The sequence below is a fragment of the Mirounga angustirostris genome, unplaced genomic scaffold (genome assembly GCF_029215605.1).
Source record: "Mirounga angustirostris isolate CCGP_5_RB_7025 unplaced genomic scaffold, mMirAng1.0.hap1 SCAF_4, whole genome shotgun sequence".
In the NCBI taxonomy this organism is placed as follows: domain Eukaryota; kingdom Metazoa; phylum Chordata; class Mammalia; order Carnivora; family Phocidae; genus Mirounga; species Mirounga angustirostris.
In genome coordinates, this window is record NW_026991712.1 from 178084171 (window position 1) to 178634888 (window position 550718).

At 52.1% G+C, this 550718-nt stretch overlaps 16 protein-coding genes, 2 long non-coding RNA genes and 2 other non-coding genes across 46 annotated transcripts; 14 read left to right on the plus strand and 6 right to left on the minus strand.

Annotated features, from left to right (window-relative positions):
* Positions 1-240: 240 nt before the first annotated feature.
* Positions 241-42588, plus strand: PADI2 (peptidyl arginine deiminase 2). Its single transcript, XM_045898591.3, has 16 exons — positions 241-420; positions 13335-13518; positions 14485-14557; positions 20927-20988; positions 23156-23273; positions 23882-24007; positions 28997-29175; positions 30908-31011; positions 32010-32121; positions 32839-32946; positions 35511-35662; positions 37547-37691; positions 38437-38530; positions 40435-40520; positions 41355-41483; positions 42112-42588. The coding sequence occupies exons 1-16, from the start codon at positions 329-331 to the stop codon at positions 42343-42345; spliced, it is 1998 nt and encodes a 665-aa protein (XP_045754547.1). The 5' UTR covers positions 241-328; the 3' UTR covers positions 42346-42588.
* Positions 7840-7972, plus strand: LOC123860695 (small nucleolar RNA SNORA72). Its single transcript, XR_006794812.1, has one exon. It is a non-coding gene; the product is annotated as a small nucleolar RNA SNORA72 (small nucleolar RNA).
* Positions 42589-54498: 11910 nt separating the features above from the next.
* SDHB (succinate dehydrogenase complex iron sulfur subunit B) lies at positions 54499-83627 on the plus strand. The gene is made up of 8 exons (XM_045898592.1): positions 54499-54678; positions 65419-65546; positions 72188-72273; positions 75321-75457; positions 76124-76240; positions 79147-79248; positions 80684-80806; positions 83400-83627. Exons 1-8 carry the CDS (start codon positions 54607-54609, stop codon positions 83475-83477), a joined length of 843 nt encoding a protein of 280 aa, XP_045754548.1. The 5' UTR covers positions 54499-54606; the 3' UTR covers positions 83478-83627.
* A 6019-nt stretch (positions 83628-89646) lies between these two features.
* Positions 89647-108219, plus strand: ATP13A2 (ATPase cation transporting 13A2). Of its 6 annotated transcripts, none has more exons than XM_045898596.3 (29): positions 89647-89867; positions 96259-96353; positions 96441-96623; positions 96900-96958; positions 97135-97246; positions 97492-97571; positions 98284-98361; positions 98540-98609; positions 99353-99460; positions 99558-99624; positions 99708-99839; positions 100335-100490; positions 101219-101329; positions 101415-101461; positions 101545-101733; positions 102746-102952; positions 103400-103495; positions 103581-103740; positions 103837-103957; positions 104125-104249; positions 104958-105118; positions 105242-105358; positions 105479-105558; positions 105874-106026; positions 106100-106196; positions 107018-107241; positions 107328-107479; positions 107616-107785; positions 107868-108219. In XM_045898596.3, exons 1-29 carry the CDS (start codon positions 89858-89860, stop codon positions 108000-108002), a joined length of 3495 nt encoding a protein of 1164 aa, XP_045754552.1. In that variant the 5' UTR covers positions 89647-89857; the 3' UTR covers positions 108003-108219. The 6 variants fall into 6 exon arrangements, with proteins under 6 accessions (XP_045754552.1, XP_045754551.1, XP_045754554.1 ...); XM_045898595.3 differs by having other exon boundaries at positions 97495-97571; positions 99326-99460; XM_045898594.3 differs by having other exon boundaries at positions 89648-89867; positions 99326-99460.
* Positions 96044-96179, minus strand: LOC123860707 (small nucleolar RNA SNORA16B/SNORA16A family). The gene has a single exon (XR_006794822.1). It is a non-coding gene; the product is annotated as a small nucleolar RNA SNORA16B/SNORA16A family (small nucleolar RNA).
* A 3154-nt stretch (positions 108220-111373) lies between the features above and the next one.
* MFAP2 (microfibril associated protein 2) lies at positions 111374-117544 on the plus strand. Of its 2 annotated transcripts, none has more exons than XM_045895510.3 (9): positions 111374-111731; positions 113975-114050; positions 115078-115164; positions 115351-115377; positions 115472-115558; positions 115672-115716; positions 116480-116567; positions 116740-116813; positions 117031-117544. In XM_045895510.3, exons 2-9 carry the CDS (start codon positions 114014-114016, stop codon positions 117132-117134), a joined length of 549 nt encoding a protein of 182 aa, XP_045751466.1. In that variant the 5' UTR covers positions 111374-111731; positions 113975-114013; the 3' UTR covers positions 117135-117544. The 2 variants fall into 2 exon arrangements, with proteins under 2 accessions (XP_045751466.1, XP_045751465.1); XM_045895509.3 differs by having other exon boundaries at positions 111383-111731; positions 115075-115164.
* Positions 117545-118569: 1025 nt separating this feature from the next.
* On the minus strand, positions 118570-162516 carry CROCC (ciliary rootlet coiled-coil, rootletin). Of its 14 annotated transcripts, none has more exons than XM_064589863.1 (37): positions 159230-162510; positions 158490-158634; positions 157115-157269; positions 152207-152392; positions 152026-152109; positions 151891-151952; positions 151633-151798; positions 150954-151060; positions 148100-148324; positions 147520-147616; positions 146745-146828; positions 146081-146314; positions 145118-145317; positions 142991-143173; positions 142784-142843; positions 142020-142164; positions 141200-141346; positions 140592-140822; positions 139657-139850; positions 139255-139382; positions 137949-138118; positions 136160-136339; positions 134981-135133; positions 134493-134636; positions 133827-134065; positions 133456-133615; positions 131873-132040; positions 130339-130711; positions 125151-125320; positions 124902-125022; positions 124500-124663; positions 122977-123192; positions 122071-122295; positions 121498-121647; positions 121033-121233; positions 120686-120817; positions 118570-119944 (listed from the first exon to the last, which is right to left on the minus strand). In XM_064589863.1, exons 1-37 carry the CDS (start codon positions 159287-159289, stop codon positions 119771-119773), a joined length of 6033 nt encoding a protein of 2010 aa, XP_064445933.1. In that variant the 5' UTR covers positions 159290-162510; the 3' UTR covers positions 118570-119770. The 14 variants fall into 14 exon arrangements, 11 of the variants coding, with proteins under 11 accessions (XP_064445933.1, XP_045754559.1, XP_064445928.1 ...); XM_045898603.3 differs by lacking the exon at positions 142784-142843 and having other exon boundaries at positions 118570-119243; positions 119867-119944; positions 120584-120817; positions 134999-135133; positions 159230-162508; XM_064589858.1 differs by having other exon boundaries at positions 118570-119243; positions 119867-119944; positions 158490-162508.
* An 8330-nt stretch (positions 162517-170846) lies between these two features.
* Positions 170847-185582, minus strand: NECAP2 (NECAP endocytosis associated 2). 3 transcript variants are annotated; one of them, XM_045898606.3, is made up of 8 exons: positions 185425-185582; positions 182853-182953; positions 180278-180382; positions 180110-180191; positions 179037-179145; positions 176020-176197; positions 172916-173000; positions 170847-172108 (listed from the first exon to the last, which is right to left on the minus strand). In XM_045898606.3, exons 1-8 carry the CDS (start codon positions 185514-185516, stop codon positions 172060-172062), a joined length of 801 nt encoding a protein of 266 aa, XP_045754562.1. In that variant the 5' UTR covers positions 185517-185582; the 3' UTR covers positions 170847-172059. The 3 variants fall into 3 exon arrangements, with proteins under 3 accessions (XP_045754562.1, XP_045754561.1, XP_045754563.1); XM_045898605.3 differs by having other exon boundaries at positions 172916-173003; XM_045898607.3 differs by lacking the exon at positions 172916-173000.
* A 15985-nt stretch (positions 185583-201567) lies between these two features.
* Positions 201568-222818, plus strand: SPATA21 (spermatogenesis associated 21). The gene is made up of 10 exons (XM_045899156.1): positions 201568-201779; positions 202171-202219; positions 203054-203493; positions 203889-203977; positions 206596-206733; positions 209149-209220; positions 209336-209453; positions 220974-221146; positions 222035-222212; positions 222761-222818. The coding sequence occupies exons 1-10, from the start codon at positions 201568-201570 to the stop codon at positions 222816-222818; spliced, it is 1527 nt and encodes a 508-aa protein (XP_045755112.1).
* SZRD1 (SUZ RNA binding domain containing 1) lies at positions 219147-249008 on the minus strand. 2 transcript variants are annotated; one of them, XM_045898609.3, is made up of 4 exons: positions 248886-249008; positions 229920-229969; positions 227906-228157; positions 219147-226677 (listed from the first exon to the last, which is right to left on the minus strand). In XM_045898609.3, exons 1-4 carry the CDS (start codon positions 248934-248936, stop codon positions 226575-226577), a joined length of 456 nt encoding a protein of 151 aa, XP_045754565.1. In that variant the 5' UTR covers positions 248937-249008; the 3' UTR covers positions 219147-226574. The 2 variants fall into 2 exon arrangements, with proteins under 2 accessions (XP_045754565.1, XP_045754564.1); XM_045898608.3 differs by having other exon boundaries at positions 227906-228160; positions 248886-249007.
* LOC135364227 (uncharacterized) lies at positions 248207-254994 on the plus strand. The gene is made up of 3 exons (XR_010411082.1): positions 248207-248479; positions 249641-249710; positions 254843-254994. It is a non-coding gene; the product is annotated as an uncharacterized LOC135364227 (long non-coding RNA).
* On the minus strand, positions 254840-258208 carry LOC135364226 (uncharacterized). Its single transcript, XR_010411081.1, has 3 exons — positions 258071-258208; positions 257702-257827; positions 254840-254945 (listed from the first exon to the last, which is right to left on the minus strand). It is a non-coding gene; the product is annotated as an uncharacterized LOC135364226 (long non-coding RNA).
* On the plus strand, positions 256972-357589 carry FBXO42 (F-box protein 42). 2 transcript variants are annotated; one of them, XM_045898610.3, is made up of 10 exons: positions 256972-257203; positions 312136-312403; positions 315747-315863; positions 325362-325496; positions 349853-350006; positions 350921-351031; positions 353170-353266; positions 353744-353800; positions 354495-354611; positions 355608-357589. In XM_045898610.3, the coding sequence occupies exons 2-10, from the start codon at positions 312154-312156 to the stop codon at positions 356721-356723; spliced, it is 2154 nt and encodes a 717-aa protein (XP_045754566.1). In that variant the 5' UTR covers positions 256972-257203; positions 312136-312153; the 3' UTR covers positions 356724-357589. The 2 variants fall into 2 exon arrangements, with proteins under 2 accessions (XP_045754566.1, XP_064445938.1); XM_064589868.1 differs by lacking the exons at positions 256972-257203; positions 312136-312403; positions 315747-315863; positions 325362-325496 and adding an exon at positions 333725-334092.
* Positions 351042-353162, plus strand: LOC123860032 (small nuclear ribonucleoprotein G-like). The gene has a single exon (XM_045898611.3). The coding sequence runs from the start codon at positions 352349-352351 to the stop codon at positions 352541-352543; it is 195 nt and encodes a 64-aa protein (XP_045754567.1). The 5' UTR covers positions 351042-352348; the 3' UTR covers positions 352544-353162.
* Positions 357590-369885: 12296 nt separating the features above from the next.
* Positions 369886-384518, plus strand: CPLANE2 (ciliogenesis and planar polarity effector complex subunit 2). The gene is made up of 10 exons (XM_045898615.3): positions 369886-370032; positions 370433-370582; positions 371796-371948; positions 372479-372603; positions 372852-372988; positions 373218-377869; positions 379441-379777; positions 383192-383257; positions 383792-383923; positions 384150-384518. Exons 1-6 carry the CDS (start codon positions 369894-369896, stop codon positions 373465-373467), a joined length of 954 nt encoding a protein of 317 aa, XP_045754571.2. The 5' UTR covers positions 369886-369893; the 3' UTR covers positions 373468-377869; positions 379441-379777; positions 383192-383257; positions 383792-383923; positions 384150-384518.
* A 125-nt stretch (positions 384519-384643) lies between these two features.
* Positions 384644-399664, plus strand: ARHGEF19 (Rho guanine nucleotide exchange factor 19). Its single transcript, XM_064589867.1, has 15 exons — positions 384644-390428; positions 390834-391115; positions 391266-391374; positions 391451-391527; positions 391818-392080; positions 392853-393013; positions 393130-393282; positions 393550-393679; positions 393825-393899; positions 394054-394143; positions 394322-394482; positions 396403-396561; positions 396885-396964; positions 398610-398714; positions 399102-399664. The coding sequence occupies exons 1-15, from the start codon at positions 389879-389881 to the stop codon at positions 399257-399259; spliced, it is 2553 nt and encodes an 850-aa protein (XP_064445937.1). The 5' UTR covers positions 384644-389878; the 3' UTR covers positions 399260-399664.
* A 33692-nt stretch (positions 399665-433356) lies between these two features.
* Positions 433357-460238, plus strand: EPHA2 (EPH receptor A2). 3 transcript variants are annotated; one of them, XM_045898616.3, is made up of 17 exons: positions 433358-433567; positions 438074-438141; positions 439555-440224; positions 448654-448809; positions 448911-449243; positions 449715-449830; positions 450492-450645; positions 451314-451413; positions 451906-451961; positions 452207-452332; positions 452434-452619; positions 452810-452871; positions 452953-453162; positions 453374-453523; positions 454211-454404; positions 455015-455170; positions 459283-460238. In XM_045898616.3, exons 1-17 carry the CDS (start codon positions 433483-433485, stop codon positions 459386-459388), a joined length of 2928 nt encoding a protein of 975 aa, XP_045754572.1. In that variant the 5' UTR covers positions 433358-433482; the 3' UTR covers positions 459389-460238. The 3 variants fall into 3 exon arrangements, with proteins under 3 accessions (XP_064445940.1, XP_045754572.1, XP_045754573.1); XM_045898617.3 differs by lacking the exon at positions 433358-433567 and adding an exon at positions 434431-434636; XM_064589870.1 differs by lacking the exon at positions 455015-455170 and having other exon boundaries at positions 433357-433567.
* A 32637-nt stretch (positions 460239-492875) lies between these two features.
* FAM131C (family with sequence similarity 131 member C) lies at positions 492876-510776 on the plus strand. Its single transcript, XM_045895512.2, has 7 exons — positions 492876-493132; positions 504939-505054; positions 506046-506081; positions 506277-506370; positions 508555-508737; positions 509022-509132; positions 509851-510776. Exons 1-7 carry the CDS (start codon positions 493111-493113, stop codon positions 510132-510134), a joined length of 846 nt encoding a protein of 281 aa, XP_045751468.1. The 5' UTR covers positions 492876-493110; the 3' UTR covers positions 510135-510776.
* Positions 510777-511253: 477 nt separating this feature from the next.
* On the minus strand, positions 511254-522685 carry LOC123858466 (chloride channel protein ClC-Ka). 2 transcript variants are annotated; one of them, XM_045895513.1, is made up of 19 exons: positions 522585-522685; positions 521741-521869; positions 520812-520940; positions 520091-520230; positions 519733-519810; positions 519563-519641; positions 518919-519044; positions 518643-518727; positions 518432-518533; positions 517709-517793; positions 517259-517432; positions 516712-516781; positions 516432-516542; positions 515861-516074; positions 514825-514958; positions 513064-513152; positions 512837-512917; positions 511986-512072; positions 511254-511666 (listed from the first exon to the last, which is right to left on the minus strand). In XM_045895513.1, the coding sequence occupies exons 1-19, from the start codon at positions 522682-522684 to the stop codon at positions 511619-511621; spliced, it is 2061 nt and encodes a 686-aa protein (XP_045751469.1). In that variant the 5' UTR covers position 522685; the 3' UTR covers positions 511254-511618. The 2 variants fall into 2 exon arrangements, with proteins under 2 accessions (XP_045751469.1, XP_054368346.1); XM_054512371.1 differs by lacking the exon at positions 511986-512072.
* A 4984-nt stretch (positions 522686-527669) lies between these two features.
* On the plus strand, positions 527670-530163 carry HSPB7 (heat shock protein family B (small) member 7). Its single transcript, XM_045898618.3, has 3 exons — positions 527670-527975; positions 528493-528626; positions 529850-530163. Exons 1-3 carry the CDS (start codon positions 527774-527776, stop codon positions 530027-530029), a joined length of 516 nt encoding a protein of 171 aa, XP_045754574.1. The 5' UTR covers positions 527670-527773; the 3' UTR covers positions 530030-530163.
* Positions 530164-550718: the final 20555 nt, after the last annotated feature.

The following is a 550718-nucleotide window of genomic DNA, read 5'->3' on the forward strand; positions in this document are numbered from 1 at the left end:
TGGCGCCCGCTAGCTGGGAGCCCACTGAGAGTATGCTGAGTGAGTGAACCAAGCGTAGAAAGGAGGAAATTGGCAACCGCTGACTTCACCCGGATTACAGGCCCGGGGTTGGGGAAGGGGGGCTGCGCGGGCGATGGGGGGGGAGGCGGGGGGGGGGTTTGCGGGAAGTGTGGGGGCGTGGCCACGCTTGACGACCGGCCGCCCCGCCCACCGGCCGTAGATAAAGCGGAGCGCGGGGCCGCGGCCTGGCCAGCGGGAGTGGGCTCACCTGCCGCAGGTGCTCTGGGCGGACGCGACCTGGACGAGCGCGGACGGGCACTGCGGGAAGATGCTGCGCGAGCGGACCGTGCGGCTGCAGTACGGGAGCCGCGTCGAGGCGGTGTACGTGCTGGGCACTTGCCTCTGGACCGATGTCTACAGGTGAGTGGGGCCACCGCGACGGCCTGAGACCCCCCCCTCCGGCCCCAGAAATCCCGAGAGCCTCCTCGGATGTGGGGACGCGACGGCCTTCCTCCAGCGCGAGTTGCTCCTCATCCTGAGGCCCTTGCATCCAGAAATCCTAAGAAACTCACCCAGAAGCCTGACTGTCCTCAAACTGACAGCCTCCAGAAAATCTTGAGACCCTCTCACACACCCTGACCCAGACCCAGCTCCTTCGTCACCCCTTTCCCAGAGCCCCTCCCCTGGACCCCAGTCTTCCCAGGGTCTGACCCTCTGCAGCCCCTCTCCCAGGACAACCTGGGAGAACCCTAGTCTTTCCCCTTGCTCTCCCCTCAGCACCTCCCTTCTCCCCTCTAGGCTCTCCCCTTCCTCTCAGAACCTTCTGACTCACCACCCACCTCAGATCAGCTGAGCTTCCTCCAAGATCTGCTGGGAGGGGGGGCGGGGCGTGGGGCCGGGCCAGAGAGGAGCTGCCTTGGGGTGGAATCTGGCCCGGGGGGCTACTCAGGCTCCAATTTCGCCCTGTGGGGGCTGCTGGTGGTTGCCTGTCCCCAGGCACTGGCTGTGAGCTCCATGTCCCTGAATGCCTTCCCCTGACTTCACACTGGGGTTGGGGAGGATTTGGTTCTGCCAGGCTGGAGGGTGCAGGGGCAGGGTCTTTGGCAGAAGAGCGTCCCTGACGGCACCCTGTTCCCTCCCCCTCCTCTCTGGCCCACAAATTTGGGTGGGGTGCAGGATTTCTGAGACAGCAGGACATAGGGTGGGGAAATTGAGGTCATGCCCCTCCCCACTGCCCCCAGCCCCCAGGAAGCAGGCAAGTCCAAAGGTCCACCTCCTGTATTCTGTGGGGCATTCTTGCGAAGGTGCGGCTGGTGTGGGTGGAGAGGGTGCCGGCAGGATCATTCCATGAGCATTCTATCAAATCAGCCCTCTATTCCAAGCATGCAAAATGTTTCCGCCTAGCTAGAGTGGGACGGGTCAGCGCTGCAGGAGGGGGCATGCAGGACTCTAAGGTGGGACCCCACGCTGATAACCTCGGGCAGGTCCCCTAACCTCTCTGTGCCTTGAGCTGAGCTGGAGGTGCCAATGTGCCTTATCGCTCCCAAATCATTCTGTCATCCAGAGCACCCCGCCTCCCCCAGGCCCTCATCAAATCCCATCCCTGTGTCTTCCCACACACCCTCCCCAGCCCATCTTCTCGGTCACCTCCGGTGGCCCTGGCAGCCCTGCCCAGCCAGTCCCCTGCCACCTCTTCAGCAGGCACTGGCCATGCTGATACCACTAAGGCCCCAGCCTCCTTCTGCGAGGACAAGGGCCCCATCACCATGCAGACCGGGGACCCTCTCCGCTCATCTGCCCCTGGTCTCAGTTGTCTGCATGGAAACCTCAAGGGTGGTTTCTGAGGGTCATGACACAGCAGGGGACTGTGGTCCCGGCCTCAGTGGCCTGGCAGAGCTCCCCTCTCTTCCCCACCCCCGATCCTAAACCGGGCACTGCAGGGAGCGGGCTAGGAGCCAGCACACTGAGGTCTCTAAGCCTCAGCTGTCCCTATACCCGCCTGTTTGTTCACTAAGGCACTTTGCTGCAGCCTGAAAGGCTGGCATGGTGCCTCCGGTGGGGGGATGGGGAGAAAAGAGGAGGGCCATGCTCGGGCCTCCTGCCCTCCCCTGTCCTGGAAGAGAGAGGCCCAGCCCCAGCGGGGCAGTGCATGGGGCCGGGGTGGACTCCTCATCCTTCCGCTGGCAGGGGGCAGAGGTGTGATGATCCTCTGTGTCCTTTCTCAAGAAAGCCACCACTGCCACGATGACCCCCGTCTCCCAGCTGCACTTCACTCAAGACCCCATCACCCCCAAGGGTAGAACCCCAAGAGTCTACACCAGCACCGTCCAGCAGAAATAACATGCCAACCACAGAGAGCCGCAGGTGTATGCTTAATTTCCCAGCAGCCACGTTTTTTAGGATTCAAATAAAGAGGTGAAATTAATTTTCATAATATATTTTATTTAACCCAAGAGATCTAAAACACTAGCGCTCCAATATCTAATCAATATAAAAATGATTAAGGAGATAGTTTACATTGTCTTTTTTCATACTAAGTCTTTGAAATCCAATGTGTATCTTATACATATGGCTCGTCTCAGTACAGACTCACTGAATTTCAGGTGCTCAACATCCACAGGTAGCTGGTTGTCCCAGTACTGAATAGCACAGGCAGGGGTTCCGACCCTCAGCTCTACTGCATTTGGAACCGGATCATCGTTTGTTGTGGGGGGCTGTTCTGTGCGTTGTAGAATGTTTAGCGGCGTCCCTGGCTTCTTAACCCCTGGATGCTCGTAGTAACCCCCCTGCCACTGTGACAACCCAAAATGTCTCCAGATAATGCCAGCAGTCCTCTAGCAGGAGGACAAAAACACCTCCAGTTGAGAACCACTGGTCTAGTGGAAGGAAGCCTCTTCTAGAACAAAGGAGACGGGCTATTACTGCTCATGTCCCTCCTAGTATCCAGGAGTGGTAAGAGCTAGTGTTAATATGAATAATAGCAGGGATATTAGTGAGCACTTGGAAACCAAATGCATTCTCTTGTATCTTCCTCACCACAGACCTTGGGGGTCATGCTGAGATCATCCCATTTTGTAGATGAGGAAGCAGGGCTCAGAGAAGTGAGGCCAGTCGCCCGATGTCACACAGGATTCGGGTCCAGGTCTGTCTGACTCAGAACCCATGCTCTTAACCTCCACTCTCTTCTGTGTGACTTTAAAACTAGCAAGTTGAACTGTGTGACCCTCTTGGCCTGGGTCTCTTCCACCCTCCATTGCCCCCAAACACTTCACCCACCCCCTTTCAACCCTGCACTTCCCACGGAGTCCTTCTGGACTCAGACACAGATTCTGACTCTGGACCCCACATAATGCCCCCCCACCCAGGGTCTCCAAGGAGACATCAAGGGGCAAGGCCTGGTGGACCTGGGCCCAGTTAGTAAGGGAGTATGTTTGGATCCCTCACTTCCTGAGTGACAAAAGTGAATGAACAAGTCTCAACACCCAGCCCCCCTTCCCAAGGGCTTGGGCCCCCTTTCCTGAGAGGCATGTGCTGCCCCCCTTCCCTGCAGACACACAGTGGGGGCCTCCCCTGTGGGTGAGGGGGTCACTCAGGGGGGTGCTCAGCAGACCCTATGGTTTACCCACCCTTGGGAGTAGATGCCCTGACCCAGGCACATTCTGAGTGCTGGTTTCCAGCGAGCTATAAGTAAGTAAATGCACAGAAAAAAAGGAAGAAGGGATTATTTTTTTCTAGAGATTTACTTTGCAGCAGTTGTTAAAGGTACTTCCTGTTTCCTTCTCTCAGTCCCAAGCATCTTCTCTTAGATCTGGCACATGTACGCCTCGCCCACACCCTCTCCCTGACAGTCCCTTTACCCGGCAGCTGCTTCCTCGCTGGGGCTGACCAGGGTCCCCATCTGCTTCGGGCTTGAAGCTGGAGAGGGCACAGAGCGAGTGGCCTCTCCATGTCGGTTTCAACCTCCCTACTCAACTTTGGTTTCCCTGCAGAGACACCCCCAGAGCTGGGAGAAAGGGCAACCTTGGAGTCAAGTAACGGGGTGATCGCACTGTGCCTGACTGTCCCACTGACCCACAAACCAGGCTGTGTAGACAGCTTCTCCTCTCCCTCCCTTGGTTTATGCATCTGTCCAGGGGAGTGCGAGGCATCCCCTTCTCTCTGGAGAAGAAAGGTCAGGATCCGTTTCCTAAAGTCTGCAGGAGCTTCAGGGCACAGATGACCTTAACAATGGTCTCTTGCCTCTGCAGAAGATTCTCCTAATTACATTTGACCTCAGGATGAGGTGGGAGCGATCCCCCACCCCCTCCCCTGGGATACCCCAAGGCAGAGGCTGACTGGTCATTTTTCCTGACGGGGTCTTGCCCATCACTCTCGGGCAGAAGATAGGCAGAGGGTACTGGGGCAGGAGAAGCAGGCACAGTAAAATGCTGGGAAAACAGGGAAGGGTACAGAGATGTACCCCACCTTGGGGAAGAGCCTGGAGAATCAAAATTCACCATCTCACTCCCTCAACTCTTAGACTTCCTCCCCATTGCTCGGTTGGTGTGAGTGTGTTAGAAAATATCCTTAGGACAAAGGCCAAGGAGGAGAGGTCTGTGATCCAGTTAGAAGCATTAGAGAAGTGGGGTGCCATGGTCTCCCCATCCCTGAGAGAGCCAGGCCCTGCCTCACTGATCCCATCTCCTGCCAACTACCCTGCACACACTGCACTCTGGTCATGTTGGTTTTGTGGATGCTATTAGCTCTTGACCACACCAAGCTCATTCGTGCCACAGGACCTTTGTACGTGCTATTCCCTCTGCCTGGAGTGCTATTCCCCAGACCTCTGCAAGCCTGACATTTCATCCATCAAGGCTTAGCTCAGACGTCACCTCCTCTGAGCAGCGTTCTTCACTACCCTTGTTTCGTGGTATCCCACCTCAAGCCCCAGGCACTCTCCACCTCCATACCATTTTTCCTTCTGCAGATCTTATTTACTTAATATTACTTGCTGACATTTATTGAACACTTATTCTGTCCCAGACTACCTTCCTAACACCTTCCATACTCATCTCACATGTATTTAGTAAATTTACACGTGTTTAAACCTCACAACAATTTTAGGAGTTAGGTACTGTTCCTGGCCCCCTTAGTTGGGGAAACTGAGATAGGAATGCTTGTGCAAGTTAACACAGCAGTCAAACGGTGGCGGTGCCACGCCCAGGTCCCAGACCACTCTGCCAGGCTGTCTTCTGGGACTTATGTTTCAGGAGTGTCCCCCTCCACACCCTCTGCCTTCCTTACTGCCCTGTACCTCCAGCCCTCACATCAATAAAGGGCTCCTTCATTGAGTAAATGAATGGATGGATGTGGCCAGTGATGCATGAAGATTGAGCTGTCACGGGACTGAGCTCTCCACCCCCCAGCTTCAAGGGATGAGCGCTGCCGCACTGGCCAGTGGAAGGTCAAGGGCATGTGGCCGAGCCTGGCCAGAGCAACACTTGCTCCTAAGAGAATGACAGTAGGAGGAATCAGGCCAGGTCAGGTGGCCTCATAAATTAGAACAGTACCCAGCAGTCTCAACCCTAAAAAGGAGGTCTTGCCAGGAGCTGCTCCACGGCTCTGGTTTCAGACTAGTCTAAGGAGGACCTGGTACCCTGTGTGTCAAGCCCACAGCCCCTTGTACAACTGGGATCCCTGAGAGGCTTCCCTTCCTGTCCACAGGGCTCTGCATCAGGTTGGGGGCATAGTGATAGGAGCTCACCACTGTGTCACCCCCCACCCCATCTGGACAGGGACACCTGTTAGATGGTGGGGGGGGGGGCAGGCAGGGGAAGACCAGTTTTCAGAGGCAGCTCTGCCTGCCCAGCCCTGCCAGGCTCCATGGCCAGGGGCTTTGACTGGCCCAAGCCTGCCTATCTAGGCCACTCACCCAAGCCTTTGGTGTCCATTTTCTGGGCCTCTGACCGCACCTACAAAATAAGTAGGGGGCTCTAGAGGTTCCTTCAGGCCTCTCCTGTGCTCCTCCCCTGAGCCAGGCCCAACATTCCCCCATCCCCACTAGAGGACCTTTAGGGAAGACTATAACCTGTAGATCGTCCCCCAGAAAGGGAGCAGCCCGACCAGGAGCTCAGAGAGCTTGAGTTTACCTCACACTCTGCCATTACTGTCCCTGAGACTTGGATCAAGTGCTCACTCTCTGCAGGTCTCAACACGCTCATCTGTAAAAAGGGATGATATCGATACAGACCTCATGGGGTTCCAAAAGGATGGACTGAGATCATGTGGGCCAAGGGCTTAGAACAGTGCCTGGCACATGATGAATACCCAGCAAGTCATTATCATGAATTAGTATTGGGCTTATTGTAATATTATTAAAACAATAATGAGCTTTGGCCTCAAAGCATCCATAACACTCAGGGGAGAGAAATGTTGAATAGCATTTGTTTTAGGTGCTGTTTTAGGCACCAACAAAGGGGAGGGAGGGAGGAGTCCTGGCAGATGAGAACAGGAAAGACCTCCTGGAGGAGGTGGTAACCAAGCTGAAGGATGGATGGGGGTTCACAGTGTGACCAGGACGTGCCATGCGGGGGCAATGGTGCCTGGCAGGACAGTTGGGACACATGGGGGCAGAAAGGGCATAGACTCAGTAGCCTTCAGCGCAAGGCTGGAGACTCAATGAGCTCAAACCAGGGCTTTGATTCCCAGGCTCAGGTGTTAGACTGTTACACAGGCAGTGGGGAGTTATCGAAGGTGTCTGGGGAAGGAGTGACCACAGATTCGATTGTTTCTGCCCTAAGGAGAGGGCCAGCTGGAAGCACCAGTGCCCAGTGAAAGAAGCAGCCAAGGTCACCAGGCAGAGAAGGGGGCCAGCTGAAGATAGACGCATCCCCCGTGCAGGGCAGCTACCCACCTCGGGGCTCCAGCCCCCATGATGCCAAGCCGAGGGCTTCGCCTTCCTCCCCTCATCCCTGTCCTTGAGGCTGCTCGCCCTGGGCTTGCGTGCCAGGTTGGCACCTACGAACCCCCTCAGACTCCTGCAAAGACCCGGGGGCAGGATGTCACACCCGCAGTGCCAGGAGCCGGGTTCGCTGAGGGCGTGATCCCTGGCTGGTGTTAACGAGGCCTGGGACAGGCGGATAAGCTGAGAGGGCCAGATGTCAGCGAGGAGCAGGCACATCAGGCCCTCAAGCCTGGGGCTGAGTGGGCACCCCAGGGCTGCGAGGCCAAGTCGGTGACCTCCCCACTGAGTGAGCGAAGAGCAGAGAGGCTGACTGGCTCCCCAGAGGCCCTACAGCATTTGTGGGGCTGAGCTGATGTTAGCTCACAAAGCCCATTGCCTTGGGCTGGGCTCAGGAAACATCCCTCTTCTACATCCGACACTGCGCTCCAGTCTTGCTCAAAGTTCCTTTGTTTGACACCAACCGACCGGCCATTTCTCTCCATCCCCACGGCCACCACCTTGTCCCACACCGCCATCATGACTCGCCCGGACACCTGCGCTCACCCTCTCCCTGAGTCCGCCACTTCCAGTGTCGCTCTCCGGAAATGCATTTCCCACTCTGCACCGTGGGTGATCTGTCTTCAGTGCAAAAACAATCATGCCCCCCCAAAGCCTTCAGTGCCCTCGGGGGGGAAAGGCCAGCTCCTCGCCACGAGCTGGGTCCTCTCCCGCCACTGCCCTCCCCCTGCTCACCCACTGCAGCCACACTGATCTCCCTCCGTTTCCTCCAACACACTGGGCTAATGTCCACCTCGGCCCCCACCCAGGCTGTCCGTGCTGCCTGGACATCTCTGCTCCTCCTCCTCCTCTCTTTGTCCAATTCACTGGTTCTCAAACTGTGGTCCCTGGACCAGCAGCGGTAACAACAGCAGCTGGGAACTTGTTCGAAATGCAGTTTCCAGGCTACACATTCATAATGTTAAGACCATGCCTGTGTTGCCAGGCCTTGGTCCTTCCCCAGGTCTGGTTTTATAAACACTGGTGATCAACCATGTCTGATTTATATCATGCCTCTTCTGTGGGAAGTGCCCATGATTCTAGGTATCTGATCAGCCTCAAGAAATGATAGCACATTTGGTGTCATAACTTTTGGGAAGATAACCCTTGTTAATTTGCCATTAGATGAATTATAAAACTAAGAAAAGAAAGAAGCATAGTTTCTTTCCACAATGTAATACGTACAGCAAGTCATCATGTTGGGCACTTTAAATATATGTAATTATATTTGTCAACTGTTCCCCTGCCAATCGGGGGGAGAAAAAGAAATGTAAACCATGTTTCTCAGGCTCCACCCCAGATCAGCTAAGTCAGAGATGGGATGGTCCAACAATCTATGTTTTAACAGGCCCTTCAGATAATGCTGACACACACTCCAAATTTAAGATCCACTGGTCTAGTTAATTCTTGCTGTCCTTCAGAATATAGGATTAGACCCCAGCTCCAATGCCCCTTCCTCCAGGAAGCCCTCCTTGACCTGCAGACCAGGGCTTCATGGCACCCCACGCTTCTATGTTAAAGTCATTCTCACCACCAAAGCCACATCATCAGCTGTGTAACCCACTGAAAGTCTTCCTCTTCCATGAGAACATGTGCCCCATGGGCCCAGGGAACATGTTCTCTCTTTTGCGGATCTACCCCTAGCACCTAGAACTATTCCTGACACATAGTAAGTCCTCGGTCAATATGTGTTGAGGGCATAAGTGACCACACAAGCAAGCCCTGCTCTTCCAGCCCTTCCTTCAGCAAACACTTAGAGCTACTGTGAGCCTGGAATGGGCCAGGGGCTGAAACAGAAAGAAGAGACAACCCCCACCTTCAAGGAGCTACAAGGGAAAAAGACACGGATGGAGACAAATGTATTGAGTCGGGTCTTTAAGGAGGGATGGTCAGTTGCCCGGCAGAGCAGTCAGGGAAAGGAAAGGTAGAAGGAACTGCATTTGCAAAGTGCCATAGTGAGCCGGGATAGTGCAGGCCTGAGAGGCTGGAGAGTCAAGCTGAGACCCAGGGGCTGAATGTCACTGGTTGGGTCCCAGCTTTTATCGTATCGGCTGGCACTCAGGAGCCACTGAATATTTTCAAGCAAGCAAGTAACCTGATGTCCTTTTTTTTTAATCCCTCTGGTAATACAGTTTGGGAAGCCAAGAAGGGTGGGTTCAATCATTCATTTATTCCCAAAGTATATATGGAGCGTGGCCCTGTCCTGGGCACTGGGGTGCGATGGTCGGTGGGGCAGATGTCCCGGGGACTGGCAGCCTGTCCTGGGCTCACTATCTTTAGTCTCCATCCCACAAGCAGGAGGTCATGGCCACCACCAGTACCCCCACTCTCTCCCTTGACACCATCCTGGGCCCCTCCCTGCAGCCTCCAGGGACAGTCAGTCGAGCTGCCCCCAGCCCCTGGGTCTCGGGTTTCTGGGGGATGAGTTCTGCGAGGTTCTTCCTGGGCAGGGAGGCAAAGCCAGCAGAATCTGCAGGGAACAATGGGCGCCTTTGTTGCTTCTGCCAGGGCGGGTCCAAGAATAGCTGTTTGCTCAGCTCAGAGCAGGGCTGGTGCTGGGGTAGGAGGGTGTGGGGCCCTGGAGCGCCCATGCGGGCAGGGCGTTAAGCCCCTGAGCCTCTGGGGCCTCCTCCGCTTTCTCCCCGGCCCACAGGGACGGAGGCGGCAGGAGACATCGCTTAGAGTGGCTATTGTCAGAGTCGGGTCCCAAAACTCATCCTGCCCCGTGAGTTTGTAAAGCATTCTTTTTCCTAAATAGAACTGTATGCAGAAACCCAATATGTAAAACCAGGTAAAATCTCCGTGGCTCTACTTAAAGGAGAGTGGGGACCCAGCCAAGTGATCCCCAGCTTTTCCATGCCTCCCTCCTTACCCGTTTGTCCAGGGCTTGCCCCCTCTGCGCTGCCCGGATGCCAGCACCACCCCTACCCAGTGCCACGCTCCCATGTCACACTTGGTGAAACAGAGGGAAAGTGCCTTGCCCCAGGCCATCCAGCAAGTTGGTGGTCAAGGCTGGGACTTACACTAGAGGCGTATTTCCCTGACCCGAGCCCACCCACCATTGCTCAGACTAACCATATTCCACGTGTAGTGCTAATAACTTAACATTTTTCTCTACATCAACTCACATTTTATTACTTTGGGGTTTTTTTAAGATTTTATTTATTTATTTGAGACAGTACGAGAGAGAGCAGAGGGCACAAGCGGGGAGGGCGGGGGGGGCAGAGAGGGGCAGAGAGAGAGGGAGAAGCAGACTCCCTGATGAGGGACTCGATCCCAGGACCCCGAGATCATGACCTGAGCTGAAGGTGGACGCTTAACTGACTGAGCCACCCAGGCGCCCCTATTACTTTGTTTTAAATGGAGATCTTATGGGGTGTCTGGCTGGCTCGGTTGGCAGAGCGTGTGACTCTCGATCTCAAGGTCATCATGAGTTTAAGCCCCACATTGGGCATGGAGCCCACTTTAAAAAATAAATAAATGGAGATCTTATATCATTACCATAAGTAGCAATCCTTTATCAATGGCCATAAGAAGATAACACATTTAATAAATACATAAATTTTCTTTTCGATTGTGCATCCCTGTGCCACCTGGCGGCATCTGACACATGCACCCTCTGGGCAATGCCACCAGGCACTTCTAAGTGTCTCACCTCCGTCCCGCTTGGCTCCACCCTCTTTGCTGGGGTGTGTGCGGTGTGCCCAGCCCTACGCTGGACTCTGAAAGAGGAGGGATGGAAGAGGACAGACCCTGCCCTCAGGGGCTCGCAATTCAGAGGAGGACAGGTACCCCATGGCAACACTCTGAGATGAAGGGCTGTCCCTGCCCGGTGAGGGACGAGGGACGAAGCCTGTGGGGCAGCGGGGGTGGGCGGGTGTCTTCCAGGTCGGCGGATGGACACTCAAGTCTCCCTCAGTGACTCAGTGGCAAAATTGGGCCCAAACCCACATCTTATGTGAAAGTACCCCCAATCCAGGGTTTTTGCTGAGACTCTGCTTCTCCTACTGATGGGTGTGGACAGATGGCAGCAGACCACTGCCGACAAGTATGCAGCCTCCGATCAGCCCAGTGGCCCCGTGAGGGGCTAAGGAATTTAGAAGGGGGCAGATGGACAAGAAACAGGGTGGCCCTGGAGCTTTTTTTCAAGCTCCTCTCCCAGGCCCAGGCGTGGACTGCCAGACCCTTGCCCGCACTCTCCCACAGTGGCCCCCAGACCAGTGGTCTTTACCAGCAGCACCTGCAGTCGGTGGCCTGGGTCCTCAGACCCTGCGGGACTCATACTCATGGCCTCAGCCACCCCAGGGCTCTCACCACCAGGCCACACTGCTGAATGTCTAGACCAGTGGTTCTCAGAGTGTAGGCCTGGGCCAGCATCACCAACCATTCCTGGAGATGGGGGCCCCACTGCAGACCTACCAGATCTGAAACTCTGAGGAGGGCAATCGGCGTGTAGACAAGCCTTCCAGGTAATGCTGCTGAACTCTGAGAACCACTGGTGGAAACCTCTCATCCAACCCGACCTCCGCCCTGCCAGCCAGACTCTCCAGGGAAAGGACCTACTGATCTCTAGCTTTAACAAAACAAAAAACAAAAACCCAGAGATTTAGACTGCACCCCCGGCTGATTCTGATGCCCAACCATAGTGGAAAACTATTCTGGAACCCAGGAGCGCCAGGCCCTCAGAATAGCTGATGTGGCTTTGAGGCAGACACTTGTACCTATCTTAGTCCCAAATCCCATGAGGATCCCACCTAAATCCCTCTGAGCCCTCTTTAGCCTCTGGAAACCTTCAGACCAGGGACTGGATTTAACAAAACTGTCTGCCCTGAGCACCTTCCTCCCCCAGTCTCCCCATCCTTCCTATCACCTCCCCTTAAACCAGTGTCTTAAACCAGTAACAAAACACCGTGGGCTGGGTGGCTTAAACAAAGAAATGAATTTCTCACAGTCCTGGAGGCTGGAAGTCCGAGATCAGGGGCCAGTGTGGTCGAGTTGGAGTGGGAGCTCTTCCTGGCCCGCAGGCAGCCACTTTCTCACTATGAGCTCATACGGCCTTCCTCGGAGTGTGGGAGAGAGAAAGATCTCTCTTCCCCTTCTTACAAGGCGACCAGTCCTATCGGATCAGACCTCGTGCTCATGACTTCATTTAGTTCTATCTTCTGAAAGCCCTCTCTTCAAATGCAATCATGTCGGGCGGGGGTCAGGGCTTCGGCATGTGAATTTGGGGGCACACAGACATGCATATAGCAACCAGATCAAACCAGTCCATTTCCTGCCCTGACATCTTCATGGCTTTTCAAGAATTCCGAAAGTACTAGGATGCCTGGGTGGCTCAGTCAGTTAAGCATCAGCCTTCGGCTCAGGTCACCGATCCCCGGGTCCTGGGATCGAGCCCTGCATCGGTCTCCCTGCTCAGCGGGGAGCCTGCTTTTCCCTCTGCCTGCAGCTCCCCCTGCTTGTGCTCACTGTCTCTCTGACAAAATTTAAAAAAAAAAAGAATTCCAAAGGTATCAGCCTTTAACAGAAAACCACTCCAGAACCCCTAGGAATAATTCTCAGCCCCTAGGAATGACTCTCAGAGGAGGGAGTTCCAAGCTGGGAAAGAACGTGTGGTGGGAGGGAGGGATTTTTGTGACAGAGCCAGCCCACCCCTGCCCCTTGAGGACCCAAGTCCCAGGCTCCTTCCCTGGGCAAACCCAGCGCTTTGACACCTGCCTCGTGCCCTCCAGTCAAGTTCTGCCTGCAGTTCGCACGCTGGACTGGGGGTGGGCGCTGCCTTTGGAGCAAATTCGTTTCTTGGTCTGGGCCTCAGTACCTGCACCCTTAGGGCCCCACATGGCTGTCCCTCAGAAGCACAAGGAAGCCTGTTAAGAATTCAGATCCTGGGCGCCTGGGTGGCTCAGTTGGTTAAGCGACTGCCTTCGGCTCAGGTCATGATCCTGGAGTCCCGGGATCGAGTCCCACATCGGGCTCCCTGCTCGGCAGGGAGTCTGCTTCTCCCTCTGACCCTCCTCCCTCTCATGCTCTCTGTCTCTCATTCTCTCTCTCACAAATAAATAAAATCTTTAAAAAAAAAATAAAAAGAAAAAGAATTCGGATCCCCAGGCCCTGCCCCCGAACATTCTGGCTCAGTGGGTACAAGACTGGCCCAAGGAACCTGTATTGTTACCAAGTATCCTCCCCACTACTGGGTGATTGTAGTGCAGCTGGGTCCTTGGGGGTCCCCCAGACCTGGCCACCCGGGGGGGGGGGTCCCTGCAGCCCCGTCCCTCCAGGAGTCCTTTTTGGAAGCGCTTCATCCCACCAGCCCTGGGATCCCCCCTCCATGACCCTGTCTCCTCTCTCCCTACAGCGCAGCCCCAGCCGAGGCCCAGACCTTCAGCCTGAAGCACTCAGAGCGCGTGAGGGTGGAGGTGGTGCGTGACGGGCAGGCCGAGGAGGTGGCCACCAACGGCAAACAGCGCTGGCTTCTGTCGCCCAGCACCACGCTGCGGGTCACCATGAGCCAGGCGAGCGCCGAGGCCAGCAGTGACAAGGTACCCCAGCTGGGGAGGTCCTCGGAGGGCGGCGGGAACCCGGGGCCAAGCGAGAGCAGCGCCATCCAACACAAACAGAATTCGAGCCACACTTGTCGTTGCCACGTTCCTAGTGGCCACACTCAAAGAACAGAAAGAGACAGGTGGACTCCATTTTAGTAGTGTATTTTCCTTAACTCCATAGATCACCATATTATTATTCTGACGTGATGCCAACATAAAAAAAAAAATTCATGAGCTAGCGCACATTCTTTTTCATACCAAGTCTCTGTCACACTTAGAGCACATCTCAGATCAGATTTGCCACGTGCATGTGCTCAGGACGCACCTGTGGCTGGTGGCTGCTGGACTGGAGGCAAGCTCAAGGCCAGACCGTGGAATGATGGCTTCGTGGAAGGTTAAAGCCGTGGGCTGCTGAGTGATATACTAGAATCACTGGAAGTTACAGCCCCAAACATCCTTGGCCTCCTCGTGTATTAAATGGGGTGCCGAGTATCCATGCAGCAGGGCGATTTGCCCAAGTGATGAAGCTGAGACCAGACGTCTCTTCGCTGGCTTCTCTAGTTATGAACCTCCCCATGCGCCCCGTGGTAGTGATGGCACTGGGCATTATCCAAAGAAAACAACCCTGGTGGTTTAGCAGGAGCGAGTCATACACCATGGCAGATGGGGGGGGGGGGGCCGGGGCAGGGGGCAGGCAGCAGAATGCACCAGGGGTCATAGGTAAGCAGTCAGCACCCGGCATGCCCTCTGAGAGGAGGGGAGCCCCCTATCTGTTGGATAATTTGAAAGAAGCAGCCCACCAACCCAGGAATGCTTCCTGGAGGAGGGGGTTTGGATGTCTGGGGAGAATTGGCTTGACAGGCTGTGAGAGGTGAGTCAGGGAGGTGGTCACTGCAGATTTCCCCGCCTGCGATCTGTGATCTCTGCTCTTCTCTCCCTCCCAATGCACCCCTCCCTGCCAAGGTCACCGTCAACTACTACGAGGAGGAGGGGAATATGCCCATTGACCAGGCGGGGCTCTTCCTCACGGCCATTGGTAAGTTGGTGGGGCTGTGGCCTGGGTGCTTTCCTCCCCAGGGTCTGACGCTGCTGCCCTTCTCAGCAGCCCTTGGCCTGTTTCCCACACTGCAGACCTGGCTCTCGGAGCTTCCTCTGAATAATGCAGAACCGAGAAGTGGTGCCACACATGCCCAGATCCTTCTGTCCCGGGGTGAGGGCTGTCCTGCAGGAGGAGGCATACCCTGGTCTGCCAGCACCTCGCCCCCAGGGTCAGCATCCCCACCCCAGGCTCTGTGGGCCACTGAGAAGAGCAAAGTCTGTTCCTCCCCGCCTCTCCCCTGCAGCCTGGAGAAGAGCTTGCCTCTCATAGCATGTCCCTGACAGTCCCAGCTACCCGCTTGCCCTCCCTTGACCCTGCCCTGGGAACACAGAGAGGAACTCCACCTAGTGCCAGCCTTTCTCTCTTTTTTTTTAAAGATTTTATTTATTTATTTGACAGAGAGATAGAGAGCACAAGTAGGCAGAGAGGCAGGCAGAGGGAGAGGGAAAAGCAGACTCCCCACTGAGCAGGGAGCCCAACGTGGGGCTCGATCCCAGGACCCCGGGATCATGACCCGAGCGGAAGGCAGCCGCTTAACCGACTGAGCCACCCAAGTGCCAGCCTTTCATTTGGCATTGAGGACAGGGAGGCTCAGAGAGGTTAGGAAACTTGTTCAAAGTCACACAGCAACTCCCTGGCAGGTTGGGTCCAGGGCTCAGGATGGTTCCCCTCCCGGGGTCTTCCCATCTGCACAGGACTCCCCTGCCTGGGTGCCGGGGCTCGTGGGGTGTGGTCTTCTTCAGTCACTCTACTCTCCTGCAGGTGAGGTGTTACTTTTATATCTTCTTTTTCATTTTAATTACATAATGTTTAAGCCAGGAGGACAGGTCAGGGGGTCGTTCTGTCTGTCCAGCCTTAATTTAGCATTGATAGAGCTGCCACATGGCAGGGAGAGAGAACTATCAGCTATTGAGAATGTCTTCCATTTATTCAACACCTACTCTGGGTGCTTCGAGGAGGAGAAGGAGAAACGCCTGACCTTTCTTGAGCACCAACCGTGTGTCGAGCTCCAATCCTTTACTGTCACAATCTCAATCCACTCTTCCAGCTATTCCCAGAGTAGACAAGGGGTCTCAGAACTTACCCCAGAAAACAACTAATTCCCACATCAGCTTCTCCTCCTCCAGCCACCAAAGTAGGCTCCCCAGCAATGCTCCTCCTGTTTTCTGGTCACCCTGACCCTCTTTCTGCACCGGGGGAGTGCCCAGCCTTGGGGTGGGGTCCTCGGGACACCCTCAGGGGGCCCTGAGAGAGGCACGAAAGCCTCCCGAGTTGCAGTGGAGGGCTGGCCCGCACCTCACATGCACACACGGCCGCCGGGGCGTCTCAAATGACCGGCCCTGAGGAAACCTAATCCCACTGAGACGGGGACACCTGAGGACGTAAGCAGGAAGGGCAGTGGCCTAAGGCCTGTCCAGTGAGGATGGTCCCAGAGGGCTGACTCCACCATGAGCAAGACTTCCCCCAAAGCCAGGCAGACAGGATAGATGGCAAAACGACACCCCATAAGGAGGCAGGACTGGAAACTCCCCCTAGTCTGAAGGACTGTGGAGCTTGTGCTCGAGGGAGCAGCAGGGCTGAGAGCCCCCAGAAGACATTAACTATGCTTCCAGATATTCAGGTTCTATGGACCAGTAAAATGCCCGCCCCACCCCCCAAGAGTAAGCCTGACAATGTTGATGCTTGGCCAAAAAGAAAAAAATATTAATAAAATAATTTGCCAACAACTATCACCATCATTCTAACATTTTCACACCTAAAAAGTAGGCAGAGGAATCATTCCAGAATAAAAGACAGTCATTTATGTTGCAGAAATAAACCTCACCCACTGAACTTACATTTCCTGTTCCACCAGGGACCCTGGTGGAAATTTGGTTCCTCTTAGGGTCCACCGGTCTGTCTGACCCTCTGGGTCTTATCTTCCTCAGGCATCTACCCCAGGGGCCCTGAGCCCGACGTCCTGAGTATTCACTACCCCTTCATAGGGAGGGCACCTCAGAAGCAGGAACACCCCGAAAGTTCTGGGATGGTGGGGCTGCCCCCCCAGGGACATATCAGAGTCCATCAAACCCTAGTTCTGCCCTGAGCCCACCCTGAGCAGAAACAGCCCTGGCTGCAGTGTAGACATAAATTAGTCCAAGTTCTGGTTCTGCCCCTCCAGCTACATTGTGACCGTCACCGCCCTGAGCCCCAGGTTCCTCATCTGCACAGAGGGTTTCACCGCGCCCTCGTGCACAGTGCTCACAGGGATCCGATGGGAGGCTGTGTGCAAGGGGTAGATGCTCAAGTCAATACATGTTCTTCTCTCCCTTCTGCTTGGGGTAGCCACATTTTTCCTCCGCCTGGGCAAAGTTGAAGAACCATATTGTCCCTCGGTCTTGCTCCTGGGATTTGGAAACAAACCCATGGTGCCCTTGGCCAAACCAGGCCCTGGGGCTTGGCTCCCAGTCCTGCCAAGGACGTGCTGTATGACTTCACCAAGCAGCCCACCCCTCAGGACCTCACTTTCTCCCAGCTGTAAAATGAAGGCTTCGTGCCTGTTGGTCCCTCAGGGCCTTCAAGACTCCAGGTAGGGCTGAGTTGCAAAGCCCTTCCTGTGAAGGGGACTGTGGGAGGGGAGGACTGGGAGAGGGAAGAATGGTCTCACCCTCTTGGCTGTGGTCCTGGCAGCAGGAGCAGGGCATGAGCCTTGAGAAGTTTTAGCCTCATCCTAAGGACCTCATTTCTTGTGCCCCCTCCCCAGGGCCTAGGATAATTGCCCTAGTTGGCTGTGGGGGAGAAAGTCCTTCCTCCCCACCACACCCCAAGCTGCCCAGTTACATAAGAAGGGTCGGCACCCTGCCACTGGGCGCCAGCGGCCTGCCAAAATGCTTATGCCTCTGTGTCAAGCCTGAAGCCTCGGTGTCTAGATTCTCAGGGCAGACTACCTTGAACTCAATCCCAGTGACATTTCCCATAAATCTGCCCCACACCCCAGGTGCCACCTGATGCCGTGGGGCTATTCTGGGGAGCTGAGGTAGGATTCCGAGCCTCTGGGAAATGTCATCTGGAGCCCAGATGCCCCAAAACAGATGTCCTCACCCTCCTTCCCTGTGGGGATGACAGAGGGCAGAGCTCTGGGTGGGTCATGACTGACGGCCCTGTTCTCTGTCCCTACAAGGATCATCCCGTTGAAATCTAGTTAAATTGAACATTAGAGGGAACTTTGAAGGGGAGAAGCCCTGGAGGTTGGGAGATGGGTGATAAGAGAGCCCGATGACATAATGTCTGAATTTTATAACAGGAAGTCAATGAAACTTGTCTGAAGTTAATAAATCAAGGAAGAGCACTAAGCACATGACTTAGTATTATGGAGATTGCCTCAAGCAGGTGAGAGGATGGGATGGACAGGAAACTGCTATTTTTTAGAAGCTGTTTGGTGCTATTTGAGGTTTGTTTGTTTGTTTGTGGGGGGGGGTTGCATTTTGTGCAAATATTACATCGATAAAATTTTTATTTTTTTAATTTTCTTAAAGATTTTATTTGGGCGCCTGGGTGGCTCAGTTGGTTGGGCAACTGCCTTCAGCTCAGGTCATGATCCTGGAGTCCCGGGATCGAGTCCCGCATCGGACTCCCTGCTCAGTGGGGAGTCTGCTTCTCCCTCTGACCCTACCCCCTCTCGTGCACTCTCACTCTCTCTCTCTCAAATAAATAAATGGAATCTTTAAAAATAAATAAATAAATAAAATAATAAAGTTTTTTTTTATCTATTTGAGAGAGAGAGAGTGAGCGAGAGAGAGAGAGCATGAGCAGGGAGGAGGGGCAGAGGGAGAGGGAGAAGAAGGCTCCTTGCCTAGCAGGGAATCTGACGTGGGGCTCGATCCCAGGACCCTAGGATCATGACCCGAGCTGAAGGCAGATGCCCAACGACTGAGCCACCGGAGCGGGTGCCCCTACATCAATAAAATTTTTAAACTTAAGGAATTTATCATGAAGTAAAGCACAGTTAAGTGCTTCATGATGTCTCTCCTGTGACCCACTGTGTTCATGGACCCTCCAACAGCCGTGGTGTGGTGCCACCTTGATCTAGGGACGAAAGTCCCAGGGCTGCCAGGGTTGGGATATGGCCGGCTCCTCTGGGAATGGCCTTAAGGGGAGTAAGTCTTAGGTCTTTGAAAGCGGCCTTAGGTCTTAGAAACAGCCCAAGGTGGAGATCAGCCTGAGTCGGTGGAGAGGAAACAGGCCAAGTTCAGCAGTCTGGAGTCAGAGGCCCAAGTGGGATGCCTGGCTCTGCACTCTCTGGGGACTTTGTGGTCATTTCCCCGCAGGGTGCCTTGGTCTCATCTGTATGGTGAGGGTGGCTGGGTGGGTGATAACTCTCCCAGTTGGTGTGATTGAGGGGAGAACACGGAAGGGGAGGCGCTCCGCCTCCGGCAAAGGGAACTGCACACACAGAAGAGATTGTTATCTGGAGAAGTAAAGACAGGTTCCTTAGGGAGCCCAGGTCTGTGGCTGGTTCCCAGGGAGGAGCTTCAGGAAGCCAACCTCCCTGAAAGGCAACATTCACTGGAGAGTGTCCAGTTGGAAAGTTCATGAAGGTCTGGAAGCCAAAGTCAATACTGTTCCTCCATCTGAGGCTTCAGTCTCTTTAACAGCAGCTGGTGGTACTTGCTTCCTCACTTTGTCCCTGGAATCCTTACCCTGCACCAGGCTCCAGGTTATCAGCCCAGTTTGCTGACAGGTGACGTCTCTGAGGCTGGGTTTGCTCACCTCTACAGTGGCAACAATAATATGTCATAGGACTGGGGACTCCAGGGCAGGCAGTGTGCCCCGAATGCCCACCACTGGGTCCCCATGCCTCGTAGAGCGCCTGGAACACAGAGGATGCTCAGTGGTGATTTGCTGAGCAGATGGGATCAATGGGAGGAGCTTATCTAATCATGCATGCCCTGTGGCACCCGACTGACAGCTGGGCTGCAGAGGCTGGGACACTGGGGTGCTGTCTCTCCCAAGGACCAAGCGCCCTGAGAGTTTCCCCCATCCTGCCTCCTTCTAGACCCAGAAAGGCCACATGCAGGGAATGGGGCTGTGAGCAAGGAGAGGACTTGAGTATTATCCCCAGGGTGAGCCGCCTCAGGGAGGGTGACATCAGCGGCCCTTCCTGTGCCAGAACCCTCCTCCCCACCCGATCCAGGGAGACAGCAGGCCTGCCAAGGGAACAGGCCAGGAATGCATTCACTCCCACCCAGCTCCCGCCTCTGTCCAAGTCATGCTCCGCGTGAGGCCGAGCCCACGGAGCAGCCCCAAGACCTGGACTCGGCTCATCCCATTGTGTGACACTCCCATCACCTTGGGACAACACCCCTGCCCTGCCTTGCCCTGTTAGTCTCTAACTCAGGGCCATTTGTCCTCCCAAGGGACATTCGGCAATATCTGGTGACGTTTTGGTTGTCTCAACTGAGGGATGTTACTGACATCTGGCAGCGAGAGGCCAGGGATAATGTTAAACATCCTCCAAAGCAGGTAGGGAAACTAGGGCTCAGAGAGGCTGTCTAACCTGCCCAAAGTCACACAGCTTGTAAGCAGAAAACCAGGGTTCGAACCCAGCACTGTCTAACACTAAATCTTGGGCTCCTTTTACCGCCCCACAGTTTCCATGAAGCCGGTCCCCAGGACAGGCCTAGGGATACCAAACACCCCTTCCCCAAGAGGAAGAATAAGCAGAGACCCCAGCCTGGATCCTCTATCTGACAGCCTGGCTTTCTTGGGCACCCTCAGATTGAGACGGGTTGGAGACCCAGCTTCCCACCCAAAGTAAAACCCTGGTGGGAGGCAGGAATTCTAGAAGAGATCACGCACAAATGCATGTGGGCACACCACCAGGACAGACTGCGAAAGGCGGGCAGGAACTCCTATGAGAGTTTTCCAAACATGAGCTTCAGCTTCAGGTCAGGCCAAACGCACTGTGTGGGGCACATGACTTGGCGTCTCTGAGCCAAGGCTCCTGGATCTTTCCAGTGAGGCTCATCCCACACACCACCCAGAACCGCCTGCAGAACCATGAAGTGTGGCGGGGGGGTTCCTCTGCCCTACCTGCTAGCGCCTCTCCAGTCTGTCAGGTGTCCGCTTACGTCCTCCATCAGGTGGCGGGAGGTTGGGGCAGGGGACTGCATAAGATGGCAGCAAGGCCCACCCCTTCCAGGGACCAAGCGAACGTGTGAGCTGCACCCTAATCACACAGGGCTTCCTCCCGGCCCCCAACCCCGCCCCCCCACCCCACTCCCCCGTCTGGCAGGCTCCACAACTCACCTGTGTGTCTGTCCCCAGAGATCTCCCTGGATGTGGATGCCGACCGGGACGGCGTGGTGGAGAAGAACAACCCAAGAAAGGTACTGAGCTAGGCCCTGGGGAGCAGAGCCCCAGGATGGATGCTGCAGGCAGCCATGGTCCTCCCCACAAGCACAGACAGCTCTCCTTTTACAGATAAGGAGACTGAGGCCCACAGAGGAACCAAGCACCTTATAGCAACAGCTGCAAAGCGCCTTCCGCAGCCGGATCCCCCATCCACAGGGTGGGACACCCAGTTCGCAGAGCTGTTGGAAAACATCCTGCCGCAGAGGAGGCATTTGCTCTTATTACTTTGCCTTTTTTTTTTTTTTTAATGTTAAAACTGAATGAGGGGGACCATCAGGAGCAGAAGGCTGCATGAATCATTCTCAGTTCGAGGCATGTTATTTTTAAGGGTGCACCCACGCCCCCTCTCTTGTTTTATTCATTCATTCATCATTGCTTCTTCGGTTTATCTACTCATTAATTTATTCCCTCCTCTCCTGCATTTCACACTCCCATTTTGCTTCCCTACAAAGGACCATCCTAATGGGTTTAGTGTTCCTTTCTGTTCTCACAGTTCTTGCAAAACACGCAGTGTGGTTGCTGGACATGTATCTTCAGCTTGCGTAGACAGCATTGTGTTCTCTGTCTCAATCGGCCGTGTACTTTGCCCTCCAGGCGGGTTTTAAGCTCCAATGCTTTTGCTGTGTACATGCAGAGGTGCTTCTGTGTTCCATTTCCTGGCCTTCTATATCGTTCACATTGGTTGTTGCCACTGGCTTATGTTTCTTTCAGAATAACAACCTAAACCCTGCTTTAAATGACATGTAGATGGCTACTTGAGAAAGTTAAATGAACACAGCCCAGAGAGAAGCCTGGGTCCTAGCAGCCAGCCCCGGACTCTCTGTACCAGGGACGTGGGGCCTCAGGCCTGCTGGGGAGCTCCTTCTCCCCAGCTCCTCCGTGGGGCTCTGCCTTCTGGAGGCCACCGGCAGCAAGGAGACACCGAGTCTGCGTCCGTGGCCAAGCCACATGACAGTAGACCCCACGGAGGCCTCAGCTGCACCCAGCCTCCCCCGAGCAACTCGGCAGCCTTGGTGAAGTCACACAATCCCTGTGGGCCTGGACTTTCTCAGACTCTCTCTATCTGGGCCTGTGGAGTTTCATCTGTTCTCTCTACTTGTCGCATATGTATCTGTTGATATCCCAGAACTGGTCAGGCCCTGGGGCTGCAGAAGGAAAGAGAGAAAGTCAGCTGCTGCCCTCAGGGAGCCCACGGTCCAGGGCAGGGGATGGGGGGGGGACCACATTAAACAGAGTGACATGGGTGACCATCTCATCACAATTGTCCCAAGTTCGCCCCCAAAAAGAACATGTACGGTGACCTAAATGTAACCCCAGAGCAGCCGCTCAGGGCTGGAGACTCAGAAAGGCTTCCGGGAAGAAGGGATGGTCATGCTGTGACCACAGGAGGAATGGGGATGGCCAGGTGAGGGGAGACGGGACAGCGCCGGGAGCATGGGACCTGGGAGGGCAGAGAGCCGGGAATCTGCTTGGGGAGGGGGGGCGCGCAGAGCGAGCCAGCTGGTGGGGGAGACGGATGGAGGGAGAGCGGGCCGGTCTTACCCGGCCTTGCAGCTTGCAGTCAGGGATTGGGGCTTTATCCTAAGTCAACAGGGAGCCCCAGACAGGGCTTAAAGCAGGAAAGCAACATGATCTGGTTGGAGCTCATTCCATTATGGCCCTGGCTGCAGCAGAGAGAGTGGATCGCCTTGCAGGTCCCATGTGGAGCACTCAGCATGTCTGGAAACAGCTGGGTGTCCGTCCATCCAGGCGTCTCCCCCTGATCCCCTCTGGGGACTCCAGAACCTGTTGTAGAATGCGTGCCTGCTCATTCCTCTGGCCGCCCTCCGTCTCCCTGCCCCCACCCATTCCAGGTACAGGCACACCAGGCTTGAGGTTCATAAATGCCCAGTTTTCCAATCTCTGTGTCCCTCTCTGCCCCCATCCCCCTCCTGAGCTTGTCTCTGGTGCCTACACTGAGCCTCTCTGGGCATCAGATGTGGGGTTCACATTTGCCAAGTCACCCCTGCCCCGATGCGTGGTGGCTGCTCTCTGTTCTCATCCTGGGGCTGTCTCTTTGGTGTCCTGTGGGGTCTGCAGTGGAGCTGGGAATCAGCCAGAAGGTAGACAAGAAGGCGCTGACCCCTCTCCCTGACATTGCAGGCATCCTGGACCTGGGGCCCTGAGGGCCAGGGGGCCATCCTGCTGGTGAACTGTGACCGAGACACGCCCTGGCTGCCCAAGGAGGACTTGAACGATGAGAAGGTCTACAGCAAGGAAGGTGCCAGCAGGACCCACCTTTAGGGTGGGGGGCGGGGAGGAGCAATGGAAACACCCATGCTCCATTGTGGGCTGGGCCAAGACTTCGGTCTCCTAGGGATGGTGGACTGAAATATCCACTCTTGGGGCACTGGGGTGGCTCAGTCAGTTAAGCATCCAACTCTCGATTTTGGCTCAGGTCATGATCTCGGGGTTGTGAGATCAAGCCCCGTGTCGGGCTCTTCACTGGGTGTGGAGCTTGCTTAAGATTCTCTCTCTCTCCCTCTGCACATCCCAGCTCGGCTCTCTCTGAAAAAAAAGAAAAAAAAATCTACTCTTGCTAAAATACAGAAGATAAAACTATTAATGCAGTTCAATTGGAACCATGTTTTGTAACAGGAATTACACCTACACAAACACATAGGGAAAGGACTGGAAGGAAATTCCCAAAAAATTACAGGAGGTCATGGTCTCAGAGAAGACAATCAGTTTTTATGCTTTTCTACAGTTCCCACAATACGTATGTGTGGGGTTTTCTGTCCCAATTGGAAAAGTAACGATTATTCCTGAGCCCACATTGCAGCTGCATGTCTCTTAATTCTAACTTCCTCTGCATCCCCCACTCCCCAGACCTCAAGGACATGTCCCAGATGATCCTGCGGACCAAAGGCCCTGACCGCCTCCCTGCCGGCTACGAGATAGTTCTCTACATTTCCATGGCCGACTCGGACAAAGTGGGCGTGTTCTACGTGGAGAGTGAGTGACCCCAGTGCAGCCCTTCTGGAAGTTTCTATCTATTCGGTGCCCACTGAGCTAACCTCCCCGGGGCCCAGTTCTGCCCTCCACACTCCCCAGAGTTCCCCCTCAGCAGCTATGAACCCTGCAGGTGCAGGTGACTGGAGAGGGCCAGGACGCACCTCTTAGTAATGGTCACTGGCAGCACTGTTGTCCCTTGAAGTCAGGAGGCCCCAGGGATAGGCCTCTACTCCCTCAAAGGAGTTGGTAGTGACTTGAGTTTATGTACAACCCAGAGCTCCTTCTTCCCCCATGAAGCAGGGGAGGAAGGGCTTTTGAGGTCCACATAAATACGTGTTGAGCCCCCCCGTGCCAGGCGCTGTTCTTAGTGCTGGGGTCCCCTGCAATGAACTCTGCAATCACACCCCACCCGGGGAGAGGTGATGTTCTAGGGAGGGAGACACGATAAGGAGCACAATGGGAGAAAATGACACCCACCAAGTACGAGGGACTTTCAGGGGCAGAGGTGAGGCATCGCTGGCCCCAGGCGGTCCGGAAAGGCCTCTCTGAGCAGGTGACATTTGAGCTGAGGCCCAAATCCACAGTGAGAAGGAACCAGCCATTCATGAGCTGAGGGAAGAGTGTTCAAAGCAGAGGGAACAGCACGCACAAAGCAGAGAGGAGTGGACCAGCCTCGAACGTTAGAGGAGCAAAAGGGGGAGATGAGATGAAAGGGGGACGTGTTGGAGTCAAGGTCAGTGAGCTGGGCAGGGGCCAGGGCATGCAGAGCGGGCTTGGATTTTATTCTGAGAGCAGTGGAAAGCCATTAGAGGGTTTTAAGCAAGAGACTGTCAAGATCTGATTTATGTATCAAAAAGCTCTCTCAGCAAAATAGTTAGCTTTGCAATTTGCCATGATGCGGGGTGGGGCTTCCCTGTGCGCCCAGCTGTCTGGGGGGCCCAGGATCTCTGGCATCCCTCTGGGGAAAGGCCCGCTAGAACCAGGACAGTCGCCATGAGGAGCTGGTCATGAGGGCCCCGGACCCTCACCACAGGGAGTGATTTAGCCCGGACAGCAGTGGACAGCTACCACCCAAGGCCAGTCCTCCTGATCCACCCTGGGCCCTGGCAGTGACCTCCCACAGGCTGGAATGTCCCCAGAGTCAGGTGGGCTGTGCTGCCCCAGGGGGCCGGAGCTGTTGATGTTTATCCCGTCCAGCCCAAGGTAACCGCGGTGGATGGGGCTGCCAGCGGGGCAGGCGGGACTGGTACATCAGAACCTCCACCTGCTCCTCTCGTCCGTGGCATTGAACTGGGACATGCGACATGTTGCTAATAGGGACACCTGGATGTTATCTAGAGGGTTCTGTTCATTAATGGGAGTGGATTGCCCTCCGGCCCTGTAATCGCATCCCTGCCTCTCACTTGCCATCCGAGATGGGCCCTGAGCAGACAAACACCTTGAGACGCTGCCACTCCCCAGTCTGCCTTATCTGGGCTGTTGTCCTGCGGGGCTCGGGGCGCAGGAGCCGGCCCTTGGAATGCTCTCTATAGATGGCACTTATTGCTTTGGCTGGGATTATTCTGATGATTATGAATTACAATCCTTGCAATAGACAGAAGTCCCCCGTGCTGTTAAGAAGACACAGGTGTCGGGCACCTGGGTGGCTCAGTTGGTTAAGCGACTGCCTTCGGCTCAGGTCATGATCCTGGAGTCCCGGGATCGAGTCCCACATCAGGCTCCCTGCTCAGCAGGGAGTCTGCTTCTCCCTCTGACCCTCCTCCCTCTCATGCTCTCTGTCTCTCATTGTCTCTTGCAAATAAATAAAATCTTAAAAAAAAAAAAAAAAAAAAAAGAAGACACAGGTGTCTGGGTTCCAGCCTCAGATTCTGCCCCAGGATCCCAAAGCCGGGGCCTGACCTTTTCCTATAACAAGACAGTGACCAGCTTGTCCTAGTTTCCCCAGGACCTCCCTGGTTTTCACACTGAAAATCCCCCATCCTGGGAAAACCCTCAGTCCCGGGCAAACCAGGACGGTTGGTCACACCATCAAGGAGTCTGCTTGGGAAGTGGAATGGCTCCAAGGTGACCAGAAGGGTTATGCCAAACCATAAACCATGGGGCCAAAAAGAGGTCAGGATGGCTGGCAGGCCCAGCTCGGGGCATGTGGGCCGCTCAGTAGAAGGGCATTGCTGGCTCCTGCAGGGAGAGCTGGCCACCGAGCTGGGGGCAGGGGAAGGAGGCTGCTTGGGACAATGGCTGCATTGTTCCCACCACGGAATCAATCCGCCTTGAGCCCAAGCACCAGAAAGAGAGACACGTGTAAATCGCAGGCCACAAGAGGGAGGAAATTACATTCAGAGGTGCCTCGGTGGCTCCGTCATTAAGCGTCTGCCTTCGGCTCAGGTCATGATCCCGGGGTCCTGGGATCGAGCCCCGCATTGAGCTCCCTGCTCAGTGGGGAGCCTGCTTCTCCCTCTCCCACTCCCCCTGCTTGTGTTCCCTCTCTCGCTTTGTCTCTCTCTGTCAAATAACTAAATAAAATCTTCAAAAAAAGAAAAGAAAATTACATGCAGATGAGCAAGAACGTGTCCTTCCACCTGACCCAGTTTCCTGGCCAGACCCCTTCCCTCCCCAGGCCCGGGTGGAATGCCCGGCTTCCTGGGGAAGCTTTGGAGATCTCTGCAAAGACAAGTCAGCTTCTAGGCCTGAGATCTCTCCCCTGAGCCTCAGCTCAAGTGTAGCCTGAATGCCTGGGAGAGAACTTTTTAATTCTGCAGATCCATCTGGATTTATTTAGCAATTAGGATCTCCTGAGGGTGCACCCTGTTGTTTCTGAGTGAGAAGGACTTCACCTTCTGTGTCAGCTCCTTGGCACATCCAGGGTATCAGTCTGTCTGCCTCATTTCTTGGGCCCATCTAAGGGAAGGTGAGGTGAGGTATTATTTCTTTGCCTTCTGTTCATAAGCCGTTCAACACAAAGGCCATAAGTTTTGCAGAAAGGGACATGCCAACTCATTCACGGGCTCTTGTAATACTGATACCTACAGGTCCCAGCTGTGTTAATGATGGTTACCCATGGTTACTGGGTTTCCCTAAGTTACTGTGTCATTTTATCTTGCAATGACCTTGTGGCCTAGGTGTTATTATCCCCATTTAACAAATGGGTAAACTGAGGCTCAGGAAGGTTAAGTGAATTCCCTGGGGTTTTGCTGCTTGTAAAGCCAGAACGGTATTGGAACCCAGGTCTCTCTGACTCTGGAAGTCATAACCACTAAGGTAACGTGCCCTCAACAAGACGTATAACCAGGGTCCAGTTGAGCACGTTGTCCTTCACGAGGAGCTGTCTGGCGCCCGGGCTTCGGAGGTTCCTCTATTTAATTTGCCAGTTTTAATCATGCACCCTATTTGTACGAGGACTGATCCGCGGGTGACTAGTCATTAACCCTTACCATTGTTTTTGACAGTAAGTACTAAGCCGAGCCTGATTCTGCCCTTCCAGCTCTGCAGGGCATAAAGAAACTCCTTCTGGAACTGCATACTGTCCTCCCTCCATGCCTTTTGGCAATGCAAGTATCTCCTCTCCTCACTGCATCCCACCTCTGCCACCCCAAAGTGCATCTCAAAGTCTCCCTTCCTCTGCTCACATGCTCCCCACCTTGCCTCCCTTTCCCCCCACTCCCCACCCCAGGAACCTGGCCGTAGCTCTCTCCCATGTTACACACTTCCCACATCGGCATTATCTTATCATCGGCTGAGCACTGCTCTCCGACAGAAATATAGCATCTTGACCATTTCTTTTTTTTTTTTTTAAAGATTTTATTTATTTGACAGAGAGAGATACAGCGAGAGAGGGAACAAAAGCAGGGGGAGTGGGAGAGGGAGAAATAGGCTTCCCGTGGAGCAGGGAGCCCGATGTGGGGCTCGATCCCAGGACCCTGGGACCATGACCTGAGCCAAAGGCAGACGCTTAGCGACTGAGCCACCCAGGCGCCCCGCATCTTGACCATTTCTATCCACTACCACCACCACCACCCCAGAGGTTGCCCATGCTGGAAACAGAGTAGTAGTTCTGCTCTGGCCTGAAAATTCTCCCACAGGGAGTGGCGTGGAAGCTATGGGTTCATTAGGTAGACATTTACTAAACACGACCTCTGCAACATTGGCACTAGGTCCGGCCAGGCCTGTCTCTGCCCTCAGGTGACAGTCTCTTGGGGCCAACAACTCAACACTGAGCTCATACCCACTCAGAAGGGCTGTGATGGGCAAGGATGGAGGCTACAGAAGCTCCACACAGAGTTCGTGGCTTGGTCTCTGGGCGTCATTCCCAGAAGGGACCCAAATCAAGGCCTGGAAGGAAAGGAAATATTCCCAGCAGAGGGAACAGCACTGGAAAGAGTTGGGGGACTCCAGTGGGGCAGATACACTGGGGAAACCTGCCTTTCCTCCCAGCCACGAGACGGTACAGCCAGAGACCATGCGCGGGGCTGTATGCCAATGTGGCTTCCGTTATACGGACAGGAATTTGGGGTATAAATGGGCACCTTGGTGTTTTGTGTATGGAAGGGGAGGGGAGCTTGAGTTTCAGAATTGCACATGAATTTGAGCCCCAGCTTGGCCACTTGCTGGCTATACGACCTCAGCAAGCCATTTCTCCTTTTTGAGAATCGATTTCCTCATCTGTAAAGCAGCAACGTAATATCCTTCTTCAACACCACTCGGTGCTCAGTCCTCACCTGCTGTCATTTCACCCGTGCTGTCCCTGGGCGTTAGCCCATTTTATAGACGAGGAAGCCAGAAACTAGAGAGGTGGTCTGGTTTCGCCGTGCCACATGGCGAGCACACAACAGTGCTGGGACGATGACCGGGCCACGGCCCTTCTGGTGGCATTTTCTGCTTGTGCTTTTCTCCCTGTGTCTAGAGGACAGGCTACTCGGCCATCTTGTCCCCTGCCCCACTGACACCCCCCTGGCAGGGGCGGGGGCCTGACATGCACCCTTCTCCCTCCAGACCCATTTTTCGGCCAGCGTTACATCCACATCCTGGGCCGGCGGAAGCTCTACCACGTGGTCAAGTACACGGGCGGCTCCGCGGAGCTGTTGTTTTTTGTCGAAGGCCTGCGTTTTCCCGACGAGGGCTTCCCAGGCCTGGTCTCCATCCACGTCAGCCTGCTGGAGTACATGGCCAAGGTGAGGGCTCCCAGGCCTTCCAGAGGGCCACTCCCAGGGGTCCCCACAATGCTCCACTCCCCTCAAAGCATGGGGGGGAGGCCAAGATTGGAGATCCAGCTGCTCCACATCAACCACCCGCACCTGTCTGCCAGGCTCCTCTGGGCTATGCTCTAGGGATCCTCCTGTTTGCTGCACCTACTCCCCAGGATTCCCTGCGGGTAAGGTTTTCTGGCATCCCCACATCTGTGCCCTGGTCTGCCCTCCTCCCTGCAGCAGTGTGGGCCTAGTTCTGAGGCACAGATCCCCAGTGGTTAGTGCAGGGAGCAAACTAGGCCACACACGTGAGATTTATCGACTACTTATATGCCCTGCTTTTCCCTCCCCGGACGGACCCTTTACCCTAACTGCGGGTTATACCAACTCTGACCGCAGACTGAACCCCAAATCCCAGGCCCAAGTCATGCCCCCAGCCCTACGGCCAGACATCTCACTCACCATTCTTCTTGGTTTGGGAAACTGGACAGGAAGGAGAGCGCCTGCCCCTCTAGAGGAGAAGCCCCCCTCACTTAGAGTGTGTCCTGCTGACAAGGACCTCTCGTCACAAAGACTGCAGCCCCAGACTCCCACCTCTCGAGCCCACCCCGCTTTGCTCAGATATAGGGAGAGACCTGGCTGCCCTCCCCAACACAGGGTCCCCTCCCCATTGTCATTTTCAGAGTACTTTGGAGGCAGGACACAGTGGGGTCCGCAGAAGGTGAGGCTGAATCTGGCTTAGATTTATGAGAACAGGCTCTGGAGTCAGACTGCCAAGTTTCAAGCCCAGGAGACATTGGGCAGGTGAATTTACGCCCTGTGCCTCAGTTTCCCCATCTGTAAGACAAACAGCAGAAGTTTCTGCTTTCTGCGGCGGTTGTGAGCATCCAAACTTGTAAGACCTCATTCACAAAGAGCCCTCGAGTCCCTCAGAAGAAGAGAGGCAGAAAAGGCAGGACGGGACAGGGGGAGGGTTTCTGCTCCCACCTGTGCCTGGAGTAGCCTGGCCATCAGGGCCTCAGACTTGCCCCTCCAGCAGGCACCAACAGAGACTCACAAAGCAGACCCAGGCAGGAAAGGCCAGCTAGGCCCCTAGGCCTGCCTGCCCCCATGGTCTCCGCCAAGGGCAGGTGCCCATTTCCTGTAGCTGTTCAAAGCCAACTACACAAAGGAGCCCCGGAATCCACTCATTTTCCCTCAGGTTCCAGGCAAGCTTCCTGAACCTTTCCTTAAAGAACAATCTGGACATAGCAAAATTGCCCCAAGCAACATTAAAATGCTCACCTGTAGAAAAGGGCAAGGTGCCCAAAGCAGAGACAGAAGAAGGTGCAGGGCTGGCCCGGCCATCTTGCAGGCCAGTTTCAGGAAGAGGACTTTGATGGGGCAAGATCCGATAGTGGTTAAGAGTAGGGGCAGCCGCCTGACCACCTGGGTTTAAATCCAGGCTCTGCCCCTTACTAACCCCGTGAAACAGGTCTGTGGCTAGAGGTCTGTGACTCAGTTTCCCTACCTGTAAAACACGGGTTATAATACTATCTACCCCCTGGGGTTGCTGTAAAGCAGAAATGAAATGGCACGTGTGGTGCTACCCCAAGGCCTAGCATACCACAAGCACTCAATAAATGTAGTATGGTTATCGCTTTCACCCACTTTAGAAAGCAGGCATGACAGGTACCCTGACCAGACTTTCTGATCCCCTCCCCTCTCCCACGCTCAGGAGATTCCCCTGACACCCATCTTCACGGACACCGTGATATTCCGGATTGCTCCGTGGATCATGACCCCCAACATCTTGCCTCCCCTGTCGGTGTTCGTGTGCTGGTAAGCAATGGCCAGGGCTCAGGGAGGCAGCGCAGCAGAGTGGTTAAAGCTGGGGCTTCAGGGGCAGACAGACCTGAGTTCAGAGCCTGGCTCTGTCACTTACCACCTGTGTGACCTTGAGCAACTCACTTGACCTCTCTGTGCCTCTGTTTCTCTGAAATGCTGACATCACAGAGTCACCGTGGGCATTAAATGAAGCAGGCAAAGTATTAATCCAAGGTCCTGGCACAGTTTGTGCTTTAAAAATACCAGCTATCATTCCTGGGCGCCTGGGTGGCTCAGTCGTTAAGCATCTGCCTTCGGCTCAGGTCATGATCCCAGGGTCCTGGGATCGAGCCCCACATCGGGCTCCCTGCTCGGCAGGAAGCCTGTTTCTCCCTCTCCCACTCCCCCTGCTTGTGTTCCTGCTCTTGCTATCTCTCTCTCTCTCTCTGTCAATTAAATAAATAAATAAAATCTTTTTAAAAAATAGCTATCATTCCTTTTCTCATTCTTGGCCCGCACCATCTGGTTGGGAACCTCCCCTATGCAATGGATGTTCAGCTCATCTTATGCAGCTTTTCTTTTCTTTTCTTTTCTTTTCTTTTCTTTTTTTTTTTTTTGAGCACCTATTATGTGCTAGACAGCTGCAGCAAGATGAGAAACAAGGGAAAGGAGTCCCTGCAGATGGATGCTGGCCATGACAAGTGGGACCCTGAGGCCCTGGGCCAATCCCCTGCCTCGGGATTAGACACAGCTCTCCAAAAATCTGGGTGGGTGTGGGGAAGAGTCTCCCTTCTTGTTTTATGTGTCCGTGACCTTGGCAAACACCATGAGTGGAGGAGCTTGCTTGGCCTTGGCTCCAGCAGCCTTCACAAAGGTGACTATGAACACATTTGTGGCCTCATCTGCCCAGCACAACCCAGAGGTGAAAGCTGCTTGTTGCCGCCTCAGTTGGACTGGCCCTCGTCCCTCCTCACCCTTCCTCCTGTCCTCCCTCTCTTCCCCGAAATTCTCAGCATGAAGGACAATTACTTGTTCCTGAAAGAGGTGAAGAACCTGGTTGAGAAAACCAACTGTGAACTGAAGGTCTGCTTCCAGTATGTAAACCGAGGTGACCGCTGGATCCAGGTGAGGCACTGTGGGCTGGGAGGGATGTGGCCCATGCCTCAGGCAAGAAGAGCTGGCTTAACATCAGTGCCCTGGCACCCAGCAGCTCCATGTATGGGAATTCTGCTGTCAGCTCATACATGTACATGTGCACAGAGACAAATGTATAAGGCAACTCACTGCAGCATTGCTTCTTGAAGTAGCAAAAGACTGTCCCTCAGGAGAGACTGAGTAACCATATGAGGGGATAGCCTTACCATGGAGTACTATACAACAGCTAAAAAGAAGCCAACCTGGGGCGCCTGGGTGGCTCAGTCGTTAAGTGTCTGCCTTTGGCTCAGGTCATGATCCCAGGGTCCTGGGATCGAGCCCCGCATTGGGCTCCCTGCTCAGCGGGGAGCCTGCTTCTCCCTCTCCCGCTCCCCCTGCTTGTGTTCCCTCTCTCGCTGTGTCTCTCTGTGTCAAATAAATAAATAAAATCTTTAAAAAAAAAAAAAGAAGAAGAAGCCGACCTAAAAATACAGAATGCACTTCAAATTAAGGTGTCACTTGCAGGAAATTGTACATAGGATGTTATTGATTATGTTTTAAGAAATGGGGTTGATAGAAGTACAAACATGCTTAGAGCATGCAGAGACTATTTGAAGAAGGCTATGTAAGAAGCCCCTGCCATCGCTTGCTAGTGAGGAGAACTAGGGAGGCTGGCTCGTCTGACGGCTCTCCTTGGTGTCCCCACAGGATGAGGTTGAGTTTGGCTACATAGAGGCCCCCCACAAAGGCTTCCCCGTGGTACTGGACTCCCCCCGAGATGGAAACCTGAAGGACTTCCCGGTGAAGCAGCTTCTGGTGAGATGCTGAGGGCCACCTTGGGGTGGGGGGTGAGGGAACGATCCTGGGGACTCTTACAGGATAGAGTGGACAGGAGACCTGGGGGCACCCTTGACAAGTTAGTCTGTTGCCCAGAGCCTCCATCTTCTCATCTGCCGAATAGGTCAGTTGGGATAGTGACCTCCGTGGTCCTTTCCTTGGAGACCCTTCTCATAGGAAAGTGTGACCACTACCCCAGGGCCTGGCATACCACAAGTGCTCAATAAATGCACTGTTGTTATCAGTATCACCCACTTTGAAAGGCAGGAGTGAAAAGCACCCTGACAAGACTTCTCGATCCCTTGGATAAAAAAATTTACTCATAGGAGAGTTTTCTCGTAGGAAATGGGAACTATGGGAAAGAGGCAGCTCCTGCCCCTGCCCCACCCCCAACTTGCAGAAAAATCAGTTTCAAAGAGGAAAATTATAGTTAAGCAATTGTCGAAAATCGTGGTTCCAACTTCAAAGCTCACTGAAGCTGTGGTTTTCAGTCTGTGTGTGTTTTTGAAAGCAATCTGACCCCCTGATTCTAGAAGCCATTACCACTCCCACTGATGCCCGTAACCACTGGTGCAGTGAGGGCAGAACCCAAACCTGCCTCTTTTATCCTCACCTTCCACCTTGAACAGGCAGGGGAGGCTCAGACAGAGCACAAAGCAGAGACTGGGATAGACTGGGATAGGTCAGGGGCTTTTCCCAAGGTCACGTGCAGGGCAGCCTCTGCTTGAGTTGGAGACATTCATAGGCTCACATCTACTTCCTGAGAACCTTCCCTAACCTAGAGCCCTCACCACAGGGAGACGGTGGTAGAGCCTGGCCTTGCATCTTGTTCCACCCCTTGACCTTGGGCAAGCCACTTAACCTCTTCAAGCCTCAGTTTGCTCATCTGTAAATGGGGCTGGAAATGGTATTCCACTCGCAGGATCATTGTGAAGATTGAAGGCACCTAGAAGACGTCCTGCTGCACCTAATACAATGATCACTATTAGCCACTATTACGGTTGTCATTCCACAGCCCTGGACGTTGTCCTAGGTGAGGACTGTCCGCGTCTTCCCACACTGTGAAGGGTAGAGTCAAACTGGCCTCCAGCAGCGGTTGCCGCAGGCCTGAGAACCGAGGCCTCCCAGCTCCTGTTCTCACGTTCTTCCCAGGTCACTACCTGCCTTCAGTGTTCCAGGCTGGCCTGGTGCCAAGGTCCCGGGCTGCATTGTTCCTGGGGGCCTGGGCCAGGCCCGACTTTGTGCTGCGTGCCTGCCCGCCTGCGTGATGCCTGAAAGCCCAGCTGCCCCAGCCTCCAGCAAATCACACCTTGCCATCTGGGGCTCCCGGGCGAGAACGCGCTAGGCTGTGGCCATCCATGTCACTGGGCACGGCTATCCCTTGAGTCTCTCCACTGGGCCAGAATAAGCCACATCTTCCCACCTCAGGGGATTTTTTAACAAGAATTTTTGTCAGACAAGCTTAGTTCCAGCCCCAGTGCAAGTTCCCAAGCAAGCACCCTACTTTTTCACCCAAAAATCCTGAAAGGAACCTTAAAATTCAAAGGTCCCTGGGGTTATATTGTGTGCCAACTCTAGTTTTTTGGAGCTCTGTTCTAAGAAGGATTCTGAGGCTCTCTGTGGACTCAGTGAACAAATACGGGTGGTTGGGAATGGGTTGGGATGCTCTATATGTTACGTATCCGCCATTCCTGCATGTATTGGTCAGCTTTTACTAGGTGCAGCTGCAGTAACAAACAACCCCCAAAACTTAGTGGCTGACAACAACGAAGGTCCATTTCTCACTTGCACTCCGTGTTGCCGGTTGGTCGGTTGTCTGCGGCCCTGGTTCCTCGTGCCTTCCCCATTCTAGAGCCCAGGCTGCAGGAACAGCCCCAGCCTGGGAAATGCCATTCTCCTAGCACAAGGAGAAGAGAACACTTTGGCAGACACACACAGAGGATCTTATGCGTCACTTCTGCTCACATTTCACTGGCCAAAGCTAGTCACATGACCGAGTCCAACACTGGGTGGGGAATTCTATTCCTTCCACTGGGAGATGCCACACACCAGCAATGGCTCAGGATGCAAAATCCTCTTCCTGTGAAGAGGGCAGCAAGTCTCTGGGAACAAGGATACAATCTACCGCCCTCCCCTGGCACCGTATCCAACACCTCCGTTACAGATGGGGAAACTGAGGGTCAGATAAATAAAGAGATGAGCAGGGGTGTCAACAGCACAGAATGAGAACTAGCCCTGAAGTCATCAAAATGTCTCTGTGTCTAGAAGCAGAGGTACATGCAAAGACCCAGTGCACACACACACACTAATCCACACTTATATACTGTCATGTAGGCCCACCCTCACACCAACCTGCCCACAAACTCAGCCTCCCCGTGCCTTGCCCCTTGCTCTTCAATGGGAATAAGAAGACCCCCTAGAAACCAAGTGCCCACAGGGCCAGACCGAAGGTGGTGAAAGAGTAGTCATCAACGGGTGGCTGACCCGGGGCTAAGGACCTCTGGCTACAGGAGACTAATGATGGGTGTGTGCCCTCTTCCCAGGGCCCAGATTTTGGCTACGTGACCCGGGAGCCCCTCTTTGAGCCTGTCACCAGCCTTGATTCCTTTGGGAACCTGGAGGTCAGTCCACCAGTGACTGTGAACGGCAAGACATACCCGCTGGGCCGGATCCTCATCGGGAGCAGCTTTCCTCTGTAAGAGAGGCCAGGGTGGGGCTGGGGAGAGTGGGGGTGGGGAAGTTACTCTTTCTCTTTAGGAATGGCCTGGGTTGCTCACACATGGAGTGACTGGCTGGGAAAATGAACCCCTTCTGTGACTCCGAAAAGATACAGACACTCTTAGAAATAAAACCAAGTTAGCCTTTATATCTTAGTATGACTTAGGATCTAATATAAAACTAAATAAATAGCTCTTCCCAAAATGGGAGGGTATATAATGAGATTTAAACCAAGTAGGGAAGGGAGGAAGGAATCCATAGAAGTAACCGAAAGAGGCTGAGTGGGAAGGTACCATCAAGTCCTTGGGGTGACCCATACACAAAAGAGGGCTGAGAAGACATGGCCCTGCCCCTAAGCATGAGTCCCTGGCTCCCTGGCCTGTCCACAACACCATCACTCCCTCCCCAGGTGACCCTCTTCCCAATGAAAAGGCAGATTCTTCCTTGGTCAGGACAGTCACTGAAAGAGTGAGTACTGCGGGTCCTCATTTCACAAAAGGGCTGCCAGCAACCTGCATACATGAGATCAGCCAGGATTTGGGCACCAAGTCCCTCTGAGCCACATGGGATGCTCTACCTTCTGGGGGGAGGCCACTAGCCAGGCAGTGCCCGTTTGCCCACCCCCTCTCCTCCCTCTCCACTCAATAGCCACTCATCCATTCATCAGGTATTTCCCATGCCCCAGCCAAGTGCCAAGCCCAGTGCCAGCCATGGCATTCTAAACCTGAAACCCAGCCCCCGCCTTCAGGGAGACAGTGGAGATCACAGACATGAAACAGCAGGGAGTGGGGAGGGAGGATCATATACAGTGATAGAAAGAATGATAGGAAACCCGAAGAGGGGTCCTTAACCCCTTTGGGGAGGCCAGGGAGGGCTCCTTGGAGATAAATATTTATTGAGGGCCTTCTCTCTGCCAGGCACTGTTCTAGGCTCTAGGGATACATCAGTGAGCCAAGCAGACAAAGACCCAGCTCTTGGGAAATTTTCAATTAAGGTGGGAGGAGTACAGGAAATCAACATGGAAGCCAGCAAATGAGACCTTTCTGGATGCTAATAAGTTGCAATGAAGAAGGTAAAATAGGGTTACATGGTAAAGAATGATGGGGCAGGTGCACTTCAGCTTTTGTGGTTTTAAGGAAATGACTTGGGAATCGAGGCTTGAATGAGAAGGGAGCAGCCATGGAAGATCAGAGGGAAAGAGCATTTCAAATAGAAGGAACAGGGAGGGCAAAGCCTTGAGGAGCTAGCAAACTTAGGAAGTAGAACAAAGAGGAAGGGAGGGAGAGGAGGTAGCAGATCCAGGCAGGGGCCAAATCAGAGAGGAATTTCTTGGCCACTGGGAGGCCCTTGAGTAATAGTCTAAGGGTACTAGGGATCAAAGACCTCAGAGAGTCTAAAATTTAGGAAGGGCTTCCTGGAGGAGGTGTTGCTTGAACTGATTAAAGATGGAAGTTAAGTAGAAGTTAATGTAACAAAGAGGCACATGGGCTAGGGCAGATTTTGGAACCATGCCTGTGCCTTAGCCCCCTCCAGCAGTCCAGCAGGACCCCTGAGCACAGAAGCTGGTCTCTTTATATCCACTGACACCCTCAGGAGCTGAAAGAGCTGAAGGCTGGGCTCCATGGCCTTCGTAGAGGCCATGGCTCCAGCTAACGCCTCCTTCTTTCCCCTTGGGCTCAAATGCCTTCCTGCAGTACCAGGGTCTCTCAGCCCTGTGGTTCAGGCTCCTTCTCGTGACTTTTGCTGATGCCACCCTGGGTACAGGCTGGGTTGCAGAGGCTGAGCTCCTGTAGGCCCTCTGGTGAGGCAGGCACAGCGGGAAAGCATCTGAAGAGCTGCCTCCTCTCCACCCCTGCGCCAGGTCCGGCGGTCGGAGGATGACTAAGGTGGTGTGGGACTTCCTGCAGGCCCAGCAGGTGCAGGCGCCTGTGGAGCTCTACTCGGATTGGCTGACCGTGGGCCACGTGGACGAGTTCATGACCTTCGTCCCCATCCCGGGCACAAAGGTGAGCTGGCCCCCGAGGCTAGAGTGAATAGGATGATGGAGAACCCAGGTACTACCAGCTCTTGTCAGCAGGGGGCAGGTTCTACAGGGAGTGGACTGCACAGAGGAAGAAGGAAGTAGGCTCAAGTTGGTTTGCCTGTTGTCGCTGTGGCGGGTGAATTTTTAACCCAATATACCAAAATATTAGCATTTCAACATGTAATCAATGTAAAAATATAAATGAGAAATTTTATGTTCTTTGATTCATACCAAGTCTTCAAAATCCGGTGTGCATTTTACTCTTAACCGCACATCTCAATTCAGATTAGCCCCAATTCAAGAGTCCAGTAATCACGGGGCTAGCGGCTACTGGATTTGCCGTGATGCTCTAGAGAGCTCTGGGGTATAGGTCTGGGGCTTTTTCACTTTCTGAAGTGAAAGGAATGGCTGCAACTTCATACCCTAGAAATGTCGCGCAAATGGCCCATCCTCTTGGCCACTGGGAGATGCGCTTCCACCCTGTCCAAAGCCATTTTGGACTCTGAGCTTTGACGCGATGACATTGCTGAGGTGAAGGAATTTCTATAGCAGGAAGGGTGAGAAATACTCCCCCGAAACAGAGAAAACTCTGCCAGGCCGCCTTTGCCCCTCGGCATGGGGAGACCTGAGGCAACAGGCAGACAGGGCTCCGAGTCCCCAGGGACTCCCTCGTGCTCCCTGGCCTCTTCCCCTCTGCTGACACTGTCCCTCTGGACATCCTCTTGCAGGAATTCCGGATGCTCATGGCCAGTACCTCAGCCTGCTACAAGCTCTTTCGAGAGAAGCAGAGGGAGGGCCACGGGGAGGCCATCATGTTCAAAGGTGAGTGCCCACGGAACCTTGGCAGGGAGTGGGGAGCTGAGCCCCCAGAGAGATGCTCAGGAGGATGGGGCAGGTGATCGCTTTGCCCCTGGGCATCCAGCTCCCCTTCCCTGGGCGTCTGGCCTGCTCCAGGCTGTGAGGTCACCATGGTGGGAAGGAGCCCTGGCCTCTAGTGACCCTCGCTGTGGTCAGCCGGACCATCGAGCCACCCACTGCTCCTTATTATCATCAGCAGTGCCAAATGCTTCTTCAGGCCCTGGCGTCTACTTTAAATGGCACCAGGCCCAAAAGAGACTTAACTGACATGCGATCTGCATACAAGGAGCTTGAAAAGGAGATAGAGAAAAACATACACAACCCAATTTAGGGACAGGAAGAAAAGTGGGAGTAGATAGACATGATCTAGAGTCAGACAGTGATGACTGTCAGTCCCAGAGGGAGAAATTACCTGCTTCATGTAGACATTCCCTTAACTGGGATGGATGTTGACCAGGATTAGCTGTGCTCTTAAATTAATCATGGAAAGAGGGAAAGCTGATCAGGTGGAGACAGCCAGGTTAGAGAGGCCGTGACAATTTCTTCCTTACATGTTTTTCTTACATTACTCTGTGTCACTTTTGAGGTTGGTATCCCCAATCTGCCTACTCCCAAAAGTCGCGTTATTAGGGCTGGTTAATACTTACATACATCACTGCCCGCCAGATCCAAAGGCAGTGTTCCTGATAGTGACTGGTATCTAGAGCAGACAAGGCCAGTTTAAGCCCTCTGTCCTTTTTTGATTCCCCACCAATGGGAAATTTTTTCCTTGGATTGGCAGGCACGAGTCTGGATTTTCTGGAGGCTTCTTTATATACTAATCATACCCTAAAGCTACCCATAGGATATAGAAACCATTATCTTTGTACAGATGGGTCCAAGTGGGGTGTGGAGATGGTGCCGGAACAGGGCATGACAGCCCCAATCTCTTTGCCACGGACAAGCTACAAGACTGGGAAGTGCAACGGACCAGCAAACTCTTCTCAGATGAGGCAAAATAGAAGAAGGAGAAGGAGGAGGAGAAGAAGAAAGAAGAAGAAGAGGAAGGAGAAGAAGAAGAAGGGGGAGGAAGAGGAAGAGGGGGAGGGGGAGAAGAAAGAAGAGGAAAGAGAAGGGGAAGAAGAAGAAAGAGGAGCAAGAGGAGGGGAAGGAGAAGGAGGAGAAGGGGAGGAGGAAGAGGAAGAAGAAGAAGAATTATTATTAATAGCTTAGGCTCTGAAATCAGACTGTCTGGTCTGCATGCGGGCTCTGCCACCAGCTATGAGACCTTGGACAAGTCATTTACCTTCTCTGTGCCTCCGTTTCCCCATCTTTAATGCTAGCAGGCACCTCATAGAAATGCAGGAAAGATTCCTGAGTTAATCCCTCTAAAACATCTAGAAGGGTGCCTGTCACACAGTAGGTGCTCAATGAGTGTTAGGTATCACTAATCGAACCAAAATCTACGTGCGAACTAGGAGGTGGGTGCAGGCAGTGTGACCAGGGCAGGGGCCGAGCATGAGGCAGGTCTGGAAAACAGAAGGGTGACCTCTGGGTACCTGCTTTCGCCACCCTCACCTGGTCAGCTGCTTACCCTTAGAAGTAGGCTCCAGGTGGGAGACCCAGGTACCTACTTGTGCCACCCCCACCCTCTGGCCAGAAAGAGAGCAAGGCACCACCCCTTCGTCCCTGGTCCAAGCAACATGGTCACGCTGGCAGAGGGGCCTGGGTTCCCAGGGGCTCCCCTCCTGTGTCCCAGCCTGTCCCAGCTCCATCTCCCTCCTCCCAGCAGTTAGCCCAAAAGCTGGGGGGGTGGCTGTTGATAGAGGGGAGCACCCAGGCTGAGTACCTGAGGCCAGACTGTCCCTTATGATGTCTGACTTCTACAGGCTTGGGCGGGATGAGCAGCAAGAGAATCACCATCAACAAGATTCTATCCAATGAGAGCCTCATGCAAGAGAACCAGTACTTCCAGGTGAGGGCGGAGCGGGGGGCCCTGGGAGGGAAGGGTTTGTGCCCAGTGACACCGATCACATCCTCACGGCTTCCAGAGGGAAGGACCAACGGCACATGTCAGAGGGAAGGGCCTCCATGAGCATTTGGTCCAGCCTCCCTGCATTGCTCCTGTGCTAAAGCCAGAAGCTAAATGGAGGGACAAAGGCAGGCATGCGGGTCAGCAGAGGCCAGAAGCAGACAGGAAACCAGGGAAGGAGAGCATATCAGGCAGTGTCAAAGAGCCAAGAGCTCTGTGAGTCTAGAGCCCATGACATCTGGGGCCCTTTGAAATATGATGCAGGAGCGCCTGAGTGGCTGAGTCGGTTAAGCATCCAACTCTTGATTTCAGCTCAGGTCAGGGTCATGATTTCAAGCCCCATATGGGGCTCCATGCCCAGCATGGAGTCTACTTAAAAAACAAATTAACTAAAAAATAGATAAATAAAATATGACGCAAGCTCCAGACTGCCCTCTAGAAAAATGCAAGTGTCAATATACGCCCTGGATTTTTATGTATTTTAGGGGATCAGAGTTCCCGGAAGTTTACCATGAATGGATCCCACCTTCTGAGTCCCCGCCTCACTTCTATCTAAAAGCATGATTTCTGTGATCTTCTGTCTTCTCTCTCTGTTACCACTGTCACCGGGCCCTGGTGGGAGGGGCACTGGAGAGGTGGCAAGGGGGCTAGGTGAGCCCTAGAACTCTCCCTGAAGTGCTAGGGCCCAGGGTCTGCTACTGCAAACAGGAGCAGGGTTGACAAAGTGGCAGGAGTGTCCCCTCACTTGCCTGCCCTCCCTTTTCTCCCCTCACCCAGCGTTGCCTGGACTGGAACCGTGACATCCTCAAGAAGGAGCTGGGGCTGACGGAGCAGGACATCATTGATCTGCCCGCTCTGTTCAAGATGGATGAGAACCGCCAGGCCAGAGCCTACTTCCCAAACATGGTGAGGCACTCTGGGCCCCAAACCTCATCGAGGCTGATCAGGGGCAGCCAGATCCAGAAGGACCCCTCAGCTGAGGCTGTTCCCTCAGGAGGTCCTGGTCCCTGTCCTGGCTGAGCCGCTCTGTGGCCTCTCCCACCCACCCCAGGCCCTTCACCCTTCTGGGCTGCATTCCCTCCTAGGGGTGAGATGCTCATCCTAGCTGCCTCCCTGGGGTTCTGGGAAATCCTTTCCCTTAACAGATAGGAAAGTACCTTCTAGTTAAAAAAGGCCTTTACGGACAGGAGGGATGCTTGTTGTCGTAGAGGAGAATATTCTGTGAGACGGAGGGAGGTTATAACACACACACTGATCCACACTTGCACGCACACGCCCATTCATACACATATAACCACGTGCAAGTACTGTACACACAGATGCATGCCGAGGTAGGTCCCCTGGTTTTCCACTTCAGCTCTGCCATGTATGAGCTGCTTTGCCCCCTCCGTGCCTCGGTTTCCTCATCTGTAAAATGGGGATGATCGCAACACCTACGTCATAGGGGAGTTAGGAATGCCCAAGAGCTTAGAACAGGGCCCGGCGAGTAGTAGGTGCTCATTAAATGGGAGCTGTTGCCTCACCCCCATCATAGGTGAACATGATCGTGCTTGACAAGGACCTGGGCATCCCTAAGCCGTTCGGGCCCCAAGTGGAGGAGGTGTGCTATCTGGAGATGCACGTGCGCTCCCTGCTGGAGCCCCTGGGCCTCTGTTGCACCTTCGTGGATGACATCTCCGCCTACCACAAGTTTCTGGGGGAGGTGCACTGCGGCACCAATGTCCGCAGGAAGCCCTTCTCCTTCAAGTGGTGGCACATGGTGCCCTGAGCTGCGGGGGGGCTGTGCTGTGCGGGTCTCAGCCTGTCGCTAGCCAAGATTGTGGCGGGACCGGCCCTCGTGGTTCTTAGGATTGCAAGACGCCCTTCAGCAATAATGGTCAGGAAACTTGGGGTGGGGGGGGAAGGATGATTATTTCCAGGACCTGGAAATTTTGCGGCATACCTGGGGCCACACAGCAAAGTCGCAGGGAGAGAGAGATGGCACAGGCCTGGGGTTCTGCTTTTTGGGGGGTCGAGGGTGGGGGCTGGGGCTTTTGTGGGCTCCTTCTTTATTGGTGAACTTAAAACATAAAAGCAGGAATGTAAAACTCGGGGACGAGGAAAATCAAGGGGCCCAAATGGTCAGCTTTAGAAACCAGCCAAGATTTCTAAAACAAAGGAGCCTGGGGGAGGAGGAAGCCTGGACTTTTATCTAGTCCTGTGGCTGGCAACGAGCTTATTGGAGACAGCTTGCTTTAAAGTGGATACCTCAGGGGATCAAAGCCCAAGTCAGGCACTTGCATTACCAAGAAGAGAAAACACAACTGTCTGGCTTTGGGCTGACACGACAGGGGCCCTGGCACGTCTCTCCTTTCTCCAGACCCCTGGCACCAACCCCTTCCCCCACCAAGAGCTTCCCCCTGCCTGGGAAGGACATGACAAGGCCTGGACTGTCCCCCCTCCCCACCGGAGGCCTCCGGGAAGGGGGTAGGGATTTGGGATATCTGTACTTTGCCATCTCTCAGAAGGGCCCCAGCATCCACCAAAGTCACCCCTGATGAGTCTCAACTCGGTCCTTCCTGAAAACAGCTGTGCATTTGGCTGGCATCTGTATAGCCCTGACATGAAAAACAAAGAAACAAAAACTCTGTACCCAAACCATTCCCCCAAAGAGTCCTTAGTCCCTTGTCCACAAGTGAAGGAAGGGAGAAGGGAAGAAGGTTCTGGAGGCTCTGGGATCGCCAGCTCTGGCAACCGTGCCCTGAAGGTCAAGGTAGATCCCACGGAAAGGGACCCTGGGGCCCCAGACGTACCTTGAACTGCTGTCATCATTTCAAATTCAGCTCCCTTGGGGTGTGCAGGTGGCTGCCTCCAATTATTCATTCCTTCCCGGCCTCTCTCAGATCCCCTTGGCTTTCTCTCTGCAGTGTAGACATCACTGACTAGCTTCCCCATTCCCTGAGGGTCCAATAATTTAGCTTAGAACCTTCCCCAGAAGTGGATTTTATCAGACCTCTCCATTTCCAAGATGCTCCTTATACCTCATCTTTCTGATGGACACAGGCTCTCCCAAATGCTTGGGGGGGGGGCCCCCCCAGACCAGCGTCCTTGTACCTGAGAGCGCCGTGGGTGTAGATGCCCGGGCTCAGCCATATCCTTCTCCTGCCTGGTTCTCCATTCCCTGGGCAGTCCCTGGCCCCCCTCCTCGCATGCCTCCACTTCCTATTCCTGATGCCATCCCTCTAAGCAGCTAGATGGGAACTTTTTCACCATCAGCCAGGCTCAGACCTGCCCCCAGGATATGATTAAAGACCCACCTCTTCTCCCCAGACCTTAGACCCAACATCTAAGGACCTGGCCTGGCCCCCAGCCCAACAGCCAGTTCTGGACCAGCCGGTGGCCTTAGACACAGACTGTCTCTCCCATGGAAGTTCACCGGCGCATTTGCTGAACACCCTCTCATTTACATAACTAGATTAATTCCCTGGCTCCAACCCAAAAGACTCGGTTTCAACTTAAAAAAATTTCCTTGAGGGCCAGCTGATGTCAGGAGAATAAGTGAATTATAATTCCATTTTGCAGGCTAAAAAGAACCAGTTTATAGCCAATGAGAGGGTTATAAATTTGTATTCTTGGGAGAACAGGATTTCCTTCTTGGGTTATTTCATTCACGCGTTCAGCAAACATTTGTTGTGTGCCTACTAAGCGCCAGGCACAGTGCTGGCTTCTGAGGTGTATGGTGGTCAGTAGCACACTGGGCCTGGTCCCTGCCTCCTGGAGCCGGTCAGTTCTCAACATGCACTGTCCGCATCTAAATGGCCAGCATTTGTCCTTTTAGTGATGTGCTCTTTAGAAGCGGCAACTCTCTATATTCAGGAAATGCCCAGAGCACAGATCTTCCTGCAAATCAGTATTTTGGATGAAGGTGGAGGGTTCTTTTTCAACCAGGCCTCCTTTCCCACCCACCTGGGCCAGTACCATCCGACAGATCAGACCCCAGAGTCTTCAGAAGCTGTCGTGCCCCTGACTTTGGGGGCCAAAGCCCCAGATCTCTGCAACCCCAGAGCTGAAAACACCAAGTGCCTATTTGAAAGTGTTCATCTGGAGACTTAGAGTTTGTCGTGTGTGTGTGTGTGTGTGTGTGTGTATTAAGTTAATGTGGGGGTTTGGGGTTTTCTTTCATTTTTTTTCTACTCCACCTTAAGAGGAAGTGAGCACCTCCCATGTGGAGATGGTGTGTGTTTATAGATTTTTCTAAAACTCTCCCCATCGGTAAGTTGATAATTTCTGATGATTCTGGAGTGTCCAGGACTCAGACTCATATTTCCGTCTTGCTTGCCCACCCTGCCTCGTGTGACTACCCTCAGCGTGTGCACCTCCCCCAATCCCCATGGACTCATCGCTCTTCCCCACCCCCCACTTTCTATAAATATAGGCCTAGGATACAGTTCTGTGTTGCAAAACTCAACTAAGTTCCTGTTTCGATCTTTATTTTGAAATATTTTGTGTAAGAGGGAAGGGGGGTATGCCATGAAGATGGCAAGAAGCAGGGCACAGTTTCAACTTTCTGGATGAGAGACCATGATGGAGATCAAAAGATGTTTGGGGGGGCGCCTGGGTGGCTCAGTCGTTAAGCGTCTGCCTTCGGCTCAGGTCATGATCCCAGGGTCCTGGGATCGAGCCCCACGTCTGGCTCCCTGCTCTGCGGGAAGCCTGCTTCTCTCTCTCCCACTCCCCCTGCTTGTGTTCCCTCTCTCGCTGTGTCTCTCTGTCAAATAAATAAATAAAATCTTTAAGAAAGAAAAAAAAAGATGTTTGGGGAAGAGACTAATTAAATAGCAATAAAATAAACCATCAGAGGGGAAGTCATGTGTTGTGATGTTTGTTGTTGCCTCATCAACACAGCCTGGAGTGAAGCAGGCCAGACAGAGGCACTGTTCTGGTCTTGTAACGCCTGCTCTTCTGGGCACAAGGTCAGGGCTAAAGGTATCTCAAGAGTTTGGAATCCCCCACACATTCAATGGATGTGTATCACATGGCCACCACCCAAGGTCAAGACCAATACACACAATAAAGTCTGGCTGTGTTTTTCTGGTGGTGTTCCCCAGAAGCAGACCCTGAAATGAGCAATTGAGAACAGTGATTTATTTTTTATTAAGTGAAGGGTACAGGACAGGGAAAGGGAAGAAGCCGAACGAGAATGTGACTTGAGGTGTAGCCTCAGCCTGATCCCTGGAGAGCTCTGGAGCATAAGTGCAGCTCAGAATTGTCCCACCTGGAGGCAGAGTTTTGTACACCTGCACCAGCCAGTCATTGGCTATGGGGACTTTGGCTCTCTGAATGGGTAAGGTGGCAGCAGTAGCCCATGAGCAATCATCTAAAGAGGATCACAGCTGCAGTTAGCAGCAAAATCACAGGAGCTGGGGAGTGGGCTCACAACCAGAAGAGGATCTGGTAGGGCACCAACAGTGTCCACTGCTCTGGATCACATCATGTTCTTATAATATGGAATTGTTACATGTGGACATTTGTGATTTGACCCATGGTATAAAAATCCATACTACATAGCCATGGTCTAAGCGGGTCTTTGTGAACAAACTCTCTGAAGCCCAAAAATAAAGCCACCTAGTTGCTTGATGAGCCTGGAAGCCACTCCTCAGCTCTTTGGAATGGACCTGGGGGCTTCTTGCCCCTCAGCCCCATCTTGGACTTCTGGACTGATGTTTTGGTGAAGCCATCTTAAGAAGAGACTGCAAAATGAAAACCACTAGTTCTCATACTCCAAGACTTAACCCATGGGTCCAGCTCTCTGAGGTCATGCTTCCCTTTTATACCCAACTAAGGTGGCCCAAGCCACAGCAATGACAATCTTCACTAGGGTTTCCCCAACCACCAATTTCTGAGACTCCCCAAGGGATGGTGGTGTGTTAAATCCAGCCTGGTGGTACTTTCCTATCTTGGCCACTCACCTACAGCATGGCTGGAAGTCACCCTGAGACTTCTAGAACAGCACTTTCCAATAGAAATGTAATGCAAGCCACGCATGTAATTTTAAATTTTCTACTTATAGGACATCTTCATTCAGATTAGCCACAAGTGGCTACCACAGTTGAAAGCATAGTTCTAGAATCTTCTCTGCCAGGCTGAGCCCAGTTATAAGAGTAGGCACATTCCTGACGCCTGGGTGGCTCAGATGGTTAAGCGTCTGCCTTTGGCTCAGGTCATGATCCCAGGATCCTGGGATCGAGTCCCGCATCGGGCTCCCTGCTAGGCGGGGAGCCTGCTTCTCCCTCTGCCTCTGCGTCTCTCTCTCTCTCTGACTTTCATGAATAAATTAAAAAAAAAAAAGAGTAGGCACATTCCTTAAATCCCCAGTGTCCAGCTAGTCTGACTGCAATAGCTAACAAAAGTTTATTATTATAATACTGAAAAGAGAAGCATAAAATAGACATCAGCCCTCCCTGGCCCCAGTGCGCAGAGCCTTGCCCCTCCAGAAGGTCCTCTTGCCTGAGTGTAGCTGCTGCCGTGTTACCAGAACTGGCCTCTCCCTCAGCAAGGTGAGTACCTTTGGCCATGCCACCTCTGCCCACTCAAGATGAGAACCCCCACCAGCCTCATAGAAAATAGAACCGCCTCAATTCTAGCCTCCTTCCCCTCACTGTCATCTGGGATACAATTCGAGTCCACACGTTACTGTGGGATGTCGTCTGCAGGTCCCCAGTGAGTGGAGTTGAAGTCTCCATTATCTCAGCCCCTTCATTCCAAACGGGACCTGATCCATACCTCAGCAGAGCCAAAAGCTTGTGGAAGTGGGATCCCTCCCCCCAAAACAAAAGAGCAGCCAGGGATGAATTCTGCCTGCCCAGTGCTACATATCCAGGATCTTCACCCAAGTGGCATCAGGTCCAGGGGACCGAGGGCGATATTTTTGGTAACTAAATATAGTGAGTGACATCAAATGACAGCACATGGAATCTCATCCACCAGCTGAACAACCAGAAAAAGAACATGCCCAGGCAGAAAGCTCAGCTCTGCCGCCTTGTCTCCAGGCTGGCTGATGTGAGAAATCTGCCTTTTCACTTGTGCTTCACCTCTGGGCAGCCCAGGCTCCTTTTGAGCCCTGATCTCTGAGAAAACAAAGGTCTGGGCTTCTCTAGCTAGTCTGGAAGCAAAGTGCCAGGTTCAGGTCAAGCCTGCTTGTGTCCCAGCCCCTCATGCTCTATAAGCTAAGGCCCATTTTGTCCGTCGTGGGTATGCTGCCAGATGACTCTTATGGACCAGTCTCTGACCTGCATTCTGGAGCCCTCCTTACATGCTACCCTGCTACTGGAAATGTTACAAGGATTATTCTACTTACGTTCTGCAATTCCTGGCACATAGCGCTCGGCAAAGACTTTTTTTTTTTTTTTTTTAAGATCTTATTTATTTATTTGAGAGACAGAGAGAGCAAACTCACGGGGAGGAGGAGCAGAGGGAAAGGGACAAGCAGACTCTGAGCTGAGCGCAGAGCTCGACCCAGGCCTCGATCCCACAACCCTGAGATCATGACCTGAGCTGAAATCAGGAGTCGGACACCTAACAGACTGAGCCACCCAGGCGCCCCAAATACGTTTTGAATGAAAGAAAGAAACGCCTGTTTGGCTAGGCAATGGAAACAGAAAAATCAGCTCAACTAGATGTGAGGTGTTGACAGCCACCATTTCTTACTCACTGACTACGTGCCAGGCACCTGCCAGCTTGAACTATGTGAAAAGCTGTTTTGAAGGTCAAAATGATCAAATAGAGATGATTTCATATGATATTTTACATTCCTCATCGCCTCTGATTCCCCCCCACAGAGCTGTGGGGTTATTATCCCCACTTTACAGATAAGAAAACTGAGGCTCAGGGAGGAAGTGACTTGGCTCAAGTTTCCACAGCAGGAAGTAGCGGAACCAGGATTCCCACCAGGGTGATCTGACTCCAGACCCACCTGCTGAGCCTCTGCTCTGGACTACCCCGTCTGAGAAGCAGCTTCCTAACCCGAGTCCAGTGGGTCATCAGCTCTTTTATTCATAAATGTTTCCATTGTGCCAGTCATTTCTTAGTGTGGCCCATTAGAACCTTACAACAAAAATGCCCCACTACCTGCAAGCATATGTCTGGGGATTATAGGATTCCTATAAACCCCTCAAAGGCAACAGAGCCCAGGGTGAAATGACCTGTCCACAATGTAGTGTGTTCTCTCCAGGCTTCAGCTCAGGGTAAGAGGGCATCTCCAAACGTGAGAAGCAAATTACATTCATTCATCTGCCATATCCATTCTTTCTTCCAATTAACAGTTATTGTAAGCATCTATTGTGCATAAAACTAAAGTGATGGTATGATTTCTCATCTAAACCAGAGTGAAAGGGGGCACTACCAATAATTTCACCCGGATAACAGGTGAGACAGGAACCACGCTGGGCAAACCAGGATATCTGTTCTCCCTGGAAACCCCTATGCATGAGACATGATCTCATCCCTCCAGGAACTGATAGCCAAGTCAGGGTGACAGACAGGAGTCAGGCTGATGGAGTAGGCACTTGACAAATATTTGCTGCAGGGAGGAATGAAAAAGGTACAAAGAGCTGTAGAATCATACACACACACACACACACACACACACACAATTTTTTCCAGCTGGGCGAGTGACCGAGGGTGGTCCTGGTGTTCATTTAGGCTAGGATGAGCATCGAATGTAGGAATGGATGGCTGGTCAGAGAAGGGGGGCTGCCAAGCTGAGCAGAGATACAAGGGGGCATAAATGTGTGCCCTATTTCAGAAATGGTGATCATAGCGAGTGGCTAAGACACAGACTAAAGCTATGCTGGAAACACAAGGGTTTGAGAAATGGGGACCCTCTGAAGATTGGGATAGCTGCAGCCACGTGATCAATCCTGCATTTTAGAAAGAGGACAGTAGGGGTGCCTGGGTGGCTCAGTCGTTAAGCATCTGCCTTCGACTCAGGTCATGATCCCAGGGTTCTGGGATCGAGCCCCGTGTCGGGCACCCTGCTCCGCGGGAAGCCTGCTTCTCCCTCTCCCACTCCCCCTCCTTGTGTTCCCTCTCTCGCTGTGTCTCTCTCTGTCAAATAAATAAATAAAATCTTTAAAAAAAAAAAAAAGAAAGAAAGAGGACAGTAACATAAATATTTTTTACTGCTCTTAAACTAATAGGAAAATAATTTTTAAGGAACTACCTGAAGAATGATCAAACCATGGTACATGCCTACATTTAAACATTTGGCAGCACATAGACGAAATAAATCTATGAGCACTGACGTGGAAAGAGCTCCAAGACATTGGGGTGCCTGGATGGCTCAGTTGGTTAAGCGTCTGCCTTCAGCTCAGGTCATGATCCCAGAGTCCCTGGATCAGGCTCCCTGCTCAGCAAGGGAGCCTGCTTCTCCTTCTCCCTCTGCCCCTACTTGTGCTCTCTCTCTCAAATAGATAAATAAAATCTTAAAAAAAAAAAGAGCTCCAAGACAGAGCATTTGATGTTGGTATTTTTTTTAAAAAGGGAAAAAAAGAACGTCAAGCAAAGCCATGAATTTCTGTGGGAACATACATATGTATACACATGCAAAGAAAAAGATAGGGAAGCAATCCCATGAAACTGACAACAGTAATCACCTCTGGGAAAGGAAGTGTGACCGAGGGGATTTAAACTTTATCTATGTTGCTTGAAATTTTTACATTGTGAGAATTTAATTACATATATATTTTTAAATTTTTTTTGAAAGCTGCCTGAAACCCGCGGCATCTTTTTTATGCTGAAGTCTTCCCATCCTGATTAGCATAATCTCTTTTATTCCTCTTTTATTCCCCCAGCTGGGCTTCCCACCACAGTTTAAGACTGACCAGCTCCTTACAGATACACATTCATTTACTCCTGCCTGTGAGGAGACTGATTCTTTTTCCCCATTTTACATGATAGAAAAGTAATGCACAGAGACAGGAAGTAACTTGCTCAAGGTCACACGGCAAATGACTGATAAAGCAGCATTTGAACCTCCAATGGCCTGCACACTTAACCACTCCACCTCCCTGCTCTCTAGAAGGTCGAAATTGCTTTTAACTTTTTGCACCCCTCTGACTTGTTCTGTTTCCAGGGAGCCAATGTCTAGTCACTACCAATGAGTATTTACCACTATTTGTTTTTTGCGTTTTATTTACATGACTCTGTCTCTGATAGAAAGGGATGCTCAAAATTCAGATTCAGCTGGAAAGGGAATTTTATCATGGACTGTGTTGACAAAGCACACACCCACACACATCCAGAGGATCAAATTAACTGCTAATTTGAGAGTATGCTGGTGATGTGGCAGGCAGACGGGAGTGAGACAGAGGTTAGCAGGGTGGGTGAGCTCTAATTGTGTGTGTGTGTGTGTGTGTGTGTGTGTGTGTGTGTGTGTGTGTGTGTGGTGTGGTGTGATGCTATAGGGCCCACCAACGTGACAGTCCCCAGAAGGCCTCGGGCCATTTACTACGTCCCAGCAGCTGAGCTGACTTCAGCTCTGTGAAACGCAGCCCCATCTGGAGTGGGGGGGGCTCGTGACTTTTGCTCCAGGAGTTCCATAGAGGCTGCTCATGAAATTGGAGAAGTCTGTAGCATATGATGGTCCTCATCCCACTCAGAGAGAATATTTTGAGAAGTCTAATTATATGGTGGGGTTTAGAGGGAGGAGGGTTTAGATAAGCCCTTTCTAAGGTCAGGTTGAAAAGGGCTATTAGGGAGCCGGGGGCAGTTCCGTGAGGCAGGGGCATCCCCTGCAGGTGGACCAGAGTAGCTGCAACCACCACGTTCCCAGGAGCCTTGGGTGGCCTGCCTAGAGCCCAGCCATCTAACCAATGGAGAATACTGACCTCCTACCTGTATGACTTAAGTGAATTATTGACCCTCTCTGAGGCTCAGGTGCCTCAACTTTAAATGAAAGACAGAAATCCCTACCTCATGGGGTTGCCTTCATGATTAGACAGAGAAAATGTACCCAAAGTGTTCTGCAGAGGGCCCGATACACAGGACCAGTGAGTCTTCCAGAAGAAGCAGCTGACCTGGAGGCCATGCTGGGGGTTGGTGGTTGATTGGATGTGGCAGGGGGAAGAGTCGAGGTACATACCAGGTTTCTGGCTTGGTGGTGCTGAGAAGAGAGGAGCTGTGAACGCCTCAGGTGATATGTACGGTTGGAAAAAGGATGAGTTTCAGAGACCATTGGGACACCCAGATAGAGATGCTCAGGAGACAGCTGGACAAAGGGAAGGAGTCAGCCAGAAATGGAAGAGAGAGCCCGTTGGTCAAAGGCAAATGCAATCCTGAATTTTGGACGAAAAGGCCCCTGAGTCCCACCACGGAAATTAATTGGGGTGAGGCGGGTTTTTCGCAGAGACAAATAACTCCCAGGCAATAAAATTCCCTGATATTTCTCCCCTAGATCTTATCTGATAAATCTCCCCTAAATCCTTGGCCCTCTGGCTGGGGAGGAATCTGGCCAGGTTGCCCTAAATCACAAGACTCTAGAAATATAGTGGATTGTACAAATGATAGTTGATACACCACAATGGTTTTGGTTTTAATTTTTAATTCTGAACTGGATTTCCAGCCCTTGGGAAAGGCAGAGCTCCTAACGCAAGATTCCCACCCAGGATGGCTCAGCTTTCCCATTATCCAAAGACTAAGAACGTCTATTAAAAAATCTTCTAACCAAGAAGTGTTGTTATGAGGACTAGGGAAGACTATTTATGTAAACACATTTGTAAGTGATGAGGCTCAGCATAAACTTAAAGCACGTAGCCGACTGTTGAAAAGTAATACTTCACTCACTAGACAAATGGAAACAGACAAAAAAACCTCGGATCTCACCACAGGGACATCTTGGGAAGATCTGTCAGGAGCAGGCCATGAAAACTTCTAAGCCCTGCAGCTGTGCCTTTCTGGAATCCCAAAGTTCAGGGCGGAGGTGCAGCCATCCAGGAATTTATTCCTCCATAACTCTGAGCTCCCCAAATCCCCATGAAGCCCAGGAATGATGTGACTGCAGGGCACGTGGGCCCCTTGGCACCAAGAGCCCCTGCATAAATCAAGGTCTCACTTCTGCTGACCTCAGACTGCTTTTTCCAAGGTGACCTGGGCAAAGTAAAAAGGTAATCGCTCCTGTAGGAATAGTATCTGCCTTCGAGATGAAAGAATCATGAAAAAGCCAATAGGACCAATTCTCTAGAAACGCATTTCTTGGAGGGAGAGGACGCTCTTCCTTCATCTCAGAATATAATTCAGCCAGGAGCAGTTAGAGTGACAATCTTCCCATGATTTCATCCAGTTTGGGTGGCCCAGGAGGCTTTGAGGCAGACTCAGAGGAGCCCTATTCCTGTGCTGGGTCAGCCCCAGTGAAAAGTCAAGGTGACCTCAGCCCCATCAACAGTTGCGCTCAAGATGCCCCCACCACCCCAGGAGCCTCCCGAATCACAGAACCCTACATCAGCTGGCCCAACACCCTGATGATACAGGCAAGGAAACTCTAGGCCAAAGATGGGGAGGGACTTGTCCAAGGTCACACAGGCTTGAGAAGATTCGAGGTTAGACCCAGGGGTCCAGGCTGTTTCTTGTGGCCTCACTACACCCCTCCTTTAATGAGGCCACAGAGCAATGTAGCCAGGTTCCAGCCCAGGGCTCCAGAAACTTAGCCCCAACAAACCAATTTGTCTGGCCTTCTCAATTTCCCCAGTCACATCTAAATGATCTGTGAGAAAACCAAAGACTGTTAAAAGGTGCCCTTCATATGTCAGAAACAAGCAGGCAGGGAAGGGAAAACGCCATTCCTGACAAACACGGGTACCTGCAAAGCCAACCGCCTACATAAACTTTGCCAGAGGTGACCCAAGAGACCAAGCAACTTGGAGGACTGAAGTAATCAAGCCCCCAGAAGGAGGCAGGCCCCGAGATGAGCCACGGAGAGGTCAGGGAAAGCAGCTGAGAGGACTAAACTGAAGACGGACACACACACACTTCTCGCACAAGACTGCTGGGGGGGCTTAAGTGAGATGATGAAGCCCAATGCCAGGCATATCGCAGGTGCTCAAGCAATGGTTTCTGGTGTTATATGGCTAAGTAAGCCACCAAGGGCTGGCTCCCCTCTCCCCACTATTTTACAAAGCAGAGCTCGCTGAGGTGTGAGTGCCTGGTTGCCCGCCTAGCTGACAGTAAACCCGGTGAGGGCAGGTACTGTACCTGGCTTGCTCACTCACTACAGCTGCCCAGCGCTCAGTACAGAGCAGTGCTGCTGGTGTATCTTTGGATGGATGGATGGATGGATGGATGGATGGATGGATGGATGGATGGATGGATGAATGGATGGGTGGGTGCGTGGGTGGGTGGATGGGTGAGTGGATGGAGGGATGGATGAGGGATTGAGTGGATGGGTGGGTGGGTGAGTGGGTGGATGGATGGATGGGTGGGTGGGTGGATGGATGGTTGGGTGGGTGGATGGATGGATGACCCATCATCTTTGACATCCCCTCTGTTCCTTCACCAACCGAGGAGTTTCTCGGGATGCAGGACTCTCCGTGCTGAAACCAGGACAGTCTCGGGCAAACCGCAGTGTCTGACAACTGTCTGACTAAAGCCACTAAATTCATCACTAAGAGATGAGTGATACTACTGACAAATTTTCAGGAAGAAAGGGGGCTAAGACAGGCACTGGACTCAGATAGGATGGCTCCTCCCTCCGCATCATCTAAGCCTCGGTCCTTCCAACGCCCTCCTTCTCAGACTCCGCCCCCTTCTGCGAAGGTCACCTTAGGAAGGCGGGAGGCCAATTGGGCATGCGCCGCGCACGCCGCAACTGCGCACGCTTGGGTTGGCTCTCTCCGCCTTCCCTCCGCCCACTCGGGAAACCGGAACCGCCCCCACTCGGCGGCTCCAACGCGGCTAGCGGGTCCTGGGTGGACGCCGGCTCGGCGCCGCGGTGCTGGGCGGGACGACGGCGGCAAGCGACCTCGGGGTTAAGGGGTGGGGCGCGACGTCAGAAGCCAAGATGGCGGCGGTGGTCGGAGTCTCCTTGAAACGCCGGTTCCCGGTTGCAACGCTTGGCGGAGCCTGCCTGCAGGTGAGGTGCGGGGCGGGAGGGAGCGGGCAGGCAGGAGAGTGATGGAGGCGGCCTGTTGCTGAGGGGGCCGTGGAGGAGGCCGGGAGAGCACAGCGCAAGGCCTCAGGGAAGGGGAGGACCCGCTCCCACTGCGTAGTGCTCGGGTCTGGGCCTGGAGCATCCCTGTCCGTTATCTTTCTGCCCCTCGCCGCAGCTTGGGAGGTTATCAGGGCGAAGACGATTTTTTTTTTTAAGATAAGAAAGAAAAGGGGCGCCTGGGTGGCTCAGTCGTTAAGCGTCTGCCTTCGGCTCAGGTCATGATCCCAGGGTCCTGGGATCGAGTCCCACGTCGGGCTCCCCGCTCGGCGGGAAGCCTGCTTCTCGCTCTCCCACTCCCCCTGCTTGTGTTCCTGCTCTCGCTATGTCTCTCTCTGTCAAATAAATAAATAAAATCTTAAAAAAAAAAAAAAGATAAGAAAGAAAAGTTCAGAGAGGGGTCTCGAGATGCCCAAGGTCCCATGGCAAGCGAGTAACACTGTTGGAAGCAGAATTCGAATCCAAACCTTTGGGCTCCAAGCCCTTTCTCTGTCTTCAAACTAGCCCCTGTGGAAGAGACATACCTGCGGGAGTGAGAGGGATGGGAACTGGGAGGCGAGGTCTCCTCCAGGATGCAAGATTGAGGGCTCAGTAAACGGGCTGGACCGGGATTGGGAAGGGAAGAGCAGGGGAAGGGAGAAACGGAGGCAGATCACTCTGTCTCCTGAAGGATCTGGACCCTTCCCCTAGTGGGGGGTTTGCGGGAAAGATTGGGTGCCTTACAGCAGTGTCATCCTCTTAGTGTCCCTGTCTGTAAGGGGCGTACAGCAATACCGAGCGCAGAGTTTTGGCACGGATCCTGTAGGTATAGAGCTTGGCGCTGCCCTTATGTATTTGTTTATATTACTCAGTGTGCGGTGATACGTTTCCCCACACCCCCCTCGTATTTTCAGGAAACCACACACTTCTAATCTATATTGTAAATGGGAATTTTTGTAAGGGGAAGGGAAATTGCCATTGCACACATAAGGGACTTACAAGTCCCTTTCAAATCTGTTTCCTCCTCTGGGCTCCTCAACAACCCCTGCAAGGTGGGTGAATAGCAGTTCTTACCTCCTTTTTAGAAGTTTGAAAACTGAGGCCCGGGAAAGAAAATTTTACTTGTTCAAAATATCATGGCCAAGAACTGGAAGATACAGGACCTAAATCCAGTTTTTTGAACATAGTATGAGAAAAACTCCTAGCACAGATCTGGGCACTGATGAACCAAGAATTAGTTCCTCTCCCCTTCTTGTGCCGACATGAAAATATCTCTCATTCTAAATACTGCTCTGGGGCGCCTGGGTGGCTCAGTCGGTTAAGCGACTGCCTTCGGCTCAGGTCATGATCCTGGAGTCCCGGGATCAAGTCCCGCATCGGGCTCCCTGCTCGGCAGGGAGTCTGCTTCTCCCTCTGACCCTCCCCCCTCTCATGTGCTCTCTCTCATTCTCTCTCTCTCAAATAAATAAATAAAATCTTTAAAAAAAAAAAAATACTGCTCTGGCCCTGCAACACAGTGTGTATGGCCTGTCTTCTAGTACTAGCTCTTTCCAATATGCTGTATGTGAACTCGGACAAGTCATTTTATAGTCTTTCTGAAACGGGGAGATAGGGAAGAAGGACTGCCTACCAGAGCCTCAGGTTGGTGTCCTCTGAGCATTAAATTGGTAACTAATAATGACCTTGTTTACCAGTTCCTTTTATAGTTGCTGAGCAAGCAATTAAGTTGTGAGAGTCCCACCAATGAGAGTGAGTTCTAAAGCTCAGGTCCCTCTTCTCTTCCATGAATGAGTTGAGGAGAAGGCTAGTTTCATAGGTCAGTTTCGTAATTCCAGGTGAGGCCGTTGCAGGGTTTCCTGAGGGCAGAGAAATAGAAGAGTCCTTCCTCTCCACCTCTTAGGAATCTGCATTCATTCCCGTAAAAGCCACCTCAAAAGAATCCAATAATGAGGGGCGCCTGGTTGGCTCAGTCGCTAAGTGTCTGCCTTCAGCTCAGGTCAAGATCCCAGGGTCCTGGGATGGAGCCCCACAGCATCAGGCTCCCTGCTGAGCGGGGAGTCTGCCTCTCCCTCTCCCTCTGCCTGCTACTCCCCCTGCTTGTGCTCGCATGTGCACGCTCTCTCTCTGTCAAATAAATAAATCTTAAAAAAAAAAAAAAAGAATCCAATAATGAACTTGGTATATTATCAATAGGTAATATTCAGGTTCCTAGGACTCTAAGATATGGTAGGATTTCTCTTCTGAATTCCTTTTATGCATTAGTCTGCACCAGTGAACCATAGTTCTTGCCTATAGTGTTTAGCTATAAGGATTAATTGATTGTGTTGCCTTATTCGTCTAGGCTGTGAACAACGTTAGGGCAAGTACCGCCTTCTCTCATTTATGTATCTCATTGCTCTTAGCACTGGCAGGTCTTAGGATACCTGTCTGCCAATCAGAATAATAGAGAAACTGATAATATTGCCAGTGTTGAAAAGCAGAATTATTTTCTGGGCTATGCTAGTCGCTTGACCCTCCAGTTTAATCTTATGAGGTAGATATTAATATTTCCTCCTCTTTATACAAAAAAGGAGATAGAATCAGAGAGGTTAAGTAATTTGCCAAAGAAACACAGCTACTAAGTGGTAGAGCTTGGATTTAAACCAGTGCCACTAACACATTTCAGAAACAAGCCTGCACTTTCCGTTTTACTCAGGTTTATACAGACTCCTTTGCCTTCCTCCTCTCCATTTCCACATCTTTCCTACCTCCAAATTTGTGTCTGTTCTATTGAGCTCCAAGCCTGGTCCTTAAGGAAACTTTCCTAAAGAAATAACAAGACCGGGACACCTGGCTGGCTTAGTTGGTAGAGCATGCAACTCTTGATCTCAGGGTCATGAGTTCAAGGCCCCACATTGGACTTAGAGCTTACTTAATTAAAAAAAGGGGAGCACCTGGGTGGCTCAAGCAGTTGAGCATTGGACTCTTGGTTTCAGCCCCACATGGGCTCTGCACTCAGCATTGAGTCTGCTTGAGGTTTTCTCCCCTCTGCTCCTCTCTGCACATTCTCTCTCTCTTTCTCTAAAATAAAATCTTTTAAAAGGGGGGGGGCGCCTCAGATGGTTGGGCATCTGCCTTCGGCTCGGGTCATGATCCCGGGGTCCTGGGATCGAGTCCACGTCAGGCTGCTGGCCCAGCGGGGAGCCTGCTTCTCCCTCTCCCTCTGCCTCTCCCCCTGCTCATTCTCTCTCTCTCTCTCTCTCTCTGTATCTCTCTGTCTCAAATGAATAAATAATTTTTTTAAATCTTAAAAAAAAAGAAAGAGTATTCTCCAAAGTTTGAATCTCAAATACACAACCTCCATCGAGTACATTTAAAGAAATTTGCTAGGGGTGCCTGGCTGGCTCAGTCAGTAGAGCATGTGGCTGTTGATCTCAGCGTCATGAATTCAAACCCCACGTTGGGCATAGAGAAACAAAACAGAACAAAAAAAACCCTTACAAGGTCCTGTGTGGTCTGGCTCTCCTGGTAACTTCCTAATTTCCTTCCCCATTCCTGTCTCACTCACTCACTCCATTCTCAACAACATTGACCACCTTGTTGCTCCTCAAACACGTGTCCACCTCAAGATTTGTGCTCAGTGTCCCCTCTGCCCAGTTTGCTCTTCCCCTAGATGCAGGCATGGCTTGCTCACTCACCTCCTTCGGGTCTTGCTCAACTGTCAACCTTTTCAGTGAAGTCTTCCCTGGCCACCCCATTTAGAATTGTAGAATTATAGCCAGGACCCCCACCCCTCCTTTTTATTGTCCTCCCCCCTCCCATTGCACTTATCCCCTGGGCCCACATACTATCGATGTTATTTGTGTGTGCCTCCAGCCACTGTAAGCTCCACAAGGATCAGAATGTACGTGTATTTTGCCCTTGATCTCCAGGGCCTAGAACAGTTCCTGGAACATAGAAGCCACTCTGTAATATTTATTGAACAAATAAACAAATGAATAGGTCTGGGCTAGCTACTACCTAAGATCTTGCTAATTGTATGAGTTGAGTGTTCTTAGGTTTGTTTGTGAAAAGGAATTTTCTTTTTGTGCTGTTCTGTTTTGGATTTGCATTTTTGCCACAGACAGAATGAGTAAAGCGTTGAACTTTGCAGTCAAATGACCCGTGTTTGAATCCTGGCTCTTTTGTTGTATGATTTTTACTTTCGTTTTTTAACTGAGAATAATAAAATTTCCTGTTGTGGAGATGTTGTAAAGATTAGAGACAATTTAGTACAGCATTTCACACATGGTAAGGGCTCAGTGAATGGAAGTTTTGTTTTTGTTTTTAGTTTTTTGGTTTTTTGTTTTTTACTGCTACTGGGACACCTGTGTAACAAATTTTTAGATTTCTCTATTGCACGAATTTATTTGTTCTTATCGCAGCTGCCATATTCCTCTGGATTAACTCTTAGTGCAGCCCTCAAGTGAACCACTCCTTCACTTAGAACCACAGCCTCTTCTGGTAATTTTGATTTCCATATCTTCTCTCCTGCTTCCTGTTAGGAAGCATCCCACCCCACCCCCCACCCCACCAAGTGTTGTATAAAATATACAAAATGAATTTAAATTAGTTGTTTAGAAAAAGTAACACTTTGGGGTACCCCAAAACTTATGTTAGGGCTCATTGCCTTATAGTACTCTGTTGTGATGCACCCCTGCATTGTTTTGTCTCACATCATTCGTAGGATAAGAATTTAAATGATCTGTGAAAAACCTAATCACATTTGGGGAGATCTGCATGAGCAAGTGTAGACCTTTGTATTTTTGTAGAGTGCCTATGAAGCAGACATAGGTCTTAGGAAGAGGTGTTAAGGTGAGGACCTGTGGCAGGTGGTGGCCGTTCACCTTCAATAAGCCTTTGTGGGAGTGAGACTGAGCTTCCTGGGACTGGATGCCTTTTGCCCTCTGGCAGAACTATTAAAGCAGCCTTCACAACCATGGAACTAGAGTTGGCAACTCCAAAGTCCCAGGTTCTTTTGAAAGTCCAAGCTTTACTAATGTTTTGGCCAAAAAAAAAAAAAAAAATTGAAGAAGTTATGTTTTAAAGGCATTTTGTCCCTCTTTCTTCTAGCATCTACCACAGGCAAGGCAGCCACCCACCCAACTGTCACACAACCCAGCAGTTACCTTCCTGGGCATTTATCCCAGAGAAATGGAAACATGTTCACAAATATTCATTGTAACTTCATTGTAGCCAAAAACTGGAAACAACCCAGATGTCCTTCAGTGGGAGAATGGCTACACAAGCTGGAGTCCATCATACCATGAAACGCTACTCAGTAGTAAAAAGAAACACTACTTGGATGAATCTCCAGAGAATTATGCTGAATAAAGAAAAGCCAATCCCAAAAGGTTACATACTAGATGATCCCATTTATATATAACATTCTTGAAATGACAAAATTATGGGAATAGAGATGGATTAGTGATGGCTAGGAAGGGAGGGAGGCATGAGGGGTGGGGTGTGGCTTTGATAAGAGCAATACCGGGGGTCTTTGTGGGGATGGGAATGCTCTGTGTCTTGACTGTACCAGTGTTGATGTTCTGGTTGTGGGATTGTACTGTAGTTTTGGACAGTGTTTTCACAGGGGGAAATTGAGTAAAGGATATGATAGATCTCATTATTATTTCTTGTAAATGTATGTGATCCGGTATCTCAAAATGAAAAGTTTAATTTTTTTAAAAAACAACAAACTCTGGATATATACAACACTGTGAATGAATCCCAGAAGCATTATGTCAAGTGAAAGAAGCTAGACCCAAGTCCGATTGCATTTATGTGAAATTCTGTAAAAGGCAAATGTGTAGTGATAGAAAGCACAGCAGTTACAAGGGTTAGGGAGAGGGCACTGATTGTAAATTTAGGAACACTAGAGAACTTTCTAGATGGAAATGGTCTGTCATAATTGTGGTAGGAGTTATACTTCTTTGTTAAAACTCACCAAACTATACACTTAAAATTGGTGAATTTTATTGTAATGAATTATACCTCATTAAATCTAACCAAAACAAGGTGGGGGCAGTTAGCAAGCGGAAGGCTGCTGGAGCAAATATCTTCAGTGATCTTTTCACTTCGTCCACTTTGTCTTAAACGCCACAAGGTGGCGTTAACCAAATGTTCCTGCTGTTTTACAAAATGGAGTTCCTAGGGGGTGCCTGGCTGGCTCAGTCGCTAGAGGGAGCGACTCTTGCTGTCCAGGTCATGAGTTCAAGCCCCATGTAGAGCTTAAAAATAAATAAAACAGAATGGAATAGAATAGAATCCTGCCTTTAATTCCTTAAAAAAAAAAAAAAAGATGGAGTCCCTGATGGAAGATGTTCCTTTTACTGCTGATCCTAGCCAGATTGGTAATAAAAGAAAATAACACTTCGCCTTCATTCTCACCTCTCTGTATTTCCTTTTCTCATACTGAGATCTGATGTTTATATTTTCAGCCTCACTTAATTCAGGACACTTTTTTTTTTTTTACTTTTTTTATTGTTATGTTACTCACCATACATTACATCATTAGTTTTTGATGTAGTGTTCCATGATTCATAACACCCAGTGCTCCATGCAGAACGTGCCCTCTTTAATACCCATCACCAGGCTAACCCATCCTCCCACCCCCCTCCCCTCTAGAACCCTCAGTTTGTTTTTCAGAGTCCATAGTCTCTCATGGTTCGTCTCCCACTCCGATTCCCCCCCTTCATTCTTCCCCTCCTGCTATCTTTCTTTTTTTTCTTAACATATATTGCATTATTTGTTTCAGAGGTACAGATCTGTGATTCAACAGTCTTGCACAATTCACAGCGCTCACCATAGCACATACCCTCCCCAGTGTCAATCTATACCACTCCATCCCTCCCACCCCACCCCCCACTCCAGCAACCCTCAATTTGTTTCCTGAGATTAAGAATTCCTCATATCAGTGAGGTCATATGATACATGTCTTTCTCTGATTGACTTATTTCGCTCAGCATAACACCCTCCAGTTCCATCCATGTCGTTGCAAATGGCAAGATCTCATTCCTTTTGATGGCTGCATAATATTAATTCCGGACACTTTTTGCCAGCAAGTATGACCATCACATTTCTTGTAGTTACACAATTAACCCTCCCAGTTTTTCATCTTTTTTTACCAGTTTATAAGAGAACTAGCTGGCCTGGGAGATAGTCTGCATGTGTCTGCATACAAACTGGGGGCTCAGCTGCTAGTTGCTGTTTGGACTGACAGGACACCCACTCTGCCCCTCGGATGGGGCCCAGGGGACTTGGTGTGGCCTCCGCCTGGTGTCCTCCTCCTGGATGGAAGAGTTTCAAGGGCTGTGGGATGGGGACAGCATGTTTGTGTTAATCTAATGCTCAAGTTTTGCTTTTTTCTTTTTTCCCTTTTTAAATTTTATTTTATTTTAAATTCCAGTATCATTTTTTGCATTTTTCTTCAATTTTTCCTAACCATAAATTGAACTGCTGTGTGCAAAGGCCTGGACCAGGTACACTGGGAGATGTAAAATGTAACCTGTTCCATGCTGTGAGTGGTTAATTTTATGTGTCAACTGGGCCACAGGGTGCCCAGGTAGTTGGTCCGACACTCTGGGTATTTCTGTGACGGTGTTTTGGGATGAGTTTAACGTTTAAATCAATAGACCAGGGCGCCTGGGTGGCTCAGTCAGTTAAGCAACTGCCTTCAGCTCAGGTCATGATGCCAGGGTCCTGGGATCGAGCCCCGCATCAGGCTCCCTGCTCAGTGGGGAGCCTGCTTCTCCCTCTGCCTCTGTTGCTCCTTCTACTTTTGCTCTCTCGCTTGCACTCTCTCTCTCAAATAAATAAAATCCTTTTAAATAAATAAACCAAGTAATGTGGGTGGGCCTTATCCAATCAGTTGAGGGCATAAGTAGAACAAAAGGCTCCTCTTCCTCAAATAAGAAGGAATTCCTCCTGCCTGACTGCTTTCAAACTGAACATCAACTCTTGGGTTTTAAGCCTGCTGGCCTTTGATTTAGAACCACATCATCGGCTCTCCTGGCTCATGGGCCTTCAGGCTTGGGCTGGATTTACATCATTGGCTTTTCTGGGTCTCCAGCTTGCCAACTGCAGCTCTTGGGGCTTGCTATCCTTCATAGTCATGAGCCAATTCCTTATAATAAATCTCTTTTTATAAATATATATGTATGTATGTATTTTTTCATATGTATGTATACATGTATATGTATGTATAAATATACACATTGTTGATTCTGTTTCTCAGGAGAACTCTAATACACATGCCCTCAAGGAATTTAAGACATAAAAAGAAGACAGAACCAAGAAGAGACCTGCAAATACTCAAAAATAAATAGGATAGTACAGTGTTTTAGGAACATGGGTTCTGGAGTCAGGCAGACTTGGGTTCCAGTTGTGGCTCCTCTCATCAGCTCATATAAATAGTGGCTTTTAAAATGAGTATGAATTCAAATATGAAACTTTTGAGCAATAGCACCCTTTTTGCAAATCTGTTCTTAGGGGGAAGCTGTTCCGGTGAAGGAGGGAAGGAATCAGAGGCCAGACCTCCTCACCATCCCTCTCGTAGCAGCCCTGCAGTGGCACCCTGGGGTTCTGGGCTCACGGTGTGAGCTGGCAGAGACGGAATATCCAGGAGCTGGAATAGAATATTCCTTGAGAACAGGACTCAGCTGTTTGTTAGTTCCCTAAATGTAGTCTCTTCTTTCCTGCTATAGTGCTGTGAACTGAATGTTTGTGTTCCCCCAGAATTCATACATGGAAACCCCAGCCCCCATTGTGATGGTGCTTGAAGGTGGAGCCTGAGAGGGAATTAGGGTTAGATGAGGTCAGGAGGGTGGGGCCTTTAGGATGGGCTTGGCGCCCTTACAAAAAGAGGAAAAGACACGAGATCTCTCTCTCTGCCACATGAGGGCATGGCAAGAAAGCAGCCATCTGTAAACCAAGAAGAGGGTCCTCACCAGACACCAAGTCTGCCTGACACCTTGATCTTGGACTTCCTAGCCTCCAGAACTGTGAGAAACATGTTGTTTAAACCACCCAGTCTTTGGTGTCTTGTTACAGCAGCCCGGGCTGACTAAGACACCTAATCTAAAAGCACCAGCATCTCGTTACAACAACTACAGTAGCTTTCTACTCGTTTCTCCACATGTTGTCTGACAGTTCTTCCTTCAAGCCAGTGATATTCTTCTCAAAAATAAAGAATGATTATGTCTTCCACCTGATAATTTGTGATAGCCTCTCATTGCTCTTAGGATAAAATCGAAATCTTGACTTGCTCACATCTTCCACTTCCATCCTTACTCAAGCCTCCCTCACTCATACTGGACTTCTCTCGGTTCTCCCAGATGCACTGTGCTCTCCCCGATCTGGGCCTCCACACGTGTTGTCCCCTCAGTTTATACATCCCTACTCCTTCCCCTGATCCCTACTTACCAAGCCACAGCATGAATATCCTTTATGGGGCCTTCCCTGATCTCTTGTACTAGTGTAAGTCTCTGTTGTGTTCTTCCCTCTTTATACGTTATTATGAATATTTAATTTCTCTTGCTGGGGCGCCCGGGTGGCTCAGTCAGTTGAGCATCTGCCTTCGGCTCAGGTCATGATTCAAGGGTCCTGGGATCAAGCCCCGGATCAGGCTCCTTGCTCAGCGGGGAGCCTGCTTCTCCTTCTTCTGCCTGCCGCTCCCTCTGCTTGTGCGCTTGCTCTCTCTCGCTCTCTCTCCGTCAAATAAATAAAAATCTTTTTATAGGGGCGCCTGGTGGCTCAGTCGTTAAGCATCTGCCTTCAGCTCAGGTCATGATCCCAGGGTCCTGTGATCGAGCCCCGCATCGGGCTCCCTGCTCCACAGGAAGCCTGCTTCTCCCTTTCCCACTCCCCCTTTTGTCCCCTCTCTCACTGTGTCTCTTTCTGTCAAATAAATAAATAAAATCATAAATAAATAATTTAATTAAATAAATTTCTCTCTTGCTCATACAAAGTAGATTCTGTGAGGGCAAAGACTTTGTTTCATTATGTGCTATTTCACCCGCCCCCAGTACCATATTTGGTATGTGCTAGGTGCTTAGTATTTGTTGGATATCAAATGACTGCCTTTCTCGGGAAGACTGTGTCAGGAGGCACCTTGGTGGCTCAGTCAGTTAGGCGTCCCAACTTGATTTCGGCTCAGCTTGTGGTATCCGGGTTGTGAGATCGGAGCCTTGCCATGGGCTCTGGGCTCAGCAAAGAGTCTGCTTTAGACTCTCCCTCTGCCCCTCCCCGCTCCGTGCGCTCACGTGCTCTACTCTAAAATAAATAAATCTTGGGGCTCCTGGGTGGCTCAGTCATTAAGCGTCTGCCTTCAGCTCGGGTCGTGATCCCAGGACCCTGGGATCACGGTCCTGGGATCGGGCCCTGCGTCGGGCTCCCTGCTAGGCGGAAAGTCTGCTTCTTCCTCTCCCACTCCCCCTGCTTGTGTTGCTGCTCTCGCTATGTACTCTCTCTCTCTCTCTCTCTGTCAAATAAAACCTTTTAAAAATTAATTAGTTAATTAAATCTTTAAAAAAACAAAACAAAAAAAAGACTGTGTGTCAGTAATGGGTGGGCTTGTGTCCAGTGTGGTAGTTTATAGTGCCAGCTAAACAGAAGGATTTATCTTGCATTTTTAATATTTTTTTTCCTTCTTGTGAATTTTTTCAATTTCAGGCCTGCCGGGGGGCACAGACAGCTTCTGCTGCAGCTCCCCGAATCAAGAAATTTGCCATCTACCGATGGGACCCAGACAAGACTGGAGATAAACCTCATATGCAAACTTATGAAATTGATTTGAATAAGTGAGTATCTATGTGAGAGCTAGGTATTTGATAAGTGAAAGTGTACTCTTGATCTGATTCAGGGACATGCTTTTCACATCCTTGGAAGGTTTAAAAACAGATCATTCAGTGGCTCTGGAATTTATCATCTCTTTTTCAAACAAGAATGAGGTATGTACCTGATTCAAAAAGATAACCGGGGGCACCTGGGTAGCTCAGTCAGTTAAGCATCCGACTCTTGGTTTCAGCTTAGGTCTTGATCTCAGGGTTTTGAGTTCAGTCCCCATGTTGGGCTCCCCTCTGGGCATGGAGACTACTTTAAAAAAAAAAAAGGACTAATACCAAGAAGATTAACTTTTGAGAAATTCCTTTCCTTTCCCCAAATCAGAGGATGACAAATTTCTAGGAGTATTGGTAGAGCTGGATAGACACCATAAATGTGGCTGGAATGGTGATAGGACAAGATAGGGATGTAGTTAAAATATTAACAGAGATTCGTACCTCTATTATTTTTTCTATTCCTGTCACATCAAAGTGCCACAAACTTAGTGGCTTAAAACAACATCGATTTAGTATCTCCCAGTTGTGCAGGTTAGAAGTCTGGTAAAGGTTTCATCAGACTAAAATCGAGGTGTCAGCAGGCCATGTTCCTTTCTGGAGCCTAAGGGGAAATCCATTTTCTGTTCCTTCGGGCTGTTGGCAGAATTCAGTTCCTTACAGTTGCAAAATCAAGGTCCCTGTTTTCTTGTTGGCTGTAAGCTGAGGGCCACTCCCAGCTTTTAGAGGCCTCTGTGCTCCATGGCTCATAGTCCCCACCTTCAAAGGCAGCAACAGCAGCTTGAGTCCCTCATCTCTCTCTGAGCCACTCTTCTCTCATCAGCTTCCACCCTGAAGGATCTCCACAGGTAGCCAAAGGGAAGGAAGAATCTAGTGAGCTGGGCTCCAGCTTCCCACTGTGCCACCCCTCCCCTCCCCAGCATAACCAGAACTGCTCTATTTTATGATCTGTTTTATTTGTCAGTGAATAAGTATTTTATTTCTTTTGAGAAGCTTCCATAGTGCCAAAAAAAAGGTTTGAAAACTACTACTCTCAATGCTTTCTTTGACTCTGTATTGACACGTAAGTTCTATTAAGCAATATAGCTAGTTGATAATATAACATTCTTGTCAAGGAGACGATTACCAAATACTCAGCAACCAAAAATCATTAGTAAAACTCAAAGAAAAGGAAATTGTACAGGCCACACTTGATTTTGGTTCAGGTCATGATCTTGAGGATGTGGGATTGAGCCCCACGTCAGGCTCCACGCTCTGCGCAGTCTGCTTAAGATTTTCTCCCTTTGCCTCTTTGCCCTGCTCATGGTTGCCTGCGTAGATAGATAGATGGATGGATGGATGGATGGATGGATGGATGGATGGGTGGGTGGGTGGGTGGGTGGAAGGAAGGAAGAAAAAGAAAAGAAAAGAAAAGAAAAGAAAGTCTTCAAAACAAAATCACGGGCATCTGGCTGGCTCAGTTGGTAGAGCATGCAACTCTTGATCTCAGGGTTGTAACTTCAAGCCCCATGTTGGGCATGGAGCCTACTTAAGTTAAAAACTATTTTAAAAATCAGTGCTCTCCAGAGAGACAATAAAATCCAGAGTTTCTACACCATGTTATTCACGAGGACCAACGTACAGTCCAGCATCACTAATCATACCAAGAAGAGTAAAACATGACCCAAACTCAAGTGGAAAGACAAACAGTAAAATAGTAAAATGAGAGACCCAAATCCAAACACATCAATAATTACACCATGTAAAGGCACTAAACACTCCAATTAAAAGGCAAACATCGTCAGAATAGATAAAAAGCAAAACCAAGTTTCATGCTGCTTACAAGAAATGCACTTTAAATATTGTTAAAAACAAAATTCAACTAAGTAAATTTTTTTTTAAGATTTTATTTATCTATTTGACAGAGACACAACGAGAGAGGGAACACAAGCAGGGGGAGTGGGAGAGGGAGAAGCAGGCTTCCTGCAGAGCAGGGAGCCCGAGCAGGGCTCGATCCCAGGACCCTGGGATCATGACCTAATCTGAAGGCAGACTCTTAATGACTGAGCACCCAGGCGCCCCCCCAACTAAGTAAATTTTAAAGATTTTACTGGCTTTATGTAACCATTCCTGAATCAGGCAGCATGTAATCTAGCAGATAGATTAGATGCTGCCAGGTGCCAAGGGGCACCCAGTGGTTCATACAGTTAAGCATCCAGCTCTTGACCTCAGCTCAGGTTTGATCTCAGGGTTGTGGTTGGAGTCTACTTTAAAAAAAAGGGGGGGGGGCACCTGGGCGGCTCAGTCAGTTAAGCATCTGCCTTCGGCTCAGGTCATGATCCCAGAGTCCTGGGATTGAGCCCCACATCAGGCTCCCTGCTCCACAGGAAGCTTGCTTCTCCCTCTCCCACTCTCCCTGCTTGTGTTCCCTCTCTGTGTCTCTCTCTGTCAAATAAATAAATAAAATCTTTAAAAAAAAAAGAAAAGGGAGCTCCACAGAGCTGCACAAAATAAAAGACTTATAGGCAGACAGGAGTGGGAAGAAAGAACAAAAAAGCATATTGGTTATGGCAAAGTCACTTTCCTTTACAGGATGGCAAAATCAATTAGGCAAATGCCTAACTAGGTGATTCCTAATTGACTGGTTTTAAATTACATTTCTGGAAGAACCAAAACTGAAGGTAAGTCTCAGTTTGACATGAGGTTTGGCAAAAGTGACTCCATTTTGGGCCGGTTGTTTTGTTTTTAACAATGTAAAGACACAGGTTGAAAATAAAAGATATCTATACAAACTGCATAAGCATAAGAAAGGTAGAGTGGCTATGGTAAAATCAGATTACTAAAAGGCAAAGAATATGCCAGAAATAAGAGGACATCTCATAATGATAAAGGGATCATTTTATCAGGAAGACCTGTCAATCGTAAATGTGTATACACCTAATAACAGAGCTTCAAAGTTGGCAGAATTGAAGAATTTCAAGAATTAAGGAACAAACATCTGCAGTCCTTTCAGCAATGGGTAGAACAATTAAGAAGTAAAGACAGATAATCTGAACATTATCATTCATCTTGCTCTAATTAATATTTTTGAGACATCACACCAAATGGTTGCAAAACACGTTCTTCTCAAGTGTGCATGCTACATTCACTGTGATAACTGGGCCGTAAAACAAATCAAATAAATTCCAAAAACTTGGGATCTTCTAGCATGAATTCAAATAGAAAGCATTAGGGGCACCTGAGTGGTTTAGTCATTAAGCGTCTGCCTTCGGCTCAGGTCATGATCCCGGGGTCCTGGGATCGAGCCCCGCATCAGGCACTCTGCTCTGCGGGAGGCCTGCTTCTCCCTCTCCCACTCCCCCTGCTTGTGTTCCTGCTCTCCGCTCTCTCTCTCTGTCAAATAAATAAATAAAATCTTTAAAAAAAAAAAAAAACCAGAAAGCAGTAACAGGACATCTGAGGGAGACACAGCCCTTAAAATATGATGTAGGAGTGCTTGGGTGGCTCAGTCGGTTGAGCATCTGACTCTTGGTTTCAGCTCAGGTAATGATCTCAGGGTCCTAGGCTGGAGCCCCACTTTGGGCTCCGTGCTGGGCATGGAGCTTGCTTGCGATTCTCTCACTCTACGCCCCCACTCCCCCTCTCAAAAAATTAATTAATTAATTAATTAATTAATTTTAAAGATGTAAAAACTAGAAGAAAATTTTATGTATTCATGAAACCTCAGGAAGCGGTGTGGTCTTTTTAGATTTAACAGTGATAGTATCATAAGAGGAAAAGGTAGTTTAACGATGTAAGCATTTAAATCTGTGTTTTAAAAAATTCCATTACCCAAGGGGCGCCTGGGTGGCTCAGTCAGTTAAGCTTCTGCCTTCAGCCCAGGTCATGGTCCCAGGGTCCTGGAATCGAGTCCTGCATCGGGCTCCCTGCTCGGTGGGGAGCCTGCTTCTCCCTCTCCCTCTGCTGCTCCCCTTGCTTGTGCTCTCTCTCTCTCTGTCAAACAAGTAAATAAAGTATTAAAAAAAAAAAAATTCCATTACCCAAATTAGAAGTCAAATAGCCTAAGTTGCTGATTGAGGACTGTGGGTGGGGGAGGGGCAGGGTTCGCATCAAATATAATAGATTTGTGGTATATATTTTGGTTTTGTCCAGGGTTTTTCTGGCTCCTAAAACCCTCATAATCCTCCTAAACCCTTGTAATCCTAAGAGATAAGAGCTACAGAGTTATCTTTTATTATAATATTTTGGTTTTGCTCCTAGTTCCTGAAATAGCTCCAGATAAATAATAAAGGTAAAATGGGTAGTCTTTTGTTATTCATAAGAGCCTTTCAGCCACCAGCCTTTATGTTAATGAGGTGATTTCTAGAAATATCCTAGATAACTGGGAGGAACCCAACCTGTCTGGAAGTTTGGAACACAGAGACCTACCCCTTGACCTGGGAGGGGAGAGAGATTAGAGGTGAATCATTTAAACCAGCAGCCAGTGTAACCAATCATGCCGAGGCCCTGAAGCCTCCTTAAAATCCATGGAGTATGGGGTTCAGAGAGCTTAGGTGGGTGAACTCATGAAGGTGCAGGGAGAGGGCGTGACTCTGCTTCCCCTTCCCACATACCTGGCCCTGTGCATCTCTTCCATTTGGCTCTTTTACTAAATCATAGTCTAGTAAGTTAACTGTTTTTCTGAGTTCTATGAGCCACTCTAGCAGTTATCAAACCCAGGGAGGGGATTATGAGAATCTCTGATTTATAGCCAGCCATCCGGAGCACAGGTGACAGCTAGACTTGCAGGGTCTGAGGAGGGTGGGCAGTCTGTGAACCGAGCCCCTCCCCTGTAGGACCTGAGGCTGTCTCTGTGTCAATGGGCAGCTTGAATTATGATGTGGGACACCCAGCTGGTGTTGCAGGATTGCTCGGTTCTGGAAACTACGCATTTGGTGACCAGGAGTATCAGAAGTGAAGTATCGGGAGTGAGGAGGTGAAAGGTTCACAGCTTTAAAAAAAATTTCCTTTGGGGCGCCTGGGTGGCTCAGTCGTTAAGCATCTGCCTTTGGCTCAGGTCATGATCCCAGGGTTCTGGGATCAAGTTCCACATCCGTCTCCCTGCTCGGCGGGAAGCCTGCTTCTCCCTCTCCCACTTCCCCTGCTTGTGTTCCCTCTCTCACTGTGTCTCTCTCTCTCAAATAAATAAATAAAATCTTGGGTGCCTGGGTGGCTCAGTTGGTTAAGTGACTACCTTCGGCTCAGGTCATGATCCTGGAGTCCCAGGATTGAGTCCCGCATCAGGCTCCCTGCTCAGCAGGGAGTCTGCTTCTCCCTCTGACCCTCCCCCCTCACGTGCTCGCTCGCTCTCATTCTCTCTCTCAAATAAATAAATAAAATCTTTTTTAAAAAAAAAGTATAAAATAAATAAATAAATAAAATCTTAAAAAAAAAAAATTCCCAAGATCTCATAAATAGGCAAAGAACACGGGCGGACAGAGTCTGCAGCATTAGTCGACTAGAACAAACATGCCATGCGGGTGTGGATTTTCATCTGTTCTCTGGTGCACCTCCAGCACCCAGAGCAGAACCTGGCACAGAGCAGACTTTCAATAAACAGTTGGTGAGTGCAGAAAAATCACTGATTTTATGACAAATATTCAGCTACTGTGATTTTCGGAGATCTCTGATTAAAACACTGAGAATAGTAAAGTTGTCAAAATAGCAGAGGTTTTTAAAGGTCACAGTTCCCAATATTAGCAAAGATAGGGTGGTGGGGTATTTGCACATTGCTGATAGAAGACTGATAAGGCAGCGTGTTAGCTAATCTCATCCTGGTGACATTTCACAACATAGGCCAAGTTCTTCGCGGCGCTCTCATGCTGCACACCTTAAATTCACACCTTGTCCATGATACCTCAGTAAAGCCAGGAAAAAAAATCTGGATCATGCTAAAGGATGTTTGGGGAGGGGGGCATATGTTTTTAAATGCCAGGCATAGAGAAGTACCGAGCGGCACGGGCAGCGGCCAGAAATAGGTGTGTTGAGCACTGGCCTGTACGCCAGCTGCCGTGGAAAGGGCAGGGGGTTTTTTTTAAAGATTTTATTTATTCATTTGAGAGAGAGAATGGGAGAGAGAGCACGAGAGGGGGGAGGGTCAGAGGGAAAAGCAGACTCCCCGCCGAGCAGGGAGCCCGATGCAGGACTCAATCCCGGGACTCCAGGATCATGACCTGAGCCGAAGGCAGTCGCTTAACCAACTGAGCCACCCAGGCGCCCAGAAAGGGCAGGTTTTTAGTTCCATCTTTGTAACAATCGTGTGACATAAAGAGTAGTTCCATTTTACAGATCAAGAAACAGGCTCAGAGAGCTTGAGCCATTCCACAGAACTGCACTCTCTACACGCATAGACACTCATAGCGCTTTGTGGTGGGGGACTGTCTCTCCTGCAGCTTTCCTTTTCCTAGAAATGTATACACAGCGCGACTCCACCATGCTCAAAACGTGTGAGAATACACAAAAATAAAAGTATGGAAATAATTCTGAGCCACTAATGTATGCAGATGTCTTAGATCATATTATGATAAAGTGCAGGGAGTTTGAACTTCCCATCAATACAACTGGGGTGTTTTGTTGTTTTTGGTCAGATGTGGTCCTATGGTGTTGGATGCTTTAATCAAGATTAAGAATGAAATTGATTCTACCTTGACCTTCCGAAGATCATGCAGAGAAGGTAAGCATTTCCTTCCTTGTTAGGCTTTAGACACTTAGGCTCTGGTTCCAGGGCCTGCCACAACTGAGCTGGCCTTCTACCAGGTGACCTTGTACCAAAAATTCCAAGCATAGGGGCGCCTGGGTGGCTCAGTCGTTAAGCGTCTGCCTTTGGCTCGGGTCATGATCCCAGGGTCCTGGGATCGAGCCCCGCATCGGGCTCCCTGCTCGGCAGGAAGCCTGCTTCTCCCTCTCCCTCTCCCCCTGCTTATGTTTGCTCTCTCGCTGTGTCTCTCTCTGTCAAATAAATAATCTTAAAAAAAAAAAAACTTCCAAGCGTAGTACAGGTTCTGGTTTCTGAGTTTTCTTCCCGTTGGCAGCTTTATGTCACGTGGTTACTGCATCTGGCGACCCCCCTGAGCTGCCGCACCCTTCGGGGACTAGCTCCCGCCTGCTAGCAGCCACCTCAGCTCCGTGCTGAGCTCATTCACTGGAGGGGAGGTGCGGGGGACAGTGGAGCGTTTCTGGTTGGTGCTTACGCACACTTAACCCTTATCCAGCAGGGGGTATCGTGCCCCCGCCGCCCATCTCCCAGCATTACGTGTGTACACGTGTATAGAGCAGCTGCTCAGTAGAAACGTTCTGGGTGGGAACGGTTTCCCACAGTGTGCTGCTGGTGCTGCAGGAGCTGATTGTAGGCAGCGTTCAGACCAGCAGTTTTTACTGTAATAGCTGCATATTTATGTGACATGTTAGAAAAATATAATTGCTAATGAGCATGTAACCGTGATAATCGTCTTTTAATATAAATTTAAGTAAAAATGAGTTGATTTTAAGAAAACTCATAAATAATCCTTCAGCAGTACTCGGACGTGGCAAAAATCGCAAGGGATACCACAAGGGCTGATGGTTCCTGACAGCCATAGAGCCCAGTCAGTGGGCCAGGCTCTGTTCTGGGCACTTGAAGGGGAATAGACCAGCACTGTGAGTGTTTAGGCCCAGGGAGGTTAAGGGACTTCCAAAAAAACACATAGATAGTTGGTTGGGGAGCCAGGAGTCAGCCAGAGCTGTCAGATTCCAGATCTGCACTCAGGCGGTACACTCTGCTGGCCAGGCTGGGAAGACCTGGGATAAAACCAAAACAGGGTAGTTTGGGCCACGACCAGTGTGAAACTTCTTCCTAAAATGACCTTCCATAAAAGGAAAAGTCACTATAGATACTGGCCCATCACTCTTGTCTGTGTTCTGCTGTACGTTTCAAGTATTTCAGTCTTCCTTCTAAGACATCTGCTTTGATTCAGCTAATCGTACAGGGTGGGATTTAGTGTACCAAATGCTGACAGATACTAGGATAGTTTGGCTGAGTCCTGCTGTTCAGGGAACGTTCTGCTGTAATTAAATACCAGCCTTCCCCCATGTAAGTCCTGGCAACACAGGAAATATAGATGCTTTTCAGTAACCTTTCCCCGTAAGACTTTTTCAGAGCCAGGAACATATGATGCGATCCATCTGGACTAAAAAGTATGAGGCAGAATGATATTAATTAATCCCACCCAGAATGATATTAATTAATTGATATAAATGAATATCAAAAAGGGAATACTTTTTATTCCCTTATTGATTGTTAAGAGAATTTCCAGGGGAGCCTTTTTCAGAGAAGACTCATTGGATTTATTTTTTAAATAGTATACCATTTCTTATAAGAGCATACTTCTCTGGTTGGATGCTAGGCACATGTAAGTACATTGATAGCATTCAGTCTCTTGGGAAACTTAAGGGGTATTTGCTTATGATGGGTCTTTGTGTTCTCTTACACGCCTACTAAGATTTACGGGACGGCGCCTGGGTGGCTCAGTCGGTTAAGTGTCTGCCTTCGGCTCAGGTCATGATCTCAGGGTCCTGGAATTGAGCCCCACATCAGGTCCCCTGCTCAGTGGGGCATCTGCTTCTCCCTCTCACTCTCTCAAATAAATAAAACCTTTAAAAAAAAAGGATTTACAGGAGAAGAGGGTGTGGTCTTACTAAAGTGATAACCCAGTACAGTTTCACAAGTAATCACATTTCTCTGACCTGATGATCTTCAAAAAGCTTCAGAGAAGTGGGTTCAGATTGCATAGTCCTCTTTAAACTCTGAAATACCTAGGAAATTTCCATACACAGCAAATGAGTCCAGGCAAAGAAACGTATCATTTTCAGGGTCCTTGGTCAGCACCTTGTTTTTGCTTGGTTTGCTTTGCTTTGCTTTCACATGAGTTCATTCTTCTCCCTGGAAAGGCAATGCTCATGCAGTTAATGTTGGTTTCGTGTCCCGGGGGCAACCACTGTGCTGCTAGTTTTAGTGAAGACAATAGAGTTAAGAGTTCTGTGTGGATAATCCATGTCCAGGCCTCAGCTGGAAGATGACCAGCACAGTGTTGATTTGCTTTTGGGCTCTGTCTGTCACAGTTTGAGTTCAAATAACAGGGGCTTTTTAAAAAAGGGGTTGGGGATGGGGCGCCTGGGTGGCTCAGTTGTTAAGCGTCTGCCTTCGACTCAGGTCATGATCTCAGGGTCCTGGGATCGAGCCCCGCATCGGGCTCCCTGCTCGGCGGGAAGCCTGCTTCTCCCTCTCCCCCTCCCCCCTGCTTGTGTTCCCTCTCTCGCTGTGTTGCTCTCTGTCAAATAAATAAAATCTTAAAAAATATATAAATAAATAAATAAAAAGGGGGTGGGGGTTGGGGTGCTAATTTACTTCTGAAAATGCATGAAGCATGGCGCTAGGACCGGTGTGAGAACTCCATGATGCCCACAGCACCCCAGGCCCCTTCTGTCTCCAGCACCGGCTGTAGCGTGTAGATTCCAACCCTTGTTGCCTCACGGTCACAAAATGGCATTTGGAACTACAGTCATTAGATGTACATTCCAGGCAGGAAGACGGAGGAGAAGGAAAACAGCAACAGGCACCTCTGTCGCAGGTGTACTCCGTGTCGGTGCTGCTCCTGATGGTCGGGGAATGACATTCTAGAAAGAGTTTGCAGCTGGACTGCCAGAACCCGGGTGAGCAAGTGTTAAATGCGTTCTCTCTCTCAGGCATCTGTGGCTCTTGTGCCATGAACATCAACGGAGGCAACACCCTGGCCTGCACCCGAAGGATCGACACCAACCTCAACAAAGTCTCAAAAATCTACCCTCTTCCGCATATGTATGTGATAAAGGATCTTGTTCCCGTGAGTTTCTGCCTCCCCACCCTCTCCCATCCCCTTCTCTCTCCCACTCTCCCTACCCCCTTTTTTTATTTTCCAGGGAGAAGGGAAGAGGTGTGTGTGAGAGAGATACATGTTATCGTTCTCTAGGGCAGGCTTTTTTCCTGGGTTTAATTAAGGAATTTGAATGGTGGAAGATAAACATGCCTAGAAGATTCTCCAGCCGCTCATTGGGGAGGATTGTTTGGGAATAACAGGGCATAGGATTTTAGAGTTGGAACAGCCCCAGAATCAAGAATTTGGCCATAACTACAAAGAATTCATGTGGAAAAGACCAGTGGGGAAGGCAACAGCTGTTACACGTTGTACTTTAATCTCTGCCTCCCCGTGTCTTAGCACCTTCACTGACAGGGCTGCAGGATTGGAAGGTTACCCAAGTGGGTGAAGGAGAGATTTCCCAGCCACAATTAACACTCTGACCATTTCTCCTTCTGTCATCCTTGCATGGATCCACACTGAGGGAAGAGAGTCAGACTTCTGCTGGTGTGGGATGGGGAAGTGTCCAAGAATGGGGTGAATAAGAAAGCTAGGGAGTCCAAGGGCAGTGTCCAAGAAATGGGGTGAATGAGAACACTAGGGAGTGATGGTGGAATCTGACCCTTCTTTTCTTCTTCTTACTCTTAACCTCAGGACTTGAGCAACTTCTACGCTCAGTACAAATCCATTGAACCTTATTTGAAGAAGAAGGATGAATCCCAGGAGGGCAAGCAGCAGTATCTGCAGTCTATAGAAGATCGTGAGAAACTGGTCATTAGTCCGCATTTATTGTCTTGCTTTGAGGAATTTTGTTGCAAACATGCTTGCCAGGAAGCCTGGCTTGAGGGGATGGGGCGGGGAGTAGCAGCATGGGACGCTGCAGACCATTATGGAGCGTATTCTGGAAAGGAACTGCAAGAGCATCTGTCCAAGGGCTGGACACCCATCCTCTCAGGGCCAGGGGGTAGTGTGATCCCACAAGGGGCCCACAGTGGACCAAGGATCCGGAGCACATCTGCCTTGCCTGGAAGGGCATATGATTACCATGTTGCAGAATGTTTGTTTCAGAGGAAACCTGTATGCAAATAATCGAGTCTTGCCAAGGTGACAGCTCCGTCAAAGCTGCTCTTTAATGGTGTGGGCACAGCAGACACGTGCCGGCCCCTGGCAGTCGTGCTCCCACCCTGTGTTACAGGTGGCGGCCAAATGGGGACTGGAACCTTGCCGTTCTTTCCTAACGCCGAGTGTCCGGGGACTGCTGGGTGGGGCGGTGATGGCCCTGTCACTCTCTTGGCGTTCCAGTGTCCAGGCTGTGACATCTTACAGTGAAGGGGTCATTCTCAAGTTTTCAGTCTCCTTCTCTGGCACTCTTCCCCCTGAGAAGCCTCTGATTTACACCTGCACTCCATGCATATTCAGTGTCCTTGTGGAGAGGGGCGGTGGGAAAGGGACCCAACAGATGGGTCCTGACAGCATGTCTGCATGGGGCCAAGGACGTGTGCTGTGTCACAGTCGGCACGTCACGCGGTCCTCCCAATTCGGCACTTGCCCGAAGAGCATCCCTGACCGGCGCCTCTCGAGCAGGCTGAGCGCACATCCAGGAAGGCGGCCGAGCCTTACTCCTTTCTGAATCCCGAGGCCCTGGTGCTGGTTATTTATCAATATGTGTTAGGCACGTGGCTGAGTAAATGCACTGTACCTTTTAGAAGTCTTGGAGAATGTTGAGGCCCTCTCCTCTTCCTGTAAAACTTTAAGAAAGGAGAGCCCTCATGTGAAAGCCCAGCGCTCTTCGTGGAGTGATGTAACTCAGTGCGGACAGCTCTCCCTGGGTCAGGAGTTCTTGTTCTCTGGACAAGGCTCTGCCCTGCATTCCTGACTGGGGCGGGGGGGGGGGGGGGGGGGGGGGGCGTGGCAGGAGGACGGTGTCCTGATCGGACCTGGTTTCTGGTCTCTCCGGCCAACTCACTCTCCTGCATTCCTCCCTTAGGCAAGCCCCCAGCTAGGAACCGCCTCCTCCATGCACTAGTAGGAGGGCACGAAGGGCCCCCCTGAGTGTGTTTTCTAGATAACCAAGTTTACACATTTAAATACCAAAAATTTGTTAAGCATTTTTCACTTCCTTCAATTAATACGCTGAACATAACTTTTTCTCACGGTTTTAAAAGGCATCATGCTCACTGTGGGTAATTGGAAAATACAGGTAACTATTTTAAAATATAAATAATCTGTAATATTCCAGCACCAGGATAACGTCCATTGACAGCTATTTTTGTTTTTTCTTTTATGTGCTACATGACGTTTTTATGTAGCTGGGATCAAAATGTAAATATGCTTTTGTATCCTGCCTTCACTTATGTTATTGTGAGCATTTTCCCATGTTCTTTTTTTTTTTTAAGATTTTATTTATTTATTTGACAGAGAGAGACACAGTGAGAGATGGAACACAAGCAGGGGGAGTGGGAGAGGGAGAAGCAGGCTTCCCGCCAAGCAGGGAGCCCGATGCGGGTCTCAGTCCCAGGACCCTGGGATCATGACCTGAGCTGAAGGCAGATGCTTAACAACTGAGCCACCCAGGCACCCCATTTTCCCATGTTCTTAAGAATTCTTCATAAGCATTTGCTTAGACGTTGCTTTCTGCTACCTCAGTTGAATGCATTGTGTATTATTTAACCATTCTACCTACTGTTGGACATTGGACAATGAAATTATTTCCAGTTGCTCAGTGTTACAAATAAGGCTGGATAAACATCTTTATCTTTCGAGTTCTAGCCAAAAATTTGAGTTCCTTTTCTTGGTAGAAGGTTTTCTATAAGTGTATCAAAGAATATGACCATCACCCTATGCTTTCTAGACCAGTGAGGCAGTTTGCACTCCCATCTGCTCTCTGAACAGAACATAGATTTTGTTGAAGACTCAGGGTTACAATCATGACCGTCAGCTCTGCGTCATCTGTTACAGTCAGCTGTCAGTGTGCCCTTCTGTCTTGCTGCTTTTCTGTTTTTCGCAAAATCAGAAAGTCCAGTCTGTTAGAACTGGGGGGACAGATTGAGTCAGCATGGCAGGGTTCAAGTGCAGGCAGGCATTCCAGAGTCGGACTGCCTGGGGTCCCGTCCCAGCCGTGGCTACTTGGAGCTGTGTGACCCTGGACCAGTGACCTGACCTCTCTGCAACGCCGTAGTCCTCACGCCATAGCATTGTTGTGATGATCAAATGAGGGAAAGTGAGTACGGCGCATGGGGCTTATTTAGGTTGATGTCTCCGTTGCCAGCCCGGGCAGAGGCTGGGGTAGACTCCTGGATGCCCCAGCACGCAGGTCCTTCCTCATTTCTCCTAGAGTGCATTCTAGGCAGTAAGGTGTTTGGGGTGGGTTGGTTGGTTTTTTGTGGGGTTTTTTGTTTTTGTTTTTAGATAACTGAGAGGTTATTGTTTATTAGAGGATAAGTGCTTGGACTTAAGAACTCTGGATTCTAACCCAGCAAACACATACATTTCGATTCCAAGACCTTTTTTATGAATCTGATAAATCTCTGCAGGCCGCCCCTAAGATTTTGCCAAGAAAACTCACATGCAGGTGGGCGCTTTGTTCGTGCACTGACCCCAGACGTGACGTTCAGTCAGCTGGAGGCATGACCGCCCGTCCCCTGGCGTGCTCCTGACCGCCCTTCCCCTCCACACAGGACGGGCTGTACGAGTGCATCCTCTGTGCCTGCTGCAGCACCAGCTGCCCTAGCTACTGGTGGAACGGAGACAAATACCTGGGGCCTGCGGTTCTTATGCAGGTAAGGTGCTCCCTCACTGCTCTAAAAGCTTCAAACCGAGGCATCCAGGGGCGCCTGGCCGGCACAGTCCATTGAGTGGCTGACTCTTGGTTTCGGCTCAGGTGGTGGTCTCAGGGTCCTGAGAGCCAGCCCTGTGTCAGGCTCCACGCTCAGTGTGGAGTCTGCTTCTCTCCCTCTCCCTCTGCCCCTCCCCACCTCCCTCAAATAAATAAATACATACATCTTCTTTTAAAAAAAAATGGAGAAGTCGAAGAGGACAGTATATTGTTGGAAACCAGGCGTTCTAAAGGGCATCCGTTACAAACAGGGCAGTTGGCTGCATTCTGCTCACTGGGCTTTCAGTAAATCTTCATCTGCAAAATACCTCATTTCTGTGTGGTGAGGGCCACCCCAAGGGGTGGTCGTGTGCTTTTTGGCAAAGTAGGCCTTGCAAGTGTTCTAAAACGTATCCCCGGTGCAGCTGGCTCTTGCCTACCCACTGGCCCACCGTCCCCAGACCGCAGCTGTCGGGTGGCCGCCCAGCTCCCTCACGTGGGGATTTCTGACCTGCAAGCAGGGGAGAGAAATTTCGTCGAGGGGCAGCTTCCCAGCTTCTAAGGCTGGAACTGGTTTCCAGGCTAATGAAAGCCTGGAGTCCTGGGTTTAAGGGTTACTTCACAAGAAGACAGCACTGCCTTTCAGGGCCCATCGCCGTATATGTATAGCCCACTGCAGAGAAACTGCCTTTGTTCCCAGAAAGCTGGGCTTTTTACATCTGTGGTCAGTGCTTTTCACAGATTCCTAATTTCAAAAATAAGTTCTCATTTCTCATCATCCCACAAAAAGGGAAGTTACGTGCTGTGTGAGCACTTAGCAGTATTGATTTCCATCCACATGAAAGATCGAATAACGAGGCGCATTCACAGTTGGCCTCTGCCCCCACACTGTGACTTGGTGGGGCACGGAGCCCCCTCCACTTCACTGCGAGCAGCCCGTGCTTGGGCGGTCAGCTGCCTCCGGCCAGCTTGTGCCAGGCTCCAGGGCAGGCTGACCAAGAGTCCATCCGTGGAACATACTATCTCCGGACACATCTCCTAAGTCATCAGTCTACTGGGAGACCGTGGGTTGGTGCTATGAGGACAGGGTCATGTGATATGGTCCTTGCCTTCCCTCACTCATAATCTGGGCAGGAAGCCACCGAGCGCCTTAAGATAATGAAACGATACCTAATGACGTGTAATGAAACACCAGGGTACCAGGTGCGGTGCGTTCCGGGGGCGGGGGGGGGGGGGGGGGGCGTTAGTTGAGAGGAGTTCTAGAGGAGGGACCTCTCCTTGAAAGGGGGCAAGACTTGCAGAGCAGAGACAGGCCTCTAAGCTGAGGGACTGCCTTTCGGCTGCTCCCCCGGGGCTTTGTTACGTTGCCAGCACGGCTCATCAGCCCCCCGGCTCCCCAGGCCTACCGCTGGATGATCGACTCGAGAGACGATTTCACAGAGGAGCGCCTAGCCAAGCTGCAGGACCCGTTCTCCCTGTATCGCTGCCACACCATCATGAACTGCACCAGGACCTGCCCCAAGGTATGCGGCCCCGGCCCTGCCTCCTGGGCTCCTCGGGGCGAGCCTGCGGGCTAGCTGGCCCCCGGCTGCAAGGACCAGACTGGCTCAGCCCCTCCCCCTCGGGAGAAGGGTTTACTTGCGGGTCGCACGCGGGCCTGAGGGAGTCGGGGATGCCCCAGGAATCCACGAATAGGAACCTCTGCTCTCCCCGACTCGATAGGAGCCGCAAGAGGAAAGGCGGCAGAAGGCGGGTAGCTGTGGGGACCGGATTCCCGCTCCGTGTCGCAGGGTCTCCGGCTCGCAACGTTGCTGCCAACGTGCTGTGCTCTCGCAGCCAGCCTCTTCTTTCTCCACGGCTTCCGTCCGTCTCAGGGCTCCTGCTCACCTTGCTTTCACTCCCGCTTCCTGCTCATCCTCCCACTTCCTGCACTCACCCTGACCTTCGGCTCCCGCCACCTGCCCGTCTTCTGTCAGCATGTCCATGGCAGCCCGCATCCCAGGAGGATGGCCTGCTGTGGACTGGCTGCCCGCTGGTCAGGTGTCAGCCCTGGTCCGGTTAGCAGGCAGGGAGCAGCCGGGGCCATGTGGCCCAGGACACGGCTGCCCTTCCGGCAGAGACTGCAGAGCAGGGTCCCTGAAAGAGGCAGCGAGGAAGCAGACAGCAAGATGGAAAACTCTAGGGTAACCAGCTGGCAGTTTTTAAAAAGTGGTAGGGGGAGATAGCATAGCTTAAACAGGAAATCGAGACTGGGTAATTCCCTGCTTTTTTGCCAACACTGTGTTTCCAGGGACCCCCGTCTCTACCACAGTGTTCTCATGGTCTGGCAGCAGTGGGGCCTGGTGGGGGCCCCGAGGCGAGGGAGAACAAAGGCTCCAGGCTGCCCCCCAGGCTCTGCCCCCCCGGACCTCTAACTTGTGGGGCAGATTAAGGCACTGATGTGCTTAGAACAACTCCTGGCACACAGTGAGCGCTCAGTAAACGGGCCCACAGACGGGGGGCCAGCCTGGGAGGCTGTCAGAGACGGCAGCTCCAAGGGTGGGCCGGGCAGGCGCCTTTTCAGGAGACAGGAATGGAGGTGCTCTGTGACCTGTGGGACGAGATGAGGCCCAGACTGTGTGAGCTGGCAGGGTCCCTTTCACAGCCGGGGAAGCTGAGCCCTGGGTGGGAGTTGGGGGAGGGGGGCAGCCAGCGATTTGCAGAGGTCTTTATAGGGACAGGGCAGGGCCAGGAAAGCAGTCCCCCCGCCTCCCAGAGTGGTCTCTTCCTGCTGCCCCAGATGAGGTGCACACCACTGAGTCCTGCGGCAAACGGGGGCGGGCAGGGGCGCCGCGGAGGCCCTTCCAGAGGTTTCCCACTGCCCACAAATGCACATGGGCCCTGTTCTGTCACACACTGCCTTTTCCCCTTAATTTACTTTGGAGACCCAGATCAGTCTTTGAAGAGTGTCCTCTCTCCCTTTCTTTCTCTCTCAAGATCTCGTTTCTTTTTCTTTCCACACTTTTTCCCCCACTATGGAAGTGCTTTTTTTGGCAGTAGAGTTGAATGGACAAAGGTTTCTCAGCTGGGTGGGACGAGGCAGTCACAAGTATAGATGGTACCCGGAGTGAGGGCAAGTAGGTGGCGTAAGGGAAGTCCACGCCATCTGGAGCATCCTGGTCACGGTGTTCCATAGCAGCCCGTGGGTGTCCGCAGAAAGCATCCTAGTTCCCTGGACCAGCTCCATAGCCCAACATGGGGGGCCGGGGCCGACCAGAGAGCATCAGGCCCTGGGGAGTCCAGTGTGAGCAGGGGGGTCCCGGGGCTGGGCCTGGGGGGAGTATCTGGGCAGGGCCAGGTGGCAGAGCCGGGCGCTTGGCACCAGGGAGAAAGTTGTTACAAATGCCACCTTCCTCCTTTACTTCCTCAGTCTGCATGCTTGTTGATGGTAGATACGCATACAAACTCAGGGCCCTTGAATTTCTTGCCACCGAGAGGGCATGGCCACGTATCCTTGGCCAGTTTCTGGGTGTTGGAGGGGACAGACTTCGCTTCCTGCTCAGGGTCTTCATGACCCATCTTCTGGGCCTCTTCCCACACACTTCAGTGTCAGGGTTAGAGTTGTCCTGCTACAACGGGGGGACTCCCTTCTAACCTCGGAGGAGTCCTTGTCTCGTTTTGCCACGTCTTCATGGTCTCCCTCCCTCGCGGGGTTCAGTCATGGTGCCTCCTGCAGAAGCAGCGTGGCCGGCCAGTCAGACTGCTGATGGCGCTTAGGCTCGCTCCCCGTCACCCGTGAGGGCTCGCCTGTGCCCGTGGGAACGTGTAAGGGCCCAGGGGCCGCTGGCTGGTTGGGACACTGGCTGTGGCCATGGAAAAGCTGCCCGCTCCTGGATGTGTGTGCATTTTGAGCACACAGCCCTCGGGGGGTCAGCCCTGGGCTGGACTCTGGCCGCGGGGAGGTGTCTGCAGGTGGAAACGGGAGAGCCCTGAGCCTGAGCCCTTGGCTTTGGAAGGATGTGGTTTGCATCCACCTTGCTTTGACCCTGTTCCCGCTGGGGGAGTTTGCCCAAGGCCCTGGGTTCTTCATTCGGTCTCGCTTGCCCCATGATACCGATTCTCTTCTCTTCTCTCAAGGGGCTGAATCCAGGCAAAGCTATTGCTGAAATCAAGAAAATGATGGCCACCTATAAGGGGAAGAAAGCATCAGTGTAACTGTTCCCACGCCAAGCATGACAGCCAGCTCAGCTGGACATGCTTTATATCCAGTTCGAGTCCGTTCAGAGGTCTTGATGTTCCATGAATACAGCATGTATAATAAAAATTTTAAATAAATAAACGTTATTCTACTTTATTAACAAAAAAGCAAGCCTGTTCCTTTTACTTGCTGAAGAGAAATGCACAGGTGCCAGAAGGAAATGTCCTTGTCCTTGGAGAGGGGCGGGGGCTCCTGCACTGAGCCCAGGGCGGGGCCAGACAGGCATGGCCTCAGGCCTGTTCCCTTTGCCCCTCCCCAGCTGGACGCCCTTGGGCAGGCTCCGTTTGCCTGTCTGTACGGGGAGGGTGGTGACTGCCCACCTCCCCCATCGCTGCGGGAACACCCGGCCCTTGCTCTGCGTGCTCTCGAAGTGTTAGCAGTCGCCCGGATCAGAATTACTTAAAGCCGCGTCTTGCCAAGTCATCATATCTCACCAAGGCGAGGTGAGCCGCCTCCAGCACAGAGCAATGACCGGGTCAGCTGTGACCTCGAGTTCCACGGCTGACCTCCAGGGGCCTCTCCCGGCAAGCACGGCTTCCCGGCACAGCTGCCCAGGCGGCAACGCTCTCAGAGAAGTCAGATGGTGCAAGAGTGTGTCGGGGTGGAAGTGAAAGGCCCTCCACGCCCCGAGTCCCACCCCCCACCCCCCGCTGACTGTTGTATTTCCTTCCAGACCTTTATGTCATGACAAACGGGCATACAGAAAGCTTTCCCTTCAAAATCGGGGTGTGACGGGGGCTCCTGGGTGGCTCAGTCGGTTAAGCATCCTACTCAGGTCATGATCTCAGGGTCGTGAGATCGAGCCCCCTGTCGGGCTGAGCGTGGAGTCTGCTTCGGATTCTTTCCCTCCCTCCCCCTCTGCCCCTCCCCCGGCACACACGCTCCCTCGCTCGCTCTCTCAAATAAATCTTAAATAAAATACTTAAAAAAAAAAAAACCAGGGTGTGATATAACCTGTCCACTTTCCATTTTTCCTCTTTTTTATTGTGGTCACATATACATAACAAAATTTACGTTCTTAGCCATTGTTAAGTGCACCGTTCGGCAGCATTAGGTACATTCATATCGTTGTGCAACCACCACCACCGTCCAGAACTCTGCATCCTGCAAAACTCGTCCTCATCAAACAACTCCCCGCCCCGGCCACCACCCTTCCGCTTTCTGTTTCTGAGACTCTGACGACTCGCCCTCCTATGAGTGGAATCATACAGTAGTTTGTCTTTGGTAACACTTCACTTGGCATAAAGTTCTCAAGGTTCATCCGTGTTGTAGCCTATGTTAGAACTACTTTCCTTTTTTTTTTTTAAGATTTTATTTTTAAGGGGTGCCTGGGTGCCTCAGTCCATTAAGTGTCCGACTCTTGATTTCGGCTCAGGTCACGGGATCAAGCCCCGTGTTGGGCTCTGCTGAGCAAGGAGCTTCCTGGAGATTCTCGCTCCCTCTCCCCCGCCCCTCCCCACCCTCACCCCCCCCCCCCGCGTGCATGCTCTCTCTCTCTCTCTCTAAAAAAAAAAAAATTTAATCTCTGCACTTAACATGGGGCTCAAACCTACAACCCCGAGATCAAGAGTCGCATGTCCCACCAACTGAGCCAGCCAGGTGCCCCAGAACTTTCTTTTTAAGGCTGAAGACTACTCCATTGTGTGTAGACACCACATTTTGTGGATTCATCCATCGACACTTGGGTTGCTTCCACGTTTTCTGGCTATCGTGAATAACAGCAGCCTTCTGTTTTTACTGCACAATATGGAAGGGCCCCTTCGGTGCTAATAAAGATCTACCTGTGTGTGTGATTTAAATTCCGCCTGAGCCTCTCGAACCCCGGGTTCGATGCTCCGGGTGCAGGTGCACGTAACCGCCCTGCTGCTGCCACCCGGTGGACCCACCTCTCGCTCGGGAACACTCCAAGGCTGCTCTTTCACCCACAGCAGTGAGATCAGCCAGGAAACAAAGGCTCCTTGCATCGTGAGGCAGGCCGCCAAGAAAAATGCCTGACTCACCCAGGATGAACCTTAATGAGCGCTTCTGGCTTTGAAAAGGACAGCTCAAAAGCACTTGTCTCCAGCATTACGAGAGGTGAGACGCTGGGGGCAGAGATGAGCAAGATGTGTTCCCTGCCACCAAGGAGCCCAAGCCGCCAAATTAAAAAGGAGCAGACACTGAATTACTAGAAATTCAGAATAGGGTCTTCGCCCTGAAGTGTCGCATCTCAAATTCTTGACCACCCCTGGAAGACCACACGGTACCCCCGTCCCCAGGTGCCAGAGAGCTTCAGTTCGGAAGCGGGAACCGAAAGAGCCCCGGCAGCCCCCACACCTTCCGCACCCGCTCACACCCCGTCCACCTCTGTCGGCCCCAGGAAGGTCACGGTCATGGATCCACGCATGATTTGACTTTGCCTGTCATGCCCCAATGGGTAGATAAAGACGGGTTTTCTCGCCAATAACGTCATGGCTCGGACGACAAGCTCTGTGCCGCCCGTTCTGGGGACGAGGCAGTGTCCTGTCCTGTGAGTTGCCACCGCAGATCTGCTTCCGCACCTGTCAGATCCGTCACTGCGGCCACTCTCACCCTGTCTCAAACCGGGCCAAATGGGATCCACCCACAGTTGCACTTACTGTTTATTTCACCTTTCCCTGGATTGCAGGCAAACGTTGCATTCCAACAGTCACAAACACTTTCCCAATAAAAACTTCAGACCCGAGCAGAGAAAGACGGTATTTTGTCCCTTATGCTCCCTCTGTGCTACGTCTGAACCGTGTCCAGAAGATGTGCCTTCATTCACAAAAGTAATACTGTGGAATTCCTCGAGTTTCTCTGAGATGGGACCCAGCCATCTCTTCTTCCCTGGTCTTTGGGCAACTTGAACCGCTCTGCCTCTGTTTTCCTGTCTATAAAATGGGAATTAATAGCATTTACCGCTCAGAATTGTGGTTCAATTCCAAATGAGAATAAATGTGAGTTCTCACCCCCCCAAAAAAAGTAAATATGTAAGCTGATAGATGTGTGAACTCAGGGAAGAGAATCCTTTATACCTCAAAAAAGCTGAAAAAAAACATTTTTTTTAAGATTTTATTTATTTATTTGACAGAGAGAGACCAGCAAGAGAGGGAACACAAGCAGGGGGAGGGGGAGAGGGAGAAGCAGGCTCCCCGCAGAGCAGGGAGCCCGATGCGGGGCTCGATCCCAGGACCCTGGGATCATGACCTGAGTCGAAGGCAGACACTTAACGACTGAGCCACCCAGGCGCCCCTGAAAAAATTTTTAAATAAATACTTAACATATTAATCTTCAAAAAAATAAAGACAAACAGGAAAGCATCTAGCCTGCGGTAGAGCGAATGCTCCAGAAATGCAATTCAGCTGATTTGTCTCAAATCCCTACGGCATGGAAGTCCCACTCCGTGCCACAGGGACCACCCAGGCCTTCAGGTCCCAGCCCCCTGCACCTGACGACTTGGGATGTGTCTCACCTGCCTGACCAGAGCGGGGGATCTCCCATCCAGAGGATGGTTTTTCACCAGGACCACCAGTACTCATTTCTCATGTCACACCGACCCCAACGCCCAAATTCTCTCTGGCCCTTCTCCTTGCCCAGGAGACTGCGAGACAAATTGCTGAAACCCCACTTTATGTGTCTAGACAGCCATCATCTTGTCATGGGGTTTGTTACTAGATGAGAAAACCCGCTTTTGTTGCAAAAATCTAGTGAAACTGGAGAAATTGAGAAGTAAGGCAATGCTCCAGAATAAACAGGTTCACACTAGTGACTTGTCAAACCTTTTGCCACTTGGACCAGGCATATTTTATGTCCTTCTCGGGGGCCCCCAAGGGAGCAGCCACTTTGCAAGGAAAATTCCCTGATGGGTTCTGACCCACAGGTGACTGGAGCCCAACCCACAGACCACTCAGAGGACCACACAGTGAGAGCCACTTCCCCAAAGGTAACCCCAGCAGACAGCAGGGCCTTCCACATCCTCTGTGGTTTGGGAGGAAGCCCATCAAGGCAATGGGTGGAGCAGCAAGTGCAGCTCCTTCCCAGATGGCTCAGAAGGTGGAGCCTCTTCAGAGCCCACCCCATGAGCAATATAAATGAGGGGACCAATCTGGCAAGGCGGTCTCTGAGCCCCCCGCTTTTTTTTTTTTTAACATTTTATTTATTTGTCAGAGAGAGAGAGAGTGCAAGCACAAGCAGGGGGAGAAGCAGAGGCAGAGGGAGAAGCAGGCTCCCCGCCAAGCAAGGAGCCTGATGCGGGGCTCGATCCCAGAGCCCTGGGATCATGACCTGAGCCAAAGGCAGAAGCCTAACCGACTGAGCCACCCAGGTGTCCTGAGCCCCTTGGTTTTATGAAGCTTCCAGCCCAGCGCCAGGAGCTAAAGAAAGCAACCGGCTTCCACCAAGCACCTGCTATCTCATTCTGCCCTCTGAACAGCTTCCATTTTCCACAGCAGGAGAGGGGCTCAGAGAGGGAAAGTGACTTTTTTAAGCTCATATAGCTAGAAAGTGCCAGATGCACATCGCAGGCCCAGGTCTCTGGTGCCAGAACCCAGCCCTGGTCCCCGTACCCACTGCCTCTTGGCAAGGCCATCCTAGCAGGTCATTTCTCCGAACCCAGCCATTCTGCCTGCTATGGGGGTCTGGGTTCCCCGGGCAAGAGGTCCATCAGGCATTGGGCTAGGCTCTGGAGGAGGACATGGGGACTCTGAGAAGTAGCCTGCCTGCCCTGGAAATGTCATCAGCAGATGACACAGGAGTCATCAACGGAGTGAAGCCAGCCACATCCCCCAGGTGATCAAGCTGCTCCGCCAGCAGCCTGCCCGAGCTCAGCAAGTGGCTCTGTTGCCCCCACCTGCTCAGAACAGAACCCCGGAGCGTCTCTGAGTCCACACTCCTGCACTCCACATCCCACCCATCAGCAAGTGCTGTCAACATTTGCTCCTTTAGCAAATGTGTGTATGAGGTCTTGCCATGTATCAGGCACTGTCAAGGCCTTCCTTGCTTTCCCTTCTGGAGTCTGTCCTGCACCATTACCCCTGCATCGAAGTTCTGGCTCTTTCCAGCCCTTTCCATGACAGGTTGTTGTTGGAGTTTTCCTCTATCTGCCTTTGGCTGCTCCCCGTGTCTGTCTCATTCGCCGTCATGTTCTCAGCTCCTAGAACAGTGCCTGGCATGCCGCAGATCACGCTGGATGGATGATGAATTGGGCCAGTCCTATCCTGGCCCTAATATGATCCTTCCCTGATTTGCCCCAGACCCTGGGGTCTCTGATTCACCTTCCGCCTTTGGAGGTGCTTAGTCCAGAAGCCACCGACCCCGGGGTCAGGGGACACCATGTCTGCGCCCATCACGATGGGGCAGTGTGCTAAGTGCTGCATACAGGGATGAGGTGTCCAGTGCCTGTCAGGGCCTCCATGCGTCCCACCCATGCAGGTGTATCTGCAGTCATGCTGTGAGGCTTCTGGGGTCTGGGCTATCCCTCCGCTCTTCCTCTGGCATTTCAGACTCCTCCCATGCATCACTGCAGCGTCTCCCCGGGTCCACACACACGTTGGAGTCTTGAGTCTCTGGGCAGGTGTGACTTCCTTCTTTGACTTTTATCAAGCCGTGCCAGGTGCTTCCCAGGTGTTTTACGTTTTTCCTCCTGTGGGCCTCAAAACAGCTCTATGAGGTGGACATCGCTGATGTCGTTGCCATCCTATAGGTTAAGAAAGGAGGCCCAGAGAGAGGTGACTTGCCCAAGATCACACAGTCTGGGCAAGATGGAGGCCAGCCTGAAGCAGCACGCGTAGCCCTTAACCACTGTGGTATGCAGCTGGGGCTGACTCCGCTGAGCAGGGCATGGAGCAGGGGGAGGTTATATCTGTGTGTCTGAGTGTCACACTACTGTTGTGTATGTGTGCGTTGTCTCTACGTGTCACCTGTGTGTGTGACTCTGTGTGTGTGTGTCTGAGGGTAGCTGTCTCTGATGTGTGTCTGTGTGTTCTTGTGTCTGAGGGATGGCTGTCGCAGTCCCCGAGCTCCCCCCACCCCGTGTCTGTCTGTCGCCGGCGGGCGGCGCAGGCGGCTCGGACTACAAGTCCCGGCAGCCCGCGCGCGGGGCGGACGTGGGGCCGCAGTGGGCCGGGCGCAGCTTGGCTGCGCGCACACCCCGACTGCGGCACCTTCCCAGGCGCGCCAGCCGCCGGCTCCTGCAGGTGCCCCGGGCCACCTCGCGCCCCCGGCCTTCCGCCCCGCGCCCCCAGCCTCCCGCCTCGCGCCCCCGCCGCGGGGCATCGCGACGCCCGGGCCGGGCCACGGGCCGCAGCGCCGGGGCCGGCGATGAGCGCGAGGAGCCGGCATGAGCGCAGGTGAGTGCGCGGCTCGGGCCGCCCAGAACCGGGCGCGGTCCCCGGGCCTCCCGTCGTCGCGCCACGCGACACCCCCACCGCAGGCTCGCGGGCCAGGGAAACAACCCCCGGCGGGGGCATCCCCATGACTGTCCCTGCCCCGTCTCGGGGAGTGGACGCGGGGCGCTTCCCAGAGAGACCAGGAGCCCCCGGGATGGCGGCGCGCGGAGCCGTCCCCTCCCCGCCTTCGTGCAGCCCTGGGCGCTGTGCAGGAGGGTGATTGGCGGTCCGCGGGGAAGGGGCGCGGGGAGATGCCCCACGCCCACTGGACTCCCTCCTGCAATGACAGATGTCCAGGTCGAGGAAGAGCCGTGGAGGCCGCTGCATCCGGGGCCTCTTGGTAGTTATTCCTCTTGGATGAATGAATGAATGAATGAGGTTGGAGAAGCCAGGGGTCCCGAATCCCTGGGTCAGAGTGTCCTGGACACAAATGCCACTGCCAATCCCCTACCTCAGGCCCCCAGAGGAAGCCTGGCAACACCCAGGTCCGAGGACCACACCCTGCATGTTACCCATCCCAGACCATGTGTCCCAGGCCCACCCTTTCCGGAGTCTAAATCCCACCTGCTGCGAAAGGAGCCAGGAGACCTCTCTTCTTCTCCTCTCCATGGCAGTCACTCAGACCCCAGATCTCAGCAAAGAGCCCACCAAAGGTTGAGCATGGTCTACAGAGGCAGACCCCTCAGTTCCGGTCTCTCCCTCCCCATCTCCCACCTCTCTTCCGACCCTACCAGAAGCTCAACGTGCACCCCAGTGAGGGAGGGGGAAAGCTGAGGAAAGAGGCCCTCTGAACTCCAGATCTAAAGATCAGGTTACCACTAGCAGGTTGTTCCTCACCCCCCTAGCCTGGCAGAGGAGAGGAGCCTCTGGCTGCAGGGGGAAGCACGGCGAGGAAGGAGGCAGCCCTGCTGCCCTGGGCCACTGCCAGGTCAGCAGCAGGAAGCAGGGCTTCCGCAGGAAACGAGGTTCTCAGATGGCTTTGACTCCGGCCCCTCCCCTCTGCAGTGCTGGTGGCATTGCCCCGGGGCTGTGGAGTCGGGGGAGGTTCAAGTCTAGTCTGGACCATCCATAGCTGTGCAACCATGGACATATTAACCTCTCTGTGCCTCCTATGAAATGGGATCCAAATCCATACTTCTCATGGGGTGGCTGTGAGGATGAACTAAGAGGAATGTGTTCATTCAGACCCACTTACTTCCAGCTTCTCCCTTTTCCAGCTGTATGACTCTGGGCCAGGTGCTTTGAAGCTCTGTTCCTGCAGTTTCCCCTACTGTAAAATGATGTAAAGTAAGCTGATAATAGCCCCGCCCTCTGAGGGTGATGCATGAAGATCAGTCCGTGTTATTTGGAAGAGCAATACAATTCGCGTGAAAAGTATTCTCATCCCGCACAGCCTGCTCGGGGCTAGCCTGAGCTGGTGTTCCTGAAAGAGATCAGACACGGCCCCCCGACCTTCCTGGGCCACCCCTGGGGAGACTGAAATGTGACTGGAGACAAACCAGCACTTCCGAGTGTTTTGACAAGGGTCCCTCAGGAGAGAGTGCACAGGGCTCTGACCTTCCCGGCAGACTAGAGTTTTCCACAGACATGACGTCCTCCTTCAAGCCCCTCTTTTGTCCTTTCTTGGGAGAGTATGCTCCCCAAGGAAATGAGGGGTGTGTGATAGGCAACAGGACACTCTTCCCAGAGGGAACATTGTTGAGATCGCTGGGGAAGCAAGCAGACGAGGGTGGCACAAGGTGATCTCTGGCACGCCCCTTCCCGAAGAGGCTCACCCCTCTGCACCTGGCCGCCGACTGACCAGGAGCAGGGGTCAGTGACTCCGAACCATTGCTTCCGTGCTCTGTTCTCTCAGCGAGATGAGCGGGCGTGCCCTCGTTCGCTTATTCAGTAAATGGTTCCTGAGTCCCAGCCGTGTGCCGGGCACTGTGAGCAGGACGGGGATGCCCGGTCCGGCCTGATGGCACGATTGTTGGTCCGTGGGTGTGGCTGAGGCCGGCAGAGAGGGCTTTGGAGCAACACAGACCCTCTCCAGCTGCTAGACAAGTTGGGGGGCCAACTGCCTCTCCAAGACTCAGTCTTCCCACCTGTAAAATGGGATAAATTGCAGGATGGTTGCAGGATGAAATCAGATCGGCACGAGCGAAGCGACCTGCTCCGGTGGCCCAGCATGCCACGCAGGCTTCTTCCCCATCCCCAGCCCAGCAGCGAGCCGGGGAGAAGCGGTCTAGTGTGCACAGGGGAGCAGGGGCACGGCTGTGGATTCAGACAGGCAGATGGGAACGTGGAGGAGAGCCTGAGAAGTGGGTCAGAGCCGAGCCAAACCCCTTTGGCAGGGAAGCCGGCAGCTGCCCGTGAAACAGGCCCACGCCCCAGGAGCGTCATCCACCCCGGGGCGGCCACTGCTCACACTCCTCGTGTGCTGGCTGCTCGGGGTTATGCTCCTAGCAAGGGGAAATGAAAACCAGAAACGTTAAGGCACTTGCCTCCCAAAATACAGCTTGCCTGTAAGAGAGCCAGGGGCTCTGGGGAAGAAGCCGTGAGGATGGGGGTGCAGTGGTTAGGAGCGTGGACCCGAGAGCCAGAATGCCTAGATCCAGATCCCACTACTCACTGGCTCTGTGGCCCCTGGGCCCCTGGCTTCACCTCTCCTGGCCTCAGTTTCCTAATCTGTCCAATAGGGATACAAGTAGTACCGTCTTCATAGAGGGGGGGTGAGGAATAAGTGAGTTACCGTATTGAAGCCTGTGGAACAGTGCCTGGCCTGTGTCAACCCCTTAGAACCCCGAGGTGCTCTTTCCCTTACGCCATGGAAACCCCAAGACCAGTGCTAAGGGCCAAAACACAACCCACCGTGCCCCACTCGGGGAGTCTGTCTCTGGGGCAGGTGGAGGACTCTGACAAAAAAGACAGCTGGGACTCCAGGAGCATCTGGACCACCGCAAGAGAGGTCTGTGGCTTTTTGGTGGCCAAGAACCTGAGAACCCAGCTTGCCAGGCTGTGTCACTTGCCCTGAAGGCCTCCTCCTCTGCCCCCCAGGCCAGGAGCCAGAGCTTCACCAGCTAGCAGAGGGCCCTCCACTGTGTGTTGTCTGCGGGCCGTTGTCAGGAAGGGAAGGCAATGCTTCCCTGACAAGCCCCACTCACAAGCCAGATGGGACGGAGAATGACAGGGACCGCCCCGGGGGACCCGGCTTGGGTTCTGTCGGAGCCCCAGGAAGAAGGCTGCTGCTGGCCAGAGACGCCCATGGTTGTGGGCTACAGGCCGTGTGTGTGTGTGTGTGTGTGTGTGTGTGTGTGTGTGTGTGTAGCTTTCCCCAGAATCCGGCTTCTTCCTGGATCTGGTGGCTCTGTTTGTTCTCCGAGTCAGCCGAGTGGCCAGGGAGGGCCTGGCCGGAGGTGGGGCTTGGGGTGTTGAGTCATCGAGTTCAGAGAGGCCTGGGGAGGTGAGGCCAGGAGCCCTGGTCTCTGAGAGTGCCCACTTGGGACCCGAAACCACAGGATCCGGCTCCAGTGTCCTGGCTCCACCATTTACTGGGGTGTCTTTGTCCCTCTGAGCCTCAGTTCCCTCATTTGTAAAATGAGAGAAAGGAGTCCACCCCCTCGTGTTGCTGGAGGGTTAGATGAGCTAATTTGTCTGGAGGCATAGAGTGGGGCTTGTCCCTGGGAAGTGCTTAATGGCTGTTGGCTGCTCAGATGATGGTCATTGCCATAGTAATTATGGTCACCATCGTTATGTGGAGATACAGGGGCTGGGGAGGAGAGCACAGACTCTGCCTGGTGTGTTGGGGACACAGAGCCCCAGTCCTCAGACATTCTCAGGTGGTGCAGCAGAGGGATAAAACCCACGCTGGAGTCAGCCTGCCTGGACTCGCATCCTGTCACTACCGCGGCCATGCTGTGTGATCTTGGCCAAGTTACTTAACCTCTCTGAGCCTCATTTTCCACTATAAAAAGGGGATAACAATTGAGCTCACACAGCAAGGTTAGTGTGTTAACTGTGTCGAAAAGGGCCAGGAGCAGAGCGCGCACATAGCAGGCTTTCGGAAGTGTTCTGAAAGCTTCGGAAGCCCAAGTGTTTGGGGACAGAGCAGCTGAGGGGCTGGGGATGTTGTGACAGTGGCAGCAGCCTGGGACACTCGGCTTGTTGGTGGAAACTTGTAGGTCAGGGCTCTGCAGGGCTCTGGCTAAGGAGGGGAAAGGGCAGGAGCTCAGAAATCGGCAGCCTGCCCCCACCTTCTAAGTGAATCCAGAGGCTCCTATGAAACCTGCAGGTGCCCCACATTGCTGCCATCGCTCCGGCAGGTCTGGGGACGGGCCCAGGCACCTGCGTGTCTCAACCCCACAAAAGCTGCCCCGCGGTGGGAGCAGTGAGCCCAGGGCCTCTGCAGCCCCCGCACACTCGCTATCCGCCTGCCTGCCAGGACCACGGCCCTGCCGTAGGCGAGACAGGAGGAACAGAATTTCTGCAATAGAGCCACCTAGTGCTATTCTCTGAGCCTCAGTTTTCCGATCTGTACAATGGGGGTAATAGTCAGCCCTTCCCCGCAGAGGTTAAGTAAGGAACCCTAGTAAGTGCTCAGCTGGGACACAGCACCTTCTGTCCTCCACTCACCCCTCCTCTCTGCCCACCCCATCCCCCCACACTGGCTGGGCTCCTCTCTCCCCCATCCCACCTTCAGAGTGGGGGCCCCTTTCCTGGCTGCTGTCAAAGGCAGGCCTGACATCTCCTCAGTCCAGACTCGACTTCTCAGCATCTCCTCGCTGCCAGGACTCTGCTGGGCACCGGAGTTGAACAAGGATCAGCAGCCCTGATCCATGCCCTCTGGGTGGGCACCGGATGCAAAAGTGGGACACAGAGCTCCCAGGAAGCAGATAGCTGGATGTGTGAGGGCTGTGGAAGCTCAGGGCGCTCACCAGGCCCTGTCCCCCACTCTGGGCCCACACAGCGATAACCAGACACACAAGGAGATGACACTGTGAGTGGGAGCCCCAGAACAGTCAGATAACAGACCCATGAAGCCTTGAGCTGTTGGGTCTTTCAGACCAGTTTATAAAATTGTGGTGCTTTTTTTCTTTTTTTTTTTTTTTTTGAGATTTTATTTATTTATTTGAGAGAGAGAGAGAGAACGCTCGAGAGAGCACAAGCTGGGGGAGGGGCAGAGAAGCAGACTCCCCACTGAGCAGGGTTCTTAGCATCCTGGGATCAGGACCTGAGCGGAAGGCAGATGCCTCACCGACTGAGCCACCCAGGCGCCCCTAGCGATGCTTTCTTTTTACCTCAAGTCTTTCTTTGGTCATGCCAGCATTAGCAGAAATACAAAGGTCGTGATTTTCTATCTAAAATAACCCGTTGTCTTCCTGCTTGCCCCGTTCCCATAGTGTTCCTCTCCCCACTGTAAGCCCATAATCAAAGATGAAGACAGCTTTCCTGGCCACGACCTCGCTCCAGCAGCAGGCTGGGGTCTTCAGTCTTCAGAATCAGGCACCACCAGAAACGTGGGGGCAGCCAGGTCTTGAGGTGGTTGTGTCCCATCGCGGCCATGGCCCCAGGATCCTCACTCACCAAAAAGTGCCACTTTGGTTCCTGCCAGAACCTTCATCTCACACAGCTACAGATACCCTTGTCTTGAACAATCTTATTGTCCCCTTCCTGTGCTCTTCGGCATCAAAGGTTTGGCTGCCTTTGGTCCTGGGACCAACACCTGAAGCTTTTCTGTGCCACCTGCCGCTGCATTTTCCCAGTTCGCGTGCCCAACCCACTCCCATCTGCCCCTCCATGCTGGTCCTTGTTCTTCAGCAAGCTAGTTTTCAAAAGCTCTACTCTGGTAACTGTAGGCAAGACCCCATCAACAGAACATTTCTGCTGGCCTCTGGAAGCATGTCAGGGTTTTTTGTTTTAGAGAGAAAGAGCTGGGGGGGGGGCGCGGGGAGGGGAGCAGAGGGAGGGAGAGCGTCCCAAGCAGGTTCCACGCCCAGCACGGAGCCCGACATAGGGCTCAATCCCACGACCCTGAGATCATGACCTGAGCCGAAATCGAGAGTCGGACACTCACCCGGCTAAGCCAGCCAGGAGCCCCGCGTGTCAGTTTTAATAGAGGACTCTGTCTGTACCTGAGAAATGGCAGGCACAGCAGGGACTGTCTTTTCCCAAAATGTTACAGGTCAGTTACAGCGAACGGGACGGCAGCCATCCGGGAGAGCAGTCCCTCCGGCTCCTTTTTGACCACAGCAGCTGCATGGAAGCCGCCGCAGCTTCGACACAGGGGCCACAGAATGACGATGCTCATTTTGTTTAAAGTCATAAGAGAGGGAGGAGCGCCCCCCATGACCTCTCTCCTTTGCACCCACAGACAGCAGCCCTCTCGTGGGCAGCATGCCCGCCGGCTATGGGACCCTGACGATAGACACATCTGTAGATCCCCTCAGCTCCTCAGTTTCATCCGTGGTAGGTGAGCCCCGAGCCCCGGCCCCCCCCGCCCCTCCCCCCCGCCCGCCCCACCTCCACCTGGGCCCTCTCTGTCCGCGTCCCCAGAGGCTCAGCGGCTACTGTGGCAGTCCATGGAGGGTCATAGGCTATCACCTCGTGGTCTGGATGATGGCGGGGATCCCTTTGCTGCTCTTCCGCTGGAAGCCGGTGTGGGGGGTGCGGCTGCGGCTCCGGCCCTGCAACCTGGCCCGCGCAGAAACACTCGTCATCGAAATAAGAGACAAAGAGGTGAGGCAGCCTGGTGCTAGAGGGAGTGGTGCTGGGGCAGGGGCGGGGGGCGGGGGGTCACGCGTGGAGTCTCAGCCCCATCTGGCCGCTGACTTTCTGTGGGACCGCACTCAGGGTGTCCTCTCTGAACCTCTGCTTTCCCATCCGAGCAGTGGGCAGAAGGGTGGCTCCTACGTCCTTGATCCCTGCCTCGCGCAGCTGGGGCCACCGGGCGGCAGGGGGGGACCTGGGAGGCGGGGAGTCTCTTCTGGTACCGAGTCCACACCTCTGTTCCAGGATAATTCGTGGCAGCTGTACACTGTGCAGGTGCAGACTGAGGCCGTCAGTGAGGGCAGGTGAGGCAGCCCCATCAGCCCTCCCAGAAGCCCCTGCTCCCCACTCGCCCCCTTCCACAGCCGCTCTGAACAAAGGCACCAGTGCCTCGTACCCCGGGGGGGACCGCGGCTCCGTGGGCTGGGGAGGTGCTGGATCAGCTTCCAGAGCTCCACAAGCACCCCCACGCCCCTCCCAGCCTGGAGCTGCCGGCGCAGGGCCGGGAGGACGGCCGGAGCCAGGCGGCAGTGGGGGCAGTACCGGAGGGCGCATGGAAGGACACCGCCCAGTTCTGCAGGAGCGAAGAGGCAGTGAGTGGACAGCTGGGTTCTGGACGAGTCCTTAACCCTCCCTGGGCCTCAGTTTCACGCTCTGTACGATGGGAGGGTTGGACTCCACATTCCCCGGGCACCTCTGGTTCCACTGTCCCCAGTGTCCAGGATGCTCGGCCGACCACCTCCCCGCCTCCTTCCTGTGACTCTGGCCTCTACCCCTGCGCTGCCCCCCCGCTCCCCCTCCTCCTGAGGCTGCCTCCAGCTTCCTCTCCCCTACCCAGCAGCGGACCCTGCGGTACTACCTCTTCCGGGGCCAGCGCTACGTCTGGATCGAGAGCCAGCAGGCCTTCTGCCAAGTCAGGTAGGGGTCAGGGCCGTGGCCGTGTGCCTCGGTCCCCTGCGACACGAGCCGGTCATGAGCCTCCCCAGGCCCTGGGGTCTCTGTAACCGGGGCATAAAGAGAACCCCTGCCTCCTCTGGGCCGTTTTGAGGGGCGGGGGGAGTACATGAGCTTCGCCTAAAGTTTGGCTCAGCCTCAGGCCGAGGTGAAAAAGCTGAATCAGACCTTATAAGGGCTCTGGGCTCGGACCATCCATCTGGGGGCTTGTCCCCGCTTTGCCTCCTCCTAAGTGCTTGATAAACGAGAGCTGCATCTGCAGAGGTGAGTGCCAAGGGGACGTGGGGATGGCACCAGCCACGCGCTTTGTGTGGCTTCTCATCCCCCCAGAGCCCTACGTGGCAGGTGTTGTCACCATCCCCGCTCTGCAGATGAGAAAACAGGCACAGAGAGATTAAGTCACTTACGGAAGGCATCGTCGTTGTAAAGAGTCCTCCCGTCACTCAGTAATAGCGATTCTCGTCACTATTAAGTATTCTCATCACCGCTCAGTGTTCTTCCTCGGCGAGGTGGTTCAGGGCCCGATCAGAGGAACGGGAGAGGGTTAAGCCCAGAGTCAGTGAGGGACCTGCCTCCTCCCAGGAGCTCAGTGGGCCAGAAGGGGCCTGGAGCCCCGAGTCCCCTGGGGCAGGAGGCCCCGTTGCCCACATGAGTCTCCCCCCCGCCCCGCCCCCAGCCTGCTGGACCACGGCTGCACCTGTGACAGCATCCACCGCTCCCGCTCCGGCCTCAGCCTCCAGGACCAAACCGTGAGGTGGGCGCTGCCCCATACACTGGGGGCCCCGTTCTGCCCGCCCCCGAGCGTGGCCTTGTGGTCCCCTGCCTTCTCTGGGCCTCGGTTTCCCTGGCTGAAAGATGAGGAGCTCCGTCGCCCTTGGAGGGCGCAGCTGCTACTGCCCCTCCATCTCTTCGCCTGGCCACTTCTCTTACAGGAAGACCATCTACGGCCCCAACGTGATCGGCGTGCCGGTCAAGTCCTATCCCCAGCTGCTGGTGGACGAGGTAGGGCTGGCCCTGGGCCTCACCCCAGCTCTGGCCTGGATTGGCCATGTGACCTTGGCCGGGGGTTGGCCGTCTTAGGGTCACTTGATAGTGACAGACCAGAGCAGCTGTCCCCTCCTCCGCAGGGGAAAGTCACCTCAGACCCACCTGACCCTCGCTCAGGGCAAGGAATTGGAGGCTGTGGTCCAGGCTGGGGCTGGGATAGAGGCCGGGAGGCCAGGCCACAGAGCCCGGGCTTCTCCTGGGCCTTGCTGTGCCTGAGCCGCCTTAGAGTAGGGGCGCTCGGTTCACACGCAAAGATCCCAGGGTTCAGAGGGGTGATGTGGCGTAGGGGACAGAGGGGAGCCCATGGCGCGGACACCCGAGAGGACACTGCGCGTCCCAGCCTCTGAGCCGGAGGCAGACGCCCATGAGAGGGAGACTGGCTCTTGGAGTCGGGCCTGATGGAAACCCCAGCAGCCACTGGGGAGCTGCCTGGTTCAGGGCAAGTGACTTGACCCTTCTGTGCCTCAGTGCCCTCATCTGCAAAATGGAGTGTGGAATTGCCACCACCATCGGATGTCACTTAGAGGACATGCTTAGCAGGGGCCTGGCATCTACATGCCTGGGCCCTCTTTAGAGCCAAGAAGCCAGGGGCTCCACGGATGTCTGGAGGGGCTGAGCAGGGCCGCCCCGGGGACGCGGGCCCTGATGCTGCCTCCCCGCCCCTCCCCCAGGCACTGAACCCCTACTATGGGTTCCAGGCCTTCAGCATCGGGCTGTGGCTGGCAGATCACTACTACTCATACGCCCTGTGCATCCTCCTCATCTCCACCGCCTCCATCTGCTTGTCGCTCTACAAGACCAGGAAGGTCGGCCGGGGGGACGATGGTGGAGGGGGCGGGGCAGCCGGGTACCCCAGGGGGCCGCCACCCACCCACTCCCCACGTGCCCCCCCGCCCCCCACAGCAAAGCGAGACTCTGAGGGACATGGTGCAGCTGTCGGCGCGGGTGTGCGTGTGCCGGCCCGGGGGAGGTGAGAGCGAGGGAAGGGGGGGGGGCTCGAGCAGGTGGCTGGGGGTGCCCCGGGCCGCGCTGAGGACCCCCGCTCGCCTGCAGAGGAGGAATGGGTGGACTCCAGCGAGCTGGTGCCGGGAGACTGCCTGGTGCTGCCGCAGGAAGGCGGGCTGGTGCCCTGTGACGCAGCCCTGGTGGCCGGCGAGTGCGTGGTCAACGAGAGCTCTCTGACAGGTCAGCCCGCCCACGGCCTCGGAGGCCCCTCTGCCTCGTGGCAGCACTTCCAGGTTTTTCTTCCCCTTTTGCTCTCGGGTGACAGTCCTACACCCGGCAGGCGCTCAGGGCTTCAGAGAGGTTAAGCGCCCCCACCCACCCTCTGGCGTATTGCTCTGAGTTATAAAAGTAATACTGCTTGTTATAGAATCATTCCGACAGAGTAAGAATGTCTTCCCCGCCCCCCTCCCCCAGCCCTGTGCGTCCACGCACGCACACCCCGTCGGGCTCGCCCGAGAGCGGGTTCCTGGTTCCTGGCTGGCACACATCCTTTCCGGGTTGTCTGGCTGTGTGTCTTTGTCTTTTGCCCCGAGCCTCAGTGTCCCTCTCTGTAAAATGGGGGCAGTGGTTTCTGCACGTATGGTTACAAGAGTTAAGTGTGCTTAACTCCTGTCTGGGTGGTGGGGAGGAGTGGCGTGGAGGCGCCTCACGGGCTTCCTCCCGCGTCCCTCCCAGGGGAGAGCGTCCCAGTACTGAAGACGGCCCTGCCGGAGGGGCCCGAGCCCTACTGCCCAGAGACCCACCGGCGGCACACGCTCTTCTGTGGGACCCTCGTCCTGCAGGCCCGAGCGTTCGTCGGACCCCATGTCCTGGCAGTGGTGACTCGAACAGGTAGGAGTCAGGGAGGTAGGGAGGGCTGCCGGGCTCACAACTCCGGGCAGGGCAGGAGCCATCTCTGCCGCTGTCCCGCTGTGGGACCTGGGGCAAGTCCCACCCCCAGCTAGGGGTGGGCCGAAGACATGGGCAGGGATGTGGCCAGCAAGCGGGAGCCCACCCCTTAGGAAGGGAGCAGCCCTATACAACTCCAGCAGGTTCTTGGCACATGGGAATGGGACCTAGTGTACCCAGATCTGAGTGTTTCGGCAGAAGCCACATATCTGGATTTTTTAAGTGAAACCACCCACTTTTCTTTTTTTTTTAAAGATTTTATTTATTTATTTGACAGAGAGAGACACAGCGAGTGAGAGAGGGAACACAAACAGGGGGAGTGGGAGAGGGAGAAGCAGGCTCTCCACAGAGCAGGGAGCCCGATGCGGGACTCGATCCCAGGACCCTGGGATCATGACCTGAGCCGAAGGCAGTCGCTTAACTGACTGAGCCACCCAGGCGCCCTGAAACCACCCACTTTATAGATGCTGTCCACTCATTCCGTTTTCACTAAACCCTGTGAGGGCTGGGCAAGGCCTGTGGGCCATCACAAGTCACCCCAAACTGGATGATTTCTCATCCCGGGAGCACCGTGTCTCTCAACCCCCAGGTGCGGTGGGGTAGGGCAGGGGCTGGGAGGGCCTGTCCTGACCCTCACCCCCCCACTCCACCCCCCCCCCGGCTCCTCCCAGGGTTCTGCACAGCCAAAGGGGGCCTGGTGAGCTCCATCTTGCACCCCCGGCCCATCAACTTCAAGTTCTACAAACACAGCATGAAGTTCTTGGCTGCCCTCTCTGTCCTGGGTGAGTGGCCCCCTGCACCCCCTCTGCTGCCCCCCCACCCGCAGCCCCTTCCCAAATCCTGCTGAGTCGCGTGCTGTCTCCCCAGCTCTCCTCGGCACTATCTACAGCATCTTCATCCTGCACCGCAACCGGGTGAGCCTCGGGGCCCGGGTGGGGGCCGCTGGCAGGGACGCAGGGCCAGCCTGGCCTTTGGCACTCACGGGGCCTCCTGCCAGGTGCCTCTGCATGAGATTGTGATCCGGGCCCTGGACCTGGTGACGGTGGTGGTACCACCCGCCCTGCCAGCCGCCATGACCGTGTGCACGCTGTACGCCCAGAGCCGGCTCCGGAGTCAGGGCATCTTCTGCATCCACCCGCTGCGCATCAACCTGGGGGGCAAGCTCCAGCTGGTGTGTTTTGACAAGGTGGGGGCCGCAGGGCGGGGGCCACGGGCACCACAGCCCGGCCTCCACACCTGCACTCCTCAGTCGGCAGCACTGACCAAGGGCCCGCTCAGTGCCGGATCCGGTCCTGGGGTAGAGATGCTCAAGAGACCCCCCCCCCCCGCCCCGCCCAGCTCCCACGCGCGTCGGGCTCTCGGTCCGGCAGACAGCCGTCTGAGATCAGTCGTTCCCTGGTGCTGCTCTCAGCGCCTAGACCCAGCAGAGCCCCCCAGGGTGATGTCCCCCCACCAGAATGAGTGAACCAGGGGGCACAGGGAGCTGCAGATGGTGATGGGTCTGGGGAAGGAAGTGAACAGGGTAACGTGACAGGGTGGTCTGTGGGGTCACCCCCGCCAGGAGATGGCATCAAGGAAGGCTCCTTGTGACCTCAGTGCGGGGTGGGGGGGTGCCCCCGGAGGCATGAGGCAGGGCAGGCGGGGGCTGGGGAGCAGTCAGCATGGCTCCTCAGAGGAACAGACCTGGGGCACGGGGAACAGCGGGGAAAGGGGGCAGGCCGAGACAGCCAGGGCCCTGGTCGGGCAGGGGCTGGTGAGCGCCGTTGAGGAATTCAGACCTTAATGATTCTGAGGGCACTGGGGGCCACGGGGAGTTCTTAAACAGAAAGGTGGGGCCTGATTGGGTTCACAGCGACCCCAGGCTGGCGAAGGAGCTGGACACGGACGCTGTGGGGCCAGGCCCTCTTCCTGGCCCCACATCAAGCAAGTGATGGGGGTGGCAGAGGGGTCGTGGGTGGGAGCCCCAAACAGGGGCCGCCTGACGCAGCTGTAGGGTGACGGAAGACTTCCTGGAGGCAGCGGTAACAGGCAGAGGAAGCGGGGGTTCGGGAGGGCGACCCTGGCAGAGGGACCTCCTCTGGCTCCTGCGCTGGCTCCCGGGATTCCCACGGGCCCCGCCTGGCCTGGGGTGGGGGTGCCCAGCCCAGCGGCACTCAGCAACCCGGGACTCATCACTGGCCCACCCTTGCCCCCTGCAGACGGGCACCCTCACGGAGGACGGCTTGGATGTGATGGGTGTGGTGCCCCTAAAAGGGCAGGCGTTCCTGCCTCTGGTCCCGGAGCCCCGCCGCCTGCCCATGGGGCCCCTACTCCGAGCGCTGGCCACCTGCCATGCCCTCAGCCGGCTCCAGGACACCCATGTGGGCGACCCCATGGACCTCAAGATGGTGGAATCGACTGGCTGGGTGAGGAGGCCGAGCAGGCCAGCCCCCGCCTCCAGGCGGCCGGGCTCTTACTAACCCCGCCTGGTCTTCCTTCCAGGACTCCAGGTGGCGTCCGTTGTGCCGCCGTCATTAATAACGATGGCCGAGGCCGCGTGGGAGCACCCACTTGGTGCCAGTGCCAGTCATGCCACGGGCCTTGGCTCGCGCTCCTCCTGTAGCCCAGGAAGGAAGCTTCCAAACCTGCCTCACAGGGAGGAAGCTGAGGCTGAGGGAGGTTTGGGATAACTTGTCCAAAGTCACCCTGCAACGTGTAAGTGGCAAAGCCAGGGTTTGAACTGGGGCCCATCCGACTCCAAAGCCCGTGTTCTTGACTTCCAAATGCTCTCACACGAAGGAAGTCTTCCAGGAGGCTAACTTGAATCTCCCGCCACCTCCCTCCGTGGCCAACCTTCCCTGCCCGCCTCCCAGGTCCTGGAGGAGGGGCCGGCTGCAGACTCGGCGTTTGGGACCCAGGTCTTGGCGGTGATGAAACCCCCACCCCAGGAGCCCCAGCTGCAGGGCATGGTGAGTCATGGGGGGGTGCTTGTGGGGGGTGGGGTGGGAGGGGGCTCCACAGGCCGGCCCTTCAGCTGCCCCTCCATCCCTGCAGGAGGAGCCCCCGGTGCCGGTCAGCATCCTCAGCCGCTTCCCCTTCTCGTCAGCCCTGCAGCGCATGAACGTGGTCGTGGCGTGGCCGGGAGCTGCTCAGCCGGAGGCCTACGTCAAGGGCTCCCCTGAGCTGGTGGCAGGCCTCTGCAAGCCCGAGACAGGTGGGGGGCGAGCCGCGGCCCAGAATGGGGTGGGCCCCCAGCCTCGGCCCCGGCCCCTGCCTCCTTGTCCCAGTGACACCCGCCTCTCCCCGGCAGTGCCGCCGGACTTTGCCCGGATGCTGCAGAGCTACACGGCCGCTGGCTACCGCGTTGTGGCCCTCGCGGGCAAGCTGCTGCCTGTCGCGCCCAGCCTGGAGGCCGCTCAGCAGCTGACGAGGTGGACTGTCCCCTGCCCCCCGGGGACTGGGCCTCGGGTCCTGGCACGGGCAGAGGGGGGCTCTCTGCCAGCCGAGCCGCGAGGAGATGGCCTGGCCCGGCAGCGGGGGAGGGGGCAGGGGCCTGGGCCACTGCCTGACCTCTGAGCCACGTCTGCCCACCCTCCAGGGATGCCATGGAGCGGGAGCTGGGCCTCCTGGGGCTACTGGTCATGAGGAACCTGCTGAAGCCCCAGACCACAGCGGTCATCCAGGCTCTGCGGAGGACCCGCATTCGCACCGTCATGGTGACAGGTGCCCGTGGGCAGCATCCCCCCCACCCCGCCCTGGTCATGGGCAGAGGGGAGGGCATGCCGCACCCCTTCTTTTCGGGCCCCTGCTTCAGGCCAGGTCCTTTTCAGACATCTCATGGGTCTTCACAGGATCCCTCCCAAGTGGCCTTTGTCCCTCCACTTAGATAAGGAAGGGGAGGCCCCGGGGAGTAGAATGACCTCCAGACAGCCCCGGGGGTGGTGCTGAGCAGCCTGGGTTCCAGCCTGGCGCCCGCCTGCGAGGCGGCTTCTCCAGGTTCCAGTGCCCCCTGTAGGAAATGGGCGGAATTATGTCACCCTTGAAAGTGGTGAAGTTTTACGGAGCAAGAAAAGATTTGTAGCCAGGGCAACGTGGAGGAGCCCAGTAGTCTGTGTCCTTCTCCTTGCCCTCCCCGCCCTTGCATGTGCGTACACACACGCTTTCCAGCAAAGTCCTGCAGCACTAAGTAGTATATGTGGGACATAGGCCCTGATCCCCACTTTCCCCTAAGACCTTTGATGCCTGGTTTTATAGGTGAGGAAGGTGGGGTTCAGAGACGTTAATGAACCTGCCTGAGCTCACGCAGCCAGTCATGGCAGACAGCGTGTCTGGCCTCAGTTTTCCCATCTGTAAGCATCAGAGTGAGGATGCCCCACCCCCACCCCCACCCCCGGATAGGAGCTGGGTCCTGACCTTGCCCCACACCCCTAGGGGACAACCTGCAGACAGCAGTCACGGTGGCCCAGGGCTGCGGCATGGTGGGTCCCCAGGAGCATCTGGTCATCATCCACGCCACCCCGCCTGAGCGAGGCCAGCCTGCCTCCCTCGAGCTCCTGCCATTGGAATCCTCCGCAGCTGTGAACGGGGCTAAGGTGAGGCCAAGCCGGGCTTCCGGCCACACAGCCCACCGATGACCCCACCCCTTGTTACCTGACCCTGGCCCCAGCTCTCCGGGGTGGGCAAGGGAAGCTGAGCTGAGCTTCCTGGGCCCCCAGGATCCTGACCAGGCCTCCAGCTACACCGTGGAGCCAGACCCCCGATCCAGCCACCTGGCCCTCAGCGGGTCCACCTTTGGTGTCCTTATGAAGCACTTCCCCAAGCTGCTGCCCAAGGTAGGGCTGCCCCTGAGCCCCCCGGTCACTCTCAGCCTCCCCACGCTCTGCTCCCTCCTCATGGCTCTCCCACCCCCACCCTGCAGCTGCCTCAGCCTCTCCCTCCTCCCCTGCTCTCAGGTGCTGGTCCAGGGCACGGTCTTCGCCCGCATGGCTCCCGAGCAGAAGACAGAGCTGGTGTGTGAGCTCCAGAAGCTCCAGTGAGTACATGTGGGCGAGGGGCCTGTGGGGGGCTAGCGGGTCTGCAGCATGGGGTGGGGGGGGTGCACGAGCCCCCGCCTCCCACCGCAGGCATTCGGAGTTACCGTCACCCTCAGGGAGAACCCCAGCAGGCTCTCCGGGGGCCGTCAGGCCAAAAGCAATCAGGACCCCTGTTCACCGAGCCCCTGAGATGTCCCGGGCAGCAGGCGGGCAGCCATCCCCACGCTCGCCAGCGGGCCCGTGGGAGGCCAGAGGGGTCGTTCCGCCGACGCGGAGGCACCTCACGGGCTCCAGCCAGCCCCCCCCCCGTGCAGGTACTGCGTGGGCATGTGTGGGGACGGCGCCAACGACTGCGGGGCCCTGAAGGCGGCCGACGTGGGCATCTCGCTGTCCCAGGCCGAGGCCTCGGTGGTCTCGCCCTTCACCTCAAGCATGGCCAGCATCGAGTGTGTGCCCATGGTCATCAGGTGAGGAGGGCAGGGGCCGGCGGGGCGGGGGGGGTGCCCTCAGGGCCGCCTAACGCCCCAACCCCGCCCCCAGGGAAGGCCGGTGTTCCCTTGACACCTCGTTCAGCGTCTTCAAGTACATGGCTCTGTACAGCTTGACCCAGTTCATCTCCGTCCTGATCCTCTACACGGTGAGTGGGCAGAGCCCGCTGCCCGGAGCAGGCCCAGGGCCAGGCCACTCAGCGGCGTGCCTGGGGGCCCAGCAGCTCTGGCATGGATGGTGCGGCCTCGGATCCCGCCCTGCCACTTCCTAGCCACGGGGCTTGGGTGATTCCCGAGCCTCGGGTGGCGGCACACAGTGGGTCGTCACAAACGGGCACAGCCGTCCTGTGCTAGCGTGTCATCCCTGTCCTCGGGAGCTCCTGTCTGCAGGGGACACTGAGGCAGAGCCCAGGAAGGGCCGGAGGCCGGAGTGGGCTGGAGCCAGGGCCGCTGCTCCTTCCCCACGGATCCTCGCCCCGGCCCAGACCTTGGCCGTGCCCGTCACACCTGCTCCGAGGCCATCTCCCCGGCTCTGCTCTGAGCTCACGCGGCTCACCCCCACGGAAAGCAGGCGACCCTGTGGGGCAATGCGGATCTCGCACCAGCACCTGTCCCGGCGTCCACCGAGAACTGGGTCCTCTGGTGACCAAGGGGCTCCGCGAGGCAGAGCCTGAGCCCCCGCAGACTGGGAGCTTCCTGTGGGCAGGAGGAACCAACCCCATCAGGTTTAGTGTCCCAGGGTCAGCAGGGAAGGATGCCTTCTCCCTCAGACTGGAAGAGGGGCTCCCTGAAGGCAGTGAGGTGTCTTCTCTGCCAGACTAGGAGGGCCCCGGAGGCAGGAGGGCACTGCCCCCACGCCCCCCGATCGGGCTGCAGGGCAAGAATCTGACCTTCCCCATCAGACTCCTGAGGGGCAGGGAGCTGGTGCCTCCCTGCTATCCTCCCTCTGCCCTTCCTCCCCTGCCGGCAGATCAATACCAACCTGGGTGACGTGCAGTTCCTGGCCATCGACCTGGTCATCACCACCACGGTGGCCGGGCTCATGAGCCGCACGGGGCCGGCGCTGGTGCTGGGGCGGGCGCGGCCCCCGGGGGCCCTGCTCAGCGTCCCCGTGCTGAGCAGCCTGCTGCTGCAGGTGACCCTGGTGGCCGGCGTGCAGCTGGGGGGCTACTTCCTGACTGTGGCCCAACCCTGGTGAGTAGGGAGTCCGGCTCCCAAGTCCCACCCCTGCCCCGTCCTCCGCACACTCGTTCCCTGAGCCCCGGTCTTCGCGCCCCCAGGTTCGTGCCTCTGAACAAGACCGTGCCCGCGCCAGACAACCTGCCCAACTATGAGAACACGGTGGTCTTCTCTCTGTCCAGCTTCCAGTACCTCATCCTGGCCGCAGCCGTGTCCAAGGGGGCGCCCTTCCGCCGGCCACTCTACACCAACGGTGCCGCTGCCCGGCTGGGCTGCTGTGGGCGCAGGAGGGACGGGCTGATGGGGTCTGGTGCCTCGGGGGGGCCCCCACTGGGCATGCGTGGGAGGGGGCAGGGGCTCCCTGGCCTGATGCACGCCCTCACCCCCAGTGCCCTTCCTGGTGGCCCTGGCGCTCTTGGGCTCCGTCCTGGTGGGCCTGCTCCTGGCCCCTGGCCCCCTGCAAGGCCCGCTGGCGCTGAGGACCGTCGCTGACACCTGCTTCAAGCTGCTGCTCTTGGGCCTGGTGGCCTTCAACCTCGTGGGGGCCTTCATGCTGGAGGTGGGGCTCACCCTGGGCTCGGGGCGGCGGGGGCCCCAGGGCTAGGCCGCAGCCGCCGCTCTGCACCCCCTGTCCTCCGCAGAGCGTGCTGGACCGGTGCCTCCCGGCCTGCCTGCGGCGCCTCCGGCCCAGAAGGGCCTCGAAGAAGCGCTTCAAGCAGCTGGAGCGGGAGCTGGCCGAGCAGCCCTGGCCGCCGCCCGCCGCGCCGGTGAGGTAGTGCAGACCCCTCGGCCCCCCGGACCCTGGCCGTCCCTGCCTCTGAGCCACCGCCTGGCCCCCGTCGCCGGAGACACCACCGCCCTCGCGCCCGTAGCCCGGAGGTCGGCAGATGTCATACTCCTGCCCCGAGGCCGCCCGGCCCTCAGGTGGGGAGAGGCTGTTGCTGTCCCCCGTTCAGACATCCCGTGTAGAGACGACAGCCACCAACCCCCCCCTGCCCCCGGAGCTGTTGTTAGTGCAGCAAATAAAGTCGTAATATTTTCCGGGGCAGTCTGTCTCCCGCGTGGTACCGCTGACCGGGTGCCCGGCGGGTGGCCCCCCACGCGTCTGCTCCTGGCGCCCCTGGTTTTTCAGATCATGTTGGGCGACTCCCCTCTCGGGGCCTCCACGTCTTCATCTGACAGTAATGATGTTTTCGGGTTGAGCACGGGCCTCGTGCCCCGTTAACACCTCATGTGCGTCTTCATTCAATCCTCATCACTGTAGAGTCAGTCTTTTTTTTTTTTTAAGATTTTATTTATTTGCGAGAGAGACAATGAGAGACAGAGAGCATGAGAGGGAAGAGGGTCAGAGGGAGAAGCAGACTCCCTGCCGAGCAGGGAGCCCGATGCGGGACTCCATCCCGGGACTCCAGGATCCTGACCTGAGCCGAAGGCAGTCGCTTAACCAACTGAGCCACCCAGGCGCCCCCCGTTTTTTTAATTTTTTTTTTAAGATTTTATTTATTTGAGAGAAAGAGAATGAGCGAGAGAGAGAGCACATGAGAGGGGGGAGGGTCAGAGGGAGAAGCAGACTTCCGGCAGAGCAGGGAGCCCAACACGGGCCTCGATCCTGGAATTCCAGGATCATGACCTGAGCCGAAGGCAGTCGCTTAACCAACTGAGCCACCCAGGCGCCCTGTAGAGTCAGTCTTATCCCCATTTTACAGATACAGAAACTGAGGCTTAGTGGCCCCACACTTAGAGGTGGGGCCAGATCGCTCGGACTCCAGCATCCACGCTCTTCCTTCCTACCGTCCTGTGGGGGCAGCAAGAGAAGGGCCGTGCCTCCCACAAGTGCCAGAGCCTCCGAGACTTTTAACAGGGTCAGTTCCCTTCTGCCCCCTGTGCCCTGCCCCCCAGACGAGTTCGTGGTCTGGCTCCTCGCTCCAATGAAAGTCCAGGCTCTGAGCCCACGTCTCCCAGCCCGAACCACATGCCCTGCCCCCCGGGGAAGGGTGGGTGCTTCTGACTTCATCCCACCAGTGGGACACTGGCCAAGCCCTACTTTGGAGAGGCAACTTGGTCATTTGGCCCGTCGGTGCGGGGCAGGAGGGAGCAGGAAAGAAAGACGGCTTCCCGGCCTCCGGAAGCCCCCGCCGACCTCATTACCGGAAGCCCCGGCGCCAAACGAGGCCTGCCCTCGCAGGAGCTCAGTAAATGTGGACTCAAGCGGGGCAGGGATGTGGGGCGTGAAAAAGCAATTTATACGATGAGGCGCGTCCACAGACCTGCACCGGGCACAGCGTCATCAACCAGCGATAGTTCGGGGTGGCAGGTGCTGGGCAAGGGGAGGCCGGAGGACACCAGGAGAGGCCTGGGTTCGAATCCCTCCTCTACCCTTCGCCAATTTACTCGCCGTATATCGGACGGTATACAAGAAACTTGACCTCTGCCCGTGGACAGCTTGTAACCCGGTGGGAGAGGGGAGCAGGGAAGAAGCGAATCTCCAAGGCCGTCAGGAGAAGAGTACCCACACCCACCACCCCCTCCCTGCAGAACTGCCGCCTCTGCTTGGGTCCTTAGGGCCAGCGGAGGGGGTGGAAGCAGCAGAGAGGATCTGGGGGCCAGGACATGAGAGTGGGAAGCTTTGGGGTCTCCGTTTCCCCCTTTTGTCATGAGTGTAGGGGACAGCCTTTCTGCCAGCTCGTGTCCCCTTCTACCCTAGTGGGACTGTGGCTGGCAGCAGCCAAGGGCTAAGGGAGGGTGGAGAGGGCTGTGCTGGCCCCCAGGGCCCACAGGCCTCCAGGTAACAGAAGTCCTTGCTATTCTGTGATAGACCCTGGAGAGGGGGTGGCAGATATTCATTCATTCATTCATTCATTCATTCATTCATTCATTCCTTTGACAAACCAGCACCAGGGAACAAAGGATGCATGGGACATACGGAGTTTCTGCCTAATAGGATTCAGAGTTTAAGGGATAGGCAGTTGTGGGGTGCATGACTGGGGGCAAGGAGATCCCCATGTCCTCCCAGCCAGAGCTGCCGCCTCAGGCATGGGCTCCCCGGACCAGGCAGGGTGAAGGTCTGCCCCAGAGGCAGGGACCGACACCCCCCACCCAGCCAGTCTCTCCCAGGAGAATTGAATGCATATTCATTCATTCCATTAATGTTTACTGAACAGCTGCTCTGAGCCTGGCACTGTGCCTAATGAGCATAAACGGGGGGTGAGCAAACACAGACTTTGTCGCTGTCTTCATGTAGCTCACGAGCTCACGTGGGAGAGGAGCAGGATTCAAATGGGCACAGACGTAGGGCAAGGGGTCGGCTCAGCAGAAGGTGCTTAGGGGCGGAACAGGGAGAAAGGGAAGGCTCCTCTGAGGAAGGGAGGGTTTGGTCTATCACCTGAAGGAGGCGGACCTCATCGGTGTTGCAGGAGGAAGCAGCAGCTTGAGCAAAAGTCCTGTGGCAGCGGAGGAAAGGGCTTAGTGAGAGACTGCCAAAAGGCCACGTGGCTGCTGGGAGACCAGGCAGGGAATGAGGAGGCAGAGCCAGACGGAGATGAAGGGTGAGGTCCTGGGGGGGGGTCACAGGCCAGTTTAGCTTTTTTCCCAGGTGCCATGGGAAGCCAGCAAAAGGCTCTAAGTAGAAGGGGGCCAGCGTCTGAGGGGGTCAGGGAAGGCAGAGCCCACTTGGGAAGGCCTAGATGAGCGGTTATTACAGAGTCCAGGCAAGAGCTAATGGTGGCTTACACCACAGCGGGGGCAGTGCCCAGACTCAATCTCTGTGAAACGGGATTAGTGGCAGGGTGCTGGGCTGGGTGCTGGGCTGGGTGCAGGGGCGGAGAGCAAGGGAGGAAGCCTGAGGGATGGAAGGATGCTGGTACTGCTGCCCAGATGGGGACCCCTACCGGAGCCGGTCAGGAGGCATGAACTTGGACTTGGATCCTCGTTGGATCCTTGTTGCCTTGGGGACGTTCTTGGGGCCAGGCCTGGTAGCCTGTGGTGCACGGGCGGACAGCAGTGCTGATTCTGGAAGCCAGCCCCCACCTGGAGCTGGCGAGGGAGACCCAGAAGGCGTTGCCAGAGAGGCAGGAGGGAAAACAGGTCAGAAAGGCTGTCCCGGAAGCTAAGAGAAGCCAGAGGGGAGAGAGCTGCATGGCCGTGGGCGAATCCCCTTTGGGGGACTCGGTTTCCTTCTCTGTGAAATGGGGTAACACGTCCTCCAAAACCCACCTCACACCAGACCGCAGCCCAGACGTGGCGAGGAAACGGGGCAGGCGTTCTGCCCGCCTGAGGTCTGCGCGCCGACGTGAGGGTGGCCCCGGGGGCGCCTCCCCCAGGGCCGCCCCAGAAGCGGGCTGGAGCCCCGCGGGCGCGGCGGGCGGGCGGAGCTCGCGTTAGGACCCAGCAGCTCCGGGGCTGGAGGGCGGGCGCCGACCCGTCGGGGGCCCGGAGGGGGGCTCGGAGCGGGCGGAGGGGCGGCTCCGCGGGCGGACTCGGAGCGGGCGGCGGAGTGACCCGACCAGGTAGGCGCGGGCCTGGCGGCGGGGGCCACTAAGGGGCCCCGGGGGGTGGGGGGGCCTGGGGTGCGGGGCTCCGCAGGCCCCCGGGCCTGGGGGCGGCTGCCGGGCTTCCTGAACCCCGGGGCCGTCTGAGCAGATGCTAAGAAGGCACTTGGGGACTTTGGAGTCGCTTGGAGGGGGGGCCCGAGTTCGGAAGAGTTTGGGGGAGCCCGAGTTGGGGCGTCGGGGCGCGGGGGGGCTCTCGTTCGCCCCGGGAGGCTGGACTGCCGCGGGTGGGGTGGAGGCGTCGGCGGGAGCGGCCGGGCCACAGCCGCGGAGAGACAAAGGGACAGCCGGGACCGGGAGGGCGCGGGGAGCTGCCAAGCCAGCTTGCAGCTGATTGTTCCCAGCTGTGCGCCGCCACATCTGTCTCCCCCCCGCCGCTCCGCAACCGGCGCCCCCCCACCCTCGCCCCGGGAGCGTGGGGTCCGGGGCTCTGAGTAGGCCCCGCTCATCCCCTCCTGCCCATGATCGCTTGGGGTGGGGTCCCCAGCTGTGGAAGGGGCCAGAAGGGGGCTGCCTCCTAGGCAGGTCCCGGCCTCCCCCACACCCCAAAATCCATAGTCTAGACAGAGGTGCTTGGAGATGTGGTCCCCCCAGGAGGACCCGTTACCCCCACACCCCTTGCCCTTGGGGCGCCTTCCCCCAATAAGCCTGGGCCTGGGTGCCAGAACTTCCTGGGGAGGAAGACTCCATGCAGGAGGCTGAGAGGCCTAGGAGGGGTTTGGGGGACAGACAGCTCCCACCCCACCTCTTACGACCCTGTAGGCCCCAACTCAGGGCCTCCTCCCGGGTGGTGACAACTCCAACTGGCCTGCTGCCACCAGCCCATGGGGACAAGGAGGGGATAGTGAGGCCTTGCGGGGAGTTACAAGGAAAGAGCTCCAGGTCTTTCGGTCCCTCCTACCATGAGAAGGCCAAGGGTTTTCAGAATGGGACTGTGGGGAGCCAGATGTGCCCAGCCTCTGGGGCAGCTCGAGTCCTGGGTCTCATCTCCTCCACCCCACCCCAGCCCAGTAAAGAAGGGAGGTGGTGAATGGATGAGCCAGGCGGGGGGTCCCGGAAGGCTCAGGATTGCGAGGGAAGAGGGACCGATGCCCACGTTTCCTTCCCCTCTCCCTAGACGCCCGGGGGCAGTTAGGGGTCCAGTTAGCTGTCTGGAAGAACTCCCTTCGCTGTGGTGGGAGGGGCCCTCCTGGGAGGACCCTGGGCTCTCTCCCAGCACTGTCGGCGGAAGGATGACAGTCCGGAGACTGCCTCCCACTGAGCCGGGACTGCACACGGGGACCTGCAGACCCGGCCAAGCCCACGGTGTGGCCAAAGACTGCAGTTCTGGAACTTCAAGAGCCTGGTGAAGGCTAAGGACCACTGTTCCCTCCCCGCAAAATGACCCGTGTAACACTTGTCATACAGTGTTAGGGGGCTCAGAACCCCTGGGCCGGGTGACATCACAGTCCCTCCAGCACTGCCCTTCTAGGATCCAGAGAAACTCTCCTCAGACTCCACCCTAAGTGTTTCCTGCTGCGGCAGACAAATAGACCTTAGTCTCGTGAGCCTGTGATGAAGACAGCCAGGTCTTAGGAGGCCTGGCGGCCTGGCAGGAGAGGAATCTTCGGGGGTGGGAGCCCTGCCCAGGCCTGGCTGCCCTTCGGCCCCTGGGGCCCATGCATGCATGTGGTTTCCTGCAGAGCAAGACACTCAGGGCCCGGGGGCTAATTGGGAGCAGGTTGTGGGTTTGGCAGACGCTGCGGAGTCCCGGCTGTGAGGGTGGCTGAGCGGGGCCGGGGTCCTGAGGTTGGGCCTGGGGTCAGGGGTTCACATGATCAGTGCATGAGACACCAGAAGGCGCTGAGTCAGAAGGTGGGCATGCCCGTGGGCTGGGAGAGTGGAGTCAAGGCTAGTGGGGGGCTAGAAAGGGCCCCTTAGTGAGAAAGGCAGGGTGGGTTCTGTCCCTTTGCTGGATCAACCCTGCAGCAAGGTTGGAGGCCTTGTCCCTTGGGACCTGAACACCCAGTGGGCCACAGGCGACAGCAGATGGCCCTCCAAAGTAGCTCCCCCTGCCCCGCCCCGCCCGACTCCTGGCCCTCCCTATGCCAGGCTTCCGTTCAGCGCCTCCTTCTCTGGGCTAGATGCGGGGGAGCGGAGGTGGGCTCCGCAGTCCTGGGTGAGTGGGCCTGAGCTACAGCTCGCCCCTCCTCTTCCTCCAGCTGTCCCGACACCAGCCCAGACTGCCTCACCTCGTAGCCATGAGAGCTGCCTACCTCTTCCTGCTGTTCCTGCCTGGTAAGTGCTCCTGGGGCTGGGGGGCTCCCCCCGGCATGGGCGGAGGTTGGGAGCTGGCGGTGAGCCTTTATTGGGCCCTGTGGCCAGAACTCAGCTCCCCGGGTCGCAGGGCCTCCGGCCTCCTGGACCACAGACTGACCCTGGACCCCAGGCCCTCACCCCAACCCCCCACAGAAGCAGCCAGGCTGGGGCTCTGGAGAGTAGGCATGCACCCAGGCACCGGGAGCCCATGCTTTTCCTCTAAAGTACTGACCCTCCTGGGAGCCGATGTGTAGGAGGGAGAGGTACGCAAGGCAGGGAGTCTCTAGAGAGGTCTGGGTTCTAGACCCATTTGGGACCCAACCACCCTATACAATTTTGACCGTGGAGTGATCCCTATTGGTCAAATGAGGAGTTATCAGTGGGGATCAAAGGCCCTGCCAAGTCTAACATTTATTAATGTAACAGATACTTGTTGAGCTCCTACTATGTGCCAGGCACCGGCCTAGACTGGGGATACAGTGATGAACCGGGCAGACACATCCCTGCCTTCGTTGCTGCCCGTCTAGGGAAGGGCAGCTGACATATCAAGTCCATGTGATAAATGTCAGTGTGTCGAGTGCTGTGATGGAAACAGAAGAACGGGATGGAGAGGGTGGATGGGCCAGGGAGGGCCTCTTGGCAGGACTGAGTTTTTAGTTGAGACCGGAAGGAGGAGAAGTTAACCAAGATCACAGGCCTAGGGAAAGTCAAGTGCAAAGGCCCTGGGGCAGACAGGAGTGTGCTGAGTTCCAGGAATAGCCAGGAAGCCAGCATGGGGGTAACAGGCCAAAAAAGGTCAGTGAGGTGACAGAGGAGCAAGGAGTGTAAGGACCTTTGTGCTTGAGGAAGGAGTTTGGATCCCTTGGATCTAAGAGTCTAGTTGTAGAATCTTAGGGTCTTGCCGGCCTGCCCTTGGGACCTCTACTCATCCTCCCCAGATGTGCCTCAGGGCCCCTGCTCTCCTGCCCTGCAGGGCACCCCCTCATACTTTGCTTCCTCACAGCAGGCCTGCTGGCTCAGGGCCAATATGACCTAGACCCACTGCCCCCGTTCCCAGACCACGTCCAGTACACCCACTACAGTGACCAGATAGGTAAGGGCCTTGCCCCGCCCAGGTCTCCCCACACCCTGCCGGGTGTGCCTGACTCAGCTGGGGACCCGGTGGGAAGGGAGGTGGGAGTCCTAGGGTGTGGTCCTGGGTTTAGCCGTGACCTCCTTGGCCCCTGGGACTGAGAGCTCACCCGACCCCCCACAATTCCGTATTCGTCTTTGTTCTCAGACAACCCGGACTACTATGATTATCAAGGTAAAGGACTGGGCCGGGGCAGGGCGGGTGGGTAGGCAGCTGGGTGCGGGGGTGGAGAGAATGGAGCGGACCACCTGATCGTGCCCCGTCTCAGAGGTGACTCCTCGGCCCCCCGCGGAGCAGTTCCAGTTCCAGTCCCAGCAGCAAGTCCAACAGGAAGTCATCGCGGCCCCCACCATAGGTAGGCTTCCAGCTCCTGGCGGCCGTGGGAGTGGCGGGTCTGTGCCAGGGTGGGGCAGCTGCTCTGAATGGACCCCTCTCAGTGATCTCTGCCTGCCCCTCTCCCAACACCAGCTCCAGGAAATGTGGAGACAGAGCCCACGGAGCCTGGGCCTCTGGGTAAGAGCTTCCCTGACAGCTGGAGAAACAGAGGCACGGCCCCAGGAGTCGGGGTAGAGTGGGGCGCGGCGCTGGTGGGACGGGGACAGCCGGGCCTTTGGCTTTGGCTGGGTAGATGATAGGGTCAGCGGCTTGCACACATGCCCCTGCTTTAGGCCAGCAACTCCAGGGCCCCTCGGGCTCTGGACACCCTTGCCCCCGGGCTTGGCTGCAGGCTCAGGAAGGGCCCTCGACCCCCAGACACTGGGGAGAGGAAGGGAGCGTGCAGGGGGCTTCCTGCCTGCCGGCCAGCAGGCCCAGCTGGTGCCCGGGGCAGGTGAGGCCAAGAGCGGAGCCCCTGTGCTGCCCCCACGAGCCTGCGGGAGCCGGAGCGCGAGGCCGCTGTCCCCCTCGTGAGCTCAGTGTTAGGGTGCGGTCCTGTGAGCGTGCACAGCCCTGCCCGCGGGGTTGGTGTGGACTCCTGTGATCATGTGAGTGTGGGCGTGGGCGTGTTTGAGCTTATTCGTGTCCTAGTAAATGCTTCCAAGTGTGGTTGCTGCTCTGTGCACATATGAATACCTTGTACAAAATCGGGCAGCCCCCCGAGGCCCGGCCAGGCTGACTTCGGTGCACGCCCGTGTGCGTGTGCGCCCCGGGCCGGAGGGCGCAGGGTGGACCTAGACCCTGGTAGGAGGGCCAGGCTTGGTGGGCAAAGTTGGGGCCCCCCGCCAGCTCGGGGCCCCAGGCTGCAGCCCCCCCCCGTCTGATCCCGCCCATCCCCCAGACTGCCGTGAGGAGCAGTACCCATGCACCCGCCTCTACTCCATCCACAAGCCTTGCAAACAGTGTCTCAATGAGGTCTGCTTCTACAGGTGAGCACAGGCAGGGCGGGGGCAGGGGGTGCAGCGGGGGCACAGGGCGGGCGGCAGCACCCGGCCGAGGTGGGACTTGAGGGAAGCGCGAATCCTGAAGTCGAGCCCAGACGTAGGGGTCCCCCAGTGGGGCTGGGTGAGGGTGGGGTGACGCCCGGCTCCGTATCCCCAGCCTCCGCCGCGTGTACGTGGTCAACAAGGAGATCTGTGTCCGCACGGTCTGTGCCCACGAGGAGCTCCTTCGAGGTAGGAAGGCCTACACCCCTAGACCCCTCCCCGCCCCCACCCTCCCACCTGGTGGTGATTAAGCATGTGTTCTGCGCCAGGGCCACTTCAGGGGGGATCCTGAGCCCCCTCCTGGCTGCTCAGCCTCGGAACATTCCCTGCCACAGGGTGGAGAAGGGGCCAGTGGTTTTCCGTCACCCGGCCCCACCCTAACCCCAGCTCCTTGCCCCCACCGCAGCTGACCTGTGTCGGGACAAGTTCTCCAAATGTGGTGTCATGGCCAGCAGTGGGCTGTGTCAATCCGTGGCGGCCTCCTGTGCCAGGAGCTGCGGGGGCTGCTAGGGCCGAGCTGGTACCCCCATCCCCCACCCCCGCCCTGGACCTTCCTCGGATCCGGGGCCCTCAGGCCCTGCCTGACCTGGTGCTTTTCTCCCCAGCCTGACAACCCTTTTATTCTGTAAAAAGTTAGTGGACTGTGGCCCTGGGGGTTCGTCTCAGGCCCCTCTCCCAGCCTGCAGACACCCCTGCGGCACAAGGGGGGCTCCCCACTCTTCACCCCCTGATGAGGGGCATCCCAGGCCTCTGGGTGGGACCTGGGCCTCTGATGTGCCTTCTCAGTCCCTCTGAGGACAGTCCCCTGGCCCCTCAAGGTAGGCTATGCCCCTCACCCCAGCTGGTCTGCTTGGATTTCCTACAGCTCCCGGGCATAGACCACCTTTGTTTTATATAAAATTAAAATTGTTTTTACAAAAGATTCAGTCATTTTTCAGTTGGGAGCCAGAGCGGGTGGCCAGCTGCCTCCGACTGCTTGTCCTCATTGAGAGGCTGCCTGGGGAGAAGGGACCATTCGGGTGACCTGTGGCCTTGCCTCTGCGGTCCCAGTCCTGCCTCCTCCCCCACCGGCTTCAGCGGACCCCCCCCCCCAGAAAGATGGACTGGGACAACTTTCCTCCCAGGGTCTGTGGGGGCATGGCGGGGGATACAGCTTCCTCATTGTTCAGGCTGCTTGGTGAGGGCGTGAGTTCCCTGTCATCAGAGGGGTACAAGGGGTACAAGCCAAGACGGGAGGCCGCCTCCAAGACATGGAGGCATAAAGATGCACATAGGATATAAAGCAGGAGGTCAAGGCAGGTGGATTCAGATCCACCTTTGGGGGAAGGCTGGCGGTTCAGAGGGCAGAAATAGGGCAAGGCATTAGAATGCCTCCCTCTGACCAGCTCGGGAGGACCAGGCGCCCCGTGCGTGGCCAGCACCCCCTCCCAACGGGCCTGGGAATGTCTCCGTCTTACAGACAGAACGCCCAGGGGCAGCAGGTGACCCACCAAGGGTCCACAGCTAGAGGTGGCAGAGCTGGGGCAGAACCTGACTCCACTGGACTCCAGGGAGGACAGGAATTTCTCCTCACGAACACTGAGCACCTTGCTTGAGTACCTCCTCATAACCACCCTGAGGCGCATCCCCATTTTACACACGAGCAAACTGAGCCTCTGAGAAGTTGTGCAGTTTCCTGGGCTCACCGGGCGGAGCCAGGACAAGACCCCAGGGTCACTCCCAGGCCTGGAAGGCCTGCCACTGTCCAGAGGGGGGCCCTGTCCTGAGGAGGGGCCAGAGAGCTGTAGCTGGAAGGAGTCGAGCTGTGCAGTTTGGGTCACGGCCCCATCTGTTACCTGGGACGGGTGGCACGGGACCCCGGGGCCCTCCCCGCGCCGACATCCTGTGAGGCTGGGAAGTGCCGCAGCCCTTCTCAAGCCCCCCCGCCCCGCCGTGCACCCCTGGCCAGGGGCCTCATCCCTCCCGGCTCAGGCCCCAGTGTCTCCCCCCACCATCTCTCAGGTGCAGAAGTGAAGAGACGCGTCTGTACAAACCGTTTTTAGAAAATGAGGTCTCCTTGCTACAAAAAACAGTTCTGAACCGTTAACACTGAAAAAGGTATAAAAATACAGGGACTCTGAACTCTGAGGAATTTCCTGACACACACTCTAAACTAAGGCAAAGAGAGCTCTGGAAAGCTGGGGGAAGGCCTGGGTCTCTGACTCCTAGGCTCCCCTCCTCTTTCCTGAGTCCATGCTCCAGGGCCAGCCAGAGGCAAGGGGGCCTCTGTGACCCCCGGCTTCGGCTCAGCCACTCAGGGAGGCTCTCATGGGACCTGGAGGCTCATCCCAGGGGAGGGACCAGACCGAGGTGGGACCCACGGATGATGCCAAGAAGCTGCTGCTGGAGTCTCCGGCCCTCAGCCCTCGGTGCTGCCACCTGGCTCCTCCCCACCCCCAGCCGAGTTCTGGCGGCCCGGACAGGCCAGGGCCAGGGCAGACCGCGTGGACAGATGGCTGATGCTGCTCTCCAGGATGCCCACCAGGAAGGGGCTCATTCCCCTGAGGGGCCAGACATGGGGGACAAGGATGCTGAGCTCCTCCGAAGCTCCTGTTGCAACTGTCCCTTCAGTGTGGACACCTGGAGAAGAAAGAGAAGGTGAGGCCAGCCCGGCCGGCCCAGGCCCCCTGCCTGATGTCAGAGAAATGGGGGTCGCTGCAGCTGGGGCCCCACAGGGGACCTGATCCTGCCTGTTTCAGGAAAAAGTGGGTCTCATGAAGCACCAGGATGCTTCTCTCCCCTCCCATTCTGTCTCACAGGGCAGCTGGCTGTCTTCTGACCGCTCCTCGGCATCTCTTCAGGGGCCACCTGTCCCCACTCTCATTATTTAAGTAGGCCTGGCGCTAGCCCGACTGGGGGGACCCATGACCCAGGCCTGGCCTACCCATGCACAGGTCAGGTCAGGGATCTGGGATCCAAGCTGGCCAGTAAGGATCATCCCTGGGACTTCTGCTATTGCTCTCAGGAAAAAAAGGCCCCCGTTCCTCTAGGATGGTGGGTTGCTGGGATAACCTAGGCTGGGGCTGCTCGGGTCATCTGTGCCACCCAGCGGACAGCCACGAGGATGGAGTTCCAATGACATCACTTGAGCCCGTGTCCGGACCATTTCAGTCACGGGTGCCGCTGACTGCTTCTACGGGGGTCGCGGCCAGCCCTCTGCTGCTCCCCCCACGTTTCCACATCCTGCGGAGGGGCCTGGGTACCTGCTCCTCCAGCCCGTGTACCCGCTGCTGGTGGGCCCGCTCCCGCGCCTCCAGCGTGCGCTCTGTCTGCACCTGGGCCTGCGGGCGGGGCGGCTAGTCAGGGGTCTGGCCCTGTGTGTGTGCGCGCGTGCGTGCAAGGGGATGTCGGGCACCTCCCAGGAGCCTAAAGGCCCCTCCGGGCAAAGTCAGTGCAGACGGGGGTGCAGGAGAGATCCGTGTTTGTCCCCCACGTTCCTGGCCCACCTGGTCTGCGAAGCCTGGCTCAGGGTACCCAGCGAGCCCCACTGACAGGCAGGCACACCCACGCGCAGACGTGGTCAAACACAGAGACAGCCCCCCCCCCCCCCCCAGGCACAAAAGCAAGCACGTAAATACTCACCGGGCTCACATGGATGCACGCATATGTGCAAAAGCCCAACACTGCTACATCTACATACAGGAAGACGTCTGTACACAAAGACACACACACGTAAAACACGTTCCTAATACTTCGACTTGCCACGTCTGTGCACAAGACTCACGCTACATGCACGAGAACACTCCCAGGCACACTCACACCTCTGCATGCCCACAGCCTTCGCGCACACAGACTCACAGCTAACTGGCTTCTCTTTTCTCTCCACGCTGGGGAGGACCCCTCCCCCTGGCTCTGGGCTGCCCCCCTCCAAGGGTCCGGACTGGTTATGGAGGCTGAGGGGCCTGGGCTGGCTGAGCCACCAGCAACTCCCGGGGCAGCTCGGCACTCAGGCCGAGGGCAGGGGCGGGAGGTGGGGGTCCGGGTCCAGGGCTTGGGGGAGAGAGGGTAGCCGGGGGCTGGACCTCCAGCAGCTGGATCTGCCTCTGGGCCTCAGCCAGCTCCAGCTCGGCCCCCGTGAGCGTGCGGTCCAGGCGGCCCCTCTCGGCATTCAGCCGCACCGTGTCCTCGTGGCTGCGAAGCTTCTCGCGCTCCACCTAGGCAGGGAGAGCAGGAGGGCAGCAGGGGGCCCCGGGAAGGAGGGAGGTCCCGCCGAGATGCGGGGGCTCAGGGAGGGGTGTCAGGTTAGAGGCAGCAAGACCAGGGGGCCAGGGAGCACCCGAGGCCCCCAGGCCCTGGGGACACGCGGCCAAAGGCAACCCCGGCTACGACCCAGGGGAAGGGAGGGGAGGGCCCTGGAGGCTCCGCCCACCTTGTCCAGCATCCTCCGGAGGGCCGCCCGGTCCTTCTCCAGCCGCAGCGCTGACCGCTCCACCTCCCGCTTCTCGGCCTCCAGCTGGGCGAGCTCGGCCTGCAGGCTGTCCAGGCGCTCCTGCAGCAGCCGCCGCTCGTCGCGCAGCTTCTGGACCGTGTGCAGGGCCGCAGCCTCCCCGTCCTGGCGCTGCCGCAGCACCTGCAGAAGCCAGCAAGCCCCTAGCGCCGCCGGCCCTAGCTCGGCAGGGCGGCTGGGAGGCCCACGGCAGACACCTATCACCTGAGGCCGCCTCTCCGGGCCTCGGCTTCTCCATCTGTGTAATGGGGGTGTGGGCTGAAGGAACCAGGGTTCCCCAGGGGAGGCTGGGCCTGGGTCTGGGAGGAGGCCAGGATAAGGAAGGTCCCACTCCATCCGGAGGGCCTCAGCGTCCCGGGGACAGGAGGGGCCCATTCCGGCCCTCACCTCCTGAAGCTGTTGTAGCTGGCCCTCTGCCTCCGCCCGCTGCAGCTCCAGGTCCGCCAGCTCGCCCTGCATCGTCTGCACCTGCTCGCCCAGGGAGCCGCTCTGCTTCCGTGCCTCGGATAACGCCTGCCGAGCGGCCTCCAGCCGTTCCTGGGGGACGGGGGCTGATGGGGCCAGGATGGAGCAAAGGCTCCCTCTCCTCTGTACCTCCGGGTCAGGGTCACAGCCCGTAAAACAGCTCAAAGATCTTATCTGAGGGCGAGGAGGACAGCAGGCCTGGCCCACTGACCTACATAAGGTGGGGACCCCTCGGACCCCAACTCTGTCCCATCAACCCTGCCTCTGGGTGTCTGTAAGCCTCTATGAGTAGACTTATTCTCTTATTGCTCCCCCAAATCTCCTCTTATTGGCAATGCTTTTATTGGGCCCCCCCACCTCCAAGCCTCACTGACTGGCTCCCTAGGGTTCCCGACTGATGGCCCCAGGGGCTGGCTCTCTATCAGGGCCCCTCCAAGCCTGCCCTTGGCGGCTCTCTCACCGAGCCCACCCCGAGCCAGGCCCCGGAATCCATACTTGCAGCACTTGGCGGTCATGTTCGCAGGCGGTGAGGGCCTTCTGCAGGTGCAGATTCTTGTCCTGGGTGCTGGTAAGGCTGGCACTATTCTGGGCCAGGGTTTCGGTCAGGCCCTGCACCTTGTCCCGCAAGGCCCCCTCGCTCTCTTCCACCTTGACCAGGGCCCCACTCAGCCGTTCCACTGTCAGCTGCAGGGTCCCTGCTTTCACCTCACTGTCTGTCACCTGGCAGGAGGACAGACAGGATGGTAAAGTGGCTCTGCTCTCGACATGGCCTCCAGCAGGGAGGCTGAACCCAAGCCAAGCCCCTCCCACTCTGCCTAGGCCTTCATCACTGATGCTCATTATTCCCATGTGCTCCCGCAGGCTCAGCCTACTGCAACCAGGGCCCTGGTCCCACTGCTGGTTAACTCCCCTCACCTGGAGTGCCACCCACCTGGTTGTCTCAGACCCCACGGTCTCCTCCCCATTCTCATTCCCTTCTCCTCCCTGCTATGGAAGAGAAGGAGTAACCACCACAACCACCACAAACTGGAAATGTTCTGTGTTCTTGACTTTGGTGGGTGACTGTGCAGGGCTCGCAGAGTTACTGAACAGTCTAAAGCTGAGCTTCCTGGCAGCCAAGGCAAAAAGGGACATGAGTGGAATCTACAACTCTAACTTGTCCCACCTGCTTCCTAGAAGTGCAGATTCTATTGTCAGAGTCTTAAACTCGGATTCTGTCTGTGTCTCTTACTAGCTATGTGATTTTGGGTGATGATGTCATGTCTGAGTCTCTGCTTGTCCATCCATGAAATGAGGATGACGCTTGCTTCACAGGGTTGCTGGGAGTGTTATGGGGTCCGTGTAAAGCACCTGGTGCTGGGCGTGCAGATGAGGAGCCTGCAGGCAGTGGTGGGGACCCACCTGTCTCTGCAGGAAGTCCACCCGGTCCTGGAGGACCTGGGCCTGAGCCTCACGGTCACCCAGGCCCAGGCGGCTGCGCTGCAGTTCCCCCTCAAGCGAGCGCCTCTGCAGCTCAAGCTTGATGGTGCGGCTCTCAGAGGCGTCCAGCACCTCCTTCAGGCGCCGCTTGTCGCTCTCCAGCTTCACCTCATTGGCCTTCATCTGGCTGACTTTCTCCTGGGGATGCGGAGGGATCAGGCCCCAGCTGCCTGGCCGCCCCACACCTCTCCCCACCCCCTCAGGACCTTGAGGGGGCTGGTCCAGCCACTCCCTGTGTGACCTGGGGCCGGCCTGTGACCCTCCTGAGGCCTCAGTCTCCCCCTATGTTTGAAGGATGGGTTGACCTGAGGATCCCAGAGCACATTCTGGTTTGGGCTGTGTCTAACAGGCTTTGTGATCAGGTCTCTGTCTTCCTGCTCTGTGGCCCTATTTCACATCTGTATAGTGGGGAGACTGCACTGCCCAGGGGCACCACAAGGTATTCACAGAGCCCTGGGGAGGGGGGGGTAAAAATGCAGATTCCAGGGCATCCCCTGCTCTGCTGCGTCACTCTCCAGAGGCAGGCCCGGAAGCTGCATTGTGTGAGCTGAGCCGGGTGGGAGCCCTGGGCCCTACCTGGTTTTAGGGGATGATGTTCTTCCCTCCCTCACACAGGGTCAGACAGTAAAGGAAGCTGGGGGGGGGACAGGACCGGAAGACAGACTGGGGCCCTTCCATTCCCATTCCCATCCTATTACAGCCAATACAACCCCGCCCCGGTCTGGCCCCCCTGTTGCCGTGCTCAGAGCCCCATGTCTGCCATGTCTGGGCCTGGCAGCCACACTCTGGCCCCTGCTCAGCTGTGTTCCTGGCCTCCCCGCCCTGCTGCGGCCCCCGCGGCCGGGCCCAAGGCCAGAGCTGGAACCACAGACATAACAATCCTGCTCAGACTGACCTGGAGCCAGAGGCAGGGGGTGGGGGCAAGGATGGAGGGGGAGGGAAGGGGAGGGAGCGAGGGGGAGAAAGGCTCAAGGCGTTGGTGGCCTGGACTGTCACCACCAGGGCCAGGGTGCCCTGCCTCAGACACACACACCCCCACCCCACCCCCAGAAAAAGTCCAGAGCACGACTCGTGTGGCTACACAGAGACAAAGGAAACGGAGGGCCCCCGAACACTGTATGTTAAGACCCTTCAAGCATCATCTCTGGGAGACAATGGCTGGTGTCCCCCGTTTACAGAGGAGGAAAATGAGAGCAGGCAGGCAAGCAGCCGGGCCAGGACTTGAACCCAGGCTTTTCTCCTTCAGGCTCAAAAGCCCAGGCCTTTTCTTCTACGGCCTAGTGACCCCGGGGAGGAACAGAAGAGTGGAATCTGAATGTGCTTCTGGACGGAGCCACAGGCTGGTCACGTTAGCAGGTGCTGTGACCCAGACAGACAGCAGCAGAGAGGAGCACAGTCGGACCCACAGCCGCCCCCGCCCCGGCTGGCCCTCAGCTCCCGCCTACCTGGCTGGCCCGGAGCTCGCTCTCCGTGGCCTGCAGGCTCCTCTCCAAGGCGGCCACCTGGCCCAGGGCGGCCCGGCGCTCCCGCTCGCTGCGGCGCACGCTCTCCTCCTGGCGCACCAGCCGCGCCTGCACCCCGCTCAGCCGTCCGCTCACGCCACGCCGGGCTGTGGCAGCCCAGCCCCGTCAGGCCCGGCCAGGCCTGCCCTCCACCCACCACAGGGCCCTCGAGGGCCTGCCGGTCTGGACACACGGAGTGGGACTGATTAGGGGGGGTCCCCCAGAGGAGACAGGACATGGTGGCCAGGGCAGGGATGCAGGAGCTGTTCAGGCCAATCCCACAGGTCCCGCCACGGCTGCTAAGAGCACAGAGAACAGGACAAGGACCCAGGGGGTGACACTCACCTTCTTCACTGTCGGCCACAGCCTTCTGCAGCTGCCTCACCCGTGACGTCGCATTGTCCCTCTCGGCCTCCATCTCGGCCAGCTGGCGACTCAGGGTGCTCATCTGGGCCTGAAGCTCATCCTGAGGCCCCAGCGTCCGGGGAAAGGGAAGACCTCTGCTCTGACAACCCGCAGCGCCCTGTAGGGCCCTGGGCCACCCGGTTCCCTCTCCAGCCACTCACACCCAGCCTCGCCCACACCCAGCCTCACCCGTTGTCTCTGGGCATCCCGCAGCTCCTGCAGGAATTCCCGGAGGGCCCCTCGCACTGCCTCGGGGTCCAGGTCTGAAGATGCCGGGGAGGTGGCAGGTCCGGGGGATGGTGGCTCAGACCCAGGGCTGCGTTCCAAGGGGCTGGGGCTGCTGAGCCCTTCGCCACTTCCTAGGGAGGAGGTGTGCTTAGGGGTGCAGGAGCCCGGGCCTCTCCTGCCTGGAAGGGGCCTGCAGGCTCCTCGTACACCACCTCACCCACCCTGCCGCACCCAGCAGCTCGCATGAGCTTCCCGCTGCATACTGGGTCCCTCACCCTCTTGCTGAACCCTTCCCAGGCCCCACGGCCCTCAGAATAAAACCCAGCATCCTTGCCATCACACAGAGGCCCTGCTGCTCACCCTAGCACAGCCCTCTCACCTTTACAAGCTGTCCATTCCGCATTACTCTCAGGTCCCCCTTCCAGCAGCAGGGCCTTCATACATGCTGTTCCCTTCTCTCCCCATGGCTTCTCTCTGCCTGGCCCATTCCTTTAGGCCTGCTTCCCAGAGGTGTCCCTGACCCCAGGCTGGGTTGGGGTGAGCTCATTCCCCCTGGCCATGAGGCTCTGAGATCTGCCTCCCTGCCCAGACCAGGAGCACTATGAGGGCTGCACCCCCCAAGGCCCAGTTCAAAGGTGGACACTCCACCCCCTCAACAATACTCCACCCCCTCAATATCACCCCTTCAATGTTTCCTACATGCCAGGTACTGGGCTCTCCTGACATCCTATTCCACCTTCACAACTCTCTGAGAAGGAAGGACCAATGCCCCCCTGCACAGGCTGGACGGACTCAGAGCAGTTAAGGGATTTGTTTGGTCTCAAAGCTGGGACGATCCTGAGCTGAGATTGGGAACCAGGTAGCCCTATTTCCAGGCAGAGAAATGAACTCTGCTTGAAGAGGTGGGAGGGGCAGTGCGCACAGAGACAGGGCGGCACCTGGAGGTCAACATCGGAACTGCAGGGCAGGCGGTCAGCATCCTCCTGCCTGGGCCAACTGACACTCAGGCTACCCCATAGCTCCATCAGCACCCACAGGACCCAGAGCAGGACGTCTACCCACTGTCCCCAAGGGCCCCCACCCCCACAGAGTGAAGCTAGCATCTTAGTGTCACCACGTCCTCACCTCCCACTCCTCCACACTTTGCTCCCCACCCTCCCAACTGCTCTGTCACCTTTGCTGTTCACCGGACAGGGGAACTGCCACTCAGGACCTTCCACTTGTCCTGAGTCTCTTCTCCTACTTATCCTACCTCCAACCTACTCAGTGGGGCTCTCCATCTCCCATAAAACACCCCTACCCCTGCCCTTGCTATATCGTTAAAAAGTTTCTTTATTGCAGGGCACCTGGGTGACTCAATCTATTGAGCGTCCAACTCTTGATTTCAGCTCAGGTCATGATCTTGGGGCCCTGGGATCGAGTCCCGAGTTGCGCTCCACACTCAGTGGGGAATCTGCTTAAAGATTCTCTCCCTCTCCCTGTACATGCTCTAAAACAAAAATAAATCTTTAAACAAATTTGTGATAAAATTTATATAACATACAATATGCCTTCCTAACCATCTTTTTTTAGGTTTTTAATTAACATTCATTAACATTATACTTAATGGGGTCTGTGCATGTGCGTCTTAGGAAATCCTTTCCTGCCCTAAAGTCATGAAGATATTTTCCTATATTGTCTTTTAAAAGCTAGAGTTTTGTCGTTCACATTTAATCTTTAATCTACCTGAAATTGATGTTTACGTAAAATGTGATGTAAGGATCTTTTTCTCCCCCCCCCCCTTATGGATTCTCAATTACCCAAATACTGTTTATTGGAAAGCCGATCACAGATCAAGCTTCCAACACAGATCAGATGTCTTTAGACATGTGGGTCTGGTCCTTGACTACCTGATCAACTGCTGTCTCAGCAGCACAGCGCCTGAAGTACCAAAGCTTTATATTAACTTTTATCTTTGGCAAGGCAAGCCCTGCCCCCACCCATCTAGTTCTTTTTCTTCAAGTGTGTGTTGGCTTTCTTAGCCTTTGTTTTTCCACTGAAGTTATAAAACTGGCTTGTGGAGTTTGACACACACAAAGTTAGGATTTTGATTGGATTAGCCTTGAAACTATAGATGAATTTGGAAGAACTGACAACTTTATAATAGTGGACTTTCTGATACACAAACATAGTATGTTTCTCCTATTTAGGTTTCCTTTAATATCTCTCAATAAAATTTATAGTTGTCTCCATAAAGGTCTTGTACATATTTTATTAGATTATTAGAATTATTTTTTTTCCTTGCATAGTAGAACTTATCTGTAAAGTCATCTAGATCTGGTGTTTTCTTTGGGGAAGAGAACTCTTAGTGCTCGTATACAAGACATTTTATCATTTATGTTGTTGGCAATCTACCAACAAACATTTTCTGCTTCCGCTGATATAATAAAATATAATTTTTGTAGGTTGATCTTGTTTCCAGCAACCTTACTAAAGTTTCTTATTTGAAAAAAAATTTTAAAAATAAAGTTTATTTGTTCTAAAAATTTATTGTAGCTTCTCCTATATTTTCTACATAGAAAAATCATGTGATCTGTAAATAGTGGCAATTTTGTTTCTCCCTTCCTGAACCTTAAGATGTTAATTCTATGTTTCTTACCATAGTGTACTGGCTAGGACCTCTGAGACTTCCAGTACTATATTAAATAGAAGGGTTAAATGTCACATTTGCTATAGGGTTTTGAAGACCTAGTTTATCAGTTAAGGAAAACTTTTTTTAGTTTTCCCAGAGTTTGGATCATAACTGGATGTTGTATTTTATCAAATGCTTTTTCTGCATCTATTTTGATGGCCTTTCTAACCATCTTTAAGTGTATAGTTTAGTGGTATTACTTATATTCACACTATCTGTTTCCAAATCTTTTCGATCACCCCTATTTTGGGTTGAACTATGTCCCCCCAAAACTAACAGGTTGAAGTTCTAACCCCTGGTACCTCAGAATGTGAATTTATCTGGGAGTAGGGTTGTTGCCGATGTAATTAGTTAAGACGAGGTCATAGTGGAGTAGGGTATGCCCCTAATCCAGTATGATTGGTGTCATAATATAAAGGGGAAATTTGGACACACACACAAGAAGGCCATGTGAAGGCTAGAGTTCTGCCACAAGCCTAGGAACTACAAGCCTAGGAATAGATCCTTCCCTAGCGACTTCAGAGGGAGCACGGCCCTGCCAAAAGCTTGATCTCAGACTTCTGGCCTCCAGAACTGTGAGACACAAATTTCTGTTGCTTGGGATGCCTGGGTGGCTGAGTCGTTAAGCATCTGCCGTCAGCTCAGGTCATGATCCCCAGGGTCCTGGGATTGAGGCCAGCATGGGGCTCCCTGCTCAGCAGGAAGCCTGCTTCTCCCTCTCCCACTCCCCCTGCTTGTGTTCCCTCTCTCGCTGTGTCTCTCTCTGTCAAATAAATAAATAAAATCTTTAAAAAAAAAATTTGTTGCTTAAGACCTCAGTTTACAGTACTTTGTTTTGGCAGCCCCAAGCAAACTAACATGTACAACTTCAAACAGAAACTCTGTACCCACTAACAATAACTCCCAATTCTCCCCTCCCCCCAGCCCCCAGGAATCCCTAATCTACTTTGTTTCTATAAAATTTGGCTTTTCTAGGCATTTCATATAAGTTGAATCATACTATATTCATCCTTTTGTGACTGGCTTCTTTCACTTAGCATAATATTGTCAAGACTCATCCATGTTGTAACATGTGTCAGAATATCATTGTCTTTTTTTTTTTGAGAGAGAGAAAGTGAAAGAGTACGAGCTGGGGGGAGTGTGGCAGAGAGAGAGGGGAGAGAGGGACAGAGAGAATCCCAAGCAGACTCTGCTCAGCACGGGGCCTGACGCAGGGCTCGATCTCATGCCCGTGAGATCATGACCTGAGCCAAAGTCAAGAGTCCGACGCTTAACCGACTGAACCACCCAGGCGCCCCAGAATGCCATTGCTTTTTGAAGCTGAATAACGTTCCGTTGTACAGATACACCACATTTTGTTTACCTATTCATCTGTTGACAGAGACACTGCTTGATTCCGCTCTTTGGCTACTGTGAATAATGCTGCTATGGCTGCTGACGTATACCTATCTGTTCCAGGCCCCTTTTTCAGTCCTTTTGGTTATACACCTAGAGGCTGAATTATTGGGGCACATGGTAATTCTAAATTTTCTGAGGAACTGCCAAGTTATCTTCTACAGCAGGGATGCTGTTTTTACATTCTCACTAGCAACATCCCTTGATGCCTTTTTCCTTACCGATCTTCCAGCACTTACTACCACCCAATACATTGTCTATTTCATTTATATACTGCATTTACAGTCTGCAGCTCCCATCCCTAGACTAGAAAGTCCGTAAGAGCAGAAACGCTAGTCAGGTTTGTCTACTGCTCCATCCAATTGTATTCAGCACATAGAAGGTGCTTAAAAAATATTGAATAACTGAATGAATGTGATCCTGGGGCTAAATCCGTAGATTTGAAGAGGCAAGGACTCAGTATCCCCTAGTGAACTGCTCACGGTGCTAGGCCCCAGGAATCAAGATTCTGTCGGGCTGAGACAAGGCGGATGCTCTGGAATGCGCGCTCACACCCCCTGAAGCACGGGGCTGACTTTCCCAGGGTCATCCACAGGGCCTTGGGAGCAAATGGGACTAGAAGGATTTCTGAAGGAGTTGCTGGAAGGGCTCTTAGGCTGGGTGGGTTATCTGTCTGGCTGTGATGTTGAGGGTCACGAGCCTAGTATGGAGGGGCGTCAAGCTAGGGGTGGGAGACTGAGGAGGATGGGGTGCTGATGGGGAGAGGGTAAGCATCAATTCTATTAGATGGAGCCTCAAAGACTTAGAGGAGTCAGGGGCCTTAAGAAGCAGCACCATCACCCCCTTGAAAATGAAGCAACCAAGGGAGCACGGATCAGCGAAAAGGAGGAGCCTCGGCGGGCTCACCAAAGGGAAGGAAAGCGATATGGGGGCGGGATTGAGGCTCGTCGTCAAGGAGAGGTGCGGTCCGGCCAGCAGCGGGCTCTCAGGCGAAGCTGACCTGGATGGGGGCGTGGCCGTGGGCGGGGACTCGGCAAGACACGCCCCACCCCCACCCCCCCTTTCCCGCCGCACTCTGCTCACCTCCGGCTGGCGCGCTCCGGGCGGGGGAGCCGGGCGAGGGCAGCGGGGCCGGGCTTGGGGACCTCCCGAGGCCCAGGCCCCGACGCAGGGCTGAGCGCAGGCCGCCCAGCTGCGCCTCGGCCGCGCGCCGCTGCGCCTCTACGCGGGCCAGCTCGGCCTCCAGGCCTTGCGCCCGGCCCTCGGCCGCGCTCAGCCGCAGCCCCAGGTCCGCGGCCTCGGCCCGCGCCGCCTCCAGCTTCAGCTCCAGGCTGCGGCCGTGGTCCAGCTGCTGCTTCTCGGCGCCGCGCGCCTCCTCCAGGGAGCCCAGCAGGCCTCGCTCGCGGGCCCGGAACTCGCCCTCTTGCTCCTGCAGCTTCCTTTGGGCCCCCTGGAGCTGGGGCAGACGATGCCCGGAGGTGGGGGTCAGCAAGGCCGCCCCCAACCAGGCGCCCCGCCTGGCAGGCCCAACCTGGAGGCCACCCCCCCAAAAGCGGCTTGCACAACACCTGATTTTTAGAGGTCCCCACCCAGGCAGCACGTGCAGGAACATCCCAGGGAGTGTGGGAGTTAACTACTAGAATTTGTTTTTTCTCTTCCTTCTGTGTACGTGCCTTGTAATATACACAGTTTCTTAGGAATAAACTAACAGCCCACATAGATAGGACTTACCAGTGGCAGACACTAAGTACTTTCCAAACATCTCAACCCTCATTACCACTATGAATCATTTCTGTTTTACAAATGAAAAAACTGAGGCACACAACAGTTGCATAACTTAACCAAGGCCACACGGCTACTAAGTTGAGAGCCAGGATTCAAAGACAGGCACACTGACTCCAGAGGATGTTTTTTTAACAATCAGGTTGCACTGCCTCTCAGTGCACATAATTTATCAATAAATCACACAACAGGGCATGTAGTAAATTACTTTCTGATGGAGTGCATGGTCACACACACAGCCCTCTGGTTTAGGGAATAATTCAACCCTCATGGTCATCAGTTTCACTAGAAACCACCATTTACGGAGCACCTGGAAGCCAGGACCTATGCCAGGCCCCCATCCCATGAATGCTCTGAAGCACGGAGAGGTCAAGTGACTTAGTCAAGGTCACACAGTAGATTCGCTACAGTAAAACAGCCAGAAAAGCAGAATGGAAAGAGTGCATGCTTTGGAGTCAGACAGACCTGGGTGGCTGTGTGATCTTGAGTAGATCCCTTGACCTCTCTGGGCCTAAGTATCTGGGTATCTATGTAAAATGGGGCTAAATACACCTACCTCCTGAGGCTGCTGGGAGATTCAAACCCGGTTATGTCTACAGAGCTTCCTCTCACCGCCCCCACCCCTGCTAAATGGTTCTTGCAGTTGTTATTACTATCATACCTGGGGAAGAATCTCAAAGAGTGGGGGAACAGGGACGAGTCCTAGGGAGTCATCTCTCAGAATGACTCTAGCACTGGAGTCCCCACCTACTTCTTGCTGGTGGGAGGAAGCACAGGGCACCCCAACTGTCTCCTAAGACCCTCCCCATCCACACAGCCCGCCCACCCAAGTTACCTCCTGCCGCATGGCCTCCAAGCTGGCCTCGCCCTTCAGCAGCTTCTGTCGGAGGCCCAGGGCCTCCCGCCGGCCCTCCTTTTCCGCCCGCTCGCCCAGTGTCAGGCGGCCCTGAACCTCCACCAGCTCCCGGCCCAGCCTGCCGTTCTCACTGTCCAGCATCTTCATCTGTGAGAGAGAGCGGACACAGGGAGGACCTCGGACCCATTCTCAGCATCCACAGCCCCTTCTAGCCCAAGGTGTTGAGGGCCTTTTCAATTCCGCCCCAATACCTTGCCCAGCCCAGGCCCAGGGGGCACTCAGGACCCACTGCTCTAGGGATACAAACATTGAACACCACCTCAAATCCACTGGGAACCTACCCCAGATAACTTCACTGAGCTCCAGCCACGCCAGGCACCTGGGCACCAAGGATCTCCACTGACTGCCTCATCGTAACCACTCACCGTGGGGAGTGGTGGACCCCCATCAGAAGAGGAACTCTGGAGGGCAGGAAGCACAACTTCCTGGCCAACTTTCTCTCCAGGGATGCCTGACTTTTATGGAGTATTTACCACACATCCACCCCTGTTCTAAGCACTTCAATTGTATGAGCTCATTTCACCTTCGCATAACTCTATACGGGGCAGATGCTAACATTATCCTTATTTAACAGATGAGAAAACTGAAGCTCAGAGAAGAGAAGTGACTTGTCCAAAGTCACACAGCCCACAAGCAGCAGACTGGGAGTCAATCTCAGACAAGCAGAATGCAAAAGTATGTTCTAAGCCCCTATTTCCCCAGAGAACACAGATCATGCCGCAGCACCCAAAGCCCCCAGCAAGAGCCTGGCGCACAAATATGACTTCCTTTCAGGGACTCCCATGCTTTCCCGGAACTTCCACCCAACAGGAAGGGGCCTGAAGGGGCAGAGGGGGGCACTGGCGGGAGATGAAGAGAATCTGGTAGTCAGGCTCTGACAGCCCCGGGTGAGGCAGAGCCAAGGAGCCCAGTGGGGCTGTCATCTAGTTCTGCAAGTCTTCTGGGAAGGCCTGAGCCAAGGATGGCTTTTGTATTTTTAAATTGTTGGAAATGGCCCGTTTTTAAATGGCTGGAAGAAAATCAAAGAACAACAACATTTCCTACACGTGAAAAATGATATAAAACTCGAATTTCAGTGTCCATACACAAAGTCGGAATGGAACACATGCCCACGCACTTCTGTACCGTGGGGCTGCTTTCTCACTCTGTGGTTACGCCAACTGTGTGGACTGCAATGGCAGAATGCCAGAAATATCTACTGTGGGGCTCTGCAAAAAATGTTCACCCGCTCCTGATCCACCTCACTGGGTCTTCTTGTTCAAAGACTCCTCTGAGATTTGGACAAAGCTCCAGACCCTCTCCTGGGAGAAATGTGAGTGACTACGTACACAAATGTACACACACACACCCCCCAACGCACACACACTTTTGCACACAGTTTCAGGGGTTCTTAAGTTGGGAAGCTTTGTTAGAGGTCAAGGCCCTGGTTTTACAGATGCGGGGGCCCAGGCTCCACAAAAGGGGGTGCTCCTGGTCCAGCAGCCAGTGCCCAGGGAGGGTACCTGCCGCCGGAGCTCCTGCAGTTCCCTGCGGGCCTCCAGCCGAGAACGTTCCACCTCCTGCAGCCCAGCCCGCAGCTCCTCGGCCTCCTTGCCCACGGCCACCCGCGCCTCCGCGAGGAGCGCCAATTTCTGCTCCTTGTCCTCATTGGCAAGCTTCAGGCTGAAGTGGGGAGGAGGCAGAGGTCAGAGGCGGCCACAGGTCCCAGGAAGAGTACAGTGTGTGGATCTACACAGAGGCTGTTGCCCTAATCCTTCGAGTGGGTCTGGCCGGCTCGTGGCCTAGAGGTGCCCTGAGTGCTACTTGCCCACGTGGCCCCTACTATGAGCTATGCGGTGAAGGACTCGGGGCTGGTCCCCTCATGTTGCCCCACCTGATCCGTTCACTCTCGGCCTTCTTCACGGCTGCCCGCAGCTCCTCGTTGGACCGCCGCAGGGCCTCGCGCTCCTGGACACCCTCATTCAGGCTGCGCCGAAGCTCGCTGGCCTCCTGGCGCTGGGCCTCATGGCCGTCCTGACCCTCGCGCACCTTGCGCTGAACCTCCAGCAGCTCCCGCCGCAGCCTATCCCGGGCATCCTCCAGCAGGCGCAGCTGCGTCCGAAGCTCTTCTGCCTGGGAGGGTGGCAGGTTGTCATGGGACAGGGTACAGGCCCCACTCCAGCTGGGACTTGGCAGAAACCAGCCCACACCCACGTCCCTGGCCATAGGCACCTGCCCCCTCGCTCTGCAGCAACTCCGACCACACGTATGAGTTCTGATTTGGGGCAAAGCACACTGCAGTTAGTGGTGTCTGGGCCTGAAATAATCACCCACCGGGATCTTTCTATGGAGGGACCCCAAGAGGGCAGGGACCCCACCAGTGCCCTGAGTCCCGCATGTACACCACAAGGCCTCCGTAAATGCTATGGCCTCCCTTCTGCATTGGCTGTTCGTTTGTTCTCACATGCCGGGACAAATCTTACACTCTTCTGTACCCTAGCAGGCCGGGCCCTAGCAGCATTTAGTGGGCCGCCTGGAAAGGGTGCGGGGGACAGCTCACCTCGCGCGCGGAGGATTCCCGTTGCCTGTGCAGGTTTTGGGCCTGTTCTTGCAGCCTCTTGGCCTCCTGGGCGTGGGCAGCAGTAGCCTCCTCAAGCTGGGCCCGTAGGTCCCGCAGCTCGGACGTCAGGGCATTCACGGTGCTCTGGGACAGGCAGGCTCCTCAGACTTGGTGCCACCGCACCCCTCCCCCGGCCGTTCCCAGTGGGGCCAGCTCAGCTGTCCACCTTCAGCTCCAAACGTGGCCCTTCCCTTCCTGCTGCCCAGCCGGGCCCGTCTGCTGGTCCCCTGCTGCCCAGTGAATGCTGTCCCCGTAGCTGCTCTCGCTCTCAGGCTAGGATTCACCGGGCAGAGCTCTGCCACCTCCCTCTGACGGGGGCTCCCCAGGAAGGGCTGAAGCTGCCCCACAGCCCGGAGGCTTCCCCAGGGCAGAGCCATGCCCCCCACCCTTAGACAGGGCTGTGCCTCCCAGCTCAGATGGGGGCCCACCTGCATGGCCTGCCCTACCCGGTCCTGCTCCTGCCGGCTCTGAGCGTCTCTCTTCTGCCGTTCCATCTCTAGGGAGATGGCAGCCAGGCTGTGCTGTGTGCCCATCAACTTCTCTGACAGTGCTGTCTTCTCTGACTCCTTCAGGGACAGGGCCTGGGCAGAGGCAGGGAGAAAAGGGGTGTGGGGGCTTGGTTGGTCATGGGGGCAGGCTCGGGCCTTGCCCACCCCCTGCCCTGGGAAAGGTGCCCACTGGGGGGCTCGGTACCTTGTCTGGGTCACCGCAGATGGACCCGGGGCGGCAGTGCAGACTCCCCCCTTCTATGGCCCCAGAAATGACTCACCCCCTCTGTAGCCCCAGAAAAGGGCACAAGAGCCGTAACAGTAAGTCTGGACATGGACACAACTTAGAAATCTCACTAACTTGGGGCGCCTGGGTGGCTCAACTGTTAAGCGTCTGCCTTCGGTTCAGGTCATGATCCCGGAGTCCTGGGATCGAGCCCGGCATCGGGCTCCCTGCTCAGTGGGAAGCCTGCTTCTTCCTCTCCCACTCCCCCTGCTTGTGTTCCTGCTCTCGCTAACTCTCTCTCTGTCAAATAAATAAATAAAATCTTTAAAAAAAAAAAGAAAAAGAAAAAGAAAAAGAAATCTCACTAACTTGCCACAACAACCCTTGTCCTTCATTACTCCCCTTTTACAGATGAGGAAACGGACTCAAGAGGTGAAGTGAGTTGCTCAGGGGGCCACGGCTAATGAGGAGATGGATGCAGTCCAGCCTGACTCCATGACATTATGGGAAAGTCAGGAGTTAGCTCTCTTAAGGAGAGTCCGCTGATACATGTGGGCATCACGGGGACTGCTAAGAAGGCAGTCCTGGGGGCACCCTGGCCAGCTCGCAGTGGCAGGAGGGATGGCGGACTGTGGGTCCGCTTTCCTGGACCCGATGCTCATGGTGTCATGAATGCGATGCCACTCGGTCAGTTCCCACCACACACCAGGCATGGCTCGCTGAACACGGGTCTCAGCAATGCTTCACACACGCCCCTTGGGCCCCCCTCATCCTGCAGGTGAGGACACTGAGACCCAGAGAGGGACTCCTAGCTGTTGGGTGGCTGAGCAGGGACCAGCCCCAGAACAGGGGCCCCTCAGGCAGCAGCAGAGGCCACACCAGGGCTCACGAACCTGCTGCTTCTCGCTCTCGGCCAGGAGGAGGCCCTCATCCCGCTCCTGCTGCAGCGCAGCGATCTCTTCACTCAGCTCTTCCTTCTCGGCCTCCAGCCGTGCCAGCAGCTCTTCCCGCTCCCGCTGTAGCTGACTCTGCAGCTGGGCCCGCGAGGCCTCCAGCTCCCGCCAGGCTGCCTCCTGCGGGCCAGGCCCGGGCACGAGTGACCCACGAGGTTGGGCCCCGGCGGCCCCTCACCTGCCTCCAGACAGCAAGAGACGCCTGTAGCCCAGACCCCGAGGGGCAGGTCAGCTGACCTGGTAACTACAAGGTGGGGTGAGTGATTGGGGCTGTGACAGGGACACGCCAGGGCTGTGCAAGCCCCAGGGAGTGGCAGCCGCCTGGCCCGGGGGTCAGAGAACATTTCCCGACGGAGAGACAGGCAGCAGTCAGCCAGGTCAAGAGAGAAAAGAAACAGAACCCCAGGCCCAGAGTCCAGCCCCAGAGATGGCCTGGAGGATAGAGAGAACCTGACGCACTGTATTTAAGGGCCCCGGAGCTTCGACTACCAGGGGACACGGTGAGCAAGGGAACCAAAGTCACAGGCAACAGCCAGGCCAGACCAGGCCCTGTGGGCTGTAGGGACGGCTCGGCCGATTCGCAGAACAGTCAGGGCATCAGAGAGCCTCAAGTCAGGGTTACAAGGAGTAAGCCCAATTTGGGACTAAGGAGTTGTTCAAAGCTATGGAAGAGGGATGGGGATAGGGGCTTGGGTAGAGAGGAGCTGGGTGGGCTGCGAGGGATGAAGGGGGCCTGGGGACGGCAAAATAGCTGGACAGAAGAGTACAGATTTGGGGACATGAAGAGCCCAAGTCAGAAGGTGCAGGAGGGGTTAGAGATGTCCGGGAGTTTGGCTCCCTGGGGGCGGGGGTAGGTGGGTAGGTAGAACCCACAGGGAAAGAAAGGCCTCCTCGGGGTCCCAGGCAGGTACCTGGCCCTACACTAGGCCTTAGCAACTTTGTGAAAAGTAGGCACAAGGGCTCCTTCTTCGAAGGCTTTGCTGCCACCTGCTGGAGAAGTGAGATACTATCTACCCAAATCCAAGAAGACTACATGGGGGACGTGGCCCTCCACTGGCCATAAAGGACAGCCTGAACCTCTGTCGGAGGCAGCCCTGCCCAACATGGGTGACTCGGGTGCCCTACCCTGAGGCCTGCTCTGGACTGTATCTTAGTGCCATAATAATAGTGGAGCATTTATGAAGTGCCAGTCATTATGCCAAACCCTTTATACAGATTATCTCACCTCATCCTCACAATACTCTATAGTATCATCGTCCCCATTGTAACAGACGGGGAAATGAAGGCCCTTTAGGTAACCTAACCAGGACGTGGCCAAGATCAGGTCCAAAGCCAGGCACTGAAATTCTAGAACCAGTGTTCTTAGATAGCTCTGTTCTGTCTTCTAGTAACCTGGCTCTATGCCTTTCCAGAGTGGTCTTTCATATGCAGACAGCACTTCTTAGCAAATGAAAATGCTTTCCTACTATACGTTAGGTCAGCATTTCCCAAATGTGGCTGTGGATCCCCTGCATCAGGATCACCAGGGCTGAACCAGATTTGGGGCCTGGGAAACTGCACGTCTGATAAAGCATACCCAGTGGATTCTCTCAGCTGCCCTTAGGGGAACAGAGATGAAGTTCCATTTCACAGATTTGGAGACTGACGCGGAGTGAGAAGGATGAGTGCTCTGAGGTCAAAGAGGAGACACTGGCTCAGAGCCCTGCCTGCCCCAACCAGCTGCCCGAACCTTCTCTCGCTGGAGTTGTTGCAAATCCTCCTCGTGGGCCGCCCGCTGCTCCCGCAGAGAGGCCTGGGCCTCCCGCTCAGCCTGCACCAGCTTCTGGGCCATCAGCTCCTTGTCCAGAGCTGCCTTCTCCTCTGCAGTTGTCATCTGTTGCTGTAGGCCCGCCAGCTCCCCTGCACAGGAGGGACAGGAGGAGGGGACAGGCTTGGGTCAGAACCTCCCCATGGGCCAGCAGACTCAAAGCACATGAGCCATGTGGGCAAAATCCCAGAGGGGAGAGGGCCCACCTGGGACCTAGGCTGAGTTCCCTTGGAGAAGCTTCTTGCCCTCCCTACGCCTTTTTCCCCATCTACCACATGATTCCATTGGCCCTGTCCCCCTCCCTATCTAGCTGGAATGGCATCAAACGAATGCAATAACATGAGGAAGACCCCCTCAATGGGGAGGTTAGCAAAATATAACCACCCCCATTATGGATTGAGTGCTTACGAGGGGTCAGACTCTTGGCTGAGCACATGAGAGATCTGCTCTCACTGGAGCTTCAGGATAACACACAGATAGCTTACCTCGTGCCCAATCTACAAGGAAATGGACGCCCAGAGGAGACAGGTAATTCCCCAAAGCTGCACCGCTTTCCATAAAGCATCTCTTCTACTGACTGATTGCTATAAACATGCTCGGTGGGCCATCGGCACTAATGGATGTCACCATGGGGAAGTTGCACCCCACTGTAGACAATCTAAAAACTATCTCCTGGGTCGGAAGCCCGCCAGAGACTCTTTCAGCATTTCCCTTCCTGGTTCTGTCTGGCTCAGGTAGATGTGGACAGGAAAGTTAATTTTCACGGCCCAAGTAGATGCCTAGTCCACACTTATTGAGCAAGAGGAACCCCTGAGTTCAGACACTGGGCGGGGAACGTGGAGGGCAGCGGGGCTGGGAGTGTGGAGCTGAGAGTCCATGGCTCTGCAGAGAACTCAGACCTCTCTAAGTGCCCTGGTGACAAGAAACAGCCACCGCTGGCCGCCAGGCCCTGTGCCAAGGTCTTCACGTGCTTTTCTCGCCTCATCCTGGCAACAGCCTTGGACAGTGAGCGTTATAACCTCTGTCAGAGGAAGAACTGGTGGTCCAGAGAGGGAAGGGGCTTCCCCGAGAAAGCTCGGAGCTAAGTGGCAGCAGCAGGATCAGAACTCAGGCCAGCCAGACTCCAAAGCCAGTGCTCCCAACTTCCGGAGACCCCAGGACCCGACAGGTTACGTCCTGGGCTAGAGCCTGGCATTCCCCCCCGCCCAGCCCAGGCCCCCCCCCATACCAGTCAGGGCTTCCTTGGCCAGCAGCAGGGCCTGCCCGTCGGCTTCCAGTTGCTCTCGGCGGGCCTCGAGCTGCACCAGCTGCCGCTGCACCTCGAACAGGCTGCTCTCCAGGGCTTCCTTCTCCAGGCTGCAGCACACACGACCCCTGAGGCCTTGGGACTCAGCCTCCCGGGGTCCCAGGAAACTGTGACTCTCAGGGCGCGGCCAGCCGTGGGCCAAGTGCCAGCCTACCTGCTCAGCCAGGCGCACGCTCCCTGGGGAAGCCGGGGCCCCAGCTAGGACATGCTGGCCAGCCTGGCTCCTAAGTAACTGCCCCGTGGACCAATGCCAGGTGTGGCTGGTCACAGTGTGGCCCCGGGCAGACCCCCCAGGGTGGGCTGGGCAGAGCCCAAGGGCCTTACCGTAAGCGAGAGGCCTCCTCCGACAGGGTCCGGCCTTCTCGCTCCGCTGCCGCCAGCTGCACCGTGAGGCCGGCCCGCTCCTTGGCCAGCGCCTCCTTCTCCCGGGCTGCCCGCTCCAGCGCCTCGGCCTGCCGCTGCGTCTCCCTCCGTGCCCGCTCCAGCTCCTGTTCCCTCCCGCTCAGCTGCCGGGACAGCTGGCCCCCGGCCCGGGCACTGTGAGCACCACTCCCCGAATCTCCCAGCTGCTCACCAAGCAGCACCCCAGCCCCGAGCCAGGCCGGCGGGAGACCTGGGGTCAAGCTCAGGTTCTGCCCGGACGTGCTATGCGTGCTTGGGGCAAATCACAGCCTCTCTGGGCCTGCAACGTACACAGGTACAAAAATAGGTATGCGTCCTCACGCAGTCTGCGGAGTAACTTTCTGGAGGAGCTGAATATACAAAACAGACTCGGAGTGGAGACCTGGAGCCCTGCTCCCTGAGCCCCACGGCCCATCCCCTAGAGTCCCTTCCCAGGAGCCTGGGCCCTCCAGCACAGACACTGTATAAAGGTCCCTGGATCCCTAAAGGCCTAAGGTGCCTTCCAGCTATGTTCTAAAAAGGCTAAGATTCCAATTCAAAAATTCTCTATCTGGGATCATATCGTGAATTTTTACTGTGTGGTGAGTCCTCCACCTACCAAGTGCTTACATGGTGTACTCTTCAGAACAATCCTTTGTGATAAGAACTCTTAGCCCTGTGTTACAGAGGGGGCAACTGAGGCATTGGGAGGTTGGGTAGCTTGCCCAAGGCTCCCAGCTAGCAAAGGGAGGGCTGGATTTAAACTCGAAATCAGGCTCCTAGGCTAGGAGTTAGGCCAGGACCGGATGCAGGGGGCTGGGGGCCTGAAAGCCCCTCCCACCTGCTCCCCACCCCCACCCCCGGGCCCAGACACCCACCTGGGTCAGCTGCTCCTGCAGCCGGCAGCGCTCCTGGCGCAGCGTGGGAAGCTGGTGCTCCAGGGCCTCCCGGGCCTGCTCTGCCACCCGCAGGGAGCCCTCCAGGCCCTGCTGCTCCACCTCCTGCTCCAGCCGCAGCTGCTCCAGCCGCTCCTGCTCCTCCCGCGCCAAGGAGGCCTCCTGTTCCACCTGCCGCTGCCGGCCCAGCAGCGCTGCCTTCTCCTCTTCCAGCTGTGGCGGCCAGGTAGAAGCAGAAGGAGCGGGTTGGCCCAGCCCCTCCACCTGCGGAAGGGGGCCCCACCCCTGACCAAGGATGCGCCCCCTCCTCTCCACCCAGCCACCCATCACAGCCAGCCCAGGGGAGGCCCCCTGGGGGTAAGGGTGGTCCCTCGGGCGTGTGGACACTGAGAAGGGGGCGGTAGAGAGGAGGGCCCGTGGAGCTTCTTTCTCTCGGACACAGATGGAGTCAGAACGGAACAACAGAGACAGAAAGAGGGGCAGCGGCCAGGACAGGTGCAGGGCTACAGGGGTACAGGGAGGTAAGCCCTGACGCAAGGGGTGGGGAATAAGGGGGGCGAGGCAGGGGGGCCCGCCGGCACCCGGCATACCTGGGCGACAAGGCGGTTCAGACCTAGCTTGTCCTGCGCTAGGCTCTCGTTGAGGGCACTCAGCTTGGACAAGGAGTCCCGCAGAGAGGCCTCCTCTGCTCTCAGCTTGGTCACCGAGAGCTCAAGCTCCACGCGGCCGGCCTCCGCCTGCGGGGCCAGGGCGGCCAGGTAGGGGCAGAAGGGAGAGACAGAGAAAGAGGGGAGCCGGAGAGAGGCAGGAACAGACGCGCAGAGACACGGAGAAGGTGGAGAGATGGAGGCAGGAGCATGGGGAGAAAGGAGAGGCAGAGAGACGGGCCCCTCCGAGATGGTGGGGTGGGGGGCGAGAGAAGACACAACGTGAGACAGAAAACCAGTGCGGAAGGCCTGCTGCCTTCGAAGCTACTCAAAAGAAGCCGCACACGGCAGAGCTGTGCGGGAGCAGGTGAAGCCCAGCTCGTGCAGGGCAGGGGCAGGGTCAGACGGTCCCGCGGAGTGGGGTCTGGGGAGGGGGGCACTGCTCGGGGCCCAGACTACAGGGGTGGGGCAGGCACCCGTCAAGGATGGTGCCCCCAGCTCTCACAATCCCCAGGACCAGAGAGGGGACAGGATGACCTGAACGACAGCCACTGCCCCAGGAGCATCCGGAAAGCCAAGGACAGGACCTCTAATAGAGGTCAGTTCACTTATGGCTGGGGTCAGAGGTCAGCCTGTGGTCCAGGCAGAAGGGACGGAGGGTCAGAGACCAACCTGACGCAGGGGTCAGTCTGTGGCCAGAGGGAGAAGGCCTAGGGCCTAGGGGAGAGGTAGGTCTGTGGCTGTGCAGCGCCCGGGGTCCCACCTTGGTCAGCGCGTCAGCCACCTCGGCCTTCTCGGCCTGTAGCATGTCCTGCTGCAGCGTGGCACAGCTCAGGGCCTCCCTCACCTCCACCAGCTCCTTCGCCAGCCCTGAGCGCTTCACCTCCAGCCGCTCTAGCTGTCTGTGGCTGCGGGACAGAGGGTGTGGGCCTGGCCTGAGACAGGAGCCCTGGAGGCCAGAGCCTCACTCACAAGAACAGCCAAGCCCTCCGTTTTGGGCTCTGTGACTCTGGGCCTCCGTTTTCACATCTGCAAAATGGGGTAACAGCTGCCTCACGAAGTTGTTATAAGGATACGTGACCTACTGAACATGAAGTGCTTAATACAGTGCCTGACGTACCTCCCCAACAGCTGCAGGAACATGACGACTACTCACTAGCACAGCGTACTAGACGCCACCGTAACTTACGCCTCAGACGAGAAAGTAGTGCAGCGGTTAAGAGATTAACTCTGAAGGCAGAATGCCTGGGTTCAAATCCCGGCTCTTCTAACTAGCTGTGTGACCTTGGTCAAATTACACCACCCTTCTGTGCCTCAGTTTCACCATCCACAAAATGGGGATAGTGACAGTTCCTACATCACAGAGTTACCATGAGGGCTGAACAAGAGAATGTCAGTGCTTAAAATGGCGTTGGCACTTGGTAATATTATCATCAATACTATTACTGTGGCTTTCCATTTAAAAAATAATATGAATATTACTACTGTCATTTTAAGTTTTATCGTTGTCACCACCCACACTCCTACCTCATAGCAGTCCTTGATCCCAGGGGCGTGACTCTACCTCCCTGGTTTCCTGAAATGGGGCTGGTTGGAAGACCCTACCTCAGAGCAGTGCCGTGAAGATTCTTCACGATGGTGGGAGGCGTGGGTCCTCCGTGGCCCCCAGGGCTACCGTCGGGAGCCCCCAGGTCCATTTCAGCGGCCGTGGCAGGGAGACCAGAAGCCACTCACCTGCGCTCCAGTTCCCGGCGAGTCTGCGCACAGTCCTGCACCCTGTCCTCCCGTTCCTCCTCCAGCTGGTCCCTCTGGCGCCTCAGCTCCTCGTGGGCCGCCTGCAGCTTCTCCCGCTCCTGCCGTAGCTCCTCGGCCTGCTGCTGGGCCGCCTGCAGGCTGCAGGCCAGGCCATCCTTCTCCCTGCAGGACGAGAGGAGGGGGCGCTGAAGGGGATGCTGGGGCTGCTCTCCCCAGGGAAGAAGGCCATGCTGCTGTCCTAACCAGAGCCACATCCTCCGACCTCTAAGGCACCTGCCTCCAGGGAGCCTTCCCTGCCTCCTCCCACGGGTGACTCACTTCCTCCACATCTCCCTGGAGCTGACTCTCCCTAGGGGAGGACACCCAGCTTTCCTTCTCCCCCAGCCCACCCGCTCGGAGGCCTAGTGGGATGGACGGAGGCCCTGGCATTATTTCCAACCACCCCACCAGGTCCATGAGGCCAGGCTAAGCTCCTGGGACACGCAGGAGATGCCCCTACAGCATCCCGAGCCCTCAATTCTGGAAGACAGAGCTGGGTGTGCCCAGATGCCACACTTCCTGCTGCACAGGCCAGCAGCACGTGGGAGCCGGCAGGGGAGGGAGGGGGCAGCAACTGGAGATTTTCAGAGTGCTGCCTTCTCCCCCAGTTCCAGCAGTCACAGCAAAGGGGGGAGAGGAGTGTGTCTGTCACCCCTCCTTCCGAGCCAGCTGGGGCTGATCGCTGGCATCGCCTCCACGGCCCCACCTCTTCACTCGAAGTGGCAGCCGAATGTGTACTAGACGCCAAGGCCGGCAGGAAGTGAGAAAAACCATACAACACAACATTAAGTAAAAACAGCACAATGCATCGGGGTGCCTGGGCAGCTCAGTCAGTGAAGCGTCTACCTTCGGCTCAGGTCATGATCTCAGGGTCCTGGGATCAAGCCCCGCATCGGGCTCCTTGCTCAGCAGGAAACCTGCTTCTCCCTCTGCCTCTCCCCCTGCTCGCACTCGCTCTCTCTCTCAAATAGATAAATAAAATCTTTTTTAAAAAATAGCACAATGCAAAATAAGGCGTTCACTGTGTACACAACTACCCTTCTCCCAAGGCATGAGAAGCTCTGGTTTTGCTGTCAGAAGGACCTGAATTCCAATTCCTACCCCCCCGCCACCCTGCTGTGTCAGCTCGGCCAAGTGTCTCAAGCTCAGGCCAGCCCCAGCTCCGAACTGGGTAAGTGTGACGGGCAGACTAATTACGATAATGCCGTGGAGCACCTGGCACTGAGCCTGGCCCGCGGCAGGTGTCCGAGAAGCGTCTTCTGCCTCACTGTCAGCAAGCACGACGGGAGGCAGAACCAGCGAGTTAACAGGGGCTAGGCTATGACAAGGTCCCGCCTTTTTATTTCCCCTTTGTTTTTCGAAGTTTTTATTCTGCGGTTACATTTATGAAGAGAAACAACAAACAACAACAACAACACAACAAAAATAGCCAGGCAGTTAAGAGTAGATAATCTCTTAGCACTGTCAGTAGAACTCTCTGAGACGAGAGAAATGCTCTACAGCTCTTTGTGGCTACCGAGCACTTAAAATGTGGCGAGGACAACTGAAGGACTGAACTTTTACTTTTTAAAATGATTCATTAGGGGCGCCTGGGTGGCTCAGTTGGTTAAGCATCTGCTTTCGGCTCAGGTCATGGTCCCAGGGTCCTGGGATCAAGCCCCGCATCGGGCTCCCTGCTTCTCCCTCTCCCTCTGCCTCCCGGCTTGTGCTCTCCCTCTCTCTCTGTCAAATAAATAAATAAAATCTTTTTTAAAAAACTGATTGATTTAAATATTTTATTTATGTATTTATTAGTGAGCACGAGCAGAGGGAGGGGCAAAGGGAAAAGCAGACTCCCCGTGAAGCAGGGAGCCCCACACGGGGCTTGATCCCAGGACCCCAGGATCATGACCTGAGCAGAAGGCAGATGTTTAACTGACTGAGCCACCCAGGCACCCGGATGATGCTTAATTAATCTAAATTTTAACAGACATACATGGCCAGTGATGACCACATTAGTGCAATCCACATGCCTACAGGCTCGGGCTGGCATTAGATCCAGGCCCCCACCTCTGACCTCTCAGGCACCTGCTCAGAAGGTCGATGGTGCTCCGCAGACGCTGGGCCTCGCGCTGGGCATCCTCATGAGCCTGGGTGGCCCCGCTGGTCTCGTCCCGCAGACGCTGCAGCTGCTCCTCCAGGCTGCGGCGCTCACCCTCGCTGTCACTGAGCTGCTTCCGCAGGGCGCCCAGGAGGTCCTGGCTGGCCTCATAGCGCCCACGCATGTCCTGCGGCATGGGAACCACTGAGTCCAGAGGAGCCCCAGGAAGCTCCCAGAGCGCCCCCTACTCTCTGCTCATTCCAGGGAGGTACACCAGCCTACTCAGCAGCCTAGGCCCGGGGCAGGAGAGGGGGGCTAAGGCCACCAGACTAGGTTTCCACTCCCATTCACTGTGCCCCTACCGCCCTTCTGAGCGCTCTGCCAGGGCTCGGAGCCTCCACGTCCTTGGCCACTCCGACCTAAGCCCCAGATAAACCACCAAGCACACTCTGTCCTCTCGTGGATTCTGACTATCCCAGGGCTCCCAGGCTCCTCCCCTTTGCATCCGGGTTCTGACTCTCCTCCAGACCCCTCGCTGCCCCTAGTTCCCCAGCTTCTCTCATCCTAGATTGATTCTTCCCCCCAGGCCTTTTCCCGGCGGTCCTGGCTCTGTCTGTCCCGCAATCTCCTCACTTTCTGTACCAGGATTTTAGCTCCGCCCCAGGCTCCTCCAGCCCCAGGCTCCGCCGCCAGCTGCCCAAGCACCTCCCACTCTGGGCTCAGATCTGCCTCCTCGCTCTCAGCCACTTCCATGGGTCCTGACTCAGTTGCTCTTTCTCAGGGCTCTGGCCCGCTCCGAAATGGCTCACGCCCGGGCTCCTCCCTCGGAACCCGGGCTCCTCCCCCGGAGCCCGGGCTCCACCCCCACGCCACAGGCCCCGCCCCGAGGGGCCCAAAGCGGCTCGCCGGAACTCTGGCGCCGCCCTGGAGGGCGCTGGGGCCCCTCCTACCTGGACCTGCAGCTGGCGCCTGTGCAGGGCCGAGTGGATCAGGGCGAGCGTGGAGGAGTCGGAGCAGGCGGGGGATGGGCCTCGGCGCGGGGATCGGCCGCGGCCGGGCGAGGAGCGCCGCGGCGGGGAGGGGGTCCGGGGGCCCGAGAGCCCCCGCAGGCTGCCGTCCGATGCGTCCGCCGTGCGCTCGGAGCCGCTTAGCTGGACACCGCTCTCCATGTCCGACAGGACGGCCTGAGGTGGGGTGGGGAGGCCACTGAGGAGGGGGCCGCGGGTCAGCTGGGCCACGAAGCCCAGGCGAGGCAGTGGGGTCGCGGGGGCCACGTGTCCGGCTTCCTCGCCCACTCCGCAGCACATTCTAAGCTCCCTTCCTACAGGTCTTCCCCATGATTCCGCCTCCCCGGGCTCACAGCCCTCAGCACGCCGGCCGGGGAAGTCTCCCATGTATTACCAAGACAGGATCGGGCGGTTTTCACAGATGGGCCCGGAACGGGCAGCCTCCCCTCTCAGACCGGGGCTCCCCTCCGGGCAGAGGTCAGGCTCAGCTAGTAGGGGTGTCCAACAGCAGCAGCCTGGGTCCCCAGGGCCCCCACCCACTTGCAGAGGGGTGGTGCTCCCAGCCTGCCTGGCCCCGCCCTGCGCAGGGCTCCCTCCCACCTCACACCTGTGCCAGGTCCCTCAGGGTCTGCTGCAGCCCCTCTCCGTCCTCTGTCTCCAGGGCCGCCTGCTCCTGGAGCCGCAGGGATTCCTGGAGCGATGTTGGGGAGACAAAGAGACGGTGGTCAGGGTCTCCGCCCCAGCGGGAAACTCCACCTTCACCTCCCTCCCTGGGGGCCCTGCCCATCAGGTGGCCTCTAAAGCCATGCCCAGAGGCCCGCCCCTTGGCAGACCCCATAGCAGCCCCAGTGCCCTCACGGAACAGACCAGGCCCAGAGAAGTGCAGTGTCACTACATAGGTCACCCAGACTATTGGAGGAGAGCCACAGAACCCAGGCCAGGCCCCACACGGAAGGATGACCAACCCCAGCAGCACCCTGAAGGGTGTCCCTCTCAAGGGGCAGGCAGCTGAGCTCCAAGAGAAGGAGCCCTGGGCTAGCAGGGCACAGGCATCTGTCCAAGCCCCGGCTTATTGGCTCTGAGACTCTGGACAAGTATTTCCCCTTGGGCCTCAGCTTCCTCATCTGTGTAATGGGAATCATGCTACAGGGCTGCTGAGAGGAATGAAATAGGATAAAGGAGGTGAACGTACTTACCACTAAGCCTGGCACACACGAGGTGCTCACACTAAGCCTGGCACACACTAGGTGCTTAATGAATGAGGGCTGAAACTGAGTCTACATGGGATGCTAAGGGTGGCCCAAGCAAACACGGCCCTCATCCACGGATCTGCTCTGACTCCCGATCCCGCCCTCCACATCGCAGGGGCAGCTGCATCTCACCAGGGCCTCAAGCTTCTCGGTCAGGGCCTTGTTGACCCGATCCTTCTCCAGATTCTGGTTCTGAAGGCGCTCCACTGTCAGGGCCAGCTCTGTTACTCTGGAGGAAGGGCAGTAACAGAGGTGAAGGGGAGCACCCCCATCTTCTCCTCAAACCCACCAGCTGTGTCCTTCATGCTTTCCCAAGCCTCAGGGAGGGACCCTAGCATCCACGTCCCTGGCTGTGTGACCTTGAGCAAGTCCCTCCTCTCTGGACCTCAGACTGCTCGTCTGTAAAAGGAGAATGAGGTTGCCACTTGCTTTACCTCATGGGAAGGCACTCTGGGACTCATCCAGGTCTTAGGAGCTAAGAGCATAAGCTCTAGCATCAGCGGGTTAAACTGCTCATTAATGTGCCCTGGATAAGAGGCTTCCGAACCTCAGTCTCCCCCCCTCTGTCACACAGGGTGTCGAGGCAGACTGGCTGAGCTCACACAGCAGGGAAGGGCCCATCCCCAGTGAACAGACATTCGTTCCTCCCTGCATCCCCAGATGCGCACTCTACAGGGAAGCCTGCTTCCTGTGCTGCCTACCAGGCACCCACCTGGCACTGAGATTGGCCTTGTCCACGTTGCTCTGCACCTGCAGCTGGGTCAGGTCCTTCTCCTGGAGCACCCTGTCCCGCAGCTCCTCCTCCAGCAGTGCCTGCTTCTCCAGGGCCGCCTCGGCCCGGCTCTCAGCCAGCCGCAGGCCGGTGCTCAGCCCCAGGTCTGCCTCCTGGATGGCTCTTGAGGTCCGGGCCAGCTCCCCTCCCAAGTGCAGCAGGTCCCTGGTGGAGAGAGCACAGGATAGGCATGGGATGGGGGCAGGCTCCCAAGTATAAATTAAAACTATCCCAGGATGCTATAGTGGGATGTCACTATCAGATTGGCAAAAAAAGAGAAAAGTCACATAACACACACTGTAGGTGAGACCATGGGGAAACAGGCCCTCCCCGACACGGGTGGCATGAGGGTAAGTGCGTGTAACCACAAGAGCACAAGCAGGGGGAGGGGCAAAGGGAGAGGGAGACGCAGGCTCCCCACTGAGCAGGAAGCCCAATGCGGGGCTCCATCCCAGGACCCCGGGATCATGACCTGAGCCGAAGGCAGATGCTTAACCAACTGAGCCACCCAGGCGCCCCAAAAGAGGGCTACTATTACATAAATGTGGTATATCCATTGAATGGAATACTCTATAGCCAAGAAAAATGGGGAAGCTGTTCAGAGTTTGATATGGAGCTACCTCCCAGTTCTAACTATTAGGTGAAGACAGCATCTTCAAGAAGAACACAAAGACGAAATTCCACCAAGAGTATGGAGCAAAGGGGGTGGGGGAGGGAGAGAAAGAAAGAGACACAGAGAGAGAGTGTGTGTGTGTGTGTGTGTCATCTGCTGTATTTGCTTGTATAAAATAAGCCTGGAAGGTCATGTAGGAAACTGGTTATACCACTTGCCTCCAAGAGGGGAGGGAAGCATCTGGGCCAGAAATGGGGAGGGGGGACACTTATCACTCTACACCCTTTTGAAATTTGAACCGTGTGAGTATGTGAGTTATTCAAAGTAAAACGTTAAATTTTTAATTTTTTTTTAAAGATTTATTGATTTATTTGAGAGAGGGAGAGAGTTGGGGGAGGGGCAGAGAGAATCCCAAGCAGACTCCACACCAAGCATGGAGCCCAACACGGGGTTTGATCTCACAACCCTGAGATCATGACCTGAGCCAAAACCAAGAGCTGGATGCTTAACTGAGCCACCCAGGGGCCCCATACCTCAATGAAGCTTTAAAAAAATTAATCTTAAAATGAAAATAAGTAAAGGAGTACCTAAAACACAAACCTGAATCTGATCAAGAATTAAATCCGGGGGCGCCTGGGTGGCTCAGTTGGTTAAGCATCTGCCTTCGGCTCAGGTCATGATCTTCGGGTCCTGGGATCAAGCCCTGCACTGGGCTCCCTGCTCAGCAGGGAGCCTGCTTCTCCCTCTCCCTCTGCTCCTCCTCCCTGCTCGTGCTCTCTCTCGTTATCTCTCTCTCTCTCAAATAAATAAATAAAATCTTTAAAAAAAAAATTAAATCTAACATCCAATTTACAGGAAATACAGGGGACAAAGGTGTTAAACACCACCTCAGAGTCCAGACTGTGGGAATCTCTTAGGACAACAGTCTCAGTTTCCTTTTTTAAAATTACTTATTTATTTATTTATTTGAGAGGGTGAGAGAGAGCGAGCAAGCAAGCACAAGAGCAGAAAGAGGGAGAAGCAGACTCCCCGCCGAGCAGGGAGGACGACATGGGGCTGGATCCCAGGACGGCAGGATCATGATCTGAGCCAAAGGCAGACGCCTAACTGACTGAGCCACCCAGGCGCCCCCAACTGTCCCAGTTTCCTAAACAAATAAATGAAAAGACTTAAAACACAAGTCAGCCAATTACATTTGGTGAGCATCTATGGGTCCTAATTCAAATAAATTATAAAGACAAGAAGGGACCCATCTGTGACACTGATCAGTCAACTGGAAATCTGGATACTGAATATCCAATGACTTTTTTTTTTAAACAAAGTTTTAATGCAGAAGAAGAAAGGAATTGATCTGCCTGCTTCAGCTCTCCCCACAGCCTCACCTGCTCAAAGATCAAGCAGGACCACGTTCCCCTGCTGATGTGGGCCTTTGAGGCTCTCCCAGCCTGACTGCCCTTCCCCTGCCTTTTGCTTCAGCCCCACTGACTACCATGTCCTACCTCCAAGCCTTTGCTCCCACTTTTCCCTCTGCCTGGAGCACCCCTGGCTCTGCTGGTTAAAATCTTACCCAGCCCTTGAGGTCAGTGTGCACATTCCACCTCCTCTATGAAGTGTTTCTCTGACCTCCCCAACCCTCCCATCCTTCTGAGAATCTGGGATATTCTCTGTTCTGTTTCCACGTCACTCACCACTCACTTCCTCAGTCTAGAATTTTGGGAGTCCATATCTTTTCATCCCTAGAGCTTGTGAGGTCCTGTAGAAGCTGAATATTCTAGTGGATTAAAAGCAGGAGCTATAAATCCTGACTCGGCCACTTAGTTACTGCTGTGTGACCTTGGGAAGGTCACTCTGCCTCTCTGAGCCTCAGTGCCCTCATCTGTAAAAGGGGGATTATTATAGTTCCTACCTCACAGGGACACTGTAGATATCAGAAGAAATAAAATGGCCAAAGAGCCTAGCTCAGAGTAAACACCTAGTAAATGCTGACTGCCATGATGGTGGTAGGAGTTCATTATTACTAGTTGTTTCTGCATCTCCACAGAGCCTGGCACACAGTAGGTGTGTTGGGTTGTACTGAAGTTACAACTGAGTTGAGTTGAATTCAACTTAAAAAGCGGGGCTATCTCCCAGCTGCTGCGGCGTCTCCCCAGGCCGTCCCTCCACCAGCCGGGCCTCACTCACCTCTGGGTGGACATCTTCACCTCGCTGACCAGCCGACGGACCCCCACAACCTGCCTCCAGAGGAGGAGCAGGCGGCTGTGCTCGTTGCTGAAGTAGGTGTTGAAGGACTGGAGGGAAGGCGGGCTGAGTGAGGGCCGGCCCCGCCCCCGCCCCGCCCCCTCCCAGCCCCGCCTCCTCCCCCAACGCCGACGGGAGGGTCCCGGGAGGCCCGGCGGCCCAGCGAGTGGGTCTTCCTCCGGGCCAGCGCCCGGCCAGCGCCCAGGGGAAGGGCGGGAGCTGTCCCGCTCAGGCTCTCGAGCCTCCTTCCCGCACAGGGAACTGGGTTGCAATGCCTCGGCCCGCTGCGGCTGCAGGAGGCAGTGCAAAGGTCAGAAAGTGCTGGAGACCCAGGTTTGCATCCTAGCTGCCTGCGGCATCACTGCATCACCGCGGGCAGGTTACTTAACTTCTCTTTAAAATGAGCGTGACAGCACCTACCACACAGTTATGATGCGGAGCAGAGGAGAAAACGCACGCCAGGCACGCGGTATGGGCTAAGCGAGGCCAGCGATTATCCTCTCCTAAAGGGCTCACCGGCCAGCACAGCCTCCCTCTCCTGACCCCCCCACCCCTGGTCCTACCCCTCGGGTCAGGCTGGGCCCCTGAGGCCCCACTGGCCTCCCAGCACCCCCATGCCCACCTCCTCCTCACGCCTCCACGCCGCCTCCCGCTGCTCCAGCTCCTTACGGCAGCATGTCCAGTCGATAGTCACCTTGCGCACGTCCTCACTCAGAGCCTGGTTGGCCGAGTTCGCCTGGTCCAGCTGCTCTCGGAGCATGGCGTTCACCTGGGCCAGGCTGGCACTCCTGGGGGGTGCAGAAGGGACCGGTGGGCACATGGCAGGAGAGGACAGCCCTGCCAGCGCTGCCAGCCCTGTGCCCTCCCGGCCGCGCCCCACCTCTGCTGCTCCTCCTCCAGGCGGACGAGGGCGCTCTCCAGGTCGCCGCTGCGCTTGGTGTCCTGGCGGGGAGAAGGGGGCATCAGCCTGGGCAAGCAGAGGGAAGGGCCTGCCTTGCCCCACCACGGCACCCACCCTCAGCCGCTGCTGCTCCAGCTCTGTGGATCTCTCTACCAGCTGCTGCTCCAGCTCCGAGCACTTCTTCTTGTACTGGAGGGTCTGCGGATGGGTGCGGAGTGGAAGATTAGCCCCAGGGGAGGGGGGCAGGGCACAGCGAGCACATGGGGGGACGGGAGCAGGAGTGGGTGGCCCTGACCTTGGCCTGCAGCCGCTGCACCAGCTGGGCCTGCCGCTGCTGGCCTTCCTGGTAGGCCTGCAGCTTGCGCCGGTAGGAGGCCTGCTCCTCCTGCAGCTGCCTCCGCAGCTCCACGCTCTGCCGTACCAGCCCCCTGGGCTCGGGCGTTTCCAGCTCCCCAGACTCCAGCCGCACAGCCTGCTCCAGCTGCAGGGAAGGTCCCTGGGTGAGAGGCCCGGGCCTCCCGGGAAGGCAGGCACAGAACTCTACAGAGGATGCCAGGCTGGGCCCGGACCCACAATGCCTTGCAGGCATACATGGGCAAGCCCAGGGTGTAAAGCACGCGTGCACAGGGTAATGAGGCTGTGCATGGACACAGGCTGAGCATGCATGGACACACAGACAAAGCACGGGTGGACACATGCAGGTGGGCCACAAACATGTGCATGCAAAACACAAAGCTGCACGGGGTTGGGGGGGAGGGGAACCTTACAGGCCCTCCGTGCACTTGCGTGCGGGCACCAGGAGCCTCTCCGCCAAACACCTAACCCAGCTGTGGTTGATTATTAGCAACATGCCTATGTCTCCCCATCCCCACCTGAGGTGAGCTCAGGAAAACCTAGATTTTTGTTCTCCATTGTGTCTTAGACCCAGGAGAGTGGCAGTGGCATGTTTGTTGAATCATGAATTAATCGCATGAGCACATATGAATACATTCAAACAGAGGCAAAAATATCCGCATGCATATCTGAGCTTGGAGACACGCACACACATAAGGCACAGTGGCAGTCTCGAACATTCCCGGGGTGACACAGAGGAACGCCCCGCCCCCAACCCCCACACCCACAGCGCTCTGTAAGAGGCACACACTCGAGGCACACACTCGAACGGAGGGCTCGCTTATACGGAAAACTGCTGTCAGCGCCCTGCTCCACCCCCAGGAGCCTGGCAGCCCCTTCATTATCAGACCCTGTGAGCACAGGCTGGACGCCTGCATGCCTGGTTGTCATCATCTGTTGCTCTGGCTGAGTCTCCTAACCCCTCAGGCACCTGCTGGTCCCAGGGGGCCCTTCAGTCTCCTTGAGCTGTTGGGGAAAGGAGGAGGGAGCAGGCAGCTGAGGATGAGCAGGACTGACAGAGGAGTGACAGTGCCCAGGGAGAACCAAGGGGAAGACAGCCCAGCCTGGCTGATCCCACCCCAGGCCCACACTCACCATCCACCTCCCCAGTGCCTGGCCTGCTAGCCCATGCACACCATTCACATGCCCCCCAACACCAGGTCCCAGGGAAGCCAACAGCAAGGGCCACTGCTCTCACCCTGGCTAAATAACGGGACAGGGCCAGGCCAGCCCTCTAGGCCTCCATTCACCCAGGATGCCCGCGAGCCCTCCGACGAGCCACCGACCGTGCTAACAACCTGCTCTCTACCCACCTCACCCCATGCGCTGGGGTCAGTGCCAGAGCGGGGCGGCAGTGGCCACTGGGGTGCCACCCGTAAAGAGGGGCCAGTGGGAATGCTTGAGGGCTTCTGCCTGGAAGGGAGGCTGCAGGCTCATGATCAGTGTCTACACGGAGTCTACCTAAGTCAGGTGGCAGGACAGTGTCTCCAACCAAGCGGGCAGCACTGAGATCCCGGGTGCTGTGCGGCGACGTGGGCTCGCCTCACTGGCTGTGGCTGGGCTGTGTTTTGTCATTTGTCTCCATGTGGGACCCTGTGTGTCTTTGTGTCTAGGCCTTCACAGGGACCTCTGTGAGTGCCCATGTGTTCATGTGTTTGCTTTGTTTTTTAAAGATTTTATTTATTTATTTGAGAGAGCAATACAGAGATAGTGAGAAAGAGCACAAGCGGGGAGAGGGAGAAGCAGGCTTCCCGCTGAGCAGGGAGCAGGGAGCCCGATGTGGGGCTCGATCCCAGGACCCCGGGATCATGACCTGAGCCGAAGGCAGAGGCTTAACGACTGAGCCCCCCAGGTGCCCCGTTCATGTGTTCTTATGTCTGCGTGCAGACCTGTAAGTGGGCAGGGCTGGGGAGAGTGTCTGGGCTCCACGTGTGTCTGCAGCATGCATCTCAGCCACTCTCTGCAATGTGCAGGCATGCAGCATACCTCTGTCTGGCTGTGTGTGTCCCCGAGTCTGCAGGATGGGGTAGCTCGGTGGTGTGGCTGTGCGTCTGGGCAGTATGTGCTGTGAATGGGGGGGGGGGGGGGACTGTGTGGCATCTGGCTGTGGGGGGCACTTATGCTGTGTCTGCTCCATGAATCGGAGTGTATCACTATGGGGGACTTGTGTTTCCATGTGACATCTGTGTGTGTCCGGGTGGGGTCTGATCGGGGCCCCTGCCCTGTGTGCTTTGCACATCTGTGTGAAGCAGGTGCTATTTGCTGCTGTGATTTAGGGGGGTTCAGGCAGTCGTTGGGTGCCCTACAGGCTTCTGCAGTGCTCACAGCCAGGCCCGGCCTCTCCCGGCCACACCTTGCCCCTTTGCACAAACTTCTCCCCTCACAAAACAGCCTTTCAGTTTAACTTGTAATTCAAAAGGCAAAGAGGCGGGTCACCAAGCTGAGGATGAAAGAAGTTTACTGTCTCCCCTAGCAACCGCTGCCCTACTACCCGCCATTCATTCACTCGGTCCAGGTTGCCATGGACACTGGGGGAGCCCAGGGGGTCTGGCCTGTGGAGCCCAGGGGGCGTGGCCTGCCTTCCTTTTCTTCCCATTCCCAGCTGCCTCGCCCAACACCTGCTCTTCAGGGACAGGAAGATGGGGGGCCTGGGTTCTCCTTCTGACCTGGGAGGTGGCCATGGGGAGCCCCCGCCTCAGTTTCCCTACATGCAGTCAACAGGACACAGATCCTGACCGCTCCTCCACTTCTTTTTCCCAGGGATGCCGTGGGGTTGCAAGGGTCAGAACAATCTCACTGATGGGTCTCCAAACAGCCCACATGTAACAGTTATGGCCACGCGGGCCGGCCCTGCCACCTGCACCATGGGAACAAGTGGGCAGCAGGGACAGAGTGTCACAGGGCCACAGAGCCCTGTGGCCTTAACCCAGCCTTAACCCAGCTCCACCACTGACCTTGGGGCCTATCAAGCCCTGCTCTGGGCCTGCTTCCCCATCTGTAATAAGGTGATCTCCAGGCTCTGATGTTCGGGAGCCCACGCCCCAGGACAGGCCTGGAGGTCACTCTCATCCAAACCTGCCTGTAGGTGGGGGGCCTCACTCACACCACCTCACACTGAGAAAAGTGAAACACCCGGCTCCCTCTACATGCTATTCAGGGGCCTTCCCAGCCACATGAGGGAATCTTCTAGACTAATGCAGCAACCCCCTCCCTGCCCCAACCAGCCTTTGGCCTGCTGCAGCCCTAGCCTCAGCAGCTGTGTCTTAGCAGAAAAGAAACCTGCCACCTCCCACCTCTCGTTCTCTTCCCCCACCAGCTGGGGGGGAGCCACGCCAGCTTCACTGTCAGTCAGAAGCTGGCATTTAAGAGACAGCCCCCGGAGGCCTGGCACTGTGCCAGTGGCCAAAAGATGAGAGGGGGCTAAACTGGAGGAGGGCTGGCTCAAGTCCCCGTCACCCCCAAGAACAGGAGATTCGGGCCAGCCCACTCTCCATACCTCCTGCAAACCTGGGAAAACTAGCTCTGCACTGTCCCCAGCACTAGGGGCCACCCCAGGCCCCCCCCCCCGGCGCTGCTCCTCTGCAAGTCTCAACAAGTCGGGGGCCTATCCAGGCGAGCCAATAGCAGGACAATGGCACACCCTGCAACCACCCACATAAATGCATGCCCCTCTTCCCCACCGAGTAGGCAAGCCCCTGCGTGACAGGCCCAGCCCAGGGATCCTCGGCTAACCTGGCTCTGCCTAGCGCACGGGAAGCTCTGGGCCAGCTTCCAGCTCTGGGCTTCAGTCTCCCATTTGTTACATCCAGAGGCTCATGTCCGAGGTCCTTCCAGCTTTCCAACTGCCCCCCCCCAGAACTCCCAGCACACCCAGAAAACAAAACGGCAATGCACAGCCCTGGGCTGGGGGTCGAGAGCCTGAGCCTTCACGAGCCTCCACCGGCTGTGTGACCCCAAGCCCGGTGCCGTCCCTCTCGGAGCCTGCTATCCCCTCTGTTAAATGAGCATCATAATGGTCTCAACCTTGGGGCAGCAAATGTGATGCACCGAGCAAGCGCCGGGCCCATAGGAAGGCCTCAATAAACAGTAGTTACTGGGATAACTGTTACCACCCACACATCTCCCATCTAGACACTCCCTCCCTCGGGCAACTCTCCCACCAACTGCCAGCCACCATCCACTCCCTAGCGTCCCCTCTCACAAGCCTGGAGCCCCAAAGGAGACAGTGCAGTCCTGGCCCAGGCCCTGGGGTCCCCACAAGCCTGCAGCACGGTGCTCGGGGAATGTGAGTCCTGTCTGGACTTGGAGGCTGGCCTGGCTTCTCCCTCCTTCCTTGGCGAGGCCTCACCCCCGTGCGGAGTGGCTGCAGGTCTGCGGCTGCCCGTGCCTACTCCAGCCTGCCTGCCTCAGTGTCCGGCCGCCGCTGGCCGGACCCCAAGACCCACATACACGGGAGCACAGAGAGATGGCCAGACACTCGAGGGGTGGCAGGGGCCTCTAAGGGTCTTACTCTCTGTCCCCACCCCAAGCAGGCGTGGGACAGATAGGAGTGAAATACCCTGGTGAGAGGCACTTCATTCGGTCAGCTCGTTGACTCCTCCCAAGCCCACATCATATTAGCATGCCCGCGACAGAAAACAGACTGGGAGGGCACAGTGTTTTGCTCAAGGCCACTCACGCCGGCAGGGCCACGGTCGGCACCCAGGCCAGCCTGACTGCGGGCCCACCTTCAGCCCAGTGCCCGGGCCCGGCCCGGCTGTCTCCCAGCCCTCGCCTCAGGGGAGCACCCTGGCCCTGAGGCAGCACCCACCCTCTCGCTGACCGCGTTGTACTTGATGGCCAGCTCATCACGCTCCGCACGGCTCTGGGCCAACAGGTCCTCCACGCGGGACAGCTCCTGCTGCAGCAGCTGGTTTTCCTCCTGCAGTGACAGCATGGATGCCATCTCTGTGGCCGGCAGCGGGGCTGGAGAGGGACAGCAGACACGAGGTTGGCTTCCCGCGGGGTGCAGGGGGGCACGCTCCCACGACATCCATCACTGGAGGCGGGAAGGGGGCCCGGGCCCCTGAGCGGGGACGCAGCAACAGAGCACACATAGAGCTGAAGAACGGGGGGGGGGGGGGGGGGGCTGGGGGCAGAGAGATGGGCCTAGAGCTAGACTCAGAGTGGACACAACCAGAGCGGAAGGGTGGCCCCAGCAGGCCCAGAACGTGCGGGAAGGAGGCTCGGTCTAGGAGGCAGGGACTAGACCTGAGTTCTAGCTCCTTCATTCTCCAACTGTTACTCGTCTCTGGGCCTCAGTTTTGCTGATCTGGAAATGAGTGGAACGGGTAACGAGACCCGACCAGGAGAGCAGGGAGGCCTCACTTAACATGTAACTTCTGAAGCCAGGGCTTAAGATAATATGGGTCATGTTGGGAGGAGGAGGAGGAAGAGGAAGAGGGAGGAGGAAGAGGAGGAGGGGAAAAAAGGCCAAAGGGAGAAGTAGAAGTGTCCCCCCATCCTGTGGGCTCCCCTCCCATCCCAGGACAACTGGACACACACCACAGGCCTTTAGGCTCTTCCAGCCTGAGGTGAGGGCTCTCTAATTCTCTCGCTGCCTGGGGCTCCTAGGGGCCCCAATATCCCTGGTCCTTCCAAGGAGGTTGAGCTTGGACAAGGACTGTGGCCAGAGCACCAGAAACACCACGAAGGAGAGCTACAAATACACCAGCTACGACGGTGTACACCCTTCCCAGGCTCTCAAACCGCATATGAGGCTGTGCATGCCACCCACCAGGAGGAACAGGGGCCCATCAGCCTCTCTGCCTGGGCAGGGAATGGTCAGTACCACCCCTCGGACTTCTGCAAAGTGCTGAGCTAAGCTGAGCTGCCCTCCCCCTGTAATCTCTGGTTCAGGCAGCTCACACTGTCCCTGGGAGAGAATGTGGTGTCTGGGTCTAAGTCTTTGCTGCGGGCTGCCAAACGGGGTGCTCATCCCCACTGTCTAGCAGCACCATATGGGGAACAACTCTGAGCAAATATACCTCTGAGCCTTCATTTCCTCATCTGTAAAATGGGTCTCTCCATCACAGGGTTGTGCCTGCCTCACGGTGAGTCACTATTACCATTGACCGCGGGAAAGGGGGATAAGAGGAGGGGTGAGGCGCAGGCAGTGTCTGTAGAAGGTGAAAGAAGAGTAGCACCTTGGCTCTCAGGCTGGGAGAGGTTGCGGGTAACAATCTCTCTGATGCAGGCAGGCAGGCGAGCGGTCCTGGGATGGTCCTGGGCTGGGTCCTGCACACTCAGGCCCTTCTCCTGGCCTGCTCTCAGGACGCTGCTCTCCAGGGTCTGGGGGAAGGGCGGGGGGAGAGAGGCTCTGAAGGGGACCTGGGACCCTGGGCTCCCCTGCGTGGGAGAGGAAAAAAGTCCTGCGGCCCAAGATGTGGGTGCCCAGGAGACCCTCAGGAAATGCCAAACGGAGGGAAGCCTGGGAGTTAGAATGGCAAACAGCCCCATGGGAAGGCTCTCTATGTGCCCCCTGCCCCAGGAAGGAGGCCCCACCAAGGACCAGAGAAGTGAACCAAACCGCATGGCCCACTCACAAACCCCATCCAGGCAGCACAGTGTCGGGGGCTCCAGTCCAGCTCCAGCCCTACATGGATGGGGATTCCACTGTGCTAGCAGAGGTCACCTCAACCCTTAAATCTGGGAGGAGGGATCCCCTTTTCCCCACGGAGCACAGGGATAAGGGAGCCATAGCAGTTGAGCCCTGAGCACCCGCTCTACCCCCCAGTTTGGCTGGGAGCTGCAAGCTGGGGCCCCTGTGCACCCCAAACCCACCTCTCCCACCCCATGACCCCAAGATGCACCTACCACTCATCCACTCCTGCTAGACCCACGCTCCCCTGCCCTGGACAGGGTGGGCTCAGGCCTCAGGACCCACCTGGATAACGGTCTCCAGTGCTGGCTGGTCCTCCAACGGTCCCTCCAGCCCCAAACTCATGGGGCGCAAGCTGTGGGCACCCCCCTCCAGGCCCTTCTCCAGGGCCCCACAGACCAGCTCAGCTCACCCATCCCACAGCCAGACCGCTGTGCTGAGCACAGGGCAGATTAGGCTTAAATCCGGTGGTGCCCCCATGTGACCACCGAGGAGGGAGGGGCTGAGGGAGGGGGAGGGGTCGGGGAAGGAGAGGAGGGGAGGGAAGAGGGAAGAGGAGGGATGAAGAGGGGGAGGGGACGAAGGAGGGGAGGAGGTAGGGAGAAAGGGAAAGGATGGAGAGAGGGAGGAGGAGGGCCCTGGAGCTGAGGACCCCCCCCACAACTCTCCCCCCCACACACACACACACTGTCCACCCTCCCCAGCTGCTGGGTCCTAGAGCCCTCCAAGCCTAGGGGGTGGGGTCAGTATCAGGAGGCGGGAAAGGCCAGTCTTAGACCTTCTTTGGTGACCCAGATGGCGGCCACGTGATTTGCTAAACCTGTATTCCCAGGGTGCTGGGATGACATCTTTCCCACAACAGGTTCAGGGCCAAGATCGCAGGCTGTGGAATCGCCCACACCAAGCCATCTGAATCCCGTCATCCCCTCACCCCCACTCCCCACCACACACACAGGCTGTGTGCTTCTGAGAAAGCAACTTTGCCTCTCTGAACCTCATTGTCTCCTTGTAAGATGCGGATAGTAACTGGCACCCATCTCATGGAGTTGTCTGGGAGATTAAACCAAAAACCGCGTGGGCACAAAGAGCATGTGACTCAGTGTCAGGTTCATAGTGAGCATTCGATAAATATCGACTTCACTCAGTTGAAAAATCCAAATGGACAGTCCCTGTACCCCAGGGCCAGAGGTCCACCCACCACCTCTCATGGTTCCTTGCCCTGCAGCAATGAGGCGGGCCTGGAGCAGTTAGGCCTGAAACTCTGGACTGAGCCGCATCACCTGCGGTCACATGGGAGTCCCAGCGCGCATGGAACTGTTTATCTCCTTCCCTGTCCCAGCACTCCTCGCTCCTCAGCAGTCTGACCTTGGACTAGGTACCTCTCTGAGCCTCAGTTCCTCATCTCTAGAATGTGACTGAGAGCCCCTACCACACAGAGTCACTGAGGATCCAGTGGGTTGAAAGGTGTAAGGGGGTTTGAACCCCAGCGGGCTCGGAGTGAGCGATGAGCAGACCGCAGCTGCTGTTCCTGTTCCCATTAGCATCAGTCCTGCTTCCTGTGGCTCCTCTAAGTGCCATGTCCCGGAGGAGGCATACTTGCATTATCTCATTAAATCCCCACCACAGGGCACCTGGGTGGCTCAGATGGTTAAGCGTCTGTCTTCGGCTCAGGTCATGATCTCAGGGTCCTGGGATCGAGTCCCGCATCGGGCTCCCTGCTCCTTGGGAGCCTGCTTCTCCCTCTGCCTCTCTCTCTCTCTCTCTCTCATGAATAAATAAATAAAATCTTTAAAAAAAAAATAAAAACGTAAAATTTTCAAAAAAAAAATAAATCCCCACCACAACCCATTTCCAGATGAGAAAACCAAGGCTTAGAGAGGTTAGAGTTCTCACCCATTCAAAGCGACATGCCCCAGGGAAGTGGTAAACCCAGAGCTCAGTCTACTTGGGCCAGGCAGCCCCCCAGTAAGTGCTCCAAGGCGAGGCCAGGCATTTTCCCTCTAAGACTCTACTCCTCTGTCTAGGTCAGACCCAGGAATGCAGCACGTGCTACATAAACGCACATCAGTCAGGCTGCACCCCTCACCTCAACTAGGAAATCAGCTCTGCAAATGGAAAGCCAGGAAACGGGGCACCAGGCCAAAAAGGTAAGTGCCACCAAGTTGCCATGGCAACCAAGGCCAAATTTAGGCAGAAGTGAGCTCGGCCAGGGGCAGAGAGCTGTCACTACAAAACTCTGGGACTCTCATTTTCCCACCTCCAGACACCCTCCAGAAGTCCCCTCTGTAGGCTGCACACCCATAACCAGAGCAGGGGGGAGGTCACAAACACCCACTAGGCCAGGATCTCCACCCCTGCTTGCCCAGCTTGGCACCGAGGGGGTCCCAGATGTGCTTGAACTGAACTATTCTGTGCCTTCCCCCAGCCAGTGCCCTAATGGATCAGGGGAAGGGAGCAGGATGCCAGAACCCTTGGCTCTGCCCCGAGTTCTCCCCCTAGAGTCCAACTGGGTTCTCTAGATCCCAAGGAATCACATCTAAACCCTGTGTGTGCCACATCTGCAGTCAAATCTCAGAACAGTGATTGAATTCCTCACAGAAAAAGTCTGTACGTTATAGCTTCAGCATCCAACTCCAGTCTTGACTATGCCTCCCTACCAGCTGTGTGACCTGGGCCAGTGACTTCACCTCTCTGAGCCTCAGTTTCCTCATCTGTAAAATGAGATGATAATGGTGACTGTTTCTGTCATGAGGATTCAATAAGGTGATCTCTGCTTAGCTGTGTGCTTGGATGTGGTGTGGCAGAGACTGCTACGTGTTCCCCCAAAACATATTTCCAATTCTTCTTAAGAAATGGGACTCCCTTGGGCCGCCTGGGTGGCTCAGTCGTTGGGCGTCTGCCTTCGGCTCGGGTCATGGTCCCAGGGTCCTGGGATCGAGCCCCGCATCGGGCTCCCTGCTCTGCGGGAAGCCTGCTTCTCCCTCTCCCACTTCCCCTGCTTGTGTTCCCTCTCTCTCTGTGTCTCTCTCTGTCAAATAAATAAATAACATCTTTAAAAAAAAAATGATTACATGCTATTAAGGAGTGTGTAAGTGTTGGCTCTTACTAAGTGTCATCATTACTACCACTACTATTATTGGCTCTTCCCAGTACCCATTCTAGAACCTTGTGCCTGGTACCCAGTAGTGTACCTCAGCCATTGTTTGGCGAATAAATACAGAGGAGACACTCTTTGCACTTGCTCCCTCCCATTCCTGCTGGGCTCTGGCCCACCCTCCCAGCCTGCTTGGCCTTTGCCCACCCTCCAAGCCTGCAGTTTGCCAGATCTAGCGGCAGGAACCAGCCAAAAAGTCCCTCGGAGATTACTCATGCGTTTCAAAAACACCCGTGTTCTTACCCACTTACACCTTTATTCTCCTACTGCTGACCAGAAATTAGAACAAAAACACTGCACCAACCATGAGCCCAGCCCTCTGCCCATAACTTTGCATCTGTACCTTGTCTGTTTTAACCTTCTTTTTTTTTTTAAGATTTTATTTATTTATTTGAGAGAGAGAGAATGAGAGAGAGCACATGAGAAGGGGGAGGGTCAGAGGGAGAAGCAGACTCCCCGCTGAGCAGGGAGCCCGATGCGGGACTCGATCCCGGGACTCCAGGATCATGACCTGAGCCGAAGGCAGTCGCTTAACCGACTGAGCCACCCAGGCGCCCTGTTTTAACCTTCTTGATAGCTCTGTGATGCCAATAGTGTTCTACCCACTTTACAGATGAAAACACTAAGGCCCAGCGAAGTTAAATAACTTGCTCAAAATTACCCAGCATGAAGAGCTAGAGCCACATGTGAGACCCAGGCATGCCTGGTTCCAAAGTTTTGAGCAATAACAGCAATGGCTACCACTATGTAGTGCTTACTGTGTGCCAAGCACCACCGTGGGTCTCGGATGTGTATTATATAAGCTGCTGCCGTCTTTTGCCTGCACTGCTGAGATGGCTCTTCATAGGTCTCCCTGCTTCCACTCTTGTCCCTCAGTTCCAGTCTATTCTCATGCAATGGAGATCACATCCCTCTTCTGCTCAATGCTCCCCCCCACCACACACACACACACACACACACACACACACACACTCTTCCTATCACCCTCAAAATAAAATAACAAAATTCAAAGTCTGGCCACAGCATACAAGGCTTGCCCAGTCTGGCCCCAGTCCACTTCTCCCACCTCATCATCCCCTTTCCTCCCTCCCCTTGCTCATGCCACCCTAGCCATGCTGGCCTTGATGCTCATCAAAACACATCAGGCACGCTCCCACCTCAGGACCTTTGCACCTGCCACTTTCTCTGCCTGCAATGCTCTTCCTGCTTTTGCATGGCTGATTCCTGCTTGTCAACCAGATCTTGACTCAAAAATATCATCTTCTAAGGGAGCTAATCCTGACCTCCCAACTAAAGTGGTCCCTGCCCAGTGCTCGCTTCAGCAGCACATATAAAGTGGTCCCTGCCCATAGTCATACTCTGTTTTCTGTAACATGTATGTTCTCTTTCTCCTCCAAGGACAGGGACCAAGTTGGCCTTGTTCAATGCTGTCTCCACAGCCAGCGCTCCATAAACAGCTGTTGAATGAATGAATGCTAAGAGACAAGTAATAATATAGGAATAATATAGGAAATAAATGAAAGAAATTAAAGAAAAAGAAACAATTCCCCTGAGCTTTAGTGGGCGTCACATTGGGCAAGTCCTGGCCATAAATGATGTCACCCACAGACTGGGATCCCAGAAGGACCCCCAGGGAACATCCCAGGAGCTCAGGGTAAAAACCTGACAGCATCCCCCACAGCGGACCCCTGAGTGGGAAGGCTGCCTAGTGTCCAAGGGCTGGCCCTCATCTCCAGGGCTTGAGAGAAAGCCTGGGGAGAGGAGGAGCTAAGTCAGGCAAAGCTTCAAGATCCAGGCGTTCTGACTCCTGAGGTCTTTTCTGAACCCTGCTCCTAACTAAGGAGCCCAGCCTGGCCTTAGCCTCGGTCTGCTCCTAACACAGGACTTGTTTATTTATGAAGCACCTGCTCTGAGCCCAGCTAAGGAAAAGAGGAAATCTCAGATGAAAACAGACAGAAGGTACCCTGATGGACCCTGCCCCACAGTGTCCCAATCCCCCAGACAAGTCCCAGTCCCAGGGGGAGCTGGGGAGACTGGCCACCATGGGAGCAGACATCGGCCCAGACCACAGTCCTCTCGGGTTTGCGTAAAAATCACAACGGAGACCATTCAAAATGCCAACCGTAGGCCCCATGTTGAGAAACCCGAGGAGGGCCCAAATCCCTGCACAGGCTGTGCCATCTTTGGCCACTCAATTGACCACTCTGGGCTTCAGTTTCCCCATCGGTAAAATGGGGCTACTCTGCACTCCATCGGGTCGCAGCGAGGGCGAAATGCCTTCCCGCGCGAGGACTGCAAGGACGGTGTCGGGCCCACAGGAAGCCGCAGCGCGGGAGCTGCTGTTTGTGGCGACGGTGGGGAAGGGCCTCCCGCGGCGGCCCAGCCGGCGGGACGAGGGGACCCGCCACGGGGGCCCCCGTCGGGGCCTCAGGCCGCCGGGCCCGCCAGGCCCCCGCCGCGCCCGGCCCGCAGCCCGCGAGAGTCGGGGCAGGGTCTGGAGCGGGGGGCAGGCAGGACGCCCGCAGACCCGGGGGTGCGGGGACGCGGCGAGGGCACAGGGTTTCCCCAGGGCCGGGGGACGGCGGCTCCGGCCCGCCCCCTGGCGCGCGCCCGCCTTCCCGCCCGCGCGCGCCGCCGCCTCAGCCCCGCGGCCTCCGCCCGCCGGAGCGCGCGACCGCCACCTCCTACCTTCGCGCGCCGCCGCCGCCGCCTCCGCCGCCGCCGCCGCCGCACGGGCGGGGCGGGCGGGGCGTGAACGGGGGGCGGGGACAGATGATGGAGGCGCGTCCTGGGCGGGGCGGAGGCGGGGCTGCCTTGGGGGCGGGGCCAGCGCCGCCCCTCCCGCTTCCCGCGTAGCCGGGGGTGAAGGGAGCGTCGCGTCCCTGGGCCCGCCGCTCCCAAGCTGTTGAGCGCTTACTGGTGGCGGGTACTGGGTTGAGGGCTTTTCCAACACGGCCTCGTTTGCTGCTCCGGACAACCCAGCAAACAGGGATTATTCGCTCCTTTTGCATGAGGGGAAATGCCCACGCTCAGCTGCACAGTCCCGCTGTGGTCTCGCCTGTGTTCCCTGGCCCGGCCTCGAAGGTCTAAAACTCAAGCTCTGGCCTCCGCCCCTCGGCAGCCAGACTGAGGGGCCATTCCTGCCCGCGCCTTCGGAGCCCACCGTAACAGTACTGAGGCTTCGATGACTGCCACCCGCGGGAGAAAGTTTTCCTGCTTGCCCTGCAATCTAGCCTGAGGCGCTCTGGCCTCAGTTTGCTCATCTGTGAAATGGCGGAACCCCATCTGCTACCCACTCTTTCTCTCAAACTCATTGCCTTGCCCAAATGGGATAGGGATCAGACCATAGAGGAAACCGTGCTTTTTGTTGTTGTTTTTGTCATCTCTGCACCCAGAGTGAGGCCCAAACTCACAAACCCGGAATCAAGAGTCTCAAGCTTCACAGACTGAGCCAGCCAGGCACTCCGAGGAAACCATGCTTTCGAAACTAAACCGTGATCTGTCATTTCTATTGCAACAGTAAGCTAGCTTCTATCCGCCCACTGCGCCTCAATCTCCCTCTGTTCTCCAAAGCATTGACTCAAATCATCCATTTCCAAAGGGGGAGGCGGCTCTGAATCTCTCGGGCAGAGAGAGGGGTGTGCTTGGTTTGAAACAGCATGTTTAATTTTATGATTTTTTTTAAGATTTTATTTATTTATTTGACAGAGAGAGCACAAGCAGGGGGAGCGGCAGAGGCAGAGGGAGAAGCAGGCTCTGCACTGAGCAGGGAGCCCCACTGGGGGCTCGATCCCAGGACCCTGAGATCAGGACCTGAGCTGAAGGCAGTAGCTTAACCGACTGAGCCACCCAGGCGCCCCTAATTTTATGATTTTTTATTTGGAAAACAGCCATAGGTGGGTAGGAGGGGGTGAGTGGGAGTTTTCTATTTGTCAAAGAAGAGCCTGGGTCTTACATCTGAGAAATGGCTCTCGAGGCTGCCGGTGTGGCCTTCAAGCCCGGACACCCTGGGATGGTGCAGGCGAGGCTGTGGCCTGGGCCAGGGCTTCGAGTCAAGAAAGGTTTGGGTCAATCCCTGGGGTTTGGGGATGGGGAGGTGGAGCTGTGAGGTTGGGAGGAGAAGGGCACAAGGGAGGGCTGACTGATGTCTTCCAGGAAGCACAGCTGGCCCCCAGGTCCCCCAGCATGGCCCAGGTCTGTGTCACCCTTTCTGGAGCCCCCAGACTTGCTGGGTCCCTACCCAGGCCCTAACAGGCTCATGGCCTCATCAGCCCACTGCTGATTCTGCGTGTCCCTGCAGAGCCCTCACTCCAGAGTGCTCCTCCCAGCAGCAGGGTCCGGGCTCAGGCCCCCATCCCTGTCCCTCCCACCAGCAGACCTGCCTGTTGCCTCCACCAGGGGTCCCTTGGTTACCAGCACCTGGACCTCGAAGGCGGCCTCCACCGGCCGCGTGCCACACTGTGGGGGCTGCCGCGGCTTCCATTTTCTCATGCTATGCTCAATCCCCTCTGAACACTGTGAAACAGGATCTAGGCTGTGAAGCAGGTTCTAGGATTATTTCTATTTTATGGATGAGGAAACCGAGACTCGGAGAGGTACAGTCATTTACCCAAGGATACGCAGCAGGGAGTTCTTTGGCTTTCAATCCCCCGCTTCTTTCCTCTCTATACTACGCTCCCTGATGCGAGACTTTGGAAGGGACAGCAAACACAGCGGCTCTCTCCTGACCCTCTTACCCCAGAGCCCACAGGACCCTGCTGCAGGGGAGTCCCATATGTACCCCAGGCTTCCTCGGGAAGCCTCTGACCCCCCTCTCTGTGACGAGGCTGTGTTCCCAGCTCAGCTTGACCAGTGGGTCATCTGAGTCCCCAGAACTGTTGCCCACTGGTCACCCTGCCCCATAACTAGATGGTGCTCAGCCCAGCGACCCCAAGACCAGCCACCCAAAGCGAGTCGCACCAGGGGCTCACCTGCTCACTGCAGAGGGTTCTAAATCTGTAGCTCAGGTAACTGGAAAACAAGTGACTGGAATCCCCACCCCAGGGTTGCTAGGGCCAAATACCTGCCAAATCTGGGTGCTAGGCTGGGTTGGACTCTGCCCACCATCTGTAAAACCACATTAACCAGGAGGCTTAGAGGACGGGGCGTGTTCTGATTAACTGGATTCATTGGATATCTTAAGGGTGACTTGCAAAGTCTTTCTATAAGGTCCAACTTGAATAGCAAAAAAAATTGGGAAGACTGAAAGGTCCAGCAATAGCATATATAATTTTGGGTGGTTCGTTTAATGAAAAACCATGAAGTCATTCCAAATGTTAGAGAACATTCAATGCCTGGAGAAATGGTTGTAAGTTGTTAAGTGAAGTGTTTCAGAACACTAAGCCCATATTTGTAAAAAAAAAAAAAAAAAACCAATTTATTTACTGCTTATATATAGTAAGATGAAAAGACACTAAAATGCTCACCCTGCTCCATATGTTTGTGTGTTGATATGACAGATGACCTTTTAAATGTAGATTTTCTTTCTTTCTTTGAAAAGGTGGTACATTTACATGGTTCAGATTCAAACAGAAAGTTATCAAGTAAAAGTATCTCCTGGTGTCTAGCATCTTTGTCTCCCAGGCACCCAGTTCTCACCTGCAGGCACCTTGTGGGGTGCTATTTCGTGTGTACCTTTCCAGAGACATTTTATGCACATAAAGTAGCTTTCCTTCCCATTTATGCAAAATAGCATATTCTATCTACACCTTATTCTGTACCTTCCTGCCTGCCCTTCATATAGCTCAGCGATACTTCCTTACCTCTATATAAAGAGTTTAAGAAAAAAAAAAGATTTATTTGAGAGAGAAAACAAGTGGAGGGGAGAGTCAGGGAGAGGGAGAAGCAGGCGGGGCTTGATCTCAGGGATCCGGGATCATGACCTGAGCTGAAGGCAAAAGCTTAACCAACTGAGCCACCCAAGCGCCCCTATAAAGAGCTTTTTCATTCCATTTTCCCCAAAAAATCTAGTATTCCACTATATGGATGTATCTAAATTTATATAACCCATCCCCTACTGACGGACCTTGGAGTGGGTAGACTGTGGCGAGTTGAATTGTGTCCCCCCAAAAGATACGTTCAAATCCCAACCCCTAATACCTGTGAATGTGACCTTATTTGGATATAGGGCCTTTGTAGATATAATTAAGAATTTTGAGATAAAATCGTCCTGGGTTTAAGGTCCACCGATACACCTAAGGCCCTAAATCCAGTGCAGGGTGTCCTTACAAGAAAGGGAGAGGACACACACAGAGACACAAGGAGAAACCCACATGAAGACAGAGGCAGATGTGGGCCCATGTTCCTACAAACCAAGGAATGCTTGGGATGATTGCTAATATCCTTTGTGGTTTTGTTTTCGTACCTGCGTTACATCTGTAATCTGGAAGAAAACATTAAAACATCTATGTTCAAGCTGCAGTAAGGAAAAACTGGCCTTCTCCCAACTCTGGTCCATTCTGCCCACAGAGCATGGCATCCTCCCATCACTCTCTGCTCAGAGAAATCAACAGCTACTGAGAGCCTACTATGTGCCGTGATGCATGGCAGTGGCTTCTGATCACCCAGGAGGCAAAGCCCCACCCTTGGCCTGTCATTTGATACCTGTCATATTGTGGCTTTCTTGATCTACTAGGAGAATGGGAACTTCCACGGATTAACCAGGTCTTCTGAGCCAGCCCTAGAGGCAGCCCTGGTTGCGCAGATCCACCTGATAAAAAGCACGGATGCTGGAGCCAGACGCCCGGGGTTCTAACCCAGCTCTTAACCCAGCATTTAGCAGCCACGTGACTTCGGGCAAACTATCTAATCTCACTGCTTCAGTCTCATCGTTTGTAAAACGGGTGAGTACCTCCTTGTAGGGCTGATGTGATGGCGAAACGAGTTTTATGCCAAGTGCATGGAACAGTGCCTAGCACGTAGTAAGCGTCACCAAGCAACAGCTGTCAACAAGGCCCAAAGGAGCATGTGAAGTCAGCTGCCAAGGCCACAAAGGCCTTGAATCTGTCCAGATGCTTTTCTCTGAGACTCCCACTTCCAACACACTTTGCTCACTTCTTGTCTTAGTCATCTATTGCTGTATAACAGGATCCCCACAAATTTAGCAGCTTAAAACATTTACTGGCTGTTTCTCTGGGTCGGGAGTCTGGGCCCAGCTTGGCCGGGTCCTCTGCACAGCTGCAGTCAAGCCTTGGCCAGGGCTGGGGCTCATCTGAACGGCCAGCTGGGGAAGGACCGGCTTCCAGTCTCCTGCGGTTTGGGCGGGCAGTGCTCCGTTCCTTGCAGACTGCTGGACCAGGAGCTTTGGTGCCCTGTTGGCGGTCAGCCTGAGGCTGCCCTAGTTCCTTGCCTCTTTCACTCTCCAACTGGGGCAGCACACACATGGCAGCTTGCTTCTCCAAAGGCAGGGAGAGAGGGTCTGTCTCTGGACAGATGTCCTGACAGCAGGACAGATGTAATGTTCTGTAACATGATCGTGGAAACATCTTGTCACCTTTGCCTTGTTGTGTTGCTTAGAAGCCACGGGTCTGGCCTGTGTTGGAAGATTACATGAGACGTGCACACCTGGTGGTGGCAATTGTGGGAGCCACCTTCGTCTGTCAGGGTATTCAAATCCCCCTGCTCTGTAGTGCGCAGCCCAGGCCTCACACCCCCCCCGTCCCCCCCACCAACTTGGAAGCTCCAGGCAGGTGTCTAAGTGAAGAGCAGCCTGGTTTCGTAGTGGGGATTTTCCTGGGGACCCTAGTCCCACAGCAGTTTTTTTTTTTTTCCAGCCAGGATTCCAGTTGGTGATGGAGAACACCACACTGTTTCTTACCTCACTCCCAGCCCTCACAGATCTGTCAAGGTGTTTTGGGGGTTAGATCCTTGACAGCTGCTTCACCAGCGGCCTCACCACCATTTTGAGTAATGGTTCCGGGTAAGTTATCTGGTTCTAGATGAAGGTAACTACGGCCAAACTACGGGATATGGGCACCTGCTAGTGCCTCTGTGCCTCCTGTGAGTGACACTTAAGGACAGAGCCTGTGGTCACCGCCTAACCAGGAGAGAGCCCAGACCCAAAGCCCAGGTCCATCTCCAGAACCCAAAAGCCCACGTCCAAGGGGAGGTACTTCCACTGAAGGAAGCGCTCCTTGAAGGTAAGCTTCCTTTTCCAGCCTTCAAGCGCTTTGGAAGATGGGATGTAATGGGCAACAGACGTAAAGTTTACTACTCCTGAGACTGCTCTGATGCAAATTCCTTACTCTTATTTCAAGGGCAGAGGGCCCTTCATTCTAATTTTCTAAGTCCCCCTCTTAGACGGTTTCTTAGCCAGAGCAGCGGTTTCCTTAACTAACAAAAACTGCAGCTTTCTTACAGAACCCTCGAGCATGGGAAGTGCTGGGGCCTTTAGTTTTTGGCTTCTGCAAGACTGTACACCCTTACTATTTAGGAAGATGCTTCCGTGGAGAGGTCTTGGGGGGAGGCAGGGGCCCCCTCCCACATTACAAGCTAAAAAGACGGTGCTCTTCCAGATGCACAGGGGAGAAGTTACTGGTTGCCTGAGGGCAACAAGACCCAATTCTCTTACTCTGGCTAATCTGACACCCTGGCACCAGACTTTAAATCTGGACACACAATCAGCGGTGAGAGGTGGCTGTGAGTCTAGCTGTGGCACCCTGGATGGCTTCGTGGCCATGCTGCCAAAAACATGTTCATCCTTGACGTACATCGACAGAAGTAAAAATATTTATTTTTTTATCTTCGGAATCTGGTCCCACAAAAAGGCCAACACTTTTTTTTCAGTTCATTGTCTTGACCCTTCAAAAAATCGATCTTTCAATTAAGAGGTAAAGTATGCTGAGAAAAGCAAATTTCGAGGTGTGCTCAGGTAAAATTATTTCTCATAAACCAATAATACAGGCAACCCTAGGCTTCCAGTTCGCTCAGAACTCCTTCTGTCATGTACAGTCTCTGAAGGAGAAAAGAAAGTAGGAGGCTGTCTGCAGACAAGGCACTTGAGAAACCACAGCAAGAAGAAAACCCAAGGCCCCTGGGAACTGTGCTGGCAGCCCGTGAACCCAGAGAGCTGTCGGTGGACAGGACGGCCAGACCCCCCAACCTCCATGAGAACAGTTCCGGCTTTCCTGCCCAAACACGCTTCCGGCGCCTGCATCAGCCTGGCACTGCCCACCTGGCCCGGAAGACCCGGCAGCCAGGCCACTTGGCCAAGACGAACACTGCTTTCTGAAGCTCAGAGCAGTTCCTACGGCGGACAGGGTGGAATGCTTTCCGAGGCCCCTGCTGGCGCATCTTGCAGGGGCAGTCCCTTTTGCAAAGGCAAGTTAGTGCAGATCAGCACGTTAGCAAAGCAAACATTAAAGATTTTTTAAAAGCTGATTAATACTCTTGATTTCCCTCCTGATTAGCTGTTCGAGCTGCAGCCTATAAACCTGCCAGAAATCAGGAAGGAATCCCCCCTCTGAAGGCACCTTGAATGAAGTGGCTACAGCCAACGGGAGTGCAGAAGGCCCTCCTTCTGGACAGTGATCACGGGACACCTGTAACCACTGAGAAGGGCCCAGCTGAGGCCAGGTAGCACGCTCAACCCCTTCTTTTGCTTTGGGGGCTTGTGTTTAATATGGGTCATGTGATGGAAGCAGCAGTCTCAGAGTCTCTCATGTCAAGAGACGGACAGGGATGGGGATGCTGGCGCTCTCCTCCTCCTGTGTTGTGGTTGCACACTCGGGTCCCAGCAAACAGTGTGACATTGTGCCAATTTACTGCCTAACATGCCAGTCTGTCAAGAAAGTCAGGTGAGGAGGAGAGGAGTCATGCTCCAAACAGAGGCCGGCTGGGGAGTGCTTCGTCCTCCTTCCTTTGGCCCAGGTGAAGTGGTTCCTTTCCAGAAATTGTATGAGGAAAAAGAGGGGTTGCACTCAAATCAGAACTGGACCCAGCCTGTGCCTGGTTGAGTCTGGCTGGAAGTCGACCTGTAAAGGGAAAAAAGGGAGGGGTGGCAGAGTTTAGATGTTTGAAAATACAAAGTCGATAAAGCGTGGCTTCTCTCTGGGCAAAAAGAGCTCCAAGAAGTGAGTCCCTGAATGTTCTGGAGCAGGGGTCAGCAAACTACAGCCCAGAGACCAAACCTAGTTCTGTCTCTGGAGATAAAGTGTTACTGGCACAGAGCCATGCCCATTCACTTACACGCCATCCGTGGCTGCTTTTGAGTTACAAAAGCAAAACTGAGTAGAGGCCATAAGGTCTGTAAAGCCTAAACGATCTATCTCCACAGAAAACACGTGCTGAGTCCTGTCCTACAGACTATCCCTATAAACAACGGTGCAATAAGTTTTTAGCATCTCTTCACCTCGACTCCAAGGAAAGGCTTCAAGTTTTATTGAGGCAGAGAAGGCAAGAGACCACGAGAATGGGCCAAGGCCAGAACCAAGGTTAATTCTGTCCAGTGTTCTGGGATAGCTGGGGCAGGGGTGGGGAGAGTGGGGTGGAGGAAGAGGGGAGCTGCTACTGGGGATGAGCCAAAGGCGGTTGGAAGACCAGAGAGAGTTACAGTGTAGCCCCAGGTCCCCGAGCAGTAGAGAGCAGTGAAAAGCCTTCACAGGGACGAGTATGCCACCCAAAGCGGGCACTCTGGGGCTCTGCCCTCTGGCTGGCCTGAAAACGTCCAAGTCTGGGCGGTTGCTCCAAACACCAGAAGAAAAGCATCTGGAACAATCCCAGGTTTCTAGGGACACAGCCCTGGCCCCAGTCCCACCACAAAAACGTGACCCTCTCCTCACCCTGTGGATTTGGTAAAGTCTCCCCAGATGTCGGTGGTAGCAGTCATGGCAGGCTTCGGGTGTGGCCAGGACATGGTGGCACCTCCTACTGATGTCCCCAAATCCGCCAGGCAGGGAGAGAAGAAAAGGAGACAGAGGAGTCAGAAATCTCTCTTTCTGGTGGTCTCAGTGACCCTGAAATCAGTCTCATGATTCCAGGTGGCCGGGAAAGACACACAGAGACCTGCTCTGGGACAAACAAACAAACAAACAAGCTGCCACATTTCCATCTGCTCACGAGCCCTTGAGGGCTCCTAGAGAAAAGTGGAAAGCCATATACATACAAGGTGGAAGGCAGGGTGCCAGGGAGCACGAGTCACACACCATCCATCACTCATACCTGAAGCTGACCTTGTTTTCAACTGCTTCTATGTTGGCAATCTGTTTAAAATTCACTATCTCCCGCCCTGGCTTCTTGAATCTCCCGCCCACCAACGATGCAAGGTCATCTTCACGTAGAGCCCTTAGTCCAGGGTCTGGATCAACTGAATGAAAAAGTTATGCTCCAGACATGTGCCAAGTGCTGGGACCCAAAGTGGTTAGGGTTTGGGGCGAGCCTTCCGGAAGAAGCAACACAGAAGCCGGTATCTGTGTGTCTCTCTTCATCAAGGTGGGGCCACCTGGGGCTCCCGTGCCTGCCTCTGTGCCAGCACCTCGCCCCGTGCTGCTGTCCCTGCTAAAGGCCCTGTGCCTTCCTCCCTCCGCCCTCCCACCAATTTGCTATTTCTAATCTGCTCTGGGACGGGAGACCAGATAACACCAGGGCCCTCAAGGATTTAGTTTTGCAGCTCGCCAAGTGCTTACTGTGCATTGTCTCCTTCAGACCCATCCCAGGCCCTGGGGGAAGACAGGCCAGGACCAACTGTGTGACTTGATGCGCATCCCTCAAGTCTGTTTCCTTATCTCTCAAACGGGGGTGAGGGACGATAACAGTGACTACTTCACAGAACCGGTCTGTGCTGCAGGAGCTAATACAATGAAATGCTTGGAGAAGGCCCAGCACACGGTGGTGATAATGACCACATTAGTTGAACACGACCCGACAAACACAAGCACTTAGTGTTTTAGGTATTGTTCACGGATCAGCTCATTTGATCCTCACAAGAAACCCACACCGTAGGCTATCATGACTGCTCCCATCCTACAGATGAGAAAACTGAGGCACAGAGAAGCAGGCAATCTTCTGACTGTCACACAACTGATAAGCTAGAATGTGAACTCAGCCAGTCTGGTTTACAGGATATACTAAGTGCTCAAGAAATGGTAGCTCTTCGTGGCTCATTATCTGACACCATTTTGTCTGCAGACACACTAATTGCCTGTCTTGTACGTTAGAATGTAAGCCCTTGGGGCGCCTGAGTGGCTCAGTCAGTTGAACGTCTGCCTTCAACTCAGGTCATGATGCCAGGGTCTTGGGATCAAGCCCCACATCGGGCTCCCTGCTCAGTGGGGAGTCTTGCTTCTCCCTTTCCCTCTGCTGCTCCCCCTGCTTGTGCTCTGTCTCTCTCTAATAAATATTAAAAAATCTTAAAAAAAAAAAAAAGAACATAAGCCCTTGAGGGGCGCCTAGTTACTCAGTCAAGTGTCTGACTCTTGACTTTGGCTCAGGTCATGATCTCAGGGTCATGAGATCAAGCCCCACATTGGGATCTGTGTTCCAAGTGGAGTCTCCTTGAGATTCTCCCTCTCCCTCTGCCCCCATCACTCTTGATTTCTTAAATAAATAAATAAAACCTTAAAACAAAACAAAACAAACCAGAAGCCCTTGAGAGCGGGAACTTGGTGCTGTACTTACAACATTCCCAGGGCTTAAAACACTGCCTGGCACATAGTAGATACTCCGTATTAGCTGTTAAACATGCACCAGCAACCGAGGGAAGGCCTAAGATAGCAGCTCTCAGACCTTCGTGAGCATACAAATAATGTTAGGAACACAGATTCCTGTCCACGTTCCTGGTGATGCCAAGGCAGGTGGTCCTGTTACTCTGAGAAACAATGCTGGAAGAATGGTTCCTGGTACCGTGGCAGAGGCTGGCTGACCACTACTCCTGCCCACTCCTGGGCTGGGAATTCCCCACAGGCTGAGGTTGGAAGCCTGACCGGCAGATGGGGAAGCCTATGTCCACACCCTTAAAAGGGAAAGAAAGCAGGCTTCCTGCAATCCTGTCCTCTAGAACCTAGTGAAATCTGTGTGGAGAAATCACCCAGCCTGGGGAAGGCTTGGAACATCAGCTAGGCTGGGCGGGTAGGGTGGAGAGGCCAAGGAAATGGGCTAGCTCCCCATCTCTATCGGTGGCTGGTACTAGGCACTAACTTCTGGAATCCCAGGGTCACCAAAAGGCATTCCTTACACCTTAGAACAAGCACCAGCACAGCGTGCTGGGCGAGTTGCCTCTCAGCTTCCCAGGACCCCGAGGGCCTTACCAAGGACCTTGCTCTAAACTAAATCCCCGATTTTATTTTCTACCACTCACCCTGGCATACTTATGCTACATCCATTTTCCTACACACACCAGGTGATTAAAAATCTGAGCCTTATTCACACTCTTCTGTCTGGAATGCCAAGCGTCCTCTGCCCCCATCTCCTCCCTTCAAGGCCCACCTCAATGCCACCTTTTCCATGGAGCCTCCCCACATCATCCTGGCTGGTCATATGTGGACCCATACAATTGGTCTTTGTGCCCAGGACTTCTGTCTCCTACCAGATATGAGCAGACCGTGTCTCTATCACCCACCCACTCGACAAACACTGAGCAGCTTCTAAGAACCAGGAACCCACATGCTGATGCTTTCATAGCAAATCAGTGTCACAACCAACAATCTGCAGCCCCCACCCATCGGGGGTAGACAGAGGCACTAAGCGGGGAAGTGGCAGGTATCAGGGAAGAGGGGAACCCCTTACCCAGTCTGGGCAGGATCAGCTTCATGGTGTCACAGACAGGTACCACATGATGGACAGTGTGAGTGAAGGAGGGAGCACCACGGGGCCCCAGCTGCACCTGGCGGCGGAGAGGAACCCGCAGGTGCAGCTTTCGCAGCAAGTACAGTGACTCCCGAGCACTGACCTGAACTGGGAGCAACTGCTGTCTGGACGAGGGATCCCCCCCCAGACAACTGCTCCACAGGTGGGGGGATCAGGGTGGAGAATTTCCCCCCCGGGGGCGGAGGAAGCAGGCTCAGTCCTCCTGTGCTGGCGGGCCGCGCTCGGGGAGTCCCAGCTGCTCCTTCCTTCTTCTTCATGTTCTGAAGAGAGGCGAGGGATGCAAACCAGTCAGTTCTGCTGGGGTCCCCCTGCTTATCGGAAAACCCCACAAAGAGGGCCCAAGTGGCCCCCAAGCCCCAAACATCTGTATAACCAAAAGATGGTCAACAGCTGCCCAGCACTCACTGTGCTGAGCTGTGTTCAACACATCACAATTCCAGAGCTATCCCAAATACATCTAATGCGAAAATTCAGCCCTGGGGCGCCTGGGTGGCTCAGATGGTTAAGCGTCTGCCTTCGGCTCAGGTCATGATCCCAGGGTCCTGGGATTGAGTCCCACATAGGGCTCCTGACTCGGCGGGGAGTCTGCTTCTTCCTCTCCCTCTGCCTCTCCCCCTGCTCATACTCTCTCTCTCTCTCTCTGTATCTCTGTGTCTCAAATGAATAAATAAAATCTTTAAAAAAAAAAAGAAAACTCAGCCCTGGCTTCATTAAGCATCAGGGAAATACAAATTAAAACTACAAATCAAAACTACAAATCAAAACGAGTGCTATACCATTACACACCCACCAGAATGGCCAAAATGCAGACTATCAAGTGCCATCAAGGATGTGGAGCAACCAGAACGCTCACTCACACACTGCTAGGGGAGGTGTAAACGGGGAACGCTACTTGGAGAAACTGTCTGGAAGAATCTATAAAGCTGAACATGTGAACTGATGACCCTACAATTTCCCTCCTAGAAACAGACCCCACAGAAACACATACTCATGGCACCGAAAGACATGTACTTGGACGTTCATAGCCATCACTATTTGTAATAGCTCCAAACTGGCAACTATCCCAGTGTTCACTGTCAGTTAAAGAGTAACACTGGGGGGCGCCTGGGGAGCTCAGCTGGTGAAGCATCTGACTCTTGGTTTTGGCTCAGGTCATGATCTCAGGGCTCAGGTCGTGATCTCAGGTCTTGGGATCGAGCTCCATGTGGGGCTCTGCGCTCAGGGAGTCTGCTTGAGGATTCTCTCTCCCTCTCCCTCTGCCCCTCCTCACCTCAAATAAATAAATAAATCTTAAAACAAAACCCACAAAGAGTACCACTGTGATGCATTCTCACAATGAAATACACCACTGCTGTGACAATGGACAAACTATTAGCAACAGAACAGAGGCAGATTTTGTTTGAAAACAAAATCTAGGGCATTCCACATCAGGACCGTGGTGACTCTGTCCTGTGGACAAGAACAGGAGAGGGGCTTCCAGAACGCAGATAATCTCTGCTTCTTGATCTGGGGGCTAGTTTGTGTGGGTACATTTGGTTTTCAAAAATTCACTGAGTTCTGCATTTATAATGTGTGCACTTTTCTGTACGCATATCGTACTTCCATAAAACATTAAAAAAAAAGGGGCGCCTAGGTGGCTCAGCCAGTTAAGCATCTGACTTCAGCTCCAGTCATGATCTCAGTGTCCTGGGATTGAGCCCTCCATTGGGCTCCCTGCTCAGTGGGCAGTCTGCTTCTCCCTTTCTCTCTCCCCCTGCCCCTGCCCCTGCTCTCAAGTAAATAACTAAAATCTTAAAAAAAAAAAAAAAAAGAAAAGAAAATTAAAAACCAAAACCAAAACCTGAGCCCTGATGTGAGCCGGAAACCAGTGCAAGTTACAAAGATGAAGACACAGTTCCCACCTTGTAAGGAGCAGCAGCTTAATCCAGCACTAAGACCACAGCCCTGAAGCCAGAAGCCTGAAAGCCCTCAGTCAGAGTCCAGCTGTGCTGGTTATTTCCAGCTCTATGACCTGGGCAAATCCCTTAAACTCTCTAAGCCTCATTTCCTTGCCTGTAAAATGGGAGAATGCTTAATTCATATAAGTGCCTTAAAAAAAAAAAAAAAAAAAAAAACCACTACCTGGCACACAGCTGATGCTCATTAAATGTTAGTTTCCTCCCAGCAATAGAGGAATCACATCCCAACCAGTCCACTGGACATGACCTGTATTTTCTCTTAAGGGCCAGTTGGCCAACGTCAAGGGTCCCAAATCATCACCAGCATGAAGCAGAAAAGAGGAGAAAGAGATAGTAAATAAAGAGTAAGTAAAGAGAAAGAGCATTATCTTAGGGTTACAAAGTTTCTTCAAAAAACATTTCCATGTGGTCCTTGGTTCCCCCAAATCACTCCAACCCCCACTCCCTGTAGTCCGGTGAGGACCGAGTCCTGGACACCCAGCCCAGCCCTACCTTTTCCCATTCTCCACAGGAGCTAACAAGGGGAAACCCAGATGCAGGGCAGCTCAAGATGAATACACGGGGTGTCAGGACACCACCACCACCAGCAGAAGCTGCCCACGAATCCCAGCACCTACCTCAACACCTTCCTGTCCAGAGCTCTCCCAAATCTTCCTTACTCAAGGTGCAAGGCCAGGATGCAGCCGACCCCTATTCTAAGAGCCTGGTCAGAAATGCCAGCTCTGGGAGCAAGTGACTGAGGCTTCTTTTCAACTCAGAGGCTTTGCACATGCTGTTCCCTCTGCTTGAACCGCCTTTTGATCCCCCTCTTTCCCCTTCCTTACAGGTCACTTCTTCCAGGAACCCTTCCTTGCTTCCCCTAACTATGGGCTGCGTGCCCCTCCTCTAGGAGCTCATGGCACTGCGCTGCATCCCCTCCCCTGCCAGGTTGTGGTCATATCTTGTCTCGCCCATCTCCGTTTAACTCTGAGCTCCACGAGAGCAGAGCTCTCTCGTTTACCCCCGGCACAGGACCTGGCAAAAGGCCGCTGATCCACAAACATCTACTCAACTGATGGAAGTGAAGGGTGGGAAAAGAGGGGTGGGCTCTGGGGCTGGGGTTGGGTGCTGGCCAACAAAGCCAAGTGAGGGTGGGACTCACCGCGATGTTGAGCTTGATGGTCTGGCCCTCTTTGAAGCCTAGGTCCAACTTGGGGCCCTGGTCTGGGTTCTGGGCCTGTTTTGCAAATTCACACTGCTGTTTCACCCACCTGGGCAGAGAATAAGAAGAAAAAGGTGAGGAAGAGACCAGCCGCCCTGCATTCACTCCCTCACTCCACCTCCACCTGCCATCGCTCCAGGAAGAGGTTTTATATGGCAGAAAGAGCACACGCAGGCTTGGAAGTTGGGCCTGAATTCAAATCCTGACTCTGACACATAAGTAGCTGCGTGCACATCAGTTTCCTCATCAACAAAATGCGAATACAATTCTGTATGTGTTAAAGACAGCTATGAAAATTCAGTGAGCTCCTGGATGTAAAAGAAGGTCCTGACACCAGTCTTCAGGAAATCTGAGAACCTGGCCCTTTCCTCCCTAGCACTTGGCATGAGGACTAGGACAGTGCATCCACACCCCCCACTCACAAGGACTCATAAGGTAGATGGTGAGACAAGACAGATGCCCAGGAAGTAGAGAGCAACACAAAGGTCCCCCCCACCCTCCACACGATACCCATCTAGCAGCCCCCTGGGCAGGGACAACAGGCCAGGCAAGGGCCAGACGTGCCCAAATGAGTCGCTGCACAAACTCCAACTTCCCAGCGGCCAGAGATGGAGGCCTGCAGGTGGCAGGGGAGCAGTCTTTCCTGCCCTTGTCTTAGCTTTAGAAAGGACTCCCAGGACATATCACAGAGGAACAGGCTCAGGAAGGCCCCATGAGCCTCCCATGAGCCTCCCATGAGCCTCCCACGGCCTCCGGTTCCTCTGGTGCCGGTAAGGGAAGAGGTATGGCAGCTCAGAGGCTGGGCCCGCTGACCAGTGAGAGATAGGGCCAGGGGAAAGGGAAAGGACTGGAAAGGAGAGAAGGCAGCCTGCCCCACAGGAGCAGGGAGTCTCCTGGAGGCTCTGCTGGCAGACGAATCCCACACAACCAGCTGGGTATCCTAAGGTGGGAAACCATTCTGTCCAGGGAAAGCAGGGAGGAGGCATGAGCACGTGTGGCCTGGAACCACTCACTTGAAATGGTCCTGCAATGCAACATTGAAGTCAAAGGCATCGCCTCGGTCCCCGAAGCCAATTCCAATAAACGCCCGGCGTCCTGGGGATAACACATGATTAATCCCACTTGCCAGAGGCAGAGGAAACCCTTCTCATGAGGAGGACCCCCCCGAGACCCGCACCTACCGTTTCCATCTTCGATGCGGATAACGAAGTACCTGCTGGAATCCGTCACGCTCTCCACGGCTGTGCCAGGAAACTGATCCACCGGGGCCTGAGCAAAGAGCTCCCCTGGAAGCACAAGTTAGGGTGAGCCTTGAGCCCCCTTCCAGCCTGACATTTCTATCACACCACTGGGGTCTTTTTCCTGAAAGGCAGCGAGGCAAACCTTACTCTGGGGTTCAAATCAAATCCATTCTGATGGAAGAGAAGACACAGACCTATAACCAAGGAAAGGTTCAAGTCAGGAGTGGCCTGCAGGTCAGATACAGCCCAGTGTTAATATTCTTAATTTAACTGCCAAACTTTTCAAAACCAAATTACATGTAAAATAATCCAGATTTCTGGTCTTCTCTGACAATCCAAAGCTCTAGCAATGCTGGAACTCCATTCCCACAGGAGGGCTGAGCTAGAGCTGACCTGCCCACACCCGAGGGCCCCGGAGCAGGCAGGCCCTGGTCCAGGTACAGCACAACCTCAGAAAAGGCCTAGGACCTGAGGCAGGACTGTAGAGGAGCCGCGGAATCCACTCAAAGAGGGTTTGGGCACCTACAGAAGAATGTGAAGCAGGGGCGCCTGGGGGGGCTCAGTCAGTTAAGCGTCTGCCTTCGGCTCAGGTCATGATCCCAGGGAGCTGGGATAGGGTCCTGCATCAGGCTCCTTGCTCAGCGGGGAGCCTGCTTCTCCCTCTGCCTGCCCCTCCTCCCGCTTGTGCTCTTTCTCTCTCTCTGACCAATAAATAAATAAATAAAATCTTTAAAAAAAAAAAAAAAGAGGAGGAGGATCTGAAGCAGCTGAGATAGGCCAAGAGGACCACCGGTTTTAAAAGGGGCCCCTGCAGAACACATCCCTTGTCACTCCGGCTCTCTAGGCCCCAGTGCACTGCACACCTCTGGGGGCGTTCTGGACTCGCATCACTTCCACAGGTGCTGACCTCTGTCCGCGCTTCCAGGACTTGACCAAGGCTTCTCTACTCAATGCTGGGGTTCACAGGTGACTGTGCAATCAAGGCTGAACTGAATCCAAATCAGTGGACCCCAAGTCTGTAGCTTCTTGATAATTTCTCTGCTCCCCTAGTTTGGTCCCTGGGGATCTGGGACTCACCTGGACGCCTTCAGCCTAGAGCAGTGATTCTCAACCAAGGGTGGTTTTGCTCCCTATCCGCCCCCCCACCCCCCCAGGGATATGTGGCAATGTGTGAAGAGATTTTTGGTTTTCACAACTTGGGCGGTGCTATTGGCATCTGGTGGACAGAGGCCAGGAATGTTGCTACACATCTGAAATTTGACTTGACAGCCCACAACACTCCCCTGGCCCAAATGCCACTAGCCTTGGCCAAGAAGGAGTGCAGAGCGAGAGACAAAGAGGACCCAACAGGCCTGACCCGAGCGAAGAGCATGCTGGGATGGCTCCTGCAGGGGAGGCCCAGCTCTGGGCAGTCGCTGTTCCACTAGGCTGTCACCGTAAAGTCCGTTCCCAAGGCTCCCAGAAAACAGGTGTTGCCATGCCTTGTGAGATCACCTGGGACACCCCAGCAAACCTCAAAGCCAGAGTCCTCTGGCCTAGTCACAGCAGCTGTCTTTTCAAACTCCTCCGCAGCCAATACCCAGCCAGCCCCATGTTCCAGAACAGATCAATGCTTTGGGTCACCTTGCAGTTCACAAAGCAACTGGATAAATGTGTGCTCACTTCATACTTCCAACGATCCTGTGAAGTATGAGCTAATGTGATCCCCATTTCAAAAAGGAGGCCAAGGCACTAGAGGTCATGTGTGGCTCACCCAAGGTCTCACAGCTCAGACACAAGAGATGCAGTTCTCAGAGGCGGCCGGTTTTGCCTATGACGCTTTACACTTGGTCCCATCCCACCCAGGAAAATCTCTACATGTTAGAAAAATAAATGACCGAATGCCGTGGCGCCCGATGCCTGCTCTGGGGGCTGGGGCTCTTTCAGACCGCATTGCCCTCCACAGCTCACCCGGAGGCCCTGGTGGCACATGACTTCCAGACAGATTTCCCCTAAGGTGACATCTGCCAGCTGACCCCACCACAGCCCGGCTTGGCTTGTCCTTTCACCAAAGAAAGAGCTGAGTAGGACAGCTTCCGGCTCTTTCAGTTAATGGGCGTGGTCAGTCTGGGGAGTTACCATTTAGTTGATAAACAGAATTCCTGAGTAAGAAGCAGACCTCAATTGCAGAGGGTTGTGCGTCTTCCCCCCAAAGCTGGTCTTCAAAGCAAACTCTGGGGCTTCCTACCTGGGACCAACCTGTAGGTCTCCTCTTCCTGGATTCCAAAATTAGTATGTTCTTAAGGATGCCCCCCATCAAAGACAGATGCTTGACAGGAAATACTCCCTTTACACCTGGAGACAGTGCTTTCTACAATTAAAGGTGGGGGGAATGGAGGCGGCTTAGAGGTACAGCTGGGCCTTTGATTTCGAGGATTGGTTCCCATGACCCGAGTGGACCGGCCAGGGCTGCCTTTCCCTTCACAAAGTAGGAGGTGTGGCATCTCAGCCCCACTAGGGCCTCCCCTGCCTTTACCTGAGGTCCTGTCCTCCAGCTTGATGTAGGCCACCTGCCCTTTTGCAGTGATCCGCAGCCGGCCACTCCATGATGGCTGGTCCAGCTGCCACTCCGCGGCCCTAAGGGGACAAAAACCATGCTGGGGACGGGAATGGGGAGGGCATGTGGGCTGCCTGCTCAGGACCAGAGGCTGGCAAACTTTCTCTGAAAAGGGCCATCCCATCCCTGTCACCACTACCCACTCCGCGGCTGTAGGGCAAAAGCAGTCATCGACAGTACAGGAGCGTGCTGGTGCTTTACGGATTGGAATGGAGTGTTTTCTGCTGAGTGTGAACGTATTTCAGCGCAACTTTCTGGACACTAAAAACCTGAATTTCATATAATTTTCGCATTAAGAAATATTCCTTCTTTTAAAATGTTCCCCAACTATTTAAAAATGTAAAAACCGTCCTTAGCTTGTGAGACATACAAAAACACAGTGGGTCGCAGTTTGCCGACCCCAGTTCTAGACTACAGAGACTTTTTTTTTTTTTTTTTTTGTGAAAAGGGGTCATTTTAATTTCAGAGTCTTATTACACAGGAAGGTAACAGACTAAACTGCGAAGAAACATTTACAATATAAATTCAGTTGTCTTCAAAGCATGTGATTATTATTATTTTTTTATTCTTATGTTAATCCCCATACTAGACTACAGAGACTTTTTCTCAGAAGTAGGACTTCCAGTTCTCTTTCTGTAAAGGAAGCAGTTCCTGGGCCTGCTGTTTCAGACACTGCTGGGCTGTGGGGGCCAGAGTGACCATTTGGGACCCGTGAGATGATCTCAGAGGAAAGGCAGGGCGGGAGCAATCATATAACAGAAAGAGAACAGGAGAGCAACTATACGTGTGAGGAAAGTGGGTGGGTGTCCAACAAATATAACCCCAAAGGTGTCCCAGGCCGAAAGAACCCCAGGAAACCACGGACCTATCACAATAGCTTCTTTGGGTACTTTTAAAGCAGTAACTTCACATTTTACTTCTAAGAAGCAGTTCAGTAAACCCCCCAAATAGCAAGAACCTTGGGTGTTTTCAAGACGCTTTTCCTGGAAGTCCCCAAGCGACTCCATTAACTATGGACACAGGTTGTTTTGAAGACCACACAAATGCAGACTCTCGGGGACGCCTGGGTGGCTCAGTCGGTTAAGCGTCTGCCTTCGGCTCAGGTCATGATCTCAGGGTCCTGGGATCGAGTCCCACATCGGGCTCCCTGCTCAGCGGGGAGCCTGCTTCTCCCTCTGCCTCTGTCTCTCTCTCTGTCTCTCATGAATAAATAAATAAAATCTTTAAAAAAACCCCAAAAAACAAAAAACAAATGCAGACTCTCGATTCACAACCAGCAGACTGTTTCAGTTCCTCCTAGTGGGGCAACACAGGCCTTAGATCCAAGCTAAGAGGGGCTCTGAGGCTCAAGGGCAGGGGCTGCCAGTTTCCTCTATGCCAAACCAGCCAGGCTTGACATTTGGGAACCTCACTCTCGGGGGGCCAGGAGGGACCAAACCCATCCTACTGAAGGGGATCAGAGTAGACTGACCATCCGGGTTTGGTGTCCAATCTCCAGTTTGATAACAGAAAGCAAACGTGTTTTTGTAATTGTTTCTCTTGTTGCTTTCATGCTACTTTTAAGTCACACCACGGATGTACTAGGTGTTCAATAAAATAATCTGTTATCTAGAAAATCAGCTACAAGTTCGTGTTAACACAATTGGAAAGTAACAAGAGGCCAGATACGTGGACACGCCACCATTCTTGCGGTGCAGGCCAATCCTGTATTCCAAATCACTGAGACAAACATTGCCTTCAAAAGCGACACCACCCCCGACCCAGGGACACAAAACAGCTACAGACCAGGTTGTCCGTAACAGGTACATCTTTTTTTTTTTTTTTTTCTCCTTCTTTTCCTAGGTAACGCATAGGCTTGGTAACAAAATGCAAACAGCACAAAAAAAGCATATCGTAAAAGGAAGTCTCCTTCCAACCCCCACTGCCCTTTCCTGCGTTCCCTTCCAGTCCCTCCAAGCCTCTGTTTATCCCTCTCAGGGGAACATTTCACTGAAGCAGCGCAGATGCACTCCTCCCAACCGCCACAAGCTGTGATAAGGCCTGAGGTTCGTGCAAGGGAGCTGGGCAGGGAGGGATCCCTGGGCTCTGGCCATCCGCTTACAGCTCCCTGGACGGTCCTTTCGGCCAGTTCTGAGCTGTTTCCCTCCCCCTGGGGATTTCCGCCCCTGATAGGACCCCTCCCCCTTCAGGCTTTTCAAGGTTCCCTTCAAGGCCACCAATTAGGGCTGAAAGAAAAGGGCTTGTGACACCCCCCCCCCAACCACGCTTGGGGACACGGCTAAACACGGCTCCAACGCCTTCCCCGCGCTGGGAGCCCCGTGCGGCAGACTGAGACCTCCCTGCTCTGGCCTCGAACTGGGAGAAACCGCAGTATTACCTCCCGCCTCTCCCCTAAACCGGCCGGGGCCGTCCTCGGCTCCCACGGTGGGCGTGTCGGGCGGCGGGGAAGGGGTTAAATTGGGGTCAGCCTGGCCTTGCGGCAAGCGGTCACCTGTAACCACGGTTGGTGGCTCGCGGCGGGATGCGGTAGACGTGGACCTCCGGCTTGACACAGAGCACCGACTCGTACTCGCCCTCCTCCATCTCGACACCCTCGGACCGCCGGACTTCCGGCTCCTTCCCCGCCTCGGGGCCGGAAGCGACGCGACTCTATGACCCGGGTCAGGCTAGAGCGGCAGCTTGCGGGCCTCAGCACGGTTGTCTCCCGCGCGCCCTCTGCTGGCGGCTCTGGCTCAAGACACGCGGCGGACGGATCCTGAAGCCACGTGATTAGGGCCAAGCGCTTTTGGGGGCTTCTCGCTCCCCCGAGGCTTCATGCGCAGCAGAGAAAACTTAGGTGCAGACACCACCGCAGTCCGTTGTCTGGTTGTGGATCATCCCCATCCCCTCAACACTTACACTTGGGGCCCAGTTGGCTGAGATTCAAAGCTGTATCTACCTATACAGCTCACCCTGCAGCAAATCCCTCCTCCCGCCTTTACTTCTCTGGGCTCTTCGTGAATGTCCTTCCTTTTCCTGACTCTAGAAGCCTCCATTGAGGCTCCTCCTCGAAGAGAGAGGCTTACCTGACCCACCGCTAAGTGGGGCGCCACCCTTATCCTCCCCCACCACGTGCCCAGGGCCCAGTGTGGCCTCGACTCGACAGAGAGCAAAGTCTACTAATTTAAGTCATGAAAAAAGACTCCCAGTCCTAACTTGGATTTCTCACAGAATGTCATAGGGGATACATTTTGTCCAGCCATAGTCAAATTCTAATTCTCAAAATCCCTTCTCCTGTACCATCCTCTCATTCGTTCCACGGTTATTTACTGTTTACAATGTGCCAGGTCCTCCGTGGGGAACAGCTGATCCCAAATCTTTGCTTCCCTGAATGCTCCCAAACTTGCTCCACCCGCATCTCCTCTCTCCTCTCTCTCCTTGTACTCACGCTGTATAAGTTCTTTATTATAGAATTAATCTAACCTCTTAAAAGATCTTTTTTTTTTAATTGTGGTAAAATATACATAGCATACACTTTAACACTTTAACCATTTTTGAGAGTGCAATTCAGTGGAATTAAGTACATACACAATATTGCATGACTATCACTGCCGTTTCCAGGATTTTTTCATCTTCCCCAACAGACACTCTGTACCCATTAAACAATAACACCCCATTTCCCCCTTTTCCCCAAGCCCCTGGTATCCTCTATTCTGCTTTCTGTGTCTATGAAATTGCCTATTCTAGAAACCTCATATAAGTGGAATCATACAGTATCTGTCCTTTGTATCTGGCTTATCTCACTTACTATAATGTTTTCAAGGTTCCTCCCTGTCATAGCATCTATCAGAATTTCATTCCTTCTGATGGCTGAATGATATTGCACCATGTGGATATTCCACATTTTGTTTACCCAGTCCTCTGTTGATGGATTTCTGGGTTCTTTCCACCTTTTGGCTCCTGGGAATAATGCTGCTATGTTTGAGTCCCTGTTTTCAGTTCTCTCAGTATCTACCTAGAAGTGGATTTACTGGGCCATATGGTAATTTTATGTTTAGCTTTTTGAGGAACCACCAACTGTTTTCTTTAGTGGCTGCACCACGAAACGTTCGCACCGGCTCTGAACAAGGGTTCTGATGTTTGCACCTCCTCACCAATACCTCTTTTCCGTTTCTTTGATCACAGCCATCCTGGTGGGTGTAAAGTTAACTTCTCTTTATGTGAATTGATTTAACCTCTAATTTCAACTTTGCTCATTACCCTGATTCTCTGCAACAAAGAAGAAATTGAGAAATGATCCAGAAAATGAGATTTCTTCTTCCTTCGTCTTTGATCCTGTCTCTTATCTTCCTAAAGTCTTGGAGTGTCGAAGTCAGAACTCCCCTTTAAGGGAGGGGGGCAGGAAGCCTGCTTCTCCCTCTCCCGCTCCCCCTGCTTGTGTTCCCTCTCTCGCTGTCTTTCCCTCTGTCAAATAAATAAATAAAATCTTTTAAATAAATAAATAAAATCTTTTAAATAAATAAATAAGTAAATAAAAATAAAGGAGGGGGGAGAGATATCGAAAGGGGCAGGGAGGGCACACTCCCACATCGACAATCTTATCCCCTCACATTCTCACCATTACATTTATATGACTGTTCTCCCACCAAACTGTAAGCTTCTATTTTTTTTAAAGATCTTATTAATTTATTTGAGAGAGAGAGAGAAAGCATGGTGGTGGGGAGGGACAGAGGGAGAAGCAGGCTCCCCTCTGAGCAGGGAGCCCAATGTGGGGCTCCATCCCAGGACCCTGAGATCATGACCTGAACTGAAGGCAGCCACTTAACTGACTGAGCCACCCAAGTGCCCCAGAGACTGTGAGCTTCCTGAATGCGGGACCCTGTCCCTGTCATCTGCGGGACCCTGTATTCAGCCGCACAGGTTTTGGCACAGAGTCAGTGCTCCGTGAATGAGTGAGTAAATGTGTGTGTGTTCAGTTGGCTACATCCCAAAACCAAGTGGCAATTTGGGGACGTGCCACTGCGTTTTCTCTTTCACGCTCTGACTCCTTGCATCAATGCCTGCTGAACAACCCAGGGGAAGAGAGGGTATCCAAGGAATAAAGCACCTGGACTCATTTAGAGTGAGAGAACTTCCAGCTGGGAGAGCATCTAGCACCAGCTCTCGAGAGCTGAACTTTGGGGTGGCGTCCACAATCAGCACCAAGCTCCATCACGTCCACTCTGGAAGCCAAGCAGTGTGAAGGCAGCATGCGGAGACGGGCCTCGCCATGTGGCTGCCGCAGGTAGGAAGCCTTCCCCTCATGAACCTCAGAGGGAGTCACCACTCCGTGCCTGGGGACAGCCTGGCCTGCCAGCGTGTCACAACATTGGCAGCTCAGTTCCGTCTAACATATGCTGGGTGTTGGGTGCTGGCGCCACAGGGATGAAGCCAACCCAGCTCCTGCTTTCATCGAGCTCACAAACCAGAGGACACAACGAGGAAGAATCTTTACAATGCATGGCGGGAAGTGCTAGGATGGAGGAATTCCCGGGGGCTATGGGTGCCAAGAGAAGAGAGGCCCAACTTAGCCGGGGGCAGTCAGGGAAGGCTCTCCAGAAGAGGTTACAGTGACAGAATAATACCTGTGAGGTAGGCAGGGCAAAGATTGTTATCTCCATTGTGTAACGGAGGCCACTGAAACTGTGACAAGCCCCAGGGAAACCACACTGCCCTGCAGTCGGAGGAGGTCAGACAGTCCCTGGACTTCTCAAACCTCCATCTCATAGCTGGACATTGCCCAAAAGGCATTCCTAGACCTCTGCTTGAGAATAAGTGGACCTATCATCTACTCCCAGGTTAATTACATTATTTACCAAAAGAATTCAATTCAACCCAACAGGCAGAGGATAGGCTCAGATAGAGCCCATCCCAAGCACGAGGAGGTGAACAGAGAGGCAAAGTCTTGCTGATTCATCCAGCTGCTTTCTGGTAGGTCCAGGGCCAGGGTGGGGGTTTGGTGTGGACAGCTATCCTTGGTGGCCTCCTGAAATATATATTATAGGTCACTTACCATTTTTCTCTGCTGTATTTTTCTTCCATCATAGACATTTCTAAGAGAAATTCCCCCATTCCTCAGATGGGGAAACCACTTATAAAAGGGCACTCAGTAACAAAACAATCTTGAAAAAGAATGAAATTAGAGAACTCACACTTCCCAGTTTCAACACTTTCTACAAAGCTACAGTAATCAAGACAGTATAGTACTGAAATGATGCTGGACGTGTAGATCAATGGAATAGAATTCAGAATCCAGAAATGAACACTCACATTTACAGTCAGTTGACTTTCCAGAAGTGTGCCAAAACAATTCAATAGAGAAACCATAGTCTTTTCAACAAATGGTGCTGAGATATCCACATGCAGAAGAATGAAGTTGAATCCCTACCTCATACCATATACAAAAAATTAAAAATGGATCCTAGTTTTAGTGTAAGAGCTAAAACGACACAGCTTTTAGAAGAAAACATAGACCTAAGTCTTCATGACCTTGGATTTATGTTCTAATAAAAAAATAATCTAGGGGCGCCTGGGTGGCTCAGTCGTTAAGCGTCTGCCTTCGGCTCAGCTCATGATCCCAGGGTCCTGGGATCGAGCCCCGCATCGGGCTCCCTGCCCACTTCTCCCTCTCCTACTCCCCCTGCTTGTGTTCCCTCTCTTGCTGTATCTCTCTGGTCAAATAAATAAATAAAATCTTAAAAAAAAAAAATCTAATGGATTCTCAGAAATGACATCAAAAGCACAAGCAAGAAAAGAAAAAATAGATAAATAACTTCAATAAAATTTAAAACTTTTGTGCTTCGAAGGACAAAAAAGTGAAAATACAATGCACATCATGTGAGAAAATTTTTGCAAATTATATATATCTGACAAGGGACTTACGTCTAGAATATATAAAGAACTCTTACCACTCAACAGTAAAAAGACAACTTGATTTATACATCAATAATGGACTCTAGTAGACATTTTTCCAAAGAAGATACACAAATAGCCAATAAGCACATGGACAGATGCTCCATCGTGGGGCACCGGGCTGGCTCAGTCAATAGAGCATGCAACTCTTGATCTCGGAATTTTAAGTTCAAGTTCTATGTTGGGCATAGAGATTACTTAAAAAATATTTATTTATTTTTAAAAATTTATTTATTTTATTTGAGTGAGAGAGAAAGTGAGTGCCGGTGAGGAGGGGGAGCAGAGAGAGTCTCAAGCAGATTCCGCACTGAGAGCAGAGCCCAATGGGGGGCTTGATCTCATGACCCTGAAATCATGACCTGAGCCAAAAGCAAGAGTTGAATGCCCAACTGACTGCACCACCCAGGTGCCCCAAAAATAAAATCCTTAAAAAAATGAATAAAGAAATGAAGATGCTCCATCTCATCAGCCATCAGGGAGAGGTCAATCAAAACCATAATGGGATATCACTTCATACCCACACCCACTAGGATGGCTAGAATTAAAAAAGGCAGATAATAACAAGTGTTGGTCAGGATGTGGGAAAGTTGGAACCCTCATACACTGCATCTGGGAATGTAGAATGAGGCAGCTCCCTCGGAAAACAGTCTGGCAGTTACCCAAGAGCCTAAACATAGAGTGAGCATATGACCCAGCAATTACTCTCCTCGATATATATTCAAGAGAAATGAGAACATATATTTACACAAAAATCTGTGCATGAATGTTTACAGCAGTATTATTCATAATAGCCAAAAAGTAGAAACATACAAATGTCTATTAACTGATGAATGGATATATACATGTAGTATGTTGGCCATAAAAGGGAATGATGGATGTAGGCTACAACGTGGATGAATCTTGACATTTTGCTGAGCGAAGAAGCCAGTCACCAAGGAATACAAATTGCATGATTCGATTTATTTGAAATGTGTTGAATAGGCAAATCTAAAAGGCAGAGAGTAAATTAATGGTAGCCTAAGGCTGGAGTTCGGGTGGGAGAATGGAGGTGATGGCGACAAGGTGTGAGGTTTCTACTTAGGGTGATAAAAATGTTCTAATATTGGATGATGGTCAAACAATTCTGTGAATATATTAAAAGCCACTGAATTGTACACTATTTATTTGAGAGTGAGAGAAAGAGCACGAGTGGGGGGTCAGGCAGAGGGAGAAGGAGACTCCCTGTTGAGCAGGGAGCCCGATGCAGGACTCGATCCCGGGACCCCAAGATCATGACCTGAGCCCAAGGCAGATGCTTAACCAACTGAGCCACCCAGGTGCCCCTGAATTATACACTTTAAACGGGAGAAGTGTATGGTATGGGAATTAAATCTCAATAAAGCTGTGAATAAAAAGAAAAGGCACCAAGTGCTCCGAAAGGAGGACCTCATCTACATGTACCAGCCACCCCCTCATTTCTGTCCTCAGAGTCCATGCCTTTCTATTAGGGTTGGGGGCATCCCTTGTTCAGATGCTCACAGAGTTTGTAAGTTCCAGATGGGGACAGAGAGGCGGCTGGATCCCTTCTGGAGCCTCTGCCCCCTTAAAATTTCAGCTTGTGGAATATTGGGGCCTGAGGATTCTGAGGTGGAGACAGTGAACAATGGGGGGCGTGTTCAAGGGGTCTCAAGGGGGTTCCTCCAGATGGGTCATCCACCCCTGGGGCAGGAAGGCCTGCAGGAAAGGGGAATGTGCAGGGAGTCCTCATGGGAGAGAGACAGGAGGAGAGAGGAACTCCCCAGGGAGATGGAGGGACTTGGTCGCAGTGCTGACTTCCCTGTGCCAAGTGAGAGACTAGATCTTTTGGGAGGCGGGGACTGCGCCTGGGGTGGGTGTCCCTCGGGAGTGGAGATCTTGTTTGCATTGTGGGGGTGCTGGCCCAGCTGTGGGAAGAACTGGAGGGTAGGCAAGGGTGGGAGGAAAGGAGGAGGGAGTGGGGATTTGGGTTCGTGGCTGAGGCGGGCACCTCCTCTGTGCCCCTGATAAACGGTGAGAGCCTTCCGAACACCCAGTGTACCCTCAGGGCCTGGTGCTGTGCCTAGCTTGGGCATGGGTTCCGTGAAACAGTTGTTGGTTGCGTAGGTAAACGAATGAGAATGAGTAGCTTGGAGGCAAGATAATATGGTGAGACAAGCAGTCTCGAGAGCCTCACAGTGCTGGGTCTGAATCCAGATCTTCTGCAGGCTAGCTGTGTTGTATTGGACGAGAGACTGGGCTTCTCTGAGCCTCGGGGCTAAACCCACTGACCTCACAGCGGGGTTGGGAGAATACTGCTTACAAACGTGCCCAGCAAATAGAAGGTTCCTCTGTGTCTGTTGGCTGGCCTTCCATGATTCAAAGTGAAAACACCATCAAGATCTCCAAGATCCCACACTCTCATGGAATGGTAGGATTTACCTCCTAGAAACTTATTAACAGTAAAATGGCGTCTGTGATGCACCCATAGAAATAGCGTTAATGTTGCCTCGGAGGAACTCAGAGGCTGAGGGGAGAGCTGAGGTGGCTGGAAGCTTGGAGAAGAAGTGGGAGGCTGAAGAATGGGGGTGGGGGTTGGAGAGGCAGAGAAGTGGGCTGCAGGCACAGAGGCTGGGGGTCTCTGGGATTAGGAGTGCAGGAGGCTGCCCAGGTTAAAACAGCATGTTTGTGTAGGGGATGGTGGTACAGTCTAATATGAGGTTGGATGGGAGAGGCAGGAGAGACACCAAGAAAGCTTTAGAAAGGGATGTGTCCAGGGTAGAGGCAGCTGGGGGCGCGGGGTGCTTTGGTGAACTACATATGCCATTGGAGACCTTGGGGTTCTCAAGACAGATGTTCCCAACTCCTGTTCCTTAAGCCCAAGAAGAACTTGGAGCTTTCATCTATAACAGCAGCGGCCGTGACATTCGGGCACTCTTTAAAATGCATATCTAAAATGTATATTAAAGGCTCTGAGAAGTCCTGCAGCACAGAGCCCGTTCCATTTTAACTCTGCTCTTTCCAAACACATTTGGTCTCAGAATGTTTTTTTGTGATATACCTCGTGGGACCAATATTAGGACCAAAGAGCACCCATTAGAAAATGCTGTGGTAAGAGAAAATTATGTGTGTTTTGGGATCCAACAGGCCATGGTTTAATTCCTGCTCTGTGGCCCAGTTGGTGTTGGACCCTGGGCAAGTCACTTTGCTTCCCAGAGCCTCCTTTTCCTCAGAGTCGTTGTGAGAATCAGTAAGAATTTGTGCGTAAATTGCACGTGGCTAGCTCTTTGGTTCTGGGGCATGCCCCTCAGTGCCAGGCCTGGCCCTGACTCTTCCCTTGAGTCAGGCTCTCTATATTACAGGTTCCACATGGGCTGCTGAAGAGGTGCTTAGATAATGGGTTTGGTGGAACTTTGATTGGATTTCTCCCGTGGGACCATAGCAACTGATGCCCCTCCCTTGGTAACCCCATTGGCCGTGGCACAACGGACAACAGAATGTACATGGAGGGAAGGATCAAGGCTCCTGGGGCCCAGCCAAGTCTTGACATGAGCGCCACCAGCAAGAGGTCTGGTGCTGAACCCACCATGTCAGGAGTCAGGCAGGTAGGGCCCTGCACCTCATGTTCTGACCCTGTTATTCCCAGCAGGCACATTTCCCCTCCGCTGCCCAGGTTTCCTTCCCAACGACTTTAATTAAAACTCAGTTACAAGTGACATAAAACCCAATTCAAACTGGATTAGGCAGGAATGAGAATATGTCAGCTTGGGTAACGGACAGATCTACCAGTAGACTTCAGGTATGGCTGGATCAAGGTGCTAAACGAGTGTCTCTTGGCTCTGCCTTCCAACGTGCCACTCCCTGGCCCACTCTCCCTGAAAGATGGCAAGGATTTCCCTGGCCACTCCAGACTTAAATCTTCTCATCTTGCATCCTCTGGAATAGCATCCCCAACAGGAAGAGAGCCTCTTTGCAATAGTTGAAGAAAGTCTCTGGTACCACTGTCTTTGGCCCACTGTCACATGCTCATCCCTGAATTAGTCACCATGGCAGAGCAGAGTGGCCTGGATCTCTTGGTATAATGAAGCCAGAGGTGGTACTCAGTTGGCTCCACTGAACCCCATAGGCCCCACGACCACCACACACACACACACACACACACACACACACACACACACACATTGCTGGCTTCTTTTTACCAGGATAGATGCTGGATGAGTAAAATAAGAATTCCTCATTTCTCTACTATGCACCTTCCGTGGCGTCCAGCCCCCTTTATAACCCTTATTCCCCTGGCAGCTGTTCCAGGCTTCCATCCATGACCCTCCCCAGCCCCCCAGCCTGCACCCTAAGCTCTTATCACACCTCTCAGCCTCTTTCCATCCATCTTTCTAAGTGCCAAGTGGCATGAACTGAAGAGCACAGAGAAGGCCTTCCTTCCCATCTAGTTTCCCCAGAGCCAAAAATGTCCCCATGAAAAAAAGGGTCAACATTCCCATGGGTAAAGTATTGCCCTCTCCCTGTAACTTCTGTTACAAATCATGGCTTCCCCTGGGGGGCAGGGAGAGCACCTGAAGGTGTGTGTGTGGCAGCGGGGAGGGGTCTTGGAAGGAGGTTGGGGAAGACATTCAGGACTCCCTCCACCTCTACCCCCGGTTTATTTTTTCAACGAACAAAGTCGTGGGTCTCAGTCCCATCACATAACCATCTGTATGACCTTGGGCAGGCCACTGCACCCCTTTGAATCCCACTGTCTTGTGTGTGTCATGGGTTCCATCCCTGGAGGCATGGGCACAGGTCCTGCCTCCTGGGGTAGGTGACCTCAGTGTTGGCTTTCGGCACAATCTCACAGTAGAACAGTTGTCACCGACTGATCGAGCCAGGCCGTCTGGAGTCTGCTGACTCAGGTGAGGCTCAGAGCCAGCTCTAAGCCACTGGCTCAACTAGGGACTGATAGACCAAGATGGGCATCAAAACCCAGTTCCCAAGCCTGAGCTCTGAAGCAGTGGGAATTGTGGACACCTCTCTTGGATCTTCTCAGGGTCTTGATGTCCCCCAGGGGACCCTGTGGGGCTGACTTCAGGGAATCCCCTTGGCTCAGGTGCTGCTCTGGACTTCAGCTTTGTGCTAGACCCATTAGTACTGAGTGACAGCCTCTGGGCCGGGTCAGGTCCTACACCCAGCCACGCTCTCCAGCTCTCCCCCACCGTCTCCTCCTCCTCACCTCTCTCCCTCAGAGGCCAGGGAGAGGGAGGAGCCCTCCAGAATGGGCGCTTGTGGCCATCCCTTGGGCCAGCGCCATGGACATCTCTGTTCCAGGTTGAGTTTCCAGATGCTGCAGGGATGGACAGTGGGAAGCCGCCCTCATCAAGCCCAGGAGGGCCAGAAAAGGGACCTAGACACAGGGAATCCTCAGAGGAGGGTCCTCTGGAGCTCAGGACCCAGGAGCAGATGCATCCGGCAGGACCAAGGTGAGCTGGGGACTTCTTAGAGAAGGTCCAGGAGAGAACTCTGTGAGACACCTGGGGGACAAGAATGAGGCAGGGCTCCCAGCCTAAGGCAGAGGTGCCCTTGCTTCTCTCTCAGGCAGCACAAATCACGCCACATCATTACTCGTGGAACTTCTCATCTGCACTGCTTTTTTTTTTTAAGATTTTATTTATTTATTTGAGACAGAGAGAATGAGAGACAGAGAGCGTGAGAGGGAGGAGGGTCAGAGGGAGAAGCAGACTCCCCGCTGAGCAGGGAGCCCGATGCGGGACTCGATCCCAGGACTCCAGGATCATGACCTGAGCCGAAGGCAGTCGCTTAACCAACTGAGCCACCTAGGCGCCCCTAGACCACAAGCTTCTTTGACGTGTCCTGATCAGCCTTAAATCCTCATGCCTGGGACTGGGCCTGGCACATAGTAGATGCTCAGTAAATATGTATTCACTGAATCAGTGGAAGAATGAACAAAAGAGAGGCAGAAGCACACATTTACATGGCATTATGGTGACTGTTTTCTAAATGTTGTATATTTTTAAACTTGGCTACAGTGAGAGTGTAATCTTTTTTATTGATTGATTTTTATTGAGCGATAGTAAAGTTTATTGAGCAATAATACAAAGCTTCCAAAGAGGGAGAGGGCCCGAGAGTGTTGCCCTAATCTTTTTTATTTTTTTTTAAGATTTTTTTTTTTTAAGTAATCTCTTTGTCCAGCCTGGGGCTCAAACTCATAACCCCGAGATCAAGAGTCACATGCTCCACCGACTGAGCCACCCAGGTGCCCCTAAATAATCAGGCAAAGTTTTATGCAAGTTTTTTTCTCTGTCCACGATAGAAGAGTGATAAAGTCAAGTATGTTTATATATAAAATATGGAATTTTAGGGGTCCCTGGCCGGCTTATACTTTCACTTAAAAAGCATGTTTATTTAAGTGTTTCGGCAGGGAAAAATTTAGGTTATAATGATCATCGAAAAAGCATTGCAAAACTACCTATGAAATATGATTGTACTATGTAAAATTGGGCAATTATTTGAAGATAGTAATGAAATAAATCTCCACGACAAATACATATGCACACGCATAGGAAGAAGCCTGGCGGAAGTATCCCAGAACATGAAAGTGAGATCCGACTGACACAGATTCAAATCCTGAGCTGTCTCCTGCAGCCTTATGACCCTAGGCTCAAGTCTTCAGTCTCAACTTCCACACAGCCCAGTTCTCTCTGATTTTTTTTTTAAGATTTATTTATTTGAGAGCGAGAGAGAGCAGGGGGAGGGGCAGAGGAAGAGAATCTTAAGCCGACTCCTTGCTGAACTCGGAGCCTGACATGGGGGGCTCGATCCCATGACCCTGAGATCATGACCTGAGCCGAAACCAAGAATCGAACACTTAACTGACTAAGCCACCCAGGTACCCTCATCTGCATGATTTTTAAGATGTTGTAGCTATAGCCTTAAAAAGCAATCCCAAGCCGACTCTGTGCTGAGAATGGAGCCTGATCTCAGGACCCTGAGATCATGACCTGAGCTGAAACCAAGAGTCAGATGCTTGACTGAGCCACCCAGGTACTCCCAAGATTGATTTTTAATTTTTTTTAAAGATTTTATTTATTTATGTGAGAGAGAGAGAATGATAGAGAGAGAGAGAGCATGAAAGGGGGGAGGGTCAGAGGGAGAAGCAGACTCCCCGCTGAGCAGGGAGCCCGATGTGGGACTGGATCCTAGGACTCCAGGATCATGACCTGAGCTGAAAGCAGTCGCTTAACCAACTGAGCCACCCAGGCGCCCTCCAAGATTTATTTTTAAGTCATCTCTACACCCAACATGGGGCTCGAACTCACAACCCTGAGATCAAGAGTCACATGCTCTACCAACCAAGCCAGCCAGGTGCTCCTGATTTTTCATTTTTTCCTAAACAACAACAACAACAATAGTACTACTAATAATAAAATCCTAACTCCCCTAAACATTAACATCAAAGTGTTTGGGATTTGGGGAATTCACGTCAGTCCTTCATTCATCCTCTCCAGCATTAAGTATGCACCCATGGTGTGCCTAGTTCTTCACAGATGCTCTGAGAACCACATAGGAGCCTAAGAATATAAAACTGTGGGCCAATCCGGGAGCTGAGGTTTCGCTTTGTTGTTCTCCCCAGGAAGAAGCAGTCAACTCCGGCCCCCCAGGAAGGGCCCAGGGAGCTGCAAGCAGGCCGGAGTCCAGCCAAGCCAGGAAGTGAGCTGGGGGTGCTGACTTCCAGGGTCCCTGCAGCACATGAAGGGAAAGAGACCGAGGACCAGCAGGGGAGACAGCAGAACCCAGGGATGGCGAAGGGTCAGGCCCTCCAGAGCCACCAGGTAATGTCCGTGGGGGTGCGGCAGGAGGGTACAGAATGACTGCCCCACAGGGGAGACGAAGGAGCTCCCCCCTCCGTGCCCCCCATTTCGGTACAGGTGTGTCTACTTCTCTCCGTGCCCTGGAGATGTCAAGTGTCCAGTCTGTGGGCCACTGGGATATTCTAGATGTTCTTTTTTTTTTTTTTTAATTCATTTGAGACACAGAGATAGAGAGAGAGAGCATGAGCAGGGGGAGAGGCAGAAGGAGAGGGAGAAGCAGGCTCCCTGATGAGCCAGGAGGCTGATGCGGGGCTCGATCCCAGGATCCTGGGATCATGACCCGAGCCGAAGGCAGACGCTTAACTATCTGAGCCACCCAGACGCCCCTCTGGATGTTCTTGATTGCAAGACTTTGCAACCTGTTACCAGAGTGGCCCCACAGTATGTCAACGGATGCTGGAGGCGGGGAGGAGTTGAGGGGTTCTATGTACAATAAAAATGGGGACGTGCTGGATTTAACAAAGCTCAACGGTTTTCTTTATGCTAGGATATGCTCGAAGCTGTTTCTTAGTTGCTGAGATTTGTGGGACCTTGCAAGAGGCGGTTAGAGCTTGATACCTTTTTAAAGCTATCTGACTACAGGGGCGCCTGGGTGGCTCAGTTGGTTGAGCGACTGCCTTCGGCTCAGGTCATGATCCTGGAGTCCCGGGATCGAGTCCCGGGATCGAGTCCCGCATCGGGCTCCCTGCTCGGTGGGGAGTCTGCTTTTCCCTCTGACCCTCACCCTTCTCCTTCTCTCTCTCTCTGTCATTCTCTCTCTCTCAAAAATAAATAAAATTTAAAAATATATATATAAAAAAAAGCTATCTGACTACAAAATACCTTTTATTTTCGTTTTAGGATTAATTTTTTTAAAGCTTCAGTGAGGTATGGGGCACCTGGGTGGCTCAGTCAATTAGGTGTACAGCTCTTGGTTTCAGCTCAGGTCATGATCTCAGGGTCCTGGGATCAAGCCCTGCATTGGGCTCCATACTCCGAGCAGAGTCCGCTTGTCCCTCTCCCTCCCCCTCTGCTCCTCCCCCTGCTTGTGCACGCTCTCTCTCAAATAAATGAAATCTTAAAAAAAGAAAAGCTTCACTGAGGCATAATGGACACACACTTGCACGTACTTCAAGCGCATGGTTTGATGTCTTGGACATACGTCCGCACCCACGAAACCATCACCACCATCAAGAGAATAAACATGGGCGCCTGGGTGGCTCAGTTGGTTAAGCGACTGCCTTTGGTTCAGGTCATGATCCTGGAGTCCCGGGATCGAGTCCCGCATCGGGCTCCCTGCTCAGCAGGGAGTCTGCTTCTCCCTCCGACCCTCCCCCTTCTCATGCTCTCTCTCTCCATCTCATTCTCTCTCTCAAATAAATGGATAAAATCTTAAAAAAAAAAAAAGAGAATAAACATATCTGTCACCCCCCTAGAAGTTTCCTCATGTCCCTTGTCATGCCTCCTCCCACCTGACCCCATCCCCAGGCCACCTCTGATCTGCATTTCTTGCTACAGATTTGTTCGTATCTCCTGGAATTTTACACAAACAGAAGGGTGCAGGGTACATTCTTTTTGCCCAGCTGCTTTCCCTCAGCATAGTTATTTTGAGATTCACCCATGCTGTTAGGTCTCAAGACTTCATACTTTTTGTCGCGGAGTGATACTCCACTGCATGCATACATCGCTATGTCTTCACCCCTTCCCTTACCGATGGCCATTTGGTTCGTTCTCACTTTTCGACTATGACAAATAAAACTTCTCCAAACGTTCCATGTCCGCAGAAACAAAAGCTTTCATTTCTCTTGAGCAAATAGATACCTAGGAGTAGAAGGGGTCATATGGTAGGCATATGTTGAACTTACTAAGAAACTGCCAAAATCTTCTCCAAAGCCGTTGTCCCATTTTCCATCCCCACCAGAGGGATGAGAATTCCAGTGGCTCCACATCCTCCCCAAAACTTGATAGGGCCGGTCTTTAATTTTAAGCATTCTTTTTTTTTTTTAATTTAATTTTATTATGTTATGTTAATCACACCCTACATTACATCATTAGTTTGTGCCGTAGTGTTCCATGATTCATTGTTTGCATATAACACCCAGTGCTCCATTCAATACGTGCCCTCTTTAATACCCATCACCAGGCTAACCCATTCCCCCACCCCCAAATTTTAAGCATCTAACAGGTGTCTAGAGGACTCTCATTGTGGCCTTATTTTGCATTTTCCCGATGACTAATGACATTGAGCATTTTTTAAAAGATTTTATTTATTTATTCGGGGTGGGGAGAATGAGCCAGGGGAGGGGCAGAGGGAGAGGGAGAAGCAGACTCCCCACTGAGCTCAGGGAGCCCGACCCTGGGCTCGATCCCAGGACCCTGAGATTATGACCAGAGCCGGAGTCGGACGCCTAACTGACTGAGCCACCAGGTGTCCCAATGTTGAACATTTATTATTATTATTATTTTTAAAGATTTTATTTATTTATTTGACAGAGAGAGACACAGCGAGAGAGGGAACACAAGCAGGGGGAGCGGGAGAGGGAGAAGCAGGCTCCCCGCTGAGCAGGGAGCCCAATGTGGGGCTCGATCCCAGGACCCTAGGATCATGACCTGAGCCGAAGGCAGCTGCTTAACGACTGAGCCACCCAGGCGCCCCTGTTGAACATTTTTTGATGTGCTTATGGGCCATGTGTATATCTTCTTTGGAGAAATTGCTGTTCAAATACTTTGTCCATTGTTTTAATTGGATTGGTCATTTTATGGTTGAGTTGTAGGAGTTCTTTATTCTGGATACTAGTCTCTTATGAGATATATGATTTACACATTTTTTCTTCCATTTTATGGATCATCTTTTCACGTTCTGCTTTTTTTAAAAAAAATGAAGTTCTTTGTTTTCTTATTATTGAGTTTAGAGGGTTCTTACATATTCTGAATACAAGTCCTTTGTCAGACATGTGATTGATGAATGTTCTCCCCCAGCCTGTGCCTTGTCTTTTCTATTCTCTTAACAGTGACTTTCAAAGAACAGAAGTTCTGAATTTTGATAAGGCCTAATTTATTAATCTTTTCTTTAGGGCTCGAGTTTTTGGTGCTATTTCTTGCACATCTTTGCTTAACACAAGTTCACATCGGACATTCGCCTATGTTTCCTTCAAGACGTTTTATAATTTTAGGTTTAACATTTAAATTTATGATCCATCTTGAGTTAATTTTTGTGCATGGCATGTTGGATCGTGGTTCAGGTTTTGGCGTATGGCCATCCAACCATTCCAGCACCATTTGCTGAAGACTCCCCTTTCCCTACTGAATTTGCACCTTTGTTGCAAATCAGTTGAGCATGCGTGTACAAGTCGATTTCTGGACTCTTTGCTCCACTCGTATGTTTATCTTTATTCCAATACCACACTTTCCTGATCATAAGTCACTTTACAATAAGTCTTGAAACCAGTTAACGTAACACCCCTTTTTAAGGGAGCATCGAGAAGGATCCTTGTACTTTGAACATTCCTTGGAAAATCCCACTTAAAGGGAAACACCTCAGTTCCTCCAAGCTCCCCTTCTATGTCCCCAGAGAAGCATGGACCATGACTTTGGGTAGGTCGTGATTCCCGTGGGCCTCAGTGTCCTCATCCCTGAAAAATGAGTCTGTGCTACCTTCTAGGGGTGCTGAGAGCACTCAGTAAGAGGATGCTTGCAGTGCCTAGATCACAGTAAGCCTGGGATGACTGGTCTCCAGGCGAGTGTTGAGGTTCCTGGGAGCCAGGCTCAGGCTCCTCATTTTGGTGTCTTGTCCTCGGCAGGGCCCAGAGTGTCAGCCCACCCCAGGTCACCAGGCAGCTCATGGGGCAGACATGGTGCAACCAGTCGCGATTTCTTGCACCTTGGACAGCTGTGGGCAGCCACAGGGAGGCAAGCTCCCCAAGGAGGTGGACACACCACATATCAGGCCACAGGAGGACAGTTCCCAGGAGGCAGTGCACCTAATGCCCTTGGCAACTCCGGAGGAAAATACAGCCAACTCCTTCCCGCCATCCACGCCAGGACCTGACCCACCCAAAGGAAGGTAAGCCATCCTCTGCTGCCATCCCCTACCTGACTCCCTGACCCAAAGAGACCACGCTTCTGTTAAGTTACAGGTGAGGTGGATTCTAGTCCTGACTGCTCCTGACCTGATATAGGACCTCGGGCAAGTCATGCCCCTCTGGGCTTCAGTTTCCCCATCTGTAGGATAGCTCTAAACCAGAATTCTTTGTTCTGCAAACCTGTACTTTCGAGGCCTCGTCCCGCCCGACATGGGGATGTGAGGGAATGAGGGGCCCCTCTGAGATGAGAAGGTTGGAGAGATGAGGCTGGGGTGGTGCACCTGAGGGTCCTGGGGGCTGAGAGAAGGTCGGTGCAGAGGACGAGCCTTGAGCTGAGCCCCTCTGCCACCCCGGGGTCTCTCCCTTATTTAGGGTCAAGGCTGTGGAGACCCAGCCAGCACCAGGGCCTGTTCCTCCACCGGTAAGTAGAGCTGGAGTGGGGGTGCGGAGGGCGCGGGCGCGGGCGCGGACTCAGGAGGAGGAAGGAGGCAGAGGAGGGGCTGGGATGGTATTTGGAGTCGCACCGGGGAAGGTGTGAGTGTGAGCGTGCCTGTGTGTCTGTGAGTGCGCACATGGATGTGCACACGCGTGTGTGTGTGTTTGCGTGTGTGCATCTTGGGTGGCGGGCAAAGGATGCCCTTAGCCTCTGGAGCTTGGAAAGAGGAGCAGAACCCTGGGCTGGTAGCCGGTAGCTGGAGGGGTTTGTCAGGGGAGATTTTTTTTTTTTTCGAAGGAAGATAATATAGCATGTTTATGCTGATGGACAAAATGGAGCTGGTGCTTTAGGGACAAGAGCTGCAGGCTGGGGACGGCCTGTCCCTGTAATAGGAGGTGCAGGAGGTGGCTAGATTTGTTGGATGAATGAGTGGGCATTTATTAAGTGCCTACCACGTGTCATCACTGGATAGTCACGGATAAAAGAGGCAAACAAGGTGTTGCCCGTATGAGGCTTACCTTCTGGTCAGGTTGGCAAACAACAGGTATTGACAAGGCCACTGAGGCTGTGCTGATCCCAGGGAAGGAAATAGATGAGGGGTGGGGCGGGGAGTGACTCACCTAAGACCCAGGCTCATAGCGCCGGGAGGCTGCAGAGCCCAGGTCGAGTGCAGGGAGGAGCCTCGTGGGGTGCATGGGAGATTCGGGGGGCATCCTCCAGGGGCCCAAAGAGGAAGAACAGTGTGAGGATGGAGAGTGAGTGGCAGGAGAAGCTTTGTGGGGCAGTCTGGCTGGATCCTCTCCCCTGTCCTGTCCCCAGGAGCTGAGGGGCATTGGAGAGAGGAGGGATCTGGACCCTGTGCTGAAGCAGCCTCGGGAGCTCACGGTGGCCGCAGGGGCCCAGAACCTTCGGCAGGGCTTCATGAAGTGCTTGCTGGAGGTGGAGGAGGAGGAGGCCACGCATCGGAGGGCTGCCAAGGCCCGGGCCCTGCCAAACCGGAAGTCCCCCAGGACCCTGACCCCTGTGCCCACCTCAGCCCCAAGCCTGCCTCAGAACCCTGCCTCGGCCCCTGCGATGGCCCCATCCTGGGCCCTGTTGCCAGCCCCTGGGCCAGTCCCTGCGCCCACCCCCGTGGGATCCCCGGTCCCAGCCTCGGGGCCGGGCACAGCCCTGCCGGCCCCCACCCTGGACGTGGGCTGGAGAAGGGCTGAACTCCTGCACCTGAGCGGAGAGAGGAGCCTGAGCAGTCCCAAGACACGGTAGGAGCCACCCCAGAATGGGCGCCCGAGGTCAGAGCCTGTGTCCCGGTGTCCCCGGCATCTCTCGTCCAGGCACTGCACCTGTTCCCTCTGCACTTCTCCTCACTTCTGCCCCCCTCCCTCCCCCATGTCTAGGTCCTTTTCCCCATTTCTGCGAGCTTTTCTCTTTCTAATCTCCAACGGTGTGTCCCTTCCCCTCGTGTCCCCTCACCCCTGCCTCCTCCCCGCCAGGGTCACTCTGAGACTCTCCCGACCTCCCAAAGCCCCCCCACCCCAGGGTCCTTCCCCTGCCCTCCTCTGCCCCACCTTCGCCCTTGCCCTCCCCTGGCTTTGGGGGTGGCCCCGGGCAAGGGTGGCTGGATGTGTGCCCTGTGTCTGGGGTCTGTCCTCTGCAGGCAGGAGCTAGAGGAGCGCCGCCTCCTTAAGCTGGACCAGAACTGGGATGAGAGGTTCGAGGAGCACCTCACCCTGAGGCAAGAGGAAGGTGAGGGCAGGCCTGTCCGGGGAAGCCCCTCCCGTGGCAGAAGTCTCACTCAGTCCTGGGGTGGGGGGGCCAGACCACACCGCTGACCTGATGCTCACCACATCCCCACGTCGTGGGCCCAGGGGAGACTTCCTGGCTGGGGAGACAGTGCAGGGTGGCAGCTGTCTGGGGGACCCAGAGCCCCTGCTGGGCCCTCTCCCTTGGGGTCCAATTCTCTTCCAGTTCCGCAGCCACCTCTCTGAGTAAATGGAGCAAAGTCCGGCAAAGTTCCTTAGGTTTTGGAGGCATTTCTGCCTCCCTCAACCCAAGCCCAGTCTACGGGGCCTCCGGAGGCCGACTGGATGGGAGGCAGGGCTCCAGGGCCCCCCTGTCCGCCCTAGACCCTCCCTCACCGTTTACCAAGACCAGTTGCCTTGGACAAGTCCCATTTCCCACCGCATCCCACCCCCTCCAAAAAGTTTTAAAGTTCGGAGCCCCCACCTGGGGGAGGCACTGTGTCTTTGTCTCCATCATTCTTGGGGCTGGGCCCCACGACTCCACTTGCCCCAGAAGGAGGAAGAGGAGGGAGCGCTGATTCCATGCACTCCACAGGTTGCCTGCAGCCCCACCACACCCCGCCCCAGCCCCAGAAGAGCATGTGTCTGTCCTCCCTCCACTCTTCACTCCTCCCCCCAAATCTCTGACTCTCTCCACTGGCCCCTTCTTCTGACTTCCCCGAATGAGCTCTCTGGCTCCCTATGACCGCTTCCTGGGAGCTCACTCCTTCTAGCATTACAACTCTCTAGCCGTTTTCAGAGAGGCTCTTCTTCTGCCCCATGTCCTTGAGCAGAGTTCACGGACAAGGTGCTGCTGTGGCTTAGAGACTCAGGGTTCCCACCACGCCCCTCAGCCCTGTCTGGCTGCCCTGCTCAGATGGTCCAAACCACGGTGCATTTTGCTCACATCTGCTTTTTTTTTTTTAAGATTTTTTTTTTATTATTATTTTTTATTAGACAGAGAGAGAGTACAAGCAGGGGGAGCTGCAGGCAGAGGGAGAGGGAGAAGCAGGCTCCCCGCTCAGCAGGGAACCCGATGCGGGGCTCCATCCCAGGACCCCGGGATCATGACCTGAGCTGAAGGCGCCCTGCTCACATCTGCTTTTAAGAGCTGTTCTCTTCTTTCCCTTTTTTGGTGTGCCTGTCCTTGGTGGGTCACCACTCACCCCAACCCTACACCCTAGTCCTCCCTCTCTCATTTCTGTTCTGTGTGTCAGACTTCAGAGTCTATTATGCACCAGGCACTGAATTAACACAACTACTCCCAGAGGATGTACCACTCTGTCCACCTCACAGATGAGAAAACAGAGGCTCAGGGAAGTACCGGGGCTTGCCCCGTGGCAGTTGCATGGTTTGCTTGGGCTGCCGTAACAGAGTATCCCAAACTGGGCGGCTGAGCATTTCTTTGCTCAGAATTCAGGAGCTCACAGTTCTCAGATCAAGGTGTCTGCAGGTTTCGTTTCTTCTGAGGCCTCTGCCCTCGCCTTGCAGGTGGCCGCCTATGTCCTCACGTGGTCTCACGTGGCCTCATGTGGCCTTTCCTCTGTGCACACACATCCCTGCTGTCTCTCGTGTTTCTGCATTTCCTTTTCTTGTAAGGACACCAGTCAGATTGGATTAGGACCCAAGCCACTGTCTCATTTTAACTTAACCGCCTCTTTAAAGGCCCTGTCACTTGTAATACAGTCACATGCTAAGGGCCTGGGGGTTAGGGCTTCAACAACATAAGAATTTCGGTGGGGGCGCCTAGGTGGCTCAGTTGGTTAAGCGACTGCCTTCGGCTCAGGTCAGGATCCTGGAGTCCCCGGATCGAGTCCCGCATCGGGCTCCCTGCTCGGTGGGGAGTCTGCCTCTCTCTGACCCTCCCCCATCTCATGCTCTCTCTCTCTATCTCATTCTCTCAAATAAATAAATAAAATCTTAAAAAAAAAAAAAAAAGAATTTCGGTGGGATGCAGCTCAGCCCACAGCAGCAACCCAGCTTAATATTAAATGGCAGAGCCAGCCCCCTCCCTCGGTCCGCTGATTCTGCCGGCATTTTGCCGTGGGCTGAGAAGCCAGGCACAGCTTTGGCATCAAGCTATCCAGAAGGCACGTCCATGCAGATAAGTGACCACAGAGCACCAAAGTCAAAGGCACAGACTTCAGGGTCAGAAAGACCTGCTGGTCACCTAACCTTTAAGCCTCAGTTTCCCTATCGTGACAAAAGGAACAGGCATCCCACTCTTACGAGGCTGTTGTAAGACTTTAATGAGAACGTGGCTGTAAAGAGCCTAGCACAGTGCCTGGCACCTAATAGGGGAGCCCTAAAGTGGGTGCGCTCCTGGTACAAAGTGAAGGTCGCTAAGGAGCTTTGCTTGTGGCACACCAGCTGAACCCTTGGCCTGACCTTGGAATGGAGAGTGGAGTGAGTTAGTGGGACTGAGCGGTTTTAGCTGCCTGTGCCCCCCCCATCCAGCCATGGTGGTAAAGGGTGCTGGGCAGGAGGGTGGTTGGAAGTGTGGGGCGGGGGGTTTGGATGGTGGGAACAGGGTGTGTCCCCGCCTCACGTGACCCCCTTCCCCCCACCGCTGCCCCACTGCAGCCTTCCGCAGTTACTTTGAGATCTTCAATGGCCATGGCGAGGTGAACGCCCAGAGCCTGGGGAACATCCTGCTGCTCGTGGGCATCTCCCTCACGCCGGCGCAGGTCGAGGATGCCCTGATGAGTGCTGACGTCGATGGTGAGTTGGGGGAGGCATCATTCTGAGTCCTAGGCAGGGCCAGCCATGGGAGACCTTTCTAGTCCTACAGGGCTCCCCGCTTCAAGGGGCCTGCATGTGGTTTAATGCTCTGCTGTTGCAGTCTGGAAACGTTTCACAAATTTTTGAGTGAGGGGCCCCATCCTGCATTTTCATTTTCCACCGGGGCCCTCAAACTATGTGGTTTGTCCTGGCCCCCAACGTTAATGCTCTCTGAGCACCTACTCAGTGCCAGGTTCTGGAGACCCAGAGATGACCATGACCTACCTCCTGACCCCGGGATGTAGTCGGTGATTTCTGAGATCCCTCCCTTTTAGGCCTGTGTGTGTGCTTCACAGGACATTCTCCCGTGACTCGGTCACTCATTTGACCAGGTGTGTGACCTTGGACAAGTCACTGAAGTTCACCAAACCTCAGTTTCTGTACAATGGGGCTGAGAGCAGTATCCATCTCACCAGGCTGCTGAAAAGCAAATGAGATAATCCAGACAGAGCACTGAGCGCAATGCCTGGTGCACAGAGTGTGTCCAGGAGACATTGAGCTGCTAGTATTATTCATCCAGTAAATATTTATTAAATGCCCACTGTGTGCACATTCCTGACCTGCGCACTGAGAATAAAGAGATGTGTAAGACCCATGAGCCCTGCTCCTGAGGTGCTCACATAGATAGTGACACAGAAGTAAGAGTCACCAAAGGAAGCAGCACTTAAGGTGGCTTGGAGGAAGGGATCAGGAAGGAAGGCTTCCTGGAGGAGGTGATGCCTGAGCCAAATTGTGAAAGATTAAATAGCGGTTAGGCAGGGAGAGAAGAAAGAAAGGCATTCCTCGTGATAGAAATAAACTAGACAAAGGGAGGAGGATGCAGGGTGAGGGGAATCCCACGTGGTTTGGTTGGCTAGGTGCAGGGCGTGGGGAGCTGGGGAGCTATAAGGGGCCTGGGCTCCTGGCCACTGCCTGTCTGACCATACTTCCTCCATCACCGCACAGGGGCGAATCCACACACACAAGCCAGGAATTGACCCCAGCTCTGCCCCTACGTGACTCTTGGCAAAAGCTTGCTTTTCTCTGTGTCTAAGGCCCCATCTGTGACATGGGGATAAGAGTATTAGGCACCTCCAGAGGGTGGTTTTCAGGATTAGAGACCATTCATTCATTCGTCTAGTAGCTCAGAAAACATCTGCTAAGACTTACCTGACTTTTTTTTTATTTATTTAAGTAATCTCTACCCCCTATGTGGGGCTCAAATTCACAACCCTGAGATCAAGAGTCGCATGTTCCTCTGAGCCAGCCAGGTACCCCCGAGACCTACCTGTCTTAAGCCCTGAGGACACAGTACAGAACAAAACAGACCCAGTCCCTGCCTTCCGGCACCTCCATTAAATTCCAGATCTTACAAGCGTGTGGTTGAAGTACAGAGTTTTATGAGAGTGTTTAGGGGGGCAGCTGACCCGGTCAGGTCTGACTTCTCTTGGGGAAGGGATGATCAAGCAGAAGCACGCCTAGGATGTTTACTAAAGAGTTAGAGGGTGGTAGAGAGGATTCTAGGAAGAGGAAGCAGCATGTGCAAAGGCCCGGGGCAGGAAAGGTGCCCCCAGTGGAAGAACAGGTTCATGCTGGGGGCACTTGGCACCAGGTGAGGCTGGAGACAGGTAACAGGCAGGTCCTACAGGGGCTTGAAGGCCGAGGTGGGAATCTTGTGAGTACATAACTCTCATGCAGTGACTAGCACATGGTAATAATAACAGTTGCTGACATTTACTGAACTTGTACAATACACACGGCTCTGTTCTAAGCACTTTGCTTCAATCTCCCATGAGATACGTATCATGGTTATCCTCACCCTCTAGCTGAGAAAACTAAGGCTTAGCGGGGTTGGGGGCTTTGCCAAGGTCACACGGATAGTAAATGCTGGACCAGGGATGTGAATTCAGACCGCTGCCCCGAGTTCTTGGAGCTACTAACCCAGGAGACTTTTTTTTTTTAATTTTTTTTTTTAATTTATTCATTTGAGACACAGAGATACAGAGAGAGAGAGAGAAAGCATGAGCAGGGAGAGAGGCAGAGGGAGAGGAAGAAGCAAGCTCCTCGCTGAGCCAGGAGCCCTATGTGGGGCTCGATCCCAGGACCCTGGGATCATGACCTGAGCCGAAGGCAGACGCTTAACCATCTGAGCCACCCAGGCGCCCCAACCCAGGAGATTTTAACTTCCACCTTCTACTTTGCTGTGTGCACCACTCTTTGCTGCACTGAATACATGTTACACATGTGTTGAATATGTGTCTTCTATGTGTTTTATAATCAAACCCATTGAGGAAACGCCAATAACCATGCGGGGCTGCAATGCCTGGGCACACTCTGGCAGGCCCCCGTCCACTGTCCTACCCTTGGCCTCCACAGGAGATGGTCATGTAGGCTTCAAGGACTTCTTGGCTGTGATGACAGACACCAGGCGCTTCTTCTGCTCCGTGGGTGAGTAGGGATGAGCCCAGAGGAGTCAGAGCTCGGGGAGGGGTCTGGTGGCTGGTGGACAGTGGGCATCCAGAACTACCAAATGGTAACGGCAGACATCATCCCATGTCCCCAGAGCAGAACGCCCTGACGGACATGGCTCCCCCAAACCCCCACACTCTGCTCTTTGAGATCCTGTCCCTGCTGGTGGAGATGCTGGCCCTACCAGAGGCAGCCTTAGAGGAGATCACCAAGTGAGTGCGGCTGGGGTTGGGGGTGGAGGGTTGCAGACACAGAAATGGCACCTAGTATTTTGGCAGCTGAGGAATTTTGATAGTTAGGACTCTCAGTTGCAAGTGAAAGGCACCCAAATAAAACTGGCTTAAGCAAAAGGGGAATATATTGGCTCACATAACAGATCATGGCCTCAGGAATGGCTGGATCCAGGAGACCAGATACCATTAAGGCTTTATCTCTCCTACTTATCTCTGTACCCTGGTTTCAAGCTCAGCAACGCTTGGGGCACCTGGGTGGTTCAGTTGGTTAAGTGTCTGCCTTTGGCTCGGGTCATGGTCTTAGGGTCCTGGTGTGGACCCTAAGATACCCATGTGTCCATTTCCCTAGTTTAAAAACAAATCATTTCCGGGCGCCTGGGTGGCTCAGTCATTAAGCATCTGCCTTCAGCTCAGGTCATGATCCTGGGGTCCTGGGATCGAGCCCCACATCGGGCTCCCTGCTTGGCAGGAAGCCTGCTTTTCCCTCTCCCACTCCCCCTGCTTGTGTTCCTGCTCTTGCTATCTCTCTTTCTGCCAAATAGATAAAGACAATCTTAAAAAAAAAAAAAAAGATCATTTCCAATAACCTCGAAGCCCTGTGTGCCCTACCCCAATCACAAAACACTCTCCCCAAATAAGAACTAACCATCTTATTCCCTTGCTTTCTGTTTTAAATTTTCACTACTTGTTTTTTCCCCTTGTTTACTGAAAATTTCAAATATACAGCAAAGTTGAGAGAATTTCACAGTGAACATTTTACATACTCACCACCTAGATTCTACCATTGCCAATCTGCCATGCTTGTTTTAATCTTGTGTCTACCCATCCCTCTCTTCATTGATCCATATTGGTTTTTTATTCATTTCAAAATAAATTATAGTCATTTCCCTCTAAATACTTCAGCATACGTATCAATAACTAGAGATCGACATTTATTTAGGGTTTTTTTTTTCATTATTTGAGGTATAATTTACATTCAGTGAAACACATAAATCATCAGTGTGTGAATCTCAGCCACTGAGGACACCTGGACCCCTGTGAAGTTATGTACAACTTGACCATCATTCCCGAAAGTGCCCTCATGATCCTTCCCGGTCGGTTTCCGAACCCACTCCCGTGGAGGCAATCACTCTTCTGATTTGTTTTCTGTCCCAGATTGGTTTGGCCTTTTGGCAACTTCACATCAATGGAAACATACAGTATGGAATCCTAGGGTCAGCTTCTTGAACTCAACGCAATGCTTTTGCGACTTGTCCATGTCGTTGTGGGCGTCAGGGTTCACCCCTTTCTATTGCTGAGTAGTGTTCCACTTGGTGGATCTACCACAGTTGGCTCATCCATTCTTTTATTGATGGATTTCTCTGCGGTTCCCAGTGTGGGGTTATAATGAACGAAGCTGCCATTAACATTCTTGTACAAGTCCTTCCGTGGACACATACTTTTGTTTCTTTGGGCGAATATGCAGAAGGGAATTGCAGGTAGGTGTATTTTACTTCTGAGAACTCACCACACCTTTCCCCAAGTGGTTGTACCATTTTACCATCCCACCCTTAATAGGAGAGTTCCAGTTGCTCCACATTTTGTGCAAATTTGGTACTATCAGTCTTTCTTCTGGTAGATACGGAGTGGAGTGGCGCTTTCTGATCTTCACTCACATTTCTATTCCTGAATACTTTGTTGCTTAGCTTTTCATAAACTTTATATGAGTGGACTCATACTTCAACCAAAGCAACATATTGCAACAGATTGAATGCAGAGCAGATATGAGACAGAAAGCTGTCTTCCTTTATGCGAAACTCTGGCAGAGTGGACTCCTACTGTAGTAAGTCTTTTGTTACTTGTTTTTTCTCAACGTATGTTTTGTGATTCATTCACATTCTTGTGAGTAATTATCAATCATTTATTGTTCTCACTGCTACATACTATTTTTAAAAAGATTTTATTTATTTATTTTGACAGAGAGAGGGAGAGAGCACAAGCAGGGGGGAATGGCAGGCAGAGGGATAGGGAGAAGCTCCTGCTCAGCAGGGAGCCCGATGTGGGGCTTGATCCCAGGACCCTGAGATCAGGACCTGAGCCGAAGTCAGACGCCCAACCAACTGAGCCACCCAGGTGCCCCGCCCTTTACACTCCTAAAAATTTTTGAGGACACCAAGGAACCTTCATCAATATTTTCTATATTCGAACTTAAAACTGAGAAAAAATTAAATTGCTTATTAATTTATTTAACTATAATAACCCCATTACATGTGAACATAAAAAAACATTTTAAATGAAAAATAACTATAGTTTCACAAAAAAAGTTAATGAGAAGAACGGCATTGTTATACAATATTGCAAATCTCTTCGGAGTCTGGCAGAAAAGAAGACAGCTTTCTGTCTCATATCTGCTCTGCATTCAATCTGTTGCAATATGTTGCTTTGGTTGAAGTATATAAAGAACTCTGACCCACACAAATATGTAACTGGAAAAGGAAGTATTTTAATAGCCTTTTCATTTAATACCCACACATCATGTTGATCTTTTTCTTTCATACTACACCAGACTTGGTAAGTGGGAGAGCCTTATGTGGTTACAATATGTAATCTGAAACCGTATCAATGAACTTTTTGTACTCTTTTACTTATTTTTAAAAATATTTTCTTTCTTTCTTTCTTTTTAGAGAAAGAGAGAGAGCAGGGGGAGGAGCAGAGGGAGAGGGAGATGAAGGGGAAAGAATCCCAAGCAGACTCCCATGCTGAGCAGGGAGCCCGACACGGGGCTTGATCCCATGACCCTGAGATCATGACCTGAGCCGAAACCAAGAGTTGGATGCTCAACTGACTGCGCCACCCAGGTGCCCCTGCACTCTTTTATTTTTTAAAAGTTTGTTTATTTAAGCACTCTCTACATCCAACGTGGGCTCAAACTCAAGAGCCACACACTCTATTGACTGAGCCAGCCAGAAGCCCCTGTTTAAATATAAGAGTCTAGGGGCGCCTGGGTGACTCAGTCAGTTGAGCATCTGCCTTCGGCTCGGTTCGTGATCCCAGGGTCCTGAGATCAAGCCACATGTCGGCTCCCAGCTCAGCGGGGAGTCTGCTTCTCCCTCTCCCTCTGCCTGCCACTCTGCCTACTTGTGCTCTCTATCTCTCTGTCAAATAAATAAATAAAATCTTTAAAAAATAATAAAAAATAAATAGATAAATATAAAAGTCTATTGGTCTATCTTGTAGTTTGAATGGCCCTTCTCCCATGAATGTTTTTGTAACATGCACTGGTCATTTGGAAAATATTGCCTATCTCCCAGGTGTTGACACATTTCATTTTAATTAGTGTCTATATATATATATATATATATATATATATATACACTATATATAACTAGTATATATATACTATGACTATATTAATTAGTATATATATACTATATTATAGTATAATTAATATCACCACTAATATCAGAAAAGTCTTTAAGTATTAGAAGTGTTATGTGTGGCTGTAGTTCATTCATTTTCACTGCTATAAACTACTTGTTTCAGGACATGTATATGCAAATGTTAATGGATTTAAGTTTCCCAAAATTCTTTTTCTTGAAAGCTTTCATTTTATCGGAGGCAACAAATGCTGTCAGTTGTTCTCCTTGAAGTGATGGGCTAACTTCGTCCACTTTTAGAGAAATATCCACCGAATACCAAAGGCTGAATAACCATAGTTTGTCCTTCGTTCAAGTAAAAATGTCATTTGATGTCCAGGAGAGGAAAATTTTCCATTTCTCTCTTAGAATTTCCAACTGGGACTGACATAAGATAGATGAACAGGAGGGGTGCCTGGCTGGCTCCATCAGTAGACTGTGAGACTTGATCTCAGGGTCGGTAGTTCAAGTCCCACATTGGGTGTAGAGATTACTTAAATAAATAAATAAAACTTAAAAAAAAAAGATAGATGAACAGGAGAAAAGCATATGAATCTTATTTACATGTTAATGGGCGGCCTCACAAGAAAAATGAAGACCCAAAGAAATGACTCAGCCTGAGTGTTTCTATACTAGGTTGAACAGAGAGTAGTGAATGTGGAGAAGTAGTGAAACTACATGGGCAGACTAAAGGAAGATAAGAGTTATTTTAACAAGGTCTATTACGGAGTTCTCTCAGCCAAGGCTCCCATCTCTTGTGATAAGAATGTTTCTTCCTGGGCACCTGGGTGGCTCAGTTGGTTAAGCGACTGCCTTCGGCTCAGGTCATGATCCTGGAGTCCCAGGATCGAGTCCCACATCGGGCTCCCTGCTCAGCAGGGAGTCTACTTCTCCCTCTGACCCTCCTCCCTCTCATGCTCTCTGTCTCTCATTCTCTCTCTCTCAAATAAATAAATAAATAAATAAATCTTAAAAAAAAAAATGTTTCTTCCTGGGGCACCTGGGTGGCTCAGTTGGTTAAGCGTCTGCCTTCGGCTCAGGTCCTGATCCCAGGGTCCTGGGATCGAGCCCCGCATCGGGCTCCCTGCCCACTTCTCCCTCTCCCACTCCCCCTGCTTGTGTTCCCTCTCTTGCTGTGTCTCTCTCTGTCAAATAAATAAATAAAATCTTTAAAAAAATAAAATAAAATAATAAAATAATAAAAAATAAAAAAGATTTATTTACTAATTTGAGAGAGAGAGAGTGTGTGTGTGCAAGCAAGCAGGGAGGGGGAGAGGGAGAGGGAGAGGAAGAGAATCTCAAGCAGACTCCCCACTGACCATAGAGCCCAACACAGGGCTCCATCTCAGGACTCTGAGATCATGACCTGGGCCAAAACCAGAAGTCAGTCATTTAATCGACTGAGCCACCCAGGCACCCCTCAATTGTTTTAACTAAAATAACCATATGCCAAAAGTGGCCTGTTTCGCAGTGGCATACCCTAAACTCCTTCATTTCCCCCTACCTAAAACTTTCTCGTAAATCTCATATATTAAAAGCTTAGTGACTATAGGGAGAAATTTGAGTTAGAAGTTGTGATATAAGATACCTGTAAAAAGGGGAGAAAAACAGATTGTAACAAGCAGAAAAGAACAAATCTAGGCATGATGTCCCATTGTTCACTGGCTCAGTCTCTTAGTACTGAGACTAGGTCCCTTCAGTTTGTATTCATCCTACTTTGGGTTCATTGAGCTTCCTGGATTTATAATTTATAGTTTTATCATATTTCTCTTTTTTTGGTACATTTTTCCATAAATAATATTTTTATATGCCCGCCTCCTCTCCTTCTGGGACTCCAATTCCATAACACTTAAAATACTCTGTAAAGGTCATTTGTTTTTGGTTTTTTTTTAAGATTTTATTTATTTATTTATTTGACAGAGAGAGAGACAGCGAGAGAGGGAATACAGGCAGGGGGAGTGGGAGAGGAAGAGGGAGAAGCAGACTCCCCGCCGAGCAGGGAGCCCGATGTGGGGCTCAATCCCAGCACCCTGGAATCATGACCTGAGCTGAAGGCAGATGCTTAATGACTGAGCCACCCAGGCGACCCCAATTCCATAGCACTTAAAATTGTTTCATAGGTCACTGGTGCTCTGATCATTGTATCTTGAATTTTCTCTCTGTGCTTCACTTTGAATAATTTCTATTGCTAAGCATTCAAGTTTGCTGATATTTTCTTTTGCTGTGTCAATGAATTTTTCATTTCAGCTATTGCATTTTTCATATTTAAATATTTCATTTGGTTCTATTTCATAGTTTTATTTCTCTCCTCATGTTCATATTTCCTTTAAATCCTTGGGCATATTTCTAACAGCTCATTTAAGGTCCTCTTCTGCTAATTCCATCATCTTTGTGTTTTCTGGGTCTATTTATATAAACTGATTTTTCTTTTTTTTCTGATTTTTCTTTTTCTATTGGTCACTTTCTTGCTTCTTCTCATGTCTGCTAGTTTTTGATCGGATGCTGGATATTTGTCTGGATTTTGTTCTTTAAAGTGTTGAACTAGAGGGCAGGTGATTAAGTTACTAAGGATAGTCTTCTTTCTGTCAAGGTTATTTTATTTTAGTAAACTCTACCCCCAACATGGGGCTCCTATTCATGACCCTGAGATCAAGAGCCATATGCTGTACCAACTCAGCCAGGCAGGTGCCCATCTTTCAAGGTTTTAAAGCTTTGTTAGGGAAGATTGAGTATAGTCTCTCCTCTAGGGCTGAGTTAGTCCCGACTACTGAAAGAGAACTCATCTAAGAGCACTACTAATTCCACAGGTGTTCAACAAAGTCTTTCTGCTCTGTTTGAAAATCATGTGTCTCTCAGCCCTAGGTAAAGTCTGGTAATTACTTGTTTTTTGTTCTTTGTCTGGCTTTATGAAATTTCACACTATGTGTGTACTGCTTAATATGCAACCAAAGACTCAAGAATACCCCATGCATATTTCCGCAGCTCTTTCTTTTGCATGGCTCCTATCTCTCTGATATCCTGATACACTAATCCCAGTGGCCTCCATCTTCACCAACTACAATGTCTATCCCTTTACCTCAGTGAATCTACTGTTCTGCCTGGGTACCACTTCCAGTACCACGGTCCAGAAAGTACCTCCAGGCAAAGTTCTCTAGAGATCATTAAGCTCACCTCATTGGTTTCTCTTCTCTCAGGGGTTCAAGTCTTGTGCTGCCTGCTGTTCAATATCTGACAACAGTTTCATATATTTTGTCCATGTAGTTATTTATGGCAGGATGACAAGTTCAGTACGAGTTCCTTCATTATGGCCAGAAACAGAATTCTGTTCATTTGTCTTCAATTTTTTTTTTTCCTGTTCTTCAGATTGGATGATTTTTATTGATCTGTCTTCAAGTTTACTAATTCCTTTTTCTGCTATCTCCAATCTGCTACAAGTGACTTTTTCACTTCAGTTATTGTACCGTTTGGTTCTAGAATTTCCATTTGTTTCATGTTTGTAGTTTCTGTTTCTCTATTAAGATCACATTTTCCTTCAATTATTTGAATATATTTTTAATATCTTTTTAAAAAGATTTTATTTGAGAGAGAGAGAGAGAGAGAGAGCATGAGTAGGGGGAGGGGCAGAGGGAGAAAGAGAAGCAGAGCCCCCACTGAGCAGGGAGCCTGATGTGGGGCTCAATCCCAGGACCCTAAGATCATGACCTGAGCCGAGGGCAGATGCTTAACCATCGGGGCCACCCAGGCGCCCCTTTAATAGCTCTTTTAAAGCCGTTGTCTACTAAATCCAATGTCTGGGCTTCTCAAGATTGCTTTCCATGAGTTTATTTTTATGGGCCTTACTATAGGCCACATTTTCCTGTTTCTTTGCATGTCTGATAATTTTTTTAAAGATTTTATTTATTTATTTTAGAGAGAGCAAGAGCAAGGAGGGAGAGAGGCAGATGGAGAGGGAGATGATCTCAAGCGGACTCTCACTAAGCACAGACCCTGACACGGGGCTCGATCTCAGGACTCTGAGATCATAACCTGAGCCGAAACCAAGAACAGGCACCCCATGCATGTCTGATAATTTTTTATTGTGTCCTAGACATTTTTTTTATTTTATTTTTTAAAATATTTTATTTATTTATTTGACAGAGAGAGACACAGCGAGAGGGAACACAAGCAGGGGGAGTGGGAGAGAGAGAAGCAGGCCTCCCATGGAAGAGGTAGCCCCATGCGGGGCTCAATCCCAGGACCTTAGGATCATGACCTGAGCTGAAGGCAGACGCTTAACGACTGAGCCACCCAGGGGCCCCTGTCCTGGATATTTTAGATGATATGGTTTAGAGACTGGATTCTGTTTTGTTTGGAAACCGGACTCTTCCTTTGATGAGTGTTAATTTTTTTTTCTTGTAGGCAGTTCAGTTACTGGCTGATCACTTCAAGTTTATGTAGTCTTGGTTTTTTACTTTGTTAGGACATATTTGTGAAAGGCCCAGGTGTTACCTCAACCCTCTAACTTGGTAGACTCAACTTCCAAACTCTGTTTCTCCTGTGAATTTTAGTTTTAGGTAAGGTCTGTAGTAGACAGAGGTCTATTATGGGCTGCAGGCCACATTCTGCTCGCTGTTTTTACAGTTAAACTTTTATCAGAACACAGCCACATCCATTCATCCACACTTTAGTATATGGATTCCTTGATGCAACACTGGCAAAACTGAGTATCCATGATCGCTTCTGTGATAATGAAATTGTCTACTTCTCCTTGTAGTTTTATCAGATTTTGCTTCATATTTCATTTTTAGAATTTTGTATTTCCTGATGAACTGAACATTTTATCATTATATGGTAATCATTTGTGTCTCTAGTAATGCTTTTTGTCTTAAGGCCTAGTTTTTAAAATATTAACATGGTTATACCAACTTCCTTTGCTTAGTATTCAACTGACATAACTTTATCCTTTGAGTTAATTCTTAAAAACTTAAACATTGTTTAAAAAGCCAAATAGTCCAAAAAGGTTTATAATAAACCCTTGTAGTTCCCCACACCACTCTTCACCATGCTCCCCACTCCCTGAAGTCTCCCTTCCCAAAACAAATACTTTTGACTCTCTCCTTACTTCGAAAACATATGCATGTACTACAGTATTTTGGTTAGTGATTTTTTTGACTTGTATCTATTGACTTCCTATTATGGTATGGGTTTAGCTGTCTGATACAACCATCCCCTAAGTTCCCCTCTACCTATTCTAATATATTATCATTTTTCGCTAAATAATTTGGGGGGGGTTCTATTATTATGATATACAATTTTTAATAGCTGAGTATTTTATACTATGATTTCATTTCCTTGCCTTTCTAGTTCCTGAAGTTGACAATTGCCTTGATTTTGTTTTCTTTGTACTCATTAATAATTCCTGTGCTGCCTTCTTAGAGTTTCTTTTTCTTTTTTTTTTTTTTTTTTTTTAAAGATTTTATTTATTTATTTGAGAGAGAGAATGAGATAGAGAGAGCATGAGAGGGGGAGGGTCAGAGGGAGAAGCAGACTCCCTGCTGAGCAGGGAGCCCGATGCGGGACTCGATCCCGGGACTCCAGGATCATGACCTGAGCCGAAGGCCGTCGCTTAACCAACTGAGCCACCCAGGCGCCCTAGAGTTTCTTTTTCTTGGAGGCATGTTCTAAATAATCCCATTATTCTCACTTTTGGATTAATTTTTTAAGCCTGTTGCTGAGCTGTCATCTTGGGGGTCTGTTGTCATCCTAGGAATTCTTTCTTCCTTTCCTCTGATTAGGATTCTCTGTTTGTTAGATTACATGCCTTACTCTTCTTGGTTTGCTTAATCCTTCTTGGCTTGTTTGGTTTAGTTAAAAAGTAATGGAAGCATGTTTCCCTAGTAGCTTTTTTTGGGTTGTAAAGGAAGTGATTCAACAACTGCTGCAGGAATGCCACCCCTATTCTGTCTTCTACGCTATGGTGATCTAATCTAAACTTGTTGTCCTTTATGACAGTTGCACTACCAACATGGGATCTCCCTTTACCATCTTCCTTTACTGTCACCTCTCCTGTGTTGGAATTTCTGTTTTCTATATGTGTATCTTCCTTTTCTGTTTTGGTTTATGCCCTCATTTTAGAAGAATATATCCTCCAGTATCTTCCTGAGGAAAGAACGCATGGGATACAAAATTTTTGAGATTTTATGTGTCTGCAAAAGTTTATTTATAGTCACACTGAGTAGTTTAGCTGGATATAGAATTCTATATTTTTATATTAGTTCAGGAATAGACCCCGATGCACTACAGTTCAAACAAGATAGTTTATTTCTCTCTTATATTGACAGTCCAGAAGAAGCAGGCAGGAAGACGAGGCTGCCCAGCACACAACTTATTGTTTCTTTCTAACTTATTGTCGCACCATTCCCTAGGTCAATCCTAAACCAATTTACCAGCAACACATCTGAATTTAAGCCCACGGAAAGGGGAGAGAGGAAGTGGAGAGCAAGCAATGTCCTTTAAAACTGTGACCGAGAAAGTTGCACACATTTTGCTCATGTCCTTTTGGCCCTTGTGGAGTGAAGTTATTTCTTGGCCATCTTTTTTACTCAACATGTTGCCTTTTCGTTTCCTAGTTTTACACAGAGGTCTAGATCCAACTTCCATGTAAGGGCTCTGTTATCCATTTTCTGTGTTCTATGTGTGAAGCTCATCAAACCCCCAAATTCCAGGTCCGAGAGACAGGCAGAGACCGTGACAGAACCAGCAACTTAAGCCTTAAGTGTTTCCCAGCACCGAGTAGCATGCCCACCCCTCACCACTGCCTCAAAGCCCTGGGTGGTCTGGCTCTGCCATCTTGCTGCCCACATCTCCCACTCTTCCTCACATACCAGGCTCTAGCCCCTTTGGCCTCCTTGCCATTCCTACAGCTCACTGAGCTCTTTCCCACCTCCTTTCCACATGCCATTCCCTCTGCCTGACTTTTCCTCCAGAGATACCCATTTGACTTGCTCCCTCCCCTCATTCTGCTCAAATGTCACCACCTCTGAGACTTTTGCTGACCCCTGTGAGCTAAATAGCCCCTCATCACTACCCACTATCCAGCTCTTACTTGCCCCCATTACACCCACCACTATCGACATGGTATTGTATTTATTTGTTCATGGTCTGACTCTCCCTCTAGGTGCATGCCTAGGTGGTCAATTTAGAAAGGGATTCCAGGGAGGAGCGAGAGAAGGAATGTGAACAGAGGAGGGCCAATACAAGCATGTGTTGAGTCAACCACCCCCAGGATCTTCTGAGGAGACTAGGGATAGTGGTTCAGAATTCTGTCAGGAGAAGAAAGAGAAACCTGTATACCTCAGCTGCTAGCTCCTTTGGTCAAGGGTGGCCCCCACCGTGGTTTCAGAGAAGCTCCAGGAAGGCAGCTTCTGAGGTGAGGCCACCTCAGACTGTCCCTGTGCAAGGCTGTTCCAAGTCCGTGTGGAAGTGGTCACTGTGGCAGTGGCCGGAGTGAGAGAGGGGCTGGGACACTAGGAGGCAGGGGCCTTCTATGGAGATCTCCTGCACTGCTTTCCCAAGCACCTAGATGCATGGCCGGCCTGCAGTAAACACCCACTGAGTATCTGCTGAATGCATGAGCAGAGCCGCAGTCTAGTGGGCAGGCAAGTCGCCGTGAGTCAAGAAAATAAAACTCAAATCTGGAAGATGAGCAGGTTAATCGCACAGCTGTCTTACCGAGCACTTGTACATCTAAGTAAAGTATCAGTGACGGAAAGCATAGGGGACACTGACCAGGCTTTCCATGGGCCACGTTGCTGAGTGCTTGATGGGCCTTGTTATTTAATCCTAGAACGTAAAGACTGTTTGATCCATTTTACCCAGCAGAAACCTGAAGCCCAGAGAAGTCATGTGACTTGCAGAGATAGGGTCGGGGTGACTGGAGTCCAACACAAGGCAGTGACAGGGAGTTAATGGCAGAGCTGGGACTAAAACCCAGGTCTCCTAACTCCTGGGCTTGTGTCCCTGTCCCAGAGCTGGCCAGACAGAACAGGGGCTCAGAAAGAGGGAGGGGGGAGGGGAGGTGAATTAAACACAGCCAGGCTGAGCTGGGCGGGCACTGCCTCCCCAGCTATTACCAGAAGAAGCTGAAGGAAGGCACCTGTAAGGCCCGAGAGATGGAGTTGGCCATAAGCCGGCTGCGGTCCCGGAAGAAGCTTCCCTACAACCCCCAGCAGTCAGACTTGGAAGTCCCAGAACGAAGGGTCCTCAGGATCCTGAGCCGGCTGAAGCAGCAGAACTATGGTGAGGGCCTTGGGCACGGCGAGCACTCTGCTCTCCTGCCCCCCTGGCCTCTTTCCCTGGGCCCCAGACCCAGGAGCTGAGAGACATGATTTCCCACTTTGGGCTTAACTGTGTGCATCAGTCAATGGTCTGAAAATCACCACCCCACCTCTAGCCCTCTGACAAGGGCCTTCTGCACTCTTCCCTGGGGCTCAGCCCTGAGCACACGTTGGTCCCGAGAGCCTCCACTGAGCAGGGAGGGCGATTAGCAATCGCAGCTCCGCATTTACTGAACACCCACTGGGGTCACTCCCCATGCTAGGCCCTTTGTAGACGTGCTAGAATTTAGTGCTTACGATCACATATTTACCCCATGTTACAGATGACAACAGTGAAACTGAGCAAGTGTAAGCCCAAGGCCCAGGGCCCCACAGCTAACCTGTCAAGAAAGGGCAGTTTATACCCAGGTCTGACTCCAAAACCTGTGCTTTCACTGGGCAAGGCTGCCTCCCTGTAAGAGCAGTTGCCACTGATTAAACTAGGAGTCCTACTGTGTGCCAAGTGATAGGCTAGGAGCTTTCCAGAGTCTCTCTAGTGTGCCTACCAGACTGCCAGGACCCATCACAAAGATACGTGTTCCTGTGTAAGCTGTTACGAGCCCTTACACTGTGCTTGGTGTTCAGTGACATGCTGTGCATGTATTATCCCTTTAATCCTCATCGTCAGCTCTGTGAGGTGGGTACTCAGCCCCAGCTTACACAGAGGCTCAGAGAGGTTAACCGATTTGCCCAAACCCACCCAGCTCAGGATGTGGCAAAGCTGGGATTTCAGCTGGGTCTGCCTGCCTCCCAAGGCTGGGCTTGCTCTGAGGCACTCCCCGCTCCTGCCTCCTCCTTCCTCCCTTGCCAGATGCCAACCTGCAGAGCCCCTACGCCCAGGTGCCCTGTGTCCCGTTCTGCCCTCGGCTGGACAAGAAGATGACCCGTCAGAAGCAGGGTAGCCACTGCGTGCTGGACCCGTGCACCCCCACCAGCCTGGGCCCTGACATCCGGAGCCTACTCTTCCAGTCAGGATCTCAAGGAAGCAGGTGGCTGCCCAGAAGGCAGGAGCTCCAGCCCAGGCCCATCCCACCTCTTTTCACAAGGCCCTGGCCTAGCCCAAGGGGAATCCATCCTTCCAGCAGATGATGCCCAGGATACTGCTGCTCCAGGGAGGAAAAGGGGGACAAGGGGGAAAAGACGGAAGCAGTAAGGAGCTAAGCTTTACTGAGGGCCCACGTGCTACACCGACTGTGCTTAAGTCAGGGCACTTCCGCCTTGCTGTGCCCAGACTCAGTGGCACATACCGTCTTTCTCTCAGGCTGGTACCACCACGTAGGGGGTTAGCTCGCAAGTCCTTTGCCCGAGTCTGACTCCATGTAGGAGCGGTAGGAAACAGGCTTGACTGCTGGATGGAGGGAAGCTTCCCCTGCCAGTCCTCTTCCAGGCGCTTTGGGGGCAAAAGAACTCAGGACTTGCAATCAGGCCCCTGAGCCCAACTACTTGGCTCCATTGCTTCCCAGGGAAGCCGCCTCTCCCCTGGGGCACCTGGGAATGGCTCCTTTCCTCCCACCCTTCTCCTCACCTCTCTCCCTAGGGAACACGGCTCTGAGAGCAGAAAGTGGCTCAGCTCTGTGCCGGCTCGAACCCACTGACCTCTGGAGTCCCGACTCTGAGCAGCTGTTCACGACCTGCAGGTGGACAGGTCATTAGGCAGGTATCGCTGCTGGATTTTGCTTTTGTGGCCTGGTAAGCCAATAAACACCAAGAACCTTGGCCTCTGTGTCTGGTGCCAGGGGAGGCCCCCAGGTTTTCACCCTTCCACTTGGCTCTCAGAGTGCAGGGCCCCAGCCTCCCTCAGGCTTAGGAAACCCTTAGGCAAGACACACCTTGAAACCCTGCCGGGGTTGGGGATCCTGCTAGAGGGACCCTGGGTGCCAAGTTTTGACCTTCTATGCACTCTCAAAGCACAGAGCTGGGACTCTCTTCAGATAAGTGTCTCCCCCCAAAGGCAGAGACCATCTCTCCCCACTTGCTCGAAGGGAATGGTGGGAAAGATTCTGGACCCTAAAAGGGATAGACAGACCCTGCAGAAGGGCAGGAGGGGTCTCAGCCATGCTCTCACCAAGAGAGCCCCAGGACCCATGGGGGCCCTTCTCCTGGAACCTCAGGGTGTGTGGGTCTTTGCCGCCCCCCAACCCACACACCACCCCAGACCTATTTCTCTAACAAAGGTAGCTCCCCCAGTGGTTAAACAAGCAGGCACAGCAAGAGGTTAGGAGGCCAGGGACTGAAATGAGGACAAGGCACTGACAAGTTTAAAACATGTATTTAAAATACAATTTATAAAATGCTTAATCTGCCGACTCAGGAGCCCGCGGTGCGGGGTGGGGTGGGGTGGGGTTGGCAGCTGCCCGCTAGACCAGCAGAGCAGGACTGCAGGGGTGCGGCCCTCCCTCCCATGCCCTTCTGTTCAGACACCCAAGGGGCCCATGTGCACCCCTGGATCACACGACCAGAAAACAGGACCCCAGAGGTTTCCAGAGTCTCTGCTTACCAGGGAGGCTGGGGCAGCCCTGCCGGCCCATCCCTGAGCAGAGCATACCCACATGGGGCAGAGCAGGGTTTGGCTGGGCTGGACAGGGCAGGGCGGGGCAGTGGGCTCTGGAAGGGGCTGATGGTAGCAGATAGGGTGTTGCCTCCTGCCTGCAGGTGGGGAGCACCCTGACTGAGTGGGCTGAGAAGGGTTGGTCACCAGGCCTGGACCCCCAGCTCCTTTGGTTATAGGCTGACATCAGAGTAGTGGCTCATGGGAAGCGGTTAGCTGGAAGGTCTGAGGCCTGGCTCATGGGGTCAAGGAGGAGCTGGGGGAAGGGGACAGTACCATGAAGGCAGATAAAGGGGCAGCAGCCTCAGGTTTCTGCCCCCCACCCCCACCCTCCTGGGGTTTTCCAAGCCAAAGCCTGCAGCTTACTTTAAAAAAAAAAAAAAAAAAAAAAAGGCGCACTTAAGGAAAGTTACAGACAACTACCAAAAAAAAAGAAAAAAAAAATCAACAAACAAACAAAAAAACCCCCCCCACACAAAATCCAAACCATTCTCCCATCTCCCCTCCCGCCTCCCCCCAACACAATACAGTTCCTTGTTTTCATTTCTTTCTTTTTTAAAAATTTCCTGCCACCTCTCCATCTGGGAAGCCAAGGGTACAACTGCTGGGGGGTGGTGGCAGGCACAGAGCGGGCAAAGCCCCATCTTTGGCCAGAGGGAGGTGGGAGCACCAGTCCCTACTACATCCTCAATCCACAGACACCATCAGCTGACCTTTCTTTCGGTTCCCGCTAGGGGAGAGGGGGGCAAGAGCAGGTGGTCCCGATGGCTGAGCAACCAGTACTCCTGGCCGGGCCACCTGGCCTACCTCTGTGCCCTTCTCCAACTGAAAGGACAGTCTCATCTCGGGCCAGAAACCACTATTACGCGAGGGCTGGACACTGCATCTAGAAGGAGGAAACTTGGTCAGGGCAGTGGAGCTATAGGCAGCAGCCGACCTTCTTCCTTGCCCACTCCTGGGGGTCACCCCCTCACAACAGCCTGTGGGCACAACCCAACAGCCTGTGGCTTCCTCATGACCGAAGAAGCTCCGTCCCAGCTCTGCGCACGCACAAGTTCCCGGCTGCTCACGGTCACAAGGCTGTGCTCTGGGCTAGCTGCGGATTCCAACGGCAGCTGGCCCTTCCTCCTCAGCAGGAGATGCAGTGGGACACGGCTTGCTGGGCCTGGCCTACACTCCCACAGGGCAAGGCTGAAAGGCAGGTGAACCAAAGATGGAGTGAGCCTGCAAAACTGACCTTGTCACCTTGGCCACCCCAAGCTGCCCTAATCACAAAAAGTCCTTTCACCCACTCCCAAACTCATCCGCTGAGTGGGAGGCTATCTGGCTGGCTGAGGGATAAGGCGCGGTGCAACGGAAGAGACCAGAAAGCCTGAGAGGACCCCGATTGTACACACACACACACACACACACGCACAGCTGCTCTGCGCAGTTGCCCTTAGCCTCTTCCACCTTAAAGAGCCAAAGCACATCTCTAGGCTCTAGGGACAGAGGGGAAACTGCCTTCATTCCAGGCCCTCGCTCTGGAAAAATGGGTGAAGGGTAGCCTGGGTCTATGGGGAACCAGTCTGTCACCCTCAATCTTTGCAATGCACAGCTTGCCTTTTCCCAAATGAATGGTCGGCTCCCAAGGTAATGTTTCACAAAGGAAACATTGGTTACCAAGCTGGTGCCATCAACAGAGATGGTGCTCCACAGACCCTTGAGAGTTTAGGCATTGCTGGAGCGGGAAGATCTAGCCACCTTCTGAGCACACTGGGCACGAGGCTCGGAGTCCTGGAGCCTCTCTCTCCTGGCTCTCCTCGGACTAAGAGCAAAACACTGAGCAAGTCTCACATCCCTTACTTCTGAGCCCGGAGTGCATCTCACTCCCTGCCCTCTTCCAAAAGGAGCAAGCCTGGCTGGCAGGGAACCACCCTGAGGGGTATGGGAAGGGGAAGTCTGTTCACTTTCCCTATCTCCCAAAATACTAGAGGTGGGGTTGGCACCCTCCCCAGGCTCTCTCAGCCTGTACAGCTAGCTCAGTGTCCAGGTAGGGCCTAGATGCCCTGGGACTTAGCTGAGGGAGGGAGGTATAGGCATGGGGTGCTCATCTGTCCGGGGGGCTGCGGAGCCCTGCCCCTCTTCTGGGCGGCAGTAGGAATACAGAAGCTAAGCTCACTGAAGTCCTATTGGTTAATGTTTCTAGTGAATTTCCCAGAAACATTTTTAAGTAGACTACCAAACTACCCTTTCTCAATTAAAAATTCATTAAACTGCTAAAACCCCTCCTCCCGTGCACTTTTCCTTGCAAATCAGGTATTTGTATAAACAAACAAAAATAGGAAGGAGAAAAAAAAAGAAAGGATATTTTCAAATGGAACTTGCTTTTAAGTGATGAAGACATGCACTTGCAGGTGGGTGGACGGGAATTCTCATCTGTGTTTTGAAATCCCAAATTAATGAGCATGATAAACTGTTATTGCTGGCACCGGCTTTACCCCAAGTGGCCAAGTGGCACTGTCTGCCTCTCCGAGTCCTTCGTGGGTCCCCCCAACCCTCCCCTGACCCCCACCCTTTCCCTTTCCATTGACTTGGGACAGCCCTTGTAGACGTGCCAATCACAGTGGGAAGGGGGGGGGAAGGAGGGAGGTCACAGTGCATGGGGTTCAAGGTCACAGTGGGCGGAGCAAAGGGGATCACAGTGCAAGTAAGTCAGGTCGTTCCCTCTGCTCAAGTCCAGCTGTCTGCCACAGCAGTGCGACCCGTGGCGGACGACCCAAGAGGCGGCGGCGGCGGCAGCGGCATCCTTTCCCGCACGCATTTATCTGCGCTGTTTGAAGCCCTGTGACCCATCTGGACCCAAAGGCTGTCTGATCACATTATTGGGCTGCCTGCTGTCCTCAGGTTGGGAGATCCTGGTTGGCCTGGAGGGAAGAAGATCAGAGGGTGGCCTGAAAAAGGACATAAAAAGAGGTCCCCAAATCTTAAAACTGCAGCTAGAGCACAAGGCAAAGTAGCTGTCAGCCAGCTCTGGCTCCCTCTCCGACGAGCAGACTCAGGGGACCTGCAAGTTGCGAAGCCCCCGTGGGCAGGTGAGGCAGGTGGTCTATGTTCACCTGAGCAGTGGCAGCGCGCTTCCCCTGAATCTAGAGGGCAGGGAGAGTGCTCAAGGGCCCAGCCTGTCCAGAGGCAGTGAGCCCGGACAGCTTAGCCTCCACAGAACTATGTGGCGCAGACCCTTCAGGGTGTCGGGCAAAGGTAAAGACCCCTAACCAAGAGCTCAGGAGAGGGACCAGGCACCGGCCATGGCTGCCCTCCTGCTTCTCTCCGAATCATGTGGTTAATGGTTGACTCATTTTAACATGGAAGACTACAAGGAAACAGACCTCTTCTAGGCTGCCAAGTGAAGGTTTAGAGGAGAACGGGAGTCTATCAAATTAATCAAGGGACAGGAAGAAGGTACATAGATTAGTTCAAGTCCCAGAAGAGCAAACCCAAGGAGGCCTCTCAAAGTCAGAAAGAGGCTATTTTAACAAATACTGCTTTAGCAGGAGGTGACAAATTTACATAACGCAGCCTCTAGGACTGCAGAGGGAAAAATAAGTGCTGGGAACGAAAAAGGATTTAGAAAATGCACCAAACATCACAGAGAGCTATTATGAGACCCAGAAGATAACATCTAAGCACTTCGTGGGGCACCATCTGCTGTGCCAGGCGGGGTTCTCAAAACACTACACATTTATTTGCACAACGAGTTGACAAGGGAGGTACTATCGTTATCCCATTTCCCCCACAGATGAGGCTATGAGGGTACAGAGAGGTTAGGCAGCCGGAAGTGGAAGGAAATGGCAGATTGTGACTCAGAGTTTGTGCCTTTAACCTCTGTGCCACACTGCCCTCCTCCCCACCCCCATGCCCAAGCCTGCAGAGGCGGCAGAGCAGTAAGCCACGACCTCAAAGCTTGCAGTCCCGAGCCGAAGCAGCAGACCCTGAACTTGCCCACCAGGTTGGGCTTGGCAGCTGGAGCTGCCACGGTTCCAGACCTGATTCTGCCTGCTTCTCACTACTCTGCCCGCAGCCAGGCCACTCCCCCTTCCACCTCGGAACGGCCTGGCGGAGTGGCGGATGGTCAGCCCCACCGGCTGCACTCACCTGTCGAGGATGGGTTTCTCTTGTTCCTCCTCGGGGCTGGCGCTGCCCAGGATCCGCTTCCGGGCCTCGGCGTACTCCGCCTCACGCTGCGCTAGGGACTTGACAGGAAGGGCTGGCCTGCTGGTGGAGTTGGGGCTGCTGACCACACCATTGCTGGTGGGCCTCTTGAGGATGCGGATCTGTGGAGGGGGCCCCGTGGGAAGGCTATCGTCCTGAATCACAATGGGCACTTTGGGAGGAGATTTGGATTTCCTGCTGACAAAGAGCAAATACAGCTTCACAAGTCTTACCCTTGACTCCAGAGGCCCCATCCATGTCCCTCACTCACCCCCATCACTTTCCCCTCCTTCCTCCTAATTCTAGTCGTTATTCTCTGGCCTCTGACCAGACACCAAAACTCTCACTCCTCAAAAGGGGTTTCCCAAAAGAGCAACCTTGCCATAAGCTCATGTCGTCCTCAGGTCTGCTCCTCAGACCTAACCCCAGGCAAAGGGGGGCTGGAACAGCACCTCATTCTGGGACTTCTATCCCCCGGTTCACAGTCACATCAACCACTGTTTGGCCCCTGTGGCAAAACATTTCGTGCCCAGAATCCAATGACGTCAGTTAAAATCCCAACTTCCCTACACAGAGCAGAGTGTAACAGGCCGGTGTGGTAGGACCCCTTAGCTGAGGGGTCAGCAAAGTGTTCACTCTAGCCATGGCCTCCACCACAGGTGCTCACACCGGTCAAACACTACAAAGGAGCCCGCTCCACCATCCCTGCCTGGCACCAAGACGGGGTTTACCAAACCGCCTCAGCCTTCTGGTAGTGACCTGTGCCTCCCAGAGACAAGCTACTCCAGACAACTGGATCATCTCTTCAGAAGAGCTTCTGAGCAGAGACACCTCCCTCACCATGGCTCCCTGGGATGCTGGACGCGGCGGGGCTGGGGTAAAGGATGATCCTAGAAACAGTGCTTGGCAGTGCTCAGAGGAGAAGCATTGTCCAAGGCGGGTGGATGTGCACACCGGGCAATGTGTCCACAAGGAGATGTGGAAAACCACACAGGAAGGGAGAGAAACAAAAGCCACCAGGGAAAAAGGGATCCAGGCAGGAATGACGGCCCTTCAACAGCCACAAAGACCCTTCCCAGAGCAGCCCCAACTAGCTTCTCTTCAGAAGCCAACAGCCTATGGGGGGGCCTGTTTTTAGAGCCCCAGTTGGCAGGATGGGAAGGGGCTGGAGCAACTCAGCTGCTGCCAGGGGGACTGGAACAAGTCCCACACGGGACAGGAATGGCATGGCAAAGGGACTGTAACCAGACATCAGTGCAGTTGCTGAGACAAGCAGACAGACAAGGAGCCAGCAATCTGATCAGAGGCAGGGAGCCAGGAAACTAGCGGGTGGGCAGGGCACCCTGGCGTCCCCTGGGGAATGATAAGCAAGTCCAGAGAAGTCCTCTCCTCCTCCTCCCTTCACTGTCCCTGTGGGAAGCCCACAGGTTACCTAAGTCCAAAGACAGACGGCTGAGGTCAACTTTCATGTGCTCTGAAACCCACTTTCTCTGCTGTCTGGGTGGGGGAAAATATCCTTAAAAAGGTCTTTGAGAATTTCTGAGAATCTTCTCTTCCAGAATACCCCCATAATGCCCTCAGCCACCACATCATGGAGGGCCCAGAGAAATCATCTGTCCAACCTCTTTATGTCACATAGAAAGAAACTGATGTCCAGAGAGGAAAACAGCTTGTCCCAAACCTCAGAGCAACTGGAACAGAGCCAGCCTAAAACCCAAGTTTTCTGACTTGTCACCTCCCCACTTTCCACCAGACCACCTCACACCGGGTACCCACTAAGTTAGAAGGCAGATTCGACAGTCAAGCCTCACTCTCAGAGCCTCCAGCCACCACATCCTGGAGGGACACGCTCGGGAACCTGCCCTGCAAACCCTAACGGCCACCTGGAGAACACCACTGACTGCCCAGCTCTCAACTGGCAGAGAGCATGAGCCCTCAGACCAGACAGCAGCCTTACCTCTCCTTTTGTGTGATCTTCAGTTTTTTTTCCAACCGTCTGTCTATTTCCTAGAGGAAAAAAATGTATATAAAAAGTGGAAAAAAATCTCTCTTAGATAAAAACTTATGTCTTTATTTTCAGAGCTAAGGATGGTGTCCTCTGAGCAGGGACATTAGTGTGCCCTTTGAGGTAACGGATGCAGATCTCCCTTTACTAGACTCGGGTTTGGGAACCTGACTCCCTAAAGGTTCATCTCCCTCCATCCCCATGGCCATGGTGATAGTTCTAGACCTCATCATGCATCTGGGTTCTTTGTATAGCTTCCGACTAGTCTTCTGGCCTCCAATCTGTCCTTCACAGAGCCACTCAAATCAACTTTCTACACAAAAATCTGGTTGTGTCACTTCCCCACTGAAACCCCTTCAATTGCTTGCCAGATTAAGTCCAAGCTCCTAAGCACGCCTCGCCCCTAGCTTCCTTTATCTTCTGTTCCTGTTTTACATCACTGTGACACTGAGATGTTACTAAGCCCCAGAACCCAGCATGCTGATCCACCCACCCGCAATAGCCTCCCCTTTGCAAACTTCCACTGACCCTGCAAACCCCACATTGACATTGGCCTTTGTGCGGTGAAATCTCCCTGACTCCGTACACAGTTCATCTCAGACATTAGGCTCTCCCTTTTCCATTCCTTCATAAGCACAGGTATCACATATTTTACAGCCTCTTCTCTCCCACTGTTATGGACTTGAACTCTGTGACTGGTACCTAACCAAAGGTCTAGAACAAAACAGAAGCCTAACATCTGTGAAACTGGATGGCAGTGAGCCCTCAGGCCCTCGGCACCAGGAACTCTGTGATGCTCCCATACCCTCACGCACAAGGGTCCACACACTGGACAGGGGAAGCTGTGCGCGGGCAAAGACCAAACCTTCAGGCTCCTTGGCTGCCCCACTGCTTTTTCATACGAAACATCCCACTCAACTGTCCTCAGTGAGGACAAGAACATTTAGCTACTGGGGTAGGAAAAGGTGTATGAAAAATTATATTATTTCTCTGAAGAAAAGGCTTTTAACAGTGGTTCTCAACCAGGACTGGCTTTGCCCACCAGGGAACATTTAGCGGTGTCTGGAGACATTTTTGGATGTCCCTGCCAGAGGGGAGGTGCTACTGGCAGCTAGTGGGTAGAGTCCAGGGACACTATGCTGCGAAAATCCTATAATGCACAGAACAGCCCCCACAGTGAAGTATTACCTAGCCCCAAATGTTAGTAGTGCTGAAGTTGACAATCTTGACCTACAGGATATATGGGATTTTTCAAAGGAGTCTAGAACTTGCAAAATGTTAAGAATCACTGCCTTAACTGCCAGTAAAGTCTTTGAAATTTGCTGAGATCCACCTCAGGGCCAAGTGGGTAGCCAGTTTTCATGTTCCAAATGTCTTGAAAATGACTATTCTACAGCTGATGAGTACAGTTCAAGCTGGTTAACTATAATGTTCAGAACCTCTACATTCTTACTCATTTGTTAGGTTTATTGACTATGCAAAGAATCAAAGATTATTTTCTAGTAAATTACCATTATGAAATGATCTTCTTTGCCTTAAAATTTATTATTTAATATGAATAAAGCTGTGCCAGTTTTCTTTTGGTTAGTATTCCCCAGACTGTTTCTCTCTTTTCCTTCTCATCTTTCCCTCTTCTTACTTTTGTCTCCTGTAAACAATATGAAGCTTGATTCACCATGTGAAGCTAGATTTCAATCCAGTCGGACACCGACATTCACTCTGATTGGTGCTGAGTTGTGTTTAACAGATTTTGGTTTTTTCACCTACCCAACATATATTTAGGGGCAAGCACAACAGACTGTATTCTGAGGGTCCCATCAACTCTGGGGAGGGGCTACGAAGCCACCAGATGGAAGACCTCTCCTTCAAGCTTAGGATACATGCTGACACTCAACAACTGTCTGGTGACTGACTGGCAAAGGTGTACTGAGAGCACGGGCATGACCTGGATGGTTTCTGGGAACTGACAGACGCGCAGAGTCTAGGCTCACAGCACTGTCTGTGTCAGAATTGTAGTTCTTCTAAATTTTTTTTATTAATACCGGTGGTATAGCCTGAGTAGATCCTATGTCTCACATTAGTCTAAAGCCCGTTACCATGTAAGGGCTTTCCACAAATAACTTGGTTTTAAAGCTCCATACTGTCTCATTTTGTTCCCACCTGAAAATGACACTAAATTCTTACTCAAGTTTCTCCATCATAAATGCAAGGTCTACCATCTGTGGGATTTAGAGGCCCTCACACAGGGTCAGAACCAAATGCCTCCACGGGCCAGGCAAGTAACCCAAACTCCTTTTGCAGGGAGCCCAGTGGGGAATTGAAGGGGCTGCAAGGCACCAAAGGGCACTGGCCCTGCCTACAGACAGGCAGCAGAGCCTTGGCTGACATGGCCAGAGCTGCTATTTTAGGAAAAAACAAATTCAAGATTTTTATGGGAAAGCTCTACATTTTTAAACTTCATTACATGAACTCTCACTTTCATATCACTATAAGATAGCCAAATAAGGCATTTAGGCAAATGGGCTAATACGTGACTCAAATTTTTTTTTTAAATTGTGGTAAAATACACATTACTTTAGCTGAATGTGAGAAGTCCCATCCAGGTTTCTCTCAGGAGAGCAAACTGCTTCCTTCTTTCTGTAGGGCCTTAGGGAAGATAGAGAATTTGCCCAGGCCCAGCAAATGGAGGCTGGATAGAGAAAAGCCCTTTAAGAGGGCATTACGGACCATATCTGAGTAAAGGGGCCTCTGTCCCCAGACTACATATACCTGACATATAAACGGCTGGCTTTAAAAATAATGCCTTGGGCGCCTGGGTGGCTCAGTCGGTTAAGCATCTGCCTTCGGCTCAGGTCACGATCCCAGGGTACTGGGATCAAGCCCCACATCAGGCTCCCTGCTCAGCAGAGAGCCTGCTTCTCCCTCTCCCTCTGCCGCTCTGCCTACTTGTGCTCTCTCTATCTCTCTGTCAAATAAATAAAATCTTTAAAAAAATAAAATAAAAATAAATAAAAATAAAAATAATGCCTTACGTCAATATAATGCTTTATGGCTGTCAAATACACTTCCCCCAGACACTCATTTTCTGTTTACACCACCCCTGTCTGATAGACGAAAGAGCTTTTACCCCTTTCTGTCAGATGAAGGAATGTGGCTCTGGGAGGTTAAGAAACAAACCCAATGTCACAAAGTAAACCACAGAGGCAGCCCGAGAACTGCGGCCTTTCGAGGCCCTCCCCAACGCCGGCACAGCTCCACAGCTGCTCAACCCCCTGGAGATGGTAAAGCCAGTAGATCCTGATCTCTTCCTCATCTCCCCTGAATGTCACACTGCTCCGTGGCGCTCCAATGACTAGCGCTCCCATCAAACTCCATCACACCAGGCAGGATGGCTTATCAGAGCTGAGCAGGAATTCTTCCATCAGATTAGAGAATGGGATATAAATCCAACAGCTTTGGGAGAAAGCTGATCCCGACCATGTCCAGACGGCCAGCTGGACACCAGTGTGCCCAGAGCTGGCCCTGCTAAGGAGTGCCCTGCCAGCAAATGGAGAGAGCGCTGCAGCTCCCTCTGGCGTCTGTCCAGATATCATGAGTCAGAACATTCTCTTTTTGGACAAGGCCTTGCAATGGAGCTGCTCTCAGTCTCGTGCTCTGAAGCGCTGCACCAAGCCAAAGCTTTCCTACGGGGTGCACTACAAGGAGAATGCCTGTCTCCTCCAGAGACAAGTGGAGCCCAGTGGAATTAAACAGGCCTCAGAATGCTGTGTGAGGAAGCATCTAGATGTGGGCCCCAACAAGAAACCTATTACCTAAGGGCACCTTCTCTTTTCATAAGGATGAACAGAACCCTGGTCCAAGGTCAACACTTCTGTGTTAGAGGCCCAAACTCCACACGTAGTGAAAGAAACCCATATATAAGCTCATCACTCTATGACTTCTCGGAGCGACAAGGGGTCACCAGGACACAAGCAGGTGTTAGGGCATAAGCATTATCAGAGGAGAGGTGCTAAGAAAAGTTTGATTTCCCATGACTGTTCCTGGAAAGGCTGCTATTTTTGGTCAAGTAGCACTGAGCAGACTCCAGAAGATGATGCCCTGTGCTCTGCTAAGAGGTGTGGTCTCCTCTTTGGGTCAAAACCTAAGCAAAAGCTCTGTTGCTACTAACAGATACAGAGATCACTTGCCCTGTGGGGCTACATCTCTACAAAATGAGGTACACCCTTCTTGGTCCGACAGAACAAGCAAAACCAGAAGGAAGGAGTGAAGGCAGGAGGTCATGAAGAACCACAGTGGGGAGCAAGGTAGTTCTAGACAGGGCCAGTCCCTTATGGGAGGTAAAGGAGAGGCCCCAGCCACAAGGTGAATGAAGTCAGATGCAGCGAAGCAACATCTGCAAATTCCACTCACCTGAGGAAGAAGCACAGATTCACTGGCTGCTGATGCCCTTAACCTTGCAATGACTGTCTTTGTGAGCTCCCACAGAAAGCTGGGGGATGGAGGCACACGAGGGAAAGAGCAGGGAAGGGGACATCCCAGCCTACTCTGTTACACAGCCACCATCTTCAAAAGGATTAAAGGAGACAAAGAGGATAGGGATGAATCTGCAAGGGGAGGCAAATTAGCAGTAAGAGGTGGATGAGAAAGGAAAAAACAAAAGTGGGAAGCGGAGAGAAGAGGCAGAAAGGCAAAGAAGAGCAGTAACTGGGCTGCTCTGGGCCTTGGTGCAAAGTACAGCAAGTACAGCTCAGCCACAGCTGTACTCTCAGGCCTGAACATTCAAGAAACAGACTACTCAGTTTACCTAGGGGTGATGACGCCCTGGGGGACTGATTCAAACTAGCCAAACTCACAAGAGACAGAGTGAACAAACCCAAATCCTCCTCTGCTACACTGGGGTGGAGGGGGTGTCCACCCTTTCTGGTGCCTGACCTTCTGCTGTCCCCCGCCACCCCCCACCCCCCACCATAGTGCCAAAGGAGCGGACTATCCTGTTCCACCACTGCATCCCTCCTCTGATAACCAGAATTGCTGGTCACCAACACAATCAACACAAGTCCTAAGATTTCAAGAAATCTTGTATCAAATGGAGATTCCTGGCTCCGAGTGAGGAACCTCTTATCAGCAGAAGTTACTATTTAAGTGACTCTTCTCAGATAATCTGCTTCTCTTTGTCAGTTTCCATTTCAGAAGATGACATTTTCTGACTTTCAAATTCAAGGAATAACGACTGGTTTTGGACTCTTTGCGACCATGTACCACAGGTTTGTCTGGTCTTGTGCAGCTACCCCAAACAGGGGAGCACATATCTGCAGACAGACACTGGGTGGAATCTAAAAAGAGACAGGAATCCCACGTACAGGGTTTCTCTCAGAACTGAAGCCTGACAGGTCCTGATGAACACAATGCCACCATTTCAGTAAAAAAGCACAGAAGGAGATGCTGGGAAGGAGGAGAAAGCAGGCCTTCGTTCCAACACGTCTGGCCCTGAACTCCCAGCACCAGTGACAGCGCCAGGCTGGGCCTGATCTCTCTAAGTCTTGGGCACGACCCCAGCAAGGCACCTATGTCTCCCATACCACACATCTGCATGAGATTCTGTCTGTTCTTACAAGGGCCCCAATTTCACTTAGGAGTGAAACACAAGAATTCACAGCTAGAGCCACCAAAATCTGGTTTAAAACTATCAGATAAAAAGGTCTCTGTACTTTCAGAGCACACCACTGGCCATGTCAAATCCAGACGTGTAATCCACAGACACTTCTCCAAACCAGCCCCACTCCAACTCTTGGTTTTTTGTTTTCTACAATTTTATTTTTTAAGATTTTATTCATTTATGGGGCGCCTGGGTGGCTCAGTTGGTTAAGCAACTGCCTTCGGCTCAGGTCATGATCCTGGAGTCCCTGGATCGAGTCCCGCATCGGGCTCCCTGCTCAGCAGGGAGTCTGCTTCTCCCTCTGACCCTCCCCCCTCTCATGTGCTCTCTCTCAAATAAATAAAATCTTAAAAAAAAAAGATTTTATTCATTTATTTCAGAGAGGGAGAGAGAGGGAATGAGCTGAGCGGGGGAGGGGCTGAGGGAGAGGGAGAAGCAGGCTCCCCACTGAGCAGGGAGCCCAATGTGGGGCTCGATCCCAGGAACCGGAGATCATGACCTGAGCTGAAGGCAGACGCTTAACCGAACCGACTGAGCCCCCCCCCCCCCAACTCTGCCCACCTGCCTTGTTTCTCTCCGTCAGTGGTGTGACAGTGACAGTGCTTACTCTACCGCCTCTGGCTAACTCCAGGGAGGGAAGCCCCCAAAGTCTTACCATGCTGGGTTTGATTCTGAAGCGATGCTTCATTCAGGATCACCGTCAAGATCAAAACATTAACTCAACTCCTGGGCAAACACTATCGGTTAAGTCAAAAAAAAAAAAAAAAAACCCGAAAGGTGGGATGCCTGGCTGGCTCAGTCAGTGGGGCATGTGACTCTTGATCTCGGGGTAGTAGGTTCGAACCCCATTCTGGGTATACAGACTACTTAAAACTAAAATCTTTAGGGGCACCCAGATGGCTCAGTCTGTTAAGCGGCTGCCTTCGGCTCAGGTCATGATCCCAGGGTCCTGGGATCGAGTCCCACATCAGGCTCCCTGCTCAGCGGGGAGCCTGCTTCTCCCTCTCCCTCTGCCTGCCTCTCTGCCTACTTGTTCTCTCTCTCTGTCAAATAAGTAAATAAAATCTTTAAAAAATAGGGGCGTCTGGGTGGCTCAGTTCGTTAAGTGTCTGCCTTCGGCTCAGGTCATGATCCTGGGGTCCTGGGGTCGAGCTCTGCATTGGGCTCCCTGCTCAGATGGGAGTCTGCTTCTCCTTCTCCCTCCCCCCTGCCCTCCCCCCCAGTGCGCTCTCCCTCTCTCTGTCAAAATAAATAAAATCTTAAAGAACAAAAACAAAGATCTATTTAAAATAAATAAAATAAAATCTTTAAAAAGGCAGCATTCAGAAGTTGAGACACAAGACCATCAAGGCCATGAATTCATTGGCTGCCTTTTTAATACAGACACATTAGTGTATTGGAAGGTTCTATTTCCCACAAAACACTCCTCCATTCTGTTATTCCGTTAGCAAGGAAAAAGATTCCATTTTAAGTGGGTTACTGTGGGGGCACAGGATATAGTTTTAAAATTCCCTCCCTAAGGAAGTCCATGCTTTGCTAATGTATCTCAAAGGTGTCCTTTTGCTTCACTGTGACAAAAAGCTGGACACAAGCATTTGTGGAAAACCTACTATAAGGTAGGAGATGTGCCAGATGCTGGACCCCCAGAGGTCAGGCAATCATCGTTGAAGAGGAGAGCCCAGCCAGGAGGGAGAAGACAGATCAGGGAACCACAGCTGCTACATTAGCTGTACGAACAGTGTTTTTGGAAGAGAAATGGAGAGTAAGCGATCCTGCAATGAGGAGTCAGGGAAAACTGCAGAGACCTAAAGAACAAAAGTGTCAAGGAAAAGGGAGGGGTATAAAAAAAATCGAGGGGAAAGATGAAAACATGAAGAGAAGGAAAGGAAAAAAAGGAAAGGGACCCCAAATAAGAGATTTCCTAAACTGAAAAACTTCTGAGATTACTTGAGCTGCAGTAGGCAATGGCTTTTATTAGCTGGTATGAACACTACTTAAAAAGCTGCTGCAGAAAGTCAGCTGTACTTCACTGGGCCAGCAAGGTAAGAATTTGAAGAAACCAGGGGCACCAGAAAACCCTGAAGGGCTCTGGCGGAGTGCGTGTAAAGACAAAACAATTCTTACTTCCTTGGAAAGGAAAACTGCTTCCTGCTTTCCTTCCCAAGTTCACTGGGGCTTTCAGGATCTCTCCGCACCTGCCCAGGAAGAGGAGATCCTTTGGGCACACTCTCCAGCTACGCCCCCCAGTCCAGTGGCCACCACACATGGCCAGTCCCAACTGAGCCGTGCTGTAAGCGCCAAATGCACAGCAGGTTTCCCAGACTTAGTCCAAAAATAGTGTAAAATAGCTCATTAACCTATTATCAGTATTGATTACATGCTGACATGATACTATTTGGGGTATACTGCATTCCGTTTAAAATATTAAAATTAGGGGCACTTGGCTGACTCAGTGGGTAGAGCATGCGACCCTTGTTCTCAGGGTCGTGAGTTTGAGCCACCCTCCCCCCACCTGTTGGGTGTAGAGATTACTTAAATAAATAAAACTTTAAAAAACTACTAAAATTAATCCCACCTATTTCTTTTTACTTTTTAAATGTGGCTTTGAGGAAGTTTTAAATTACATGTGTGGCTTGCATGGTACTTCCTTGGACAACACTGCTTGAGATCTAACTTTAGAATAAGATGTATCTATCTGTTATACATTTAATCTTTCAGTAACTAGCAACTTAATTCCTTAGGGACCCAAGGGGCATGTTGTTTACTGATGTGCAAAACCTACTCTGGTGAGTCCTGTCATTTTGGCATGACAGCAACTAGCACTTACCCAGTGCCCAATGTTTGGTCCAGACCCTGCTCTGAGTAACACTCACACCTAGTGTCAAACTAGCTCTGAAGCTGCTGTTGTTGGAGTCACCAAAGACCTCCACTGCTGCCAAATTCAATGGTAAATTCTACATCCTCACTTCACTCAACCTCTCAGCATCATCCAACACTGCTCAAAACTCCTTCCTTAAAGCATGTTCTTTCTTTTTTTTTTTTTTAGGGGGGGAAGGGAAGGTCAGAGGGAGAGAGAGAATCCCAAGCAGGCTCCACGGCAAGTGCAGAGCCTGACACGAGGTTCATTCAATCCCACCACCCTAACTAATCATGACCTGAGCTGAAATCAAGAGTTGGACACTCAGCTGACTGAGCCACCCAGGTGCCCCTCTTAAAGCATCTTCTATACCAGCCTCCCAGATCCCACCTCCCACAGTCTCCTCCTACCTCCCTGGTAGCTCCTCTCACACCCCGTATTTGATTTCTTTTGCAACAGGATAGGCTCCTCTTCCTATCCAGAACTCCTGAGGTTGGAGAGTTTACACCTCTCCTCTTCTGTAGCTCCGCTGGCCTATTCAGTGATCTCATCTCGTTCCACAGTTTTTTCTTTTTCTTTTTTTTTAAGATTTTATTTATTTATTTGAGAGAGGGAGTGAGCATGAGGGGGGGGGGGGAGAAACAGAGGGAGAGGGAGCAGCAGACTCCCGCTAAGCAGGGAGCCCGACGTGGGACTCAATCCGGGGACTCTGGAATCATGACCCAAGTTGAAGGCAGATGCTTAACCAGGTGAGCCCCCCAGGCACCCCTCCACAGCTTTATAGACTGATACACAACTGCTGACTCGATATACCCACTTGGATTTCACAAGGGACCTAACCTTACCAGGTCCAAAACCAAACTCTTGATTTCATTCACTCACCCAAGTCTGCTTCTCCCACATTTCCTCCACTTAGCCCATCTCAGAAATTCCAGTCTTCTCACAGCTCAGCCAAATACTCTGGAGTCAACTCTGATGCCTCTTTCATACCCCACATCAGAATTTATTGATTCTACTTCCAAAACACGTCCTGAATTTTCTCAACACTTCTGCTGCTATGACCTCCCTGGTCCAAAGTACCATAGCCCTTGAATGGACAGCTGAAATAGCATTCTCATCAGTCTGTGTTTCTACTCTTGCCCCTACAGTTTATTTTACACACAGCAGCCAGAATGATCCTTTTAAAAACCAAGTCAGTCTCTGCTCAACACCCTCACATAGCTTCCTATTTCAAGGTAATACCCACCATGGCCTAGTAGCCTCTACAGGATCTGGCTCCCTGCTACCTCTGACTTCTTCTCCTACCACTCTGCGCTATTAGCCCCCACTGTTCCTCAAATAAAACAAGCATGCTCCAGCCTCAGGACATTTGCACTTGCTGTTCCCTCTGCCCGAAATGCACTTCCACCAGCATCTGCACACTTGCTTTCTTATTTCCTTTGGTCTCTCTGCCTATCTTTATGGAGAGGCCTTCTCTGACCTTCCCCCCCCCCAAAATGGCACTTCTGCCAGTCACTTTTTATGCTCCTTATCTGTTTTATTTTTCTTCATTGTGTATGTGTATAAAACATTGTTTTACTGCCTTTCTCCACTAGAAAGCAAGCTTTATGAGAAGAAACTTCATTCACTACAGTTGTCCATAGTGCCTAAAATAGTACCCAACATATGAATTAATGAACCATCCTATGAAACAGGATTTTAGAAATATAATTTTTTAAAAAGATTTTATTTATTGGGGCCCCTGGGTGGCTCAGTTGTTGGGCGTCTGCCTTTGGCTCAGGTTGTGATCCCAGAGTCCTGGGATCGAGCCCCGCATCGGGCTCCCTGCTCTGTGGGAAGCCTGCTTCTCCCTCTCCCACTCCCCCTGCTTGTGTTCCCTCTCTTGCTGTGTCTCTGTCAAATAAATAAATAAAATCTTTAAAAAAAAATTTTATTTATTTACTTGAGAGAGAGAGACAGCATGCACAAACAGGGGGAGGGGAAGAGGCAGAGGGAGAAGCAGGCTCCACGCTGAGCAGGGAGCCTGACATGGGGCTCGATCCCAGGACCCCGGGATCATGACCCGAGCCGAAGGCAGATGCTTAACCGACTGAGCCACCCAGGTGCCCCTGAAACAGGATTTTAGAGATATATTCCCATTTCACAAATGATTTAGAAACTGATTCCAAGAGGTTATTTAACTAGGCCATGGTTCCATAGCTAGTATGGAGGGGAGCCAGAATTTGAAATGGGTCTATCTGGGTCCAAAGGCAGCAACACCATCCATATTCTAAGGCTATAAGGGGGCGCCTGGATGTCACAGCTGGTTGGGCGTCCAACTCTGTTTTGGCTCAGGGTCGTGAGATCAAGCCCTGAGTCAGGCTCTACGCTCAGCGTGGAATCTGCTCGGGACTCTCTCCCTCCCTCTCCCTCTGCCCCTCCCCACCACTCATTCTCATCTTCTCTCTCTCTCAAATAAATAACTATTTAAAAAATAAAAACAAAAACAAAAAACAAAATAAGAGCTAAGGCCGCTGTAGGCCTTTCTCAGCAGTGGTGGCCGCAGCAGCATTCTCCAAGCACCTGCCGCAGGTTCGTGTAAGGAAGGCACTGTGCCCTCCCTTTACCACCTCTCAGACTCAGCACAATCCAAGGGATGTACAGCAGCCTTGCTACACACTCAAGAGGTTAAATGACTTGCCTAAGGCCACTCAACTAGTAAGTGACAAAACTGAACCCTAAATCTCAAGAGGAGGAAGCAAAAAGGTTCAGGAGCTGGCTAGTGGGTGGCCACAGGAACTACCAAGCAGGATAAAGCCTGACAGGGAACACCAACCTGCCTCCCCTACACCCCAGGCCAGGTTAGTGCAAGCTCAGGGTTCCTAAGGAGGGACTATAGCAGTGGCAGATCACAACAAAGTCCAGATATGAAGAGGTACCCAAAAAGAAGTAATTCTTCAACAGAGAACAAGCCTTACAATTTAAATGTAACTCAAGCTGGATACATCTCAGAAACTATGAGTTGCCATGTTGAGACACTGTTTCCTTCTGCTTCCAGTACCTCTTCAAAGGGGCTCCATGGGGCGGGGGGGGGGGGGGGGGGGGGGCGGCGGGAATCCATGCAACCCTTTCCTTTAAAGGTGCAGAACAGGCAGCAGTAGGAGTAATGGTGGTGAGCCCTGTCCTTGGAATAAAATAGTGGGTAGAATCTAACGGGGCTCCCCTTTCTCCAAGTTTATTACTGTTTTTCCCTTCCAACTTGTACAGAAAAGAGTGTATTAGTCCTCAGGCGCAGCAATAAAAGAGACCCCTCAGCCAGTCTCAGGAATTTCCCACTCTTCCCAGACAGAGGCTGTACTGGAGTGGCTGGGGAGCTGGAGAACAACGTCCTCCCGTTCACAGCAACGGCACTCTGTGCCCTGACATCTGCCTTTGCATGATGCTTTACTAAGTGCTTCACTCAGCTCTTACCATCAGGCAAAGCAAGATTTTATTAACCTAAGTTTACAAAAGAAGAAAATGAAGCTGAGAGAAAGATAGGCAGTGATTTGCCCAAAAACCAGACCTGGCACCTAAACCTTTAGCCTAGCCTTCTGACTTTTGTTATTATTGCCATGGACAGAGTAAGTGGGTCACTAACTGGCAGAAGTGACCTACTCTTTCTTCCTTTTATTAAAGAAGACAGAAAGGCTCCTCTCCGAAAGGAAGTATGCATTTGGACTCCGGGGAATGGCACAAAATCATTCTTACCTCCCCTCTACACCACCACGAGGGTTTATCCAAACACCCAAGGGCAATGTCATCAAAGCCTAGTTAGAATCATGGTACTAAGCACGGGCAGCAAACACAATGCCTCCAGGACCAAGCCAATAAAGCCAGCAGGACAGAACACAAGAGGTTACACAATACATAAAGTGCGGACTCCAGAGGAGAGGAGAGAAGAGGAGAGCAACCAAGACCCAGGTAAAGGCATTCAAACTCAATATATATATAAAAAAATGTGCATCCCAAAGAGTATATAGGCTGAATACCCAAGAGCTGCCAGTTTGCAACTACAGATACAGGGATCCTTAAGACAGCGGGCAGAGTTATTAAATCTTCTCAAGAGATCTGAGCAAAACTTATTTATATTATCTCTTTTCACCTGCCCAGATGTTAAAAAGTTATTTCCCACTTATGGTCAAGATTTCAACCAGCATGTCACTTGCCATCAGTGTTCACTGTTTTTAGTGTTACAACACACAGCAGCAGCATCCTCTTAGCTCTTGAGAACCAAATTCGAGTGTCTCGGACAGGAAATTTAGTACCTCCCCATCAGGTCACAGAGGCAGAAGGTCAATCCCAGGTGAGACAAGTAACTACTTCAAAGGAACTAGCAACTAAATATCCTAAGGCACTTAACTGGTTAATTATCTGCTGAAAAGCAAAGGTAAACAAACAGTCCAGAATGCTCCCTGAGAGTGTGGGCTCAGGATGCCAATAGCTGAGCTGAGATCCACGAAGTGATTTCCTCTCCTGGACACTAGGAATAAAAACACCTCCATGTCAATAGGTCACGGAGACTGATTGGGAAGATGAATGTACAAATGTACTCCACCCAGCCTGTAGTGAGCCCTTAAGATGCTATCTAACAAGCCCTTCCAAAAGGGGCCCGTGGGATTTGGGAGTTTGCAGGCTTATGGTCAGAGTCCATTCACCATCCAGTCGTGCAGCCAGGTAGCAAAAACAGAACTGACAGCTGGAGGGTCACAAATGCCTGTATAAGCCAAGAAGGCCAGAGCATGAGGGCTGGGAATTTGGCTCTCATGGTCTAGGAAGAGTGGTGACAATCCTGACCTCTCCAGATTCGAGTCATAACTATCCTGTACAATCTCATCTAAGGATCACAACCCTAAAGAATGCAATTTCAATGTACATATTATTCCTTTAAAAGGAATGACTGTTATTTCCTGTGTTCATTTTATAAGGGCAAGAGTTTTGGGTGTGGGGAGGGGATGACTTACTGGGAGGGACTTTTTTTTTTTTTTAAGATTTATTTATTTATTTATTTGAGAGAGAGAAAGAGATAGCGAAAGAGAGCGCATGAGACAGGGGAGGGTCAGAGGGAGAAGCAGACTCCCCGCTGAGCAGGGCCCCGATGTGGGACTTGATCCCGGGACTGCAGGATCATGACCTGAGCCCAAGGCAGTCGCCCAACCAATTGAGCCACCCAGGCGCCCTGGGAGGGACATTTTGAAATGTCTTACCCTCAGGGATAAGATTCTTTATCTACATAAGGACTGAGGTCAGGATTTGTTGCTAATTTCTGAGGTGGTGGGTCTTAACCTCTATCTTCCCATCAAACATCCTGCAGAGAGCTGAATGTTAAAGAGAAGAATGCTTGGCAGAGGCTAGCAGTTAAAAACACTTCAGCAAGAGAAATCTCTATGGTTACTACTTAAAAAAAAAAAAAAAAAATGCATTCTGTATTTTGGCCACAGCTATAAGTAGCTAAACTCAGTCTTCTCCTAGGAAACCAACAAGTCAGTAACTGTCCCAACAGAAAAAAAATTACTCCGGTGGGGCAAGTGTGCAGGAAAGAACACACCATACCTTATGAAGGCTTCTACCTGGTACAGCCAGAAAGGGATATTACTGTGGGGAAGCCACTGCAGTATAAAGGTGAGAACTGGAAAGAAAGGGCTGGCCCCAATAATACGTTAAGTCATCAGATCCAGACAGCAGTGACTTTTCTCTTTGTAGGAATTTACTGAAAGCTTCAGAGAGGTACACTAAGTTCTCTCCTGTTGTATAAGGAAAAGCAAGAAGGCCTGTGACTGCCTGAATTTCCAGGCCACAGCAACCATGGCAGCTCTCTCAAACACCCAGAGCATGCTGGTAACAGGCCCCCCATGCAGCCTCAATGAAAAGAGCTGAGAAGTTATAGTGAAAAGCTCATTATCGTACCTTCTTTGAAACCATAGTAAAACAGATCTTTTTCCAGAGTCGCAGGGACAGACTGCTCACAGCATGATCATGTCTAAACTGGCCAACTGCTTTATAGAAAGTCCGCACTGAGCACATCACAGTCCTTAGGACCCAATCTTCCCAGAAAGACCGGAATAGCTTAGAAATGGCTCCTTTAGGCATAGTACACGGGGATTTGTGCTTTCTCATACCACAAGTCTTAAATGCCTTCTTTACTATAGGGATAGACAAAGAAATCAGCACCAGGTAGCTCCAAAATAACTGTTATTTGCCCACTACCCACAGCCACTGTAAATATTCCATAATGACAGCAGTTACAGGAAGTGCTGTGGACATCAAAGTGAGGTAGAAGCCATGCTTCGGGGAGAATGGCCTCTTCTCTAAAGAATAAGAAGTTAATCAAAGTTCTTACCTCTTAAATTAAAATCTATGTCACCACTCTGCTTAAAACAAAACAAAACAAAAAGCCTTGACCATGTACAAGGAGGCCCTTCTAGATCTGGCCCCTGCATACCTTTCTGGCCTCATCTGTTTCCATTCAGCCCTGCCAACTCCCTACCCTACAGCCAGAAGGAAGTATTTGAGTATTTGTAGCTCTCCCAATGCAGCACATTCTTCTCTTGCTGCCTATATGCACATTGGCCCTACACTCTACCCACCTCTCCCAGACTTAAAACAACTTAATTCTAGTGGTCCTTTGAATCATCACCTTCTCTACAGGACTGTCTCTGATCCCAGCCACGGTATCCCATCTATGCCTCTTCCAAAGAAAGTGCTGCCTTGCCCATTTGACTCCTCCAGCCAGTGCCTGGTACACAGTAAGTTTTCAGTGTTTACTGACACCTTCCTACAGTAGACTTGTATGCCACCCAGCATCACTGATGGGGCATGTTTAGAGGCTCAAAGAGGGTAAAAAGTAAACATAAATTTGAATTCTAGTCCAGAAGACCAGTCATCCTTTAACTTAAGATATATTTTCTTTCAATTAGCTATATGACTTGCCCTTGCCAAAAACAAAATACAACTTTTGAAATGCAAAGAAATCATAGAGGTTGCCAATGCATTATAATAAGTCCAATTCCATTTGTGTACCATCTATCTTCCCTTAGGATCGGATTAGCCCATTACCTACAAGATGGACTAGGTCATGTCTTTTTTTTTTTTTTTTTGTCTAAACAAGTGAATATGTAAGACTTCAAACTATCAGAAACTGAGCAAACTGTTGATCTGATTTTTCTTTTCTGGAGCTCAAAGATGTCTTCCAATTACAAAATGCTCTATTTGTCCCCTGAAATGTGCTTAAGACAAAGGACAGAATTTAGAGTTTGAATCAACATTAACTCAATTTATATTTTCATTTCTCCCAAAGGCAGTGTATTTTTAAAGAAGCATTTCCTTAGCGGAATGTAAGCTATATTCCTTGAATTGTCCTTTGACTGGGGATGTAACTCCTTGGGAGGAAACAGGCAAAGGAACAATTCTGTATTAGGTCAGTGTTCACCATACTAAAAGCAAAAAGCAGCCTATTTACAGAACATCTGGAGTTTTTCTCAAAGCCTTCCTAGAATGACACAATAGCACTCAATATTGAGTATTTTGAAGATATGCAAGAAAAAATGACCTCAGATGTATTGACACATAAGACATTCCAGCATGATGTCAAAATTTTTTGTGGTGATGACAGCAGGGATCACCAAAAGCCTCTACTTTCAAGGATCAGAACTACCTCCAGATCATATAAAGTTAGAGTGTTCACTTTAGAAATTAGCCAACCCCCATTTGCTAGTCTTCTCACCATCCAGGTTGCTTCTTTGGACAGGTGGGTACTTAACACTCATTACTATGTATCAGGTGGAAGACAGGATAAACAGAAGCTAAGACTTAAGATGCAACTGACTACATCTGAAAGACATGTACAGTGCACTGGTTTCCCAGTGATGCGGACATAGTGCTTCAGCCCCTCCCTGGCTCCCCTCCCACAAAAGTGCACATCTACAAAACCCTTTGTGAAATTCAAAAAGGGAATCAAATTCAAGAGAGTTTTCAAATATAAGCACAAAGCAAACATATTAAAAAAGGAAGGTAATGCCCAACTCCCAAGTCTTCCCCAGGTCCCAGGTAAAGAGACAGCAAAATGCTACAGACTGAATCCTGTTTTGGAGTCAGACAGGCTTGGTGTCAAATCCCAGCTCCCTACTTACTATCTGTGTGACCTTGAGCAAGACAGGGTACTCCCTAAACCTCAGTTTCCTTGTTTATAAAAGAACAATTAACTCTACAGGTTACTTCAATGGTTCAATTAAAAGATATAGAAGAAATGTACATTTTGGCAGTTACCACTCATTATGTCAACAAGGCAAGGTTTGGGTTCTATCTTTGTACCTGGCAGTTTTAAAGGTTTTTTTTTTTTTTTTTTAAAGATTTTATTTATTTATTTGAGAGAGAATGAGATAAGAGAAAGAGAGCATGAGAGGGGGGAGGGTCAGAGGGAGAAGCAGACTCCCTGCTGAACAGGGAGCCCGATGCGGGACTTGATCCCGGGACTCCAGGATCATGACCTGAGCCGAAGGCAGTAGCTTAACCAACTGAGTCACCCAGGCGCCCAGTTTTAAAGGGTTTTATAGTAGAAAGAACACTGAAAGCATCAGAAAGATCTAAGTTAAATCTTATATCCCTGGGGTTCATTCAGCTGTAAAATTTGAGACTGGGCTAGCTGATCCCTAAGTGAATTTCATGTTCTGAAAAACAAAAGTAATCCCCAATTTCTGAATCCTGCATTCATTCTTTTCATTTTCTTCTTCTTTAACATGAAATACTCATGTCCCTTGTAAACAGGTGAGAAAAATCAAAGAAAGGACAAGATGCTCAAGCAACTTATCATTTGAGTCACTCAAATTGCAGGCCAGGCTTCTCTGGAGGAGGGTGTAGGTGAAGGGTGTCTGAATGATGCACTCATATTAGTGGTAGGCAATAAAATGCCTGAACCCGGAAATTTTGCATTCTCTGGCACAAAGTCACTGGTAAGCACACTGCCTACCCTGCACATAGAGACACTAAAAAATGTTTGTTGAATAAATACCCAGATGACACCTGTTGCTCCATACAAAATCTTTCAATTGGTCTCCTTACTCAAGTCAAAATCCAAGAGAGATGGTCAGCACATAAGAACTGTACCAAACACCTTCTGAACGAATTACTTCTTCAAAACCTTAATTATGCTAAGTGGAAAAACATAAACACCGTGAAAGAAATGCTGAACCACCGGAAAAAACTTCTAAGCGAAGCCAAGTTTCAACATTCCCGCAGAGATACACCCACTGCTGCGAGGGTCAATTTCTTGGCCTCTTCCAGCTCTAACGAGCACCCTCAAAGGCGCTTGGTGGTGGGGGGGGGACCCAGCTCCTGTTTTACCCTGGTATACTCGGCTCTCCACGCCCCACTCCCAACACATAAACCTTGAAGCTGGCTGTCACTCGAGCCAGCACTGAACAGACACGAACACGGGGAGGCCAAAAGGCCATCTCCCCATCTTCATGAGGGTCGCCACAGAACCACAAACTCTGAGAAGATCCAAATTAATCACAAACCTAATCGAATTGATTCCGGCTGTTCCAGCTTGGGATAAGCTATTTTTTCCTACAGCTTCTGGGAGTCCAACAGAAACTCCAAAAGCAAAATCGAACGGTCCATTTCCACCCCCTCCTCTCCCAGGAATGTGGCTACTTTACAAATCGCAAGCACTCTCCGAGACCTTCGCCCGGGGCTCAGATCGTCGGGTGGTTCCCCGGGGAGAGGGGCTGCCCGCCGGGCTTTCGGTTGTTCCGGCGGGGTCCCCAGGGGACCCGCCTGCAACGGGCTCTCAGAGTAAAACTGAATGAGAAAAAAACCCCAGACTCGCCCACAGTGGCGGAAGGCGCAAAGCAATAGGGGATTTTGGCAAAGAGTGGAGGGGCCCAGAGACGACTCAATTTCCCCTCCTGCCCTCCGCAGCTCTTCTCCGGAGCCCGGCACGCCGCCCCGGTCCGCGCAGCACCCCCCCCGCCCCGCCACATGGTATGTCGCTCCTCATCAGAGCACATGAACTTTAAAATGGTGCCTCGGACGGCGGGGGGGGGGGGGGGGGGGCGGCGACAGGAGAGAAAGGGTCAGAGAGTCCCGGGACAAGCGAGCAGGCGCGGGGGCCAGGAAAAGAGGCCCTGGGTGGCGGGTGGGGCGCCCTGGGTGACGCGCACGTCGGGGGTACAGAGGAAGGCGCACCAGGCGGAGGTGGAGGGAGAAATGGAACGCGGCCCCTTTAAGAGGCCTTCACGGCGCTCAGGGACCGGGGGCCTCTCCTCCACCCCCGGTCCGGAGTGTGGGGCCCTGCCTTGGGGAGAACCATCCCCAGGCCCGCTCCCCGGAGGCTTCCCTCACGCCAGGTCCCGCCCGGCCCTGCCCCGCGGCGGCGGCTCCTCCTTACCCCGCTGTCTGCCGCCTCCTCCCAGCTCTCAGCGACCTCCTCATCTTCCATCTTACTCGCCGCTTTCCCTCCTCCCCCACCCCCTCCCCGCGCCTGCGCCCTGAAGCGCGCCTCCGTCGCGGGCGCCGGCACGCAAGGCTTTACTCAATGGACCCCGCCCCTTGCCAAGCCCGGAAGAGGCACCAGGCCAGGGCCCACTAGCATCGAGAAAGCCATCTTGGAAAAGGGCAGAGAAACCAGAAAGTTGCCATTTTTCTTAAGGGCAACGCGTTATCTCGCCTACTGAGTGGGAGAGCCCCTGTGAAGTCATCGTCTTGAGTACGGAAAGTGTGTTCTTTGGAGCCATGTTTTCTAAGGGCAGGCAATCACTGAAAACTTTTTTTTTTTTAAGTGAGTCGTAATCTTTATAAACTGCAGATTACGTTTTCTTCAACGTTCTGAAAACGTTTTATAGCTCACCAGAGGTTGAAAAATATCTGCTGATGCATAAGACATTCTGTTATTTCTGTGTGTTAGGGTGGAAATTTTTTACAGTTTTTCTTGCACATAAAGCAGTATTACAAGCATCTCTTAACACTCCTTTGGATCCTCAGTAAAACGTCGTTAGTTGATAATACTGGCACACGAGCTGGACAACCAACACTACTAAAGTTCTCCTGAGTCGTTAATAACAGATACATACATTAGCATTTCCTTAAAAGTTTACTTACGCGTCTTCCTAAACGGTATTCCTGTTTTATTTTTCTCCATTACAGAGGTAGAGACCTTCAACTTTAAAGTTCGACTTCGGACGCTTCCAACTCGAACAAGATCCTGTGATCTTAGGTAACTTACGGTGTCTGTGCCTCAGTTTCCCCGAGTGTACAAAACAGAGATAATAGTAGTAGTAGACGCTTCAAAGGTAGATCATCAGAATTAAACTAGTTACTATGCGGAAAAGCGTGGGACAGTGCTTGACCGGCAGTAAGACTTTCAAAGGTTAGCTATTATCATTATAAGGGTGTCTTGCCTCCCTAAGACTTGAAATTCTCTAATCATCCGTTGTTTCCCCAAACACAAAAACAAAGGAAAAATAAACATCATGTGTTTTTATTCTCACCAATGTGTTCCTATAAGCCTCTAAGTATTTAAACCCTGTCATTTGGTAGTGTTGCATTTAGCTGTTGTAATCAAATAGTCTAACCTGGAATGTGTTTCTTCTCATGTTTTTAGCATGCCATTAATCTTCCTAAAGTAACAGCTTCCTGTTGAGAATTTTTGCAATTGTATTCCTAATAATTATTATTATAAACTGCAATCACGTATTAAATGTCACTAGTCCTTAGAAGTTAAAGTGACGTGCTTACTAACTCTCTGGTTTCATGATTTCCTGTCTCTGAAATATGGATCATCTCTGGGTGTGTCCTCAGTCAGTCGTTTTTACCTAAATGCTCATGGTGTGAGCCACCCACTGAACACTAAAGATTCCCAAAGTTGATTTCCAGCCCTGACTTCCCCTGGTGTTTTTGATTCATATAGCTAAGCTTCTTCTTGGCATCTCCACCTGGATATTCCACTAGCAGCTCAACTCTAAAATATAACTAATATTATGAACAACCTGACCAACTTCAAAGTGTTTTCTTGCTCACTGTCTGGAGCTATGTTCATTTTGAATACATTCTTCTGTGAACCTGTTCTCTTAAATGAATTCTACTGACTAAGCCTGGGGGATGAGATTGTCTATCAGGCCTCACGTAAGTCTCTTGGGGTGTGATTAGTTTTCAAGGCAGCGGACACTTTTTTTTTTTTTAAGGCTTTGTAGTTGTAGCATGTTACCAGCAGAGGGAGATAATTCCTTATAATTTTGTTATATTTGGCAATGTGCCTTAACGAAGGAATTAGTTGGGCATTCCTGGGACTGAATTTTCTAGGAGAACAGAAAGATAGCGATCTTGGAGACCATTGGAGGATCCTGCAAAGGAAATAGCTTTTGTTCCAACAGATGGGCTACCAGGAGACCGGCCCTAGTTAATCATATAGGCCCCTTGTGACCTTGGGCAAGTCCCTTCCCCATCTGCAAAATGAAGAGATGGGGCCAAATAAGCTCTAAAATTGAGGAAGTGGGGGCACCTGGGTGGCTCAGTCGTTAAGTGTCTGCCTTCAGCTCAGGTCGTGATCCCGGGGTCCTGGGACTGAGCTCCGCATTGGGCTCCCTGCTCCACGGGAAGCCTGATTTCTCCCTCTCGCACTCCCCCTGCTTGTGTTCCCTCTCTTGCTGTGTCTCTCTCTGTCAAATAAAGAAATAAATAAATCTTTAAAAAAATAAATAAATAAAATTGAGGAAGTGGTGGTGGTTTTCTTCCACTGGGGGAAAGCCCCAAAAGTTGAAGTAGGGGCACATATAGATATTAACGGATATCCTAAAACATGAGTTTCTCTTTCCTGTGAAATACGTTTGATATACCACTCATGTTTGGGACTTGCATTCAGAACTGCAGGCACATTTGATACACCACATAAAACACTGAGATGTGATAGGAATTAAGATCAAAGCCCAGGGGCACCTGGGTGGCTCAGTCAGTTAAGCATCTGACTCTTGATTTCAACTCAGGTCATGATCTCAGGGTTGTGAGATTGAGCCCTGCATCGGACTCTGTGCTGGTGAACCTGGAGCCTGCTTGGGATTCTCTCTCTCCCTCTCCCTCCCCCCCGCCAAAAAAAGAGCAAAACCCACAGTGAGAAAACATTCCATCTAATGCACAAGCTGAGGCTATGTAGGCAGTTGTGTTAAGAAATAAATGGCAAAGGAGGAAAGAAGAAAGAAAGGAAAGAAAGAAAGAAAGAAAGAAAGAAAGAAAGAAAGAAAGAAAGAAAGAAAGAAAGAAAGAGCAAACTTACCAATGTTTAAAGGGTACATGCCTTTTGACCCAGCAATTGCATTTCTAGGAAATTTTCCTATAGATACATTTGCCCATATGCAAATAATAAAAGTACAAAGATATTCTTTGCTACTTTGTTTATAGTCACAAAACAGTAGAGACAAATGTCCATCTCTAGAGCATTTGTTTAAAAGATACCATGGTACTTTAGAATGCAATTTGTTAACAAAATTTTGATGGTCCTAAACATGCTGACATCGAATGACCTCAGAGAATTATAGTTAAATAATAATAATAATAATAATAATAAAAGCAGCAAGGTAAAGAGCAACATGTATAGTTTGCTGATATCTGTAGGTTTATTTATTTTAATGTGTATGTGGGTTGGGTTTTTTTGTTTGTTGTTTGTTGTTTGTTTTTTTTTGTTTTTAATTTAAGTAATCTCTACCCCCAATGTGGGGCTCAAGCTCAGAACCCAGAGATCAAGAGTTGCATGCTCTTCCGAATGAGCCAGGCAGGTACCCCTATATGTGTATGTGTGTTTTTGTGTATGCCTCTCTGGAAAGATATAAGGAACTTGTAATGGTTCCTTGTAATGCGTCACTTCGATGGAGGAGAGAGGTTGCTGGGGGACTGGTAGGATGGACGTAATTTTTATGTGTCCTTTTGTACCTTTTGAATGTTGTTCTATGCTAATAGCTTACTTATTCTACATGAGCATATACATAAGAAATGAACTTCACAATTGATTATTGGAATAGACTCTGGAGGAAAACTAACTTTTCTTTTACACTTATAGAGAGGTGACTGCCGCCCATCTCATCCAAGCCTCATCTTTTGTCGGGCTCCCTGCTCCGCGGGAAGCCTGCTTCTCCCTCTCCCACTTCCCCTGCTTGTGTTCCCTCTCTTGCTGTCTCTGTCAAATAAATAAATAAAATCTTTTAAAAAAAATAAAGATTTTGTTTATTTATTTGACAGAGAGAGACAGATAGTGACAGAGATAGCAAGAGAGAGCACAAGCGGGGAGGAGAGGGAGAAGCAGGCTCACGCTGAGCAGGGAGCCCAACGTGGAGCTCTATCCCAGGACCCTGGGATCATGACCTGAGCCAAAGGCAGATGCTTAACCGACTGAGCCACCCAGCCGCCCCTCTAAAATACTATTTTCATCATATATCCTCCCTGTCCCCAAATCTCCATGACCTAGAAGGTAATACCCAGTTTTCCTGATGATATTTCAGATCATATATAAACTGGCCTCAATCTTATCTCCTCCTGTTTGTCAGAAGGAATATTGCATAGAGATTAATACCATAGGTTTTGGTGCTCATCATCACTCATCATCAGGGAAATGAAAATCAAAACCACAAAGAGATATCACCTCACACATGTGAAAATGGCTATTAACAAAAACACAAGAAAAAACAAGTGTTGGCAAGGAAGTAGAGAAAAGGGAATCCTTGTGCACTATTGGTGGGGATGTAAATGGGTGCAGCCACTGTGGAAAACAGTATGGACATTCCTCAGAAAATCAAAACTAGAACTACCATAACATCCAGCAATTCTACTTCTGGGTATTTACTTGAAGAAAACAAAAACACTAATTCAAAAAGATATATGCATCTCTATATTTATTGCAGCATTATTTACAATAGCTAGGATATGGAAACAATCTAAGTGCCCATTGGTGGATGAGTGGATAAAGAAGATGTGATATATTTATACAATGGAATATCACTCAGCCATAAAAAAGAATTAAATCTTGCCCTCTGTGACAACATGATGGACCTACAGGGTATTATGCTAAATGAAATAAGTCAGAGAAAAAACAAATACTGTATGATTTAACTTATATATGGCAACTAAAAAAACAAAACAGGTGCTTGACTGGCTCAGTCAGTAGAGCATGCAACTCTTGATCTCAGGGTTGTGAGTTCAAGCCCCACATTGGGTGTAGAGATTACTTTAAAAAATAAATAACTAAACTTAAAGAAAAAAAAACCAAACCTGAAACAAATGAACAAACAAAACAGAACAGAAACAGACTGATAGATACAGAGAACAATGTGGTGGTTGCCAGAGGGAGGAGGTGGGAGAATGGGTGAAATAGGGGAAGGAGATGAAAAGTACAAACTTCCAGTCATAAAATAAAAATAAATATATAAATAAATAATAAATATATAAATATAAATATATAATAAATAAATAAATGAATAAAATAAAAAAGCTATGTACAATGGGATCATGTACTCACTGTATACAATGTACACCATGGGGAATATAGTTAATAATATGTAACAACCTTATGTGGTAACACTTGGTAGATATGTCTGTGGTGATCACTTTGAAATGTATATAAATGTTGAATCATTGTATCATTCACCTGAAACCAATATAATATTGTATGTTGAACTGTAGTTTGCGTGGCTCACTCGTTAAGCTTCTGCCTTCGGCTCAGGTCATGATCCCTGGGTCCTGGGATCGAGCCCCACATCGGGCTCCCTGCTCCGCAGGAAGCCTGCTTCTCCCTCTCCCACTCCCCCTGCTTGTGTTCCCTCTCTCGCTGTGTCTCTCTCTGTCAAATAAATAAATAAAATCTTTAAAGAAAAAAAGTTCTAGAGATGGATGTTGGTGATGGTTGCATAACAATATGAATGTACTTCATAGCAATGAATGCTACTTCAAAAGGGTAAGATAGTAAATGTTGTTTGTTTTTTATGTCTATTTTATCACAATAAAAAAATTGGAAAAAATAATGAACAAAATTAATAATAATAACAAAGTCTTTGAAGCAAAACCACCTGGGTTCAAACCTTTGCCTGTGATCCTGGGTTGAGCTAGTTAATCCCCGTGTGCCTCAGTTTCTTTTGCCCTTTTTTTAAGATTTTATTTTTGGGGCCCCTGCGTGGCTCAGTCGTTAAGTGTTCTGCTCGGGTCATGATCCCAGGGTTCTGGGATCGAGCCCCACATCGGGCTCCCCACTCTGCGGGAAGCCTGCTTCTCCCTCTCCCACTTCCCCTGCTTGTGTTCCCTCTCTCGCTGTGTCTCTCTCTGTCAAATAAATAAATAAAATCCTAAAATTTTTTTATTTTTATTTTTAAGTGATCTCTACACCCAACATGAGGCTCAAACTCACAACCTGGAGATCAAGAGTCACATGCTCCACCAGCTGAGCCAGTCGGGCGCCCCTCCGCAGTTTCATCACCTGCAAAATAAGCACAATAATGGCACCTACTTAGCAGTTTGACACATAATAAGGGCACGCAATAAACATCAGCTATGATTATTATTAAAGATTTTGCTTTAATAATAATACTGTCATGCTTATCACAATTAATAATTTTATATTGGCTTATTTACTTGTTTATTGTCTGTCTCTCCCAGTAACTCTAGGGGACGTCTACGAGGGCACGGGGCTTTGTTAGTTTTATTTAAAAATGTTACTATACATATTACATGGTTTGGCACATATAGGTGCTCACTAAATATTTGTTGACTAGATGCCCTCTTAGTTGTCAAATTCCCAATGTGTTCACTTATTCAACACATATTTAGTAAGTCTCTACTGTGCGCCAGTCTCTATATTAGATGATATAGCAGTGAACAAAACAGAACAATCTGCTGTCTTTGACTTAGGGGATTGAGTGGGGGAGTGGTTCTATATTTGAACTTGTTCTAACATGATCCAGCAGTTCCAAACCAACCTGAGCATCAGAAGTCCTAGAAAGTTTTAGAAAACGTCTGAGGTGGGTGTGTGGGGTCTAAAGGTGGGCCCTGGAACCTGCATTTTTAAAAGGAAGCCTTAATAGTTGGTCCAGTGTTTCTAACATTGAGCTCTATAGAGTATTTTGGTGGGTGGTGGGATTGGTCACAAGCTCTATGGCAATTTTTATGTTTGGGGTTTTTAATGACAGGACTTTAATATTTCTTTTCTTTTCTTTTTTTTAATTTGACAGAGACAGAGAGAGCAGGAACACAAGCAGGGGGAGTGGGCGAGGGAGAAGCAGGCCTCCCGCCAAGCAGGGAGCCCGATGCGGGGCTCGATCCCAGGACCCTGGGATCATGACCTGAGCCGAAGGCAGACACCTAACGACTGAGCCACCCAGGCGTTCCACGATTTTAATATTTCTTTTACCAGTTACAGTTGCCAAGTTTCTCTTTCATAGTGACATTTCCTAACTGAAAGACTTTGAGTTTCTTAAATCAGGGTTTCTCATACTGGGATTCCATGAGTATATCCCCTGGGGCCTCTGCATTATTCAAGTTTGAGGACCACAGATCCAGTGTTTCTGGAGTGAGGCTGACCCACGTCTCCTCAACAGCACCTTGCCCTTCCAACTTGAGAGGGGACTTGGGTTCTGACCCAGACCTATGTCCCAAGAGAGACCCCAGAAGGTCGCCTTTATTCCTGAACGGTGGGCTGGCAGCTGAAGATTGCTTCAGTATCAGGCGCAAACGGTGAAGACCGAAGCCCCTTGAGCTCTGTATCTCTGGCATTTCCCTAGACCACTTGCTGTACTTATGAGTCCAGGAAGATTCTCACCTACACACCAGGTTTCCCCCTTGAAAGGGGTATTTTGTTGGACCCCGCCACCTGGTGATAGTGCTACCGTAAAGTACCGGAGCTTGGGAATCATATATGCCTAAGTCCAAATTCTGCTCTGTCTCCCCCACCCCCATCTCGCCCCTCAGATGTGTGGGCTTCGGGAAAATATACTGATAATACTCTGCGCCTCAGTTTTCCTCATCTGAAAAATGGAGCTAGTAACAAGTCACACAGTGGTTGCCTCCATTAAGGGAGGCTTCGATTGCACAATCAAGGCACTGAGTTTCCCTTCTTCAGTTGACGTCCAAGAGCACTTCCATTCACCACAGCCCTCCCTTGTGCTCATCAGGCCCCCGGGGGTCCAAATGAGTTGGAGTTAATTCCTGGCCCTAGGTCTACACAGTCTCAAGCCATTGGGAAAACTGCCCAGTTGCCCCTAGGCCTAAGTGCAAAGGAGGGTGGGTGCAGCCCTGAGGTCGGTTCTAGGGACTCAAGGAAGGCGGGCGCAGAAGCGCGACGTTTCCCCACTCCAGCTTCACTGCCCGGGGCGGCGTTCCAGCCTCTGCGGAACCTCTGCCTGGGACCACGTCCCTTCCCAACATGGCGCCATCCCCAGGCCGCCTCGCGCGGGCCTGCCGCGCTGACGTATGTGCGAGCGCGCCCTCCGCGCTGGACCCCGGCGCATGCGCACACCGCGCTGTCTTCTCCCGACCAGAGCAGCAGCAGCGGCGGCGGCGGCGGCGTTTGAGTGGAGGAAGATGGCGGCTCCGGGCGGCTCTGGGTCCCGCCAGCTGTAAGGAGCCCCAGGGCGGCAAGCGCCGCTTGAGGCGGAGCGCCTCTGCTCTGGCCCTGTCCCCGGCTCCCTCATCGCCGTCGCCAGCGGAGCGAACCCGAGAGCGTGGCGCGGGCTGGGCCAGGTGAGGCTTCTCCCTCTCCTGGGGCCGCGGCGGGGAGCCGGCGCCTTCTGCCCTTTATGCCCCAGGCCCGCAGGGGGCAGGGGGCGTCCCTGGCCCCGCGCAGGCCGCGCATCGTGCCCGGGGGTCGGTGCCGGCTGGCCTGGGGGCCTTGCTGTCGTCATCCTCGGCCTCTCTGGGTTAGGCAGGGAGGAGGAGTGCCCCTTTCCACCCAGCCCTTGGAATGGGAGTGAACCCGGCCCCTCTCCTCAAGTAGGGCGGTTCATATCCCCTCACCGGGTCCACGAAAGGGTGTATGACTAGGGCAAGGATGGCTCTCAGAGTGTCAGATATCTATCTTTCACCCAGCCTCCGGATCTTTAACGTCTTGCGCTGAGGAGCCGGAGTCCAGTGCCTTCCAAAATTGGGGCTGCGGCGAGGGGCCAGCATCTGGGAAGCTGTAGCTGCAAAGGGGAAGATTTTGGAATTGGTTTAAAAAATAAAACAAGCAGTCTGTCTTACCGCTTAGCTTTTTGAGTGTTCCTCCGGCCAAGTGGGAGCTGCGGGTCTCCTTGATTGAGACAGCAATCCACGTTGTGGCTGTGAGAATTGTTTGTGCAAAGGGAACGGTGGAGGGTGGGAACGAATCTGTAAACGGAGAAAAACCGATTCTGAGATCTTGATAGTCTCTGCAGAGTAACTTCGGTGCTAATGAAGTCTTCGTTTGTTTGAAAACCTTTGTGTTTTTGAGATTCGGAATAGCTAATTGCTTTTTATGTTAAATCTCCCGAATTTTATTAGGAAAATAAAAGCTTTCCTTAATTGCCAAAGTCTTTGGGCTTTTCTGTGGTGGGATTCTCATTGCTCTGGGTGAAGATTTAAGCACCTTACCAGTTCTCACTTGCTGGCAAGGACATTCTACTATGCTTGTTATTCCTTTTTGAGAATAAGTTTTTGTTGTTCAGCTGCTAATTGGGAGGTTTTGATTTCGTTTCTCACGTTGGGAAGCCGGTTTGAAGCCTTGTGATGTCTTCCTTGAAGAATGATGGAATCAGTTGGAATTGTGCTATGGGGGAAATGTTGAGGCAATGGCTTTGGCGTGGACACACCGAATATCTTTGTAACTTAAATTTGTTTTCCTTGTGCTTGCAATGATGACGACATGGGTTTAAAGGGAGAAGGAAATTAGAGGAGAAATACCATCATTTTGAGTTGAACATTTAAAATTCAGTCTGTAGCTTTTACAGTGAATAGTGACTCTATCAAATTCCTAACTATTGAGCATATTCATGTGTATAATCTGATTGGGTGTCCTTTCTATTGTGTGTTGTCATTTTATACCCTGTAACTGTTTGCTTTTGACAAACCCAGTATAAATCTATTAATCAACATTGACCAACGGATGTTCTGCTTCAAAAAGCTTTGAATTGTTAAAATGACAACTGCTTGGTTTAATAATAGCTAATTCTTTGACCTTTTCTTAAAGCTTTTCCCATAGAGATTTATAGATTTTCTTAGTGCCTTTCATAAAGATGTAAACCTGAACAAATAACTTCACAGAAAATTGGAGAGCCACCTTAAATTTCAATTTGCTACGAATCATGAAATAATGCAGTAAAACATCCTGATGGTTTGACATTATGCTTCTTGGCATAATGTGTTGCATTGTTGTGCTAAATCATCATCAGGTATTGATGCAACTTCATGACATCCATGACATCATTCACTCTCTAGCATTTTGCCCTTTGCAGTTCCTTACTTTCTCAGAGTCACAAAAAGAACAGGATCAGGAAAAATAGCTTAGGATGCTCCTTACTCTCTGATTTCTTAAAAGAGCCTTCATATAACACTGCTTTATGTAGTTAAACTCCTGTAAGATTCAGAGCTGTGTGTGATTCCTACCTATTATGAAGAGCAGGCACAGAAAATGCTAGTAAAACCGCTGGGTTTTACAAGAACATTGAGGTCCCAAGGAGAAGTTATATCAAAGATGAACAGATAAGTGATTAGCTTTTGTGATTTCAAGGTCGTTTTAGTGAATTAGCAACTCTTTACAAAACCAGAAGCTGATTAATTAATGTCTTTTCTATTTCAACATTGTTACATGGGTCAAAAGAGGTAATGTTTTGTGAGAGTCCTTTGTAAAATAACAGGTAAGTGTAAGGTTGATTATTCAACGATCAGTTTTATGAAAACCCCCTACTGAGGGCCCTCTATATACGCTGGGAAGTAGGTACTAATGATTCTAAGGTAAGACACCTTTTGGTCTCAAGTTGCCTACAGTCTAGTTGGGGAGCCAGACAAGGAAACCAGTTAAGTATGTTATAGTGTAAGAAGTAAGACGTGCACAGAATCCAACCAAGGGAATCAAGGAAGGCTTCTTAGAGCCAGGATGGCTTCACAGCCATTCCTATTCTGCAGAAAAATCTGCCTTTTGTGAGTGACTTGCTTTTTATAAGAACTTAAAAAAAAATTTTTATTTATTTATTTGACAGACACAGTGAGAGAGGGAACACAAGCAGGGGGAGTGGGAGAGGGAGAAGCAAGCTCCCCACTGAGCAGGGAGCCCAATGCTGGGCTCAATCCCAGGACCCTGGGATCATGACCCGAGCCGAAGGCAGACGCCCAATGACTGAGCCACCCAGGTGCCCCCCCCCAAAAATTTTTATCATGAGTTCTTTCCCCCTTTTATTCATTCACTGTCATGACACTTCCCACACAGTATGCCCCAGTTATGATTTCTGCATTCTCAAAAATCCAACAGTCTTGGGAGAACCTGAGAGTGAGTCATATGCCAGGCAACAAACAAAAACATTGCAGCTGCAATGAAAATATCTCAGATTACTAAATGGAGACAACTTTAGGCTGATGATGTTTTTGTTTTTGTTTTGTAAACTGGCATAAGAAGCAACGTATGATTTTAATTTGATCACATTTAGTTAATCACATTTAGTTGTCAATCCCTTAGAATGTTGACTATAACTAGTTATTAGTACTGTCTGCTTTCTCCCAATAATCAAACAAGACGGTCTTTTTTCTTTTGGGTGAAGCTGACAATTTAAACCAGGACTACACTATTTTATAGAATCCATTCATGTAGATAAAGGTTGCTTAGCATCTCTGATATTGAACTTCTGTATCCCAATACAAGTTCCTCATCTTAGTGCTGTGGTAGTTTTATAATTAATTTAGCATGTTATCGCCTATATTGCAAGCATTTTATGAGTTTTTGGATGTGTAGAATCTTTACGGGGTGCAATATTAGTAGAACATTTACAGTTTGGTAACACTCATGTTTACATGTTACCATGTAAACATTCAACACTGAAAATGAGGGCTTTAAGGTGTTGGTTGACAGAAAAATCAAGGTGATGTGTCTGTTTATTTTCCTATATTGTGAGTTTGTTACATATAGAAGGATATGACATATAGACAAGTCATTTTAAAATTGCCCAGTCTTAGGGTACCTGGCTGTCTCAGTTGCAAGAGCATGTGACTCTTGATCTTGGGGTTGTGAGTTGGAGCTCCATGTTGGGTGTAGAGATTACTTAAGTAAATAAATAAGCTTAAAAAAAAAATTGCCCAGTATTGTGCTCATAATTCAGCTTTTCTCTCTCTCTTTCTTTCTTTCTTTCTTTCTTTCTTTCTTTCTTTCTTTCTTTCTAGACTTATTTATTTATTTATTTGAGAGAGAGAGAGAGAGAGAGTGCGCGTGAGTGCGGGATCACGAATGGGGGGTGGGGCGGAGGGAGAGGATCTCGAGCAGTCTCCCATGTGGGGCTTGATCTCAGGACCCCAAGATCATGCCCTGAGCCGAAACCAAGAGGTGGATGCTTAACTGACTGAGCCACCTGGGTGCCCCCAGCTTATTTTCTAAGCTGTTTTTTGTGACCTGGGGGTGCTGGCTGGCTCAGTTGATAGAGCATGCTACTCTTGATCTCCGGGTTGTTGGTTCAAGCTTACTTTAAGATTTATTTATTAGAGAGAGTGTGAGAGAGAGCGCGTGCGTGGGAAAGGGCAGAGGCAGAGGGAGAAAGAATCCTCAGTCAGACTCTCTGCTGAGCACGGAGCCTGACACGGGCTCTATCACTCAACTTATGAGATCATGACCTGAGTTGGAATGACCAGTCGGTCACTTAACTGCTGAGCTACCCAGGTGCCCCGAGTATAGCTTACTTTAAACAAAAAAAGTGTTGGAAGAGGGAAAAAAAAAAAAAAGAACTAAATTGTTTCTTGTGACCCTCTAAATGTCTTGTAAAATTACAACTTAGTGGTATTCCTATAGCTTAAATTTGCTCTTCCTTACTCATGGTTGTATTAGAAAGCAAATTTGCTTTGAAATTTGGTTCTTTCTGTATTAAATTTCTACTTTTTAAGTTGTAAAGTTTTCCCCCAAGTTTTTATTTTTTTCCCAGTGTCACTGTTCTGTGTTTTGTTTCCAAAGTGGAAATAATCTTGTGGTGCTTTGATGCTTATTTATATATATAAATCTGATAAATGCATAGGTATTATTAAAGTAGTAGTCACTTGTAAATTATTACTACAGTAACTTATCCTCTACTAATACATAAATTTGAGGTAGTTCAGTTAATTTCTATAAAGGCGAACAGGTTTTAGTTTCAGCTGTTATTTTTTTAGAATATTTAATATTTAGGATACTTTTTTTTTTTTAAGAGAAGCTGTATGTCCAGTGTGGGGCTTGAACTCACGAATCCAAGATTAAGAGTCACATGCTTTACTGACTGAGCCAGCCAGGCGCCCCTATTTTGAATACTTTTATTTCTACTATTTTAAGGAATTCACTAGTAGGGCATACTTTCCAAATTTGTGTTTCCTTTATTATTCTCGCTTTATTAATTTTTTAAGATTGATTGATTTATTTTAGAGAGCTAGAGAGCATGCATGGGTGGGCAGGGCAGAGGGAGGGGGGAGAGAGAATCTCAAGCCGACTCTGCCCTGACTGCAGAGCCCCACCTGGGGCTCTGTCTCAGCACCATGAGATAACAACCTGAGCCAAAACCAAGAGTTGGATGCTTAACCTACTGCACCACCCAGGGGCCCCTATTAATCTCATTTTAAATGCTTGGTTCAAGTGCTCGCTTCGGCAGCACATATGCTAAAATGCTTGCTTCATGTTGCTAATAGAGAACAAGGAATTTTTTTCCGGAATGAACCTCTTAGTGCATTGTTTGGAGAAAGATTGATGTTAATTATAAATTCATCAATACAGTTTTACATAAGTCAAGCAGACAAAGTCAGTTATCATATGGTTTCCCTTATTTATGAAACATAAGGAATAGCATGGAGGCCATTAGGAGAAGGAAGGGAAAAATGAAGGGGGGAAATTGGAGGGGGAGATGAACCATGAGAGACTGAACTCTGAGAAACAAACTGAGGGTTTTAGAGGGGAGGCGGGTGGGGGAATGGGTTAGCCCGGTGATGGGTATTAAGGAGGGCATGTATTGCATGGAGCACTGGGTGTTATATGCAAACAATGAATCATGGACCACTACATCAAAAACTAATGATGTACTTACTGTATGGTGACTAACATAATAAAAAAAATACAGTTTTACTAAAATGTTGCCTTTCCCATCTCCTGGCTTTTCAAATGGAAGTCAGAGGGAAATGGAATTTATCCTTCTATTTCAATGTTTCTTTTTAAAGCTTTTTTTTTTTTTAAAGATTTATTTATTTATTTGAGAGAGTGAGAATGAGAGAGAGAGAGTACATGAGAGGGGGGAGGGTTAGAGGGAGAAGCAGGCTCCTCCCCGAGCAGGGAGCCCGATGCGGGACTCGATCCCGGGACTCCAGGATCATGACCTGAGCCGAAGGCAGTCGCTTAACCAACTGAGCCACCCAGGCGCCCTAAGATTCTGTTTTTAAGCAACCTCCACACCCAACATGGGGCTCAAACCTACAACCCTGAGATGAAGAGTCACATGCCCTACCGACTGAGCCAGCCAGGTGCCCCTAAAGCTTTTTTATTAGTAGTCTTTGCTATGTCTTGCCAAAAAGGAACGTCTTGTCTTGGGATCAAACAGTATTGTGTTTGCATTGTGTTGTGCAGGACTCTTTTTCTTAACTTTTGATTTGATACTTAATGACATCTTCCCAAATAGATCCTTTGGTCTAGTCAAGATCAAGCGAGCTGCTCTCTTCCTTGTTACTGAAACTAAAGGTTTACTTCCCTGTGGGTCCTTCAAATTTTGATTTGTCTACCTTTTTCACCTCTCCCCTTTTTTCTCACAAAATGCAGTTCTCTCCTCCAAGAGTGTTTCATACATCATATGGAATTTGGGAATGTAATTCTCTAGAGATGTATAATGACCTGGAGGGTTAAAATTTCACATTTTATTTACCTTAAAAGTAATTTAATGGTAACAAATCTTGAAGACATGATAGGTGAAATAAGCCTGACAAAAAAGAACAAGGACTGTAGATTCCACTTATACCAAGTACCTAGAGTAGTCCAATTCATAGAGACAGAAAGTAGAATGGTAGTTGCCAAGGGCTGGAGAGAGGAGGGTTTGGGGAATTACAGTTTAAAGTTAAAGAGTCTCAGTTTGGGATGATTACAAGTTCTGGAGATGGATGGGGGGGTGGTTTTATGACAGTGTGAATGTACATAAGACCACCAAAGTGCACACTTAAAAATGGTTGAGATGGCAAATTTTGTTATGTATATATTACCACAATAAAAAAAAAGTAACTTAATGGTTTATGTATGCTCTGTGGGATGGCTTGAAAACCACTTATTTTAACATAGTAATTAAGATCCTAGGCTTTCACCTCAGGTAGACTCAGGCTCATACCCTACTTCTCTCTCCTAGTATGGATCTTAGCTTCTCTAAGTCTCAGTTTTTTCATCTATAAAATGAGGATAATGGGGCCGCCTGGGTAGCTCAGTCGTTAAGTGTCTGCCTTCAGCTCAGGTCGTGATCCCGGGGTCCTGGGATCGAGCCCCGTGTTGGGCTCCCTGCTTGACGGGAAGCCTGCTTCTCCCTCTCCTGCTCCCCCTGCTTGTGTTCCCTCTCTCGCAGTGTCTCTCTCTGTCAAAAAATAAATAAAATCTTAAAAAAAAAAAAATGAGGATAATGATGCCTGTGTTGTGGGACAATTAAATATGGGAATGTATGTGAACTTCTCAGCACACTGTGTAGCACATATAAACATCCAAATGTTAGATGTTATTATATTGTTTTTATGGAACATTAAAACTGGGGACAAGGGGTGCCTGGCTGGCTCAGTCGGTGGATTGATTGTGCAGCTCAATCATGCAGTTCTTGATCGTGGGTTCGTGAGTTTGAGCCCCACGTTGGGTGTAGAGGTTACACAAATAAATAGATAAGTAGGGGCGCTTTAGTGGCTCATTCGGTTAAGCGTCTGCCTTTGGCTCAGGTCATGATCCCAGGGTCCTGGGATTGAGCCCGCATTGGGCTCCCTGCTCTGCAGAGAGCCTGCTTCTCCCTCTGCCTCTGCCTCTGCCTCTCTCTCTCTCATGAATAAATAAATAAAATCTTAAAAATAAATGAATAAATAAACTTAAAAAAAATCAAACTGGGACAAGGGGAACTTAATCTCCTAACTTCTTTATAGTGTAGTCCCAGTGGCATACCTGTCCTGTCGCAGGAATGCACGTTTTATTTTTTCTCCTGTGCTTCTCTTTCTACCCTTGATTGGAGAACTGGGCTTATTCATGGCTTCATTTGACACCACTGCCCTGATGTCTCTTAAATCATCTAGATGTGATCTTTCTTTTATGCTTCTTGGTTCTCTAGGGACTTCATAGAGCATATTCTCTAACTCAGCTGTGCAAGTGTTCACAACTGAGTCCATTATCTCATCTCTCTCCTCTGTTAAGGTAAAAACCTTCACTAAACAAGTTCCCTTCTCAATATTCCTATATCCGTAGGTAGAATAATATTATTGTGGTCTGACAGACCATAAAACTAGGAATCTTTTTTTTTTTTTTTTTTTAAATCTTTCATCTCCTGTATCCTGCCATGCAGTTCTGTATTCTCTTCTTCAGTATCCCTTAGGTTTGCTTGACTTTGCCGTGACTCTAGACCAGGCTTTCAGGAGCTGAAAGCAGACTGAATTAGTGTTAGAGTTCTTAGCTGCTCTTGTTGCCAGGGCTCTGCCATTTGGTAGTTTTATGATCTCAGTCTCCCTCATCTTCAAATGGCAATTACAATTCCTATCTCATGACATATGTGTAAAATATTTAACTAAATGCCTAACACATTGGTAAACACTCAATAAACAGAAGCTGCTGTTATTTGAGATTTTCTTCTCAGTAATCTTTGGAAATGGTTAAGATTGAGGTGACAGTATTTTGACAGAACAGTCTTAAGGGATATCGTTCGAATGTTTCTCCTCTGATTAAGAACCCATGGTAACTTGTGCCTAGTTCCCTGCTTATCTTTTGAACTCTCTGTATGACCTTCATTGTACCTTGCCTTGCCTCTCATGTATATTGTGCTTGTGTGTACAACTGGAACATTCATCTTCCTAGGTAGAGGGCCTTTTTTCTTTTAAAGATTTTATTTATTTTTATTTGAGGGAGAGAGCGTGCGTGCACGCGTGAGGGAGAGCATGGGGGGCCAGGGAGGCAGAGGGAGAAATAGAATCCCTGCTGAGCAGTGAGCCCGCCGCCAAGACCCTGGGAGCCAAGACCCTGGGATCATGTTCTGAGCCAAAGGCAGACGCTCAACTGACTGAGCCAGCCAGGCAGCCCAGGCCTTTTTTTTTTTTTTCTTTTTTTTTCCATTTAACTACTCTGCAGCTCTGTATACTATCTCCTGTATGCTTTACCACTGAGCCACTCGTCCTTGCACAATTAGGTTAAAGTTAATGTTCAAAAAGAAAATTATTTGCTAATTAATTTCTGCCAAATAGCTTAAAAGGGATATATCATGCAGCGTAATTCATATGTAATATTTTTAGTGCCTTGTAGGCACATTTAGTGCTTATGTATTAGGCACTCATATTCATTTAGTATATACTTTCAATTCTTAAAGATTGATGTTCCTCATGGGCTTTCTGAGATACTGTATGATCTCAAGTGTCTGTTGAATCTTTGTTGCCCTTTTTTGGTCCATTTACTTAACAAATATTTATTGAGGGGCGCCTGGGTGGCTCAGTCGGTTAAGCGTCTGCCTTCGGCTTGGGTCATGATCCCAGGGGCCTGGGATCGAGCCCCACATTGGGCTCTGTGCTTGGAGGGGAGCCTGCTTCTCCCTCTCCCTCTGCCTGCTGCTCCCATGCTTGTGCTTTCTCTGTCAAATAAATAAAATCTTTTTAAAAAAAAACTCCAAAACCCCAGATATTTATTGAATGCTATTATGTGCTAGGCATGGTTCAAGGTATTGGGGATACAGTGGACAAAATAGGCAAGGTATCTAGTTTCCTGGATATTACATTTGAGTTTGGAGAAAGCAATTAATGCATAAATAAAATTTCCGATTGTAGTAAGTATAGGAAGAAAATAAAACAGGGTGATATGATAATAACATGGAGCAGAAGGGGAAGGCTGAGATTGGACGGTTTAGAGGAGGCCTCTGTGAGAAGGTCATGTTCAGGCTGAGACACAAGGCACAATGTTCAATGTTAAGTTTTGGGGACAGAGAGAACAAGTGCAGAGGACTGAAGTAGGAACCAGGATCCAGCCAGGATTCCTAAATTGCATTTGGCTTTAATTAGCTTTTGCTTCTTAATCTAAAACAGCCCTCTGCCCCAACCCCCCTTTTTTCTTTCCCTAAATGACATTGACTTCTTGAAGGTACCAGTCTGGTTCTCTGGTAGACTCACGTTCATGATTTGTCTCAATGTTTCCTTGTGTCATTTAGCCCCTTTATCCCCTTTTGAGAGGACTCAAGGCTTGATTGTATTCATATTTGCAATCCTTTGTGATACTGAATACTCATATTGTATCATACTTGGTGTCATATTTTTCCATTATAATGATGCTAAATTTGATCACTTGGTTAATATGAAAGTCTTGATCTTTCTATTACAAAGCTTTCCCTTTATAGTGATCAAGTAATCTGTGGGGTAGCAATTTAACACAACACAATTATGCTATTTCTCAACTGTCTTTCACTTGTTGGTTTTAGCATCCATTAATGATTCTTGTCAGAATCAGTTATTTCGTTGGATGTTGCAGAAGGATGATTATTATTTCTCTTCCTTCCACACTTAGTAGCTGGCAAGATATGATCAACTGAGAATGAGCTACTAGAAATCTCTCCTAATAAGGTAGAGTGTTTAATTCTTTGCTTTTCATTGTAAATTTTCTTAGTAAAGAATTGGTCACCTCACTGGTAGCAAATAAGTTTCTTTGCTGTTTTCTGTATCACTGTAAGTACATGATTTTTATTTATTAATTATTTTACATGTAGTTGCAGCCATTAGTCTTTTTGACACTGAACTTTGGCTAGTGTAAGTCTCTTTAAGCTGATGTTGTGTCCTTCTGACATGCCCCCATTGGTCTTTGGGTTGTTTTCTGTCACAACAAGATATCCTAGATTCGCCTTGTACTTTCCCTGTCCTTGACTGAAATCAGTCATTTTTTTTTCTAGGAAGACCTAGTTTCTTTTATAGGTAATGTCATTAGAAACCTAAGATCTGAGTGCTAGGAATGCTCATTGCTACTGGGTCTTCATTATTTCTAGGTCCTTTCAATGGGCAGAATTGGAAAATATGTTTTTTAGAAATAAAAACTTCATATTGATGTTTCCAGTTTAATTTGAACATATTGCAGGTTTTTTTCTCTTTAAGAGATTTTGTATTTGTCTCTCTTTAACTGGAAGTCTTGGTTTTTAAGTACTGTTCACATTTATTTACTTTATCTTACAGTAGACATAAGAAATTTTAAAAATATAGTATCCATGTTACTACTAACCAAATTACTGAGGCAAATTTAAGATTCCTTTGTGATTCTTTTTACCCTTAACATTCTGTCAGGATCCATTCAAGAGAATAAAAAATGTACCTAGATATTCAAATGGAGATTTAGTGTAGAGAATTGGTAGTATATGTGTTGCAAGACAGTAGAAAAAAGAGTAGGGTGTAACTTAGAGAATCATAACTATAGGGTGAAACTATAGTCTCAAGAGTTGGGGGAGGGGCACCTGGGTGGCTCAGTCATTGGGCGTCTACCTTTGGCTCAGGTCATGAACCTGGGGTCCTGGGGTCGAGCCCAGCATTGGGCTCCCTGCTCAGCGGGAAGCCTGCTTCTCCTTCTCCCACTCCTCCTGCTTGTGTTCCCTCTCTCGCTGTCTCTCTGTCAAATGAATAAATAAAATCTTAAAAAAAAAAAAAAAGTTGGGGGAACCTAAAGGTTAGATGGTATTACCAGAACTTTTAAAGAATATGGAGGATGGGGCGCCTGGGTGGCTCAGTTGGTTAGGTGTCTGCCTTTGGCTCAGGTCATGATCTCAGAGTCCCGGGATTGAGCCCCACATTGGGCTCCGCTCAGCGGGGAGTCTGCTTCTCCCTCTGCCCTTCACCCCGCTCATGCTCTCTTGCTCTTGCTCTCTTTCGCTCTCAAGTAGATAAATAAAATCTTAAAAAAAAAAAAAAAGAATATGGAGGAAGTGTCACCACCTCAAGCACTGGCTGCCACTTTCAGAGCTGGGACCATGAGGAGGAGTTGCCAAGATGTGCCACATGACTGGTACTTGGACTCTCCTAATTTTTATTAATTTTTGGTCTATCCTCTCAGTGTTTCTTTTTGCAAGAATAAGCAAATATCTGCATATATTCATTTTTCTCCTTTCTTACACGAAAGGTTGCCATAGTATGTACACTGTTGTCATGAGCACACTATGAAGGTGCACACACAAGTTGTGTCTTTCCACTGTGTCAGCTTTATTCAATCATAAAGCAAAGTGAAGTCACAATTATAAAGCAGGTTCAGGATTCCAACCTCAATGACAGTTCACCATGTGATTAAACTTGGCTTCTTACACAGTACACAGAGCAGGAAAGAAAATGAGCTGTATAACAGAAAGGTGCACGAAGTTAATGAACCAAACTCAAAGGCAGTCTGTGGGCGTGCAGTTGAGATGAGTCCTCAGTCTGGTCTGGCTCAGCTCTCGGCACTTCCTGCTGCTTATGTTTAAGCAGGGAAGGCTCTCAGTTTTGTTTGGAGATCCTTCGGGCAGAGCCTTTGGCCGCAGTTGCCTTTTTTATGGGGTGAGACATAGAGGGGTCAGGTCTGAAGAGTCTGACAGTTTACTGCCAAAATCCTTCCCTTTTTAAAGGGATTTAATCGGTTTGGGGTCTCTGCAGACTTCTGGTTCTGCTCGTTACTGGTTCTGGGGTGTCAGCTGATGCTTATCCCCATATCATCTCCTAGCTGCAGTACCTAACTGCTTGTGTCATTGCTTGACACAGGCCCTTGCTTGACATGAAAGACTCCAGTTTGCCCTCTACAACTCTCTACAACACTGTTCTGCACCTTTCTCTTTTACTGTATCTTGGAGATTGTGCCATATTGGAACAGAAGTAATCCATCTTTTTCTCAGCTTCATTGTGTGGATGTGCTGGATTTGTTCATCTAGTCAGTTTTTGATAAACATCAATAAGTAATGCTTTACTACCACTCTTTTTTTGAAAGTAGATTTGGGTATGGTGTGTTAGAAGGAACACTGAGCTGAAAAACAAAAGACACAGGTTCTGTTTTGCCACCAATTACCTGCACGACTTTAGGAAGTTGCATGTTTTCTGACCTCAGTTTCTCCGCATTGGTACAATAAGGGTTCAGTTGCTCTGTAATCTTTAAGATCTCCTGCTATAATATTTTATATTTTTCTGGAAATTTTATTAGCTATATTTTAAACCTATTGCTCAGTAAAGTATGCAACACATAGGAAAACTATAAATGAGAACATCAGATTAAGTTTTAAAAGTACTACTGAGGGTTTTCTGAACTTGGATCTACTGTAGTGTTTGTTTAAAAAAAAAAAAGATTCCTGGACCCTTCCCTATTTTCGGATAGTCTCTGGGAAATTTACTTACTAGGTGATTTTTTTTTTCTTTAATGGTCAAGTGAGCTTATGAAACAAAGATTTACTTTATGTGTACATGCCGTTGTCCTTTAGGTTTCTGGAGGATAGGGAATAAACAGATTATTCACCTTTTATGAATTCCTTTGCTCTCATCACCACCAAAAAAAATAGAAGTAGAAATAAAAATTTCCATTCCCTTAAAGCATCTTGTCAAAATGTATTATGTTCTTCGTAGAATGGGTTTGTGTGTCCATGAGGAAGCTGGCTCTATGTGCAAACTGAGAGATTTGGTAAGAGTTATCTTGGGATTGTAGAGTACTTTGAATTCTACTTCCTTAAACACCATTTCCCCATGCTTCTCATTTGCTCACATTTAGTGAATTCTTTCCTGGAGACTTCAGAATAAATTGATGGGGCCCGAGACTGGAATCAGGGAAGTTAGATATTAGATAGGTATTAGCTGTAGTAGTTTAAATGTGAGTAACAATGACCAGCATCACAGCAGAGGGAATAACAATAAAGGGAAGGCCATTTTGAAGAATGAACCAAAGGGGGAAGGTAAAAGTCTGTATGCAGGATACTATGAAATGGAACATGTTATAGTTATTTTTTTGAGAATTATTTTAAATTAATTTCAAAGCCTGATTTATACGGTCTCTTTTTTAAGAAATGGAATCATAGAATTCAATTCAAATTCTGGCTCCTCTTCTTTTTACAAAGCTATGTAGTCATGAGCAAATTAATTTATTTGAGCCCTGTTATCCTTATCTGTAAAACATGACTGATAAAATGCCCTCATAGAGTTAAGGGTTAAATGAGATAAGGCAGCTGGCACATACTCTCAATACCTGTTGATTCCTTTAAAAAAAAATTTAAATTCAGTTAACATATAGTTTATTATTAGTTTCAGAGGTAAAGTTTAGTGATTGATCAGTTGCATATAATACCCAGTGCTCATTATATCAAGTGCCCTCCTTTAATGCTCATCACCCAGTTACCCCTCCCCCCTCCCCCCACCCCTCCAGCAACCCTCAGTTTGTTTCCTAGGGTTAAGAGTCTCTTATGGTTTGTCTCCCTCTCTAATTCCCTTTTATTTTATCATCTTGACACCAGCCACATTTTAATGGCTGTTTAAGAACTTTATACTCTTTTTTTTTTCTTTTAAAGATTTTATTTATTTATTTGACAGCGAGAGACACAGCGAGAGAGGGAACGCAAGCAGGAGGAGTGGGAAAGGGAGAAGCAGGCTTTCCGCTGAGGGGAGAGCCCGATGTGGGGCTCGATCCCAGGACTCTGGGATCATGACCTGAGCCGAAGGCAGACGCTTAACGACTGAGCCATCCAGGTGCCCCAAGAACTTTTTACTCTTGAGTCTGTGCAGTGGCAGCATTGGAATCACCAGGGTTAGAATGCAAAATGTCAGGTCCCACTCCAGGCCCACTGAATCCAAATCTGTAGTTTAATGAGATCCACATTAAAACTCGAGAAGCGTTGGAACTTTAAGAGATTTCCAGTGAGAGATTTCCTCCTTTTTGCCTGAGTTCCTAAAGGTAGGGTTTTCTTTTTACCTTCGGCAGGTTGGTTTTGCTATGCGCTATTAGCTGAAGTTATTTTATTTATTTATTTATTTAGATTTTCTTTTTTTCGAAAAAAGGATTATTTGAGAGAGAGAGTATGCACGAGTGGGGGGGAGAGGCAGAAGTAGAGGGAGAGAGAGAATCCTCAAGCAGACTCCCCACTGAGCTTGGAGCCTGACACGGGGCTCTATCTCAGGACCCCAAGATCATGACCTGAGCCAAAATCAAGAGTTGACGCTTAACCACCTGGGCCACCCAGGCACCCCAGGATTTTATTTTTTAAGTAATCTCCACACCCATCGTGGGGCTTGAACTCACAACCCCAAGATCAAGAGCGGCAAGCTCCACTGACTGAGCCAGTCAGGCACCCCTGAAACTATTCTAGATGAAACATATGAGCAGATGTTTAAAGTTCAACTGCAGAAATCTTTCTATGTTATTATTAAAAAGTGTTAAAGGTTAAGTTCAGCTAGATTTTTAACTATTGTGAGACATTCAGAAGAATGCATAAAATGTATGTGTTTTAAAGAATAATTATAAGCAAACACCTGTGTAACCACCAACCAAGTCAAGAGGTAGAATATTGCTGGTGCCTCAGAAGCACTTCCAGTGTACTCCTCTTTAATGACATCCATTGCTGTCTCTTGGAAGTAATCACTGTTCATCTTTTGTGATAATTTCCTTGCTTTTCTTGATACTGTTATCACCTGCATGTGTATCTCTAAACAGTACTTTAGTTTTGCCTATTTGTCAGCTTTCCATAAATGGAACCATACTTTATGTATTCTTTTGTTGTAGTCTTTTGCTCAGTTTTAAAGTAGCGAAGCCCAAAAAAGTCTGGCAAGTTTCGAACAATTTTAGAATAATTTTATTTTTTTTTAAAGATTTTATTTATTTATTTATTTATTTGAGAGAGAGAAACAGCACGAGAGGGGAGAGGGTCAGAGGGAGAAGCAGGCTCCCCGCCGAGCCGGGAGCCCGATGCGGGACTCGATCCCGGGACTCCAGGATCATGACCTGAGCCGAAGGCAGTCGCTTAACCAACTGAGCCACCCAGGCGCCCAGTATAATTTTAGCTATAGCGTTAAACCTTGATGTTTAGTTGTCTGTAGAGAACACCCATTAATGCAGAGTTTGTTTTTCCCCCTACTTAAAGATACACAGTTGTAATATGTAAACCACTCAGCACTTTGATTCTGAACATTACAAAATTGCTAATTTTCTTATATTTATTTTTGGCAGGAATATTATAAAATCTCCTGGGTGTCTTTTCTTTTTAATTAGACTATAGAATATTCTACTTTTAAATATGCATTTTTACATTTTAAAATTGGAACTGAGTTGGATTTACTGAAAATTTGGAAGACATTTTTAAAAATTAAAGAACAGATGCTTGCTGTAACCAGTTCACATAAGCGAATCCTTTTTACAAACTGCCATAGATAACTACTTTTAACAGTTTGAAATGAAATTTTTTCTGTGGTTACAAAAAAATTCATCCTTACATTTTTAGGCAGAAATGGCTTTTTGAATTTTACAATATCTTGTAGAGTATAAAGTTAGTACATATAGTTCTACCTCCTTTTGAACAGCTGCTTAGGATTATGACTGTGTCATAATTTATCTACTCCCCTGTGAATGGACATGTAGTTTGTTTCCTTTTCTTTACCTTTTCTTTTCTTTTTTCTTTTTTTCTGTTGAAAAAGTACTGCACTGACCGTCCATTTTGCAATTGTGCCAGAGTTTACTTCAGACATATTTCTAGTAGAACATCTGGATCATCTGGCATGTGCACTTAAAATGTTGACAGATAACAGTTTTTAAAAGATTTTGACAGGCACGGTTTAGTTTTCCTTCACAGTCCTCAACTTGATTGGAAATTTTGAGTTATATTTTATCTTTATTCTTTTGTCATTGATCCATTCTGTTCATTTATTCATTGTCTGCTACCTGCTAATTACTGAAGGCAGTACATACGTAATTAGACATATAACCCATACTTACTGAGAAATGTGTGTACCTGATTATTATATATGGTGGAAAGTGAGAAAGAAATTTAAAGGGAATTCAGAAAAAGAGATTCCTTTTAGTTGGAGAAATCAGGGAAGGTTTCTAGAGTAGGTGGTGCTTGAGCCAGCCTTGAAGGATAGGCAGGTTGGCACATATGAAATTGTATCCCAAACAGAGCATCAAGGACAAGGAATCACAGAGGTAATAGGAAGAAGCTCTATGGAAATTTTAGTTTGTCGGAGTGACAGAGGACTAGGCTGGAGTGGGAGAGGCACACAGAAAGTGAGGTTTGACCCAGATTGTGGTGACTTTGAAGTGTTATGCTAGCTGTGGAAGCCAGTTCCTCAAAAAATTAAATATAGAATTAACATATGAGGTAGCAATTGCACTTCTAGGTATATATCCATAAGCATTGAAGCAGGAATTTAGACAGGTATTTGTGCATCAACATTCTTGGTAGCATATTCCTGGTAGCCAAAAGGTGAAAACAACGCAAATGTCCATTGAGAGGTGAGAATTACAATATTCTGTACAGTGGAATATTATTCAGCCTTAGAAAGGAATGAAATTCTGATACATACTACAACATGGATGAAGATTAAAGGCAGTATACTAACTGAAATAAGCCAGACACTGAAGGACAAATACTGTGTCATTCTACCTATATGAGCAGTCCAATTCATAGAGATGAAGTAGAGTGGGGGTTACTGGGGGCTGAGGGAGGGGAGAAATGGGGAGTTTGTGTTTAACGGGTATGGAGTTTCTGTTTGAGAAGTTTTGGAGATGGATAGTAGTGATGTTTGTACAATGTGAATGCACATAATGCAATTGAAGTATAGACTTAAAATGATTAAAATGTTATTTTTTATTTTAAATGTATTTTACAATAAAAATAGAAATAAACAAGAAAAATCAATGCCGGAGACCTTGAATATTAAAGAAAAGGCATTTAGTAATCAATGAAAGTTTTTTTACTGAAGTATAATTAACATACAATGTTATATTAGTTTCAGGTGTGCAATATTGATTTGATGATGCTATACTTACTCAGTGCTCATCCATAATAATTGTAGTCACCACCATCTGTAGCTATACAAAACTATTACAAATTGCTGGCTATATTCCTTATGCTGTACTTTTCATCTCTATGACTTATTTATTTTTGTATTTTGGAAGTTTGTATCCCTTAATCCCTTTATTTCACCCATCCCCTACTTGATGAAAGTTTTTGATCCAGATTTGCACCATGAAAATTAATCCTGAAATAAAATACAGAACAAATAGGAGGGGGTGCCTGGCTGGCTCATCAGTGGAGCATGGGACTCTTGATCTCAAGGTCATGAGTTTGAGCCCTACACTGGGTGTAGAGATTGCTTTATTTATTTATTTTAAAAGATTTTATTTATTTATTTGACAGACACAGCAAGAGAGGGAACACAAGCAGGGGGAGCGGGGGAGGGAGAAGCAGGCTCCCGCCCAGCAGGGAGCCCGATGCAGGGCTCGATCCCAGGACCGTGGGACCATGACCTGAGCCGAAGGCAGACGCTTAAGGACTGAGCCACCCAGGCGCCCCAGAGATTACTTGAAGAAAAAAAAAAAAAGAAGAAGAAGAAAGGAGTAAGCAGTGGCAAAACCAGCTTTTTCTCTTTATTACAGATTAGTTAAGAGATGATTCGGGCCTCTGGGGCAGCAGTGGAGAGAAGTGGGAACGAGGGTGAATGCGGGGGATATTTGTTCTGTTTTTTAAAGATTATTTATTTTAGAGAGGGGAGAAGGAGAAGGAGAGAGAATCTCAAGCGGATTCCATGCTGAGCACAGAGCCCATGATCCTGAGATCACGACCTGAGCCAAAGTCAAGAGTCAGACTCTTAACCGACTGAGCCACCCAAGTGCCCCGAATGTGTGGGATATTTGACAACTGATTAGGTGTGGGAGGAAAGAGAAAAGGAAAAATAAAAGATGACCACTAGGTTTTGAGTTAGATAAACAGGAGGATAAGCAGGTGGCTAGAAAATGTTGAATATGAATTTGGCATCACCTCTCCAGAAGGCATTAAAAATATGAAAATGGGGAGATAGATGTAATTCAGGAGAATCAGGCCTAAAGATGAGTTGTGGAGTGATTTGTCTGTCTGTCCATCTGTCCATCTGAACAAATGCCTAATCGAATCTGCCTTTGCTGGACATATTAGATGAACACGACAGTCTATAACCAAGGATCGCATGATCTAGTGAATCATTCTCTTAGCAGTTATGTTTGAAACCATGTAATTGCCTAACAAGAAAATGTAGCAAGGAAAGAGAAGGCAAAATGGAATTTTAGGGGCCACATCCACATTTAGGGTATGAAACGAAAAAGGAGCCTCAGAATGAGGGGTCAGAGAGGTAATAGAGACCAGACCAATGGGAATATATAGTCATCAAGAATTAAACTGAATTTGGGCGCCTGGGTGGCTCAGTTGGTTAAGCGACTGCCTTCGGCTCAGGTCATGATCCTGGAGTCCCGGGATCGAGTCCCGCATCGGGCTCCCTGCTCGGCGGGGAGTCTGCTTCTCCCTCTGACCCTCCTCCCTCTCATGCTCTCTGTCTCTCATTGTCTCTCTTGCAAATAAATAAAGTCTTAAAAAAAAAAAAAAGAATTAAACTGAATTTAAGGAATCAAAATAGTGATAACAGATGAAGTTGGAAATTTTCAGAAATGTGTTCTTCAGAATAAATTTAAGGTTTGCTGTTTCACTTCTGTTTGTCCATAGGTGTGATGACAGTGTAATCTTAAAAATCTTTTTTCTCTTGTGCCATTTTTCATATTTTTTGATCCATGACTGAGATCGAATTACATTAGTGTGCCAGTCTGCTGTGCTTTCAGTTTTGAATTTCTGCTATTAAGCAGAAATTCCCACTTGGAATTTTTTTCCTTAGTTTTTACCTGTAGATAAAATATTGTCTTCCTTCAATTTAAACTGGCCAGACTCATGATATTTTTCTTTCTTGTGGTAAAATATATGTAACGTATAATTAACCATTTTAGTGGATAGTTCAGTGGCATTAAGTATATTCACATTTTTATGTAACCAGTAATATATTTCTTTATTCTTACTGTTTTTAATTTATTTTTAAATATTTTATTTATTATTATTTATTTTATTTTATTTATTTGATAGAGAGAGCATGAGAACAGGGTGAGGGGCAGAGGGAGAAGCAGAATTCCCGCTGAGCAGGGAGCCAGATGCAGGACTCGATCCCAGGACCTGGGGATCACAACCTGAGCTGAAGGCAGTTGCGTAACCGACTGAGCCACACAGGCCCCCAAGATTCTATTTATTTATTTGACAGAGAGAGAGACAGGGAGAGAGGGAACACAAGCATGGGTAGTGGGAGAGGGAGAAGCAGGCTTCCTGCCGAGCAGGGAGCCTGATGCGGGCTGGATCCCCAGGACGCTGGGATCATGACCTGAGCCGAAGGCAGACACTTAACGACTGAGCCCCCCAGACACCCCATATTCTTACTGCTTTTTAGAAAACAAACCTCTTTCCTAGCAATTTTTCATCTTTCCCACACATAAAATTGATTCTTCTTGAAGTTTAATTTCACTCTAATATTTAACTCACTTAATTCGAAGTATCCAGTAGAGTGATTCAAGAGTGATACTTCATTTTCCTAGTTTTTTCTTTTTTCTTTTTTTAAAGAAATACAATGTTTTATACCACATTTTACAGAAAAATATTTTTAGAGGCAATAAAATTTTTTTTAACATTTCAACTAGTTTTATCAGGTTTGTCCTTTTGCCATATTTGCTTCAGATTTTTTTTTAAAAGGAAAATAAAAGACACAGGTATCAGTTGAAACCCTCTGTGTTCCCCTTCCAATTGCCTTGATCACTCTCTAAAATAACCTCAATGAATTTTGTTCATTATTCATTGTTTGTATGTTTTACTACATATTCATGTATTCATAACACTATGTAGTGATAGAATTGTGTAGGTATTAATATAACTGATAATTTTTATTTTTAAATGGGCAATATCGTACAAATTAGATTTAGTTTTATGTACTCATTTTTGTGACTGTAAAAAATGAGTTCGTGAAGGGGCACCTGGCTGGCTCAGTCAGTAGAGTGTGCAGCTGTTATCTTGGGGTCTGAGTTCAAGCCCCATGTTGGGTGTAGAGATTACTTAAAAATAAACTTAAAAAAAAAAAAAAGAGTTGGTGAAGCATGTCTTTCTTTACTAATGTACATAACTTTTTTTTTTTTACTAACAACTTCCGTTTTTAGGTCTAAAGTTAATGCAACTTGCTTTAAACTGAAAATATTCATTCTGTGAAATATGTATATAATGAAATACCAATTAATTTATTTCATTAATTTAATGAAGGTGTATTCATTAGTGCTGCAACTAATTTTTGGATAACTACTGCTGCTAAACCAGCAGAGGGGGCTCAGCAATGTAAAAAAACTGCCAATGTCCGTTCCGACTAGAAAACATGAAAATTTAAAATAGAAGAGTCCGGGTGACTCTTTGCATCTTTGCATATAAATGACTAACATCTTGATTATTACAAATCTGAAATCAGTACCACTGTGGGTGAGTGTTGTTAATAATAATTTCTTGTAACATCTAAATCTTAAGCGTTTCCCCACTCCCCATGAATATATGTGTGTGTCCCTCCCTCACTCTCTCCCTCTCTCTCTCTCTCTATGTGTGTGTGTATATATATATATACACACATACACACACACACACGGATGTATGCATGTATATGATTTTGCATTTCTTTCTAAATCAGATTTTGGTAGACACTAAACATTTGTAGAATTTGGTGTAACTGTGTTGTTTAAAGTCTGAAGAATACTTTTTTTTCCTTCAATTCTTTAAGTTTGCAAATAGCTCCTGGTTCTGGCCATAGCACTATGTAAATAGGAAATAATAATGAAGATAATTATGGTAATCTGTTTTTGTTAAGTAGGCTTTTCTTTATAAAATTAAAATAAACACTTAGAACAGTAACTCTAGGCTTCCCTCAAGTACTGCTGCATTTTATAAACAGAATTTGTGGCTAAGCTGATTTTAAAAGGTTTTTGTTGTATTAGGGCTTCCTGAATTCACCAAGTCAACTATAGATAATTTTGGAGGAAAATAAGAGAATATATTTTCTCTCCTAGTGTAATAATAAGCAAATGAGCTTAGTATAAATAAATTGCCTAGATTTACTTTATCAGTATAGTTCCCATACTAATTGTTTGTAAAGGACCGTAATTAGAAAATTGTTTGCTTTTGTAAATTTAAAAGAAAGTATTTTTTATTTACATACAAAATGTTTTACTCTGGGGTGCCTGGGTGACTCGGTCGGGCATCTCTCTTCAACTCAGATCGTTATCCCAGGGTTCTGGGATCAAGCCCCACATCAGGCTTCCTGCTCAGCAGAGAGCCTGCTTCTCCCTCTCCCTCTACTGCTCCCCCTGCTTGTGCGCTCTCTCTCCCTCTCTGTCAAATAAATAAATAAAATCTTTAAAAAAAAAAAGTTCTACTCTGGCAGAAGTAGGAATGTTATTTGTACGGAGTGACAGTAACTCTTCTACCAAAGTGAAACCAGAGCTTCTAAAATGATTTGGAAATCAAGCAATACATGTTACATGATGAAAAATAGTTTCAGGAAATTTTAAAGATAACAGTATGAGGTTTTTAATTGTGGATATTGCTTGACATTAAAAAGATACAGAAATGGGGCGCCTGGGTGGCTCAGTTGGTTAAGCGACTGCCTTCGGCTCAGGTCATGATCCTGGAGTCCCGGGATCGAGTCCCGCATCGGGCTCCCGGCTCGGCAGGGAGTCTGCTTCTCCCTCTGACCGTCCTCCCTCTCATGCTCTCTCTCATTCTCTCTCTCTAAAATAAATAAATAAAATCTTTAAAAAAAAAAAAGATACAGAATATATACACACATGTATTATTATTTTTCTGTGTATGCCTTGTGTGTGCAAAGACCTCTCCAGAGGAGCTCTGACTAAAGCATTATGCTCATTGGAAACCAAAATCAAGGGAAACCAACTGATCCTGGCCGACTGTTTTATCTCCTTTTGGACCTGTAATATTTGGCACTGCTTTCAATGGAAAATTGTTTGCTAGGCTTAGAACTCTTGGTGTAAGTGATTGTAAAGTGCAACTTTTTCTTTGAATAATGTTTGCCATCCTATGTAACAATATAGGGAACACTATTTTCTGAATCAGTTTGAAATAAAGCCCAGTATGTTTACATTTTTGTGCTTATTAAGAACATTGATTCATCTAACTTACTGTTGTAGAATATACAACTGCTTTCCTCAAAGGAAACACATCTTCTGGTAAAAAATTGGTATATATGGGGCGCCTGGGTGGCTCAGTCGTTTGAGTGTCTGCCTTCAGCTCAGGTCATGATCCTAGAGTCCTGGGATCGAGCCCCGTGTTGGGCTCCCTGCTCAGTGGAGAGTCTGCTTCTTCCTCTGCCTCTTCCCCAGGCTCGTGCTCTCTCCCTCCCTCTTTGTCTCTCTGTCAAATAAATAAATAAAATCTTTTTTAAAAATTAGTATATATGGTAAAACAAATTTACTCTTACTACTGGCTTGTTTAAAATGTTTTACTTCATGGGGCACCTGGGTGGCTCAGTCGTTAAGCGTCTGCCTTCAGCTTGGGTTGTGATCCCGGGGTCCTGGGATCGAGCCCCGCATTGGGCTCCCTGCCCTGCGGGAAGCCTGCTTCTCCCTCTCCCACTCCCCATGCTTGCGTTCCCTCTCTCGCTGTGTCTCTCTCTGTCAAATAAATAAATCTTTAAAAAAATTAAAAAAAATGTTGTACTTTAACCATACTTCTGCAAATAGAAATGTAAAACAAAGTGCAAAAAACATTTGAGTATTTACTGTATATGCCTTATTCTTTTTGAAGAATTTACATGCATTAAAGCATTTAATCCTCACAATGGCTTTATGAGATAGGTATTATTATTACTCACATTTTATAGCTAAGGAAATGAAGGCTTTTAAAAGAAATATTTAAATAGAATTCAAAACTTTAAATAGAGCTTTTGCAGGCAATTGTGATTCCAAGATATACTTTCCTTGCCAGTCTAATTTTATTCATATGCATACAAAAGTATTTCTGTACCATTTTCCCAACTACTGTGGCACCTTTGTTTTGAGAATTCTTCTGGCAGCATCACAGTTTTACCACTGTTCTCAGCAACCCCTCATTAAGTATGCCCTTAATTAGTGCACAGAGTTTGGTCAAACCTTTTTCTTCCTTCTTTAACTTTATATAAGGGGAAATTTCAAATATATTCATAAATAGGCTACTGTAGTGAATCTCTTTGTACTCCTCACTTAGCTCAAAAAATTACTGACATGTTACCTGTCTTATTTCATCTGTCTTCGTGCTTTTGGGCTGGGGTGTGGTGGAGTGTCTTTTTATGTTATGTTAATCACCATACATTGCATCATGGTGTGGAGTGTTTTGAAGCAAATTCTACATATCCTCTCATTTCACAGATAAATACATATTCATCTTTAACTGATTTTCGGGTCTTGGGTTTGTTTTTTGTTTTCTTTTTTCCTTCCTGTATTTTGCAGCTCTTATTGACAATATACACGTTTTTTAGGATTATTTCTTTTTGATGAATTTTTTTTTTTTTTAAAGATTTTATTTATTTATTTGAGAGAGCGAGAATGAGAGAGAGTACATGAGAGGGGGGAGGGTGAGAGGGAGAAGCAGGCTCCTCGCTGAGCAGGGAGCCCGATGCGGGACTCGATCCCGGGACTCCAGGATCATGACCTGAGCCGAAGGCAGTTGCTTAACCAACTGAGCCACCCAGGTGCCCCTTTTTGATGAATTTACCTGTCATTGTGAAATATCATTGTGAAGTGTCCCTCTTTTTTTCTTGTTAATATTGTTTTGAAGCCTACGATGTCTGTCATTAATATAGACACCGTAGCTTTCTTTTTTCTTTTTTTTCTTTTAGATTTTACTTATTTATTTGTCAGAGAGAAAGAAAGAGAGCGCAAGCAGGGGGAGTGGCAGGCAGAGGGAGAAGCTGGCTCCTGGTGGAGCAAGGAGCCCAATGCTGGGACTGGATCCCAGGACCCTGGGATCACTGCCTGAGCTGAAGACAGATGCTTAACAGACTGAGCCACCCAGACATCCCAGACACTAGCTTTCTAACGCTTGGTGTTTCCTTTCTGTCTGTCTCATCCTGTGACTTTTAGCCTCTCTGCACCTTTATATTTAAAGTACTTTTTTTGTAAATAGCGTGTAATTAGGTTTTGCTTTTTTAGCCAGTCTGGTAATCTCTATTTTTTTATTGGAGACTTTAGACCATATATATTTAATATATATATATATATATATTTTTTTTTAAAGATTTTATTTATTTATTTGACAGAGAGAGACACAGCGGGAGAGGGAATACAAGCAGGGGGAGTGGGAGAGGGAGAAGCAGGCTTCCCGCCGAGCAGGGAGCCCGATGCGGGGCTCGATCCCAGGACTTGGAATCATGACCTGAGCCGAAGGCAGATGCCCAACGACTGAGCCACCCAGGCACCCCTATATTTAATATATTTTGATACAGATTTTAATTTACTATTTTTCTGTTTTCTCTTTGTACCACCTGTGCTTTGTTCCTTTTACCTTTTCCTACCTTCTTTTGTATTAAGTAACTGAGTATTTTTTAGTAATCCATTTTATTTTCACTATTGGCTTATTAGCTACACCTCGTGTGTGTGTGTGTGGTTTTAAGGTTCACAATATATAATTGATCACAGTCTACAATGTACAATATAAATTTTTCTAAAAAGATGTTTATTTATTTGACAGAGGGAGAGGGGGGGAGCACAAGTAGGCAGAGAGGCAGGCAGAGAGGCAGGCAGAGGGAGAGGAAGAAGCAGGCTCTCTGCCGAGCAGGGAGCCCAATGCGGGACCCAATCCCAGGACCCTGGGATCATGACCTGAGCTGAAGGCAGCTGCTTAACTGACTGAGCCACCCAGGTGCCTTACAATATAAATTTTTAAAAAGATTTTATTTCTTTAGAGAGAGAGAGTGTGCTTGTGCACAAGAGGGTGATAGGGGCAGAAGGGGAGAGAGAGGGATAAGTAGACTCCATGCTGAGCATGGAACTTGATGCGGTCTTGATCTCATGACCCTGAGATCCTGACCCAAGCCAAAATCAAGAGTCAGTGGCTCAACTGACTGAGCCACCCAAGCACGCCTATGATATACATTTTATTTCTATATGTGTTATAAACCTTAAACTCTATTATTTTTGCTTTATTTTTTATTTTTTTAAAGATTTTATTTATTAGAGAGAGCAGGCAGAAGGGCAGAACTGAGCAAGGAGCCTAAAGTGGGACTTGATCCCAGAACCCTGGGATCATGAGCTGAGCCAAAGGCAGATGCCTAACTAACTGAGCCACCTGGGGCCCCTTATTTTTGCTTTAGACAGTCACTTTTTTATTTTTTAAAAAGATTATTTATTTATTTATTTATTTGACAGAGAGAGAGACAGCAAGAGGGAACACAAGCAGGGGGAGTGGGAGAGGGAGAAGCAAGCTTCCCGCCGAGCAGGGAGCCCGATGCGGGGCTCGATCCCAGGACCCTGGGATCATGACCTGAGCCGAAGGCAGACGCTTAACGACTGAGCCACCCAGGCGCCCCAAGACAGTCACTTTTAAAAAAAATATATTTATTTATTTGAGAGAGAGCATGAGTGGAAGGAGCAGAGGGAGAGGGAGAGAGAATCCCAAGCAGACTCTGAAGCCCAGTGGAAGGCTGATCTCACGACAAGATCACAACCTGAGCCGAAACTAAGAGTTGGACACTTAACTGACTGTTCCACCCAGGTGCCCCTAAACAGTCAGTTACCTTTTAAGGAAATTTTAAAAGTGAGAAAACAGAAGTCTTTTATGTTTAATCATATATGATTTCCTGTGCTCTTCATTTCTTAGTGTATATCCAAATTTTTAGCTGATACCGTCCTTCCACCTTTAACATTTCTTGTCATGCAGGTGTATTGGTGTTATATTCTTTCCACCTTGTCTGTCTGAAAATATTTTTATTTCACTTTTTTTTAAAGTTTTTTAATTTAAGTAATCTGTACCCCATGTGGGGCTCAAACTCATGAGATCAAGAGTCACATGCTCTTCCGACTGAGCCAGCCAGGAGCCCCCTGCACTTTTATCTTTAAAGATATTTTCGTGCATATAGAATTCCCAGTTGATTTTTTTTTTCGTCCAGCACTTTAAAGATGCCATTTCTTTTGTCTTCTGGCGTTCATAGTTTCTGACAGTCATTATCATAGGTTTTCAGCAGTTTGATTATGATATGCCTTGGTGTGGTTTTGTCTCTGTGTATGTGTTTTATCCTGCTTGGTTTGTTCAGATTCTTGCGTCTCTGGGTTTATAGTTTTCACGAGATTGGGAAAATTTTTCTCCTTTATTTCTTAAAAACTTTATCTGATTATCTGGCCCCTCCCCTCTATTCCATCAGGACTCCAATTACATGCGTGCTAGACTTTCTGATACTGTCCTAAAGGTTACTGAGGCTTTGTTAATTTTTTTCTTTTTTTTTTCCCTATGTGTTTCTTGGGTAGTTTTGTTGCTGGATCTTATATTTCAACTGAAATTTTTCTTATGCATGCTCTAATCTGCCATTAATTGCACACAGTGATATTTTAATTTCATATATTGTATTTTTCCTTCCTAGAAGTTTCTTCTTTTAAATATTTTTCATTTCTTTCGCTATTACAGCTTGTTTCTTTTTAAGTGCTTGAACATAATAACATTCTCAAAGTTTTAATGTCCTTGTCTTTCAGTCCATCTGCCATTTCCAAGTTTGTTCCTGTTGACTGACTTTCTCTTAGTATGGTTTTGTTTTTGTTTTTGTCTTTTGGCACATGTAGTAATTTTTGGTTGGGTGTTGGATGAGTGTCTGGCTTTCGTTGCCTTTCTTTAGAGTGTTTTCGCAGACAATAGGTTGCCTGCTGATCAGTTTCATGGTTTTGAGCTCTGTTTTTAGGTTTTGCTACAGTAGATCTAGAGTCGCCTTCATTGCAGGGACAATTGAGCACTATACTGAGGGGTGAATCCTGTATAGAGTCTCTACTGAGTATCTCAGGTGATCACCAAGGACTCTTTACCCCAGTTTGCTGGAGCTTGAATGTTTTTGTGCTTGTGAGCTATGAGAACTGACCAGCTTATAACTTCCCTGTCATTCTTTGCCTGACTGTTCTGAAGAAAAGATTCACAGCAGCCCTACTCTTAGTTTCAAAGGGGGAAAAAACTTTTTATTGATATTACAAAAATCTAACAGAAACTTAAGAAAAGGGAAATCTGTTGTATAGGTGAGGACAATAGTAAGCAGTAAAGGAGAATACGACAGAGTTACATCAAATTGGGGACTTACAACATCCAACCTCATCAGCTGGGGAAGCCCCACAGAGACAGCCAGGCTGGAATCCCCAGTGAGAGGCCCGGGTGAAGCGCCATTTGCAGAAGGGCGGTATTTATAGGGCAAATGATGGGGTCTGAAGTTAAACATTTGTTTGCCTACGTGCAGTTTGGAGCGAGCTGCGTTTCTATGTTATCATGTCTTACATATTCAAGGAGGCTGGGCTAGGTGTGTTTGCCTCCCTTCCCGGATTCCATTCTGGGGGGCCAGCCCAGCCTGGAGCCGGAGGGGATGCAAGGCAAAATTTATAGCTCTTGGCATGCAGACTAGAAGGGCCAGTTCTGACCTGGAGGCCAGCTAACGTCAACTAATCAGGTTCCCAAGATCACTTATGCGGCACAAGTCTCACAAACAACATTTTTTAGGCTGCCTGCATACGTGTAGGTCTGGGTGGTAGGTTATGCAGGACAAATCACAGAAACCTCCACCCATACAATACCATGACTCATCGTGCAAGTGTTGCACAATACTTAGCAAAGATTCAAGGGGATACTATGCAGATTTTTGTAGTTCTTTTTCTGTGTAGCTTCCTTCCTTTCTGGAATTTTGCCCTGAAGTTCTAGCCTCTTCAGGCTCCCTGAACCGTTACCTATCTTCTCAACTCAGGAGAGGTTGTTGGGCTCCTTTGGTTCCCTCTTCACTTCGTTGAGATCCAAAAATTGCCACCAGGCAGACAGCCTAGGCAATCAGTCTTTTTTTTTTTTTTTAGATTTTTTAATTTATTTGACAGAGAGAGACAGAGAGAGAGAGGGAACACAAGCAGGGGGAGTGGGAGAGGGAGAAGCAGGCTCCCCACTGAGCAGGGAGCCCGATGTGGGGCTCGATCCCAGGATCCTGGGATCATGACCTGAGCTGAAGGCAGATGCTTAACAGCTGAGCCACCCAGGCGCCCCAGTCAGTCTTTTGAATAGCAGAATGTCCCGTGATCCGCATTTGTCTGATTGCTTTCTTGTGGTATCATTTAGCTTAATCTAGAGGCTAAATAATGAAATTAAAAATTTAAAGCAAGAGTGTTTCACAGGCGCCTGGGTGGCTCAGTCGTTAGGCGTCTGCCTTTGGCTCAGGTCATGATCCCAGGGTCCTGGGATCGAGCCCCGCATCGGGTTCCCTGCTCCGCGGGAAGCCTGCTTCTCCCTCTCCCACTCCCCCTGCTTGCGTTCCTTCTCTCGCTGTGTCTCTCTCTGTCAAATAAATAAATAACATCTTAAAAAAAAAAAAAAAGAGTGCTTCACAGGCAATGCTGCATACTTCCCATTGTTTGGCTCATGATGCGTAATTTCTAGAGGTCTCGCTTTTAACCATCCTCAGATCGGGCTCTGGGTTCAGATGATAGTAGCCTGATCTCTCCATTAGAATGTTTTCTTTCGGGGCACCTGGGTGGCTCAGTTGGTTAAATGACTGCCTTCGGCTCAGGTCATGATCCCGGGATCCTGGGATCCAGCCCTGCATCAGGCTCCCTGCTCAGCAGGAAGCCTGCTTCTCCCTCTCCCACTCCCCCTGCTTGTGTTCCCTCTCACGCTGTCTCATTCTCTCTGTCAATTAAATAAATAAATAAAATCTTTAAAAAAAAATAGAATGTTTTCTATCAACCTTTCATGTAATGTTTTTAGTAACTTTTGTTGATTATAAATTATTAGGGCTTGCAAAATGGTACTTTTCTTATTCTGTCCTTCCTTCTTCATATAAGTGGAATTCCTCAAAAAGAATTTTACCACATTAACTATTTGGTTACCCTGTTGATTAGTATAGGAAAGGCAGGAAAGGGATTTGATTCTTTCCCTTATTTTTCAAGTAATTTGAGAGTAATCATGAATTAGTCCCTTTAGCAGCCTCCCCTGATGACCATGAATTTTCTTTAGTAGCATTATAAACGTACAGATTTTTATATATTTCATATGTTTGAATCCATAGTTTTGTTTTTTGTAGTTTTGATGCTCAAATTGTTTCCTCTTAGGCCTGTGGGAGTGCCTTTTTTTGGGGTCCTGTGACCTTTTGACAAGACTGTATTAGTCTTTAATAGTCTCCTTGCTTTGGGCACAAGAAGATGTTCCAGGCTCACCTTGTACATTTCCTGCCCCAATTTTAGAAATAGCCATTTCTTCAAGGAGACTTATCTTTTTAGTGGAAAATAGGATATAAAGACCACAGTCAGGGTTCTGGAATATTCTTTGCTACTCATTGCTTTTGAATCTTTTTCAGTAGACAGAGTTAGAAAAATCTTTTTTCCTTCCTTCTTTTCTTTTCTCTTCTCTTCTTTTCTTTCTTTTGTTTATGTAATCTCTACACCCAACCTGGGGCTTGAACTCATGACCCCGAGATCTAGAGTCGATGAAGAGTCTTATGCTCTACCACCCCAGGAGATGAAAAAAACGAGTTCCCACTGATACTTCTGATTCAAATGTACAATTACAGGGTTTTTATTATTTTTTTTAATTTATGTATTTGAGAGAGAGAGAGAGAAAGCACGAGCAGGGGGAGGAGCAGAATGGGGAGGGGGGAGGAAACCATCTCAAGCCCACCCTATGCCAAGGGCTCTCCGACATGGGACTTGATCCCATGACCCGAGATCATGACCTGAGCTGAAACCAAGAGTCAGACACCCAACTGACTGAGCCGCCCAGGTTCCCCAGTTACAGGGTTTTTATTTACTCTCTTTAATTTTATACTTATAGCTCTCCATTTATGCTAAATTTTTTTGGTTTTTAATAGTTAACATAATTTTTTGTTGGCTTTATGCTGTACTTTACCTATATTAGTTTCAAAATAATAATGATAGTATTGTTACTAACAATAAGACTATTAAGTATAGCTTTATTGTTTCTTATATGGATTTTTTTGTACTTAATTTTTTTTTTAAGCTCTGTGCCCAACATGGGGCTTGAACTCATGACCCTGAGACCAAGAGTCACGTGCTCTACCAGCTGAGCCAGCCAAGTGTCCTATGCTTTTGCACTTAAAATATAACTCACAGAAGATACGTAGTCAAAAATGCTGTTTTTTAAAGCTGCTTGAACTAATCCTTTCTCTTTGGTGTTATGCCACCAACTTGATATAAAATTAGGTAATTTATTTCTTAAAAATTTTTCTTTTCTTCTTGATAATACATCAAGGTCACTGTTTACCTTTCTAAAACTCCCATTTAGTGAGGGTTTGCTTTCATCCAAAGAATTTCGTGGATAAGAATAAGAGAATTTGAATGTGTCTGTATACCTGTTGCCTATATAGTTCATTTTCATGCACTCTGTACTTAACATTTCTCCTGAAGTTTGGATTTATGGTTTGCAGCTTAAAAGAAGTAAGAGAGAAGTAGATAACCCCCTTTTTTTTTTTTAAGATTTTATTTATTTATTTGACAGAGAGAGACAGTGAGAGAGGGAACACAAGCAGGGGGAGTGGGAGAGGGAGAAGCAGGCTTCCTGCTGAGCAGGGAGCCCGATGCAGGGCTTGATCCCAGGACCCTGGGATCACGACCTGAGCCGAAGGCAGACGCTTAACGACTGAGCCACCCAGGCATCCCAGAAGTAGATAACTTTTAATAACATAAGTATCATCTTTCTTCTGTATGACAGTGTTACTGTGTGAGTGGGAATTCTATAAATGCATGTCAGTTTGATTTTAGAGTTTGTAAACTGATCCAGAATAGAACATGTGAAGCAGTGACATTAGGAGTATTTTGTTTTATATTGTGTTCTTACTTGTGAGTTTCTTTTAAAAGAATATTTAAAAGTCAGCTGTTTATGGGGAGCCTGGGTGGCTCAGTTGGTTAAGCGTCTGCCTTTGGCTCAGGTCATGATCCCGGGGTCCTGGGATCGAGCCTCACATCCGGGCTCCTTGCTCAGCAGGGAGCCTGCTTCTGCCCTGCTTGCCATTCCCCCTGCTTGTGCTTGCTTTCTGTCTCTCTCTCTCGTTCTGTGTCAAATAAATAAATAAGGTCTTAAAAAAAAAAAGTCAGCTGTTTAGAACAAACCATACAATTGGCCTTTAACTCCAAACACCAGTAAGGTGTTGTCTGAGGGCATTAGTTTTGTCTGTAGAATCAATTTTAAGTAAGTACAAAATTTTGCCTTCACATATTTCTGTGTGGTAGTATACATATATAAATATATATTTTTTTAAAGATTTTATTTATTTGAGAGTGTGTGTGAGAGCGAGAGATCACCAGCAGGGGGGAAGGGTAGAGGGAGAAGCAGACTCCCCGCTGGGCAGGGAGCCCAGTGTGGGACTCGGTCCCAGGACCCTGGGATCATGACCTGAGATGAAGGCAGATGCTTGACTGACTGAGCCACCCTGGCGCCTTAGCTGAATTCAATATTAATAAGCTTTCTTTGAATACATTTATATTCTATACAATCTTCACTTATTTTTATAGAAATGATAAAATATGCCCCATTTTGAAATTTCTGGTGGGTTTTTTTTTTTTACCAGCTAATTGATACAGTATGCAAAATCAATTTTCCTCAGATCACAGCAAATTTAAAGAAGATCAAAAATGGAAATCAGTTTTCCTGACTCCATCCTTTTAAATGTGGACTCTTAAATTTAAATTAGGGTGTTAAAGATTTTCAGCCATCACATTACCCATCTGAAGTACAGTATGATGCAGCACATACAAAAGTACAGTTGGCATTGGTCATTTCACATGTTCCTAGGTACCCTATCTTAATGCATATTGTCTGCCTGAAAGCAGAATTCTGGCCGTGTATGTTGAATCTTGATTACCTTTTGTGCTGTTGCCTTTGTCTGGCCTTTATTGGAAACCATAGCAATAAGAAGTGAAATAGGGGTTTTAATGAGGCAAGTTATTAATGAGTAGAATTGTAACTTTTGAAGTGATGAAAAGTGGGAACTATCTGTGTTATTTATCTAATGTTGGCTTAAGTCTTGTAGGCCACCTAACTCAACAAATATTTATACAGCTCTAAGATAATGAAGATACTGTACAAAATTAATAGAAGGCCAGAAGGAATACTTAATGAGCTGGAGGGAATGGGAGGATCTCACAAAAGAGATAACTCTTAAATAACAAGTAGGAATTTGCCAAGCTGGCAAGTAGGAGAAGGGTATTTTAGGAAGGCGGGGTAGCCAGCAAGAAGAAAGACCAGAGATGGGAAAAGAGCTGAGTCTATTACAGGAACAAGTAGCTCAAAATGACTGAATTGAAATTTGTGAGAAAGAGACATTAATCTTATTCTTAAATCCTTGGAATGTTTTGGCAGCTATTGTCTGGTAATTTTGTTCATTTTATCAAAACATTCCTATTGTTGATAGGAAGAATTAAACCAAATAAGATATATTTGCTAGGGCGCCTGGGTGGCTCAGTCATTAAGCGTCTGCCTTCGGCTCAGGTCATGATCCCAGGGTCCTGGGATCGAGCCCCGCATCGGGTTCCCCGCTCCGCAGGAAGCCTGCTTCTCCCTCTCCCACTCCCCTTGATTGTGTTTCCTCTCTTGCTGTGTCTCTCTCTGTCAAATAAATAAATAAAATCTTTAAAAAAAAAAAGAATTAAATATTAAGGGACGCCTAGGTGGCTCTGTCGGTTAAGCATCTGCCTTCGGCTCAGGTCATGATCTCAGGGTCCTGGGATCGAGCCCCGCATCGGACTCCCTGCTCATCGGGAAGCCTGCTTCTCCCTCTCCCACTTCCCCTGCTTGTGTTCCTGCTCTCGCTATCTCTCTGTCAAATAAATAAATAAAATCTTTAAAAAAAAAAATAAAGTTATATTTTCTAGGGTCCAGGAAGGTAACTTTATTTACTTTCTGCCCAGGTGACATATCAAAGTTTAATCCATGAAATCTTTTCATCTATTCCATAAATGTTCTTTTTTTTTTGGATAAAAATAGGTATGTTTGCTCTTCCTTCATTCAATAATAATAATTATCTACTTTCCTGCTGTGTTGGAGAAATTTAAAATTTTTATTTTTATTTATTTAAAAAAATTTTTAATATATAAGTACAACATTTTTTATTTGATTTTTTTAAAAGATTTTATTTATTTATTTGACACAGAGAGAGAAAGCACAAGTAGGCAGAGCGGCAGGCAGAGAGAGAGGGAGAAGCAGGCTCTCCACTGAGCAGGGAACCAGACGTGGGGCTCGATCCCAGGACCTAGGGATCATGACCTGAGCCGAAGGTAGCCACTTAACCGACTGAGCCACCCAGATGCCCCAAGTACAACATTTTTTTAAAAAGATATTATTTTTAAGTAATTTCTCTACCTAACATTGGGCTCAAACCCACAACCTGGAGACCAAGAGTCGCATAACCATAGACTGAGCCAGTCAGGTGTACTGCAATATCATCTTTAAGTATAAACAAAGCTCTCAGTATATGTGGTAAATTTTACTGAAGGTGGCTAAGGGGTAGTGACATTTTTATTTCATTTGTTTCCCTGCCTCCCCATACCTGTTTGTTATCCCAGAATCAGTCAATTTATCAATACCTTTTTTGGGAGGACAAAGGAACACAATATAAAAGGGCATCGCTTAAATCAATAGATCTTTTCTAAGGCAAAAATACGCTGCATCATAAGTGACTAAACATTAAAGGTAATAAAATATAACCAGTAACCCATCTTATGTACTTCCTTTAAAATGTTAGTTTATTGGGGCTCCTGGCTGGCTCAGTTGGTGGAGCGTGCAATTTGATCTCGGGTTGTGAGTTTGGGTTCCATGTTGACTGTAGAGATTGCTTAAAAATAAAATCTTAAAAAAAATTGTTAGTTTGTTGTGCTATAAATCTACTGTGGCTTACTTCTTATGTACTTATGTTAGCATTTTTTTATGAGGTGTTTGGAAGGAGAGTGTCTTAGCATGGGCTGCCAAGACAGAATACCATAGGCTAGGCAGTTTAAACACCAGAAATGTATTTCTCATATATTTCTTTACTGAGACATCCAATATCAAGGTGTTAGCAAGGTAGTGTTCATTCTGAAGCCTTTTCTCTTGACTTGTAAGTGCCTACCATCTCCTTGTGTGCTCACATGACGTCTTTGGGGGCTGGGGGAGAGAGGAAAAGAGAAAGGGAAAACTCTGGTGGCTCGTCTTACAAGGGCCCTAATCCCATTAAGGGCCCTACCCTCATGACTTCATCTAACCCTAATTACCTCCAAAATGCCCCATCTCCACATACCACTGGGGGTTAGGGCTTCAACATATGAATTTAAGGGGGACACAAACATTCAGTCCATAACAGAGGGTAATGACTTCCTCCTCAGTATTTTATGTTTTTATCATTTCAAGAAATTCCCAAAGGAATAGAAGATCTAAAGAGTTTGCTTAAAAACGTGATCAAAACTGGGCTTCAGAGGGCTCCTGGGTGGCTCAGTCGGTTGAGCATCTGCCTTCGGCTCAGGTCGTGATCCCAGAGTCCTGGAATCGAATACCAGGGAGGCTGCTTCTCCCTCTGCCTCTGCCTCTCTCTCTGTCTCTCATGAATAAATAAATACAATCTTTAAGAAAAAAAGAAACTGCGCTTCAGAAAATCCTGTTATGGGTGTCAGTTGAGGCCTGGCCTCCTTAAGATTGTGCTTCTGTCATACAGCTCTTTTACCATTTCTATTTTTCATTTGCACAGAAGCTGAATATATATTAATAAATATTGATAGTTCACTTTAGCTAAAGGGAAGAATAACTTGTAACAAGGGTTTTGTGATGATGATTATTAAGTCAGCTACTGTTATTAAGTCAGCGAACAAAATTAGCAGAGTCTAGTTCTTGGGGTGCAAATATGAAGGTATGTTTGGGAGGTAATCACAACTTGGAAATCATGATAGTTGGAAATGAGGTCTCGGGTGCCTTGGTGATGCCTTTTAATGGAAAGTACTTACTGGTTTGTCTTTCTTTCTTTCTTTCTTTCTTTCTTTCTTTCTTTCTTTCTTTCTTTCTTTCTCTCTTTCTCTCTTTCTTTCTCTTTCTTTCTCTCTTTCTCTCTTTCTCTCTTTCTCTCTCTCTCTCTCTCTTTCTCTCTCTCTCTCTCTCTCCCTCCCTCCCTCCCCTCCCCTCCCCTCTCTCTTTCTTTCTTTCTCTTTCTTTCTTTCTTTCGATTTTATTTATTTATTTGACAGAAAGCGAGAGAGGGAACACAAGCAGGGGGAGTGGGAAAGGGAGAAGCAGGCTTCCCACCAAGCAGGGAGCCCGATGCGGGGCTCGATCCCAGGACCCTGGGATCATGACCTGAGCCGAAGACAGACGCTTAACGAATGAGCCACCCAGGCGCCCCCAAATTTTTTAAGTTTATTTAAGTAATGTCTGCACCTGACATGGGGCTTGAACTCACAACCCCTAGGTCATGAGTCCCTTGCTCTTCCGTCTGAGCCAGCCAGGTGCACCATAATTTGCATACATTAAGTTTCACTCTTTGTGTTGTCAAGTTCTGTGGGTTTTGACAAATGTGGATTGGGATCATTTTACTAGAATGTTAAAATGCTTAAAAAGGGACACCTGGGTGGTTCAGTCGGTTAAGCGTCTGCCTTCGGCTCAGGTCATGATCCCAGGTCCTGGGATCAAGTCCTGAGTCGGGCTCCCCACTGAGCAGGGGAGTCTGCTTCTCTCTCTCCCTCTGCTCACCCCCTATGCTCGTGCTCTCTGTCTCTCAAATAAGTAAATAAAAACAACAACAAAAAGATGGTGATTTGGGGTCAGGTGCCTGTTTAGTTTTTTTTATTAGCTAAGCCCCTAAATCTAACATGCAGATTTTCATAAAGTAATAGTTATATTTTCAAAGAATCCAGGTATTCAGAATCTGGCATTGAATAGTATCTTGGCACTTTACCCTTGTTTTTGGGTGTTATCCCTATTATTCATTTTATAGTTTTATTCTTAGGGGGTTGACTCATTTGGTTAGCAAGAAGTTAGGTACAGCAAGTAGTTGAAGATTTATTTTTAATTCAGTAACTTTATCAATGAAGGAAAACCTGTTTTATGTTCTACTCCCAAGTAAGGCAGACTGTCTTACAGATGGCTTTGAGCTTTCGTCACAAGAAGGGCTATGTGAAAGTAGAATCCAACAGAGTCCTTCCACATTAACCACTAAATACCTTAAGAGTGGCAACCAGAGATGAGTAACACTAACCTCTTCAGTAAGGGACCTTCATTAAAAAAGTTTTTAGGGGTGCCTGTGTGGCTCAGTTGGTTGAGCATCTGACTCCTGATTTCGGCTCAGGTCATGATCTCAAGGTCCTTGGATTGAGCCCCACATCAGGCTCCACACTCAGTGGGGAGTCTGCTTGAGATTCTTTCTCCCTCCTGCCCCTCCCCTTGCTTGCATTCTCTTTCTCTCTCTAAAATAAATAAATCTTAAAAAAAAGTTTTTAGGTTGATAAGGTACCTGCTAATGTGCCAGATGTTACAAATACGAAAATGACTTGGCCTCTTTTCTCAAGTAGTGTACCATGTAGTGGGGAAGAAAGGAAGTTAAAATGGAATTTAGAAGCAGGCCATAGAAAGATGAGCTTTCTATGAGGGCTGTATAAGTGAACAGGACTTTTAGTGACATCTGTTGCAGATTAGAAAAAGTTAAATGCACATCATAAATTGGAAAGTTTTCAGAGGATATATACCTTGTTTAAGGGCATTTACCAGTCACTTAGATGACATCTATATAGTTCATTTCTGTGTTTTGTCAATAGTCTAAGTTTAAATTATATGGGTAATGAAAGCTGTAGTTGATTCTGGCTGGTGTGTTTTAGATGAAGTGTAAATTTCTAGAAAAAGATAGGAAATTACAAAATTGACTCAAGAAAAAACAGAAAGCTCAAGTAGTCCTATTACACAAGAAATGGAATCTGGGTACAGAAAAATCTCACAAAGAAAACTCTAGGCCTATATAGATTTACAAGTGATGTCTGCCAAATATTCAATGAGCAGATAATTCCCTGTTTTATTTAAACTCTTCCAGACAATGGGGGGAAAAAAAACAGTCCCCAAATCATTTTATAAAACGAGCATAATTTTGATTCTAAAACCAGAGATAGACAATACAAGAAAGAAAAATTATAGGCCATGTCTCTCTCATGAACATAGATACAAAAATTCTAAACCAAATGTTAGCAAACAGAATCCAGCGTTATAAAAAATACAGTAAATCATGGTCTAGTTCAGTTTATCTGAGGAATGCAAGCTTATTTTAACATTAGTAAAGCAATTAATATAATTTGCTTCAGTAAACAGAAAACCATATATTTTAGTAACTGCAGCAAAACCATTTGATAAACTTTTAAAACTCATTTATGATTTTAAAATAAAATCAAATTGGGGCACTTGGCTGGCTCAGTTCGGAAGAGCATGCGACTCGATCTCAGGGTCATGAGTTCAAGCCCCATGTTAGATATAGAGATTACTTAAAGATAAATAAACTTTAAAAAATTAAATTAAAATCACTTGTTGCATACACTGTAGGAGTATAAATTGGGATGATTTTTTTTTTTTTAAGATTTTATTTATTTATTTGAGAGAGAGAGAATGAGAGAGAGAGCACATGAGAGGGGGGAGGGTCAGAGGCAGAAGCAGGCTCCCTGCCGAGCAGGGAACCCGATGCGGGACTCGATCCAGGGACTCCAGGATCATGACCTGAGCCGAAGGCAGTCGCCCAACCAACTGAGCCACCCAGGTGCCCAAATTGGAATGATTTTTGAAGACAGTTTGACATTACCTCGTAGAGATGTACACGCTTGTACCTACATCCTGCAATCCTGCAATTTCACTCCTAAACATTTCACTCCTAAACATGTATTCTAGAGCATTGTCTTCAACTTATGGCTTGTAGCCCAGTAGTAAGAATGAAGGCAGTTTAATGGCATTTGACTAGCAGTTTTCTTAAGTGTTAAATACAACAGAAAATATTTGTGTACTTCATTATAAGGGTATTATTTTGAGAAACTTATTCCCAATTATGTATCTGTATGTGTAGGTGAACTGATTTGTGAGATAAAATGTATTTTCTTACTGTGTTTGCTGTCAGGAAAGTTTGAAAGCAACTCCTAATCTACAGAAACTTAAAAAATGCTCATTATTTCATAAGAGCAAACATTGGGGACACTGATTTTTTTCAACAGTAGAATGGATAAATTGTGATGTCTTTGTACAACAGTTTTATATTGTAGTGAAAATGAACTACAGCTACATCCAGCAACTAAACAATATATTTCTTTGTCATATCCTTATGTGGTAAAGGTATAAGGAAAAGTAAGGGAGTGATAAAATAGCACAGTGATTACTTCTGGTTGAGTCAGAGGTGGATGGTAATGAGGGGGCATTCCTAACTTGGATGTGGGTACACGGTGGTTCATTTTATCATCTTTTGAATTGTACATCTGTGTTCTCTACAGTTTTTTTAATTGTGGTAAAATATACATAAAATTTACCATTTTAATCATTTTTAAGTGTGTGGTTAAATGGCACTGCATATATTCACATTGTTGCTTATCACCACTATCCATCCCAGAGTGTTTTCATCTTCCTTGACTGAAATTCCATACCCATTAAATAATAACCCTCTGTACTCCTCTCCCCTCAGCCTCTGGCAGCCACCATTCTGCTTTGTGTCTATATGTATTTACTACTGTAGGTACCTCATGTAAGTGGAATCCTGCAGTACAGGATAATGTACAGTAATGTACAAGATAATGTCTTTAGGCTTCTTCCATGTTGTAGCAGGTGTAAGAATTTCATTCCTGTTTAAGGCTGAATAATATTCCATTGTGCGTATGTACTACCTTTTGTTTATCCATTTATCAGCTGATGGACATTTGGATTATCTCTGCCTTTTTGCTATTGTTAACAATGCGGTTGAGAACATGGGTGTACAAATAATCTCTTTCAGTCTGTCCTTCCAGTTCTTTGGGGTATATATTCAGAAATGGAATTGTAAGATATGGTAATTTTGATTAATTTTTTAAGGAATTACCATACCGTTTTCTACAGTTCCACCTCTATACAGTTTTGTATATATGATATTTTTGGCTGTTAAAAATTAATTTTAAAAAGGCAAAGACTCCGTCTTTCCCTCCTCAGAGATTATACTCTCAAATTTGATATGTGTGTCTTTCTAGGTAATTTTTCTATGCATTTGTATATATGGAGACTAAGTGGATATATAATTTTTGTTCATTGTTGGACTGGCTGTGAAAGAGTTGTTTGGGTGCTTTGTTAAAGATAAAAATGACTGAGATCCAATCCCTGCCTCCACCCACCCCTCCCACCCCTCCAGTGCATGCCCCAGAGATTTTGATTTGGTTGGTGTGAATGGTCTTAGGAATCTGAATTTTAATAGCTTTCAAGATTTTCTGATTGGCAGCCACTGATTTTTTTTAAGTTTTTATTTTTTATTTTTTTAGTAATCTCTACACCCAACACGAGGCTTGAACTCACAACCCCAAGGTCAAGAGTCACGCGTTCTTCCTACTGAGCCATCCAGGGGCCCCTGATTTATTCTTTATGGTATTATGCATTTTTTGCATAGTAGTTTATCTTGGAGATTTCTTCATGTCAGTATATGAAATACGCCCACAATTGAAATACCAACATTTTTAAAAACTGCTATAATTATGTAATTTAGGTTCAGCATTATTTACCTAGCCATTTTCCTATTAATGGACATTTAAGTAGTTGCAAGTTATTGTCATTACAAAGAAGATACTACAGACCTCCTCTTGTGCATACATCTTTGTGCATGTGTATGGATGTTTGTGTTGGAAAGATACCTGAAAATTAAAATTTGCTGAGTCAAAGAGTTTGAACATTTTATTTATTTACTTTTTTCCAAAGATTTGATTTATTTATTTGAGAGAGAGAGACAGTGTGCGTGCACATGCAGGGGGGGAAGGAGAGGGACAAGTAGACTCTGTGCTGAGCACAGAGCCTGACATGGGGCTTGATCCCATGACCCCGAGATCAAGACCTGAGCCGAAACCAAGAGTCGGATGCTTAACCAACTGAGCCACACAGGTGCCCCGGGTTTGAACATTTTAAATTGATAAATATTGCTAAATCCAATACATTCTTGAACTTCTTGTATGAACTTCTCCTTCTGAAGGAAATACTTAACTGAATGAGCCACCCGGGCACCCCAGGATCATTTTTTTTTTCCTTTCTTGTACTGATGTGATGTATCATGCGGATTGATTTATGAGTATCAAACCACTCTTGCATCCCAGGAATAAATACAAGTATTTACTTGTATAAAGTAAAATGAATTTGTTAAAAAAAAAAATTACTCCTTCCATTGAAATAGATCGACAATGGATAAGTGAACCAGAAAGCTGTTAGCCTTTCTTAAAACTGAAGCCATGAAGTGGTGATTGCTTTAGTCAATCCTTAATGCAGGGGAGACTTTATTTCCTTTATTATTTGATACTTTCTACTGGATCTTGAAGAGTTTACTAGCTTACATAATTTTGGAATGAAGTTTAGACTTGTTCTTTTTTTGTTTGTTTGAAAGTAGCACGGAATAGCATCTTGTGTGAGAACCTGATGCTTAAAACTTTAGCTTCTATGGAAAGTTTTGAAACTATGGTATGCCTGTAATACTCCCAGTAACAGTAATAAAATCTGACTAATATATTCAATTGCAGTTTAAAAGAAAAAAAGTGCTATAGTTAAATCTTATTAAAAATAAAGACCTTAAGAATTTAGTGGGGAAAGCACATGAGTAAAAAAAAAAAAACAAAAACATTGTAAATTAAAAAGCATTATGAAAAGAGCAGCTAAGATATCTTTTTAAGATTTATTATTTTTTTTTTTTTGAGAGAACGCACAAGGGAGTGGAGAGGGGCAGAGGGAGAGGGAGAGAGAATCTTAAGTGGACTCTGTACTGAGGGCAGAGCTGGACACGGAGCTTGATCTCACAACCCTGAGATCAGGACCTGAGCTGAAACCAAGAGTCAGACACTCAATCAGTTGTGTCACCCAGGTTCCCCAAGAGCAGCTAAGATATTTCTAAAAGAAATCAGGTTGCAATCATCTTTCATGTACTCTTGCCAGTAGCCATCATTCCCTCTGTCTTTGTAGCATTAGGAAATGGTTTCCCAGCATACTGGGAACAGCTAGTTTTGTTAAAAATAAAATTCACCAAATAAATAAATAAATAAAATTCACCAACAAACTGGACAACCTAGAAGAAATGGATAAATTTCTAGAAACATGTAACCTACCAAAACTGAAGCAGGAAGAAAAAGAAAATTTGAATAGACCGATTACCAGCAATGAAATTGAATCGGTAATCAAAAGCCCAGGATGAGACGGCTTCACAGGTGAATTCTACCACACATTTCAAAAAGAGTTCATACCTATTCTTTTCAAACTATTCCAAAAAATAGAAGAGGAAGGAGAACTTCCAAATTCATTCTATGAGGCCAACATTACCCTGATTCCAAAACTAGTTAAATACACCACAAAAAAGAGAACTACAGGCCAATATCTCTGATAAACGTAGATGCCAAAATCCTCAACAAAATACTAGCAAACCGAATCCAACAATGTATTAAAAAAAAATCACCACGATCAAGTGGGATTTATTCCTGGGATGCAAGAGTGGTTTGATACTCATAAATCAATCTGTATGATACATCACATCAGTACGAGAAAGGAAAAAAAACATGATCCTGGGGTACCCGGGTGGCTCAGTCAGTTAAGCACCCAACTCGATATCAGCTCAGGTCTTGATCTCAGTGTCATGAGTTCAAGCCCTGCACTGGGGAATTTTTAAGTGGAGCCTACTTAAAAACAAAAAACAGGTGCCTTGGTGGGCTTCAGGCTCTCGGCTGCTGCTTGGGTCATGGGATCGAGCCCTGCTACGGGCTCCATGCTCAGCCCAGAGTGTGCTTGTCCCTTCTCCCTCCCCCAGCTTGCACATGCTCCTGTGCACACACACTCTCTCTAGAATAAATGACTCTTTAGGGGAAAAAAAACAAAACAGGGGTGCCTGTGTGGTTCAGTCGGTTAAGCGGCTGCCTTCGGCTCAGGTCATGATCCCTGGGTCCTGGGATCGAGCCCCGCGTCCCGCTCCCTGCTCAGTGGAGAGCCTGCTTCTCCCTCTCTCTCTGCTTGCCTCTCTGCCTACTTGTGCTTTTTCTCTGTGTGTCAAATAAATAAAATCTTTAAAAAACAAACAAACAAAAACAACCCAAAAACCCCCATATAATCATTTCAATAGATGCAGAGAAAGCATTTGACAAAGTATAACATCCACTCCTGATAAAAAAAACTCTCGATGAAGTAGGTTCAGAGGGAACACACCTCAACATAATAAAGGCCTTATATGAAAAACCCACAGCTAACATCATACTCAATGGGGAAAACTGAGAGCTTTTTCCCTAAGGTCAGGAACAAGACAAAGATGTCCACTCTCACCACTTTTATTCAACATAGTACTGAAATCCTAGCCACAGATATCAGAAAAAAATAAATAAAAGGCACCCAAATTGGTAAGGAAGAAGTAAAACTTTCCCTATTTACAGATGACATGATACTTTGATTACAAAGCTGTAGCAATCAGAACAGTATGGTACTGGTATAAAAATAGACACATAGATCAATGGAACAGAATAAAAAACTCAGAAATAAACCCACAATTATATGGTAAATTAACCTTTGACAGAGGAGGAAAGAATATTGCAATGGGAAAAAGAATCTTTTCAACAAACTGATGTTGGGAAAACTGGACATCTACATGCAAAAGAATGAAACTGGACTACTTTTTTACACTACACACAAGTGAACTCAGAATGGATCAAGGATCTAAATGCAAGACCTGAGATCATAAAAATCCAAGAACAGGCAGCAATTTCTCTGACATCAGCCACAGAAGCAACATCTTTCTAGATATGGCTTCTGAGGTGAGGGGAACAAAAGCAAAAATAAACTACAGGAACTGCTTCAAATTAAAAAGCTTCTGGGTGCCTGGGTGGCTCAGTCAGTTAAGCGTCTGCCTTTGGCATGGGTCATGAACACAGGGCCCTGGGATCGAGTCCCGCATGGGCTCCCTGCTCTGCGGGGAGTCTGCTTCTGCCTTTGCCTCCGCCTCTCTTTCTGTCTCTCATGAATAAATAAAGAGAATCTTTAAAAAACAAAACGAAATAAAAAGTTCTGTATAGCAAAGGAAACAGTCATCAAAACTAAAAGGCAGCCTACTAAATGGAAGAAGATATTTGCAAATGGCATATCCAGTAAAGGGTTAGTATCCAAAATATATAAAGAACTGATACAACTCAACACTCAGAAAACAAATAACCCAATTAAAAAAGGGGGCAGAAGACATGACTAGACATTTCTCCAAAGAAGGCATACAAATGACCAGGAGACATATGAAAAGATGATCGACATCACTCATCATCAGGGAAATGCAAATCAAAACCACAGTGAGCTATCACGTCACACCTGTCAGAATGGCTAAAATAAAAAACACAGGAAACAACAAGTGTTGGTGAGGATGTGAAGGAAAAAAGAACCTTCTTACACTGTTGATGGGAATGCAAACTGGTGCAGCCATTCTGGAGAACAGTTTGGAGGTTCCTCAAAAAGTTAAAAATAGAACTGCCCTATTCAGTAATCGCATTACTGGGTATTTACCCAAAAAATACAAGAACACTAATTCTAAGGGATACATGCACCGCTATGTTTATTGCAGCATTATTTTCAACAGCCAGATTATGGAAGCAGCCCAAGTGTCCATCTATAGATGAATGGATAAAGAAGATGTGGTGTGTTCAAATAAATAAATAAATAAATAAATATATAGAATGGATAAAGAAGTGTGCATGTATATATATATGCACACACATACAATGGAATATTAGCCATTAAAAAGAGTGAAATCTTGCCATTTGCAACAACATGGATGTAGCTAGAGAGTATAATGATAAGTGAAATAAATCAGAGAAGGACAAATACCATATGATTTCACTCATGTGGCATTTAAAAAATGAGCAAAGGAAAAGAGACAAACCAAAAAACAGAGTCTTAACTGTAGAGAACAAACTGATGGTTACCAGAGGGAAGGTGGGTTAAAACCAAAAAACAGATTTTTTTTTTAAAAAGATTTTATTTATTCATTTGAGACACAGAGATACAGAGAGAGAGAGAGAGAGAATGAGCAGGGGGTAGACAGAGGGAGAGGGAGAAGCAGGCTCCCTGCCGAGCCAGGAGCCCGAGGCGGGGCTCGATCCCAGGACCCCAGAATCATGACCTGAGCCAAAGGCAGACGCCCAACTATCTGAGCCACCCAGGCGCCCCAGAGTCTTTTTTTTTTTTTTTTTTTTTAAAGATTTTATTTATTTGAGAGAGAGAAAGAGAGAGAGCACATGAGCGGGGAGGGTCAGAGGGAGAAGCAGACTCCCTGCTGAGCAGGCAGCCGGATGTGGGACTTGATCCAGGGATTCCAGGATCATGACCTCAGCCAAAGGCAGTCGCTTAACCAACTGAGCCACCCATGTGCCCAAAAAACAAAGTCTTAACTGTAGAGAACAAACTGATGGTTACCAGAGGGGAGGTGGGTTGGGGGATGGGGGAAATAGGTGATGAGGATTAAAGAGTACACTTACCATGATGAGCACCGAGTAATGTATAGAATTGTTGAGTCACTGTATTATATACCTGAAACTAAGATGACATTGTATGTTAACTATACTGGAATTAAAACTAAAATTTTTATTAATAAAAAAATAAAATTCAGATTAGACTTATTTTAATTATGGGATTTTTTTTTTCCATAAAGCAAAGTGTTAAAATGAAATACCATGACACAGTAGTGGTTCCCAAAAATACTTGTTCACCCTCATTGTCTTGATGGTGTGTGCATGTGTGTGTGTGTAAGATTTTCTTTCTTGGAGGGGAAAGCTTTTATTGAAAGATTATGATCTTCTACCTTGTTCAGATTTTTAAATCTCCTTTATGAAGCTATGGTATTTAGATGGTAGGATTTGTGTCTGTGGTGTCTTTTTTTTCCTTGTCCTTACTTGGGAAAATAAAAATTTGTTGACCCTATGTCAGTCTAAAAAAAATTGCTGATCTGTGAAATTCATAAGTCTGGGAACCATTGTGATAGAATCTCTCCACAAAAGGCTAAGAGAATCCTGGCCTGCAGTGGTTTTTGCATACTCCTCTCTTGTTGTCAGAAGAAAGGTGCATAATGGCAGAAAAATCTGAACATCTTAAAAAGTAGTAATGATTTGGGTGCCTGGGTGGCTCAGTCGGTTAAGTGTCTGCCTTCGGCTCAGGTCATGATCCCAGGGTTCTGGGATCAAGTCCCACATCGGGCTCATTGCTCAGCAGGAGTCTGCTTCTCCCTCTACCCTTCCTCCCTGCTTGTGATCTCTCTCTCTCTGTCTCTCTCAAATAAATAAAATCTTAAAAAAAATAAAAATAGTAATGATTTGTTTAGATACTGTACATTTTTAATTTAAGAATAAAAATTCCCAGGATGCCTGGGTGGCTCAGTTGTTTAAGCGTCTGCCTTCAGCTTGGGTCATGATCCCAGCGTCCTGGAATCGAGTCCCACATCAGGCTCCTTGCTCAGTGGGGAGTCTCCTTTTCCCTCTGCCTTCTCTGCATGCTGCTCCCCCTGCTTGTGCTCTCTCTCTCTGACAAATAAATAAATAAAATCTTAAAAAAAAAAAAAAGAATAAAAATTCCCACTTCTTCGTGCCTGTTTTTACCCTCCACCCTCTAGTTTTATTAGTCTTTAGCCATCTGAACTTTCTTCTTCTTTTTTTTTTTTTTTTAAAGATTTTATTTATTTATTTGACAGAGAGACACAGCGAGAGAGGGAACACAAGCAGGGGGAGTGGGAGAGGGAGAAGCAGGCTTCCCGCGGAGCAGGGAGCCCGATGCGGGGCTTGATCCCAGGACCCTGTGATCATGACCTGAGCTGAAGGCAGACGCTCAACGACTGAGCCACCCAGGCGCCCCCTGAACTTTCTTCTTATTGTTTTTTTTATTTTACTTTTTGATATGAAGTTTTTTCATTAGAATATGTAGGAATTAACATTTAGATTTTGTCGTTGACTCTAAAATTAATTCATAAAGTTGTATTTGTTTATTCATTCAATAGCCTTTTGCTGAGCTCTTATATGGATACAGAAAACAATTTTCTTTTGTGCCCTAAGGGGAGAGGAGGAGGCAGACAGACAATTGCAGTGTAGTAATTCCCAGCACTGCAGGCAGTACTTAGTATTGTGGGAGCGCAGAGGGAGAGGTAGGTATGTTCTGAGCATTTATGTAGTCTGATGCAGCCAGTTTTGAGTTAATATAGTTTACTACCGTTACGGTATGAGTATTTGCTCCTTTTGCATTTTTCTTTCTTAAATAATTATTTTTTGAAGATTTTATTTATTCATGAGAGACAGAGAGAGAGGGAGAGGAGAGGCAGGCTCCCTGTGGAGCAGGGAGTCCAATGTGGGACTCAATCCCAGGGCCCCAGAATCATGACCTGAGCTGAAGGCAGATGCTTAACCAACTGAGCCACCCAGGCGCCCTTAAATAATTATTTTTGAGAGGGGAAAAAATTTCCAAACCCAGAATAATGTACCCTTTAATGCACCTTTTTTCTCCTCTAACTCCTCTGATTCATACTGTACTTCAAATGAAAGCCTTTTGTTTAAAATTACTGTTATAGGGCGCCTGAGTGGCTCAGATGGTTAAGCGTCTGCCTTCGGCTCAGGTCATGATCCCAGGGTCCTGGGATCGAGTCCCATATCGGGTTCCCTGCTCCTTGGGAGCCTGCTTCTCCCTCTGCCTCTCTCTCTCTGTCTCTCATGAATAAATAAATAAAATCTTTAAAATAAATAAATAAATAAATAAAATACAATTACTGTTATATGTTAAATTATTGCAATCCTAATTATTCTGTACTTTGTACATTATCACTGTCTTTTCTTAAAATCTAAAAATTCAAGCTCTCACCAAAATATAAATTTGGGTATTAAAGTTCTGTTGTATTCTTTATACGAAATGAAACATTTTGTTGAACCTAGAATGTGTAGTTCCTCCATATGGAATTTTCAGAACCTAGAGTATTTCCGTTCATGATATGAAACCAGCACATTTTTCTTGACCAAATACTTAGTAATAACAAATCCTTTGGCTTCTACGTATGAATATGGATGGCTCTAGAAAAGTCATAAAGTGCTTTCATTTAGTATCAGTCATTGTAAAGATAAAAGTATACTAAGTGGGTAGTTTGGCAAAATATTTTTCAATTTCATCAAAGCGAGTCTTAATAACACATTGATGAGTTAACCACTTAAAAAAAAAACTTACCGCAGCTGATATCTCTTACTAGGTTTGGAATGCTTTACAGAAACAGTTCTCTGAATTTGCTTGTCAAAGTAGCTCACAGTTTGCTAATAGCAACAGTAGTTATGCCAAATGATTCTATTTCTAGACTTTGTCAAAACATTGACTGTGAGGAACTAAGGAATCTCCAGATTATGAGCTTCTGTTAATGTAGATAAAATATTAAGTAGTGTGTGCAAATGGTAAAACACCCATCGAATAAAAAATAGTTTTTCCCTTTGTCCTAAAGGTAATTCCATAAGTAGCAAAGAATATCATTTCAAGAGATAGTAATTTGAAGATCTTTATCCCTCCACCTTCTCCCATTTCATTCTCTGAAATCCTACCTATTCTTCAACATGGAAATGCTTGCCTTTGTGTGATTTCCTGATCAGACTAGTTGGAAGCCATCTCCTTCTTCCCTGAATTGCTAAAGCTTCTTGTTTGTACCACAGGTCTGTCCTGTGTTAGTATTCATTATTTGTCTTTGGCTCTTACCAGGTTAATGTCCTTGAGAGGAAATACTGGCATATCCTCTTTTTTCTTTTTTTTTTAAGATTTATGTATTTATTTAAGAGAGAACATGTGTGCGAGTGGGGACAGGGGCAGAGGGAGAGAATCTTCGAGCAGACTCCCCGCTGAGCACGGAGGCCCACACAGGGCCCAATCCTCAACCCATGAGATCATGACCTGAGCCAAAACCAAAAGTCGGACGCTTAACCGACTGAGCCACCCAGGAGCCCCGGCATGTCCTCTTTCTTTTTCACTCCCATGGGATGTAAGCACAGTATTTTCACATATAGTAAATGTCCCATGATATTTGTTGAATGCATGAGGTAAGGTAGAAATTTATATTTTACCATTTTCTGTAACTTTTTCATTTGACTTAGTACAATGATAATAATGTGGTATATTAATAAGGCTTGTTACCATCTTAGATTGAATCATATTGTGGTCTTCATTTAACAGTATTTTATATTTTCAAAAGTATATTCAATACCTTTTAGCTAACATGAGTGCTGCTGAGGTGGGTAACTTCATGAGTTCATGTTGACATCTGTGCAAGGTTGCTGCTTTGCTCCTGAAGCCTTAGAAGCCCTCATGTTGAGGAATAACTGTGGGTGCTTTTCCATTCAGTCCAGCCACATGTTCTTCAGTGAAGTCTCAATGCTTTATCTTACTGTCACTGAGAGGTTCCCTTATTGCATTTTTTTTTTTTTTAGCTTTTTGAATTTGTGAAGAAGAATCTTGATTGCATTTTAAATCTTCAACTTCCTTTTAGTGAAGTGTATTTTGATTTTCATAAAGACATGTTTTTACTCCAAGAGGATTGTCAGATGTCTAGTTGTACAGAAATCAAAGGCACAGTTAATCAAATATTGTACTAGGATCTGGTAAAAATTTGTACATGGATAACAAAGTAGTTTCATTCCCATCCTGAATTTCTTTGAATTGATTTTAACTCTTCACAAGTTAATCAGTTTCCTCCAAGGAGTTCAGAGTAGTTTGCTGATATCTGCTACCTTTACAGAATCTTTATAAAGTAGATAGGGAGTTTTCATTACTTAGAGTAAAGAGGTTTTCCCATGTTGTTCTGCGTGACCTGTCCTGGGTCACACAGTGTTACAGGTAGAAACAGTAGCCAAATCTCCTTGTCTCAAAATCTTAAACTTAATTTATACTTCAGATGGGCAAGGTATATGGGTTTTTGTTTTTTAAATAAGCTCTATGCCCAGTGTGGGTGGCTCTTGAGCTCTCTGAGATCAAGAGTCACATGCTCTACCAACTGACCAGCCAGGTGCCCCAAGGTATTTGGATTTTTAAAAGTAATTTATATTTAGTTGGATGTAGTCTCATAGTATAGTATATATAGTATCGTGTAGTATAGTAGTGATACTACTGGTCCAGATAAATGGTTTCTTTAGTACCACCCATCTTGACCCAGCAAAAGTTCATTGGGTATGGCTCTGGAGTCTGGTGCAGACTCTCAGGCCAGTGTACACCTTAAAAGGTCAAAATTCAAGTAACCAGAGAGATATGTTCATTCTGACCAATAAAATATTTTGGCAGCATCCAGTGACATATAAGGGTAGGGTCTGCTATTCTCGGACGTACTGGTGATGTAATTTCTAGTATAAAATAATGCGAAGTCAGCACAAGGGTGGTGTGAGTAGAAATTTCAATAAACCTTGTGCTCATTTGTATGTCTAGTTCTAGCAAGACAAGATGGCTAGACATGGTCTCTGCCCTCAGGGAGCTCAGAGTCCAGTAAATGACCAGTTTGTGGTTTCTACCAAAAACTTGGGGAAACTAAGAAGGTCTAACACAAATGTGAAAGGTGAGGAAGATTTCTCTTAAAGACTTCATGATGGGGTGCCTGGGTGGCTCAGTCAGTGGAGCATGTGATTCTTGATCTCGGGGTTGTGGGTTCGAGCCCCACATTGGGTGTAGAGATTACTTTAAAAAATAAAAAAAATAAAAAAGACTTCAGGAAAACTGAGGCGCCTGGCTGGCTCAGTCTGTAGAGGCTGTGACTCTTGATCCCGTGGTTATAAGTTTGAGCCCCACATTGGGTGTAGAAATTACTTAAGAAATAAGATCTTGAGGGGCGCCTGGGTGGCTCAGTCATTAAGCGGCTGCCTTCAGCTCAGGTCATGATCCCAGGGTACTGGGATCGAGCCCCGCATTGGGCTCCCTGCTCCTGGGGAAGCCTGCTTCTCCTTCGCCCACTCCCCCTGCTTGTGTTCCTTCTCTCACTGTCTCTCTCTCTGTTAAATAAATAAAATTAAAAAAAAAAAAAAAAGATCTTGGGAAAAAAAAAGACTTCATGAAAACCACATTCAGTGAGTTAACAACAATTACATGCGAATTGTTTTGTAGGGCTTCTTTTGGCATGAAGAAAACAAAAACTGTTTCAGAATGCCTCCATATCCTGTGGGAATATGAGTGATGATTTCATTACGTAATCATGGAAGTGAAAATGAAGGACTGTGCAAGTTGTTCCTGGGCGTGTAATTACAGAGGAATCGCATCTGATCCCATCCCTTGGCATCTTTGCTCAGGGCCAAGTTCGCAAACATGCCCTCAGGAGCGTCGGGTTTGATGCTTTTGTGGACAGAGAAATGGTTGAATGGGAGAATTGCTTAAAACTGGGTATTACAAAAGTGTGAGTCCCTTTATGTTTGCTTGCTAATAGTACTTTGAGAAGATTTGGGAACGGATTAAGAAGTTGTTTTATTGGGCCAAACATTTATTTTGCTTGGGGAAAAAATAGTATTCTATAAATAAGCTCTTGTAGCCTTTACCGATTTAGTTTGTTCTGAAGAGGACCCTAGCCTCACAATCTGTCAAGCTTTTGAGTAAAGGAACAATTGTACTTGAGATGTTATGTGTAATTCAAATGTGGAAGATGCAGCCAAACTCAAGGAGTCTGTTTCTTTTCTTTCTTTTTTTTTTTTTAAGATTTTATTTATTCACTTGAGACACAGAGATACAGAGAGGGAGAGAGAGAGCATGAGCAGGGAGAGAGGCAGAGGGAGAGAGGGAGAAGCAGGCTCTCCGCTGAGCCAGGAGCCTGATGTGGGGCTCGATCTCAGGACCCTGGGATCATGACCTGAGCTGAAGGCAGACGCTTAACCATCTGAGCCACCCAGGCGCCCCAAGGAATCTGTTTCTTTGGATTCTTTTCCCTAGTGAATTTCAGCGCTGAGTGGGGGTTAAAAATATGAGAAAGTCAATAAATTAGGGAAGATAGCCATTGGGAAGTGAGAAATGATAACTTATAGGGGAAAGAATAAGAGGGAATATGGGAAGTAATTTCTTCCCAGTAGTAAAAAGTACCTTTTTTTTTTTTGCCAGAAAAAAAATTTTATTTATTTTTTATTTATTTTTATTTTTTAAAAGATTTTATTTATTTATTTGACAGAGAGAGAGAGAGAGCACGAGAGGGAACACAAGCAGGGGGAGTGGAGGGAGAAGCGGGCTTCCCGCGGAGCAGGGAGCCCGATGCGGGGCTCGATCCCAGGACCCTGGGATCATGACCTGAGCTGAACGCAGACGCTTAACGACCGAGCCACCCAGGTGCCCCCCCAAAATTTTATTTTTGTTTTATATTTTATATGAATACTCTTCAGGGTAGGAGTTAGGGCTGGAAATGGAAAGGCCTTCCTTTAGTGAGTTAAGCATGTGGAAAAACAGCTCACCCAAGGTGGGGGGTAACTATCTAGGATAAGTTAATACAATTACGGTAAACCTACTTTTGGGGAATGGAGGGGATTGCTGCCTCCTTCCCTCTGCTGTCCCTCCTCCCCCAGCTAGGAGGACTTAGGCTACTCCACTACTTGCAGTTAGCCACCTATTGTTCACCATCATCAAGATTCTAGCAGCCACTTCACTAGGACACATTGCAATATCATGAGCTAATTTGGTAGATGAGTTTCTTGGAAGCGACTTTATGAGCTAATGCATTTTTTCATTTTCCTTTATGTGATCATTCTTCCAGTTTTTAAGATGTCGTACATAGTTTGTATATAAATTACAGGAATGGTAGAAATGAGGGGGGAAAGATTCTGTTCTTTGCTCTCCCCACCCCCCTCATCTTTTGGAACATTTCAGATCTCTCTCTCTCTCTCTCTCTCTATGTATTTTAAGTAATCTCTATGCCCAATGTGGGGCTCGAACTTACAACCCCAGGATCAAAAGTTGCATGCCCTACTGAGAGCCAGCCAGGCATCCCTGGAACATTTCAGATCTTTCTCAAAGCCCCAAGTATATTTCAAGATTACTTTTCTCTTCCCATTATTTTTTATTCTTCTCATCAGTGTTAGAGGGAATGCTTGAAATTTTAAGATGAATGGCCTGTGAGTGATCTGGGTAGGTGTGTATGGTCAAGGGGAATAGATGTATTAGAAAATAAGAACGTGAACTCAGATGTCCCTTCAAGAAAGGACTTCCCGCCCATCTGTAAGGAGTGTAACTGAAGAAATCCCTTAGTCCCTTCAGGGGGGGCCTCAGCTTTGGAGCAGCCCCCGGCCAGTGGCTGAGCAGAGCAGTTATAGATGAGCCCAGTAGCGGAGCTGGCTGTCCTTGTTCCTGAGCTCTGTTGGACAGGCTTTGTCAGGGGTACGTTGAGCTCTGTTCCTCCTGCTCAGTCCTGCTTCCTTTTTTTTTCTTCTCACAAGAGTTCCCCACCTTAAATCTTTTTCCATTCCTAATTTTGTTTTTTTAGCATTTGCTTCCTGGAGAATCGAACCTGTGATACACTTCTTACATAAATCACCCTATTCCCTTCATTTTACTGTCTTTATCGCAGGCTTTGCATGAAACATCAGAAGAATGATATAAATGAGTTGCCTGCTTCTGTGTTTGTATTTTAACATATTTTGTGCTCTTTCTAGAAAATTTAGGGAATATAGAAAAAGAAGTTAAAAATCATCCATAATGGGGCACCTGGGTGGCTCAGTCGTTAAGCGTCTGCCTTCGGCTCAGATCATGATCCCAGGGTCCTGAGATCCAGCCCCGCATCGGGCTCCCTGCTCCGCAGGAAGCCTGCTTCTCCCTCTCCCACTCCCCTGCTTGTGTCCCCTCTCTCGCTGTGTCTCTCTCTGTCAAATAAATAAATAAAATCTTAAAAAAAAAAATCATCCATAATGGTTTTTTAAAATTAATTACCTTCACGAGAGGTAACTTGATAATGGCTTATTTTGGTAAGCTTTAGAGAAAGAAGTGCATTAAACATTAAGTACTCATCTTGGTGGATTTTTCACAGACTGAACACATCGTGTAACCATTACCCAGTCAGGAAACAACTTTACCAGCACCCCTGCAGCACTCACTTGCAATAGCATGAATTAATTTTGCCTGGTTGTGAATCTCATATAAGCATGGTCATGTAGTATGTACTCTTCTGTATTCTTTTGCTCAGTATTATGTTTGAGAGATTTATCTGTGTGGGTGTCTGTAGTTCCTTGCTATATTCCATTGTGTTAATTTCATTGTGTGAATGTACCACAGTATATCTGTTATGTTATTGATGGGCATAAATATTGTTTTTTTACTCCCTGGATCTGTTTTGATGCTTTCTAATATAAATATGGTATTTTAGCTAGTTAAGCCTATTCTTGGAACATTTGTTTTCCTCTTAAGTGAATTGTCTTGTATAAAAGCTAGAAAAACTTTTCTTAATCCACATTCTCAGAGTGTTCTTATTACTCTTTATAGGACCCACAGTTTGTTTTTCCTTTGAAGTTTGAGGTCTTGAATCATGCCAAGGGAATCTAGTTGCTATCCCCTTTGCTGTCTGTCAGTCAGAAACTTGCCTTAGAGTAGCTGTTACAGAACAATCTTCCAGTTTTATGGTTATCCCAGAACTCAGCTGTCATTCTGGTTTACAGTGGAGAGAAAAAATACAATGAGAAGCCTTTAGGGATTTGTTAGATATTTGGGATGGGCTTGGTATTTGAACTCTACCTCTCAAATGGGGGTGGCTCATAGTTAGTGTGGGCAAGTACTGAGGAACAGATTTCATTGAGGGTCTAAAAGAAATCATGTGCTGCTTAGATGTGTGTACCTGAGTTGTTTCAGAGCTTCTGACAGTATATACTAATGTTTGTTCATTTCCCACTGTAGCTGTTTGAGTGGAATGTCATGGCCAGCTCCTCGGACAGTGAAGATGACAGTTTCATGGCTGTGGACCAAGAAGAAGCTATGCTGGAAGGGACAATGGAGCAGGATGAGGAGCCCCACCCAGCGCTGGAGGCTGAGGAGACGAGACATAACAGGTCCATGTCTGAACTGCCAGAAGAGGTTTTGGAGTATATCCTCTCCTTTCTTTCACCATACCAGGAGCATAAAACTGCAGCCCTTGTCTGCAAACAGTGGTATCGACTTATCAAAGGTACTGTGGACAGTGGAAAGGCTTATTTAAAATCTGTTTTAATGATTTATTTTTGAACTCCCAGTTTTATTTTCCCCTTTCTCCCTTAAATGTATTATGGTTCTAAAATTTAGTGTGAGACAATTAACTCTGTACGTTTTCCTTTTGTCTTAATCCTGGTTAGTTTTATGAACAGCTTGAATTTTGTGATATTTAATCCAACTTGCAGTTTTAAAATGAAGATTCTTTTTCTGCATATTCTTAGAGTTGATCTGGTAAATTGTATTCTTGAACTGGAGAAGTAGGAATGGATATGGAGTAACGGTATAATGAACGTTAATATACCTCTTACTGTTGTCGGGCAGTGTAGTGACTGCTTTCCTGTCCTCACAGCAGACTCTGGATTAGGTGAAGAAACAGAGTGTGAGGCATAGTTAAGTAATTTACCCAAGGTCACACAGATAGTCAATGGGGGATCAAAGGTTCACATTCAGGCAGTCTGGCTTTAGAGTCCATGTTCTTTATGAGGATATCATTTTGTTTCTTAAAGTAGCTAATTGTGGCAAATGTGGGATTGTGCAAGCATTTACTGCTTAATTTTCTCAAGGAGTACAGGCCGTGTGCATATCTTCTACATTTAAAAATGAGTTTCTCCTGTTTTTCCATCATTTCTAATCAAGATTTCAACTTTGGCTAACTGTTGTAGTTACTAAGTGTGCTGTATTTTTAATTAATAGATAGTTAATTGGCTTCATTACTTTTTTTTTCAAGATTTATTTATTTATTAGAGAGAGAGAGAGTGGAGGGGAGGGGAGGGGCAGAGAGAGTCCTAAGCAGACTCCACCCTGATGCAAGGCTTGATCCCACGACGCCAAGATCATGACCTGAGCCGAAACCAAGAGTCGGACACTCAGCCGGCTGTGCCACCAAGGTGCCCCTTGGCTTCATTACATTTTAAGTGGAAAGGGCCCATTTTTTAAATGAAGATGATCAGGCCAGTTGAATAATCTTCGATCAAAGCAAGGGTTGTATCAATTTGTTCTTTCCTGGAGGGAACAGAGTTAGGACAGAAAAACCTTTAGATCAGACTGAGCCTTAAAATCTTTTCATCAAGGTGGTTCTCGTGAGGCATGGGGTCATTGTCAATTGCTCAGACTCCAGCCTGAAGACTGAGGACCAGCTGTGTTGAAACTGCTTGCTGGGCCCTGTTACTGTGAGGTCATTTGCTTACAACTGGTAATACTGGTGTGCCAACAGCCTGCTTCTATTGCAGACTTTTTTTTTTTTAAGATTTTATTTATTTATTTTGACAGAGAGAGAGCACAAGCAGGGGGAGTGGGAGAGGGAGAAGCAGGCTCCCCGCCGAGCAGGGAGCCTGATGTGGGACTCGATCCCGGGACCCTGGGATCATGACCTGAGCCGAAGGCAGACGCTTAACGACTGAGCCACCCAGGCGCCCCTATATGAATTTATTCTTAGTTTTATTTGGCATTCTTACTATTTTGATATATATGTATTTTTTAAGGGAGAAGAGCCCTAACCTAGTACTCACAGTCTTAAATCTTCTGGGGCAAGGAAGTCACTGCCAAGACATTTCCCCCCCGTCCTTTTCTGTCATTAAGTATCTGTCTTTTATTCCTTGCTGCCTTACCTCATTTCAGTGTTTTTAAATCTGTGTTACTTTCTTCATCAACGTGTAGTTGGCAGTGCTGTCACACTGAGTGGCTGTGTCTTTTTTATTTAATTCTTTTTTTTTTTAAGATTTTATTTATTTATTTGACAGAGAGAGACACAGCGAGAGAGGGAACACAAGCAGGGGGAGGGGAGAGGGAGAAGCAGGCTTCCCGCCGAGCAGGGAGCCCGACGCAGGGCTCGATCCCAGGACCCCGGGATCATGACCTGAGCTGAAGGCAGACGCTTAATGGCTGAGCCACCCAGGCACCCCTTAATATTTAATCCTTAATTGTGAGTTCAGCCAAGAGATAGTGATTGTCTTTGGAAAACATGTATAAGTACTCTGATCCCATTTAAGGATCCACTAATGTGATATGAATTAAAAAATGATACGTTCAAAAAAAATTTTTTTTAAATGATATGTTCTTTCAGAGTGTAACATAATTTGTTATTCTCTTCATTCAAAATGTTGCTCTTTGAAATAAGATAATCATTTCTTGAGTTAAAAAGATAGACTGTTCCAGAAACATGAAGCTCTCACTTAAAAAAAAAATAGACTGTATTTTTTGGAGTGGTTTTAGGTTCACAGCAAAATTGAGAAGAAAGTTCAGTGATTTCCCATATACCCCCTGTCCTCCCCAAATCCACAGCCTCTCCTACTATCAACATTCCCCACCAGAGTGGTCCGTTTGTTATAGTTGATGAACCTCATGGACATAACATCACCCAAAGTCCATAGTTTGCATTAGGGTGCACATTCTGTGGGTTTGAACAAATGTATAATGACACGCATCCACCATTATAGTAAAAGCTCTCACCTTTAAAAACAGCTTTCCTTAGTTGTAAATTCATCATTTCATAATTCACTGTAAGCTAATTATCATCTCTTTGTTTAAGATAGAATATGCTTGGTTGCCATGGTTTAACTAAACATAGATATTTATGAATGCCTGTAATTTATATTCCAGACAGTTTTACCATGCTCTTTCTCACAAAGCTAAATTATTCCCCAGCCCCTTTGCTTTGGAGTAAATAATACCAGTTGTTTTATTTTATACTATTTTTATTTATTTAGTTATTTTTTTAAGTAAACTCTACGCCCATTATAGGACTCAAACGCACGACCCCAAGATCAGGAGTCGCATGCCCTACTGCCTGAGCCAGGTGCCCCTACCAATTATTTTAATGTGTTGCCTCATCATACGATGTAAAGGGGAGCACAGTTACAGTGCGAGCTAATTTTGTAACCTTGAGCTTTGTAACATTTAACCTCCCTAAACCCTGGTAATGTAGAAGGATTGGATCTTCTAGTTTTGAAATTCTGTTCTCTTTCTTTGAATGAAAAATCAGAGAAATTTGGAGTTCCACTAAGAAACTTAGGTCTTATGAAAGTGATAAGACAGTTAATAGATGCAGTTTTGTTTTTCTTTTTAAGATTTTATTTATTTGACAGAGAGAGACACAGCAAGAGAGGGAACAGAAGCAGGGGGAGTGGGAGAGGGAGAAGCAGGCCTCCCACAGAGCAGGGAGCCCGATGCGGGGCTCGATCCCAGGACCCTGGGATCATGACCTGAGTCAAAGGCAGACGCTTAACGACTGAGCCACCCAGGCGCCCCAGTAGATGCAGTTTTAATAATTTGATTGAAAAGTGAAGTATCCAGGCTGAGGCCTTTGTTATTTTTGTCTTTAGGTGTAGCCCACCAGTGTTACCATGGTTTCATAAAGGCTGTCCAGGAAGGACACATTCAGTGGGAGAGTCGGACGTACCCTTACCCTGGAACCCCGATCACTCAGCGGTTCTCACACAGTAAGTATTCACCGTGAGAGCAGAGGCCACCCTGCCTGTGGTCGTATTTCTAAAAATTACTTTGGAAGCATGTATTTTGTTTGACTTTTTAATGACGAGAATGCAAAATGAGGATTTACATTAATTTTATAATTGGAATCGGAAGAGTGTGAGCCTAGGTGCAGTGTAGGCACCTTGGTATAATTTTATATTTGGATTTTTCTAGTATCTGCTCCAAAGAGGTCAAGGTATTATCTTAGACTTGAACATCTGACATCATGTCAGAGGAAGACAAAGGAAAGGAGTGCACGAGGGTATTTCTGAGATCCTACTTCTGGAGTAGTCAGAGTTTAGCAGTAAGTCTTAGGATAATTCTTTATTTTAACATAGTGTATGTTTAGAAAATACTGATTTTGACTGGGGTCACACAAAAATTTTGAACATGAAGGGTATTAACTATAAAATACAAATTTAAATAGTAAAATTATAAATGCTCTGGCAATTTAGATGTAATTTAGAGTTTTAAAAATTATTCTAGAATTAACTCTCCATTTTAATTGATTTTTGTAGACACCATTTTATTCTATTAGTGATTCATACCTTCATCAGAATGAGATGTGGTATATCTTAGGTCAGTAAAGGTATATTATTAATAGTTCTGCATAAAGAAAGGTCATTGGAGGGGGGCTCTTAGAAAGTTTCTCATAATTACAGCTTTAATTATATTACTTCCCTGTTCAGAAACCTTCAGTGCCTGTCCTTTGCTTACAAGATAAAAGCTAAACTTAGTGTTACATTCAGAGCCTTCTTTAATTTGATCTGTGTCCAGATTTACTACTTCATCTCCCAGCTTTTCCCAGGAGCTCTCCTCTTTCAGGCTGTCACTTTGCCATACTGGTTTCTTCCTTGCTTCAGTATTCCCATCCACTTAGCTGAAGCCTGCCTTTCCTTGAAGACTCAGCTGAAGTTCTAGTTCCTTCATGAAACCTCTCAGCTCTTTAGCTCATAGAAAAGTTTTTCCTGTTCTAAGCCTATGTTTGTTTGTTTTAAAGATTTTATTTATTTATTTTTACAGAGAGAGAGAGAGACACAGCAAGAGAGGGAACACAAGCAGGGGGAGTGGGAGAGGGAGAAGCAGGCTTCCCGCTGAGCAGTGAGCCTGATGTGGGGCTCGATCCCAGGACCCTGGGACCATGACCTGAGCTGAAGGCAGACGCTTAACGACGGAGCCACCCAGGCGCCCTTAAGTCTATGTTTTTGTCTGGAATACTAATTTTGATACTCTTTGATACTAATACTAATTTTGAACTCTAATTTTAATTCCAGTAGTTAGTTTCAGGTGTCCAGTGTAGTTATTCCACGATTCTGTAAATCACCCAGTGCTTATCATGATAAGTGTATATATTTTGAACTCTTGAGGGGAAGGAGAGTGTATTGGTTATTCTTGTTGCATAAAAATTAACCCCAAAACTTAGCAGCTTAAAACAACATTTCTTATCTTACAGAGTTCCTGAGGGTCAGGAATTCGGAGTGCTTTAGCTGGGAGGTTCTGGCTCAGGGTCTCTGATGAGGTTGCAATCAATCAGTCTGTCAGCCAGGGCTGTAGTCACCTGAAGGCTTGACTGGGGCCCAGGGAATCTGCTGCCAACCCCACTCAAGTAACTGTTGGCAGGAGGCTTCCGTTCTTTAGGACTTGGACCTCTGCATAGAGCTGCTAATTACTTGGTAGCTGGCTTCCACAGAATGAATGAACTGAGAGAGAGAGAGAGACAGACACCAAGACAGAAGCCATGGTGTCTTTTCCAGCCTCTCTCTCAAGTGAATACCGACTTTTCTGCTTGGTTCTATTGGTCACACAGAGATTGACCAGCAGTGTAAATACCAGGAAGTGAGGACCATCAGAGGCCATCTTGGAGGCTGGCTGCCCCAGACCATATGTTGTACTCCTATCCAGAGGAGAGTTCAGTCCATAATTATAATTTATTGTTCTCTTTGAACCGGATCTAAATAGATCAAAGGAACAGGCCACACTATTCCTGTGTTTTCAGTTCTCTTGAGGAGCTGTTTTTACTTGTCTTGTTATAAACCCCCTAAGACAGTGGATCTCAAAGTGTGATTCCTGGACTTCTGGGGAGGAGGGCATCGGTGAGACCCTTTCAGAGGTCTGTGAAGTCAGAACTGGTTTTATTTTAATATCCCTGCCTTGAGTCTTACACAGGCTGCAGCAGTTTCACCTAGAATTGCTTTTGCACCATTAGTGCAAACGTCAACCTAGTGAAAAGGGCCATTAACAGCCACTACTGAAAAATACCCCAAACCCAGACTGGTACAACTAGTACTACTAGTACTACTAGTACTACTATTACCACCATCACTACCACCTCCTCCTCCTCCTCCTCTTCTCCCCCTCCTCCTCCTCAATATTATTACCTCAGACATAGTTTTGAAAGGGTCTTGAATGTTTTCAGAAGTACAGACTGTAAATGAATTCTTGCCAAGAATAATGAAATTACAGAAGAATCCATGTTAGGTCCAGTATTTATTGTTGAGGGGGAGTTAACTTCAGTTACCTACAGATATTTGGAATAACAAGTGGAGACGGGGTTTCCAAAGACTGTTTTCAGATTGTTTTTTGTTTTTTTTTTTAAGATTTTATTTATTTGCGAGAGAGAGAACGAGAGACAGAGAGCATGAGAGGGAGGAGGGTCAGAGGGAGAAGCAGACTCCCCGCCGAGCAGGGAGCCCGACGCGGGACTCGATCCCGGGACTCCGGGATCATGACCCGAGCCGAAGGCAGTCGCTCAACCAACTGAGCCACCCAGGCACCCCTCAGATTGTTTTTTGAAACAAGTAGCTTTAGAACCCTAGGTAAGGGAAATCTGGGGAAAGTAGAAACCAAACTGGCAAGTATGCAGAGGTGAATAATTATCACAGTAACAGTTCAGCTTTCTAATGAGAGAAGATAAAAATGTTTTTCCGTTAACAGCTTTGGAAAGAGTATCACCACAAAATAGAGTTATTTGAAGGGGAAATGGAGAGGAAAAGTACAGTGAGTAAGCTCACAGAAATTCAGAGATTGGTGGGTTTCGATATGTGTTTTTACCTTAAAATTTTTTCATATCTTCACTTGAAAGGCAAGAAAAGGTGCCATAGATTTTTTAAAAAGGGGTCTATGTCTGGGTGCCTGGGTGGCTCAGTCGTTAAGTGTCTGCCTTCCGCTCAGGTCATGATCCCAGGGTCCTGGGATTGAGCCCCACATCGGGATCCCTGCTCCACGGGAAGCCTGCTTCTCCCTCTCCCACTCCCCCTCCTTGTGTTCCCTCTCTCGCTGTGTCTCTCTCTGTCAAATAAATAAATAAAATCTTTAAAAAAAGGGGGGGGTGTCTGTGTCTCGTTTCCTCTCAGCCCATCTCTCATTGTTCCCTTCCTCTCTGCATGCTAACTGGCAGACTGAAGGAAGACTGTTACACGGAAATGGGCATTTTTCAGAATAGGTTAAAAACCAGGAATTCCTTCAGTGTCTTTTCTTAGCTCCTTTCTCTTCCTACTGTGTGTTTCTCCCCAGAGCCCAATTTTATTTCTTATTCCTGACTCACATTGAGCTCAAGGTCTGCATTTCCAGCTCTTTGCTCATATTGCCCCAGAGATACACAGATGTTTCCTATCTTGCCAGCTATTGGTGGTATTTGGTAGTTGCCCCCAGATGTTCTGCTTTCCATAATTTAGTTAATGGCATTATCATTCTTTCAGTTACACAGGCTTGAATTCTTGGATTTATCCTCAGTTCTTCTCTTTCCTTCAACAACAAAAGTCAAATCTTATTGATTCCGTCCATTTCTGCATTCTCTATCTTTCCTTATTTTTCCCATTACTCACATTTATGAGCTAATTGTCCGTCTTCCCTAAATTTTTTCTAAATGGTCTTCTTTTTCTCTCTCTTCATCTAAACCTGAACTAGACACTGTTGGCACCCATCTCTGAAACTGAGGACAGTGCCACCTCGTAGGGCATTTGGATATGTAAGGTCATTCATTGCTCATTTGCTTGACTGGAAAGCACTGCATGCATTTAGTAGGCAAGGGCCAGGACTGTTCGCTGTCCTGCAGTGAATGGGATGCTCCTACACAAAGAGAATGGACCTGCCTAAAATGACAGGAGCCTGTGTCTGGAACCGTGGCAAGTCTGTAACCTCAAACCAGTCTTGTCACTCCTCTGCCAAAAAACCGCCATCTTTCCACACTGCATGCATAATTTTCCCCTCCCTCTGACTTTCAAGGCCCCAGCATACTCTTTCAGCTTGAATCTCTGCTGCATCCTCACATAGCTAGGCTCCACCCACATGAGACTCCTCGTTATGTCTTAAAACTTCCTTACTTTTTTTTTTTTAATTTTTAAAAAATTTTAGGGGCGCCTGGGTAGCTTAGTCGTTAAGCATCTGTCTTCGGTTAAGGTCATGATCCCAGGGTCCTGAGATCAAGCCCCGCATCGGTCTCCCTGCTCAGTGAGAAGCCTGCTTCTCCCTCTCCCACTCCCCCTGCTTGTGTTCCCTGTCTTGCTGTGTCTCTTTCTATCAAATAAATAAATAAATCTTTATTTAAAAAAGATCTTATTTATTTGACAGAGAGAGAGAGAGTACAAGCAGGGGGAGTGGGAGGGAGAGGGAGAAGCAGGCTCCCCCTGGAGCAGAGAGCCCGACGTGGGGCTTGATCCCAGGACCCTGGGATCATGACCTGAGCCGAAGGCAGATGCTTAACTGACTGAGCCACTCAGGCGCCCCTAAACTTCCGTACTTCATGGCCTTGCTTGGATGCCCCTATTGCCTTCTTCCTTTCCTTCCCATTCCTTTTTCGTCCATGGACTTGTTTGTCCCTTGTTAATGGACTGAAAGTGTTCCGAAAATGTTCCATCCTCTAACACCCATCTCAGAGATACAGCCAAAAGCCACATTCTTCATAAACTCCTCTCAGATTTTCTGCCATGGAGATTAAACTCTTTTCTTCCTCTACTTGTACACCCCTAAAACACTCATCTTTCTTGTACTGTTTATTACCATCTGTCTGTCGCCATAATTGTCTTTCAACGAGGCTGAATATGAAAGCACTTTAAACTTGAGAAGCAAGTTCCTTGGCTCTTCTTTTTTTATTTTTATTTCACAAATTTTTTAAAAAAGATTTCATTTATTTGACAGAGAGAGGGAGGGAGCACGAGCAGACGGAGCTGCAGGCAGAGGGAGAAGTAGACTCCCTGCTGAGCAGAGAGCCCAATGCAGGATTCGATCCCAGGACCCCAGGATCATGACCTGAGCCGAAGGCAGACGTTCAACCAACTGAGCCACCTAGGCGCCCCTTTAACAATTTTTTTATTTTTGAGTAATTTCTACACCCCAGCATAGGGCTTCAACTCATGATCAAGAGTCACGTGCTCCACCGACTGAGCCAGCCAGGCGCCCCTCGTTGGTTCTTCTAACCCAGTGTTCTCATCTGTAAAAAGTGTATAACAAATTCTGTTTATGCCACAGGGTTGCTAGGAAATTTAATCAAGGAAACACTTGTAAAAATATATTTTAAACTGCAAAGTGATAGGGTCACAACAAGTGGTTGTCTACTGGAGGACAAGCAGGTTCCAAGTCTTAGACATCCATGTACCTTTCACAACACTTGGTTCATAGTTGAAATCTATTGAATTCTGTGAAATTAAGTATCACAAAGATGGAGCAGTACAGCTTCTTTCCGGTGTAGAAGCCTGGGACAAAAATGAAGCCAGTTTTCCTAGTTTTTTGGCGGGTGTGTGCATGACCAGTCATGAAGCCAGATTGATGTAGGGCTCTGTTAGAGCCCCCGGCATCAAGCTTTTAGTGTTTAGGTCTAGGCTGCACATAGGGTCAGGTCATTTCCTACCCATGCTAGTAGTGCTCTTGCAGTAGCTAGCAGGCCCAAACTGGATAACCAGCCTTGCTTGTTCCATAGTTACGTAATTACAGGCCTTATCAAATCTGTCCTGGCTTGTAGACGTGAGACACACGACAGCGTAATCTTTTTAAGCATGGGATAAATGCCTCAGGACCTTTCCCTGGAAACAAGTGGAAAACAAAAGAGAATTTAACGTTTGAATGAGCAAAGGTTGGAGTTCAGTGAACATTTCCTGAGTGACTCCCAGGCATCATGGGAAATATGAAACAACTGGGAGACCTTGCCCTAGAGAGGATTATCCTACAGTAGGCAGGTGTTCAGGATGCTGAAGAACTGCTTGCTTGCTGGGTGTTAATGTGAATATTTGACTTGCCTTTGAGTAGGGATTATTAGATACTAACTGGAAATAGATGTCTTGCAATAGTTGTTCATGGAGCAATCAAACCATTTCAGAAAATTTGAAGAGATTTAGCAATTAGAATAAACATTCTTAACGTTACTTCTTAGCAGAATATTCATACTGTACTGTGAACTATATCTTTTGTATGGCATATTCCAGTGGTCTAGATGTTCTGAAAAGAAAATGTGCTGTTTGGGTGGAGAACGTTGGTAAAAGGGAAATGACTACTTGAGCACTGGCATTTGCTTAAATTCTTAGTTTTTTCTAAAAGGCCCATTGAACTTGTTGGGTCTCCCCACCCCCACCCATACCAACATGTAGGTGTCTTAAATAAAAATAGACAATAAACAAAAGTTTAATAGGATGCTTAAAATATTTGAGTGTATTATTATGATGGCTATTTTCTCATTCCATTATATCTGAGTTCTAAACATAGCTGCTTGAATTGACTCCCTTCCTCTCCAAGCTTCGTTGCTAATTAACTAATAGGCATTGAGAATACAGTGTGTGTGAAACTTGTCATTTCAGTCCTGCTAGTTTTGCAGAGTTTGGGCTGTGCCTTCCTCTTCTAGAAACCTTTGTTTGCTCAAAGAGAAGCAGGAAAATACCGATTGCCTTATTTTAGTATAGGATTAAAATACATGTGGCAAGGACCTCATGGGGCCCAGCTGTTGGCTGGGTTTTCAATACAAATAGAGAAGAAGAATGTTTGCTACCTCTTTGAAAAATAAAGGCACTGTGCTCTTTTGCTGTATGAAGGAAACAGCTGCCAAGATTTGATCTTTGAAGAATGGTGAGACATAAATGAGCCCTTGACTCTCTTAGTTATGGATTTGTCTTATTAAACATTCTTATAATGGACACAAATTAAGGCTTCATAAGCCATAGGACACTGCTTATTTCTGTTCCGTAAGTATGGGCTACCAAGAGGAAAAGAATGTTCTTTCATGCCTGGCACCAGTTGGTTCAGTTCAAAATTTCAGTCCCATTTGTTGGAGTGGCTACTTGAAGACAGATATGAGAAGACCCAAGGTATTGAAGCTCAGCTGCTTTAGTGGAGATTGAAATGTGGCTCCAGCAGTTATGCTTTTTGTTTGTCTAATGTCAGCTAAATTCTGTCCTTTGTTATTTGCAGTTCTTTTTTTTTTTTTTTTAATTGTTATTTGCAGTTCTTAACATTCTGAAATACAAGCAGTGGAGTTTCATAGGATTTTACTTCTTGGTGGGGCAGGGTTACTTCTTAATAGACTTTCTTGTTGGGGTATGGATTTTAAAACTGATATAGATTAGAAGTTATTTTCAAAGGCAAAGAAAATTAGTGGAAAATGCAAGATCACTTAAATCTTCATATACCATTGTGTAGTGTGTTTGTTAAATTTGAAAAGTCTGCACCTCCGTTATCGTACAGTGTCAGAGGTCAGATGATTTGATCTCTGCCTTCCACTGGCTGAGATGACCAAGTGTAAGTGACAGAACACACTGCTTGTAGTTCCTCATAACTCCTGCAGTTTTCTGATGCGGCCTTCCTGGTGTAGAGATTCCTTAAAGGGCCTGTGAGGTCGGCTGGGTTAAGAAAAGAAAAGGAGAGGGCGCCTGGGTGGCTCAGTTGGTTAAGCGACTGCCTTCGGCTCAGGTCATGATCCTGGAGTCCCGAGATCGAGTCCCGCATCGGGCTCCCTGCTCGGCGGGGAGTCTGCTTCTCCCTCTGCCCCTCCCCCCTCTCATGTGCTCTCTCTCTCTCATTCTCTCTCAAATAACTAAATAAAATCTTAAAAAAAAAAAAAGGAGAGTCATTCGCAGAGCTAGTGCATATCACAGAGGTAATGATAGCAATGGCACTTCCCTTTTTCTGACCGTGAGTAAGTGGTGGCAGAGTTCAGAAGGTCTCTTACAAACAGAGGTGTGCTAAATTGCACTAGACCCACAAATAAGCTGGCCAATCACTGAAACCATGCTCTAGTGGATTGAATCTTCAAGCTTCTCTTCCCTTTCCCCTGCCTCATATGGGACACTTACTCTTCCAGCCTAGTTTCACATGAACATTGAGAGGTCTTTTTTGCCCCACCAGTATGCATGAAATGAATGGAAAGGAAAGTTTTGCTCGTGCTCTTCCTGCGATCCAAGATGGTAAATGCAAGACTGTAAGGAGTGGGGTCATCTTTTCCAAAGGATAGGGACTAAATGAGCTTTTTAGTGCGAAGCAAGGTGGCAGTGCCTCTCATCTAAACTCTGGCTCTGGTCCTCCTGGTTTTGGGGGAACAGCCCAGCCCTTCTTACAGTCCTTGCCCTTTTGCTTTGGAATGGTGCCCATCAGTGAGGCGTGTATAATCATCTGATTGAAAGGCTCTTCTGAGAGACCTTGGTGCTTTTTAAATGTTACTGAACTGGTTTTCCATTCAGCACCAACCACCTGTGTTGGTGGATTTTGGACGCACCTAGGGGCTTAATGACTTCTGTGCTTTTCTCTCAGTTGCTTTGGAACCGTATTACTTTGAGATTCCCCGAGCTACACTGATCTTTATGTGTCATTACTTCATGGCATTGATTAAAAATGTTTTGTAGTCATTTTCTTCATATAAAGATGTGCTTCAGGTTTCATTTGAAAGCAAAAACGATAAGAGGAGGGCTGCAGGAGAGAAGTGGGAGGACTGAGTGCATCTGTTAGCACTGACTCCGCCTAGCCCTAGAGCATAATGATGCAGATTTAGATTAATTATGCAGCTGTTCTGAAATTTTACTCATTAAGCACCCTTAATCTGAATTCTTGTGTGCTCTTGCTGGAATGATACTGTCTTATTTAATGATGACATTGTCAATTTGCTTAGTGTGCTCAGAAATAACATTTCCAGGGGCAGCTGGGTAGCTCAGTTGGTTAAGCTTCTGCCTTTGGCTCAGATCATGATCCCGGGGTCCTGGGATCGAGCCCCGCCTCAGGCTCCCTGCTCAGCGGGGAGCCTGCTTCTCCCTCTCCCTCTGCCACTACCCCCATTTGTGCTCTCTCTCTCTGTCAGGTGAATAAATAAAATCTTAAAGAGTAACGTGATATTAACCAATCTGAAGACAAGGGGCTGGTTATAGAAAGATGGTACCTGGCAACAGAGTTGCAAAACGTGTGAAATAATTGATCTTTGAAAGATATGAGCTATAATTATGGTGTTAGAGGGACTTCAAAATTAAACATCAGCTATGCACTTACTGTTTTCTTTCTAGGTGCATGCTATTACGATGCTAATCAGTCTATGTATGTGTTTGGAGGCTGTACCCAGAGCAGCTGCAATGCTGCCTTCAATGACCTCTGGAGACTTGACCTAAATAGCAAAGAGTGGATCCGACCTTTGGCTTCAGGTAAGAAATAAAATGCTGATCTTTGCCCTCTTACCAGGTAACTCCCTTTGCATGGTAATTCTATCCGGCTGTTTTGGTGTTGGTCTCTGGTACTGGGGCCCCAGGCCCTTTGTCAAATCTGCTGTGTAAATGCCAAAAGTAATGTGTTTGTATAAGGTCTTTGAAAAAAAAAAAACACTTTATCCTGACTCTTGGTGCCCTGCCAGAATTGCTGTACTACTGTGTGAATTCACCTGTGTGGTTTTCTCAAGTGCTTGCACTGGTGTGACACGCTTTCTGGTATGAAGTTGAAGTAAGAGCAGAAACACAGCATTGTGAGAACTATAGTTGACTGACAGAGCTGTTGTCCCAGGGCTAAGATCTCTGAATGAGCATCTTTTGTTGTCTCCAGCTCAGATATTTGGGGAGTGTATGGAACATGCCTCTACCGGTTACTCTTTAACTCAGGAGTGTGGGAAGATTCTCGATAGGTGCATTCCTGCACAGTCCCACTATGCCACAATTCTAGCAAAAAGAAACTGTTTTCTCCTTTTTGACCTAACCTTTCTTGGGGCGGGTGGGGGATTTGTTTTGGCACTCTTGAGGCAGGACAATTTGAAAAGGCATAACCATAAGATTGAAGGAGCTGGTGTGATGGAGAAATAGAGTCTACTGAGCATAAAGTACTCTACTAGATTTGTTGGCAAGCTTTTCCCAGACATTCATTTGGTTTTTCAAGGTCAAGAATTCACACTAGGACTAAGGAAACTGAGGTTTTCCTTGAGTAGATGCTTTACTTATTTAGGTCTTGATTTACTACTTTGATTACTAGATGGGGAGCGACTTGGTATAGTAGAAAGGGCCCTGAGTTTCATTTCCTGGCATAATAGCCAGTTCTCCATATATCTGTGAACAGGTGACTGCATCTCTCTGGGACAAATCTGGAGTAGGACTAGATGATTCTATTTTCCAGTGGGTTGGGAAGGCTAGTTTATGCTTCCCTTTTTTTGTGTAATGATTGCTATGAATATCTAGGCCAGGGACTTAAAACCGTTTTGTGAGATGAAGCTGTATTTTGCTCCCCCAAAGCTGTAAGCTCCTATTCCTTCCCCTGCAGTAGGCAAACATAGGAGGCAGGAGCCTACTGACAGCAGGTACTCACAGGTGGGGTTGGGGTTTGCATAGATGAAATTCTTTATTAAAATCGTTAAAAAGATGACCAAGTGTTAATCTTTTAAAAATTTTGGAAGTTGGTACTATTTTAGGGCCCTCAGAATTGTGTACTTTGGAGAGTTTCCTTTTCTATCCCTTTGTCCCCTGTTGCACTTTGTGCAGTACTGATTAATATTTGGAAATGTAGACTATCTCTTCAGCTTAAGCATCCTGTTGCCACTGTACTTGGTGTCCAGGTCCCATTTCAGAGCAGCTTTGATTATTCCAATCACAAAATACTAATACTCTTTCTCTATTTTGTAACCAAGCTTTATGCCTTTGATAATTTGAACTAAGCACTGCTCTTTCTTCTAGAAGTGAAGCTCTGGACGGTGGGACCTTCATAACCCATTGCTAACTACTGTGCTTATTTTCCCTTATTTCTCCCTGTAAGGTAGACATGGGACTTCTTTTTTTTTAACCACTAAGACTGTGTTTTGAAGTATCAGAGAAATAACTGACTTTAAAAATACAATGTCAGGGGCTCTGGGTGGCTCTGTTGGTTAAGTATCCAGCTCTTGGTTTTGTCTGAGGTCATGATCTCACAGTCATGGGATTGAGCCCCATATCAGGCTCCGTGCTCGGTGGGGAATCTGCTTGAGATTCTGTCTCTCCCATTCCCTCTCCCCCACTCTTGTGCACCCGCATGCGCACGCTCTCTCTCTCAAATAAAAATCTTTCAAAAAAATAAAATAAAAAATAAAAATGCAAAGTTAGACTATTTCCTTTTATAAAACATAGAAACTCCTCAAGGCTTAATTTTCTAACAAAGTGTCTCGAAGAATCTGCTGGCCACTTCACTCTAATCTACAATTAAAGCCTAGCTTTAAAGGGGGAAAAACAGCTATTTGAAATGTCTACTTTTTAAACAAACAAACAAGCACTAGTTTTTAATAAAGAATGCTATCAGGGGCGCCTGGGTGGCTCAGTTGTTAAGCGTCTGCCTTCGGCTCAGGTTATGGTCCCAGGGTCCTGGGATTGAGTCCCGCATCAGGCTCCCTCTCGGCCGGGAGCCTGCTTCTCCCTCTCCCCCTGCTTGTGTTCCCTCTCTCGCTGTGTCTCTCTCTGTCAAAAAATAAGTAAAATCTTAAAAAAAAAACCAAAAAACTATGAGATTCTCCTTCAGGCAGAAATCCCATGGGAAGATTGCCTGAGGAAATATTTCTGTCTGCTGTCATGAGTCCCAACCAAAATTACTTCGTAACAAACATCAGTGAGTCTTTCTGAACAAAACACAGTTGTTGATGTGCCTTGGTGTGCCTGACGCACCCATTTTAGTGCTTGGAGGTGGGTAGGTTGGAAGGTGGCTGAAGCCTCCGGAGGGTGCCTGCCACCCTTTGGTGTCAGCTGTGAAGTCTTCTCACATGTGAGCATTTGTCAGCAGTAAGTATTCAAAGCAATAGCCTAAACAGGGTTCAGTCTTCGGGAAAGTGTAGTGTACGAAGAAGAGCATCAGACAAGCAGGAGGGGGCAGTTTCATTTGGAGTGGAGAGTCTTTCTGGAGAGTGCTGCTGCATCAGGTGTCTTTTTCCTTGTTTATTTGCTGATAGTGCAGGTGAGACTGGAGCCTTCTCATTTTGGGTGGTGTCCTAACCCACTCAGGCTGCCATAGCAAAGTAACATAGACTAGGGGCTTAAACAACACTTTATTTCTCATGGTTCTGGAGGCTGGGAGTCCAAAGTCACAGTGCTGGTGAGGGCTGTCTTACTGGCTTTCAGGCAGCTGCCTTCTTGCTCTGTCCTCACCTGGCAGAGGTAGAGTTCTGGTGTCTCATCCTCTTTTTATAAGAGCACTAGTCCCATTATAAAGGCCTCAACCTTATAACTTCATTAAATCTGATTCTCTCCCAAAGGTTCCATCTCCAAAGGCCATCACATTGGTGTTAGGGCTTCAACATTACGAATTTTGATAGGACACAATTCAGTCCATAGCCATTGGAATTAATGTGACTTGCCCCTGAAACCTTGTTAGTTCGTTTTGAAATGATGTAAGTGCTCCATCTGGAGGGAGCATGGTAGTGACCAGTGTTAGAATGACAGCTCTCATGGCTGAGTGAGACCTTGGGAGGCCTGGCTAGCTCAGTCAGTAGAACATGTGACTCTTGATCTCAGGGTTGTGAGTTCTAGCCCCACAATGGGTGTGGAGCCTACTTAACAAACAAACAAACAAACAAACAGGGGCGCCTGGGTGGCTCAGTCGGTTGGGCGTCTGCCTTTGGCTCAGGTCATGATCCCAGGGTCCTCGGATCGAACCCCGTGTCAGGCTCCGGGTCAGCGGGGAGCCTGCTTTTCCCTCTCCTCCCCGCTTTCGCTATCTCTCTCTCTCTCTCAAATAAATAAAATCTTAAAAAACACACACACACAAAAAACAGCTGAGTGAGACTTACTACAGCTACACCTACCTACAGCTGCTGCTTCTCAGGCATTTCCAGTGAGGTACCTCCTCCTCCCTTTACAGCTAATATTGTAGCCCCTCCTCTCATGAAGCTTATATTGTATTGGGGGAGAAACAAAAACAAAGTATGAAGAAAACAAGGAATGAGATAGAATAAGAGGGGAAGAGCTACTTTAAACAGGAGGCAACATTCTTTGCTGAGATTTGAAGGATGAAGAGAGAGTGAAACCAGCATGTGCAAAGACCCTGGGACAGCAAAGAATAGGACATATTGGAGGACCTGAAAGCAGACCTTTGTGGATGTAGCGTGATGAGCAAGGAGGAGAGTGGTGGAGATGGAGTTGAGATTAGACAGGAGGCAATTCATTCCCACCCCAAGGTCTGGGAGATTTTGAAATTTTAAGCAGAGGAATATTATCCAATTTACATTTTAAAGAACACTTTTGCTGCCATTTAGGAAATGGATTGAAGAAGTCACAAGAACAAAACAGAGACCGGCTAGGAGGCCATCACAGTGGTATGGGTGAGAAGAGGTGATGACTTGGACTAGAGTCCTAGTGGTAGAGAGAAAGGGAAGCATATGAATTTGAGCTGAAATTTTATAATAAAATCAACAGGACTTCTTGGTGGATTGGCTCTGCGAGGGTGAGAGGGTTAGTCAAGGCTGACTTAGGTTTCAGGTTTGGCAGCTAGGTAGATAGTGGGCCTATTTGCTAAAATGGAGAATAAATATTTGGAAGAAGTTTAAGTTTTGATTTTTTTATACATTTAAGGGGTGGTATCCCATAATTAGTTGTTGTGAGAGTTTGACATTTAAAATAGAGTGCCTGCCTTCCCTTAAATGACGCCATAACCCTTCCTTTTGTTTGGTTAATTCTACTCTCATCCTTCAGTTGTTCTGACAGCAAATATTTATGGATTTCCTACTCTGTGTCTGGTATTGTTTCAGATGCTAGGGATACATGAATGAATAAAACAGACAAAAATCCCACTCGTAATGGAGATCAAATCCAAATGAGGGAAGACATATTTAAAATGACAAATAATGTTGGGCACCTGGGTGGCTCAGTCGATTGAGTGTCTGACTTTGGTTTGGGTCATGATCTTGGGGACCTGGGATTGAGCCCCATGTTGGGCTCTGTGCTCAGCGGGGAGGCTGCTTGTCCCTCTCCCACTGCCCCTCCCCCGCTTACCCTTGCGCACAATCTATCTCAAATAAATAAAATCTTTTTAAAAAATAATAAATAAATGACAATATAATATAATATGTTAGAAGATGATAAAGCTACTGAAGTGAAATGATAGCATGGTTAAGGGGGTCAGGGATAGGGGGACTACAGCTGGGGTGACTAGGGTAGACCTCACGGAGGAGGCAGCATTAGATCAAAGACTTGATTGGGTAAAAGAAGTGAACCAAATGAATATCTAAGGAAACAACATTACAAACAGGGGGAATATCCAGTGCAAAGGTCCAGAGGTAGGAGTGTGCTTGGGACAGTCCAGGGATAATGACAAATCAGTGTGACTAGCACTGGGTGAAGAAAGGAGAGTATACTAGCAGAGGGTGTTGGGCAAATAATGGAGGGAAATGTGTCATACATGTAGGACATCCTGGCTGTTGTAGGGGCTTTTTCACATTTTTTTTGAGTGAAGTGACTGGTCATTTGGGGTTCTGAGAAGACTGTGTAAGAGGACAAGTGTGGCAGTGAGGAGGCCAGCTAAGAAGTGGTAGCAATAATTTAAGCGAGAACATGGACTAGGGTGTTGTCAGGAAGTTAAGAACTTGATGGATTGGACAGAGGGAACAGGATTTGCCCATGGTTTGGATGTGGAGTATGGAAGATAGAGAGGAGTCAAGGATGGCCCTAGGGATTTTTAGCCTGGGCATTTGAAGGAATGGCATTGCCATTAACTAAGGTGGGTAAGAGTGTGGGTGGTCAAGGTTGGCAAAGGGCAGGAGACATGAGAAATTCAGTTTGAAACATACTACGTTGAAACACCCATTTGGACATCCAGGTGGAGATGTGTCTGGAGTTCTGGGAGACATGTAGGCTAGAGACATTTGTCTAGATAGTCAAATGGAAGTTATTAGCATATGAATGGATTTAAAACCACGAGGCAGGGTGAGATTGCCAGGGGAGTGAGTAAAGATAGTAGAGGAGGAGGGTAAGTCTGGGACATAGCAATATTTGGAGATCAGGGAGGAGAGGGGGAAACAGCAAAAAAACTAGAAAAGGAACACTCAAGGAGGTGGGGGGAAAACCAAGAGAACGTGGCATCTTAGAAGTCACCATACTGGAAAGTGTTTCCAGGAGAGTGGAGATAATCAGCCTGGTCCTACACAGTGAAGAGGTCCAGTCATTTGAGGACTTAGGATTGTCCTTAAAATTAGTAAAGAGTATTTTTGATGAGCGATAAGGATGAAAGCGTATTTGGAAAGGTTTCAAGACAGTGGGAAGAGAGGAATTGAAGACAGGAAGTATAAACTGCATTACAGTTTTTGAAGTTTTGCTGTAAAAGAGAGCAGAGAAATGAGATGCTAAGTGGAGGGGAATGTAGAATTGAGAGGTTTATTTTTAAGATGACAGATTGTATAGCATATTCATGCTGATGGGAATGATCTAGAGAGAGGAATGGGTGTGGATGGAGGGGAAGGATTGTTAGAGCTGTGTCCTCCAGTGGTGAGAAAGGCAGAGGGCTTAGCTGTGGATGGGAGCATTGACCACTTATCCAGAGGAACAGGAAGGGTTGTGTGATTGCAGATGCTGGCGGATGGATAGATGTGGGAACTGGTGGAAGTTCTTACTGATTGCTTTATCACTCAGATAAAATAACTGAGGGTGGGACAGAACAGAAGCCTTTGGAAATCCTGGCGGGTGATGATGAATGTACAGTTGTCTATGTTGTAGTCTTTGCCAGACGGTTCTAGGAAGTTGAATGTTCCACCTTCTGGTGTTGTACTAAGGGAACACCTTAATTCTTAATCAGCCTGTGTTTGGTTCCCAAAGCCACTGCACAGTTCTTGGGATAGGTTCTTCAGAAGACTAATGTTTAAACTGCTGTTTCTAAAATACCCGTTCGTCAGACTGAGGCTAATTTTGGCATCTGTTTAATACATAATATCATCAGTCACAGCCTTTTTTGGTTACTTCAAATCACATTTGAGGTTTTCAAGTATACATTTTTATTTATTTTTATTTTTTATTTTTAAAGATTTTATTTATTTATTTGACAGAGAGAGACACAGCAAGAGAGGGAACACAAGCAAGGGGAGTGGGAGAGGGAGAAGCAGACCTCCCGCCGAGCAGGGAGCCCGATGAGGGGCTCGATCCCAGGACCCTGGGATCATGACCTGAGTCGAAGGCAGACGCTTAACGACTGAGCCACCCAGGCGCCCCTCAAGCATACATTTTTACACTTAAAATTGGGAGTGTCCTGATTTTTCAAAACTTCTTAAACATTAGCCCATACCCATTTACAAAAGGGGAACAAATTTCAGTGTTCGAATTTTCCACAGGTAGGAGAGTCGGTAACTGTTACGGGAAGATTTAAAGACCAGTCTGTCATCTCTGTTAACTAATCCCGAGCACAGTAGATTTTCCCACTACATTCTCCCCATAGAATCTTCTTGCCCAATAAATCCTTTTGCTTTTCATTTTCTTCCCTGTCAGTCACACATGAAATTCCAATTGACAGTTTATGGTTCGGGACCTTCGTTTTAGAAAACACTGAAGACAGAGATACACAACCGAGCCACGAGCCATGTGTTCTGGTCTTGGCTTTGCCACTCCTGAACCGCTTGCCTCTGAACTTGAAATCCTTAATCACTTTTGCATTCTTTGGGCCTCCATTTCCTTCTCTGTGAAAGAAGAAGAGACAGGATCACTGTTTCTAAAAATCCCATAGCAGATCACTTTTATCCAAGTCATCTAAAAATACTAAAAATAATAGATTCCTCAACCTCATACCAGACTCACCTTATCTCAAGGGGTTGGGGATAGAGTGGTGGATCTTTTTAAAAAAACAGAAAATGTCCTAGTTGATTCTAAACCTAGCTAAATTTGGAAATCCTGGATCCCTACGAAATCTTTTGGCTTTCTCATGTGCAATCTGTGACCTCACTTTGTTATCACAGTCTGTTAGGTGAATGTGTAATATGCAGAGCTGCACTCCCTAACTGTTGTTAAGGAAGGATGGCTGCTCTGTGCTCTCTCTCTCTTTTTTTTTTTTTAAGATTTTATTTATTTATTTGACAGAGAGAGACACAGCGAGAGAGGGAACACAAGCAGGGGGAGTGGGAGAGGGAGAAGCAGGCTTCCCGCTGAGCGGGGAGCCCGATGCGGGGCTCGATCCCAGTACCCTGGGATCATGACCCGAGCTGAGGGCAGACGCTTAACCGACTGAGCCACCCAGGTGCCCTGCATTATTTGCATTATTTTAAAATGAGCATGTATTCATGTGCGCTTTTTTTTGAAAGATTTTATTTTTTTATTTGACAGAGAGAAACACACAGCAAGGGAGGGAACACAAGCAGGGGGAGTGGGAGAGGGAGAAGCAGGCTTCCCGCGGAGCAGGGAGCCCGATGCGGGGCTCGATCCCAGTACCCTGGGATCATGACCTGAGCTGAAGGCAGACGCTTAACGACTGAGCCACCCAGGCGCCCCAATGCTCTGTGCTCTCTTAAACTGCTTCTTTGTAGAAAGAGCTACCTTTTACACCCTGGTTAGTCAGGAGTGGCCTGCTGTCTGAGGAAATGTGTATGGACACCCTTGAGAGGGTTTTGGGGGTGGAATGTTGGTGGTCTCAGATTATTTAAACATACTATCTAACCTTCAAACCAACCCAGTTAGGTTGGCACTACTATTATCCCCATTTTACAGATGAGGAAACTGAAGCTCAGAAAATCACCTAGTAATTTACCTAAGATCACACAGCCAATAAATGATGGAGCAGTGATTGAAACCCAAGATTTTGCCTCTCAAGTCTGTGTTCTTTCTACTCTGTCATGCTGTGAGTAGTTTTCTTTTTTCTTTTTTTTTCTTTTAAAGATTTTATTTATTCATTTGAGACACAGAGAGAGAGAGAGAGCAGGGGGAGAGGTAGAGGGAGAAGCAGGCTTCCCGCAGAGCACGGAGCCCAATGCGGGGCTCAATCCCAGGACCCTGAGATCATGACCCAAGCCGAAGGCAGACACTTAACCGACTGAGCCACCCAGGCACCCTGAGTTACGGGGTTTGAGGAGGAACCGCCACAGCAGTAGAGCATCCTTCTCATCACATGCTATCAAGAGAACATATTATGAACATGGTTTATTGCTTTTGATAACCTTGATCACCTGGCTGAGATGGTATATCTTAGATTGCTCTACTGTAAAATTTTTCTTTTTTCTTTTTTTTTGCCCTTCCTTAAAAATTATTTTTTCAGGGCGCCTGGGTGGCTCAGTCGTTAAGCGTCTGCCTTCGGCTCAGGTCATGATCCCAGGGTCCTGGGATCGAGTCCCACACGGGCTCCCTGCTCTGCGGGAAGCCTGCTTCTCCCTCTCCCACTCCCCCTGCTTGTGTTCCTGCTCTCGCTATCTCTCTCTCTGTCAAATTAATAAATAAAATCTTTAAAAAAAAAAAAACTTTTTTCAGGGCACTGGGTGGCTCAGTTGGTTAAGCGTCCAACTCTTGATCTCAGCTCAGGTCTTGATCTCAGGGTCGTGAGTTCAAGCCCTATGTTGGGCTCCATGCCAGGCATGGAGCCTACTTAAAAAAAAAAATTTTTTTTTTTCCTAGTTTATTTTTCTTTTCCTGTGATTCCCTTTATTTGTAGTTGTCCTTGGTCCTTGATCTTCCATGGAATTTGGGGGGAATAACTAAGCTATCTGGCTGTTATGTCTATCATCAGAGTCAGGAAAGGATAATGAGCAGAGGGTGTGTCATTTGAAGAAAAATTTTCAAAGCTTAGGAAATTTTTAAATATCAACATGACTTTTTAAAACTTTTTGGTGGGGAGCAGAATGCTGAAGACAACATCTTTTTTATTATGACCTAGCACATCCAGATCTTTCCAACTACCCAGAGCCAAAAGCTCTACTGGAAATAATTTTGTTTCATTAGGACTGTTCCCTAAATGGATAATAACATCTTCCAAAATCAGTAAGTAATCCAGCAGAAAAACTAGTTTACTTTTGGAGTTGGATAGCAAAAAGAAAGAGTATTGGTCATATCGGTCGTATCAGATGTCTGTGGGAAGGCCAGGATAGCCTTAGAAGCTGGAAAGTTCTGGAACTGTCCAGAAATAACTGCCCAGAGTGTCATTGTTTCTCTTACTATGTAAATGAAACCTTAAAAATGATGCACATAGGGCTCTTGGATCCATTGATGTTTTGCTGTCCTGTGTCTGGTAGAAAAGTTTAGTCTTAGGTTCTCTACTGCCTTTTCCTGAGCCTGTGGTAACGTGTCCAGGAAATGTCAAAACAAGTAAGGGAGTGTGGGACTGATACCTGGCACCAGGTATAACCAAAACAGCTAACCAGGAGAGTCTGTTCTAGAAAAGATCACACAGTCCTTTCCTCGGTGTAGGTCCCAGGTGTCAGTGTTAACATTGAAATAGCTGAATGTGGAATTTTAAAAATAATGTATTAGTGTACTTACTCACAGGCATTAGATTCTGCTTTTTAGTATTGTTTTGCATCTAAACACTTTATACATTTTTTTAAATTACCATTATATGCAGATGTGTTCTGAGAATGCCAGTTCTGTGGAGATGAGAGAGAGGTGGATGCTTATCAACTGGTAAATATCGGACCATGTAACAAGAGGACACATATGCCTTTCAAATACACTCCAAGCTTCTGTTCTCTGTTCTGAAAACAGGTCATTAGGGGTGCCTGGGTGTCTCAGTTGGTGAAGCGTCTGCTTTTGGCTCCGGTCATGATCCCAGGGGCCTGGGATCAAGTCCTGCATTGGGCTCCCTGCTCAGCGGGGAGTCTGCTGCTGGTCCCTCTCCCTCTGCCTGCCTGCCCCCCCACTACCCCCTGTCAAATAAATAAACAAAATCTTAACAAAGAGAGAGGGAGAGAATTCTGGGCTTTCATATCTGCGTACTGTTATCCTGTCTGCCTACCATCTTGACAAGCAGTTTTTGGTTGCGCTTGGGTTTCCTGTGCAGTAAAACTCTCAGACCATCTAGTGTTCCTGTTTTTCTCAGGTATCCACATAACCTCCCCTCCCCCCAACAGCACTTGATGTGTTATGAGCACAGTAAACTTCATTTTGCATGATGCTTTATCCCTATGTATCTCAGTTGCTATATAGATTTATTGATTTTACTTTGTGTCCTGAATGAAATTGCAGAAGGCTAATCTTATGTGGGGGGAACACAGAAGATACTATCCTAGAGTCGTTCCTGACTCCTGCCGTATGGATGACACTATTGGTTTTTAGGACACTCAGCAATGCCTTGTACCAGCTCCTGCCCAGTGCATATTATTTGGTTGTTTATTCTCTATACAGTCAGGATTGGTCCAGTTTCTCAAGCTTTCTAGCTCTTGTAACTTTGAGAAGATTTGTAAAGGATCTCTTGGGTGGTCTTTCTTGGTGGGCAAGGGTTGTGATGGGTCATTTATTAACTTGAAATATCAGCAAATCCTTGGATACTACCTTATCCTTTCAAAGCTTAGAAACTACCTCCCATCTCTTTGGGAAATGAACTCCTGAACTGTTGCTTTAATGAATCCTACTTTTCACACAAGCAGTGCCCCGGATAATTTCCTTTGTTCCATAATTCTCTCTAGAAGTGGTTATGGGCTATGGATTTTATATTTGATTTGTTGGCTTTTATGCTGTGTTCCTTTTTTGCCTTCTTTCCCATTTTAGTAAGGTTTCTGAAATCCATTGCCCAATCTTTTTTTTTTTTTTTAATTTTATTTATTTATTTGACAGAGAGAGACACAGTGAGAGAGGGAACACAAGCAGGGGGAGTGGGAGAGGGAGAAGCAGGCTTCCCGCAGAGCAGGGAGCCCGATGTGGGGCTTGATCCCAGGACCCTGGGATCATGACCTGAGCCGAAGGCAGACGCTTAACGACTGAGCCACCCAGGCGCCCCATCCATTGCCCAATCTTAAAATGTTTCTTGCTGTTTGTTTGATTTACATGTGTGAGTTATAGCATGATTGCATTTTATTTGAGGAGTATGTTCTTGAAGACCTCACATAATGAATTTTCTGGCAGTGGATCAGTGGTCTTTCTGTTTATTGGTTAAAGCGGTGGGTGATGCCTTGTGACAGTGGCATAAACATGGTGGATAGTTCACCCTATCAGCTCAGACATTAGCTGTTCTTTTTTTCTTAACGATACTTTTTCAAGACGTAATTTATGTATAGTAAAATGAACAAATCTTAAGTACACAGCTCCGACTTGTAAAAGCATGTATACAGGGATGCCTGGGTGGGGTGCCTCAGTCGGTTGAAGGTCCAACTCTTGATTTCAGCCCAGGTCGTGATCTCAGAGTCCTGGGATCGAGCCCCGCATCGGGCTCCCTGCTCCGCGGGAAGCCTGCTTCTCCCTCTCCCACTCCCCCTGCTTGTGTTCCCTCTCTCGCTGTGTCTCTCTCTGTCAAATAAATAAATAAAATCTTAAAAAAAAAAATAAAAATAAATAAATAAATAAAAATTGAATAAATAAATAAAACTCATTAAAAAAAAAGTGTATACAGCCATGTGATTATCACCCAGGTCAAGATACAAAATACTTCTATCACTTCAGAAAGTTCCCTCATGCCTTTTCCTATCAATACCACTCCCCACAGAGGTAACCACCTTTTGACTTCTAAGTGATTTGAGATTCATCTTGGTTTGTGTGAGATTCATCTGTGTGGTTGCATTTACCAGTGGTTTTTCCTTTTCATTGCTCTGAGTGTTCCATAACGTGAATATACTAGTTTTTTTTTTTAACCCATCCTCCTGTTGATGGATACTTGGGTTATTTCTATTTTGAATATAGTTACAGTTAACATTCTCATATAAGTTTGTGGACATATCATTCATTTCTTACTTACTTAAGACCCACTTACCAACTTTAAGAAATATTCTAGGGGCGGCGCCTGGCTGGCTCAGTCGGTAGGGCATGTGACTCTTGATCTCGGGATTGTCAGTTCGAGCCCACACTGGCTGTGGAAATTACTTAAAAATAATAATAATAAAAATCTTTAAAAAAAGAAAAGGAATATTCTAGATATGGTGAGTATCCCAGAGAGTCCTATGTTCGCTTAGTCCTGCTCTAAGTAGGAAGATCTGATGATGTAACTAAGTATTATAGAGGGTTGGGGAGGAACGACTGCTTGTCTAATAATTAAAGATACTGCTCATAATGAGGGCCTCCTCACCGAAAGTGATGGGAAGAATGTGTTGGAAGAGGGAGGGAGGCTGGTTGGTAACACCATTAAGAGCTTGGTTTTTGTGCCAGGCAGACAGGTTTGCATCAGATCTCTGTTGCTCAGTAACTGGCAACCTTAAATGGGTTATTTAACATCTCATTTGCCTTACCTTTTTTTTTTTTTTAAAGATTTTATTTATTTGGCAGAGAGAGACACAGCGAGAGAGGGAACATAAGCAGGGGGAGTGGGAGAGGGAGAAGCAGGCTTCCCGCTGAGCAGGGAGCCCGATGCGGGGCTCGATCCCAGGACCCTGGGATCATGACCTGAGCCGAAGGCAGACGCTTAACGACTGAACCACCCAGACGCCCCTTGCCTTACCTTTAGAGTAGAGATGGTAATACCTACCTTTCCTAGTTTCTATTCAGATTTTATCCCATACGGTATTCAGCTGGAGAAGGGATATAGAATCTGATGAAGTTGACACCTTTACATATACTGAAGTACTAGTTATGGAGTGGGGAGTAGTCAGAAGTTATCCTCAAGTTCCCAGAGCTTGAAAAGCGATTGCATTCATCCGTCTGTATTCCTTTTCATGCCTTTATTTATTGAGCATGTATGGCCGGTGCTGTCCCAGCTCTACAGCAGGTAGAGGTGTGAACAAGATGCAGGGCCTGTCGGGGACAGACAGTAAACCAGTCAGTGCATACAGAGAACATAAAGCACTAAGGAGAGAATGACTGGTGGTTGCAGACAGCAGACAGCATGTTTAAAATAAGTTATAGGGGCGCCTGTGTGGCTCAGTCACACACAAGTCCCAAAGAAGGCCACGCCTGTGCATCTAACTCTTGATTTCAGCTCAGGTCATGATCTCAGGTCGTGGGGTCGAGCCCCGTGTCAGACTCTGCTCAACACGGAATCCGCTTGTCGCTCTCCCTCTGCTCCTCCCCCTGCTCTTCTCTCTCTCTCTCAAATAAGTAAATAAAATCTTAAAAAAAAAAATAAGTTACAAACTGTGTCGAGTCAGGACTTCTGTATGGACGCATGGATTTTTAAAGGAAATCTGATTTATGAAGAAAGAAGTAGCACACTAATGAATTTGGATTCTTTTCACAATTTGTTACAATTTATTTTTAAGGCCAGTTATGTGTTTTTATTAAGATGATTTGCTTTTGATTAAAATGACTGTGAAGTATTTTAAACATTTTTCTGTTTTCATAGAAGGAAGGCACTCAGGTGCCCAGATACCACTTCCAGGTGTTAATAATCTCTGTGAAGAAGGCATAGGATATGACTTAAGCTACTACTTTAAGTTCTTCGTTACATTAGCAACTTCCTGATCCCTGGACCCGTTACTGGTTAATCTTCTTTATGAGTTGGTGATTTCTCCTTGTCTCCTCTAGCCATTTGCAGTCCTGGAAACAACCTGGATCTGTGGTGGTCTCGGGAGATGTGCATGAGAGCAGAGCCAGTGGGTTCCCCTAGGAAAGGAAGGAATCCTTCCTGTTTATGTATAAAGTTCAGAACCTGGGATTTTTCCAGAATACATGCTTTTCTAAGGTGGGTACACATTCTCTCCTGCTGGAGAGAAGAGTGGGAAAATTTGCATAGCACAAATCTGGGTAAACCCTAGTCTTCCAGGAGAGAGAATAAATAAGATTATACCATATTTCAGTTTGGCTCTCCCGCCTGACTAGGATTTTCCTGTTTTGACACTAGGCCAGAAATTTATGACTAGCAACATTGTTTTTACTTCTAAACAGAGCCACTTCAAAGGGTACCCACTCTCCAACCCCCATTAGAACTGCAATTAACAAGTTATCAGATTAAGCAGACTGTGGACCTCTTCTCTTCCAGGAGAAATTGAATCGAAAGGACTACTTGAAATGGTAACAAGGAACTATTATTGGTTTCATGTTGTTAATTTTTAGCTGATAAGTGCTATCCTATTCATCAAGTGGCCTTTCTCCTGGGTTTATTTAGAAGTGAAAACAATGCCAATAGGGAATTTCTTTTTGTTAATGCCTGTGGCAAGCATACAGGATCTAAACGTTTCTCATGCCTATTATAAAAGTTCCTCTTGTTTTGGATGTTCTGTAAGTGACCCAAGGAGTGATGTTTTGATGTGGGTATAATTATAATAATGAAAATCTATGCCCTAAAGCCCGAGATCCAGACAGGCTTTGTCTAATATCAGTGAATTGTTTTGATATCAGTCAGTAACTTTCTGGCCATTTTGCAACTGAAGAATGAAATAGGAAAAGAAAAAAAAAAATGGCAGTGTAAGGGAGACACCCCAAAAAGTGTTGGGCCTTACCCCTGCTGAGTGACTGGCTGATGCCTCCAGGGTAGGCTGTGATTAACTGGAGCCACTTCTTATCCCAACTCAGGAGGGATCTTTAACCATTTGGTTTCCAGGGTTGGGTTTAGTTCAGCACTTTCATAAGAAATACTTCTTGCTCTTTAGGATAGTAAAATCTTACTGGGAGACTCTAAATGGATAATTTCAACACAGTGTGCTAAGTTCTGGGACTGAAATAGATACAGGATGTCCCTCCCTGTGTACCCCTCCTCTTCCAGGAGGCTCTTTAGCTCAGCATGGGAGGGATGTGCTGGCAGAGGTCCTAAAGAAGGCCATGCCTGTGCAGAAGAATTTAGTGTTCTGCATCCGGTACCATGTTCCTTGTAACTTAAATCTCTATTTTAGACTGTTTAAACAGCATACTTGACTAGAACCAAGTTCTAGAAAGCTGTTTAGGGGTTCTCTAGTGACTTAGCCAAATAATAGCTTTATATTTGCTTCCTACTTTGTTTCTGTAAAATAAGCATTATATTTTTGTATCTTCTGAGGGTATCTCTATAAATGCAAAGGCTTATTGTAATTATTATTGGCCACATTGATTGTAAATTGGACATATTTTCATTATCAGGAGAGAGACTGTTATCTTTTCCAGACAGAACCCCTGTGGACCTTGGCTGTGTACTTTGGAGACCATTCTGAGTAATTATTTGTCTTCCAGGTGTTTACAGCCCAAGACAGATTTTATACTCAGAAATTGTAAAATGTTCTCAGTTTTCCTTTTTGTCTCTCCATTCCTCAAACGATAAAACTGTGCAACATGCTTTCCTTGTTTCTGTGACAAAGTATTACCTATAAAATCAATAGTTTAGAGATGGAAGCAGTTAAATTACAACTCCAGCAGTTTTTCTTTGAGGGATTTCTTGCCTTTTACTTTCTAGCCTGTCCTCTCGTACCCTCTAGGTTTTTTGATTCAGATGCTAATGTGGTGTTCTGGGAAATGCCTTTCCAAATTATTCTTTTCCTGACCTCTGAACTGTTGCTATCAAGGTCAGTCACTTCACACACTACCATAATGACAGCTCTATCAAGCCAAAGGCTTGGTCAGCTTCCCAAGACCCAGCTTGGATTCTCTCAGCAAAATTCATCTCTCCCACCCCCTGTGCACACACCAACTCGAGGCTCCTGGCTACCACAGAGAAGTAGCACCCACACAAAAGAAGCTGTGAGGTAGGATTGTAGGTCAGTCTGGTCTGTCTGGTCTTACTTTGCCCTGGAGGCCAGTTCTGTGTGGGAAGGACTTAGGGTGCTGCCTGTGGAGCTGCGAGGGAGTGCTTTTCTTTGGACCTACCCTGCATGTGAAAATGAGTGCATGTGAAGAGTTGCTAACACGACGTGGGGACTGTGACCTGGAACCTCAGCAGTTATTTATGCTTTAACGTCCCCATCGGCATCATTACTGTAAAATATTTGAAAGCATCCAGAGGAAAATCTTTTGATTGCCAGTTAAGAACCAGTTTAGACCAAGCCCCCTTTAAAAAGCAAATCACAGGGGCGCCTGGGTGGCTCAGTCGTTAAGCGTCTGCCTTCGGCTCAGGTCATGATCCCAGGGTCCTGGGATCGAGCCCCACATCTGGCTCCCTGCTCGGCGGGAAGCCTGCTTCTCCCTCTCCCCCTGCTTGTGTTCCCTCTCTCGCTGTGTCTTTCTCTGTCAAATAAATAAATAAAATCTTAAAAAAAAAAAAAAAAAAAAAAGCAAATCACAGAGCAGAATATTCTGGAATTCCATGAGCAAAATAAAATATTTTTGTCCAGTATTTTTCTTCTGGATCTGTTAGTATGCTCATGAGTCCCATGGTTAAATTTTTCATGTTCATAGTCGTTTTCAAACTTTACCTCCTGTAAGTCCCTAATTCCTAGTCGTCCGTCTTTCTATTTTCAGAGTCATGGAGAACTATTAGCAGGTAACATGTGTTGCTGTAAATAAGTCTTAAAGCTATTTGCCTGAAAGCCAGTAGGTAGAACTTTTTTTTTCCCTTTTATTTATTTTGCAAAGTATAAGTTAAGTGACCTGTATGTAGATGGGGAGAAATGTTTGTATACTGAAAATGTGAGGGTTCCTTTCAGCACCCCTGTGAGCAAAGCATTTGTTGAGGAAAGCCCACTTTGGACCTTTGTCCTTACTTTATTAACCAAAATGAAGGTTTCCATATAGTCATATACTGAGTGTGCATAGAAGAAACTCTGTATGGGTTGCCTGGGTGGCGCAGTCAGTTGAGCGTATGCCTCTTGGCTTAGGCTCAGGTTGTGATCTTATGGGTGGTGGGATGGAGCCCCATGTGGGACCCTGCACTCAGCAGGGAGTCTGCTTGAGATTCTCTCCCTCTCTTCTCCCTGCCTCCCCCGCCCCCTTACACACACATGCGCTCACTTCCTCTCTCTCTCTCAAATAAGTAAATCTTAGAAAGGAAGGAAGGTAGGAGGGAAGGGGAAGGGAAGGAAAGAAAAGAAAGGCAGGCTGTATGTATTCCATGTTAATGTCATTTAGGAGCATTATCTAACAGGCTCACTCAAGGGTGGTTTAACTCTACAACATGGTTTTCAAAGTCTAGTCCCCAAACATGAACATCACCTGGAAGCTTGTTAGAAATGTAACTTTTGGGCCCCCACCCCATACCTACTAAATAAGAAAGGCAGAAGTGAGGCCCAGAGATCTGCATTGTAACAAGTCCTCCAGCTGCTTTTAACTTAACGTAAGCTGGAGTTTGAGAACTAACGCTCCAGGGGGACGGTGGCTATTGTTTATAACACCTTAATAATAAATCGATAATATTAATAAAGACCGATCATGGAATAGAGACGTAGAAATAATGTTTTAGCCATGCATAAAATTATACGCATCCCTAATTAAAACCAGTACTTGTTTTATCTTGTATCAGACATTTGAGCTGTTCTTCTAGTCCTTCGTTCTGTGTGAATAGAAACTACAGTTGTGGGAAAGTGGCAAAGAAACCAAACCAGAATTTGAAATTGCTTCACTGTTTTACCATCTTCTTTGCAAAAGTAAACAAGAATGCCTTGTAATTCTGCCACTGTCTTTCACATGTGAAATTCCCTGATTTCATAGGAACCTTGGGAAGCATCTGAACTAATTAGCAATTTTAGGGAATGTTAGTTCTGTGTGGAGGGTGCCTGTCTGATTATCCAGTTTCCCACAGCTGCCTTTTTGGTTTGTGCCTTGTTCAGAGATTTGCTCCATTGATCCTATCTGCTGTGTGATTATGTTTGGGGAATGAACCCTGTGAGGCTAACTATTGGCTCTGGGGGAACAGGCCCGAGTAACATGGTTTGATATGGGCACGTTCGGTCCTGTGGTGCTTGACAAGAGCCTGCATGGGATCGACACCCTTTCTTCCTCAGCTTTTGTGATACAGTGATATTTAGACTCTGTCTAGAGGCTTAGTAGGCACATTATTTTGAAGGTAGGCCAAGAGATGTCCTAATGAGTATAAATCCTTCATATATGAATTTTCTTGAGGGAAGGGGATTTATTTCATCATACGTCACCATGATGATGATGATGGGCCTCTTAACTGTGGAGGGTCTGCTGTTGTCAAAGTACTTTATAATGTACCAGATTTCCAATAAATCAGTCTCTAGCATGGTACGCAGGTGTGTGTTAATAAAAAATTATTAAACAAATATGGTATTATTCTAGCTACTGTATGGGATGAATTGGATGTACGTATGTACAATTCTTCAAAGTTTTGGACCCCACGTTTTGTCTAGGGCTAGTTCATATAAAAGTTATTTCCCTTATCTAACGGTGTGGTTCTGTTTTGAGGTTTTTTTGTTTGTTTTGGGTTTTTTAGAAAGTTTTAAGTACTCTTGAAATAGCTTGCTTTTCTTGGGAACTTTAAAACATAGATAAAGGTATGTAATTTGAATATGAGTTTTCTTGTTTTTTCAAAATTCTAGTACAAACTTGTTTGCTTTCGAGAACCCCACTTGGCTAAAAAGACCGTTTACTCTTCAACTTACAGAAATTGCCAAAGTTCATTGACCCCTGCAGTCTCTGACCTCACGATAAATTTAATTCATTTGATTTGTAAACCTTGAACTAAGATCATTGGGAGGGGAGTTAAAGACCCTCTGCTTTAGACAAATTCAAAATAGGAGGGTGCCTGGGTGGCTCAGTCGGTTAAGTGTCTGCCTTCAGCTCAGGTCCTGATCTCAAGGTCCTGGGATGAGCCCTAGGGTGGGGCTCCGTGCTCAGCAGGGAGTCTGTTTCTACTCCTCCTCCTCTCTCTTCTCCCCTCCCCTTCCTGCTCTTGCTCTCTCAAATAAATAAAATTAAATTAAAAAAAGAAATACGTAGATTCTTAGAAATGATCAAATTAGGAACTTTTTACAGAGGCTTCACTATTGATTCTTAAAGTAACAAGAATTTAAAAGTATCCAATTTGCAACAAATACAAACATTATATGCATAATTGGGTCATAGAAAATCTGATACATTAGTATTTTTGACTTCTCCTACCTGAACTAACTATATAGGGGCTGTATGTTGAATTCTGTGCCCTCCTTCCCTCCCCCCCCCCCCCCGCTTCATTTGTTCTTGTGTGGTAATTTTTTCCCACCTTCCTTACAAATTTAGGTGGAGGAACACAGTTAACTTTAAGTATGACCCTACTTAGTTGTCAAAATATTTAAGATGCTGAAATTAAAATATGTATTTGTGACATGAAATAGGCCTTGGAAATGCTGGATGAGGGAGTTCTCCCACTCCTTGGGATAGGAAGTAGAGGGAAGGATTTTGGCTTTCTAAAAGGTCAAGATATTTGAGAAGTCACTATTTTTTTTTAAAGATTTTATTTACTTGAGAGAGCATGAGACGGGGGAGGGTCAGAGGGAGAAGCAGATTCCCCACTGAGCAGGGAGCCCAAAGCGGGGCTTGATCCTGGGACTCTGGGATCATGACCTGAGCTGAAGGCAGACACTTAACTGACTGAGCCACTCAGGCACCCCAAGAAGTCACTTTGGAAAGTCCTTACCTAAGGTGATTCTTAAGGATTGATATGTCATTGTCACTGGCCCCAGTTTACCCTTCATTGGAGAGTTCAGAGAATAAGTAAAGGGTCCTGTAACAGCGGTAGGTTGTGACCCAGAGTCTTGTGGGGAAAAAGAGGTCCTAAGAATAGCCTTCTGTTGAGTTTATTTACCTCTCTTGTGTACTCTTTCTCTGTGGCTTACCTAATTAATTCTTAGGAAAGTATTTTTTCAGCTTTGAAACACTCCCACCTTTTAAAGTTTATCTGACTTGCTTGTGGCAACTACTCAGAAAGAATGTATGTATATGTATGAAGAGCAGTTTAATATAATGGCTAAGAGAATGAGTTTTATTTTATTTTATTTATTTTAAAGATTTTATTTATTTGAGAGAGAGAGAGAATGAGAGACAGAGAGCATGAGAGGGAGGAGGGTCAGAGGGAGAAGCAGACTCCCTGCCAAGCAGGGAGCCCGATGCGGGACTCGATCCTGGGACTCCAGGATCATAACCTGAGCCGAAGGCAGTCCTTAACCAACTGAGCCACCCAGGCACCCTATTTTATTTTTTTTGTAAGATTTTATTTATTTATTTGACAGAGAGAGAGACAGCGAGAGAGGGAACACAAGCAGGGGGAGTAGCAGGCTTCCCTCAGAGCAGGGAGCCCGATGCGGGGCTTGATCCTAGGACCCTGGGACCATGACCCGAGCCGAAGGCAGACGCTTAACGACTGAGCCACCCAGGCACCCTAAAATTTATTTTTGAGATTTATTTATTTGAGAGAGTGTGTGAGTGAGTGAGTGTGGGGGGAAGGGCGGGCAGAGGGAGAAGGAGAGAGAATCTGAAGCAGGCACCACACTCAGTGCAGAGCTGGACATGGGGCTGAACTCAACCACCCTGAGATCTTGACCTGGGCCAAAATCAAGAACCGGACACTTAACCAACTCAGCCACCCAGGTGCCCTGCACTTAAAATTTTTTGATATAGATTTGATACAAATGGCCAATTAAGAATTCTGTTTGATCATTTCCATGATTTTTTAAAAATTTAATCAGTTTATTTTTTAAAGTAAGTGCTAGGCCCGACATGGGGCTTGAACTCAACAATCCCGAGGTCAAGAGTCGCATGCTCCTCCAACTGAGCCAGCAAGGCGCTTCTGATTCCATGTTTTCCTGTTTTGGGGACCCTTGGTCTGTTGCTTCATTTTATTTTTTTAAGTTTTTATTTAAATTCCAGTTAGTTAACATACAGTGTAATATTAGTTTCAGGTGTACAATGTAGTGATTCGGTACTTCCGTACACCACCCAGTGCTTATCACAAGTGCCCTCCTTACTCCCCATCACTTATTTCACCCATTCCCCCCCCCACCTCCCCTTGGTGACCATCAGTTTGTTCTCTGTAGTTAAGAGTCTGTTTCTTGGTTTATTCCTCTCCTACCCCTCCGGCTGTTCGTTTTGTTTCTAAAATTCCACATATGAGTAAAATATGGCATTTGTCTTTCTCTGACTGATTTTGCTCAGCATAATACACTCTAGCTCCATCCACATCATTGCAAATGGTGCTGTTTCATTTTGTACACTTGATTTTAAAAGCCAGGATTTCCAGTATTTCAAATCCCAAACCAAATTTCAGTCTAGAAGGTTTTTAAGTAACTACTCTGCTGAATCTGTTATGTGTTTTATTTGCTTTTTTCCAACTTTTTCATAGTATTTAGGAGTTCCAAAGTAAGGGTAAGAACTTGAAGCATTGTTTGGTATTTCACAAATTAAGTCATTTTGGGGTAATACTAGCATTTTAACTAGACCACTATATTAAGTTTTCTAGGAAGCTTCCTCCTGGGAAGGCAAGGGTTTTTTTGTTTGTTTGTTGTTGTTGTTGTTGTTGTTGTTGTTTTATGGAGAGAGAGAGAGCATAAGCAGGGGGACCGGCAGGTAGAGGGAGAAGCAGGCTTCCTGCTGAACTAGGAGCCCGATGTGGGACTCAATTCCAGGACCCTGGGATCGTGACCTGAGCCAAAGGTAGATGCTTAACCGACTGAACCACCCAGGTGTCCCATGGGAAGGCAAAAGTTTTAAGTAGAGATCACAAGACTGTGAAGGACAACAGCCCCCTGAGTCATGATTCCAGTAGGGTATGAGGGTAGCAGGAGCAAGCTCATGGAGTACCTCAGCCAGTATTCCCTCAGTCAGTGCTGCTAATTGACAGGAAAATCATTCCTAGAGAAAACTCATTTCTGTGGTCAGATCCTGTTTGGATTGATGTCTGTTCTGTTAGGAAAGTGCTCAAAATAGCTGATGCCACATAGTACTCTTAGATGCTCACTCCACTGTCTGAGGATTGGTACCTTCCCAGTAGATCATGGAAGTTCCTGTTAAGTTGGAGCCCAAGGAAGACAGCCACTTGCTCACTTTTCCAGCCTTGAGACTTTGTTATCAACACCATTAAAGCAGTCTAAGAGGGGTTTTCAAACCATGTTCCCAAAACCCCTTGCTGAAGGGGAGGGGCCCAGCTCTCTACCTGAATGGGAACACCTCAGCTGCTATTAGCTTAATATACTGTTGGGATTCTTTCTGCTTAAGATTTTTTTTTTTTTTTAATGGATCCTGCAGTGGTAACAAAATTTTTTTTTCTTGAATATTACAGTATTTACTGACACCTGGGTATTGAGACAAGTTTCTTTATCTTTAGCAAACTGAATGTGGCATGTAGAGTAAGAGATTGGGAGAAATAGCAGTTGTTATTTAAAAGACAGAAAAGGCTCTGAGAAATCCTGCTTCTATGTGACATTTGTTATCCCTAAGGTTTTCTAGCATAAGCCAGATTTCTGTTGTTTCAAGATTTGGTCAACATAGCTCAGAAGTCCAGCCTGGAGGGCCTTAATAGACACTGCTGGTATCAGGCCTGCAGCTCCGTTGGAATGCCTTCATATTGAGCCTGAAATTCTGCCCCCATTTGTACTAGTGAGGCCCACAGCTAGAGGCTTAGAGGTCACCCCGCTAACATGTGACTCAGCACAAAGGAGAACTCCAGGCTGCCACCTGTTTTACCCAGGTTCGCTGACAGCGGCTGTTTTTACGCTGCACCCAGGTACTAGCCTGTATTTGTACTCGCTAGATTTCCTTACATTCTTTTCCTGTGTGGGTTCCAGTAAGCTGATTAAAGGGATGGGCAAGAGAGTCAACATTTATTGAACACCTGCTATGTGCCAGGCACTGTGTATGTGCTTCAGGTGTATTTTTTATTTTTTAAGATTATTTATTTATTTTTTAAAGATTTTATTTATTTGACAGAGACACAGCGAGAGAGGGAGCACAAGCAGGGGGAGTGGGAGAGGGAGAAGCAGGCTTCCCGCTGAGCAGGGAGCCCGATGCGGGGCTCGATCCCAGGACCCTGGGATCACGACCCGAGCCGAAGGCGACGCATAACGACTGAGCCACCCAGGCACCCCTAAGATTATTTATTTATTTGAGAGAGAGAGACGTAGTGAGAGCGAGCACGAGCAGGGGAGAAGAGGATGAAGCAGGTTCCCCACTGAGCAGGGAACCCAACGTGAGGCTTGATTCCCAGGACCCTGCCAAAGGCAGGCTCTTAACCAACTGAGCCACCCAGGTGCCCCTCAGATGTATTACTCAAAACAGCCTTATGAGATAGGTACTCTCATCCCTAATTTCAGGTAAGCAAAATAAGTAACTTTCCTCTAACTCAGGTTTCTCTCTTTTAATTATAAATGATGTATGAGGCAGTGATATGATAATAGTGATGTATGGCAACAGACGGTAGCTACACTTGTGGTGAACTTAGCATAATGTATAAACTTGTGGATTCACTATGTTGTACACCTGAAACTAATATAACATTGTGTATCAATTATATTAAAAAAAAGTTGTATAAATTGGTGATGGTTTTCTGTCAGACCTCAAACCAGTTTTGTTCTCCCCCTTTCCCTTATGTTTTATAGTATTGGTTCCCCTTTTGTGATTCTTTCAGGGAAAGGTGATCTGTAGACAACCTAACTATGGCTTGTGAGACCCTGAATCCTAACCATGATGTTATTGACCTTTCCTAGGGTCCTATCCTTCCCCTAAAGCTGGAGCAACTCTGGTCGTGTACAAGGACCTGCTGGTGCTGTTTGGTGGCTGGACGCGGCCAAGCCCGTATCCCCTGCACCAACCAGAGAGATTCTTTGATGAAATACACACTTACTCACCTTCTAAAAACTGGTAAGCCACAAAGATAAGATCTTTTCAATCCTTGAAATCTAATAAAATGACTTACCTTTTTTGTGTCCAGGAATCTCTGAGAATTTGGTAAAAGCTCTGGACTCTTTTCCAGGAAACAAATTTACATGTGCACAGATTTGCTGACAGTTTCAAAGAGTTTACAGGACCCCCTTAAAACCTAAAGCTAAGGGGTGCCCGGCTGGCTCAGTCGGGGGAGCATGTGACTCTTGATCTCCAGGTTGTGAGTTCAAGCCCCATGTTGGGTGTAGAGCTTACCTTTAAAAAAGTTTTTTTAAAAGGTAAAAAAAGAAGAAGAAAAAAAGAATTAAAAAAAAAAAAATAAAGCTAAGAACCTCTGTTCCAAAGAGAAAAAGTGGAAGAGATTTATTCCTCTTCCTAGAAAAATAAATGTGCCATTTGGAGAATAGGGGCTCTTCAGTTTTGGCTGCTCATTCCTCAGGCATGCTGTGGATCCAGATGATTCATTGTTCTCTGCTATGTCTCGAAGACTGATTCCTGACACTCTTTTTCCTTTTTCCTTGTAATGGACTACTTAGTACAGGGCTCTTGGCAGCTGCGGCTGATCAGGACTGTAGAAAGAAGTGGAAGGTGGTGCTTCTTTAGCACATCAGGCTGAAGCAGCCAAGGAGCCATGGTGGCGTCTCTGGTCATCTCTATACTCCACCTCTAAGCGATACACACTGAGAACTTGAAAGTGAGCATAGCTTTAGCAGGTTTGTAGGAAAGGCATAATACCTTCTGCCATCTTCCATTTATTATCCTAACAGTATCTCCACTGAAGGTGATAGGATTGTCATTTTAAAGGATACCTACTTACTGTTTCCACCTTAAACACATAAGACCAGATACAGGTGGTGCTGACTTGCTGGCTCCCTCCTCTCTTTTTGTATTAGGTGGAACTGCATTGTGACAACCCATGGGCCACCTCCAATGGCTGGCCATTCCTCCTGTGTGATAGATGATAAAATGATTGTCTTCGGTGGCTCCTTAGGATCCCGGCAAATGTAAGTATACTTGGTTTTGCTGCCTATCAACCTGAAGGCAAATACTCCTGGGAATAACGGGTCAGAAGAGTGAACTAGTCAGGTCAGTATTCCTCAGCATGGTTCTAATTGATCCAACCAGTTCTTGCTTCCTAGCATTCTAGTTTTTGATCCCCTAATCACAGAGCAATAGGTTGGAAAACTTCCTCTATAAAATCAGAGCTGTGTAGAATCTTTTTATTTGGTATGTGGTTCATTCGGTGGGATCAAATTCTTACATAGCCTCCACCTTGTTTGTTTCTACCTGTGCCTACAGAAGGCCATCTTCTAAGAAGCACAGAGTGCTTTTACTTGCTCTCTCCTTTGTGTCCCAGCCTGTGCCCTCTTGGGCTTTGTAGAAGAGAGGTAGATTGACAGGACAGGTTGTAAATGATTCATTCTCCAAATTAGATGGGTTGGGGGAGTGGGTAGGAGGGAGAAAACTGTCAGGTCCGATGCACTTCTGTGAGGCTGTGCTCCCTACCTACTGTCCTTACCATCTCTGGCCACAACTGGCCAGCTCAGGCCAGAGTCAAGGGTCAGAGCAATCCATCGGAATCACTCTTTATCTGAGTTGATGGTAGCTGCATTAATGGTCATGAGAGGGAAGTTGATGAGCTGTCAACAGTAGAAGCATTCCAGACCCAACTGTCTTCTCTGTTAGACAAGGTATTCCCCATCTTCCCATTTCAAAACAGTTGTGGAGAGACTGAGCTGCCCCCCGGATGAGAAAGTTTAGGGTAAACTTTATAGTATTAGAGTTCTTATTCCTGTGATCCTCTGTATGAGTAAATGACCTTAGCGAGGTGACTGCCTTCCAGTAGTCTGTCCTTGCCATACTGGTCCCTTGGGGGTTGGAGATGCCAGTTTGTCCTTAATAAAACTGCAGATCTCATTAGCCATGGTGAAATTACTTTTTGTAGCCAGAATCGATAAATCTTTATCTCCTGGACAGTGATAGAGCTACCTTTTACATCAGTTTTTTCTCTTCCTTGTGGTTTTTGCTTTTGAATGGCTATATCTTGACCAGTAGCTATTTCCTGCTATCACTGGTTCACTCTTACTTCAGGTACTAGTATGTGGCTGCAGACATGCCTGAAAAGAGGCTTTATGGGTCAGTGGGAAGAGCAAAGGTTTGAAGGTCTTGAGATGGGTTCCAGGGAGAGGAGGGGAAGAAAAATATAGTTTAAGATGCTATGACCAGAGCGTGAGGGACGCCACGAATTCCGTTTGGAGGCATCTTTCAGCTCGCCGAGTAGACCCCATGAGCAAAGCTCACCTCCCGAGTTGAAAACATTTATGGACAAGAAATTGTCATTGAAATTAAATGGTGGCAGACATGTCCAAGGAATATTGTGGAGGTTCGATCTGTTTATGAATCTTGTGATAGATGAATGTGTGGAGATGGCAACTAGTGGGCAACAGAACAATATTGGAATGGTGGTAATACGAGGACATAGTGTCATCATGTTAGAAGCCTTGGAGCGAGTGTAAACAATGGGTGTGTTCATCAGAAGAAATCAGCTGCTTCCACATGTCCCCTCCATAATACCTGTTTTACTACAATATAAAAATCAGGTCGTGTGCATTTTCATATTGAACTTTTTTGTTAAATAAACTTTTATAATGGTAAAAAAAAAAAAAAGATGCTATGACCATGGCACTTTGCTGGGCATCTTTATAAATGTAACTTCCAGGGGCACCTGGGTGGCTCAGTCGTTAAGCGTCTGCCTTCGGCTCAGGTCATGATCCCAGGGTCCTGGGATCGAGCCCCGCATTGGGCTCCCTGCTCCGCGGGAAGCCTGCTTCTCTCTCTCTCTCACTCCCCCTGCTTCTGTTCCCTCTCTCGCTGTGTCTCTCTCTGTCAAATAAATAAATAAAATCTTTAAAAAAATAAAAATAAATAAAAATAAATGTAACTTCCAGGGGCACCTGGCTGGCTTAGTCGGTAGAGCGTGCAACTCTTGATCTCAGGGTCATGAGTTCAATCCCCATGTTGGGCATGGAGCCTACTTAAAAATAATAACTTAAAAAATAAATATAAATGTAACCTCATTTATATCATCTCTGTGGTCCCTGGGAGCTCCCAACTCCTTCAACCTTATTTCCTTATCTTATAGGAGCAACGATGTCTGGGTCCTTGACCTCGAGCAGTGGGCGTGGTCCAAGCCGAACATCTCCGGCCCCAGTCCTCATCCTCGAGGTGGCCAATCTCAGGTGCTCAGGAATTAAAATAACTATTCAGCAAACACTGTAGCATCTTCCAGTTAGGATGGGAAAGGGAGGAGGGAGTCAGGTAAGCTGCCAACATGCATAAGCCAAAGAGACTTTGTCGTTCTTTTTTGCTGGTACTTATTTTTCAACTTCTAATGGGTTGTATTTATTTTTAGTGCCTTTATATTATGCCTCTCCCCAAAACATTTACTTTGCTGTTTCATTTCTCAAGAGAACCCTGCACTTTATGTACGCTCACGTTAATGTTTGATCAACAAGGAATATATCCATTCAGGTGAATCATCAGTAATTTGTTCACAAGGATCGGAATTGACATGGTTTTGGGAGAATGGAGAGTTTATGGTGACTGGAATACTCTAATTTGGGTTCTGGGTAGGCTGTTTTCATATACCACTGACGCATAGGAGATCAGATGCCTGTGTCTTTGTAGGTTTATTTTAAATGTCTTCCTCTCCCCAGATTGTCATAGATGATGCAACTATCTTAATCCTTGGAGGGTGTGGCGGTCCCAATGCTGTGAGTATTGCTGGTGTGGCATTACAAGGCACATGCTGCTAAGGGTTCAAAACTTGCTCCCCGTCTCACCTTGTGAGCATGACGTCCTTTTTATTGAGAGAGTACCTTTTTCACTTTGGGTATATAGCCATGGTATTTTCTGGCCAAACTCGGCTCTTTTTCTTTTCTTTTCTTTCTTTTTTTTTTTTTCCTGTGGGGTGAGAGGTGCTTTAAATCAGAGACATTTGTCTCTTAAATATTCATATCTATATCTATATTCTTCCTGCTCCCGCTTCCTCTTTAGGCTGTAAGGTTTGCTGCTATCGTTTTTTTCAAGGAAGAGTGGGACAGAAAAACAGGCTGCTAACTGCCAGAGTTTACATGGAATTTATTTAAGAATGCAGATTCAGAAAGTTGCGGATATGTATTATCTACCCTCTCCCCCACCAACACACTCAACACACACAACCACAGGCAAAATTCAAAACCACTTACAATTGATTCATGGGTTATAAGCACAATCGCATGTTCTGGGCCAGTGGTAGTGTGTGAGTGAACGAGGGTATGAGTGAATGAGTGACCACAAATGTTGCTATTCTTTCTCAAGAGCCTGCACATTCTCTAGACCAGACAGCACAGCTTTGGGATTCCCACTATGTGTATGTGTTGTGTAGTGTACCTCACCTGAGTCCTGGTGTTGGTCCTTCTCTTCTAGCTCTTCAAGGATGCTTGGTTATTGCACATGCACTCGGGCCCCTGGGCCTGGCAGCCACTCAAGGTAGAAAATGAAGACCATGGGGCCCCAGAACTGTGGTGCCACCCAGCTTGTCGGGTAAGCAGGGCACTGACTGTAAAGCCAAATTGGCTTGTCAGATTTCCAAGCAAATTTGTATGGAAATAAAAAACACCTTGATATCATAAAAGAAGTGGACATTAACCATTGCTCCTTGGGCATTGCTCATATGTGAACCTCTAGATGGGAAACCTATGTGAGCCCCATTGATCCCCTTTTTTTTTTTTTTAAAGATTTTATTTATTTGACAGAGACAGGCAGAGAGGGAACACAAGCAGGGGGAGTGGGAGAGGGAGAAGCAGGCTTCCCGCGGAGCAGAGAGCCCGATGTGGGGCTCGATCCCAGGACCCCGGGACCATGACCTGAGCCGAAGGCAGACGCTTAACGACTGAGCCACCCAGGCGCTCCGATCCCTTTTTTTTTCTTTTAAGTATATTTATTTATTTGAGAGAGCATGCAGGGGCGGGAGGCGGGGTTGGGTAGGGCAGAGGGAGAGGAAGAAGCAGGCTCCCTCCTGAGCAGAGAGCCCACTTCAGGGCTCGATCCCAGGACCCCAGGATCATGACCTGAGCCAAAGTCAGAGGCTTAACCGACTGAGCCACCCAGGAGACCCAAGTTTATTTATTTATTTATGTAATCTCTATGCCGAGCGGTGGGGCTCAAACTCCTGACACCAAGATCAAGAGTTGCACGCTTCACTGACTGAGTCAGCAAGGAGCCCCCACTATGGATCTTTCGGTGCCAGCCTTAAGCATCTCTTTGTGAACCTTTCCTCAGGGTCCCCAAACAAAAACTGATTCCTCCCTCCACCCCACCCCTATCCTGCCGACATACTTCTAATGATAGCACTTGTCGTGCTTTAGCCATATATTGTTCCTATGTCTGTCTCCCCTTCTAGCCTAGAAGGCAGACTACATTATTTTCATCTCTGTATCTCCAGTACCTACAGAATGCCTGGCCTGCCCTGGTGCTCATAATAAAATGTTTGATATTAAATGAATGATCAGAACTGAACATAGGTCTTTTGTCTTCCAGGTGGGGCAGTGTGTGGTGGTCTTCAGCCAGGCTCCCAGTGGGAGAGCCCCACTCAGCCCCAGTTTGAACTCCCGCCCATCACCTATCAGTGCCACTCCTCCGGCCCTGGTTCCTGAAACCCGAGAGTACCGCTCTCAGTCTCCAGTAAGGAGTATGGATGAAGCCCCTTGTGTTAACGGCCGCTGGGGAACACTGAGGCCCAGAGCTCAAAGGCAGACCCCCTCAAGTTCCCGGGAAGGGAGCCTTTCCCCAGCCAGAGGAGATGGCTCTCCCATCCTCAACGGTGGGAATTTGTCTCCAGGAACAGCAGCTCTAGGTGGCTCTTCCTTGGACAGCCCTGTGCAGGCTGTATCTCCTAGCACTCCATCTACCACTGAAGGATATGACCTCAAAATGGGACTTTCTTTGGCCCCCCGACGAGGGTCACTACCGGATCAGAAAGATCTGAGGTTAGGATCAATAGATCTGAATTGGGATCTGAAACCCGCATCGAGTAGCAATCATATGGATGGTATGGACAACAGGACAGTTGGGGGAAGCATGAGACACCCTCCTGAACAGACAAATGGTGTGCACACCCCGCCACACGTGGCCAGTGCCCTTGCAGGAGCTGTCTCCCCAGGTGCCCTGCGTCGGAGCCTAGAAGCCATCAAAGCAATGTCATCCAAAGGCCCCTCAGCCTCCGCAGCACTAAGTCCTCCTCTGGGGTCTTCTCCAGGCTCTCCCGGGAGCCAGAACCTGAGCAGTGGAGAAACAGTGCCCATTCCCCGCCCAGGGCCTGCCCAAGGAGATGGACATTCCTTACCTCCCATTGCCCGCCGCCTGGGCCACCACCCTCCTCAGTCCCTAAATGTTGGCAAACCTTTGTACCAGAGTATGAACTGCAAGCCCATGCAGATGTACGTGCTAGACATTAAGGACACCAAGGAGAAGGGGCGGGTCAAATGGAAAGTATTTAACAGCAGTTCTGTAGTCGGACCTCCTGAAACCAGCCTGCATACAGTGGTCCAAGGCAGGGGTGAACTCATCATATTTGGAGGACTCATGGACAAGAAACAGAATGTGAAGTACTATCCAAAAACAAACGCCTTGTACTTTGTGCGAGCAAAGAGATAATGTGTTCTAAACCCCTTTCCCTTTCTGTGGCTTTTAATTTTCCAGCGTGCAAGCATTTGGACTGAGAATTGGGAAAACAAAGGACAGAATTACTCCCATAAACCAAAACCCCAATTCCCAACCTCACTCACTCCAGGCTGGGATCAAATCTCCATTAAGAAAAAAATTATCTATAAATATATAAATATATATTCTATAGCCGGCTCTGTTTACAGAGAGGGAGCGGTCTCCGTCCTGGTTCAGGTAAATTTGTTGCTGTGTTTTAGCAGAGGCTGTGCTGCCTTTTTCTCCTTTGCTGGTAACTAGACCAAGAATTTAGGGAACAGACTAATGTCAGAACTTACCTAAAGCGACTGAAGAGCCCCCGTAAATCTTTATGTGGCCTTCTTGGAGTTAGAGAAAGAGCATGTGTAAGGTGCGCATGTGGGGCCTCCCGACCCACGAGCTCCAGGAGCTGGCAGGGTGAAAGGAGCCTGTAGAGAACTCCTCCTCTCTTCCTTTTAAAACCACACAGGACCGGTGCAGACTTCTCTTTGAGGTCATGCCGTCTGCCCTTGGGACTGAGGAAAGTTACCCAACCAGGAATTCTGTTCCACGTGTGTGTGCCAGGATCACCGTGAGGCCGCGTTTACACAGAGACGCCTGTCCACCTAGTGTCCACTGGTCTTTAGCGTGCTCCCTCCGTGTCTCAGAAAACATATTGGTGTCTGATTTTGGAATTTTCTGACAATCGTATTTGATTGCAAGTTGCCAAAAACCACATTTGTTCCCTTAAAACTTGATCCTCAGAAGCTGCCTTTTCCTTTTTTTTTTTTTTTTTTGGCATATGTGGATTTTTTTTTTTTTTTTTAAGCCCTAAAAGCTTTCTCACTTTCTGTTTCTTTTACAAAGCTAAGGTGCCTAGGGAAATCTCCTAGAGATATTTTTGGAACCCTTTCTCTGGTATCACTTAGGGGCCTGGTAGGGAATTCCAAGATGTCAGTATCATGAGAAATCCTTAAAGCATCAAAAAATACTGTTTTTTCCCTTTGGGCTTCTTTTTACTTCCAAAGCACGTTGGGCACACCCATCCATATTTATATACTGTGGAAAGTGATCCTGAAAGGGAATCCCAGTAATACTTCCTTCTAGAAGTGATTTCTGCCCTTGTTGTGACATGCATTTTTCTGCCTGGCTGTTGACTACTGATTGGGTTGAGTGTCGGGTGCTTAGCTCTTTGATGCAAGGCTGACCTCAGGAGTGGCCCCTCCTTTGTGATTGTCTCTTTCACATGTGACCCAAATAAGGGTTGGGTTTTTATGTCATGCCATTTCTGAGATAAAGTGCAACGAACTAGAGCATTTCTTTGGTTGTATAGGAAGTTACAAATTACCAGTCTCTAAACCATGGCCTGAGCCTAGAAGATGTTAGAGTAAGTCAAATGGCACCACTTTAATTTTTGGTAATTTCTCATCCGTGGAAAGATTTTTACTTTAGGATTTGAATTTTAAAACATTGCATTTCCCATCTTTCACACTCCCGTTTTTCTTATTAGCATTTCCCAAGCATAAGCCTGCCTACAGCTGGCCTTGGGTCCTGGCTTCCGGCCAACACTTAGCAGTCTGTCTGATAAGTGTGTTTTCTCCTATTACATCATGTTGAATTCTTTCCCCTAACCATTAGCTTTTACAATGTGGTCTTGGTGGGAAAGCCCCCCTGGTGCCAAGCCCAGGAAAGGGCCAGATCACAGGGAGAGGTCTGTGTTCCAGAAACTGTTCCCTTAGATGACGAAACTACCATGTGCCTATTTACTATGGTGTCCACCTACTCCTAGCTCAGCACTTAGCTTGCTAGACACCTTGCTCCTGGGCTGTTGCTGGTCCTTCTTCGGCAAAGACTGTTAGATCATGTGGGGTCCTTACTCACAAGAGAAAGCTTAGCCTGTAAAATTAGGTATTACATTATTGCTATTGCTGAACCTTGTTTATGACATTGCATCTGTGCATGGACAGCATCCCCAAACTCAGTTCCTATTTAAATATAAAATATTTGGAAGCCTGAGAGTTCAGAATCTCAACTTTGTGACCATTCCCCTTGTCCTGTGTCCTCCCTCAGCCAGCTGTTGGCTTGTGGATTCCCTCTGTTTGCCCCAGACGGGCAGGCAGTGGAGGTGATGATGATGCCCTTGGGAAGTAACTGGCTCCTTGGAACTCCGTGGCACCCAGTATTACCGAGACTGCTTGGAACCAGACTGGGTTTACAGCTCCTTAGGAAAAATCTGCCTCCTCTGCACCTGGTGGTTTTGGTCTTGGTGGCTCCTGGGTGCTGTGGGCAGATACCTTAGGAGAACGACTCCACACAGTCAAGGTGGTCGTGTCCTCAGACCCTTGTGAAGCCATGCGTGCAGGGGAACTTCGGGTGTCCCACGTGCGGAGAGCATCCGCCAGCACCCTGGATGCTTCAGTGAGGGCACGTTTAACTACAGCTCTGGTTTGGACAGGATACCAATTTTGTCTTAACAATTCACTGAGAAAAATGAGACAAAAATTTCTTTGGCCTTCAGGAGCACCTAAATTAGCAAATATTTGTCAGTATTGAAGTATTTAAAATAAATTTTGTTTCTACTTGAAGCTTTAACCCCTTCCATTCCTGCAAGTGTGCCTTTGAGAGCCCCACTGTCACATGGACCTCCCCGGCCACCTTGGGGACCTCCTGTGAGAGTCTCGGTGTCTTCCTTCCCTCTTGGACAGAGCTTCTGTTTTCTCACCTTGCAGGCTGGGCAGCAGAGAGGGTTCTGTATTTCCGTTCACATTTCTACTCTTCTAAACATGGGTGGTGCGCTGCATAAACACCCCTTCACCCCCCCCCACACACACACACAGTTCTGTATTTTAGGAGCACAAATTAGATGTCGAAACAAGCTTAAATTTAGTTGTAAGGGTAATATTGGCCTTCCTCTCCTCCCAGCCTTCTGTGGATTGATCTGATTTTAATGTCTGAGTTTTATATCAAGAGCTAAAACCACGAACTATCCCAGGAACTGTGTTGGAACTCTCTAAAATGAAGAAGAAGACAACAAAAGAAAACCAACTTGAGAAGTCTTGACTTGGAAAACAGAAAGCCACCAGCTGATGGAGAACAGAAGGATACTTCTTTTCCTCTATCTTTCTGGGTTTCCTTCTGCTTTGCTTCTTTGCTTCCCCTTAAAAGTGATGTTCCTGTGGGTTTGTCTGTCCTTGTCCTTGTGGTGATCCTGGCATGGTGATGTGCTCTGCTTTGCATTGTCTGTGCTTTCTTACCAGCGCACAAGTCAGTGGGGAGGATCTGAACACACCCAGGGGCAAGGAAGCCGAACTTTGAGCCTGCGTCCCGGGCAGCCTCCCCACGAACTGCAGAAGGCATGTTCTGCATGGTCACCAGTAAGTGGCTCCCTCTCACTGTTCATTGTCATATGAGAGCAACCCTTAGGCCTTGGCTCCACCCTTGCTCTCTTTCCTCGCTCTGCTCCCTTCCCACCAACCAGGGTTCTTGTCAGTGCACACCCGTCGTGCCCTGGCGAAGCTGGTGCTGTGAGTGATGTTTCCCATACAACTCAGGGGTCCCCGATGGCTTACCCTGAGATGGTCATTTTAGGCACGTAACAGTGTAGGAATGAAAAGTGGACTTCATTGATATTTAAATCTGTCAATTTCATTTTTTTGTTAAGGTTTTCCCCAATGACTTTTTAGCAATTTAACAAATAAAACAAAATGGACAGAATTGTCTTAACTGTTTTATTAGTAGAAAAGAAGAAACAACCTTGATGGAGAGCAGTTGAGGTTGGAGATTGAAGTTGGAAGCGAGGTAGTTGGAAAACTTGCCCTCCTGCTCTAGGAGGGTTGTGTTTTGGGGTAGAGGTGGAGAGTTGCGCTTTCCCAGGGGGCAGCTCTGTTTAATAATAAAGCAACTCTCCGTCATGCTTGAAGGACTTGGCATTTCAGAGCCTCAGGTACCACCTGTGGTGGAGACCCAAGAGAGGTGATGAGCTTGGAGCAGAGGCCCAGGGGCCAGGACAACAACCACATCATCCCTGGCCTCCTAAGCAGGGAGGTCACGGGGCCCCAGGATCTTGAAACAGCATAGCAAATGGTGGTTGGAAACAGGCCTGAAGCCCTTAGAGGCCTCTGTTCTAATCCTGCCTTCCCCTGCTTACTGCTTAACCTTGGATACAAGTTTCCTCATCTGTAAATATAGTTGTTTCTGTCTTAAAGGATTATGGGGATTAACTGAGGTTGTATATGAAAGCGCTAGGCACAGCGCCTGGCACATGGTAAGTGCTCAGTAGATGGTGGCTATTATTTATAATGAACCCTTGAAGACAGGATCAGGAAGGAAAGAGCTGGGCTCACTGTGTACATTGTTACAGGCATGCCCCTGGTAAGGATCATGCGTGTCTGTGGTTGTCTGGGTCATCTTTTAGATGTCAGCGTGAGAACCTCTGAGGCTTTTGCCTCTCGAGAGCAGTAAGTAGCAGCTGCTGCCATAAATCAGGTCAGAATTGTCTCATTGTTTAATCTCCCTTTTGGACTTTAATTCCTTGGTTTGCTAGTTGAATTCTGCCTCTGGCACATAAGGTGTTCTTCTGCCTGGATTCAAGGGCACACTTAGTTGGCTCCCAGTCTGGAAGTGTCAGTTGGGGACTGATGACATGAGTCTGCCCAGTGGCGTGGGGGCTTGGGAGGAGACAGGCACCACAAGGGTAGGGGGCTGCCCCAGTGCTGAAGCCACTTGCTGACTGTGTGCCAGTTTCTTATACCCATGGGTCTTTGTGCCAAGCACCATTATGTTCTTTTCGTTCAGTGCGTACTGTGTACTGGCTTTGTCCCAGGCTCAGGTGCTGTGAGCCTGCAGCTCTCATCCTATCTGCACATTTGTGTTTCCCAAGCTGTGGCATGAAACTTCATTTCTAACAGCATGTAGTCTGATGCTGTCTATTCCGTTTCCTATACTTTGAGAGACACAGCAAACTAGAACTTTCCTGAGGAAGGGTCCTGGGTGCAAAGGGTGCAGCGCCATTTGCTGGCTGCTACTGAGTTGGCAAGAGGTAGAATGACTGTTTTGTATTCTTTTACAGTTGCCCTTGTGGAAGGGTTGGCCGTGCTCATTGTGGGTGTGTTGGGCTGAACAATGTCCAGTGGGTAGAAGCTCTGGAAAAGAGATTTCGCCTTGTTGGGAAGAACTCTGTTATGGTCAGAGCTATATGTATCAGATAGAACCAGTTCGGCACTGTTGGGGGAATTCAGGCATTGCCTGGGCAGTCTGTGGAATGTTGTAGAGGAGGCAGTGTTTGGTGGGTCGGGTGCCAGGGCTGATCCGTGGTCCTGGGGAAGGAGGCAAGCATCAGTGCCTGGGGAGGGCCCCCACATGCCCAGCCTTCAGGATGGGTTGGCCTGTAAGCCTCCCAGACAGCGTCCTGATGCAGTCTGTCCCTGCCACCGGCCATGCTCCTAACCACGGATGAGCATGCTCCTACTCCAGAGATGACCTGAACGTGAAGACAGCAGCAACATGATCAGCCTCAGGTCAGAGGGTGTGTGGGAGCAGAGAAGAGGGGATGTGCCAATTTCGGGAGAACCCTTAAAGTCAAGGAGAACACAGCTCAGAGAAGATCCACGATTCCCCCAAGACCTGGCAGGAGGCGGCAGCCACTGCCTTCCCATGCAGGCCTAGCACAAGATTCCCGGGCCACTCCTCTGGGTATTGACGGGCCAGAGGCCCTTGCACATTTAGTCTAAATGACAGCTCCTAGCCAGGGGAAGGGCAGCTCCACACTGCCCTTTCTCCTTCCCAGGCCTTTACCGCTCTTCTTCAGCGGGCTCTGTGGGCAGGCAGCGCAGGAATCACTGACTCAGACAAGGAGACCAAGGCCTTGTACTTGTCACTACCCTCAGTGAACCCTGCAGCTGGAGGCTTTGCCTCCCATCACCCTCATCTGGGAACCCGTGAAAGGCTAGCCTCCAGCAGGACAGGCGGCGTCACCTCAAAGTCTTGCAGGCTGGTCAGCTGGTGGTGCTGCCACGGGGGACCGGTGTTCACCCTTGCTCCTCTGTGCCTTCCCACCTCCCCAGAGACCGGGGAGCATCCCCAGCTCCGGTCCGCCTTCTGCCCTCTGTGGCCATAACTGTCCCCTCCCCGCTACGATATACCACTGCCAACAGCGGTCCAGAGCTCTTGTAGATGCTCTGCGAGGTCGTGATTCCACCGTTGCTGGAAGTGCTCAAGCAGAGATTGATAACTTGCATGGGAAGGGATGACAGAACTGATGTAAGCGTCAGATCAAGAATGGGACCAAGGGGCCCCTCCATGCCCTTTCAACTCGGAAAGGGCTTCCTAGAGAGGCTGCAGGACAGGGACATGGACTGACTTTCAACCAGAAAAGACCTTGGTTCAAAAGCTGGTACTGTCACTTTGGGCTGAGACAAGTCATCCCACAACTCAAGGGCTGAAAGGGCACGTAGGAGCCCCTTGACCCCATCCGAGGCTTAGTTTTATCACTAACATGGCAGCAATGCAGCTAGCCTCACAGGTTAGCAATTTAGCTGGATCCGCAGTAACTGTGGAATGAGTGCGCTTCCCTAAAAGACCACTTGGGGGCACCCTGTGAAAGGCTTTGCGTCCTGGGCACTCTGTGAGAAACTGTCTTCAGAGGGAAACTGAATGGGCTGGAGGAGGAAAATGCCCATTTCTCCCCTCCCTCCATTGGTAAAACCTGGGTAGGACCCCATCCCTGGCCTCTGCCACATTTCTGAGCACCACCCCCGGGCTGGCCCCCTTCCCTCTCTGCCCCAGCCCCCAGCTGTGGGAAAGCCAGTTTTCCCCACCGGGCTGGGCTCTGGGCCCAGGCCCTGTCAGCATGCACAAAGCTGAGCTGATGTTAGAAGAAAATGCCTAAGAGGCCTGGCAGTGTGTGCCATTTCCCCACCAGGGAACCTGTCTGCCCACCCACTGCAGGGAAGAGAAAGGGCTGGGAGCCAGGCCTTACCAGGCAGAAACCTGGAAGGAAGAAGGAAGCTCCTGCCCACCCATCAGCAAGGCCAAGAGAGCCCAGCACTACCCTGAGGATCATTCATTCTCAGCACACCTTTCCCTGAGCAGGTACTGACCCTTGAGGTGCTGGGACATAGATGGCTGAAAAAAGGCCTGCCCCTAGAGTTGCTCACAGCCTCATCACAAACCAGAGAGGTATCACATTAGGCTGAACAAAGGTGACAAATCCTGAGCTTCAGAAGCCAAAGACGGTCTAGGTACCAGACTAAAAAGATACGAAGATCGAGAACTGTAACCAACATAGCCAGTCAGGCAGGAGAGTTGTTGAGAAGCCAGAAAGAGCTAAAAGATGGGTTTCTCTGTGCCCCAGCCTCACCCCACTGAACTGAGGCAAGGGGCAAATGAGAATAAAGCCTTTCTGGGGGATCCCACGCCTGGCCTGGGGCAGTCAATAATGCAGGATGTTGGCAGGCCTCTAGGCCTCACACTGGGAAAGACTGACTCGCTGTGGTCCAGGAAAGGTGCAGAGAAGCTGTGGGAGGTCTGGCATATCCAGAAGGGCTGGTATTTGGAGCCGAGGGCAGTGCAGAGTGATCCGTATGGATTTGATGACCAGGGGTCATCCCCTCAGATATAGTAGGGAAAGAAGCTTATGACCAGAAGCCACAGTGGGAGGAGAGGCCAGCATAGATGGGGCCGTGGCAGAATTATGGAAGAGAGTTCTCCCTGGAACAGGAGGCCCACAAAGGTCCAGAACAGAGGACATCCAAGGAATGGGTGCCTCCCTCCCCAGACATGCTTTCCTGGCATTTGGGTAGGCCCTCCTACACATTGAACATGAGCCCCAGGGCCAGAGGAGGGGGAGATAAGAAGAAACAACCTTGAGGAAGATTGAGTTTAAACTGTAGAGAATGAGAAGTCAACTGAATTCAAGTTCACCGGGAAATTATTGGATTAAAATGACTGCAGACAGATTAAATCAAGTCAGGAAACAAAGTTCTATTTCAGTGAAGGTAAAAGCTTGTACTTGCTCCAGTTGGAAGGAAAGAAATCAGATAAAGTGCTAGGGAATCGCAAGAACTAAGGGTGAGAGGTGCTGTGGCCAGTGCCAGAGGGAGAAAGGAGAAGGGTATTCCAGTAGAGGGACTAGCCTTCGCAAAGGCACGGAAATCCAAGTGTGACCAGCCCTTCCGGACCCTTGAGAAGGTCAGTGTGACCCTTGAGAAGGTCAGTGTGACCCTTGAGAAGGTCAGTGCACAGGGCAGAACTGGAGAATGCATTGGAGATGGGGATGAGAGGCAGGCAGGAGTGGGGTCTGGACCAGAGAGGATGTTTAAATGTATAGGGAGAAAACTCAGCCCCTGATGGCTGACTGGATAGAGAGAAGAGGAGGCCGGCGCTCACCCCTGCGTTAATGTAATGCTGTGTGCCAGACCCTCCCTGTGGAGTTGACATTTCAGTGGGGGTGAGGGAGAAGGGACAGATGTGTAAAGAGCTGAGCAGGATCGTTCCAGATGAGGACCATGAGGAAAATAAAAACGGGATGGGTTTGGCTCCCATTTCCAAGGAGGTGACATTTCAGCTGACATTTGACCTGAATGTAAGAGCAGCTGTGCAGAGAGAACAGCAACAAAGGCCCTGAGGCAGGCATGAACTTGACAAGTTCTAGGAGCAGAGGAAAGGCCAGCATGTTTGGAGTATGTGAGTGAAGGCAGAGGGTGCGGGTGGCCCTTGTGGCTTGGGGGGGGCGGTGGACATGACTCGAGGTGCAGGTGTAGAGGGTTGTAAGCAGGAAGTGATGCATGAGGCTGTCCAGGTCAAGGACACTAGCCTTGCTGCCAAGCACAGGCCTGGCACATTCCAGGCTCAAAAGAACTCCCTGGGGATGATTTGGCAGCTTCAGCCCCAAATCTTCTATTTAAACAGAATCTGGACATTTCCAATCTGCCCTTCCTCTCTACCCTACTGCCCTGCTTCTAAGTGCAGTTGCCTGGTTATTTGATCACAGTCCCCACCAGTGGCGGATTCACAAGGGCAGGATCTGTATGTACTTCACAGTGGTCTTCGACGTGTCTGGCCTGGCACAGGGAGTGTTTGTACACACTTGACAAGTACATGTCTTCATCCACCCAGGCCTGGAATATTTGCCCAGCTTCCTAACTGGTCCTTCTTCCAGGCGCACCCTCTTGAGGCCATTTCCCAAGCTGCAGCCACGGCCGGTCAGCCAACACGTTTCTTTTTTTTTTTTTTAAAGATTTTATTTATTTATTTGACAGAGAGAGACACAGCGAGAGAGGGAACACAAGCAGGGGGAGTGGGAGAGGGAGAAGCAGGCTTCCCGCGGAGCAGGGAGCCCGATGTGGGGCTCGATCCCAGGACCCTGGGATCATGATCTGAGCCGAAGGCAGACGCTTAACGACTGAGCCACCCAGGTGCCCCCAGCCAACACGTTTCTTTATAGAGCTTTTACTGTGTCAGACATACTCTAGCCCGTAGGGATTATTATGGGCTGAATTATGTCCCTCCGCCCCCCCTCCCCGAATTCTTATGTTGAAGTCCTAACCCCTAGTACCTCAGATTGTAATCATATTTGGAGAGAGGGTCTTTACTGAGGTGATTAAGTTAAAATGAGGCCATTAGGGTGGGCTCTGATCCAGTATGATTCATGTCCTTCTAAGAAGAGTGAATTTGGACTCAGACTCATACGGAGGGAAGGCAGTGTGAAGACGTGGAGAGAAGATGGTCACCTACAAGCCAGAGAGACAGAGGCCTGAGCAGACCCTTCCCTCCTGCCCCTAGCAACTCCTCCATCTATCATTTCCAACCTCCAGAAATGAGAAAACACATTTGTGTTGTGTAAGCCACGTAGTCTGTGGTACTTCATTACTGCAGGTCGAGCAAACTGGTAACGGGGATAGAAGAGAACAAAAAGACAAGGCCCTATGCTCATGGAGCCTATGTTCGGTGAGAGAGACCAACAATAAATTTAAAATTTCAGAATCAAGGGGCGCCTGGCTGGCTCAGTTGGTAGAGCATGTGATTCTTGCTCTCAGGGTTGTACGTTCAAACCCCATGTTGGGTGGAGAGATTACTTAAAAATCTTAAAAAAGTAAAATTTCAGAATCATGAACAGGATGACGTGAAGGAGTGAGCCTAGCGGGTAAGGGCATGTCCTTGCATGGGGGAGGAGGTAGGCCTCTGTGCAGGTGAAGCAGCCACGCAGAGAGCGCTAGGTGGTGGGCACTGCAGTGCAGCGGCCCTGTGTGGGAACAGGAGAAGGCCAGGCTCGCTGGAGTGCGGTAGGCAAGGGGAAGAGAGTGACCGCTGAAAGCACGAGGTGGTCAGGGGCCAGTCGCAAAAGGCCTTGAAGTTGCAAGGTTTGGATTCATTCTGAGTGCAGTGAAAACTACTGGAAAACTATAAGCATGGGTGTGACATTGCCAGATTTATGTTGCCTAAAGAGCACTCGGGTGCCTCTGTGGCATTCCAGAATCAAGCTGGCAAACCCTGCAGGACACAGCTGCAGTGTCCAGACAGAGAAGAGAAGAGAAACATAAATCCGACTGTCCCTTCTCCACTTACACTCCCTGGGTGTCCCACCCACCCCTGCCCCCGAGATCCTCAGGCCTGTGTGCCTGCCCACCTGGGCCATCTACTTCAGGCAGGTGATTGTCCCTCCTGCCTTGATAAATCCTCTCCAGGCCTTATGGGGCCTTGTCCAGAAGGTGCTCAATCAGCTTGGGGGATGGAGAGAGACCAAACCATGAAGAAATGGATTAATCAGGATGTTTTACATGAGAAGGGCCTTTAGATAGAGGGTCCACCTGCTTCACCTTAGGCCTTAAGGGGAAAAGCATCTTGCTCAGGGGGACACTCAATTTAATGGTCAGAGGGGGCACAGGAAAGCGGAACTCACCAGACCAAAATGGTCCACAAGCATCCTTCTGAAATGAAATTCTGACCACGTCACTCCCAGGCTCTAACCCTTGACTGGCTTCCTGCCGCCAGCAGCAGTGTTTACGTGAGATCTGTGGACTTGCTATGGACTGAATCTTGTGTCTCCCTCTTCACCCCCCATCAAAATCCATGTGTTAAAGCCCTAACCCCCAATGTGACTTACTTGGAGATAAGGCCTTAAAGAGGGTAATAAAGATTAAATGAGGTAATCAGGGCGGGACCCTGATGCAATAATACTGGTCTCCTTAAAGAGGAAGACACACCAAGGGTGTGTGTGCACAGAGCGGCTGCCTGCAAGCCAGGGAGAAAGGCCTCACCGGAAACCAACCCTGCTGGCACCTTGAGTTTGGACTTCCAGCTGCCAGAACTGTGAGAAAATAGATTTCTGTTGTTTAAGCAGCCCAGTCTGTGGTATTGTTACGGCAGCCCCTGCAGGCTGATGCAGAACCTACTTTCTAAACTGCCCAGTGCTCTTGTTAAATGTGCAAGCTTACAGACCCATCTGGCCCCCTAAAGCAGAATCTCTGGAGGATGGACCCCAAGAATCCATGTTTTGAACAGCCTCCTGATGCTCACCGAAGTGTCCTCTCAGGGGCTCCTGAGGGCAGTGAAGGCTGATTCCCCTAAAACCTCTGGCCACTAACTCTGATCACCAGCCTCCCTCTCTGTCCAAGAGGCCTTCACATCTGGCCTCCAGGTGAACCGGCAAGCTCATTCTGCCAAGTTGCTTCGTTTCCTCACACTCTCCCTGAGCCCTCCCAAGAGCCAAGACAGAGCAGGGCTAAATGTGAAGCCTGGAAACTCACAGATCTGAGCCCTGCCACGGAGAGAGAGCGCTCCACACAGTGTGACCAATCCTGACTCTGGGCCGATGCGGTAAGAACTGCAGGAAAGGGAGCTGAGCAACCTGGGAGTGTGGGCAAGGGTTTCAAGGGGCAGAATCCCATAGGAATGGGTATTCAGTTGTTGTATTTCTGCCCGGCTGCCGTGGAAGCAAGTTGAGAGCAAGAGCCCTGTCTCACACAGCCGCATCCCTTCTACTCTCTTGGACATAATGGGCCGCAGTGATTTGTGGGTTCATGGCCCTCTGGCTGCTTTCAGCATTACTAAGAAGAGCCCTCTTAGTGGCTGGGCGCAGAGTGTAAAAAACACGAGACCCAGTCTGGCAGGATAGATGCTCAGAGTCCAAAAACCCTGGGTTCCAAGTCTAGTTTTCCCACTGACCATGTGTGTGATGTGACCTCTGATAATCACAATGTCTCTGAGTTCCCTCTTCTGTAAAAGACAAGAGGGATAATATTTCCTACACAGGCTTGTTTACGAAGTTAAATGAGGTCACCTCTATAAAGGCCCACGGTCTAGCACTTAGTTAGCCTTCAATAAAAGTTTAACTTATAGATTCCTTACAAAACAGGGATTTGTCCTACATGAAGGCCCTAAAGAAGATACTGGTGAAAATCAAGCATAATAGACAACCTCTGAGGAAGGACCCACCTGCATCCTGTCCCACTAACAGGCATTTACTGAGCACCCGCCTTCTGTTAACAGGCCGGTGCCTGTTGTTGGAACAGTGGAGAGGAGCTCAAGGCCTCAGTGCTGAAATGTCGGCTCCAGGAGGGGAGTACTTCTGGGTAGTCTTTTGTATTGTCAGCGCGTAGGACGGGGGGGAACACACAGTAGGTGCTCAGTAATTATTTGTTGAATGAATGGGATGAATCAATCAATAAATGAATGACTGGCCAGTACAATCCTGTGGGCCTCTGACTCATTTTTAAGACCTTGAGCGAGTCCCTCTGAGCTGCTGTTTCCCCACTTGTGAAGCCAGAGGCGTTTAACTCATCTCTTAGGTCCTGCCGAGCAGAATTGATAGATAGTAACAGCAGCGACAGTAACTTACTGAGCACTGCTATGGGCCGAGCGCTGTTGTAAAAACGAAACGAACCAAAACAACAACCCCTAGCAGGTAATAGTATTTTACCTCCACTTTATAGGAAGGAGACCAAGCGCTGAGAGGCGGGGAAGGCTCCTGGAGACGAGGGACTTGATCAGGTTTTGGAGGAAAGCTTAGGGGGTCGGACCGCGCGATGCGTAAGACCCATGGCCCAGAGGGGAAGGCCCCGTCCAGGGGGTGTCGCTGCGCTGTGGTAGCGGCGAACTTCAGAGGGGCCAGCCCCGCCCCCGGCGTCTCCCTGACAACGGCCTCCGCACATGCGCCTCAAGCACCCGCGCCTGGGCGGGCGGCGGGCTCCGAAGCCGGATCCCCGCAGGGCGGAAGCAAGCCGAGCGGGCTGGGCTTTTAAAGGGACCAGCTCCGCCCGGGCCCGTTCGCCGACGGGACCTGCTGATGGTGAGGGCTGGGTGGCCCAGGGAGTCGGGATCGAGGCAGAGGAAAAGCAGGGCTGTGTAACACCCCCCCCCCCGCCCCGAGATGACAAAGGAGGGGAGGGCTGTGTAAATTCCCCCCGAGGCAATAGTGGGATAAGTATTTCTCCAGGGAACAATATGGGGAAGAAGAGACTCTGGGATTGCACCTTCTGGGTAATAAGGGGGAGACGGGGAGTGTGGAACTCTCCAGGACTGAAAGGAAGCCCGGGCTCCAATAGCGCTAATGGAGATAAGGCTGGGGGGCCATAGCTGATCCCCCACCCCAAGGAGGGAGCTGGGGCTCCAAGGGAGAGTCAGAGAGCAGGTTGAGAGGGATCACAGGTCCAGCTCGGGACAGTTACCCTCTCCCATCCCCTACTCAGCGTTCTGCCATCTCTCTACCCTGTCGGGGCGCCCAGCCATGGCCAGACCACCTGCCCCGGGCTCGGTGATTGTTCCAGACTGGCACGAGAGCGCCGAGGGCAAGGAGTACCTGGCCTGCATCCTGCGCAAGAACCGCAGACGGGTGTTTGGTAAGTGCCTGCCCCCCAAGGCTGTGGCCTGTTGTTCCCTGGGGGGGAAGCAAAGAAGTAGGGCAGTGAGGGCCTGCTTTGCTGCACTCCTCAGGCTTGGGGACCCCTGGAAGCCCTATCCCTGGGGACCCCGCCACCGAATCACCTTAGAGTTAATTCCATCATCAGACCAGGAACATGGAAACAGTGGAAACCCTGCCAAGAACCACTGTCACCAGAGAGGCTGTTGATTGAGTTCTCACTGGGTGCCAGGCCCTCTGCTGGGCACATTATACAACAGACTCCCAATTACCCTCAACAGTACACCTTACAGACTTCTCCAAGATCCAGCCTAGTAAGTAGAGGCAAGCCTCCTCTATATCCTGCTGTCTCTAAGGCAAGACATTCATGTTTCCCAGGATGAAGCCAACTCACCCAAGCTTGGGCTGACAGGTCAGCAGAGGGGCCTGGCATCTGCTGTGGGGGCTCAGCTCTGGACAGAAGAAACAAAGCACCAGAAGGCTTAAGACCAGAGAATGAGAGGGCAACCCACAACTTAGGACTTTCAGGTCCTAAGCCTATGGATGTATCATAATTAAATTTTTTTCAAGTTAGTTAAAAGCATTCATAAAGATCTCGATATATTGATTCTTCTGAGTTTATTTATAGTAATTGAGAATATTTTTGCTGATATTTCTCCATTGAGGAAAGACTTATGAAAAACTTTGCCTTTACATGTGGGAAATCTAGAACATGTGATAAAGTATCAGTAAAAATAATCTCATGCACCAAACTTTAAATAAAAGTAATTCGGTGTTATTTGGAGTAGGCTTTGGTGCAGAGCCCAGGTGTTTTTTGTTTTTTTTTTTTAAAGATTTTATTTATTTATTTGAGAGAGAGAGAATGAGAGACAGAGAGCATGAGAGGGAGGAGGGTCAGAGGGAGAAGCAGACTCCCTGCCGAGCAGGGAGCCCGATGCAGGACTCGATCCTGGGACTCCAGGATCATGACCTGAGCCGAAGGCAGTCACTTAACCAACTGAGCCACCCAGGCGCCCCAGAGCACAGGTGTTCTTAGCAGAGCTCACCCAGGGACCCTGCTTGTGTCCCAGGCCTCCGTAATGAGCATAGAGAACCATGGCTGGCTGGCACTGAAAAGCTCTTAGAGTCGATGGGTCTGATGGGGCAAGTGCAGGTTGACCTCTTGACCCCACCTGGCTCCCTTCTTGTCCCAGGGCTGTTGGAGCGACCAGTGCTGCCCCCACCCGTGGCCATTGACACAGCCAGCTACAAGATCTTCGTGTCTGGCAAGAGTGGCGTGGGCAAGACAGCCCTGGTGGCCAAGCTGGCTGGCCTAGAGGTACCCGTGGTACACCATGAGACCACTGGTGAGTCCAGCTGGGGAGGCCTTCCCTGTGGTGGAGGAGACACTGGCCCTTGTCCCACCATTTACTGTGCAACCTTGGAAAGTCACTTCACTTCTCTGAGCCTACATCTGGCTCCTCCATTCAGCACAGATAATAGTACCAACCCCAAAGTACTAGAACTAGTACGGAGCTGGCACAAGAAAGGTGCTCAGGGAGTACTACTCTTCCTTTCTTGTTTCCTTCCGCTGGATGCTGATTGGCCAGCAGATTGCAGCAGTGTCCAGTATCCAGTATCTTTGGGTCCCCCTATACGTACAAATGAAACTGCTTTGTCATGGCTAGGGTTAGGGCTTCCTTTCCCCAGCAGACTGGAGGCTCATCTAGGGCAGGTCAGTTTCTCCCATCAGACTGAGAATTCTCCCAGGTCAGCGAATATGCCTTCCCTGTCAGGCTGGTGACCCACCAAGGACGTGTCTTCTTCCTATTCCTTCCTGGTCCCCTTAACCCTCTCCACTCTGCCTCCCCCATGCTGAATGACTGACCCTCCCCAGGCATCCAGACCACCGTGGTATTTTGGCCAGCCAAGCTGCAGGCCAGCGACCGTGTTGTCATGTTCCGCTTTGAGTTCTGGGACTGTGGGGAGTCTGCACTCAAAAAGTTCGATCACATGCTGCCGGTGAGCAGGCAGGTGGGCCTGGGAAGGTCCGGGAGGGGCTGGTTGTCTGAGATGGGTTTCTGAGTCTGAGTGTCTGAGCCCAGCCTGCCTGGTCTGCAGGAGCCAGATTTGGGTATGGGCTGAGGGTGCTGCCCCAGGTGGGAGAGCTCTGAGCTGGCAGTGGGGACTGGGCCTGTGGAGGAAGGGAGTGAGCTAAGACTTCTCAGGGCCCATGGTTACAAGTCTCACATCAGCCTCTCCATCCCCAGGCTTGCAAGGAGAAAACAGATGCTTTCCTCTTCCTCTTCTCCTTCACTGACCGTGCCTCCTTTGAAGACCTCCCTGGACAGCTGGCCCGAGTAGCAGGCGAGGCCCCTGGTGTTGTCAGGATGGTCATTGGCTCCAAGTATCCTTTGGGTGGCCCCTGGGGCAGTCAGAGGCCACATTTGGCAAGGCATGAAGCAAGGGGATCAGGTACCCTGCCTCTGCCCAGCTGTGGGGTCTAGTCCCATGGACTTTATCTTAAAGGCAGCAGGGGCCCTCCCCCCCCCACCAGCCCAGCGAGGAGGCCTAAGGCTAGGTGTGATGAGGCGGTAAGCTGAGGCATCCGGCCAGGCTCCTTGACCCTCCTCCAGATTTGACCAGTACATGCAAACAGATGTGCCTGAGCGGGACCTCACAGCCTTCCGGCAGGCCTGGAAACTACCCCTCCTGCGGGTGAAGAGTGTGCCAGGCCGGCGGCTGGCAGATGGACGCACACTGGATGGGCGGGCTGGGCTGGCTGACATTGCCCACGTGCTCAATGGCCTGGCAGAACAGCTGTGGCACCAGGACCAGGTGGCAGCTGGCCTGCTCCCCAACACCTCTGAGAACACCCCCAGCTGATCACTAGTCCCAACCCTCAGGTGACCCAAGGCAGAGGGCAACACCCAGGTCCTAAGGCTGAGGCAGGAATATGGATCTCATCCTGAGGACTGGCCAGAGGGGCTGCCAGGAGGATGGTGTCCTGAGAAGCCTCCTGCCCCAGCAGCGCCTTCCTGGCAGAATTCATGGCAGTGAGATGGGGACGCAAGGCTCTTGGGGTCAGTGGTCTGAGGGCATCTGGGTGCCCCCTGGCCTTCTCCTTCTGACCTGGGTAGTCTAGGCTCTGGAAGCTGAGGAACTGTAGGGGCAGGGCCCCAGGGCTCAAGCTTCTCCCCCAACTGCCTGCTGTCCTCCCAGAGAGGGTGAGTGGGAAGAGGGGCTGTCCCAGCTGGGCCCTAGACCTCAAGTGACTTCAATCAAGAGCCTGTATTAGTCGAGGTAACACCATCTGCTGTACCAGATAAACCCTGAAATCTCGGTGGCTTAACTCCATGGAAGTTTTTTCCTTGCTCTGTCTCACCTCAGGTGTAAGTGAAAGGTGGGCCTGGGGGCTCTGGGGAATGAACTCATGCAGAGACCCTGACTCTGAGGTCTTTAACACATGGCTTCCCAGTTTGCCCTGGGGCATCAACCTCCAGTCAGCGGACTGGGAATGAGTGCAAGTGGAAGGTTACCTAGGAGGTTTCCGAGGACCTGGCCTCTGCCCACCTTCCATTGGCCAACACGTGGTCACATGGTTACATGGAGCTGCAGGGCATGCTGGGAAATGTAGTCCACCATCGTGTTGAGGAGGCGAGCCCCCTCTCTGCAGTACCTTTCTCCATCGTGAAGGTGTCAGGCTGAGCTTAGGACAGGGGCCCCGCCAACTTGGGGAATCAGAAAGCTCACTACACAGGGCCAGGGACTGGACCAGGTGGGGTCAGGGAGTGAGTTGCCCTGTTGGGCAGCTCTACCCGTGGAAAGCCCGCAAGAGTGAACTTGTCCATTCTTGTGTCTCCCATCTGCCCCATCTACCAGACAGGCTAAAGTCTGCGGGCGGGGGGTGCTGATGAAGAGGGCCTTTATGCGTTCTGACACCCCCAATGGTGGGCTGAGGCCTGGCCTGAGTCTGAGCCAGCTGGAGGGGCCTGGGGGCCCAGGTGTGTGACCCCAGGAGCCACCTGACCCTTGAGGCCCCTCTTGAGAAGGCAGCGCCGGCAGCTCTGTGCACCCCATACTCAGCATGCATGATCACATTCTAGCACTTGTTCTAAAACACTTTCCTCCACACATCTACATACGCCTGCTGGCACACACAGGAGGTTCGTACCTCCCCACTCTGGCTCACACCCCGGGGCACCCTGATTGCCTGCACGGCGTCTACCATGTCTGCCTCCCTGGGCACTACCCATAGGTTCGTCACCCCTTCCAGGGCCTAAAGGACTGACTTTAGCATCTTCTTACCCCCAACTCTGGTTCAGAGCTGAGACCTGAGCCTATCCCATGCCGCAGAGAAGGAATGTCCCTGGGCAGGACCCCATGCCTCACAGTGGCACAGCTGGTAGGTTAGCTTCCACTCCTGGGCTGGAGACCTTCCCACTGTCGGCTTCCTCTGCTCCTGGGCAGTGGGTTCAGGCCGTTCTCTGTTTTTAGCTCCAGCAGACCTTACCCCAGCAGGAAATAGCAAAGCTTGGGAGTGGGACCCCAGGTAGCCTCTGGGCCTGAATGTGACCCCTCCCCCCAGCTACCCATACCTGTGTTGTGAGCACCAGCGACCCCCTGTCCAGCCAGTTATCTCTGGGCTGGAAGCTCCCCCAGAAAGGAAGCTTCTGCATCCTTCTTGGGCACCAGCTCTGCACCAGCAGGCCGGTTTTCTCCTGGTTAGCCCCGTTCCCATCAGAGAATCACCCTGTCACCCTCCTTCACCCCAAACCAAGAGGTGAACAATTCCCTTTGCTGTTTTCCTGTGTAAGGACAAGATCGGGAGGGTAGTGGGCCTGGGACTTGGAAGCCCAGCCGCCTGCCATCCCAGCCCCACTTTCTCAGCCCCTGCGAGCCCTGCCCCTGTGCCACTTCAGCCTACTACTCCACGGTAGTGCAGAACTGGGAGCCCGAGGGAGGAAGGAACCGCGAACCATTATTGTAATAGCCGGTGGCTGGGCCCACAGTGTGTGTTCTGGGCAGGGTCACATGGAGAACCAGAAGCATGTGTGGACACATATGAGTGGATTCAGGCCAGCTTTGTGGGCCTGCCACGTGGGACACCACAGATTATGCAGCAGGTCCTGTGTGTGTTGTCCAGGGAGAGGGTCTGGGCTCCAGATAAAGCTCCCCTCTCAGGGCTTGGAGACAGAGGCCGCTTCAGTGAAGTTGTTGCAAGGCCATGAAGAAGTTGCCTTCCCCCTGCTTTGGTGCCCCAAATTCCACCATTAGATCACAATAGCTCAAAGGCAAATACCTCTCTACTCACCCCACCCCTCCATGGGTCCCGAGGCTCTGTGGAAGGAAGGGGTAGTGACTATGCTCCAGACTGGTTCAGGGGTGGGCCTTGACTTGGACCTTTGGGAAAAGGGTAGCCATGCTTGCTGCTCAGGGCCCTGGAGCCACTGAACTTTGGGGCTCTGGAGGGAAGCCTGTAGGAGGAGGGACCATCTCCTGAGGTGAGGGTGGGGGTGGGCTGTGCTGTGGTCCAGCCCTGCTGCTGATGTTCCCAGTCTGGACTTAGCAGCCCGCCCCCTTCCTTACCCCAAACAGGCTCTCAAGGAGTCCTAACCCCCTTCCCTACAGATGGGGAGTGCCATGGACTGACTGTGTCCCTCCCAAATTTATAATTTGAAATCCAAATCCCTAATGCGATGATATTAGGAGCCTTTGGGAGGTGATTAGCTCTTGAGGGCAGAGCCTCATGCATGGGATCAGTGCTCTTATGAAAGAGACCCCACAGAGCTCTGTAGCCCCTTCTACCCAGTGAAGACACAGAAAGTGCAGTCTCCAAACCAGGGAAGAGGGTCCCCAAGGACCCTGCTGGTGCCTTGATCTTGGATTTCCTGCCTTCAGAGCTGTGAGAAACAAATTTCTGTTGTTTATAAACCACCCAGTCTGTGGTATTTTGTTATAGCAGCCTGAACAGACTTAGAGAAGCTGAGGTCCAGAGAGGGACAGGCATTTGCCCAAGGTTGCAGAGCCACGAAGCAGCTCCGATGCTCTCAGCCCTAGGCACTCCCCTCCCTTGAACCCCTCCCCCCATCCCCTAATGCTGTCTTGGGGTCCAGCTCCTCACAGGCCCTCCTCTCTTGGTCCTCCCAGCTTTTCCAGCTGTGAAGCCTGGGGCTGCCCATAGGAAGGGAATACTGGCACCTCCTGGCACCTCCTTCCTCCCTTTCCTTCCCTTTTTCTCCTCCCCGCTCCCTTCCCAGGCCACACTGAGCTGGTCAGTGACAAGTTCTTCCCTCTGCCAGCCAAATCTGGCTGGGCACCTGGGCAACTGGGAGGACCCCTGGCAAGGAACCTGGCCCCAGGATAAGGAAGGGGATCCAGGAACCCACCTGCAAAGGCTACTGGGCCCAGGCCAAGTCCAGGGTGGGGGTGGGCTTTTCCTGTCTTGCGGTGGATCGTCTTACTACCGGGGCAGCCTGGTGCCAGCTGTAATCCCCATGTGCCAGGCACAGGCTTGGGGGGGAGTGAAGTGCCCAGACGGAGGAAGGAGGCTCAGGGGCCCAGGACAAGTTGGAGCTGTGTGGAGCCAAATTCCGAGGGGGCCAAGCTGCGGGTGGGGAGTGAAGGGTGGGTGGGTGGGGGGGTGGAGGTTGTCCCCTCCCTGTGACCTCAGACCCAGAGGCTGGGGCAGTGGGGGTGGGGGAAGCTGGTGTTCAACTCTATTCTAGAAAGTAGGGGTGGATCCTGGGAGCAAAGATGACTGAGGCTGGGGGTGGGGAGGGCGTCCAGAAGGAAGGTGAAGGAGAACTAGGACCTCCGACCATTCACTTTAATTCCTGTGTGTTCGTCTGTAAAATGAAGATAACAGCCCCCGCTTCTTGGAGTTGTAAGTAAATGTGTGTAAAATGTTCAGCGCAGCACCAGGCACCAAGGCAGGGGCACAATAAACGTTGGCTATTATCTTCCCCGTTGTTCTTACGGTAGTGGTGGCCGCTCTTGGGCTGAGCGCGGCTGGAGAGGAGGGAGACGGTCCGGGTCGGGTCGTCGGGTCGGCACACGGGCTGCTGCACGCAGCCCAGCTGGGGGCGACCGAGAACCGGGAAACTCCCGGCACCTGCCCTGCGCCTGCGCCGGGCTCCGCGCCCCCTCACTCCCGTCTGCTGAGCCCAGGACCGCGATGGCACCGAGGACAAGGACCTGGACGACGACCATCTCTGCGCGTCCCGCGTCAGCATTTGTGCCTCAGAATCCAGGGGCAACCTTTTCCGCGGCGGGAAAACCGCACTCGGTGAGACTTGGGCCAGACGGGACTCTTGCCCCACGTCACCCGAGGCCAGAGTAGCCAACCGACAGTCCCTCTCCTGAATCCCCTCTCCCTCCGCGAGCAATCCCGTGGCATCTCTGGTCCATTGCTTGCAACGGGCGGTGGGCAGTTCCTCCTCAGAACTAAACCCAATCCCTCTGCTGCAGCTCACCGTTTCCTTTCTTTCTGGCTTCACTGGGACTGATAAACCCAATCCCCTGCCTCCCGCCCAGGAGGGAAGTGAGGCAGACCGGTCCTAACTGTCCCCCCCCCTCCGCCCCCGCGGTGGGCAGGCTTCGTGCTCTTGCCGGATGAGCCGCTGTGCCCCCCCCCGCCCCCCGCGGCGGCGCTGGCAGTGTGAGTTCCAGCGGAACCCGCGCGCGGTGTAGACGGGCTGCGCGGGCTCCCCTAACAAGCTCTGTGACCTGCGCAAGCGACTGCACCACCTCATCTGTAAAAATGGGCTTTACCGTCGTGTCAGCCCCCCAGAGGGGCTGTGATGCTTAAGTGGGCGGAGTGTGTACGGCGCTCAGCCCAGGGCCTGGCACACTGCAGGCGCCCAATACTTGGGGAAGAGCAGCCACTGCTCTAGGACGCCGGCCCACTCAGCGTCTATCCACGTTTATAAAATGGGGGTGCTAGTTCCCTCCTCGTTGGAATCTCAAATGAGAAAACGCGCGTCAAAGCGCTTTTGAAGGCCGAAAGGACCCTCGCGCAGAACGGGATCTGTCACCCCCAGGGGTCGCAAGGGGAGGGGCTCCGGGGTCTGGCCCACCGGGAGACCCTGGCCCCCCAGGGGCGCGGTCCCTCCCAGCGCCGCGCCCGGACCGTGCCCTTCGCCAAGCTGAGCGCGCCCTGGGCGCTGCTCTGGCTCCACGCGGAGGAACTGAGACCGAGTCGTGGGCCCGGGAGGGGTCGGCCCGGGTGCGGAGTGTCGCCTGGTGCGGGTGGCCCTCCAACCTGGCCTCGGACCGCTCGGGGGAGCCGCTGCGGCGCCTGCGCCTGTGCAACTCTCTGCAGCAACACGTGGCCCCGCAGCCGCTGGACTTCCACGCGCTCCCAGCCCGCAGCTCCCCGCGAGCCCCGTGAGGCGGGGCGGAGCCTTCCGCGGAGGGGCGGGGCGCTTTGCTCCTAGGTTCCGCAGGGAGGCAACTGTCGCCTCGCTCACTTTAGGTCTTAGCCAGTCTGTGTCCTAGCGGCTCCCGGTGCCTGAGTCCCACCTCTTCAATCCCCCTCAGATGCTCCTCTGGCTGGAACACACCAGCCCAGGCTGAGCTTTGTGGGTAGATGGGCTCTCGGGCTTAGCAACTGGCACGTCTCCACCCTCTGTCACCAGCCTAGAGACTAGACCCTGCAATCCCATTGTGTTAGGTCTCGCACTGGGCAGAGGGCTTCTGACCCCTGCTCTGCTCGCCGATTGCTAGGCAGTGAGTCCCATGACTCGTACTTCTCCAACACGCAGAGACAGGGGAGACACACAAGCAGACAACTTCCTGAGGAGGGTGGAGCTGGGACCTTAAGGGGAGGGAGCTGATGTCAGGATTCTCTCTTGGCAGGTGGCGGTCTATAGGGAGCAGAAACGCACAGATATGGCCATTGCCTGTCTGCTGGCCGAGGGAGTCTACCCTGCAGCCTTCCCACTGCATGAAGTGGAGAAGACACAAGCTCAGCTCTCTTCCACCGCTGTGGCATCAGGAGGGAATACAGCCCTCCCTCCTTTCATGTGCCTAGGGCCCCTGTGAACTGCCCAGGTATCAGGTGCCTGGTGCAGACCCCAACCCTCGCCAACTGCTGTGCTCATACTGGGCCTGCTGGAAATGCTAGCACAAGCACCAACCCCTGTACCTTGTATGAGAGTGCTTTGGGGAGACGGTGGCCATCTACTTTGGCTAGGTGAGTTGGGCACCGGGGGTGGGGACCGGTAGCTGGGGTCAAGTGCAGAGTTGGAGGCTCGCGGACTTTGTCACGAGGCTTTTGCACAGCCTGGCTGCTAGCCTGTCTGCCGCCCTTGTGGGCACCCTGGTCTTTATCTCTGGCTTTATTGCCACGGGCACCAACACACCATGAGTGGCTGGAGCTGGGCGCAGAGAGATGGGCTGGGTGGGCCAGATCGGCTGCTGCTTAGGAACAGCCCCTCCCACGATGGACATCTTTTGCTCCCAGGGAAGAGATCTGGGCTGTGAGGGTGCCTTCCTCATGTGCCCACTCTGCAACACCTGTGCCATGTGGAATATTTCCAAGATCTGCCCCATGGCAAGGTGAGCCAGGGACAAGAGCAAGGGCATGGGTAGGTGTTTGAGACACCTGGGCCTGGCTGCAGGGAAAGCAGTGCTGGCCCTGCAGTATGTCCTCTCTCCCTCCCTTGCGGTAGGGCTACTTCTCTGACTATCTGGCAACTGTGTTCTTCAGCATTTTCATATCCTTCTGAGCCACGGCCTTCCTGGAGCACTGGAAGTGCAGGAGCATCCCCTTGGCTCACCCCTAGGACCTCCGTGGCTTCCAGGAAGAGGAGGTGATGCCCAGCTCAGCCCGCCAGGTCCAGAACTCCATTTCCCAGAGTTCTCAGAGACCACAAGGCATGCTGGGAGGAGCCCAGACTGGAGTCCATCATTCCAGGATCCAAATCTGGCTCCTCCCCACACCTCCTGGATTACTTTTCCACCCTCCCCTGATATCAGAATGATACAAAGTTTGGTGAGATTAAACACTGGGCACATTTAGGATCTCAAAGAGAAATTTTGGAACAGGGAGGAACGGGAGAAGCATTCTATTCACCCATCCATCCAGCCACCCACCAGCCTATCCAAACACCTAATCATTGATCCTGAATCTGTTTGCTTGTTTCCATCTCCACCACTGCTCCTCCCCCACCCCCACCCCCAGTCCAAGCCATATTGCTTCACCTGGACCACTGCTGTAGCCTTCCCAAGGTCTCCCTACTCCCACATTTGCCCTACTTAATTCATTTTCAGCTGCCAGGGTGATCTTTTGAAAACACAAATCACATCATGCATTGCCCTCCTTAAAGCCTTCCAGGGGGTTGTATTATGCCATATAGGATGCACGAGGTTAAATAGATGTGGGAGGACCGAGAAAGCAGAAAGGGAACATTGAGGTAGCAAAGTCAATGCGAATGGTGCCCTCTAGAATAGTGCGGTGTATAACTCATGTGCCCTAAAGAATGGCCCTGCCTTTGCACAGACTGATCCTCCACTCTCTCCTTACTTAGCATCATTTCCTTCATCAGACTTTTTCACAATAACATATTTGTGCTTATTCATTTGACGTCTGTCTCCCCAACTAGATTGTGATTCCATCAGGAACTGGGCTTTGTCCAGGTTGTTCACCCCATCATATCCAGTATCTACTGCAGAATAGTATGCAATCAGTTAACAGTTATTTTTTTTTAAGATTTTATTTATTTATTTGAGAGAGAGAGAATGAGAGACAGAGAGCATGAGAGGGAGGAGGGTCAGAGGGAGAAGCAGACTCCCTGCCGAGCAGGGAGCCCAATGCGGGATTCGATCCAGGGACTCCAGGATCATGACCTGAGCTGAAGGCAGTTGCTTAACCCAACTGAGCCACCCAGGCGCCCGCAGTTAACAGTTATTTTTTAAAAGATTTATTTTAGAGAGGGAGAGGGGCAGACAAAGAGAGAGAATCTCAAGCAGACTCTCCGCTGAGTGTAGAGCCTGACGTGGGGCTTGATCTCATGACCCCAATATCATGACCTGAGCCAAAACCAAGAGTTGGACGCTCAACCATCTGAGCCACCTAGGTGCCCCAGTCAGTTAACAGTTATTGAGTGAACTAGTACATTACCCATTATCCATTATCTATTCATCCATCCTAATGTCTGTCGTCCATCCACCTAGCCATCCATCCATCTATCCACCCATCTGCCCTTTTACTCACCCACTTGTGCACCCACTTATCGAGATTTGCCAATTGTCTGCCTGTCCAGTTTACCCACCCATCTGTCCATCTACTGCCCACCCATCCATCAGCCTATCCAGCCCTCTCCCAGAAGTGCATCCATTTGTTGTTTACATTTCTGTTTACCTTCCTATCTATGCATGCATGCATCCATCCATCCACAGGCTTTTAGCCAGGACCTTGGGGGGAAAGGCCCTGCAGAAACAAAAATGATGTGGACCTCATTCCTGTATTTCCAGAGCTCCCTGCACAGGCAGAAAAAGATGGGGGGCTCCCCCAACCCCAGGGTTGTGACACCCAGTCTCTTGGGCCCCAGGAGGCACATCTGTTGCCTCTTTGAACAGGAGTGTGCATGTCCAGCATTGGCCACTCTGGGCACACAGATGGCCCAGAACCCAGTGACAGGCTTGAAGGAGTCCTACTTCCCACATTGCCTTCCTCACCTACACACCAGCTCTGCAGCCATCCTCGTCATGGTGAGGGGGCTTTGGGCCCTTGCTCTGGCACCCTTGCTTGCTTTGCTCAGCAACAACTGGGTAGAGATCCGACTGGACCCACAAGTTCCTGTACGAGTTTTGGAGGCCAGTGGCTGAGCGGGCACAGGGCATTGGAATCTGGCTGCCTCTGCTTGAGGCCATGGCCCACCTTCTGGTCATTGTGAATGTGAGCATGAGGCAAAGGAGGGGCATACAGGGTCAGAGGGGGAAATAGAGATCAGAGACCCGGAAAGGTGGCTTAGGAATAGGGAAATGGAGGCTGAATTCCAGGGTTAGAGGTAGGGAAATAAGGGGTAGAGTTCTAGGATTCTGGGCGCAGGCTCATCCTGCCCACGGGAATGGGTTTGGACCCAGGTCGGGGTAGTTGGGAGATTGGGCCTTGGAGTCCGTCTGACCCTGCAGGCTTTCCTCCTCGCCTTCACCTCGGACCTAATGCGTCTCCTGTCTCCTGTACCAGTAGGAACACACAGCCTACTGTGCAGCTTTGTCAACTGCATAACTGCGCCCACACCTCCAGCCTACCTTGCCCAGGAGGACCTCACGCCCTGCAAATGGGAGCCTCAAGGAGGCGGTCTGGGCCTGTCTGGGAGGGGTGGAGCGCTGAGCCTGGGGACGCGCGGGGCCTGGCTGGAGGGGGCGGGGTGCTGAATCTGGAGGCGGAGCAGTGAGCCCGTGGGAGGGTGGGGCGGAGCCCAATTAGGTGGATAGGAAGCTGAGTCTGCGCGGCGGACAGCTGGGCGGAGCTGGGGTGGGGGTGGGGGTGGGGGAACCGCTGAAGGGGCGGGGCCAGGCACCAGGGCCTGGAGGGGCGGGAGAGACTCGCCGGACCCCGCGCCCTCCTCAGCTCAGGTACGTGGCCTTTCTCGACCCACAGGGGAACCTCACCCTCTTCTACTGGAAGCTGCTGGCCGTGCGTCTGGGCTTCATCGTCGCCTTCGAGGTAGGGTCAGCTATTTGTGTGTGGGGGACAGACTTGGGTTCAAGTTCAGGCGCTGCCGCCGACCAGCTGTAAACGGGGGGTATGCTATAGAATAGGATCTACTTCATAGGGTCGTTATGAAGATTCGGTGCCAAGCACTTGCACAGTGTCCAGCACATTGTAGGTGCTCAATAAATTAATAGCACTACGACTACGACTACTATCTTTGGGCAACAGACCTGGAGGAAGGAGAGGAGGCATGCTCCCTCCGGCTTTGCTTAGGATCCTTTCTCCAGCTCTGTCTCTACCAGGGTCCCTAGTGTTACGGGTTTCGAATTATACCCGTGTCTTTGGGCAAATGACAACCGCTTTATGCTTTAGTCTCTTCACCTGTAAAACGGGAATAGTGACTGTACTCACCTCCTAGTGTTGTTGTGAGGATTAAGTGAATTAATACCCGGGAAACCTCAGAATGGTGCCTTGCACTTAGTAAGCGCTCGATAAGTTAAGGTAGCTAAGGGACTCATTCTCTCTTTGGCTCCCCCTTGGCCCCAGCACGTGGTGGTCTCCGTGCGCCTCCTCGCCTGGCTCGTGCCCGACGTTCCAGCAGCCCTGGTTACCAAAATAAAGCGCGAGCGCTATCTGGCCCTGCAGAAGCCTGCGGACTCCGGGGAGGCGCTGCTTTAGGTCAGCACTGCTAAAGGACCCTGGCCCCTCCCAGACCACGCCCCCGGCCCGCCCCCACGCCTTAGCTCAGCCCTCTCTTGCCCCGCCCTCTAGTTTGGCCTCTCCCAGAGGGAGAATTGGCCCCCTTCCGTCTCCTTTCTGCCTGGCCCCGCCCTTCACCAAACTCCGCCCACTCCCCCGCCCCCTCTATGACATTATCCCCACCGGAGTCCCCTCTGCTCTCCAGGGCCAGCCTATTCAGCCTGACCAAGCCATGCTTCCTGTCCTCTGCAGCAGGGGCGCTGTCCCCGGAGCCCAGGACCAGGCGCGAGTGAGGCGGGACTGCCCTTCAAGAACCCTAGGTTCCCCAGATGCTTCCTTCCATTTGGGGTCCTCTGCCTCTGGCCGGGGGTCTGGGCAGTACCTTGGCCAGCGACCCCAAGGTCGGCCTCGGAACTGGGGTGAGAGGATTAGAGCATTAAAGCTCTCTGAAGACCGCTAGTCCTGCATTGCCTCCCTCTCCCTGTCCCCGTCTCCTGCTCTGTGTGCAGTGCTGGCAATAAACCTCTCTCTGCCCCCCAGTGTGCCACCTGTCCATGGACACCTGGTTTCCACACACACTGTGCAGTGTCTCTTCATTGTCTGGATGCTCTGGAGGCCAAGGGAGTGGAGGGACCCTAATCACTCAGTACTGAGTGGTCACCAGTTGGTGGGGGAGAGTACATTGGGATCTGGGCCCTGGATACCTGCCCCATATGCTCATGGAGGCCGGCAGTGTATGAATAATAGTAAAACGGTTTAGTCAGGAGAGCTGAGACACCTCCCAACGGACGTTTACACACTTTTCACCAGATTCTCCCAAAAGCCTGGTGACGCAGTCCTGGGCAGTGGCTAAGGACAGAGGTTGGTGGTTGAGTCAAAGACCTGGGTTTGAATATTAGTTCTGACACCTATCAGCTGTATGATCTTGGGCAAGTGATTTAATCCCTCGGACCTCAGTTTCATATCTATAAAATAGAGACTTCATAGAGCTGATGAGAGATTGAATGGGATAACCCCCTCCCCCGATTTAACACGTACAAGCCTCATGTCCTCATCTGATAAGTGGGAGCAGTAACAGGGTTGTGGTGGAGATTGAATGAATACAGTATCCCTTGCTTTTCAGAAGTTTGCATTACACCACTTGGCTTTTACCGAAGACTTCTATTTATTAGTACCTGTTTTCACTAACCGGAAGAAATCCAAAGAAAATTTTTGCTTTTACGGAAAAAGGTGAAAAAGGGAAAATAGCGTTCAACATTTGTTTTGCAGCAATCCTTTATAGAGGCAGCACACACCCTGAGCAGAGAGCCTGCCACACCAAGCTTTTCCCTGGCCCGGCACTCAGCATCTCAGGATCAAGCCAACAGAGCTTTGAGCTATGTCCTGGGGCATCTGTGTTTTATCTCGATTTATTTTGTGCATCTGTTAGCAAGATGTGTCCTCAAGTATCGGAAAAGCCTAAGAGAGGTTATTTTTGGGGTATGGAAATGCTAAAAACATTTTTCCATATACATTAATGGTAATTGCTTCTTTGTTTTATGCCATTTTGGCTTAGGAAAGCTTTCGTAGGAACACTCTACTTTTGGGTAGTGGGGGAAACTTGTAAACAGATGTGAAGTGCTCAGAACAGTGCCTGGCACATAGTGTACAATAAGTTATGAGCAACATGAGTATTGGTATTTGTGTACATATTGATATTAACACTGAGTGTCTGGCAATTGCTGAGTGCTTAAATAAATGGCAGGTAGTATTGGGAATAGAACAGCTTTCCCTTTCATGGGCTTGGGAAGATTGCATGCTTGCTGCAGCCTCCTTACTGGAGGCTGGTTCTACTGGGGCTATTGGTTTATTGAGGGCTTATTCGGTGTGGGCTAGAGTCTGGGAAGGCTTCCTGGTGGAGGAGGCCATTGGAAATGGCAAGGTGGGTCATTCCAGGCAGCAGGAGAGGATGGGTAATTCATGGGAGCAGTGATGCTGGGAGGGTTGGCCAGGATGGTCCTGGACGCACATCACCAACTTTCATGATTTCCATCTCTCCACCATAGAAACGAGTGTTCCTATTTTATAGGTGCTGTAGCCAGCTCCGGGAGGGTCAGCAAACTGCAGAGTTCTCAGGGTACCTGAGAAGTCCAAGGCTTGGGAGGTTCTCTGTGAAGCCTCTCCTCCCCCAGCATGTCTTACATTTGGGAAGCTTCAGAAGAGGGGTGACTTGTTTCTTGGGCAGAAAAGCAGTGCTTCCCCCATCTTTAGGACATCGGTCTGGGGTCCTTCAGAGCCTCTCCCGGGCATAGGACTCCCATTGTTCCAGCCCCCCTCTTGTACCCCAGACTGGCCAAACCGGTTCTGGGGAAGGGGGGCGGGGAGCAGGCACGTTGAGACAGCCGCCTGCCCGCCTGCGAGGTTCCCTCCGCCTTCGCCTCCCCCTTCCCCGCCCCACACAATACCCAGGATCGTGCACTGCCCGGCTCAGGGGCCATGCTGACATAGCCCCCCGAGGACCCAGCTGCAACCCCAGAGCCCCCAGGTGGTCTGGAGCCCTGGACCGTGTCGGAGGCTGGACAGAGCTCCCTGGCTGAGGTAGGGCCCCACCCTGCTGCCTGCCGTCCCATCCTCCTCCCGCCAGTCTTCCCAGAGCGAGTCCTTTGTGCTGCCTGCCTGGCCTCTGATCCTGGCTCCCAGCCTCCTGGGGCTCCATAGCCTGTTTGGCCTGGATCCCCTTTCCAGCCATGACCTTCCACTCGGCTTTGTCCCTGAAGGGGCACAGGGGCCATGGCAGGGCCCTACTCCTCTGGGCATCGGGGCAAGGGGGACCAGGGAGGGAGGCAGGGAAATCCTGGGCACAGGAAGCCAGAGGTGCTCTCCCTGAACCATAGTAGTATCCAGAGACCCTCTCTGCCAGCCTTGCCAAGTGGGCCCACTGTCCATGTGATTAGCAGTGTCCACTGGATGGGGCCCTCCTTGGTCCCTGCCTGTCCTTCTGCCCGCAGAGATATTCATGATGACACGAGTTTCCTAGAGGGGGCAGCCAGGAGGGACCTTCCATGCTACTTTACAGGTGGGGACACTGGGGCCCAGGAACAGGCTATGACTCGCCTAGGGCCACACAGTTGGTAGTGTCAACACTGGGCTTGAACCTGGGCAGGGGTTTTCCCCTATGGGTTCCAGAATGACCACTGCCGCTAGAGTATCCGGTGATCCTGTCTGGAGCAGGGAATGAGCCTGCTACTTGGGGCCAGTTCTCTTCCTGAGGTTTTTTTCCTTTATTTTTTTTTTTCTAGCAGAGATGAGCTGCACACAGTATGAACACAGCTCAACCGCTCCTTGGTCCCGAGCACTGAGGTTGAGCGGGCCACATCTTGGGAAGGCCACAGGGCTGGTATCCAAGCTAGATGGGTCATTCCCATTGCCTTTTGGTCTGGACAGAGGTGGAGGTTGACTCACCCCTGACTTTCCCTCTAGGGACCTGCCTCCAGCCTCCTCTCTACAGAAAACCTACCACCTTCCCCTGGCATCCGCCCAGGCTTCTCCTCTAAGCCTTTAATAGGGGGTGCTCCTGCCCCAAGGCTTCCATGTTTTTGCTCACTTATCCCTGTAACTCAGGAGGGTATGGGGGGGTGTGCTCCCTGCCTTCCAGGGGCTCCCTGAATCCAAGTGGAGAGGATCTCCCAGAATACAAGGGAGCAGAAGCACGTGTATATTCTTGCACATGGGTCCCCACAGAAGCAAGTAGGACTTCTATGTTGAGGACTTCAGATTCCTGGAGAGAAAGAGACCTCTCTGGCCGGCAGTGGTCCCAAGTCTCCTTCCACATGCTCCTACAAAGAAGGGTGGGCCTCATCCTCACTGACTCAGTTTCCCCATCCGTGTGACGACCCAAGCCACCTGCTGACTAGAGAAAGACTAATCCCAATATTCAGGAGAATGACTATCAACTACAAAGCTCCCACTCTGTGCGAGGGGCTTTACGTGTGCTATCATTAATTCTCGTGTTAGTGTTTTAAAGCTGGCAGGACTAGCCTATTTACCAGATGAGGAAAAAGAGACGTGCTCAGATGGACAGAGGTTTAAGGTACAAGCTAAGCTGCCCACACGGACAGGGAGGGTAACTGTCTCTTAGGAGCAGCCCCACCCCATCCCAGGCAGGGACTGAAGAGAGCAGGGCAGCAGCTGGGTGGCTCTGCACATGGAGTGGTCCCCCCCTGGGTCCTCTCCTCCATCCCCCCCTCATCCCTTGGTCACTGACGCTGTCACTGTTTCTCTCAGGTCAAGATTTTCTCCCTATCGATGTTTATTGGGTCCCTGGCTATTTCAGCCGGAACAGTTAGCCATTACTTCCTCCAGGAAGCCTTCCTGGAATGCTCAGGTCAAGTTGAGCCCAGCGCTGATGGTTCCTCTGGCTTGGCTCCTGCCAACCCGGATTGTAACTGTTTTCATTTTCAGCTCCCTCACTAGACTGGCAACCCTGTGGGCCACAAAACGTTTGTCCCTCTGTCTCCCGGGCTTTTTCTGGGCTTTGCATCTGTCTCTGAGTATCTGGTCTGTGAAATTTTCAGTGTCTCTGTCTCTGTCTCCATCTCTGGGTCCCTGAATGTCTTGGCGTCTGTGGTTTTCTGGGTTTGAGTGTTTTGGGGTCTCCCGTTCCGAGATGCTGCCTAAAGGGTCTCCGTATCTCTGGGTCTCTATCTCTGTCTCTGTCCCCTGGGTCTCCTTGTCCTGCCAGGCTGGGCACTGCTCCTCTGGCCAGAGGGGGCCTCTGGGGGGGTCCTTGCTGCCCCGCCTGCCCACAGTGAGGCCAGGCTAGGGTAGGCCCCCGCCCAGCCCGCTGCCTGCTCCCTCCCTCCCTACCGCTTGCCTCACCACAGGGTTTGATGAATCAAACTCTTTGTCTGGGTGGGATCTCCCCCAGCCAGCTGGGCAGAGAGAGGGCTTCTCCCGCCGGAGCAGGAGCAGAACAAGATCAGCAGCGGCCCTCGGCTGGAGAGGTGAGAGGCTGCAGGAGGGCAGCCGGTGGAGGGCCAGGGGGAAGGGCTGTGGGGGCTCGGATCCCTCTATCATCAGGCCTGTCCCGAGGCTCCCGCAGACTCCTTGGGGATGACTCCCTGCCCAGAGAGGACCCGGTCAGCCTGGCTCGATCGCTGGGGTTGGGAACCCCGGGTAGGGAAGAACCCCTCTCTCGCCCCAAGTGGGGGATCCAGGACATCTCCCTGCCCTTCTCCCAGGAGGGCCTAGCCTGATCTGGGTGGTGGCCCGCCTGCCAGTCTGTGACCCTCCCAGCCAGCTTGGCAGGGTGTGGGCACCACTCAGCGCAGAAGGCTGCAACTCTGGGCATGGTAGAGGAGGTTGGGTAACAGCAAAGCAAGGACTTCTGGGCCCGTGTATTTGTGTCTGTATCTCGGTGTATGAGTGTGAATGGAACAGGAGTGTGAGAAAGCTTGAGTGGGTACATAAATATCTGATGGGTCAGTGTGTGTGTGTGTGTGAGAGTCTGTGTGAATATATGTAGTTGTGTGAAAAGTGCGTGAATGCGTGAGCCTGTGGCTTTGAAGTGCCTGAGTGTACCTATGAGAGTGTGTATGTCCAGGTGTGTACTTGGAAGAAAACGTGTGTGCATGTGCCTGGAACATACATGGATTGTGCGACAACGCATGTATGTGTGTCTGATCATAGGTCAGTGAGAGTTGAAAATGCACAAGGTGGTTAAAAGCGCAGACTCAGAAGCGAGACAGACTGGGTTTGAATCCTGGCTCCCCGCATAGGCCAAACAACGTCTGTGCCTCACCTACCTCACCTATAAAATGGGGATAAAAATAACATCAACTCAGGGTTGTGAGGATTAAATGAAATAGTATATATAAAGCACTTGCCACTTGCCCAGCACTTGCCACTCGGTAAGTGCCCAATATTAGCTGTTACTATGCAGTTAGGTGCGTGAGTATGCGCACGCATGTACACAAGGGTTTGTCCAGGCCTCCGAGACGGAGGTGGCTTGCTGGCCAGCCCTACTGTTCTGTGTCTGCCTCTCATACCTTTTCCCGTGCAGGCCCAGGTGGGTGGCAGAGCAAAGGAGGAATGGACTGTGGGCCACCTGCCACTCTCAAGTCCCACCTGGCTGGGCCACGTGGCTCTGCCCGCCACCCAGTAGCCGTGTGCCAGCAGGAGAGCCTGTCCTTTGCAGAGTTGCCCGCCCTGCAGCCCCCGAGCCCTGTGTGTCTGGATCTCTTCCCTGTGGCCCCAGAGGAGCTGCGGGCTCCTGGCAGCCGCTGGTCCCTGGGGACCCCTGCTCCTCTCCAAGGGCTGCCATGGCCGCCATCCCCGGAAGTCCCAGACACCGACATCTCCACTGGTGGGGCGATGCGGCCCAGCAGGGCTGGCAGCTGGCCACACTGTCCTAGTGCTCAGCCCCCAGCTCTGGAAGGACCCTGGAGTCCCCAGCACCCACAGCCACAGCGCCGGGCCAGTCATGGCTCAGAGAAGAAGTCTGCCTGTGAGTCACTCTGGGTGAGGGGTGGTGGCCCAGTGGGACAGACAGGGGAGAAGTCGGGTGGCTCTTTTAAGCTTCATAAGCCCCAGAGTTCCCCAAACAGGCAGGACAAGTGGTAGATTCTAGTGAGAAGAGAATGGGAAATCAGGGAGGACTGGTGACTTGTTGGAGGTTGCACTGCAAATGAGTGGCTGTCCTGGGCTCCTTGGCCCTTTGCCCACTGCAGGCAAGCACTGTGCTCTCTCTGCTACCCCTCTTGTGGATCCCATTTTCAGGGGACGGGGGGACCAGATCCTGGCAAAAACACTGACCTTTCCCTCAGAGGCTCAGGGCCACAGGGTAGCAGCAGCGGGGAGTGGAGAGAGCGCCCAGCGGCGCAGACTGTGCTCTCGCCCCACTTCCCCGTAGGGCGCAAGATGCGGGTGTACCAGCGTGAAGAGCTCCCTGGCAGCCCTGAAGCCCATGCTGTCTTCCTGGAGCCTGGCCAGGCGGCAGAGCAGGCCCTGAGCACAGAGGAGCCTAGGCCACTGGAGCTGTCTGGACCCTCCCGAGGAGGCCTGGAGGGGCCCGAGCGGAGGCGCTTCTCCGCCTCCGAGCTGATGACCCGGCTGCACTCTTCCCTGCGCCTGGGGCGGAATTCAGCAGCCAGGGGGCTGACCCCAGGGTCAGGCACTGGTGCAGCTCGGGAAGGTACCAGCTTCTTCCCTGGGCCCTAAGAGCAGGTCGCGAGCCAGAGGCAGCATGGGGCACGGCCCACACCCGACCCACAGCTGGAGTGTGGCACCCCAGTGCCCAGCGCCATTCTTGGAGGCACCCACCCTCAGCTCTCGCCCTCTCCAGGAAAAGCATCTGGAAGGGAGTCGCGCAGTGTAGAGATGAGGGTGGACGGTCTGGCGATGCCAACCCCTGTTGACCCGAGCGGGGGCCATAGCGGCTGGCCCGAGCCCAGGTACCATCTCCCACTCCGCGCTTGGTCCGAGGAGGGGTGCCGGCCAAGAAGGGCCCTGACCCTGTCCCTTTCCTAGGCTGGATACGCCGGAAGAGCTGGCCCCGGGGTCCAGGAGCGCCAGCGAGCGGCGCCAGTCACGGTTTCTCCTTAACAGTACGTGGGAGGAAGGGGCTGGGGGGCTGCGGGTTTGGAGAGTTGAGAGGTTGGGATCTTGCGAGAGGGCAAGAGAGCTGAATCTCCGTAGCAAGCACAGTGGCTAGCACGCACTGAGTGCGCAAGCAGTGTTTCTGGAAGGAGTGAGTGAGTGAACGAGTTCACGGTGTCCCGCTACCCGAACCGTCCGAAAGGCTCGTTTAGTGAGGCGGGCTCTCGGGGCGCCGGGCAGGAGCCGGACCGGGCAGGCGGGCGCCCCACGGCCCTCCCCCGCCCCTCTCCCCGCCCAGCGGTCCTCTACCAGGAATACAGCGACGTGGCCAGCGCCCGCGAACTGCGGCGGCAGCAGCGCGAGGAGGAGGGCCCGGGGGACGAGGCGGAGGGCGCGGAGGAGGGGCCCGGGCCGCCGCGCGCCAACCTCTCCCCGAGCAGCTCCTTCCGGGCGCAGCGCTCAGCGCGAGGCTCCACCTTCTCGCTGTGGCAGGACATCCCCGACGTGCGCGGCAGCGGCGTCCTGGCCACGCTGAGCCTGCGCGACTGCAAACTGCAGGAGGTGGGCGCCGGGGGCCGGCGGGGCGGGCCGGCGGGGCCGCCAGCCGGGGAGGTGGCCCTGGGCCCGCGGGGGGCGGGGCCACAGAAGGGGCGGGGCCAGGAGGACGCGGTAGGGGGGTGGTCCCTCGACTTAGCGGGGCCTCAGGCCCTGGGTTACCGGGCCAGCGGGACTGCACACTGCTGGAGGTGGGCGTGGGACCCAGCGGGGAAGGCGGGGCCGTCCATGCGAAAGGTGGGTGCACGGACCTGACCAGGTGGGGCAGGCTGCTGGCGGGGCCGGGAGCGCGGCAGCAGCCGTCGAGAGCGGCGGCCGGACGGAGGGGTGGGGCCAGGGGCGGGGCCAACAGGGCCAGCGGAGGGGCGGAGTCAGGCTGGGCCGGCCGAGGTGGGGCCGCGAAAGCGAGGACCCGGAGGGGCAGAGCCCTCTGGAGAGAAAACGCCTGGTGGGCGAGGGACTGAGCGGGGCGGGGGGCGGGGGCGGGGCTAAATGAAGCGCTCCCCGCTGGAGGGGCAGGCCTGTTGGGTGGAGCTAGGGGCTCAGGCAAGGTCTTCAGTTGAGTTTGAGCAATTGCGCGCGGCTAGAGGTGGTCCCCTTCACCCGTCAGGTACCAGGTCATCGGAGGTGGGGTATCTGAGGAGATGGTGTCCAGGGCTTGGACAGCAGGGGGAGGGGTAAAGGAATGGCGGGGTCGGGAGGGCGGATGGTAAGTGAGGTCACAGTGTCCGGGGTGGGCTTGTCGGGCCCTTTCAACCCCGCCTCCGCCCTCACTCAGGCCAAGTTTGAGCTGATCACGTCCGAGGCCTCATACATCCACAGCCTGTCGGTGGCCGTGGGCCACTTCTTAGGATCTGCTGAGCTGAGCGAATGTCTGGGGGTGCAGGACAAGCAATGGCTGTTCTCCAAACTGCCCGAGGTCAAGAGCACCAGCGAGAGGTGAGGGAGTGGTCTGGTCAGGTGGGGGGGGGGGGGACAAAGCCTGTGATTGGCCCGGCTCCCAGGTCTGGGGTCTCTCCTTGGCCCTGACCCTGACCCCTCTCCGGACCCCTCAGGTTTCTGCAGGACCTGGAGCAGCGGCTAGAGGCAGATGTCCTGCGTTTCAGCGTGTGCGACATTGTGTTGCACCACTGTCCAGCCTTCCGCCGAGTGTACCTGCCCTACGTCACCAACCAGGCCTACCAGGAGCGCACCTACCAGCGCCTGCTGTAGGGTTGGAGGCTCTGAAGGGGGGGGAGGGGAAGATAAAGGGAGTCTTAGGCGGAAGGGTGTATGGAGGACCGGTGACCCGGGAGGGGGGTGGTTCCTGAACAGGGCTCTCTGACCTAGGATCAGGTTAGACCCAACCCCAAGGGGCAGGAAGGATATGCCGAGAGGTACCTGAAAAATCAAGAGGGTGGCTGGGGTCATGGGTCTTGGTGGTTCATAGGATCTATGAGCCTATCTGTGACCCCAGGCCCCTCCCCATCTTCCAGCCTGGAGAACCCCAAGTTCCCTGGCATCCTGGCTCGCCTGGAGGAGTCTCCCGTATGCCAACGTCTGCCCCTCACCTCCTTCCTTATCTTGCCATTTCAGAGGATCACCCGCCTCAAGATGCTGGTGGAGGTAGCTGGAGGGCACCCGGCTACAGTGAGGGCTGTGAGGGGGGAATGGTCCTGTGCCTTCCACAGCCCCTCCTGGGTAACGACAGGCGGGCAGGGTTATGGGTGGAGGTCCCAGCTTGCCTCATTGCACCGACCCCACCCTCCAGAACATCCTGAAGCGGACAGCACAGGGCTCTGAAGACGAAGACGTGGCCACCAAAGCCTTTAATGCACTCAAGGAGGTGAGCTCAGCTCCCCAGGGCGCCCCCAGATCCCCGGCATATCTCTAAATGAGCCCCAGCCATCAGAGCCTCTGGTCCCCAGGTGGGAGCCTGAGGCTAGGCTCTGGGAGCAGGGGGGGGGGGGGCGCAGGTGACCCACCCACGGCCTCCCCAGCTGGTGCAAGAGTGCAATGCCAGTGTGCAGTCCATGAAGAGGACAGAGGAGCTCATCCATCTGAGCAAGAAGATCCACTTTGAGGGCAAGGTGCATGCCTGCTGCTGGCGGGATGGGGGCCACAAAGGGGTTGCTCTTGTTCCTTCCTTCCCTGAGCATGGCAGGCCAGTTCCTCGCTCCCCTGCCCCACCCCTCCCCTGTTCTGTGCTTGTTGCCCTGCTGTCCCGGGCCTGACCTGCCCTCCGCCTGGCCCCCTCCATCCTTCCAGATCTTCCCACTGATCTCTCAGGCCCGCTGGCTGGTTCGGCACGGGGAACTGATGGAGCTGGCACCACTGCCCGCAGCACCCCCCGCCAAGCTGAAGCTGTCCAGCAAGGCAGTCTACCTGCACCTCTTCAACGACTGCTTGCTGCTCTCTCGGCGGAAGGAGTGAGTCTGGGCAGGGTGCGGGAAGTAGATCGGAGCCAGGTCCCTTCTTCCCCACCATGAGGCTCCCAAACAGTCCATCACTAGGCCTGGGAGCCCCTGTCTGGGCTGCTGGAGCACCCCGAGCCTTGGAGGTTCCCCCAGAAAAGGCAGAGATGTGAGGCCAGCCCATTTTCCAGACCTGAGAACCAAGGGCTGGGCTGTCTGCAGAGCAGAGATTAAGAGCACCGTCCTGGAGTCCCAGCTCCGCCCCAACTCATCCTGATAATGGCCAACATTTACTGAGCGCCTGTCCTGTGCCAGGCATCCTGTGTGCACTATTCTCTTCAGTCCTCTAAGCATCTCCCTGGGAAGTAGGCTCCCTCGTTATTCTCAAGAGCATGGATCTAGTAAGTGCAGGGGCCAGGAGGCCAGATCTGTCCGGTGTCCGATCCCAGGCTCTTCACCATTGTTATTATCTTATCCTCCATCTGTAACATAGAGGCTACCATGTAGGGACACTCAGTGTGATAATAATACATGGAAAGAGCTTAGCACAATGCCTGGCACACAGTGAACACTCACTCCGTATTAGCTGTGATTGGTATCAGTTTGGGATGAGGGAGAAGTCTTTCTGAGTGAGGTACGCCTTAAGGCTGGATGTGATGAAGAAAGGACTTCTTAGACTATGGGAAGGGTTCATTCCTGGTTTATTCATTCACTCACTAAAGTGTCACCAAATCCCTATTCTCTTCCGGGCCCTGATGGGTGCTAGGGACATTTCTGCCTACAGGAGCTCTCAGGACAATGATGATACATTCTGATAACCACCTGGTCAGTGTTTTGAGGGGAAAGGTGCACTCCTACTGTAGCAACTTCTGGTATGGGGTGAGAATCAGTAACGCTTCAAAGAGGAAGGGACATTTGAGCTGGGTTTTGAAAGATACGTAGGAGTTTTCCAGGTGGAGAAGGAGTTTGGGAGGATATAGCAAAGTCACAGTAAGGTATAACAGCAGAGTGTGTTTGGGGGATGATGAAGCCTAATACGGCTGGATTCGTAGAGGGGAAGGTCAAGAAAAAGAAGTTGGGTTGTTGAAAGTCATAGTACAGAGGTTGTGCTTTCTGAGGGCCATGGGGAGCATGGAGAGTTAAGCAGATGAATGACATTTTACTCCTGGCCAGTTTGGAGAATGGACTGGAAGGAGAGAGACCAGAAGCTATTACAATTGCCCAGGTGAGAGTAGATGCCCCCAAAGTGGTCGGGATTTGTGTGGACTCCAGGGACAATAGGGAGTTAGGTAGGATGGGGCTGCTGGTGGGGTGTGCGGGGAGAGGGAGGGAAGAGGCTGGAATGATGGCAGAGTTTCCTCCTGGGCCACTTGATGGAGTCTTTCCCTGGAATGGGGAACAGGGAAGGTGTCTGGTTTGGAGTGGGAGATACTGACTTCTATTTAGACAGGTTGAGAAGAAGGAATCTGTGGGGCCTCCTGGACCCACTCACTTGCCCATCCTTCCCACAAGTGTTTATGGAACCCAGATTATGGGCCAGGCAGTGTCAAGCGCTGGGATAGAACGGCAAACAAGAGACAAAGTTCAGCTTCTACACCGGTCCGAGAGTCAAACACTAAGCAGCGCAGGGGTCTCATCTGGGGGGCTGCCCGTTGGCTCTTTAGAATAGGGACTCGGGGGGGCGGGGAGCAGTTCAGAGAGAACCTGAAAGCATGCCTGGGGTCAGGGACTGGGTTTTGTCACCTTCTACTTCTGTCAGGGAGCCCGCGGGAATGGTGTCCCCCATTCCTTGTGGGGCCTCTGCTGGCTGTTAGGGGGGTGATGCCCTTCCGCAGCCAATGGGGAGGGAGCCAGAGGGGCAGCCACTCCCTTCTGATCGGAACTCCCCTGTCCCGAGGGTGAGCCAGGCTGACCTCACCTCCCCTGGTCCCGCAGGCTAGGAAAGTTTGCCGTGTTTGTCCATGCCAAGATGGCCGAGCTCCAGGTGAAGGATCTGAGCCTGAAGCTCCAAGGCATCCCCGGCCACGTGTTCCTCCTTCAGCTCCTCCATGGGCCACATGCGAAGCACCAGTTCCTGCTGAGGGCCCGGACTGAGTGAGTGGGCTTGGGTGTGGGGAGAGAGGAACTCCCCCCCCCCACCCCGCCGGGCAAGCACAAGGCCTTTCAAGTCTGCCTGCGGGGACAGGGGCATAAGGCAGGCCACGGGCGGAGCTGGTGTCCAGAGGCTTCCGGGCCTGCTCTCTTATGCTTGGAGCTGGGTGGGGCCCCAGCTTGGGGACCGACAGGGCTGTGGGGCGGGCCCTGGGTGGGTCCTGAGTCTGGACATCATACCCCAATTCTCCCAGCCCTGTCTCGCCACTCTGGCCCTGGGAGATTGCACTTTGCACATTGTGACAACTCAGCCTCCCCCTCCCTAGAAGTGAGAAGCAGCGATGGATCTCAGCCATGTGCCCCTCCAGCTCCCAGGAGGAGAAGGAGGTCTTCAGCGAGGGCCAAGGTAGCAGCCTGCCTCCCCCTGCCCCCCCCCCCCCCCCCCCCGCCTCAAGGCCCGCATCCCCCCAGCTGGGTCCCTCACTCCTCTTCCCCTTTCCTCCCATCCTGGTGCCATGTTACCAGCAGAGCCAGCGGGGAGAGAGATCAACCGGCCTGGGGCAGTCAGGGGCCGGCCTGGGGCAGTCAGGGGCCACTGTGCAGATCCTTGGAAGAGGGACAACATTTACAGAGGCCAGGCCGACCACCATATGCTCAGGCGACACCTTGGAGATGGCAAAGCCTTTTGTATCCTCCCATTTCATCCCTACAGAAACCCATTTTACAAGTTAGAAAACAGAGGTTCAGAGAGGTTAAAGTAACTTGTCCAAGTTCACCCAACTAGTAAGGGGCAGAGCTGCGGCTGGAGCCTGGGTCTGTCTCCACCTTCACTTCTGTTGCAAAGAGGGCAGGAACCGAAGTGGCCAGGGGGTGGGGGGGTGTGGGATCAGCTCTGTTGATATGGAGGCTTCTTTCTGGGGTGTGAGTGAGGCCGGTAAGCCAGAGTGCTGCCCAATCAGAGAGGGACCCCGATATAGTGGATACCAGGCTGCTCTTGAGGGTTTCTGAGTGGGGGAGTTAGGGCTGAGCTAACGAATAAGGGAAAGGAACTGGTTTCTACCCATGCTTGCCATGCATCAGGCCCAATGTAAGGGGCTTTAATACGCATTTAGTTTATTCAGTCCTCATGATAACCCTGTTGTAGACTCATTTTCTCATATCTGAGAAAACAGGCTCAGAAATGTTAAGTAACTTGCCCAAGGTCAGACAGCCAGTGGGGAGCAGAGCTGGGATTCAAGCCAGGTCTGGCCCCAAAGCCTGTGGTTTTTGCAATACTGCCAGCCTGTCTACCGTGGTAGAAAGAGCCTAGGGCCTAGATCGAAGCAGGTTCTCTGGCTTGGGCTAAGAGTCCTGTTTGGGCTGTGGGGTGAGTGTCCCACTTCAGAGAGGTGGTCAGGGAAGGCCCCTGCAGGATGAAGAGGGGCAGCCTCTTCTGGGGGGAGGTACTCCTGGAAGGAGGACAGGCAATGCAAAGGCCCTGAGGCAGGAGGGAGCTCAGAATGTTGGGGGAACAGCAGGGCAGCTAGTGTTGCTGAGCTTCATGAGCAAGGGGCGTGGGGAGGGGGAGGGGGAGGGGAAAAAGAAGGGAGGAGGGGAGGCTAGTGAGGACGCAATGCCGGACCATGCAGGGCTTTGTAGGCTGTGGGGAGGACTTTGGATTTTACTCAGAGGAGTGGGAAGTCCCAGTTGAGAAGGATGGATTAGAGGGAGCCCTGGATAGTAGCAGGGGCATAGGAAGGGGCCGTTACTGTTTTGTGGGGGGGTGTCTGGGGGCAGGTGGACACTGGCCTGGAGGTCAGCGTCAAGGTGTTAGACTGAGCTGGGGAGGTGAGAGCCCTGGGCAATAACCCAAGCTGGGAGGGACTGGATTCACCAAGGGCTTGTGTTTAGCGTAAGAGGACAGTGGCCAGGGTGGTCAGCGGGAGGCGCGGAGCAAATGAAGCAGCAGGAGCCACCACCCACCCTCCGACCCCTTTCCTTCCTCCTCCTACCCCTCCCCGCCCCCAATCATCCCCCCCTGGGGACTCCCTCGCTCTCCCTTGGGCTGTCAGACCACCCCCAGGTTCAGTGTGTCAGGACATACAAGGCTCTGCAGCCGGACGAGCTGACCCTGGAGAAGACTGACATCCTGGCTGTGAGGACCCAAACCAGTGACGGTGAGAGGGGCCTCCTGGGAAGGCCTTCCTGATGGGACCTGGGTGGGCAGGAGGTAGCTAGATGTCTAAGACATCACAGGAAAAAGTTGTGCAAGTGTTGATCAACCACAGCATGCAGGAATCAAGTTAGACAAGAGGAGGCACTTCCCGCTTATAAAGCTGGAGGATGCAGAGTGACTGATGGGAAAGAATGGGAAATACCCTTCTTAGAGGATGTCAGGAAAAACAGGTCAGAAGTTCATCTACAAGACTGCTAGAGGCAGGGTCCTTCCTGGAACTGGGGTGCTGGGATGATGTCACCTCTGGCCCAAGGGCGCAGACAAGGCAGACCTGGCCCTGGAGTCCCTTTGATGCCACTGATGTTGCTCCTGGCCTGCGTGCCCCTAGGCTGGCTGGAGGGGGTCCGCCTGGCAGATGGCGAGAAGGGGTGGGTGCCCCAGGCCTACGTGGAAGAGATCAGCAGCCTCAGTGCCCGCCTTCGAAATCTCCGAGAGAATAAGCGGATCACAAGTGCCACCAGCAAACTGGGAGAGCCCCCCCCATGATGGGCAGCCATGGCCTGGGACGCCAGCTCCGTGCCCAGCTCCTGCACCGGTCTGCAGGGACCTGTAGTGTCCCAAGCCCCAGGCCACTGCTGGTGTTCCACGGCCTGCGTCCAGAGTACAGCCCATCCTCACACTCCTCCAGGTCCACACTTCAGGGCCGACACCAGTTTCTTCCTCCCACAGAGGGACTGCACAGGTGACCTGTGACAGCTGGCAAGGACTGGAGCCCACTCCCTTCATGACTCTTGGTCCCTCTGGCAGGGGCCCAGCTGGGGACAGCTCTCGTGCTGATGGGTGCTGGGACCTATATGTATATAGATGTATATATCTGGGGTCTTCTGGCCAGAGCCTGCATGGGCCCTGGTGGCTGTGACTTTTCTGTAAATAAACTCCCATGATGCCTTTGCTTGGAGTCTGCGGGCTGTCTGATGCTGCCCCCACCCCAGCCCCACTTCCTCCAACTAAAGGTCAGGAGGCTCCCTGGCTGCCTCCCAGTGGGGAGAGTTCACCTCTTACCCGGAGGAGGAGACAGCAGTGCTGGGTATGAATTAGACAGCTTTGGGCTGCAATTGACAAAATATCAGATTCAACTAGGCTTGGAGATCGAAGAGACTTTATTGGCTCTTGTGTTTGCTTCTTACAGCTGCTGTAGCAAATGATCACAAACGAGATGACTTAAACCAATAGAAATGTATTCTCTGACTGTTCTGGAGGCCAGAAATCTAAAGTCCGTATCATTGGGCCCAAATCCAGGTGTCGGCAGGGCCGTGCTCTGCCCTGTAGCGGGGATGTGTTCCAGGGGAGAACGGTTCCTTGCCTCTTCCAGCTCTGGTGGCTACCAGCTTTCCTCGGCTTGTGGCCACACCACTCAGTCTCTGCCTCTGTGGTCACACTGCCTTCTCCTCTGTGTGTCTGTGTCAGATCTCAGCCAACCACAGTTCTCATAACTAAGAAGTATATGGGCAGGGTGGGCTTCAAGCAAGGCTTGATCCAGGAGCTCCTTGATGTCACTGAGGACTCAGCTCTTTCCATTCTTCTACTCGGCTGTCCTTGGTATTGTCTTCATCCTAAGGCTTCCAGGGGCTTCTTCATTCACATCCAACATGGAAGGAGGGAATTGTCTTTGTCCCAGCATTCCCTGTCAAAGTCCGGGGATGCTTTCTGACTAGACCAGCTTGGGTCACGTGGCTACCTCTGGGCTGATCACAGTGGCCAGGGGATGGGGTGTGCTGACAGACCTAGCCCAGGTCATGTGCTTTAGCTCTGTAGCCAGGTTGGGGATTTACATTTCTTGGAACCCCATGGATTCCCACGTGGAGTCTGATGGCTGCTGCAGAGGAGGGGTAGCTGCTGGGGAGGCCAATATTCATTGAAACCCAAATCACCCAGGAGAGTAGAAGCACCTGGGAATGAGCCTGGAGATGTGAACACATCTGGGGGGACAGAGCATCCTTCATCCCTCAAAAGGAGGTCATGGGTCAAGGAAAATGTGAGCCAGGTTGGTCCTAGAAGGCAAACATGGGCAGATGGGGAGATGCTCAGACCCATGAATAAGCTTTTGGGAATGACTTTCTAACCTGAGATGGTGCAGGGAGGGTGGAGCGTATGGGCCAAGGGGGCAAATACATTTGAATTTGAATCCTGGTTCAGATATTTATACCCATGTGATTTTTTTTAATCTTTTTTTTTTTTTAAGATTTTATTTATTTGACAGAGAGAGAGAGAGAGCGAGAGCAGGAACACAAGCAGGGGAGTGGAAGAGGGAGAAGCAGGCTCCCTGCTGAGCAAGAAGCCTGATGTGGGGCTCGATCCCAGGACCCTGGGATCATGACCTGAGCTGAAGGCAGACACTTAACGACTGAGCCACCTGGGGCCCCCCGCCATGTGATTTTTTTTTTTTAAATAAAGTTTTTACTTTGGAATGATTGTAGATTACAGAAACGTTTCAGAGGTGGCCCAGAGAGTTCCAAATGCCCGTTTCCCTGCTGGTAACATCTTCCATTACCATGGTATGGTTGTCAAAACTAAGAAACCAACACGGTACATGACTATTAAGTGAACTCCAGATTTTATTTGGATTTCACCGATTTTCCCACTAATGTCCTTTTTCTGGTCCAGGAATCCGATCCAGGATCCCACATTGCGCCTTGTTCTCACGTCTCCTTGGTGTCCTCTGGTCAGCAACAGTTTCTCCGTCTGCCCTTGGTTTCCATGGCCCTGACAATTTTAAGGAGTTCTGGTCAGAATTTTGTTAGACTGTCCCTCCGTTTGGGTTTCTCTGATGTTTTTCTGATGACTGGGCAGAAGTTTTGAGTTTGGGGGAAGAATACCTCAGAGGCCAAGTGCCCCTCTCATCACATGACCTCAGGAGGCATGTGATGTTCACGTGACTTATTACAGGTGATGTTAACCTTGATTACATGGTGAAGCTGGGGGCTGCCAGGCTTTCCCCACTGTGAAGTTTACTACCTTCCCCTGTCTGTACTCTGTTCTTTGGAAGCAAGTGGAGCCCACACTCAAGGCACACTCCCGCTTCCTGGTGGATATATCTCCCTTTATCCCATTATTTGGGATTCTTCTGTAAGGAAGATTTTTGTTCCTTTTCCCTACTTACATGATCAGTCAGTTATCATAAAGGACCTGTGCCTTTTTGTATCTTTCCTTTGGGTTAGAATTAAATATTAAGTTATGTATTTTGTTGTTCAAATCGTTCCAGCTTGGGAGCTTTTTCCTATCCACTCCTGTGTCTGTTTGGGGGTTTTATTTTTTTTAATTTTATTTATTTACTTGACAGAGAAAGAAAGCGAGCACAAACAGGGGGAGAGGCAGAGGCAGAGGGAGAAGCAGGCTCCCCACTGAGCAGGGAGCCCGATGTAGGGCTCGATCCCAGGACCCTGGGATCATGACCTGAGCGGAAGGCAGACGCTTAACGACTGAGCCACCCAGGTGTCCCTCCTGTGTCTGTTTGACATTCCCTTTTCTTTTTGTTTTGTTTTTTTTTAGCATTTCCTTACTTTCTGGCACTATGAGATGCTCGAGGCTTGCGTTGTGTTTACCCTTGTGTCTTACCTGCCTGAGTGCTAGAATCAGTCACTTCTCTAAGGAGCGTAGTTGCTTTTATTGGAGATGGTGTTCAGAAACCAAGATCTGGGGGCACCTGGGTGGCTCAGTCGTTAAGTGTCTGCCTTCGGCTCAGGTCATGATCTCAGGGTCCTGAGATCGAGCCCCACATTGGGCTCCCTGCTCTGCGGGAGGCCTGCTTCTCCCTCTCCCACTCCCCCTGCTTGTGTTCCCTCTCTCGCTGTGTCTCTCTTGTCAAATAAATAAATAAGATCTTTAAAAAAAAGAAAGAAAGAAACCCAGATCTGGGCACTGGGTGTGCTCATGGCTTTTGAGGTGTCACTGTTTCTAGGCCCTCCCACTGGATGGAGGAAGGAAATCTCTCTATATCACATGATTTTAGGTAAGACACTGAACGGCTCTAAGCCTCTGTTACCACATCGGCAAAATGCGGATGGTGACAGTAATGCCTACTTCATGGAGCCGCTGTGGGAGAAAATATGCCAGATCGGGGCGCCTCGGTGGCTCAGTGGGTTGAGCGTCTGGCTCTTGGTTTCAGCTCAGGTCATGATCTCAGGATCGTGGGATGGAGCCCCATGTATGCTTGTCCCTCTCCTGCTCCTCCTCCTGCTCTCTCTCTCTCTCAAATAAATAAATAAATAAAATCTTAAAAAAAAAAAATGGGTGCCTGGGTGGTTAAGCGTCTGCCTTCAGCTCAGGTCATGATCTTGGGGTCCTGGGATTGAGCCCCGCATTGGGCTCCCTGCTCAGCGGGGAGCCTGCTTCTCCCACTGCTGTTCCCTGTGCTCGCTCTCTCTCTCAAATAAATAAAAGCTTAAAAAAAGAAGGAAGGAAGAAGAAAAAAAGAAAGAAAGAAGAAAGAAAGAAAGGAAAAAAGAGAGACAAAAAGAAGAAAGAAAGAAAGGAAGGAAGAGAGAAAGAACGAACATGAGGCCGACACAGTGCCTGGCCCATCAGAAGTTGCCAAAAATGGTGGCTTGTATTGTGCTGGAGCTGCATAGCCAGGGTGTGGGGGCCCCTGTGAGGTGGCGAAGCCTCTCTCCTTGAAGATGTAAGGAACTCAGAAAGTCTAGGGACGGGATTCCTGTACTGAGTGAAGACCGAAGGCCTCTCTGCTTCTTTCAGGGCTGAATCTGTGTGGGGAGAGCCAAGTTGGCACTAGGCTGGCCAAGCAGAGGAAACGAGCTCCCATTCAGGCTGCCCCTGGCCGATCTGGATGCTGGCCGGCACCCGAGTCTGCGCGAGGCTGCGGGGGGCTGGGCCGGAGCGGGGGTGCGGGGGACAGTGCTTGGCGGCTGGCTTTGGGGCCATGCTGTCAGGCAGGGAGGCAGGGGCTGCACCAGGCCCCACCAGGCCCGCCTCCCTCCTCTGCCACCTACCCGGGAGGTATATCCAGGCAAGGCATCTTGAGGGAGCCCCTCTTTCAGTGGTACCTGCCTCTGCCTCGTAGGCCTGGCCTGGGTATCTGGCCTTGGCCCGGGAACTAGGGTCCTGCCCCTGCTTGCTGTGGGAGAAGGAGGAAGGTGGGGGTGAGACTGGCAGGACAGGAGATGAGGATGAGGGCGGGCCTGTCTGGGGCAGGGCTTTTGGCCTCTGAGGCTGTCTGCTCAGCCAGTCTCCAAGCCCCGTACCTCTGGGAGGCAATCTCAAGGCTTCCTGGAATCCCCTTCCCACCCAGGGCTCACTCCTTCTCTACAGGGACCAAGGGGATCCTGCTGTCCTCTACCACTCTCAGTGGACCCCAGGCTATTGTTGCAAAGATTTTACTATTTTTTTTTTAAGATTTTATTTATTTATTTGAGAGAGAGAGAGATCACAAGCAGGGGAAGTGGGAGGGGGAGAAGCAGGCACCCCGCTGAGCAGGGAGCCAGATGCGGGGCTCGATCCCAGGACCCTGGGATCATGACCTGAGCCAAAGGCAGACGCTCAACAGACTGAGCCACCCAGGTGCCCCAGATTTTATTATTGTTTCAAAGATTTTATCCTGAAAGGGAACTGTTGAGAAAGAAATTTATCAGTTGTTCATTGATAGAGCACACCAAAGTTTCTGGGTGAACCAGGAGCCAAAGCTTCAGTCCCGGCAGCAGGCACTAAGCTCTGGGGTGACTGTGGTGTGCAGGGGTGTGGGGCCCCACAGCATGGAGTCAGCCTGTTTCTTTGTTGATTCTCTCCCTCCCTCCCTCCCTCCCTCCCTTCCTCCCTCCCTCCCTTCCTTCCTTCTCTCTCTCTCTCTGCCTGTCTCTCTCTTTCTTTCTGATCCCCTTCATTCTCCTCTCTCATCTGTGTCCCCTTTGGGGGGTGGGGCACAGAAGCATCCACTCTCTGTAACAGGTGAGACAGACAAGTGACGGGACGCAAAGCTCCCAGATGGACTCAAGATTGGTGAGGATGGGGGGAAGCAGGACCTCTCCTGTACTGTTGGCTGGGTTCAAACGGGCACAATGACTTTGGAAACACAGTTTGGCTGCATCTGCTAAGGCTGAGTACATGCCTACCCAGTGACCCAACAAATCCACTTCTTTCTTGGGGTATTTACCCAACAGAAATGTGTGCATGCGTGCCCTGAAAGACACGAACTAGAATGTTCATAGCAGTCCTATTCGTTAATGACCAAAATACTAAAAATGACCCAAATGCTCATCAGTGGCAACATGGATAAAGTGTGGTCTATTCCCACGGGGAACGCTATACAGTAAGGAGAATAAACCATCGGCAAGTGTGTTTAAGGACACGATCTATAGACACAATGTGCGAGAAGCCAGACACAAAGACGGCTTCTCAGATGATTGTATTCACATCAAGTACGAAAGCAGGCAGAACCCACTGATGGGGTAGAGGCCAGGGTGGGGCTATCTCGGGGCAAGAGTAGTAACGGGTGGGGGAGGGGTCTGAGGACGCCCTTTGCACAGGCTGCTTTCTTGGGGACAGTTCATTGAGCTGCACATGTAAGATCTGTATCCTTGATGTATGTGAGTTAAACTTCAACAGAAGCTTTGTCCCAGTAGGAGAAACCCTGGGGCTGTGCATGGGCAAATAAGGCAGCCGCTAGCTCTTGCAGGAAACCAGGACAGGCTTCCTGGACACAGCGCCACTCAAGCTACATCTTGAAGAATGACATGGAGGTGGTAGGACAAGGATGCAGCAGAGCAGAGACCCAGGATTTGCCCTCCTCTGGGAACAAGGAGCTCTTTCCAGTCAGAGGCTTGAGTCCTTGACCGGACCTTGGCCTTGGCCTACTCCTGCTCTGCTTCCATGTGGGAGGGCCCAAGGACCCTTACTCCCATATTTTTTCTGGGTTTTGATGGGGGTTTGCCATCTGATTCCAACAGTTTAGCTGTAAGCCAGAACCATCCGGGCTTAAGGATCTGTGTGGCTGGAAACTGAACCCTTTTTTCAGATGAAGAACTTTTGGTAAGAAAGGCCTTTGGAATTTGAAAATGCATGGTGGGGGCGGCAGGGGGAGGACCTGCACCTGACTTTCTCTGAGCATCTGCTGTGGGCCAGGCGCTGCCGGACCCTTTGCCATGGATGCCTCCAAGGAGTTCCTCAACAATCCGCTCTGCAGGGCAGTGGAAGGGTGGGAGGGGGTGCTTTATAAACTGAAGTGCAGTGCGCTTGGACAAGGCCTAAAACCATTCCGTAACCAATTACGTAGTTGGGCAGTCCTGTGTGCGTGGTGGGGGTAGTTTGGGGCTGGGGGATGGTGTTGAAATTACAACCTGAAGTATACCACCGATGGACCTGTTAAAAGAGCGATGATAGAATATCAAGTATTTAGGGACGCCTGGGTGGCTCAATCATTTAAGCGTCTGGCTCTTGATTTTGGCTCGGGTCATGGTCTTGGGGTTGTGTGATGGAGCCCCGCATCGGGCTCCACGCTGAGTGTGGAGCCTGCTTGGGATCCTTTCTCTCCCTCTGCCCCTCCCCACCTGCTCATGCACTGTCTCTCTCTAAGAAAAGAAAAAGAATATCAAGTATTTAATGACCACTTAGGCCCTGATATAAGGACTGTATGTTCATCTCCATATTAATCGGGTGTTGTTGAACTCATTTCACAGCTAAGAAAACAGACAGTCAGAGAGAAAGGCAGTGTGTGAGTCCATACACCAGAGCCCCATACAGGCTCGCTGCCCTTGCCGGCTTTCCAGTGGGTCTTTAGATGCCAAGCTCATTCCAACCTCAGGACTTGTGCCCAGACCATTCACTCTTCCTGGGGAGTTCTCCTGTCAGATTTTCAGGTCTGGCTCCTTCTTGTGATCCTAGTCTTGACCCAAATGCCACCTCCTGGGGAGACCTCCCTGATCACTCTCAAATATGTGGCCTCCCTACCTTCCCTCCTGCCACTCTGGATGTCTTGTTTATCATTTATTGACTTGCTTCCTGTCATCTCCACATTGGGCTGTGAGCTCCATGGGGCAGGGACCTTGGCTTTGGCCTCAGCGCTGAATGCAGTGCTTGGCACAGGGGAGAAGCTCAGCAAATGTTTCTTGAGGGGTTTGAGGGGATTTGCACCCAGCCAGGTGGCCCCTGAGCCTGAGGGCTTCACATGCCCTCAGACCGCTCTGTTCCTCAGTTCCCACGCTGGGCGCATGAGCCACATGGTGCCAGTGAGGCAGGGGGTGGGTCTCGGTGCCCTCAGTCGTGGGCGAGGCTGCCCCACCTGGGCTGAGGCTGCCCTGCACACCAGGAGGCCAGCTTGGCCACTCCTGCCACCCTGACCTGGGTTTGAACCTGGGCCCAGCTCTCACTTGCTGTCCCTGAGTGACCCTTCCCCATTCCAGAGTTCCTCTCTCCAGGCCTCAAGGGTCCTCCCCAGATTGTGTTTCTGACATTCCTGGGGGGAAAGAACAAAAGGAAATGAGCTGATGCGGCAGCAGGAGGGACTCTGGTGAGACCGATGGTAGAACTTCCCGACTGTGGGAACTGCCACTGCTGGGTGGGTAGGGGAAGTGGATTTATGGAATCTCCTTCCCTGAGCAGCATGAAGAACAGGATGAACAGTCATCTCCTTGGGCGGGGTGCAGGGGGATGGACAGCATGATCTTTGGAAGACACTCCCAAGCTCTCTGCTCATGAGCCTCCCTGAGCGCTGGGGACCTGGTCAGGAAGGAGGGAAGGGGACAGCTGCTGGGCTTGGGGTTGTAGGAGAAGGTGGAGAAAAAGGCTGAAGGGGGCAGAGGCTGTGCCTGCTTATTCAGATGAGGCCATGAGGACATGGGGGTTTCCAAAGAAGGGTGTGGGGAGTGAGCACTGGGATTGGAGTCAGACCAATCTGGCTCTGAGTCCGGCTTTACCACTTACGAGCCAGGAGGCTCTAGGCAAGTGACTTCCCCTTTCTGAGCCTCAATCCCCTCATCTGTTAAATGGGAGTAACAGTAAAGATTAGGGGAGCCGGGCTGGCACAGTGGGAGGAGCACGTGACTCTTGATCTCGAGGTCGTGAGTTCGAGTCCCACATGGAGTGTAGAGATTACTTAAATAAATAAAGAACTTTATTTTTTTAAAGGCTTTTTCCTTTTCTTTTTCTTTTTTTTTTAAAGATTTTATTTATTTATTTGACACATTGAGAGACACAGCGAGAGAGGGAACACAGCAGGGGGAGCAGGAGAGGGAGAAGCAGGCTCCCCGCTGAGCAGGGAGCCTGATGCGGGGGCTCGATCCCAGGACCCTGGGATCATGACCTGAGCTGAAGGCAGATGCTTAACTGACTGAGCCACCTAGGCGCCCCTAAATAAAGAACTTTTAAAAAGTAGTGCCGATTAAAGAGGGGGATACCTTGAAAAAAGAGTTTGCGAAAAGCATTATTCAAAGGGGAGGTGATGCACGGCCCGCTGATTGGGCATGTTATGAAGATAATGACAATGGTATTGTTCCCAGAAAAACCCGTGCACCTGGCGTTAGGTCACCAAATCCTTACAACAGCCCTATTTTATCCCCCATTCTACACAGGAGGACTCTGAGGCTCAGAGAGGTGACACTTGTCCAAGGTCACATAGCCAGTTGGAACCCGACTCAGGTTCTGATCTCAGGCCAGTATCCTGCATCCTACTCCATGCAGCCTGTGATTGACTGAGAAGGCGCTTTACAAACTGTAAAGCGATGAATGTCATCATCATCATCATTGTCGTCGTCATTTTATTGTTTATGGTAATTGCTGTCCCTGAACTGGTTTCCCCTAGTGAGCGCAGCGTCCTCCTCAGTCCTGCCACTAGGGGGCAGCAGAGCCCCGGGCTGGGACGCAGGGGTCCTGAGGGGGGCGCCCCGCCTACTCCTCCCGGCCCAGGGGGATGAGCCCTCCCGAAGCTTAGCCGCTTAGCCGTGCGGGTGGGTAGGGGCACGGGGCAGCAGGCCGGGCAGGGGGCAAGGGAGGACACAGCCTCCGGAAAACAAGAGCACGTGCCCAGTTCCGGTCTCAACTCTGAGAGGAAGGGGTCTGACAAGCAAGTGGTGGTTGATCGTGGCCACCTCCTCCAGGAAGCCGACAGGCTGACTCCAGGGCTGGGTGCGGAGCCCCCTCCTTTCCTCACAGCCCCGCCTCCCGAGCATCAGCATCACGGGGCTTGTGGCTGTCTCCCTACTCCCAGTGGACAGTCAGTGCTTTCTGACCCCTTCAGGGATCCTCACACAGGCCAGGCACTCAGGGCTGCTGAAGGTGTCTTGAATACAATGTCCGAGCGTGTCCAAACCGAGTCCAGAGCCCCTTCCCTCTGAGACTGCCTGGAAGGTGAGGAGAAGGGCAAGGGAGGATTCCTACGACTGAAAGATGCTTATCCCCAGAGGCTCTGGAGACTACCCCCTTGGGCCTGTGACGTCCCAGGCTTTTGCCAAGTTCTTGGCTACATAATGGGACAAGGACAATAAAAATCACCACCACCAAGTACTGAATGTTGTTTGCCACTTGGTCAGCACTGATCACCTCCTTTAACCACTGTCACAACCTCTGAGCAGGTTCTGTTTGTAGCATCCACATTTTACAGTGGAGGAAACTAGGGCTCAGAGAGGAGAAGTGACTTGCCTGAGGTCACACAGCAAATAAGAGGCAGAGCTTCTTTGAACCCAAGCCCACCTGACCCCGAGCCTACTCCCCGAAGCCCTTTACTGGAACAACCACCTCCTCCCAGCTCAGGAAGCCCATGCCGGTCCACCAGCCATGGTTCTTGCGGCAGCTCCGGGAGGTGGGCCGACGGCGAAGTGATGATGCCGAGATGCCCACAGGCCGTCTCTGCTTCCTGACCGGGCTTCGGCCCCTCTGCCTGTCCCTCCTGATGCCTCTGCCCTCCGTCTGTTTGCTCATGCCTGGCTTGGGTGTGGGGATGATGCAGTTTGCAGCGGCTGAGCCCCTGATCCTGTTATCCCCTATGAGGAGTGACAAGTGTGTGACGGGCCCTGCCGGGCTCCCTGCCCCCCCACCCGGTGCTCCTCCAGGCCTGGGGGGGAGCAGTGGAGGGGGCAGGGGTTGCTCCTGACCCAGTCCTTCTTCTGGATTCCAGGCGAAGTCTTCTGCCCAGCTAGGCAGTGCAATGCCTTGGACCTCATCCCGTGGAGGCCTTTGGTGCCCCTACAGCTGCGACCCATGGCAGAGCGACACTGACATTCTCCGAAGAAGGAGGACACCAAATGGTGTCGCATCAGTCTCGTCTTCACACCCGTCTGTGCCTGCCCCTTCCAGGGTGGGGCGAATGAAACAAGGTGCTGTAGAAGGCAGGTGTGGACGGGCCCCCGGAGGCTGTACGGCTTGGCTGAGGTAGTGGCTGGCAGCAGAGGTCACTCAAGGCCCGGGTGGCACCTGGACGCAGCCCCCGCAGCCCGCTCTGACGGCCTGATCCAGTGGCTCTGGGGTCCACGCATGCAGGGGGCGACTGGCGGAGTGCCTGGAGGCAAATACACGTGGGCTGGCTGGTGGAGCCGTGGCAGCGCAGGACGGGGTGCCCACACCCCCTTTTCCCAAACAGGTGCCTCCTTTCTGGACTTCCCCACTGCATCTGCAGTCTTCCAGGAAACGGCCGATACAATCGCTGAGTTGGCTGATCGAGGCTGGTATCGGCCTGGCAGCTCTACAGGATGAGCCTGCTGCTTCCAGGGCCCAGGAGGGCCTGCCCAAGAGCCCAGACCTGGCCGGGCTCCCGTTACCCGCCCCGTACTGTTGTTCCTGCTGGGCACCTGGCCCTGCCCTTCTCACTCCCCTTCTCTTCCTCTTGCCCAGACCCAGCCCCTCTCCAGCTCCCCAGATGCCAACCTTGCTCATCCCTGGGGTGGGCGGGGGTGTCAGGACCCCTGGCGGTGCCCACTCCTCACCCACACCTTAGGCTTCATCAAGGCCAGGAGCCCCAGTCTCGGTAGAGGTTTGATTTCCAGGACTGAGTTTCTGGCTGGGTGGCCTCGGGCAAGTCCCCTTCCCTCTCTGAGCCTCACTTCCCTCGGTGATGACTGAAGCGGTCAGGCCCACTACGTCGTGCCATCAAAATATAGAAAGTGCTGAGCAGGGACCCCGGCATGCTGGAGGTGATCAGGAAATGTTCTTTCCGGACTCTTCCCCAGCATGACCTGTTCTTCCGGGGCCCGTGGGAAAGAAGGAAGCCATGGAATCTTCTGCTTGCTCATCTAACATTAATCAGCACTCCGTCATTCTGCTCAACACACAGCTCTCTGATCGTTCACTTGTGAGATGGGCTCCTGGCTCCGGCGGAGCTGGCTTGAGGACCGGGTCTGGGGCTCCTGGCATTCACGGGGCCTGAGATGTGGGTGCCGAGTGGGCGAGGCTGGGATTTGGAAGAATCCGGCCATCGCTGGGGCAGCTCCCGGGGAGGGCCCCCGGTCCAGGACCCCATGCCGGAGGCTTCGTGCCCATACCCTGGTTCTGGTGGTAGCACGTCACCTCTGCTCCAGATAGCTTCTTCTGGTTTGTTTTGAGTTTGGGGGGAATTAATGCAAGTGTTACAGTTATTAGCAGTGTGGTGGGCGGCATCCAGGACTGTCAGAGTGGGGCTGGGAAGGCCGGCAGGAGAGGATCTGGGCTGGGGGAGGGCTCAGCAAGCGACGGGGAGAGGGAGGAGTGTGTGAGTGAGTGGTGGATCAGACAGAGGAATGAATCCGTGAATGAATAAGTGAGTGAACGAGTGAATGAGTAAGCCAGGGCCCGCACCGTGTTAGCAAACACTGTCACTCTCACTCCACGCCCGACATTGTTCTAAGCACCCCACTTGTCTGAACGCACACAGTCTTCACAGACACTTTATGAAGTAGTATTGTTACTGCCATTTTATGGAGAACGGACCCCCAGGCACAGAGAGGTTAAGTAATATACTCAAAGTCACATAGCTGGTAATTGACTGAGTTGGGACTTGAACCCATACAGGCTGGCTCAGGTCTCTGGATGTAAGTGGGAGCAGAGCCCCGGGGCTATAAAGAGAGTTAATAGGGGCCCGTGGGTGGCTCAGCTGGTTAAGCGTCTACCTTTGCCTCAGGTCCTGGTCCCAGGGTCCTGGAATCGAGCCCCACGTCCGGCTCCTGGCTCAGCGGGGAGCCTGCTTCTCCCTCTCCCTCTGCCTCTCCTCCTGCTCATGCGCTCTCTCTCTCTGTATCTCTGTGTCTCAAATGAATAAATAAAGTCTTAAAAAAAAGAGAGAGCGAGAGTTAATAGCTGAGGGTGGGAAGATGGATTTTGCCGTCTGGACCCTGAGACTTCAAACTTCACATTGTTCATTCCTTCCTTCCTTCCTTCATTCATTCCTCGTATCTGCTGGTCACTTGCTCACTTATCCACTCACCGAATGCTGGCCTTAGGAGAGGGAGGAGTGAGATTAATAAGGTTCTGTTCTGCCCTGGCAGAATTTGTCCTTTAGGGCTCAGCTTAGGTACCACCTCCTCCCGGAAGCCTTCTCTGACTTCCTCTGCCGAGGGCTCACAAGCTCCTGGGCTTCTGTCAGTATTATCTTCCCCTGTGTCTGCCTCCTTCCCTAGCTGGGCAGTGCCTTTGTCTCTGAATTCTTGGTATGCCGTGGGTGCTCAATAAATGCTTGGTGAGGAAAATGTTGCTACTGAGCCTCCTCTTGGGTATTCCCGGTGCTCCCTGCTCTCTGTGGCCTCCTCTCCTCGCTCCCGCCAGGATGCTCCGGTGTCTGGGCAGAGCCCACGGGGTCCCTACACCCCCCACAAAGGCCTTCCCATCCCACTGGAGTGGAAACCCTCCAGGCACTGGTTTCAGCCAGGGGCCACTATCGGCAGGGCCCCTCTGCCCTGGGAAGGAGGGAACTGGGCCCGCCCTGGCTCAGCGACCCACAGCAGCCTCTTCCTTCATTGGCTAAATGTTTGTTTTCAAATTCCTGAGGCCTGTGTCACCCCCCACCTCTGTCCCCACTGGTCCCTGGCCTGGCTTGCCATTGCTTCCTTCCTCCCCTTGCTGGGCCAGGCTGGTCTGCAGGGTGGGGTGCCAGGCCAAGTCTCTCTCTTTCCTGCTGCCCACCGGCTAGGGCCAGAGCCGTGAGCTGGCTGACCGTGGGACACGAGACAAGGAGCTTAGGAGCCCTCCCTAGCCCCTCTGCACACGATATAGAAAAGCCACGTCTTTTCTTTGCAGGGAACAGTGGGAGGGAATCTCAGCTGGTAGCCAGGACTAGTTATCCTCAAGGCTGGGTTAGCTGGGTTGGGGAAGCCCTGAGCTGGGCACAGGCCTGGTCCCCTAAGCAGGCCTGGCCCCCGCCCAGGAGGCTCAGACCTGTCAAACTTGCCCCAGCTGGGAGTCTTGAACAAGAAAGGCGGTGGGTCGGGCGCCTGGGTGGCTCAGTCGTTGAGCGTCTGCTTTCGGCTCAGGTCATGGTCCCAGGGTCCTGGGATCGAGTCCCATATCGGGCTCCTTGCTCCGCGGGAAGCCTGCTTCTCCCTCTCCCACTCCCCCTGCTTGTGTTCCCTCTCAGGCTGTGTCTCTCTCTGTCAAATAAATAAATGAATTCTTTAAAAAAAAAAAAAAAGAAAGGCGGTGGGTCTCAAACTGGAACTACTGTGCATTGGAATTGTCCTGGACTCTGACAAAAATACAGATTCCTGGGCCCCACCCCCTGAGCTTCTGATTCAGAGGCTTTGAGGTGGAACCTGAGGATCTGAATTTGTAGCATGCTTCCCCGGCCATTCTGACACAGGAGGCCCACGCTGCTGGAATTCAAGCGGTGAAAGCTTGAATAAGACAGGTAGGTTAGGTTCCCCCGTCATGTGACTAACCTTCTAGAACTGCACTGTCTAGTTCAGCACCAGCCACAGGTGCCTATTTAAATTTAAATTAATTTAAATGAAATAAAATTAAAGCCAGTTCCCCAGGGGCATTAGCCACGTTTCAAGGGCTCAGTAGCCGCTTGTGGCTGGTGGCCATCATATGGCACAGAGCAGATGAGGAACACTGCCATCGTCTATCCTTCCATCCACAGAAGGTTCTGAAATGTCAGCTCCATGAAGGCAGAGATAATTGCTTTATTTACTGCTGTCCACAGGCTCCAGCACGGCGCCTAGAACATAGTTAGGGATCAATAGCAACTTTTTCAATTAATTTTTTATCATGGTAAAATATACATAACATAAAATTGACCATTATAACCATTTTTTTAAAAAGATTTTATTTATTTATTTGAGAGAGAGAGAGAGAGCACATGAGAGGGGGGAGGGTCAGAGGGAGAAGCAGACTCCCTGCCGAGCAGGGAGCCCGATGCGGGACTCGATCCCGGGACTCCAGGATCATGACCTGAGCCGAAGGCCGTCGCTTAACCAACTGAGCCACCCAGGCGCCCATAACCATTTTTATTCACACTGTGGTGCAATTGTCACTACCATCCTTTGGCAGAACTTTTCCATCCTCCCAAACTGAAGCTCTGTCCCCATGAAACAGTAACTCCCCATCCATGAATATTTTTGAATGCATGAGTGACCTTGGTCAGGTCACTTCCCCTGCTCTGGGCTCTAGTGTTGTTATCTACAAAATGGGTATCGTCGGAGTCCCTGCCTCGGGAGTTTTTTGAAAGGACTGAATGAGATCAAGCGTGTGCTCAGCACAGGCCCCAGCACATAGTAAGTACTCATCAAACATTAGCTGTTACCGTGTTATTTATTACCCCATCAGGAAGTCCTGTCTGAGTCTCCCACACCTCCCTGCTTTCTGAACTCTACATTCAAGTAAACAGAAACAGGGACCACTGTTGGCGTGAATCACATGGGTGTGTTTTGTCTCCAGGGTGTGAGCCACTGCTGATCCTTTGTGTCCCCAGCCTGGTAGTCCCCTGATGGCCATGTTTGCATTTCCCAGAGTTCTCTCACCAAGGGCCTCCCCTGGGGTCTTGCAACAGCCCCGAGGTGGGGAGAGGTTAGAAGGAGACCTTACAGACGATGTCAAGGTAGAGATGGGAAGGCCGGGGCCCAGGGTGACCCCAGAAGCCTGTGACAGAGCCAGGACTCCGAGCAGAAATCTTTCCAAGATGTCACCTGCCTGGCACACGGGAGCCCCTGGCTGAATGAGCGGATGGACAGCTTTAGGCTGATGAGCCTTTTTTTTTTACCCCCAGCTGAGGAAACAGGCTTCGGGAGGTTAAGTGAGGAGCTTGGTAAATATTTATGGAATTGATTGCGTGGTGTCAGAGGGCAGGGCGGGCTGGCCAGGCACTCTGAACCCTGCAGTGGCTTTAATCCTTGCCCCAAGGGACAGCCAGGACAGTCCACTGCCCTGGATGGGATGTTATTATGGTGGAGCGGAAAGAAGCTAACTCCTGGCATCCTGAGGGAAGGAAGGCATTTCTTTGGCTTTGGAGTCAGCCTCAGATCTGACAGATCTGGAGACAAGGGCGTGGTCTTGCGGAGCTCTTCCAACTTTCTAAGCTAGGGACCCTTCTAGAAACATTATAAAAGCTGTGGCCTTCAGTCAGTGGTGCGCTGGGAAATGTTTAACCACCCACTGTCTGAAAGGAAGATACAAAACAAACAGCAAACAAACAAACAGAAATAAAACACAAAACCTTGGTTTGTGTCGCTTGCCCATTGCTGTGGTATCGATACTTCCAGCCACGGCTGACTTCAAGGTGACAATGAAATGGGGCTTGCAGAATTCACGAGAACAGAACAAGCCCCTCTCTCTGAGGCGGTAGGAACCCGCTCCAGCTCAACACTAGGCCTGTACAACAGAGGCAAGACCCTTCCCCGCTCTGTGCCTCAGTTCCCCCCTCATCTGTAGAGTGAATCATTTCCACATTCCAACCCAGAGGTGAGGAGATCCGCAAGACTGGTGGGGACAGTGGAAGGTCATAGTGGGGACTGTGGAAGGTTGTACCTCTCGGCGCCTGGTTGGGACCTGTGGGTGGGGTCCCGGGGGGCAGAAAGGAGCATCAGCAGTGGGGGGCCAGCACCTCATCTCTTTCCCACCCAGGGCTCCTGGGCAGGGATTCCTGAGTTGCCCGGTAGCGATGACAGAGTTTGCCCAAATCTGGAAAGACAAGCTCACCCACCCCCGGCTGGCTAATCCCCCTCATTTACCCTGGCTGACCTCCTGGCACCATGGGAGAGGGGAGAAATTCCCCTCTGCCACCCAGGCAGCTCCTCCTATTCCTACCTGAGCTCTGGCAGGACCCTAGGCACCCAGAGGGGCACTCCTTTGACAAGGGGTGCCAGGTATGGTGACAGTCCCCACTCTGCATCTCTCCTCTTGCTTGTGGCATCTAAGGCATTTGCACCCAGGGAACGGTGAGCCTGGAGGTTAAAGGGAGCTGGTCATGTTGGGAAGGGTCCTTCCCACTTTGGGAGGGAAAACTGCATACCAGAACAGGTGTTCCAGAAGTTTCTTTCCATGAAAAGAGACGAGAACACAATAAAATATAAGGGTAAAATGGTGCCTAGTGACAAAAACAAGCCTTCTGCTACAAAGATGGGCAAACTGAGGCCAGTGAGGGGAAAGGTCATGTCCACAGTCACACTAAGGACTCAGGCTGAGCTGGGACATGGACCCAGTGTCTGATGTTCATCTCTCTGCTACCTGGTGAGTGGCAGAAGGGGCTGGAAGGTGGGGGCCCAGTAACAGGGCTGTCCTGGAGGGAAGGGGTGACCAGCCAAGGCCTACCATTTCCTAGGGGGGTCCCTTGTGCTGGTGACCCCTCAGGGGAGGTCTCTCACCCCCTAGGAAGCAGACCACCCTTCTGGAAGACCTGGGGCCTGAGAAGTGCAGTGACTGAGAGTCCAGGGGTGGGACACTCCTCTTCCTGATGTGTAGGCGATGCTGCCCCCAAAATGGGGACCTAGGTCTGTCCAGCTTTGCTCCTATTTCTCTGTGTTGCCTTGGACAAGTCACTGTCCCTCCTGACACCGGCCTCTCTGGCTGCAAAATGGGAGGTTTGGACCAGATCAGTGGTTGAAAACTTGTTTTAGCTGCAGAATTATTTCCTAGATACCTAGTATAAGACATAGATACAAGAGGGGCAGATCTGGGAGACGCCGGGGCTTCGGAAGGAGGAGAGGATTTGGGTTCCAGAGCCTCGGCGGCTCAAATCCCCTCTTCCCTGGAGGAGACTCTTAGTCCTCCCTGGGGGCAGAATGCCTGCGTGGGGCCATGGTACCCACTGGGGATTCCTTCAGCAGGGAGCCGTGGGATGCCAGCGGCCTGGGCCATACCCCAGGGGAGGAAGTCAGGCACCACTTCAGACCCCTGATAGCTGGAGAGAAAGAGAGAGAGAGAGAGAGAGAAGTTAAGAGATAGAAAGACAAAGAGAGATAGAAACAGAAGACAGCGATAGGGCAAAACAGAAGAGGAGGCACACACAAAAAAGAGAAATACTTGAGAATGAATTGGGGGGAGAAAGAGAGGGAGAGGGGGAGAAGGAGAGACACATGTCTCTCTCAAAGTTCTTATTTAAAATAAAACCGAACCAACAATCTTGGCTGCTGATGGTTGGCCGGAGCCCAGGCCCCAGACAGAGTGTGACCACAGGCCTCCTGGCCCCCTGCCTGGGGAACACAAGCAATGACTGCCTGGGGCCCGATCCCAGCCACCTCCGACAGAGCCTTGTCCCCTGACAGCGGCTCAGGCCCGGGGGTCCCGGGAGAGACCCCCGGAGCAGGAAGAGCCCCCAAGGCCTCTCTCAGCTACACCTCAGGGGGCAGCCCCTGCCAGAGCATTTTGACCATTCCAGACTGGGAGCAACTGGTCACCATGAGGCCTGGGGCTGAGGGCCAGAAGGAAGCCTGAGAAGGGACAGGCTCAGGCTCGACTTTACCTTGGGGCCCAGTCGGCAGGGGCCTGGCATCCCCCAGATGCTCAGAGTCCCTCCACCCTTCCTCTCTAGGGACCCATCCCCAGTGCCTGCAGCCCCAGGCCCAGGGCACTTGGCTGGGAGGGAGCCATGTGCCCTGGGCATTCTGGAGGGTGCTCTGGGAGGCAGAGTAGGCAGGTGTGTGGATCTAGGGCCTGGCCAGGCTTGCTCAGAGCCCCCCATTATCTCCTCCCCCCTCCCCCACATATATTTTGCACTCAGAGCCAAGATTTGATCTGGCTTATAGCCCCACGTACCTGGGCAAGAAGAAAAGTACTTTCATAGCAGCTTCCGTTTCTAGAACACCTGCTGGGCCCTGGGCCCTGCCAAGCCCCGAATGCATCATCTTAGCAAATCCTCAGGCTCCACAAGGCTGGAGCCATTATAATGCCCAATTTACAGATCATGAAACTGAGGCTCAGAGGAGCTCATACCCTTACCCAAGTGTCACAAGATGCAGGATTTGAACCCAGGTTTGTTCACCCACCACAGCCCCACACCCCGAGGTAGTGGGGAGCTTCTGGGTGTGGGGCCACCCCCCCTGCATTCCTGGGCCCATGGAGGGGGCACAGTCCACCCTCAGGCCCAGACTCCGGTCCCTTCCGGAGCTGAGAGAGGCAGGTCTGAGAACAGCTGATCCCCTGGGTTTTGTTCTCAGCACAAAGGAGTCCGGATCCAGGCTTAGTGGTGAATGGCGAGGGGCCCGCAGCCCCCTCCTGCAGGCCGGCCTGGCAGGCTCTGCTCCTGCCTGCTTCCCCACAGCCCCTGAGCCCTCAGCTTCCTATTCAGAGCCCCAGCTCAGCCCGGACAGGAGTATCAAAGGCCGGCAGATCTAGGGGGATTACAGGAGGCTGTGGGAGGCCAGGGATGCTGGCTGGAGGCGCTCCCATGGGACTCCCTACTATGTGCTGGGCTCTTCCTGATCTTGGGTAGTCCTCACGGGCCCTGGCAAGGTAGGTGACGGTGGGAAAAGCAAAGGCTAGGGAAGGCAAGGGACTGGTCCAAGGTCACAGAGAAAGTCAGAGACAGAACCAGGGTGTGAATCCAGGTAACCCGGCTCCCACTCAGGGCTTTTTCCATGAACAAGGCTCCTCTGTGCTCAAGACACCCCTTGCAGAGACAGAAAAGCACACTGAAGACAGAGAGGAAGATGAGACACCAGCTGCAGGGACAGACCCAGGAGAGAGAGGGCCTCCTGTGGGAGGTCCCTTCCCCCGGGCCCCCTGAGGGGGGTGCTGGGGGCCCTGGGCTGCCGTGAGCAGTGGGGTCTGGGGACTCAGACCTGCCCAGGAGAGAAGGGAGCGTGGGTGGACAGAGAGGACTGAGGGAACAGCACCCTGGGCAGTTTGGGCCCTCGGCCGTGGCCCTGCTGTGTGGCCCCAGGGAGGTACAAATCCCTCTCTGGGCTTCGATCTCCCTGTAGGCCCCCCCAAAGTCAGAAGACCTCCTTCACTCTGTGGTGGGGATGCGGGCTTGGTAACTCAGGGTCCCCTTCCCTGAGTCCCTGCAGTGAGGCAGGCGGGTGCGAAGCTCCAGACCTGCATTCTTTCTACCAGTCCTCCCGGCAAGCCTTCCAGGAGGCTGCTATTCTTTCCTGCCCACGTGACAGAGGAGGAAACTGAGGCTCAGGGAGGCCTGGCCCAGGTCACACAGCTTGGAAAGATGTCAGAGCCTCCGGACCTCATTCCTGCCTTCTCTTCCCCGGGATACCAGGCCCTGGCTGTGTGGGCTGGGACCCCGCAGGCTGGCCCCAGGGCCTGGGCGGCTGTGGGGCCCCGGGGCCCGGGTGCGAGGCCCCTTCCCTGCTGGTGCCCAGGTGGCAGAGGAAGGTGCCCACCTGCCCCCCCACCCAGTTGCGGGCGTAGTGCCACGGCACCCCCCAGGAATGCCGCTGCATTCCTGTGGCGGGGGTGTGGCTGCCTGTGGCCGTGTTTGCCGGAGGCGGGTGCCTGTTGCTAAGCAAGGCCCAGCTCCAGGCGCTGAGTCAGCAGGCCCGGCAGTCCCGGCCCCCCTCCCTGCGGAGCACCAGGAAGGTGGTGGCAGGCGGGAGGACGAAGCTCTACTTCCCTCGGAGGGCGGGGGGGGGGGGGGGGGGGGGGGAGGGTTCCCACCTGGGGACACAGTGGGGGACGTGGGGGTGGACGTCTGAGGTCTGCACGGGGGAGGTAAGGCGGTCCTGGCAAAGACGCTGGGGCAGTGGGGCCCGGGGCCCCCGGGGAGGAGGACTTCAGACTGGCAGGGAGGGAGCGGCTCTTTGAAGTGCCTTCTGTGCTCCAGGCGCCAGACGAGCTATGTCGTCTGCGTCCTTATCGCATATAATAAAACGAATTCACTCTTGATAACCTCCATTGTTCATGTGGGGAAACTGAGGTGCAGCCAGGTCCTCAATGAGTAAAGGGCACAGACTGGCCTCTGACCCCAGGCCTGTGCTCAGCATGCCAGGATGGGGAGGGACCCCGCCAGGCCTGGCTCTAGGAGCCTGGACTAGCCTTTCCCCCTGGGCCTCAGTTTCCCTTCTCTGCTGGGGTCAGCCTGGTGTCTCTCCAAGCCCTGACAAGGAAGGGAAAGTGGGAGGCCGCACAACTTCCTCCTTGATTAGGGACAAGTCACTTCCCCTGGCTGGTCTCACTGCCCTCCCCCCCCAGACTTTGGTCTGGCAGTGTCTGCCTTCAGATGTCCTTATCTTTATGGGCAATGCCCCGGGCACCACCCTCACCCACCCCCACCCCACTCGGGCATCCTGGGCAGAAAGGGGCAGGTGCAGGGACTGGCACCGGGAGAGCGCTAGCACTTAGAGGGGTTTGGATGCCAGTTCTGCTCCCTCCTGGGTCTTCCTTGGAACAGAAGTGGTGGGTCATGGACACTGGGAGCCAGGATGCAGGAGACAGGGTGGGGCAGGGTGAGGTGTGGGGGTCAGAAGGCCAGGAGTTTCGATGTCTGGTTTTGTGGGCTTTTTTTTTTAGATTTTATGTGTGTATGTATGTATTTGAGAGCAGGTGTGGGGGAGGGGCAGAAGGAGAGAGAGAATCTTAAGCAGGCTCAATCCCAGAGCAGAGCCCAACATGACATGGAGCTCGATCTCGTGGCTTTGAGATCGTGACCTGAGCTGAAACCAAGAGTCGGATGCTCAACTGATTGAATGGTTTTGGTGGTTTCTGATAAGAGAAGGAAGCGGAGATGACAGGGCTGGGGAAGGGCGGGCAGGGGTGGGGGGAAGCAAGTCCCATCCCAGACACTGTTGTCCCTACTGCCCTGGCTCCCCTCTCAGGCTTGGTGGGAGGCGACTGGAACCAAAGACAATGATTTGGGGGTTAGGGCTGAACGGGGCAGTGTCTGTGAGGCTTGGAGTGGGGGGGGCTGGGGGAGGCACCCAGGCTTTTGGGGGAAGGCCTGGCCTCTGCCCTGGGAATGTCTCTGATCAGAGGGCATAAACTCCATACCTGGAAAAGGCCCCCAGTTGGCTGGAGGAGTCCCTGCCCCTTTCCCTTGGGGGGTTCACAGTCTGAAGACAGAGGCAGGCAGGCAGTTTGAAGGTGAGGAAGGCAGAGCAGGGCCCAGAAATCCAGCCCCACAGGGATCAGCCTGGGGTCAGGCCCCCGGCAGGGGAGGGGGATGGTCTCTCAGATTGGCCCCAAGGCACATTTTCAGGCTGTGACATGAGGTGAAGCCCCTAGGCAAAACAATGATTATGGCCTGCTCCTCCAGGCCTGGCAAGCCGGAGAGGCTCTATTACAGGGTTGGAACAGTAGGCAGCCCTCCCGCCACCCCCCTGCCCCCCATGCACCCAGGTGCAGACACACACCTGCACACACGTGCAGACAGCAAGCCCCTCCACCTCCCTAAGCCTCGGTTTCCAGGGCTATTAGGAGGATCGTAACCGCGTGCATGCCTGCGTATACAGTATCTGCAGAGGCCAGTGCCTTCCTCCCCCACCCTGCGCCTTGCACTAGGACAGGACAGACAGACACAGGCACGCACGCATTCCTACACACTCACCTATGCCCTGCTCAGCACCCCCACTCACTCTCATGCAAGGTGCCCACACATCCTTGCTCAAAGACCTTCACACAGCTGCATGCACACGTGGATGTGAAGTTGGGGGCCATGGCAGGGTTCCCAGGACCCCAAAGAGAGCCCTCACCACCCCTACCAGCCACATTCTGTCTCTGGGGTGGACCCCCAAGTCAGCCAGTCCCCAGGCAAGGTCCCCAGGCTCAGGGGAGGTAGTGCATGAGAGACCTGTAGCTCTGGCTTCGAACGCCAACTCTGCCCCTGAGCCTCAGTTTCCCCATCTGTAAAATGGGGATATGAATAGTCATTGAGAGATCGCAGGGCCAGGGATACAGACCATAGGATGATCTGTATCAAGTGTGACATGGATAGAGTGCTGGGATATAGTAGATGCTCAATGAACGCTGGCTGGATTGCCGGGGGGAGGCAGAACCTGCCTGGAGTAGGGAAGATGACAGATATTATCAGGGTATTCAACAAACCTGTTATGTTCCAGGCCTTGAGCTGGGCACTGGGGCCTCAGATTTAAGACAAAACAAAACAAAGCCCTGTTCCCTCCTTTCCCTCAAGATGCTCACCCAATACTGCAGACTTGTGTCAACAGTCAGTTTCAAGTCAGTATGAGTTACGCTGGGAGTTGAATAGAGAGGCAGCAGGGTGCTGGGGGAAAGAATGGGCTTGCCACTTGTTGGGGGTGATCTTAGTCAAGTGACTTTCCTTCTTTGAGACTCAGTTTCCCCATCCATAAAATGGGCATGAAAATTACCTCACTGGGCTGGTTCAAGATGAGCTAGACCCATAGCTCACTAAGCAGAAGGGTTAATGACTGGTGTGGCGGCTCCCTGAAGGTGGTCCCTGGACCCCTTTCTCCTGTTCTGAGCCTGTGTGTGGGAAGGGTCTGGGGGTCTGGGACCAGTCTGTTTCCACAGCACAGCCTGCATTTCCTCACATCTCTGGGGCAGGGCAAGGGGCTGGGGCAGACCCCCAGGACGTGCTCGTCCGTGGACAGACGTGGTCAACCACCTTCAATCACCTGGGTCTGTGTGTTTCTGGTGACCACAGACCTGGAGAAGTGGCAGAAATGTACTGACCCTTAGGAACACCCCAATCTAATGGGAGAGGCACCCCCACCCCAGCATCTAGTCAGAGTGGGTCACTCTCTCTTCATAATGTGGGAGCTGGGAGGCCCCTTGGAGATGTCTCCTGAGTCACCGGGGGTTTGGCCTGGAGAGACCCACTCAGGATCACAAGGGTAGGACTCACCGTGGGGGCACTGGGTGTGGACACAGCGCTGGGGCAAACTGGTGCGTGCATGCCTGTCTAAAGACCTTGGAAGCCGGGATGTTAACCCACACCCAGGCAAGTCTGTGGTCTTGCTCCTTCCCTTGGCTGGTCAGTTGGCAAGTCCCAGGGGCAACCTTCCCCTTCTACAGGTGGAGAAACTGAGACCAGAATGAGGAATGAGAATGGAGTTTTCTAACTGTGACACCTTGAGCCAGCCTTAGTTTCCTTATCTGCTTTCCCTACAGGGTTGGTATGAGGGCAAAAGGTGATGAATGAGAAGCGGTAGCCTGGTGCCTGGCACAGAGACAGAGCTCGCTAACGCCCCCTGGGATCATTGTTATTCATTACTGTAATGAGGCCGCCAGGTGAGGTGGTAGTGACTGAAGGCTTTCAGGAGGAGGTGACTTTTAAAGGTGGGGTGAGGGGGGACGGCTGGGACCCAAGGGGAAGAACCAGCAACCTGTTTGCAAAGTGCACAGGGGAGCGCCTGTCGCCCACCGCGCGCCCCCAGACGCGCGTGTCCCCTGTCGTCGTCCCCAGGACCGCCCCTGTTTCCATGACGACGGGGGCCGCCGCTCCCCAGGCTCCGACCCCTTTAGGGAGGCGCAGAGCCGGTTCCTCGCAGCGGGGAAGGGACTCTGCCGGGTCGCAAAGCGCGAGCCGAGACCCTCCGCGGGGACACCTGCGGGGCGGAAGCGGGGGGCGGGGCGCTAGACGGCGCGGGGAGGTGGCCCCCTCCCGCCACTCCCCCGTCGCCCCCCCCCCGCCGCGGGCCCTCGCCTCGGCCGCCCCGCCCCCGGCAGGTGGGGCGCCCGCGCGACAGGGACCCGAGCCCCCGCCCGGCCCCGCCCGCTCTCCGGTCCCGCGCGCCGGCCCCTCTCTCGGGCCTCCAGCGCCTCTCCTTGTCCACGTGGCCGCCCCCCCCCCCCCCCGGGCCTTTTCTGGACTCTCCCGCCGGCTGCTCGGCGGCTCTGAGCGCCTCGGCTCCGAGTTTGTCCCTCAGCCGCGGGAAGAGCCGGCGGGGCGGCGGTGGTAGGGCCCTTCTGGGGCCAGGGATGGAGAGGGCGTAGCCCGGCTGGGGCGGGGGTGGGGGGCGAGCCTGGGTCCCTAACCGTGGGGCCCTGCTCAGGCCCCTCCTCGGCAAGCAGGAGATAAAGTTAGAGGCTGGGTACTTTTTTTCCAACTCATGTAGTTATTTTTGTATAGCTCACTGATGCATATGGTGCAAAAATGCATCCGGTACGCAGGAAGGACACACAGCCAGAGTCACACCAACCCCCCAGGCCCCACCAAGTTTCCTAGTTTCTCTACTGCCCCCCCCCCCCCCCCCCCCCCCCGCACATGCTCTTCAAAGCAGGGCTGTGTCCAGGTCTCTGGTGCCTCCTGCTCCGCACAGGATTCAGCACAATGCATGTCCCAGGTCACCGAGGCCCTACAGACGTGAGCAGCGTGTCCAGATGCACGCACACACCCCCACCCAGGGCTGGCTGAGGGGCACCTCAGGGGGCCCAACCAGGGACTATGTGAACGGTGGCTAGTGTGGACAAGTGGCTGTGGGGTGATGGATAGGATTGCAGATGGATGGATGGGCTGGTGGACAGACGGACAGACAGCAGCTGCCAAGAGGTGACTACCTGGCTAGGCAGGACTGTCTGGGAAGTGATGGATGGGGCTGAGCCCATGGGGGAAGGAAGGAAGGATGGATGGATAGATGGACAGACTGACAGATGAGGGAGACAGATGAGGGAGTGGAGGAGGGCTGGGGGAGGGGGTGGGTGAGTGATGAGAGAGACTCTGCTGAGAGTGGGGACAAGGTCTTGCTGGGGAGGTTGTGGCAGAGATGATGCATAGGACTGGGTGAGGATGGATTGCTTACTGCTGGGCTGGCTACAGACAGCAGGACAGACAGATGGACTCATGGATGGGTGGGTGGGTAGATGGGGAGGGGAGTCGGAAAGGAGTGACCAGGGCTCCACTGGGACTGGTAGATGGAGATGGATAGACAGATGGAGGGAGACAGGATAGGGAGGAGGGGCAGGGGTGGGGTGGGATAGGAGCTTCTGTCTGTCCTGCAGTGGTTCCTACAGAGACCTGTACAGGTTTGTGTGTGTGCGCGCGCGCACACGCGTGCCCGCGTGTGCATGCAGATATGTGTGCTGCTGGGGATGTGATTGTGTTCACAGCACTTCCTAATATGTATGTAGACGCGTGAGGGCACAGGCCTGATGCTGGGCAAGGGAAGAAGGGCCTGGAGGGTGGGGTCCCTGCCCTTCCCTTAGGGACTTGATGGGATCCTGGTTTATCCAGGGAGCAGGGCCAGAAGGGGACCTGGGGCAGGGTTCCCAGGGAATGGGGCCTTCAGGGAGGGGAAGTGGCTGGGGTCAGACTTGGAGGTTCTCAGAAAACCAGCAGAGCGGCCTCCCTGCCCTTCCTCCCTTCCTCACCAGAGCCTCTGCCGGGCCAGCAGTGACTGTAAGGATGCAGGATGCGGGGCAGCGCCTGGCAGGTACTGTGCCAGCCCCGGCCCCCAGCTATGGTGTCAGTGATAAAAATAATCACAGCTGCCATTTACGGAGGACTTGCCATGTGCCAGGCATTGTGCCAAGAGTTTTTCACACTTTCATGGCTCCCCCCACAAGGTGGGTACTATAATATTTTTATCCCCGAAACAAAAGAAAAAAAAGATTATATTTTTATCCCCACCTGACCAAGGAGAAAACAGAAGCTCCTCATCCGGGGTTCACTGTCAGTGGTGGCTGTGGGAAGCCAGAAGTGTGCCCTTGGCCCCTCGCCACCCCTGGCACAGGAGACCCTGGTTGTCGGGCTGGAGCATCACAACTCACAACAAGGAGGGGGCCAGGGGAGACAGAAGACAAGAGTGATCTCCAAAGGTCACGCTTAGCCCAGTAGCACTGGGACCATAGAGCCCATGGGCTTGGATTCGGATCCTGGCTTTGCACTTGCTTGTGTGACTTTGGGCAGGTCACTGTACTGGCTAAGCCTCAGTTTCCTTGTCTGTGAAATGGGGGATGTGCTGCTTACAGGGGCTGCCATAAGGATGAAATAAGATAATGCAGGAAAAGCACCTGGAAGGTCAGAGCACCCCAGGGCCACAGTGGGGAGGTGGGGGACCCTGGAACTCAGGGAAGATTCCCCACCTTCTGCAGCAGGGGGAATCCCCCACAAGTCCCATCAGCCCTTGTCTCCCAAATTCATCCTGGGCCTCTGGGTGTGGCTGAGCACTGTGCTTGAGCCATCCTTCCCCCTCTCTAAGAGGAAGACTTCCCCCCACACCCCACTGGAGCGCCCCCCCCACCCCCCGTTAGCAGTGAGGAAAAGGGAGGGAAAGAGAGAAGTAACTAGCCCAGATCACACTGAGTGAGTTCTCTTACCAGTGCAGTGGGAAGTGTGAAAATTAATAAAAGAGGACCCCATCTAAAATGGAGTTGGGAGGGGGCACCTGGGTGGCTCAGTCGGTTAAGCCTCCAACTCTTGATTTCAGCTCAGGTCACCATCACAGGGTCATGAGATTGAGCCCGCTGCTGGGCGAGCGGCCTGCTTAAGATTCTCTCTCCCTCTGCTCCTCCCCCGCTAAAAGTAATTAATTAATTAATTTCAATGGAGTTGGGAGGCCCAAAGGGGGAGCCTTCATGCACTACCACTCTGCCACCCCTCAGTCACAGACCCAGAGAGGAAGAGATGTGCCTTGCAAGTCAATACTACTGTAGCCCTCCAGGCGGAAGGAAGATTTCCTTCCCTGATCAGCAACTCAGCCAATGACAAACTGTCACCACCCTGAACCCTCCGGTGGAGTTTTGTTCAGAACAACCCCTCCCAATTTCCTCCTTTTTCTCCATAAAGTAACATTCCTCTCCTTTACTTGTTGGACTTGCCTATGGCTTGCTTTTCCTGAATTGCAATTCTTTGCTATTCCTGAGTAAACCCATTTTACTGATAAAATAACGGGCTGTTTTTTGTTTGTTTGTTTGAAGCTCAACAGTGGCCTATTCGTTCAACAAAGCTCAATGCCATGAACAAAATGAGCAGAGCCAGCCCTCCTGGAGCTGACATGCTAATGGGGCAGACAACAGGCAACTTTTTAAAAAGATTTTATTTATTTATTTGACAGAGAGAAAGAAAGAAACAACAAGCAGGGGGAGGGGCAGGCAGAGGGAGAGGCAGGCCCCCCGCTGAGCAGAGAGCCTGATGTGGGACTAGATTCCAGGACCCCCGGGATCATGATCTGAGCCAAAGGCAGATGCTTAACCAACTGAGCCACCCAGGCACCCTTTCTTTCTTTCTTTTTTTTTTTTTTTTTTAAGATTTTATTTATTTAGGGATGCCTGGGTGGCTAAATAAATCTTAAAAAGATTTTATTTATTTATTTGACAGAGAGAGAGAGAGAGAGATCAGACGATTAACAATACTACGTAGTAGAGTGTGGGGCTGCTGGTAAGTGCCATGGAGAAAAACACAGCAAGGAAGGGAGATAGTGAGTCCAATGTGGGGTGCCCTGCTGCCCTTTTACATAGAATGGTCAGGCAAAGTACCCCAGTGAGCTGAATGGACTTCCAGCAGGGACCTGAAGGAGGTGAGGAAGGAAGTGTGGGAGGGAGTGATCCTGGCAGGGGGAAGGTAAGTGCAAAGGCCCTAAGGCAGGGCTATTTCTGTCTTTGAAATTCTCAATCCAAAGGTTGATGAGGCACCTTTCAGGTGCCTGACAGTCTTTGGAGTCAGAAGGTCGGGGTTCCAGTCTTCATGCTGTTTCTGTGACCTCCAGCAAGGCCTTTCCCCTCCACGGGCCTCAGTTTTGTAAAATACAGAGGTTGGACTTTATCTTCTGAGGTCCCGTTCCACAGGACATGCTGTCACTAGTTTCCCAAGCATGGTCAAGGGTGTGTGTGTGTGTGTGTGTGTGTGTGTGTGTGTGTGTGTGTGTAGGGGCTGGGAGAGCAAGGACTTTGAAGATCCTTCTGCCCCTCAGGCTCCTGACCTTGATCAAGTGACTCAGACCTTCCTGAACCTCAAAGTTCTCATTTGTAAAATGGGAGTAGAGCCCCCACTTCTCCGGGTGCTTGTGTGCTTGGGATGAGGCAGGGCTGCAAAGCTCTTAGCCAAGACTGGCTCATCACTGGTACTCAACAAGTGGGCACTGCTTTTCCTTTGATATTTAAGACACCTGGTTAAAGACTGGCCCTCAGAGAAGGGAGAAAGGGCTGGGGGCCCAGGATGGTCAGGGAAGGCTTCCAGGAGTGGAGGGTCCAAGCTCAGTTTGGAAGGGGAGGAGGAGGATGTGGCCAGAGTGGGAAGGGAAGGCTCAGAGAAATGAGGGGTGACAACCGGGAGCCAGAGTCAGGAAGATGGGGGCACCAGGCGGAAGATGGCCCCCAGCAACACTGGCCCTCGAACCCCCAACGGCTGGCCCAGGCTGAGGCCCCGCCCCGCCCCCGAGACTCCGCCCCGTATCCAGGCCCCGGGGCAGGATTTGCCAGGAACCCACTTCAAAGGGTCCCAGGAAGCTTGAGCAAGCCCCAAAGGAAGCGGCACAGTCTCCGAGCCAGCTCTGGGATTGGGGGAAGCCCCGCAATTATGGGGGGGAGGGCTTCCTCCCACGCTGTCCGCCTCCGCTCCAAATGCGGAAGGAGCGCACATTTAAGTACCCCCCTCCCCCAATGTCAAACTGTTCCATCGGGGGAGGGGAGCTCAGCAAAACTTCTGTTCAGGCAAGTTCAAGTTCACCCCCAAAACCTCACCTGAACATCGCTTCCAATTGCCGCTGCAACTGAAGCATGTGTTATTTGGAAAAAAAAAAAAAAAAACCAAAGAGTCCTGGTGCCTGCATGTCTGTGCAGGCCACAAGCATTTACTGAGTGCCTACTGCATCCCCGGCTCCATAGGGCATGGCAAGAAGGAATACACCGGCCTCTGTCCCTCAAGGAGCTCCCTGCCTAAAGGGGAGGGCAGGTGAGGAAGTAATTATAACCTGAGAGCTGAGGTTTGTTCCAGGGTGAAACAATTTGGCCTGGGGGAGCCCAGCGGCTTTTCAGAAGTGCCTTCTGATTGTGAAGGTAACAAATAGCTAAGATTTAGTGCACACTCACTATGTGGCAGACACCGTGCCAAGAGCTAGACACGATGTCTTCTCATTTAACCCAGCAGCAGTGCTGAAGGGCTGAAACCATTATTATTGTGCCCATTTTATAGATGAGGCAGCTGAGGTTATAAGGCTTGGCCAAGGCCACGGTGTTGGTTAAGTGGCAGAATCCAGGTCCGCTGGACCCACTGTCCATTCATTCTTTCCTTGGCCCACTAAGTCTGTCTCGGTGCTCACCGTAGAGCAGGCACTCCCCTGAGTGTGGGGCTCCAGTGTTCCTTCTCCCGGGGTTGCCGAGGGGGCAGAGCACCAGGGAGATGCAGGATACAGCTTGGACAAAGGCATGCAGGCTTGAAAACACATAGTGTGTTCAGGAAAGAGCAGGGAGACTGGGCTCTGGGATGAGACACACTTAACTTTCTAGTTCTACCTCTGCTGAGTCCTAGCTGTAACTTTAGACAAGTCCATTCTCTCTTGGCCTCAGTCTTCATCCGCAAGAATGGCCACACTATTAGCTTTTCCTTCCAGGGCTGCTGGGAGGGTGAATGAGCTCTACGTGAAGGCGGCTTGGCGCATAGAAGGCCTTCAAGAAATGGGAATTGAAACAAATGGAGGGAACTGATTTAGAATGTCACCCTTGGGACACCTGGCTGGCTCAGTTGGTACAGTAGGAGACGCTTGATCTCAGGGTTGTGGTTTCGAGCCCTGAGTGGGTGAAGAGATTAGTTAAAAATCGTAAAAAAAAAAAAAATAGAATGTCACCATCACATGTGAGCATCTACTGAGTGACTCCTGGGCGCAGGGCACTGTTCTAGCTGGTGCCAGGAAGGCAAAGGGGCGTCAGACTCCTTCCTTGCCTTGGAGAGCTTACAGTCTAGTTGGGGAGACAAAAAGAGCTTAGCTGGCTGATGCCAGGGTCCAGGGGGGCATGTGGTATGGGGGCTCCAGGGGCTCAGGGGAAGGCCTGATCCCTGGGGGGGGGGGGTTCACCGAAAACGGAATCTTCAGACTAGCCTCCGAGACACCTGCAACAGAAAGCAGGTGTCTCGGGGCACCTGGGTGGCTCAGTCGTTAAGCGTCTGCCTTCAGCTCAGGTCATGATCCCAGGGTCCTGGGATCGAGCCCCACATCGGGCTCCCTGCTCGGCGGGAAGCCTGCTTCTCCCTCTCCCACTCCCCCTGCTTGTGTTCCCTCTCTCGCTGTCTCTCTCTCTCTGTCAAATAAAATCTTTAAAAAAAAAAAAAAAAGAAAGAAAGCAGGTGTCTCATTCCAGGCCAGGGAACGGCTCCGGGCAAGGGGGGGTGGTGTGTGGAGTTCAGCTTCCAGAAGTAGGGGACAAGACAGGTACCCATGAGGGTGTGCACTGCGGATCCAGATTGCCTGGGCTAGAATGCCAGCTGCAACTTTTAGCTTGGCTCCTCAGCAAAATGGGGACAGTCACTGCGTCCACCTTGGGCGGCTATGAGAACTAAGGGGGTCAATGTAGGTCAAGGGCCTAGAACCAACCGGGCTGGGCCAGGCGCTTAAGCACTTTGTAAGTGTTGGCTACAGTGGTTTTTTTTTTTTCCTCCTGCTACTCTTGGCCAGAGGCAGGCACAGATCAAAGGTGGGGTGGATGAAGCTATTGTTTCAGTGTTGATCTTTGTCATCTCCTTGTCCCCAGCCCACAGCCAAGTCCTAGCAAAGGGGGACACCTGAGCAGGCTGGTGGGCTGGAGGTGGGGACGGCGGGCAAGGAGGCCGGTGCAGACACACACAGACACACTCAGCCTCAACCTGCCTGTACCTGAAGCCTCACTTCCTGCGGTGGCACCCAGGCCCCGCGGGCTTTTGGGGGCCTTTATGGGGTAATTCTATCTCCATTAGGGCTTTATTATGTCACAATAAATACCACTTTTCAGTGCTGCCACTTCCTAAGACTCACCAAAGAACTTCCCTTGTCAGCATCCAGTCAACCTGAGCGGGAAGGACTCCGGGTCGGGTCAGACAGGAAGAGAGAGAAGGGCGTGTCACCAGGTGAGTGACTAAAGACTGAGCAGCTGCCCCCGCCCCTCACCCTCCTCCCCTCGCACACACCACCCCTTCCCACGGGCCTCCGCTGACATGTCATAGTTGAGTGGCACCGGTCTCTGCGCTCTGGGTCCCCAGCTGGGCACATACTTCCAGGCACACAGCGGGCAACCAGCAGGGCCTGCCCGCAGCCCTGGCACCCCTGGCACGTGGAGCCAACCTAGTGGGGCCACGCAGGGAAGCCTAGGCGACACCTGCCACGCAGAGGACCTCCCAACACAACGCACGGAGACTCTCAGGCAACACAGAGCTTACTTACCAACCCCCTCATGCCCTCATTACTTCATTCGCTCCCTCGGCGAGTGTTTGCTGAACACCTGCCATGTGTCAAACACTGTGTTCTACAGACAAACGTCCCCACACTCTTGGAGTGTATCTTCTGGCCTGACATCCAGCATACGGAGCCTGCGTGGCAGGTAACACACCTGTAAGGGCAGGATCCTACACACAACACATGAAATCTTCCATTCACCACAGCCCAGAGTGTCCAACACAATATGCAAAGCACTTAGCCATACATTTACTGCGCACGCACACACACACACACACACAATGCACGTGCCATCGAGGTGCCCAGTGCTCGCCACAGGCCCCACCCAGCATGGATGCTGCTTCCTCCATGTAACCATCGTCACAGCTGGGGTTTCACAAGTACGTCCCACAGCCACAGCCTATGTGGTTGACATGCACGACCTTCCTCCATCGTCGCCATAACCCTCTGAAGGAGGTTTATCCATCTTCCCGATGAGCAGACTGAGCCTCAGAGAAGGGAAACGTCCAAAAACCCATGAGCTGAGTCCACAGCCTATGTTCTCAGCCCTTGCCACGGATGGCACACTCACACACACATATACTTACACCCGCATATACTTACACACATGCACACACACCCCCGCACGTCTGCACGCACTCACGCACACACCCACACATGCACATGCACTCACACACACACACACACCAACAGGCCCACATGCACTCACGCACACCAATACTCTCATGGACACTTGCACGCTCACAGACTCTCAGAACACCAAGATTCTCCTATCATCTTGGTCAAAGGCTTTAATTATGCTACCCCAACACCTGTAATTAGCCCTCCTCCTTCTCCAGAGGAGGTGTCTGGACCCGCTTCCCAAGGGCAGGCGCCAAGGCCGAGAGGCCAAGATGTCCACATCTGGTAGGGAGGATGCGGGTACTGGAGCAGCCCAGCTTGGCCAAACAGGTCCAGGGGAGTCAAGGAGAGTCAAGGATGGGGTCAAAGAGAAGGGAGGTGGACAGAGGGGCCTGGAGTCTCTCAGGGAATCAGGCCTGTTACAGCTGCTCCTCCCGGACTGGCCAAATGGCAATTGGGCAACAGGCAGCCGTGGGTGGCCGGCAGGCAGGTGAGAGGACATTTCCCGTTTGTTTCACTAATTCCGGCCGCTTCCGTTGGGAGGGGAGATGAGCTCATGTCTGAGGAACCTTTGGGGAGGGGCCCCTTGAAGGGGCAGGGAGGAGGCAGGTGCCCTCCAAGGTATTGAAACAGACTGACAGATTCAGCCTTGCCAGGGGTGGGGGATGGGGTGCTCCACACAGCAGCCTCCTGCCTGCCCTTCCCCAGCACCTGGCAGCGGTTGAAGCAGAAACTACCTAGATTCAAATCCTGGCTCTACTTCCTTTGAGCTGTGCAATCTTTGGGCATGTGTGTAAGCCCTTGGATCCTCAGTGTCCTCTTCTGTGAAATAGGGATAATGAGACCTGCCTCCCAGAGGAGAGTTACATGAGATAATCCATGTCTGACTCATTCCTAGAGGTGGTTGCTCTTAGATTACGATATTCTCGAAGGCTCCTGAGCAGAGATGCTCTCCTCGACCTCCACCGGTTTGGTGCGCCCTTCAGAGGTCCTAGAAAGAGGGGCATCCCGGTCTATTTCGCAGCTCCCCTCATAGGCGTGCTTCTGAGGAGGCAACTGCTTCTTGCCCCCCAGCCCATGTCAGCCCAGGCCCACCGGCCAACGTTGAGCCCCATCCCGAGGGCAAAGGGTGAGAGTGCGGATGGCTCAGGGCCAACCATCCCCATGTCTGGGCCGAGGATCTTGGCTCAGAGCTGAAACTTGGGAGGGCCTGGGGGGCGCCAGGGAGTCCAGAGGGCCCCAAAGTCCTCCCCAAACCCCTCGGGACTCCCCTCCCTTCTAGCCCGGTGCCAGCCCTGCCCCTTTAAAGACATTCCTGAGGGCGTGGCTTCGGTGACGTCAGCGCGGGGCATGAATGAACACGAGCCGGTTCTCACCCAACTTCCATTAAGACTGGGGCAGGAGGCGAGAAGTTGCGCGCGGGCCGCGGGCGGGAGCGGGCGGCGAGGCGGGCGTGCGGCCGTGCGGGCGTGCGGGCGGGCGGGAGCCGGGCGCCGAGGACGCGGCCGGGAGCGAGGAGGCGGCATGGAGCGTCGGGAGCCCCGCGCCTGCCTGGCCCTGCTGTGGGGCTGCGTGCTGGCCGCGGCCGCCGCGGCGCAGGGCAAAGAAGGTGAGTGTGCGCGCGGGGCCGCCCCGGCCCGCCGCAGCCCGAGCGGCCCGACCGCGGCACCCCGAGCCTCTCGGAGCCCCGCGGGGCGACGCGCGCAACTTTGGAAACCGACCTGGCACCGCCAGCCCCGGCGTGCTGGGGTCGGGAGGGCGCGCGCGCTGCCTTCGCGACGAATCGGGGACCCCCCGCCCGGGGTTGCGGGGCCTCCAGGGACTAAGGGGGGCGGCCGGGCGCGCGGAGCTCGGAGGCCACCGAGAAGGGGCCGCGGCGCCGGCCACGCGGTCGCAGCCTCGGCGGCGGCTTCAGAAACACGTCCCGACGGGGGCGCGGGGGTCCCTTGGAGAACGGGGTGTCTGAGGGGCTTTCCGCGGACTTAGCCTCTTGGTGACCTGTCTTCACTAATCCGCTTGCCCCGATTTTGCGGAGAAGCATTCCTTGGAGGCCCCTCACTTTTGGGGAGGGGGCTCTCCACCCGGCAGGGAGCCCCCTGCGGAAGCCCCTGCCCCCTGAGATTTTCTCCACGCCTCCCTTTGCCTCCAGCCGGGCAGGAGAGTATGGGGGGAGTTTCGGGCCAACCTGCCCACGCAGAGCCTCCCTGTCTTCCCAACCCGCATTCCCAGGCTCGCGGGTCAGGTTCGGGGCCGCGAGTGTGGACAGGAAGTCCCAAAGTCAAGCGTTCTGAGCAAGGGGTGACTCAGAACGAGGAAATGCGGCAGGTGGGGGCGCGGTCTCTAAAGGTGTGGAGCCGTCACTCCAGGGCCACCGGGGAGTCCGGGCATCCGGGGGTGGGGGACTGAATCACCCACCCCCGCCCCAGCGCTCCCGGAGTGGCGCCGGGTGAGGGGCCCGCAGACTTTGACCTGGGCGGGGCAGGTGTGTGAGTGGGGGCATTGCCCCTCGGCTAGGGTCGCAGAGCGGATGGGGGCTCCTGCCCTTGGCCGAGGACCTTCCTGTCCAGCCGAGGCCGGCTTCGGTTTCCAACAGTGAGAGCAAGTTTTCCCCGTCGGCCTGGGCAGAGCGAGGCTTCCGCAGCCTCCAGAAGGGGGAAGTGCAGAGGAAACCCGGGCCGGTGAGAAGTTTCCTTGAGCCTTGCTTTCTTTTTCTGCCTCCCAAAAAGGGGTGGGAGGTTTTGCTTTTCCAAGTTGGGAGGAAAAGAGGCCAGAGCTGGAGCTCTTGGAGGTGGAGGTGGGGGGCACATCTTGTCCCAGTTCCTGTATGGGTCAGGGCTCCGGGTCCCAACTTGCAGGAGTGGGCGGCAGGGATTTCTACCATCTCCAATACTCACCCCACCACCCGCCAGCTTTTGGTCCTCCCCCTTCCTGGGGGACTGTGCTTGGAGAAAAGGGGAGAGACAGTTGGAATCACTACAGGCTTTTCTGGAAGGCTGTCCTGGGGGTGAGAGGATTAGACAGGACCCACACTACTGAGCTGCTGAGCGGGTGCCCGGCCGCCAGCTGGAAGCCTGGAGCTGCCTGGTCCTTGTGCCCCATTGTGCCTTCCCCAGCCTAGCCCACTAGCCACCCCCTCCATGGGATTGAGGAGGAAGAGGGTGTGTATTGGAGAGTCCTGGGTGGGGGAACATTTTTGCTTAGGCTCCAAGAGTCCCTGTGAACAACTCACTAGGTATGTCACGGTGGTGGTGGTGGGTCTACTGGGGGTAGATGGGGGTGGGTGTGTGGGCAGAGAGAAGGACACACAGGCCCCTTCCACCCTTAACCCAGGCTTCTGCTCACTTCCCTTCTCCTTTCTTGCCTCCTCCCTGGGGGTAGAGGAGCCAGAATGTATTTGGAGACCCAGATGGAGCCTATCTGGATTCTCAGGAGCCACTGTATCTGTCTTCTTTTTGCAAATGGGGAAACTGAGGGAGGCCCAAGCTAAGCCCTTGCCAGCCAGGGCCCTCTGCACAGAAGGTCAGATCTGAGCGGCTGGCTTCTAGGGCCGCTGGAGCCCTGGGCCCCTGGCACTGTGGTTTCATGGCTGATTTTCCTAGGAAGCAAAACAGCTGGGCACGGATGCAGTGGTGCTGATGAGGTGGCTGATGGGAAGGGGGCTGGAGAATGGTCCGGGGCCCTGGAAAGTCCTTGGCCGGGTTCCGTAAGAGCCCCGTTTGCCCTCTGTTTCCTTTTTTCCCACAGAGCCCCTTGTGTCCCCCCCTTTCTTTAGGAATTAGCTGGTTTCGGTTAAAGTGGGATGCGGGGAGCAGGGAGGTGACCCCAGGTAGTGCTGTGTTTGAGTAAAGAAAGCAATATGACATTCATGATGGAACCGAAGGCGAAGTCAGAGAGGGAGGTTTCCTGGGGGTGGCGACAGGGATTGAGGGCTCCCGGATGAGCCCTGCCTAGCCAGGGCCTCTCAGTGAAGGTTTCAGGGGCAGCCAAGGGGTTCCCTGGCCCCCCCCCCCCACCCCTCCCAGGGAACCGGAGCCCTCTGTCCCTGAAGAGCTCAGGGAGAGAGAGCTGCACCAGGGCTGGGCTCCGGTTCCTGGTGATGGGTTCTAGGGAATTTCCGGGGAGGGGGCTGTGGCTGGAAGCCCCCTGGGGAGGCTCCTTCCTGTGTGAAGGCTTCTTTTCTTCTCAGATGGAGCCCCGTGATACTTCTAGAGCCAGGCCTGGGGCTGGAAGGGGAATGTGCTCTAGCAGGGGTGGTGGGGTCCCTCTGGGCCAGGTTAACCCTTCAGGGCCTGGGAGCCCTGAGCCCCCTCCCTCAGGGGCACAGTCTGCAGCTCCCTACCAGTCTGGGGAGGAGGGGATATACAGAACTGTGGGGGGCACTCACCACTGTCCTCCTACCCACCCAGCTGGAGCCAGGAACCCCCAGATTCCTTCCTTTGTAGCCAGAACATTCCATTTGCTAGTGGGGTGAGTGAGTTTTCCAAGCCTGGGCCCCGGGCATGCCCGAACAAATCTGCGCCCCTACCCCACCCGCTCCAGCCACCCTCCCCTATCCCTGTAGCCTTGGGACAGGTGCCACATCGGATTTCCTCTTCCCGGTCTGGGCTGCGGGGCCCTTCCTAGAGAGATTTGGCCCAGCTCAGCGGCGGGTGGCCATGCCTCACATCAGGCCTAGGGGCCTTCAGCCCAGGGGAGGAGGCCATCCTAACCCGAGGAGAGGATTTCCAAGACTCCTCTCTCAGTCCCCTCACTCCATCCCCACCCCTAAATCCGGCCCATCTCTGCTCCCTGCCTGCCCGGGTTCCACCCTCAGAGTTATTCTTCCAAGACCTAGGCTTGAGGAATGCCGCTTCTTGAGGCCATACTCCTCATGCTCCAGGGTCCAAGGAAGTGAGTGCTTGGTCCTCACCAACCCCCACGGCTTTATTACCCTCTGAATCCGAGGGGGGGGGGCGGGGGCGACATTGTCTAGGTTCTCTGCCTGAGCTCCCCCAGTGTCCTTTCTCTCTAGGGAGGGTGGCGCCTATTGGCAGCTACCTGGACTTGACTTGGCAATGGAGGAGGGATGCTCCCCGGGGTCTTGGGTCTTGGCTATAGCCACTGAGCCTGGCAAAGAGCCAGGGGTGGACTGATGGGAGCTGCCCAAGGGCAGGGCTAGATCTAGGGGAGGCCACTGACAACGTGTCCCTCTGTCAGGCTCCAGATGCCTCTCTGGGGACAGCATGAGCCTGGCCCCTGATCCCTCTGGGCCTGGAAGTCCCCTCTAAAGTTTTCCAGCTCTGTTCCCCCCAGGCACCGCTGATAGGGCAGTAGCCAGGGTATGAAGGACAGGGCAGTGGGAGCGACTTTCCTAGGGACAGGACCTTGCCAGCTGTGTATATCTTTGGGCCCCTCCTAGGGGCCCTACGGGTTCAGAGCTTTATCCTGCCTGCTCTGTGGCTTTTGTGGTGGGAAGATCAGTTTCCAGAAACCCCCCTCTCATCGTCCCCCCTCTCCTCCCCTGGAGTTGTTCCCACCTGTTAACAGCCCTCTCGGGGTGCCACGAGACATGATGCACATATGTGTGCCTCGTCTGTGTGTGCTACGTGGCCTGGGCAGGATGGGGGTGTTTCATGCTGGGGGGGGGATGTGGCAGGAGCAGACACGAGTGCCCCCGAGGCCCACATGCATGTGAAGTGCTGCTGAGGGGCCTTGTTTCTGGAAGCAGATGTGGTGGGCGTGGTGTCACTTAGCAGCCTTGCCCGCCCCAGCTCTCTGCCCAGCTGCTGTCCCTCCTGCTGAGCTGAGCTCCGTCCTGCTCTGCCCAGCTGGGGGCTGATGGGGGTGGGGGGTGGCGTGGCTGGAGCTGTGGCCTGGGAGACAGGGGGCCTAGTCCTCACCCAGCCTGTCACATGGCTTTGACTGGGTCCCCTCCCTTCCCTGGGTCCCTGTTTCCCTCTCCTTTGAGGGACAGGTCTTTGGGATATAGTAACCCCATATAGTAGGGTCTCTCTATGAAAGCTGAGGAAGCCGTAAAGGCCTCTTGGGGCTCCTGGGGGACTCTCACCTTTCCCACCACGGCCTGACTCCTGGAGACGCCCCCAAGCTCACGGGCCCTCCCTCCTGTCTCTTCCAGTTGTGTTGTTGGACTTTGCCGCAGCTAAAGGGGAACTCGGCTGGCTCACGCACCCATATGGCAAAGGGGTAAGCCTTCAAGGTCAAGCGCGGGCATGGGGATGGGGAAACTGAAACCCAGGGAGGATGGGGCCCACCTAATCGAACAGCTCAGTCAGGGATCAAACTCCTGTTTCCCACACCAAACTCCTGTTTCCCACACCAGGCTCAGAGTCTGCCATCCCAGACCAGGGCGGGGGGCTGCGGGTTGGTGGGGAAGGGGGAGGCAGAAAGGGTTGGGGAGACAGCTGGAGGCCCCAGCAGAGCAGGGGACCCTTGGATGCCCAGCCGCCCAATGCTCAGAGGAACCCCCTCTAGTTTTCTCCATCTACCTCTTGGGAGGAAGGGGTTAAAGGCTCCCTGTCTTCAAAGTCCCAGCCTAGAAGGTGAGGGGTAAGGGAGAGACAGGGTCCCCATAGCCCCTGGGAAATGGGATCCAGTTCCTTCCTGCTCGGCCGCCTTCCCTTCTCCCCCAGCTGTTACCTCCCCTTCCTGTTAGGGGCTGAGTTTGTTTTGCCTTATCCCCACCCAAGACCTGCCCCCCTTCCCTGCCCGACTGTCACCAGGACTGGAGGGCAAGACACTGGGATGGATCCTTTTCCCGACTTTGCATGATCTTGGGGAGGATAACTGCTGCTCTCTGGGTCTTGATATTCCCCTCTATATAATAGGCCCTTGCTGAGTTTGTCCTGGGGCCCTGAGGCGGGGAGAAGTACGTCTCCAGGGGGTTACTTGGGGCAGTTTCCACTGCTGGCCAGGTCTGTGTGAGTCACGTGCTTGTCCCTGGTCACCTTAGCCCTGTGCAGGCCTGAGCTACATCTCTACAGATTTCCAGGATCCTGCAATGTCCAGCTGGGAAGAAACACAGATCACCTAATCCAACCCACTCATCCCCATCAGAGTGAGAAACTGAAACTGAAACTGAGGCCCAAGGGCAGTTGAGTGAGGCCTTGGCCAATGTCATGTAGTGTAGCCCAGGCCTCTATGCCCAGTTCCTCTGCTTTCTTTCATTCATTCATTCATTCATTCATTCATTCATTCATTCATTCAGTTGTTCATTCAACAAATACTTTCCTGAGCACCTACTCTGTTCCATGTAGGCCCTGGGAATGCATAAATGAATTCGGGTCCACTGCCCCAATGAGTTCAAAATCCAGTAGGGGACAGATGTAGGTATCACCACATAGGCACCAAGTGCTGTGATAAAGGGGACGTGGAGACTGTGGGAGCCAGAGGGGGAGACACTTGGCCCAAGTCTTCCCAGAGGAGACTGAGCTGATGTTCTGAGGAGGGAAGAACATGTGCCGATCTGTTCCAAAGCCAAGATTTAAAAACTGTAAAGCACCGTCCTGATGCTTGCCACCTGGGCATTGCCTCTGGGTCTCAGTTTCTCCCTGGGCGCCTGCCCACACTAACCTGTCCCCCCCCCCGGCCCCCGCGCAGTGGGACCTGATGCAGAACATCATGGACGACATGCCCATCTACATGTACTCCGTGTGCAACGTGGTGGCCGGCGACCAGGACAACTGGCTCCGCACCAACTGGGTGTACCGCGGCGAGGCTGAGCGGATCTTCATTGAGCTCAAGTTCACCGTGCGTGACTGCAACAGCTTCCCCGGGGGCGCCAGCTCCTGCAAGGAGACCTTCAACCTCTACTACGCTGAGTCGGACGTGGACTATGGCACCAACTTCCAGAAGCGCCAGTTCACCAAGATCGACACCATCGCGCCCGACGAGATCACGGTCAGCAGCGACTTCGAGGCGCGCCACGTGAAGCTGAACGTGGAGGAGCGCTCCGTGGGGCCGCTCAGCCGCAAGGGCTTCTACCTGGCCTTCCAGGACATCGGCGCCTGTGTGGCACTGCTTTCCGTCCGTGTCTACTACAAGAAGTGCCCCGAGCTGCTGCAGGGCCTGGCCCGCTTCCCCGAGACCATCGCGGGCTCCGACGCGCCCTCCCTGGCCACGGTGGCCGGCACATGTGTGGAGCACGCCGTGGTGCCACCGGGGGGTGAAGAGCCCCGCATGCACTGCGCGGTGGACGGAGAGTGGCTGGTGCCCATCGGTCAGTGCCTGTGCCAGGCTGGCTACGAGAAGGTGGAGGACGCCTGCCAGGGTGAGTGGTGGTGCGGCGCTGGCGGGGAAAGGGGGTGCTGGGGGTGGGGGGAGGCTGTGCTCCTGGGTTCTAGGGTCGGCTTTGGCACCATTGGGACCTTGGGAAGGTCACCCCTGCTCTGACGTGTGGTGGTTCTGTGAGCGGAAATCGCAGAGCCTTCCTGGATTTTGGTTTCCTCATTTTTATTTTTCTTAATTTTTAAAAAGATTTTATTTATTTATTTGACAGAGAGAGACACAGCGAGAGAGGGAACACAAGCAGGGGGAGTGGGAGAGGGAGAAGCAGGCATCCCGCGGAGCAGGGAGCCCGATGTGAGGCTCGATCCCAGGACCCTGGGATCATGACCCGAGCCAAAGGCAGACGCTTAACGACTGAGCCACCCAGGCGCCCCTCAGTTTCCTTATTTATGGTTGGAGTCACTCATTCACTGAGAAGGAATAAATTAAAAAACGGTATACTGTGGAGGTTATGAGCAAGGATTCTAGGACAAAAATGCCTGGGTTCAAATCCCAGCTCTACATTTAGCTGTGTGACATTTGGCCAGTTTCTTAACCTCTCTGTGCCTGGTTGCCCACTCTGTAAAATGGAGAGGAACACGGTGCCCATCTTGTAGGCTTGTTATGATAATCAAATGACCTCACGCTCATGGAGTGCTTAGCTCAGTGCTTAATATGTAGGTGCTTTTAAGTGTGCTTGTTATTTTTGATTCATTCCACGAATATAACTTCAGTATCGGCTATATACCAGCACCGTGGACACGTGGTCCTGTTCCTGGAGCTCGTTCCATCTCTGTTAGCTCACTGCATGACCTTAGGCAAGTCACTTAACCTCTCTGGGTCTCAGGCTGCTCTTTGGTACATGGTGGTGAGGGAACTGGACCCAGGATTCACACCCCCCAGCTGTACATGAATCACCTGGGGAGCTTTTGAAAAATGTCTGCATTGAGGTCAGAGTGGAAGGCAGGTGCAAAATCTGCCCTCCCTACCTGACCTTCCCCGGGGCCGCGGACCCAGGTTCTCCTGATGAATCTTCTAACTGATAACAAATAGAAGCAGGCGGCGGGGGCGGGGGGGGGGGGGCGATTCTCTGGGACTCTGTCTGGGAACAGGGCCTGGGCATCAGTGAGCTCACATCAGGAGGCTGTGGCTTGGCACGGCTGGGGCCTGTGACAGCGGAAATCTCTACAGCAGTGTGGATTTTTTCAATGGGTGACTTTTTCTAGAAATGGCTGTGGGGCAGGGCATTTGTGGAATGCAGGCCAACTGTTGGAAGACCAGCACATCTGCTCTCTCTGGGAATTTCTTTGCTGAGATAAGCGGGGTGTTGAGAAATTGGGGTTCAGTCCCTGCAGTTGCATGTACCCACTGGGCAAGAGATCTTGGGTAAATCTCTCTTCATCTCTGGCCTAAAATAAGAAGGCTTCCTCCTTGGTTTTTTAGCCCTAGATCGTGTGACAGACGAAGTAAGTTGAAATGTTGGAGGAGCCTAAAGCCTTTTCTGATGGGCTCCATTTGCCCCCTCAAACAAATCCTCAGAACCTTGCTTAACCCAGTCTGTAAACCCCTGGATGAGAAGTTCCCTAGAAGGCCCGTGGTGTAGCTTCTGCTGCAGCCCTTCCTGCCACCCCATTGTCCTTCCAGCTCCCCTATGCCGAGTCTCTCTTCCCGAGGCGGCCCCTGCTTTAGGTGACCTCCAGCGCACACTCCCAGTTTCAGACAATGACTGCGGGGTGGGGGGGCCTAGGCAGCCCAGTGGGTTGAGCAGGCTCCTCCCAAATGACATCCTCACACAAGAATGCAGGGGTGGGGAGTGAGGGGCAGCTGAAAACTTTCCACAGGCTGGTGATTCAGGCCCTGCAGAGATAAGTGGATGTTGGGGTTGTCCGGGGGGGGGGGCGGGGAGTGGGGGGCTCTCTCCAGTAAGCGGGGAGCAGGTTTCCTTCCCCTAGAGGTGGAGGGTCAGGGTTCTGGCAGGCTTTGCCGGTGAAGAGCTGAGTAGGCCCCGGATCTGGAGGACTGGTTTCCAAGAGCAAAATCTTTGACTTCATTGGTGGAACGCTCTCAACGGCCAGCTACCTGTTGCCCCAATTTTTTCTCCTTGAGATCCCTCAGCGTGGTTCTTAGGGGCCCTCGGTATGGCTGGGAACCCCCAGCCTGGCTGCTCTATATCCCTGCAGATGTTCGCAGCAGCCCCCGACCGTGGGGCCAGTGGAGATAAAAACAGGAGCTCCTATAGACAGGTGCCCTCCACGGGCTGGCGGGAGCCAGGCAAGCACTTTATCAGCACACTTGCTGAGTCGGGCCCACCTGTCTTCGAGGCATTTCATAGACAGGAGACTGAGGCTCAGAGAGGTGAAGAGACTCGCCTGGAGTCACACAGCGATGTGTGGTCACAGCGGGATTTGAATCCAGGCGATGCAGCGGCGCCCAGGCCGGAGGATGGGTCAGGAAATGGGACGGGAAATGACCAGTTCCTTTGGAATCCCTGACTCAGCTCCTGGCCAGGGGATGGAGCACGAGCTCTCCGGGCAGCCCCCGGATGGTGGCTCCTGGTGTGGGAGGGTGGATAATCGGGGGCTGTTACTGAGCACACAGAGGGAGAAATGGAGGCAGGTGCAGGGTCAGCCCTCCCCGCCTGACCCTCCCCGGGGCTGTGGAGCCAGATTCTCCCACTGGGGCTTTTACTGATGACAAATCATGCCCAGAGAGGGGTGTGGATTCTCTGAGGTCACCGAGCACCTGGTCCAGGTCATCTTCAGAGCTTGCTGCTTTTCAGGGTTCTTTCCCCAGGAAGTTTGGCACTCAGGAAAGAGTTAAATGGACAACAGAAGGGAGGCACCTCCCAGGTGCTGCGGTCGGACAGGTGGGCACCCTGCCCAGAGAGCTCTCCGAGCTATGTCAGGAATGAGCCAGCTTCACTCCAGGCCCCCGCCCTGCCCTGGCCCTGCCTGGGGGACAGTGGAGTCGCTCATGCTGACCGGCCTCTCCCCCATCCTCTCCCCCAGGGCGGCTTTGTCTCTGCTTCCTGTGCTGGCATCGGCCGCTGAGCTGCTGGGGCCCTGCCTGGCGCCTCGGCCGTGGGCACTGCCGGCCAGGTGAGCAGGTGGCCGGCAGCTTTGGCCAAAGGCTCAGCCCAGCAGCTGGGAGGCCAGAGCTGGAGGTGGGCACCGTGGGGCATTCCCTCTTTGGAGGCGCCTTCAAGGGGCCCAGCCCCCTGGGGATGTCTCCTCTCTAATTTCTCTGTGCCCCCCCCCCCCAATTCATACAGACACCCTACACAGTCCAGGCACCAGGCTGAGCATTTCATGTAGTTTCTTTCAGTCTTCACAAACCCGGAAAGGCTGAGGACATTAGCTCCATTTTATAGATGAGAATCTGAGGCCCAGAGAAGACACAGTGACCAGTGACCAAAAGAGCGGGGGCCTGGCACGAGGAGGGCGGTGTACTGTCCCCAGCTTGCTGCTCCTGGCGTGTGTCCTCCCCATAAGCTGTGTGCCCTTGGCAAGTCCCCTCTGGGTCTCATTCACCCCGCCTGTCAAATGGGTGGGTTGGACCCTTGCTGACCTAGTGATCAGGATCTACCTCCCATGACCTTTACCAAAAGCCTGAGAACCCGGATTGCCCTGTTAAGCAGCTGACTGGATGACCTCACCACGCGGGGCGAGAAGCAGGGTCCTAGTCCTGGCATCCTGAGTGGCCCAGGCCCAGCCCAGGGTCCATAGCTGAAGAGGAGGCACTCCCTGGGCAGGGGACAGTTCCGGTCAAGGTGGTCTCAGGGCAGGTGGGCCCCGGGCTGTGTCAGGAGCAATGGGCAGAAGCCCCGCTCAGTCAGGACATGACTGATCCCCAGGCCAGGGGCTCTGTGAGCTGTTGACGCTTGGGCACGTCACTTCCCTGGCCTCATTGGCCTCATTTCTGTGCTTTCCTCTGGCCTGCTGGGGTGGGAGCCATGGATGGCTGGTCCCCCACCTCTGCGCCCTACCTGTCCCGCCCTCAGCTGGCAGCTCCATGGGGTGGCCCCTCCCTCCCCTCCAGAGGTAAGTGGGTCCCCAGAATGGAAGGAAGGAGGCAGGGAAAGCAAACAGAAGATAAAAGGCTGGTGGTGGGGAGAGAGCAGGAGGTGGAGGCTGGTGGTGGGGCAGTGGGGTGGCGGGGCCGGGGGTTGGGGAGCGGTGCTTATCACAGGCTTCCGGGGAGGAATGTGCCTGAAGATTTCTCCAGGGTGTGTGTGAAGGGGGCAGTCAGGCCAGAGGGACATCCCCACATGGGGCCGCCGGGCCGCTGGGGAATGAGACGCCCCCAGGGTCAGGAGCTAGCAGTTCTCCTCATTGGCAGGGTCGATGACTTCTGGGTCACCATTTGCTGCCTGTCAGGGCACAAGACAAAGTCCACACTCTGCCTCCAGGGCTGGGGAGGTGACTGGCCCCAGGTGAATGGCCACTGCGACCTCTTGACCCTGTGACCTCGCCACTACCAGTTGGGGAGGTGGTTGGGCCTGGGGGGGAGGGGCTCCGCCAGGGGCGATTTGCGTCACTCCAGAGGGTGTATGTCCCTAAGTCACTCCACGCTGCCACCTGAGAGGCGGGCATCGGGAACTGGAAAAACCGGGGTGCAGCTCTGGGTGCAGCCACCGTGGCCCAGTTCCCTTGCTTGGTGTGGCCTCGGGCCCGCCAGTCAACCCCGGGCCAGAGAAGCTCTCCACAGGTGCGCCGAGGCCAGGCTCCTGTGTCAGGCAGTTGGACGTCCTGGGGCGCCGTCCCCGCAGGGTCTCCCAGGGCACGGCGACACCACTCACTCCTGGGGCGAGTGTGTAATGTACACGTCCTAGGGTTAGCCATTGACTCACACATTCACTCACTCATTCATTCGCTCACCCGTCCCTCCACCGAGTCAGCAAACGTTAGCTGCACACCTACTGCGTGCCGGACCCTGTGCTGAGCCAAGCGCCACAGAGAGATCGGGCTCAGTGCCTGCTGCCAGTCCCACGGAGGGCTCTACTAGGAGCAGCAGCCATTTCAAAGGGAGTACACAAGCCAGGCTGTGAATTCCCCTGAAGCAGAAACGGTGTTTATCTGCCTCACCATCATATCCCAGATGGTGCCAGACACGTAGGAAGTGCTCCATTTCTATTTGGTAAACATAAGATTGAGTAACAGCTGCCCCCGTGGGGCAGAAGAGGGCCAGAAATTGGGCAGTCTGGGAGGGCTGTGGAGAGGAGCTCAAGCTGGGTATTGAAGGGTGCATAGGAGTCCCCCGGCCGGCTAAGGGACTGTGGGTATTTCGTGCACGTGGCTGTGGTTGGGTGTGTGTGAGCGCCCGATGTGTGCCCAGAATGCCAGGAAGCCCAACCAGGCAAGGTCAGAAAGACACGGGGGCTTGCTGGTGTCCTCCCCGTGAACCCCGGGGCCCCTGAGTACTGGCCCACTCTGGCAGGGCCCCGGGGACAGCCCCTTGTCACGCGGTGGGAGGAGGGGGCAGCGCATTCTCGTCAGGCCGGCACATGCCCTGTTGATGCTGCTTCTCCCCTGTATTATCTGGCATATCCGCAGCGGAAATCTCTCCAAATTCCCTCTTTCCTGCCGGCAGCAGTCAGGCCACCCCCGGGCTCTGGGGCCAAAGAATGGAACCTGACTCTTCCCCCACCCCACGTTCCTCCTCTTGGCATAGGACTGGGTGGGGGGCTGCGGGGGGGGGGGGTGGCAGGTGGCTAACGCCTTCGGTAGAACCAAGCCCGAGCCGTGGGGGCCTGTGGTCCCCTCCCCAGCCTGAGGGTCTGAGCTGGAAGGTGGTTCTAGGGGTCCCCCGAGCACCCCGACTCCACTGGGCCTGGACAGCTGGGGCCAGCCCTTACCCGGGGTATAGGCCCCTCCAGGGCCAAATCAGGGCACTCGGGGGAATTGAAATCCCAAGATAAAATGGCCCGGCTCTCTGGAGTCTCATTTTTACTTGAAGATTTGGGGAGGAGACAGCTATTTTTGTAATGTGACAGATATATAAGGAGGAATGCAGAGTACACATGAGGGGCGCCTGGCTGGCTCGGTCGGTGGAGCGTGCGACTCTTGATCTCAGGGTTGTGAGTTTGAGCCCCACGTGGGGTACAGAGATTACTTAAAATTAAAATCTTAAAAAAAAATACATGTGGATTGCTGAAGTACAATAGGAGATGGTTCCTCAACCAATGCTGTGGGATTGCTTCTACGCTTTCTTCGCATAGGCCATAAATGTGCTGCGTTTGAAAAGACCTATGTCGACCCCTGCCCCACCACCCCACTGCTCTGAAATTAGTCTTGGGGTCTCCTGGCTATTAAAGCAGGTCAGGACTCATCTCCTGTCTCTTCAGGCTCGTTTCAGAACGTTGGTTTCTCTTTGCTCTAAAATGAGATGCATGTGGGAGGAGAGGGGCTCGAAGTCAGGTGTCCCGGGTTTAGGCTTTGGTTTTGTGTCTTAGGAGCTTGTTGACCTAGGACAAGTGGTCTTGCCTCTCTGGGCCTCAGGTTTGTCCCCTCAAAAGTGGAATGAATGATACAGTGCCCAAGTTAGACAAGCTTGTTGTGAGGACTGAATGAATGTGAAGTGTGTGGTCCAGGAGCTGCACACAGGAGGTGCCTAATCAGCGGTCACTGTGTCACTGCACAGAGCAGCCCCCTGTGTCCTGGACAAGCGCCCTCAGGGCCTCTGCTGCGGTTCTGACGTGGTGGCGGCACGTGGCGGGACAAGCTGCGCACTCACGGTGGGCGAGAGGGGCTGCCGAGGGGTCCTCTGAGGCCTGTCCCCTGACTCCCAGTCCTGCTCCCCACCTCTGCTCACAAAGGGAACTGGACAAGGAGGGAGACTTTGAGAATGTTCTCGACGGTGTGGACCTGACTGTGCCATTTTGCTCTGCATCAAACTTTTAATCCTAATGGCTCACATTGCCCCTGGATAAAATCCTGGCTCCTTGGCCTGGCATTAAAGGCCTCACTCAGTGTGGTCCCTGGAAACCCCTCGGCCTTCTTGCTTCCTGCTCCCCGCCCTCCCCCCCCATTTATGCCCAGAAAGCCACTCATACTTTCTGTATGAGTCTTGTTCTTTCTCACCCCTACCTCTTCCTTCCAACATTTCTGCCCTGCCGAACTCCTACTCGGCCTCTAAGCCCCAGCTGAAATATCCCCTCTATGACTCCTCAGACCTCCTTAGCTCTCCCCTACTCCTTTATGGCAGACATAGTCACGCAGGCCCACTCCCTGAGCCATGCCGCAGAGTGATGTCCTGAGGTGAATAAGATGGAGGTGGGTACAGTAATGGTGGGTTGCAGAAGAGGTCCCTTGGGTGATCCCACCCCCCACTCTGGCCACTTTGGCAGCTGCCCAAGCCCTGCACCGTGGGCCCTGTGTCTGGGCAGCTTCCTGCTTGTGAAGCCAGGAAGGGGCTTGGGGCAGGGGCAGGGGCAGGATAGGGTGGTGGGAGGAAGAAGCCTCTGGAGTCAGGTGCCTGAGCCCCTAGCCGGCAGGGCCAGGACAGGACCTTCCACCGGGGGAGGAAATGCTGCTTCCTGGCTGCCCTTGTAAGGGGCGGAAATGACTTGGTCCTGGAAGTAGCTCCACAGAAGGTGCTGGGGGCCTGGCCTTTCCTGCTTCCTGGTGGGCCAGCCCCGGAACAGGAAGGCAAGCGGGTCCTGGGCTAGGGGGGACACCCGCAGGGGTGGCATCCTGAACGGGTGTGCCTGGCCACTGGGATAAGGCGGGGGTGACAGTGGGTCAACAGAGGCCAGCGGCGAAGATGCATTTACTGCCCTGGGCAGCTCTAAGGGAGGTGGGGACCCATCGGGCTGGTCTGCACAGATTAAAGGGGAGGAGGCAGGCGGGCAGCATGCTCCGTCTGGTGCCGAGCCAGGGGTGAGATGGGATCCTCGGGTGAGATGTGAGCCTTGAACGCCAGGCTCAGCTGTGGCCCTGGTTGTGAGAGCTGGTTGGGGGGGTGGGTGTGCAGAGGTTTAGAGCACATGGGAGAGGCCCTTCCTGGGTGCCCAGCGTGAGCTGTGTGCTTGCCGTGCACTTGGCCTTCACAAGATGCTTTACCAACGAGAAACCAGGCCCAGAGCGGTTTAGCAACCTGCTGGGGTCCCACGACGAGGTCCCACTAGAAAAGTCGCTTCAGGGACGCCTGGGTGGCTCAGTTGGTTGGGCGACTGCCTTCGGCTCAGGTCGTGATCCTGGAGTCCCGGGATCGAGTCCCGCATCGGGCTCCCTGCTCGGCGGGGAGTCTGCTTCTCCCTCTGACCCTCCTCCCTCTCATGCTGTCTCTCATTCTCTCTCTCTCAAATAAATAAATAAAATCTAAAAAAAAAAAAGAAAAAAAAAAAAGCTGGAACTCCAGAAATCTTTAAAAAAAAAAGAAAAGTCGCTTCAGGTGGGACCTGGTTGAACTGATGTCTATCCCTGTGTCCGCCAGCCTGCTCGCCTGGATTCTTCAAGTCCGAGGCATCTGAGAGCCCCTGTTTGGAGTGCCCCGTGCACACGGTGCTGACCCCCGAGGGGGCCACCTTCTGTGAGTGTGAGGAAGGCTACTTCCGGGCCCCTCAGGACCTGCTGTCGATGCCCTGCACTCGTGAGTCTTGCTGTGGGTCAGGGAGGGTGGCCGGGGGGGGTGGGGGGGACGTGGCGTCCAGGCTACCGGGGTCTGAACTCTGGCCTCTGCCCTCTGTGCAGGCCCGCCCTCCGCCCCGCACTACCTCACGGCCGTGGGCATGGGCGCCAAAGTGGAGCTGCGCTGGACGCCCCCCCAGGACAGCGGGGGCCGGGACGACGTCATCTATAGCGTCACCTGTGAGCAGTGCTGGCCCGAGTCGGGCGAGTGCGGGCCCTGCGAGGCCAGCGTGCGCTACTCCGAGCCTCCGCACGCGCTGACCCGCACCAGTGTGACCGTCAGTGACCTCGAGCCGCACATGAACTACACCTTTGCCGTGGAGGCCCGCAACGGTGTCTCGGGCCTGGTGGCCAGCCGCAGCTTCCGCACCGCCAGCGTCAGCATCAACCAGACAGGTGCGGGCCGCGCGTCGGCAGGACGGCCACCCAGGGCTTGGCTGTGTCCGGAGGGAGGCAGCATCCAGTGGTCAAAGATCACAGGCTGTGGGGTTACATCCGAGCTCTGTGACCCCTCTCAATTTCCTCACCTATAAAATGGGAGTCGTAATAGGGCTCTCAAGAGGAGTCAGTAAATTATTATATATAGGGCTCTTAGAACAGTGCCTGTCCACAGACGGGATATACCAAAAGTTAGCTGTTGTTTGACTTTTATTATTTATGCACTCACAACTACTCGGAGGGCCCCCAGATGTGCCAGCCCGTGGGGTCCGGGGCCTGCGGCTCTGTGTGTGCCAGAGCCAGAAGAATCCCAGCTTGGGATCTGAAGAGCCTGGGCTGTGGATGGGACTGGGTCTGGGGGCACTCAGCCTCCTCCCCCGACTGCCCCCACGTGGCTCCTCATACTTCCCCCCACACTGTCCTGCCCAGAGCCCCCCAAGGTGAAACTGGAGGGCCGCAGCACCACCTCGCTGAGTGTCTCCTGGAGCATCCCCCCACCACAGCAGAGCCGTGTGTGGAAGTATGAGGTCACCTATCACAAGAAGGTAACTCAAGGGGTCAGGGCTGACCCTGGCTGGGCTGTAAGCAGAGGACGGCCTGGTCCCATAGATGCTTACCATATTCTGCAGATGAGGACACGGAGTCTGGGGTCTTCCTGAGAGTCACCTCTCCCAGGCCAGCACAGCAGAGAGTTGTGGGAGGGAAGACACAGTGTTCTGGAATCCCCAGAAGAGATAGTCAGGATGGGGGGAAAGAGCCAGGTCTTGGCGATCAGACAGACCTGGGTTCAAGTCTTGGGTCGTGCATTTGCTGGCTGGAACCTTGAGTGACTCACTTCATTTCTCCAAGCCTCAGTTTCCTGCACTGTTAAGAGCGTCAAGGGGCGCCCGGGTGGCTCAGTCCGTTGAGTGTCCGACTCTTGGTTTTGGCTCAGGTCATGGTCTCGTGATCATGGGCTCCAGCCCCATGTTGCACTGGGCTCCACGCTCAGCTGGGAGTCTGTTTCTCCCTCTGCCCCTCCCCGTGCTTGTGCTCACACTCTCTCAAATAAATAAATAAAATCTTTAAAAAAAAAAAAAAGTAAGTAAAATCTTAAAAAAGAAAAAAAGAGCATCGAGTTTGCTAATGTGAGCTGCCTTGCTAAACTGGGCTGGGGGTGGTCCCTGGTGGGTTGAGCTGATGCCCCCGCCCTGCCCACACCCACAGGGGGACTCCAACAGCTATAACGTGCGCCGCACTGAGGGCTTCTCGGTGACCCTGGATGACCTGGCTCCGGATACCATCTACCTGGTCCAGGTGCAGGCGCTGACGCAGGAGGGCCAGGGTGCTGGTAGCAAGATGCATGAGTTCCAGACGTTGTGTGAGTTGGGCAGCAGGGCATGGGCTGCGCCGGGGCCCTGGAACAGTTAGGACGTCTGGGAGGAGGAAATGGATCAAAGAACTTAGAAATGCCCCCCTCCTGGTCAGCCAGGGCCTAGGAGAGCCTGGTGGGGATCGACCCCAAGTCTGGGGAGGGGTCCCAGGGACATGCATTCAGGGCAGTGTTGTGAGAAGGAGGGACATGGGGTCCAGCATTGGCAGATGCAGTTCCAATCCTGTGTCGTGGAAAAAGTCCCACATACCTGGTGGTTCCTACCGTATTCCCTAGGGAAGACCTGTCATTTGCCATCTATGAAATGGGAATAAATATTCTCATGAACCATCACAAGTAAAGGCATCCAGCACATGTCCCTAAAGTGGCCCTTGGGTGCAAAAGGGGCATTGCTGGGTGCCTGGGTGGCTCAGTTGTTGGGCGTCTGCCTTCGGCTCAGGTCATGGTCCCAGGGTCCTGGGATCGAGCCCCGCATCGGGCTCCCTGCTCGGCGGGAAGCCTGCTTCTCCCTCTCCCACTCCCCCTGCTTGTGTTCCCTTTCTCTCTGTGTTTCTGTCTGTCAAATAAATAAATAAAATCTTAAAGAAAAAGGGGAGCATTGCCATGTTTTAGGGTGCAGGGGGGCTCCCTTGTCATCAGCTGGTCTCCCCTGACAGCCACGGAAGGATCTGGCAACATGGCGGTGATAGGCGGTGTGGCCGTTGGCGTTGTCTTGCTTCTGGTGCTGGCAGGAATCGGCTTCTTCATCCATCGCAGGTTTGTCGGAGCCCATGCCCCTGCTCCCCAGGGGCTGAGGTGGGATGCAGAGGGGCGGGAACCTCGGTTTCCTGTCTGGAAAATGGGGCTGATGGTAATCTAATCCCTGCCTCGTGGGGGCCCGTGAAGATGCAGTGAGCTGTCAAGTGCCCAGCACAGTGCCTGGCACACCACGGGGGCTCGGGACGTGGCGGTTATTATCTTTGCTCTCGTTAGTAATGGTGTGTCCACACTTCCTCTGGACACGCAGACAGGAAGCTCTGGGAGCTCTAATGAGGAAAGCCTTCATTATGGCCACTTAAGGGGCCATTATGGGGTGTAGATCCCAGGGAGGGAGCCCTGCTTGCTCATTTCCTCCCCGCCTCTCCCAGCACACCAAGCCCCCGCTTAGGATGGGGCGGCTGAGGTGGGGGGGCGGGTGGCAGGAGGCTCATGGCCAGAGCAGGTCGCTGACCTCCCCTGTGTGTTTGGCTCCCCATGGGTTTCTCTCAGGAGGAAGAGCCTGCGGACTCGCCAGTCCTCAGAGGACGTTTACTTCTCCAAGTCAGGTGAGATGCAGCACCCTTCCATGCTCAGCTCCGCCCCTGCCAGCCCCCCCAGAGCCCCCTAGCTCGGTGGTGGAGATGGGGCAGCTAGGGCGCTCCCAGGGCTCTGCGGGGAGGGGGCCTGGGGCTTCCTTGGGCGCTTCAGAGGGGCTGAGCTGGAAGCTCAGTGATCATCATGTGGCCGCCTCCTCCTCCTCTTGGGTGACCCCTCCCCAAACTGGGACCCTGCCTCTCCTCCTCCCTTCCAGAACAACTGAAGCCCCTAAAGACATACGTGGACCCCCACACATACGAGGACCCCAACCAGGCGGTGCTCAAGTTCACCACCGAGATCCACCCCTCCTGTGTCACGCGGCAGAAGGTGATCGGAGCAGGTGAGCGTGGCGCCCTGCAGGGGGGCCTGGGACCGGTCGGGGGCGCCCGATGGCCAGTGGCCGGGCTGACTGGGTGCTCCTCCCGCCTCGTCTTCCCGCAGGAGAGTTTGGGGAGGTGTACAAGGGGACGCTGAAGGCATCAGGGAAGAAGGAGGTGCCCGTGGCCATCAAGACGCTGAAAGCCGGCTACACGGAGAAGCAGCGGGTGGACTTCCTCAGCGAGGCCAGCATCATGGGCCAGTTCAGCCACCACAACATTATCCGCCTGGAGGGAGTTGTCTCCAAATGTGAGCGCTGGTACCAGGGTGGGGACGGGACCTCGACCCAGGACCTGACCACCCCCAGTGGGGGTGAAGAGGGGCTGCTAGGGCCACCAAACGGGGGGAGCTCTGTGCATAGCTGTGCCCACCGCCACCCCCACTCACGCCCCCCGTTACTCCTCTGGCCACCCCCTCACACCTGTGCCGCCCTCTGCAGACAAGCCCATGATGATCATCACTGAATACATGGAGAACGGGGCCCTGGACAAGTTCCTTCGGGTGAGGCTGCGGGTCGGGGTAGGTGGGAACCCGGGGCTGGTGGATGCTGGGGGCTGCTGGCTGAGGGCCTGTGCTCCGCAGGAGAAGGATGGCGAGTTCAGCGTGCTGCAGCTGGTGGGCATGCTGCGGGGCATCGCGGCCGGCATGAAGTACCTGGCCAACATGAACTATGTCCACCGCGACCTGGCCGCCCGCAACATCCTTGTCAACAGCAACCTGGTCTGCAAGGTGTCCGACTTCGGCCTGTCCCGCGTGCTGGAAGACGACCCCGAGGCCACCTACACCACCAGTGTAAGCGCTAGGGCAGTTGTCGGCCCCCCGGGGGTGAAGCGGCCTCCATGCTGCCCCAGGTCCCCTCACCTGTGCACCTGGGCGTGGGCCTCCGCAGGCAAGAACGCCTACAGGGAGCATGGGCCAGGGGCCCTGGCTCTATCCGGCCTGGCTGCGAGAGTCCTAGGGCTGGCCAGAGGGACGGTAGTGACCGGGCCTGGGTCCCCTGCAGGGCGGCAAGATTCCGATCCGCTGGACAGCCCCGGAGGCCATTTCCTACCGCAAGTTCACCTCCGCCAGCGACGTGTGGAGCTATGGCATTGTCATGTGGGAGGTGATGACGTATGGCGAGCGGCCCTACTGGGAGCTGTCGAACCATGAGGTAGGCCCCCGCGCCCTGCCCTGAACTGGAGCCCTTTACTCCTTTCTGCGCCCCGGCGGCCAGGCAGAGGAGAGTTTTAGGGGCTCATCTTCATCTGGTACGTTCAGTAAATGTTTATCGAGGGCCTACTATGGGCCAGGCCTTGTGCTGGGCTCCAGCCAGCCCCTGCTTCCAGTCGGTGGCAGGACACGGAAACGGGTAGTGGGGAGGGGGTGTGCATTCCTGTGCGCACGGACCTGTGTGTGCGCGTGTGTGCGTGCGGTAGGTGCATTTGTGTGCGTGTGAGCGTGCTCGCCTGGTGCCTCACGCGGCCTGGAGACTGAGTGCAGCGAGGGAGTGGGGGGACGACACGGAGCGGAAGGTGGGCTCTAGCTGAGTGGCTGGTGTAGACGTCCCGAGACTGGAGGGAGGCTGGCTGCAGGGCACACAGCCTGGCTACTGCCTGGGCCGCCCCGGAGGGAGCAGGGTCAGGAGCCCCTTCCTCCGTGGAGCTCGGGAGACCGCCCCCTTAGCGTCTGCCCTTGGTGCCTCTGACACTTGCGTGTCGGACTCGAGAAAGAAGGCTCATCCCCTCTGTGCCTGGGGCTCCCCTTCCCTCCTGTGCCCACCTGCACGCGCGGGCCTCCGCAGGGAGCCTGCAGGGGTGTGGCGGCCGCGCGGGCACCGCTGACCGTCCGGCCTTCCCAGGTGATGAAAGCCATCAACGACGGCTTCCGGCTGCCCACGCCCATGGACTGCCCCTCCGCCATCTACCAGCTCATGATGCAGTGCTGGCAGCAGGAGCGTGCCCGCCGCCCCAAGTTCGCCGACATCGTCAGCATCCTGGACAAGCTCATCCGAGCCCCCGACTCCCTCAAGACCCTGGCTGACTTTGACCCCCGGTGAGTTCCGTAGCCCCCATGCACGGCGGCCCCCAGTTCTACTCCTGAGCCGCTGCGGGGTGGCGGCCAGCCGGGGCCGGTGGGCAGGGGGCTCGGGACTTCCGTGTGGGCTTTGCTTACCCTGGACGGGGGCTCAGATGAGACTAGAAGCAGTTGACATACATGGGAAGTGCGCCGGGCCCTGTGCTCAGCGCCTGACATGTTTTAACTCATTCAAACGACCGATGAGATGGGTCCTATAATTATCCGCCTTTTGTTGATGAGGAACCTGAGACAGGGTGATTAAGTATTTTATGTGCTGGCAGGTGGCCAGGCTGGGGCTGTGCCTCCAGGAACCTGAATCTTAACATTTTGTTATTTTGTGGTTATTGGTGGTGGTGTTGCCAGGGGGAGGGGGTGGGGTGGGGTGGCAGCAGGAGTGCTCCTGACATGCCAGCCTGTCTCCCTGAACCCTACCCAACTGGGCTTCTCGGTTGCCCAGATAAGGAAACTGAGGCACGGGGCGGTGGGGTGGGGTGAATTGCCCAGGTTGGGGAGCGGCAGGCTGGGGGCCCCGGGGCGGGCCGGCTGCTGTAGCCGCTCACCGGCAGGTGGGTGACTCCCATTGCAGGGTGTCCATCCGACTGCCCAGCACCAGCGGCTCCGAGGGGGTGCCCTTCCGCACGGTGTCCGAGTGGCTCGAGTCCATCAAGATGCAACAGTACACAGAGCACTTCCTTGCGGCTGGCTACACCGCCATCGAAAAGGTGGTGCAGATGAGCAACGAGTGAGTCCGGCCCCACCTTCTCCCACCTGCCCACCACGCCCCTCTTCCTCTTTCTGTCTCCTTTTGGGGGCAGAGAGGCTTCCCAGGAAGGGCAGAGCCAGGCCGGCAGCCAGGAATTCTGGGCACTCAGGCCTGGCTTCCCTCTCTTCCTGCAGCTTTTTTCCAGAATGGGAAAATAATAGTCATTGTCCTAATCAGAGCAGGGTTTCTTGTGGACTGACTGCGTGCCTGAGCACTTTGAATCAGGCCTCAGGATAACTCGGCAGGTGGGGCTTGTCCATCTCTCCACGGACAGGTGGGAAACCGGGGGGCAGAGAAGTGCAATGACTTGCCCAGGGTCCCGTGGCCACTAGGGGCCCGGTAGAGCTCCAGCCCTGGTCAGTGAGGGCCCAGAACTCAGGGACCACGGAGGTCATTAGTGGAGAAACTGAGGCTGAGGGGGTAGGTAGCCTGCCTAAGGTCACACAGCCAGTTAGAGGCAGGGTGCCTCTCCAGGGTGCCGAAGAGAAATGGGTAGAGCCCTTGGACTTCCTGGCTGTTGCCTAGGAGAGAGTGCCATAGGCCATCCCCTCCTGGGGACGTCTCCCCGCATGGTGGTCAGGCTGCCCTGTGGGAGCTCTGCTCTCCCCTCCAACATCAGGGACCCTTCCCAGCATGGCCTTGGCAAGGATACCTCTTCTCATCACTGGAGGGAGAAGACATGATCCTCTTAGCCTTTTGTGCCTCTAAAAATAGTGTTAAGTCCCAAGAGCCCAGTTTGTTTAGGGTCCAAGGTCAGGGCCAGAATGGGCCCTGGGGCTGGGAGGTTTTGGGAATCACATGGAGGGGTCCACCCGGGCCTCACACAGTTCGGGGTCACAGAAGTTCTGGGATCTGAGCCCGAGCAAGAACATTCTCCAGGGCCTCTGAAGACCGCTGAGCTGGGCTGCTGATTGCTGGTCAAAGCTTCTTAGACCAGGCGGTGGCCCATCCCAGGGGACAGGGAGTCAGACAGAGCCAGAGTGGGCCAGAGGGAGGCCCGGAGAGAGGGCGTGGGTCCCAGGCTCGGGCTCTGCAGTCACACTTGGCTTCAAGTCCCACATCTGCCACTTCCTAGCAGGAGACCTTGGTCAGATTCGGTTCCATCTTCGAGCCTTGGTCCCTGTTTCCCTGCTGTGCAGTTTGCATAGGTGAGAGCAGGTGACGTGCTTGGTACACAGTAGGGGCTTAACCCTTGTCACTCTCCTCTTCTCCCCACCTTGACCTCCTTGCTCTCAGCCCGCAGCCTGTGGGCAGAGGCCAGGGTTCCTGCACCCCCTCCTTTTGTCTGGGAACCTAGAACAGCCCCTTGGCCCCTCCAGGGGCTCCCACCGGGGACAGCATAGCTACTCTTGTGGGTGAGCGGAGCAGAGGGCAAGGAGAAGGGCTTACAGGAAACACATGTTCTTAGAAGCTTCCCGAAATAGCCCGGGGTGCTCCTTGGCCAATTCCTTTCCCACGAGCAGGGACGGGGCTGTCTTGGGTGGATGGAGGCTGTGTGTGTGAGTGCATGTGCGCTGTGTTTTGAAAGGCCCGAATAAAGGCAGGAAGTCATTCCATGCTCCCTCCGCCTCCCACCAGCTTGCTGGTGCTCCTAGCTGGGGCCTGCGTGACTCACCCCCACTGCCTCCTTCTTTATTTCAAATAAATGAAATGAATGGGGATCTTAGAGCACTTTTTTACCCCGAAGGCTGTGTCTACACATGCCCTGAGTCCCAGTGGGAGGCAGGGAGCTGGTCTCAGAACGCAGCACTTTCCTGGATGGGGTTGGGTCAAGGTTTAGGCTTCAGTGTCCCCTCCATCCCCCACTCCCATCCCCTCCAAGGGGCCGGCTGCTTGCCACCTTTTCTTGGGTTGAGCATTCATCAGGTTATTTTGGAGTTGCTTGAGTTTCTAGCCAGACTAGTGGTTCTAAATGTCTTTTGAGGAACTAAGGAAGTGGTAGATATTGTAGCCCCAGAAAATGCCCAGTCCAGCAAGGGGCCCTGTCCAGTGTCTGGGGCGACGCAACACAGCTTTCTAGGAGGGGGGTCCAGGCCGATGGGGTTTATGGTCTCCACGGGCCCTCAGCATAGGCTTTTGGTGCCGGTGCACTGTTTGCCGAGGGAATGAATCACTGACGCGTGAGGCTCCAGGAGCCCTCTCTCACTCCTTGTGCCCAGGGCCAGTGCACAGTAGGTGCTTGCTGGGGAGGTGTGGCCTTTGGATTTCCCAGGGCCAGGGCCGGCATTGAGAGTGCTCAGGAAAAAGGTAGCCTTGGTCGTGTGTCTCCCTACCCCTGTGATGAGAGTTGACGGGAGCGACAAGAGGGAAACTGAGGCTGGGGCAGGAATGGTCTGTGACTCTCATCTTATGTGCCTCTGTGGTTAGCAGATGAGACAGGGAAGGTGTCAGGGTCTCTTTTGTGTGAAAAGAGTGGAGCTGGGGTAGGTAGCTCAGGAGCATCTAAGCAAAGCTTCCCATTTTACATATACAGAAACTGAGGCTCAGAGACAGGACAGGACCTGCCCAAGGCTTTGATGAAGTCCAGCACTAGAATTTGGTCTCTTGCCTCCCGGCCCAGGGTTTTTACTTCCTAGACGAGTCTCAGGAGCCGCCTCACTCCCACCCTGTCAGATTAACTATACCAGTCTGGGAGAGGGGCCCAAGGTGGCCTGGGTAGTGGCTCCATGTTCACCCATTCATTCAGCAGATACTTCTTGAGGACCTACTGTGTACCAGGCCTATCCTGGAGCCCAGGGGACTAGGTGTCTGCTGTTACCCTCCTAGCACTCACTTAACCCACTGGTTCTTAAATCATACATCAGGGTCTTTGGGACCTGATAAGATGCAGACTCCCTGCCGCCCCCGCCCCCCATCAGAACTTCAAGGTCAGTGAGTCTGGACTTAGGCCTGGGATCCTGCCTTTTCAGGAAGTGCCTCCTTCCCCAGGGGTCCCAGTGCTTCCCTGGGAAGCCACACTTGGAGACCTATAGGTGTGGGGGAAACAGCGCTGCTTTTTCAACAGCCCCAGCTGTCTCGGTTAGAATGGCCCACAGTGGTGGGTTGGGAAGTTCTCCCTGGTGTCTGACTTCTGGCCTTCCTGCTGCAGCGGGAGCAACCAGCCCCTCCTGGAGGTCCCTGAGCCATCTTCCCCACGCACCCTGGTCTGCCCTTCCCTGCCCAGCGCTTCTCTGAGGGCTCCCAGAGACTGTGGGAAAGTCATGTCTCCAGAATTGCAAACAGGAGCTCACACTGTATAATTAGTTTCATTTACAGCCAGGAGATGGCCCATAAAAACCTGGGTGTTTTCATGGGTTTGGGCTGATGGGTGAGGGTGGTGGAAGAGAAAAGTCCCAGAGTGAGCAATAAACGTCCTGCTCCAGGGCTCCTGGGAGCATAAGTGGTTTTACAAGGGGATTGAGGCGGGCAGGAGAGGGCCGTGGGCTCCTGGGCACATCTCCCCATCTGGCTGCCGCCTTCCCCCTCTGCCACCCATTTCTGGGGGATCTCCCACCCTCCAGTTAGGCACTCACCCCATTTTACAGGTGAGGAAATTGAGGATGCTAAAGGGAGAACACCTGCCTTGGGGTGACCTAGTCACCTGATTGGTGACCGCAAGCCCCTCCCCTTAGCCCTCTGCACATGGAAGTTTAACCCTTGAGGTCCCCCTGCAGTGTTTCCTGCGTTCTTCCTCAGTTGTCAGCATTGGGCACTCGGAGGGAGGAGGGGTGGAATAAAGCGGTGGCTGGGAAGAGGCCTTGGTGGGGGGAGCTGTGAGCAACAGCTAGAGGGTCCCTGCCCCCCGCTCCCCAGCCCCCAGTGATGGCGTCCACGCTGCTCCCGGGAGGAGGCTCTCTGAGCCTCAAATGTTCAACTCTGCAAAATGGCGGTGAAAAGAGCACCTGCTTCACAGATGATGGTGTAGATTGCACCGGGGAGGGGAGAAGCTTCTCACAGAGTGGGTGCTTCTATCACTTTCCTAACTTGGTTGATGTTAGCAAGCCTTCAGGATGTGGATCCTCCCATCGAGCCTCTGCCGGCCCCCCCCCCAACTCCCTCTTCTCACCTCCCCCCAGCCCCAGCCCCTAACTCCCTCTCTCCCTCCCCCACAGGGACATCAAGAGGATTGGGGTGCGGCTGCCTGGCCACCAGAAACGCATCGCCTACAGCTTGCTGGGACTCAAGGACCAGGTGAACACAGTGGGGATCCCCATCTGAGCCCCGGCAGGCCTCAAACCCCCTTGGCCAAGAATACTTGAAGAAGCTGAGTTGTCTCCCTGCTAGCTCTGCACCAGGCCACCAGGGACCTTATTTATTTCTAGTTATTCCTTACTGATGCCACCCTGAGGCCTCTGCTGGGGGGCAGGTCTTGGACAACACCTTGGCCTATACTGGGGAGATGCTCAGGGACCCCGAGCTGGGGGCCTCTTCGTCTATGAAGGACAGACTGCCAAGCACTTAGCAGGTGCCGCCATGTTCCCAGCATGCCCTGGGGCGGGAGCCCCGCCAAGGCATTTGGACAGACACAGGACATTTCCAAACTGACCTCCCCTGCGCCGCCTCTGGAGATGGAGAGGTTAGCCTGTGGCCACGTGAACAGGGTACCTCCAGCGCCACCCACAGATGAGAAGAGGACAGCCAGCAAACTCAGCTGGGCAAGACCCAAAGTGGTTCCCCGGTCCCTCTGGTGCCTTCCTCAGCCCCCCAGGCCCTGTCCTCAGCCCCAACGGGCCGAATCTTGCTTCCCTGGGGCCCTCGCAGGATGCTTGGTTGTGTTGAGGTTTTTTTTAAATATATATTTTGTACTTTGTGGGGAGTATGTGTGTGTGGCAGGGGGCCCAGCCAGGGCTGGGGGGCAGACGGTGGCTTGTGTCAGACATTCCCAGGCTGGGGGCCGGTCCATCCGGTCTCCCTCCCCTTTAGACAACATTCACTATGTCAGTGTTACTGATTTTGTTTTTGTTGGGTATTTTTTCGAACCTTAATTTATTATTATTTTTTTTTATATTTATTGTTAGGAAATGACTTATTTCTGCTCTGGAATAAAGTTGCAGATGATTCAAACTGATCTTGCTTTGAGTCTTTGGAGGGAGCAGTGGGGCCGGAGAGAGGCCCTGTGTGTTGGAAGTGGGGGGTGGGGAGCTCACCCCGAGCGCTTAAACAGAGCTTCCTGCCCAAGGCACACACACGCCGTGGAATCATGGGAGTGGGGGTGGGTGGGAGGTGGGCAGGGGGCCAGGAAGCAGGCCCTGCTGAGCCCGGCCTCCATGCCAACTGGCCTCTGTCACCTTTGATCTCTAGACTTCTGGAGGCCTGGGAGGCAGGAGAATGGTGAGAGCAGCCATGGGCCCCCTCCCACACATCTCTGCAGAGCTTGTTGAAATAGATTTTTCGACCATCCACGTAGGGCCCTGAGGTTTACAAAGGCTTCTCACAAGTTTTGGCTTGTTGGAGCCTCAGTACTCTGAGTTTTTGTGAGCAGCCCCATTTTACAGAAGAGGAAAACTGAGGCTAGGCCCAGGGACAGGGCTTGCCCAAAGCCACACAGCAAGTTAGAAGCAGAGGCCAGAATTGAAAGCAGGGCCGGGAATCCCAGTTAGATGCTTTTTTCACAGATGAGGAGACTAAGGCTCAGAAATGTACAGTACCTTGCACACGGCAGGAAGGAACAGAGGCGTTGAGGGCAACTAGAGTCCTTATTTCAAACCCTGAGCCTTCTCCATGATCCCACGCTGCGGCCCCGCATGCTGGAGGTCGTTCACAGCGAGCCTTAGGAGGGTGTCATCCAGGGGCATCTGGGTGGCTCAGTCGTTAAGCAGCTGCCTTCGGCTCAGGTCATGGTCCTGGGATCCAGCCCCGCATCGGGCTCCCTCCTCGGCGGGAAGCCTGCTTCTCCCTCTCCCACTCCCCCTGCTTGTGTTCCCTCTCTCACTGGGTCTCTCTCTGTCAAATAAATAAATAAAATCTTTAAAAAAAAAAAGGAAGGTGTCATCCACAGGTGACCAGGGACATGGACCAGGTAAGCAGAGATGATCTGGGGCAGAGGAGGAAGGCTTCTTGGTGGAGCTGGCCCCTGAGCTGAGCCAAGTAGGGATTGTAGGGACGAGTGGGAATTAGCCAGTGAAGCAGTGGGAGAGGACAGTGCAGGCAGAGGAAACTGGAGGTGTGAAACCACGTGGTTGTGCAAGGAGGAACCGCAAACACTTGGTTATTAGGGCGTGATGTGGGGGGCCGAAATGGTCTCCCCTCCCTCGTCAGGCAGATCCAGGAGTGGGGCTTTTAAGCTGAGGGCAGTGGGGAGCCACTGAAGATTTTTTAAGCAGGGTGAGGCGTGATGACTGTGGCCCAAACAGAAGGCACTGGTAGAGTAGGCCCACAACCCCTGCTTCCTAAATCAGCCTGGAGCTGTGCGGCAGCAAAGTTGGGAGGATGCTCAGCTTGCCTTGGGGTCTCAAGCCTGGCCCGCTCCGCCCTGACCCCCTGCCACCACAGGAAAGTGGCTTCCATGGGGAGCCAGGTCTGGGTCTGGCCCACTGAGCATCAGGGAGCCATGCAACATGGGGTGGGGCTGGAGTTGGGAAAGGAAAGGGAGCCCGGGACCAGCTCGCCAGGCCTTCCTCCCATTAGTGCTAGGCCGCCTGGGCGTGGTAGGCACCGTGGCTGAGTCAGTTTTTCCTGGGACCTGACCCTTGCTGGGCCTGCCTGGCTGGCCACCATGGCTCTGTTCCTGGGCCGTGGCAACTGCCATCACCACCGACAGAATGGTGGGTCCAGCAGGCCTCACGCCTGCAATCCCACAGCAATCCAGGCACTCGAGGGCACTCGAGGGCACTTGAGGCCAGGCCTGGGTCCCAATCCCAAAGCAACTCGGCCACTCGATGGCCCCACTGGTGAGCAGAGGTGGACACGGGGAAGTGGCTGAGCACGGGAGAGAGATGGCCTCATGGGCTCTCTCCCTGCAAGCCTTGATGGATATGAAGCTCTCCGAGGACACCGACCTCTGAGCTGCAGACTGGGATCTGTGCTCAAATGCCAGTGGGCGCCTGTCTGGAGCCCCCAGCAGACCCCATGATTGCCTAGAGGGGAAATTGTGTGTGTGTGTGTGTGTGTGTTTTTAATTAAAATAAACCCAGCTCTGCCCTCTAGAGGACCTAGAGGCAGCGACACCCCCAAAGCGATTAGCACATCCAGCCCCCACATCTTGGCTCCTAAGCACCACTCTCTAATGAAAGAACCCAGGACTCCTTAGAGAAGTGGCTGATTCCAGGGCTGAGGCAGGGAAAGTACAGGATGAGTCTGGAGCATCCTGTAGGGATCGAGGGTAAGGAAATGCTCAAAACAAATAAATAGATAGGGGGGATGTCAGACCCAGGAGCCAACCTGAAAGAGATCCCCCATGGCCAAACCTGGAGCAGGTTGAACAAATGACACAGGACTAAATGGTAGCCCAATGAAAGACATATCCACGAGTCCAAACTGATAGAAATTGGGATGGAAGAAATAAATAAATAAACAGAGGAGACTAGACAAATTTTCCTTAGAGAAGAGCTCCGCATAATTCATGCAGGTTCTCACCTCCAGCGGGTGGAGGTTAATTCCAGATCCAGGCTTTTAATGTGAACTCGACCTAGGGATACCCTTCCAAAGAGAGGAACTACAGAAAGGGTTAAAGAAAAAGAAGAGGGAGAAACAAATTTTACAGAGGAGAAACCCAGCAAACACTGCCGTGAACCGAAAACAGAGGGCAGAAGGGATATGTTTCTTGAATTCCAGATCGGGTGTCATCAAACACACGGGATTTACTGGGTGCCAGCCACTGATCTCAGTGCTTCGCTCATGTTTACTTGTTTAATAGTCACAACAACTCTTTGAGGGGCGTGTCACTGTTAGCCCATTTTACAGATTTGAATACCGAGGTACAGGGAGGTTAATGAACTTGCCAGAGCCACCTGGCTCCTGCATGGCCGGGGCAGGCATCAAGTCCAGGCAGTCTTGGTCCCAAGCCACAGAGCCCCTAATAAAATGCTTTTCTGGGGGCGCCTGGCTGGCTCAGTCAGTGGAGCCTGCGACTCTTGATCTCAGGGTCATGAGTTCGAGCCCCACGTTGGGTGTAGAGATTACTTAAAAAAAAATGCTTTTCTGTTTGTTACCCTCAACTGCCAAGACAGGACAGTCTTGCTCTCTCTGCCATGTTGGGCACCTCCCTAGATATGATCTGAAAAGCACTGGTTCTGGGAAAACTGAGGTCACGTAACCTGCCCAGGTTCCCCAAATACCTCAGGGCCCCACACCCCAGGCACTCAGACTGGGGCAGGGGGAGGAGAGGATGGAGATGGGTTTGCTGCTCCCCCCTTGCCCTCAGTGGGCGCTGGGTGCTGGAGCCACAGAGATGCACCTGGTCCCTCCCTCTCTTCCCTTCGAGAGTTCTCAGGTGTGGGCAGGAGTGGCCCTACAGCAGGACCCAGGCTAAGAGGGGGAGGAGTTGGATGTATAGGAGCCAGAAGGGGACACCTGACCCGGCCTGAAAGGTTCAGGCGGGCTCCCTGGAGGAGGAAGAGCCATCCAAGCTGAAACACAGGTCAAGTGGGAGTCTACCAGGTGAGGTGGAGAGAAGTGGCCCTCAGAAGAGCCTGTCCCTGCCCTCCGTACTGCCGACCTCTGTGGGTAGGGCCTGAGTCTCCCCCATTGGACCAGGACAAGCCATGCGCTGGTTCCAACACCACCCTGGCCCCTGACTCTCATGCCACGCGCAGCCCTATGATGCCAGCCCTGCTCGAATTCCCACCCCAAGCAGAAACTTTATCTCTGACCTCAGTTGTCATAGCTGGGAAGTGGGCTCTCAGCCCGCTGCCCTCCCCCCGGCTCTGAGCTGCAGGGGCCTTGGCAGCCCTTTGATACACCCAATAAAGCCCTGAAGAAGGTGAAGGCAGCAATTAGGAGGGTGCTGGGTGGGGGTTGCCCTCTTTCTCAGCTGCTCCCAGTCTAGGTGGCAAGTTAAAACAGTATCACCGGGCACGGGGCTCAGATTTCCTAATTAATTAGCAAATCCTAGAGGAATGGGCAGGCTCTCCGCCCTCCTACCACCCCCCCACCTCCAGCTGTGGCCCAGGGCCAGGCTAGGGCCTGCCGCACAGCAGATGCTGCTAGAACAGAGGTTGAGGAAATGTGTGCTGGAGTTCTCAGCTCTGGCCCTCTGTGCCTTCACCCACACTGTGCTTTATGCCTGGATCTCTGGCTCCCCAGAGCCGTGTCTGGCCCCTAGCAGGCCCTCAATAAATATTTGCTCAATAAACAAATGAATGAGGGAAGAGGGGCCCTAGGATCCAGTGGGGAGCCGTTTGGAGCCAGATTATTCAATATCCCCCAAACGAGGTTGTGTTGGGGGGTGTTGGGGGTGGGGCGTGTGTGGCACAGACAACACAGTTCCCGCTGGTCTGGCCGCTGGGACCACACAGGCAGTAAAGGAGAAGGGATCAGCGTTTCTGAACACCTACTATGTGCCGATCAGCATGCCAAGCTCGAGCCCACGTTGTCTTACTGAAGGATCACAATGACCCTGCAAAACATGGATTTATCCCCACTTTAGAGATGGGGAACACTGAGGCTAAACACCGTGATCACTCAGCCAGGAGGTGACAGAGCAGAATTATGAGACAAGGGCCCTCTTTTCCCACCGCCTGCTGCTGAGTGACATTTGGGGGTCTTAGGGGTTCTTGGGAAGCAGGGTGGGAAGAGGAAGTCAGAGGCTCTATTGGGCACCTACTGATTTTGCTGGGGGACCCTGGGCACGTCCCTCAGTGTCTCTGGGTATCCGTTTGTCCATTCGTAACGTGGAGGGCTGGAAGTCCGTCCCTGCTGGGATGAGGGGCTCCTGTCACCCCCCAGACCTGCCCCGGCCCTCTTCCCAGGCAGTCCCCAGCGGCAGGCCCCACTCCAGCCCCTCAGGGTCTGGCTTCCCAATCCAGACCTTGTCAGCCAGTGTCTGTCGGCAGAACCAGACTCCGGTTTCTGGGAAGCTGCGGCCGCATCCTGCCCTGCCAGGGGTGGGGGCCCCCTCTCTCCCCCTGAGCCTGGGCCCCATTTCAGCAGCCTCATCACATTCCCCCGTGGCCTCCACAGCCCGGATGGATGGATGCAGTTTCCACACTGGTCTGGCGGAGCTAGGCAGCTGTGTGACCAGGTCTCCTGCTGGGCGGGGGGGGGTCCTCCCCGCCAAGGACCAGACCTCAGGGGTCAGTTAGATCAACCCCAGCATCTGGGCGCAGACAGATGCACCTCCCCACCTCAGCCCAGGATGCATCGGCTATGCCCACCTCCCCCAGACTCTGCACTCCGCCGGCGCACTCCGGCGCGACCCAGGCGCCCCAATCCTACCCTGGCTTCTCCATCTGAGCTCTCCCCACCCCCACGCCCCCATCCCTATCTCTGCCTGCGAAAACTGTCCTCAATCTCCCAGACCCAGCTGGGGTTCCCCATCCTCTGAGAGATCCCCGGAACCACCCCTGCTCTGAACTGGGAAAAAAAACACCCCAGCTCTCCCAGGGCCGCCTTCAGCCCGTGGATGGCCGTGTGGAGCTGCAATGGTCCTCAGCCGTGTGTCCGTCTGTCCCTCCCTCATCCTCTGAGCAGCTCAACTTCTTTTCCTCAAGAACTCTATGAAGTAGAACTGTTGCTATGTACGCCACAGGTGGGGGGACTGTGCACCCCATTTGTCCAGGACCTGGCTTACATCGACTGTCCTATATAATTAGTAATAGTGTTCCTCTTCACCCTCTGTCCCCATTTGGATGATAATTTATTTGGTCACCCCACCATGAGACGTGGAGAAGGGAGGGGCTTTCCTAAAGCCCTAGAGCTAACAAGTGGCAGAGTCAGGCTTCGAACCGGACACCTCGCCCCACAGCCCTGCTCTACCCTGATGGGTTTGGGCATGAATGAGCCCAGGCATTCTCCAGGGCCTACTATGTGCCATCCAGTGCCTGGAGCTCTTCCCCACACCCCTGGCCTGACACACCGGCTTCCTCTGGCCTTTGGCTCATGCGTCCAGCCCCAGAGAAGGTACCCCCATCTCCCCTCTTAAAGGTGCCCTGGAACCCCTACCGTATTTCTATCCTGCACTTTTGATTCCTCGCAACAATGGGCAGCAATGGTCAATATCTGTCATTGATGCCCACCCCCTGCCCAGAGGCCACTTCCATGAGGGTGAGGACAAGTCTGTTTCGTGGCTCCTGGCTCCCCACCAGGGTCCCCCCACCTATCCGATGAAGGAATCCACCAATGGTGCTGGGCACCAGGGAGAGGGTCAGGGGTGGGAGAACCCAGTGGTACCCTCACAGACTCCCCAGTCTGTTGGGGAGAAAGGCCCATGGGAAACATCAAGAGTGCCCGAGAGAGAAATTCTGTGGCTTGACAGGCATGGGAACTGGGGACCCAGAGAAAGAGCCACTTGCTCAGTCTAGGGCAGGTCAGGGAAGGTTTCAGGGAGGAGGTGGTATCTGAGCTGACTGGAAGGATGAGGTGGTAGGGGGAGAATGGAGGGTGTTCGCCTCAGGAGCTGGAGGCTGACCAGGGTGGCCGCAGCTGTGAGGGCAGGGCGGGCAGCAGGGAGGGTCCAGGCTGCAGGGGTGGGCAGGGGTCTGAACGCAGAGCACCTTGTTGCCCAGCTGAGGATTTGATTTTTATCCTAAGGGTGGGCACCAGGGAGCAGCTCAATGGTTTTTAACTGGGGGAAGGGAAGGTGGGCAAGAAAAATCTCAACTTGCATGTTTTTCAAAATTTGCAGTCCCCTTGTAAAAAAAAAAAAAAGTGTGTGTGTGTGTGTGTGTGTTGGCTTACAAAAAGAAAAGCTGATTTATTTGTGTGCCCCTGTGGAGGCCTGCTCAGGGCATGCTCTTCAGAACAACTCCCAGGATGGAGCCACCGAGGATGCAGGTGTCCCAGCCCCATCCCCCACCACCCCATCCTCAGCCATCTGTCTGGGAAGGTCCATTGTGGTGGCCTCTGACATCACGGCAGGGGGCAGCGTGATGTCACAGGGCCCCTTTGTGGCCGTGGAAGGCGAGGTGCCCCCCACCAGAGGCCCCCTTCCCACTCCCGCCCAATCCTATTAAGCATGGGCTGGGGACAAAGGAAGGCGCTTTGTGTTTTAACCCTGTCTGAAGTGAGTCACAGGCTGCAGAGGGAGGGGACAGCAAGAGGTTGTACATTCCAGAGCCTGCCACCTCCCCCAGCTGGGCCTGCAGGTCAGGCTGGCGGCCCTGCTGTCACCACCAGTCACCGTCCCAATACCAGGCCCTGCACCTCTCTCAGATCTGGGGCCAGAGCCTGTGATGTGAGGCTGCAGGCAGGACCTCCTCCTGCGTCCCCTAAATGCTGATAAGGCCGCCTTCAGTCTGGTAAAATGAGGGAGGCCTTGGGGGATTCCGGGGGGGCCCCTGGGCTGGGAGAAGGAGGTGGAGTCAGCTGGAGCCAGAGAAGGCAGCTTTGGGGCATAGATGGGGGGCCGAGGCCTAGAGAGGGACAGGACTTGTCACCCAGCAGCATCAACGATGAGCACTCATCAATGAGCACTTATTAAACTCTTACTGAGAGCCACACTGGTCTATGCCGTGGGTCATCTGATCCCTGAAACTCTGGAAGGTGGCAGCCAGGACCAACCCCACAGACCTGGCCACTCAGAACAGGCACTCGGAGGGGGGGAGGCCCAGCTTGGGGACAGCTAGGTGGCCCCCTCCTTCTCCCAGGTGTCTCTGAGGGAGGAGGCGGCAGGACCCCCTGAGGCTTGAGCTCAGGGGTGAGAGGGCCTGAGTTCCAGTTCCTCTTCTGCAGTGAACTTGCATGCCCTCCCCTCACTGAGCCTCTGTGTACTCGTCTGTAAAATGGGACTAATCGGACCCTTCTCCCAGGATTGTGGCGAGGACTGGATGAGATAGCCCACGCGCCCAGCTGGGGGTGGGGGCAGGGCATCTCAGGGCTGGCGCCACCACCCCGACCGCCATCCTTGGGTGTCAGCCCTCAGCCAAGCCCCCTCCCAGGCTGGCATTGGACCCTTTGAAGGATGTGTCTGGCCCTAGGCTGGGAGTAGGGGGCAACCGACTGGAGACGCCTTGGCAGGGATAGACCGTAGCTTCAGGAGAGGTTCAGCACACTCCACCACCGCCCGAGTGGGCTCGCCATCTTTGGCAGAGTCCCCGGGCATGCAGGGAGGCTGGGGGTGGCTCCGTTTCAGGCAACAAAGCCCCCTTTCTCCCCATCCTGAGGAATGCCTGGCACCCCTCTTACCCCCGCCTCTATCTGTGTGGAGACCCAGACCCCAGGGTTCACTCTGTGGGGCCCAGGCTGGGCACTGGCCCTGCCCTGAGCCTGTGAGGCAGTCCTGGCCCTTTACCCCTGCCCGCCCCCGCACCTCCCCTGGCCGCACTCACACACACACTCACGCGCGCGCACCCCCATACCCACATGCATCCCCCAAAGAGCCCAGCCCTCAGGTCGGAGCCCTGAGCTCAGTCCAGAATCCCAGGCCGGTCTGGAGCAAACATGTCCACAGCAAGCCGGGCTGGAGAAAGGGCCAGAGCGTGAGGACCCTGCCTCACCTTGGCTCTTCCTGTGTCTTTGTGCTTGCTGATGTTTTTTAAAAATACCCTCACTTGGCAAAGCAAAAAGTCACAGCTCCTCCACCCACACCTGCCCCATTTTTTTTTTTTAAAGATTTTATTTATTTGACAGAGAGAGACACAGCGAGAGAGGGAACACAAGCAGGGGGAGTGGGAGAGGGAGAAGCAGGCTTCCCGCGGAGCAGGGAGCCCCATGCAGGGCTCGATCCCAGGACCCTGGGATCATGACCCGAGCCGAAGGCAGACGCTTAACGACTGAGCCACCCAGGCGCCCCCCCATTTTTTGAATTGTCCCAGCATCTGAGCCCCTGACTCTGTTCAAACCCCTCATTTTTACCAAGGAAGATGCAGAGGCCACAGAGCCAGGTGAGGCGGGACTGGTGCAGTGGTGGGGAGGGGCTGCTGGGAAGGCCGCCTCTCTGCGCTGTAGGGTCGCATCCCAAGCCCCGCCAGGGCTAGGGAGAGGAACTGGCCTCCCTGGTGAAGGTTACACCCTTTGTACAGATGAGAACACCAAGACTCGGAGGGGAGGAGCCCAACGTTACCCAGTGAGGAGCAGAGGGAGGAGCTGAGCTCCAGCCCTGAGGCCCCCTCCATGGATGGGAGGGATGGTCAGCGGTGCTGAGCCCCCAGACGCCCTCCCAGCCACCGCCGCCCTGGCCCAGCCGCCTCAGCTAGGGCAGGCCCAACCTGGAGGCGGGTGCTCAGGCCTAGGCTGTTGCCCTGGTCTTGACCCCTGAGCAGGATCTGCCCCTCCTGCTGCCACCCTGGCCAGACTCTGCCCAGACACCTCAGGAATGTGGGGGGAGGAGGATTCGGGAAAGATGGGGCCTGGGGTTCAGGGGTGGACAGAACAAAGAAGCTACGTGTCTGGACCCTCCCTGCGCCCCCGGGGGCTGCACCACATCTGGCGGCGGGGGCGGGGGGAGCCCTCTGAGGGTGGCTCAGGCCTGTGTCCCCATGTGCTGTGTGACCCTGGGTATGCCGCTGCCCATCTCTGGTTTCCTGGGCTGCAAAATGGAGCGCAGGAACAGGGGATCGGAGGCAGAGGAGACTGCTGCAGGCTTGGGGTTGGGACTCCTGGCAGAGAGCAGAGAGAAGTGGGGGGCCAGCCCTGCGGTGGGCTCCTCTCCCTGCCTCCTCATTCAGCCTCAGGAATTGCCTTAATTACAGCGTCAGCTTCCCTGCGCTTCCTGCCATAAACCCAGGAATCTAAATTAGAAGGCAGGAGGCCGGCTCCCCCTTCCCTCTGACCCCCCAAGTCTGACGGGAAGTTCTCTTGGAGACAGGCCGCCAGTGGGGGGCTAACTACAGAGGTGCCCAGGGCCCAGACTGGGGGGGTCTGAGAGGCCGGGCGGGCGGGCGGGCGGCTATCCACAGAATCCTCACGCCTGGTCCTGCTGAGTGTCTGCTGCGTGCCAGGCACGGGGCTAAATTAGCCCTTTTGATCCTCCCAGTACTGCAAGACTGATGTCAAGATTCCCTGTTACAGAGGAGGAAACTGAGGCATGAGACCAAGGTCACCCAGGGTCTCGGTGGCTGAGCTCCCAGGCCAGGGCTGGCAGGATTTGCGGAAGGCAGAGGACAGGAAGGGGAACAGTGGAGATGGCTAGTCCATCCTGGGGTGGGGGGGGCTGACCCATGAGTCAGGGGGGTGATGGGAGGGGGCTGAGGGGCTGCTTGGCAGAGACCAGGTAGGGTGTAGGCCAGTGGATTCCGAGCACGGTCTGCCTTCCGCAAGCCTGGCCTGGGCTTCGCCCTTTCCCAGGACCTGGCCAGGTAGATCAGGGCCGGGCTGGGACCCTCCAGATTGAGAGTGAAACCCAGCCAGAGAGCAGTGTGCGTTGGTGCACGTGTGCGTGCTTGGGTATGTGGGCAGTTTGCATCTGTGGGTACTTGTGTGTGACATGGAGTGCATGCGTGCATGCGTGTGGTGGGGAAGTGAGGTCATCTGGGCAGAAGGGAGCTGAGCTTGTCCAAACCACTGGAGCCACTGGGGGAGAGAGAGACAGACTTGGGGGGGGAGGCGGGGTGCAGCAAGGGGAGGGGGTAGGTGGGGGGGGCCTGAGGGAGGGAAAGAGACCAAGGCAGAGAGGAGACAGCGAAGGACAGAGACAGGGACAGAGGGATGAGGTGGGATGGGAGGCAGACAGACAGACAGATAGGATGACGGAGGATGTTGGGGCAGTGGTGGGGAGACAAGGAGAGGCCCAAGGAAAAGCCCAAGAGATGCCCGCCCCGAGAAAGGATGGAAGTTTGACAAAGAGGGAACCAGAGAACAGAGCACAGGGGTGGAGCAGCCCTGGAGGGAAGGGGGCTCAGCCAGAGGGGCTTCCCCCTCTGCCGCCCCTGAGTGGGGGACAGAGGGAGGAACCCTCATGTCTGCTTTTTGTCCTGGTCGTGCATCTGAGATCACCCGTCCCTAAGGCAATTTTTGAGGACCTCTTATGCATGCATCCCAGGGGTGGGGTCTACCTGAAGAAGCAAGAGCTCAGAGGCTGGAGAGCACGGGGGCCAGGAGGGGAGGCGGGGGAGAGGCCAGGAGGGTGGTTTTGGATGGAGGAGCAGCATGGAGGCGGCAGTGTTGGAGGATGCTGGTGCAGAGCTGGGTCAGGCCCATACAGGGGGCAGGTCCACTTCTCCCCAGCCACATCCCAGCCCCTGTGACCCTACCATCATCCAACTCCCCAAAGTGGCTTCTAAGTGGCTTACAAGTCCCCATGGGCCCTGCAACCTGGCCCTCCCCCCCCCCCCAAGGACATCTGGCAATGTCTGGAGACATTTTTGTTTGTCACAGTTAGGGGAGTGTGCTGGTGTCTGGTGTGTAGAAGCCAGGGATGCTGCTGAACATCCTATAACACACAGGACAGCCCCTACAACAAAGGATCATCCAACATACTCCCCTCCCCTCTGTTCCCTGAGCATGCCAAATTAGTCCCTGCCTCAGGGCCTTTGCACTTGCTGTTAGCCCCGACTAGAATACGCTCTCCCCAGATCATCACACAGCTTGTCTTCTCATTCTTCCAGAATCTGCTCAAATAGTCCCTCCTTAGAGCAGTTTTTCCTGAGACTGCCACCCCCTTCCACATTCTGTTTATTTCCCTCCCAGCACTTATGCCCAAATCGTGACGATCTTGTTTATTTATTCAAATCCTTATTATAGTTTGTCTACCCTCCACTTGGCTGTGAGCCCCACAAAGGCTGGGGACTTTGGCTTTCAACAGTACCCAGACGCTGAGTACTGGGTGCTAAAATTGAGAGCTCACTTAGAACCGCCAGAGGCTATTTTAAGCACTTTGCTTAGAACACTCTGCATATATGAATTTATTTCAGTCCTATGAGGTAGGCACCATTGGTATACCCATTTCACAGATGGGGAAGCTGAGGCTCAGAGATGTCAAGTAACTGGCCCAAAGTGACACAGCTAGTCAGTGCATGAGCTGAGATTTGAACCCAGGGCAGCTGGTTTTGGAGTTTCATGCCCTAACTTGACAGTGCCACACCATAGCCTGTCTGCAAATGTGACTGTAACCCAGACCCCCATCTTTCCCTCTCCCTGAGAAGGACTATCCCCCTGTTGTACCCTGGCCCTCTCACCTTCCCCCCGCCCCCCGCCGCCTCCAGTGCTGCTATGGGTAGAAGTGAAGCTTCTGAAAAGGAGGAGGTCGGGGTGCTCCTCATCTCTGCTCCAAGTCAGCGTGGGGAGATGAGACCCTCACGTTGGCAGATTCTGACAGGAGACTCGGGGACCTGGATTGGGGGGCTCCTCACCATGGGGATCCCCTGCCACAGCCAGGGCACTGGGGCCACGACCGCTGCCCTGTGGACTCTCCCAGGCACTCCTGGGAGCTGGGGAGGAGGCGCGTGGCCTTCCTCGTGCCTCTCTGGCAGGGGGGTGGCTGGCATGGGGTGAATCTGAGGGCTGGGCTGAGCCCCGCACCGGGGCCCCTCCCTAGCCTAGCTCAAAGCCCCTGATGAAGAGCTACAACCAGGGGGGGCGGTCTCCATAGGGACAGCGGGAGGCTGTGGATGCCCTGGCCTGCCGGAGATGGCACAGGACCTCGGAAGGCTGCCTGGAGCCCTTTGCCGCCGGATTCCCAGCTAGGAGGCCGCGCACACTCACAGCCTACTGCCCATCCCTCTGTCCACATCCCAGGGCCCCCTCTCCCAGGCTCTCTGATTAACCCAGTAGCTGGCCCAGTTGCCCCAAAACATCTTTCCCTCGCCCCATCCCGTCTCCCCACATCTGTGGAGTGGATCGAGGGACAGACTGGGCCTGGGACCTGCCAGGAAGTGCTTTAACTCCCCTTCATTCGACTAGCCTTGCCTTCTCCCACGGTGCGGTGGTTAGAGCAACCACGCTAAGCTCCACGGCTGAGTTCATATTTTGCTTCGCCACTCATCGGTTGTGTGATCTCGGGCAGGTGTCATTGTCTCTCTGAGAGCCCAGTTTTCCCACATGGGGAAGGTAACTAGGGCTTTGGGAGGCTCCGCTGGGATGAGGCATAGAGTGTTGAGCACAGCGCTCAGCTTGTGCTAAGTGTTCAATTGTGGGAGCTGTTTTCGTTCTTTATTCTCCATGAAGAATTTCCTGAGGCAGACAGAACACACAGACAGACCCGCCTGAGAGCAACCCCTAGCCCACATAAGGCTTGATTCTGAGGGCCTCCCAGGCAGGAGCTCTGGATTCTCATCCTGGCTTTGCCATTGTGTTGCTGTGTGACCCGAGCAAGTCGTCATCCCTCTCTGGGCCTCAAGCTCCCGCTCTGAACAATAACCATTTGGCTTAGAGGATCAAGGAGACTCGGTCCTGTGAAGACCCCCCACCCCGGGTTTGAATCCTGACTCTACCGTTTACTGTGACCTTGGCAAGTGATGTCTCTCTGCCTCCATTTTCCACTGTAAAGGTGAACAATAATAGTACCTACCCACAGGATTAAGTGAGTTAATACATGTCAAGTACTTACAACAAGCCTGGTACACGGTTAGTGCTCAACAGATGTGGGCCCTTACTCTTAGCTAACATTATGTGTAAGGATCTTTTTTCCCAATTGAGGTATGATTGACATACCATAAGATCACCTTTTGAAAACATACCCTTGAGTCGTTTTTAGTAGACTCACAAGGTTGTGAGGCCGTCAACACTGGTTCCAGAATCTTTTCGTCACCCCAAGATGAAACCCTATACCTATTAGTCACTCTGCATCTCCACACCCCCCACACCGCCACCCCTTCCCCTGCAACCTCGAATCTACTTTCTGTCTCTGTGGCTTTGTGCATTCTGGACATTTCATGTAAATGCAATACGCAGCCTCGGGTCTGGCTTCTTTCACTTAGTGCAAATATTTTCAAGATTCATTCCTGGGGCGCCTGGGTGGCTCAGTCGGTTAAGGTCTGCCTTCGGCTCAGGTCATGATCCTGGGGTCCTGGGATTGAGCCCCGCATCGGGCTCCCTGCTCAGTGGGGAGCCTGCTTCTCCCTCTCCCTCTGCTGTTCCCCATGCTTGTGCTCTTTTCTCTGCCAAATAAATAAATAAAATCTCAAAAAAAAAAAAAAAGAAAAGTTGCTCTACCACTCACTCTACCAATTGAGCCAGCCAGGCATCCTGGTACAAGTTTTTTGTAAACACGTTTTTCATTCTCTTCAGTATTTTCCCTGGAGTGGAATTGTTGGGTCATATGGTAACCCCACAGTGAGCTTTTTGAGGTGCTGCCAAACTGTTTTCCAAAGTGGCTGCATCATTTTATTTATTTTTTAAAGTTTATTTATTTTTTTAGTAATCTCTACATCCCACGTGGGGCTCAAACTTACGACGCCGAGATCAACAGTCACACGCTGTTCTGACTGAGCCAGCCAGGTGCCCCTTCTGCACCATTTTATATTCCTACTGGCGGTGTATGAGGTTCCAATTTCTCCCCACTCTTGCCAACAGTGGCTGATGTCTTTTGTACTGTAACCATCTTAGTGGGTGTGAAGTGGTATCTCGTTGTGGTTTTGATTTACATTTTCCCAATGACTAATGATGTAAGTGTCTTTAAGTGTGCTTATTGGTCATTCACATATCTTCTTTGGAGAAATGTTCACTCAAATCCCTTGCTCATTTTAATTTTTTTTATTTTTTAATTTTTTAAAGATTTTATTTATTTATTTGAGAGAGAGAATGAGACAGAGAGAGAGAGCACATGAGAGGGGGGAGGGTCAGAGGGAGAAGCAGACTCCCTGCTGAGCAGGGAGCCTGATGCGGGACTCGATCCTGGGACTCCGGGATCATGACCTGAGCCGAAGGCAGTCGCTTAACCAACTGAGCCACCCAGGCGCCCCCTTGCTCATTTTTAAATTGGGTTATTTGTCACTTTATTGTTGAGCTGTGTTCTTTATATATTCTAGATACTGGGCACTTATTAGAATCTGAGTTGCAAATATTTCCTCCATTCTGTGGTGGTTGTTGTTTTTTTTTTTAAGATTTTATTTATTTATTTGACAGAGAGAGAGAGAACACAAGCAGGGGGAGCAGCATGCAGAGGGAGATGCAGACTCCCCACTGAGCAGGGAGCCTGACCGGCTCCATCCCAGGCCCTAAGATCATGAGCTGAGTCGGCGAGGGCAGACGCTTAACCAACTGAGCCACCCAGGCGTCCCTGTCTTCACTTCTTGATAGTGTCTTTTAACTTTTAACTTTTTAATTTTGATCAAGTCCATTTATCTATTTTTTTTCTTTGCTTCTGCTTAGATGTTGTATCTAAGAAACAATTGCCTAATCCAAGGTCAAACCTGTTTTCTTCTAACAGTTTTATCATTTTAGCTCTTAAATTTAGGATTTTGATCCATTTTGAGTTAACAATGGACGTACATAGTGTATAGGGTGTGAAGTAGAGTTCCAACTTTGTTCTTTTGCATGTGAAAATCCAGTTGTCCCAGCATAATTTTTGAAAAGATTCTTTCCCAATTTACTTTTCCTGGCACCTTTGTCAAAAATCAACTGACCAGGGGCACCTGGCTCTCTGGTTTGTGAGTTTGAGCCCCACGCTGGGCATAGAGATTACTAAAACAAACAAACAAACAAACAAACAAATAAACTTCTTTAAAAAATCAATTGACCATAATGTCCCTTACCCTTGAGGAGGATGATAGACAGACAGCTGGTTTCAGCTGAGTGGTATCAAGGTTGTGAGGGGGAAGCAGAGTACTTCGCAAGGAGATCCAACCCAGGGAGGCTTCCAAGAGGAAATAATATTTAAACTGAGGCTTGAAGGATGTGTAGCAATTACCCAGCACAGGGGTGGGGGAGGGAAGGGCATTCCAGGCAGAACGAAGAGCTGTCTTCACAGAGAGGCGCCTGTGAATCAGGAAGGAGAAGGAGGGGGCCAAGGGGAGAGGCTGGGAGGTGGGTTTGGCACCCCCGTCTGACTTTCTGGACAGAGATGGGGCTACACTTGAGGGAAAGCAAACTTCCTTGACCTTCTGTACTAAACAGTGCCTTTCAGGAAAGGTCCCAGTCCTTGGCTTATTCCAATCCCTCAGCTCCGGCCCCTTTCCTGTCCTCCTGCCTGGGGCAGAACGGAGGGAAGCCACATCCCCTTGTCGCAGGAGAAGCAGGATGTGGAGCTGAATGAAGCCACAGAGACTGTCTTCCTCAGTGGCCCCTGCCAGAGTGTCCTCTGTACAGGCCCTGGGGCCCTTCCTGCAGCACCTCCGGCTCCATCTTGTTTGACTTGGACGGGGGCCCTGATAGAGAGGAGGGACGGGGGCCCTGATAGAGAGGAGGGACAGGGTGTGGGGGCACGGAGCCCTGAGCCCTGAGCCCTCAGGAATGGTTCCAACTAATACTGTTCTCTACCCAGCCAGGATTCTAGTGACTGGGGACAGATAGGACCCCAGTCCCTCACCTGCTCCCTGGGTCACTCCAACATCAAGCCTGGCAGGGTTAACCTTAGGGAGCCAGGAGTTGAGGGGAGACTAGGTTTCTATTTTGACCACTGAAAGGTTTATAGCACAGAGTTGGGTGCGTGATCCTAGCTGGGGAGGGGTCCCCCCTTCACTTAATCCACTCATCCCGACCCCACCCTCTTATCCAGACAGAGAAACTGAGGCTCAGGTCACCTGACAAATGAGAAGCAGAGGCAAGATCTGAACCCCGGTCTCCCAACTCCTGGCCCAGCGACCACTCCTTCCTCTGATCCTCCCATACAGATGACTGATGCCCAGACCCAGTGCTGGTGTTTGGGATGCTTGCAAGGTCACATCTGGGCTCTGGTGGGTGCGGCTGCCCGGTGCTGTAGGACTTAACCATCCCCCAGCCCCGAGAGCCTGAAACACGGCCTCCTGGGAACCGAGGGAGCTTGCAGGCTCCTCCCCCTTCCCGTCATGCCCCATCAGAGGCTGACACTTTCCTGGCCCAAGGCTCCAGAGGCATCAACAAAATGGGCTGAACAAACACGTCTTGCTGAGTTGTCCTAAGACTGGCGATGCTTTCCAGCCAGAGACCACCGGAAACACCTGAACAAAGCTGGGCTTACTCCTCCCAGTGAGGAGGGAGAACGCACCCCTCAGGAAGGCGCGGGGCACCCGTGAGAGGGAGCTGGCCGGGGCGTTTGAAGGGGTGATGGGTGTTCCTTGAGAGGACTCGAGGGGGGTGGAGCCCTGCTCTGGATTGGCCACAGTCAGGCAGCTGCAGTAATTCTGGGATTGGACGTCTCAATCATTTTAATCTAGAGAGGAAGAGGAAGGAATTGAATGAAGAGGAAGAGTTCAAGGTCACAGCTCACCCCAGTCGCAGGGGACTTCTCATCCAGGCAGAGTCTTCTCTTGCAGTTGCCTTCCCTTAAGCAACGGGTCAGAGCTGTGGAGCCGGCTTCCCTAATGACACAAACCTTTGTGTTTGGCAAAGAAGCATCTGTCCCTCATTCAGCCAGATAGAGGGACGTCTGGTCATTTTTGTGGGTTGGACCATGTTCATTTTTGTCTGTGTGCAGACACGATTACGGAGTGGTCTTGTCTTTGTCTTGATCCATCAAGGTCATTGGGTGGCCTCGTCTGATGTTGGTGATCTGTGAAATTGCTTGTGTTCGTGGGAGCATGCCATGGCCTAACGGGGAGGCCAGGCTATCAGGGGCTGGTTTTCTCTTTCTCCCTGTGAGAGGAACCAGCATGGAGCCCTGCAAAGTGAGCCACGTCACACAGGGTGCCTGTGAGGGGTAAATGTCAGTCACACTTTGTCTGTCTGTCCCAAGGCTACAGAGGAAGCTGTGTGGGGAAGCCAAGAGGCTTCGCAGTCAGGCTGGGGTTCGAATCCTGACCTCGTTTGTGCTCTTGGACAAGTCACTTCCCTCTTGCAACTTCATCCACTCCATAGATATTTAACCAACACCTGTTGTCTGCCAGGGACTGAGGACCTTGGGCAAGTGCCTCACTCTCTGGGATTCAGTTTACCCCTCCAGAGAATGGGAATAATCTTGGGACCTAAGATAAATTAGTGCCTGTCTCCCAGGGTTGCTGTAAGGCTCAATGAAAAACTGTGTTGGGGGGGAGTCTCAAGCACTGTACTTCCTGGGGTCCCTGCCTCCCTGACCACCCCTGCCTTGTGGGGCCTTCATGAGTGGGGAAGCAGGAGGGGCCCACTCTATGTACAGCCTGCTTTGGAGAGTGAGTCCCGGCCCCCTTGCCCAGGGACCCAAGGCCCCAGCTGGTCCCCAAGCAGGTCTGTTGGGAGTCCCCTCCCAACAGGGGTGATCTGTAGCTCCTGGGCCTTCTCCAGAGCAGTGGTGCCAATGTGGTGACTAGGGCCTGGGGAGGCAGAGAGGGTGCCAAGGCTGCGGGGGTGGACGAGGGCATGCACCATCCTGTCTTCTCCAGGCGTGGAGGAAGGGGTGGTGACAAGAAGGTGTGAGAGGCCAGCACAGAAGGAAGTTTGTGCACCCACAGGAGGTGGCAGGGGGAGGGCCCATTACATGGGTCTGAGTGGTATGGCAGGTGGGGGCTCTCAGCTGAGGGTGGTGCGGGGAGGTTGTGTGTATGTGCGTGGGCAGGATCTGACAGCAGGGGGGTGCACATTCGTGTGTGCGTGTGTGATACCCCCACCTCGGTGCGTGGGTCTTGAAAACAGCCTGAATTTAGGATTCAAACTAGCCTGGGTCTATTCCCAGTTGAGTGACTTTCCGGCTGTGTGAACTTGACCCTGGCACTTGCGTGTTCTGAGCCTCATTCGTCTATGCCAGGAGCACACCTTGAGCTCTAGCTGTGTGCCAGGTACTGGGGAGACAGGGGCAACCAAGGCAGAGCTCAGGCTTCCATGCAACCAGCCTTACTTTCCCCATCTTTAAAGCAGAGGTGGCAATACCCATTCCCCGGATCACATCTGTAGAGCACAGGGCATAGGGTCTAAGTGTTGGGTGGGAGATTTGTTGTTTCCAGGTGTCTGGAAACCTTGGAGCTGTTCCCCTTCTTCCAAAGGACACAGCTCTCAGCTGGTGGGAACGGGAGCCAAGGGGGTCCTCCTTCAGGGCATGATCCAGTTCCCAGACTGCCCTTGCTCTGCTCTGCTGGCGTGGGCCCTGGGAATGAGTGGCCAAGGCATCTGAGATGGGTCGGATGAGGTGGGGGCCTCGGCATTCCAAGAACCCTGGCACCTTCCCAGCATCAGGGAAGAGAAGTTGGGGGGGCGGGTCTGGAGGACAAAGATCCTCTGTGGGCCCCCTTCAGTCAACCAACCCCACACACCCACCTAGGATGGGCACAGGTGTGGGATGGAAACTCTTCCAACAAGTTGGGACACCCTCATTCCCCTGGGCCGGGCTCGCGGGGTGGGGGCTGGGGAAAGGGCAGAGGAGGTGGCTGCCAACTCCCCACCGGCTGCTGTATACACCCAAGCGATGAGCTGGCTCTTGGCTTCACTGCCTTGTCACCTGGCCAGGTGTGCCAGGAGACGCCGGCTGGCTCCTGCCTGGCTCTGGTCGGCATTCAGTGCTCTGGCCCTGCTGGATCTGGGCGCAAGAAGGGGAAGCCAGAGGAGGAGGATCCTGGACCCTTGCTTAGAACCAGATGTCTGATTTCCCTCCTGGGGCCGCAGCAACTCCTCTGAGCCTGAGGGACATCTGCTCCTCTAGCAGGGGACGCTGGGTAGAGCTTCAGGCACCCCTGGGCTAGAAAGGATGATGCCCTGGAGAAGGGGTTGGTGACCTCTCTTCCACATCGGTGGGCTGCAGTGCGGCTCAGTAAGACTCAGGTGGGGCAGAAACAGGCTGTTGCTAAAGTGGGAAGGATTCGGGTTAGAGCCGAGAGAGTCATTACAGCCCAAGGAGGGATGCTGGAGTCAGAAAGGGATGCTTATGGGGCTGCCGGCCTGATCTGTCTCAGGGCCTGCCTTTGGCAGGGGTGGGGAGTCAGGTCAGGAGAGATGGAGGAGAGGGCTCGGGGAGAGGGGCTGGATCCCCTCTCCTTCATTCCAAGTGAAGGGCATGAGGATCCTGCACCCAGCCTAGCACCCCACCCATTCCCTCATACACCGCCAGCCATCTCCCTGCAGAGAAGCCAAGCTGGGGAGTTGTATGGTTAGAACTGCAGGATGAGGGGCGCCTGGGTGGCTCAGATGGTTAAGCATCTGCCTTCGGCTCGGGTCATGATCCCAGGGTCCTGGGATCGAGCCCCATGTCCAGCTCCTGGCTCAGCGGGGAGCCTGCTTCTCCCTCTGCCTCTCCCCCTGCTCGTGCTCTCTCTCTCTCTGTGTGTGTGTCTTGAATGAATAAATAAAATCTTAAAAAAAAAAAAAAAAGAACTGCAGGATGATCAGGGGCAGATCCCCTTAACCTCCTGGAGCCTCAGTTTTCCTCTTCGGCACTATGGGCAGACTGTATCTGTGTGGGGTACTTGCTATATGCCACACCTCCTTGCACATGGTTTCACTTTTCCCTCCTATCAGCCCTCTGATGCAAACACCACTATAGCCCCATTTTACAGATGAGGAAACCGGGGCTTATTGAGAGTCCGAGGGAGACTGATGGTGAGCTGAGATGTGTTCAGCCTGTGTCCCCCACCCCCCGCCCCCCATTCCCTCTCTCAGAGAGCAGAACAAGGCAATACCATAGCCTGGGTGTGTGGCAGCTTGCAGGAGAGACTGCGGCCAAGTTCAAGGTCACAGCTCACCCCAGTCGCAGGGGACTTCTCATCCAGGCAGAGTCTTCTCTTGCAGTTGCCTTCCCTTAAGCAACGGGTCAGAGCTGTGGAGCCGGCTTCCCTAATGATACTGACTGGTGTCCAGGTTCCCCCTGCCCCCCACTGAGATTCTGTCCACCACGTGCCACCCCCAGCTCACGGGGTCACCGGTGGCCCCCCGAGGGACACCTGCTTCCTCGTCAGCCCTCTGCTGTCCAGGTGACAGCTCTGTCTCCCCATGCTGGGCCTGTTCTTGCTATTTTGCACCCCGCTGCCTGGCTCTGGGCATCCCCTGCCCGGGGCATTTTGTGCTGGCGCGTCCAGAGAGAGGCAGGGGGGCACTGTGTCCTGACCCTCTTCCAAGCTTGCTTTGTTTTGTGTTCAAAGAAGATGCAAGGGGTTTAACACACCATCAACATGTCAGTACTTGCCCCGACAGGGAGGGGCAGCCAGGAATGACCCCAGGGAGCTAGCACTTGTAGTTCATCTACTCTTCCCTGAAACCCGGCCCCCCCACTCCTCCCAGGCCCTTGCTGCTGCCCAAGCTGGGGCCTCCAGTCTGCTCCCTCCCGGCAGCCTCAGCTGACCACTCCCCTCCCCTGTGCTGAAAACTTCAGCGGCCCCGCTTTGCTTCCTGATAAATCCTGACTGCTGGGTCTGGCATTCAGGGCTCTCCCTGCGGTGACCCGCAGTGCCATGGACCACCTGGGCCCATGGGGCCCTCTCACTGCTGGCTTCCGGGCCCTAAGTCTGCCCTGAGCCTCTTCTAGCAGTGAGGGACACAATGGTTCCATGAGTCCCCAAGGGGAACTGAGGCCCAGAGGGGGACTCCACCTTGTTCCAGGTCCTATGGCCAGGCATTCTGGCAGAGGCCCAACTCCTCTCCCTTGGGCCTTGCTTCCGTGGGCCCTGGGCCCCTTGGGAGCCAGCTGCCCGTGGGCAGGGCTGAGCCCTCCTCCCCTCCTGGATGGTCACCCAGATTCCTGTAAGCTAGAGCTGAGGAACAGGTGGTCAGCCTGTGCCAATCACCCCCGGGTGCTCTGTGTACCCGCCGGTCCCGAATCACCCCCAGGTGTGTACCCACCGGCCCCACTGCCCACATGTCTGTTCCTCCCCAGAGCAGCCTCTTGTCAGGGGAGCAGTGAGGACTCCCTCTGCCTCCTTGCAGCTAGGCTGGGGGCACAGGGCCCTGCGACCTCGTCCCAGCACCATCCCGGAGTGAGACTGCAGCACCTCTCACTCTCCCTCTCCGGGCAGGGAGGTCTCCCCGCTGGTGCCCACCCCACTGGCCCTGCCCAGGCGGCCCCCAGCAGCTTGTTTTCCTGGTGCTGGGCCTGGCTCAGCCTCCAGGGCCTGCCAGTCACGTAGCCAAACTTGTTCCTCCTCTCCCACCGCCCAGGCTGCTGAGCACAGCGGGTTTCCTGCTGGGGAGAGCACAATGGAGCTGGCCCCAAGGGACCCGCCCTGGGGCGGTGCCAGCCCAGCTGGCTCTGAGCGCTGTGTGACCCGAGACAGAACCCACACCCTCTCGGAGTCTTGGTTTCTCTGGTGAGAAGGACGGTGGTGAGACAAGGGCATGAGGGGCCACCTCCAATATTGATAACAGCGAACTTGCCTTGAGCCCTGAGGACATGCCAGGCGCAGAACCCCCACATCCTCACAGCCACCCGTAAACTCGGTCGGGTCAGAGCAGGGCTAACTCACTTGACTACAGGTGGAATCTCCCTCATCTGTACAACCTCCCAGAGCTTCATCCCATCTCCTGCTCAGAGAGCTGCTCTCCCCACCCTTGCCTCCCCCTGCAGACCCTGTGTCTTCTTTCTCCCCGCCCCTGGGAGGCACCCAGCCCGGCCCCCACGGAGAAAGGAGAGGAAGTGTTAGAAGGTCCACATGAGGTCAGAGAGCACCTGCACCCAAGTGGTCCAGGCCTGCTGCCCCAGCTTAGGGTGATATGGGGAGAGGGGCTGATAATGGAGGGAAGAAGAGGTAGCAGGGAGAGAGCCTGGGGGCCAGGAAGGGCCTGCAGCCTGGCCTGGGAAGGAGTCAGACAGTTTGGGAGCAAGAATCACCTGACAAGCCCTCCAGAAGAGGGTTTCTGAGGCTGGGAGCCTGAGGTCCTACAGAGTTCTGCTCCGTCCTCCCCACCTGTCTCCACCTCGTCCCCACCGCCACCCTCGGCCTAGATCATCTCTTCTTCATCTCCAAATCTGGACCAGGCTCTCCATCCCAGGGCCTGACCATGAACCAGATCCTTTCAGTTGTGGGGAGAAGGGAAGTGGCCACCAGCTTCCTCGGGACACACAGATGAGCAGCCAAAGCCTGCCTGCCTGACTCTGCATGGGTCAGGGTACCCTGTGGGTTCCCAAGTGAGAACCAGGGAGACGGCAGGGCCTGGGTTTCCAGCAAGACACCGTGGCTCCCCTAGTGGGGAGGAGAAATGGCCACTGTCCCTGCAGCCACATCTCCAAGGCCTGGCATAGACTCCTGATGACTGACCCCTTCCCCTGACCTCCAGGATCAGAAGGCCTGACCTTGCTCCTGCTAAGCCATGACCTCCATCCTGCTCCCCTCCCCAGGCCATGGAGGCGCCACAGTGACTCAGCTCTGAAGCTCAGGGTCCCCAAATGAACCAGCCCTAGACAACGTCCCCGCTGACCCAACTCATCTGACTTTGAGAGTGCTGCCCCTCCCCCCATGCTCTCTTAGGCCCCTGGGACGCGGAAGCCCAGCTTTGCCTCTCTGAGCCTGTTTCCTATCACACAATGGTGCTCAAGTCATCCCCACTTCCTAGGCTGGTGGTGAGGACCAAAAGGGACAATGTACATAAGGACCGTCACCTCATGAGGCGGAGATCCTAAGAATTTTTGTTTTTATTTGGATTTGCCTGCCAACCCTGTGTGTGTCTTAGTCCCATGTCCTCTCTTGCACTTCTTCTTCTTTTTTTAAAAGATTTTATTTTATTTATTTACTTAAAAAGATTTTATTTATTTATTCATGAGAGACAGAGAGAGAGAGGCAGAGGGAGAAGCAGGCATCCCGCAGAGCAGGGAGCCCAATGCAGGGCTCGATCCCAGGACCCTGGGATCGTGACCTGAGCCGAAGGCAGACGCTTAACGACTGAGCCACCCAGGCGCCCCTAAAGATTTTATTTTTAAGTGATCTCTACACCCAACGTGGGGCTTGAACTCACAACCCCGAGATTCAGAGTCACATGCTCCACCAACTGAGCCAGTCAGGAGCCCCCCTTTTTTTCTTTTGTTTTCTCCTGGCTTCTAACCCCCTTATGTCCTTCTTGCTACCTTCTGGGCCTCCAAGTCTGCTGGAAGTGTCAGCCGTCCTCACAGAGTGCCCAGGATCCCACTTCCTCCCAGTCTACCCCAGCCCTTTCCCCAGATCGGCTTCTGGGCCTCCCAGCAGGTCTCAAAGCCCCACTGCTGGGCCTCCTCCACCAGCTCCCCACCAGCTCCTCAGCAGAGGAGGGAATCAGGACCTGAGGGTGTGGGGGTGGCAACAGGGCTCTGGATTCTGATGCCCACTGTCCTACCTGCTGGAACAGGAATATTTGACACCTTGGGGAATCCTGCGGGCCCTTCTGTCAGCTCTGGCATGACCTGCTTGCCGCCCCCACCCACTGGGAGAAAACCCTTTCCCAAAGTGTGATTTCTCCCCCACCCACTTCTAGGGCCAGGAAGGCAGGGCCAGGCAGGGGAGACCAGCTGCACTGGGTTTGTTTTAGGGGTTTTTCTCTGCTGCTGGTTTCTAAACAGAACGCCTGGGTGACTATGGGGACAGAGCCAGACACAGCCCCTTATGGGGCCGGGGGGTGGGGGGTACAATAGAAGATGATGAGGGGGCATTTACCCTCCTCCCAGAATCAGGCTGGGGCTTGGAGAATCTCTGAAGCCCCCTGATGCAGGAGTTATTCCCCCATTTTACAGAGGAGGAGACCTAGGCTTAGCGGGGGCCCAGGGATGTACCCAAGGGCACACAGCTGAGGAGGGGGCCAGAGGGGTGACTCGCAAGGGCTGCATGGGGGCTTGGCTACTCTTTCTTCTTCCAAACTCCCTCCCTTGCTTCACTGTACCCTCCCCCAACTCTGCGCCCCCTCCCCCCAATCTCTCAGGCTGTCCCTCCTCTCCTCTTTCTTCTCCAGGTGGCCCCATCCTCGGACCTGTCCTCATCACCTGCCCCCAAAGTGGACACAAGCCCCTCATGGCTTCAGTTGCCAACAGCCAAACCATTAACCTGAGATCACCCTAGCAACATTCAAGGAACGTGCATGGGTCAGGCCCTGCTCTAGAGGTGTTACCTACCTAATTGAATCCTCATGACAGTTCTGTGAGGTAGTGCTGGTTTCCATTCCCATTTTACAGGTGAGGAACCCGAGGCCCAGAGAGGTGAAGTAAGTTATCTGTAGGGGGCAGAACCAGGGTTTGAACCCAGGCCTCTCCTATGAATTCCTTCTCCATGTTATCCCTCTGGCTGTCTAGCCCAGACCTCCGACCTGGGCTTCAGGCTGAACGACCCTTCCCAGTTTCCCTTGAGCCCCCGGCAAGGGGGGTCACCATCCCTGTCTGGCCCCCAACAACCATAGCTCCCATCTCTGTGTCAAGACCTGTTTGTTCGGGGCACCTGGGGGGCTCAGTTGGTTAAGCGTCTGCCTTCAGCTCAGGTCGTAATCCCAGGGTCCCAGGATCAAGTCCAGGTCAGGCTTCCTGCTCAGCGGGGAGTCTGCTTCTCCCTCTGCCTGTGCCTCCTGCTTGTGCTTGCGCTCTCTCTCTCTCAAATAAATAAATAAATAAATCTTAAAAAAAACCAACAACAACCTGTTCCATGTTTCCCCCTCCCACCCCTAGCCTGGGAGCATCTCGGGTTCCATTCATTCATGGCCATGTCCCCACACTCAGCTCTGCAGGTTTGGCACACAGTAGGCCCTGGGTCCCTGTTCTAGAAGGAACAAAGGCATTCTAGCTCAGGATCCCGCCTAAGCCTCCCCACAGTGCCCTCTGCTGGTCAGACCAAACGCTGCCCTGGGGCCTTCCCGCCATCAGCCCATGCCTGATCCCCACCACCCTAATAACCCCCTGGGTTTATAGAGCGCCTTTCTTCCTCTGAGCTTAAAGCGCTTTCCCATCTGTGATCTCCCTGGCCTGGGACCAGCCGAAGCATTTCTCTCACTTTACAGAAGCAAACCAAGATGAGAGATGGGGCGAGCCCTGGCGTGCTACTGGCAGATCCAGAAAAGAGTTTAAGTTTGTTTCTCCAACCCTCTGGGTTACAGATGAACAGACTGAGGCCCAGAGGGGTACAGACTTGTTCACATGAGTCCTGGGCCAGAACCCGCTGTCCTAAATACTGTCCGGGGCTCTCCCATGACATCGAGATCTCTGCCTACAGCTCAGCAAGGGTTGGCCAAGTCATTAAACGTAAGGAGCTTCTGTTGTCCCATTTGTAAAAGGAACAGTACTTCCTGCTCTGCCTGCCTCCCAGGGGACTAAGAGGTGGAGGACATGGAGGCCTTGAGACCAGGCGAGGCCAGATAGCGGGAGAATGAGGGCAGTGGTCCAAGCCGCAGACATCAGCAGGACCCTCACCTCTGCCTGGCCTAAACACAACCCCGGGGCCACTCCCATCCAACATTTGACTTTCCAATGGGCTGGCACATTGTGTATGCTGCCCACGTCCTGCCCTGGATGACCTGGTCAGGGTATCAGGGGTGGAAGGTGAGAAGAAGTGGTGGCCAGTCTAACCCTACATCTCAATTCCTGCCCTGTTATGCCCCTCCTGGCTCTTCTCACAATTTGTCAATAAATGCATTTATTTTAGTGACTTGTTAATATCTATCTCTCTGCCAGACTCTAAGTCAGGGTTGGCAAGCTTTTTCTGCAAAGGGCCAGAGAGTATTTCGGCTTAGGGGGCCGTACCATTTCAGTTGCAACTACACAACTCCACTGTTGTGAGGTGGAGGTGAAGCAGCCATAGGGGCGCCTGGCTGGCTCAGTCAGTGGAGCCTGCAACTCTTGATCTCAGGGTCGTGAGTTCAAGCCCCACGTTGGGTGTAGAGATTACTTAAAAAAAATCTTTAGGGGCACCTGGGTGGCTCAGTCAGTTAAGTGTCTGCCTTCAGCTCAGGTCATGATCTCAGGGTCCTGGGATCCAGCCCCGAATTGGGCTCCCAGCTCAGCAGGGAGTCTGCTTCTCCCCCTCCACCTGCTCATGCTCTCTCGAAAATAAATAAATAAATAAATAAAATCTTAAAAGAAATTCTTTAAAAAAAGGTGAAACAGCCACAGACAACAGGTTAACAAATGAGCATGGATATGTTTCAATAAAACTTTATTTACAAAAACAGGCCAAGGGCCGGGTTTGGCCCAAGGATCAGTTTGCTGACAACCACTCTAATCTCCAAGACAGCTGAGACTTGTCTGATTACTCTCAACTGTATCCTGTTGTTTGGGCAGACAGCACATTGCAGGCACAGATTTTTTTTTTTTTTAAGATTTTTTATTTATTTGACAGAGAGAGACACAGCGAGAGAGGGAACACAAGCAGGGGGAGTAGAAGAGGGAGAAGCAGGCTTCCTGCAGAGCAGGGAGCCCGATGGGGGGCTCGATCCTAGGACCCTGGGATCATGACCTGAGCCGAAGGCAGACGCTTAACGACTGAGCCACCCAGGCGCCCCTGCAGGCACAGATTTGATCAATATTTGATGAATGAGGGAGTGAAACAGGAAAGACCTAAGTGGTGGGACTTGAGGGACATGTGTGATGTGGACTGATCAAGGCGGGTGCAGAGCTTGTGCAAACATCAAGAAGCAGGAATGGAGGGGATGCTGCCCGTCCCCAGGAGTTACCAGGCTCGGAATCACCCCGGAGGTCAAGATAGAGGGGCAGTGGGGAGTCTAAGGGCTGCCCCAGTGTGGCCACGACTCGGACCCACCCCTAGGGTTACTGGAAGGATTAACAGAACAGGACCCGTAAGGGTCTCAGCAACAGCTGCTGACACACGATTATGTTGTTGCTGTTATTAACTCAAACACCTGAATCTGCCCCCAAGCCCTCACCAATGGCCCCACCTGGGTCAGCAGGGCTCTCCCCCACTGAAGATGGGCCTGTGATGACCGCAAGAAAGCCTGTCCATGGAGAAACTGGGGGATATCTGTCCAAGTGCTAAGGACACCTCAACCACCTGTTTACTCACAGCCTGGAAGCTTCTCCAGGGCAGGGTTTGGTCTTGCCCCAGTCTCCCCCATGCCCAGCACAGTGGCTGTGCCCCTCCATCAGACTGGAGGCTTACCTTTCTCTCTCCTTACCCCACCTAGTCCAGCTTGCTGGAGAGGTTGGGGTGACTCTGATCTGTTACCACACTCGAGTGGACATATTCTGAGGTCAGCCTGTGGCCTTCTTTCTTAGGCACAGCCTGGTCTCCAGAGGTAGCACCTAGCACCTGAACCCTCCAGCCGGAGCACGGAGCCCCTCTGGCTGTGGGGTCCAGTCCTGGCTCTGCTCCCAACAAGCCTGGGTTCCTTTCCTGGGTCTCAGTCGCCGCATCTGCACAGTAGGGGTTAGGACCAGGTGATATCTGAGCTCAGAAGTGTTGCTAGCCTATACCCCCGTATAGATCTGGGTGGATACAGCCCTGTAGTGCACAGCTTAGTAAGGAGATGACATCTTTGTGTTAAGAAAAAGGCACCCCATATAGGGGCAGACACAGCCCATGCCAGAGCTCAAGGCTTGCTGACCAGAGCATGGGAAGGATTTTAGTGCCCTCCGCCTCAGCTGGGCACCTTTGTGCAGGTCGCACGATGCATAACCTTCAACTGTGGCTGGGTCTGAGCTGCCAGCATGTTACTTTCTGGGTCAGTCGGCCAAGGGTGGGAGGAAAATGAAAGTAGTCAAGAATGATGCTGTCTCAGGCTGCCCCCTGGTGGCCACCTGCTGTATGACACTCGCAGCTCAGAAATGGCATCTCCAGGGTCTTACCTGTCGTCTGTCTTGGTCCTAGCAGGGGGCCCTCCTACCTACCTGCAGAGATCCAACACCCAGGAGTCAGAGTACCATCCTCTGAACCCTGAGAAAGGATCCTGTCATGAAGCAGCCACTGCGGACCAAGCCCAGCACAGGCACTTTGGAGATGAATTTAGTGTACCTGTTTCCTCACCAGGCTGGAAGCTTCTCCAGGGTAGGGGCTGGTCTCTTCCCAGTGCCCCCGGTGTCTGGCACAGGGGTTGTGTCTCCTCTGTCAGACTCAGAGCTCCCTGAGGACTTTGCCTCCCCTACTGGACTTTCTCTCCCTCTCCCACCTAGTTCAGCTTATTGCCTGGGGGTAAGGGATGTGGTGGGGTGGACTCGGGCCTATCACCCCACTCCAGCTAGAAACCCTCAGTCCCGAGCGTGGAGCTGAGAGTGGGCACATTCTGAGCTCAGCCTGCGGCCTTCTTTCTCAGGCTTCCTGGAAAGGCTCCAGCCCTGGGCTCCAGCCCCGCGGCCCTCTCTCCCTCCTGGGGAGGGAGTCTGTCCCTTGTCCTGCCTCCAGACTGTTCAGACTGTTGCCCATGCCCTTCTGGCTGCCGGGCCAAGTCCCACTCCCCTTTTAGCTGTGGATTCAGTCACTGTCACTTCTGCTGGACGTTCCCTCCGCGCCTGAGGCTGGATATGGCCCTTCTCTTCCACACCGTCGACATCTCTTTCCTAGTGCTTCTCAGGGGTGGGATTCTCAGCTCACCCGGGTCATTACTAGATCAATGCCCACCTCCCCCCAGCTCTCCTCCCTCCCCCAGGGAACAGGAACCTGGTCTGTCTCGTTTATGCTTAGAAAGTGCCACACAGAGCTGGGCACACAGCAGGTGCTCAATAAACGTTTGTCAGATGAAGGAAAGGTTGCATCAGTCGGCCCTAGCTGTAATCAGTTTCTAGATATGTGACCTTGAAGAGGTCTCACTTTCTGGGATGCAGTCAACAAATACTTACTGAGCATTTACTATGTCCTATTCTGGGCAGAGGAGTCAAACTCAGATCTGCTGGGCTTCCAGTTCTGTTCTTTCTGCTTATCCAGCTCTGCCTTTCCTGAGAAACCAAAGCCGAGGAGCTGTTGGAGGCCTGGAGATGGGCAACCACAGCCAGAAGTCTTGTCCTCTCCTGCTTGGCCCCCCAGACATCAGATGCTCTGGTCCTCTGTACGCCCCCCAGCACCCCTGCCTCCATAGCTTTGTGCACACAGAGCGCTCCTCCTTGTCTGCCTGCCAATGTCCCACTCAACCTTCACATTCCCAGGGTCACCAATGCCTCGAAGCCATCCCCATGACCCTTGGCAGAAGCAACTCTGCTCTTACAATGCTCAGCTGGCATGGGGATGCACCACAGTCCACACTGACCCAAGCTATTTACGCACATGGCTCCCCCAAGCCACGCCAGCCCCCCTTCCAGGAGCGCCTGGGCTTAGACTGAGTCTAATTCATCCCTGTAAGGCTCCGGGTGATTGATCTTTCTCCCATCAGGCCCCGCAGTGTCTGCTTTCCACACTCCAGGGCCCAGCCCAGGGCCAGGGACTCAGGGTTGTGAGTCTAGCCAGACTAGTGAATGTCTGCGGCTGCCTAGGAACAGTGGGGGCAGGCCACAGGAGCGGGGGCTCTGGCTGGATCCCTAAAGTCAGAATGGGAGAATGGGATTCAGGGCACCGCCTGGGCACTCCCTCCCCTTCTCTTCCTCCTCCCCCATAGATGGGTAGAGCCAGGAGGGCATTGGGGGAGGGTAATAGAAGGTCACAGGGCAGATGGATGGTGCGCTGATCTGGGAAAGGACAGCCTGCCCCCAGGGAAGGACAGCCACACATCTTAGAGCTGTCTGGGAATCTGGGAATCGTCAGCTTCAGCAGAATTTCAAGGACTGGGAAGGTGAGTGTGGGCATGCAAGGGGGAGCTGCCCACCCCTGCAAGGCCCAGTCTTCAGTCAGTGCCAAGTTGGGCTGACAGGCAGGACGCCTGGGTTTGATTCCCTACCCATTTGCTGTGTGACCTTGGACAAGCCCTTGCCCCTCTCTGAGCACCAGTCTGTACAATGAGAGGATTGAGTCAGTATGGAGCTGCTCAGCATGAATACCAGAGGCGGGGAGAGCCAGAGCCCCCTCACCCCACCCTGGTCCCTTCTCTGGGATGGTGAGCAGGGGACGGTGGGTGGGGCCACCGCCCAGCCTCATCCACCTGTCCCTGTCTTAGGCTGAAGGGGACACAGTGGGCTCCCCAGGCGTCCTCTCCTCTGTGAACTGCCCTGTTGTCTGCTGGGGTCCCCCTCCCGGTCTCCCCTGCCCCCAGAGCTGCCAGGCTGCCAGCTGGGAACATCAGCAGCTGTGACCAGTGTCCTGCGTCATGGTGAGTCAGAACCATCCCTCCAAGCCAAGTCCAGTCACCCCACCACAGGAAGAAGAGAAAGGACACAAGGGCTGGCACATCTCTCTTGTTCATTCCAGCGCATAGTAGGTGCTTCACACACAGTCATCGAATGGAGACTCTTCAGGCTTCCCGTGGGTGTAGGGAAGCTTGGTGAGGTAATAATGCAACATATCTGTGTTCCCCGTCACTGGTATTTATTTTCAGGCCTGAGTTAAGTACCTACTATGTGCCAGTCGTTTTTGCATATATTTCTCATTAATCCTTACAGCAATCCTGTGAGGTGAGATTTTTTTTTTTTTACTCCCAGTTAACAGATGAAAAAAACGGAGGCTCAGGGAGGTGAGGCACCTTGCCCAAGGTCACACAGCTCTGTGCGAGCTGAGCCAGCTCTCACACCGGCCTGCGGGCATCGGGGTGGCTGGAGCCACTCCCCACCTGACCCCTACTTCAGAGAGGGCACCGGGCCTGGGGGAAGAGAACCAGGTCAGCACCCGCCCCCAGCCCCTGGCAGTGCCACCAGGCCCGGATCCTTGCCCTGCTGGAGGCCTCCAGCTCCATGCCAGCCTCCTGCCTCGAACCTTATTCATCCCTCAAAACCCTGCCCAGGCCATCACCAGGGTCTTGAGGGGAGCCAGTGAACCTGGCTTCCTCACCTGTAAGAGGTGCACAGGTAGGTGTAGGTGTAAAGAGGGAGATGTGTTGGTGCATGGGAAGGTCGGCTAGAGAGCTGAGTGTGTGCGTGCCTGTGTGTCAGTGTGAATGCAGATGACACATCCGCGTTTGGGGGAACCCATCACCCCCCAAATTTAGTGTGTGCACTTGTCTATGAGTGTGTACGAGTGCGTGGGGGCACGAGTGAGAGCGTGCTTGCAGGTGTGTGCCTGATGGAGCCGCCGTTGCCCAGGAGACAGGAGACCCGCGGCTGAGAAGAGGCGCTGGGCCGCGGTTCTCTTCACCCTGGCTGAGCCCAGGGAGCCAAGGGGTGATCGATTCTTGTCCAGCAGTGAGGCCGCTGTTACGGCCCCTCTGTACCTCCCTCTGTACCCCCACCCTTAGCCAGCGGGCCCGAAGCAGGAGCTGAGCGTCAGAAGCCGCTGTCCCTCACAGCCAAGGGACCCCAGGCAAGGCATTGGCATCTGTGAGCCTCAGTTTCTTCTCCTGCAAAATGGGCGTCATGGAATTAGTGTTACTGCGCTCCGCCAGGTGTCTGGTCCAGGTTGTTAAACTAAGGTTGTGTGCTTTGTACTCCAAATGCTGGAATCTCCGCGCCTCGCCCCCTCCGCCCCCTTCCCCGACCTTCAGCCCGGGTCACCAGGTGGCGAGAAGGGAGGGCCAGATGGTCCCTCCCCTCTCCCCCGCTCCCGCCCCCCCTTCGCTCCCGCCCCCGCCAGCCCTCACCCGCGCCCCTCCCGGCCCTCCCGCATCCTCCTCCTCGCCCCGCCCCCCGCCCACTGACCCCGCCCCCCAGCCCGGGCTGCGGCCCCAGGTGCGCGCGGCTCGGGCTCCCCGACTTGGGGCGAGCGCTCCCCCGGGCCCCCCCCGCCCGCTCGCCCGCCGTGCTCCCCGCGGCTGGCAGGAGCGGGCGCGGAGCGGGAGGCGGCGGCGGGGACGACCCGGCGGGAGCCGTGGGGAGCCGTGGGAGCCGAGCGGAGGGAGCCCCAGCCCCAGCCCCTGCCCAACCGCCCGCCCGCCCGCCGCGCCGGCGCCGCTCGTGAGCCCCGGGCCCGCGGAGACATGAACGCCCGGCGGCCCGACGCACCCGAGGCGCAGCGGCCCGGCCCCGCGGCCCCGTGATGGGCTCCTGCGTGTCGCGAGGTGAGGGGGCCGCCGGCCGGGTGGGGGTCGGGGCCCGGGGCCGCCCCGGAGGAGCCTGGGGGGATGGGGGTGGAGGGGCGACCCGGCCTTCCCCGACCGGCAGCACCCCACCCCGTCCCCCACCGAGCCCCAGGGGACACGGTGCCCCCCACCCCGGGAGGACAGGGGGTGGGGGTGACAGCGCAGAGAGAGAGCAGGGGGAGGTCGCCGCAGCTCCAGCCGGGCTTGGAACCACACCCAGGCAGGTGGCGCGAAGCAGGGTCGCTTGCCGCCCAACAGCCACACGCCCCCTGTCGCGTGCTCTGGAGACGAGGGAGGCTTCTGGCTGCTCCTGGCTTCTCTGGAGGGCCGGTGGCGGCCCCGGGAGAACAAGCCGACTCTCCTTCCCACACTTCCCCAAGACACAGGCCTGACTTGCTCAGCGCCCCCACTTCTGTCCCCTTACCCCATGCGCTGTCTTCAGAGTCTCTGAACCCCCATGGACAGCAGTGAGTTAATGGGAGATGAACAGGTTATATGGAAGGTATCCCTTCCCCCACTCTCATCCCTAACTCCCCACCCCACCCCCATCCTCAGTCAGGGGACGGGAAGGGACAGAGAAAGCTGATGTTTCTGGGAACTCCTGGGCCTTTCTTCTGTCTTGTGCAGGCGCCCTCTGCTCTCCTCTTGCACTTCCCAAGGTGGTACCCCAGGAGTTGGCGGGAGCTGCCCTGGGGGAATGGCAGTGGAGTCCTACACAGAGCAGGGGGACTGGGGGTAGAGGTGATTGAGGCCTTGGCTGCAGCTCTGCAAACCCACTGACCCCCAACCCTGGGGGCTGCCACCCCACCCATCACCCCCAAAACTTGGGGTGTGAACAGGCCTTGGGCAGGGGCTGCACAGGCCCTGGGTGGGGGGGCTTGTGCTGGGGGATGCTGGGCAAGGAACACAACACCCCCCCCACCCCCCTCTGGCCTCTAAGGGGCTCACCAGTCCATGTGGGACATTCAGGTAGGTGGCTTAGGATGTCTCAGGAGGGTGTCAGGGCTGGAATCATGGGTGGGAGTTAGGTTGTGTGAGGTTCATTCACTTATTCATTCATCAACCTGGTATTAGCCTGGTACTTACTGTGTGCCAGGCACTGTGTATATGCTGGGCATCTAGTGGGGATGAGTCCAGCACAGCCCCTGCCCTTGTGAGGCCGTCAGCTTGCCAGAGGGGAAGTTAATTTTAAGAGGGAAGAGTATTTAGGGTTCTTCAGGACTGGCAGGCGCTCAGTGTGTCTCCAGAAACCCAAAGGCTCTGGGCAGGCTTTGGGTGTTGGGGATCTGGGATTGGGTGTTTCCTTGGCGACCGCGTCCCTTCCCTGTCACTTGGCCATCCCACACCCGGGGCCCAGCCTGTGAGCCACAGACCCACTGAACACAGTCCAAGGGCCAGGAGGAAGAGCTGCCTGCCAAGGTCAGGCTGGTGCTCTGGTCCCTGGACCCCCCACCGGGGCTGGCTCCCTCTGCTGTGCCTGCTTGAGGTCACACAGACTGAGGATGGACTTTCTTCGCCCTTCCTTCTGTGGCTTGAGCTCCCGAGTGCCACCTCCAGATCTAGTTGTGTATTCGAACCTTGTCCCCTTCCTGAGGGGGTGGCACTTACAGTCTCGACATGCAGCAGGCAAGCTGGATAAAGGTAAAGAAGGGACAAGATACTGGAGCAGAGGACAACCGTGGTCTCAGCGACTGAACCACTAAGTGGAGGGCACACCCCCCTCAGAGCGCTTCCGGCTTACCAGGTGCTGGTTGGAACATTTTAGGCACAACTAGCTAAGTTGGGGGAGGTACTGTCACAGTCCTCATTTTACAAATGGGGAAACAGAGCAGGGGGGCGGTAGCTGAGTGCCCTGAACAAAGCTAGGCCTGTGTCCTGAGCCTCTGCACTGCACCCCCAGCCCACAGCTAGTTGCCTGATCTGCTCCTCTCCAGGGGCAGGCTTCCATGAGCTTCTGAGCCCCGGGCCTGCTCTCCACACCTGCACCCAGTGCCAATAACCACCCCACTCTCCAAGCACTTCCCTGGGCCTGGTACGCAGTCCTGAAGCCAGGCCAGGGATTGCGAGGCTCATGCTGATACCGAGCCCAGAGCCTGCACCCAGCTAGGGCCGCCCAAGCCCCAGGTACAGGCCACACCTGGGAGAGCCTCCGCACGCCAGCATGGGGTGGCTGTTCGCTTCTCTGTGCCAGGCCTGAGAGGTTAAGGGTGCAGACTCTGGAGCCAGCCAGCCTAGGTTCCCATCCACCATTCCCTAGCTCTGTGACTTCAGCAAGTTACTTAACCTTGAATGTGTATCTCAGTGTTCTCATCTCTAAAATGGGACCAATACCAATATTGATGTCCTAGGGTTGCTGGGCAGGGATTAAATGACTTAATTCATGTAAAGCACTCAGACCGGTACCTGGCACGTTTAGCTATTTCTTTCATTTTAAATTTGTTGTTATTACCCTTCTGTGCAGACAGCTAAGCGAGACCCTCTTGGCTGAGAAAGGGGACACTATGGAGGCTTCCAGCCCCATCCTGCCGCATGGATGCATGGCAGGCACTCAAGGTGCTGAGGACTTGGGGAAAGTGATGGGGACCAGAGTAAGGCAACACATGCTGTTTCCAGGAGCTGTTTTGTGTTGTCATCTACTTTTTTTTTTTTTTTTTAAGATTTTATTTATTTGAGAGAGAGAGCAGGGGGAGAGGCAGGGGGGGAGGGAGAGGGCTAAGCAGGCTCCATGCTGAGTGCAGAGCCTGATGCAGGGCTCGATTTCATGACCCTGAGATCATGACCTGAGCCGACATCAAGAGTCAGACCCTTAACGAACTGAACCACCCAAGTGCCCCGTTCATCATCTACCTTTAAGCTACTGTTTGCCAGGAGCTTACCCTAAGCCAGGCTGAGCCTTTTTACTCTTCTGACCTTCTCATTCAACCCTGGTAGGGCTCAGAGACGGAAAGAGTCTTACCTTAGGTCACACAGCCAGGACACGGAAAGGCAAGATTTGGATTCAGGTCTGAGTTAGCCCAGCGCCTGAGCAGGGAGCTGCTGCCCTTTGCTTTCTGATGCGCCCCCTGGAGACAGGTCCTGAGTGCATGGCCAGTGCTTAAAAAAGCAACCCTCTGGAATAACTCTTGTGGTTGGTATTTGCTTGGGGCTTTGGTGCCCCAAGGGAGCAACATGTGTAGGGAGCAGGGGGAGTTAATATCTATTCCCCTCTCTCTAGCTCCAGGGTCTCTCGGGGCCCGCCCCATGCCCCTGGCACTGGAACCTCTCCACCTGCCCCAGCCTTGTCCTCCAACCAACCCATCAGCCTCCTGGCCTCACCGTGGGGGTCTCAGTGCCCTGGGCCCTGGGGCTTGTGAGGACAGAAATTGGGGACTGAAGTCTTTCTTCTGGAAGGTCAGACATCTCTTATGTCTGGGAGAAGACTCCAGCTCTGCAGGGGCTGGCAGAGCACCCCACAGTACCCAGGGCCAACCAGTACCCCTCCCAGCCTCCTAGCGCTGTCTCACTTTGGCCCCTGCAGAACCAGTGAACCGTCTGACACTGAAGAAGGAGTAGATGGGGCCTTCCCCCATCACAAGGGAGCTCACTGTCTGAGGAGAGAGATATAACCTTGCCCTAGGGGTAGTCTAATGGGGGAGGCAGGACACGGACATGGACACACCCACAGAAAAATAGCCTGAGGAGATCAACACTGGCTAGCGGTTTGAGCACAAGCTTTGGAATTTCAGACTGGCTTAGGTTTGAACCCCATCTCTGACACTTATTAGCTAGTGACTTTGGAGAAGTGATTTAATTTTTCTGAGCCTCAGTTTCTCCATCTGTAAAAACGGGCATAATGATACCTACCTACTTCGCAGGGTTTTAGTGAGAGTTAAACAAGAGATAATGGATGAAAAGGCCTAAGACAGTATCCCACACATAGTAGGTGTTCAGTAAATAGTGGCAGCAAATCATTGCTGGCCAGACTTTGCTTATTAAGGCTGTTGGTGGCCTATTACAGCTGAGGCCAATCTAGGCAGGCTGCCTGGAGGAGGTGAGGTTAGAGCAGGACGGGCTCTAGGATAGCTTGTCAAAGAGACTGAGCCCCGGGATGGCAGAGGAAGTAGAAAGGAGCTGAGGTGTGTGGAAGGTCCTGGAGAAGAGCCTGTTGTCTCCCTCTATCCTTGGTTGGGGATAGAAACGGACCCCCTTGTGCTGCATCAGCTCCCTGATGAAGTTACCACTGTGAGCCTGGTGACCTATAAACAAATGTCCTAGGGAGCAGGAGGGCACTTTGTCCACTCAAGGCCAGGCCTCTGCCAAGCTCAGAGGGACGGCCTGCTGTCATGGCAGTGACTCACCAGGCAGAGAGGCCAAGGGCTCACTCTTGGTGGCCTCCCTCTGCAGAGCCCCCAGGGTGAGCACCAGTCCGAGGGGCAGGACCAGAGGTCGGCAAGGGGCACTGAGATCTGTCCTGTGGCCCAGAAAGAGGACCAGGTCCGGGAGCTGAGCGGGACAGAGCAGATGCTGCGGCAGGTGCTTCATCCTCTGGTAGCCCTTCCCCAGGGAGCGCGGGCGTCCTCATGTCACAGGTGAGAGCCCTCGGCTCGCAGGGTCTGTGCCACACGCCCACAGCCCTGGCTGGCAGTGACAAGCCGGGATGAGACCCGGGGCAGGGACTACGAAAGGAGCACTGGGCCCGCTGGGTCCTCCTCGGAGGCAGGGACAGGGCCTGGACCTCGGTGGGCCGGCAGCACACACGGGGGTGGGCGGGGGGGGGGGGGCGGCTGGCTGGAGGACTGTGTGGTGCACTCAGGGGTCCTGAGAAGCTTAGAGGGGAGGCCTACAGCTGTCCAGGGAGGGGAGGGTGAGGGGCTTCGGACCCAGGCTACTGCTCTGTTACTGTGTGCTTTCAAGAAGAAGTTTACCCTCTCTGGGCTGCTGGGAAAGAGCAGGGTTAACCTGGGGCCCTCCCTACCCTCCTGGGGTGCAGAGCCCTGGGAGACACTCTGGGGCAGATGGCAACCCCAGTGTCTAACGGGCTGGGACTCGAGCACCAAAGAACAGCTAAAGGGGCTAGATGGCTCGGAGACAGGGGAGAGGAGACTGAGCTGCAGACTCACCCAAGGAACAAGCCGAGAAAGCCAGGGTGGATGCTTTGCAGCAAGGGGGGTTTAGGTTAGACATCAGGAGGTACTGTCTGGGTGGTTGGACTCGACAGCAGAAGGAGGGGCTGGGGTGAGAAGGCAGGAAGCATCCCTGGTAGGCAGAAGAGCGCTCTGCTGGAAGGCAGAGGGAAGGAGGAGACAGGAGACAGGAGACGTCTGGATGACACTCCTCTCCTTGAAGGGCCGAGATGGCCCCCTCCAAGTTGCCAGGGCAACCGGAGACTTGTCACTGCTGTGGCCAGGGGAGGTGGGGGAGGGAGCAGGTCTGAGAAGGGGCCTCAGACCTTGAGGTCAGAGGAGTAGGGTGTGGACTAGGGAGAAGGGGGCACCCACAGGAGCCGTGGCCAGGGGTCCCCTCAGGCTACCCCCAGTCCCCACCCCACATGAAACACTGTGTTTTTCCAGCTGCTGCTGGTGACGTGGCCGCCGGTCCCAGCTGGGCGAAGAGCAGCCTGTGATTTCACCCTGGGCTGCTCCATTACCTGACATCTCCATGGCAACCAGCCCGTGACATCACAGGGCCAAAGTCCTCAGGGGGAGAAGGCGGCTTTGGCGGAGGCTCCTGCACCCCAACCGAGGCCGGGGAGGGGTGGCGGCCAGGAAAGCTAGAGAGGGGCTCAGAGCCAGGAATCCTCCGAGCCAACCTTGACCAATGACCTTGTTCAAGTCAAGCCTGCTCCAGGCCTTTGACACTGCCTATCAGCTTCCTCGGTGCTCAGCTCCCCTTACTCCCCGGCCGGCAGTCCACAGTTTTAAAACAGCTTCAGGGACGGCCAGGGGCCCTAGAAATATTCCACACCTCGCAGAGTTCCCGGGGACAGCCTGGAGCCAGCACCCCTCTGCCCGTACCCTGGCGGGCCCCTGCTTATGTGTGCTGGAATCTCGGGAGTGGTGACTTTTCAAACGGTTTTGACTAGAACCCGGAGGAATGCGTATATTTTGCATCACGACCCGGCACCCTTAGAACATTCTTACCCCGGGAATGTGTGTATACACATTCATGTGGGTGCATGGGGGCCTGTGCAATTTAAAACCGAAGTTTCATGAAACAATACTTAACCTGACTCCTCAATAGGTTCTGGTATTTTCTGTTCAATTCTATTTTATTTTTTACACATATGACCTAGTCAGTGGCTTGCATGGCCCACTGAAGGATGTGCCCCCCCCCCCCCGGCTTGGACACTGCCTTTGAGGGGACTGGAGCCTAGTGTTTGTACACATGGAGACTCTGAAGCTCAGGGAGGGGCAGGCCTACCCCAGGGGCACACAGCCCAGACTTGGGATAAAGAGCAGATGTGCCGAATGCTCTGGTGCATAAGCACACGGCTCAGCCCACACCGCTCTTGGCTCCTGGGTTACTGAGCTCTGAGTTCAGGGGTGGGGGCGTTCGTCCTAGCTCTACCTGCCTTTTCTTGCCCTGTTTCAGACAAGCTCATTCAGACCTCCTTCACCTGCCCGCCGGTAACAGTCTCCAGGTCAATCTCACAATTCTTTGATCCCTTAGGGATCCTAAGTCCAGTCCAGTGTGGACGGAGACTTCCACCTCATGTCCTTTTTTTTTTTTTTTTAAGATTTTATTTATTTATTTGACAGAGAGAGAGAGCACAAGCAGGGGGAGGGGCAGAGGGAGAGGGAGAAGCAGGCTCCGCGCTGAGCAGGGAGCCCGATGCGGGACTCGATCCCAGGACCCCGGCATCATGACCTGAGCCGAAGGCAGACGCTTAACAACTGAGCCACCCAGGCACCCCTCCACCTCATATCCTGTTCAGTGTTCGCTTCGACCCTCCAGCCAGGACTGGCCGCACCTTCTTCTGCTGGCCTCCCTCCTCTCTGGGTCCCATACTCTGACACGCTGGGGTCTGGCATGAGGAACTTGAGAAAAAGTGGTCAAGAGATTTTTATTTATCTGGAGCTCTGGTGGTTCGTCTTGGCTGCCACTGGCTCCCTGTTGAGGCAGAGTTTGATGAGCAACAGGCCAGGCCCTGTGGCAGGTGCTAGGGCTATGGTGATGAATAAAGCTGACGAGGACCAGCAATCAGAGAGCTCATGGTCTAGTGAGAGACGGTGAACAAGGAAACGGACACATAAAGAGGAATGTCACCATGAAGAAGGACAGAAAATCAGGAGATAGGAAAGGATGGGTGCCATTAAACAAGGTGGCTGGAGGCCTCCCTGAGGTTCTAACATTTGAGCAGAGGCCTGAATATGGTGAGGGAGTGAACCTGCAGCTGTGTGGGAGGAGAGTGTTCCAGCTGGAGGAAAGGTGCAGCCAGTGCAAAGGCCCTGAGGCAGGAGTGTGCTTGGCGTGTCTGAGCGACCAGTGTGGCTGGAGTGCAAGAGGGAGAGTGGTGGAAGAGGAAGTGGCAGGGGGGCCACGGGCCCCAGGTTAGCATGTGTGAGTTCTCCCAGGGGCTGTTTTGGGGGGGGCCTGCCTGCAGCAGAACCCCTGTCATGAGAGATCTGACCTGGTTTGAACTTTTCCCTTCCCTGCCCAACTCCCTTGCCCACTAGGGAGGGCAAAATTGCCCACCCTCCAGCCTCTGGGGGCTGGGGTCCCCCTGCCCTGCAAGCGACCCTCCTAGGGGGCACCAGCAAAACTCAAACACGGCCCCATCCTCAGTGTCCTATTGACCCTTGAGAAACTCACAGTTCTTGCTGTGCAGGGGAAGGGAAGGCAGGCCGCTCCATCGCCCCTTCCCGTCCCAGCTGTGCAGACATCCGGCCCGGGGTGGGGCGGGTGGGTAGGATGCTGGCCTCTCCTTTGCAGGCATCCCGGATCTCTGCAGGGGAGTGTCTGAGAGCCCCTCACTTCACTTGTGGGGAGCAATAGGTGGTCAGAGTCCAAGGGATGGTGGGTGGCTGGAGTAACAGAGCCTGTTTGAACCACCTTGAAGAGGGTGTCTGCTCTCCCACCCTTGACAGTGGCTTTCTTCCAAAGTGGGGCACGCAGCGCCCCCTTTGTTCTGGTTCGGATGCTAGTAGGCAGTACCTAAAGAACAAGACCAGTCAACTGCCCATTTTACAGATGAAGAAATGGAGGATCCGAGCGGTAAAATCAAGGTCCCACAGGTAGTAGAGGGCCCAGCTGGGATTTGAACAGGCCCATCTGGCACCAGAACCTCACCCAGTCTCTGGAGCAGCAACTCAGGAGCAGACCCTGAAATGAGGATTTGGGTACAACTGGTATGTGAGGGAGATCCTCCAGAGGAAGGAATGGAGAGAGGAGACAGGCCACAAAAGCATCTATCGCCCTGCAGGGGTGGCCACAGCCCGATCCCACGGGCTCTGAGTTTTCCAACCCCCAAACCAAGGATCCCGGGGTCCTGCACCTCCCGACACTGCCGGAGGGCAACATAAATTCAGCTCCAGTTGCCGGAGGGCGGCAAAGCCCATGGGACAGGGCCGTGGGTGCGCAAAAACAGAGAAGGCGATCCGAGGGCATGTGGGGGGTCAGTGGGGCACCCTCGCTGTCCTCTAGCGCTCCGTGCTAACACCTTCCCAAGACTTCTAGTTGGTGCGTCAGCCCACTGCCCACGGCCCATGAGCGCCCAGCTCTGCCTCTGGGGGCACCTGACACCTCCCACCTCCAGCCTGCAGACGCTCCCTGGCCTCTGCTTCCTCCAGGAAGCCCTGCGTGCTTCCATGCTGTCAACTTCTGCAGCTCTGCCCATGGGTTGTCAAAGCCAGGGAAGGGTGGTGGGAGCCTGCGTCCCGCGCAGGACAGGCTGCAGGCCAGGACCAGTGTCCTGCAGAGGCCTCACCTCCCTGCCACGGCCCAGACACCCCTGCGCCTCACGTCTCCCAGACCTCACGATTTTGTGCAAGCTGCACACCCCACCCTCCCCTGCCTGCAACACCCCTCTCCTGGCACCCTCTCCTGGCTAGCTCCCCCATCAGCTCTCCCGTGCAGCCCCTGACCCCCACAGAACTCATCAAAACTCCTTTTGTGCTTTGGAAGAGAGTGAGCCTCAGCATCAGAATAACAGGGCTCAGACCCTGACTGCCCTCTATGGGCTGTGTGCCTTGGGCTAGTGAATCTAGAGAGCTGAGCTATGGATTCCTTCCTCTTTAGGTCGATGTGAGGAATCGGTGCCATCACACCAGGAGAGGGGGTGCTACTGTCCCCCCGGGGTCAGCCTTGTGTTTGAATGAGGGGCTCTGGGGCTGGTTTCCATCAGACTGGGAGCTCTCAGAGGGCAGGGATGGAGTCTTAATCCCACCTCGGCCCCCACACACTTGCACGGTATGGACAGTACATGGATGCCCATGGGGTGAAGGAATGAACAGATGTTTAGGTGAATGGATGAACTAGAATGTCTCTCCCACTAGAATATCAGCTCAGTGAGGGCAGAAACCATCTCTGTCTTGTTTGCCACGGTGTTCCTTGTGCCCAGGACAGTGCCTGGCACATAGTGCTCAGCGAATACTTCTGAATGCGTCAGAAATAGATGCTTACTCCTCTGGCTGTGGTCTCTGTTCCCATGGCCTCACATTCACCATGCGGGGAGGGACCGGACACTTCATGAAAGCTTGACTGTGATGGGGAGTGACTGGTGCCCGGTGTGGGGACAGGGAGGGCCTGTCACAGGTGACCTTGAGCTGAGACCTGAATGACACGGTTCAGGAAGATCTGGGGATGGTGTTCCAGGTTAAGGGGATAGCAAGGACAAAGGACAAGTGGGCTGTTTGAGGAGCAGCAGGGAGGCCAGCGTGGCCTGAATAGCGGGCAGCCTGGCGTGCAGGCCCCTGAAGGCCCTGGTGAGAGGCTGGCTCTCCTCAAGTGCAATGGAAGGAAGCCAGGGGCAGGTTTTCAGCAAAGATGCAGTCTGACCTATAGCATCCCTCTGCGGCGGGGTGGAGAGTGGGCTGTGGGCCAGGAGAGGAAGCAGAAGGCTGTGGTCGGTGGCCTCCAGGTGAGAGAGGGTGGTATCCCCAGGTGGGGAGGGCTCAGTCTGGAATGGAGGTTGGAGAGAGAGCCAGTAGGACTTGCTGGTTGGGGGAAGGCAGCACTCAGAGAAAACTGGATATTTGGTTGGTACAGCTGGGTGGGCTGTTGCATCATTTTCTAAAATCGGGGAAGTGGAGATGGACCTGGGTTTCCCTGAGCCGGCTGTTGGCTGTCGGGCATCCAGGAGGAGAGTTGGCTATTCAGTCGGGGGCTCAAGCAGTCAGGGCTGCAGGTGTAAATGCGGCATCAGCCGCACATGGAGATGTCCTGGGAGAGACCCCCCCCTACCAGGTGAGAAGGTGAGATGCCAGGCTGGAGAAGAGAAGGGGGACCAAGTTGGGGGGCAAGCCCCAGATCTGAGATGGGCGTGGCTTGAGGGGGAGGGAGGGAGCGATGGGAGGTGTCCCAGTGCAGCTTGAAGCCAGTGAGAAGACGACGGAAGTCCCTGCTGGACTGTCTCAGGAAAGGCTGCCTGAAGAGGGTGGAGGAGAAAATGGGGGGAGGAAGTAGAGGTCATGCACAACTCTCTAAGTGTGGCCAGGAAGGACGCGGAGGAGTGGGCAGGGAGCTGAGGGGAAGCAGGGGTTGAGAGGTCTTTAAAGGATGGGAGATGCTGGGTTGCTTTGGTGGGTGGGGGGCTGACCCAGGGGTGAGGGTGGGGGGCAGGGATGCAGGCGAGAGTCCGGACTGGAGAGGCACTGCAGCACCTGCCGCGCTGGTGGCCGGGAGGGAGACAAGAGCAGACGACCAGAAGAGAGAGTGCAGGGCCCCTGGTGGGGGGCGGTTCAGGCTGGGGGATCCCCAGGGTGGGGGGCTGGTCTTGGATGGAGTAGGGACAGTTCTTCCTTTGTCACAGGAGGGAAAGCAGATGGTGTGGGCAAAATGCGGACACAGCAATGATTTGAGGTAGAAAAATGGGGCGATGCCTGCTGAGGGCTTCTGGACCTCCGTGAGGGATGGGGCAGCAGCCAGCAGCAGGGTGTGGGGAGGGGGCTGCCCGGGCTGCAGGTTTGAGAAGGAAAGCCGCATGAGGTGGTCAGCCTGGTGGAAAGCAAACTTTTTTTTTTTCTAAAGATTTTTATTTATTTATTTGACAGAGAGAGAGATAGCGAGAGCAGGAACACAAGCAGGGGGAGTGGGAGAGGGAGAAGCAGGCTTCCTGCCGAGCAGGGAGCCCGATGTGGGACTCGATCCCAGGACCCTGGGATCATGACCTGAGCCAAAGGCAGACGCTTAACGCTTAATGACTGAGCCACCCAGGCGCCCCATGGTGGGAAGCAAACTTAGCGGGAACTGGAGACCTGTAGAAAGTTCCCTGGACAGTGTCCTGTGTGAGGCCAGGGACTTTCTCCAGCAACATGCTGGAGAAGGGTCCTGGTGTGGAGCAGGCGGAGGGTGAGACTGGACAGGGTTGGGAGTTGAGGGCGTCTGTGAAGGAGACCTCCTAGGCTGTGCCAGGGAGTGGGTGCTAGAATTTACGAAAATGGAGGAACAGGCAGATGGGCAAGAATTCCCAGTCTGGCTGGACTCCTCACCTTCTGTGGGCTTGGGTCTTTGTTTTCAACAAAATGACATCGGGGGCAATAAAGTGGTGCCCATCCCTCGGGGCTAGCTTGAACAAGCCCCGTAAGTAGGAGAGTGTAGGGGGTGGGGGGATGGGGTTTCTAAGTTCCTCCTGTTGTCCTATTTCCAGATCTGTTCACAAGTGCCCACAAGGACTGCCCCATGCCCCAGGGCACAGACCCCCTGAACCCGGACTTGACCTCCAGCCACCCCCCCACTGTTGCTCCAGACCATGTCACTGGCAAGGTAACTGGTCCCACTTGATCCTCACCTTCACCTGCCTAGGCCCTGGTTCCTGGGATGTCCCCGACAGCGTTCCACAGGGAGCTGAAACTGTTCCAATCTTCCCTCCTTGGATCAGAGCCCCTAAGGTTTGGTATGCATTTGGATGAAGGTCTGAATCGGGCTGGGCATCCAGGGACTTGGACCAGGACCAGAAAAGACAGGCCTGCCATGGAGGTCTTTCCACGCAAATTACCCCAGCCTTGCGGATAACAAGTTCCCTGACCAGCCCACCACCCCTTAGCAGCCTGCCCTGCCTTCTGGAGGGTAAAGGAGTGGCTTTTTTTTCAAGTTTAGTTATTTAAGCAATCTCTACACCCAACATGGGACTCAAACTCACAACCCTGAGATCAAGTCTGCTCTGCCGACTGAGCCAGCCAGGTACCCCAAGAGTGGCATTCTTAGTCCACTGCATTAGGAAGAGCTTGCTGGGGACCTCAAATCTTGGTGCATAATTTCCACCCCACCCCCAGAGCTTGTGGCTTGAACTTACCAATTGATATAATTACTTTTTTTTTTTTAGCACATACCACATGCTAAGCGTTATGCTAGACACTGTCGACGTCATGTCATTTGCATCCCCACAAGCCAAGATAAATGGCATTTATCACCATTTTACAGAGGAAGAAACTGATTTTCTGAGCTCTTAAGGCCCTAGTCTAAGGATACCCGAGTAGAAAGGGCAGAGTCAAAGCTCGAACCCAGGTCCGATCGACGCCCTGCGCCTGCTGCTTTCCTGGCAGAGCCACCACGGCCCCCCCACCCCCACCCCATGTCTTTCTCTGCATGGTGGTGAGGGAACCCCAGGGGGGCCCGACCCAGGAGTAGGCAGAGCCCGGACCTCAGGGAATAGCAGAAGGCTGACCCGCACCACCACCCGGGGCTCGAGGACTCGTGCCATCTGCTGGCACCATCTGCCAGGCCCTGCCTGACCCTCTTGCTCCTCTCGTTTTAGGACAAACAGATGGATTTCTGTTGGGATCCTTGGCAGGTCAGTGCGCTTTGCCCATCCCCTGGTCTAGCCAGCCACCGCGGACACCGTCCCCCTCGCTCTGCGGCGCCAGCCTGGACCCACAGCCCTGCCAGCCCTGGGGGAGGGGGCCTCACAGGGATGGTAGTGGCCGGGAGATGTCCTCTGGCTGGCAAGTCTGCCCCACTCTACTCACCCCTCCTGTCCTTCCTGCAGAGGTGCTTCCAGACCACCAATGGCTACCTGTCTGACTCCAGGTCCTGCTCCAGCAACTACAACGTGGCGGCTCTGGCCACCTCGTCCCTTGTGGGTAGGCTCCGACGGCCCTGTCCTGCCCTGGGGTTAGCGCGGCCCAGCCCTCACCCCTTGCTGCAGGCAGGGCAAAACAGAACTGCAGCTGGAAGGCGTGCAGCCCGTCGGAGCCAACATTTCCTGGATCCACATTCCACGCCGGGTTCTGCAGGGACGAGTGACTTAGGGTTCCCGTCCCCCCACCCCCTGTTAAGTTGTTGGGGGTTCCCGAAGCTGTGAGGGAATGGCCCCAGTCTTTCAGATGTCGGCCTCCCCGGCTTCTGCAGCAGGTGCAGTCTGCCCATCACCCCGCCGTGGGTCGGGTTCCCCAGAAGCAGAGCCCCAGACGGGAATTGTGTGAGCGATTTATGGAGGTATTGTTCTCAAGGGCAAATTGTAGGAGTGAGGGCATCGGGACCGGGCAAGGGAAGGAGCTCGGCAAAGATGGGACTGCGGGAGGAATCTGTCCCAGCCCGATCCCTGGGGAGCTCAGGAGCCCAGATCGAACCACAGAACTTAGGCTGGCGGCTGCTTGGGTGTCAGTCCCCCGCTGGTCGGTGGTGGCCCCTGGGAAGGCTCTCCCTGGGTGGGGCTGCTCCCATCAGCTAAGGGCAAGTCTCTGGAGAGGGCTGCCGGGGGGAAGCAGCAGTAGCTGGGAGGTAGGTACGCAGGCCAGCAGAGGGGTCTCCGGGGGCCGCCTCCGCCTCTGCCCCCGTCACCCACAGCACACCTTCCGGGCCATTCTCGGCTGGCCAGCTCTTTGCCCACCACTCTGTTCCCTGTACCTCAGGCTCACGTCTCATTAAATCCCTCACAGCTCCTCAGAGTGCCCGTGCTCCCCTCCCTCCCATTTGCCTCGACTCTTCCCCCACCCCTTCCCTCTGCCTCACCTGCCCTGCAGGGGCCACTCGAACCACCTCCTCTAACCACCTCCTCCAGAACTTTCTCTGGTTGCCCGCACTCCTAGCTTGGGAGGAGGGTCGGGGGGGTTCTCCCCCTTCTTCCTCACCTCCATCTTTCCCATTTTCTCAGTATCGTGTCTCTAGCTTCCTTTGTGGATCCCCCATCTTGCTTAAATATTGCCAATCCTCACGTCACGGCTCTGAGACCCCAGTGTCTGTATGCTCAGCCTTGGTTCAGAGAGATGCTGAATCATTCCTGACAGCCCTGTCTGTCCACTTCCACATCGAGGTGGTCTACTCCTGAGAGCCCCTCAGGCCCTCCTCCCCACTGCGCAGCCCCTGTCCTGTCTCTTGCTGGATCCCTTTAATGGCTCCTGATGGTGCCTGGTCTCCACCCTTGGCCCCATCCTCTAATTGGGATGCTCTTCCTAAACAACAGATCTAACCTGTCACTCTCTTGCTTATTACCCTGCTGTGGCTCCCCATTGCTAGAAGGAAAACTCTGGAGTCCTCAGCTTGGCTCTCTCAGCCCAAAGTCTTGCCCCTGATGGGCTCCCCAGCCTTTTCTGCCATCCCAGTCTTAGTATTGCCCCCATATCTCACCCCTGGCAGTCCCGGAATCATGCCAGATTCTGCCATGCCTTCCTCCTCATCTCATCTCTGAAATAGCCTCCAGTCTTGCCTCCATCTGTCCAACGCACCTACAAACCTACCAATTTACATGTAAAGTTCAACCCCGGTCCACCTCTTCCAGGAAGCCTTCCCGGTCTGCTGCATCCCACACATGTCTCCCTCTCAGCAGAGCTGGCACTGGCCTTGGCATAGGGGGTGCTCTCTCAGAACTGGCTAATGAACGAATAAAGGGAGAGGGCTGGGCGGATCTTGAGTGGATCCTTGAGTGGATCTTCTAGGACAGAAGGGTCTGAACCCGGTCAAAGGGAATGAGGGATGTGGCAGGTCTGGGGGAGAAGCACCAGGTGGAGGGGAACATTGCCTGGGAGTGGGATGTTGGGAGGGCATGGGGCCCCTGCATGGGCAGGGATCTAAGTAAGGTGGGGCCTTGGGGCTCGGGGAGGGTGTGGGGTGCAGAGTGGACATAGGCACTAGTCGGGTAGGAGCACTTGCGGAGACAGATTCAGGGCTTTGTGGGTTTGGGGCTGTGAGGACCCGGCATGGGGCGAGTACAGAGCACTGAATGGTTGTGGGGTGCAAGCCACTGGCTGGGCCTGCGGTAGCGGGGGTGGGCCCCTGGGCAGGGTTTTGGGTCAGAGCAGCCTCCCAGCTGCCCTCAATGCTCCCAGGGGTGGTGCAGAGCATCAAGGACCACATCACAAAGCCCACGGCCATGGCACGTGGCCGCGTGGCCCACCTCATCGAGTGGAAGGGCTGGTGCGCTCAGCGGTCACGCTGGGAGCTGTCCCCCGCTGAGGATGAGCATTACTGCTGCCTGCCTGATGCGCTGCGTGAGGCCCGATTTGCTGCAGGTCAGTGGCTGGGGGCGGGGGAGCCTGGGGACGGGGACTGGTTGGGGCGCTGGTCCTTAGGGGACCGAGGGTCGCCACATGGGCCTTGTCGAGGCAGGGCAAAACAATGCCATGGGGTGGACAGGGCGTTCAGGGGGCCATCTGATCACCGGGACCCGGATGGTCAGCCCAGCAAACCACTAGGCTGTTGGGTACCAGGCCATCCTGGCGCTGTGCTACCCCCCCCCCCCCCGCCGTGTCCCTGCTGAGCTGGGTCTCACTGTTCTCCCCCCACCCCCCGGCAGGGGTTGCTGAGCAGTTTGCTATCACAGAGGCCACACTGAGCGCCTGGTCCTCGCTGGACGACGAGGAGCTGCACCTCGAGAACGGCCCTCAGGACATGGTCCAGCTCCAGGGTACTGCCCGGGTGGGCGCCCGGGCGGGGCGGGTGGAGCAGAGCAGGGGCTGGGTGCCTGCCACCAAATGCACGGTGACCTCGGACGAGCCCCTCCTTCCCTCAGCCTGGGTTTCTGCATCCGTGGGCTAGAGCGGGGGATCCTTGCCCTGCCCACTGCCCACCAGGCGCCGTAAGCGTAAAGGAAAGAACGAGTGTGGTCACAGGCCAGGGAATGAAGTGCTTACCGAGTTTGGCGTTTTCCTGGCCATTTCACTTCATCCTCACCACACCTCTAAGAAGGAGGCCCTGTTATTATCTCCATTTTACAAATAAGGGAACCTGAGGCACCAGGAAACTCACCCTGGGTTACAGCTCGAGGCATCAGAGCCAGGATCTGAACCTTAATACCAAGCACAGCCAACCACCTTTCCAGAACCCCAGGTCACTACTGAGGGCCTGGGTCCTGGGTGACCTGCAGGCCCATTATCTTACTTAATCCTCCCCGCCGGCACAGCCTGCTGTTAACTCCTCCAACTCGCTCCACCAGCCCTGTAACCCCCAGGGAGAAACTGGGGCTCAGAGAGGCTTGCCCGAGGTCACACAGCTCGGCAGTGACCAAGCAGGATTTGGAGGCCAGTCTTCTGCCCCTCACCTTCCCTCACACACCAGGAGAGGGTGAGGAGCAGGGTCTGGGACTCCGTTCCTCACGCTCCCTACCCCTCCCGTTGGTTTTCCAGACCTGGAGAGCGTCTACCTGCAGGACAGTCTTCTGAGTGACCCCTCACAGGATGACAGTCTTCTGGCCTTCTCCTCCCCTGGCCTCTCTCCCGACGGCTGGCCCTCACCTGACGAGCCCCCCATCACAGCTGTCGGCCCCCAGCCCCCCAGCCCTGAACAACAGCATCAGCTGCAGCTGCCTCGGGGCCTGGGGCCTGAGGGTGGGGCCCATCTGCAGGGTTCCCTCCCCTCGGTGGACAGCATCTCCCTCCCGGAGGAGGAGGACGAGGTGTTCTATAACTGAGGTGGGGGCTGTGTGCCTCGGAGCCTCCTCATACTGTGACCTTGCCTGGTGGGCAGCCCAGGCAATCAGGATGTCGGGGTCTGGGCTGGGCATTTCTTGACCCCTCAGGGCAGGCAGAGGGTGGATGCGGCAGGGATGGGGGGCCAGCACTCCCTGTGGACCATTCTGTGCCTCCATGGACCTGCCCCAGCAGTGGGAGCCATAATCCCCCTTCTCCTTTCTTTACTTGGCTCAAGTGGGCACCTTCCCCTGTGGGGTTTCCGCCATCCGTGAGCTCGAGGACTCTCAGCAGGCACCAGGCCCAGCTGCCCAGAGGAGCCGGCCGCTGGGCCCCCCAGGCAGACAGCCACAGAAGGACCTGGGAGACCCCCTTGGAGTGGGGCCTGGGGACCCTGCCTTGACCCTGGGGCTCAGTCCTCCCCCCTCCCTCTGTGTTTGTGCCCCCCATCAGAGGCAGGACAGCCTCTTTGGTAGCTAAGCGTCTGCTCCTCGGCTCCCTTCATGAGGATCTCTGTCTTTGGAGTGTCTGTCTGTCCCTTATTCTCTGAACCTGTCCCTGGTGCCCCTGCCCCCTTCCTTGCACCCTCCTCCCACCTCCCAGAAGGTTCTCTGCAGACATTAAAGTGTGGGATTCACCCTGGATGAACTTGGCCTAGTCTCTGGGGGAAGGGGTGTCCGCGAGCCCCTGGGGTAAGGGGGTTCTAGAGGGATTTAGGGGAGGGTCCCTACCCCCCCAGCAGACATACAGGTGGTCAATCTGTGCCACCCAGCCAGGAGAGGACCATGGAAGATGCCCAGGGTTGTGTGGGGCCCCTGGAACCACACCTAGGGACGCTGCTTTATCAGCCCCGGCTCAGCCAACAAGGAAGCTGGGGTGACGGTGACTGGGCCACAGGGTCCTTCTTATACCTGAGGACAAGCATCATAAGACCTGATGGGGGACCTGCTCACCTGCCCTATCTCCCTGCCAGGAAGGGGGCGCAGGAGGAGCGGTGGGAGGCCAGGGACCCGGGCCCGCGAGGCCCACGTGGCCACCAGGGGGCGCCAAGAGCTCACGCAGGGCCAGCACAGGTCTGTCCACACCCTTGTTGCTGAGAGAGAGTCTACAGCTCTGGGAACCAGCTTTATTTTTCTCAGGAGCCTCTGGTTGGGAGTCCTACAACCCCAGAGGGCATCTGTGCCTGACCTTGCTGAAAGCCATATGCTAATGTCTTCCCTGTGAATTTGGTGAATTTTCAGTGAGCCACCCACTGTCCACGGGTTTTCCGCGGTCTCGAATCCTGCTCGGTCCAGGGTGGGATTTGTCTTTTACGGTATGGAGCGCTTGTTCCACCCAGGATGGAACATGGTGAATGTGGGGCCCCCTTCGGGGCTAAGTTAGAGCTGCCTCCTTCACCGAGGAGTTGAGCTGGGCTGCAGGGGTGTGTTGTGATGGGGGAAGACAGGCAGGGTCTCCTTCACTTGTTTCATCTTGCCAGGCTGGTTCACTTTGGGGCTGGTGGGTTTGTCAGGCTGGAAATTGCTTTCTTCAACTAGAACAGAGAAAGAGGGGTTTGGGGGAGGGAGGGTGTAGAGGAGGCTGAGAGTGGGGATTCCAGGGTTGTCTGGCTGCCCTAAGGGTTGATTCCGGGGTAAATGCTAAAGCCAGTGCCTCCCCACAGCACAGATGGCATCATTTAGGCCCAGAGAATGGCAGGCACAAAACAGTGGCCAGGCACTCTGGGCCAAAAAGTGGGGCTCATCAGAATCCAGAGTCCTCTCTAAATTTGGATGGGATGATACTGTGCCCCCCGTCTCCCAGCCTGCTCAAGCCTGGCTCTTCTGCCTTGCTCTGCCCCGGGACCCTCGTACCTCCACCCAAGACACGGAGCCCACAGCTCTGCCCAGGGACGTCACGGGGAGGGACTGAAGGTTCAACAGCTCGAAGAGGTTGTGTGCCTAGAGGGCGGGGGTTGTTAGGAAACATTGGAGGATAGATGGTGTTCAGCCCATCGGGCCTCAATCTCTCCCTAGCTTGGGGGCTGTGAGCTGGGGTGGAGGCTCTGGCCAGGGCTCTGTCCCAGGGGTGCCCACCCTCCTGTCTCAAACCCTGGGAAAGGGGTGGGGCACAGTAACAGTGGGTGGGACACCAGGCCCTGGGCCTGCAATGTCCACTGTGACCACCAGGGGTCTCCAGAGTCCACACAAGGGACCAATGGAAACGACCGGTTTATTTAGCATGATCCAGCATCATCCAGCAGCACAGAGGGGCTGAGGCCACCTCCACGTCCCCAACCTGCTTCTGTCCTTCTCCGACCCCATGTGCCAAAGCCCCTGTTTTGCAGGGTGGGAAGGGGTCAGCATTCAGAGTGATTAAATAATTTGCCCAAGATCGCACAGGGAGAATGTGGTAGACCTGAAATTGAGACCCATGTGTGCCTTGATGCAAAGACATCTTCTCAACTACTGTCTCCACCCTGAGGCTTCTGCTCCCCCAAGCTCTCCCTCTTCCCTAGTCTTTGCATCATCCCAAGAACCCTAGAAATGAGGGACGGGGAGAGGACAAGGACTACTATGCTCATTCTACAGATGAGGAAGCCGACCCAGGAGGAGCAGAGAGCCACAGGGTACCAAGAAAGCTGGAGCCTAAGTTTCCCCTCTGGGGCTCTTCCCTTCTATCCCACAGTCCTCGTCTGCCCGCATGCCTGAACCTTCCCCACTACCTGGTGAAGGGAGGTCTCCGGAGACAGCTGCAGGGTCACTGGCTCCATGGGACAGCCCCCAGCCAAGAGGTCCCGGAGATGCTGACAGTGATGGGGGAAGGATCATGGAGGGCTGGGCCAGCCTCCACCTCCTCCAGGCTGTCCCTCTCAAACCCCCTTTCCCCGAGGCGCCCCCCTCACTCCCTGGCTGACCACTCCCCACCCTGACACCCCACAGGAGTACTCACCCGGTGCCCTGGAGCCCAGGAAGGTGGCTCAGCCTGGAGTGCCTGCACCAAGTATGCCCTTCCCACAGTGCCCACCAGTATCTGAGACTCTGCACACGTGGAGAGGGAGAGAGCCACATGACATTTACTGGGCAGCTACTATGTGCCAAGAACTGTACTGGGTGTTCTCATGTCAGGACCCTACAGCAGCCAGTGGGCCAGGAGCTATTACCACCGATTTTATACAAGAGGAAGCTGAGGCCCAGAGGCACAGAGAGGTTAATTATCTTGCCCAAGGTCACTGAGCTTCTGATGTGGAGGTGTGGTAATGGAAGGCAGCTGGGTAAGGCTGCGCATCCTGATTCCCCCCGTGGCAGGCTCTCCAGGCAGGAGCAGCTTTGGGACACCTGCATGAAGATGTCTGTGGGTCAGGGCTGGGCTTTGCCCCTCATTTCCCACAGGAAGTTCCACACCTGGCTCAGCCCAGTGAAAGTGTGAACCCAGAAGGCCCCCATGTTCTGAGGTCCTAGTGTGGGCTGAGGGCTTGGCATGCCTCACTCTGGAATATCACTGGAGTTGGCAGGTGTTGGGGTTTGAGGGGGCAGCCTGGCATTTTTCCTTCTTGTCAAGTAAAATCAAGACTTTACAACTAGACATATAAATGCTCTCCCTTTAAACAACAACAACCACAGTTAAAGCTATTTCTTGGGTGCGCAGCAGGGTCCCACAGCCTGGGCCTGTGCTGGTTGGGGGCTCTTTGCTTTCTGTGGCTCCACGGGTAGAAGTGGTCTTTGTCTTAGAGGCCAATTTCGTCTTCGTTCCAGGAGGTGAAGCCTCTTGGAGGAGTCACCCCTATGCAAATATTTCCAAATGGCGTATTTGGTGTAGTCTGTGGGATCATGTGAAAGGTATCCCAATTTGAGTGGGGAGAGGGCATGGCATTTGGGATGAGAACCTCTGACAACTCCACGTTGGTCCCTATTTTCCAGGCGGGGAAACTGCAGTTCATAGAGCTTAAGGGGTTTGCCCCTGGTTCTGCTGCTCGTATGGCTTTATGGGCTCTTGGGTGGGTATGGGGGTAACCCATAGGGTTTTGCAGGTTGCTCACTAAACAAGGTACCTGCCCAAAGGATGAGTAGGAATCAAACTCCTGCTGTGCTATGCTTGACAAGTGTGTACCTTGTCTCGTTTGCATATGTGGGCTGACAATGGCCCTGAGTGGACATGGCTACCTTCCCCCCCGCAAATCTTTCCTACTCTTACTGTACTTGTGTCCCAGTGGGAAATGATGCTCTAGCTAGATCCTTCCCCAAGATGCAGCTTATGTATCTTTTCACAAGGGCATCCATTCATTTTTCTTTAAAAAGACATTTTTCTTGTGGCAACAGGGTTTCAGGAGAGTTGAGTTAGCTGGGCAATGAAGGGGAGGCCCAGGTAAGGAGTCTTCTGAGACCTTACAGTGTTGCCATCATTTACCCCCACTCCCAAGCACACCAGGCCTGGCTTCTAGAATTCCTAAAGCTACCCATACAAGACTCCTCACATCTCATTTAAACGTGTCAACCACCCCAAGCTAGGGAGGTCCTTGTCTCCATTTTACCAGTGTGGAAACTGAGGCTCAAGGAGATGAAGTGACCTGCCCAAGGTCACACAGTTGCAGAGACAAGATTCAGATTGAGGTGACTGAGAGGTCCAATGCCCTGCTTCCCCTTTCCTGGACCCGACCCTCCAAGGCCGAAGACAAAGGTATCCCCACCTATGCTCCCCCCTCCTGCTGGGTACCTGTGCTCTCCACCAGGAAATACTTGGCCAGGTCTGTGGAGGTTACGACCCTGGCCACTTCTTCCAGAGGTGTGTCCTTGGCCAGTGTGGTGATAGTACAGTTCATGAAGTGCCCCACGATCACAGGCTGAGAGCTGGAGGCAGAAGGGTGCTCCCCTCAGGTCCTGGAGTGAGGTGATCTCCAGACCCCAGGTCGAGGCAGGGGTCCTGGGGGGAGCTGGTTCTTGGGTGTGGGCAGGTGCTGAGAGATTCCTAGGTTCTAGCTTCTAGAACCCCAAGGTGGGGAGGAACTTGAGGACAGCTCACCTATGGCCTAGCTCTGGATTCCCAGCCCCTGAACTCCTATCTCCTCCCCCTTACCCCCCACCTCCAGACTGGCTCCATTTTGCTCTGTTTTACTCAGAAGCCTTCCCTGGAGAATTTCATTTGAAGAAAAGTTTTATGGCAAAAGAAAAATAAAAAAAGCTTTCAAGTTTGAAAATCACTGGAGTAGCCACCCCCATTTACAGATGGAGAAACTGAGGTCTGGACCAAGGTGACGGCTTGCACATATGTTTGGAGCTGGACCTTGGACCCAAGACTCTCAGAGCCTCTTAGTCCTGCTTCTCTGGGAACAGAGGCTGCTCTGGTCCTGCCTGGCCAAGGGAGATTCCAGCTCCCAACGTGCCAGCAAGGACAGCAGGGCAGGAGTGGGAGAGAGGAGGGGACCTCCCGGATCTGGCGCTGCCTCTTTGTGTGATGGGGAGCAAACCACGGCACCTCTATGAGCCCCAGTTTCCAGCAAATGGGCAACATCTGTCCTCCTGTCGTGCAGACAGACAACTAATAAGACACTGGAGCCCGGGAGGCCAGGCATTTGCCCAGGGTCGTGCAGGGAGCTGGAGAGAGTGGAGACGAGATGGCTGTGTGTAGGCCCCTTCCACACCACCCACGTCCAAGGTCAGCCACAGTGAGGGTCTTTTTGGGGGGGGGCCTTCACCCCAGCCCACCCAGACCCATCACCTGCATCAGCCAGCCCAACGTGGGCACCACTCACCTGATTTTTCGGCCTCGGATCCATGGAAGGTATGGCAGCTTTTTGACGATGATGGTGCCGTCATAGAAGGAGGGCTGGCAGCTCTGGGCGATGGCGTTGGCTGCCAGAACAGCCATCAACACGGGCAGGGCGTGCACTATCTGGCCAGTCAGCTCGAAGGCCAGCAGCGCCGTGGAGATGGTGTGGGTCACGGCCCCCGAGAAGGCTGCAGCCCCTGCAGGGGGCAGAGCCGGGGAGGGGCAGGGGTGGCTCAGGCCAGGGGCCAGCCTCATGCGGACGGCAAAGCTGCTGTGGCCGTGGCCATGTGCTAGGTGGGAACTGTCCAGAGGCCACGTGCTGGCCACTGCTGGAAGAGCCCCGAAGCCTGGGCTCGGTGAGGGGCAACTTGTAAGGGAGAGGATGGGGTATCAGGGACAAGATGGGAGCTAGAGAGGATAACGGGGGCTCGGGGGACGGGGCTCAGGGAGGGGTCTCACTGGGAGGCTCAGTGATCTCTCCATGCCCCGATCCTCTGGGTCCAGCCAGCCCCCCCACAAGGTCTGCCTCTCCCGTGGGGACCCAGCCCACTCACCTGCCAGGGCATACCCCCCAGGCATGATGGGGTTGGTGACTCCTCCAGTCACAATGCCCTCGGGGAAGGCAAGAGCGAGGGCCTCCCCTATGAGACGCCCGATGGCAGCTCCTGGCCACAGACAGGGTGAGGAGGGGAAGGCAGGCTGACGCGGCCCCCACAGCCCTCCATCCCTGGGGACCAACCTCAGCACCATCTGAGGAGGGAGGGAGAGAGCCAGGAGCCGTGGCCCTGCCCCAGTAACCCTGAAACTCTCAGGCCCTGGGAACCCCAGACTCACCAAAGATGAATATGGGCATGAAGTACCCAGCAGGGATGGGGATGGTGGTAGCCAGAATCAGCATCCAGAACTGGAGGGGCGTGGGGGGGGAACCCGGAGAAGCCGAGGTTAGAGGCAACTGGACAAGAGTGGGCAGGAGAGGGAATGGGCAGGGGACAGGGGAGCTTCCCGGGGAGAAGGAGGCCGCCCAGGCACAGGCCCATTGCCAGCGTCTGGTGTTAGGAGGGCACTGACCAAGGGAAGGAAACCCACCCCGACAAAGAGCCTACTATGTGCCTGGCATCGCGCCAGGGGCTTTCCTTTCTTCCTGCTCAACCTCCCCTTGGAGGTAGACACAGCAACGGCCCCATTTTAAAGATGAGGAAACTGAGGCTCAGAACTGAAGCAACTTGGCTGGGGGTCACACAGCGGGCAAGAGTGAGATCAGACAGCCTGGGTGGAAGGCCCGAGCGCTGTGCTACACTCAGTGGGAAGCATTGCTCCCCATCCCATCCAAGGCCGGTCTCCACTCTGTGCACGACTCCGGGGGAGGCCCCCTGGCACCCACCTTCATAACCAAAAAGAAGGCGAGGGTCCCAAAAATGGTGAACCGTGGGTGGTACCATTCAAACCACAGGTTCTGGGGGTCGAGCTCCTCGGGCCAGGGAGGGGACGAGTTCCGGGTCATCAACGCCCACGAGTGGTTGTCGAACAGTGAGTCCAGATGCTCCTTCATGGACAGCTGGCTCAGGGGACAGGTGGGAACTGCAGGAGGGCGCTGGGCAGCAGTTGCTGCCACCCCTTCACCCTGACCCCACCTCAAGTCCTCCTCTGCCACTTCCCACCTTGGGAAGGGCTCTGACCTCCCAGGCCTGCAGTGTCCTCATCTGGAACATGAGGATGACCCACAGGCTTCCCCTTACAGGTATTGTGGGGATTAAGTGAGATGACAGGCACAAATGTGGGTGACAAATGGGGGTTCTCCACTCCCACCCCACCCCAGCTCAGCGCCCCTTACCCGAGAAGCTAGGAAGTGGCCCACGCCAGGGGGGTAGGTGATGGAGGCGAGAACCAAGGCCGCCAGGGCGGAATACAGAGGCTTGCTGTGGGGCGTGGGGGTGGGGGGTAAGCTCCAGTGCTGGTCCTCCTCTTCCCCCACCACAGGGAGGGGGAGACGGGCAAGAGCAGGCCCCACCACCCCGAGGGTCGGCACTGAGGCAGAAACTGGAGGAGTGGGGGCCATAGGCCAGCCCCCCTCCAGGGGAGGAAACCTGTGGTGAGAGTTGGGGACAGAGCTCCACCAGGCCAGGGTGGGCCATGCATGGCCGGCCTGGGGCAGGTGCCAATGCCAGGGGGCAGGCAAGGTTTGGGGAGGAGAGGGGCTTGGTTAGGGCTTCTGGCTCTGTGGGAAAGTAGGGCTTCGGTGGGGGGGGGGGTGCAAGCTCCGTGATAGAGCGAAGACTCAGGAGGAATGGGGAGAACATGGAAGGGTTGGTAGCCCAGCAAACTGGGGGTGGGGGTGTGGAGCAGTGACTGTGGGGAGCTGGAGAGGGGTGTTAGGAGGGAATAGGGGTTCCTTAAGTGGAGTGTGGGCTAGGAAGTTTTGGGGGGCTCAGTAGGAGGATGACAGTGCAGTCAGAGGGTGGGGCTCTCTATCAAAGGGAGCTATGGGCTCAGGAGGCTGAGGAAGGGAGGGGGGTTGTCCTCCCTGAGAGGTCCCCAGTCCCTGTCCAGAGCCCACCTGGTGGCCAGCAGTTTGGAGATGACCCGGTTGGTCTTGACAAAACCAAGGAATGTTCGCTGACAGAAGAGGTAAGCGCAGCTCAGGATACCGCAGATGGCCCTGGGGAGGGAAGGTGAGGCCAGAGCCCCGCCCCAGAAACAAGGGCAGTGGCTCAGGCCTGGGCGAGGCCCCCAGTTGGGCTCTCAAGGGACCCGAGGTGCTCACTCACCCCAGTGCCACAAAAAAGAAGATCTCCGGCAGGTCGAACGGGACATCCACCCTGAAACTGGTCTTGTAGAGGGAGGTGATGGTCTCTGGGGCAGGAGGGGAAAGATCAGGGACCATACCCTGACCCCAGCCAAACCCAAGTCCCAGACTTGACAAACAGCAGTGGAGGTGGCGCTAAGTCAGGTCAGGAAGGAGAGGAGAGAGGGAGAAAAGATGGGAGGGGGGGGGACGGGGAGGGAGCCAGGGCTGGGGTCTGGCGGTCTAACGGGGGACTCACCCTGCTCGCTGTTGAAGACCGCCAGGAGGCGGAACATGAAGGCTCCGCATGTGGCAGCGAAGAAACCCCTCCAGTAATCCCAGACAGAGAAGTGGGAAGACATGACCTCAATGCTGAACAGGACGCCTGAAGGTGATGCTGAGCTTAGGCGGAGCCCCACCTCCATCCATCCCAGCGCCCTGACCCCTCCCGTCCTGCTCTCCTACAGCCCCCGCAGACAGGCTCCCCCCTCTCTTTGGGCCTGAGCTGGAGCAAGGGAGGCCAGGCAGGAGCCCAGGGAGTGTACCCGCCTGTGCCCTCCTGGGCCATCTCAATCCCTACAACAGCCCTATGGCGTGGGGCGATTAGCCCCATTTTACAGACGAGGAAACGAGGCTCAGGGAGCTGAAAGCTGAACTCGCTGGCCCAGGGTCACACAGGGGAGCGGGATCTCCAACCCAAGTCTACGGGATGTGACCCTGAGGCGTCTTGTCACCCACCTCCACCCCCCCTGGGGTGGATGTGCCCCCAAAGGACTGCAGTAAGCCTGCACCCCTCCTCTGGGGCCCTCAGCGGGACAGAGGAGTGAGCGGCGAGGTCGGCAGCGCTGGGGGACAGGAGTGGTGTGGGGGGCCCCAGGGTGCGAGGGAGGGGCAGGAGCTCACCACTGAAGGGTGCTGCGAACACCGTGGCCACGCCCACAGCTGCCGCCGCCACCAGCATCTCGTTCTGCTTGCTCTTGTTCTGGGGGGGCCCCGAGTTGGGGGCTCGGAGTCAGCCGCCACCCTGCCCTCCCTCTCGCTCCTCCAAGGGGGGCCCTCCCCGGCCCCCTTACCTCAGATTCCCCAATGGCCCTGGTGTGCACCCGGCCCAGGTAGGCTGCGATCATCACAGACAGGTGCACGAAGGGGCCCTGCCGGGGAGGGGGGGAGTTCAGAGCCCTTACTCCTCCCCCTTGGGGCCCAGGGCTGGGGGGCAGAGAGAGCCTCGTCCAGACCTACATGGCTGCCCATCCGCACCCTCGTCCTCCGTCTCCCCAGCTCTTTTGTCACACTCTGGGGACCTAGCCTGCCCCTCCCCAGGCCTGAAGCCCTGAAGGCAGGCACTGGCCTGAGTCGCCACTGATCCAGCTTCTGTGGGGCAAGAGGGAAAAGGCAGAGGGGCGGGGTGGGGCGTTCTCACGCCTGCCGTACCACTTTGCCCAGGAAGACGGTGCTGCCGGCGGCCAGGGTGCAGGTGAGGCCTGCCACCTTGGCCCCGAAGTTCTTGATATCCAGGTAGTCCTCCAACACCACGCCTGACAAGATAGTCTTCAGCTCCGGGATTCCAGAACCTTGGCAGGGGATGGACAGGGGGCAAGAGGAGGGACGGTCTCTAGATTACACTCTCAACACTTCACCCTGCCCAAAATGTGTCACATCATGATCTTGTCAGGTCCTCCAAAACCCTGAGTTAGGATCTGTAAACTCATTTGCAGATGAGGAAGCTGCAGGTCAGAGAGGGGACGGGAGTTGTCCGTGTTATTCCAGCTGAACCTGAGCTACGGCAAATGTGGGGGACCCAGGATAGAATATCAGGCCACCCCTGGCTGCACCCCTGGAGCTCCCCAGCGCTGGCCTGGAGCTGGATGCAGAGCTGAGGCCTGGGGGAGCTGTGCCCCTCCCTCAGCCCCTCCCTGGGGACCCTGCCGCCAGGGCTCCCCATCATCAACCAGAAGCACCCTCAGAAAGGAAGCGGAGCCAGCAGTGACCCCAGAGTCCTTCTCACGGTGTGACTTTGGGGCAAGCGACACGACACTTCTGAGCCTGGCTTCTCTGGCTGTGACATGGGGTCACTGCCTCCTGCCTGCCCCCATCAGAAGCCCCGAGGGATACGGAAAGACTTTGGTGCCAGGCACACAGGCACATGGCTCACCTCCAGAGAAGGGCGTGATGCTCTGGGAGAAGCCGGAGGAGAAGGAGACCAGGGCCACAGGGTACACGGTCCAGGAGAGATACCGGAGCAGGTGGCTGTCCCCAATCTCCCGGTATAACCATTTGTGTGCTGGGGACACCCCGGGAGTCAGGGAGCCATCATAGCCTTGGCAGCCCTCAGGTGTCCACTGACTGGAAATGGAGGCTCGACGAGGGGAGGCCCAGGGTCACCCAGTGAATGTCAGATGCCCAAACGGAGGCAGGACTGGGACCCTGGATCCACAGCCCAGTGTTGCTACTACCCACTGAATGATCTTGGGCAAGTGACTTAACCTCTGTGAGCCTCCATTTCCCCATCTGTCAAATGGGCTAGTGATGGCAGCTCCCTCATGGGGTCATTGCGAGAAAGCACTCAAATGATGTCCAGTGCATGATGCATAGCAGGTCCTCAGGATGGCACCTGAGCAAGTCTACCAGGAGGGTTTTAGAACCTTCTTGCCCATGCCCCCTGTTCCTGGGAGAGCTCAGGGTGGAGAGAGCCTGCTGAAGCATGGGGAAAGAAAGTTCTATGTCTGGTGGTCTAAGCAAGTGCCCTCCCCTGTTACTGAACTGAAAGCAAGGAGGGAGGGAGGAGAAGGAACAGGGGCAGCGGGAAGAGGTGGGCATAGAGCTCAGAGGAAGAAGGGCTCTTGGGAACACTCAGGTCTCTCTTGCTCATTGTGCAGATGAGGAGACTGAGGCCCAGAGAGGGGCAGGAGCCTACCCAGGGTCACACAGCAAGTCAAGAGCAAATCCTGGACCAGACCCAGGCCTCCTCCCTTACCCCGAGCCCTCCTCCACCCGCGATGCACCTGGCGGCCCATCTGGCATCCCAAGAGCGTGCGTGGAAGCCTGTGTCCAGAGTAGGTGTGCGTGCCAGGGAGGGGTTACCTCGGACCACGCGCCCGATGGCGAAGTTCATGGTGTAACTGATCAGGGCCATGAGCACCCCGAGGGTCATCAGGAAGTACCAGTCCTCCCCCACGCGGAACAGCTTCTGCTTCAGCCACTCCAGGCCACCTGGGGCAGGGGCACTGGGTCATAGCCCAGGGCCGGGGGGGGGGGGCATGGACAACCCCTTCCCTGGAGGCCTGCCCGGGCCCAGGGCAGGGAGGGCAGGGGCAGTGTGGGGCTGGGGCCGTGGGGTCAAGTCCAAGGTGGCTCAGAAGGGGTTCTGTGCATGAGGGGCAAAGCAGGAATTGTGGCAAGTGGAGGCAGCAATACAGTGGGTGCCAGGCCTGTGGGCCCCGCTAGGGGACCTTTGACCTGTGCACCCTCCCCACCCCACCCCACACTGGATACTCATGGAAGATTGATGGAGCCGGCAGGGGCTGGGGAGGGTGTGCCGAGAGCTACGGCTTTCTCCAGTGTCTCCACAGGGCACAGCACAGAGAACACAAGTCTAGCAGGAACCCCCTTGTCTCCAGACCTGCGGGTCTATCCTACAGGCCGCTCTGAGGTCAGGCCAGGCAGCACATACTGGGCCCCGAGCAAGGCCCCTAGCACGGCCATCAGGCTTGGGGGCTGCTTTCCCCGAAGGCAGAGAGCAGACCTCTAGACCCACAGGCAGATGGACTGGCAGACAGGTCCCTCCCCTCTCTGCCACCCGGAGATTGTGGGCACATGAAGGCTGGGCAGCTCTTGGGTTTCAAGGTGGGTGGGGGAGGTGGGGTCCGGGTAGGGGCGATGTCCTGAGGGGTCTTCGACAGGGAGAGGAAGGGGGCCTAGCTCTCACCTTGAATGCCTCGGCGGACGCGGGGACACGGGCCCCATAGCTCCCGAAGACTCACAGGGCTCTCCGAGGAGCCCTCACGCAGCCCCACCAGCTCTTCCATTGGGTCCCTGAGCAGACAGACAGATAGACCCTTGGTAAGCTGCTCCCATACCCTTACCCAGCCACCTGGCCCTCCCAATACCGCTACTTCCCAGATAAAAAGGAACAGAGGTGTTTTCCTGTGCACACATGTGCGTGCATGTGCAAGTGTATGTGAAGCTATCCGGAGGGGACAGAGGTCTGATGTGTCCTCATCACAGAGGGGGTGTCGCCGAGGGTGCGCATATCTGTGTTAGGGTGTGGGGTGGGGACTGGGGTTCCTGTGTCCTCTGTGTCCAGCCCCAGATTGGTCAAGGTGGGACCCCGGGCCTCAGAACTCCCTTACCCCTGCTGTGGGCACCGATCCTACCCTCAACGCTTGGCTGCCTCCACTGCACAGAGTGATCTCCTTTCCCAGCAGTCACTCACACTGTGGGGTCCCCCATGCCCGTCCCTGAGCCCCCTCTCCTCTGCTCAGGCCACAGAGGCAGGTAAACGGCAGGCCCAGAAGGACAGCCCAGGAGGGTTGTAATGAGGTGCCGGCTCCCTGCCGCCCAGCCTCCTCCTGCCCCGCCTGCCCTGGCCCTGGCAGGTTCTACCCAAGTCCAGGGCCCCGCTCCACACCCAGCAGCCCCTCACCTCTGTCCGTCGGCCCTGCTGTGGCCCCAGCCGGCCCTCCTCTAACAGAGGCTCCTTTGCCTGCAGCCCAGGTGCTCCTGGACAGGTCTGTGCTCCACCAATCCACATCCTGGGTGCCCCCCCTCCGTCGGGGTTTACCCTGGCCATTAAGAATGTCCTTGACAAACCATCCAGAACTGCCCAGGCCAGTTGAGCCATGCAGGCCAGAACAGCCAAGGGGGGCCGGAAGCTGGAGCTCCCTAGAACCCAGGAGAGCCACGCAGAGAGTGGCGCTCGACCACGCTGGGGCTCCCTGCTGCAGGCTGGGGGACATGGGGGGAGCAGAAGCTCCTGCACACAGCAACACAGTGAGGGGTCCTCTGCAGGGGCTGGATTCTCAGAGCTGGACACAGAAAGGGTTTGAGGAAGCAGAGAAGGGAGAGGGGAGAAAGCCGACGGAGCTGGAGGGAGAGCTTGGGCAAAGGCGAGGGGCCCCATCACTACCGCGCCCTCACTGTGGGCCAGGCACTGTGCTCAGCCATCCCCAGAATCAGTGAGTGCTCACAGAAACCCAACAAGGTGGGAGGTACTATCCCATGTTAAAGAAATTGGAGTCTCTGAGGGGTGATGGTGCTTGTCCAAGGTCACAGAGACCGAGGGGCAGAGCCGGAATTCCCAGCCAGGTTTGCCAGACCTCAAAGCCTGCACACGGCTCCGCCGCCCACCTTGCTCAGGGGTGGGGAGGAGACCGACAAGCCGGAGCAGGGGCGGTGATGTGGGGCCCCGCAGGCCTCTGAGGCCTGGGGAGGAACTTGAACTTGATCCTCAGGTCCAGCCCCTCTAGCCTCAGAGAAATACCCCTCAAACCACAGTGCTTCCCAGTATATGCCGCAGATGGTCCTGCCCCAGCAGAGGGTAGGGACGAGGACATGCGGGGGAGGGAACGAGCACAGGTTATGTGCCAGCCACACACCGGGCCCTTTATGTCTGCAACACAGTTCATCCTCCCGCATCCTTGTGAGTCAAGGGCAGCATCACCATTTGGCAGATGATAGTGGATCAGAGAGGTGTAGTGACTTCTCTAAAGTCACACAGCAGAGGCTGAACCCAGACCTAGACTGTCTGGCTTTTCCCCTCCCCAGAGCTCCTCCAGCCCCCGTGGCTTTCATCAGTCAGGTCAAGGGTTTGGGCACAAAGCAGAGGATTTGGGTCTGATGTCACTTTTGGAAAGATTTGGGCAAGAGATTTGGGATAACTCCTCTCTCTCCCTCCCCCGGACAAATCTCCTCTCTGAAAATCATGATGGCCCTTCGGGGACTTGTTAAAATCCTGGGACCCTGAGCCACCCTCTGCCCCTGGGTGCCTGGCTACGTCCATCCAAAATAGGAGCACGTGTGTATGTGGTGGGAGGCGGGACGGGGCTTGCAGCTCTGCACGGGCTGGGCCCACTGTCACCTTGCCACACCCAGCTGGTGACTGCGTACAGTAACAGGATACCTGGCTGCCCTGTTGACATCCCAAACCCCAGTATAATCCCACAGCCAGCATCAGCTGCCCAGCAGGTGCTGCATGTCCACGCCCTCACCTCCCAGCCCTGGGAACACCAGGAAACTGGGGAGAGGGGAGCAGAGCCCCTCCCAAAGCCACTTTCCTGCATCAAGCCCCAGCAGCTGTGGAGGGTAAGAGCAGGCTGGATGCTAGAACAGCTCTTTCACCCCAACGGGTCCTCCACCACTCAGAACCTTGGTGTCCTCTTCTGTCCCATGAGGAGAGCTGGGGAGTCATGCACGCATTCCTCATTCATCATGACTCCCCCAGAACCTAGAACAGGGCCCCCCCCACAGAGCAGGTGTTCCATAAATATCTGCTGAGTGATGAGCAGTTTCCAAACGCTGGCCTGCCGGCTGGCTGTGCACAAACCTAACGGAAAGAGATGCCTGCTCGTTTCCCAAGACCATAAATCAGAATCTTGGGGTGCAGAGGGAAGAGTCTGTGTGTGTTGAAAGTTCTCCCAGGTGATTGGGATTCAAGGCACTGGATCATCTCGGAAGTTCCTTCTATCCCTGTGATCTGGAGGGAGAGCATGCCCAGAGACAGGGGGAATGGCCTTGATGACCTTTTGAGGTCCCTCCTGGCCCCTGAAGTCAGTAGATCCAGTACATTTATGGGCGATGCCTCAGGGATAGGAGGAAGGGGAGGAGGAATGGTGGGCGGAGGTGGGTAACGGGATCTGACGTCCAGGAGCAGTGACTCAGGCCCTCAGCACCATGACAGCGTGTCTGCATTTAGCCACCAGCTCCTGTTTCCCTGGCGGGCGGGAGGCCTGTGGGCCCCCCCCCCCCGCCCCTACCCTCTTTCCATCTTGCCTTGTGCTGGTCACTTCCTGGCAGTCCCACTGGAAGCCCTCAGCCAGTGTGGGTGACACGGGCCCAGCAGGAACCTCCATTAGAATGACAGACCCCTCTTGCTCCAACCACCCCCCAGCTCCCAGCTCCACGCTGCCCCCACCCACGGACCACCAGCACCAGTGATTACCTCTAGATGGAGCCCCACAAGGATGGTGTTCTGTGGGAGCCAAAGAAAGACAGTCCCCACCTTCAGGAGCCCCCAATCTAACAGGGAGACAGGCGGACCCCTGCACCAGGGGAACCACCAGTCTGATGGGGGAGTGAGGACACGACAGAGAAGTCACGGACCCAGGAAGACATGTCAGAGTGCCAGGTGCTGGGGTGGGCCTCTGGGCAGGGGCCCCTGTGTGGCTGCAGCAATCACAGAGGCCTTCATGGTGGCGGGGGGGTGGGGGAATCAGAGCAGGTCTGGGCAGGAAGGGCAGGATTTGGAGAGAAGAACAGAAACCCCACACCGTGGCCTGGGCAGCACCCACCGCCCAGAATAGCCTCTCCTGCTTCACCCCCTGGCCCCGCAGGATGTCAGTCCTGGCTCTGCTGAGCCGTGGGTGGCTAGAGAGGGGCTTCTGGGCCAGTCTGTCTCCATACACGTATGGTCAGGTCACCCCAGCCTCCTGGAGGGTTTTTTCTTTTTTTTAAGATTTTATTTATTTATTTAAGAGAGAGAGAGAGAAAGAGAGAGAGAGAATAAGCAGGGAGCAGGGGAGGGGCAGAGGGAGAAGCAGACTACCCCCGAGTCTGAGCAGGGAGCCCTATGTGGGGCTCGATCCCAAGACCCTGGGATCATGACCTGAGCCGAAGGCAGCTGCTTAACTGACTGAGCCACCCAGGCGCTCCTCCTGGAGGGGCTCTGAATCAGACCCACCTGGGTCCGAATCCCAGCTCTGCCACTTACCCACGTGCAAGGCCCGCCCCCTCGGTGAGGCTCCGCGTTCCCGCCTATAAAACGGGAACAACACCTCTTTCCCAAGCCGAGCTGTGTGGAGATCAAGTGGGGCGGTGTTGGAAAGCTCACAGCCAGGAGGCACTCCAGAATTCAGAGCTAAAATAGCGTCTTCCGGAATTCTCCTTTACCTCTCCCTGAAATCCAGCCCACCGGAGTCCTGAGCATCTCCATTGAGCTGGAGGTCAAGCAGACAGTTCCCAGCAACATAACCCTCTAGACCTTTAAGGACACTTACCACCAAATTATCTGCCCCCCTCCCCTGAGTCCTGGCCCAACCCCCACCCTGGCCAAGGGCCGCCAGCTTCCTCCTCTTGGGGCCCCAAAATGTTCTGAGAGTGGGGGGAGGGCAAGCACAGAATCTGGGTCCCCGTGGGAATGGGCAGGGGGACAGCTGCACATTCCCCCCGCGCCCCCCTCCAGGGCTCTCAGTCCTTCCTAAGAGATGGCTGTAAACATTATCTGCCCTGAGGGAAGGAGTCTCTCACCTCACGCAGGGGTCCAACAGGTGGAGGTCCTCCACCAACCCCTACCTTCTGATCTTGCATCTCCTGCTCTCCCCAGAGCCAGGTGCTTGGGCCTCTGCTGACCTGACTGCCCATCACCTAGATCCCCTCTTACCAAGGACTGGAACTTTGGGGGAGAGGGGACAGGAAACAGAAAACTCTATCCTCAAGAAGCTTGCAATCTGATGGGGGAGGCACAGTCCTTAAGCCCCTCCCCCCGGCCAGGCTGATGGGGGAGACAGGGACACAGAAACACCACGCACACACACACACAAGGTCCTGTGGCGGGCATGGGGGGTCTGAGTGGCGAGAGGACAGGTTGCCCCCGGCCCCGCCGCTGCGGGGGCCCCGGGCTGGACTTATCGGCCTGGAATGCCGGGCTGTGAGCTCAGCCTGGGCCTGCGTGTGCTGGACTGTCAGCAGTGTGGCCTCACCAGAGAGGATTTCCAGCCCCCTCTGGGCCGAGGCGAGGCCTAAATTTAGCTGGGAGACAAGGGGCTGGCCCCAAGCCCAGGGACGGTCGGGCCCTTATAAAGCGCCGGCAATCAGGGCCGGGCACGCTCCCCCAGAGCCTGCTGCCCACACGCTCTCCTGTCCCCCTGCCCGCCTGGCCAGGGCCCGGCCGCTGGCCCGTGGATGAGCCACAGGACCTCCTCCACCTTCAGAGCGGAGAGAAGCTTCCATTCCTCCTCGTCCTCATCCTCGTCCTCATCCTCGTCCTCCTCAGCCTCCCGTGCCCTCCCAGCCCAGGACCCGCCCATGGAGAAAGCCCTGAGCATGTTTTCCGAGGATTTTGGCAGCTTCATGCGGCCCCACTCGGAGCCCCTGGCCTTCCCAGGCAAGTTGTTAGGGCTCGGAGGGGAGATGCTCAGGGAGGGAACCCCTGCGCCAGGGCACCTGTGAACGCGGCCGCCGAGCTGCCCAGAACGCGGTGCCGCCCGACCGGAGCCACGTGTGGCTACCAGGACAGATGTGGCCACAGAGACAGATGTGGCCCCAAGAACAGGCCGACCTCTGAGAACAGCTGGGGCCCCAGGGGTCAGCTCGGACACCAGTGGCCACACAGGGCCTGTGGCCAGGTCCTCGCTGGAGCTCTGGAGGACTAGATGGGGTTGAGGGGTGGGAGACATCCCCCAGCCTCCAGGCCTGGGTGGGCTGCCCCACACATGTCACTCAGCCCACCACGGAAAAGGTGGGCTGCAGGAGGTGAGGGGAGGTGGGCAGGGGCGTTAGGAACAACAGCTGAGGGGGAGTCAGGCCTGGGGGCCTGCCCCTTTCCCCAAGAGGAGCCAAAAACCCGGGTTCTAGAGGCAGGCCTGCCCGGGGCTCAGCTCACAACAGCCTTTCCCCCATAGCCCGTCCCGGGGGGCCGGGCAACATCAAGACCCTCGGGGATGCCTACGAGTTTGCAGTGGATGTGAGTGACTTCTCACCTGAAGACATCATTGTGACCACCTCCAACAACCACATCGAGGTGCGGGCTGAGAAGGTGAGCCTGCCCATCCTGCCCGGTTCCACATCTGTACTCTCTGCCCGGCGTCCCCACTCCCATGCCCCTGCCTGGACCCCAGACGCTGACTAGTGCCCCCCACAACCTCCCAGGGCAAACTGGAGACCTTGCTCCTGTTGCTTGTAGGCCGAGGGACCCCCACCGCCCCGTCCCCCCACCACTGCCTCTCCCTGCTCCAAGGCGTTGAGATCCTTTGTTCAGGAGCCAAAGGGCAGCTGAGGGAGTCACAGGGGAATGGGAGAGGGCTGGAAGGATGCAGGCAGGGGGCACCTGAGGAGGTGAGGTGAGGGGGGAGCCGAGAGGATGCAGATGGTAGCTGAGTGGGGACACCTTTTCTGGCAGGCATGTGGGTAGGTGGGGGGCTCCCCTGGGAAGCTGGGGGGAAGTGTTCCCCCACGTGACACCCTTCAAGCCCCTCTTTCCTCCCCCCTACCCGGAGGTTCAGGCCCCATCCTGGGATCCTTGAACGGGGCCCAAGGCTGGGCAGAGGCCCTGCCGTTCAGGGTCAGACGCACTCCACACCCCACAGTCCCTGCACTCACGGGTCTCAGGGTCACTGGGTCACTAGGGTCTCAGAGTCCCAGCTCCCAGGAGGCCTCTACTGGGGAGGAGGGTGTGGCCCGGCCTGACCAAGGGTGCTGCCCCAGAGGGTCTGTCCAAGGCTTCCTGCGGATCCTCCAAGGCCTGGCTTCCTCTGCTGAGCACAAGAGGCTAGCTGCCCTGGCACCTCTACCAGAGAAGCCGAGGACTGTGGGCACCAGGACCAGCGGGCAGCACGTGCCAGCCTGCATCTCCCCCCGCCGCCCCAGTGACTCAGCCACCCCAGGCTCCTCTGGACACTGCATGCAGGCCAAGCCATGGGGGGAGGGGCGGCCCGACCGCCGGGCTGCTGACACCCCGATGTGTCTGGGCCTTCCCGAGGGCACGGCCCTGCTCCCCCCTGCTCCGGGCTGTCTTCTCTTTGCTACTCCAGAGCTCCTCCCTCTCTGAGCTAGCCACCGGCCCCCCCCGCCCCCGTGGAAGCACTGGGGCTCTTCTGAGCCCCTCTGTCGCTGTCCCTGCCACCGCCACCCGGGCCAGCCCCTCAGCACGGGCGCGTGGGGGCCTGGCTGGCGTGACACGAGGGAGAAGGGACTGCGGCTTGACCCGAGCGGGACGGGGCGGGGTGGGGCACCCTGCGCTGACCCGTCACCCCTCCCCAGCTGGCAGCTGACGGCACGGTCATGAACACCTTCGCTCACAAGTGCCAGCTGCCCGAGGACGTGGATCCCACCTCGGTGACCTCCGCCCTGAGGGAGGACGGCAGCCTCACCGTCCGGGCCCGGCGCCACCTGCACACGGAGCACGGCCAGCAGACCTTCCGGACAGAGATCAAAATCTGAGGACCTCCCCGTCCCTGTCCCCTCCTGCTCCCCCCCTTCTCCCCACACTGGCCTGCCAGAGAAGTTTGCCTCACCCCTCATGACAGCTTGCAGCACTTCCCAGCTCAAGCTCCAGGCCCTGAGGTGGCTCATCCCCCCCCTAAACTGAGGCCTTCTGCTCCCCAGGGCAGGCCAGGGAAACTTTTGCCTCGCCTACGGCCCCCAGATTCCAGATGTGGCCTCTTTCACTGAATCCAGGATAAAGGGATTGAGATGGGAAAGGAAGCTCCCAGAGAACCCACTTTGGGGAAAGGGGGACTGGGACAGGCAGGATCTCCAGGCAAATAATCTGCAAGACAGACAGACGGACAAATCCTTTGATCTCTGGAGTCTCTGCAGGGCGGGGGTGGAGGGGACAGGGACCTGGGACCCCCTTGACCGAGGGGAGCGGGGGGGAGGCAGAGGTGCTGATCCAAGTGGAACTGCACAGGGAAGCCAGAGGGGACAGCCCCGGCGGGGAACCTCTCCTCTGCCACGCCCCAAGCCCCAAGCCCCAAGCCCTAAGCCCAGAGCCAGGCTGCCTGCCTACCTGGTGCCCCCACCAGCCTGCCGGGGCGGGGCCACACAATGTCTGTATATAGATGGGGTTCTTCCAATACACCTGGTTCGTGATAAACTGTACAGCACCCCTGCCCACCCCCCGCCGCTTGTGTCCCCAGGCAAGGCCTCGCTGAGGGGTGGGGCTGGTCCTTCCTCCCACCCTGAGACTGGGGTTCCTGCGGCTGCCTCCCCTGCAGACAGGTCACCCAGCTGAGGTGGGAGAGACAGCATGGATGGGGCCTTGGGTCTTCAAGGTTGGACCCCAGCTTCTTGTCAACCTTCCCCTGTGGCCAGGCACCTCCCCCATCCTTGCCCCTCTTTAATCGATGAATCTATAGGCTTGGTGTGTGTATATATATACCACATACACGTGCCCGTAGTCACGTCCTTCAAATACTGAACAATACCATTAGCTGAGGCTGAATTCAGCATATTCGAAAACCAGATTTTACAATCTCTATTTTTATCAATGGGGAAACTGAGCAGTTGAAAGCCTGGCTCATTCATTAAAGGCTGGATTTGAACCCAGGCTGTGAAAGCTGCTCTCAGACTGACCCCCTCCCCTCTGAGCACTGGGGAGTAGCGCCCCTCCTTCTGCCTCTTGTGACCTCTGCATCCTGCCCCACATCTTCAAGCTGGAGAGTGCCGGATTGTAGGAAGATCCCCCAACCCAGTTCCCTCCTAGTCTCCTGTCCAGGGCAGGGGACCTCCAGGGAGGTCCAAAATACAAAAGCAGTGGTGGGGGGGACCGGGTGGTTCACAGTAGTTGAGGCCCTCTGGGGGCAGGAGGCGAGGCCAGCTTCTCCCTTCTGCACCGCTTGGGTCAGTGTTCTCTAGGGTGGCCTCTAACCCCTGCCATTCTGGGGCCCTTAGGGGGCGGCTGGGGGAGGGTGGTGGAAGGGGGCACGGAAGACCCTAGCATTGTACCCTGCACATACAATAAACAACAGAATCACAGACTGCTGGAGATCACCTGCCTAAGTTCTCAAACTTGGGATGGGGCTGGAGGCAGCCAGGGGGAGAACCCCCAGAATAAACTGACATGCCTTCCTTGAGATGTGGGGCCAGGGGTGGCAACTCAAGTACATTTCAAGGACCTCACAGAAATGTGGGTGTCCCTTGGCCTCCTCCCTCGGCTCCCAGACCCACCTGAGCAGGAACGCCAGCATCATGTCCCTGAAAAACCTTGCAGTGCCTTCTCTCCCAACTGCCAGGCACTGTCGCAGGCACAAGGACACCAAAGGCAGGCCAGCTGTCCTGAGTCACCTGCCCTCTTGAAGCCCAGCTTGTGTGAGGGCTAGACTGGCGGAGTGACCGGCTCAGGGTCGCACAGCCCAGCCGCAGGGCAGGGCTGGACCCCGGCTGGAGGGCTGGCTGCTTCGGGGAGTCTGGGTGCGCTCTGGAGGGACCCCACCCCAGTCCCAACACCACGAGGCGCCACTGAAACCCGAGCGCCAGGCGCTCCCCAGCACAGCGCGGGCTGCAGGCGGGAGGAGGGGAGGAGGGGAGGAGAGGGAAGAGGGGGTGCGGTATTTCCAGCCTCTGTGACTCACTGATTCCACTGGGCTATTTGCAGCCCCGAAACTCATCCGCGGCGCGGGGCTTGGGGGTGGAGCCAGGGCAGCTTCCCCGTCTCCCTCGACCCCCACCCAGGGTCAGGCTCACCTTGGCTTCCCGACACCCTGGGTCGCGAAGGGGGCGGGGCTGGGCGGCGGGCAGCCCCGGGCTGGGAAAAGGGGCAGCTACCCCCTCATGGTCGGTGGGGCCCAATGCACCCACCCGCCGGCCCCAGCAGCTCTCTCCCCAGACCGAGGTTTGGGGAGATGAAGATTTCGTAGGGGACAGAGCAGAAGCTGTGTCTGAGAGAGTCCTCTCACCAAGGTGACCCTGCGGAGGAGGAGGAGGGCGGGGAGATGGGGACGGCAGGCCCTCTTTCATCGGCTCCGCCCCCTGGGCGCTTGGGCTGGCTCTGGCGCTTTGTCTCCCCGGGGCCCCCCACCCTTTCCAGGCTAAATATAGGCCTGGCTGCCGGCCCTGTGCCCCACCCCCACCCCCACCCCCACCCCCACCCCCACCCCCACCCCCACCCCGTGAGGAGTAATTTTAGCAGCCCCATTCATCGAGCGCCTAGTGTATGCCAAGCATACTGCTCATCCCCACAATAATTCTGCAAGATAGGTACCAAGGAGGTTCAGAGAGGTCAAGCAACTGGCCCAAGGTCACCCAGCTTGGAAGGGGCATGGCTGGGATTTGAATCCTTGTCTATGACTCTAGAAAGTTCTCTGCTGAGTCTAGAAAGCCCAAATCAATCCCTCCTCCTCCCCCTCCCCCCACAACACCATCCGAGGGTTAAGTGAACTCCCCTGCCCCTATCCTGGCATCCTGTACAGGGAATGCAAACTTGTACATTTTATATAGTTTTTGGAGTGGGCCTGGGCAGGAGGGCAGGGGAAGTTGAAAAGATGCAGCCTTCCAGGGCTGGAGACCTGAGAGTAGGTCCAGGTCACAGGATGCCACAGACCCCCGAAGGGTGCCAAGGACCTAGAAAGTTCCCTCTCGTTCAGGTCCAAAGCCGCCTCTTCCAGAAAGCCTTCTAGAGCTACCAGCTCAGGGGCACAGACAAGTCCGAAGAAGCCTAGGCCCAAACTTTGTGTTCAAAAGAAACTGAAACTCAGATGATAGGGCCACTTGCCTGAGGGTGAGGGCAGACCCTGAGGCCCACCCACTTGTTTGGCCAGCCCTGTCCCCTTAGGGAGTCACTCCAAACTCCTCTTGGTGTGGTGGGGAAACTGAGGCCCAGGGAGGGCTAGAGCCTTGCCCAGGGTCACACAGAAGTTGGTGGCAGAGGTGAGATGAAGACCTGGGCCTCCAGAACCTCAGGCCGGGGCATGTCTTCCAGACCAACCCCCCTCATGCCCATGGCCACCTTTCCATGGCCCAGAGGTAACTCCCTTCTCCCACAGTGTGCCCCCCAACCCCCCTTCCTCCCCAGTCTCCTCCGATCCTAGTTCTGCAGTAGCGGAAGATGCCTTATTCTGCCCTCTTGCTCCCAAGCCTGGCATGGGAAGGGAGCTAAGTGTGTATTTGTAGGATGTTTTGAAAAGCTAGCAAGCCTCAGTAAATAGTGGAGGGTCAGCACAGACTCTGGAGCTATACCCCTGGGTTCGAATCTTGGCTCTCTCTGCTGCTTCGGAGCTGTGCGATGCTGAGTAAGTAACATAACCCCTCTGTGCCTCAGCTGGCCCATCTGTAAGTGGTGCTGATGGAATCCATTGCCAGGGTTGTTTTGTGATGCGTGTAAAGGGCTTGGCACGTGGTAGCTGACTGGAGCTCACGTATGCCATGCTCTGAAAATGCCCAGTAGGGCTCAGCTCCTGTGACTTCGTTTAGATTTGGATCCCAACATCTCCAGCTTCACGCACACCGTGGCTCTCTCGAGGCCAAGACTCAGGCTGGAGGGGCAGGAGAGCCCTGGTGGCTGCTGTCTCCTCTCCATCAAGAGCAGGTAGGCAGAGCTACAAGGTCCCCTGGCCGTCTCAGACGATCCCGTCTGGGCCCTGGAGGTGGAGGTGGGGGGAGAGAAGCCTCCGGAAGCTTTAGTTTCCTTCATCCCATAAACAAAGATCAGGCACCACCCTCCCAGGGCTCCTATGAGGAACCAGAGAGAGATGGTGTTTTAGTATAAGCTTAATAAATGCTAAACTCTTGTTAAAACTGTGCTTGTTTTCTGAACAAGGAAAGCCAAGCTTCTACCCATGGGGCGCTGCCCTCAGACAGCAGAGGGTCCTGAGGGGCATGGTGCCTGAAGTCTGCAGGGATGGTGCCCAAGACAGGAGGCTCCGCGCAGAGTGGGGAGTGATATTTACAGTCAGCACAGCTGGGCCGGTCCCCAGCTCTGAGGCCCTCCACAGCCGGGACCCGGGGACAATCTTTCATGGGAGTCTGGGGGCTACTAGACCGGGTGTGACCTCTGGGCACAAAGCAGGGCTGCGGGCCCTAGGAGCCCCAGAGGAGAGGACAAGACAGCAAATCTGTACCTTCCTTCCATCCTTCCTTGTCCTTCCCTCCCTCCCCTCCTTTTTTAAAAATGTAATTTATTTATTTATTTTTTTAAAGATTTATTTAGGGGCACCTGGTGGCTCAGTCGGTTGTGTCTGCCTTCAGCTTGGGTCCTGATCTCAGGGTCCTGGGATCGAGTCCTTCATCGGGCTCCCTGCTCAGTGAGGAGTCTGCTTCTCCCTCTTCCTCTGCCCCTCCCCCCACTCATGGGCACTCTCTCTCAAATTAAAAAAATCTTTAAAAAATAGACTTATTTATTTATTTTGCAGGGGAGAGAGAGAGAGAGAGAATGAGACGGAGAGAGGCAGAGGGAGAGGGAGAGAGAATCCCAAGCAGACTCCCTGCTGAAAGCAGATCTGGAGCTTGGTCTCACAACCCTGAGATCATGACCTGAGCCGCAACCAAGAGCCGGATGCTCAACTGACTGAGCCACCCAGGCGCCCATCTCCCCTCCTTCTCACACAATTCTTAACCACATGCTATCATGTATAGACATTTTTTTTTTAAGATTTATTTATTTATTTATTTGAGAGAGAGAATGAGATAGAGAGCATGAGAGGGGGGAGGGTCAGAGAGAGAGGCAGACTCCCTGCTGAGCAGGGAGCCCGATGCGAGACTCGATCCCGGGACTCCAGGATCATGACCTGAGCTGAAGGCAGTCGCTTAACCAACTGAGCCACCCAGGCACCCCATGTATAGACATTTTAAGGCACTGGGGACACAGTCCTGATGAAGCATGTCTGCGAAGCTGGAAACACATTCACTTACTCACACTTTAACTCACTGGTTCAATAAAGTCTTTCATTTATTTATTGATTCATTCCCTTAACAGAATTTTGTTGAGTTCCTTCAGTATGGACGGTAGGCAAAGCTCTGAAGTCAAACTACCTTAATTTCAACCCTGGTTCTGCCACTTGCTAGCTGTGTGACCTTGGGCCAGTTGCTTTCCCTATCTGAGCCCCTGGTTTCCACATCTGTAAAATGGGATAGTGCCTCACAGGATTGTGGGTAGAGAGACTAATTGAGCTCTTTCCTCCACCTGTGAGTTCCATCTCAATGAGGGCCCTGCTCACCTGTTTAGCCCCACACACCCTCTGCACACTGTCAGGCCCTAGGCTGGTTCCTCGTAAAACCATTTGCCCATTGAAAAAATGTGAACACAGTGCCAGCCACATGGCTCAGGGTCATGATGCCGTGGCTTACAGGTGTGTATTCACGCTGCCTGGGGTTTGGATTTGGGCTCCGCCTCTTTCCTCATCTGCAAAATGGCAGGAAAAGTCGTACCCATCTCTCTGGTCTGGTATGAGAGGAACAGAGGTGGTGTGTGGTGCATATGAAAATATACATAGTCATGGGGCGCCTGGCTGGCTCTGTCAGAGAGCAGGTGACTCTTGATCTCAGGATTGTGAGTTCGAGCCCCATGCTGGGTGTAGAGTACTAAAAAATAAATAAATAAATAAAATATATATATACACACACATATATACATGTAGTCATTATCGGGACGAAGAGGGTGTTGGTTAGAATGAAGTTTGGCTTCTGGAAACATGGACCCCACTGGGTGGCCGGCTCAGGACTCTGGCTTCTTGCCCAGCTGTTGCCTACCCTCCCAGCTGGCCCAGACAATGTGCCCTCCAGTCTGATGATGGGGCGACACCTGCTGTTACAAAGCTGGATGTGCAGCCACAGGCCCACCCTCTTCCTTGATGGCCTCCAACTCCCTTTGCAGCTGCGTCTTTGGGCTCTTCCAGTCCAGGGATTCTCAACCGGCGAAGGGGGGAGGAGGGGCAGATATCATCCAGATTACTCCGTCACTACCTCTCTAGACCAAGTCGCCACCCCTCTTTGTCTGGATTAGGGCGCAGCCTCCTAAGCTTCCCACCCCCCTCCTGCGCCCCCACCCATGACTTCTGGTCCCAGCACAAGAGCTAGGGAAAGTTTTGTTTTGTTTTTAAGTAGGCTCTATGCCCACCTGGGGCTTGAACTCACAACCCCCAGATCAAGAGTCACATGCTCAGGGCGCTCGGCTGGCTCAGTAGAAAGAACATACAACTCTTGATCTCAGGGTCTTGAGTTCAAGCCCCGTGATGGGTGTGGAGATTACTTAAATAAATAAACAAACAAACAAATAAATAAATTTTTAAAAAGTCACATGCTCTACCCACTGAGCCAGCCAGGCGCCCCCTACAAGAACTTTTTTTAAAGGTAAGTCTGGGCATGTCACTGCTCACAATTTCCAACAGAACCTATCTTAAAATCTAAAGGCCTCACATGATGAGGTCCCTGCCACTCCTCTGGCCACTGTTCCGTGTACACATGCACGTGTTGTCTTCCTCCAGCTGGAGAATAAGCTCCTTTAGGGCAGAGCCTTGTCTGTCTTATCACTGCTCCAGCTGAGGGTCTAGCCCAGAGCCTGTCACACAGTGGGTGCCCAATAAATACTGAGTGAGTGAATGAATACTCCAGCCAGACTGAATGATGCTGGTCCTTCTTCCTGGAACACTCCCCACCCCTGTTCCCTTGCCTTTGTGTGGCTCACTCACTGGTCACACCTTAGTCTAGACATCACTTCCTGTGGGAAGCCCTCCCTGATCTCCTCTCCCCAGAGTGGGCTGGACACCCTCCTCCAGCCCCAGCATTATTCTGTATGTCCTTACTGTTGCACTTATCAGATGCTGTGGTAATAGTCATCTTCCTTTCTTGTCTCCCCCACCAGGCTGTGAGCTCCCGGAGGACTGAGTTATGGCTATTCTCTCTGGATCCCCTCTGCCTAGGAGAGATTCTGCTGGGAAGAGAAGCCACCGGCCCTAGGATTGGGAGCAACCTGAGCACCAGGCTTGCCTGGGGTCTGATTGGATCTGTACCAGTCTGGGGGACCTGAGTGCATCCCTCAGCTCCGTGTACCTCAGTTCCCTAATCTGAGCTTCCTCACCCAGGCACATCCTCACAGGATGTCTCTTCCCTGGCACAGAACAAACGGCCAACACACCTTAGCTACTAGGGTTTGTAGGAAACTAGTTGAATAGTCATTGAATAAATACGTGAACGTTCGGCAATTTTGGTTTTTAGAGAGGGAATGGGGCAGAGGCAGAGGGAGAGAGAGAATCTGAAGCAGACTCCCCGCTGAGCATGGAGCCTGAAGACACGGGGTTCAATCTCAAGACCCTGAGATCGCGACCTGAACCGAAATCGAGAGTCAGACACTTAACTGACTGAGCCACCCAGGCGCTCAGAACATTCAGCAATTTTAACGAGAAAGCCTTAAGACACACTTGCTCAGCTGAGTTGATGTAGCATTCCGCACAACGCCGTGCATCTTAGACCTGCACACACCCTCATATGCACTCCAGGGACCCCCTTCCCGCTGGGTAACATGACTGCCCCGGGAGGCAGGGACCACCTTGTCTCCCTAGGGGTGCATGAGCCTGGCATGTAGTAGCTGCTCAGGAAATAAGAGCTCTTATTTGTATCTGTTCAAACATGATTCCCCATTACCTTCCTGAGCACACCCCCCACCCCACGCCCAGGCCCTCTTTTTTTTTATTATTTTATTATTTTTTATTTTATTTATTTATTTATTTATTTATTTATTTATTTATTTATTTTCCCCAGGCCCTCTTGAGAAGCAGTTCCCCTTATTTCCTATTTTGGATCGCCAGGCCCCACCTGGGCCCCCGGACTTTCCCCACCCGGTGTCCGGACCTCCCAGGGACCTGCACAATTGCACAAAAGCCAGGATGGCAGCAGACAACTCGCTGGCCCTGCCCGTTGCACTGGGGCATCCTCACCCTGCTCAGGTTGGCCCCTGATTTTCACAGTGCTGGCTCCTTCTCATCTTTGAGATCATACTTTGTTACCCACTCAGAGGCCTTTCCCACCCACCGTATCAGAAAAGCTCTTTGCCCCCCATCACCCCCCATCCCGGCACCCCATTTCAGTTCCTACACGGCACTCATTCCATCATTGTTCAAAATCATCTTTATTTATTTGTTTACTTATTTAACCCTTCCCCTCACCCCCACCCACTGCTCCGAGGATAAGCTCCAAGAATGCTGTGGTCTCTTCCCTAGTACTTTGCAGAGCCTGGAATGCAGAAGATGCTCCGTTAGGATTTGCTGTAGGAATGAATTAGTCTCTTTCCATGCATAGGTGCCTTATCCTGCTTCTAGTGAAAGGTGAACAAAGATAAGGAGGAGGAAGGAGAAGACCTTTTGAGTGTGTACTTAGTGGCTGTTTCAGATGTCCTTGATCTGATCCAATGCTCTTCCTTGGCTCAGGCACAAAGACTTCTGCTTGGTGGGGAAAGAGGGCTGGGCTTTGGGAACTGCAGCCCCCAACCCCCACCCCGAGCTCTCGAGCCTGCTGTGCCAACCCCCTCCTCCAGGGCCAGGCTCTTCCTGTTACTCTGCCTGCCCACAGACACAGGAGGAGAGGGCTTTGAGCGAGCCGATGACCGTGCCCCAAGCTGAAGACCTTGAGGGCACAGTCTTCAAGGGGTTCCCCTTGGCTTCAGGAGTCTCCTGGGGGACACGTGGACCGACTGGGGAGGAAGCTGGGGCCACCGTCCCACTGCGGGGTGGCAGGGTCCCCCCGGCGTGGGCCAGGTGTCCCCCACCCAGAGGGGCCCCCTGAGTCAGGTGGGGCCGGTTTTCTCCACAGAACAAGATATAGGTCTTCATTGGAGGAGTGACAGGTCCTAGATGGGGACCGGGGGCTCGGGGCAGCACTGGGGGTGCCACCAGGGAGAGCTGTTTGCCACGAGCACAGTCGATGACAAAAGTGAGGTGAGCGGTGGGGATGGCCTTCTGATGGCAGGCCGGCTTCCCACCTGGAAGGAAGGAGAAGACCAAAGGTTTGCATTAGCATAGTCAGGTGTGGTTCCATTCACTCACTTCTTCCTTCCCTCCGCGAGGGTCTCACTGCCCAATTGGTTGACACACAAAGACCAGAAGAGTGGGGTCTAAGAGCATGGATTTCAGCATCAGGGAGACATGAGTTGAAATCCTGGCTTTCGGGGTGCCTGGGTGCTCAGTCGTTAAGCGTCTGCCTTCAGCTCGGGTCGGGATCCCAGAGTCCTGGGATCGAGCCTTGCGTCGGGCTCCCTGCTCCGTGGGAAGCCTGCTTCTCCCTCTCCCGCTCCCCCTGCTTGTGTTCCCTCTCTCGCTGTGTCTCTCTCTATCAAATAAATAAATAAAATCTTAAAAAAAATTAAATTGAAATTCTTATTTAAAAAAAAAGAAATCCTGGCTTTCCCCTACTCAGCCGTCTGCCTTCTGGAGCAGAGCCCCGGGCCTCAGAGCTTCTGTGCGTAGGAACCTCCCCTGCAGACTCTGGTGCGCCGGTGGGGTGGGGGGTGAGGCTCTGCATTGTTAACAAGCTCCCAGGGAATGCTCGCGCTGCTGGTCCACGGACACACTGTTGAAGTAATGAGGTCCTCGAACAAGGGGAAGGTCCTGCCACCTTTTACAGACGAGGACGCTGAGGCCCAGCTTGTGCAAATGGTGGTTCTCAGGGAGCACCATGATGCTCTCCCCTCCCCCCCACAACCTCGTCCCTAGCCTTGGAGTCCACCAGTAGTGCCCGGGGCTGTCTGTCCTGGGCATCCCTGCAGTCTTACTTTTGTACCCTCCCGACCCAGCTCAGGGAGAAGCCATGAGCCAATTGACTTATCAGTGAAGCGGCTCCATGTGAATCCAGAGCCTGGACTCTTAAACAGTGAACTTCTTGAGTTACCCAGAGAGCAAATTCTCTTCACTGTGGGCTCTTCCTCACAACACAGGCTCAGAAGGAAGCTCGTGTTCTGGTAGGTTTGTTAACACAGGGAATCAGCAAAGCCCACCACCCATGGCTTGAGAATCCCGGGAGCTCCAGGGAGGGTGTGTGCCCTCCCCAGGCCCACCTCGGCTGGTCTTTCTGTGGTGCTGAGGCCCCTCTGCCACCTCTTACCCGAGCTGGTCTCCAGATCTGTCTCAAGGCCCATGACTCTGGGGCTGGCTTGTTGGTCGCTGGGGTCTTCCGAGTGGGGTGGGGGTCACAGCTGCTGCCACAGTGGAGAACTTCTAGCTCTGGGAGGAGGAGAACTTCTCAGCAGCCTCTTCCAGGATGTAGCTCCCCACCCAAGGACCAGACCTTTTATATTTACTGGACCAGATCCAGATCTGCTGAGTGAATTCCACCAGGAGCCACAGGAACTGGCCTGGGGCAGCTAGCGGATTGCTTTGATCCACAGGGTTATGTCAACAGAATTGTTGTCAGGTCACTGGGAGGCTGTTCTACCAAACAGACCCTATTTCTTTCCACTGCAGCCGCTTCCTACCTGTTCTTTGCCTTAGCCTGTCCAGACTTCAACAAGAAAATGGATTTCTCAAAGTCCTGGATGCTGGGAAGTTCAAATTAAGATGTCCACAGATTCCGTGTTTGGTGAGGAGTCACTTACAGGTTCAGAGATGGCTGTCTTTCTGGCAGGGTCTTCATGCGGCAGAATGGGCAGGGGCTCTGTCTGGAGTCTCTTATCTGGGCATTAGCCTCATCATGAGGACTCCACCCTCATGATCTAATCACCCCCAAAGACTCCACCTCCAAATCCCATCACCCCCGGGATTCAGTTTCAGAATATGAATTTGGGGAGGACACATTCAGTCGACAGCATCCTTTAAATCAACTGACTGTTTTTATTGGAAAAAACACATATACTTTATTATCATTTTTTAAGGGGAGTATAGTTGACGTACAGTATTATATTAGTTTCAGGTGTATGACATAGACATAATGATTTGACATTTACACATAGTAGGAAATGCTCACCGTGGCAAGTGTAGTTACCATCTGTCACCATACAAAAATATTACAATATTATCAACTACATTCCCCATTCCCATACTGTAGTTTTCATCTTTATGACTTCTTCATTTTATTTTAAAATTATTATTTTAAGATTTTGTTTATTTACTTTAGCAAGAGAGAGCATGCGAGTGGGGGGAGGAGCAGAGGGAGAGGGACAAGCAGACTCTGCACTGAGCACAGAGTCTGATGCAGGGCTCCATCTCACCACCCTGAGATCACGACCTGAGCTGAAATCAAGAGTCAGCCGCTCAACCAACTGAGCCACCCAGACGCCCTGACTTATTCCTTTTAAAACTGGAAGTTTGTACCTCCTTTGTTTTAAATTAAAAATTTTATTTTTGGGGTGCCTGGGTGGCTCAGTCGGTTAAGCGTCTGCCTTCGGCTCAGGTCATGATCCCAGGTCCTGGGATGGAGTCCCGCATCTGGCTTCTTGCTCAGCGGGGAGCCTGCTTCTCCCTGTCCCTTTGCCTGCTGCTCCCCCTGTTTGTGCTTGCTGTCTATCTCTGTGTCAAATATGTAAGTAAAATCTTTAACAAATATATTTTATTTTTGAAGTGATTTCTACACCCAATGTGAGGCTCAAATTCACAACCCCAATACCAAAACTCACAACTCTGAGATCAAGAGTCACATGCTCTAGGAACTGAGTCAGCCAGGCGCCCCTATTTTGTAACTGGAAATTTGTACCTCTTAATCCCCATCACCTATTTTGCCTATCCCCCCACCCCCACCCCTCTGATAACCACCTGTTCTCTGTATTTATGAGTCTGTTTCTGTTTGTTTGCAAATTTGTTGGAAATACACTTTAAAATGAAAATTGGTACTGTTTCATTAAATGTAACATATCACTTCTGTACATATCAAGTAACTCTGTATGGTGTAAGAATAATGGTCCCCCAAAATATCCATGCCCTAGTCCCCAGAACCTGTGAACATGTTTCCTGACACAGCAAAAACGACTTTGCAGTGGGGTATTTCACTTCTAACATCAATTCTGATGTGTGTGTTTGTTTTTTTCTCACACCAGCAAGCAATTAACTCTTCCGACACCACCTACCTGGAGATAGAAAGATTCCACTGATTAAGGGCTCATTCCCACATGACTGCCAATCCCCGCATTGCTCATGCTAATTGTAATTCCACATTGTTATCTGTGATTCGGATTTCTAGATCAGAGCGTCCCATGACCCCCATTATTTGCTAGAGTGGCACAAAGAAGTCAGAGAAACATTTTATTTACTAGATTACCAGGGTTTTTTTTTTTTTAGGTTTTATTTATTTATTTGAGATAGAATGAGAGCGAGAAAGATCATAGAGGAAGAGGGAGAAGCAGACTTGCCACTTGCCGCATTGGGAGAGCCCAATGCGGGACTCGATCCCATGACCCTGAGATCATGACTCGAGCTGAAGGCAGACGCTTAACTGACTGAGCCCCCCAGATGCCTCTAGATTACCAGTTTATTATAAAAGGGTACAACTCAGGAACAGCCAGAGGGAAGAGATGCACAGGGCAAAGGATGGAGAAAGAGGCGGAGCTTCTAATAGTCTCTGAGCCGCCATTCTTCCTGAATCTCCTCCACTATGTTCACAATTGATTAAATCATTGGCCATTAGAGACTGAACTCAATCTCCAGCCCCTCAACCCTCCCTGACGTTGGTGGGTGGGGCTGAAATGACCAACTCTCTAATCACATTTTTTTGGTTCCCCTGGCCACCAAGCCCATCCTTAGGTGACCTAGGGTCTTTCTAAAAGTCACCTCGTGGGGCACCTAGGTGGCTCGGTCAGTTGAGCATCTGGCTCTTGATTTCAATTTGGGTCATGATCTCCAGGTACTGGGATCGGGCCCCGCCTGGGGCTCTGTGCTCGGTGTGGAGTCTGCTTGTCCCTCTCCCTCTGCTCCTCCCCCTGCTCACGCTCTCTTTCTCCCTCAAATTAATAAATAAAAACAAAATCTTTTTAAAAATTTAAAAAATAAAAGTTACCTTGTTCATATAACAAAAGACACTTAAAAAAATGTTTTCATTTATTCATTTGACAGAGAGCACAAGCAAGGGCAGCGGCAAGCAGAGGGAGAGGGAGAAGCAGGCTCTCTGCTGAGCAGGGAGCCTGACGCGGGGCTCGATCCCAGGACCTTGGGATCATGACCTGAGCTGAAGGCAGATGCTTAACCGACTGAGCCACTCAGGTGCCCCCAAAAGGACAACTTTCTTGCTCTCAACACTTGGGCAATTCCAAAGGGTGTGAGGAGCCCTGTGCCAGGAATTGGACAAAGACCAGATATATATATATGTTATTATAACATATATATGTTATTATAAATCACAGTATCACAAGTATGGACTTTGAGAGGGGGAGATTATCCCGAATTATCTCAGTGAGCACAATTTAATCCCACTAGTCTTCAAAACTGGCGAACATTTCCCACCTGGGTTAGGAAGAGATGTGCTGATGGAAAAAGGCCAGAGACAGGACGTGAGACTCACCCGTCATTGCTGGCTTTGAAGATGGTGTAAGGGGGCCATGAGCCAAGAAATCCGGGCAGCCTCTGTAAACTGGAAAAGGCATGAAAAGGGTCTTTTTTTCCCTAGGACCTGCATGGAGGAACCTCCCTGGCAACATCTTAATTTCCGCACCGTGAAACCCATGTCGGGCTTCTAGACCAACTGATACAAACTTGTGCGGCTTTAAGCCACTAGATCGTGGTACTTTGGCACAGCAGCGACAGAAAACTGATAGGCTGTGCAAAAGTCAAAGAAAAGAAAATTAAATTCTAGCTGGATATTGTTGCTTGTGTGATTTGACTTAAAAGTGACCGGGCACCTGTGGACACCTGTACTCCTGAGATCATGTGATGAGAAGGGCATGTCTCATCTGTGGCCTCCTTCCCCCCAAACCCATAACCCGGGTCTAACCATGAGAAAAATATAGGGAAAACCAAACCAAGGGACATTCTGCAAAATACCTGCCTGGTGCTCCTCAAATGGTCAAGATCGTGAAAAAATAAGAGAAACCATCACAGAAGGGAGGAGACTAAGAGGACACCGTGATGAAAGGCATTGTGGGATCCTGGATTGGATCCTGGAATCAAGAAAGGATATTAGTGGGGAGCCTGGGTGGCTCAGTGGGTTAAGCATCTACCTTCAGCTCAGGTCATGATCCTGGGGTCCTGGGATTGAGCCCCCATCAGGCTCCCTGCTCTGCACGCTCTCTCTCTCTGAAATAAATAAATAAAATCTGAAAAAAAAAAAAACCCATGTTGTGCAATTCCATTTATATCAAATGTCCCAAATAGGTAAAGCCATAGACACAAAGTGGATTAGTGGTTGCCAGGGGGCTGGGGCAGGGGATGGGTGAATGACTGCTAATAGGTGTAAGGGTTTCTTTCTGGCATGATGAAAATGTTCTGAAATTAGAGAGTAGTGATGGTTGCACAACTGTGTGAATATAGTAAAACCGACCAAAGTAGACACACACTTGCAAAGGGTGAATTGTATGGTATGTGAATTATATCTCAATTAAAGCTCTTATTTATTTATTTTTTTTAAGGAAATGAGCTCTATCCTACTTCTCTGAATGAACTATATTTCCAGGTAACTATGGTCCTATTGATGAGTTTACACAAGAATTCCAGGTGTACCTGGGTGGCTCAGTCAGTTAAGTGTCTGCCTTTGGCTCAGGTCATGATCTCAGGTCATGGGATCCAGCCTTGCATCAGGCCCCCTGCTCAGCGGTGGGGGGGGGGGGGTCTGCGTCTCTCTCTCCTTCTGCCTCTCCCCCCACCCCCTGCATGTGCTCTCACTGACTCTGTCTCTCTCTCTCTCAAATAAATAAATCTTAAAAAAAAAAAAAGAATTCCAGCTGGGGAGTCTGGCTGGCTCAGTCGGGAGAGCATGTTACTCTTGATCTCGGGGTCCTGAATTTGAACCCCATGTTGGGAGTAGAGGTTATTTAAATAAATAAGTAAAAACTTAAAAAAAAAAAGAACTCCATCTAATAAGTGTGGAAAGAATGATAGCATCAGAAATGCATCATTTTACAACTTCTAATGAAATCATTGAATCAGGGAAGGATCTTCAAAGGAAGAAACTGTTACATGGGCAGTTGATGGGGAACTTTCCAAAGAAGGAATCGGGCTGCTCCCACCCAGACCCACCATTGATCTTAGCACCACTGAAGGGGTCCCTGATGTGACTCAGCAGCATCTAGAACATGTTCTTACTGAAAATGTTGGACCTGAACCTACTTATCCCTCTCCAGCTAATTTATAGGAAATGGAGAGAAGAGCTACTCAGATGACAGCACGAGGAAGCAGAGAAATCCAGAATGTGGGATGTTCTACAGTACATTCTCTGTAATTTGACTTAAGATTCTCTCCAAAGAATATTCTTAAAAAAAAAAAGATTTTATTAAAAAAAAGATTTTATTTTTAAAATCTTACATCATGGAAACATAAGACAATTTTTTAAGAGTTGCACACTGAATGATATGAGGTTTGAATGACATATCTGGGGTTTGCTTTAAAATACTTCAGTGAGGGGCACCTGGGTGGCTCAGTCATTTGGGCATCTGACTCTTGATCTCAGCTCGGGTCTAGATATCAGGGTGGTGAGGTCAAGTCCCACGTTGGGCTCCATGCTGGGAGTGGCGCCTACTTAAAAAAGTAAGAAAGAAAAAGGAAAGGAAGGATATATTAAGTACCTGTAGTAAAGCAACTGTTGAATCTGGATGATGGGCATGCAGAAAATATTTTATTATTTTATCTAGTTTTAATATTTTATTTTATTATTTTATATAGTACTTTATTGTTTTTTCATTTCTTCTTAAGAAATATTTATTTATTTATTTATTTATTTATTTATTTATTTATTTATTTTAGAGAGAGAGGGAGTGGGGTGGGGAGGGACAGTGGGAGAGGGAGAGAATCTTAAGCAGGCTCCACACCCAGCACAGAGCCCCACGTGGGGCTTGATCTCACAACCCTGAGATCATGACCTGAACTGAAATCAAGAGTCGGACACCTAACTGACTAAGCCACCCAGGTGCTCCTTCTTTCCTTTTTTTTTTCTTAAGTAAACTCTAGGGCACCTGGGTGGCTTAGTCGGTCAAGCATCTGCCTTTGGCTCAGGCCATGATCCCAGGGTCCTGGGATCAAGTCCTGCATCGGGCTCCTAGCTCAGCAGGGAGCGTGCTTCTTCCTCTCCCTCTGCCTGCTTATCCCCCTGCTTGTGGTCTCTCTCTGTCAAATAAATAATCTTAAAAAAAAAAACCAAAAGGGGCGCCTGGGTGGCTCAGTCAGTTAAGCGTCTGCCTTCGGCTCAGGTCATGATCCCGGGGTCCTGGGATCGAGCCCCGCACCGGGCTCCCTGCTCAGCGGGAAGCCTGCTTCTCCCTCTCCCACTCCCCCTGCTTGTGTTCCCTCTCTGGCTATGTCTCTCTCTGTCAAATAAATAAATAAAATCTTTAAAAAACAAAAAACCCAACTCTACACCCAACGTGGGGCTCAAACTCATGACCCCAAGACTGAGTCACAGACTCCACCAACTGAGCCAGCCAGGCGTCCCTAATTTATCTAGTACTTTATAACATTTTCCATTTTCAAAATGGACGTAAATTAAAAAGTGTATGTCAAGGATGCCCGCGAAGAGTTAAGAAAACCGTTTCATGACAAATAAGCAGAGAAAACATCGTTGCATTTATAAATTATTATAGTGTTACATAATTCATGATTTTCAACGTGTGTGTAATCAAATTGATAAACTAAATTATATAAATAGACATTTGTCAGTTTATCTACAGCCCTTCAAGTTATAGCCACAAGTTAGCCAACCACTGAAGTTCTCCTCGTTGGGAAAAGGCCCACGTGTAAATGATAACCGAGCTTTGGGAGGCCATTAGGGTGGAGGGTGGATGAGGTTTTGGCTGGAGGCTCCAGAGATGGTGAGGGGCCCTGTGTGTCCCTGGGACAGCTAAGGGGAGAGGGCATTGGAGGGAAGAAGCCCCGGGGTGGAGGGAGTCAGTTAGCAATAGACTGCAGCAACACCCCCTAGTGAGAAACCAGGCAATCATCACCGTTCACTCATTCCAGCAGCAGGGGTATCCTTATCTCCTGCTCTCAGCCACCTAGCCTGAATTTGTAGATTCCTCCTTCTGTATTGTTCTAAGGAATTTCTGGTATCTCAGCTTCATCTAATGAAGACCACTATTGGGTTTCAATTATCGATCAACCAACTATGCTATTAGAACCATTCTCAGCTGTTGGAGCTGGGACATTAAAACCCCAAAGTCTCTTGGGGTTCACTTATATTTATAAATTCAGCCAAGTTTAATGTTATGTTCCTTCCTCCCTGACTTAACATGTCTAAGTTACATGTATATTCTCTAGGTTTCAGCTCACTTATTAGCTAAGGCTTGCCTTTTTTTTTTTTCCTTTCCCTCCCTGCTTGCTTGCTTTCTTTCCTAAATCAGTAAATCACCTCTAGGGTCAGACCACGGGCTTGTTCCCTGGGGCACTTTGGACTGGGCCAGATCTGGAGACCAATAAAGGATAATGATCTCTGAGGGGAATCAGCATCTCTTTGCAAAGTAGCTTCCTCAGATAAGGCCATGACGTGCTTTCCAGGGAAAGCAGGGTCAGTCTCATTCAATGGGAGGAGGGGGCTGCATCGAATGCATCTAAGGCAAAAGAGTTTCACTGAATTTTGGATTAGGGAATTTAGTCATCTGCATCCACCCAAACACCTCCTTCTTGATTGCTAAGTGCCACTTGTTTCCATCCAATGCACCTGGCCAGCCTGTGAACACAACTTCTATTGCAATTATATTACAATTCAGCAACCCACAGTATCAGCTCTGTCCAATTTTTTGGCAACATAAGCCCTGTAGCTACAAGAGAGGAGATAAATTTTTTAGAGTAGTCAGGAATGGCCCTTGCTTCTCTGGTCCTGTCTTGAGCTGAGAATTTAAACCCTAAATATTTCTTTTTTGAAAGTCTTCAGTGCAATTATAAATAGGCAGCCTACGTGACAGTCCTTACAGTCCTCACTCTCCTCTAATGGTCAGTGTGACAGTCACTCCATCCACCAAAGCCTATCTTTATTAGGCACTTTCCCCCAGGCAACAATACTTACTGTGATAAGTGATAACTTCTGTAACTACTTTTTCCCTGTGCGAAGTAGGCTAGATCTGCATCACCTTCAAATCTAATGCCTTGACCCCTTGAAGGTCAGTTTCCTGCAGAAATAGAAACCTTGCTGGGCATTCTCTTTAAACTTTTTATTGTGAAGAAAATGTAAGTTCACATGCAATTGTTTTTTTTTTTTAAGATTTTATTTATTTATTCGACACACAGAGAGAGAGACACAAGCAGGGGGAGCAGCAGGCAGAGGGAGAAGGAGAAGCAGGCTCCCTGCCGAGCAAGAAGCCCGATACGGGGCCCCATCCCAGGACCCTGGGATCACGACCTGCGCTGAAGGCAGACGCTTAACCGACTGAGCCACCCAGGTGCCCCTGTTTTTTGTGTTGTGTTTGTTTGTTTGTTTTAGAGAAAGAGCGCGACTCAGCGAGAGCAGGGGTGGGAGGCCGTGAGAGAGGGAGAGAATCTCAAGCAGATTCTGGGCTGAACTCAGAGTCCATGACCCTGAGATCATGACCTGAGCCGAAATCAAGAGTCATCAAGAGTCAAATGGTCAACCGACTGAACCACCCATGCGCCCCGGTTCATATGCAATTGTAAGAAACAATACAGAGCAATTCCACCACCACCCTTCTTTACCCAGTTTCCGCCATGCTCACATTTTGCAAAGCTAAGGTACCATCATATCACAACCAGGATATTTACATTGATACAGTCAAGGTACAGAACATTTCCATCCTACAAGGATCCCTCACGTTGTCTTCAGACTTCTTTTAAGCAGAAAGGGATTTCATACAGAAAATTAAGTGTTTATAACATTATTGGAGGGGTTGAAAGAAGGGTCTCTAGACTGGTCCTCTAGTCATGGCTCCCAGAACACCATAGAACTCACCAACCAGAGGATATTACTTCTGCCACAATCAGGAAGATGAGGAATCAAGAAGTCATCACCGAGATTATTGCATTCAACATATTGCCAGCAAGAATCCAGGGATTTAGATTTGGGGCTAGAAGCTGGTTCCCAGGCACTAGAATGCTGAGTTTGGCTGTCAGCATCTCACAGATGCTTCTGAACACTCGTGAAGCTGGACACTAGCCAGCTGCTGAAAACCCTCACATCTGCATGACCTTGCTTGCCAGCAGCAATCAGCTAACATTGGTAGGACAATGGCTATTGCCTCACTTCTGCCTTCCATCCAATCTTACCAACTGGCAGAATCCATCTGTATCTGGAATTCTAACTGCCACTGAGTCCGGGAAATGGAATTTTAACTTTTTAGATTCTGGAAGGAATGGATGATGAGTCCCAGCTGACTACATCCAACACAGATGGACACAGAGGTAGATCTGTGTCCTTTGTATTGGGAGGACAAGAGGGGTCCTATCAGATTTGCTATGATTTTCCTGTAAAAGAAAGGGCGAAGTCAACTGCTGCTGAGCTTTTTAGTTTCCCTACTGATTGTGAAGGGAGGAGTAGTGACTTGGCCAGATGGACATTTTTTGACGTTCCTCTTCAGGCTAGTGATCATGAATTTGTAGGGAACAGTCTGTCCCTTTGGGTATTTTGTCCAACTGTGCATGGCTGTTTGGGTGCAAGCAAAGAGAAAAGGTGCAGCTGGATTTACTGAGGGTTGGAAAGCTTACCAAATCCGTGTGACAAAAAGACAAGGGAGGAAAGGAGTTCAGGGTGGTGGCAAGAGTGTTATGAAAACCCATGGGAGTGGGGCGCCTGGGTGGCTCAGTCATTAAGTGTCTGCCTTTGGCTCAGGTCATGATCCCAGGGTCCTAGGATTGAGCCCGCATGGGACTCCCTGCTCAGCGGGGAGCCTGCTTCTCCCTCGCCCTCTGCCTCTGCACCCCCCACTCCCCGTTGTGCTCACTCGCTCTCTCTCAAATAGATAAATACAATCTTAAAAAAAACAACAAAAAACCTCATGGGAAATAAACAGGATCAGAAGTGAAGAAAAGAGAAAGCCCACGAACTGTGAGGAAGTAGAGGTGCAGAAAAGTTGGAAAGAGGCCACAGAGGGACTGTTCAAGTCGGTAGACACGTTTGTTTCCAGCACCCTCGTTCA

Coding starts and splice junctions, on each gene's coding strand:
- EPHA2 (XM_045898616.3), top strand. CDS start 433,483: ATGGAGCGTCGGGAGCCCCGCGCCTGCCTGGCCCTGCTGTGGGGCTGC. Junction 450,646..451,313: donor GCATGAGTTCCAGACGTTGT/GTGAGTTGGGCA, acceptor CTCCCCTGACAG/CCACGGAAGGATCTGGCAAC. Junction 452,333..452,433: donor GCAGAAGGTGATCGGAGCAG/GTGAGCGTGGCG, acceptor GTCTTCCCGCAG/GAGAGTTTGGGGAGGTGTAC.
- CPLANE2 (XM_045898615.3), top strand. CDS start 369,894: ATGCGCCTCAAGCACCCGCGCCTGGGCGGGCGGCGGGCTCCGAAGCCG. Junction 371,949..372,478: donor GGTACACCATGAGACCACTG/GTGAGTCCAGCT, acceptor GACCCTCCCCAG/GCATCCAGACCACCGTGGTA. Junction 372,604..372,851: donor AGTTCGATCACATGCTGCCG/GTGAGCAGGCAG, acceptor CTCCATCCCCAG/GCTTGCAAGGAGAAAACAGA.
- LOC123860032 (XM_045898611.3), top strand. CDS start 352,349: ATGGACAAGAAATTGTCATTGAAATTAAATGGTGGCAGACATGTCCAA.
- ARHGEF19 (XM_064589867.1), top strand. CDS start 389,879: ATGCGCACGCATGTACACAAGGGTTTGTCCAGGCCTCCGAGACGGAGG. Junction 392,081..392,852: donor GCGACTGCAAACTGCAGGAG/GTGGGCGCCGGG, acceptor GCCCTCACTCAG/GCCAAGTTTGAGCTGATCAC. Junction 394,144..394,321: donor AGATCCACTTTGAGGGCAAG/GTGCATGCCTGC, acceptor CCATCCTTCCAG/ATCTTCCCACTGATCTCTCA.
- NECAP2 (XM_045898607.3), bottom strand. CDS start 185,516: ATGGAGGAGGGCGAGTACGAGTCGGTGCTCTGTGTCAAGCCGGAGGTC. Junction 180,192..180,277: donor CCGCATCGAAGATGGAAACG/GTAGGTGCGGGT, acceptor TGTTATCCCCAG/GACGCCGGGCGTTTATTGGA. Junction 176,198..179,036: donor CCATCAAGCTCAACATCGCG/GTGAGTCCCACC, acceptor GCCTCTCTTCAG/AACATGAAGAAGAAGGAAGG.
- FAM131C (XM_045895512.2), top strand. CDS start 493,111: ATGGGCTCCTGCGTGTCGCGAG. Junction 506,371..508,554: donor GGCCACCTCGTCCCTTGTGG/GTAGGCTCCGAC, acceptor CAATGCTCCCAG/GGGTGGTGCAGAGCATCAAG. Junction 508,738..509,021: donor TGAGGCCCGATTTGCTGCAG/GTCAGTGGCTGG, acceptor ACCCCCCGGCAG/GGGTTGCTGAGCAGTTTGCT.
- HSPB7 (XM_045898618.3), top strand. CDS start 527,774: ATGAGCCACAGGACCTCCTCCACCTTCAGAGCGGAGAGAAGCTTCCAT. Junction 527,976..528,492: donor GGAGCCCCTGGCCTTCCCAG/GCAAGTTGTTAG, acceptor TTTCCCCCATAG/CCCGTCCCGGGGGGCCGGGC. Junction 528,627..529,849: donor TCGAGGTGCGGGCTGAGAAG/GTGAGCCTGCCC, acceptor ACCCCTCCCCAG/CTGGCAGCTGACGGCACGGT.
- SZRD1 (XM_045898608.3), bottom strand. CDS start 248,936: ATGGAAGATGAGGAGGTCGCTGAGAGCTGGGAGGAGGCGGCAGACAGC. Junction 229,970..248,885: donor AGGAGGCGGCAGACAGCGGG/GTAAGGAGGAGC, acceptor TTTTTCCTCTAG/GAAATAGACAGACGGTTGGA. Junction 226,678..227,905: donor GAGAAACCCATCCTCGACAG/GTGAGTGCAGCC, acceptor TCTTCCCTCCAG/GCCAACCAGGATCTCCCAAC.
- SPATA21 (XM_045899156.1), top strand. CDS start 201,568: ATGGTGCAACCAGTCGCGATTTCTTGCACCTTGGACAGCTGTGGGCAG. Junction 201,780..202,170: donor CCTGACCCACCCAAAGGAAG/GTAAGCCATCCT, acceptor TCCCTTATTTAG/GGTCAAGGCTGTGGAGACCC. Junction 221,147..222,034: donor GCTGAAGCAGCAGAACTATG/GTGAGGGCCTTG, acceptor CTCCCTTGCCAG/ATGCCAACCTGCAGAGCCCC.
- ATP13A2 (XM_045898594.3), top strand. Junction 99,461..99,557: donor CGCTCTACAAGACCAGGAAG/GTCGGCCGGGGG, acceptor CGCCCCCCACAG/CAAAGCGAGACTCTGAGGGA. Junction 103,741..103,836: donor CCTCTGCAAGCCCGAGACAG/GTGGGGGGCGAG, acceptor TCTCCCCGGCAG/TGCCGCCGGACTTTGCCCGG.
- MFAP2 (XM_045895509.3), top strand. CDS start 114,014: ATGAGAGCTGCCTACCTCTTCCTGCTGTTCCTGCCTG. Junction 114,051..115,074: donor CTTCCTGCTGTTCCTGCCTG/GTAAGTGCTCCT, acceptor GCTTCCTCACAG/CAGGCCTGCTGGCTCAGGGC. Junction 116,568..116,739: donor AATGAGGTCTGCTTCTACAG/GTGAGCACAGGC, acceptor CCGTATCCCCAG/CCTCCGCCGCGTGTACGTGG.
- CROCC (XM_064589857.1), bottom strand. CDS start 158,877: ATGCGGTTTGGTTCACTTCTCTGGTCCTTGGTGGGGCCTCCTTCCTGG. Junction 147,617..148,099: donor AAGGCCAATCTCAGTGCCAG/GTGGGTGCCTGG, acceptor CCCTTCCTCCAG/AGTAACAGAGCTGGCCCTGA. Junction 120,818..121,032: donor TCCGGAGGATGCTGGACAAG/GTGGGCGGAGCC, acceptor CTCCCTGCCTAG/GTGGAGCGCGAGAAGCTTCG.
- PADI2 (XM_045898591.3), top strand. CDS start 329: ATGCTGCGCGAGCGGACCGTGCGGCTGCAGTACGGGAGCCGCGTCGAG. Junction 20,989..23,155: donor AGAAGAACAACCCAAGAAAG/GTACTGAGCTAG, acceptor CTGACATTGCAG/GCATCCTGGACCTGGGGCCC. Junction 32,122..32,838: donor GAGGTGACCGCTGGATCCAG/GTGAGGCACTGT, acceptor GTGTCCCCACAG/GATGAGGTTGAGTTTGGCTA.
- SDHB (XM_045898592.1), top strand. CDS start 54,607: ATGGCGGCGGTGGTCGGAGTCTCCTTGAAACGCCGGTTCCCGGTTGCA. Junction 65,547..72,187: donor TATGAAATTGATTTGAATAA/GTGAGTATCTAT, acceptor GTTTTTGGTCAG/ATGTGGTCCTATGGTGTTGG. Junction 75,458..76,123: donor TGATAAAGGATCTTGTTCCC/GTGAGTTTCTGC, acceptor TCTTAACCTCAG/GACTTGAGCAACTTCTACGC.
- LOC123858466 (XM_045895513.1), bottom strand. CDS start 522,684: ATGGAAGAGCTGGTGGGGCTGCGTGAGGGCTCCTCGGAGAGCCCTGTG. Junction 519,642..519,732: donor GGGCCATTGGGGAATCTGAG/GTAAGGGGGCCG, acceptor GGGCCCCCCCAG/AACAAGAGCAAGCAGAACGA. Junction 511,667..511,985: donor GCTCCGTGTCTTGGGTGGAG/GTACGAGGGTCC, acceptor TCTCTGTTCTAG/TTGAAGAAAGCAATTTCCAG.
- FBXO42 (XM_045898610.3), top strand. CDS start 312,154: ATGGCCAGCTCCTCGGACAGTGAAGATGACAGTTTCATGGCTGTGGAC. Junction 312,404..315,746: donor GTGGTATCGACTTATCAAAG/GTACTGTGGACA, acceptor TTTTGTCTTTAG/GTGTAGCCCACCAGTGTTAC. Junction 350,007..350,920: donor TACTCACCTTCTAAAAACTG/GTAAGCCACAAA, acceptor TTTTTGTATTAG/GTGGAACTGCATTGTGACAA.